The sequence below is a fragment of the Vidua chalybeata genome, chromosome 10 (genome assembly GCF_026979565.1).
Source record: "Vidua chalybeata isolate OUT-0048 chromosome 10, bVidCha1 merged haplotype, whole genome shotgun sequence".
Taxonomy (NCBI): Eukaryota; Metazoa; Chordata; class Aves; order Passeriformes; family Viduidae; genus Vidua; species Vidua chalybeata.
This window is the reverse complement of record NC_071539.1, coordinates 19,360,620-19,839,534: the sequence shown is the minus strand read 5'-3', so window position 1 is coordinate 19,839,534 and position 478,915 is coordinate 19,360,620. Positions and strand designations below refer to the sequence as shown.

The 478,915-nt window shown below is 44.6% G+C and overlaps 13 protein-coding genes and 61 non-coding genes across 115 annotated transcripts; 11 read left to right on the top strand and 63 right to left on the bottom strand.

The window, feature by feature from the left end:
- Positions 1–2,023: 2,023 nt before the first annotated feature.
- STAG1 (stromal antigen 1) lies at positions 2,024–167,040 on the bottom strand. 2 transcript variants are annotated; one of them, XM_053952242.1, is made up of 34 exons: positions 166,994–167,040; positions 127,254–127,388; positions 120,214–120,316; positions 110,921–111,085; positions 99,496–99,592; positions 74,190–74,266; positions 71,018–71,222; positions 68,181–68,332; positions 64,025–64,098; positions 56,257–56,380; positions 51,169–51,267; positions 46,435–46,514; positions 44,709–44,816; positions 42,356–42,470; positions 40,145–40,262; positions 38,914–39,017; positions 36,064–36,156; positions 35,850–35,939; positions 35,466–35,669; positions 32,735–32,805; positions 29,698–29,785; positions 28,519–28,599; positions 21,806–21,898; positions 19,145–19,319; positions 18,244–18,383; positions 16,489–16,590; positions 14,866–15,014; positions 13,700–13,828; positions 10,122–10,327; positions 7,805–7,976; positions 6,651–6,761; positions 5,735–5,849; positions 4,334–4,414; positions 2,024–4,251 (listed from the first exon to the last, which is right to left on the bottom strand). In XM_053952242.1, the coding sequence occupies exons 2-34, from the start codon at positions 127,280–127,282 to the stop codon at positions 4,228–4,230; spliced, it is 3,774 nt and encodes a 1,257-aa protein (XP_053808217.1). In that variant the 5' UTR covers positions 127,283–127,388; positions 166,994–167,040; the 3' UTR covers positions 2,024–4,227. The 2 variants fall into 2 exon arrangements, with proteins under 2 accessions (XP_053808217.1, XP_053808216.1); XM_053952241.1 differs by lacking the exons at positions 127,254–127,388; positions 166,994–167,040 and adding an exon at positions 125,823–126,085.
- Positions 167,041–167,717: 677 nt separating this feature from the next.
- On the top strand, positions 167,718–174,579 carry SLC35G2 (solute carrier family 35 member G2). 3 transcript variants are annotated; one of them, XM_053952372.1, is made up of 3 exons: positions 167,718–168,036; positions 171,890–171,960; positions 172,650–174,579. In XM_053952372.1, exon 3 carries the CDS (start codon positions 172,672–172,674, stop codon positions 173,899–173,901), a length of 1,230 nt encoding a protein of 409 aa, XP_053808347.1. In that variant the 5' UTR covers positions 167,718–168,036; positions 171,890–171,960; positions 172,650–172,671; the 3' UTR covers positions 173,902–174,579. The 3 variants fall into 3 exon arrangements, with proteins under 3 accessions (XP_053808347.1, XP_053808350.1, XP_053808349.1); XM_053952375.1 differs by having other exon boundaries at positions 167,718–168,061; XM_053952374.1 differs by lacking the exon at positions 167,718–168,036 and having other exon boundaries at positions 171,840–171,960.
- A 368-nt stretch (positions 174,580–174,947) lies between these two features.
- On the bottom strand, positions 174,948–180,895 carry SCLY (selenocysteine lyase). Of its 4 annotated transcripts, none has more exons than XM_053951704.1 (14): positions 180,816–180,895; positions 179,671–179,765; positions 179,488–179,600; positions 179,299–179,399; positions 179,004–179,160; positions 178,585–178,712; positions 178,320–178,484; positions 177,883–177,989; positions 177,510–177,546; positions 177,099–177,182; positions 176,845–176,947; positions 176,588–176,663; positions 175,739–175,929; positions 174,948–175,220 (listed from the first exon to the last, which is right to left on the bottom strand). In XM_053951704.1, the coding sequence occupies exons 2-13, from the start codon at positions 179,718–179,720 to the stop codon at positions 175,770–175,772; spliced, it is 1,281 nt and encodes a 426-aa protein (XP_053807679.1). In that variant the 5' UTR covers positions 179,721–179,765; positions 180,816–180,895; the 3' UTR covers positions 174,948–175,220; positions 175,739–175,769. The 4 variants fall into 4 exon arrangements, with proteins under 4 accessions (XP_053807679.1, XP_053807681.1, XP_053807680.1 ...); XM_053951706.1 differs by lacking the exon at positions 180,816–180,895 and adding an exon at positions 180,641–180,736; XM_053951705.1 differs by lacking the exon at positions 180,816–180,895 and adding an exon at positions 180,602–180,720.
- Positions 180,896–180,929: 34 nt separating this feature from the next.
- Positions 180,930–185,146, top strand: LOC128792852 (uncharacterized). 2 transcript variants are annotated; one of them, XM_053951709.1, is made up of 2 exons: positions 180,930–181,020; positions 181,653–185,146. In XM_053951709.1, the coding sequence occupies exon 2, from the start codon at positions 181,686–181,688 to the stop codon at positions 182,532–182,534; it is 849 nt and encodes a 282-aa protein (XP_053807684.1). In that variant the 5' UTR covers positions 180,930–181,020; positions 181,653–181,685; the 3' UTR covers positions 182,535–185,146. The 2 variants fall into 2 exon arrangements, with proteins under 2 accessions (XP_053807684.1, XP_053807685.1); XM_053951710.1 differs by lacking the exon at positions 180,930–181,020 and adding an exon at positions 181,353–181,427.
- A 1,589-nt stretch (positions 185,147–186,735) lies between these two features.
- AIRE (autoimmune regulator) lies at positions 186,736–190,857 on the top strand. Its single transcript, XM_053951933.1, has 9 exons — positions 186,736–188,204; positions 188,297–188,471; positions 188,585–188,737; positions 188,831–188,902; positions 189,007–189,120; positions 189,224–189,582; positions 189,804–189,988; positions 190,059–190,268; positions 190,359–190,857. Exons 1-9 carry the CDS (start codon positions 188,064–188,066, stop codon positions 190,558–190,560), a joined length of 1,611 nt encoding a protein of 536 aa, XP_053807908.1. The 5' UTR covers positions 186,736–188,063; the 3' UTR covers positions 190,561–190,857.
- Positions 190,858–191,400: 543 nt separating this feature from the next.
- LOC128793265 (5S ribosomal RNA) lies at positions 191,401–191,519 on the bottom strand. Its single transcript, XR_008432721.1, has one exon. It is a non-coding gene; the product is annotated as a 5S ribosomal RNA (ribosomal RNA).
- A 255-nt stretch (positions 191,520–191,774) lies between these two features.
- Positions 191,775–191,893, bottom strand: LOC128793264 (5S ribosomal RNA). The gene has a single exon (XR_008432720.1). It is a non-coding gene; the product is annotated as a 5S ribosomal RNA (ribosomal RNA).
- Positions 191,894–192,153: 260 nt separating this feature from the next.
- Positions 192,154–192,272, bottom strand: LOC128793263 (5S ribosomal RNA). The gene has a single exon (XR_008432719.1). It is a non-coding gene; the product is annotated as a 5S ribosomal RNA (ribosomal RNA).
- A 253-nt stretch (positions 192,273–192,525) lies between these two features.
- LOC128793262 (5S ribosomal RNA) lies at positions 192,526–192,644 on the bottom strand. The gene has a single exon (XR_008432718.1). It is a non-coding gene; the product is annotated as a 5S ribosomal RNA (ribosomal RNA).
- A 251-nt stretch (positions 192,645–192,895) lies between these two features.
- LOC128793260 (5S ribosomal RNA) lies at positions 192,896–193,014 on the bottom strand. Its single transcript, XR_008432716.1, has one exon. It is a non-coding gene; the product is annotated as a 5S ribosomal RNA (ribosomal RNA).
- A 260-nt stretch (positions 193,015–193,274) lies between these two features.
- LOC128793259 (5S ribosomal RNA) lies at positions 193,275–193,393 on the bottom strand. Its single transcript, XR_008432715.1, has one exon. It is a non-coding gene; the product is annotated as a 5S ribosomal RNA (ribosomal RNA).
- A 262-nt stretch (positions 193,394–193,655) lies between these two features.
- On the bottom strand, positions 193,656–193,774 carry LOC128793258 (5S ribosomal RNA). Its single transcript, XR_008432714.1, has one exon. It is a non-coding gene; the product is annotated as a 5S ribosomal RNA (ribosomal RNA).
- A 262-nt stretch (positions 193,775–194,036) lies between these two features.
- LOC128793257 (5S ribosomal RNA) lies at positions 194,037–194,155 on the bottom strand. The gene has a single exon (XR_008432713.1). It is a non-coding gene; the product is annotated as a 5S ribosomal RNA (ribosomal RNA).
- Positions 194,156–194,417: 262 nt separating this feature from the next.
- On the bottom strand, positions 194,418–194,536 carry LOC128793256 (5S ribosomal RNA). Its single transcript, XR_008432712.1, has one exon. It is a non-coding gene; the product is annotated as a 5S ribosomal RNA (ribosomal RNA).
- A 260-nt stretch (positions 194,537–194,796) lies between these two features.
- LOC128793324 (5S ribosomal RNA) lies at positions 194,797–194,915 on the bottom strand. Its single transcript, XR_008432780.1, has one exon. It is a non-coding gene; the product is annotated as a 5S ribosomal RNA (ribosomal RNA).
- Positions 194,916–195,175: 260 nt separating this feature from the next.
- LOC128793323 (5S ribosomal RNA) lies at positions 195,176–195,294 on the bottom strand. The gene has a single exon (XR_008432779.1). It is a non-coding gene; the product is annotated as a 5S ribosomal RNA (ribosomal RNA).
- Positions 195,295–195,547: 253 nt separating this feature from the next.
- Positions 195,548–195,666, bottom strand: LOC128793322 (5S ribosomal RNA). The gene has a single exon (XR_008432778.1). It is a non-coding gene; the product is annotated as a 5S ribosomal RNA (ribosomal RNA).
- A 260-nt stretch (positions 195,667–195,926) lies between these two features.
- On the bottom strand, positions 195,927–196,045 carry LOC128793321 (5S ribosomal RNA). The gene has a single exon (XR_008432777.1). It is a non-coding gene; the product is annotated as a 5S ribosomal RNA (ribosomal RNA).
- A 262-nt stretch (positions 196,046–196,307) lies between these two features.
- LOC128793320 (5S ribosomal RNA) lies at positions 196,308–196,426 on the bottom strand. Its single transcript, XR_008432776.1, has one exon. It is a non-coding gene; the product is annotated as a 5S ribosomal RNA (ribosomal RNA).
- Positions 196,427–196,688: 262 nt separating this feature from the next.
- LOC128793318 (5S ribosomal RNA) lies at positions 196,689–196,807 on the bottom strand. The gene has a single exon (XR_008432774.1). It is a non-coding gene; the product is annotated as a 5S ribosomal RNA (ribosomal RNA).
- A 262-nt stretch (positions 196,808–197,069) lies between these two features.
- LOC128793317 (5S ribosomal RNA) lies at positions 197,070–197,188 on the bottom strand. Its single transcript, XR_008432773.1, has one exon. It is a non-coding gene; the product is annotated as a 5S ribosomal RNA (ribosomal RNA).
- Positions 197,189–197,448: 260 nt separating this feature from the next.
- LOC128793316 (5S ribosomal RNA) lies at positions 197,449–197,567 on the bottom strand. The gene has a single exon (XR_008432772.1). It is a non-coding gene; the product is annotated as a 5S ribosomal RNA (ribosomal RNA).
- A 262-nt stretch (positions 197,568–197,829) lies between these two features.
- On the bottom strand, positions 197,830–197,948 carry LOC128793315 (5S ribosomal RNA). The gene has a single exon (XR_008432771.1). It is a non-coding gene; the product is annotated as a 5S ribosomal RNA (ribosomal RNA).
- Positions 197,949–198,199: 251 nt separating this feature from the next.
- Positions 198,200–198,318, bottom strand: LOC128793314 (5S ribosomal RNA). Its single transcript, XR_008432770.1, has one exon. It is a non-coding gene; the product is annotated as a 5S ribosomal RNA (ribosomal RNA).
- Positions 198,319–198,578: 260 nt separating this feature from the next.
- On the bottom strand, positions 198,579–198,697 carry LOC128793313 (5S ribosomal RNA). The gene has a single exon (XR_008432769.1). It is a non-coding gene; the product is annotated as a 5S ribosomal RNA (ribosomal RNA).
- Positions 198,698–198,957: 260 nt separating this feature from the next.
- LOC128793312 (5S ribosomal RNA) lies at positions 198,958–199,076 on the bottom strand. The gene has a single exon (XR_008432768.1). It is a non-coding gene; the product is annotated as a 5S ribosomal RNA (ribosomal RNA).
- Positions 199,077–199,327: 251 nt separating this feature from the next.
- LOC128793311 (5S ribosomal RNA) lies at positions 199,328–199,446 on the bottom strand. Its single transcript, XR_008432767.1, has one exon. It is a non-coding gene; the product is annotated as a 5S ribosomal RNA (ribosomal RNA).
- A 253-nt stretch (positions 199,447–199,699) lies between these two features.
- Positions 199,700–199,818, bottom strand: LOC128793310 (5S ribosomal RNA). Its single transcript, XR_008432766.1, has one exon. It is a non-coding gene; the product is annotated as a 5S ribosomal RNA (ribosomal RNA).
- Positions 199,819–200,080: 262 nt separating this feature from the next.
- On the bottom strand, positions 200,081–200,199 carry LOC128793309 (5S ribosomal RNA). The gene has a single exon (XR_008432765.1). It is a non-coding gene; the product is annotated as a 5S ribosomal RNA (ribosomal RNA).
- Positions 200,200–200,452: 253 nt separating this feature from the next.
- Positions 200,453–200,571, bottom strand: LOC128793307 (5S ribosomal RNA). Its single transcript, XR_008432763.1, has one exon. It is a non-coding gene; the product is annotated as a 5S ribosomal RNA (ribosomal RNA).
- A 260-nt stretch (positions 200,572–200,831) lies between these two features.
- Positions 200,832–200,950, bottom strand: LOC128793306 (5S ribosomal RNA). The gene has a single exon (XR_008432762.1). It is a non-coding gene; the product is annotated as a 5S ribosomal RNA (ribosomal RNA).
- A 253-nt stretch (positions 200,951–201,203) lies between these two features.
- On the bottom strand, positions 201,204–201,322 carry LOC128793305 (5S ribosomal RNA). Its single transcript, XR_008432761.1, has one exon. It is a non-coding gene; the product is annotated as a 5S ribosomal RNA (ribosomal RNA).
- Positions 201,323–201,584: 262 nt separating this feature from the next.
- On the bottom strand, positions 201,585–201,703 carry LOC128793304 (5S ribosomal RNA). The gene has a single exon (XR_008432760.1). It is a non-coding gene; the product is annotated as a 5S ribosomal RNA (ribosomal RNA).
- A 262-nt stretch (positions 201,704–201,965) lies between these two features.
- On the bottom strand, positions 201,966–202,084 carry LOC128793303 (5S ribosomal RNA). Its single transcript, XR_008432759.1, has one exon. It is a non-coding gene; the product is annotated as a 5S ribosomal RNA (ribosomal RNA).
- A 260-nt stretch (positions 202,085–202,344) lies between these two features.
- Positions 202,345–202,463, bottom strand: LOC128793302 (5S ribosomal RNA). Its single transcript, XR_008432758.1, has one exon. It is a non-coding gene; the product is annotated as a 5S ribosomal RNA (ribosomal RNA).
- Positions 202,464–202,714: 251 nt separating this feature from the next.
- On the bottom strand, positions 202,715–202,833 carry LOC128793301 (5S ribosomal RNA). The gene has a single exon (XR_008432757.1). It is a non-coding gene; the product is annotated as a 5S ribosomal RNA (ribosomal RNA).
- A 262-nt stretch (positions 202,834–203,095) lies between these two features.
- On the bottom strand, positions 203,096–203,214 carry LOC128793300 (5S ribosomal RNA). Its single transcript, XR_008432756.1, has one exon. It is a non-coding gene; the product is annotated as a 5S ribosomal RNA (ribosomal RNA).
- Positions 203,215–203,476: 262 nt separating this feature from the next.
- Positions 203,477–203,595, bottom strand: LOC128793299 (5S ribosomal RNA). The gene has a single exon (XR_008432755.1). It is a non-coding gene; the product is annotated as a 5S ribosomal RNA (ribosomal RNA).
- Positions 203,596–203,855: 260 nt separating this feature from the next.
- Positions 203,856–203,974, bottom strand: LOC128793298 (5S ribosomal RNA). Its single transcript, XR_008432754.1, has one exon. It is a non-coding gene; the product is annotated as a 5S ribosomal RNA (ribosomal RNA).
- Positions 203,975–204,234: 260 nt separating this feature from the next.
- Positions 204,235–204,353, bottom strand: LOC128793296 (5S ribosomal RNA). Its single transcript, XR_008432752.1, has one exon. It is a non-coding gene; the product is annotated as a 5S ribosomal RNA (ribosomal RNA).
- A 260-nt stretch (positions 204,354–204,613) lies between these two features.
- Positions 204,614–204,732, bottom strand: LOC128793295 (5S ribosomal RNA). Its single transcript, XR_008432751.1, has one exon. It is a non-coding gene; the product is annotated as a 5S ribosomal RNA (ribosomal RNA).
- A 262-nt stretch (positions 204,733–204,994) lies between these two features.
- Positions 204,995–205,113, bottom strand: LOC128793294 (5S ribosomal RNA). The gene has a single exon (XR_008432750.1). It is a non-coding gene; the product is annotated as a 5S ribosomal RNA (ribosomal RNA).
- Positions 205,114–205,375: 262 nt separating this feature from the next.
- LOC128793293 (5S ribosomal RNA) lies at positions 205,376–205,494 on the bottom strand. Its single transcript, XR_008432749.1, has one exon. It is a non-coding gene; the product is annotated as a 5S ribosomal RNA (ribosomal RNA).
- Positions 205,495–205,756: 262 nt separating this feature from the next.
- LOC128793292 (5S ribosomal RNA) lies at positions 205,757–205,875 on the bottom strand. Its single transcript, XR_008432748.1, has one exon. It is a non-coding gene; the product is annotated as a 5S ribosomal RNA (ribosomal RNA).
- A 253-nt stretch (positions 205,876–206,128) lies between these two features.
- LOC128793291 (5S ribosomal RNA) lies at positions 206,129–206,247 on the bottom strand. The gene has a single exon (XR_008432747.1). It is a non-coding gene; the product is annotated as a 5S ribosomal RNA (ribosomal RNA).
- A 260-nt stretch (positions 206,248–206,507) lies between these two features.
- LOC128793290 (5S ribosomal RNA) lies at positions 206,508–206,626 on the bottom strand. The gene has a single exon (XR_008432746.1). It is a non-coding gene; the product is annotated as a 5S ribosomal RNA (ribosomal RNA).
- A 262-nt stretch (positions 206,627–206,888) lies between these two features.
- On the bottom strand, positions 206,889–207,007 carry LOC128793289 (5S ribosomal RNA). The gene has a single exon (XR_008432745.1). It is a non-coding gene; the product is annotated as a 5S ribosomal RNA (ribosomal RNA).
- Positions 207,008–207,267: 260 nt separating this feature from the next.
- Positions 207,268–207,386, bottom strand: LOC128793288 (5S ribosomal RNA). The gene has a single exon (XR_008432744.1). It is a non-coding gene; the product is annotated as a 5S ribosomal RNA (ribosomal RNA).
- Positions 207,387–207,648: 262 nt separating this feature from the next.
- On the bottom strand, positions 207,649–207,767 carry LOC128793287 (5S ribosomal RNA). Its single transcript, XR_008432743.1, has one exon. It is a non-coding gene; the product is annotated as a 5S ribosomal RNA (ribosomal RNA).
- Positions 207,768–208,027: 260 nt separating this feature from the next.
- On the bottom strand, positions 208,028–208,146 carry LOC128793285 (5S ribosomal RNA). The gene has a single exon (XR_008432741.1). It is a non-coding gene; the product is annotated as a 5S ribosomal RNA (ribosomal RNA).
- A 260-nt stretch (positions 208,147–208,406) lies between these two features.
- LOC128793284 (5S ribosomal RNA) lies at positions 208,407–208,525 on the bottom strand. The gene has a single exon (XR_008432740.1). It is a non-coding gene; the product is annotated as a 5S ribosomal RNA (ribosomal RNA).
- Positions 208,526–208,785: 260 nt separating this feature from the next.
- LOC128793283 (5S ribosomal RNA) lies at positions 208,786–208,904 on the bottom strand. Its single transcript, XR_008432739.1, has one exon. It is a non-coding gene; the product is annotated as a 5S ribosomal RNA (ribosomal RNA).
- A 260-nt stretch (positions 208,905–209,164) lies between these two features.
- LOC128793282 (5S ribosomal RNA) lies at positions 209,165–209,283 on the bottom strand. Its single transcript, XR_008432738.1, has one exon. It is a non-coding gene; the product is annotated as a 5S ribosomal RNA (ribosomal RNA).
- A 260-nt stretch (positions 209,284–209,543) lies between these two features.
- Positions 209,544–209,662, bottom strand: LOC128793281 (5S ribosomal RNA). Its single transcript, XR_008432737.1, has one exon. It is a non-coding gene; the product is annotated as a 5S ribosomal RNA (ribosomal RNA).
- A 262-nt stretch (positions 209,663–209,924) lies between these two features.
- On the bottom strand, positions 209,925–210,043 carry LOC128793280 (5S ribosomal RNA). Its single transcript, XR_008432736.1, has one exon. It is a non-coding gene; the product is annotated as a 5S ribosomal RNA (ribosomal RNA).
- Positions 210,044–210,303: 260 nt separating this feature from the next.
- Positions 210,304–210,422, bottom strand: LOC128793279 (5S ribosomal RNA). The gene has a single exon (XR_008432735.1). It is a non-coding gene; the product is annotated as a 5S ribosomal RNA (ribosomal RNA).
- A 262-nt stretch (positions 210,423–210,684) lies between these two features.
- LOC128793278 (5S ribosomal RNA) lies at positions 210,685–210,803 on the bottom strand. The gene has a single exon (XR_008432734.1). It is a non-coding gene; the product is annotated as a 5S ribosomal RNA (ribosomal RNA).
- A 253-nt stretch (positions 210,804–211,056) lies between these two features.
- LOC128793271 (5S ribosomal RNA) lies at positions 211,057–211,175 on the bottom strand. Its single transcript, XR_008432727.1, has one exon. It is a non-coding gene; the product is annotated as a 5S ribosomal RNA (ribosomal RNA).
- Positions 211,176–211,437: 262 nt separating this feature from the next.
- LOC128793261 (5S ribosomal RNA) lies at positions 211,438–211,556 on the bottom strand. Its single transcript, XR_008432717.1, has one exon. It is a non-coding gene; the product is annotated as a 5S ribosomal RNA (ribosomal RNA).
- Positions 211,557–211,809: 253 nt separating this feature from the next.
- On the bottom strand, positions 211,810–211,928 carry LOC128793319 (5S ribosomal RNA). Its single transcript, XR_008432775.1, has one exon. It is a non-coding gene; the product is annotated as a 5S ribosomal RNA (ribosomal RNA).
- Positions 211,929–212,188: 260 nt separating this feature from the next.
- Positions 212,189–212,307, bottom strand: LOC128793308 (5S ribosomal RNA). The gene has a single exon (XR_008432764.1). It is a non-coding gene; the product is annotated as a 5S ribosomal RNA (ribosomal RNA).
- Positions 212,308–212,569: 262 nt separating this feature from the next.
- On the bottom strand, positions 212,570–212,688 carry LOC128793297 (5S ribosomal RNA). The gene has a single exon (XR_008432753.1). It is a non-coding gene; the product is annotated as a 5S ribosomal RNA (ribosomal RNA).
- Positions 212,689–212,941: 253 nt separating this feature from the next.
- LOC128793286 (5S ribosomal RNA) lies at positions 212,942–213,060 on the bottom strand. The gene has a single exon (XR_008432742.1). It is a non-coding gene; the product is annotated as a 5S ribosomal RNA (ribosomal RNA).
- Positions 213,061–213,311: 251 nt separating this feature from the next.
- Positions 213,312–213,430, bottom strand: LOC128793255 (5S ribosomal RNA). The gene has a single exon (XR_008432711.1). It is a non-coding gene; the product is annotated as a 5S ribosomal RNA (ribosomal RNA).
- A 5,260-nt stretch (positions 213,431–218,690) lies between these two features.
- EFHD1 (EF-hand domain family member D1) lies at positions 218,691–235,590 on the top strand. The gene is made up of 4 exons (XM_053951921.1): positions 218,691–219,087; positions 226,558–226,705; positions 232,516–232,650; positions 233,953–235,590. The coding sequence occupies exons 1-4, from the start codon at positions 218,792–218,794 to the stop codon at positions 234,085–234,087; spliced, it is 714 nt and encodes a 237-aa protein (XP_053807896.1). The 5' UTR covers positions 218,691–218,791; the 3' UTR covers positions 234,088–235,590.
- Positions 235,591–240,178: 4,588 nt separating this feature from the next.
- Positions 240,179–314,184, top strand: GIGYF2 (GRB10 interacting GYF protein 2). Of its 14 annotated transcripts, none has more exons than XM_053952269.1 (30): positions 240,180–240,275; positions 240,654–241,168; positions 251,774–251,853; positions 254,429–254,558; positions 256,757–256,852; positions 261,795–261,903; positions 268,630–268,741; positions 269,290–269,330; positions 288,883–289,062; positions 293,839–294,056; positions 294,145–294,304; positions 294,382–294,582; positions 295,076–295,266; positions 295,970–296,129; positions 297,946–298,112; positions 298,487–298,575; positions 299,553–299,660; positions 300,203–300,300; positions 300,795–300,895; positions 301,687–301,848; positions 303,655–303,756; positions 306,707–306,865; positions 308,000–308,236; positions 308,833–308,955; positions 309,582–309,785; positions 309,906–310,111; positions 310,412–310,566; positions 311,013–311,182; positions 311,521–311,668; positions 313,779–314,184. In XM_053952269.1, the coding sequence occupies exons 3-30, from the start codon at positions 251,813–251,815 to the stop codon at positions 313,844–313,846; spliced, it is 3,936 nt and encodes a 1,311-aa protein (XP_053808244.1). In that variant the 5' UTR covers positions 240,180–240,275; positions 240,654–241,168; positions 251,774–251,812; the 3' UTR covers positions 313,847–314,184. The 14 variants fall into 14 exon arrangements, with proteins under 14 accessions (XP_053808246.1, XP_053808244.1, XP_053808247.1 ...); XM_053952272.1 differs by lacking the exon at positions 240,180–240,275 and having other exon boundaries at positions 240,346–240,840; positions 241,142–241,168; XM_053952271.1 differs by lacking the exon at positions 240,654–241,168 and having other exon boundaries at positions 240,179–240,275.
- On the bottom strand, positions 274,044–283,122 carry KCNJ13 (potassium inwardly rectifying channel subfamily J member 13). Its single transcript, XM_053952282.1, has 3 exons — positions 283,036–283,122; positions 276,478–276,958; positions 274,044–275,626 (listed from the first exon to the last, which is right to left on the bottom strand). Exons 2-3 carry the CDS (start codon positions 276,953–276,955, stop codon positions 275,004–275,006), a joined length of 1,101 nt encoding a protein of 366 aa, XP_053808257.1. The 5' UTR covers positions 276,956–276,958; positions 283,036–283,122; the 3' UTR covers positions 274,044–275,003.
- Positions 314,185–315,618: 1,434 nt separating the features above from the next.
- On the top strand, positions 315,619–326,673 carry SNORC (secondary ossification center associated regulator of chondrocyte maturation). 3 transcript variants are annotated; one of them, XM_053952285.1, is made up of 4 exons: positions 315,619–315,701; positions 317,686–317,799; positions 325,675–325,863; positions 326,537–326,673. In XM_053952285.1, exons 2-4 carry the CDS (start codon positions 317,706–317,708, stop codon positions 326,644–326,646), a joined length of 393 nt encoding a protein of 130 aa, XP_053808260.1. In that variant the 5' UTR covers positions 315,619–315,701; positions 317,686–317,705; the 3' UTR covers positions 326,647–326,673. The 3 variants fall into 3 exon arrangements, with proteins under 3 accessions (XP_053808260.1, XP_053808258.1, XP_053808261.1); XM_053952283.1 differs by having other exon boundaries at positions 315,619–317,131; XM_053952286.1 differs by having other exon boundaries at positions 315,619–317,799; positions 325,678–325,863.
- Positions 326,674–327,105: 432 nt separating this feature from the next.
- NGEF (neuronal guanine nucleotide exchange factor) lies at positions 327,106–364,595 on the bottom strand. 5 transcript variants are annotated; one of them, XM_053952073.1, is made up of 15 exons: positions 364,317–364,595; positions 360,896–361,010; positions 351,086–351,271; positions 350,875–350,978; positions 346,061–346,335; positions 341,533–341,693; positions 341,240–341,392; positions 339,153–339,282; positions 338,339–338,413; positions 336,318–336,407; positions 334,640–334,803; positions 333,461–333,616; positions 330,921–331,000; positions 330,358–330,462; positions 327,106–329,735 (listed from the first exon to the last, which is right to left on the bottom strand). In XM_053952073.1, the coding sequence occupies exons 1-15, from the start codon at positions 364,582–364,584 to the stop codon at positions 329,563–329,565; spliced, it is 2,235 nt and encodes a 744-aa protein (XP_053808048.1). In that variant the 5' UTR covers positions 364,585–364,595; the 3' UTR covers positions 327,106–329,562. The 5 variants fall into 5 exon arrangements, with proteins under 5 accessions (XP_053808048.1, XP_053808049.1, XP_053808052.1 ...); XM_053952074.1 differs by having other exon boundaries at positions 364,482–364,595; XM_053952077.1 differs by lacking the exons at positions 360,896–361,010; positions 364,317–364,595 and adding an exon at positions 352,362–352,414.
- Positions 352,520–388,838, top strand: NEU2 (neuraminidase 2). 5 transcript variants are annotated; one of them, XM_053952089.1, is made up of 6 exons: positions 352,520–352,675; positions 355,038–355,192; positions 356,022–356,124; positions 382,220–382,315; positions 385,827–386,031; positions 387,728–388,838. In XM_053952089.1, the coding sequence occupies exons 5-6, from the start codon at positions 385,831–385,833 to the stop codon at positions 388,664–388,666; spliced, it is 1,140 nt and encodes a 379-aa protein (XP_053808064.1). In that variant the 5' UTR covers positions 352,520–352,675; positions 355,038–355,192; positions 356,022–356,124; positions 382,220–382,315; positions 385,827–385,830; the 3' UTR covers positions 388,667–388,838. The 5 variants fall into 5 exon arrangements, with proteins under 5 accessions (XP_053808064.1, XP_053808065.1, XP_053808066.1 ...); XM_053952090.1 differs by lacking the exon at positions 355,038–355,192; XM_053952091.1 differs by lacking the exons at positions 352,520–352,675; positions 355,038–355,192; positions 356,022–356,124 and adding an exon at positions 364,645–364,739.
- INPP5D (inositol polyphosphate-5-phosphatase D) lies at positions 385,950–447,851 on the top strand. Of its 7 annotated transcripts, none has more exons than XM_053952066.1 (29): positions 387,812–387,889; positions 393,046–393,277; positions 398,157–398,220; positions 420,704–420,854; positions 422,907–423,078; positions 423,468–423,608; positions 429,191–429,278; positions 430,002–430,082; positions 430,255–430,326; positions 430,600–430,723; positions 431,746–431,852; positions 432,382–432,484; positions 433,518–433,714; positions 434,453–434,570; positions 435,050–435,146; positions 436,200–436,338; positions 437,006–437,114; positions 437,270–437,358; positions 437,597–437,678; positions 438,833–438,922; positions 439,085–439,198; positions 440,321–440,403; positions 441,415–441,502; positions 442,241–442,390; positions 443,116–443,209; positions 443,442–443,549; positions 444,024–444,293; positions 445,480–446,056; positions 446,808–447,851. In XM_053952066.1, exons 2-29 carry the CDS (start codon positions 393,144–393,146, stop codon positions 446,808–446,810), a joined length of 3,645 nt encoding a protein of 1,214 aa, XP_053808041.1. In that variant the 5' UTR covers positions 387,812–387,889; positions 393,046–393,143; the 3' UTR covers positions 446,811–447,851. The 7 variants fall into 7 exon arrangements, with proteins under 7 accessions (XP_053808040.1, XP_053808041.1, XP_053808043.1 ...); XM_053952068.1 differs by lacking the exon at positions 387,812–387,889 and adding an exon at positions 397,872–397,972 and having other exon boundaries at positions 393,230–393,277; XM_053952065.1 differs by lacking the exons at positions 387,812–387,889; positions 446,808–447,851 and adding an exon at positions 385,950–386,031 and having other exon boundaries at positions 445,480–446,083.
- Positions 447,852–454,962: 7,111 nt separating this feature from the next.
- On the top strand, positions 454,963–476,362 carry ATG16L1 (autophagy related 16 like 1). Of its 6 annotated transcripts, XM_053952084.1 has the most exons (19): positions 454,963–455,190; positions 456,211–456,304; positions 458,465–458,570; positions 460,009–460,082; positions 460,269–460,520; positions 461,394–461,459; positions 464,240–464,326; positions 465,097–465,153; positions 465,352–465,399; positions 466,096–466,198; positions 468,111–468,216; positions 468,336–468,406; positions 469,873–469,944; positions 471,880–472,000; positions 472,827–472,932; positions 473,450–473,599; positions 473,985–474,032; positions 474,400–474,501; positions 474,882–476,362. In XM_053952084.1, the coding sequence occupies exons 1-19, from the start codon at positions 455,076–455,078 to the stop codon at positions 474,973–474,975; spliced, it is 1,872 nt and encodes a 623-aa protein (XP_053808059.1). In that variant the 5' UTR covers positions 454,963–455,075; the 3' UTR covers positions 474,976–476,362. The 6 variants fall into 6 exon arrangements, with proteins under 6 accessions (XP_053808059.1, XP_053808054.1, XP_053808053.1 ...); XM_053952079.1 differs by lacking the exon at positions 465,352–465,399; XM_053952078.1 differs by lacking the exon at positions 465,352–465,399 and having other exon boundaries at positions 464,237–464,326.
- Positions 466,407–466,676, top strand: LOC128793272 (small Cajal body-specific RNA 6). The gene has a single exon (XR_008432728.1). It is a non-coding gene; the product is annotated as a small Cajal body-specific RNA 6 (non-coding RNA).
- Positions 468,746–469,008, top strand: LOC128793270 (small Cajal body-specific RNA 6). Its single transcript, XR_008432726.1, has one exon. It is a non-coding gene; the product is annotated as a small Cajal body-specific RNA 6 (non-coding RNA).
- Positions 476,363–478,915: the final 2,553 nt, after the last annotated feature.

The following is a 478,915-nucleotide window of genomic DNA, read 5'->3' as shown; positions in this document are numbered from 1 at the left end:
AGAGTCCCAGGACAGGGGTGGGTGGCACAGGGGAGGCACAGCCAGCCCCCTCTTAAGGACAGCAGACAAAAAAGGGCAGTTTTGGTGTGACATGCAAACCCTCCTCCCTCAGCAGAGGCTGGAACAGAGACCTCCAGAGGCCCCTTCCAGCCTCCTTTCTCTGGGATTATTTGCCTATTTGCCAGCCTTGCCAGGAACCACTGCAGGAGGTGTTACTCTGATCAGCCCTGGGCCTGTGCTCACCTGCTCAGTAGAAGCTGCAACTTCCCTCCAGCCCCAAGACAGTGAGGAACAGCCCCTGTCACATTTAGTGCTGCTCCTGTAGTCACCTGGCTGCTCTGACTAACTGACATTTGTTGTGTGACAGAGCCTCCCTACCTGCACTGCAGCTGCTGCAGGAGGAGCAGGAGCCAGCAGGAGCCTGAAGGAGGAGAGGGGTAGGATGGCCGTGTCCCAGGCAGCTTCTCTTCCCAGGAAAGTGCAGTGAGTAGAGCTGTGGAGCTTGGAGCCTCTACCTGGTGGGAGGGAGGAAAATCAACAGCTAAACAATCTAAAAGCACAATATAAAAGGAACATTACAAGTAGGAGTTCCAGCTCCCCAGGTTTTTGGATGCATGGGAGGCAGCACCTTCAGGTTGGAGACACACTGGCTGTCCTGGCTGTGGCACATGTCGGTGCCTCAGCATGAAGAAAAGGCTCTTGGTGCTGTCCCAGGGAACAGAGCTCACTGCAGCAACAAGGGAAGGTAAATTAAAATGCTACTGTGGTGGGTGTCATGGCCATGGTGAGAGTTCCTACTTAACTGTGAGAAAGTTGTAAGGGTTTATAATGCCCAAGAAGATTTTCCAAAGGTAAAGCTGGTTTAGAGGCAGAAGCTGTGATAGGTGAAGGGATACATACACAGCTTCTTCAGCTTGCCCAGAGTCAGAAGGACACAATCCATGAGAAACCTACTTGTCATAAAGAGGAAAGTACAGCTTTGTTAGTTGTTTCCTAACCTCAGTATTGCTACAGACTCCATCCTCTCTCCCATTCCTTGCCAGCACAAGAACTGGGCTTTTAGATCCTCTCCATTTCCAAACAGGCAGCTGCTCTACCAGGACATGTTGGAAACAGGCTCAAAAGCTGCTCTGGCCAGGCTTCTGAGAATTTCCTTGAAGTCCAGTCACCTAAAAAAACAAGAGGTACAAAATGAAATCCCTTAAATAATGTGTAGCCCTTGAACTTAGCAGCAAGGCAAATTACTTACTGTGTTCCTCAGTGCAGCAGGAGTTGCCATAACTTACAAGCATTTGGAGACTGAGCTGAATTTCATCCTCTGTCTTGGGAGTAGTTGAGACTTTGAATCATCCCTGTGCCTCAGCTGCTGCATCTTGTTCCTTTTTGTAACTCCAGTGATTTTTCCTTAGGAAGTGGGCCAGGTGATAAAGCAGTCAGTTTTCTTTAGCACTACAGAGATGAAATCTTTCATGGATTGGACAAAAATAGCACCTTGCTCCCTGAGACATGGGAGTAACATGGACATTTTGTTTCAGGAATCTGTGAAACTTCATTTAGCCCAGCTGGTTGTTAGAACTTTCAAGCCTTTCCCATGGCAGTTTCTTCCCACAGATTCCAGGTCACTTCAGACATATAGGGCAGAAGAGAGAAATTCTTCTCAAACCTTGTGGCAGTTAAAGAAATTGTAACTTTTAGCAGTGCAGCTCTTGCTTCTGGTCTGGGGCCTTCCCAGATTTACAGGAATCTCACATTCACCACCCCTCTACCCCCGCCCCCCACAACCAAACTACACCATGGCGGAGGGGAGAAAGAAGCTCAGAGAGGGTTTCCATCACTCTTGGGGCTGAGTGGGTAAGGGAGTGGGGTACAGGTCTGGTTGTGAAGCCTGGACAACATGAAAGCTACCTGTCAGTTTTGCCTTTAATAATTCCTTGAATTTCCTACTACTTAATGCAATGACAAAATGTGATGGTCCAAACAAACACTTAAAAGAAAACTATAGTGAAGAGGGTGCTCATCATACTCATGATTTTGAATAGTTTATTAAATGAAAGGTGAAGCATCAGTTTTAAATTGTACAAAAGGAAAAAAAAACCTCATATTGTAAATGTACAATTTACAGAATTACTAGCAAAACCAATCAAGGAGACACTCATAATACAAAAACCTATTGACTGCAAACTGAACTGGAGACCCATTGCAGGTACCATGATAATAAATGTTTGTTATACAGTATTCTACAATGTTAAATTAGGAATCAGTTTTCCACACAGAGGACTGTGAAGCACAAGGTTTGTCTGAGACTCTGACTCAAACTGGGCAGCATCTGTTGTGCCACCATGCTCACAGAGTGATCCTGGGACAGGTCCTGCAGCCATTCCTGCCCCCAGGCTGTGGGGGTGCACAGAGGGAGGTAATGGGGTTTATAAAGTTCCAGCTACTTCTTGGGATCAATACATCCCCAACCCACACTAAGGAATGGCTGAATTACCTGGTCAAACATTTTTGGCAACCGTGTCTGAGAACTGCACGTGTTGTAAGAGCCAAGCTCAGCTGGGTGAGGTGCTGGGCTGGGTCAGTTTGGGCTCTTTCCCTGCCCATCTGGGCACTGAGGGGTTGGGCTGGTGTCCAGTAAGCTTGAAACAGAAAAAAGCTCCGTGGTTATTCTGTAGTTGCTAAAACTAAAGCACCTCTGAAACTGCTGTGCTCCAAGTGGGTCAGTCTGCTTTGTATCCCAACTGCTACTGAGTGCAGAAAGATGAAGATTTTGGGGCCAGTTGTTGGAGATCTGGAGCTGTGGAGGGCCAGCACTGCTGGTGCCAGGCCAGGCTGGGTAAGGAGCAGCTACTAGGTCGAGTCAAAAAATCGAAGCATAATGAAATTCCAAATTATTGAAGACATTGAAAAATATCTTAGTACAATGAATTAGCTGAGAATGTTTTGGGTTTTTTTGGAATTTTTTTTTGATGTTTTTAGCTTTTTTGAAAAATCATATTTTTTTCCCAAAGAATTACTCTCAATATGCACAGTTAACACTGAAAATGTAGCTGTAGTCCATTGTAAGCTTAAGAACTTCACCATCTAAGCACAAATTTCTATGCAGCACATACAGTACTTCTAACTGGCAAAATTAATTTACAAAAATAGCGAAAAGGGTATTTACGGCATGGAAAGTAGACTCTGTTTTATGGTACAGTTAAAATTACTTTTAGTATGCTAAAGTGATCCTTTCCCCCACCCTTGAACTATTTTTTTTAATAGGAAAGTTGCTGTTTATGTACCTTGTGTTGGCAGGCTTGAAGTAGGTAGTAAAAACAGCAAAGTGATTACTTGAGAACCGTTTGTGTGTTTTACTGAGAATACTTTATTTGCTGGTATAAGTTGCTAAAAATGCACAGAGCAAGTACCAATAGAAAATTTACTGGTTTTGTGTCCCCATGTGCTATATAAAATGAATGTTACACAGCATCTGTTGGAAAAGTGGCTTCATGGACATCTCTTACTTCATGTCCCATTATAAATAAAAATAAATCTTCTCAAGAGTATAAAATCTGGGTTTATCATATCAGAATCTGAAATTTTTTGGCAGAGATGCACGTCATTAGAATTCTAACCTCTTCTCTGAGAGTGTTCTTCTCCATGCCTATGAGAGGACATAAGCGTACCATAATGTTAATCAAATCCAGTGTGTTCCAAAACACTTTTCCGTAGCCAGAACGACCTGCTTACAGCAGCCTTGCTAATCAGTGGCTGATAGGCATAGGTTTAATAAAAATGGCTAGCTCTGAAAACATAAAAAGGCAAATGTTAAAACTGTTTTAAATTGTACAGCAGAAAAATAAAGTTAAAAAAGTTCTGTTTTCACTCAATGTTGTTTTCAGAAAACATATGTAGAACAGTGTTTATTTTGACAGCTGTCTTAACAATTTAAAACTTCCTCCTCATCCAGGAAAAAAAAAAAATCCATATTAGGACAGTCAAGAACAGGGATACAAATGATTTTTTAGGTCAGCCCTTCTGAGGTGACTGGATTGGCCAACATTCCCGTGTGTCATTAAGAAGCTCCTCTTCTCTCCGTCACTACACCAAGGGGTTGACCTCAATCATTTGGTTAAAAATCAAACCGTATCACATCAAAAATGTGGTTTTCATACAAGCTATCACAGTATATAGGCCTCTAGCTCTAAACAATAGAGTTCCAAGTTTGTAAAAGATCTTCGCCAGACTTCAGAACATGGGCATGCCAAATCCCTGGAAAAGGGGGAAAAGACAGCGGTTACGTGGGGTGGGACAAGAGCAGAGCTCACAGCAAGCAGAAGGAGCCAGGTCTTACTGAATCGTCCTCGATGATCGCCGCCGAGTCAAAGAAGTCCGGCCGCAGCTCCGCGCGCTCACGCCGGTTCCGCGACGGCGGCTGCAACACACGGGAGTTGGAACAGCACGGGGCACAGGGAGCCCTGCCCGCCACAGGGCCACCTGTGCCTGCCCCTCACCTTCCCCCCAGTGCCACAAAACCTCTGGGACAAAGGTGGGCCCTGACACAGGACAGCCCAGTCCCTCAACTCTCTATTATAGAAGGAATGGCGTAAAAGCTGATGGGTTCTAATTCTAACTCTGTGCTCATAGTTAAGGACTTGCCCAAGGTTCTTGCTGACTTAAGGATGTTTCTGTATTGGGACTGAAGACAGCAGGAGAAACTCCCTCTTAACTGTCTATGCTTCAAGTTCATAGAGAAACTTGAGCTCTGACATGGTCAAAAATAGATTTACCAACAAAAAGGGTATGGAAGAGAGTGAAATATTTTTGAGGCTTAAACCCTTAGTGGTGTCCTTCCCCATGAGCACAAGAATAAGTGTGAGCCTCACTGGCTTGATCAAGTCCTTCCTTTCCTTGCCTTGGATGTTACTTACTTGGTAATTACATGAGTGCTGGCAATAACCTCAGAATGCAGCAGCCTTTCCCAAGATACTTAGCCCAATCCTAATATAACCTAGGGCTTGTTGTTTGGATGTGAAAGGAGAAACAGAAAAGCAGAAAAATGGTGAGGTGTGTAAAGCAAACTGCTCCTTTATCCCATTTTACAAAGGAGCAGTCATTCCAGAGGGGTGCCCAGTTAAGGTTGTAAGTGCTGCAAGGAACTTCTACCAGCAGTCAGCACAGTACTGGAAGGGACTGAGGGTGTCCTTGATGATGGGACCTGTTTGGGAGCAATTCCTGTTTAAGGAGCTCCCACCCACACACAGTGCCTGTGCTCCCTCCTGCTGTGCCAGCAGGACTCTGGCTGTGACCTGCTGAGACCTTGAGTAAGGATCCCCTGCCCAGCCCACCTCCTCAAAATCAAACTAACCATGGAAGGGAAAGAGAGGGACCCCTTGGCTGTGACACGTTGTGGCTGCAATAAAGAGCTGTGTCAGCACAGCCTGTAACTCATAACTTGATCCTTGTGGGCTGACAAGTCTGACGTGTGTGATGGTGCTGCTGTCAGAAGCTGCCCAAGAATCATTCTTGGGAAGAAGGAGCACTAAGCAAAGCTCCTTGTGTGGCTGTGAAACAAACCCGCTGGGCTCGAGCCTGCAGCTGGAGGCTCTGGGAAGTGCTCACATCACTTCTACTCTAACATTCAGACAACCAGAGTCCAGACTCAAAAATTTGGAAATTTTTGTTTACACTTCTAAAATTCCTTTTAAATTAGCTTTCAACTGTCTTAAACTTGCCATTGATAAGATTTACTGACCAGATCAATGACCATTGTGTCCTCAAATTCTTCATTCATGTCCTCTAGCTGGCCTCGTGAGGACATCATTACATCTTCAAAGATGGGCTCAGCGTCATCTTCCATTAGACCTCGTCTGATTAAATAGAGAGAGAGTCATTTCCAAGCAGAAAAACTTCCCAGCCCTGATCTTTGTAATAAAAAAAGAATGCTCAAATCCTATCATTTAATGCCTTCACTCAAACCCTGATGCTGAGGGTAAAGCCAACAGGCTCTCTGGAATACCGAACAGGAAAATCACACATAAACTCCCCTCCCCAAACCCTGGCCCAGGCTAATGCAGCAAGTCCCACTGACAGCACTATGACCAGTAGTTGAAGCTGTTCCCAACAAGAACAGGGCAGTAACTCCTCTTGTGTTTGCCTGCCCTTTTAACAAGGAGGAGTGACACTGTTTGCCAGGATCACTGGTAAAGCCCTGTGACTCCAGCAGTGCCTTCAAGCCCAGTTCCAAAGGCTGTAAGGATTCCAGCCCCCATGCTGAACGACTCTGTGGGATTAGCACAGAGTATATGTGGTGCCCCAGTGCTCACCCATGTGTGTTCCCTCCATTACTGCACAGGGGGACACCTTGGCAAAAAAGGCTGGAGAATGCAGACACAGGAACAAGCTTGTGGGCAGAGCTCACAGGAAATTACACAGCACACAAATCATGGAACCCCTCTGAGGAACGGGGAACTGCACCCTGTCACTGGGCCTGGTGTCTGGCCACAGTCAGAGAATGGCAGTGCTGGGCTGGATCCATCCCAGCACTACAAACTGTCCCTCTGCCTTCAGCAGAAAGGCACAGAAATGACTGGCAACCAGCAGGAAAGGTAACATTCACTGTGGTGTCCTGCACATGGTTCTGCTGAGGGCAGCAGCCTGTGAGCACTTACACTGCATGCCTTACACCACTTCTGCCTTTCATGTAGTTCATTCCTGTCCTGTCCTTTCGATTGAGATCCTCCAGCTTCTGCTGGCCCAGCCACGAGATCTGCATCTGGGGACTGACACACAGGGAGTAAGTTAGGACCGACAGCAGTAACAGTTCTGAGCTGCCTATTGTGGAGCAGTTTCTGTCTCCAAGTTCTGTGTCTGGCCATGCTTCAGATTAGGATAATTCAATCCCATCCATCATTGTACACATCTTCTGGATTCCCTTCCACAGTCTGTCTCCTCTCACTGTATGTGCACAAAAAAATCAATTAACTGTTGCAATAAAAGCAGGTATGGAAACAGTGACATTGCTCCTTCATTAGGGGCAGGCACCTGGAGCAGGAGCACCTTGAAAGTTTGTTACTATTAAATAGTACTTTGTTGTGTCAGATGAGGCAAAATATGAGCAAGAATGGATCCAAATCAGTAACTGACAAAAATGTCACACAATGTGAAAAACAAATGGTTTTTACATAAATACCCTGATCAACTTAAGGGCCAGTACCTCACCCACATGTAAATACCTTCCAGGCTGCACTGCTGATGCCACCAACCAGCCTGTGCTCACCTGCTGCATCCTGGCAGTACCTGCTGGCAACACCCACTGACAGGAAATAACCAATGTTTTCCCTCTAAATGGAGGTGATAAAATGGGAGCAAAGGGACAAAAAGAATATATAATTTAGGGCAATTACCTCAGAACAGGAATTACTGGCTCAGCAGCTGGAAATTTAGAAAATATCATTCAGGGTGTCTGGAACACCTTAACTCTGATATGAGGCAGGGGGAAAGAAAAGACAGTATCTACAGGTCTTGCAAAGAAACAGTTCCACCCAGCCTGGGACACAAGCACTAGGATGATTTGACCAGAACTGCATGGCTATGCTATGAGATAGTTTTAACATAAGGAATTCCTACTATTATTCCATTACAACATATTTTTCTGGGACCTGAAGACAATCCAAGTATTGCTGAGCTGTAGTCAAGGCATTTCCAGGTGGCTTTGCAAATCAACACTGCATCTCTGGAGCCACAGGCTAACAGTATCACTATAAACCACAAGCAATTCCTTTGCCTGGCTGACTGTAGTTGATGCTGAAATTCCAAGACTTACTTGTGTAAAAAATCCTGTTCAGATCCCTGCTCCGACTCGTGCTCCTGGATCTGCTCTCCCATTTGTCTGGTGTTCTCTCTCAGGACAGTGGAGGTGAGCTGAGGTGTCTGCAGTGTCCCTGGAGTATGGATGTTCTCATTCCTGTTCAGCCAGGAGCCTTCCAGGCTCTCATCTAGACAGAGAACACTGAAATCACTGCTAATTTCTGACCACATGCAGGGCAGCATTCAAACAAGTGTGCACTAAGGGATAACCTGGATAAATGCTTGGAATTGTAAGATTTTCAGTTCTAATTTTAGATTCTGTTCTTTAAGTACTACTACCCTCTATTCCTAGCAATAACAATAATTTTAAGGGAACAAACACAAATCCCATTGCAAATAAAGTCATACCCAGCAGTTGAGGCTGTGCTGCAGTATCTTGAACATAAGCAACCAAAGTAATTCCCAATTCCTGAGTTTACAATTAGAGACTGTTAATCTCATGCACCTACAGCAACCAAGATACAGTTAAACACTAAGACAAGGTGAGCACAAACCCCAAAATCTGGTCACTCCAGATCTTTAGAATTGTCAGAACCACTGGAGTGGAGCAGGGAGGGGACACTTAGCAATAAAAATGAGATAAAGATGACTGAAGGTCTAGCTGGGATCCTGTGTTTATGTTGGGAAGGGAGCAAAGCAGAGAGGAGGAAGAGGGAGGACTTGAGAATGGGTTAGAGCAGGAAGCGTGCAGCCAGAGACATGTAGACAAAAATTCAGTTGCTGGAGTGAAAGACAGGAGATGACAACAGAGATGATAAGATCACAGATTTACTAACAGGAAATGTGTGGTGAGAAAAGTAGATTGGGATCTCTCCATGGATCTGCTCATTCTTCCATTGCCTTTTACTACCCTTTAGGCATAAATGTCTAAAAAGCTGCCTATTTATTCTCAAATTTACCTTTGAATAATTTTTCATGTTAGGGATTATTTTTTTAAAAAGCTATTGATTTCCTTAAGGCATCTTGAAGAAATGTCACAGAGCACATTTCCTCTCAGAAGCAATAGGGAATGTTCTCCAAGCCAGTCTATGCTAGATTTAAGTGAGAAAGGAACCAGAGGGGACTGGATATGGTTCATTGATGCGACAGTAATTTCTGCAGTGACCTTTCTGTTAGATCCTTTAGAGTAGAAATTAAAGAAACAAACAAAGGAGATCCTCAAATGGAAAGTGTTGGAAATCAATTCTCCCTTCTATTGATCATTGAAAGAGGGTGACACAAAAGAGTATGAGGTAAGCAAAGTCTAAAAACTTCATCTTAAGCCTGAGATTTTCCTTACTGGGAGGCAAAGATGCTCCTACACCTCCCAGGGCTAAAAAAAACCATTGGTAAAATACAGTAGAGTAGAATGAAAATGGCAACAAGAGGAAAGAATAAAACCTCAGTAGCTGAATTCTGTGAAAATCTTGGCATCCTGAAAGAAGAAAAATAGTGCCTGAAGAAAGGAGCCAGTATTTTATGTACCTATAATTGGGCTGTGAGAAGGACTTGGTGCAGGGACTGTTCACCATGAGCTGCAGTGGAGAATGGATCTGGCTGTATGGGCAAACTTTTGAGAATTTTGAGTAGTTTTGGAAATTGCTGTATATTCAGACAAACGGGCACTAGATTCCTTACTGAGGGGTTACTGTCATAGATACTGACTGTGGAAAAACCCTTGAAGTTTAAGATCCCATTCACATCTATTGTATTGTGGAACAGCAAATTAGTATTCACAGAAGTCCACACTACAGCACACAGATTGACCAGGAACTGATGCAGCCTTGTAAGAAATTTGCTATCACAGCCAGATTCCTGATGAACACATCTGAGGTCCCAGAAAGAGTAAATGCAGACAACACTAGGTATCAGTACTATTTTAAACAAAAATGATGTCTTTTTAGTGTTTCCAATGGCCTTGCAACAACAGGGATCTGTTAGCAGAATTTCTGCCTGGAATCTGCTCCAAATCCCTGAGAATTAACAACTTCCCAGAGGGAATCACAAGCAGAAACCCAGCAGTCCAGGAGTGAGAAAGAGCAGGTAACTCCACAAACACCTCTTCCAGCAGCAGTAACAGCTTTTAACAGCTCTGCTTGCCAATCTTGGTCAAGACAAACAAGAACAGGGGGCTGTGGTGGTATTTCCCCTAAAGACATGCCCAGGCCTCACAGAACCAGCAGAACAGATGTCTTGGTTCTGCCACATCCAGAACGTATCATGTATTTCTGCATGAACTGGTAAAGTCCCCTCTCCTGCGTGTCCAGAATGCAAAGCCCTGTGCCCTCACTAACCTTCCACTCTCTTTTTGTGGAGGGGGGGTCGGCCCTTCTTGTTCCTCACAGAGGAGGCCTTGCTGCTGCTGCTGCCGCTGTTCACGGACATCCTGTCGTCCTCGCCGCCCGTCACCAGCGAGTTCCGGTACGAGATCAGCGGCAGCCAAACGTCCTCTCTCCTCTCCATCATCTGCTCTGTCAGGAACTTCTCCAAGTAGGTGTGCCTGGAAAGGAAAGACAGGGGGTACAGAGGTGCAGCAATCTCCCCATAGACACCCGGATATGGCCACTGTGTCAGCAGCCAGGCTGCATCAGAGCCACGGCTGCAAGGATGCAGGACATCCTTTGGCATCCTGGAACAAGAGAAATGGGTTAGTCAAATGCAGGCATTTATTCTTCCATAAAAAATTTGAACACCTGGTCCACTGCCATGAGAAGTCCAGTGCACATGTGTTAACTGAAAGGAAGAACCAACAACTCCCTCCTGGTCTGGAGGGCATAGGAACTGTTTTCTTTTTCCATTGATTATTTAATTATGGAATTAGAAGTAATCTCTAAAATGAACATGGAAATCTACATAATGTCATTCTAATGAGTTGCAGGCTGCAGAGCCAAACATTCAGAAGTTTGGTAAGAGAACTCAGGTACTTCAGCATCACTTCCTGCACCCCTCTGTCACAATTTCCTTTAATACCACCTTGCCAGGTTGCCAGCAGTGGGAGTCAACTCCACACATTCCACATGGAAAGGCAGGGGTTTCCTCTGTTAACTCATGGCAGCTCGAATTGTTACACAGCCCAACTCCAGAACAGGCCCAGAAGCCACACTGCTCATGTGAGGGTGACAATCACATCAGGTTTTTAATTCAGTGAATGGCGTAACTTTGTTCAAAAAACAGCAGGTTCCTGTCTACTCTTTTATTCAATACTGTTAATGTTTCCTCCTTCCCTTTTTCATGCATATATTAACTCCCAAACCTGGCAGCAAGAGGAACTTCTTCGTGTATTCTCTATTTTATGGTACCCAACCATGCCACTTGAGTGCCTCATGGCTTTAGAAGAGTCCTGGAAAGTAAGAAGATTTTCTGCCTCCAGTTTGTATTTAGAAAACCAGATGCATGTTTATGGCCAAACTGTGAAAGAGGAAAATGACACCACTTGGGAGTTCTTTACTGCCTGGATGCCAAACTTCATGCCAAATCTTCTCCTCAGCATTTTGGGGGAGCTTCACACTGGCAGTTCCTATCAACTCTAAATTTCCAGAAGTGAGAACACCATGTTGAGGCTCTGTGTCACCTGACACCCACTAGTCAGTGTCCAGTCTAAGCCAACTGTGTCTTTCAGAGAAATAAGTGGAAATAAGCACCTCCAAGGACAATCTCCTCTATTCTGTCCTACATTAGTTCCTCAGGATTTCCCTGCCTGTATCTGCTTTAATGGGTTTGTAACACAGTGTTAGTACAAATTCTTTTTCTCCAGCTGTATGAGTCTGGCACCTTACATGAACAATTTTATGTGAAATCCATAGATTTTAATAAATCCATAAATGGCTATCACCAGTTCTGAAGGTTACTCATAAAATGAATAGCCAGATTAACAGGCTAGGAAAACTAAATAATATCAGTGTTGCTGCTTCACTCCTAAACTGGAAGCTTCTCCCTTTTCTAGCCCCAGAGAAAAAAGCCAGCAGCCCAGCAGAAGGAAGCAGAAGCCCTGTGGAACAGCAGTGTGTGCTGGATCCTGTCAGTAAGGGTGTTCTGGAGCAATGCCCTGACACCTGCATGCTCTTGGGTTGGATGATTTGGGGGTTGAGGCAGGGAAGCCAAGCTGGAGAACCTGGGCAGCCACATGTTCCTGAGACTGTGAGGGCTCCAGAGCACTTCTGGCTGCAGACAAGAGTCCATTGCTGAGTCTGGGGAGAGCCTCTGGGCAGGGAGGGAGGGAAGTGATCCTGAACATGGGACTTCTCCAGCAGATGGTGGTCATGGACCTTCCTGCACACAGGCAGCCCCTGTGGCAAGGGAGAGATCCCTATGGACTGGAAGAACTACAGAAAAGGGCAAATGCAGCATCCCACTCCTGTCCTGTCAGTGGAGCACTCTGGGCAGGAGTGGAGCCACCCTCACATATCAGCAAGTTGTGCTGAACCCTTCTCATGGTCACCACAGCCTGTAGGGTCTGGGGCAGGGCTGAACGCATCCCAACACAGCAGTCTGGCACAGATCGGATAAATCAGGCCCTAAAGGACCAACTTCTTTTCAGGATCATTGGATTCAGCTGAGGTCTATAGCTCAGGTATAGATATTCCACCACAGCAATCCTTATACCCCTGCAGGAGCAGCCACTGGTTGTGTGTGTGGGCAGGGGAACCTTTGAGAAAGAATTTAAGTGGCAATATGGAAGGTGAAGGAACAAAATGTCCTGAAGAACTGAATTTCACTCAAAGGCTCAGGTTAACAGAAGCTGTCAGGGACAGCATGACATAACTTTAAATGTCAGACACCGGAAACTTGTGGAAGGGATGACTCTGCTGAAAGGCTAAACTTCACTAAATTCACAGGAAACAGGCCAGTGGCACTTAGACCACCATGCAGGAGAATCTTCAGCTAAGAAGACAAGCTGTAAAATCCTGTTATACTTAAGTCCTGTCCTGAAGAAGAGGCTAGAGACTGAGAAGATTCCAGGATATAACAATGAAGAGCAGATGCACAAATGGAGTGCCAAGACAGCCTAGCTGGATCATCCCATTCCCTATCTCCTTTAACTATTTGTCCTACAGTGTTTGCTGAATTGAGAAATTATTGATACAGTGAAAAAGTGAAATTGGTTCAAGTGTGTACACATGAAAAATTATACAAAGTTAACCAAGCTGCATTTCTTACTGCACACATCAAGTTGTAATGTCCATAGTTGTTAACCCTAACAGAAAAGTCCTTTTAAAGAAATGTCTTCACAGAAAAACATCAGTCAAACCTTCATAGTAAGGTCTGACAGAAAGAGTCAGTTGAGGTCATTCCAGTTGATCTTTTGACTAACACTCAGTGAGGTCACAGAATTGACTGGAAAGACACCTATAACCCTAAATCAGCAGATGAGGCAACTGCACTTTTAAACTGGTCATAAAGTTATTCAGTGAATTTAGTTCCACACTGGGCACACAGTGCTTGGCTGATGTTTGACTGGAGTCCTCTTCCAATATTAAAAGAAACAACAAATACAGGCTTACAATTTATGTAAATATACAACAGAAACAGGTGCTACTGCAGTGGTGACAGCCCGTAAATTCCCTGCAGTGCTAATGTTTAATTTCTTTTCCTCTGGCCTAAAAAAGGACTTCTAATTTTCAATACCCTGTGAGAAATTTTAAACAACATTGTTTTGGGGAGGTCTCAAATTCACCTCATTAGTGGGTCTGATTTTTCTTTTCCCATTTATTTTTATTACTTTAAAACACAAAAGGATGAGTAAGTATGTATGTGAAATGTCTCAGGGACTTTCTGCAGCCCCGGTTAAATTGTAGAAACCTCAAAGGAGAGAGCTGAAACCCACATTGCAGGGATTAACAGAGCTCAGGGAAGAAAAGAAAGCATTACTTACACAGTCTTTTTATCCTGTCTCAGGAGCTTGGAAGAAAATTCACTAAGCACTTCCAGGAAAGCAAGGTTAGGAGGTGGATAGTCTTGTCCTTTCTGATTCTGGTATTTGAAGGCAAACTCTATGCCATCTCTACAGTACAGAAATATTAACATGTTCAGACATTTGCAACAAAAAACAAACCCAAAAAAAACCCCACAAAAAAACCCAAACCCAAAAAAGCAAAAAAAAAAAAAAAACCCAACCCAAAAACCAGACAAGTTGCCCCAAATCTGAGCTGTGATGAAACTGTTTGTATCCTCAGATACCATGACAATGTAATTCCCCTTACTAACAAACAGCAGCTTTTGGACAAAGGGGAATGCAGAGTTCCCTGTGGATTTGTGAGCCCCCCCTCAGAGAAGCACATGGCCAGTCCCTGGAAGAGGGTACTTGCCCAGTGTGGGAACTGGGCAGGTGCAGCCCAGGGCAGGAGCACCATGGAATGTGTCAGATCAAACAGGAGCCAACCTCTGCAGCCAGAGCAGAGAATTGAGTCCCCAGAGTAGGGACACACTTGTTTCTGCTTTGCCACCTGTGACTAGAGAGAACACTGTCCCTTCCCTCACCCAGCAAGGCACGAGTGTCCCCTGACTCCTGCCTGGCTGAGGACAGTGACTGGTACATCCTGACCAAGCCATGCTGATTTTGGTCTCAAGGACTGAGTCTCTGAGACACCAAATCTTAGCATTTAAAACTTTTTTATGGCATGGCAAAGTCATAATTTAAATTTAGCAGAACCTTTCCATGCTTTTCTATGCAGCACTTGCATAAAAATTTTCAGTCCACTTTAAAAGATTTCCAAAATATTTTCAGAGTATCTTTTCAAAAGAGCCCTTAGTTCCTCCAGAATCCATAGTGGTGTGGAACAAAGAACCATCCTCAGTTGTTAGACACAACCCACCTGAGATAAACAAACATAACCATGCCAATAAATTTAAAAAAAAAATTAGGTAGCAGCTAGTTTGTTTCCTTTCTACTTACATACATGTAGACCCCTCCACTTTAAGTAGAAAAAATAGATAATTATTCCATGGCCTGTTGAGATTATGTATCCTGAGAAAGGGAATGCTGAACAAGAGTTTTAATCTGAAGTAGTGTAAAAATCTAGTTTATTTACCACCACTCACTTGTGTAGTGTGGCCACAGCCTCTCTTGTCTTGATCTGATCCAGGCCGAAAGTGAGGGCAAACCGCCGGGCCAGCTCCTTAATGCCACTTACGTGGGCAGATGTCCTGTCCAGGTTGGGACCTTGCTCCTGAACAAGCTCATTGAACAGCTGCAGAGAGAGTTCAGAGGTTGACATCTGTGAGGTGGGGAACACTTTCATTGAGAAAGACTTGGGTTCTAAACCTGCTCCACCTGAGAATGGCCTTTGCAATGACTGAGACATAACGCAGTCCCTGTCACCTGCCAGAATTTCTTCTGTCCCTCTGCTGTTTGCCAGCTGTCCCCTGGCTTGTACTTGCAGAGTTATTTCAGTGGAATTCTGCACCCATCCTCCCTGAATTCCATATATCATCCTCCCAACTTATCAAGAAGGTCCTGCATTCTCATGCTGTTCTCTTAAGCACCTCCATGACCCATCAGATCAGGTGGTGCCTTGAATTTGGGGATCAAAACTGCAGCTCCTCCACTGTAGCCTCAGGGCCTGTTTGCCCAGCACTGCTGCCTCCAAGGCCCTCCCAGCACAGTATTCAAGTGCTTAATGCTTTTCCAGCCAGTTCCACCTCTCCTGGCACTGCCATTTACACCCCATCTCTTTCACTGCTTTCTGAGGGTATCCTGAGAGACAGTGCCAGTGAGGATATTAAATCAGGCTCCATTACAGCCACTGTTTCTCTCATCACCAAAAGCTCTGTTTCCATGTAATTAATGACAACAGCTTAATTGGACAGGATTCCTTCTTGACAAATCCACACTGGCTGCTACCTATCACTGAGACACTTGCAAAGAGTTCCTCTCGTTTTTCATGGAATTTTGCCAGCCTGACTGATCTGTGGCACCTGCTTCCCCCTCACCAAGTTTTACAGACATGGGCTGCTTTGACACTCCCTGATTCTTCTGCAAGTACATCTGTTTTTCTCAGGTTTGCACAGATCTCTCTCAGCTTCCAGACTGCTACAGGAAATCCCTTTACAAGGAACTTTGGGAGGTCCAGCTCATTTGAGAGCATCTAATTAGCAGAAGTAATTTCTCTGAGCAATGGCTATACCTGGTACTTCAAGGGCCTAAGTGGTATTTAGTGCACTTTGTGCTGTTGCTTGATAGATTTCATCACCAGGCAGTAATTTACGGTCGATGTAAAGTGAATTTTTCTGGGAAAAAACATGTCTAACAGTATTGGAAGACTTAATTAGCTTGAAATTTGAAAAATTCATCAGTATTTAGACAAAGTATAAGGAAGATGCATTATTCAGCAAATGCTAAGAATAAAAAGCCATCCTAATTCTTCTTGTTGACTTGGGATCAATAAACAAATGCCATGAATCAGCTTGGCCCAAACTGCCTCCAAGGCTCTTCTCTCCCTCCCTTCCATTTTTATCTGCCCAAACTTTGCCAGTGTGGCCTATGGAGACAGAGATTACTGAGACAAAGGGGCAGTGACAGCCTGAACCCGGGGAGCAGGGAAATGAAGAAAATGTCCTAAGGAAGTGCAGCACTTCTGCTTCTCTGTAAAGTGCATCAGAGGAAATCCTGGCCAGGGCTTTTTGCAATGAGGCATTTCTAACAAAAAAAATCAATGCTCTTACCTGTTGCAAACTGAGAATGAGTGTCTTTGCACACTGGATTTTATCAATTTGCCTGGTTTTGCTCAGGGTTTCCTTAATGATATCTCCATAGTCATTGTAGTACTAGGAAAAAATGTGAATAAAAACCAAAAACCTTTAAATCAAATATCTTATACAATTTCTTAAAGTTTTCCCAAGAGGAAGATTACTTGTACTTCTTTATTTGAAAAGGCAGCAGTTGCTCAAATCCAGATTTTTGGTGTGAGTGAGGAGGAATGCTTCAGTATCAAAATTTAAACCAAACCCTGTGATAAGGTAGGGAACTTCTGTATTTATTATCTTCTGTAACAAACATGTTGAAAACCAAACAAAAGAGCATTTCCTGCCTCAAACAAAGCACTTGATGAAGGTGACCCAGGGCTGCCAATTCCAAGCAACAATATGACATTGATCCAACTCCCCCTTAAGAAGCAGGTGTGAACAGACACCAGCACAGAGGTGTGTGCTCCTTGTACACTGAGGGGAAAGGAATTCACTACAGCCAAAAAGGGGAGTAAGGAATAAGTCAGCATGGAGTGCTGTTTCTCTTTATGTTAACAGAATGGTTGCTGAAAGCCACAGCCTATGGTGCTGCCCATCTGGGTAGAAAAGCTGTATTATCATTACAAGCTGAGAATAGGTTCTTTTTCCCCCAACAGTATTCTTTCAGCCTCATTGATGTTTCTGCATTTGCAGTCACTTCTTTTCATTCCTCCTAAAATATTGCCTTTGCCTTCTTTGGTAGTAATTCAAATTAAATTTCTCTCCCTCTCTCCCAGCTTTAAGAGAAGGAGGGGCATGGGAAGAGGAGAAGCCCAACCTAGAGCAGCAGGGAGGGAACTCACCTGGATGGTGACAGCTTCAGTTTCAAACTCCCACTCTGGCAAAGAATCCCTAAGCAAGACTAACCCTGACTAATGGCTACAGTATGTCCTGGGAATTTTATTGTGCTATGTGAGTCTGATGAACAGGAGAATTTCAAGTTAAACCCTTTACATTTCACACCATCATCTCAAAGAGTGTCTAGAGTAAAGGACCTGCTCTATCTTCCAGTTCTTCCCCTTGGATTGTCATCTCTGTGATGACCAAATCCCCTGCAGGGACAGGTGAGACAGGACCTGACGGGTCAGTGGCAGGACTGCTGATGTGCCTGCTCTGGCAGGTGAACTCCCATGCACAGGGGCAGCAGGAGCTGAGGTCCTTCTGACCTTCACTGGGCCTAAAAGCTCTGTGGAAGCAGCCAAAGCTGAGAAGACATTCAGTCACCACAGACCCACTTACAGCACAACCATACAGAGCTTTTTTTTCCTGCTGTCCTGTTTAAGCCAACCTCCTCTGACAAGAACCCTGCCACCTCATGGCAACCACCCAGCCTGGGAGACTGACAGTGGAACATGACATGGAACAGGTAACTTATTGGGGATTCTAGAGATGAATCTGAGGAGCAGGGTAAGAAACTCTCTGTAGAGTGGAGCCTCTCTGGAAATACTCAGCACCTCAGGACCAGCTTTTGGTGCTGCCCTAAAAGAAGCACATGTGCTACAAAGAGGTCAGAGCTCACTGCTGCTCAGTACCACGTGTCATTTAGAAAGGAAAAAGTACCACACAGGATCAAATAAAGCTGAAAAAGCTTTCAGGAATGTTTGGGCTGTAACCACAGTCCTGGCAGGGATGGCAGTAGAAGCCCTAACACTGCAGACTGGCCTCAGTCAGGACAGGAGAATGCACGGCCTGTACCTTCATATAGTGTTTGAAGATATCTGCTGCTGCATGCATGTCCACAATGTCATAAATGATCAGCTTGCTAAAGGCAGCCAGAAGGTTTCTTCTCTTATGTAAAGCTTCTATTTTGTTGGCTTCATCTTCTTCATCGCCCTCTGAAAGCATCATCAACAACAAATTGTTCGTAAGTAACTGTAAAGCTCTAAAACAACATTATCAAAGGGAACTTTTAGAAAAAAATCCATTCTTGAACATGAAGCAAGAAGGATTGTTGGAGAAGAAGCTAAAATGAAAGGTGGTAAGTCTTGAGTCCCGCCTACTTGAAAACTTCCAGGGAAGTTTAGGAACGTGACACACTACTGACCAAGGCTGCTCTCCATAATCCTGAGGAGATCCTGAATATAATCCACATGGAACTGAGTCATTTATTTCCTATACCCTGTGAAAGGCCACAGTGAACACTTGCTGAATGCTCTTGCTTAACTTCTCAAACACAGGACCTTCACAGAGGCTCCATTAATGTGACTAAGCTATAAATATTTAACAAAAGAAAAATCAGAAGCGCCAGTAAACTTCTGCATGCCTTGGATTTTCAGATGTGAAATCAATGGCTCTGAACAACAGGAAGTAAAATCTAGTTGTAAGAAGCATTAACACTGAATGGCAATGCCATAAATATTAAGTCCCTATGCAAGGCTTCCCTCTGTGAATGAAAAATAAACTACACAGATAAAATCTTAAATATAGTCATTATATAATAAAAGCATATTTCACAATGTATATAAGAAACTTCAGAGTAGTGACCTTCCAAAAATAAAGTAGGAATACTTCTGAAAACATATAAACAAACTGATCAGAAAATTCTATTTTCTCCTTTCTTCTGTGTCTGTTATGGAAAAAAAAAAGCTAAACATACCCATGCTCTGATTTTCATCATCTTGGTCAATAAACACATGATCCATGACAAAACTGAGAAGTTCTGACTGGAGGCCTGAGTCTGGATTGAACACCAAAGGCTGGAGCCCTTCTCGACCTCCCGTCATCAGCTGGTGACTAAAAATCATCAGGAGATCACAGAGCAGCATGAAAGCCTGAAAGGCAAAAGAGAATGAATGCAGTGACAAGTCAAGAAGGGAAAACAAAGTACCACTGATCTAATTTCCAGATATCCCCTGCTACTATTAAACAGCTTCTTAAACTGTTCCCAGGTGTAGTTGTTTATGTGCTGTGAAAAGTATTCCATAATGGTTTCCTCTACTTTGGAATGCTGTGCCTTTGGTTCCTAGGTCAGGAACTGTGGTTATTACCTTCTCCATGTCCCAGATGACCCATATTAAACTTCCATTTCTTTTCTAGGAAAAGAACTCTAAATCTATCTCTGATCCAAGGCCTGCAGCAAAATTTTTAGTAAAGAGAGCACACCTCTTTTGATAAACAGCCAAAAAAAATCAAACAAGTAAAAACATGAACAACACTGAGGGAAAATTCAAGCTGAGTCACTGTCAGACCCCAAAAATGCAAACAGCCATAGCAAGGAAATTCTTGCAGAAGTTTGTCTGCACAGCTTTCAAATCCAGACAAAAATCAACCTGGGCAGAATTGTCCATGATTTATGCTCATTGCTATTATACCCTCATTATCTGAGACAGGAAAGAAGGCAGCTGTCACTACCTCCCTTTCTTCCAAGGGCTCATTCCTGCATGGCAATAACTCTGTCTTGCCCCCAAATGGCTTTTGTTGGGATCTCACAGCCAGCTGTCTGCATTTGATCACATTCAGCACCTTTCTGAAGCCTTTTTCTTCATAGCTTCTTTATTTTTAACCTCAGTTCCTGAAAACTTTACAAATTTCCAAAATAAAATCTGTAAATGCTGAACTTCCTAGTGGCTCCCTTATTTCTGGGAGTATGTTATAAAATCTGAATGAGCCACACTCAGGCAAGAACAGATGCAAATCATTGTAAACTGTGTTCTGTTGAGACATTAGGAACAGATGTTGCTATTTGGGATATTTCTCCCTTTGATCCAAAAGGCTGTGATTCATTCCAGTGATGATCTCACCTGCTCTAAACTCCCCTGGTACTCAATAGAACTGAAGCTCTTCCTAATGCAGACCTCTAAAAAAGAGCACATGAGTAATGCACTGCTGGTGCTGAGTTCTGACCCATATAAAGGCAGCAGTGGGCTCAGTCACAGGATATTTATTTCCCTCAAACACTCATGGAAGAGTTGAAATGTTTCAGTCTTGTTTCTCTAAATAGTTCATACATTTTTCCTTCCTTTGATATGGACATCAACGTTGTCTGGAAAGAATGTCTGGAGCAAGGATCAAGTACGGTAGGGAGACAATACAATTTGCACATAATTCTCAAAAAAAATATCCAGTAGCAGTCCTGCTACTCACAGACATACACTTTTTAAGGAAGAAAACAAGAGCAAATCACAGAAGAGTCAGCTGGAATGGGTCCCTGGAGTCTCTAGTCCAGCCTACTCTACCCAGGACACTCTCTGGGCCTGCTTGGGCATGAGTTTGTCTGGTTGAGGCTTGAAAACTTCCCCACAACTGGGAACTGCAAAGGAGCTTCTAAAGAAAGTTTAAATTATCAATGAAAAAACCACTGTGGCCACTGGTAAGAAGAAAACAAACCTATGTTAATACACCTCAAGAAGAAACCCACTGCAGGAGTAGCAAGGAACATTTGCCATTTGCTGAGGCAGGAAGGACGTCAGGTCCAGCTTGAGCTGGAAGGGAGGTATTTGCATGGAGCTAGAAGATATTTTCACATTATATAATATGCCAAGAGTAACTACTCTGAATATTAAAAAACAATTACTGAAGTAAAATCTGCTGGAAGCCAATGACACACAAGTCTTTTAGAAAAACATAAACTACTGACATCTCTGAGCATTTAATGTTTATATTTAGCAATCTGAAGAACAGAGAGTAAATGCCAAGCAGAGCTATCTTTCAAAGAAATAGAAGTGTCTTTTAAGAAGTATTATCTTTTAAATACCACAGGCAAAAAACACAGGCCAGTTATTAGTTATATTCTTTGCAAAATCTGGGGAGGTTTGATAGAAATGCCACTTGTAAAAAAATGTCATTGACATAAATCAGTGTATATTCACATAACCTCAGCTAACAAACCAGCTGCTGTGTCCTGCAGAGACAGACTTAATTATTTCAACAAACCCTTTGATTCAATGGGAAAAAATCCAAAAAGATTCAGCCCATTTGAGGTCTCAGTCACCCTCCAAAAGTGCCTATTTCCATCTTTTAATCCAGTGTCTGCAGGAGAAGTCTTTAATCTGAGGTGACCGAGTTGGATGCCTGAAGTCACAAGGGCTGGAAATGAGCCTGAGCATCCAGGTAATTCTTCCTTACTGTTAACCAAAAGTTAATTTGTCATGAGCTGTGCTTTGGAAGTTCTGTTAATACAGCTGCTCTTCTGGGCTGTTTGTTCAGATTTATTTAGACAGGAGCACAGATTATTTTACTTTAAGCTTGATGTAGTGTTGTCTTGAGTTTTACTACTAATTTAACACTCACTTTTCGAAGAGACAGACATTTTCTTTACCTGTTCTTTGACTGGAGTGTTAACATTTGATAGACACTGCTGGCAGACAGCCAGGAAGGATTTCACAGTTTTCCTCAATACCAACAAGTCCTCCTGGAATAAACATTAAAAAAGAAAGTATATAAAAATTAGTAAGAGGTTTCTCGGCGGAAGCAAAATAAAGAAATGGTGATGATTTCATACATTCAACAAAAAGCTGTGAAAGAAATAAGCTATTCAAAGAGAACACACACAGAAACAGTCCCTTGGTTTTACAGTGATGAGGAACCAATCACCTGAAAGCAAGAACCCCCAATTAAATGAAATGAGATGCAGGCCAGCAGGATGGCTGGCCCATGCTCTGCAGACCTTCCCCCAGGACAGCCCTCTCAGCTTCCACATGGAAGAGAGAATGTCCTGCAGAACAACCTCCAAGCAAATGTGAAGAACCTACATAATGCACATGCAATGTTTTCCTTGCTGAAATGTTTTACTGATGCTGGCTGTTCAGCCCATGTGTCTCAGTTCTTGTTTTAGCTTTTCTTGTGCTTCCTGCCACGAGCTCTCGTTGTTCTGTGTTTACTGCAGAGCCTTTTTGTGGTCCATATGTTCTCCCTGTGCTGGTTCACAGCACAACACAGGAATGCCAGCATGCCCAGGCACCCAGAGCATTCCCAAAGCTCTGAACTTCTCATAATTTCCAGTGGAGTGAGTGGGATTTGCTGATATGGACACTCAAGGTCTGTGCCCTCCCTCACCTTCCTATTCCTGAGCAGTTTTTCTCTGGTGATGCAACCATGGTGCTACTGCATTACCCTGCCATTGCAGAATCTGTAAGACAGCTCTGCTCTGTTCTAATCCACAACTTGCCATTAATCACCTCTCTTTTTCCTGGATATAAGCCTTCCATTTAGCAGCATTAAGATGCCTCTTTTAAAAATTTTTAAACTGTGTTTTGTTCACCAATTGATCTATATCATTCCCATTTTCAGGGCCTTCCCAGATGACTGATAAAAATTACCCTTTCATAGGAGAGAACAGATCTCTCCCAGAATGCATCAGAAACTATTCCATTGAGCAAGGATTGCTCACCTACAATTTTTCTTTAATATATGGATCAGTTTTGAGCTACTGAATATGAATTACATTAAATCCAAACATACACCTGAAATGCAATGTGGTATTAATGTTTTAGAGATATTGGTGTTTCAATTGATTTTCTTCTCAGTCAAAAATGCAATCTTGTCAACAAGAAATTGATGTGTTTCTTCCAATGTTAGCTGTTGTCTCTTCAGCCTTGTACCAACTGTGTTTTCTATCTCCCACGCCAAGATTCTACCTAGAACTGATGCCAGGCTTATCAGTTCATTGTTACATAATCACCTGATTTACCCCTTAAGGCACTGGGATTAGTCACCTTCATGCTTTCTGTTGCATTTACTTTCCATTTAGATGCTCATGAACTCAACAGAGAAACTAAAACCTATGAAAAAAACTACATACAGGTTAAAAAGGGAATGAGTCTATCTCTCATTTTTCTTTCTGTCAAAGTGACTAACAAGCAGGTACATGGTATATTTATTACCCTCTCTCCTGACAGCATAGCATGATAGAGATTCATATTGCAAAGTTACAGACAGCAGGAGAAAGCCCAGCTGAACACCATCTGGAACTCTTCTGAGTTTGGAGAAATCCCCACACGGCTGAAGAGTGGGGATTTTTTTCAACAGAGAAAATGGGAAGAAAAAAAAAAAATAGATTTCCAAGACTTTGAGCATTTTGGAGTACACAAACCCAGGCTCTTGAGGTGTGAGCACCTGATCTGCCTTCAGTAGAAAAGCTGCTATGAAACCATTTTATCACCCTGTTGGCTGTTAGACAAAACCACGAGGTCACAACTCTGCAATTTAACTGCTCCATGGCAGGAACAAGAACGAGCTGCTGAGATCAAGGACTGGAGTCTGTGCCACCACCCAAACCAGGGTGCTGAAATACCCGTGTCTACAACTCTTCAGGTACTTTCTAGCTTTAAACTAAAGCTTGTTTTTTCCACTGAAGTAATTTTAAAATGCTGTGCTTTTGCTATATTCATCACCCAAACCCCATCCTCTTCTTCCTATGTGCTCACTGTTTTTCCACTTACTATTTGCAGTATTAGCTTCAACTTCACAGGGTTGAAGAACCCTCAGCTTCCACCCCAACTGTGGGAAATGGTCCAACCTTCTGTACCTTGTGACTTTTTTCTTCCCTTTAGCTTTTTCTGCCTTCTGTCATCATGCCCATATGAAAAGTCACCAAATGACCACATTGTTCTTTAAATCCCTTTTAAAATCCCCTCTCCTAAGTCCTCTGCACACTAATCACACTCTAATAGCCATGCATTTGGCAACTCTGGCTGCTGCTTACTCACAACTGGCTGACCTCTGTCTTGCCTCTCAAGGTTTGCTCTAGTCATGCTTTATTTTTACTGTTCTAAGTTTTAGGACTCTGTTGTTCTGCAAGTATTTCCTTCTCAGTCCATACACATACAGTGCACAGTACAATGTCCTGGGTACCTGGGACATGGCTGAAGAAATCTAGGTGGAAACAAGTGTCTGCTCTAATCCCCAAGTCTCCTGCCTCAGTACTGTACCTGCTCCTCCAGACTGACAGATGAGAGAACTCCAGGGGAGAAATTACCAGTTTCCTTTGGAACCACCCTCAAACCCCTTTCCACCTGAGGAGGAGTTTTCCTCCAGGCTACAAGAGGCTGCTCCCAAAGTTATGGAGGATGAGCTTTCTTCCCCCAGTACAGTGCTGGTTACCCCAAAGAGCACCAGTTTGCACAAACAGCCCCACAGCCTCAGCCTCCACTGAATAGGGACAGAGGGAGACTAAAGGATAAACATCAGACTGTGGATATTTCAAGGATTACACATTTCATTCTTACCTGCTGCAGCCTTCCTTTCAGTAATAAATTTTTCCTTTCTGATTTTAGACACCAAGATGACTCCACAGGACACCCTTCTCTCCACAGGCTAGCTTTAAGAAGTGTTTCAAAATAAATCTGCCGTATTTAACTGGTGAAATCTTTGTTGTTGGGCAGAGAATCTGGACTTTCTTAATAATTCAAATAATCATTAATTATCATCCTTCTGCTAAAATATCTTTGATACATTTTTATGCTGATAAAGATGTATCAAAGACACTCCCTTTGGCTCTATTTACAAATGATATTGAACAGTGAGGGGCACCTCACCCTCTGGTAACAGCCTGGAGAAACAAGGGCTCTTTGTGTGTATCTTGGGGAAGGGACTTCAGTAACCTGTGACCAGCTGAAGGGCAAGTTTGGAATTTGTAGGTGTTCATTAACATCATAGAAGTGTCCAACATTCTGGTCCTGTATTCTGTAGAGCTGATAGTTATCCTGGAGCTGTGTGGAACTAGCTGTAGGTCAATTATGTGCTGTTAATAAATCAATGTGCTGACTTGATCCTAATTAGATTTAAACCATGAGAGTTGAGCTTTTCCCTGCCACACACATGGAGGCTCCAGTCCAAAACAGCTGGATCAGGTATGGAGCCATGATCCAGAACATGCCCAACAGCTGTAATATGATATATCCCTCATCCAGCAATGAATGTACCCTGGCTTGGCCATAATGCCCAGGACAGTTCCCAAACAAGGACAGTTCTCTTAGGACAGAGCTGTATTTTGGAAGCCATTTGAACACCAGACAAAAAGTAACTTCATTTCAAAACAACTCTGTTCCCAGTGTATGCCTATGGTTGTCAAGTATGACTCCACCACAGAATCAATACAAGATATAAAAATTACCAAGCAATTCTGAACTGTAGCCAAAGAATTCACTTTGAAGGAAACCTTACCAGAATTCCCCATCACACCTGCAAACTCCCTGCAATAAAAGGTGCACCTGATGGATGCAAAGCACACATGAACAACAAATGTAAAACCTGCCAAGATACTTGTTTCCATCTTTTATTCCTGTACTTACAGCTCCAAAATGTTCATATACTTTATCCTGTGCATTGACTACTTAAATGGGACCTCACGAGGTGAAATAGAGCAGCTACTACTGCCAGCATGAGGTCACATAAATGACCCAGCTGGCAGCAGATGAACATTTCTTACAAATCAATTCCTCCATCTCTGATCTCTCAGCATAGTTGTTCAAGGGAAAGTTAAAAAATCATCTTTGAAACATGAGCCTGGGAACAAAAATTCATAAATCTATGGGATACAGAAAACCAAAGACCTAAGCTTAGTTTTATGACATATTATAAATTCCTCTTCTCTCCATTTTCATTTTTTATCTATCTTCCTTCCCCACTAATTCTCCTCCTAACTCTCTTACTACCTTTCCCTTCTCTGCTCTCACCCCTACTCTACAGGTACCAACAACCTTTTTCTTCCCTGTCAGAGTTTACCTGATTTGTATCTAAATAGAAACCAAGCAATTGCTTTCAGCTGGTCTTTTGCTTTGTAATCTTCTGCTTTTATCTCAAATCTGAAAGGCTTGGGAGCCCAAAACCCTCTCTACTTTTTGCAGCTATATCCATTGGTCTACAAAAGCTGCCACGTGAGGCTACACACCATCACCCCTCTCTGCCCTGAGATCATTATAGAAACAGCAAAGTAGCCCTAGGATCCTGCAGGGACCTACATAGTAAACTGCTGTGCCAGAAATGTTTCCATAAAAGCCTGAATACTTCCAAAATACCCATGAAATAACTGTTTTTCATTCTGAGATGCTTCTGTTAATGCCTTTGTCTACCTAAACCTTACAAGTTTAGGTAGACAAAGGTGCCCTTTAATGTCTACCAACTTCCAAGCCTAAATAATGACTTATAAACCAGCCATGGACAAAATGATTTCCCAATGGATGAAATGCAGATACAGTGCAGATCAGATCTATTTTCACAGTGAACAAACTAGAGTGGAAAGTTTGATAGCAAAATGCTCCAGCCACAGCAGGTCTGTGGTTGTCTCTTTGCCCTCAGCTGAGGCTGCTGCCACTCTGAAGAGCTGCAGGGCAATAATGCAGGGCTTCCCTGGAACTAAGCATGCACAAAACTCATTTTGTAGAGGCTGGGGTGGAACCCCAAACAAGAAATTCCTAGGAGTTCTCTAGGTGACAGTAATTATGATTTTCATGGGGCAAAGCCAAACTGACTTTTATTTGGCATGGCCATTCTGGAGTGACCCTTTGGAGGTCTTTTCCTTTCCACTCCTATGAACTATGTTATGTTGTAACTATGTTATAAATCACAACATGATTAGAACTACAGGAGAGATCAAAGCTCTTCTGCAATTACCTCATAAAACAACATCTTATTTTGAAAAATAGGCAAAGCCACATGGTGCTTGCACTAAGCTTGTCTGTAAGAAAATCACAGCCACTGAAATAAATAAAGGTCTTTTTCTCTTTCAGTTGAATTGGGCCATCATGGTCATGATGTAACAGCAGCCATTTGAATGCCTGGGCATCAAAATACAAAGTTTATACCTCGCTCCATGCAGAGAGAGGCTGTATGTTAATCCCCAGCTGGAGGTTACAGTTAAATATGTTTCTTTTGCTGTAAGTGAGACACAAGAAAACATGAAGCTTTTTTCCAGCAATGCTGACAGCTATCCCTGCACCACCTGTGCTATACTGCAGCAATTTATTGTAGTTTGTTCAAAAAAATGGAGAAATGCAGTGACGGGTGATGAGAATTTTGCAAATGTCCGGGCATTTGCCCCCAGGGCAGACAGGAGGACAGGGCTGCTGGAGTCCTCAGGAGTGGGTGAGAACCCCAGCACCACCCAGCAGCTCCGAGCAGGTGGGGAAGACTGAAAAAAGGTGTTGCAGACAGTGCCCAGGTGCTCTGAGCACTCAGTTCTGCAGGGAACCAGCAGCCCATGCTAATGAGAAAGAGGGTGAAAGGGGGAAATTGGAACAAAAGCCAGAATAAAGAATAAAAATTATTCCTTTCTTTCTAGTAGCTATTTTTAAATGTTAATATCAGTATTCAAAATAACTCAGAGATGTATTTTCATCACTTTTCTATGCATTAAATGTTATTTGAGTAGCACTTCAGTATAACATCTTTACCTTTTCGATGCTGATGGAGAAGTACAATTATTACTTCAGTTTTCATATAATTTTAATTTGATGTATTACTTTTGAAAAAGCTCTGAAAAAACAGGATGCTGGCCTCTGACTGATAAAAGAGCTAAGGAAAGGTCCTGGAAAAGTCATGTCACCTTGTCCTGATTGCATAATACTCTGTGTGCATTTGCTTTTTATTAGCAATCATTACTGCCAGTGTCCTGCCATTTCTATTGCAACATAAAGGGTGTCATTAGAGGATAAACAAGGTAACTACACATCAAGATTAAGCTATTTGTGGTCTACAGATCAACAGTATTGCTCACAACTGTTCATGTCAACATTCCTTATCAGCAACACAAACTGCAGTACTCACAATAAAGTGTGTTTATTATCCTCAGCAATAAAAATATAATAATCAGCTGCTATAAAATCCTGATAAAAACTATCTGCATTGCTTAGACACATGCATGATGTTAAACAGATCCTGAAACATGGAACAAATCTCAATGTCAACGTTTTATGTGCTATATATGACAACAAATGATGGCAAGAATAGAAGTTACAAAGAAATCGGGTGTAACACCTTCCTAGGTAAGTTGTGTTCTGTGAGTAAAATCTGTTTGATCAAATGGCCACTTACTTTGGAAGGGGAGCCCTCAGTGATTTTCACCAGCTGCCAGAGAATAGAGTAGTGGGAACACTGCAGTGCCTGGACAACGATCTGTAACACAAAAACACACAGAATCTCAGCATGCTGCTAACAGCAGGCACAGCAGGAAGTATATGGGATATCTATCATGCATTTTGTGGTGAAAGGACAGGAGCAGCTCTTAGCACTTTTTATTTTCAAGGGTATCAAGTTTTTCCTTGGTTGGTTTGGTGCAGTAAGAAATCAACCTACTAGAGGTGAAAAAATACTGTGTAAATCTGGGAAACACAAGAAAACAGCACTGGGGTACAGCAGGAGGGGATGTCACAGCATGACAGAAGTACAACCCAACACCTACATCTCTCAGGTCAAAAGCATCTGTTGAAATATCTCTAAACCTGGCTTCACTATTAAGCAGCCTAGAAATCTGTTACACTGTAAAATGAACATGTAGCCAAATTGCTAAAAAAAGGGAGAAAATACAACTTGTCCCATGGAGAAAACCAGGGTCATATTCCTGGGGCCCAGAAAAGCATCCACGGTGTCTCCTGAACAGTTCAAATTTAGGTGAGGTGCAAACTCCTCCGGGTGGCCTGCAGGAAGAAATACTGAGAGAGCTCAGATTTCAGGACCTTTCCCATAAAGTCTTATGGAGGCATTTGGAGAGCCACACACTGTCAGACCCAGAAACTGAGACTGGCTGGCAGCCTGTGCTCATCCATGAGAAACAAAAACCGAACTCTGAAGGAACAAAGTCCAAGATGTGTTCACTAAAAGAACTCCACTAGGATGTTCTAGTTTCCTGGTTTTCATAAGCTTTCATCTTACCTTCCATGCACAATAATAATTTGTGATAATTCTAATTGCAGCCAAGGCTTACAATGTTGGGTTTCAGTGTAAACATCAGGACTGATGCACTGCTTTTCAGAGTCAGGAACGCCAGCAATTCCCAACTTTACAGGTGAGAAAGGTGAGGGAAGGAGCTCACAGAAAATCACAGAATCCAAGGTTTTCCACCTCTTAGACAGCGCTTAATTCCATTATAAATTTCATTCCAAACTCAGTTCTTCCCACATCACTAAAGTGCATGGAACTTTTGAATTTCTATATAAGCAGACTCCTTAGATCTCAGACACCCTAGTGATGCAGTGCAGGTGTTGTTAAGGGTACCTGTTCTGGCATAGCTCCGTGTTCAATTCCAGTTCTCAGCAATCTGTAGCAGTTACTGAACAGATCCCATTTGGTCAGATCATGAGCACTGGAACAAGAGGAAATAAAGAGGGATTAATTGTGTTCCTCAGAACCCGCAGCCCAGAGGGCTTTGGTGGTTTCCACAGCTGACCAAGCAGTTGCACAGCAGCTCACTCCATGCTAAAAGCACAAGTCAGGCTTTCTGATAATCCAGGAAAAATGTTTTACTACCTGGGATTTTTGTAGGGAGGAGATAAACTCTCTCCATACCATACACCTATAAAGGCTACTTAAACATAGCTGCTGCTTCTCTCTCTAAGTTATCTTTCCTCTTATAGAAACGTTGATAGAACTCCAGAAAACCCTCCCCTGGCATTGCAGTAGAAACTACAACCAAAGCTCTATCAATATCTACTGAATAAAAATGGCTTTAAGCAAAATGAAGTTGTATATTTTTCTACTGTCTCATTTAGAAAAAAGAATACACATTATCACTAGATAGTAAATACCCTGAATATCTGAGGTGAGACCATATGGTAACACATGGACGTGAGATAGAGATGGTGGCTGCCATCCCTCTCACTGTTCCACATTTCAGTTGCACCAACCTGATTTCATCAGTGAGAGGAATAAAAATGACATTAGGGACAAATACTCTGTAAGGCTGTAGCCTTACAGACCTCAACAGCTCATGAAATGGCTTTTTAATAGAGTGAGAAATACAGAAGAAACTGAAAAACATCAGGTTGCCTGAAAGACAACAATACTCTCTCAGCAAGTAAATTTAAGTTTAAAACATTTTCTGCAGTGGAAATAAACTGAGATAATTTGAAACAGTTTGCAATACGTCTGTAAAAGAGCAAGCCAGCTCAGAATAATCAGAAACTTGCTGATTGAAATACCCACCTGGAAGAAGGGATACTGAGAGTGAATTGGGAGTCTCAACTGGATGCAGCAGCCTCTTGCATCTGACTCATCCCAGCACCTGGGTCACCCAGCCAAGCTCACTCCTCCCACTGCTGTGCCTGCCCTGGGTCAAACCATTAACTGCCCTGCTCAGCCAGAAGGAATAACTCTCCAGTTCCAAAAGGGACAGAGGCTGAACTCAGGACTGGCAATGCCCAGGTCCTCTTGGAAGCCCTGCCATGAAACACCTCCCACACTGGAGCATGCTAGCCCTGGAAAATGTCACTGGTAAGAGCTTCACAGAAAACAACCATCAGAGTGCATTGTGCACTCCAGGGCTGGGCCAGTAAAGCCAAGGTGCACCTTAACTTCCAGTTCAAATCCACTAATAGAAGAATAGGGAAACTTAAAAAAAATACTGGAACTAAAAATGTAAAAAGTGTAAAATTATTTTGCAGACTTAGATGGTCTTTTTGAGGTACTAAAACAAAATGTTTCACAGATAAATTAGAGGCTGCCAGAGAGCTGCCTCTGACTGGAGATATTAAGCACAGAGACACTGCTTCCATAAATCACAGGGTTGCCAGCAAGGCAGAGTGGTACTTCCTTAATTACAGCACTGTAATTAAAGCAGTAAAGTCTCCTTGGTGTGCAGAGGCAGATACCTGCAGAGATTATCCTACAGAGAATATGAAATGAAAAACTGTCTCATTCCTGTCTTTTCAGTTCAGAAATTCCCCATCAGGCAGCCAGCACAGGGGCCATGTCCCCACAGCTGGGGACACTCAGCTCCCTGCCCTCTGCATTATAGCTGAGCTCAGGAACGGCTCTTCAGCTTCTACAGTTGAAAAATTCCAACTATGTACAACTTACACAAAGCTTTTCAATTGAAACTTTCAGTTTCATTACAGTTAGGCATATACTGGTACCTCTTTATCTCTTTGGAGCTACTTAACCGTCAAAACCATAGTTATAAAGGCATCTTGGACACCACACAATTCTCCACAGAGGTTCAGATTGACAGAGAGGCTCCCAGGAAGAAAATTCACACAACACAGAATTTTCCCCAAGTCCCCTCAGGAAAGGCAGACGTGGCTCCAGCGGGTTACCAGGGAGACTGCAAACCTCATCTGCACATGTGTCAGCCTGCTGCACTATGGAAATTAGTAAGGATTTAATGATGTTTGTGGGATTCTCCTTGAATGGCAACAAAGAGTAGATATTGCAGAGCCATTTCAGACAGATGCAGGATTCAGGATAAGTGAAGTCTAAGCACAGAGAGAGAAATGAAATCACAAAGTTGTAAAAATGCCAAGATGTATGAAAGAGCTGGCAGAAGGAATGTCCTCTCCTACACTGTGATAAGGAAGAAATGATTGGTGGCTCTCTGCCACCTGCACATGAAGCTTTTTCTGATGCTGACAGGAACAAATGCTTCATACAGTTAGAGGGAAGATCAGGCCTTTGTGCTGTGCTCCAGAATTCACAGTTCCAGTGAAGTTCTCCAGGTTGCTCTGCACATGCTGAGGATGCCCACAGGTCTGAGAGCAGCAGGAACCTGAAAAGCTGATTTGTGCCTGGTGAGGGAGATTCTGTGCAATCCACACAGGGAAATTTGGCCAACAATTCAACTGCAGGAAGAAAATGCATCTTCCAGGCTCTCACCATAAACTATTAATTATTATTATTGCTACTACTAATTAATTCTATAATTTTGAGGAGAAGCAGCTCAAAGGCATTGAGAAACAGCTTCCTGTAGGCTCCATAAGCTGATGCCCAAAGCACAGGTTTGTGGCAGAGAAGTGTTCTTTGTGCCCTGACTGTGCCATGCAGGGGAGCAGGACCTGTAGTAATTTACTCATGGGTGTAAGAGCACTGGGTGCAAGGGAGGGGGTGCCACCTGCAAATCCCATCTGCAAAGGTCATGACACAAACTGAGCAAGGACCCAGATCAACCCAAACACTTCTAATGACAAACACCACCAGTCACTCCTCCATCTCCACTTCAGATTTGAGGACATGTGTTTTCTCATTTCCCCATACCTGACACTGCTGATACTCGCTGAAAGGATAAAATTAACATCACAAATTTGTGAGGGAAACCACCTACTTGTGAAAAGATGTCAACCTCTTCAGTGTGGAGAGCACATTGTATATGTCATCATCATCAGCTTCTTCTCCCTGCAAAGGAAAGGCAATTCATGAGGAGAGCCCAGTAATTCAGCCCAGTACATTGCTGCACAGGCAGGGGCAGCTTCTTAGGGGTTTATACGGATATCAAAACTGTCTCCAAAATTTCCAGTGACTTTTATGTACCTTCCACAATATTTAAGTAACCACTGCACATCATAAAAAACAAGCAAGATTATGTGACAATATTCAGCATTATCACTGTGTTAATATCCAAACCCATATCCTCTAGCAGTAGAAATCATTCCCAAGACCAAAATCTGAGTTCTGTCTTATTTTACAAAAAGGACTGAACCACCAGCTTTAATCACCAGTTGATGAACATGCTACAACACAATTTTAGAATTTTTTGCAAACTAAACAGCAAATTCTCTTAGTGAATCAAGTGAAAATAAGGTATTTCTGACCCTAATTTTTCCAGCAATTTTCTAAAATAAGAAACTGTCATAGTTTGACGTGGGTGCAATGCCAGTGCCCTCATGAAAATACACCTTCCCCACTTGCAACAATTCTTCTTCTCCATTTAATTTTGATAATTTCTTTTCCACCTAAAAGCCTAACACTTAAAACATCTTCCTGCCTTCAGATGCAATTGTCAATCAATGTTTCTCTCATTAACAGCCCAGTGAGAAGCCATAAAGCAGTGGGATACTTGCTTAGGTACCGGTATGCAATTTTTAAAATTTAAAATGTCTTTAAAATGATGAAATAGACTTATTAAAATTAATTATTCAAACAATCATCACTTTAAATAGAGTATCACAAAGGACATAATTTTAAATCCTTGCTACTGCTGTTCTCATTCTTGTCTTCTCCTACTTTTGTCCTGGTTATGTCCCATGTCTGACCTATGCACTTGTTTTTGCTTAGAGATCTAAGCCCCTTAATTCATTTCTCAGATGCCTTTCAGACACAGAGTTTCTCTGCAAGCCTCAGCCCTGCCCTCCTGGGAGAGAACACGCACCAGGACCATGAGGCCTCGCTGCCTCTGTGCTCTCTGTGGTGTAAAGGACAGGGAGTGTGGTGTCCCTGGCCCACAGCCCCTCAGGAGCCCAGCCCTTGCTCTGCCCAGCAGCCCCAGGCTGCTTTCTGCACTGCAGCACAAAGGGAAGCCACTGGCAAAGAGAGGTGAAAGGAAAAGGAGTGGGAATAAGCAGGTACTGGCTTCCTGATTCAACAGCAGTCATAGAGCAATTCTAAAGAAAAAACAAAATTAAGGAAAATTGTAGGAAAAATCTTTTTCTCTCCTAGTCCACTACTCCTGAAAAGACTCTTGGGAAGGCATTTATAAATCCCAGCACCTCAGTGCTCTCCTCTGACTCCCCTTGGGTAAGAGGGTAAGGCCAGAGGGACCTTTGGAGCAGGTCCAGGAAGGCTCTCTAAGGCCACTATTTCCAGTGCTAAGTTGCTGGGCATCCATTGGGTGTGCACAGCTCGGGTGGTTCTGCAGCTGGACTCTGCTGTGGCAGTCCAGCCTTAGCCCTTTTTGCTGCACAAGTCAGGTTTTGGTCCTGTTGGCCAGAGGTGAGAAACTTCAAAAACCCAGGCTAAGGCGTAATTGGAAGGATTCCCTTGGCATACACAGGTGGGCAGAGATGGAGCACAAATTCTGGACTGTTTTTACAGGTTCTGATCAAAAAGTAGGAGAAAAGTAGTACTTAGGAGAAAGTACACCAAAAATGGCAGACAGGCAGAGAGCTCCATGTATTTTACTAAAGAATGCACAGTGGTGCCCCATCTCCTCTGTGTTGTGCTGCCCTTTCACTCATGCACATTTCTGCAGCTATACAAACATTTTTATTTACTCTGCAATGTGACAAGGCATATTTACAGTGTGCCTGTATGTGGCATGTTACATTAAAATAGGAAAAAGGGCGTATTTCCTTTAATATGCCATTCTGTATCAGGGACTTAGCTTAACTTTCCTAAATGTACATCAGAAATTAATTGTATCCACTACAGTGCAGTGCATGACTACAAGCAAAGAAAAAGGTCTGTGCAGCTCCCATGTTAAGTTTAAAAGGCATGAAAATTACAACAAATTAAGTAGTGCTACACAAAGTTAAATTGCTGCAAAGGAGGAAAAAATGAGTACAGTTTCTATTCTTTCTATTCTATTTAATCTATTCTGCCTTATGAAATTTAGAAGAATAAATTCTTACAACTAAATCCAGGTATTTCCAGGTTCCAGACCTGTATCTTTTACTCTTTCCAGGGCTCTTTTAATATGCCATTATACATATTTTCTTAAATTCTCTCTTCCTTTCTAAACATAATCCAATCTTGATTTTGCTGCCTACATATACATCTGGGACTACTGGAATCACTAAAAACATTAATGTAAGTATAACTTCCTCTGCATTTTTCATCATCTTTCACCCACTGATCCACTTAATTCCTTATGTGCATTGTTTTAATACTCAACTAAATTTTCAGAAGCAGGATTGTGCCATAGTCTTGTCTTAACCATCAATGATTTGAAGGTTTAATGGCTGCTGTAAGGGACTTTCCACAGGGAGAAGTAGCTCCAAATAATTATGAAATAGCTGCTGCTGCACTATATCTTCAGATGGGTAATTTAATGGCTTGCTAAGAATGTTTTTCTGTAGCTACCATATTTTAGGCAGTTCAACAATTTTAAGAAAACGAACCTCCTGCAGTAGATCCTCAACAGAATGGTTAAATCGATCCACAAATTCGTCAATAAGTTGGCTGTGGGCTATGTCAACTCTGTTCTGGATGGTGTATTCTTCACTGCAGAGGATGCTGTAGGTTTTGCTGCAGGCTTCCAGAACATCTGATTCCACATGCTTTTCCACAACAAACTTAATCTGCTTCAGTAAGGCATCCAGATGCTGCAGAGCAGAAAAGAACTTCAGCTTTCCCCTCAATGGGACAATGACACTGAGCAAAGCCACTGCCACAACACCCAACCAAGGCTGCATTGCTCACGTGCCAAACAAAGGCACAGCACTGTGGGGCTGAACAGTGGTCACACCTGAGAGCAGCCACACTTCCTGCCCAAGGCACGATACCTTTTCCATTCTGCCCGTGCTGTAGATTTCCAGGTCAAAGTACTGAGGGATTTGCAGGAGGTTTGCAACCTTCTCGGCATCAGCGGAATACTGGAACATCATGGCAACAAAATAAACAACAGGGAAGTAAAAATAAACTCCTGCACTACAAAATGAGAAAGTTTAAAGACAGCTGTAAATCCCAGTGAAAGATTTATTTTGTTGAAAACTGTACCTTTGATAGCAGCATGGGAAGTGCAATAATGAAATGCTCAGTCAATTTATTTCTGTCGTCTATCTGAGTTTTTCTTTCTTTTGCTGTCAAGACCTGGAAGTGATCAAACATAACTACAGTAAATACATTTTCTGCATATAGCATTCATTAACTTTTCTAAACATTGTATTACAAACAAAAACCCATGCAAGTATATTTTTTACTAAATCAGATGAGGAGGGAATAAAAAAACTCAAAACACATTTGGGCTGAACAGTGATTGAAGAGGGAGGACTGTGTGTCCTAAGCAGCTGTGATTGACAAGGAAAATACCGTATCACCCAGCATGACATTGTCTCCACACATTAACATCTTTTTAGGATTGAAATTCAAATATAACCCCAGTCAGTGGAATTTTTGCAATTGCTTCCAACTGTACTAAACTCTGGCTTTCACACACTAAACCAAGCATTAATGTAATACCTTAGGGCAAACTGAAGTATAATTAAGAAAACCAAAATCAAACCACACTGTAACAATGATTTTCATTAGCAGATTCATGGTCTCCTCTATAAATGGAATGGAATTCTCAGTGAAAATGTACATCCAAGTTCACAGTGAGGTACTGAAGCACTGTCAGAACAAAACCCCCTTGAAACAGTAACCAGAGGGACAATAATCAAACCGGCATACTTCATCAAAGCTTAGATCTGGCTTCCTGGCTTCAGGAAAGAAAAGAATACTTTTGAGAAAAAATAATGGTAATGAAATACTCAAGTTAGCTAATGATTCACATATAGCCAATCAGCCAGATTGGACAGTAAGGGTTACAAGCTAAAGTCAGAGGAGAAACTACTTCACAAGAAGGTGAGTGCTTAATTAGAAATCTGTTCCCATTTCAACTCAGAGAAGAAGTTGGTGGGATCATGAGACAGGATGAATCTCCAGGGACAAAGCTGAGATCCCTGCAGTTACCATTCCACAACTCATGCTCTAACTGAAAAGAAGCAAAAGCTAAGTGGGACCCCTACATGGCTCTGCAAGGGAGGAGGAGCAGCTGGACACAAGGCATGTGGTTGGATGCCAGGCACTGTGCCAGCAGGAACCCAAAACAGCCATGAAAGTGGCGGGGAATGGATCAGTGACCAGGACAAGACACCACTTGCACAGTGCAAGGTGCAGGGATGGCCCCAGGGATGGCAGCCTCAGTCCCTGCACACCCACCAGGGCAGTACCAGCCAAGCTCAAAGCAGTACAAACCCAGGTCAGAATCCCAGCCCTGACAGCCCAGTCGTGTTCTGGTGACCAAATATGGCTGTTCCCTGGCACTGGGAATTGATCTGGGTCCCCAGCATGAATTCCAGGCTCTTTTGATCATCCTTCAAAAGGTGGAATTTGTTTTACTGATCTGTTTTCTTTAGCTCCAAATACAGACATTGAAAACTTAAGACTAAGCAATTTGCTGAATTTCAGTGAATTGAGCTGTAGATCTCTTGAGAAAGAGAAAATACCTGGAAAGTTAATACTGACATTATTTGGTGCTTCAAATAGAAAACACCAACATGATTTTTTTTTTTTAATTTAAAGGTCACTTTGACTGCTAGAAGGGTTTGCAGCTTGAGACAAAAAAAGTTGTGCTTACAATACAGTTTTCCTAACAAAAGATAAGACACGCTTGTGTAAATTTCAGTAAGAAGTGCTTTCATGGATTCCCTCCTTAACCCTGAAATGTTTTAATAAATTAGAAATTCCTAAGAACACACTTTATAAATTAAAGTACATAAAGCATGTTTAAACTGATGGTTTCTTGGAGCTTTTCCTGGGATGCTGTTTCTGGACATGAGACTCAACTGCTTTGGCACATAAAAAATTACGAAGTTAAGTAACTGCATTATTTTAGCAATAGAGAATGCCAAGACGCTCCAGATTTTGTCTTTATTAAATCTGTGGTTTTAAAAACTAGTTATCATTATTTAGAATGGATGTTTAAAGAAAAACCATATATGCACATGGGTTTTGTCTATCCTAAATGAGTTGGGGGCTACCAAAAATCAGGTGAATATGTTTAAGAAGCTGAGACTGCTTTGGAACATGGATGCTATATTTATGGAAAATACAGCTGAAACCCTGATATTACCCTGACCCTGTGACTTAGAAGGAAGTATTTAAAACTGCATGTCCAGCTTTAGGAATGGCCTTCCGCTGGTGCTCAAACAGTCCCTATAAAATAAACTAAAGAGGCAATTTGGCCAGAATGTAAAGTTCTGAAATTTTTAGGGCACTTAGTGGAAGAGGCCTAAGAGGATGGATGCCTAAAAGCACAGACACATTCAAACTGGTCCCAGTCCTACGCCTCCTGCTCAAAGCAGAGTCAGCCCAGGGGTCACACTGGGAGGATCAGGGCTTTGTCCAGTCAGATCTCAAAAATGACCAAGCATGGAAAGGGCACCAACTCCCAGTGCCTGCAAATTTTATGTCCATATTAGCAGCACGTTTGTTTTCATGGAAGACAGTCAGAGGTAGTCTGCTCTGCTCCTACACTTCCCACTCTAATCTAGTTTCAACATTAGGGGATGATGATGTGGGTACATTACAAATAGAAGGCAGGGGTATGATAAAAAGAACATCCAAAAATACAATAAAAAATACTTTTATGCTGAAAATTTATATTGCTTAACTTGCCAAAGCAAACCCCAAAATCAAACAAAGAGAAAACCAAGTGTCCAGAAACAGAGTTTCTAATATTTTTCTTACAAGTGTTCAGATGAAACAGCAAACACCAATTGAAAAACTCTATTGCAAGTGTCCAAAGTGGTGTTACAAATATCTTCCATGCTCTGGTGACAGGCAGGCAGCTGCAGCCCCACTCACCCTCTTGCCGGTGCCCCTGCCCACGGGGGGATGTGCCTCGGCAGCCTGTCTGATGGTGCACACCATGAGCTCGATCAGAGCGCTCTCCTGCCGGTCCGACATCGCTGCGGGGACAACAGGGCATCACTGGGGGCAAGGCAGCACAACGGGGACACGTGTGGGACAGCAGGGGAACACACAGCAACAGGGGAGCACACAGCAGCACAGAACACCACACACAAGGTACTTTGTCACATTTATCGAGGCTTTCCTGCCGCCTCTTTGATCTGCCATTCGCATCCTCTCAAAATGGACATGGCAGAAGTGAAAGCAGCCCAAAGAAATGTAGGCTGGAAAAAAGGATCAATGAAGGGGAACGTAAGGAAGACCTACAAAATAAGGGAGAGTCATAGAGGAGAAACAGTGACAGACAATTCACTGTCATTTCCTCATAAATTCTCTGCTCTTTGGCAAGTGCTTCTACTCATATTTGGAGGATCAAACCCCACTAGGCTAAGCAGAATCAAGGAAGCAAAGTGCCTAATTTCCTAAGGAAATTACCCTGTAAATACCCCCACTGTAGCAGGTGCATACCAAAAGGCCAGCCTTTGAAGCATGGACATGATGAGGAACATCATGCCGGGAACACTGATTTTTCAAACACCTAAGCCCTTTGAAGGTCCCTGGAGAACCCTGAGGAATTATAAAGGATCTTGAATGACACTCATTAACCTTACAGACACTTTGCCCCCAGTCTCCCTAGCTACTTTGTGCACCCAGGTCTATTATCAGCAAAAGGAAATCTGAAACTAATGGTGAAAGAATCCCCTTTGTTTTTTCTCTTGAGAATTCATTGTGTTCACATTGCCTGGAAAAGCCCCATATTAATTAGCATCACCTGAAGTGCTTGTTTATTCAAAATTGTATTAGCTATTTAATTTATTGAAATAGTTATTTAAACATTCAGACAAAATCAAGTTAAGACTTGAGTAAACTCCCTTTAATATTAGGGAACCACAGTACAGCACACTTGATTAAAAAATCCTCCAGAGTACAAATAAAAAGAAAAATACAGTACAAATTGCTGCTTTTGAAGGAAAGTACATTAAAAATAGATTAACCCAAAATCTTCAAATATGTTTTCCAAACAAACTACAACATAAAAAGATGTTTCACTATGGGTGGCAGAGGTATTTAAGGAATAATTAACAATACTGTGCAATATCAAGGAAGCACTGGGTTAATCCAATACCTTCTTCTCCTTGGACTGGCTCCTCCAAGAGCAATTCTGTCATACATTCCCAGTCTTTCAGCAGTTCTTGAGAGCTCTCCCACAAGCTGTCCACCAAATAGGCTGCATGTTCATGCAACTAGAAAATCCAAAGCAATCATTAGTACAGCTCTTGGTATAAGCACCAGTTCTTCAACTTTCATAATCATGTGGCCACAGAGTGTCCTGGGCACATATCTTGTGATAGTTGGAAAGAACAGTCAGTTTGAAACGAATTCAGGAAGGTTTTCTCCCAACTGAATGACACCTGTGCAATGGGGTTATGTTTTAACAGAAATTAAATAATACCAAACTGGAGCGTCTTTTGCACAAAGCTGCTTGTTTGTGAAAAATCTTTCCCAGAGTTTTGACCCAGAAGCTGTAAACTTACCTTCCCTCACTTTCTCACTGCATTACACAAAAAGGAGAGATGGTGAGGCATGAGAGTTGTAATGTATTTGTTTGGAACAAGCAATTGGTTTTCATACATGATGCTATGTGCTCAGAAAAAAAGGAGCAAAAACCCTGGTGACTTCAGAGGTTGTAGATTTAACACTAACCTCAACTTCAAAAAATGATTTCATGTGAATTAAACACAACTGTTGTAAAGTGAGAAAATAATTCATAGCTACTACCAAAAAGTAACAAGCACAAAACACGGCTTGTGCTTGCCAGGGACTGACTCCTTAGCTGGAAAACATCCCCAAGTGCAGAGAAGGAGGTGTCTGTACACTCCCCTCCTGTTTCTGACAGCTTTCGGTAAAATGTCACAGAGTTACTGCTGCAGGGCAAGGTTCACTCCCTTGAATGCACCCCAGGCTGCAGCGTTAACTCAACCCACTCACATGCAAACTCCCAATTCTCCAACTCTTTACTAAAACTAGAGTCAGAATATTCTACTTGGCTCCTAACAACTCTCTCAAAAACAACAATAGCAAAAACTGGCCCTGAGAGAGAAGTGACCCTCAGGGAGCAGCATGGGAGGCACTTTGCTGATCTTGTCTTTGGGAGTGGAGCAGTTTCTTTTCTCCTTAGGAGGACAAACAAGGTCAGTGCTCAGGAACTCAAATCACATTCACATCTAAGGTGTCTACACTGTAAAACACAATGAACTTTACAATCTAAGTTTTAATAAAGCTAGAACTAAAAATCCATTCAGGTGGCAGATGGAAGGCTCACACAGGTAGTGACATTTCATCCAGATTAATTTGTAGGTTTATGAGGTGTTTTTAAAAAACAGGAACACTGTACCAAAATTTTGTTCTTCCTTCTCAGCAACTCTGAGTGTTTCTTTTCATTCTCACAGTCAAGTCTCTTGTTCAAGGCTTCATAACAATTAAAATAACCAATTGTAGTATCTTTAGTTCTGCTTTTTACCCAACATATACTACCCTCCCTTCTCTAGAGAAAGATTTCTGTCATTCCTTTCTTTCAATCTACTTATTATCAAATCAAATTAATAATTCTGAACCTTTTCCCCTCTATCTTAAGAACATCCTGTACCTGACAGTATCTTCTCAAACTTTCCTCCCTCCACTGCCATTCCCCATCTCTATTACTGTTACTACATGTACAATACAATTTCCCATAGATGTTGTCTCTATAAATCATGAGCACAATCCCACCCTGGGTGTGTTCATCAAACACATCATGTCACCACATCTATGCTTGTTTTCCTCAACCTCCATTGTTTCCAAGATTCATCTGCATATAGCCCTGAGAGACCTCACTTCATCTCATCTCACAGCTGACTCTGCTCTGAGGTAAGGACCCTCAGGTTCTTCCCATGGAGTTCATCTATGATTCTGATCAGAATTGGAGAGATTATGCAGTTTTTGTTCTGGCCTGTTTCAAATTATTTTACTCCACAAAAAATAACTCCAGAGGTATTCTTGCATGGTTATGTAAGCAAAGAATCATTTCCATTTGTGTGCAGCAATGCAGCCTGGCAGCCACCACAGCACCAGCAATGCAGTGTCAGTACAGTGGGGACATGCATGAGTTAAATAAACCATGAAGATTTTCAGATCAATTTCCTTAATGGACAAGGAAATGGAGGGGCAGGGAAAAGGGTTTATGGTATTTTTGAAAATATAAAAAAAGAGGAAGACAATTTATTACTGTATGTTGATAAATCACTACTTAAGTTCCAGGTTTTATTAAACATTTAAAGGTTAAAAATTACTTTTTTACCTCACTTTCAAGAAAGAAAAGAACCAACATTCTAATAAGGTTTCCATTTGGGCTATTTCGCCCCCTCCTCTTTGCTAGAGCCTCTTCAGCTTGGGGATCATGTCTGCTGAACAGCCTGAAAATAAGCAGAAGGAGCCCATGGCTATCACAACAATTCTCATTTCTGCAAGAATATGATGAGCATTCATTCTTGATATAGTAAATTTGTTCATAAAACAGTGCAAGTATCTCAAGCTATTTCTTTCAAGGGAAAGAGGCCATAACTTCTGCCTGTCTGAAAAGATGAATTTGTCTTCAGTCTTTGAGTTCACAAGGCTGGAAGAATTTCACACGGGGAAAAAGTTCTCCAAAACCTACTTACATTGAAAGTTTTGCACAGTTTCAAGTATTTGCATCATTTGTACAGTTTTGCATTTATAACTTATCCAGTCTTGCAATGGAGGCAGCACCTACTGCACCAATGCACTGAGAGCTAAGGTTGTATCACTTTGGCTGGGACATGGTACACAACAAACCTGACATACATCAAACAGCCAACCTCAGGTACCAGGAGCAGCATCAAAGAAAAACAGCTCCTACTCATTATTTTGGGTTTTAAAGGTGAGTGACACACTCTGCACTGAGTTCCCTGATGCATGGTCGCATGCCAAACTCCTCTCAATGTTCAAATTTTCCAAGAGACCTCAGATGTGCCAGTATTACTGTTACAGCAATGACTATTTTACTTTGAGAAGTTTGAAGACTGTTCCTGGCTTTTACAGTGAAATCACAAAGCAGATTAACACGTGAAACACAGAATTCTGATTTCACTGCTGTAATTTACTGAAGAGAAGGACAAGTTACACACAAATTGTTGTATTTTAGTTAAAAACATCACCTCATCCTTCCTGCTTATCTTAACACATAAGCAATTAGCATCTCTGCAGGTGCTTAGATACCTTATAACCTGCACCTCAGGGTTGAGCCAGTGATCCTCTGTATTTGGTAATCCTTTATATCCTCTGTACTATTTGCTTTCCTTTGCTAAGTACAGAGAGCATGTCTGATGATTATCACCGAGAAAGTGATAGTGAAATGTATTAAAATAGGTGGGATAAATCACACCTCAAGTGCCTGAAACAGATTCTAACTAATTTAAGATTTTCTTTGCAGAAACCAAGACAAAATTAGTTAAGAATGGGATAATCTTGTCTCCATGCTGTTAGCCTTGAGACACATTTACAGAACACACCTTGTAAAAGAAGTCAGAATGAAGTTTTGTCTTTATCCTAAGAACACTGAGGTGCAGGTACGTCCTTATTTACCTTTGAGGCATTTTTCAAAAGTATTTTGCCACATGTTGATTAATAAAGGCATTTTAGGGAGTATTTTTAATGAGAACCTAACCCTTTTCAGTAACTAGCACAATGTCTTGTTGGTAACGGAGATCTGCACATATATTCCTTGAAACAGATAGTGCTTGATCACAAAGCTGGAATTCCAAAAATCCACCAGTGAAAGCTTACAATTACAATGTGGAGTAGTAAATCCTTAATAAACCATAGAAAATTAGAGCACTTGCAAAGAAAAACAGATATCTTTGTGTATTGTTTCCTACTTGTATCTTGGCATGAAAAAATTAGATAACCTGGGTTCTAATATAAATCCTATATATATATATGTAATAAAAACTCTAGTGTCACAACCCATGAGGGGAAAAAATCAAATTCCTGCTGGAAGATTTTTAACTGCAAACAATAAAAAGAAGAGGTTAACTTCCATGATATGGCAATGCCCTGGTCACAGTTACTGAGGTGGTGTGACTCACATCCATGGAAAAGCTGGCTCATGTCCTTTGGCATAGTGAGGACATGAAAGATGTAACCATAATGCAGCATATTTTCAGGGGAAGGCAGTGAGTTTAGAAACAAATTTTGTAGTTAATGCTACATAAAAACCTCCGAAGTTCACAACAGAGAAATAAACTGGCTTAAAACTTGCTAAAAATTGTGACTGTTGATTTATCAGGTAGATCACCACAGACTACAAGCCAAATATACATATCTTATCACACCAGGAATTCAGCAAGTGCTGCAGGACTTAAACCAACTTTACAAGTTTGTGCAACCTTTGTATATTTAACCCTCAAGGAGTTAGGAAATGTTACCTGAATTGCAGAGCAAGAAAAATGTATAATCAGTTTCTTCAAGTCCTCAGATCTTATTTAAACAAGAGAATAAAGTCTCTGGTTTAAATGAAATACCTGATTTGATAAATTGGAATATTTCACTCCACTGCTTCTTTTCTTTTTGATGTTACCTCTCTAGGAAGTATTCACAAACTTGGTCTTATTCCAGGGCAACTGATGACTTACTTTTTGTGGAGGAATTCCCCAGCTGCTACTGCCACAGGCCGGTGTGCTGAGTACACCAGGTGATACACATTCTCACAGTCTTCATTGGACAGAGCCTCCTCACTCCCACTGAAAGAGTCACAATAACACCAGAACTACAGCAGAGGTTTCATTTCCATCCCCTCACCTCCCACAGCTCACTTGGGACAGCTACAAGGTTGGTTCACTTCCCACAAAATCCTACATGGTTGAACAAGGACTTCAAGGATCTTTGGTTCAACTTGAAAATACAGAGGTATTTAAAAGGCCTGTAAGACTGGAAGTTTCTCTGATTTCCTTCTCCCAGTTGTATCAATAGAGAGATAAAATAAATATCATTAAAAGATCAGAATCACTGCATACAAACCCTCCTCTGCTTATTCCTTAGATCATCACACAAACTTCAATGCACATACTGCAAGATGCCAAACACTCATCAAACATCATAAACTAAAAACCTGGAATCACAGAATCCTTTAGGTTGGGAAAGACTTCCATGCACACTGAACCATTAACCTGGGCCCACTGTGTTCACCACTAATCCATGTCCCCACTTTTGAACACTTCCCTGGGCAGCCTGTCCCAGAATGGTAGCAAAAATGATATAAAAATACCAGCACTGTCACAATCAGGATATTATCTCCATCCTTGTTCAGTTGGCATCCACCAGAACCATTTATATATCAGGACTCTAAATCATTTGGCTTCATACTAGACATAAATTTTAATTGGTCATTCCCCACCAGGATTGTTCCAGACACCTTTTTGGAGTTCCTACCTGCCAGAATATTAATATAAGCAGCCCTGTGTGCTTCAAGGTGACCCAGACTCTTCTGGTGCTAAATGCATTTAGCATTGCCTGTGCTTTCAATAGGCAACCAAAAAGAAAGCAGGAACAGACAAAAAAAAAAAAAAAAAAAAAGGGTACTGGGTAATTTCTGACCTTAAAACTTATTGTGTTCCCAAAAATTGCTAATAATACAGGGAAGGTAAGTGGTCTACACAACATTCCAGATCATATGTGTTATATTTACTTTTAAAATATAACAGTAGATGCACGTTTTCATTTCTTGCTACTATTACAATGCTAATCTCTGTTTGTAAACCAGGTGTTCTTTAATACAGCTTTTAATAAATATATTATAAAAGCCTAGCAGTGCCCCTCCAGGTGCACACTCACGAGGCTGCTGGGGAAAGGCTGGTTCCATCCACATCAGCATGTGGGAGGATGTCTGAGGTGATCCTTACCTCAGGGGAGCCATTGCATGCCCACATGGAAAAGCCTGGAAGTAGGTGTCCTACTACATGACTCTTTTCAACTGTGTCAGGAAATCAATCAACTCTACACTGGATCTGTGTTACTGCTGGAGTTACTCTAGCAAGCATAACCCACAGGCACTAATTTTGGGAGGACAGTTGTTCTGCCCTTGGTAAAAGGTAGAAATACCCTTTGGCATTTTCCACGCAATGGATGCACTAATGTGTGGATGCCAAAACATCCACACATTTTTAAGCTTTGCCTCTTGTATTTCCATGAAAGAAGATATCTACCTTTAGCTTCATGTCCACATTATATGTTCAGCTCACCTTCATACTAAGTGTAAAGTAACACATTCACTTCAATACACAAGCAAAGCACTCAAGTCACTCAAATGTTAGTGGTTATGGGAATTTTCCAAGGGAGTGCAGGGGTTGGAGCAGCACTCACTGGAGGATGAGCGTGACCAATCGAATGGCTTCCACAGCGACATCGTACTCCTTGTCCAGGGTCATGGACACAATGCGGTCCTGCAAGGCAACTCGAGGTCAGTCACAGGCACAAACACAGCAAGGCCAGCAGATGGAAAATTCAACAGGTTATAAAAGAAATACTTCTGGGGAGAAAGATGTTTCAACTGCACGCTGACAATGAGAGCCCCTCAATATTACCTGAACTTTTAATGTACCCCTTAGCTGTGTGGTATAAGAACAGGAACAAGTGCTTCAACAGTCCTTATCCTTGTGTGTTTGCCAGAAAGGTAGGGAGGAGACTTGGGAGCTACAGCACTGTTCTGGGTTGAATTAATTTAAAAATTTAACAGGTCTCTCCTGAAAAGTCACATACTTGGGTTGAACAACAGCAGAAAAACTTCCCCATTTCATTTCCCTGCAACCAAGTAATTTCAGAGGAAGGAATGCTGCATAAATGGAAATATTGTGAAGAAAAATCACACCTGAATTCATGCATCTGCAGGCTGCCTGTAAAGTTGTGACCTTTTTCCTGGCTACATCTCAAGGTTTGACACAGATCTCAAGAATTACAATACAAAGCTTCCCCAGGAAAGTGAGGAATTCCGTGGGTTGATTTTGTGTTTTCCCATACTCTCTAGTGGAGACAAGCACATCATTCTCCTATCAAATCTAATGATTTTCTAACTTCTACTTCCCTGTAGTTATGAGAAGTCTTTTAAGGGTTTCTTTCTCCTTAGGTTCCATTTGCTTACTGGCAAAAATAGCTGTGATTGGTGTATGTTGTCCTTCCTATCTGGGGAGAATTTCCATCCAGCCATAAAAATGCAGTATGTCTCAGTGCTCTTTGCCTGACTGAGCAAGTTACTGAAGAGAAATCAGGCCATCTGAAAATCAAACTTGATTTTGCTGGCTTAACCTGCTTCAGGAATGAGTAGGTACTCTATGACATTTTGGGATATGGAAAAATAGTAATCAGGGACTGGAAAAGAAACAAGGGAAGTGTAAGGCAACAACAGTGAAAGCCACCAGAACAAACCAGGTCAAAATAAAGGTTTTCACCTTTCTTCTCTACTATTCCATGCATTTAAGGGCTGAAGGAGAACATCAAGCAACTGATGTTTATTCCGATACAGAAATTTCAGATCAGTACTTTAAAAATGCATCGTGCCTGTCTCAGGTGTTACTTCCCAACAAAATCAGGAATGCAGAGACACTTTTTGTCACTGTGACTGAAGGAGCCTCTATCAATCATTATGAAGTTCCTGGGGAATTTGATACATTTCATGTAGCTCTAAACAGTTTTAAAGACTGTGAGAAGTCCATGAAGACACTCAAAGAAACAACTTTCCGCACAGGACACTCTGTTACGGACAAGACAAAAAAACTGCTGTCAACTTTTCCTAAGGTCCCGGCCAAGGAACAGCAGTAACAGCACCAAGAGAAAGAACAGCCAGAGATACTGATCTTGAATGTCTCAGTAGAATTTAAGGTATTCCCTCAGAGTTTATCTTGCACTCCAGGATACCTTAGGGAGGGAATCCCCTCTCCTGTCCACAGAGCAGGAGGTACCCTCTGAATCTGGAGTCCTTTCGGACTTTGAAACCAACTGACATGAGAAGGTTTCCTTATCCTTAAAGACCGTTCTCTCAATTTCCCTCAAAAATATCAGGCTTAAAATAAACAGCATGGATGTGTCATTTTCTGCCCTGGTTGGGGAGATGTCTGAGTGGTGGCACCTGCCAGGCCAGGCCCCAAAAGCCTTCCCAGAAAGACCCACACACTCAGTGCCTCTGAAGGTGTAACTTCAGTAGCTCAGGAAGTTCCAACCCCCATCTGCTCAATTTGCCTTTACAGAGATTCCCTGTGCCATTGTACAGCAGCAGAACAGGGCACAGGCTGGATTTTTAAGCTGAAATACGAATTCTCCATGTCTCTGAAGATCAGTTTTCCATTCTATGTTAGGTTGTGAACAAGGCAGACTGAAGAGCCAATCTCTCCTTGTGCTCCCAGGCTGTGGAGACAGCACAGGGTGAGGGATGAGGACCTCTGGCCCTGACTGCAGAGGAGTTAATTCACAGCTTTTCCATATGGGGTCAGTTAATGTCTGTATCAGACAGGACTTCTTGATGGAAAACAAAAAGTCTTCTCTTTGATGGACAAATTTTTGTTTTTATGGACGAAGCTTATTTTCCAGCATATCACCTACTCTTACAAATGCTGGAAAGAACAGGCATTTTTCTTTGAAAAAGGGAAGGATCACATCCTTGTCACAGCTCTCTGGAAGGAGGTGAAATATTAACACACCAGCACAAGGCACTCTGGATCAAATTAATTTATTCTTTAAACAGCTAGAAGACCTCTAGAGAGATTTCTCTCAGTTTGAATGGATGGAACTGAATACCAGCTGAACTGTGCAGGTTGATTAAATTCTGATGAAGACGTATAAATAAGTAGCCATGGAACTGAAAATGGCAGTTAGGTCAATTATTTTTCAAAGAGGTGGTGGTAGAGTCTGTGGTGGCAAGACATTTAGCTAATGTATCAGAGATTCAAAAAGCATTAATTTGGAACTTTGCTCCATCCTGGTGCCAAAGGCCACATCCCTGACAGCACAGCTGTAAATCCAAGTACAGGCATTTAGGCCATGCCAGCTTTTTGTTCTCTTGATGTGGCAGAAACTGAAAGGGATTAATCATTATGTTAAACAAATTTGTTCTCTAGGCTCACAGAGACTTTGAGCACACATTTTCCTCTTATTTATTTCATAAGATAGAGATTTCTGTAGTAAAACCAGCTTTTATGGGACAGAAGAAAGATTAATTCCTGGCAAGGCTCCCTTCCCTCTGAACCTCTTTGACAGAAATGAAAATTCCTTGTGCCATCCCAAGCCAAGCAGCAATGCACAGGCTAGCCTAGCTTCCTTTAAGAGAACTGTCTGTGCTGTGAAAAGCAGGATGTATTTAGAGGTTTCATGTCCCTGTAGTTTTCTGGAGTACATTACAGAGTAACTATTGCCCAAAATGTCTCCAATTGTCCTGAAAGTTTTGCAGGTGCTTGGGAGAGTTCAGCCTCAAAGCAGTCTTTTCCCTTACAAATTATGGGATCATGACAAAGAAGCATCCAGCACATTTCTTAGTGAAGAGAAGTAGATAAAAGCTTGTGAGAGCTTTAGTGGTCATTTTAAAAATAAATGGAATTACAGAAGAAGCATATATAAACAAATCTAAATCTGCATAGAGGGAACAGGAAAATCAGCAGAGTTGGAGGGTCCATTTTTCTGGTTGTCCTGTGAGGATAAAGCAAACCAGACTTATGGAGGCATTAGAGAATAAGTTTGAGGTCTGAACCTGTTTGCCAGGTTCTCTCCTATGAGAGGAAATTCTGTCTTTACTGCAACAGTCCCAGAAACTGGCATTATAAAATTAGTAGAATGCAGGTCCTAAACTGGTTTCTTAAAATGATCGAGTTTTATCTCCTACTTTAGTCAACTATACTTAGTTCATTTCTGGCAGACATTTATTTAATCTGCCCTTTAAGACTGTTATCTTAAATGAAGGAGACTATTAATAAAGAGTCTGCTCTATTATATAATTACCATTTTGGAAAAAAGCCTTCCTTAATATCTAGGCTTATTGCAGGTTAAGAATCTTTTTTCTGCATCTCAAGTGAATGTGGTAAAAGGCTGATTATCATGTTTTTATAAATTGTTTACATACAGGGAAAATCTACAAGGAGAAGTTTAAGTCTTCTGCACAGTATTTATAAATATTTAAATTTCCACTTTTCTAAACAGAATTTTTTATCAGCATTATAATAATGATTTAAGTTAAAATAAACCAGTCAGCTCTGTTTCTTTTCTAAACAAATTTTTTCATCAGCATTCTAATAAAGATTTAAATGAGATAAATGAGTTTTTCCTTGGGGGTAGCCTTTCCCACAGTAGTGTGTTCTGCAGAACACAAAAGCCACAGGGAAAGGGAGCAGCTAACATGGTGCCAGTGCCTGAACACTCTCCTCACCAGGCACCCAAACAAGAGCAGGGACAGTGTTTCCACACCCATCTCTCCAGACAGTTCACTTGTACAATAAAGCAGTCAGACCACAAAGTGAATTAACAGCCACATTCTTATCCAGATTATTACACAAAAAGTTTGTTCTAATAAAAAACCCATGAAATATTCCCCCCAGCACTTGTCTCCTGAAGGACTAATCTGGCTCAAGGGGTTTGGAAGCACAGTGTGAACTCCTGTTCTGCAGTGAGGCCAGTTCACTGTGTAGGACTGTGGTGCACATCCAAGTGACTCTCACTCCAAACACAAGCACACATCGAGCTAAAAAAGCTGTGCAACAATCTTTCATTATAGGCTGCTACTTTCAGCTATATTTTAGATTGTGTTAGTATACATCTTTTAAATTCATAAATATAAAATTAAGTAAGTACAGACAGATTGAATAAGGACAATATATAAACTATAAATAATACATACAGACAAATAATCATCCTAGTTAAGTCTGACAAATCTTCCAAGATAAACCCTGGGAAATGCATTTGGCTTAATTTCAGCATTCAGTAACACAGTTTCAGTAGTGCAGTTACAAGCCTTGTTACAAACTAATGAGTTTATTCTTAATAGATGTGACTCAAAGACCGCAACAGGATAAGGACACTTTTACTTTCTGTCCTCCTTCCAAAAACTGTATTTCTTCTTACCTTGAATCTATTAGTGAACAGCTCCAGTTTGGGAAACAACTCTCTGTTGGTATACAGACTCTGAAGAGCTTTCAAACACTTCAACCTCACTTCACCTTGCTAAATAAAAAACACTGAGATTAGCTGTCAGCATACTTCAACCAAATGCACATGAATATTAAAAAACATAATACTGTAATTTGTTTAATGTACATTTAAAATTTTATGCAAATGACCAAAGCCAATTTGCAATTTAGCTAAAAACCAAAACCCACATGCAGTCACCTACAATGTTAAATTTGTTCCTATCTGCATACAGAAAGAATTAATGTCCCATCACTTATATGTCTGTTAGTGCTTCTCTTTCAAGTGACTCCACAAAAAGAATGTAGCAAGTAAATCCAAAGTAAGGATGTAGGATCTCCAGGTGGTTGGTGCAGGCAGTGTGGCTGTTTGTCTTTCAGGAAGGAGCCCACACGCCCGTGGCTGACAGCTCATGCTCACAATCAGTGCACAGGGGCTCAAAATGACTGGGCACAGGCTCAGCAACTCAGCTAGCTCCGAGGACAGGGACACAGGGCACACACATTGCATTTGTTATCCCCACATGTTTTACACTCCATCCCTCACAACAGGATAGCACAGGCTGAAGGATGCAAAAGGTGTGAGAGATCCTCCAGTGGGGAGCAGGCTGCTGCCACAGGAACAACACATCTGAGCCACAGCCCAAGGAGCCTGTGGGAAGAAGGGTGGCTTGTGTCTCTGTGCCTGAGCTGTGCTGGTGGCAGCAGCTCATTCCCAACTGCTGGGGACTGCTCTGGTCTGGTGGGCTGCAGCAGGAAATGGAGGTGTCACAGGACAGGGCCTGTGGATCAAGGCTTGTGTCTTCATCTGCTGATGAAGAGAGGGACTGGAGCCCCTGTGCTGCAGGTGGAAAATTTGTTGAAAAATATTTGTGGATAGGGAAAAGGTTATAAACACAAATCTACTCAAATATACTCTGTAGAGTTCACTGCAGTGTCAATTTACTTTTATGAAAATGAAGACACTACCAAGTCTAAGGCCTTAAGTTGCTGAAGAACTAAAATGAACTGTTGAGCTTCATAAATAAAACTCCATACCCAGAGGGCTTCACTTCTGAAACTATCTATTCCAGAATCCAGTCTGTACTTAAAAAGTGATCACACTAAAAACTGAAAGAACATTCACAGACTGACATAAAAACCAGAAGATATAAATCCAAATTTTACAGTTTCTTTCCTCCTTCACACCTATTTCAAAATTTGAAATAGAAGACAAAAGCAGCACAGAAGTTGGATTTTCAGAAGAACTTCCATGAAGTACAATTGTTCTTGAGAAATCATCTCTCTGTATCCATGAGGAGTCTCTGAGTTCTCTTCTAGGGATCTTTTTGACTACCACTGCAGAGAAAGTCAATGAGATATAAGCTACATTTCAAGAGATCTAACATAAGATCTTTCAAGGTACAGAAAAGAACTTTCTTGAAGAAAAATTACATGGATTTGATCAACTGCTAAAAAAGCCCAGAGAAATGCTGCTTGACATTTTTTTTTTTAATAGCACCTGTGTGGCAGTACCAGAAATGGCGTCCTCCTCTGCTCTGTGATGCTCATAAATGCCCAGGATGTCTGGAGTCATCACCACTCACAGGACATGGGCCTCTGATGGCCTCAGCTTGCTGAGCCCCAGAGGATCAGGACCAGGCTAGCTCTGGCCTGCATGAACACTGTAAGGCACAGTAAGGCAGCAGCTTTAGTTACAGCTGCACTGGAGCCTGTCCCACCTGTGAGCACACAGCCAAATGTAAAACTCACCCACGATGGGACCCAAGACCTGTGCAGAGCAGGCTCAGATTGTTTGGGCCCATAGAGCCCAAAGCCCTTGGAGACTTCCCCAAACTCTGTGGATCCATGGTTGCAGAGCTCGTCCAGGCCCTGTACTGGGCTCTCTGTAAAGCTCAAGCCATCAAAGGCAGCCAGGCAGGCAGGAACCACACCCTGAGCACGGGCTCCTTGTATGGCTCCTCGCATGCCCTGCCAGAAGACTGCAGCCAGGCCCTAACCAAAGTGTCCTGGACCAGATCTGAGGAAAAGGGACTGCAGGAGCAGGTGAGGAAGAGAGAGAGAGAAAAGCTATGTTACATCTGGTCCCTCTGGCTGGGAGCAGGACTAAGAGACACAGAGGCCAACCCTGGAAATGACTGCCCCTATGGCAGAAGAATGATGAAGGAGGACTTTCTCTGTCTTTTGAACTGTTGGTCAAGGATGGAATTCACCTCTTTGGAGAGGGAAGAGCTCCTGTACATCAGCTTGCTAATCCTGGTAAGAAGGTTTTAAAACAACGTCAGTGGAGGTGAGTGGCAGGAACGCCCTGGAAGCCTAAAGGGCAGTGAGCTGGACAGGAAGCAAAGAAGGGCAGGGTGAAGGTGTGTGTGGATGCTCTCCAGTCTAGAGTGGAGGAGTAGCAATGTGCCACTGACACTCAACACACCACACACGAGATGGTTCTTCATAACTGTGAGAATCATCCAGCTCACAAGAGCTTTGAACACCCCAAACACCTTCCCAGCAAGGAAGTAATTGGGTGAGAATGCTCAGGTTAGGGTGACTCTTAAGAAACTTATGCCAGCGTAAAAGCTGCAAGCAGGGATGGACAGGAAGTCTGGCAAGAGACTTAATAAACTAAGAGATGAACTTATTTAACTAATTCATTCATTCATTCATTAGGAGGTCAAGCACAAGAGGAACATCTGTTCCAGAGCACCCTGGGTTCATCCTCTCCACAGAAACAGACAATAAGCGAAGTAAGAGGAATGCAAAGAAGGAAAAAGCATTTTCTTATGTGTTAGGAACTTGTTTTAAGAACCGTGACTGTCCAAGTATCTAGAGATAATTACGGTTTCAAAACAATTCCACGCATCAATGAAGTAGGTGAAAATTAAGACTGAACAGTCTAATTTAACACTCTTATTTTCAAGAGAGTTTTTAAATGCAATTATATCACAGTTTACACACTTTAAATTTATGCTCCCAGATACACAGGAAAAAAAGATGCTTAAAAGCAGAGAAAGGCAAAACTTGAAAGCCACATTCAAATGCGAATCTATATAAAAAAAAAATCCCTATAGACATTTTGTGAAATCTGGGAGACATGATTAACATACAAAATATAAGGATTTTCCAAGTTAGAGAACTAAACTTCTGTATTCTACCTCTGAAAGACTACATTGGAGCTACTACAAAGAAATGTAAGAACTGTTCTTCCCTGTAGTTTAATTTGTATGTCTTCTGAAGTAGAATATGAAACTGCTCTGGAATCTCCTGCACTGCTGTCTCCTTTTTGCAGCAGTAAATTTCCAGAGAAGTTAATAATTTTGGGGTGACTGCTGTTCATGTGAAGTGGAAATAGCTTATGGCTATTGCCTCAGCCTTCATTTTTTAAAATACCAATTACAGCAAAAATTATCTCCTGATCAAAGCAAAGCAAAATCAAGAAACTTGGGTACCAGCTGGCAGTTTTTTCAGGCGGTGCCAATGAAAACCATGCTGTTAAGGGATTTTGGAGTTGTTTGGAGCTGTTAAGTACTTCTGGAGTCTTTGCATTTTCAGTTGGCTCTTACTCCAGCTTTTTCCAATATATTCTTCCTATTGCACCTCCACCCTCCTCTCTGTGCCTCCCAAAATGTCCTCCCTCTCTCTCCATTCCCTCCCTTTTTATCCTTTGACACCTGCCCCAGACTCTTCCCCATTCTGCCTACAGTCTGTCTCACTCTGTAGATGACACATCCACAACATCAATAAAACCCCACCACCTACCAGGTGGCCTGGGACATTAAACACATTAGTGATTTAAAGACTTAGAACCCCAAGGCACTTCTGTGGCCTGCAACAAAAAACCTTACAAAAGAGAGGAAGAGCAAGTCTGATAGAATTCTACTGTGCCTGGTTCAAATGGTCCATTTTTTTACCCTAACACCGTAATTCAAAATTTCTCTGCTATGAAAGAACACGTTAATTTTAAAATAGCTGAGGAATAAATATGTGTTAAGGCTGCAGGTAGATGACTAGACCCTGCCCTGAGTTAAACTAACTGAAGAGGGTGTGAGAAAATACTGCACATGACATGAGAAATTGCTGGATGTGACAGATGAGAGTGTGAGATTCCACAGATGGGTAAAGGGAGTGATGTGAGAAATTGATGGACTTCAAAGACACTAGGAGGGAGCTGAGAGCTGTGAAATGCAACTCCACTACATTCTGGAGGTGCTACTTTGTGGAAATGTTCTACAAGGTTTAGAATGTGCTCCCAAATATCCACTGCAATTATTCAAGGAATAATTTATTTAAATTATAAGTCCTAGTAAAACAAAGCCCTCCACACAGCTTAAATCCTGATCCTCCAACCTGAGCTGACCTCCCCACTGGTATGCTAACTTGAACAATGATGTCTTCTCCTGGAGCGTGGCAGCTTGTGAGGCACAGTGATGTCACCAACAAGGGACACAGAGCAGCAGCTCTGTCCCTCCAGGCACTGCCATGGCTGCGTTTCCATGTCCAGCATTCACTGAAACACAGTGCAGTGGCTCTGGAGTGTTTCAACAATTTTCTGAAGAAAAAGCTAAAGAGAACCTTGAAAAGATTCTTCAAGGAAGAGAAAGTGAACTGATGAGCACTCCACTGGTTCTGGAACCAATGGTGTCTATTGAGGACCCAGAGATCTCCTTTTTCCCTCTAACTTTTGGGCTATGTAAATGGAAACATGGAAATTCCTTTTCCATTCTGCTTCAGACACAGAGGCTCTCAGGGGTGCTCTGAGGAGACTTCTTTTCTCTTGTAAACAACAAAAAAGCCCCATGGAAGAATTTCTGTCAAGATACTTCATCAGAGACTGACCACATGAAAAGCACATGGACCAAGCAGACTGGGAGTACTGCCTCCTAATTTAATACCTGGAAGTGACCTGATTGAAGGATACCAGGTGAGGAAACAGAACAATCTCTTTGTAAGCCAAGGATGCTGCTGTGCTGGGCAGCACAGCAGCAGCTGCCTCCAGTGCACTCTGCTGTGTGTGGGAATACATAATACTCACCCTGTCATGTAGTGTCCAACCAACGTATTTTAAATAACTATCATTCAGGAAGGCATCACTGTACATTTTCATCCAGACACCAATTTCTTCAATACAGACAGCTCTAATCTCAGCAATAGCATCACTAATATAGAAAAAGAAAAGAACAAGGATTAGCCAGATTACAGACACATATACTTCTCATTCCCATAGCTATAATATTCTGCTTTTACTTGTCATGAACCACACTATGTGAGGCCTGTCACTGTTCTTACTGCCATCTCACTGATTTTCTGTTCCTCTACATCCTTGAACTCACTGATCTAGTAATTTCAGTGTTTATATATGCTCCTGCACTTCCTCTACGTAAAGAAATTCTCACCCAAGTTTGCTTCTTAGTCTATTACTCCATCTTTAACCTTTCTCTTTTCAAAAAGAATTGTGAACCCAAGCCACAAACCTCTGGGCAATCATTTCTGAAACAGCATCACTGACACTTGCTTTGCCGCCCTGTCTCCAGCTCGAGGTGCAGAACCATTGCAAGGTGGGAGAAGCTATTTGGTTTAGCCAAAGGCACCTCCTCCTCCAGAGGAGCACAGTGGAATTTGCTACATGAAGAGATCTCATTTTATACCCCCCATGAACACTCCTACAACAAAACCCATGAGAATTTTGTACTTCAGCATTGGTTTCTTCCCATTTTCTTGCTTTTATCCTACATTCCAACTGTGGCAAGTCAGCAAAGATATCTCAGGCAGACTTATCAGCTGCTTAGTGAGGAGGGGTGGCAGGAAACCGGAGAGGTCACCTAAGGAGACCATGATGGAAATGCTTTCCATCTGATTGGCACTTTCCTGCCTGCCTGACATGGAGCATGGCATCTTTACTAATACTGAAACAACGGGAAAAGGGATGGGGGCCATCTGTCCCTTCAGTAATTCCATCTCTGGGACATCTGTTACCATGAGAAATCACTTGTGCCACTCCAGCTGGCACTGCCTCATAGTCCCAAATTTCAGCTGTAATACAAGAAGAACATAAAGAGTCACTGCAAAGAAGAAGGGAATGTCTGATGCTTTGCAAACACTGGAACTTGCTTGTAATTGAGACCCTTGTTTTGTATTTTTATGAAAAAAAATCTTCTTGGAAAAGTAATAAACATCAATTTCATTCTAAACCAGACCAACAGAGCCCCAAAATGAAATTTAATTTATGGGAAGGAAAGAAAAATTTCAAGCTTCAAGCAAGAGAATAATTGCAAAAACGAAAAACTGCACTGTTCTGAAAGTAATCGATTTTACAAAATACAAATAAAATGCCCTCACTCTTCTGGTCAAGACACTGCAGAGGTTCATAGCCCTAACCCAAAGCAGCAGCCCCCTGGTGACTCCATACTGGAGCTATGTACTTCCCTCCTGCAGGCTGTCCCAGCTGATCCAGTGCCTCTGTCCTGCCCCTGACTTTGCAGACCCTGAGCTGGAACCCCAGGTCCTACAGGGACCACGAACCAAGCTCAGCATCACACAAGGCCAGGGGAACTTCTCCAGGCACGTCTCAGTGTTTGAATTCAGCTTGTAGGGAGGAAACTGTACTGCTGCAACAGCAGGAAAGCATAAAAAGCATGTAATGCATTTAATGCAATAACCTGAGGGGTACACCTGTGTGAATGCCACCAAACCACTGCCACTGTCTCTCTCTACCTAGGAGAAACATTAATTTTAACGACTTCCCAACAGCATCAGTAAACCTGGTCTGTCCAGCTTCCTGAAGCCTCTGTAACCTCAGAAGCAAGGTAAGGGGCAATCCACAATGGAGACAAGCTGCATTAGGAGCAGGGCAGGGCATCAAACAAGTTGCTCCTACTAGGGATTTCTCAAACAGGCTTAAGTAGTGTAAGGACCAATGTGCTAAATATCACACTCAAAGGTTAAAAACCGCATTCCTTATGGGAAAGGCAACCATAATGAAGACAAGTTTTAGTTAAAACTATTACTATAGTTACATATATATATGTTCTCTTATGTGGAGTTACTTTTAAACAATTTAAAAAGCAAAATATAGGTGGACAAATGCAAGACTTACAGGAAAAACCTAAAAGACTAGTAAATATAAATCAATAAAAAATGTGGAGCCACATCTGCAGCAACACAAAGTAGTGAGGAAGACATTCTTACTAGGGGATGACAGCCCAAGTCCTCACATCCAAGTAAGTTACTTCACCACCTTATAAATTTACTAACTGTAAAGGATTTTGGAAGGATTTAATGGCAATCCCAAAAAGAACCTAAATGTCAACAACTATTTAATCATGCAGCACAGCCAGCCAAAAAGCAGGAAAAATCATGTTTTCTCTAAGAGTGCATTCAAGCTTCCCTAGGCAGACAGTGAAAATCTGCTTCTTGATTAAAAAGCCTTCTCAGGGATCCCTCAGCACTACAGACACTCAGTCCAAGCTGCTAATTAAAAAAAGAAAGAAAGAAAGAAAGAAGAAGCTATTCAACTTATTAGGAGATTTAGTATAGTAAGAATTTAACACCTCCAGTATAATTGAAAATAAGACAGAATCAAAGATAAGGCATGTGAGACCAGCAAACAGACTCAAGCTGCTGGAGAAGCAGGGGAAGTTGTGAGACACCACTTCCCACTCCACAACACCTTCCAGGTAACTATCACTGATCAGAATCACTTGTGTTGCTGCAGGAATCACTAAGATGGACTCCAAGCCCATACAATGCTGTATCAAACACAATACAGCCAAAAAAATCTTTGTACTTTTGCTTTCAATGTGGTAATAGCTTGTTATTAAACTGTCATTCTTTTCTTCTAATTTTTTTATACAGTTAAATACATTTTAGCTTCTGGTCACTATGAATTGTTTATGTTTTTGAAAATACACATTATTTCTGGATGGCACAAGAACATATAAATACTAATTATACCTGCACTGGAAGTGTTTCTGGAATAATGAATGAATTATTAATTATCCTAATTATAAATCAGTGATGTAAGCTTGTATTACTTGCCAAATGCTTCTAGAAAGGAATAGAATCTAGTCCAGTACAGAGATGAAAACTAACATGGCATTTACAGATATTAGACATGAAATATTTTAACTCTCTTTTCAGCACAAAATGCAAAGAAAGATCTACAAGGTGAAAATATTCGCAGCACAATTCACAGCCTAAGTTCCTACTCTGGGTAAAGAGATCCTCCATGATGCAACTTCGGAAAGGATTTGACAAAAGGGGCACAGATAAGAAATTCTGCATTTCCTTTTGAAATTTTGTCTTGACAAGACATGCCCATAAACCTTAGGACAAACCACAGCAGTGTCAGGAAACAGATTTTACCAGCACCACTCCAAGTGCCACTTCAATGTACCTTTCATGCCTAAGTACACACAGGAATTGTGATTAAGGCCAAAAGTATTCAGCACGTGAGTCACAGAGTCTCAGATGGATATTTGGGAAATGTCAGGTGCAGAGCAGTGTGCTCCTCAGGGTTGCTGGAGTGGTTGTCAGCTTCAGCTCCAGCTCACGGGTTCTTTCAGTGTGTTTAATCACAAACTCACGAGGTTAATCACAACTGAACTGAAAGCTCTCTAAGCAAACCTGGCTGACGTGCAGTGCCCTGGATGCTCACATCCTACAGCACTGCCAGTGCTGACTCAGATCAAGGCATGACCTGGGGATGACCAGCAGAGCAGGAACTGCTTCAAGGCTTCTTGGAAGCTCCTACAGGAGCCTGACTACTCTCATTGCACCTGCTTGTTCAATCTAACCACTGGAGGTGCTGCTTCTCACACCCTGTTCTGAGACAGCCAGAACTGCAGATAACCATCAGAAGACAGTGGTATTACTCAACAGGCAAACCAGTATGAACAGAAAAATACAGAAATTTCAGTCAATAGGTTGGGCTGGGAGGAAAACTTTCTAACAAGGACAGAAACAAGGGTGACTCACTGCCTTAGGCTTTCTGTGGGATGGAAGCTCAAACTCCCACCACCCAAGGGACAGGAAATGGAGCAGCTGCACAGGACCACACTACTCCACTTGGACAGAAGTGGGCCCATCTCTTGGGCTGCCTATCAGTTTAGAAACATTCTGAAGATGCAATTATAATGACAACTGGACAAAAATATCTTTTGTACTTCTTTTTTTCTATGATTCTCATCTCTGGAGCTGATTAGGACCCCATAAAAGAAAAAGGGTTAGAAAAACAAGAGTTCAGAGCCAACTTCCAAAAGTTCTGGTGAATGCTCACTGCATATCCCCTTCATGGGAGGGGCTGCACACAGCACTCCCATTCCTAAATGCTCCTGTGCACAGTGGCTATTTAAATATCTATTCCAATAACCTGCTAGTAGGCTGAATACCCAGTGCTCCTGCCAGGCCAAGGAATTTATTGTTTGAAGGCATGACATGGATTCTGAGATGTAGCTTTATGGATCTGTGACTCCTGTGCTTCTCAAAGAGTTCCTGTCCCAACACCTTTGCCTGAATGAATTATGAGGCACAGCTCTGCAGGGAAGGGAGCAGCGTGTGCTTTTAAACTTCATAGAAAGGTCAAACTCACGTAAATTAAATTATGCAACTTTTTGCCTTCTCTTTTTTCTATGCCTTTAAGTGACACCAGCAATTTCTGACTGTTTTTTCAAACATACCTAATGCATTTCCTTGTCACCTAATAAGTACATTTTGCATCCTTAGGGTAAAACATTTAGGGTGCAGGGAGAAGGATTTTTCTCTGGTTTGGTTTAGGTTTTATTTCCCTGTGCTGACTGGTTTGTGCTTCCTCACCAAACTGTCATCCAATAACCCCTTCTCCCTTTTTGCCATGTCTTGTTTCGCACAGTGAAATTCCCATGTAACTTGGAATTCCCATGTCAGCATGATCCTATTTACTCTGTAGCAGGCAAAGGAACACCTAGGAAGGAGACAGAAGCATCTTCTCCATAAAAATGACAATGCCATCTAGATTTGGCAAGTTTTACCTTATTTGCCAGTACTGACAAAACATTACCTCAGGACAGGCTCATGCCCTGAATATATTCTCAAACCCACTGTATCCATCAGTGTGAAGATCATTCTGGTCTGCCATAAGCTAAAACTGTAACAGTTCTGTTTTTCTGAACAGTCATACCTGGAGGAAAACATCTTTGAGCACTCAAAACAAAAAAGATGCTATGAAGTAGAACAGGAATTTGAGATCTCTCAATCTTGCCCTCTGAAAGGGGAATGTGTCTGGAGTGCTAAGTCCTGGACAGGGAAAGAGCCAAACCAAAACTCTGACACCTTGGTTAAGATAATGGTTTAGAGGGATGAACATTTTATAAATACTCATTACATCTGAGCAGTGATGTGGCAATTATCTCAGATTCAGTTATCTCTGATATGAGATACAATTAAAATGCAGAAATAGACCTCTCCTCTTTTTTTTTATACACATGTACCTTGCAAGCAATTTTCAGCTTCTGACCTCAGTCAAAAAAATAAAAAAGTTTTAAACTCATTTTTAAGGTTAAAAAAAAAGGATAAAAAAACATTGGACAACCAAATATATCATAAAGCCACAGAAACTTAGTGAGAACAAATGGCTGAGGAAGGAGAAAAGGCAACATGCAGTGAGGTGGGTACATTTCCTGCATGCTTATTAAGAATACTCAATTTTTGACCAAATCTGCTGTTCACACTAGACTAGCATTATACCTAGAAAACTATTTAGTTATTTCTGCAATTTTTTATTCCCTTGGTAAGAGAAGTGAGGACTGAATCTTCCAGTAAATTGGAAGCCAATCTACAGCAAGAAGATGTAATCTCACTGCAACACTTGTCAGAAGACACATTCTGAATGAAACACTTTTGGGAGTTTTGTTTAGGTCAAGGACTCGTTATTTAAGATACAAAGGTCACTAAGCATGAGTCACTGTGGCTGAGTCTGAATCTTATTGAAGGATGGGACTTATTCTCTGGGAATAATTAAAGTAACATTCTTTAGAAATCATCACCACTTGTGCATGGTCTAAGGCCTGTAAAATCATGAAGTTTATAAATAATTTTAACTATTTGAGAGAAGGAAGATTCAAGAATTCAGAAGTTATGAAAGCAGGTAGTAGTTCACAATCCTTTACATTTTAGCCCCCCTGGGCTTTGTTGTCAATTAGCTGGGTTTCACACAGATGTTTTCCCCCCTCTATTTTCTCATCCAGCTGTGAGTGCAGGAGTGTCACTCTGTGCTCTCTGTTGTGTACCATTACTCATAGTTTGGTGTATGTTGTAAGAGACTCTTTGGGGCTCCCCAAAAGGTCAGGGATGGCTGGTGCTCACACTGTGGCTCTGGGAGCAGGGTGGCAACAGTTTCCTCCTGACCCCTCTGAACAGTGGCACAAGTGGTGCCACCACCTGTCTGATTTCAGTCAATTCCCTACTGGTCTAACAGGGCCACCATGGGCACCTTTTTCCCAGGACATGGATGGAGTTTATTGATTTGGTCTCTCCTTTTTTACAGTAACATCAGCAAAATCAGGTCTTTACTAGTGGTGGCAGGAGGCATGAAAAGAAACTTTTTTTTGTAAAAGGGGGATTTCAAAAGAAAAAGCAAAATCACCAGAATGCAGACCACCAAAAGGCTGAGTTTTTTTCCAATCCCACACAAGATTATGAACTACTAAGAGGATATTTTAAATTAATGTTTTGTTTGAAATAATACACTAAGTTCTTAAGGGATAAAAATGGAAACACTCCTAGAATTTAATTTCTTGAGCTTTTTTATCTATGCCATGAAAGCTGCTCTCCTTACAAAATGGTGTGAGTGCTACATGATCTAGCACACTCATGTAGCTGCTGGCTCTGCATACCCATCTTCCTGCTGCCAAGGAGCTCAAGGCTTCCTGACCATAAACCAGGAACTTTCTTTGCATGCTCAGGTACTGAGGAGACACTCTCCAACCCCACTGTACTACTCACACTCACACATTTGTCAAGTATGAGCACCTTCTTGGTTTCCTGTGTGCTTTTCTCCAAATTACAGTCTGAACTATGGGTTCCTCTTCACCTTCTAACCCTCTTCTCATACACCCTTTTTTCCTGCCATTTTCCTAAAAGATTCCGTAAGTTATAAACCTTTCAAGCAGAACTGAAATCTGAAAGGTTAATTGCATAGTTTGGTGCCCTGGAATTTTATCTTTTGATTTCAGCAAGTCAATTAACACTTAAAGAGTTGGTTGCACCAAGGTGATGCAGATGCTCTGAGGCATCTTGTGATGCACAACAACCCTAAATCTATTTTAAAAGACTACTGCTTTCTGGTAAACCATATTCCAAATTTGCTGTTTACACCCAAGACATACAAAAGGAAATACAGGCTGGAGGACAACTGCTATGCTATGATACACAGTAATTATTTGATTATTCTTAAGATATGTCATTTATGTGCTCCCAACATGGACAACTTTTCTTTTCAAAATGCAAAGATTCAAAGCCCATGTCTCCCACAACCCTTTAAAGCTGTCTACTGAATTAAAAGAAAGTTCTGTGGATGGCTCTATTGAATAATTATTAGTAGTAATATTTTGTAAAAAATATTTTGTAAAAATATTTTCTAAATTATTGTAAATTATTGAGTAATTAATTACAATTTGTATATTCTTCCATAACTTCAAGTGTTTTTGACAGTGATCCTGCAGCATCTAGAATATTACATCAGAAGAAAATCAACCCAGAAACTGCCCTTGACTTTCCTTATGAACACACTTTGTTAGCAGAGCCTACTGGAACATGCATTTTCTTACCGGTATCTATGAACAAATATACCCTTAAAAATAGAGTTCATCATATTTTCGATTTCATCTTGGTTTTCTTGTAGCTGTGAAAAACAAAACACAAAATAAATAAAAGATCATTGGTGATTATAATTTGGTATTCTACAATTCCCTATTGGGAAACCTTAGACCACCTTGGAAGAGCACTTGAGTAAATTCACAATTTCTGCTTTTCCAGCACATGCCTATATTGTGTGCATATACATACAAATATTTACATTATATATGCAATATCTTAATGGAAGAAAATGAACATTCACTACAAACATCAATTTAGTCTAATTAATTCTTTGAAGTGATCATAAACTTTTGCTACTGAAAATGAGACAAGTAGAGACAATGTGTGCAGTAATTTCAGCAGTGCTGTGTTCACAGGGAAACACAGAGCTGAATGAATGACAGCTGCAGAAACAATTTAAAAAATTAATGTCCTATTTAAGAAAAAGAGTTGAAGACTTTCTCAATCTTAAGTAAAAGACTGTCAGTTGCTTGAACTTCAGCACCCACAATAACTGGGTTTCAGAAGCAGGAAGATTTCCAGGACCGGAGCACATCTGACATCCAGGCCAGGCCTTAGCCCGTAAGAAACCAAACCCAATTCCAAATGAAAAGGTGTTATGAGCATGCTTTTATAAATAAGAGCACTTTTTTAAAAAATCTTTTCACTTCCTGGGTAATATGAGCACGTTTTACAAGTACTATGGGAAGCTTACCTTGTGTCAATTAATATGTTAACACAACTTGGAATTAATTACAGTATTCTCATACTGTCAGATCTTGTACTAAACTAAGTATAACTTAATTACACCTAAATGCAGCTTTGTTAATAAGATGACACCAATTTTATCCAACCAGTTTTTGGAGCAGCCATCGTTCTTCCATCAAGGTGTTCATTACAGTCCAAGTACAGCATCACAATGTAGGAATGTAAATTTGTCCACACTCTCACAGCAGGAAAACCACAACAGAGCCTTGCTGCTGGAGTGCACATATGCATAAAATAATTAAACCTGCATAATTATGGCTGTATATATTTAACAGATAAAAGGTTTTAAAGCCAGAAGCAAAATTGTGATCAGCTGGTTTGACCTCCTGCATGGCATCAGCTCTGAAACACTTTCACCTAAGGGCTTCTATTTTTCAGCCAAATATTTCTACTGCATCTTCCAGGTACAAGCTGAAGTAGCTTCAGAACTCAGGGAGTGAAGCCTCCCAGTTCATTAAAGCATAAGGAGGTGCTGTCTTCATTTTGCATGTGGAGAAACCAAGGCATTGAGGGCTCTTGACTGAATTGTCAAAAGGCTGCCAAAGAAACTAATTTTACAGTAAAAGGGATTATGTACAAAGGGAAGAGCTGGGTCCACACCAGCTCTGCATACACAAACCAAGCATATTTAGACATGGCCTCTGGGAAAAGCACGGTTTGCAGCATCAGCTCAACCCAAATATGCACAGACTAAATGCTTGTTTGAGAATTCATAACCCAAAGGGGACTGTGAGTTCCTAATCACTCCTCAACTCCTCACTCCACAGGCAACAGACAGGGAAACATCCACAGCAACATTGGAGGTAGAGACAGCCTAGCACAGGCTGTGCAGTAAAATGAGGATGGGAATGAACCAAGAAGCCTCAGGAGGCATTCTGAAAAGCTACCAGAGCTCACAGAGAACTCAGGGAATGATTTCTTGGTATAAAACCACACCACAGAAGACAGGTAGGAGAGGATGGACTTTCTGAGCCATGAGAAAGTTGAGATTCTGAAAAAAGTGCACTTTGACATCTCTCTGAGTGCAAAGTGAAGCAGCACAGTAGAGGCCTGAGCAGCACAGATGAAGGGACAGCACAGATGGCTTCCTCCCTCTTCTTCTGCACAGAATTTACAGTTCACTATGAACATGGTAAATTATCATCTGGTACAAGTATCCAGGTGTTGGGGCACAGCTGGTGTGGAAGCAGAATCAGAGATTCAGTAGGTCCATGTGAGATCCCTTTTACCTAACATTTAAAGGATATCATTCTCTAATATATTTTAGATTCAATAATGAATTTTCTCTGAAACTCTGCTTTCTGTAGTTTCAAGTTTTTTAAATCATGCACTTGAATCTGAGTGCTTAACTTCAAGTATCTTGAGAGAGAATCTGTGTCTTGGGATTCCTGCTTTTACCAATGCAAAAATGATTTAACACTCCCCCTCTTAAACTGAGGTAAAAAATGAGGGAAACATTCTCTTGCTGACTCTGCAAGCAGGTTTGGAAGCTGAAAAAGACATGTATGACAAACACAAAATTTGAATTACTACTGGCAGATACTAAAAAGACAAATTTCTCTGCTTTGTGGTATATTGCTACATAAATAATCCACTTGAGTTGAAAATCTCATTGATGAGACAGAGCTCCATGCATGGCTCTCCCACCAGGCCTGTAGATGATGGCCTGAGAATGAAACACTTAGGAAGTGCTCCATCTCCTCTGCTTCAGACTAACCTGCCACACTCAGTTAGTGAGCTGTCTCTCAATCAGCTCATGAAGACCATCACATGCACGTGTATGTGCTCAGGAGGGGTTGTTAGGATGGCACTTCATCAAAGAATCAACTGAGGAAGTGCCAGCACAGAATGCCACTGTCAATTCAGTGTATTTAAACACTGGAAATATACAGTATTATGTCAGGAATTCTTCCACAGAGCATTAAGTAATCTAATCCTAACAGATCTCTTCTGCCCAGGTGCCCCTGGTGTGCTTAACCCCATGGACATACTCAATCTGGCTATAGCCAGGCAATGCTTTGCTCAGCTGTCATGAGCAGTGAGATGAGAGCCCCTGAAGGCACAGAGCCAAAGGTAAGGACTAAGAAATGCTCCTTCTCCTGTCAAGGCTCCCCAGCCCTGTGCAGCCTGGGCATCCTTGCTACAGCTCCCCAGAGAGAGGATGTCCTGCTGCTCTGAAAGAGTGGCTGGGGAATGGGTCAGAGGAGTCCCCAGCCACAGAGCCACCAGCCCAAGGTAATCTGTGCAATTAGTGCCTTTGTTCTTTGCAAATTCAAAGCAACAGTCAACAAATGTGGAATACAAACTCTGTTCCAGCTATTTTGCTTTTAAAAATGCTTAAGAACTCACATTCAATTTAATATTTAATTAAAAATGTTTCTCTCACTGTTTAGGCAGGAGAGATTGTTCTTGCATTGTATCTTAATGCATGCTTTTCAAGAAGTATGAAAACCAAATAAAGTTGTGCTACAGATCATAGGGGTAAAATAGAAACACATAATTGTAATTATCCCCAGACAAAGACTACAAAGTCAAGCAATTCTGAGTCAAAGTTACACCTAAAGGAATTCAAGGTGCACACAGACAAAGCACCCAGACATCTTTAATTGCCAGAGTAAAACAGTGGTGGAGAAAATTCAAAACTAATATATTAAAAATAATAAATTTAAATCTAAGCCATACAAACTTTGATTTTTCAATTTCTCTTATGAGTTTTACTTGGCATCTTTACACATTATGTTTGTTGTATGTGTATTAATTTTCTACTTGTCATCTTTAAATTTAAGTACACCTCTAAAACTGAAATTTCCTGTGATATAATACTTTATTTAGGGATGATTACAGCAACCTTCTAATGGTTTTTCTCACCTAATGCCAGGCTGGTACTTACTAAAGGCGACTTTAATGTCTCCCTAGCTCCTTCTCCCTGAGAACAGGTGCTATAGCCTCAACTCCACAGTGTTTCCTGAAAGCAGCTAAAAAAGAAGTAGTAATGAGACACTGTGGAATAACTGCAGTGATCAAGGGGAAAACTGGGCAGTGCAGGGAGGGAATGTGTGATCCTCTTGTCAGAATCTTTCTGCATCACCAGAACAGTGACTGCTTACAGTTTGAGACTCTTCCTGCCTGGTCATTCATAGAAGCTTGAGAACAGAATTCTCCTTTGCGTGCAGAACAGCACCACAAACTCAACTGAATGTGGCAGTACAGGATTTAAGTAGTCTGCTTGAGATCACACAAACACCACTGCAGAACTAAGTTCTTTTTCACTGTGGTACTCAAGTCACAAACCACCCTGGGCTTTCTGTTGGAGGGAATGCATATGAACCAGGAAAAAAAAAATAAAATCTTTTCACTTGCCTCTTTTCTTTTCTGAAGCAGCAGCTCCAATCTTTCATTAGCTCTTTTGCCAATCATTTTGTTTCTCTCAGCTTCATACTGCCTCTGTGTATTGTCCTGATGAATGCTCAGGTTTAAGGCAACATTCACAAGAGCAGTCATAAGCTTCATAGCTGCAAAGGCACAAGACAGATTATGACTCTTTACCTGTAGTCAGAGCTCAGAAAGTATTTCCTCAGCAAATACTCATAGCAAAAAGCCTCTCAACCCTGGCACAGCCATCTGGATAGGCACTTCCACCCAGGCAATACCCAGGTGATTGGCCCATAGTCAGAAAGCAGAGTCTATATCCCACACTGAGCTGCAGGCAGTGCTCCTTGCTGTCTTCTCCAGATGAGCTCTGAGTGCACCAGGGAGCCAGCACCTGAGCCTGCAGCATCAGGGCACCATGAAGGCAGCTGCTGGGGAGCTACAGCCATTTCTGCATAGAAGAGTGCCAGCAGAGATGGCTCCACACTAAGGGTGACCTTAACCAATGGCTGCTGAGGATGGCTCAGTTCACAAGGGACCACAGCACAGCTTCTCTAAATGCAGGTCTGACATTGCTCTAAAGTCAGCTGTACAGCCAAATAAAAATGCAATTTTTATTTTCACACATGCTGGATATGATAGTGTTCGTGTCTGCTTTTCAGTACTAAAATTTATTTTTACAAAAAATATGAATAAGGGTCTTTCCCAAGTTTTGTGTGGTTACATAGTACAACACATTTTATGTTATTGAAAAACCAGCAAAATAATGCAACAAACTATCACATCCTCTCTGCATGCTCCTCTAAATGTGCAGCATTGCTTCAAGGTAGAAAAGAAACCACACAAATGGAGAGGTGAGGCTACCTTGGATTGATTTACACTGCTATAGCTCAAAACTGGTAATCTACAGGTACTTCTTCCTACAATGAATCATCTCTCACTTTCAACTGACTAGCACAGACAAAAACTGAAAACAAGGACCTACAAACACTCCTTCAAGAAAAAATGCCAGTCTATAGGCAGATTTTCAAAAACTTGATCAAGACTGAGCTCTATGGCATCATGTTGACCTCTGCTCTTTGGGGCTGCAACACAATTAAATGTGCTAAAAACAACTTGAAGGAAATTTGTAGAATCAAAGCAAAGCCTCAAGCTTGTCACATCAAGCAAATAAATAAATAAATGGCATGTATTATCACTGGTAAATTTTGAGATCTTTGGCAGCTCCCATCCATGATGTTATGTTATATAAATGTGTCATTAATGCAAGAAGTCAACAGTGGCTGAAATAACTGCAGTCCGTTGTGATGAACCTCAGCTTTAGCATCAGCTTATTCTTGCTGCAAGCTTCTAGCTACAGAATCCATTCCAAACAGTGGTAACTCTTTAGTCTGCAGAGCACAGGTCTTGGGAAATAACTGTTTTAAGTGCTTCTGTTTCCTGTCTTTTAATCAAGCCCCTCATACTTTCCAAACATTTGCCCTATGCAATGATGGACCAATCAATCCCAGGGACTGGAGTGCAAACCTCACTCTATAAACTCTTCCCTAAACCAATCAACCACAGTCTGAGCAAAGAGCAAATCAAAACCACCCAGAACTGCAGACAGCATCAGATGGAAGGGAACAGAGTTTAAATAACAGGCATGGATTTCCAGCAGATTATCTAGGCTCAAAGAGTGTTCACCTTGGCATACTGAATTTGAAGAGGAAACTCCAAACCTGGAAGCTAAGCCTGCATAATTCATGGTTTTACCATCCCATTGCTAAGTATGGTGAAGATATTAAGGGAATGTGTTTTCAAAGGAGTTCAGTCAATGTGAGTTGAAGGGTTTGGGTTTCACTTTTAAAATCAAAATCCACTCAAATCTAGAGTTGTTTTTGCAATATCACTGGAAATTTGCCTCTTCAATTCATAAGAAGAGATGAAATTTTAAATAAATTCTGATCGTATTTTTTTAACACTGGGTATTGGTACACTCGAAACTGAAAAAATGTGTATGAGGCTGACTGTGGAAAGACTAAATAGTAATAAATACTGGCCATAGAAACATTCAGATTATGACAAATGTCTGCTCTAAGAGTTTCAAATATCTGGTATGATCTATGAACCCTGCAATAAGACCGATTTCTTATTATCTGACATGACCAGCTGTAGACACCTACACCCAAGCCAGCCACTCTGGTAGTGCTTTGTAATTGGGAAGAATAGTTCCTTGTGGAGAGCAATTCATCCCTCTTAGAGAAGACATCTCATATAGGTGTGATGAAATACACAAGGAAAGCCCATTTCTACTTAATGACACACCCAGGGCTTTCCTTAGGTGAGGCAGCTGCACTTGAAGGTGGTATGGCTGCAGGCAGAAGACAGGGAGCCCTACAACCACGGCCCAGTAATCCCAAACCTTATGCTTCTCCAGAAGCACAAATTATCTCTTCTGGTGAATGGAAACTCTTTTATAATACAACTGTCCTGACACTTCTTTAGAATAAATTTATACTCTAAAATATATAATTACTCCAACATTCTGTACAACAAGTGAACAATTAATAACAAAATACAAGACATAAGCACGTCACTCCCGATTCTCAGGATTCACTGGAGGCCCTGGGGATGACAGGAATCCCTAAGTGCCTCAGCAAGCTACTTTTCAAATAAAAAAGGAGTATTTTACGTATAGTTGTACCATATGTGGTACTTGGATTTGATGAAGCTTTCCACAGTTTTAATGTTGGTCAGGGTCCACCTCAATCCAAATTACAAGTGCTCCTGGCAGTGGATAAGCAGCAGCAAGATCTGTGACAGAGCCCTCCTGGGCACTCACTCACCAGCCAGCGTGCTGGTGTGCCGGAAGGCGCGGACCTGCGAGTCGGAGAGGCCGGTGAGCAGCGAGATCACCGTGTCCATCATGTACTCGTCGTAGATGATGCTGTACTGGCACTGCCGGATCAGCACCCCGATGAACTCGCAGAAGTTGGAGCGGAACTTCTTCCACTGGGGCCCAGGCATGGTCAGGGGATAATCACCACTGTCCTGCAGAACAACAGAAGAAAAAAAATCCAGTATTAAAGGTCTTCCCATTTGATTTATTTTAATGTTGGTGTAGCCATTGTGGTCTATGGTTCTAAAATAAACATCATCTTGTTCCTTCAAGCCAAAGGAAAATAACAAATAAAACCAACACATAATTCTTCAATAAACAAGGAGGCTCATTGGCATGAAACCACTTTTGCAAAGACATCATTGTAATTGTTTTTTACTTGCAGTATTGGCTCCGTATAGTCCAAAATAAGTATCAAGACCAAATTCTCTTCCTTGTATCCTTGGTTAGGAAGTGGGAGTAAAGGATGAGACAGGAATATTTCAAAGTGTTCAAGGTCAAAACTTTAAAAAAGGCTTGTGTGATTGACAGTTTGTGTCATTCTCCATCCCCACTTCAACTTCAGGTTAATATTATAATCAGCTGGCTGCCCCTCCCCAAAAACTTTGCTTTGCTCAAGCTTACAGCTGAGTACGGTTTACTCAAGCTTACAGTTTCCTTATCAGAAAGCAAGCACCACCCTCTTTTATCTTGTAAATGCAGCCTTTTTCTAGTGGTAAAACTTGCCTTCTGATAACAGTAATGGAAGTTTTACTACAGATTCATACACTTCATCTTCAAGAAATTATTAAAAGATTGGACTAGGCATGTTCATTTAACGCCTCTCCAGGTCTGCTCTTACTACCTTCACTATATATACTGCATTATAGGGAGACTGTTCCCCCACAATCAGAAAATGCTTTTTCCCCTCACTGAAAAAGCCTGAGTATAAATCTCCCTGACCACTTGATTTGCAAGCCAATTCCAGAGTATCCAAAACATCAAGGCAGTAATGCTTTGACGTGAATCTCTCAGCCAGCATAAGAAGTCAGTAGTACCAAAGTCACATCCATTTGTACACATTTATTCTGTGGTTTTGTGAGGAACAAACACTTTCCTCCTCAGGACTTATCACCCAGCCTGAAACATGCAAAGGCAGCAATGTCAGCACAGAGGAGCTGCAATCAACCTTGAATCTGAACTTCATAAACAACATCCCCCTACAGAAAACCCTTTAGCCATCACATTTAACCAAATCACACCCATTTCAACCACACCAAAATGACCTATGGATCTTTACATGTGAACTTTGATACATAACATATGCTTCCTCGAGGTGTGTGTATAAGCAATCTTTTGGAACAGATCCTTGTAATCTGAAGTGTTGTGTGTAACTACTCATCTCTGTGTGGTGTATTTTTAACCTACAAGTACGTATCAGACAACTCTTTTGAAAAGCCTATGAAGACTGTACCATGAACACCTCATCTGGCTGAAATGGGAAGAATAAATTTACAATAAAGTCACTTCATGGATCTTTTGTTCTTGAATACCAATAAAAATGGGATATATTAGTGATGCTGACACAATACTTGATGGCCCAGTGCCTAGAAAATTCAAAGTAAACCAAGTCTTTGTTCACCTGCCAGCTCTAGCACAAAAATTACGAGGGAATTCACCTACAAAACACCTGTACTCCTAAGCCAAGCAGCCAAACAGTGCAGCCAATGGATGTCCATAGAATTCCATGTCCCAAAGTGAACTTTGTGAACAAAGTTATTTCCATTGTTTAAATCCTGCACAAGCATTTCTCCACTCATGAGGAGGAAAATCAATACTTCAATCCCTGCTATAAATGCAAAATTCAGGCCTGCAGCCAGCTAATTCCTGCAGCACTCATGGAACAATGGGAAGTTTGGGATTTCTGGGGCACTGGGGGAGCTATTACAGGTGCCAACAGTTTATTCCAGATTTCAAAATATCCATTGGGTTGCAGCCTAGGACTAACAATTTTATGCTTTTGTACTTAACCCTACAAATTCTCTCACAAATCCATTCAAACGTTAAGGCAGAAGCTAGAAATGAAACTTTTTTTTAGAACTAGACATTCTGAAAAGTTTTAGGCAATGGAGAAAGAATAACTGCAACTCTTTGAGAGATGTTGCTTTCAAGTACATTCATAGGAAGAGGTTTTTTCCTCCTGTGAGAAAAAACTTTGACAGTTTTTAAAAACAATTTTTTGAAAAACACTCCCTTCATCAACTATGGGACAACCACACAACAAAAGAAGCACCCCTATGGCTGTAGTCAGGAATTAATGGAAACATTTTGTTGTTCAAGGCTGTGGCAAAGAAGGAAATTGTGTGTAAATACATCCTGAAAAAGAGCATTTCTTGTATTTATTATTTTCCTGCTTAACTTTCTGAATCACAGGCTTGGCATTCATTTAGAACAGGTCAGAGACACTGCTGTCCTAGAGAAATTCCTGCTCCAGCTTTAGTTTTCCTGACTAAACAAAATGAACACTCAGAATATTCAGCTTTTTATACACCAAAATCAAAGAAAACACAATTCAAAAATCTCAATGCTAAAAACCATTTACCATTAGGAACACTTTTATTTTGACAGAAGATACCCGGTCTGAATTGTAATTTACTTGTTTCAAACAAAATGCTCAGATCTTTTGAAAGAGTATTACTTTCTGTATCACTGTTCCAAAATGGTAATTTTCATGTCAAGTTCCTATTTGGTTTAAATTGCCATTTAAAATGCACAAAACATTAATTTGCACAGAGAAAACAGCAGAATACTGTAATCCTGTCTCATGAATCTGATGTGTCAAGAATCTGGAGCTCTTTGTTGTACAACGGCACTCCCAAGAGCTGAAGTTCAGCACCCAGAATGCCACCACCACTCTCAGTGGATGAGACGTCTCCAGTTGCCCTTCCTCCCTCCTCTGATGAACCTCCCTCTGCCCTGTTACTCTGCATCCAACAGCTGAAGTTGCTGCTTTGCTTGTCAGTGCAGTTTCCCACACTGAGACATTAATTATCCACTGGCCCATTGCATTTTTAATTTAAACCAGAAGTATAACAGTAATATAGTTCATAATGTGTCAAACAACTATTTGTGTACTCTACCTCATCAAATTCTTCTGTCATTTTCCTTATGATTTCTGCGTTTTGCATGTTCCTGAACATTTCAATTCTTACTGTACCTGTAATGTAATGAAAGAACAAAAGAAATGAACACAACATGGTTTTCTACATCAAAATATCAATGTTCTTCTGCTGCTAAACAAACAGCTCAGTGATACATATAAGAATATGCAGACTGCAACAATAACAGGAATGCTTTGAAAAAAGCTGTCTCTTGAAGAAGTAGGCAAAGAGAACTCATCTGTCCTGTAATGTGCTTTCAAATGAGGAATTGGTACCATTTTCCATCCTTCCACTCTTTGCAGCCAAGCAAAAGTGATAAAGCAGTGATAACCATGGAGGGCTTGTGTTATGTCTGCAGCTGCCCAAGGCTTTCAATTTTGTCTGCAAAATCAAATGAGCACCATCTTTCAGTTTCACAGACACTCCATGCTGAGTGCCCTGGATGACATATATTCAGGTTCTCTATGCACCCACTGGAAGTTTTCACACTGTCCAGCGCAGGACCAGCATGGTTTATTGACTGAGGCACGTTTTCCAAACCCAGAGGCTCCAAAGGGCTCAGCCAAGACATGAGCCAGCTCACCATCAGAAGCAGCAACTGTATCGCTGTTATTCTTTCACAAAGATTTTCCACTCTTCCTTGTTACCTGAACACTGGAGTTGATAGGATTAATTTTTCATTGTAAATCAAAGTTACTAGAACTTACCAGAAAATAACACAACACAATAGCTATAAATGAAAATTCTTGTGTCTTGATCAAAATTCAATCAATATACAAATAAAGTATTCTGACATATTATTGCCTCCTCAACTAGACACTATCTAAATGTCTAACCATACAACCCAGGGCAACATAAAGATCTTTTTTTTTGCTGCTGCTGCTGCTGCATGATCTTCTCTTCATCACTTCATAATCTTTTGTTAATGGAGGAAATTCAGAAAAATTAAGGAAACTGCAGAACTACAAAATCCACCCCAACATCATTAACGTTACAAAGAGTAAGTCCCTCAAGTTTTGCAAAAAGTTCAACTGGATTAATAAGCTACTGCATGGCTTCAAAAATTGAGACCATAATAGAAGCAGCTTAACAGCTAACAGTATTAGTCACTCCACAAAGGATAAATGAAGATAATTTTAATATACTAAATATTATGCAAATGTTTTCATTCTGGTATTTTATTCCTTAAAAAAGAGCATTAGAAATATATGCATTTCAAAACATGCAAACACAGTTAGAGCACACTGAGTCTCTCTACGTTAGTATGGATACAGTTGTACAAGGCAAATTAAATACTGATTTCTTGAATTGCCTTTGCTTCTTCCTGAAATAATACTTGTTATCTATTTCGTACTGGCTAATACTGTCAACCTCAGTTCTGACAACGGCAATTTAAATTTGTGCATGGTAATTTCCGTATCATTAACAAACAATTACTAATGCAATATATCAACATAAAACCAGGAACCCAAGAGAATACCACCAGGTGACAGTTGAAAATATATTTTCTCAGCTTGGAAATCATCTGTACATGCAGATATATTTTAATCTTTCTCCCAGTCCTGAAAGTTTTTTTTTGGCTAAATGAAGCAGTTTCCCAGTATGTCTCAGAACAGTGTACAGGTACAATTGCAAACCCCCTCTGCTGCAGGAATGCCCCTTTCCCCCACAGCATGCTGGTGTCTGCTGCTCTTCCCACTGGCAGCATACCCCTCAGTCAAAGAGGAACTTACTGACCTTTGCTATTTTACTGGTTTATGGCCCTGATGCTAATGCTATTCTTATCTATTCATGGCTTCTTCTAATAACCTGCCATAGCCTCAGCTTCTCTGCAGTCATGGCAATGTTTACCTTGCATGATCAGAACTGAGAGAGCACCATCCCTCCCTGGGCACTTGGAGGGTGTTGCTGATCCTCACGCAGAGGTGCCATAGCTGAGGCTGGGGAGATCCTCCAACACCTTCCAACAAACAGTGGTGCAGTTCTTTGGGACCAGGAGGCAGGGGTGTGCACACACCAGGAGACACTATCCTGACATCTCCCAGAGCTGCCAGGGTGGGCAAGAGCTCCACACTGCCAAGCGCTTGGAGTGGAGAACAGCACTTACCCACTGTCCTGTCCCATTCTTCCCCTCACTTTTCAGGACTCAGTTTACAGAAGTCATGGAAAGCACAAGGGGTGTTTCTGCTTATCTGGCAGTAGGCAATGGCCCTGGCCTGACTGCTTTTCCTTCCACCATCTCTCCCCCACCCAACCACAGCACAGTCCCATTTGTTTTTCTGGCAAACTCATTTAACACTGTAAGTATGCTACAAAGGCTTTGCTCAGATTTCATGGTGTTACCACAATATTTCAGCACTGCAGTGGTCAACATTATTCAAACCCGTAGTTTTTATGATTAGTGAAAAGCAAAATTTTCCCATTTTCAGGTGAATTCTTAAAATGCAACAGATTGTCTATAAAGTACAAGTGAGGAGTGGCATGCATCCCTGAAGTCTTTACCTTACTCAAGGCACTTCATGTCCTTTTCTAAGCTGAGTTTTACCTCTGCCATGAAGCTCTCACTCTGTATTTAGTGAAAAGAATTGAAATTGTCTTAATCCATTAAAAATTGAGAAGCCTATTTTACTTCAGGACTAAGTTCTCAGTTAAAACCTATTCACATATATTGTGTTTTAAAAAGTCTTCTCGATGACACTTATTTCCTTAATGATCAAATTCCAGTTTAACTTTCAGATAAAACAGGTATCAACATAATTTGTCAATAATCACAGCACCCAACACAACACAGCCTTTAAGAGTGAAAAGAAAAAACCCATACAGAGCACAAAACTTAATTTCAATGAGAGAAGTGAAAGACTAAAGAGGCCTATACAAAACTGGATGAATACACCTTAAAAAACCCTAAACTGTGTACAAAACCAGATATAGTATTTCTGAGAGATATAACACACCGTGGACTCAGTGTATTTAGAGTGAGAAGAATAACCAGTTTTATTAGTAAGCCCTGTAAAAGCAAAGCAACAATGAAGATCTTCAAGAGATTTATAGGATGCAAAAGCCCTCAAGTCTGAGCAACCACCAGCCTTTGCCACCAGTAGTTAAACAGGGTTACCCTTGGGATGTGGGTGGTCCCATGACTGCCTTTCCTGCTGCAAACAGGAGGTACTGGTGCTGACCACTGCTGGCAATCAGGGAACACTATCACACCAAGTGTCACACTCCAGTGGCCTCCTGCACATGGCAGCTCTGGGATTTCTACAGGAAAAGTCAGATGAGAGAAACATCAGCTCTAGGAGCCCATTTACAGTCACATACTCCTGAAATGTAAACTGCTGATGGCAATAAATTATATACTATGGAGGATACTACCTATACTATATGGTCAGTTTTCATCATGGGGACCTTTATTCACCAAAGCTGCACAGACAATTTCATCCCTTCTCTTTTAGACCACCTGTCCACACTGAGTAAGCTTCAAGAAAAGCAGTGAGAAAATTGCAGCTCAAGACTGACATGAATGGATATGAAATAAGCCCACAATCCCCTGCCAAAGGAGGATTAATTGTGGTACCTTAAAATCATGGTAACTGATTAGACTGACCTCTCAAACACACAAACTGGAAAAACAGGAGAAAAATTTATTCTGAGAAGAAGACACAAGGAGATTTGCCCAGGAAAGTACATAAAAAACAAAATGTGCTCTTTTGCATCAGCTCAAAGTCAATAGTAGGGACCACAGCACCACAACCTAATTGAAATTGCCAAGAGAGGGCAAGTTTAATAAAATATGTGTGAGGATGGATGGTGATTATAGAACTGCGAGATAGGCGGTATTTATCTCCCTTGATATCATTTAATGTGTAACTCCTATACCTTTTGTCCCACATATAATTTAGATCATAAGAAATAATCCACTTCTATAATGTCCTTAAGTGCAGTTTTCAATCATCTGAGAAGTGGTACTGACAAATTCCATGTAATAGATGATAAAGACTGAAGTCAAACCATTAGGAGCACACGATTTCTCAATGCTCAGCCTGGGTCAGGATACTCTGCTGTAGCATTTCCACTGACTGTTTCCAGAAGAGAGATGCCTGAATCTACCCAAACGTACTCAGGCCAGTAGAAAAGTTCATTTTCTGTGGCTTGCTCATGATCACGTAAGAACACTGACGTAGCTCTTACCTCACTGGAATCAATACATGTTAATCATTAATTTAAATAGAAGCAGTAGTGGGGCAGGTGAAGCATATCCAAATAGATGCTGAGACTCCTAAATCCCACCAGGGCTCCTGACTTTCTATTGATTTCTGTCCCTAAAAACTGAAACTCTTTGCTGAGACCAGAAGTTGAGACTTGAGAAAGAAGTCAGTCCAAGTATTTGGTTGAATTTCCACACATGTAGGAATAGAAGACCCTTTCATTGATTTACTCCCCAATTCTTCCTGCTGCATGGACTCTACACTGCCCAACTTCTGCTGCCAGTGAAGCAGTATTCAAAAGACAGAAGCTTCCTATAAGGCACACAGCCAATTCATCCTTAGAGCAGCTTTTGCCAGTGAACTCTTACTGAATGAATCAGCAAGAATCCCAGTGGAAAAATAATACAGTCTTGCGCAATTAAAACCTTATCAAACAGAATCATAGATAACTGTTAAAAATTATTCTAATGGTTCACCTAAGTCTATCCTCCTACAACAAAACCAAAAATATGTTTGAATGTATTCTGTAAAACCTCTTTGCAATGTGAAGGCCTTATACACAGTACAGCCACAAATGATGAGAATTTCCTGTAGAGAAGGTTATTTTCCATGTGTTCTTCATTTTCTGTATAAAAAACTTGTCACCACCACACTGTAAGAATTCACTGAACAATCTTTAACTGGCTCTAAGTCTACTCTTTGATGGCACCTCACTAGTTTGAGTCCCTTTCCCAACTACTGTACATCATGCAGCTCTATATACCAAGTATAAACAGTAGTGAAGCTTTTTTGTCTGGCCTTCCTGTTTTGGTGGTTCATAGGAGATGTCTCCAGCAGAAACTCCTGGCTTCTCTCCCCTTCTGTCACCTAGACATTTTCAGGAAAGCTATTCTGGATTTCAGAACAAATGTAAACATTACACAGGACAAGGATTTAGTGGCAAACTCCTTTTCCTGAATTTTCAGATCTTGATTTTGCTAAAAATCCTTCCAGGCAATTTTTTGGAATTGAATGAAAACTGAATGAAGGAAAGTCATTACAGAGAACTACATTAGCATTGCCACTTTTACTGCAAGGTGCTGTTAAAGCTGGGAAAATCTGAAAGGAAATCTGTGGAAATGACTGTGGAATGAGGAAACTTTGGTTGTTAAGAGTCTTTTCACTGTCCTTATGGCCCTTTAGTGCTCTCTGCTCCCTGTCTGCCACCTACAGACCCCACTCTGTGCCCACCATGGCATGTACATCCAACAGACACTGTCACTGGGAGAGAACAGGACAGTCCAAGGGACCACAACTAAAGTATGTTCAATTTTACCTCTTTCATTACACCAGGCCCAGAAATCCATTACTATTCTGGTTTATATAACTTAGATATAACAGAGGAAATACTTTGTTCCTACTGTAATTTAGAAATTATCTTAACTGTTTCTGCTGTCCTTTCACATCGATTTAGCCTAGAAGATGACATCTTCTCCAGTATGGAAATCTCAATATAATATCAGAGTTTTCAAAAAAATTTAGCTTTAAAGACCAGGCCTAGCCAGTGTGGGTTTATGAAAGACAGGCCAGGCCCTGCTTGATCAACCTGACCTCCTTCTATGACCTGCTAAGGGGATGAGGGAAGGACTGTGGAGGCCCTACCTGGACATCAGAAAAGCCTCTGATCATTTCCCACAGCCTTCTGCAGAGAAACTGGCTGTTCATGGCTTGGATGGGCAGAGTTTTCATGGGGTTAAAAACCGGCTGGATGGTGGGCCCAGGGAGCAGGGGGAACGGAGCCCAGGTGGTGGCTGGTAACAAGGGCTGTCACCAGGGCCCAGTGCTGGGGTCACTCCTGTTTAGTGCCTTTAGCCACGATCTGGATGAGGGGATCGAGGGCACACTCAGTAAGAAGGTGCAAGGAACACCTTTGGACTCGCTGCCTCGAGGGAGGTGGTAGCGAGCTGGGGTCAGACACTTCTCTCAAGTAACAAGCACCAAGAGGAAATAACCTTAAGCTGTGCCAGAGGAGGGTTAGGTTGGTATTAGGGACAATTTCTTCACCAGAAGAGTTGTCCAGGCCTGGCACAGGCTGACGAGGGCAGTGCTGAAGCCCCCATCATTGCAGGGATTTAAAAGCCATGTGGATGTGGCACTTGGGGACATGGGAGAGTGATGGCCTTGGCAGTGCTGGGGAAGGGCTGAACTCAGTAGTGTCAGAGGGCTTTTCCAATCTAAACAATTCCATCAGTCTGTGCTTAAAACAATCAGTAATGTTAACACTGTCAATATCTATAAGGAGCATCATTAAAGGTTATCAGTAAATCTGGGAGGATTTATTAATTGTTTTTTACTACCATACAGGTCACTGTACAATACAGTGGAATTTAATATCAAATCCTTGCTATTTTTGATACTCAAATTCAATGACAACTATTCCACTTTAAGAGCAATTCTGTATTACACTTGGAAGTTCAAAGCTCTGAATGAGATGAAAGAGTTGATAACTTTATATACATAGCTAGCATTTCATATGATTTGAACAGCTAATCTCTTAAAATCCAAAATGTTATTTGATCCAGAAGATAACAGTGATGGCACTGATTTCCTCATTACAAGTATGGGAAGAAATACATTGAAGATAATCAGAGATTTTTACAAAGAGAACGATGTATGTCACTGACAATCCAATTGTTTCCCCTTGCAGAAAAGAAAAAAGTACATATTCATATAGTATAAAGAGACAGAAACTTCATCCCTACTTTAAAGAAAATAGATCCTATGAAATTCTGAAACTGCAATTATGTGCGAGAATTTGTTACTTGCTTAAACTATGTTGAATGTCAGAAGAATAAAAAGGGGAAAAAATAATGAATTCAGGAGTGATCCAAAGAACTACACACCATTAAATGTGACTGCTGTGTCAGACTGGGAGGTGTTGTACTACAGATCTGCTGTGTCTCTTCAAGGGTTGATGTTATTTCTGTCAAGTAGTGCTTCACAACCCCCCTGGAGCTCCATAAGGCATCAATAACCACCTAAAAATCATACATTTATGCAACACAGAGACATTTTCAAAATCCTACAATGACCTCCCTCATTTTCTTAAAGGAGCTGATGTGCAATAATTATATGCAAGAAAAATTTTCAGATTAAAACCAGGAAAACAGATATAGCAAAAATGGTCAGTTTTCAGAACAAAATGAACCTACCAATAGATCTTTCCATGTAAAGATGTTGATAAAATATGTTCCACAGCAGATATAAATGCTTTGAAAGAAAGGATAATAATGGAGCAGATAGTTTGCTGGTAACATAATTATTTAGAACAGCTAGACTGACAGCTGCCAGCCAAGACTGCCAAAGGATGCCATAGGCAGAAACTGGTAAAGTGCTCTTCAGCAAGAAAGCATGCTCAGTCCCCAGACTACTAGTTTAAAAAGAAGTAGGCCTACATAATTTAGTGCATCAGAAACAGTACACTTAATGTGCTTAAGTCTTAAAATTTTGATAAAGAAAACTCCCGTAAAGCTCTGGGTTTAAAGCTGATAAGGCTAGTTTGAAATGGCTCTATAGCATTTGCCAAGTGTAAGCTGCTTTGCATCCTCACAGAGATGATTTACATGAAGCCACATAATTACTAACCAAAGACACTAAACTTGCAATGTAGTATTTACACTGAATTATTTCATAAGAGATCTTTTCATGCTTTGATGACTTAAAGTAGCAATTCTCATATGGCACCAACCTCTTTATAAGGTAACTTTGAACAGCAGTCAGTGACCTGAACGTGAGTGAAAAGCTGAGGAGCCTGTGCTGCCCCAAAGGCAGCAGTTTGCTCCTGGCAATGTCTTACAGCTTTTGCTTATGGAAGCCTCAGCTCTGAAGTGGCCCCGCAGCCATGTCCTGCCCTGCACTGCCCCAGGTGACCCTGGCTGAATGAGGAGTCCGTGGCCACAGAGGACACTCACACTTGAGGAGAGAGGTAAAAGCACACATCCAAGAAATGTTCTGCTGAAACTTCCCACTTGCTCCCCCAGGGCTGGTTCCAAGGTTCATTTCTGTGAGCACTGCTCATGCTGTGCTTCCTGCATATGTGCTGTAAGCAGATGTTTGTTAAGAATCTTCCTGGTGGATGTGATGAAACAAATTAACCTCGGGATTCCTGTACTCAGCAATCAGCACCGGGTGTTAGGCAGAATGCAAACACAAGTCAGCATCACACAAATCTCAGATTTGGCAGTAGTTCAGAGTTCTCCTGAGCTCTAGAGTGTTAAGGCACACTGTGACTACTGCATTTAACAGCTGATAGTGGATCCATCATCTCTTAACTCATTTGTAATTTCCATCTCCACAGAACTCTGCATCAATGCAACCTGCAGTTCAGCCCCACACTCCTTCAGAAGATACCTCATTCTATTTCTAAAACTGCTGCTTGATCATTTTATTTGATAAAGCAGGATCTTTTTGCAATGCATGAAAAACTATTCTATTTGCCATTCTGTTCCACATTCCTGGGTTTTTCTCTCTAAATCTGTATATCCTTTAGGAAGTGGGATGGTCATAGTTACATTCAATGTTCAAGGTGCAGATGCAATGTAAGTTTGAGAGAGATGTTTCATGTCTAATATATGTACACATAAATTTGCCCTTTATTTCTAATTCTTAACTTTGCCTCTCAGAGCACTGCCAAGCACAGAGGTTGTATTTTCAGATTATTCCCAGTGACAGCAGGCTCCAAGAGCAGAATGTAACTACAACTTATCAGTGCATGTGTGGAAGCAGCCTTTGGCTGTCTGCTGTCAGAATTGACTCAAATCCAGCAATATAAACATAGGTAGTGTGGACGCTGAGCTCTAAGTTAAGTGTAAGATACAACAATGTAAATATTTGCACTAAGTGCATTTAGGTCTTTCTCCTCTTTCTGAGTGACTTTATCACAGGCTGTTTTCACATCTGCTCTCCCCCCTCACCTACCCTGTGAACAGGCCCCCACCAAAGCTTCCCTCTGAAACGAGGAGCCCAGTGTGAGCACAAGTTCTTCCCTCCTCACAGAGGAACCTGTGTGCACAAACACCTGATCTGAGGGGGCAGTGGCGCCAGACACTTCTCAGTGGGGTCAGGTGACACGACAAGAGCCTGAAAACCCAAACATGAGCACATTCCTGCTGAGTAAGCACTTCTATAGCCACCAATGGAGAGAAAACAGTAATGTCATTGCTAACAACAAGCATCCTCCCTGTGCCCCGTCCCTGGGGCACAGCTCCAGTCCTAGGCTCTTGGGGGAGTTTTCCACTGGCTATAAGTACTTGCTGAGTGAGCTGAGGCTTGGCACCAGGTGTCTCTTGTTATAACACAAGCTCAGGTGTGGGATAATGTAATAACAATGGCCTTGAAAACATTCAACCTGTCTGATAAACTCATTTCAAGGGAGAGCAATTGCTTTCTACCACTTCTGTACTTTCTACAATAAACCCCAGAGCAGTTTTTAAAACACTGAGTACTTCTCAAAGGAAAAATAATGGATTTCTGTTCCACCATACTGGAATAGGCTTCATATACTATAGATTCTTTATTATGCATTCTTCTGGATAGCTAAAAGGTTTAATCACCAATTTTAAAAGCAATAAGTATCTAATTACTATTTTAACACAGTATTATTTATCCCTATTCTATTTCCTATTATTTTTACCAAATGCTGTCCACAGAAGGACCAACAGCTTCTTACCTTCTTTAGAAGTCTAGAATTGTAGAATAATTTCAGGTAGCTGTCACTAGTCCAAACCCCTCCCAAAGCAGAGACCAGGTGAGTCTTTTTCTAGGACAGTGAACCCACAAAGGGAGCGCTTCTGCCTCTGGTGCCTGACCTCCTCACGGCAGAAATGTTTTCCATTCTGTCAAACTAGAATTCCCCACATTTCAACTTGTTACCTGGCACAGAACCATGTGAAGAGTCTGCAGTCCCCTCCTCTCTAGTCCTTCAATAATTGAAGGAAGCAGCAAGATCTTCCTTCAGCCTTTTTAAAGCGGAGCAATGCTGCTGCCAAGTTTCTCCTTGCTCAGTAGAGTGAGGACTCCTCAGAAGGCCTCCTGGAAATCCAGGCTGACTCTCTTAACCACATCACACTTATCCACATTTCATGCTTCCAAGAACTTCAAGCTCACTTTCACAGAAACCAAGGACATTTACTTCAGTGTCCACCCTTCCTTCCACTTTCTATGGATATGCTTTTCCCATCTGCAGGTTCCCAGAACTCAGCAGTAACCCACACACATGCTGTCAGCATTGCAACACACCTTCACATGTTTTTGCTTAAAGGTATTTTCTTTATTAGAGGATCAAACCTCTTCTTACTCAGCATCAACATCTCTCCAGCTCATAAAACAAAATGCCATAAAACATGGTACCTCCACTTTCCATAAAGTCAGGAGGCAAAAGACAATGACAGGAGGATAGGCATGGTCTATCCTCTTTCCCTCAGTCTTTCTGCTTTCCCTGATGGAGATTTGATCCTTTCCTCTACCATCTGTTACTCTTATTTCTACCTGTATTTCTCAGTGTTTCTCAGAAGTAGTAAAGTAGGGAAGATTAAAGTCAAGTCCTAAAAAATACAAAAAGAGAAGTAATTTAGAGATTTCCCATTGATGTGACAGGCTCTAGAGACCACAAAACATGGTATGTAATAGGAAAACTAAGAAGGGGAAAAAAGAGAGAAACAAGAGGTCAGACTTTTTGTGCCACACCTGGGAGTTGCCAAAGATCTGACAGAGCTCAGCAAGCCAAACGCAAGTCCCTTGCAGCTGCTGATGGACCATCATACTCTGCTCCTTGCTCAGCTGCCTCCTGTCCCTTGAGAGAACTGCCCTTTCTTCATTTTCCTCGAGGAAGCTGCTGTTACTTGCATGAGAGCTTCCCAGACACAGCTCTGAAGAAAAACCCTCAGTTCAGGGCCTCTGCATTTTCCTGTAACTATTTGCTGTTCCTGCACGTGAAAGGGAAGGATCACGACTACAGGGGTGTCTGCATTTGGTATCTATACAGTGCCAAACCTTATTAGCAAGGGCACACCAAAGGGACTGCTAAACTCCAGGTTTCCCAGAGCCAATCCTTACTCCATTCCTAGGCTGCATTCCTGCTTTTTCCTTATTGCAAATATCTATCTATCAGAAAAAATCAAGGACTTCAAGTTTCCATCCCATGAACTTTAAGAAGTCTGGGTACTCTGAGCTTAGTTTTTAAGCAATTTGAGGAGGAGTAGGAAACTAGTAACAGCAATGGTTTAAACAGGTCCCATATTATCTGGAAAACCTCCCCTCTAGGAGTGGCACAGATTTTCTATCTGCTGCCTCAAAAGCTTTTGATATGAATGACTCTGTTCCTGGTTCGGCCATTTCCAGAGCAGAGAAAGGATCTTTACTTAAAAGGGATTTACAAAGATAACCAGAAGAAACCCTGTTGATAAAATGCCCTGAAGGAAAACTTTACCTTCTAAATTTTTGGTTGGAACTTGGCTACTATAGAAAAATAAGAGGAAGCATCATATCAAAAGTGAAGTTAAAACAACACAATGAATAGTTGCTCAACATGTTTTGGCATGGGTAAGAGAATGAGAGAGCATATATTAGAGCCAAAATCCATAAAAGTCTCGATATGCTTCTAAAAATACAATGCAAGAGGGAACTGTCACCTCAGAATTGAGAAAAGATAAACTGCTGGAACACACACAGATCACAGCAAGTGTTGACAGGACAAATATAAACGGGAATGTGGAAATAGGAGCAGAAAACTAGGAAAGCTCAACACACAATGTGTTTCTCAACAGTCTGTGTCTAAGATTTACTAAGGAGTATTTGAGAGTAAAATATAAAAAAGGTTCACTTGTATAAACTTATTAATACTAGAAACCCAAAGCTTCGCAAAAGTAATAAAGCAGCAGGCCCTGAAAAGAGTGCTGAAAAACAAATAATAATAAACGACATATGGAATACAAGAGGGAATGAAAAGTCTGAGTATATTAATTAACATAAAGATAGTGGACTCAAGGGGGAAAATTAATCAAGTGCTGCTAAGTAAAAAGGAAAAACACAGAGGAGCACTGCAAGTAAAGCATATTTAATCAGAAAAAAATCTTAAATTCTTAGTTATAACTCCTCTTACATTGCTTTGGATCCTCTATCTTAGAAATTTAACTACCAGAAATAGTTGAAATGGTATATTTTGTGCAAATTAAAAATGGCTGTGTAAACACACCATGTAATTCCTGGTAGATACACAAATGCAAGACACAGAATAAAGAAGCCAGCTGACTCACAGAATGGTTTGGGTTGAAGGGATCTTAAAGCTCATCTTGTTCCAAGTCCCTGCCATGGACAGAAACAACTTCTGCCAGACCAGGTTAACCAACCCTGTAACTCCTCTGGCTGTGTCTTACAGCTTAGTGTAAAAAATCTTTAAAGTGGAAAAATACTGAGTGATACTGTAAAACAAAATATTTTAACAGAACCTTCATCAAGTGTTTTATTTTGTAAAGGGCATTTCGTTTTCTCAGTATTTTGTAACAAACAGTATTTCCTCCCCTCCACCTTTCAGCAAATTTTCCTTTTAGGACATTTCAGTCTCCCTCTCCCCCACTTTAAGATGTCTGGAAGCCTTCATATCAGGATGCCTTCCTGTAACATATTCACATTTTTAAGTTTAACCAGAAGGCTGAGTACTCTATAGAGTATCCTTTTTTTGGGCATAACTACATTCTCCTTCCTGTCAACATAGACTTTTAGCCATTAATTGCTTTCTTGTCCTTCCCCCATGAAATTGTCCTTGAAGCTCACAACATAAACACCAAGGGGTGCTACACCTGAATCACCTGCTTGATGAGATTATTGAAAAATGGAGTTAGACTGTAATTTCTGGCCCTGTTCAGCGGTATATCCTGGCTCCGTCATTCTGCAGTACCTTAAAGCAGTGTGTTCATCAGGTAAAAGGAGAAAATTGCTTTTTTGGCTGTTGAAGCAAAGCAAAACCACTAGGCTGTATGCCTGCCTCCCTCTCTTGTCTCCTGCTTCCTAAGCTCCTCTGTGGAGATGTGTCCTAAAAAGTACACATTCCTTTCTTGCAGTTTTCAGAATCAATAATTTCTTCCTTTCCCCTTATCCTTTGCTGCATTGAAAGGCACAAGTTTACCTTTCCATCCTTCATTCCACTGCTACAAGTGTTTCAGTTTCACTTTCTCCTTGCATCTTCCCTACAAATGAGACTTCATACAAGTAATTAATTTTATAGGTCTCTAGGGAGGTTTTATGCACCTTTCAGTGCATAAGGGAGCTCTAGGAGAGCTGGAGAGGGACTTTGGACAAAGGCCTGGAGTGACAGGACAATGAGGAATGGCTTCCCACTGTCAGAAGGCAGGGTTAGGTGGGATATTGGGAAGGAATTCCTCCCTGTGAGGGTGGTGAGGCTCTGGCAGAGGTTTCCCAGAGAAGCTGGGGCTGCCCTTGGATCCCTGGAAGTGTCCAAGGCCAGGCTGGACAGGGCTTGGAGCAACCTGGGATAGTGGAAGGTGTCCCTGCCCACAACAGGAGGTGGAACATTAGGAGCTTTAAGGTCCCTTCCAACCCAAACCATCCTGAGATTCTGTGATATTTAATACTTGGTTGCTGTTATTACAGACTGACAAAAGTAAGAAAGAAATGCAGGGAGGATTGCCCATTTTCACAATCCCTGCCACCTTGAACTGTTTGCATGAGATCAAAGTCTCCAACTCCCTAAGGGTTAAATGCATTTTTCATCACAGTATGATGCCTCTCCCTGTTTCCAGTCAGAAGGAACTGCAAGCTTCGCTCAGCACAGGCAGAAGGGAGCACTTCCCAGGCTGAGGACTGCTCCCCTTCCCCAAAAGCAGCCTGTTCTTCCCAAGGAAGTAGCCAGCTCAGAGCTCTATAAAGTGATTTTTACACACAGCACATAATTGAAGAATAATCCTGCTGTTACAGGCTACCATGGAAACCAGAGGGAAAAAAAGGGCTGAATATTAAAATTTGAGAGTGAGAATATCCATCACTGCTATTACACAAAATAGTTTGCAAATGCTTCTATTAATGGGTCTTGGCTAGAACCTTTCCTGTTTGCCACTTTCTCTTGTAAGTGCTACAAGCAGAGCTGAACGCAGGACAGAGAAAATATTCAAAAATCTTTACAGCTCAAGTGTATTCACACACCACAAAAAGGAGAAAAAATAGAAGTATCTGTTTGACAGAAGAGTAAGCAATTCCAAACACAAACATCAACAATTAAACTCTAATCCATTAGTTCAGTTAGAAGTTTACAACAAATATATTCAAGAGTGAAATATCAGAAAAAGCTGTTTCTTTAGTCTTAGTAAAAATTCTTATTCTTTTAGAATAAGCATATGACACCAGTAAGGCAAATTTCTGCATCAATAACAAACCTTCACTATTTGGTTTCAGCCCCACAAGCCTGGTGCCTTCAGGGGGAAAAGGGAAAAAAAAAGTGCAAGAGAAAAAAAAATACATTAACAAATTTTGAGAACAAAGAGTAACTCAGCCTGGCTTTCTGCACCATTATCACTAAGATTAAATCCTTTGTAAATCAGATAAAAAATTAATGGCAGTTGAATCTCCTTCCTTTGTTTATCAGGACTTAAGAGTCAATCTGGTACTGAAATATCATAAGTGGTACCAGGAGTTGACTGACATATATTTTCTTCTCTATATTAATGGAAAGGTTTACATCTTCTGGAAGCAAATTCCCTGGTGATTGATTGAAAAGACAATTCAACCTGTTGCAACCATTGGAAAATTAAGAGATCAAAGTGCTGCCAACTCTAACTCAACCTTCTCACTCTTTGGAGCAAAAAGCTACTCTGTCACTGACCACTTATCCAATTCACCAAATTATAAAACAAGAAATGAAAATGAATTGATTCCTTTCCTCTGAACCTGAAAAGAATGTGATCTGCTGATATTCTATTGATGGTGCCATGACAGGATGAAATGATAATGTCCAGACAGGCGTAACAGGCGTACAGTTGAATGTATTTCCTTTTCTCTTTAAATGTAAATACATCAGTGTGTGTGACTCTAATTGGAACAGGTGGATGAAAAACTGGCTGTGACCCAGCAGTTTGTGCTCACAGAGCCCCATCCTGGGCTCATCCCACATCATGGGCAGCAGGGCAGGGGAGGGGATTCTCCCCCTCTGCTCAGGTGAGACCACCACTGCAGAGCTGCCTCCAGCCCTGGGGCTCCCAACACAGGACAGGCACGGAGCTGCTGGAGCAAGTCCAGAGGAGGCCACGGAGACGCTCCAAGGGCTGGAGCCCCTCTGCTCTGGAGCCAGGCTGGGAGAGCTAGGGGTGTTCACCTGGAGAAGGGAAGGATCCAGGGAGACCTCAGAGCCCCTGCCAGTGCCTAAAGGGACTCCAGGAGAGCTGGAGAGGGACTTTGGAAAAGGGATGGAGGGAACGGATACAGGGAATGGCTTCCTACTGCCCGAGAGCAGGGTCAGATGGGATATTGGGAAGGAATTCTTCCCTGTGAGGGTGCTGAGGCCCTGGCAGAGGTTGCCCAGAGAAGCTGTGGCTACCCCTGGATCCCTGGAAGTGTCCAAGGCCAGGTTAGATGGGGCTTGGAGTAACCTGGGATAGTGGAAGGTGTCCCTGACCATGGCAGGGGTGGCATAAGATGAGCCTTGAAGTCCCTTCCCATCCAACCCATTTTACAATTCCATGAACTGCAAAAATCACTTAAGATTTTTGTTTTGTTAGGCCACAAGCTTTAGAATAACCCCTCATGCAGATGAGAAGTAAACTGTTTCCAAAGGCTCTAAAGACAGAATTTTAATGATACCCACTATATGTCTTAATGATAGGGAATAAGTGAAAGTCTACAGCCGGTTCTAAACAGTAAGTAAAACTAAGACATAAAATTGTTACAAGTCATAGACTTGAGAGCAGAAAGGTCACTGAGCAACTTGACTGTGGCCATTCAGCAACAGTTTCAGACTCCAAAAGTGACACAGGTCCCAAGATCAGAGGCCAATTTACAGTCGCAGTCACAACGGCATGGGATCCCATGCCTTTTTAGGTTGTCAGACAAATCTGAAAGGAGTACTTTGAGGAATCCAGTTGACATCCCTTCAAACATGTCATGTGAGCAGTATCCTTGGAACCAAAGGAGCTCCTTAAAAATACACTGTGGTACACACAGCCACTGCCTACAGCAGGACTTCCATACATAGGCTCTAGTTGGTGAGATTCTCTACTTCTTTTGGTTCCAAACTTCGGAAAGAAAACCTGTTGTTAAGCCCAGTGGAGAACTGTGGAAAGAGACTCACCAGATATCAAATCTTGTATTTTTCAGTCTTCTCCACCATAAGGAAAAAAAGTAGTAGCTTACAAGGTAGGCTGTGAGATCACAGGAATAACAGAAATACTTTATTAACCTTAAAAAATGTTGTCTTCTTGAAATACATCTGCCTCTTCATCAATGAAAAAAAAGTCACTTTGAATGGCTAATTGAAGTGACTTGAAGAACATAAGCTGAAAATCAAAGTGGGGGCAAAGAAGGTTTGAAACAACAGTACAGAAAACTGCCATTATTTGTGTCACCACAGATTGAAATTCCACTACATCTACTTCCGTGTGACTAAATATACATACAGCTTGTTTTCACTCTCATAAGCTGCTGAAAGTATTTCTAGGCCCTTTTTCCTAAGTCACAAGAACTATTAGGTTATCCAGAACATTTATTTCAATAATGATGAAATAAACAAAATAAAGAGTAGAGATTGTAGTAAATCTGACAAACTACATAAATGGTTTTCCAAAAACTGATGTAATGACTTTGTAGAAGCCAATTCCCACAAGGGATGGTGCCTGTTAAAGGCCAGGGACTGCTCCTGAGGCAAAGGGCTCTCAGCCTGAGGTGCTTTGAGCTTCATCCCCTCACACCCAGGGCCAATGCTACAGGTCGAGGGCCAACAGCAGTAGTTCAAAGTTTAAATTTAGGCTGCTTGCATTACCAGAAAGAAATGCAAAACTCTACACCAGTGCAGAGTTGGTGACAGTCACCCAAGAACTGGGCTCAGCTCTGCTGGGCTTATCAGCCCTTAAACAAGGGGACAGAGGCTGCTGGCCAGGGAACTCCTGGCTGCTCTTGCAGGGCCTGGGAGCACTTTTGTACAACACCCATTCCTACCCTTCCAGGCATTCAAAAACATCCCACCACACTTCCTGCTCCATGCAAAGAGGGAAAAGACAAGGAAAGGCTATTTACACGATTCTGCCCTCTAATGACTTTGACACCAGCAGTGCTAGAAAATGCTGTAGCTTCCAGTTAAAATGACATGAACAATTGTAAGGTTCAACTGGTCACAGTTCAGGCTAAAGACAACAGAGGCAATCTGATCAGACTGATATAAATAAGGAAAGAAGTAGGCAGTGGCAGAATGTGAGCAGAACTGGATCTGCTGCAGGGTCCAGTTCTTCCAATTTAGGATGTCTCTTCTTTGAAACCCAAGCTTTTTTTCCCTATACCCAGCTATTCCTGAATACTTGCAGATTAACAGAATACTGGGTTTGGTTTAACCACTTTCTTTGTGCCAGAGAATACCACTTTTTCATTAGGATACAGACCCTTTCTTATCATCCTCATCTTCTTCTCTGCAGAAATAATTACTGCAGTGTATCAGCCCTGCACTTAATCAAATAAGTCTGTGGCTTCACTAATGCAGAGAGAGAACTGTAATTACAGTGTTTGCTGAGAGAAGTATCTTTTTTACAATTTAATTCCTACCTTTGGTCTGCAAGAGGTCTGACTAAACCTTCAGCAGAATTTGCATGTTTGGAAAGGCCAGAGACATGAGTACTTTCCCAATTTGTAATCCAGTCAGAGAGGATCTAAGATCTAGTAGTATTTGGTTGCTTTTTATAATTAATTTTTGTCTCCTCAGGAAGCACCTGTCATCTACAGTAAATCCAGCAATGTATCTCACACACAGCTAGCAAACTCATACACTGACATAATTTGTTCACAAGTCTGAGAATCATACTGCAAAAATAAATCACACTAAGGCTTTTACTCCTCTGCTTAGTACAAAGGGTGTTCCTCCTGTAATAAATTTGTGTAATACAGAAAAAAAAAAAACATAAATAAAGAGGAAATGGCACAGATCTGGCTAGTAAGGCAGCAACTATCTGGAATTATTAACACCAAGAGATATTTACTGCCCTTCTCATGGAAAGCTGCAGCATTAAAAAGCACGGCCTAGCTGAGAGACTCCTCAAGTTTCACCTCTGTAGTCATGTGAGTAGCACTATTTTCCAGATCAATATGGATGTAATTAAATTAATATAGTAGAAAACAGGCAATAGTATTTTAACTCCTTGCATAATTTTTCTCCAATGAGCAGTGCCAAAAATAATTTTACAAGCTCTGAGTTTACTTAGTAGTGCAGAGGGGCAGAACACAGACTTTGTTCCAAGCTTACAAGGAGTGCTTTCATTTTCAGCAGAGATTTGAACTTATTATACAGAACTAGCAGTGCAGAATTCATTTCATAGCTAATTTGTCTTTCCTTACATTATAGATTCACTCTAAAATATTCTAGTACCACAAGTTCTGTCAATTAATTCAATAAATTTATTTAAAATTATTTAGAAGTTTCTATTAATTCATACCCATAGATTAGTTAATAGCTGATTTTAAGCCAGGTCCTTTTTGGTCTGCTGTTGTACATGCAATGTGAATAGTTTGATATATTCAGGTAGCAAAAAATAAAGATATGTTTGGTTTAAATTACTATCGCTCCTGCTACCAATTCATAGAGGGAAACTTTGGACTGCAGTCAGAACACAGCACAGCAGGTATTTCATTCAGATTTTCAAACCACAAACCAGTGTGCCCTTCCTTCATGTCTCCTGCACAGAAAGTAAATTATTATGGCTTTTTCTCACTTGTTTTTGAAAGTAGCAGGATACATCTTTTGGGAAAGAGATACTATTAGTTCACAAGTGGCTATAAAATGTATTGCACTACTTCCAACACTTTTTTACACTTTCAGATGGGATTTTTTTTTTTCAACTCTTTTCATCCCCCAAAGACAGTAACAAGCAGAGTTTAAAAGAATTTTAGAAGTAATTATAATTCCTTTCCTTATAGCCAAAGAATCTTTGAATAGCTAAAGAAGAGGAAAAAGAAATAGTAAGGAAGAAAGAATAAATGAGATGGCAAGTACAAATACATTCAGACGCAAACAGAAAGAAATAGTAAAAACCTTTCTGATTTAAAACTATACACACAACAAAACCAATGCTTTAATTTCCAGAATGTCAGCAGATATTAACTATTTGTATTTCTTCACAAAAAATTAATTTTGACATAACCATATTAATTGTCAAGTGTCTGATATGAACTTTTTAACCCTACCTACAGCCATTTAAAGAACTAATGAAACATTTAATGTATGTGTGGTAATTTGATTTACCTTTCACCCAAGCCATTTGCATCTTATTTTTAGTTTAAATTTTGTAAGCTTTCACTTCAAGATACACACACTGTAAAAATTACCTAAGGCTCATAACCAAGAAGTTCTTGGCTTTTGTTTATCTACACCACACATGAAATTAAGATCAAGCCATTTCCATCCTACAGTCTAATCTTCCCATTTTTACATGTGGTTAACAACATGTTTTTAACTGCTTAATAGTTGTTGGGCTGCATTTATTTCTTTATACTATGCATACAAAATATTTTAGAAATCCTTGCCATTGCTATGACTTAAATCCTACACAAGTAAGTAACAATTTTTCAAAATGTGTATTAGTTCTTACTTTGCAACATTCTCCCCTATATTCACACAGTGAAAAGGGATTTTGTTGAAGAAACTGTGAGAAAGCAGACTTTATACACTTAATAAAAATACAAGCTCCAATGCAATGAATTGCAGTATTTTCTAATTTGGTCACAATACAAAATATTTATGATATCAACTTCTTAATAATAACTGAATGACTCAAGAGGTAAAGCTTTTTAACACATGTCAAAGTCAGCAACATTTCTCACTCTCTGCAGTTCCCTGCAAAAGGCCCATATGCAGGGAATTAGATTTACCAAAGTCTTCTTTGTGGTCTGTAATATCCACCTGTACAGAACAACAATTCTATCGATCACAAAACAAAACCATGGACAAGTAATTTTTTTTAGACCTTTTCTCTAATTACCATGTTACACCCCCTTATTAAAATATTATTAATCAGAGTAAATAACACTATTTCCTGGCAAATTTGTTTCTGGAATTCTTTCCAACAGCAAAGCACGGACTTGCTTGTTGACTGCTTTTGCCAGACACAGCCACTCTATGCTACATTTTCCTGGTTTTAGCCTTCAATTTCCTTTGCCAAAGCAGAAATCTATTCGTTTGCTCTTAATTAAGCTCATAGAACATTAATAAAAACCAAAATGGGCAAGCTAACTCAGAACTCCTGCACTTATTGGCACAGTTTGTGCCATGCAATCAGAATTTGACAGAGGATGTAGAACAAGTGAGTAACAGCCAGGCAGTCAAGGATGAAGTGGGAAGACAGTGTGGAATGGAACCCCCAATGTTTGCTTCACAGGAAAAGTTCCACAAAGGACTCTGGCTTTAAGCCCTGGGGAAAGTGTCAGATAGATCTCTGCTTACTCACAACTGAGAAAAACCCAGCCTTAAGCAGCACCAGCAATCCAGGCCAACAGGTGACAGCTAGAATATTTGCTCATCTATGACCACTTCTGAAAACCTGCTTAAAAATGTACAGGTCTCTGGCTTACCCAGCAGAAAACAGATGAGAGGGAAAGCTAATGATGGAGATGGGTAGGAGAGAAGGAATGGGAATAATTTCACTGTGCACTTGAAAGCAGTCAAGTAGTTTCCTCTTCAATTATGTGAGACCCTTCTCCCCTGCAAAAGAAAGCTTCTTTTCTCCCATAGACTCAGTGGCTGGTTTTCCTTCACAGCTCAAGAGGCTGTTTCAACCACTAATTGCTTCTGGTTAGGAAAAAAAATATTTATTCCACAAGCATGGCTCTCTTCCTTGAAAATGTAGAAAGGTCAGAGTGCTCGAGGAGCTTTCTGTTTGTTTTCTATCAATAACAGAAGGCACAAGATGACAGCCATGCAGATACCCAAGTCAGCTCTAAATCCAGGGAGCTCCAGAAATGGAAACAGCCTGGTTGTCATAGCAGCAGAGCAGGATACCTGAGCTAATTACTCAGTCTGAGAGGCAGAGCTAATTAGCCCTGATGCAGCATCACACTGACACAGTTATAATCCTTCTGGGACCTCACATACATATTGCTGATTAGACATTTCAGTTTGCTTGCAACCAGCTCAGAGAGCTCAGCACTCAATGCTGTGCTTTACATAAACATTCAAAAGGAGAAGAGAAAAAAGGGGGAAAAGCTACAAAGAAGAAAACAATGGAAAAGAGCTCACAAAACCCCCCAGAAAACACTAAACATTGAACTGTAACACTTCTGCAAGGAAGGAGAGTGCCTGAATCCACAATGCTGCAGACCAAAGCACCAGCAATGGAGATGGAAAGCTGAGTAGTGTAGATACATCTCCACTCCCAGTCCAGTGGCACTTAACGGAAAAAAGGCCTTTATCATTACAAGCTAATGTCAAAAAGTTCCCTAATAATGAAAACTCTGAAATTTTGCTCCTGACTTAGAAATAAGAAGGCAAATACAACACCACCTGCTTTACAGATTGTAAATCCCACGGAAAATAAATACCTACTACCAACAGACATACCTGTTTTATTTTCAAGGATGGCAAACAGCATTTTTGCTGTTTTTCCATAAAGAAGTAGTATTTTAACACTTACCTTTTCATCTTTCTAAGGTACTATCTGATACAAGATCCTCCCTCCAGAAGCAGCAACACATTTTAAAAGGGTTAGAAACAAAAAGTGAATCACTGAATGTATCAGTCCTTGTTAACCATTTTTCTGCCACAAAAATTCAACATAACATGATGGAAAAGACTATACAGACAAGCTGTGAAAGGCAGGGACATTTTTTGTATTCTCAAATGAAAAAAGCAAGCAAGATAAAGTTGTTTACATAACCATTTCACTTCTTTGTAATCAAAATTAGCAAAGGCAACATATGTACAGATTGAGCAGGCAAACTAGAGGAAAGATGACATGACAAGTGACCAACTCCCATGCAAATCTGCTTATTGAACTGAGATGTTTTGACAGTTCAATACAGGAAACTTCTCATTTACAGCAACTAGCACTCTAAAAACACAGAAAGATTACTGGAGTCACACTAAAACCTAATCTCCTATGTTTTTAATGGACATATATTAAATAGATAATCAGAAGAGTTGACAAAGGACAGATATGCTTGAATATTTATTGAATTTTAATTTTTGCACAGGTATTTTACATTCACCAGCAGAAGCCACTAATTTAACAATTTACATAATACACCTGCTTACTCATATTTACAAGAGATCACTTCCCATTTCAGCAACAGCTACAAGCAAAGCTGGAAGATGCCAAGAGGTTCATTCAAGCATCTGTGCTGCCCAAGAGAATGGGATAAATATATAAAAATTAATGTTTCTCTAAACAGAAAGGTATTTTTTCAGGGTCAATAGTGCTGATAATGATAATAATGAAAGTTTGGTGCCTCAGTGTCTAATTAAAGCCAGTAAATGCACACACACTCTTCCACCTGCTCAAAACTTCTGAAAGACACATCAAGCTAAATGTACTTTACATATATTTAGATACTAAGTGATTCTAAGCACTATTGAAATGGCAGATTTTTAAACCTAGGATCACAATTTCCTGAGAAACTTCGTCCCAAGTTAGTTCTCCTTCTCCCTTCAGTTAATGATCACAAACTTAGATATATTATCATTCATCATTTAGATCCAGCTTTGGGAAAGGAGGCTGGAGAATCCAAGACAATGTTAGTGGAGCAAATTCAAAAGAAGAAAATTAAGGAAGATAAAGCAGTTGTTGAGATTCACAAGGGGTGATTATATTTATGAGAACTAGAAATAAGCAAGAATGTCAACGAAGTCTCTAAAGGGAAATAAAGATGTCATAACATATGATCTTTCCATAAAAATGAACCTTTGTCTTCCTCACAAAATATGTAACAACCCCTATTTCTCATTTCCATTAAGGACAGCTTGGTATGCACTTTACCCTAGGTGGACTACCAATAAAATCCACTCTCTTCTGATAAGCGCTTATTTATTCTAGAAAAAAAATATATTACTGGAAACTGCAAAGAATTGCCAGGATTTTAACCCTGTTCTACAGCTGTTACTGTACCCACTGCAGGGTACAGCACAGGAATAAATCTCCCAAACACATTATAGACTGGGGATAAGAAATTTTTGCTTCCTTTCTCCTACCATTGCTGTTTGGGAGGAGAAGGCACTGAAAGAAGCTCAGCAGAGATAGCCCTAGGATACAGAGCAGAGCACTGAAAATGAAAAGTCACCATTCAAGGAAAAGCCAAGTAAGTCAGTGACATCAGGCACTCGCAGTGCTACTGCCTCCCAGCCAGAAACAGAAAGCTTTTCTGGGAAGCACTTGCTCCAGCAGCAGATGGCTGACAGTGGGCATTCAGCCTGCATCACTCACCAACAAGGGGTTTAAAAAATAGGAGTCTGATCAGAGCACTGCTTTCTCTAATGAGGAGAAAGAAAGGGAGAATAAATTAGAGAGCAGCAGGGGAATGAAGGTATTTATGATATGCCTTCACCAAAAGCTTGCATCAACAATATAAACATATGGCCAAGGATGCCTTTGGTTTAATGCTGCCCAAATCCTTACAAATAAGCTTGTGGGGTTGCTTTTTTTTCATATACACACCTTCAGGAGAGAGTTAAAAAAAAAAGAAAAAGCACACAGAATACAGCTACATTCACATAAGCTGCCAAACACAACTGGAAAAGGTTTCAGGGGTTCTGTGTGAACAGTGCAGACATTGACACAGGCTGGTAACCTAAGCCCTATCCTTCAGCCCTTTCACAGATGCTCCCAGAGCTTCAGTCTTTCCTGTCATCCACAAAATAAGTTTATTTCCTTCAGCTATGAAAAAGGGTTGCTGAAGCTGCTGATGGTTCTTATTTCTTTTCTCTGATGCTTTTAACTACTCAAGACTTCACCTTATACATAAGAAACAAGAAAAGGGACTTCTACCCAGATCATTTGATGCTTAAAGGTGTATTCCCACATCAGATACAAAATAAAGAAAAAGAATTTCTAAATTATTTCTAAAAAATCCAAACAATTTGATCTCTTAGAATTTTCTTAATTAGTTGTTTTCAACTCTATTTGAAGTAAATTCTAGGAAGCATCAGAAAACAGTAAATAGCTTGGTTCTGGGTACTACAGAGAGAGTGGAGCTCTGTCTCTTTTCAAGGCTGAGTTAACTGAAAAAAGACAACACATGAAAAATTCATTAGAAGGCACAGTGTGGCAACAGAATGCTAGAATGGCTGACTGCTGCACGCCTGGTAATGGAGACTGCTTAAGTAGGGTATAAAAGGCAGGGCACTCGCTGCTGACGTGATAAAGGATCACAGAGGAACAAATAACACTGATGCTTCATCCACAGGAAATTCTTCTTGCTGTGAATTGAAGCCTGATTCCTTCCTCTTCAGTTAAAAAAAAAATCATTTTCCTAAAAGAAAGAAAAAATATCAAAGTTAAGGTATCGTTACCTACTAATTTTTTGCAATTAAAAAACTGGGAAGAAACGGAAAGGGAAAATAAAGCTATGCCTACCTGGAGTACCAGATCTTTTGTCTCCTGCTGCTGATGAGTAGAATGTCTCAGTGAGGATTTGTACACTTTGGCATGATGACAGGAAAGTGAGAAAGAAAAAGGGTAGCCCTTGACAAACAAGCTTTAAATCAAGTTATTCTGGAATGCAGACAGTATTTCTATACAAATCATGCACACAAGGAGCACCAATCCAAGTGTCTTCTCCATCTTTACCAGCATTTGCATTAACACACGTTTGTAGGTCAGATTTATTCTATACAACTTGTTTCCCATGTTCTGTACCTCGACATCCTGAACACTGGATAAAGAAGTTGATTAAATCCAGAAGTGCTATGTCCCTGTCTTGTTTATATGATTCAATCCAGTCGTCCACCACAGACTGTCAAGAAAAAAAGAATATTTATCAGAGACTTTTAAAAAGTGTTTTATTAAAGGCAAATTACTTATTCTTTTTAGAATATAATTTTATATTTGAGTATTTATTTTGCATAATTATACATGTGTACAAATTCAGGTATCTGCACCTTCTCTCTCTGCATAATTATACATGTTTACAAATTCAGATATATGCACCTTCTCTCAAGGTGGAGACAGAACAAATATTGTTAGAGAGTAGAACTATATGCACCATTTTCTGGTATTATATTGTATAAATACAAGTTCAAATTGAAATTACTGTAATTCCCCAACACTACTTAGAGAATTTTTTCAGTTTTAAAATTGTGTTGAAAAAAACCCCAAATATTGCTACTCTATTCAGAATGACTAACATATATTCCCAGAAAACTGATGAGTAGAAATACTTTGGGATAAATACTGATTTTATATTGCATAGTGAATATCTCATTCAGTCACTCAGGAACACTGTAAATAGTTCAGGAAAACAAAATATAATGAGGAATACGTAGTAAATAAAATAACACAGAGAAGTTGGACTTAGGGTGTTTGTAAGCTACTTGGATCACAGGATAGGACACTCAGTTTTTACCTGCCCTCAGAACTACAGTTATCCAGGAGCTATTTTCATCATCTCTGATATTCCAAGCTCCTCAGGTACATAAACACTGTAGGTAAGGAATTGTGTATATTGAATGTAATCAAATATTATGCTTTACTTATTTTATGAGGGAAAGGAAACTTTTCTGTTCTTCACATGCAACAGTGTTCATTAGGAAAAGCTCGATTATGTTATCAGAGCACACCTTGCAAATAGATTAGTTTATTCTGGACAGTTCAGGTCTACAATGAATTTCTATAAAATTAAATTTAAAAAACCACACACACAAACACCCCACCATACCCATACAACTGGCCTCTACCATGCTAAAAAGAAATCAATAGGAAAGGCAAAAAAAATCCAAATTTGATCTCTTAGAAAAATCTGCCTTTTCCTTAATTAGTAGCTGTAAGGTGGGATCTTGAAAAATCCCTCTGCAGTTTCCAGTTTATCCAAGTGCAAACTCCCAAGACTACCCTTGGCAGGTGTGTGAGGAAAAGGATGCAGCAAACCACTTGTATGTGTAGCAGAGACACACAGAACTCTGAACTGAGCCAAAGCACTCCATGTTTAACACACAGCACTACACTCACCCTTGAGCCAGGAGCAGACTAGCAGTACTATCATGTTATCCAACAAACAGCATCAATCTCTAAACACCCAATTTGCCAGGAAACTCAGTTTTCACAGGTTTTGCCTCCCAAAACACACACACATCCCCCACACACACACCCTGTAGGAGAAGCAATCTTAAAAAGGGGTCCATCTGCTACTTAGAAGAAATTAGAAAGCAAGTCTTGGCCTCTAAGCTTCACACAAGTTGAGGAAGCAGCAGCACAAAACCAGTTATCTAGAATGTTATCTCACTGTTATTTCATCATTAATTCAGACCTGTTCGTGGAAATATCAATTATTTCAATCAATCAGCAAAATTCTCTAGGGCACAGAAACCAAATGTAGCCAAATGTAAAAAGTATTTACTACACCAAATATTGACAGAGCTTAATGACCAGGCTGTTGGTGTACTACCAATTTACAAGATTTGTTTGAACAGCTCTATTACTGTAGATATCAGAACATGCAATTGCCAGAGCCATTTTTTACACTAAAGAAAATAGCAGCTGTGCAGGGCCAGGCAACAGGTTCACCTGCCCAACAGGGCTTATACATGTAGAGAAAAGCATAAGAAAAGGTCAAGAATACACTGATATTTTTGAGTTATTGTCCTTAAGACCCCAGCAAATTTCTTCTCTCATAGATATGTCTGTCTAAACCAGCTTTATATCTACATTGTCTTGCAGCATTGTGCAAAATAAAAGAATAATTGCAAAACAAAATAATAATTGTGTTTTAAACTTGACAATTGTTAGATCCACTTGACGTGACCCAATTCTTATGAAACAAGAAAAAACAAACTCCAAGCCCCTGTTTGCATTTTGCATGCTCCCATCTGGTCACCTCTTTCCAGGCAGAATATTCCTATCTGTGCCATGTGGCTTGCTCAGAAATAATTCTGTATCTTTATCCTTGCCCACTCTTGTCACACATCTCCTGACAGTTTCTGAAGTCTACTATATTCTTTTTTCAGCCTGGGAAATCTCAGCTGCTTTCCCTGAGTGTTAATAACTAGTTTCCCAGCATCTGTTCATTATCCACAGCTGAGTTTCACAGAAAACACTCCCTGTGGAAGTAAGGCTGGCCCAAGAAATTCCCTCCCATGTTCAGTCTTACTCCTGTTTGTTGCTACAACACACTGCCTCTTCAGCCATACCACTGCAGCTTCTCATGGACTGTGCTATAAATACTGCCAATGGACCCATCTGGACTTAAAAATATGGGGAGGCAAGGGAAGAAATGTGAAGGAATACCTTTAAATTTTTCTTCTGTTTCTTTTATACTATTATTTAGATGATTTTTGCAGCACTATCTCAAACTGCAGCATCAGTGCAGCTCCTCTCACTTCTATTTTTTGTCTGTCGTACAAAAAGAATTGTGTGGGACACACTGTGTCCTTGGGCACTGGGGGCCCACTCTGTCCTACCAGTGTGGCACTTGCACTTTCAACCCAAAACCATCATGCAATTTACAGAAAAATAAAGATAAGTGGCTCATCTCCAGACTTGGGTACCAGACTTGAGGCAGTGCAGTCTTCAGTGGCAGCAGTAGATAAGAAAAACAGAAAAATCAGAGCAAAGGTTCTCACACACAGTCAGTGTAACTCCCTGCTCCAAACAGGTACCTGCGGAGAGCTGGACAATATAATTGAGCGGCACAATGTTGTGTTTACCCCAAGAGAGCCCCACTGACTGAGGGGCTGCAGGAAACAAATCACATACAGGCACCTGACCTGCCAGCATCAGCACAGAGCCACATACAAACTGCATTCACTAAGCCCTAAAAATCAGTGCCCCAAAATAACACCCACAGGCCCACACACTCAGCCCCTGCGCACGCTTGGCATGCTGGCTGCCTAATTTTGTTAGAGATTACAGTTTAAGGCAACAGGAGATGATGAAGCCAGACTACATATGCTACAACAGTTGGAACTTACTCAAACTGTTGACTTTTGATGTAACAGAAAAGAGCTATAAAAACTGAAAACACTACATGAATAAATAAAAATGACACACATTAGACCCAAAAGAGAGACCAAGTATCAACTGAACCAAGACAAAACAGCAGTAATACAAATATCAGGAAAAAAAATTGAATACAAGCAAAAAAGGAACCAAACCACAGGCAGCACTGTAGCAAATGGTGCAACATGCAAGCCTTGCCAAAAATGGAATTATTTTGCATAAATATGCACAGAGAGAAGGACTCCTATTAAAACCAAGGATTTCTAACCAACAGGTCCCAGGTTACAGCAAACCCTCTTTTTATACATAATCCAAGAGCAAACTCAGGGAAATGGCCCACATTTGATGCCCTTGCCCAGAGATGTCCTGTTCTTGCCCCTCCCTGTCACCTGACCCAAGCACAGATCATTAACACCTTGAAGGCATGTGAGGTGACAAGAGGGAAGGACCAGGTGGCCCTTTTGGAAAGGAGGTAGCTACAAGCAGGTTCCATCTCCCAGAATTCATCCCCACAAGTCTCCCAGCCTACTTCCACAAAACACCTAGAAAAGAAGGCAGCAATAGATTCCATGAGCTGCTCCAGTGGTATCCATCTGCTTCCAGATGCTTTTACCTTCAGATGCAGGGGGGAGCATGGATTTAGCATATGGAAGTGTGCACTTACATGCTGTGCATGAAATACATGATAAAGTCAGCATTCTGGGGAGGCACAGGATCTAAAGGCCATGAGCTGCAGCCTGCCCAGGGGCAGCACACCCATGCTTTTGGGATTCACCAACTTCAAGGCACATGCACAAGGAAAAGGCTCCCTTGGCAATGAGCTCAATTCCACAAATAAAACCTCCAAATGACTCCAGTAACACCAACAACCTTCCTCCACTCCCTGCTGTCAGGACACATCTAAACACATATACACACACACTTACATACATGCACCACATCTCTGGGTCAGTCAACAAGCCCATACAGGTACATAAGAAAAATAAGACTCAAACTTTTTTTTTTTTTTTTAATTATGAAATGGCTTCTATTCTTATGAGAACTGAGTAAAAAAAAAAATCAAGGTTTCCCGCAAATGGCAGACGATGTATGGTACAAATACAGTCAGTACGAAGATTTTCCAAAGCCTGCAACAGTTTTCAAGAGAATCTCACAGAAATGAACTCTCTGATGATTCTGTTTTAAGAACAACTATGGAGCATAATTTGAAGAATATGGCAGGTAAGCAACCCTAAAGAAGTAAGAAGCCTAAATGAAGTCAAGCAAGTAGCAGAATAGATCCACAGCCCGAGTAAACAACTTCAAATCGATCAACTTGCAGAAATATTGACCTTCACATCTCAAAGTCTGCTAAAAGATAAACCAAAGCATTTTATGGTGCTGAAGAGGAACAGCAGCTTGGGGTTGCCAGTAAAAGCAAGTCAGATTCAATTAATTAAATAATGAAGCTAGTGATCTTATTAACTCCTCTAGGCTTTGCAGCTATGGATCCATTTCATATTCCCCCAGCGCGGGAGAATTTAGGAGCATTAAGTGCTGGCGGAAGCAGAAGGACTGACTGCAGAGGACACCTTGCCAGCTCGTGTAAATTAGCACAGTCCCACTAAATATTAATGAAAGTTGATTTAAAAAAAAACTATTTCACAATTTCAATTAAGTAAACATATGGCAACAGTGCTACAAACAAAAGGGAAAACAAATGACACCATATACAAAGTTCATGTTAAAATGGAAGATCTCAGTCAACTGTAAACCAAGGCAAATAGAGTATAAAGAACTTTATATAATTTGCCATTTCATACCACTGATCATGGACATACTTCATTTACAGTGAATATGAAAGAAAAAAATTACTCTAGAATGGGTGTGCAATGTGTTTACATCAAGGTAGAAAAAAATCCAAAAGTCAAAGCTTACACTAACAACTTCAGTGAAAAACCGAAAGTCACTCAAATGAAACTTTAAACTGATTAAAAAAGGAATGCACTGTGACATTAAATATTTCAATAACCTGTATAAAGAGCAACTCAAATAGAAAAGCAGAAATTACACTTTAACAGATAGTGAGAAGAACTTAGTACATTAAAAATAAGGACCCAGGAAAAAAAAAAAAAGGAAAGTAGTGAGAGACTTAAAACACTCTGCATAAAATTTTTTAAGGGAATCTGTTTAGGTTGGGTTGTTTAAAAAAGGAATAAAAGCCTTTTAAGGCTATATTTTGTTAAAACTGAAGAAATTACACAGATAGCTACTGGAGAGAAGGTGGTTCCTAATGTGTGAAAGTATGTGCAATTTAGATTGGGCAGTACACTCCAGGACGAGTGCCTGGCTGCATTCCAAACTGCAGGCAGGAAGTCTAATATACACCCAGTGAAAACCTAATATAAGGATAAGAAAAATGAACTGCAGCTTGAGGACATGCACTTTATTCTTTTTCTCTACGGATTGTATTTTAAATTATGAAAGAGTTCATTCTTTGCTAACACCTATCATGCACTTCCTGATAAGCCAAAATGATTTTCTTTAAAAAACCCAAAAAAATCTCACTTTAGGTAACAGTAAGCAAAGATGAGAAAATTTGTTTTCTGCAGCATCTACCTACGTAACTTTTTAATTTTTGAAGCACAGAGAGAAAAGGAATATACAATCCTAGAAGTATTTCTTCCCAATAAAACTAGGGTATTTATACTGTCGATACAGTATTATCTGTTTGGCATTCTTGTGTAAATAACTTATTTCTATGCAGTAGACGGGGTATTAAATATCATTACACGGGGAAATCAATGAAACATGTTACATTGAACCATTTGGGAGAAAAAACACTACCAAAAGAAAAAAAATATTATCTTAGGAGAATCTTAGAATGGTAAAGGTTAACTGGCATTACACTGAGTGCATAAAAGGTACTGGGAAAATTCTGCTTTCAAATAGACTAAAATCACAGGAACTCCTGAGGCTGGGCACTCTTGCCCAGCAGATCCACACTACTCAGAGCAGCAGTTCCTCACCTGAGTGCTCAGAAAATGTGGGTGCACCACACAAAGCTCTCACCAAGAAGATTTTCTAAGGTGGTACAGAAGTTTTGCAGGTGCTCATCTCTCACAGTTGACATGTTACCGTTTCCAAGGGGCTGTGTCTCTTTAAGCGGAGACAATCATGGGCATGAATGATGCCACAAAGCATCAAAACTGCTCATAAACATTGAGCACCAGAATGAAAATATACTTGGAGGAGTGCCAAAACAAAATGGAGCTACTCCAGCAAGAGATCCATCAATTTATTAAAACACCTGATTTGCATTCCTTTGCTCCCACAGTTTGTAAAGGGTTCACAGATCACCCCAGACACTTCAAAAAACATCAACATTCTAGACAGCAAAAGACTTCTCTGCCTCCAAGTATAATGAGTATTTTCAGGTACAAATGCTTTCACACACTGCACTACTGGCACTTATGTTCACATTAAGAGCAAAATCATCTCACATCTTATTAAATCACAAGGGAAAAGAAGCCTTGTGTGATGACTGCAGAAAATTTGATTTGGTATTAAGGGATACTCCTCTAATTAATTAATGCTTCATTTGGTGGCTAAATTGTTCCCAGTGTAACAACTGTAAAACCATGTACCTTTTTTTTTTTTTTTTAATTCAGTACCATGGAATCAAAAGTAAAGCAAGATTAGGCTACAGAAGAAATCTGTCGAGCAAAATGAAGATACTAGTTTAAATGTTAATAACAGATGCAGTAATTTTGCCCAGTAAACTTTAGAGACTGCATATTCAAACTCCTCAGGAGTTTCTGAGACAATCTGGGGAAACCCTGAGTTATTATCCATCCTTCAACTGGAGGATCCAGCAGTTAAAATACAATAAAGGCCAATTAAACTAAAACATGCATTTAAACACAAAGAGCATGTGTTAAATGCTTCATGTATGTCTGTATATTTTTAATCTTCAAAGACCTTTGCTTTCAGAAATAGCTGAGGGAGACACAGAGATGTGATCAGGCAAAAGACACTTCCGAGGGACAAAAGAAACTCTGAGAAGAGAGATCCATTAAGGCCCCTGAAGACAGACACCAGAGTGGCCCTGAAGTGCCAACAGTCAGAGGAAGGGAGAACACCCAAAATTCTTTTTTGCCACCTTATTCCCTTTTTTAGCTGCCATTGTCAGTGATAGGCTGTTGGATTTTTGGTACAATCCAGTTACAGCTGCTCTGATGTTCTTAATCTCAAGGATCTATGTAAAAACACACATAATTCCTCCTGCACAAGGTAAATACAGTTCTACAGTCACTCTAATCAGGAATAAGTCTGACCTACTGCCAGAGATGGACTTCCCAAGGCAGGGTAAGCAGAGCTACAAATACTGCTTTACTTGGACAGCAAGGGAACCTCAAAGGACACAAATCCCCACGTGCCAAGATGGGCAGGTAAGAACAGTGAGGAACCCCGTGCATCCCTGATTTCTGGAAAGACAAGGAAGAACTGGTGGCATCATGAAAAAATTCCATTTCAACACACTAGATACTTGGATACTTATCTTAAAATACTTGTTGGCATATAACGGAGCCATATTTATTCTGAACTATATCTAATCAACACCAAGATTACCTTTTATTAGCTGAGCATAAGCAGAGACAGCAATTTTTAAAAGTTTTTTTCCCTCAAAATCAGTCTCTACTCTATAGTGAACTGCCAACAACAATTAAGGGTGACTGGTAATGCATGGAATATTGCAGAATTATCAAGGCACAGATCTGTTCATGTTTTGGTACTGAACACCTCCTACAGTTACTGATGATGCATTCTCTCCGATGTTCTAGGGGAACAAAACCCTTTGCAGACAAGAAAGCAGAACATTTCTATGCTTGGTTTGACCACCAGTAGTACAAACTTCATTACAGATAACTGGTCATAGCTCATGAGAAATTTGCAGTCTGAGTCCTAAACAAAATCTGATCTCATCACAAGCTCTTTATTTCCCTGTCATCTTAACAGCAGGGTCAGAGATCACTGCAGAGATGTCTGAAGATTTTAGCTACCAGTCAGTCTCTGCTTGGGTGGCTCACCTGGAAGAGCAGAGGCTCACCCAAGCCTTCATTCCCACCAGTGGGCAGCTGAGCCCATGAGAAATGCTGATAGAGACTGTTCTGCCTATGGAAGTTCAGAGTAGGGAAATGTAGAGGATATAGCTGTCGCCATAAAAGGATATAACTAAAAAATAAATATATGGAAGAGATAAATGACAAAAAGCAGAAGAGTATCATGTTTAACTATGAAAACAAAAATCACTTAAGAAGTTCTATGTACAGTCTTAATGGAGTAACACTTGAAACTGTACCTGCAGAAAGCATGAGAAGGTCATGTCACACTTCATACACAGAGAGCTGCTGACAGAACAATTTCTGAAGCACTAACTGTACAAAAGGTTACAGAGCAAATGAAAACCACCGACAACCATCTGATACCAACTTAATGTGGGCATCAAATAGATTTACAGAGTTCAAGCAAGACACAAGCTGCACCTCATGACAGAGGCAAAGATTTTATGCAAAGAGCAGTCCTGGAATTATGTATACTTGAAATACAAAAAATTAAACTGATTTTATTTCCCTGGAAGAAGCAACCAGCAATAAGCCTGAAGAGAAGTAATAAATGAATCCTGCTGTGAGAACCAAAATAGAGAAGCTTAGAAGTGAAAATTGAATTCAGCAAAAGACTTTTATGAATTGGCATCACAAAGGCAGAAAAATCTAACAGCTAAAAAATAATTCTAAAAGCAAACAGCAGGAGATGATAGATCAGAAATGAAAGCACATGATTTCCATGTAATCTCAGAAAATATTAATTGAATTTTCCTGGGTTTTCATTGCTAGAAGCAAACTCAGGATCACTAGAAAAAAAAGTATGTTCATATTACAGGGAAAGAACTAAATATTGAGAAATAATATGTTCAGCCAAATACAAATATATGGTGCTTTTTTGAAAACTGCAATATTGACAAAATTGCTAAAGCTGAACAAAAAACCTACATCAAAATATGAAAAACAAAAATGCCAAACATTCCTAATTGTTACATCAAAATCTCTAATCTATTACAGAAAAATACAAGTATAAAGACACTAATAAATTTGCTTTACAGAACCTTCGTTTCACATGAGATGATTGTCCAGAAGTGCAAGTTAAAAAATATTAAATCACATTTTGCATTCTCTTCCCTACTATAGGGTTTCTTTAATTCTTTAGGATATTTTTACCAACAGTAAATTTTTCAAAGGTGCCCAAGCAATGCATACTCCTGAAATTAGGGCTCAAGTTGTTTATGCCGGTTTGCATCCAAGGCCTTCAAATACTCATGCCTATTCCTTTCCTGTTGCATATAATCTTCCCCTGCATAGCTGGTGCTGTGTACTTTTTCTCCTATCTGCAGGTTAGGCATGTGTGTATGTTTGCATCACATGCATATGTGATTTGTGGATACAGGTATGTTTATGTGAATATAAAGACATACATCCATATACATATACAAATGCATATACATGCAATACATGCAATATCTACGTGCATATACAAATTTTCCACTTCTCAATTGCTTTGTATCTGAATTCCAAAGGTTTCTTAATACAAACATGCAGACAATTTTTTTTTAATTTAATCTGCAGGAGACTTGTGTCAGCATCTCTTTTGAAATAGATAAAAAGTATCAAAGTCAATTCCACATACACACAGAGTCATCAAATATCAAAGCAGTCGCTCATTCCTTTCCATTTGGCTTCTGCAAATATCAACAACTCTAAGTCAACTATACTACATAAAGTATATTGTATGTTCTGTACCACAGTAAAACCAGAAAATAGACTCCAGATGTTTCCTCAATGCCTGCCAAAAACAAAATTTGAAAAAGTGCTGAAAACCAAAGTTGGAAGCTCTGTTGTAGGAGAAAAAGGCATAAGGAATCCATAGCTTTGTTACAAGTAAATTTGTTCTGTCTTCACCTACTAGATAAGAAGGGTCAATCCTGAATAAGTGTAAACACAGAAACTATGAAGAACAAAAATTCTCATTTCCTTCTTGTGTATTACTTCTTTAATATTGAATCTCATACTTTTCACAGGTTTGAGACAGAAAATTTTCAACAACTTTCACTCATTTGCAATATTTGATTTCTGTGAGATTTAAAAGAGGCTTAGGTTTTAGCTATACTAAAATTAATATTGAGAATGGGACTTAGGACCTAATTTTCCTAATTTGTACTTTTCTCATGTTAGTCAGCATGAGAAAAGTACAAATTAACAAACTAACTGATACTGCCTAAGTCCTGTGTTGTTGAAATGCTAAGTAAAGGAGGTTTGCTTAAACAATCCTTCAGAGCAGGAATGACTGTTGGCTTTGGACTACATGGGCTGAAGAGTGTTTTGGGCCCACTGATTCTCCTTTGCATATCAAACCAAGGGCTGCAGCACAGCAGCTTACTAAAAACCACACAACACTCTCAAAACTAATAATCTGTGCTGGATCTTGAGGTGCAACTCACCTGGCCCCACATCCTGTAAACTGAACTGATCAAAACATAAGAGGGTAAGAAACATTTCTAGGGGCAACTAGGACAATCTTATTTATTTTACAATAAATAAAAATTTCCCTTCAGGATGTGTCAACGCTTTCCCTCAGACTCAGTGGAAGTCTAGGCAAATAGTTAATCCTTCACCTGCTGTCCTGATGGGGACAGCAGGAATGCAAGTTGCAGTGCAAAGTGCTCCAAACTGCTTGTGTGAGCAGGTATTCTTGAAAAAACAAGTGAACGAAAAAGGCTTGGATCCATCATTACTTTCATACACTTTTTGCCCATATAAAGCTTTATGCTTAATATCAACATACATTTTTAACTTAGGAGTAATGAACAAAATAATGGAGAATTTTAAACACATGACCCTGCCAGGTCTCTTGTTCTTCAGCAGGATACATGACAGCCCTCAATCAGAACCCACTCAGTCCTGTACTTTATCCTACGCAGTCTGTTGGACCAATGCAGTCATGAGAAAATACTACTGTTTACAAAAAAGCACAGCTTAGACTGGACTCCAGACAGGATACACTGAATTGTGAGGAGGAACACAAGTAGATATTTTACCTGCATAGCACTCTTTCCCAGCTTAACCACCTCGAACAAGGTGACAGGGTCCCCTTCTCCATTCTGCTGCGGGTGGCCGTTGGCTCTCCCACGACTTGCTCCTCGAGCTCCAGCGTCAGAACGCCCCTTGTCCGCTGGGGACTTCCGGGGTTTCTTCGTGGCAGACTGAGCAAAGGAAACCAGCAGAGTGAAAGTTGATTATAGCTACATCTGAAATCACCCAATGTTTCTTTATACACACAGTTTATCTTTATAATCCATAAACATTACGTGGTTACACCCTCACACACATTTATACACACAAAGATCACGGGATGAGACAGGCTGGAAGGTATCTCCAGAGGTCTCCAGCCTGACCGCCTGCTCAAAGCAGGGTCAGCTAGGAAAATAAATCAGGACTTTATCCAGTCAGGTACATATCATTTTATTTATCAGTAGTTGTTGAGGGACTAGTTAAAAGTCACTGTCATGCCAAGGTAGGTAGTGGTTACCCCAAGACAGTGGTGAAGTCCCAATGCTGGAGTACCAGTTCATGTCAATCCCTGTATGAGTCTTACACAACACAGACATTAAGAATAACTGGTGATTTTAATGAATGATCTTTCTAAGACAGTAAGTTATTAAAAATACATTTGCCACATTAACATTAATTTTCTGTATTTTCATTTTCATACAACTTTTATAAGAAACAGTGTACATAGTCAGCTCTTCAACTCAAATCACCAGATTTGTACAGCCAGATTTAGTAGATCAGCATAACAGCCTCTTGTTTCAAAATTTTCAGTTAAAGCATTTTCCCTTTGAGTCTAAATTATTTAATGCAAATTTTCTCTATGTTCTTCAAGGTTTTAATCAGGTGGTATAGACACCACCTGTCAAGATTCACCTACTGAACAGTTTGCTCTGAATTTAAGTCATTTGTGAAACAGACAAAAAAAATTCAAGGGAAAATAACATCAGATTTTTTACTTCCATATTCTATTCTTTCTCCCTACTGTGAGGCAAACAAAAGCAAAATCTGCTGTTTTCCACAGAACAGTGAAGCTATTGTGAGGAATTATGTTAAAGAAAACAAAACACAAGCAACTCAAAGATTAAATTTTGGACTATATCCTCATGGCACCATTTACTCAAGTATATTGTCAGCTGAGTTTCTATTAATGCTTTTACGTAAAGAACACAAAGTCAACATTTTCAGTTGCATATTACAGTGCAGACACATTGAGAATTTTACTGCAGAGGAAAGGGATCTAATTTCTGACAGAGAGCTGGTAGAAGACAGCCCTGAAAAGTCCAGCTTTCCCCATGCTTTAAAAGGAATCACTGCTTTAAAAGGGGTGGGGCCAGAGGGCTGAAGCAAAGGGCAAGGTAGAGTGCAACTGCCTCTTGCAAATATTAAATTAAGGACTTGCATAGAAATGCAAGCTGGAAAGCTTAAAATAATGTACAATCTCTGTGACGTTTTCTGGATAACATTTGCACTTAGGATCAAAAGAGTATCTCCTCAGTGAATTTTTAAATATGTGCAAAGCTGCCTGTAACAGCAAAAATATAATCAACATATGAAATGTTTAAGTTCTACTGAGCTTAAAAGAGACATTTGATCACTATTTATTAAAATGGGAAAGAATTAGAAGTAAATGGACTCTTTTGAGAGGTATAATCCATACACTTATTCCATCTGGGAGACAGTAAGCTCTTCACCTAGCTACAAGGACTGCTAAATGAAAGCTTGAATGCAAACCGATGCCCTCCTCAGAAACTAATGCAAGCCCCCTCTATGCTCAGGTTTTCTCAATGTGTAATTGAAATAGAGACATTAAACGCTGCAAAAATGAAGGGAAAAGTAAGAGATGGATGTGAAATGCACATATCCAAAGCTACCTTGTTAATGAAAGAATGAGAAAAGCTGCCTGTTTGAGTACCTGAGCATGAGAACCATGGACACAGGCTCAAAACGTGTAATCACTAGGCACATAAATGGCCAGTTTCAATTCCCTTTGTCAGGTATCCTGGGAAAAGGGAGTGCTTTGACCAAGGCTCCCAGTCTGAGCTGGAAGGGTGAGATCACCACCGAGCCCTCAGAAGAGGTACAGAAATAACTGACAGATGTACTTCTGACAAATTACTGGGTAAATCCAGGTTCTTCAGATCCAAGTAAATACCTCAATATCCTGGCCCTGAATTAGCACCAGGTATATTACCGAGTCTATTTGAATAAAATTTCTCTCTGGAGTAGATTTTCTTTTGACAATGAGAACATCTCTCAGAGTGGAAAAAAATCTTGCATCTAACAAAAGCCATTGTGTATCCAAGCTGGGGTAGCAAAATCCAGAGGCAGGATCTGTATTGAATCCTGTCTCTAGAGACAAAACAAGTAGACAAGATGCTCCACTCAAGACTGAAGAAAACCCAAAATGTGAACTTTCTGAGCTAGGCAAGGATTAACACTGTCTTCAGGTGGAAAGGCACTAGTGGAAGGGCTCCACCCCTCAGCACTTCCACCCAGCCTGCATCTGGCAGGAAGCCCAAGTTCAATCTCACTCCAGAGTGTGAAGATGAAACAAAGTCACGAATATAGGTCCTCCAGCAACTGTCTTGTGCTCCAAAGTTTTGCAAGCATAAAGCACATGGCATTCCCTTAGTCATTAACACACAATATTACAATGCAGTTGTCAAACATTATTTGCACATGATGTCTGTGAATTTACAGAAAGAAACTTGGCAGGCCATGTTGACAGGTTTGAGCTTCATACAGGTTCCTGCCTCTGGGCCCAAAGTTCAGTAAAAAATCCTACTTCAAAGAGACCAATCAGCCACTAGAATAATCTCCCCAGGGAATTTGGGGGTTCCTCAACATTGAGCAGTTCAGATTCAGCTAGACAGGCTGCTAGGGCATCTTCTCTAGACCGTGTTTTTGCCAGACAAGGTTGAACCAAATGATCTGTGAGGTCCCTTCCAACCTGGTATTCTATGATTCCATCCCAGGATGGACACATCCCCCACCACCACTGGAGCAAATGAAGGCAAAGGCAGGACTGGTACATCTGTAGAAACACAGATAAGACTCATTCATGATACAGAGCATCCGTGGCATATCTCCAAAGGTAGGCTGCTCTTGGAAGTGGAGTTTCAAAAGCTACAAATCTAAAAATTATGTTTGGCTTTGAGGATGCCAGGCACAGGTAACCATCCCAGAAAAGAGACACATGCACTCACAGGAAAAGGTGATCCTTCTGCAAAAAACAAAAAAACTCGTTCTCTAATGCCATCAAGAGCTTCCACACAGAAACAGCCCTGCTCAAGGTTGAGTGTGGCCCCAGTAAACCTGTCAGACTATCACTGGCAACTATAAAATGAGATGTTTCATAAGATGAGAGTGAATTTATAGCAGGTCTGCTCCCATGGATCCACCAAATGCTCATGAAGACACAGAAAAAACAGAACCTCAAGCCCTAGCAGGAGCAAAAATTGTGATTATTGCACACCATTTTACAGTTTCAACCAGAAAGTTCCCCCTGAAGTGGGTGAATTAGGACTGCCAAAGAGAGGGATAAAGCAGCATGACAATGTAAGAATGCTTGAGGCTTTTTAATCATACACCACAAAAAGTGCTGCATGGAGCTGAGAGGCTGCAGCAGTTGCATTTGTGATTTCACTCTAAAACCCAGGACAGCTGGGCTGGTGTGCTATCAAAATGGACTGAGGTGCCAAATGAAAACAGAAATTACTGATGATTTTTCAAATTTGTGACAACAAAAGCTGAGGGTTTATATACACCAGCATTAGGAAATTCAGAAGTTCCAGAATATGCCACAGAAGCAACAACCAACCATGGCCATGTTGATTGTCACATACCTTACCTGCTGCTTTAAGGCTTAAATGAATGCCAACAGGAAACAAAATACTCACCTTGACTGCAATTAAACTAAAATGATGACAGTTTGGGATTTTGTAACAAATTAGCTACACAATACTTTTCCTTTCATATCTTTAAAATGACTGTGAAGAAAATAAAGTGACCCACATTTGTAAAATCAATTAATACAGTGAAAACCGATTCACACACTACCAAAAAAAAAAAGTAAAAGTGGCTTGACATTTTCCATTAACTTTCCCCAAGTTGATGTGATGCACTTCATGAAGAAATAAAGGCAGTGAAAGTCCTAGAGTCAGTAACTCCTAACATACCACCTGAAAACAATGACCTGTATGTGCATTCATACTGTGAGTCATTTAGAGGAATTGAATACCCCACTTCCCTGGGAAGGTGGAAGAAACTTTTTAACCTCCACTTGAGTAAGACTGAAGAACTTGCCTCTCCAAGGTACCAGCCCCTCAAGAAGCCCTGTGTTATAAGCTTCTGTTAAGTGGAAGAATGTTAATGCCTGAGGTCTTCATGAATTAATCCGGATTATAAAAAGACTATGACACATTTCATACCATCTTCATGGTTATCTAGGGAGAAGGTTCTTGGATTCCAACAGTCCTGTGGACTGTTTTGGTCATAGAAACAAACAAAAAAACAGAGATTGCTCCCTGTGAAAAGTCTCATCCTACAAATAAAGATGGATGTGGGTCCCCTAACACCCGCTGTACCCAGAGCTGCTTCAGCTGCAGTGCTTGCAGTTTAGGATAAAAAAAGCAGGGGCAGTGTTGGGAGTGGTGGTGCTATTTTTCACCCTTATTTAAAAATCTATCAAGAGCTTTCAAAGTCATCTTAAAAGAATCAAGAGAGTATACTGTAAATGCTTGAATAATTTCATTTCTTCTAGCTGAGGCATTTACTACCAAAAAAATACTTATTTCCACAAAAAAATGAAGAACAGATTAGACTGCCAAAAATACAACCAACCCATCAAAAGCTTAAACTGAAAACTTATAATGCTACAGGTAAGAGGATAGAAAAGTCTTCACAAAGATGCTATCGATGCACTGCATTTCTACTGAACTACAGACTCCCTTCAGTTGTAAGGGACAGACCTAAATCATCAGGCAGGCAAGCTGAAACAGGACACTGATTTAAATCACACCAACCACAAACCTCCACTGTATGAAAAGAAATTCTTCTAAGAGGATTCCTCCCTGTTATTAATCAGGACACGTAGACTTGGAACTAGAAGCAAAACTCAATCCCCTGCTGTATCTAACATCTATACTGCAAGATTAAATAAGGCCAGGAATCTGCTGCAAAGTTAAAATTTCCCATATGAATGCAAAGATAAGGCATTGTGGTCTGTCTCCTCCATACCAAAAACTACAAAAGGACCTGAAAGCAAAGTTGTACAGGCTTTGCTTGGCACAAAAGCATCAGATGTGCCTTGTTTCCTCTTGCTTTAAATGGAGAAAGATAGGCTGTGGCTCTGAGTATGGGATGAGAGAGAAACCAGCAGAGATCTCCAAATTGCCACCTCTGGAACAGACTGATGTTTCTCCCTGTCCTCTGAATTAGAGATTAAATCTGTCTACTCCTACTTCAAATCTGAAACACAGCCAGGGATCTCTCTCACTGCCGCAACCTCCAGCAGCTGAAGTTTAAGCCAAGCGATCTGAGCTCCTGGGAAGGTGAGGCCAGGTAGTTTAAAATAAAGCATGCCAACAATGCTGAACAGAGTGGTTGTCCAAAAGAGGACACATAAAAGGATGGGTAAATAAGTGATCTGAGCCTGAGCTCACTGATGTGAATGCTATACTGCACCATAAGCCCTTGGGCTTTCAAATCCCCTGTGCAGAACAGGAGAGCACATCCATACCCATGTATTTCAATAATGCAGCAGACAGAGAGGGCATTTTGGCCAGTATTACTCAGCAATTTCAAGGAGAGGACTGTTAGAAGTCACTCCTTAAATAGAATTTGTTAAATTCTATTCCCAGAATTCATTAAATACATACCCAGACAGTATCCTGACATACAGCATCACAAACATGTACACCACAATATGCCACAGGCTGGACAGGCTCAGCTCTTGGCCAGTCACTCCATGGACATCTGCTCTACAAGGCCCAGTGCTTAGAAGGGCACATGGCCAAGATCCAGCCCCAGCCACTGGAGCAGGACATGGTGCAGCCCTTGCTAAACTCACAGCAAGGGTCAGGGAGTTCAGGACAGTCAGGTTAGATTCTGAGATCCATTCTGCATGACCAATGCACTTGATCTATTTGCAAATTGACTATGTAGCTTACTCAGTCAAGTACGCATTAGAACAGTGTATAGAAGCAAGGGGCAATGAATTGCCCCTTGAAATGCAATGTTTTAGAATTGAATGACTTGGATTGAAAGGAAATCTTAAAGATCAACTGGTTCCAAGTGTTTTACAAAGTGAAGGTACCCCCAAAGCATTACAGTTCTCTATGAACTGAAGAGGTATTTGTTAAAAACGGCAGTTTTTCAAATGAGCATTATCTTCTTACAAAGGCTTCAAATCTACAGAGAATGTCTTTCTTTGGAAAACAATCTGGAAAATCCTCTTATTGTAGTGTATCTTTCTGATAAAAGGTCAAGTCCGTTCTGTGACACTCAGCAGAAACCTGTTTAAAATACATACATATATTTAATGGAATATATTCTATGCAGCTCTGTAATTGGATTATGCAGCACAAAGTAAAATCCTTTTCCAAAAGAGGTCAGTATGTTTATGGCAGATGTGCCACTGTAGCTGTGATGGCCTAAGGACATCAGCAAATATGCATTTGCAGGAAGAGATTAAATCTTATTAGATCATAATATTTAAGTTAGAAAAAAATCCCAGCCACAGAAATCAGAAGAGCCTTTGGGCTACCATTCTTCAGGTCTGTAACAGAAATTAAAATCATCTAAGCTAAATCTCAGCTAAGAAAAATATTTCTGAACTTAAATAAACCTTTTAATCTGTTTCACATCTGACAATAAAGGTAGGTGGTACCTGTGAAGGAAACAAAAACCATGGTAGTGAGGAGTTGGGGGGAAAATGTCAGAGCTGCACCTCCTGTAAGAACCAGGCAATTCTCCTGAGGGAAGTGGCTGGGCTGGCAACATGGTTTGATAAAGCAATACAATTACCAAGTTCCTGACTTTTAACATCAAGTAATGCTGTAAATTCTATTGCCTAGATTAGCCTTTCCAAGGTTTTTGCATCTATCCTCTAGTCATTAGAGTGGCTTTTTGCTTTTGGGGCTTTTTTTTTCCTTTTAAGAACCAAGGGAGAAATTTATCATGAAGTAAAATGGAATAGGCACCTAAGAGAGGCTGTGCAGTCTCCAGCCTTGGTAGTTTTCAAAATCAAACTGGAAAAGCCAGGAGCAATGTGGTCTGATCCCAAAGCTGACTCCACTCTGACCAGGAGGCTGCAATGAGATCTGCTGAGTCCCATTCCATAAATGACCATATTGCTTTTCCTCTCTGAAACTCTTCCAGTCCTAATATACACTTTCCTGAGATTTTGGGATGGAGGTCGAAAGGGAAAGAAAAAGTGCAACTGAGCAAATTCTTCCAAATTTTGACAAACTACAGTTTTATAAAGGACACTGTATTTGTTTCATTCTCTATTTTCTTCCTCTAAGTTTTAAGACTGGATTTGGGGTTTTTTGTCTCCTCTTAAGCATTAAGATGAAGCTTCAACAGAATTCCCCCTGATAACCCTATGGTCTTGCCCCTTAGCAGCAGCAGTCAGCTCACAGCCCCCATCACTTTGTGAATGAAGCAATGGCTGCTCCCTCTGCATGTTCATCACTTGACAATCACACCTAATGAGCATGGAGTTGTTCTAAGCAAAATGAGCAATTCCTCCCCTAGAAACCTGATAGCAGGACCAGCAGAGTGCTTCAGCAAATGTTCCCATAGGAGCTACTAATAAAGTGAAGCAGAGGAATGAGAAATGCTTTTTGTAACATTCACCTTTCCCTTCCAGTGAGTATGTGCTGGGTACAAAATACCCCATGTGTTGCTATAACTTGAATTTGTATATTGTAACAACATTCTGGGTTAGCAATCAGGTTGCACCAGCCTGCTTTTTTTTTATTAGAGTTACAAAACCCCATAGATTTGCTAATTAAATATTCATACGATAATTTTTCATTTTAGCCTTTGCTTACAAGCTATGTAAACAGATAAGCTGTTCTCTTTAAACACTTCTTTAAGGCTTGCTCTGAAGAGGCTTCATGTTCATGAGCACATCCATTTATCTAATGAAGAATATATGCATCATAGGAAAGTGTTTGAAAGCTTTCAAAAAGGAAGACAATGTGCCCAGAAACGACCAGGATTTAAAATATTGGCACCCTGAGTAAGTCCAGAGACTGTGATGCAAATTGAAAATCAACAGTAAAGAGGAATTTGCTCCAGCTTGGCCAGCATGCCTGAGAGACTAACACATGGATCTATCCATTCTTACATCCTCACCAAGCCCATGGTTTGAGATAAGCCTTAGAATCAAAGCCCTCAGGGTTAAAAAAAAATCACTTCCATCTACTAGTGCTATATATATCAAACTCATTAATAACAAATACACAAGTTCCCACCAAGTCTTACTCCACACTGTGTACTTCAAGTGATACAGCCAAGGGAACTAAACTGATCATCTTCAAGAACAAAGATGAAGGACAATATGATACACAGAACTTTCCCTTTATTTTCCAATAAATTGTCTATTTTATAAAATAGATTAAAATAAAAGAGAAAGCCTCCCTAATACACGTGTAATAGAGAACTGTTTCTGTATGTTCCTACTGATAGGCCAGCAAAGACAACCATATCACCTGCTGCACTACGCCAGGGGATATGCTGAAGCTGCCAGTCTGTAAGTACAATGCAGTGTATGTCAATCACATGACTTTTAAAGGTGTTAATAGATTTTCTCAGGAATCTAGTAAATATCATGCTGTAATTCTTCCACTCACATTAAGAGATTATCAGTAATAAAAGGATGGCTCAAATGTAATTTGTCACTTAAAGTCCATTACAACTTTCAAGAAGAAAGTGGTTATACTTACCAAGGTTATTCTCATATCTGGAAGAATGTTGTAATGACAATAATAACAAAACGGTATTGTTCATGAGAGCAGCTAGCAAAAGAAAAATTAATAGCTATTATGACATCATTTTAATGCCCTTTTTTAAGGACTCCAAACATTGTTTGCACATCAATTTGATGAATATTTCATACGACAAGTCTGACATAGGACTCATTAAAAGCCTATTGATGTGACCACAACATGATCAGATGAAAAAGAGTCTGCAGTCAATTATAAATAGATGCATTACAAAACAAAAATAAATTAAATAGATGCATAACAAAACCAAAATAAATAACACATACTGGAGGCCTGCCGGGTCGGCCCCTTTTTCTTTTTCCTTTGACTTCTGCTTCTTCAAGCTCACTGCCAGCATCTGAATGTGCAGTAGTTTCATTTGTAGAATCCCTAGGGGAGAAAAACATTATATAAATTCAAATGATCTGAAATCAACTAGTAGTCTGTAACTGACCAATTAAATACTCAGTCCTAAACCAGAAAACAAATAAACAACAAAAGACTTTAAAAGGCTTTCCCCATTTATTTTGCAAACCAAGGAAATGAGCATTGTTAGCCCTGGCAAAAGGCCTTCCCTTTTGACATCAGCTGCAATGTCATTTTATTGACTGGAATTCTTTAAATTAATTTTAATTTGAAAACATGTGAACCTCAAAACTGGCTATATTAACCAGCACATGCTCAATTCATCAATCCCACAATGTATTCACTACCAAGAACTTCCTTTTACTCTTTGTAGCTGCTTCTGAGCTGTTGTCAAGGCCCCAAGAGCAATGTGCAGTCCAATCCAGCTGTCTCATCATTAGCACAGTTACACAAGGTTCCACACAGCTCTCAGTCACACCCCAAGACAAGGGGCTTGGGCAGCTATTAATAAAGAGGATTAATGCTGACTGTGAGGCCCAAACCCAGAAACTCCCTTTGACCTGACGACATTTATAACTTTTGCAATTAGAAAAATATTTTCATTTGTACAATGGAAAAGCTTTGACATTGCTCAACTGCTGTTAGCAGAGAAGCCCAAACAATAATTTCTCATTTGTTGCCATCTCAGATTTAAGTTCATGATAAGAAAAAAAAAATTTCCTAATTTTCACCAGCCCTCCCAGCCAGAGGCACAGGTACTTCTCTGCCTTCCAAACAGACATGGCTGCTTGAAGAAACTCAGATTGTAATTGATCTTTTGAGGCATTAGACCTTGCCCAAGAGCAGCTCACATGCAAAACCACACTTGTTACTGATGGGCTTTACTTTTACTGCGCAAGACCACCAGTGCACCAGATCTCTATACATTTTAATTCACAACTAGCAACGTTCTAGGGAACTCAAGGATGGGTCAAGTGTAGTTATTATCATAGACTTCTTGAAATCCAAAATATTTTCCTTGAAGTGAAAGGAGTTCAGCTGCTGTTCAACTTGACAAAGGGTAGGTGAAAACCAGACCTATTCCATATTTTATAGAGCCTCAAACATGAACAGCAGCATTAGTGATCTGCTCTAGAGAAACTGAGACACTCCAGCAAGCAAAGATCTACACAGATCTTTCACTTTGTCTGAGAGTTACTTTGTATTTTGCTTTATAGATCAGGAATACTTCAGAAATTTATTGTATCATCAAGAATGCTATTTAATAATGCAGAAAAATAATATTGTATCAGAACTGGGAATGTTCTCATACTCCTCTTTACTGAAATTACTGTATTGTCTAGGTCTGCTCTCAAGTCATCCTGCAGAACTATGGTGAATTTCTAATATTAAGACATTGTTTTCCAAGCTTTTTCTATTTGCAAGCACATAAACACCAAGGGGTCCACAGAGTCTTTTACAAAAGCCAGAATGCACAAGAATATCTATGAAACTCTTTTACTGAAAGTAACTTCAGTGGATTATCTCTAAATACTCTATACACCCCAGAAAATCAGGCACCCTAGATGAAAAACCACTATTCAAGTGCATTTGAGTTCACAAATTACATGCTTGTAATGCAGTACCTCTACAAAATATTGAAAATGCAGCTTTGTTGCGATACAGCTAAAAAGTAGCTTTTGCACCTCATAAAATACAAAATTTGAAAAACTTAACATCAAGCTATGTATTTGGAAAAACACCCAAAAAATGTAAAAAGCCTAAAATCAAATAAAAGATACCCCAAATAGAGTTCAAAATTATTTGGTAGATTAGGGCCACAGCAGAGAAAAGCAATGCAGTAAGTACAGCTGAAAACATGCTTGTGCAGATGGATGTATGCAGCCTTTACTCAAATAGCTCATCACGCTGCAAGTCAATTTGACAAAAATGCACACTGGCTAACAATGGAGATTTTAATAGATTTTGAATACAGAAGTAAGGAACCCCATAAAAGTATTTACTCCCTTCTGGTTGCTGGAGAGAAATTAAAACCATTCTCTATTGCTCTCTCTAAAAATAAAACCCCAAAGCTTTTCTCTCTGGTCTGCTCAGATCCTTACTGGAAAAGTTCCAGGCATGGTGTGTCTATCTAAACAATACCCCCATTCCAGGGGAAACACTGTGCTTTGCTAGCTTATAAACTTGCACCCCTAGGATCATCAGGATAAAGATTTCTCTCTATTAAAAACAGATTCAGCAATCCTCCTAGGCAAACATCTCGAACCCTTCCCTTGAAACACCAGAGCTATATAAATAAATTAAACTTTACTACAACTTCACATGCATCTACTCCACAGAGAATTTGACTTTCTGCTGATTTACAGCCTCAGTCCAGTCTAGCAAAACCTCCAGATAAATTTGTCTATTTAGTTCTGGAAATTTCAAGGATTTCCAAACACTGCACATGGAAGGAACAGTTAAGTTATTAACCACCTTCTATTCTTTGCCTTAAAAAGACTGTTGCCTTAAACCTGATTCTCTTAATATTCTTCTGGTAAAACTTCTCTGATTTGCTGGAAGCCTCTTTGCCCATTTCCCTTTTTGGGAAAAGCTCAATAAATTACTACTAAGGGTAAGATGCACCTAGTCTAAATTAGAGACACATGCAATGCAGAAAATCTTAATGTACAAGATACCTCATGCTAAGGTGAGTGTCCAAAACTGATCAGACAGTTTAAGTCTTATAAATTTTGTTTTCTCTCCATTGATGATAAGATGATCAAGACAAGCAGCTTGAATATAAATGTTTGAAATTAAACAAAGTAACTGTCACCCTAACAACATGTGAGGAAGAAAGGAAACTTCTTTCCAGCAAAGGATATATGTAAGGAGCAAGGGGGAAACATCAAAAACTAGGTTCCCTTCAATCCTCACATTATTTGGAGTAGGGAGACAGGATCAAGGACAACCTCCAGTCTTTAGCTGGTTTCATATTAAAATCAACATCATTTCAAGCAGCAAGGAATTCTGTTTTAATCATCCAACTTCTGCACACAAAGGTCTTTCCAGCATGGCTGTGAGCCCTTTCAGTTTGGGAGGTTATGCCTCTTACTTCTGTCCCAGCCTTGCAGTTGCTCTGGGTACACACAGAGCACACCCTTTTCCTCTTATTTCTCAGCTCAGAGCAGTACAGCATCTCCTAACTGCCTGCAGTCCTGTCAGTTTGTAACACTCAGTGAGAGAAGCAGCTGGCCAGCATCCATCTCCCTCATTCCCTACACATGTCACAGAACTGCTAAGAAGTAATTTATCTGGTGGCAATTATCCACATCTTAATAGACCAGAATTATCCTATCCTCATTCCACATTTGTGTGACTAGGCACCTGAGGGGGAAACTTTGGCTTAGTCATAATTTATCCTTCCTGAAGCTGTTGTGAGGGAAGATAATCTGGGCCTAAGGAAACCTGCCTCATCTAAGGAGAGGTGAAAGTGCCTAAAGCTAAGCCTTTCCTCTCTTAAGACTCCTTTGAAATGACAGGGACCTGAGAGAATTTGACAGAGGTGGGAGGGGACCTACAAGACTGGGGTGAGCAGAGCAAAGGAGACAGGTTTTGCTCAGGTATACTCTGCTTTGCTTTCTGGTTTCTGTGGTAACTAAAGCATCCTAGGAAAGTGGCAGCAACTCCAGGATTCCTTCTAAAAACTCCAGATATTATTCCAGAGTTATAATTACTAATCCTTGAAACTATCCGTGTTAATGAAGAATTACCAGATTACTGGACAGCCCTTTACCATGTCATGCTTCTGAGAAAAATGTTTCCATTAACAGAGTAAATTTCACACCTCTGTAAAACAAACTAAAATCAACTTACCTTTCTTCTACTATTCCACAGCAAAAACCTGTGTTCATGTTTCAGGTTTTGTAAAAAAAAGGAACCAAAACACTTCCATAAGCCTTTATAGCTATTGCTGAGGGGCTCAGCATTCTGGCCGATAAATTCAGTAACTGCTATCACCAGATTCAGCCTTGTGAAAAAAAGCATTCATGAAGAGAAATGGCTAAATGCACAGGCTCATGAATCATGGATGAATCAGTTCTCACGGCTGATCTTCAAAAATCTAAGGAGCAAACATGAGTCATGCATGGAGAGAAGATTCATACCTGTCCATCACACAGATCAAGTACACCAAATGTTTTCTCCAAACATCTGAACCACCAATAAGTGAAATCCTGTCTTCACTGTGTTCCAAAGCCACTTCTATGAATCTAGAAAGGTTAAATATTCTCCTTTCATGTTCCCTCAACAAAGAAGAATTTGGGAGGGAATATATGATATGGTCCTAAGCAATGTATATTAACATATCAAACTGGCTTTAGGATTGTTTGTTTAAAGAGGGTAGCCAAAAATATTACAAAACATTACAAAAAGAAGTAGAAAATAAGCACAGGAATGGGAGATTATAATAATCCTTCAAATAATTCATTTAAGAGCTAGCAAGGAAACCTCGGCGTTCTGTGTGGAACTGGACTGTGTCTTCCCAAATTCATAAATGTGTGAAGCTAATAGTCCCTAGCCCAGAAACTGCTTCAGGTTTCCTCACCCGTAGCCAACACTCTTCCTGATGACAGCATGACTGGGACCTTCGGAATTAGAATTAATCACTTCCTTTGATACTTCATCCACACTGGCCAATGTTCTGAGCCCTCAGGAGAGTCCCAAAACCTTTATCTGCAAATCATGCTGAGTTCTTTGAAAATGAAAAATCTGCTCTTGCTCATAAGCAATCAAAACTACATGTATTGTTGAGGATGACATCTCACCAACACTTCATAGAGTAGCACTAAATGTTTCCCAACTTTACCAGAAAAAAAAAAAAAAAAAATTGTTTTCTCACGCTCTTCAATTTGCTTAATATCAGTGGCTCTAACTAAAGAATGTGCTGCTATATTTAACATCCCTCAGGTTTTTCAGCTGGGGTGTAGAGTTACCAAATCCATTAATATGCCCTTTTTAACCTTAAAATCTGTGATATTCCATTCACTTTTTAAGTCGATCTGGGTTCTTGAAGTGGGAATGCAAATATCCCTTTCCCACCACCACAGATTCTCCTAGTTTTTTGTTCTTGGCATATTTCACAAACATTCCCTCACTTCTTGAATGTGGCAAATCCAGGAAATATGAACCAAGAAAATGTTCTTCCACAACTAATCCCTAAGCTAACAAGAACCCCCTCAGGCTGACACTCCCCCTCAGTGCTGCCCATCAAGGTCATCCCCAGCTTTAGCCTGTACTCATCCACAACTACATTTTTTAAAGAAGTTTTAAAAATACAAGAAAAAACTGTAATGCAAAGCATGCTATTATTAAGGTCAGACAAATTTATTTTTAATTGTCCAACCATTCAGTTTCTTAAATAACAGGACTTGAAATCTTAGCTTGGAATACCACCCAACCCTAATAAACTGGGGTTCCTTCACACCCTGAGGTAAAAAAAAAAAAATGAGAATACATTCCAAACAAAAATAAACTAACATTAGATAGTTACCAAATGTACATGGCACAGGTGCCTGGCACTAGCAGCGGGGTGGTGACAGAGGGAGCTCTGTGAGGGAACAGTGCGGGGCCCTGTGAGGGCATGAAGGGCTCTGTGAGGGCATGAAGGGCTCTGTGAGGGTACGAAGGGCTCTGTGAGGGCATGAAGGGCTCTGTGAGGGCATGAAGGGCTCTGTGAGGGCATGAAGGGCTCTGTGAGGGCATGAAGGGCTCTGTGAGGGCACGAAGGGCTCTGTGAGGGCACGAAGGGCTCTGTGAGGGCATGAAGGGCTCTGTGAGGGTACAAAGGGCTATGTGAGGGCATGAAGGGCTCTGTGAGGGCACGAAGGGCTCTGTGAGGGCATGAAGGGCTCTGTGAGGGTACAAAGGGCTATGTGAGGGCACAGTGGGGGCTCTGTGTGGTGTGAGGGCATGAAAGGCTCTGTGAGGGCACGATGGGGGGCTCTATGTGGTATGAGGGGATGAAGGGCATGGTGGGGGGCCCTGTGCAGTGTGAGGGCACGAAGGGCTCTGTGAGGGCACGGTGGGGGCGGCTCTGTGAGGGAAAAGGAGGGGGGGAGCTCTGTGAGGGGAGCCCATGCTGGAGTGGGCTGGGCACCCACACTGGGGCATGAGGGGATAGCGTGGGATGAAAGGTTGAAAGTGAACTCAGGTAAGGGCAGGGGTAGAAGGAACACCTGGTAGGTTTTGTCTTTGTTTCTCACCATCATCCAAAACCCTTTTTAATTAGCAATAAATTAATTTTCTCCAAGCCAAGCCCATTAGGTCTGTTTTGATTTCTCTGTCATTACCTCACCCCATGAGCTTCCTCACTTTGTGTGCTCTCCCTGCTCTGTGAAGAGAAGAGCAGGTTGCAGTCTCTAAAATTCCTTCTTAATTCTACTTGATTTACTCTCCATTTCCTCCTGTTATAGACTTTCACTCTGTTCTTCCCAGTAGCTCACTTTATCCAAGCACAGCCATGTTCCCATGTGCATTAGCCACTCCTAATTCCCAGCAGGACCAAAATATGTTCATGACACTTGCGATCCTCAACTGCAGCAGGCAAAGGCTTTTTGCACAATAAATTCAGCTCATTGGAAGAAAATACACAACTGGAAAACACAATATAGTCCATTATGACCAAAACCAATACATGCTGCTGAAATCTCACAACATTCTAAAGCATACAAGTAGCAAAGACCTTGTTTTGCTTTGTAGAGCAAAGTTAAGTCTCCATATAGAGAAAGAAATATTTTTTAGATTAAGTATTTTGCAGTTTTTTTACACAGTTTTTCAGCACATGAAAACACAGGAGGCCTGGAACAGTCACACTAACATGCACTTCTTTCAAGCTTGTGCTTTATCTTCACAATCACCTCTCTGTTTACTTCAACCTTTTTTAAAGCCAAGATTTCAAATGTAGAGAGAAGCGTATACTCACTGTAGTACTGGCAAATCTGAAGTAATCATTTTTGCAGCAGTCTTGGAAGTAAGAGCTACATAGAACTTCTTCTCAAAGTTATTGTAAGACTACTACTTGGAAACCTCTTTCATGAAAGCAATGTCAAAGTCCAGTCTGTAAGAGAGAGAAAAAAAATTTTAGATGTGACTCCAAAATAGTAATACATTGAATAAAACATGCTGTCAACAAAAAAGGTCAATTTTGAAGTAGCATCACTATTAAACCACAAGAACTTTAGAATGAATGACCCCAAAACAGCTTAATCATATTCTTGAATTCTGTTTTTACATTTCTGTTTAGGTAACTTTGTGCAATTAAATAAAAATTTATTTTTAAATGTTCTGCATTACCTCCCGTACTTGTTTACCACATATACGTGTGTTTCAATGACACTACATCTATTCAATCAGACCCTCTGGCTCACAGCTTTGTGTGACTGAACTTCACAAAATAGTCAGAAGCTGTGGAAGGGTCTAACTGCAGCAGAAGGCATTTCAACTTAATGAAACTGAAGTTTAAATAATAATGTAGACTGCATCTGTGGTGTCACTACACCCACTAGTAACATTTCTCTACCCAAAAGACTAGCCAAGGAGCTGACAAATGGCAGCAGATGTGACTTTACCATTAAATAATGGCACAATGTGACAGATTCAATAATCTGCAGTGTAATAAAACACAGAACTGCCATCCTAGTCTTGCAGGAAAAGCAAGTAACTAAGAAACTAAGAGAAAAGAAAGAAACTAAGAAACTACGTAGATTTGTTTCAGTCTCCCCTTTTACACGTCCTGGAGAAATATGAAGAGCTGCATGCAGCACTGCAGTTCAGCAATGGCAAGGAATACCAAGGACTCAACTGTGTGGGGATATGTTTGAACATGGGATATGTTCAAACTCTTTTATTTAAATATTTATTTCCTCTTGATGGGCATTTTTTTCCCTGTGCACTAGTAGCTTTGCACAAGGCAGGAGGAAAATCCAGCCAGGAAGAAGAGTTAAATGAAAGTGTACTAAACAAACCAGTACATATAAAGTATAATTTCCATCCTACTACACATACACTAGTGCTTATTTACCAACTGTACAGAATGAACAGACTTTTTTGCCTCTTCATATTACAGTTCTAGTTAGACTCAGTTGCATACAAATAGTTCTTCCAGTACTTACTACTTTGTGCTACCAACAGTTTTACTTACGGTGCCTTATCATGAAATTTACATTTTTTTATACCATATAATTAGCAAGCCATTTTGTTGCCAAACACGTTAACAAACAAAGTCTGTTTGGAGCTAAAACCACCACTCCAGCATTAATGGTTTAAAGGGGCCAATACACCAGGCTGTTGTAAAAGCTCTCCAGTTTCACTATGAGACAGAAGTTAATCTGAGTTCTCCTTGATCAAAAATGTCATATGTGCTATTTGTGCTAATTCCACAAGCATTTCTTCATTAAAGACACTGCTCATTACTGTGTTTCAAAAGATGTAATTGCTCATAACAGGGCAATGACATATCCAGTCCACAACATAAAGCAACCACTTCAGACACTGGTAAGAATTTATCATAAACAAACACAGCATTAAGTTCTGAGTTGACTTCCTATATGAAAAAATAAAGGCAGTGTTCAGATCTCTGAAACGGAGAAGTTCACTACAACTTCTGAACAAGAAGTTGAACAAGAACTGAAGAAACTGAACAAGACTGAAGAAAAAAGTTGGGGTTTTTTTGTTTTTTTTTTTTTTGTACTCACACAAGCAGTCTCACACACACACATGTTATGCTAGCTGGATGTCAAAGGAAACTATCCATCTTGGACCTCCAGACTTTCTAATTCTAGCAGAATTCATGGTAATCTTACTTTCCAGAAAAGCTTTCTAAAGAAGTTCAAGGAAATTTGTGTGTGCTCCAGGTGAGGTATCTTCCACAGACATTTAAGGCATCCTGTACAACTGCTATGTGGGATTTCTTTTCTTAATTTTCCTTTTTAACCTAATCACCCTTCCCAACTGTTAGCTGTGCATGCTCAGATGCACCAACATCCAGCTGCTCTAAGGAAGTGCTCTCACACACAAGGAAAAGGACACTTGCTCAGAGATACCTTATTTGAAAAGCAAAGTCCTGACTTAGAAGTATGGAGTGAAGGGTGTAAAAAGCCAGAAGCAGAATAGAAGACCAAGGCAGCTGGACCCTCAGTGCTGGGGCAGAAAACCTACACCAGGGAACTGCAAGGGCCTATGCTGCTTTCTCCTTGTCCTTATGCTAAAAAGGAAACTGCTGCTGAAACAGGACTGGAAGAAGCCACCCCTCTGTGGTAAAGTTCAGACTGGACCATCAGAAGACAACAAAGTTACCCCCCTACACTTTTGTATTAATAGAGCCAGTGTGTGACAAAATCCAAGGACTGTTTGACAACTGTGGAAATTCATTGATCCTTATGGACTACACAAATATGAACCTTCGTGTTTTTCTGGTTTTAATAGAAGAAATACCTATTTCTGAAAGATGATGTTTTCATGACCAGGAAAAATCAAACTCTCCCTCTTTCTCTCCTTCCACCTGAGAACAAAGTCATTGATAAAAAACATCCTGAAAGCTTGAGACACATAACTATTTTCTCCAGGACAATCGCCTGTCCTGGAGAAGAGAACAGGGGGAGGAATACTTCATACTTCAACATTTGGAGTTAAATAAACATAATACAGTCCTTTAACATACAGTTAACTGCTTATTTTAGTTTAGAAAAAAAAAAGTCTGATGTTTTCATTCAATCCCAATTATAATGACCTGTGTACCTTTGCAGTTTTTTGAACCTGCGCCTCTATATTTTAAGATGACATAAATTTATGCTGGTGCAGTTAAAAATACCTCTAGAGGAATATAAAGCAGGCAGTAGAAGATACCATTTAGTTCAAACATACAATGGGAAACAAGGAAATGTTTCCCTTTTTTGCTTGTTTTCCAAGCATGCATAATAGTCAGGGCAGACACGACGACCATTATATAAAACTGCCTTCATAAGAAACATATTTTCTAGTAGATTGTCTGGCTTATTATAGTATTTCAATAACAATCTCATAATGAGCTCTGTTTTAAAAAGACTAGGATCCTACAACAATTAATCCAATACATGCATTCCATCAATATTTCCTGTAGTTTTTACTAACACACAAAGTTACCCACATTTTTTGCAGTCCTTAGGTTGTTTGCCTCTCCAGTGCTGAAGTAATCCACCCATTTTAGCCAAAAACCAAACAAATTAAAAGACTGACAACATCCTGACAGAATCCTTCCAAGCAACTCTCTGAGAGCAACAAAACCAAATCAAGTTAAATTAACTCTATTGTAGACTAGGTACCTACATCTTATAAAGTTGAACCAAAACTTAAATAACAAAGAAAATCAACTACTTAATCTAGCAGTTACTACATTATTGATTCAATTGCCTAGAAGACACCCAAAACAAAAGATAACAGGCATTAGGCTGACTTCTAATACAAAATCCTTTCCTTGTTGACCAAATCACCTTATCCTTCCCAAGTGCAAAATATATTCAAACAACAGCTCAAACAAATGAAGCCATGTCTTCCACAATTAATTGGTCATACCTTTACCCCCTTCCTTCATTTCCCATTTCCAATGACCCTGCTCTCTCCCTCAATGCTCCCTGCTGGAGTACATGATGGTGTCTTATGCTCCTGCACAGCACCAGAAAACAAGACATGGAAAACTCTAGTTTTTCATAGTTTAGAGGATTTGTCCCCTCAATATTCTTGCCCAAAACTTGCATCTGACCACTAGGAAAAGGCATCAGCACAAAAAACAATCCTGCACTGTACAGCCAAGCAGAGCTTCCATCAACCAGGTGAGAGAGAAGAGAGGATCAGATGCAGGCAGATCAATTCCAACCTTCACTGCTTTATCCAATGTCTTGGGCACAACATGGAAACCCCACCTGCCCGGCTACCCATCTGCAAAGTGAAAATAGTATCTAGAAATTGCAAACATGAATTCTAAATCCTGCAGAAATAGAAAAACAATCATCAGCAACTAACCTTGTAACAAATTTACCAAATGCCATGATGCGTTTTGCATCACTCAGGAATTTTTGTTTGCTCGGGATTAAATATTCTATAAGCATAAACTTCATTTCTGCTAAAGGTTTGGAACTTGAAACATATTAATTCATGTTGACCCTACAGCCACTTGATCGAAAGCCAAATTAGATCACCACTCCCAGCTCTGATTTTGAAAGGACATAGTATCATTTAAAGCCAAACAAAACATAATGCTCATTCAGCCCATTTTTAAAATAACTTCATTGAAGTTCTGTGCACAATATATATTGCACTCTATCACATTCTAATAATTACTTGAACCAAAATTGAAAGCCCAACTGATAGAAAAATTATCACTGAGCACTAGTGAGTTCCTCACTACTTATGGTGCATAGCAAGCTCTCTATGTGGTCTGCAGCACTCCTAATCCAGTCAAACCATGACAGAAGGAGGATATATCAGCATCAACTAGGCTAGCACAGCATGGCCATGCTTCACCTCCTACCCCCATCAAAATCATCTGGATATATTATTAGCAGTACTCCACATCCCTCTCCAGTGTGCCTCTGCTGTTCTTGTTAGCCATTCCAGTACATGCTGCAGTGGCATGTCACTGTCAAACCCAAAACCCTGGGAGAGCTGTTTGACACACCAGATGCTTGTGCTGCTATTCAGAGGGACCTGGGCAGACTGCAGCACTGGACACACAGAGATGATGTGAAGTTCAATAAATGTACAGCCAAGAACCACACAAAGACCTGTACACAAAAGTGGAGTATTTAGCAGATGCTTATTATCATTGACTTAAGTTGCTTTTTTCTTCCATTCTTTACAGGTATCACCAGACATTTTACCCATATCTGTGGGATCAAAAACTACTTTGTGGCAACCACTAGCTATCCATTTAAATTGCCTTCAATTGCAGTTGTCTCCTCAGTTGCACCAACATGCAGAACTGACTCTACAGGCAAAACAGCTGTTGCTGCTTCCTCTCACCAAATGCTTTTAGCCTCGACAGGTCCTGCCCAGTCAGCCAGAAAAATCATCTGAAGTGTCACATCACAGCGTGCGAAATTATTCTGTGCCGCTCAACATTCCAAACACAAGACCTCGCACTGAAAGGCTGCACAAATCCCTTCTTCCAGAGCTGGGAATAAAATCCTTACATGACAAAAACATCCGAGCCATGCCACCACACTTCTATACTTAGTTTTCTGTCTCTAAAAATGTGTGAGCTGCCAAAACCAATCAGTTTTTCTGTATCTTCTGCTATAATTTCCAGAAGGTAGCAGTTAATTCCTATACTGTGCAGGTCTGTGCTAAGGCACCGACACCAAGATCACACAGGAAAGCTGATACAATCCTTTAACCATGGCTATAGTAGCATAATTAATTTAAATGTCACACATCACTCAGACAAATGTTTGATCTCTAGTGTTTAGTCCAATAGCTTTTAAATATATTTTCATATACTGCTTTTTTCTAATGCCTAGGATGGCTAATACTAAAAATACTAATCAATGCTTCATGAAAACAATTGCCTATAGATTCTGGCTTGCTCAAGAACAGAAATGTTATCATTTCAATTGGTAATTATATTTTTTTTTAAATAAGCATAAATTTTATGGACTGAGCATATGAAAACAAGCTTGCTTTCCCTTTGTTATTCTTACAGACTCTTCAGATATAACTGCTCCTTCCTCTGTGGACACTCTCAAGAAATTTGACCTGATTTTCTGCAGCACTGAGCATTCATAACTGTTGCTGAGATCACCGGGGGCTACGGGCACTCCATCACTCATAGGGCAAATAATTATGGGCTGATTGCACAAGACTAAGAGTTAAGGCACTGAGTTCTAATGTTAGTCCAATATCTGAATGATTGAGGTCTAAATTAACGACTTGCTCCTTCCCATCTCTCCATTAGGATAACATCAGCTACCTACCAGCCTCATGCCTACCTGCTCGGAACACAAAATACAAAAAACAAAAAGGGCTCTACTACTAAGTTACTTCTACTGTCCTCAACCTGTGAGAAAGAACAGATGGACCCTTGAAGCCTTCTGTTTCTCTGCACTTGTATTTCCAAAGCTTAGGAATCTTGAGAAGATAAACTCAATTGTCTTTTTAAGATTATACAAGAGTATTGAGAATCATAAAAAAACCTCATGAAACAAATTTTAAGTTGAGGGAGATTTTGCTTATTGTAGAAACTGTGGAATCAAGTCATCTTCCAAACAAAAGACTGAACAATCAATAAAAACTTGCAAAAGACTGAATAATGAAAGGGACAGGAAAAGTGTGAGTTATCAAGACAATTTAAGTTATCAAGGTAATTAAATGTTCCCCCCAAAAGGACCATTCTGATCAGCTGATGCTTACTCAGCTCACTAAAATGACCAAAAGCCTCTTGAGGTTTTGCACAGTTGATTTTAGTGGGCCAAGCCAATGTTCCAGGAGGCTCTAACACAACTGTACCCAGGAAAGCAACAGGAGGGTACAACTGGACACACACCAGACTAAAGAGGATGACTTCTTTTCCCATATGTAAAAACTGCTGCAAAAGCAATGGAGAGGGACACAGAGTTTTTCCTCAGTGGGAACACACAAGCAATGGGTTTTACTGCAGCAAGGAAAACTCAGGTAAGACATATACAAACCAGGTAAGGACCAGTGAAGCTCGACAATAGTTTGCTCAATCAAATGTGAATTACCCACTACTGAATATTTTTGCTTTTCCCAAGTAGATGGGTCATGTTTGTCAGTTGCAGCAGGCAAAGTCTGTGATGAAAGCTTATTCTGAGGAGCTTGAAACAGCTGGGAAAAAACAGACAAGGCTTTTGGGACACAGCCTGCTTTGGGTCTGAAAACATGGCACAAGCAGAGCTGTGCCTGCTGGAGGGAAAGGCTGGGGACTAGGCCAAATCTCCATACCCTTTCTTACCCCCATGTCTTCTAATGTTTCTGGGACTTTTACCTTCAATCAAACATGTGTGGCAACAATTAAAACTAAATACAGGGATTAAAATCACACTCAAGCACTGCAGTGAGTGCTCATTTCTAGAAAATAATCCACATCTAGAGGAAGGCAAGAATCCCTGGTAGAGTCAGACACATAGAGGGCCACAAAGGCTGTAGATATTCGTCTCTGTGCAGCACAAAGCACAGCAGGCCAGGAGCTCACACTGTCTGCAGGCACACCAGAAGCACCGTTAATAGATTTTTATACTACCTCAGAAAAGTGTTTACTCATCTGCAATTTTTCTCAGCAGTGGACATCTGGTGTTCTATTATTCATTGTATCTGGAAAACTGCCAACAATAAAACCAATTTTCACAAAAAGGAAGCAAAGACTGACATGCAGAATGATGGAATAAAGGGAAAAAACTCTCAGAATGGTTCACGTTTTTGTTCTCTTTGTCTTTTCTTTTCTCCTCATATGGGGGACTCTGAGTAGAAAAGCCAAAAGGAACTGCAGAACATTTTTTCCAGATTATAAAAGAAAACAAGCATTTTGAATTCACATATAAATTAAAAACTCTGCAAATGACTGATTCTGGTACTCATTTAAACTTATGGGGGAAGTGCACAAAGGCTAGAAGAAAATAAGGTCACTAAAGTACTAACTTAGCTGCTAAGAGAAAGGATATTTAATGGCTAATATAGAGACTTGTTTGTATTAAGTAGAAGAAAATGTAGTACCACTCTAATGTGTAATATTGCACCAATTTGCTGATAGGCACCTATAATACTCTCCTCAAAAGAACACAAATGTATAACGGTTCTTCAAAGGAAGAAGGTGGTGTCGAGGACTTTGTTAAAGCATTCCCACCACTGAAAACCGATCCTTCAGGAAGCCAACATCTCAAACTCTGAGCTTTGGAGCAACAGCTCCATCGATTCCTTCATTGCCAGACCTGTCAAGATCGACAGCCTTGCAAAGATGTCCTGATCCAAGACCCTCAAACAGCAAAGATTTCTGGGCATGATCTCAGAGTGACTGAGGCACTGAAAGCCTCTCCTCAGTATTCTCATCTACTCCAGAAATAAGCCCTACAAAGTTTTAGGCTAAGAGTCTTTCAGTGCTATCAGTTCAGGAACTGGAAGATCCTGGTGCACTAGTTTTTCCGAGTCCAGGGAATTCAGCAATGCTCCAATGACAAAACCCCATGGACTCCTGTACTACTGCCTAACAACAGGTTGGAGGCTCAGCTTGACCTTCAACCTGATGCAGCTAATTGGCATCTGTTCCACTACAGCTCCTTATTCACTCAAATATTTTTTTGTGTACATGAGGGTATGTGGATTTTTTAAATTAAGGACTTCATGTTTCAAGCTGCTCAGAAGTGACATTGCATTTAAAAAACGGATTAGTAAATATCCAGTAAGTATTTTATAAGGACCATAATGCTATCCCCCTCTGCAGTGAGGCAGTCCAAACACCCTTGCTTTTAGCAACCATTTTTACTAGCATTAAGTGGACAGGGGTTCCACCGATGCTATTGATTTAAGCAGGAATAAATTTCAACAGGAAATATAAGAAAGCCATTTTTCTTCCATTATTAATTATTTTTAGCCCAAGTAACTCTGTAAATGATTTTTTAAAATCCCATTTGCTTTAGCATATAAGAGACTTCTCAAAAGAGGTCATGGTACCACAGATTTTTTGATTCTTGACATTCTATGGGACTATCAACAGAGTATATGGATGTACCACAGAGAGAGAATAATTTCCATATCCTTCCCATATCCACTAGCCAGAGAACCTAAATTATAAACACCTGAAAAGCTGCTCCTAAAAAAGAGTTTGTGAAAACTGGAGTCAAAAAAAAGGAGCAGAGGGGGACCATAAAAGATTAGGTTATCAAAAAAAGATTATATATATCAATAGAAAAGTTACAGAATGAACCTCTACTTCCCAACTTTAACAACTTCTTGACAAAATTCAACCTGATATCAAACCAGACACCCTCCAACTACACCTTGTACCAGAACAATCCCTCTTCTGAACCAATCCACAACTTGCAGCATTTCAGGGAAAAAAAACAAACCACCCAAGCCCTAAATCTCACCATGTCCTAGACACCAAAGAAAAAGGTGTGAGTAATCTCAAATCCTTTCAATAGCAAAATAAGCAGGCAACTCTAACTTGGTTCTTCTTCATTAAAATTTGCTTCAAATTCTCCTCACAGTAAATGAATCAACAGTAGTCTCCTCTACCAGGAATTTTCTTATGTGTTCCCCAAGACCAAGAAGCTGTGCAGGTCATTAATCCAAGGAGACCATATGGAAAAAAAACCCCATCAGAACACATTAGAGTATTCCCCTCTTCACCACTCAGTGAGCTGGTTACAAGACAAACTACGCAATTTAAATCATCCCTCCATCAAACCATCAATGATATCACAAAGTCACTAAGTCAGATCATCAGTTTCCCATTCAACCACATATGGCCTTAAGAACTTAAAAGAACTCCAGAGTCCACATGCTGCTACATAGTCCAAATCCATCCTAACCTGATGTTGTCCCAGTCTAAAGGCAGTGGACGAGACTCATAAACAGGCCAAAATCCTCATCAGCTTATTACTTCAACAAAGATTATAAAGGTACAACCAAGCCTACTCTTCTGAACCATGTAGGTGATGTGTATTTTTCCTCTGAAGACTCTTACACTTTCAAAGCCATCCAGTGTGTGACACCAAACACCTCTATCAGACCGTTCCCAAAGCCTACACTGACACTGGTTTCCTGTCCACCAGGCCAACACCTCCTGTCACGAAGCCAACAATGTGAAACTCAAACAAGTGGAGGCAGTGCCCCAAGAGCCTGGGTGTGTGCTGTGAGCGCTCAGCACTGCACTGAGCCAAGAGAATCTTCCCAAAGACTTCCTCACACAAAAACCTACCGGCATCGCTGAACAAACCTCACCAATGGTACATCCTCCATTAGTACACATGGCACAGCTTTTGACCTGTAGCAGCAGTACAGTCAAATCCTTCACTGAAACAGCATACATCAAAACATTTCTTCTCATCTGTCTTAAAACAACCTGACCACCACAACAAAATTGTGAGGAAAAGCACATTTTTTTCAATGGACACACACAACCATACTGGAGCTAGAAATAAAAAGCCTTGCAAGCATGTTTCCCAGGTGACCTCATACTGCAACCAAAATTCAAATGTAAATCCACAGGCTAACACAATTCCCCAAAGCCCAATGGCTTTCCCAACACTACACAGGTGAACAGCAAGAGGATGAGCAGCAAACAAGGAAATGATGATTTGCCAGAACACCACCTCCCAGAACAAAACCATTCCACTCCTAATGGAATCTGATCTGAAACTGATCCGAAACACTTAGAGAGGTGCACAGCTGGAAAATAAAGATTCACATTCATTTTAAATAATTTATTCAAAAGGGAAAGTGGCTTTATCCCACATTAGTTTTCTCCATCACTATAACTTATCTCTCTGCCCCACAGGCAATACCTCCCCACACCTCAGCAGAGCTCACAGCAATCAACTGCTTTCTACCTGTACTGATCTTCAGGACTGTGGCTTTATTTCAATCTAAATATTATTATTTCAGTCTAAAGCAGTGTAATCCAGGAGCTTGCCTGCTTTTTCACAGCAATGTCAATCAACCTAAAAAATACATTACCTGTACCTACAAGCCTTTCCTGATTGAGATTGAGACATGAGGGAAAAAAAAAGAATCCAAGGACTCAAGAATTAAAATATAAGCTAAAAGAGGGATGGCTACCCACCAACATTTCCTAATGACCTCCCTAACAAAGAAATAATAAGAACTAGGAACTAAGTTATTATCAAGTACTATGTACAACTGGCAACAGTTCTGCAATAGGTCAAAAAGCAAATAGTAGTCGGGAAAAGACAAATTAGTGCCTGGGGAAAAGATTTATTTTAGCTCAGTAAATAATCCTGAAAAAAAGTTTTTATCATTCAGAAATTAATATTGGTTAGTCAAAAAACCCTAGGAAGACTAGCTAGGGGGGGCAAAATTGCTTGCTCTTTGTTATTTAAAAATGTCTTGTGTAGCACAATAAACCCATTAAAAGGGAAACTTTCTCAGGGAAAAAATGTTTGGAAAAAAACTCAATATCTCTTCCATTGCTTTTTCATTTTTCCAGATACAGGAATGATGAGTGTACAGGTGGAAGATAATGATCACACTGTGTGAAACCAGTTGAGAAGCCAGTTCCAAACTGGACAATCTGACAAACCAAACAAACATTATCAGAAATACAAGGAGGAGAGGCAAGGACACAAAAACCAGTGTGCATGACCTGGACAAGAAGCTAATTCAGTTTCCTTTCTTAAGGACTACACATCCATCCAGGCTGTTTGCCCTCCATCTCCTGACAATTTCTGGCTGTGCTGTCAAACACCAACAGGCCTGACAGAAGGATTGTACCTCAAAAGGGCATTTCTGAAAGGAGGCACTGGCTGAGCCCAGTGCTCTGGCACAGGTGGAGCAGGGGAGCAGGATCTGCAGGGCTGCTTTTGTCCTGTTTATCAGAGTCACGGCTCAGAGCCCACATGCCCTGCCTGGCCCAGGGAAGGTGCAGAGGTGATGCTGCAATGGAGGTGGAGAGCACAAGGACACAGGTGAACTGTGGATTTACTGCAGTGCAGCATTACCAAATCATGCTTTGCTAACTGCACTGACCACACAACAGCTGATTTCTCACCATCTTCCACACTTCCCTTTGAGTGTTTTCCCTCCTGACTCAATACTTTACTTTGAAGGCACGGTGGCAACTCAAACGTCAAAGCTATCACTAATTTACTTTGACACTCTAAATTGCAAACACTGATGATTTCTTTTATAACTGTATCTTGCATTGCTTACAGAAATACAGGAACGCCTCTTTTTATTTCTGAAGAGTTATTTGACAAGCAGATGACAAAAAGTGGAATTAGTGTGACAGTGTCTGAGCAAGCATCATTCATTTCTGTGCTCCCAACTTCAAAGCCTAACCCAAAGTACTTTCTCCCAGTAACACTGACAGCAATCCTTCCCCCTAGACAAGGAAGAATTTTTTGATCTGGGAAGTATTTACTCAAATAATTTATTGGACTAATGCAGTAGTTTTCAGCCTAATGAAATAGCTTAGCTAAAGCTTAGCCAAAATGGACCACTTAAAAAGAGACACAAGAAAGATCTTGCCTCCCTTGGAAAAGCTGCCAGCAGATAAAGGCTGCTCCATGGTGTTGGTAGTAACACTATCAACAGTTCCAGTGCTTTATTTTTCTAAAGATACCCAAGCAGAGAGGAAACCCTGTGGTACTGGCAAAAATGGAACATGGGCTTTGCCAGCAACCTACACCCATTATCCTCCCATAGGAAATAATTAAGGTACCAAAGCTCTTCCCCACCTGATCCCCAAAGACAGCTAACCCTGACTGTGAATTGAGGAAAGAATCCAAGTATTAATCACCAGAAGAAGTGCAGAGTAGCTGCAGTGAGCTACCTCACAAGTAGCAGGCTAACAGATGAAACCAAGCCACAAACCAACATCTCTGAGGGACCCAAGAACAGGAAAAATGTGGGATCCTGAGGCTACCCTGAAACAACCAAAACTTGCTTAGAAATGTGCTGGGGGCTTAGAGGCATCTGCTGGTTTGTGTCTGTGCAAGGCCAAAGCTCCATTCAGGATAGAGTGGTGGAGTTAAGGCCAGTGTTCAGAGCACAGTCTTCAACATCTGGAATTTAAGAACTGCTACTCACAGAATTCTCTGCTAAGCTACAGTGATGGTCTCCAACAGTACCAACCTCCTGCTTACACACAGACAGCCTTACAAATCTTTTCCCTGGGAACAATAGACTAAGAAAAAAGAAAAATTAACAGGTGAGAAAAGAAAACCTCGTGCCTAGAAGAGAATCATCTACCATCAAATATAAGACGCTGGAAATAGAAAATGCACAATACTCTCAGCACTGCTGGTAAGACTGAGCAAAACTTTACAGAAGCTATGGAAAACAGAAGCTGAGGGTCTCTAGTGAGGGGGGAACTCCAGCAGCTGATCCACACAAGAGGATACTTCCCCCTGTAAGACTCCTTGGCTTTTGTTTTTGCAGAGAAGAGAACAGACCACAGAGCTTTAAATGTTGAAGAATTTGCAAATCTTTCTTCTGAGCTTCAGAAAAACAAGCAGAGGACTTTCAGTATCTTACACAGCTACATAAAATGAAAATACATCCAGCAACTGATATTTGAAACTGTCAGGCTGCGAGAGCAAGAGTAAGAATATTTTGAAGCATTTCCTTAAACAGATTCTCAATTCCCATGAGATTCTGAAGAGCAAATGCTAACTAAAAATTTTAACCCCAGGAGTTAACTAAGGGAGCATTTCCTCTAGGAACAATCCTTACAGAAAATACAAGAAGACACAAGTTTTCACTTCTCTTGTACCTGGTCATACCTCCATTTCCCTAGAAATTATTCAAATAAATGTAAACATTAATCTATAAGCATTGCCTTCACCCTTGAGGCAAAGTTAGAGCAAGCTTTTCCAGAGCACACAGTATACGCAAATATATTTAATATAGCATTCAGCAATCATTTGAATACTTAAAAAGTATCAAGGAAGTTTTTTATCCAGGGGTTATAACAACACATAGCACTTCCACAAATCAAGTTCTCAAAACACAGAGAACATGGTGACATATCAAAGAATAATAATAAACCAAACCAACATGGAACAGATACTTTCTTTTTCAATAGGGTTTTGGGATGGGGTTTCATACAATGGTTGAACCAATCTGATTGCTTGCTGTTGTTTAAAATCCAGTCCCTGCTTTTTCCTCCTGCTCCTGACCACATGTTCCTAACTCCTTTTTTGTTTTTTTTTAAACAGCTTGGATACTCCCAGCAAACCAGTGAATGGAGACACAGGGGACACTGGAATAGAAGAGAAGGGGGGAAGCAGATCCAGTCCTCCTGCCCTCCCTGCTCCCATCCAGGCAGCACAGCAATTCTACCATATTGATTCAATTGAAAATGCAGCACAGCTTCTTCATAGCGTTTGCAGAACAAAGGAGGCAACACATAACAAAGCCCACATTAAACACTCCACAATATATATAACCCAAGAAAAAAAATCTATTAGATTACAGTATCATAGTACACTTCCTACATGTTACATTATTTTCATTTATCACCATCTAGAATGTGCTCCCGTAAGTCATTAATTTTCTGTTATTTTAAGGCAGTATTAATTCAAGACTCAAAATAATGGCCTAGCTATAGGTTGATCACTTTAAAAGAGATATATGAATGCTCTCTAAATAGAGCAGTAAAAATTTAAAAGTAAAGAAAAACCCGGGAGACACTATTAGAGAACTACTTCAGAGAAAAACACAAATGCAAAGCATTTGGGATAGAGTCCTCTGCAAAGCACTTTTAGCGAAGTTTCAGAGCAAAACAAAAAGCAGACTCAGTAGGAAGTAACATCTGAATGAATGTCTGGGAATGCCAGTCACTACTGTCCACTGCCCTGAACATCAGGCACCGTGGCTCCTCCTTCCCAGGGCTGTATTGGCACTTGGCTTTCTGCCCATTTGCACAATCCAGGAAATCATCTAGCAATTTCAAAAACTCTTTTCCAGTTGTTTGTATTTGGATCAGCTCCCTGAACTCGCTCATCCCTTTTTTGCATGAGCACAGGACCAGGGCTAGGGAAGAGACGGGAACAACCAGGAGAGAACAGGACCAGGAGATCTGCATCGGCCTAAACTGCCACGGAAATGTATTGTACCTTGCTGAAAGATCTTACAAAAAAAGAGGGAAACACCCCCCAATTTCTCAAAATTCCAGAGTATACCACAGATGTACTTCAAAAATAGGTATTAATGCTCAATAAATACAACACATTGCTTTTGGATCAACTGAGTATGGAGTCCTCTCCTAAACAAACTCTTAAGATGTCGAAGAAAAAACAGTCAGATTAAGGCCACTTGGAGGCTTTTTAATAATCTTTGCATAAATAGAAAGAAAGCATCTAATTATAGCAGATGATAGCCAGTTTCTTGCCAATACATGCAATAGCCTAAGTAAGCATTTTCTCCACAAAATTCTCTTATCCTGTTTTGAGGGGAGAGGACAGGGAGGGGGGAAGGGCTACCTTCTTTCTGACTCTCCCATTTCTCATTTTTCTACCAGTATTAGTCTGCATTAACAGCCAAATCATACACACACACTCACACAACACCGCCAGTGACCTACTAGAAAGTTGCTATAGCAACGACTGCTTTCAGAAATACACGTTGTGCATTTTAAGTGCCATCATAGTGTAACTCATCTGTCAATTAATAACCATGGCTCACAGGAACACACCACATACTCAAAAAAAAAAATTAACAAATAAACACAGAGGCTTTATGTCCACAAAAGTAAGTACTGGGAAACCCAGTGTGGGCTTAGACTCACTACCAATGGAAAAAAAGGAACAAATGACACATATTTAGCACCAAGATGTAACTCTTATATTCCTGTTTAAGTGCATACGATTCATGAAGTATGAAAAAACTTCAGTTCAGTCTTAAAGGGGGAAATCACTCGTAAATATCATTAAATGTCTAATTTAAGCAACTATTTTACAACTCAGTTGTAAAGTAATCTATTGGAACAGACAGAAAACATAATTTAAGTTTCTGTTACATGTTTTGAGTGAAATCTCTAATAAGAAGCAATGGATTTGAAAACACATTGAGTAAACAAACTGAGTATCTACTTTCAGCCTCGGAAGACTTCATGAAATCCTGTGGCCAGGTTATTTCTAATTAGCCATCAGACTAAGCCTGTGACATTGTCCCTTTCCCTAGATGCAGGTGTCCACCAGTTTTTGGTGATAAGTGTTAGATACAAAGCATAAACACAGAAAAGAACTGAACATCTAAAATGTCAATTAGTTATTCACAGAGCAAAAACTTCAAGAAAATTAACTTGCACAATTAGAAACTCAAGAATACTCCAGTACTACCCAGAGAAGCTAATTTCTGTTCTTTCCTCTCACAGCCCTGCCTTACACCAGCAGGTGATGTTGAGTCAAGTGCAATGCCCTAAGTTCCAGTTCTTCACCTGGCTCAGCTATGGCACCTGTGCTGTCCATGGACTGCCACTCTGACCAGGGGAAGGTCAGTGCACTGCTAACTGCACAATATTTTCTGTACAGAACATAAAGGCTGATGCATGAGCTTTGCAGAGAGCCTGGATCACCAGGGGCTGTCTGCATCAATGACATGGTGAGAAAGCCTGCAGAGCTTCCGAGCTCCAATGTGACCTTGAAAAGTGTTTCAACTTCCTTTCTCACATTCTCCAAATCCAGTTCAAATTATTCTCTCACATGACAAAGATAAGAATCGCTTTCCTGTAATATTTTCTTGTTTGAGATGAACATCAAGCTCTCACAGCACCCAGCCTTTGACAATATACTGGTATTGATGCCAGCTGAAATCCTCCTGGGTATCAGAAAACAGAGTAAGAGGCCATGCTGGTTTCAACTGGGGTAGAGTTAATTTCCTTCCCAGGGGCTGGTACGGGGCTGTGTTTGGGTCTGTGCTGAACACAGGTTGATAATGGTGAGATCTTTCTGTTCTGAGCTCACACAGAGCCAGGGCCTTCCCTGCCCTCCCAGGGCAATGCCAGGGAGGGGACACAGGTGACCTAAACCAACCCAAGGGATATTTCAGACCTCATGACATCATGAATAGTATATGAATTGGAGGGAAGAGGGAGGAAGGGGGGACATTTGGAGTGATGGCATTTGTCTTCCCAAGTCACTGTTACCAGTGTTGGGCCCTCCCCTGGAGGTGCAGCACACCTGCCTGTGGGAGAGCTGAGTGAATTCCTTGATTTCCTTTGCTTGTATGTGCAGCTTTCGCTTTCCCTGTTAAACTGAACCTCTCTCAACCCATGAGTTGTCCAGCTTTTACCCTTCCATTTCTCTCTCTGACCCCGCTGGTGGCGGAACAAGCAAGTGTGAGTGTGAGGGCCTGGTGGCTGGAAGGGACAGAAATCCTGCCCAAACCTCTGCATGACCTCAGGGAGCAGCTCAGTCCAAGTGAGCTCCACCAAAAACCCTGGCCTGGTTACATGTGTGCAGCAATTCCTGAAGGGACTTTCCACTTATCCTGGACTTCACAGGGAGGATTTTCTAAAAACTGAATCACAACTAATCCTTTTAGCTTGGATAACAAGGACCACCTCTGAAAGCCTGATTCTTATACATACATAACATATATTGTAAGAGAGCTGTGAGATGCACGTCTCCCCGGGGCAGCGAGGGTACAGGGGCAATTCTATCTCCCTGCATCTGGCTGACACTTCACAGGACCAAAGCAGGCAGAGGCACAACCAACCAGTATTTAATTTCTAGTTATGGTTAATGTAACGCTCTGAAAAGTTTCTGAACAGCAAAAAAAAAAAAAAAAACCTGCCTTAAAATCTCCTTTCTCACATGAAGATGGAAGAACTTTTTTCTTCCTACCTGTGGACAGCTGGCAGCAGTCATGAGGCAGAGGGCTAGTTAAAAACTACTGTAAATACAACAATGAAGTGTCTCTTCATCTTTCCAGTGAGATAACAACAGACATAGCTCTCCAGGTTTTATAATAGGAATCTTAAAATGTAATTATCTTTTTTTTTTTAATCCAGATTTTGGCTGATCACAGTTTCATGAATCAAACCTTTAAATAATTTAGAACAGCAAGACAGCCTAATCTTCAAAGTTATTAAAAAGCTGTGCCATTTTCTGGCTAATTTTTTTTAACACATCTACAATAATAAAAACACCACACAGGGCAGAAGAAAGACCTGTACTTCTACTGAGGCCAAAAGCCCAGTCACAAGACAAATGCATGTGTGTAGCCATACTCCCCAGAACACTCCCAAAATCTATATATTCCCAACTGCTTGTATTTACACAAGTTAGATTTTTCATCAGTATTATCTTTTTAGGTGATACTTTTCATTCCCTAATATTATAAGTATATGGGAGTCCCTTCTTATTCAAAAATGTCGTTATATCCCACCCTGGCAAACCCCTCTGACAATAAACAATGCAGGCCAGCTTTCACTACCACCTACATTCAGTACTACAGTTGCTCTTGTGTCCTTCCAAATCTACCTCTCCTCTCTGGACCTTTCCCTTTATTCAGGACAAAATCCCTACTTGTCTTGACATCCACCCTGGTATCTTGAGGCACCCGGTGAAGTTCACAGGGCAATGGCTCCTCAGCAGTCAGAATGCCATGGCCATCCCCACTTCTCCAACCACACAGCCAGGCCATGCTGGAATCAGCTTTCCAGCTTCTCCTTTGCATTTTCAGGAGGCTGGTTCCTCTCACAGACCCAGTGTGAGAACCCTGACCATGCAGAGTGAGACTCGAGCAGTTTCCTCTCCTCCTCTTTCCATGACGGTGGCTCAAGGATTGCAGATTCAGGCAGAGCTGGGACACCTCCCTGTCAGGGACCACCATCCCTCTCTGATTCTTTTCCTTCACTGACCCAAATGAAGGTTCCATCCTGCCCTGTCCTAACCCTCCCCTGTTCTTTTGAGTCTGTGCCCGTCTTTACATTCCTGTCACCAAGGTCAGGTATGCCAGCAAGCCCCTCTAAATAAATACTTCTCTGCTTGGCACTCAGATACTTCATATCTTTTCCTGGGCCTCCTCTTCTAAGAAACATTTCCAGTTGAAAAATAAAACATTCACAATTTTAGAATACAGTCCTCTGAAACATTAAGTGCTGCAGACTACATTGGCAAGAGCACAAGGCATGGCAAACAAGGGCAGAAGGATGGAGGGAAGCTGGATGTGCCTTCCAGCAGCAGCCTACAGCGAGTTCTGAGGTCACTGTTTAACTGTATTCTCACCTACCTCCCAGAACATCCCTCCACAAATAATTTGCCGACTACCAGACCTTTAGGTCCATAATTTCAGGTGTTCTTTTGATCCTAAAGATGTACCTTTTACATTTTATCCTTACACTGCTGTTGTCTCACTGTTAGGAGGAGATACAGCCTTGGCCTTTACATAATCAGGATGTGTTACAAAATCCCACTGTCCCTTTATGCGTAATTTGCCATTGTAATTAAACATTGGAGACGTGACACTTATCACTGAAAATTCATGTGGTCCTTAGGCTTCCACTTTTTCTTCAGATGGAAGTCAAAAGGCCACATTAACATCAGCTTTGCTATCAGGATTGCAAGAACATAACAATTTCTTACTAAATGAATACATTAGCACTAACATGAAAAATTGATGGTTTAAATGACTCCTACATGGCTTTTTTCCAGTAATCTGTTCATCACTGAGATAATTCCCACATTTCAGTTCTTAAAAGACTTCTAATAAGGCTGTAGAACTCACCAGGCTTTCATTTTATTTAAAGGTGTGTCTCCTTTCTGGTATTTAACTGTCAACAGTTGTATTTATTAGCTAACTAGAAGTAATTTCCCATTTGCCATCAGCACTGCATAAAGCTCGGTTTGCACTGGAGAGCCAGATTTCAAAGTGCCAAATTTAACCTGAAACCTCAAACAAGCTGAATTTTCCCCAGTAAATGAATCATTGCTCCCAACTAGCTGTCAAATTTCAAAAGCAATTAATACAAATAAACTGCTTCTTAAATTAGAAGTAAAATACTAATCCATAAACATTTATACAATATGCATCAAATGTAATAAAACCATATTCCCTCTTATGATCAAGGTGCATTCCCATTCTGCTGCCCGAGGCTGAGTGCACCAAGCCCCCTGCCCTCACCCACCAGAGAAACAAGGAGTGTACAAGCAGCAGTGGAACCACCTCCTGACCCAGAGAGTAAGAACAGTGATTGGTACACAGACTTCTCTCTGTCAATGCAGTAGATGGATTATGTGGCTTTGGAAGAGTCAGGCACAGCCCCACTTTAAAAATAATGAATTTGCCAGAACACATCATGAGCCATCAAATGAGATCCTGAATCTGATCAGCTGCTTTGTGGGGATTTCTGAGAAGGTACAACACACATTTTTCTGTCCCTCCTCATGCCTTTCCTGGGAATGTAATTGCTCCAGTTTAAACTGTGATTAAGATTTTCTTCCAGAACCAAAACATGATTTCTGTTTTCAGGAACCGCAGAATCAGAAGCCTTTGCTGCCATGCTGATAACACTGATAAAAGCTCTCTTCGTAGGGTTTGGCCATCTGAGACTGCTGCACACTTACTCTTCCTTTCTGTTTGTCTTTTCCAGCAGTTCCACAAGCTGTGGAAACAATGAAGCTTGGCTCTTCATGGATTACTGTTCTGTAACTGTGGATTCTCAAACAATTGAAATCCTGCTCTTGCTTTTTTAGAAGAGTGTGTAAAAGATGGGTGGGAAAGAGCTGTTAAGAAAGTAACTTTGGCCAATTATCTACCTTCACAAAAACTGCAGGATTTTTTGGAGACCTCCTACCCCCTCCAAATTTAATTCAAATTAGTGGCTGTGCACCAAAGAGACATGCAGCAATTCAATCCTTCTAATGCATTTAAATACCATGTTATGTCAAACCATAAAAAATATTAATCCTATTCAAAAGACCAAAAATTAGCATTATTAAAGTACCCCAAGCTTCTTTCCCTCGTCCCCTCCTCTGTCCCACTGTCCTGGCAGTGACAGGAGTGACTCAAACACTTACAAAGCCACGCTGCCTTAGAGAACCAAACTGAAAACCACAAATCAGCAAAAGGTGACATCAAACTGCCCATATAGGTATAAATCACCAAGAACAAGAAAAGCCAAGACATTCTCCAGAAAGCAGCTGTTAAAATTCTTGGGTTTCTATCCAAGTAGTATGTATTTGCCAAGAATCTTTAAGCTTCTTTTCTACCTTAGAAGCATTTGGAATAAACACAGACAATTAAATGTGTACTGCAGAACTGTTTTAAAAAATTGATTTCTCTGTTTCCAAACTAGTACACGTTCAAAGAATTTTGTTTCAAAAATCTCCCAGAATTCAGCAGTTAAAAAAACTCTTAATCCCAGAACTTCAGCAGCACAGGATTTAATGCTCAGCATTTTGCTCTTCTGAGTTGCTGGTCTTTTACTTATTTATTTTTTAGTAGGGGAAAGAAAGGTTCAAGGATTAGGGAAAGGGGGTGATACAAGCAAAAAAACAGACTGGTATGTGGCTTCTAAGAAACCACCATTATCTCAGAGAAGAGGAAGCTGTTAATGATTTCTCTGATAATATGAAAAGCAGTAGTATGAACAGGCAACATCAATGAATACAGAGGGTTTAGTAAATTATGATAAGGGTTTAGGATGAGAGGCAGCTTCCTGGTACAGGTCAAGTTGATTTGGTCTGCTGAATGAACTAGCAGCATGATTGCTTCCAGAGAATAATTTGAACACATTAATCCTGACATCCTCTCTAAATCTGAGTTGAACCCAAGGAATTATGAAGTACTGTATTGATCAGGGTCCTGCTAAGAGAAGTGCTGAAGAGCACATAATTCAAAAGGAGTGCTCTCAGAGCCCTGCCACTATTTCATGGAGAATTCAGTCCAGTGGTCAAGGTAATATCCATCCACCTGAACAGCTAGATGTAAAAAGAACAAACACTTTCTGATTTGAGGAAAAGCCAACTAAATATTTTTCAAAAATAGTTCTCAAGGAAAATGTAGTGAGTGTAAAACTTAGAGAAAAAGAGCAAATTAAAACATTTCCAGAATTATTTGTTCAGCGACACACAAGATGGTAATTCTATTTTGGGTTTCAAAAAGAGGGACTGGACATGCTCAAACTCCATTTAGGGGAGGCATAGAGCCTAGAACAGCTAGAATTAAACACAAATCCTCCTGTATTCCTAGAGAAAGGCAATGATGTCCAATGATGCTGGTGCTAATCAAAGATTACTCATCAACAAACACAGGTATTAATGAACAAAGATTACTCATCATTAAGCACAGTTTAAAAGTGAGCTCTGCATGTCTCCCTATCCCAAAGGATTTTTAGCCTGAACTTGCAAACCTGCCATGGCCCAAACTATGAATGGCAAAAGCATGTGCTAAAGAAACACCACCAAAATTTTAGCAGAAAGGAGCACATCTTGGTAATCCTGATTATCCCCAGTGGAAAGCAGTTAAAAAACAAATTGGTGGCAAACTGAAAGGCCCCATTTTATTTACTTAATCTTCTCCAGTCTAACTGAGCAATGTACTTAATCCAACTCCATGTCACTGAAGTACCATTACCTGTCTGGAAGGGGAGAGGGTGGATGGCTCAAGAACACACGTAATGTAAATCTCTTTTGGAAAAGTGCCATTCCAGGTGACAACTCAATATTCAGATAATCCATTAAGCCTCTGTTGAGCTTCTGAAGAAATTGGTGAGACTTTGTACATTCTTGCCAAATGGCTTTCTCCCTTTTCCCCAGGAGCTTCGTGGCTACTGTTTGAGCTTATCCAAAGGCCTGCAGGTGGATAAGGAGTTTGCCTGGATTTTCTCTGACTGCTCCATGAGGAGGTTCCAGCCCCAAAAGGGTCATCCAGAGCCAGCTGAAAGCAGAGCTTTCCTTCTTTTCTTCAGGGAGCTGCCACTCTCCCAGCCATAGTAGCCCAGCAAGGTCAGATTGAGAAAAGGGTGCCAAAAATATTTCACCAGCTAAAAATGAGGAAGCTCCTTGATTAGGCATAAAAGTATAGCTCTTATTTCAACTGTGATCTCAGAAGCCCTAAAATAGAAAAATCCCAGAAAATACAAAGTAGACAAAAAATTCACAACTTAGTCTCTAATCCCCTATCAACTGAAGTATAAAATTAGATAAACATGCAAAGGACTATTTCTTCAATTTTAGTAAGGACATGGAAATATCTCAAATTATACTATATATGAGAATAGTCTAGTTTCACGTTTCTTAGTTATTCAACTAAATCGAGTAAGAGACAACAAGAATTTAAAAGCACATTTTTCTTTCTACACTTTCCCTTGCGAGCTGCATGAGGATTTTTCTTTGCTCAAGTTTAATTTTATATATTAAAATAGCATCCTTAATTACTGCTTAGAGCTTATATGAATTTTTAATGTCCAAATTTTATTGCAGCCATGTTAATACCCATAATTAGCTCGTTCAGATTTTTAATGCTAAACACTATAAATTACTGAGTACTCTAACACTTCCGTTTTCTACTACTACGACAGATTTTTAATATTATAGATATGACAGGTTCTCCCATTTAAAGTGGTTGAGCTCACCTCCCTACTGCATTACACAGCTCATGTTTGATACACTCCAAATTGCCAGTGGCTCTTTTCATCATTAATTACATTTTTCACGTCCAACACTAATCGATTTCCAGCCCATGACCAACAGAAGAGAGCAATCCCACCTCTCATTCTTTACCTCAGCCTGGCCTGCTCTGCTGTGATTACCACGTTCTCCTGTCTCTGTCACACTTAGCTTTCTAAATAATGGGTTTCAAGTAGGATACACTGCTTTAATGTGCATTTGTAAAATCTATAGAAAAACACATTCTCAGTCTGTCCCAGGCCCCCAGCCACTTGGGAAGGAGCACATCCCTGCAGGATTGCTAACTGGCCTTCCCACACCTGGCTCGAAGAGGAAACACAAGAGGAATGGGAACTCCAAAAGCCCTGCAACTCTAGTGTGATTCCCAGCACAGATTTTTACATTTCTTTATCAAAAATGCTCTGGTCTTAATACTGCCAAGGACAGAAAAGGGAACTGACTACCTTTTTAAACTAATGCTTTTAAGGCTTATTCCTCTTTTGCAGGAACATGGGGAATTACTTGTGCATTTGCTATGGAAGGCATCTGTCCTACCTGCAGGCTGAAACTTGGACTTCACTGTGCACTCACAGCAGGTGTTCAGCATCCTAAAATATATATGCTAAAAAATCACACATCCTTCCTAAGTCCAGAAAGTCCTGAATATAGAACTCCCAGAGAATTCACAGGTAACTCTCAATCAGTACGTGGAGCAAAAATTCCACCTGTGAACGTGTTTGAGGTTTTTATGCCTGTGGGTTTTTCTTCTTACAGTCTTCAATTAAAAAAAAAAAAAAAAAAGTTAAGTCAAATCCTGTCCACAAGTTCTTATTTCTGTGGGTACCATTCAAAACCAGGACTGTAAGAAGGATGTGACCTTGCAGACAGAGCACCATGAGCAGATGTGAGATAACCCAGAGCCTGAACAGAACCTGTGGGTACTGCACTCTTAAAGAACAGCCTGTTCCAGTGCCAGCCCTCTGAACCTATAGCACCAGAGAAACCCAGCCCTGAGCACTCCCAAACCTTAAACCTTCCTTTGCAGTCAGAATTCAGGGAACTCTTCAACACTTTAATGTTTTATTCATTTTATATACTGTATATATATTATAGATACTAATATGTATTATTGTATGTTTTATTCACATATTAACTGCAGTCAATACGGCCATCTTTGCAGTTCAGAGATATTGGGCATGTTAACAGAATGCAAAATAAGACAGTTATTCGTTTCAGCAAAATTCCCCACATTGAAGCTAAAAACATCTCTCCAGAATTCCTAGGGCAGTGCTGAGAAAATTTTGTCTTTAAAGCTATAAAAAGTTTCATGAGCTCCTTATCAATGGGCACATAAGTCTCTTCCACAAGTTTTCAATTATTCCTCAAATGAGGGAGCACTGATACATGAACACAGTGAGCAGAGATGGAACAGCTATTGTTTGTGTAACAGGAGTGTCCATGTGTTCTTTGCAGACAGAAGATATCTCTCTGACACGAAAATGCAATTGGGCAGCCACATTTGAAAAAAGGGGTGTCATTTAGAGTAGCTGCCGACCTTACTAAAACACCAGAAGAATGATCTGTGAGAATGGGTTATGAGATTAATTGCCAAAGGAAGAAGAAAACATAGCGAGATTTCAGTTCACTTCAAAGTGGGTACCCAGAACATATTTTATCATGATAAAAAAATTTTATATGATAAAAAAGTATCATTTTTAACAGGAGAGGTTTTTATTATTTAAAAATTAACATTTTAAAGGGTATTTATTATTGCTTGTTCTCTACTGTACAGTTTAATTTCTAATCTTCTTGCAAACTCCCAGACTGATGAAGACTTGGATAAATTAAACCCCATTGCAGGGAAATGGAAGAGAAAACAATAAGCACAGTAATTAAATACTGACTTGCAAACATAAGACAGTTTCCTTAAGTCAACAACTGACATTGCAAAATTGAAATGAATGCTTGAAGTCCATCTCCTGTTTTCTGAGCAGAACCCCCAAGTTACAAGGGAAAATGAATCTTGAACATCTAAAAGTTCCTAAGCAAAGATGATTTTAGGGACAAACCACTGCCAGTAGCTGGTGAGATTCCTGCTCCTGACACCCAACCATGCAGTTCTTGGCTGTGAGAAGCAAGAAATTCTGCCTTGAGTTGTTATACCCCATATTTAGTTGTTTAGCTTCCCCTTCCCACTGGCTGTTGTTTTGGTCTGTTTTAGTGTTTGGGTTTTGATTTGGGTTTTTTTTTTGGGTTTTTTTTAATTTCAGATAAGAAAGAGTTACAAGGTTGTGATAAAACAGCACAAACTTTTTCTTATTTTAACACTGAACTGTTGAATCTGTTAATCAAGAACTTAGATACAGCCACTGTGAAGAGGAGGGGCAGGAAAACAGTTTTGGAGCTTGATCAAGGAAAGGATTCTTAGAAATATTGCAGTCTACAGAAAACAGAACAGAAGAGAAACTGGCAGAATTGTGCACTACATGGATGAAAGCAGAGAGAAAAACATCCTAAGAGTGAATTGATTTTGATTTAAACATTGAAAGATCAAGCTCCTTATACACACACAGTACCAAACTCTCAAGAGATCCGAGATCAGTTGACTTTTTTTTCCCCTTGGATTTTCAGGGCAATTAGAAGGGAAAGTAAGAGATTGATGTCAAGGCTCTTCCTCATCTATTAAAAAGGGAGATTCACTGGTAAGATAAGTGATGTAATCATGGAGATGAGCTTCCCTGGGAGATACACTGGAAGGATAAAGTGCTGATGGCCTGCCTCCCAGCTGCAATGATAGGGAAGAAAGCCCTATTCCCAGAGAACCAGCCAGGTTCCCGGGCAGTCACTCATTTCCCGCTGTACTCTGGCCTGCCCCACCCAGTGGAATGCCCAACTACACCACAAAGCCTGCGAGCCACACGAGCACAGAACCAAAACATCAGCTGCTCCTCCACCCCGACCCCCGTGTCCCAGCTCCCATCCACCAGAGCACAGCACAGAGTAACCTGCAGAGGTGGATCCCTGCCTTCCCACACACCTCGGCAACACCCCCAGCACAGCAGCTCCGCGGGAGCCGCAGCTGCGCGGGGAGGGCTTGTGGCACCAAAGGCAGGCCCTTCAGTCACTGTCCCCTGCATTTTCCTGCTACTCAAAGTCCCGTCCATCTGCTGCCAAAACAGCGCCTAAAAGCTGTCAAATTCCCTCCGTGTGTTTCCAGACACCTGTACAATGTAGCGGCCGCTGCTGAGCTGGCAAAGGCAGCACTTGGCACTGTCGCTGCTATGTGACACACACAGCAGCCCTGCTTTGTCCCAGACCTGCGTAGGGCACTCGTCCCCTCCCCGTGTGCTGCCAGGCACACGACCCTGTGCTCCAGCAGGAGCCAAACTGCTCCTGGAGGAAGCAGCGACAATGGTGAGGGGACAGAGGCTCATCAGTCAAAAGCAGACACTTGGTGACAGATGGGCAACAAAGGTTGCCTGTCACCTAAAAAAAAAAAAAAAAAGAGGTGGGAAAGCACTAACTGAGGACAAAAAAAGCACTAAAAAATAAAGTTAGGTATGCTGAACAATATAAAGCTACTAAGTGAACAAAATTCAGTAAAGCCTAAAAAGTACAACCTAGTTCAATGTATTTACTTATAAATTAACCCATTTTTAATTTTCATCCCACATCTACCAATATAGTCCCATGACAAATTAGGTTGTAAAACACAGCAAAAGGCAGTTTCAAAATAAGCAAATAAGGAGTGAAATCCAGATTTCAAATCAAAATGCACTTTAAACAGTAGAGCATCAAAGCAGATCTGTCTGAAGCTATTCCCTGAAAATTATAAACTGATAGGAAACAAATGCTGTGACATGAGGAATCCAGGATACAAACAGACAATAAATAAATGTTGCTAATGATGTCATAACTAGAAGACTGGTTTCAAAGCTCAAAACATCTCTGCTTGGTACAAAAATGTACCTACAGTTTGTAAGAAACAAAAGCTGCAAATGCTGTCCATGCTGGAAGACAGCCATTTCCTAGGAAAATTTTAGGGCAAGTCTGTGAAACACACAGATTATATTCATATTAAATGCATCCCTTTTTAACTGTTTTTGCATATTTTAATTTTCTTTCCCAGTTTTTTCCTCTTACAGCTGCTATTATACTTTTACCACAAAAAAAAAAACCAAAAAAACAAGTCTTCTTTCCGTATTGTCAAAGTTGTCATGAAGACTTGTACCATTTTATAATAACAAAAAAGCAGCATTTGAAATCAAAGGACGTGGAGAAACCAATGTTCCATGTATGCTTCCAGCAGCTTGATGCTGAACAAACAAGGCAGCCTCTTTCTTCAGTGCTCTTCATGAATATTGAAGACTGCAGCTAATCAAATGACAGCACAGACAACTGCATCAGCCAGCAGCATCAGCCAGAGCATCCTCCCGCTCCTCACCAGGAGCAAGGGGAGAGCTCCTCTCTGGGCTCCTCTCTGATGCCCTCTCAGCCAGGGACTGACCCTGTGTTTGTGCTGTAGTGCTACACACGGGAAGCTGTCCCTGCCACGGGCCAATGCCCCTTTGTTTCACCAGTGACAATCGCTTCCCACGCTGGTGCCATCCCTCCCTTTGTGACAAAGGTGACCGTGGCTCTTGGTGACAGAAATCCACAGTGACTCCAGGTTCCAGGCAGGTTCTCTGGGATGCCCTGCAAAGCCTTCCATATTTAACAACAAGCAAAAGGATGAGGGAAGTGCAAGGGACTCTTGTGAAGAGCTCATCACAATAAAATAAATAAACAAAGAACAATCCACATTGCACCACTAAATCATCAGCATCAGAACAGAGTGCCCAGTTTGGGGGCCCAGACTTCGAGATATGAACTGACAGGAGAGAGTCTACAAAGCTGTAAGCTGGGTCAGAGGACAAGGAAACCAGAGGCAGGGAGAAACACTGAGAAACCCAAAGACACAGTTTGTGTTACAGCTCAAGGAGAAAAAGAAAAAAAAAAAAAAAAGACAGCTCATGGACATTGAGGTACACCAGAAATAGCTCACAATGATGAAATAAAACCCAAAAGTTAACTACAAAATGTGTCAGTTAAACATTGGAAACAAACCAGTCAGTAAGAACATATAGCACTGGAATAAACTGCTTAGGAAATGCAGTGAAATTTCCAGCAACTAAGATATTAGACAAGCAGCTGTCAAGAACACTAAATTGTCACACCCCAAGATAGACAACAGGATTAATTCAAGCTCTCTCTCCATTTTTTTTTGGGGGGGGGGGGGGGGGGTTTGTGTGGTTTTTTTTCGGTTGGTTGGTTGGTTTTTTATTTGTTTGTTTTTTCCTGTAATTTTCCAGGAACAAAAAAGCCCAGGAAGTGCCACAGAAGTAAAAGCAAATAAATAACCATCCTAGTATAAGTCCATTGTTCCAGTAGAACACAAGACTGCACAGAGGTCTACAGCTTTAATAATCCCTTAATGGCTGTAAAAGCAAGATGACTTTGGACTTAAAAGTTGTGACCCTAGAGATTCCAGCAGTGCACAAAACAAATCAGTGAAAAAATTTCAAATAAAATAATTAGAGAAAAACACACTCCAATACCAGTTCTTTCACTAAATAAAACCACAACAGTGAAAGTCTTTCTAACATCTATTCTCACAACACAGGACATTCCAGTTAGAGGATGGAGACATATAAGTGATAAACACTTTGAAATTTTTCAACAGTGAACTACTGTTCTTAAAGGAAAATAATTATAGGACTAAACAATAGAAAACTTCTGCTTGAAAGCCAGGCATAGAGGACTGTAGAGCAGGTATTTTAGGAAACTATTAACCACTGCAAAATGTTGGGTAGTGGTCCTCAAGAAATCATACTGCAAGGTTAAATCTCTGCTAGTAATACAGGAAAATTCTTATCAGCTGCAGGATAAGGGAAAAAATACTGCAAAGAAAAGAACATGATGGGGGCAGGGTGGCATCAATTCTTCCCATCACATATGATCAGAACATTTAAAATTAAGGGGGAAAAATAATATTAGAGCCACTGGGCTCCAGTGATGAGAGCATGGACACTCACACAACAAAGTGACCAAAGCACTCCCAAGACAGGAACCTTCCACCTGGGATCACAGCCAAACTGAGACACTCAGTTGTCACAGTTGAGACAGCCACAATACACTGAGTGTCACCACACAGTTTCAGAAAGCTTTAAGCACTCACCCAAACAGAGTAACACCACACCTCATCAGAAGGCTTCATGTGTCTGCCCATGCAGAGTAACATCACGTCACCTCAGAAGCTGCAGCATCTGCTCCCCTTGTTCTTTAGCCCAGCCTTTTATCCCCTCATGTTCATGCAGTGCCCCTGTGTGCCCTCTGTTCCCTTTGGAGGTTGGTCAGTGCCCCTGGGCACCCCATGGCTCATTGCTGTCAGTGCTGCTCACTGCTTCTCACAGCTGTGCCCACTGGGGATGAGGCTCAGCCCCACTCCCACTCACCACAAACTGTGTGCCTACACTGTGTGTAGGTGCACCCTGAGCACCAACAACTCTGACCTCGACACCATCAGTCAGCTCTTGGCCAGCTTAAAAAGCACATGACTTTGCTCCCTTATTTCATTTTCCACTATGACATTCTCAAGTGCCCAAGCACACGATGCTGTTATATCCTGCTGGGTTTACTGATCTTCCCATCAGTATCTGTTCAAGTTCCTCTGGGAGATTTCATCCAAAATACATGTTCTCTCCTAAACAAAGTTAGGAAAGACATTTGTTCCTTATCTGAGCCCTCAGTAACTTGCCTGCTTTGAAGGAAACAAGGATACAGCACAAAAGACAGCTGACTGACAAGTTCCACCTTTTGGCAACTTTATGGCAAGAGACCAAAAAATCAAAGCCTGGTTTCCAAACCTGCGGAGTTGTGCCTCACACGCTCTGGTGTTCAGGAATGGCTTCTGTTCACTAGTAGCAGACTGATGTCTGTCAAACTCCTGTCCTTCCCAGAGTTGGAAGGATGCAGTGAAGGTTACTCTCCCTGTGGCACACACAAAATGCTCCTATACAAAACCTGCACAACTACAAAATCTGCAAGAAAGAGATATCCGAGTCAAACCAAGCTACCACTTGCTATTTTTCAGACAATTATAAAATGATCAAGCAATGTGGATTTTTTTTTTAACAACTGAGAAACAATGATCTCATTAAAGCCACTGGCCTTTACCCTAAAGCATGAAAACTCAGCAGGAATTGCCCACTGAAATCCTTAGAAAAAGATCTATTTACCACACCTAAAAAAACCAAGCCAAACCAAACAAACAGAAAAAAAATAAAAAAACCACCCACCAAAAAACAAAAACACAAAACCAAACAAAAGCCAAAAAAACACCCCACCTTAATCTCATATTCAAATTTGAATAAGTTTTGTTGGAACACCACAAAAATAATCAATCTGCAGCTAAAAACTTAACACAGGAATTTCCAGTCCAGACAGTTGATTTGTCAAAGGCATGTGTTATTTTAAATAAGATGGGAGTAACTGCCTAACAAAACCTAACCTAATCTCAACCACAGGCGTGCTCATCTGAGCCATCTATAACAATGGAAAAACCAACATTCCCCTTGGGGATTAGAAAAAATCCCCAGCAACCGAGTCCCAAACTGCCTGAGCTTACAGCTAAGGAAAAATAGTACAAATGAGGCTGCCCTGTGCATTAAATTTTTGTTCTTTGTTGGCTATTAATAGGCAAGTGTGGTGAATGTAAGATGATATTCAGATAATTTCTAGCCTTCTAACAGCACGTTTTTCCCTTCCTTCCCCACAGCTTTTTGTCTTCCCAGCCCAGGCCCCATTTCAGGGAGCTCTGACTGCAACATCGGAGGCAGGAGCCACAGGAAGGGCAGGACAGTTCCTACACTGCCTCAAGACACTCCTGCTGCTCTTGGGTCTTCCCTCAAAGAGCCTGGCATGCCACCAACACCAGCAGCAGCTTGTCCAGAGATTAAAAAGGACATCTCTTTCTTATATACATACATAAAACAAGCCACTTGAGGAGCTGCAGGATCTGCAGTTACTTTGCATAACATCACTTTCTCTACCAGCTGCCCTATCACGTGCCAGAAACAGCAGTTCCTCTCACCCCTGACACCTCATTTGGTGCAGAGAGCTAACCATGAATTTATTTCTTCTGAAGAGCTGGAAGTCCCTGGTTTTGTACATTCCCATGCTCTTTAATTATATAATTGTTCCACGACAGCTCGGTTCCACAAGCTCTTCCCTGTGTCAGGCTCACTTCAGCCAGTACCAGTGAACCTGCACACAGGCTCAGGATTCCAGCAGCATAAAACTGCAGTGGCACTCTGTGACACTTCACAGTGCTGCTACTTGTCATTTACGAGGCCTGTGGGTGAAGAGATCAGAATTGGGGAACTACAAATCAGAGCTGACTGTCCCACATGCTGAATGCTTTTTGTGACCACTGCCACACAAAGTCATTATCTTTTGACATCGACATGAATGCAAGCACGAGTTACAAAGAGGAGCAACACGTGGCCCTCGGGACAGAGGCAGACACAATAGCTCAGTCCTGGATGTGGGTGTTATCAAAGCATGGCTTTAGGTCAAGGAAGTTGTTTGAGGGACAGACAACAAAGGAGCTGACTGCCAAAAATTTATGGGTGAGGAAGATGTGAAAGGTTATTCTCGGCTGTGTATTTCACAATAAAACTCTGTCAGTGACATACCCTGCCAATAGCTCAGAATTTACTGCAGAAAATGCTCGTGGGTACCTCCTGCCACTGCACAGGGGCTCCAAGTCCTGCACAAATGCTCTGGATGATGCTGATGCATGGCACACTCTTGCAAAAGGCCTGGCAATTCTCTATGGCAGAGATCACCAAGAAAATACTCTGCGAGTTTAGAAAAGGATACACATTCAAGTCTTAGCAGTTTTGTAGCAATGTATTTACCTTGGAGAAACAAAATGTCCAGGAAATAATGGCAGCTCCAAGTGGCAATTCCTCCCTCCACCCCTCAAACGTGACACTTTGCTTCCCTTGATTCTTATCCCTCAGCCTTATCTCTTAGCCCTTGTCTTTCCTTCTCAACTTTCCACCAGGACACCAACAGCTCTGAACCAACAACCACCAATGACAAATCAGAAAAGCAAGGCATACCAATAGAAAAGGTTTGTCCTCCCAGCTCTAATGGCTCTGGCATTCACAAACATTTACCTCCAAGACAAGAAATTCCCGATTCATTACCATAACCCCCACACCAGTGCTTTCTGTCCTTGATGCTGGTGCTTTATAGTTCCACCAACACGAACTTGAGTGTGTAAAGCAAAAACAAGCAGGTTCTCTGGTTCCTTTTGGGAAGAAAAATAAGTGTAACAGTTCAATATCAAAACACACCTCTCCAGGTTCTGAGCATCTCCAGTATCTTTTACAACAGCACAATAATTAGTATTCAAAACTTCCCTGGAACATTTTGCATCAGGAATTAAATTTCAGTTCCATCTTACTGCTTTGTCAGAGAAAACTGTTGCAAATGGAACTTACAGGAAAAAAAGATATTTAAAAAAAAAATCATTCCTCTGACTAGGAAGCAAAAGAGATACACAAACCCACAGAAATGATGCCATTTCTTCAATCAGCTACACTGACCCTTCTCAGAGGCATGTGAAAGGACACATTATAGGTTAATTCTATTCGATTTATGTAAATACAAGCAGAACAATCAGCTAGTGCTAAAATAGAAAAAGCATCAAAGAGCTTAAGGGAAACACTAGGATTGTAGAACTGAAAGGAGGTGAAGAATAAACAAGCCAGGATCTGAGACTCAAAGGGCAGAGTACCCAAAACTGTGGCCAAGTCTGCAGAAGAGCTTCCCTCCTTCCCACTGAAGCTCTCCTTCTGCACTCTCACTGCCATTCCCAGAGCACTTTGTACAGCAGGGCACAAAGGTTACAGATGGCTGAGCACAGTTTGGAAGCAGCCAAAGGCAGGCAGCCCCTCCAATCTCAGCTCTGTGTGCAAGGATGACCTGTGCAGTGCTGACTTGCACTCCGTGTGCTACATTATTTGTTTTACAGTATCGCTGCAACCATTTGTTTGGGTTTGTTTAAGCCCAGTAGCCAACAGGAACAGGCCTACAGGAGAGTACTCTGTGTATATTCCTTCTCTCTGTCCTTTTCTCCATCTCCACTATCAATAATTATCAGTGCATGGACCAATTTCCACTGAACTCAGGAAAACAGAGATCCCAAAATATGTAAGCACCTCTCCATTGTTAAAAATATTCATTTCTTAGAAAAGATATGTTTAATTCCTTTCCCACAAGCAATGTCCTATTCAAGTAAGGATGTGGGAAAAACAAAACTATCAGACGCCAAAGAAGCCACATGTGTGAACCAGAAAAAAATCAGCCTTCAAAATAAAATGCTACTGCTTGAAGCAGTGCTTACTCTTGAACATAATTTATAGTTATGTTTACTCTCTCACCTAACACTCTGATGTTACAGTCTAGTGAGCCTAATTTAGTAGAAAGCATTCTAGAAAACAGATCTGCAGGGAACTAAATAAACTACAGCATTCAGACAGGGAAATCAACCTTCCTTTTGTATAAGAAAGTCAAGTTCCACAAATCTCCAGGATTTCTCACAAGGCCCTCCCTTACCCCAGTGGACTGTACTTGACAAAGCCTGCTTTAATTTCCAAGAGACATTTAACAAGATTCTTCAGAAAAGGCCCTTTAAAGAAATTAGGCTGCCATGGCAACAACAGACCTTGCACAGACAGGTTACCTGGTGAAGAGACAGGAGACAAAGAGCAAACCAAGTGGTCATCTCTGCCACCACAGAAGGGCCCCAGGGCCCCAAGGAACATAGGGTTTGGAGCACAAGGTGTCCCCAAGATGATCTGTAAGGTCCCTTCCAACCCAAACAACCCCATGATACCGAGAGAATGAGCTGGAGGCCACACTGGGACACTCTTCCATCTAGAACAGAATGCCAACAATGTGCTGATGGCACCAGGCTACTCTGGTAGGGCAGGACCAGCCCCGAGGAAGGGAAGAACAGACACAGGCTGCAGACAGCAGAGCTGGCAGGGGGCAGCCAGAGAGGGTAAGAGTTACCCACAGAATCCCAAGTGCACACAGAGCAATGGGCTCCATGCTGAACATCCACACCCAGCACAGGGACGCACAGCTGAGCCAACCTGAACCTCTCATCTGAAGGATCCCCATCTCCAGGACCATTTTTCCTCAAAAGTATTTCTGCCACTGACCTTGCATCACCTCTATCAACTCCTGACTCTGAGAGCCTGACTCGATCCACTCACTGAGCAGCAAAACCTCCCTCCCAAGCAGAGCAGTTTGCCAGGTAGGGAATTCAGCTCCAGGGAAGGTCAAGGCAGCAGCAGCACAAAGGGAAGGGAGAGCTGTACAGCTGTGGAGACACAGATTCCTCTCAGCTGAGGCAGCCTGGCAAAGCAGCTCAACCATCTTGTGCAACTCCACTGGCAGCAACCAGCTCATGTGGTCTTAATGAACAGACCTAGAAATTAACAATGCAAAACTGGCACACTGAGCATGCACTTAAGGTGGAATTCATTACCCGCTGGCAAATGAAGTTTCATTTTCCACTTATAAACACAAACATGTTGGTATCTTCCAGGTCCTTGGGGATTCTAACCCTAAAAGGAGAGAAAGAAACCCTCATGTGGGGGAGAGCAAACAGATACTCAGCTTGTTATTTGATTTTGGTTTCAAAAAACACCTTCACATGGTATGCTTTAGTATGTAAAAATGTATTCAAGATTAATTGTTTCAATTTTTATTATTTTATTGTAGAAAATTAGTTGACATTTAGAAACATTTCTGACACACAGGATAATCCCTAAGTAACTCTACAAAGAAATACTTTTTTTCCTATGAGCTGAACAATCTGTCAACACTGTTTTCATTCAACTAACCTGCCAATATAATACAAGCCTGCTATTTGTAGAGCTACAGAATATAAACTCACTAGATTTATTTATAGAATAAATAACATATCTGCTGCTGAAACCTTGCACAGCAAGGAACACAGTTGGCTGGATGTTCCCTCACACTGCTTTCTTGTAAAACATTACTTTTGGGAACCACCTGAAACAACCTGCCCTTCAGCTGAAGGGGGAAAGACTTAATTCCACCTCCTGCTCCTAATTCTGAAATAAATTATTAATAACTATGTGACTGGAGCTCACAACACACTCCCACTCTCATGTCTAATAATGCTGAAAACTGAGAGCCTGTCCCACCACACCATGTGCAGCCTTTTTGTGTCTTTTAAGACCCAAATCCCCTCTGGGCAGGATGAGCAGCAGGTCAGGGACTGGGTGCTGGTAGCTTTGGCCAGCCAGTGCTCCCAGCTCTGGGCACAGAGAGCAGCACTCACCAAAGTCAGGGGCCTAAGGCATGAAAAACCTTGCATCTGCATTACTTGTACTTCGTATGGAATTACCTGCATTCATAAACAGGCATTTTCTCCCCAGATATTCCAAAATTAAGGCAGAAGTACCAAATTTACCAAGTTCATGTCATGCCTACAGTTCAGAACAGGACACAGGTGACACTTTGGGCCCTGATGGATCTCCTGTTGGAGGCAACCTGCTATCTCAAGCACACTGTTATTATTAAAAAGCATTTTCCAAACTATAAAATGCCTGCAGGGATGCAAACAAGGAAATGTGGCAAAGCCAGGAGCACGGATCCTTCAAACCACAGGGAGAGCACCCGAGTTCCTGGGTATTCTCTGACAGTGACACGTGAGCTGCCAAGTGCTGCAACCATTGCCTACAGTCAGACCTCCAACAGGACATGTCAGAAATTAAATTGGCACATAGCTACAAAATCATAACTAAGGACAAGATTCCCTCTGCAGTTCCTTCCCTTCAGCTCTTACAGCAAGCTGAAGGTGAGGTCTGCCTTAAAAAAAAAAAAAAAGCAGAGTGCACCTTCACAAAACAACACTTATTTTTGAAAGTGCATTTTCAGACTGAAAAGTTGCAAGAGGTCATAGTAACACTCTCTAAACCACATATTTTCTAAGGAAACAAAAAAACAGGTTTCTGTGTTCTGATTACATATTGAACACCCAAACCAACAAAGCAACATGGAAAAAAATCAGCATGGAAAAACAAAATACTGCATATCCCTGGATGCCGTGGGTAGAAACAACAAAACAATTATCTGCTCATGAACTCAAACTTTGTAGGATTTCCCTTTCTTCTCCAAGAACAAAAACCAACTCCAGTCCTTTCTGTTTTTAGCCAAATGAGCAGATGCAGCACAAGCAAGAGATGACAATCTGCAACTGGAGTTTCAGAGCTCCACTGATAAATGAGAGTGACTACAAGAAAACCCCCAAAACCTTCAAGAAAGCAGGAAGGATCTTGCAGAGGAGGGCTGGCATTTTAAGTCCTGAAGTCAATACAGCAGATTGAGATAAGGCACCTCCTTATTTTGGCACCAGATTCAGGATCACCTTCTGGGTTTGACTCCAAGCACCAGAAGCCAGAGCCTCATCCCACAACTCCGAGGATGGGAGATCCCAGAGAGGCCGATCAGCCATTCAGCAGTGCTGCATCTGAATTCTGACTTTAACATTCCTGTACAACTTCAGTAGAGTTTGCCTTTTTCAGTATGTCTTGTGGTAATTACAGATCTGGCACTCTGGAATTCTCAGCAGGGTGTGAGAGGCTTTTGTGCATGTTACCAGAAAACAAACCACAATATTACCATAAAGGCATGTTCTCATCCCACTAAAAGGATTCTTCTTAAAAAGTAATCACAATTCAGCAGTTCTCTCACTGCATCTTTACAGTTCTATGGGCTCACTTGCCCACTAAAATGTTATTTAAATTACCAGTATTTAGCCAGATTGTACCAGGGCATGTCTTTACAATCAAGGGAAAGAAACAAGAGATTCCACAGTCACCACCACAAACTCGAGGTACATTTTGTTCTTTCACATGAAAAATATTCACCTGTCGAGTTTCTGACTACCCCAAGGAACAAATTTTGTCAATGCATCCAAATATGAGCTATAATCTTGTTCACAAACCTTCTCAGCTCTCAAAAGGTGCACTGCAGTTGCAGAAGTCACGTACAAGTCTGCACAACATGAAGGGCAGGCTGTGGACAAGGACAGGAGGTGGCAAGCTCAGAGACCCCAGGCACACAGCTCCAGTAGCAGGGTTTCAGCTGCCCTCACAACTCTGGACCACAGCATACTGGGTGGGACATTTGGCCAGAAATGCTGTCCCCCAGTGAACCTGCCAACTCCAGCACTTTGTAAAATATTAGGAAGCACCAGAGGCTGTGGACTGCAGTCCTCTGGACACAGGGGCTCTGGATGGATGAAGTGCTCAGAACCTCCAGAAGTGGCATTAATTGTTCGCCCAGCTTCAGAAAAGCTTCGTTCCCATTACCCACTCTCACTGATGTAAATCCATGTGTCCATCAGCAGCAGCAACAAAGAATTTCAATTGCACAATCTCTATTGAGCAGCTAGTAAAAAATACATCCTCACAGATTAATCACAATCCTGAAGTCAGCCCCCCCACTCCCGCTCACACGGAAATCCTGCTGCATCACGGGTTAGCGTGTCATTTCAAAGCCCTCTGCACCCCTACATGTATTTTCCCAAGCTTTCCAACAAAAAGTCATCACAGTTGAGTCAGAAAGAAAAAAAAAACCACACAAAGAAAGAATAAACTGGCTTCTAATTCTGCAATAGGAAGAACTTCTTCAAATGGTCAGGACACCTTTTGACAGACAACCTGCACACTGCCTTGTGGCCCAGTGATTTCTTCAGGGGTGGATGGGTTACACTGTAAAACCACTCATCAAATAACCTTGCTATAGCACTAGGCAAGACCAAACTGCTTTGGATCCAACGAATTTGCATTGATCCTTCTCTCACACCTCTCCTTTTTCACTAGTGTAATAACACGGAAAAGTTAATGAACCCAGACATTAATGTCGTCTGCCCCACCAAACACAGGACACAGTTTAGTAACAGTTGCATTGGTGGTGCGATCTGGAGAAGGTTTTTCATTCCTCAGCAACCTCAACAATAGATGCTATCACTAGACTGACTCTACAAAATTGTGTGAAATGCAACTGAAATAATCAATACTCACAAAGCAGCTCAACTCACTTTAATTAAACTCACACTGTCTTCCCAGAAACTAAGTTTTTTGACATCGGTATTGGCAGTCACGTCCCTTTAAGTTTCTCCATGGATACTACAACTATTTTCTTTCTCCCAAGTCACACTTCCTCCCAACCACTGCTCACACTCCCTGTTCCATCCCAGGAGCACAGGGAAAGCAAAGTGCGGCTGTCCACCACTTCCCAGGATGGGCCAGGTACCAAGTGACCAGCACCCACCACCGAAACCTTCCACTACTCCAAGCACGACCTCTGCTATGTTTGAGCTCAACAGTGCAGAACCCCAAGCTGGAATTGTGCCTCTCCCCCACTCCCAGCACCGGCCATAGAGCACTGCCTGCACTTGGCTGCTCCCGGAGCCGTGGATCCCTGGATCCCGGCTCCGGTCCCGCCATCCCCGGGGCTCGGCGCGCTGCTTTTCCCATTTAAAGCACGGGGCAGCCCCACGACTGCGTGACACGGTTCTGTGCCCCGGGCCAGCCGAGGGGCGGCCGCTCGCCCCGGTGCCACCGCACTGGAAACTCAGGGATGAGCAACAGGAGCGGCGGGCGGGGGTCCCCGGCCCCGGGGCTGCACCCCGGCCTGGCCCCCCTGGATTCCGGCCAGGCACTCGGGCGGCCCGGGCGCTCCCGTGGGCTGGGTCCCGGCGGCGGGCCGGGCCGGGCCGGGCCAAAGGCGGGTCGGGCCGCCCACCGGCTCCCGGAACTTTCCCTCCTCCGCCGCCGCCCGGGGCCGGCCGGGGGCCGCCGCCACCGAGCCCCGCGCGGCGGAAGCGCCACCCCCGCTCCGCCCGAGCATCCCCCGTCGCCCCCACAGGCCCGCCGCGGCCGCCACCACCCCGAGCGGGGCGCAGGCCCGGCGGCGGGGGAGGCCGGCCCGGCTCGGCCCCGCGCCCCCGGCAAAGCCCCGGCGGGGACAATGAGATGGCGGCGAAGAGCGCCGCGCCCGGGGGACCCGTTGCTCCGGCAGGAGCCGCCCCGCCCCGCGCCGCCTCCTCTTCCCTCCCCTCCCCTTCTCCTCTCTCCTCGCACGGGCAGCGCCCGCTCCCGGCCCGGCCGCCGCGGAGACCGAGCGAGCGAGCGAGCGGCCCCGGCCCCGCTGCCCCCGCCCCTCGCGCCTCCATCTTGGATCGGCGCCTCCCGCGCGCTCCCTCCCCGCGCGCCGCGCTCACCTCGGGCCGCGCCGCGGCGGCGCCCCGGGAGCGCCCCGGGAGCGCTGCGGGAGCGGCGGCGGCGCGCGGGGTCCGGCGGGCGCGGGCCGGGGCCGGGGCGGCGGCGCTGGCGGGGCCCGCGCGGGGCTCAGCGGGGCCGCGATCCTAAACCGCCACCTGGCGGCATTTCCGACCCGCCACGGCGCAGCCGCCCCGCGCGCCGGGCGCGCAGCGCCCCCTGCCGCCCGCGCCGCCGCACCGCGCGCGCCCGGCCCCGCGCCGCCGCGCCGCGCGCAGAGGAAGGGGCGGGAACGAGGGGAAACGGCCCCGCCCCGGCGCGCGCGGCACGCGGGAAAACGTCTTTCGCGCGGAAACGGCCGCGCGTGCGCCGCGTGCCCACAAACACCGCCCGGGTGGGGGGGGGGAATGACGATTGTCGCGACAGAGCCGGCGGGGACACAGGCACCGGCGGATGGGGCGTCTGTCGCGACAGAGCGGGGGCAGGGCACAGACTCGGGGCCCAGTGAAGCGGCGGGGACAGGGACACGAGCGGGGGAAGGGGATCGCGACTGTCGCGACAGAACAGGGGCGAGGGCCCAGCCTGGCCGGAGCGCCTCCCCAGCCCGCGGCGGCGCCTCGGCGGGTGCGCCCCGCGGCGCCAGGGCGGTGGCAGTGATGTGCCTGGGGCCGAGCGGGGCCGGCGCTCTCCGCCATGGCGGGGGCGGTCGCGGAGGGCGCGGCACGGCGAGGACCGAGCCCGGGCAGCCACCGCCCTGCGGCCGCTCCTGCCCGGAGGGGCTTCCCTGCAGCCGCTGCCGGGGTTCCCATGGAGACGCCCCGCGTCCTCTGACGAGTGCCCTCTTATCGGTGACAGTTGCCATCGTGATTGGTGCCGCCCTCCTCGCAGCGCTCCCGAGCTCGGTCGCTTTGCGAGCGACTGTCCCCTCCTGCACACCCCGCACGCACCGCTGGCTGCCAGGGGTTGCAGATTTTTGGGAGAGGATCCAAAGCAGTGAGTGAGGTATCTCTAATCTCGACCTGTCATCTGCTGTCATGGACCGAAGGTGCTGTCTCGTGCTTCTCCCCATTGTAATGTACCTCTTAAAACCTTTCTTACATTTAACTGAGTTGTTTTCCTGGTTTCCTGTGCTGTAGGGGACTATATTTCAGTATAGTCCCCTATATTTCAGTGTTAATGTATTCTCTGTTCTTTCCCCTGTGCCTGGAATTGCTATCTGAAGGGGTTTGTTCAGATAAGGGTTTTTGGAATGGGAAGTTTGCAGGCAAAGTGGCTCTTCTCCCAAAATCACTTAATGCAAATGTTGCTGCTGCAGAGGTAGGAGCTGCAACAGGCATGAATGGAGAAATTAGAACATTTTTTTCATGGAAATGGCTGCAAATGGAGCCCGTATTCAGCAAGAGAATAGAAAAAGCAAGGAGAATTAAAGGTATATCCCATCAAATGAGGTTGCTTCAGTGAGCTAGCAAAAACAGAGGTCGTTTTTTGGGTAGCAAAATATTATCAGAAATGTACAGACAACTCGTGGGACTTCAGTGTAGGGTTTGTATTTGTATTCAGTGAAGGTTGTACTGGCTCTTCCTTCAGACAGTGCTGCTGGACGTGACTCAATTAATTTGAAGACACGGGATACTGGTTTGTTGGTTTGTGTTTAATGCTTGCTCTTGTGCTTAAGTGCTAAAAACTCCTTTCATGTAATTGCTTGTTCATTTTCTTAAATACCTTTTGCTATTCATTAAATTTTAATAAAGACTTGAGTTTATTGGAATGTATTTTTAGTCAAATTGATTTATGTCAATCTGGCTAAAAAGATAAAGGTACTTGTACACCACCTAAGTGTAGATCTCTTGGCACGTCCAGTTGCCTGAAGTATGAAACATGTAAGAATCTCCAGGTGGTTTAATGGTGCTGAAACAGGACTAGAGGAGATTTTCCTGCACCTGATACAGAATCAAAAGAAAACCCCTTATGCTGAGAAGTCGGTGCACACATGTGCTCAGTGAAGGTGGCACGAGTTCAGTCAGTTCGTGCGTTTCCAGGGGTGGGTGGGTCTTTCCTTTGTGTGATGTTCAGGAAGAATTGCCAGTCTGTAGTTATCCTGTAGAGACTGCTCCCAGCCCTCTGGTAGTTTCAGCCTGATCTGGTCAGGACGGGGGGATTTTCCACAGACGAGGCAGAGGAGCATTCCTATGGAGCCCGTTTTTCAGAGTGCAGGGGTAGCTGACTTCTTCCCAACTCTGCATCCGTGGCTGGAATTGCCACATCTGTGAGTCTTTCATAATAACACTTCAGTAGCCTGACTGATTTTAACTAATCTGGCAGAAGATGAGAGTATTTTTTTGGTGAGTTTATTCAAGATTAGTGGTTAGAATCACCAGACATCAAAGCCCTCATTCCTTCAGGAACAGGAGGAGAGTTCAGGCTCCCACCCCCAGCAGTCAAGGGGCAGCTAATCACCTATTTCTACCTGGCTAACCAGTACTTGCAGTGGTTGAGGAAAGGAAGGAGGGGAGTATTCGGATTTTTTTCTTTTAAAATAAATCATGGTTTGTATTCTATCAATGATCTATGCCATTTATTTCATCTACAGTGGTTATTTGTTCCCCCAGGTAAAACAGGTTTCACACTTTGCAGTCAAAGCTGGGAATTTAAATAGGTGTCCCAGGCTGAATTAGGAATGTTTGTTATATAACTTGAGAATTTTGCATAGTGCTTAATCATCAGCCTTGTATTAAACTTGATTCAAAATCAACTTGTGTTTTTAATAGAAAATGCAAATAACCCATGTTAACTTTCCAGATATAAAGGAAGAATAAAAAGTTCATGTCATTTCCACAAAAGGCATGGGCAGAAAGAGAACTAGCAAGTTGTCTGTATAGCCTGTGCTGATTTCTGTCTATTTTAAATTTGTGTCAGGGGCACACATAATGGATCTGGGATATGCCCTAATCTCAGTCTCCATAGAAAATCTCACTGGTTAAGAAAAGCGAGGTCACCAAAGACTACAAACAAATGTGCTGTGGGAGGGTTGGCATCACATTTGTCATACACTCAGTGTTTAGTTGGGAAAATGAAAATTTGGGCTAAGCATTCCTGGTTTTTTGTTTTGTTTTGTTTTGTTTTTTTGTTCTTTATTACTTCCCGTCTCCTGCCTTTCACACGTGTTTGCCCTTGCACTTTGCAGACTCCCAACTGTTCTGGTTCCCAGCTGAGCAGCTCTGTGCAGAACAGCCATTTTGAGCTACACACTCACCATCTATTGTTTTCCTCCAGAGAGATCCCTGAATACATTGCACAGGTCCAGTGCCGCATTTGAAACTGTGATGTTGAATTTGCAACTATTTGTTGAAAGAAAATGTAATCTAAAGCCTGGAACCAAGAAAGTTACCGTTGTATGCCCGCAGTAACAAATGACCTGTTTTGGTTCTGTTTTCAGGAACAGTTGCAGCGTTTAGTCAGCTGTTTCTTAAGGAAATGAATGAGTTTACCCAGTGGTCTACTGTCAATCTAATAATAATTCCTGTTGTCCACTTTTGTCTTCTTTTCCTCCCACTTACTTCATTCACGATCCAGTATGTTGTGCCTTAAAGCCATAAAGTCTTAATTTTTTTAAGGCTGCAAGGCAAAACTGTGGATTGTAACACAATGAAAATGCTAGGTAGGAAAAGCTGTGCAGGTGAAAACCACTGCCTTCCTGGGCTCATGCAGTGCGGTTTGCATTTGCATGTTAAGATTCGGAAATGAACAGTTTAACTGAAGGAAAAGTGAAGGTAGCAGGTGAGCCTGGGGCAGATTTCTGGCAGGTGTTGGTAAATGTTGATGTGTTGTTTGAAGTGCCCGCTAGCACAGCTGATGCCCTGCTCCGTTTACTCTCCCTGGCGTTCATTTGCTCGTTCCCAAGTTCCTTGCCCAGGAAGCTGCCCATGAACATCCCGGAATGCTCTTCACCGTGCAGGGGGTGCGGGGTGAGCTCTCGCCCTGGGTCTGCAGCAGAAAAACGTCAACAGCAGTGCTGGGCAAGGCCTCCTGAGAGACGGCGGGGCTCGAGAGGGTACTCAGCCCGTGGTACTTGTGCAGGTCCAAACTGGTGCTGCTGCCTCCTCCAGAGCTGGGACTGGTGCCCCGTGTCCCTGCTCCCGTTCATCCCTACGAGAGCAGGGAGTCGGCTACAGCTCAGTTGGGTGTAGCAGGGGGTTAATGAACACTCAGCCTGTGAGGAAAAAGGCACTGTCCCATTCTCATGTAAATTAATTTGCCAGAGCCGCAGGCTGTGCTTGGCTGTCACAGATTACAAGCACAGAACCTGGCCCCGGGGTATTTTCAGTGTTTCTGTGAGGAACTATTGCCCGCACTTTAGCATTGCCTTTAGACCTGCGCTCTCCCTGGCAATCTGCTGTCCTGCCGTTCAGCGCATTGGCCAGCAGCTGTGGTCTTGCACCACCGGGACCCCCAGGAAGGCTGCTGTCCTCCCTGGGGACAAGGAGTGTCTGTACCCCTCTGTACCCCTCCTGCGGTGCCAGCGCAGAGGCCAAGCTGCTGCTGCTGCTCTCAGAGCTCGGCTCCAGAGGCGGGGGATCTCCGGGCAGGGAGGATGGGTCCTTCCTGGGCTCCCTCTGCTCTGCAGCCCGTGGGGCAGCACAGCAGGCACAGGAGGTTGGGTTGGCTTGTTGTCGAGCTGTAGGAACCTTATGCTCACAAGCCACCACTTGTTCTTTGGATTAGTTCCCTCAGTAATTCCGGGAGACGGCTGAGGAGCGGTTTTGACAAGATGCCACTGATTGCTTTCTCTCCATCTAAAGTGGTTTGGGGTTTGAGCCTGCCTTGGGTTTTACTTTCTGTGCCAAGATGGTTGTAACCTATACTGCTGGCACCTGAGAGCAACTGTTGTTTCTGTCTAGATAGCCCATTGAAGATGTAGATGATGAAGTGTTTTCCCCCTCTGCCTTGGGATCGAATGTGTCTGTCACAGGTAAGGTCTGCACAGGTTTTATTTGCTGGGGTGAGGAGAAGGCAGGGAAGGTTTTCACTTGGCAGGCTCTGAACAGATGGTGTGAAAACAGTAATTTCAATGACGTACCCCTGCCTTTATTAAACAGCTGCCCCACCCCACAGGAATCACAGGCACTGTTTGTGTAGTGGGAAATGGCCCTACACAAGAGACAGAAGGGTTTAACACTGTCACAGTTGTGTTCAAAGATGTGTTATCCATATGCAAACTGCTGACTTGCCCGGGGGTGCTCCCTATTTCCCTGTGTTACTCTGTCATCTCCTCCAGCCAAATTTCTCCTGTAATCTTGTAACACTGGCAAGACATTAGCAATAATGCATAACCACAGGGTAAAAAGCTTAGCAAGAGAACTTTCTTATTAGAATATACTACAATTCATTATGTATACCATGCATAATGACAAAATATGTTATTCTCAAAAATTAGTGACTAAAGTGAAGTGCCATGGTTGACTTTTAAGGAGATCCAAATGGCCCAGCCATCAAAGGTATTTAGCAGTAACTCAGTGGAAAATTAAAGCAAAACCGAGAACTGGCTACTAGTACTTGGATTTGGTTGATAAAAATAGCTTGTAAACACTAAAAGCACTTTTATCCATGAATCTCTTACTATTCAATAAACAACAGTGTATCTCCATTTTTTTTCTTAAGACCAGGGCATTTCTCTAAGGAAATGGATACATCTTCCCAAAAACACCCAGTCAAAAAGCGAGTGAAAATTCATCCCAACACGGTAACAGTGAAATACACCTCTCATTATCCCCAGCCAGGAGAAGAGGGATGTGAGGATCTTAATGAAGATACTGGAGTATTTATGGAGGATAATCCTAAGAGAAGACTACTGAATGATGGGAAAAAGAGAGAAAATACTTTTTTTGGTACGATAGACACCAAGCCAGCACAACTGTCAAAACCTGATGAGGTTGGACAATCCCAGCACTTTCCTGAAGGAAATGTTCTGCAATCCAGGAAAACGTGGGCAGTCCTTTTTGGGTCTGCCGTGGCTCACGGATGTGTGGCTCTGATCACGAGATTAATTTCTGACCATTCCAAAGTGCCATCTCTGGAGCTGATTTTCATCCGCTCGGTCCTGCAGGTGCTGTCCCTCATTGCTGTGTGCTATCACCACGAGCCTCCCTTCGGCCCCAAAGGCTACAGGCTCCGGCTGTTCCTCTATGGGGTCTGCAATGTCATCTCCATCACCTGTGCCTACACCTCCTTCTCCATAGTGCCCCCCAGCAATGGGACCATCATGTGGAGGGCCACCACCACGGTGTTCAGTGCCATTCTGGCTTTTTTGCTCATAGATGAGGGAATGGCTTATATAGACATACTCACTGTCATTGGCAGTGTGTTTGGTGTTTGTCTGGTCATGATCCCCAATATTGTTAGGGAGGAAAACTCTTTGCTGAGCACCTGGAAGGAAGCTTTTGGTTATACCATGACCGTCATGGCTGGTCTGACCACTGCCCTCTCCATGATAATCTACAGGTCCATCAAAGACAACATCAGCATGTGGACAGCGCTGTTCACTTTCAGCTGGACAGGAACAGTGTGGGGAGCATCCACCATGTTCCTGCTCCAAGAGCCAATCGTCCCACTGGATGGGGAAACGTGGAGCTATCTCCTTGCCATCTGCCTGTGCTCCACTGCAGCCTTCCTGGGGGTCTACCATGCCCTGGGCAAGTTCCACCCCGCTCTGGTGAGCACTGTGCAGCACCTGGAGATCGTCATCGCCATGGTCCTGCAGCTCCTTGTGCTGCACAGCTTCCCAGGCACTTGTGATCTGGTTGGGGCAGTGCTTATTTTGGTGAGTGTTTTTTTCCTTGCGTGTTATAAGCTTTCCTTGAAGGAATTAAGAAAGCAAGATTATCAGGAGATTGTGGATTTGTCCAGTAAATGAATGTTGGTTTTCAATGTCTGATTCTGGCTGTGACCATGTGGAAGTGACTTCTTTCAACTCCTGTGTCCAAGCCTAGTGGCCAGGCCCTCTCTCTACCACTTCACTTCTCAGCTGATGTAGCAATGTTGGTATTTCCAGGCTCCCGTGCCAAGTGGATTTGTTCTGCTGCACACAACCATTTTGTCATACCCAAAAGAGCAGCACAGCCAGCACAGGCTGGCCCACTGAAATGCTTCTTAAGCTCTTCTTGACCTTCTCTGGATAAAGCAATACAGAGGGACTCAAAAGTGACTCTCATTCATGTGTGCTGTGGTAGTAGGAAGATGAGCAGCAAAGCCATTAAAACGGTCAAACCAAATTGTCATTTCCTCTGTAATGCTTCTTAAGCTTTGGCTGTCATATTCTAAATGGAGCAATGCTAAGTTTCTGTGGCTAAAACTTCCATTTCCTGTATAAAGAAGTCAGTAAAGCTTTTTGTGCTTTGTGGCTAAATTTCTGGCTGAAAACAACACAGGGAGCCCACATGTCCTGTGTGAGAAAATGAGCCCCAAAAGCTGAATCTCCAGTTGTGTCACAGCTGTGACAAGTCCCCATGAACTGTGAGGTCCATGACAGATTAAAGATCAAGCCCTGCAACAGACCAAAATCCCTTCTATGGAATAATTTTTTCTAAAGGAGGTTTTGAGTATTATCCAAGGGAGTGGAAAAAATGGAGAAATAAAAGAATGCATTTGAGATGGAGGTGTGAGCAGCATGGTAATACTGACCAGCCTGGCAGCATCAGTGACCGTCACTCAGGGTGCTTAGGTCCTAAAACTCCAGGAAGACATCAGATTTGCCAAGAGCCCCAGGGTTTTATGAGCCCAAATAGTATTCCTGGTCATTCTAATGTGTGGCTGTAAAGAGAAAGGCCAGCACCTTTGTCCATGGGCTCTGTGCCAACCAGGCCCTGCAGGCCTGGCCTCCCACTCCAGCTGCCTGTGCCTCTGTTCTGTGACATGAGCATTTTCTGAGGGAAAAGGCATCACTCAGATGGCTCCAACCAGTCCAGCTTCCCCCATAGAAAATACATTTTACTTGTGAAAAGAAGCAGCAATTACTTTTATTCCTATGAATACTTAGGGAGATCAAGTTCCCTGACATCAGCCAGCCCAGATGGCAATGCTCCTGATCCACGTGACACTTGTGTCCTCCAGTGCTGGTGATGACAGAGACCCCCTGGGCCACGCAGGAGTCCCTCAGGTGCTGGCACAGTCACAGCTGCCCCGACAACTGTTTCCTTGAGGAGCAGGTGGAGCTGGTAACAGGAGCTCTGCCCCCTGTAGGAAGGACAGAAGGAGAGCAGGTAAAGCAAAACAGTGCTGGGAAAGCTCTGCCCAGCCAGAAATCCCTTTGACAGCTTAGGGCAGAGCAGTTCCCAGCCCAGAATCCTGCTGTGCTTCTATCAACTCCTCATTTCACTCTGGGGCAGATGGTCTTTCTTCCTCTGGCTGCTCAGGCAGTGGGAAAGCTTCCTTTGTGGAAAGCAACCAGGTCATGAGGCTCCTCCTTACACGGCTTCCACGCCTGTCCCTCGCAGGGACTCGAGTTCTGAGGCTCAGCTGTGCCAACACATACCTGTGCAGGCACCCAGCTAGGTACATCTGGCAAGCCAGGGGCACTGGACAACAGGACTCTGCAAAATCCTCCACTGTGCAGCAGGGCTGAGTCCTGGGCAAGCCCTGGAGGAGCTGCCCCAGCCCCAAAGCAGCCGAGCCCTCTCCTCAGAACCTCCCCCTGCCGCCCCTGAGCCCAGGCTGGCACAGGCAGCTCGCACCCCGGGGCCCACCCCAAGAACCTGAGTGGTGTCAGTGGATCAGTTCAGGGGTCTATGGGGCCTGGTCCCGCTCCAGCTCCTCCACAGCCTGCATGAGGTCCTGCACAGCCCTGTCCACATCTGCCCGTGTGGTGCCACGCCCCACGCTCAGCCGCAGCGCGTTCTGCGCCACCTCTGGGGGAATCCCACAGCTCAGCAGCACTGGGGAGGGCCTGGAACACAGCCAGGAGGAGGAGGTTGGACTTGAAGGCCGAGGAAGCCCCACACATCAGCAGGGAGCCTCACCAAGCCACAGGAGAAATCACATCTGCAGATAACACTCCAGGGCACCTATCCCCTGCACAGCCCCATTTGCTTTCCAGGGGCACCCAATCCCACTAGGCTTGTTGCCCTCTGGGGGATCTGGCTCTTCTAAGAAGAGCCTGTTCCATGTCCCTGTGGGTTGGCAGCTCTGCTACATCCACAAGGCATTGCTCTAGACCAGGCCAAATGCACCCACAAGGCCCCGTATCCCCTAAAGGAGCCATCTGGAGACCCAAGCAGGGCTGGAGCAGGTGAGCCAGGCACACACAGAAACAGGGCAGGCTCTCTTCTGGTAGTGCCAGGAGTTCAAGAGTACTTCCAAGCTTAGCTGGATAACCAAAGCTGGGAAGGACAAACTCCTTCCAAGCAGCAATCAAGCATTCCAGCTGTGTCTCCTGCAAAAATCCCTTTCATAGCCATTCAGCCCCTCTGGAAAGCTCTATACCTTCTTTGTTCCAGGTGACGCTGCCCAAGCCACCCACCGTCCCTTTCCCTGTCCTGTTTCCGTCCCTCCCAACCTGCTGTCCTCTGGGAAGAACCCAGGGGCTGGAAAAGCTGTCTGCTCACCGATCCCCCTTCTCAGAGTGGCAGGCAGCCCCGACGCTGGCGAGGAGCACCTTGCAGTGAGCCAGCACCCTTCGTCCTGCAGCAAAGCAACACAAGCACAGCTCTCACACTGCCAAGGCTCTCTCCAGGGGCTGCTCCTGCCTCACCTCCCTGCCTGAGCCGTGCCAAGTGCCCGTCAGTCTCAGCCACGGGTGCTGTGAGGGGCAGGTGCTTGGCTCTGTGTAACGATCACGGGACAGCAGCAGGATAAGAGCTACCTTGAAGGCCTGAGCCCAGGATGGAGAAATTACAGGTGTTGCAGAGTCGTTTGGAGCCCTTAAAGTGACTGTTGAAGCAAATCCTCTGCTTCCCAAAGGAGGCCTGGAGAAATTAGAGGGCTGTGAACCTCTCTGGGGTTTCCAAGCAGCTCTGTCCTTATGAGGGGTGGGCAGGGCCAGAGGGACATATCCACCCTGCTCCAGGCCCCACACCCTGCAGCCTGAGACTGCGGGAAGGGACCACGTGTGCTCACCTCCAGCATGGCCTCCAGGTAATCCCGGACATCCCGCATATGAGCCTCATAGGCCTCCCAGTTCTTGTTCACTAACTCTGCAGCCTGAGAACACACAGACAGGCTCCACCAGTGACCCTGGAGCATTGTCCCTGGGATGTGAACCCAGCCTAGAACAGCCTCTGCAGTGCCAGGTCCCCTGTGTCCCCTCTCAGTGCCCTGTGCCATGTGAGCTGGGTGACTGTCAGGGCTGCAAACCCGCAGCAAGCATGCCAAAGACCTCCTTCGACTGGCATCAGAAAGCCCCACCACCTTTCCCAGCTCACCCTCCCTCCCACATATCCCAAGTTTGTCCCTTCTGATGATCAGGGAGCACAAGTGGCTGTCTCTGTGCTGGGTCTGCACCACTCACCCCTGACCATTCCAACTGACCTGGCCAAGGCCGGCAATCATCGGGGTGTTCTCAGTGCTGGAAGGGAACAGGGATCAGTAAGTTATTTCTCCAGACCAGAAACCCAACCTTGAGATACAGACATTTCCTCATGGGACCCCTCACGGCTGGCAGGGGCTCCTGGACACCTCTCTGAGGTGGTTGAGGAGGCAGTTCCACCCTGAAGTTACACGCTTGGCAAAGCCTGAGCTCCAGGGAGTTTCCATGCACGGATCCATTCCCTTGCCGTGCTGGGCTGCTCACCCCAGGGCTGGCAGGTGACACAGCTGCCAGCTCAGCTCAGACAAGGCAGCCCCATGTGGCTTGGCCACCAGCCAGGGGCCCAGCTCTCCAGGTAACCACCTGCACCCTTACCCTGGCCGGAAACTCCTCTCCTGTCCCCCTCCGAAGAGCATGGGGTGCAGCGGGGTGGCGGTGCCGGGGCTGCGGATGTACAGCGCTCCAATCCGTGGGCCGTGGAACTATGGGGACAGCCACAGTGACCCTGGGGACACTGACAGCCCTGACAGTGCTTCCTGCCCTCCTGCCCAAATCTGAGTGCCCTCCAGTGCTGGCCCCTGCCCATCACACAGGCACAAGCCATTACTGAGCTGCTCCCCATGCTCAGTCTCCTGGCCCCCAGCCCAGACAGGTTCCACAGGAGTGAAGTCTATCTGCAGAGCACCACCCAGCAGGAGAACTTTGGCTACTGTGAGTTACCAAGCTGCGTGGGGCACCCAGAGTCCCCCGGCACCCCAGCAGAGATGTCACACGGGGTGATCAGCAGCTGGGCCACACGAGCAGGGCCACACCTTGTGTCCCACGATGGTCAGGTAGTCCACGCCCAGCTCCTGCACGTCCACGCACCCCTTGCCAATCATCTGTGCTGCATCTGTGTGCACCAGGATCCTGGGCAGACCCTCTGCTGCTCTGCGCCGGTTGAGGGCACAGATGCGCTGGCTCAGCTCTGCGACGGGCTGGTGGCAGGGATGAGGGTCTGCATCCCTTCTGCTCCCCTCTGTCACCGCCTCTTTGCGAGGGTATCTCTGCCCCATCCCCCTCTCTGCACACACTCACCATGATGACCCCGGTCTCGTTATTGGCCAACATGAGGGAGACCAGGCAGGTGTTTGGCTGGATGGCGGCCAGGACATCGTCCACCTCTGCCTGCCCGCTCCGTGGGGACACAGGCACAAAGGTGGCTTCTGCAGGCCAGGAGACAAGCCCTGAGGCTGGCTGGGTAGGCTGTGAGCGCTCAGGGCTGCATGTGCCCCACTGAGCAGGGCAGGAGTGTGTGGGCGGTGGGAGCACAGGCACAGAGCAGGGAGGCGACACGTCCAGCCTGGAGCCACATGGGCAACCACAGGGAGAAACGGTGCCCTTCTCCAGGGGGAGAAAGTGGAACATCACAGAACATGCAGGATCTTGCCCTCCTCCAAAAACACTGGCAGAGACAAGTCCCCCATTCAAACCTCATCTGTGCCTGTGGCACTCACCTGCCAGGCCCTCCCTCCCCAGCTGCTCCAGTGGCAGGCGGATGGAGTCGTGCTCTACGCTCGATGTCACGATGTGTGGTATGCCCTGGCTGTCCCCCATCCCACGCTGGCTGTCGTGGAAGTGCCTGCGGGCACTGTGGATCACCATGTTGTTCGCCTGAAGGAGGGAGGGAGAGGGAAAATGGAGGCTCAGAAGGAGCACAGTGCCCTCCATCCCCACCCTCCTCATTGCTACTTGCTGGAGAGGGAATGGCAGGCAGGGATTCCCAGGAAGGGGGTCCCCCCCTGCTCCCACCTCCGTGCCCCCCGAGGTGAAGACGATGTCCTCGGGGCGGCCTCCTAGCATCTTCGCCAGGCTCTCCCGTGCGCTGCTGATGAGCTCCTTCGCCTTGCTGCCTGCAGGACCAGATCTAGCAGCTCCTGCGGGCTCTTGTCAGCACGGGGCCCAGCCCGAGGAGGCAACATGGACCATCCTGGTCCCTACCTGCAGGGTGGGAGCTGCTGGGGTTGCCCCAGGCCTGCCACATGGCATCCCACATGGCCTGGGCCACCTCGGGAGCCAGGGGAGTGGTGGCATTGTAATCCAGGTAGACCCTCCTGTAGGGGCAGGGGCAGATAAGCGGTGCTGGGGGGCACAGGGGGAGTACGAGGCAGGCCAGGGCCTCACCCCTCCAGTGAGTCACACTGCGCCTCCGCCGGCTCTGTCCCCGCGCCCATCACTGCTGTCACTGTCACTGCCACCGTCTGGCTGCCGTCACCAACCTGGCATCGGGGTTACAGACATGTGGCTGCCCATGGGGGACCAGGCACCTGCCCTGCCTGGGGCACCACAGCTACGGCCTCACCAATCAGCTCCCTCCTGCCTGCCTCACAGCCAGAGCACCCACCAATCAGCTCCCTCCTGCCTGCCCCACAGCCAGAGCACCCACCAATCAGCTCCCTCCTGCCTGCCCCACAGCCAGAGCACCCACCAATCAGCTCCCTCCTGCCTGCCTCACAGCCAGAGCACCCACCAATCAGCTCCCTCCTGCCTGCCTCACAGCCAGAGCACCCACCAATCAGCTCCCTCCTGCCTGCCCCACAGCCAGAGCACCCACCAATCAGCTCCCTCCTGCCTGCCCCACAGCCAGAGCACCCACCAATCAGCTCCCTCCTGCCTGCCTCACAGCCAGAGCACCCACCAATCAGCTCCCTCCTGCCTGCCCCACAGCCAAAGCACCCACCAATCAGCTCCCTCCTGCCTGCCCCACAGCCAGAGCACCCACCAATCAGCTCCCTCCTGCCTGCCCCACAGCCAAAGCACCCACCAATCAGCTCCTTCCTGCCTGCCCCACAGCCAGAGCACCACCAATCAGCTCCCTCCTGCCTGCCCCACAGCCAAAGCACCCACCAATCAGCTCCCTCCTGCCTGCCCCACAGCCAAAGCACCCACCAATCAGCTCCCTCCTGCTGCCCCACAGCCAAAGCATCCACCAATCAGCTCCCTCCTGCCTGCCCCACAGCCAAAGCACCCACCAATCAGCTCCCTCCTGCTGCCCCACAGCCAAAGCACCCACCAATCAGCTCCTTCCTTCCTGCCCCACAGCCAGAGCACCCACCAATCAGCTCACTGGCCGCTGCCCCCTCAGGGCACTGACCAATCAGCTGCCCCGCAGTAACCCCGCTCCCCGGCCGCGCCGCCCAATCCGCTGCCGCCAGTCCATTGGCCGGGGCCCTGCGAGCGCGTGGAGCTCCCGCTGCGGGCGGTGCACGAGCCCCCTGTCCCCCTTTCCCCCACCCCCCCCTCCCCACGTCGCGGCGGGCGTCACTCACGCGCTGCTCACGCGCGGCCCGAGTCGGAATGGGCGTGGCTCGCGAGCGGTGCGCTTCCGGCGCGCGGGGGTGGGCGGTACTTCCGGGACGGACGCGAGGCCGGGGAGCGGCGGCGCTTCCCCTCGTCAAGATGGCGGCGGCACCGTCGGTGCGGTTCCCGTGCCGCGCCCCGCGCGGGCTCCGCGCCGCGCTCCGCGCGATGGCGGTGAGCGCCGGGCAGGGGGTGCCGGGGCGAGCAGCGACGACCTCCGCGCGGGGCTGGGGCGGGCGGTCCCCGGGGCCCGCCGCGCCGTGACTCAGCGCCGCACGGCGGAGGCGGCCCCGCGTGCGGGGTCCTCCGGTGCGGGGCCGCGACGCGGGAGCCGCCCGAGGATGCGCCTAAGGCGGCCGTGCCTCGTGGCTCCGTGCCCCGGGGGGGGTTGCGGCGCTGCGGGCCGTGCTCCGGGCCGGGGGGGGGGAGCGGGCGGCTCGGGCGCTGTCGCGGGGTCAGGCGGGCGGAGCCGCGGGCAGGGCACGGCCGGGCCGGCGCTGCGCCCGCGCTGCGGCCCCGGCCTGCCTGCCGCGCTGTAATTGACGAGGCGAAGTGCAAAACTCAATTAAAGCCGAATTCCCGTACGCAGACGCGCCGTATTAGGCTCTGGGAGCCGCTCCGAGGAGCGATAGGCTCGCGGAATAGGGGCTGGGATGGGCTGGGCTAACGCAGCCGTCCAACAGCGGCGGAGCGCCGCAAAGCCTCGCGTCCCATTGGCCTCAGCACGGCTTACATCGGCTTGTTTCTGCTGCGTGGAAAAAACTGCCTCGTTTGACACATCCTTCTCTTTTCCTCCTGTCTTTCAGATTATGTCGTAACCACAGAACTACCGAGCAGTGATGGAATCACTGGACACTGAGGTGAGGGCACGGAAGACCCTGGGGACTGTGGAATACGTGGAGTCTTCGGGCTTCGCGCAGGGGGTGCTGCCCACCAAGAAGGATGTGGTGCAGAACATGCTGTACCTGCTGCAGCCCAAGAGGGCCGGCCAGGCCCAGCGCTCCAAGGAGGACGCGGCCCAGCTGCTCGCAGAGCACCTGCAGGAGCACTGGCTGGTCTGCAACCTGCACACCATCGCCACGCAGAACATAAAGAAACTCATCCTCAAAATGTATGAGGAGTTCACCCGATTGTACCAGACCAGGAAGCAGAGACAGAACCAGGCTTTTTCCGAGCGAGCCGACAGATTCAACGAGAGTTCAGAGAAGCTCTTCGACGTGTTTTGTACAGACACGCAGATGAGGGATAAACTGGAGGAGTACAGTGGGATAAAAATGACCAGCATCGAGTGGAAGTTTCTAGAAGATCAGAGGAGTGAGAGGAAAATGTACTACGAAGATTTCACAGAGAAGCAGGAGCTGAAGATGATGGAGAGAAGGCAGAAGATACAGTGTCTAGAGCACTTCAGGAAGCTCGCCAGGGAAGAGAAGGAGAGCAGCAAGGCAAAGGAGATGAAGTACAAGGGCGAGGAGCAGTCGGATGAGGGCACAAGCGTGGACGAGCTGTACCCTGCGGACGAGGAGAACGGCGGCGCCCCGGCCTTCTCGCTGCGGGGCCGGCGGAAGCGCCGCTGCACCGCGGCCGCTGCCGGCACTGACCTGCCCCTGGAGGGCGAGCACATACGGATGAGCATCCGCAGGGTCAGGCCGGGCTTCTACGAGACTGTGGAAAAGGTGAAAAACTGCTAGCGCCCGCCGCAGAGAGCGGGCAGAGCTGCTGGAGTACAAGGTGGCAATGCACACGTTAGGCAAGTTTGAAATCCCACCATCCATTGGAAGTGATTGTTGTAGATCCTCAAGCCAGAGCTCAGGAACATGCTGCCTCCAGGGAAGAGGGCTGGGATGATGACAATGACAGCAAGGACTAAACCATATGGATTTGGAAGGATGAGCTGTCAGCAGCCAGCGATGCCAAGGCTCAAATGCAGCGGATGATCCAAGGTTACGTAGCAAATAAGCCTCTTCTTCCAAGGTCCTGTCTGCATCCGTGGGGTTTGGAAGTCTCAACGTTTCTGAGCCAGTGGTGGCCTAACAGCGTGAATCAGAACACGGATTTACTGCAGGGTGATAACTTGGACTTGTTGCTAACAGAAAATCCCTGTGCTGAAGAGCCCTGGCTGCAGTGGGGGTGAAAGATGCTTGGCCTCTTCCTGCGGGAGCTGGCATTTCTGCCAGGAAGGAAGTGGGTTTGCAGCGTGTGTCACCAGCCCCAGAGAGGCACGCTGTGCTTTTGGAAAGGGACTGCTCTCCTGCTTGAGGAACAGGCAGAGAGCGGACGACAGTGGAGTGCTTTGGCTGTTAAAGCATTGGTGATTCTGAATGTTTTATTCTAGATTCTATTTTACCAACGTTTCCTTGATCAGGATAAACCTTTCCATAACTGGATGAGTTTTATCATGAAGTCCCTAATCTAGGATCTGGGGTGTGAATTCTAAATGAAGTGGTAATGTTTTATCTTTTGGGGGAGGGGATTAACATAGGAGAAAATGCAAATTGCATTATTTAGTTTTAAGATGAGAGTAATTTTATAAACTGTTATACTGCCTTTTTAGGACATAGGGAAGAATAAGCCTTCCCAGGTGTAGCTGTGGTGTTCACAGCAGCAGGCACCCAGATCTGGGCTTGCTCTTCCACCCCCGAGGTGGTGTTTGTAGACCAGCAGGGGGGGAGATGGTAGTTTTCCACCCGGAGGTTGTTTGAACAAAGCGTGACCCTCTTGCCCACATACATCCTGAGCAGTGACGTATCTGTGACTTTTTTAGTTAAGAGTTGTTTTACTGGTTTTTAAAGGTAAGAGACTTGAACTTCCAGTGAAACCCAGTGCTGGAGATCTCTCTGGTGAGATGCCCAAACCTTGCCAGACCACACTAAAAATGGAAAACCCCCCAAGTCTCTATTTGTCCACAAAAGATCTGTGGTAGAAAGAGCGCAAACTTGCCTGGTTTTAAAATTTACCTTCCAGTGTGAATGTTGGTTTCCCCACTCCAGTATCTCAGCTTTTCCCTGTTTATTTCCTCTCCGTCCTGCACATCATTTACTGACGTTAACTCGTGCTCTTTCATTCTTTGGCTTTTGCTCCCTTTAACAATAAATGCATGTACGAATAATTTTGACAGTTCATTTACTTTTGATGAATCAGTCCTCGGACTGCTTTGAAGTCCTGTGCCAAAGGAGGAATGAAACACAGAGCAGCTGCTGGTCCCCTGGGACACAGCGGCCCCGGCTGGGCTGCCCAGGCAGGCTCCAGCCTCGGCCACCTGGCACAGATCTGTCTGGCTGTGAGCTGCGTGTCCCTTCTCGGGGACCGTGCTCCTTACTGCCGAGGTCCTTGCTCTGTGTCTCTGACAAGCTCTTCATGGTAAGTCGCTCCAAAGTATTTAGTGCCCGCCGCGCGCTCTGCACCACTTGTAGTTTTACAGGTTTGGTAGCAGCACCCTTGAACCTCCACTGCCTGAGGCTTCGCAGCCTCCCTCTTACCTCCTTTCTCTGACATGCTTCACTGACCTCCCCATGCAAATTATGTCACATTTAAACTATTTGCCTTCCAGCCCAGAGGTGCTGGATTGAGCCTCTCACTGGGTCTCTACACCAGCAGCTCTGTTTCAGCAGGGAATATAGCCAAGCTCGGACCTCGCCAAAGTAGAAGTTTTAAAATAACTGCTGTAAGCCCCCTTTTTATTACAGATATAGCTGATGTATAAATGCTTGTGTGAAAAGCAAATCCATTTGGGTTGGCTCGGATATGGAACATGGCTATATAGTGCTTTATGATTTTCAGGGATTCAGGGAATTTAAGGTTGTCAAATTTGACTTCCTGTCTACCACAGGGAATTACATTTCATTCAGAAGCCCCACACTCAGCCTGCTGGTCTCAGTTGAACTGACGTGTGTGACAGAAAGTCAAGCCGCAGGTGTCAGCATTCTGCTGTCCTCCTTGTTACCTATTCAGTGATTAATCACCTTCACTGTTTCAAAATAAGATAAAAAATCTGACCAACTTCTAGGCTGTGATTCTTTCCACAACATCCTATACAGGCTGAGCAGAGTTTATCACATTAAAATAATATTTGGGTTTTTTAACTGGGTTTGACTGTGGATAGAGCCAAAGCCTGGCTCTGTTTCTGCTGCAACAGGGGGAAAATTTCTAATTCATGTATTCTGGTATTCTGATTACTCTTCTTTGGGACCATGGTGCCTTTTTAATCAGGACAGTAAATCTTGTCCCAGGATTCTGTACTTTTGTACGTTAACAGTTGTTGACTTTCCTTTTTGGTGTGTCCCAAATAAATTAATATAACATACCTCTGGGCTTTTGTTTCTTCTTTCTAAAGGGGGAGGAAAGAGGAAACTGAAGCTAAAGTAAATCTTCCCTGCTTTAGCTCTCCTTCCCAGGCCCTTGCAGGAGCAGCTGGGATGCATGCAGGTGGAGCTGCTCCTGTCCAGACTTTGTGGGGTGGTGGTAGGGAAGCAGCAAGAAATGGGAATCTGGCACAGGGGCCCACATGAAGCCCTTCTTTTCAAAGATGCTGGAATCTGGAGCAGCTGAAGGTAAGGGGAGAGGAATAAAATCTCTGCACATGATGGCAGTGTTTCACGAGGACTCTGTGCCTCAGGTGTGGTGGGATTGGCATCAGCGACAGAGGTGGAGCCTCCCTGCCTTCCCAGTGTGATCCCATGCATGAGTGCTCCACTGATGCCTGTTCTCTCCCAACTGTGGTTCAGGGATGCTGTTTGAGATGAGTGAGGGGCAGTTGTGTCTAAGAGACACAGCAATGGTTTGCACCATAGGACTTCAGCAAGGAAGGGGAATTGGAAAGGAAATGCTGGAAGGAGCGTGTTTGCATCAACAGCTTTTGCAGGAGGGAATTGAGGTGCATCCCAGGGGCTACAAATACTTGTGCTGGATGCTGAGTCACTGGTTTTACTGGGTATTTGGGGAGAACATTGTCAACCTTCGCCCCTTGAGTCCTTCTGGTTTCTGCAGGGGGAGCAATAGAAAGGAGAGGGTCATCCTGAAAGCCCTGCACCCCAGCGTGAGGCCCTGACAGCCAGGCAGGGCACATGCCAGCCCCAGGCAAAAGCTGTCTTTTTGCAGCCTTTACAAGTTCCTTAGAGCTGCCCAGGCTGGCCAGAGTGAAGTTATACAGAAACACCCGCTTGATTTCCCAGCATGGATGTGCCTCTCGTGGCCAGTGCTCTGCCTCCTGCCCCTCTCAGAAAGAGGAAGGAACACAAAAAAAAACAACCCAAAATGCAAATCATGGCACTAGTGAGTGGGCTGGATGTGGAAAACAACGTCTGTGACTCAGCACAGAAAGAGTCACAAAGCTGGAATTTAAAACAAGTCCAAGCCCAACTCTGTGGGCATATGGCTCATGGAGTGTTGGGCAGTGCCTCCCCACGAGGGAGCTGGGTGGGCAGGGGGAAGTGCCAGAGCCTCATCCTAGACCAGCTGTGCCAGACGGCTTAACACAGGGTGGCAGTGATAAACTGTGGCACTGTAGGCAAGATACTGGGGAAAACAGTGTTCCTGGGAAGAATAGAGCAGACTTGTGAGGCTGTGTCACAACTATGCTTGTGCTCAGCACCAGTGGCCGGGCTTGGGCAGAGCTCCAGGAGGGGAGATGAACTTCCTGTGTCACCTGACACCCACGTTTTTTGCCACAGGGGGGATGTATGGCACAGGTGGTGGTGAAGCCATCCCCACTGTGGCAGAGCTAGGCACAGAAATCCTGGTGTGGGGCACAGGAACCCGGCTTGGCAGCTGCCCTACCCCCATCCTATGGCTTTCACTGCCCCCACAGGAAAAATCCCCCTGAATGCTGAAAAGAGCTGCAGGGCGAGCTTTTCCAAAGGCAACCACATTAATTTATTAACCAGACACGTACAAGGGTATTTCCTGCTCTCACCAAGGGTGTTGTCTTGTTATTCTTCCTGAGTTTCTTGACAGCAGATGCTTCCTCCTGGCACAGCTTTGGAGCCAGTAGATACTGCTCCATTCTTTTAAGACATAGCAATGAAAGTTCCTCCCTGTATTCTCTTGTGCTGTCCAGCAGCATCCCCTCTTGCACCATGCTCCAGTCCTGCTCAGGTCAGGGTTTCCTCTGGGGCCAGCTGTGCACAGCCACAGCACCCCTGGCAGAGCCTGCTGCGCAGCCCAGACACACCTTCAGAGTGAGGGAGGCTAGAAATTGATCCTGGGGAAATCCAAATGTCTGGGAGTTGGCGTAGGAGCTGTTGAGCTTTCTCTTTCCCAGCTACCTGGTAGAGAGCAGCCAGGCCCCCAGACTTTTCTATGCTAGATGCTTTCAAGGAGCCAGCTTCTCCCTGGCTCCAAGCTTTTTGCAGCTCCATATGCTCAGTTTTGGGAAGTGGGTATTGACAGAGCTGTGGGCTGCACATGCCCAGGTATTCCCTGGGTGCACTCGTGGCACTGCCATGGCTCTGGCGAGATGTTTGCTTGTTCAGCATCCTCAATTGTACCCCAACACATCTTTTGTGGAGTTTCTTTGTGTGTCAGCACTTCCTGCTGCCCCACAGAAGCTGCCTTGCAGGAGAGCAGTTTGCTTAGCTGGCCCAGTCTCCAGCAGCATTTTATATCCTTTTGCAGGCCAATGTGCCCCTAAATCACCCACATCTTGGCTCCTCTGTCTCTGGAATGCATTCATTATGTGAGCACCCAGACAGTTCCTCCTGCAGTACCCTGTGTTTCTATCTTGAGACATACCACATCGTCCATGAGAGATGCTGGGAAGGGAAGTGGGCAGTGTGGGTGGAGGACACATTCAAAGGCAACCTGACTCTCTTTGCCGTCACACCCCCAGCAGCTGGGTGCTTACTTCCCACATGCTCCTGCAGCCGAGTTTCTGGATGAGAGAAACAGGTCCTGCGGAAAGTCCAGAAATTTTGGGAGACGCCTGGGTGACCGCAGATAGGAGAGAGCTGGGAGATCCTTGCCAGGATCTCACTGACCCCCTCTCCCTGGTCACCCTGGGTAGGTCCATGCGGGTTAGGTGTCCTTCACCAGCGGCACAGCCGACCCCACGCTGCCTGCTGCCCTCCGGCACCGCCGCCCGCGTGTGAGGAACGGGTTCAGGTTACGGCCTCGTACAGAAATGAGTGGGGCTGCGGGACTCCAATGAGGTTTCTGGTGCCGCGGCCAAGGTGTATTAAAGGGCAGTGCGCGGGCGGCTGCGGGCTCCGGCAGTGTCCCCGGGCATGGCGGGCCCGGGCAGCGACGGGGACCTGCGGCGCCTGCTGAAGCTGCACCGCACCGAGATCGCCATGGCAGTGGACGACGTCTTCCCGCTGCTGCATGGCCTGGCTGACCACGATGTCGTCCCTGACCACATCTTCAAGGTGAGGTTGCGGAGCAGGACAGGACGGCCATGCTGTGGGGGCTGGGGCCGGAGGGCTGGAGGGCAGCCCGTGGGCGGTGGTGTGCCCGGCAGGAGACGCTGAGCCGGACGGAGCGGGAGGGCTCCCACCGCGCTTTCCACGCGCTGCTCACCTGGCTGCTGGGCCGCGACACTGCCGCCGTCCGAGACTTCTGGGCCATCCTCTTCAAGGACTATAACCTGGAGCGGTACTCCCGACTCCGGCCTCTCCGCGGTGCCTTCCCCAGAGGTAGTAGGGGGTCAGGTGGGACTGGCCCACCTGGGACTGGCCCGGGGGCTGACAGGGGGCAGGGGTGACAGCCAGGGTGCTGGTGCCTGTCCCAGTCCCTATTCTTCTTGCAGAGGTGGAGCTGGGTCGGCAGCGCCGTGGAAGGCGTCTCTCCCCGAGCCCCACAGCACCGGCCCCACACAGACCCCAAGGCAAGAGGAAAGCCCCTGAGGAGCGGGACAAGGCCCGGGCGGCACAGCCCGCTCCACGGCACAATGCCAGTCCTGGTATGGAGACCCAGAGCAGGATGGAGATGGGGCAGGGTGCTGCCCCCGAGGTGTTGTGGGGTGCCCCCTGATGCCATCCTCACAATGCTGCAGGGCCCCTGGTGAAGGCAAAGACTGTGAAGAAGCCGGAGGGCACAGATACCCCCCGCACCTCTCGTGCCAGCGGTGAGTGCCTAAACCCCCAGGGCAGCTTCTGTCTGTGTGCCCTGTTTGCCCACAGCCGTGGGCAGGGGGCTACCCACCCCACTGAGCCACTCCCCTGCCCGCAGCTCTCCAGGCAGTGGCTGCCTCAGTGCAGAGAGCGGTGGCTGGGGCAGGTGGTGAGGTGCCCGTCAGCCGTGGGGCCATCGAGGGCATCCTCATTAAACACGTTCTGGATCCAAGTAAGTACAGCCCAGCCCAGCCACTTCCTGCCCAGTTTAGTCCCCAGATTCAGAAGCCACCCTCAGGAAGGGGAGCTGGAGCTGCCTCTGGCCTCTCTTGCAGGCAGCTCCAAGACAGGCAGCAGAGCTGGTGACAAGCCATATACCCCAGGTGCCTGTGAGGAGCCAGAGGCCAGGAGCAAAAGCCACAGCCTGAAGCCCCCCACCCAGCCCAAGGCATGCCAAAGTGTAGATACCCCCCCCCTCAGATGTTTTCACCCCCATCTTGTGCAGCTGTCAAGGCTGTGGCAGGGGGTTCATCTGCATGGCATCATAGCCATGGCCTGGGTGGATCCCCCAGTGCAAGCAGTGCCTCTCCAAACTCCTTCTTGTCTCACCAACAGAACAGGGAACCCCAATTGCACCCCCAGGGCCAGCTGCAAGCAGCCACTGTCTACAGCCAGGACCCTGTGCCCCACCAGGTGAGCCCTGGATGTGACACCTGGTGCACCTGCAGGAGGAACTGTTGGGGTTTCCCTGGCATGTCCATTTGCCCTGGCCTTGAAAAGGAAACACAGGGTTCAGCTACTGGGGGTGCACCACGTTACGACCCCCAAGAAACAGGCAATTTTACCACCCTGAAAGGATTGGTATATTTGGTGCAGGGCGGGTGATGCAGGGGGAGAGAGCAAGGGGGGTGAAAGACCTTGCCACAGCCATGGCTTCAGCCCATGAAGGTGGCAGTGACACCCTGCCCACTCCCCCGGGGGCAGGAGAATGAGGATGAGTGTGCAGCATGCGGTGATGGCGGTGAGCTCATCTGCTGTGACGGCTGCCCCAGGGCCTTTCACCTTGCCTGCCTGGTGCCCCCACTGCCCCACGTCCCCAGGTGAGTCCCAGGGCACACAGGGATGCCAGTGCCCCCTGCCGTCCCTCACTGCTCTGCTCCCACTGTGCAGCGGGACATGGCGATGTGGCTCCTGTGTGGAGAATGTGACTGAACCAGGCCAGCTGCTGGAGGCAGACTTGCCTGTGGAGAGACCCGCCGAGATGCTGGGGGAGGCGGCGCGGGACACCCAGCCGGGTGGGGTGGAGGGAAGCATCTGCAGCCGCTGCTGCACCCGGATCCCCACTCCCCACCACTGTCCTGCTCCCAGTGGGGACCCCAGGTGAGTTCCCCATCACGCCCCACATCCCAGCCTTAGTTCCTCCCTGGGCGGTTCTGCCCTGACTGGTCTGTGTCATTCCTGATGGTATAGGGGGCTTCAGCTGTGCATGTCCTGCACGGGCACCCTGGACACAGGCAGTCTGGGCACTACTGCAGCAGCTGGAGACCAACTGCTTCCAGCAGCCAAGGTCAGCACAAGCAGTGCCAGGAACGGGGTGAGAGAGGAAGAGTGGGGCCTAAGGGGAGCAGGAAGGTGGAGGTGGGTCAGGCAGTGTGAGGGACAGACAGGCTGACACCACATGGAGGCAAGTTAGTGAAGCTGTAATGGGGGAGCATGAGCTGGGCCCACACCAGGTGAGGGACTGAACATGAGCAAGCTGAGGGCAGCAAGGGAGCTGGCAGGACATCTCCCCACACACAGGCAGAGGATGCAGCTCTTGGCAGTGACCCTGTGCTGAGCCGGGAGGAGCTCGATGCGCTGCTAGGTGAGGTAAGACTCTGTGTGACACCAACAGGCAGATTCCATGCAAAGGGGACCATGTCTCTGGTGTGGCCCACAGGGTGACATAGGGCTGTGGGTCAGGCAGCATGTACCTGCACAGAGGGGAAGGCAGTGGGATAGGAATAAAAAATGACTGGGTCTGTCCCACAGAGCACGTGGGATGGGATCTTGCAGTGGGCTTTCCAGACCATGGCACGGCCGCTCGCAGAAACCCAGGGGCTACTTGCCTAGTGCACAGACGAAGCAGCAGACTTCACAACCCAAGCCATGAAAAAGAACCCTAGAAGACACACATAAAACAAGAGAAAACGAGGCATAAGAACAGCACAAAAAAGTCTCAGAAGAAAACACTGACCATCAACAGAACATAACAAAATGACAGAGACAGACAGGAGGCCACATCCAGTGACTCTCAACGGAGAATAACCAAACAGAAAATGTACATAAACAACATGCGAGAGTAAATCCAATAAGCATAATTTAACAAAAGAAAAGAACCAAGGGATAAAAAAAAATCTTCATATTAAAAGGAAAAAAACTAAAAAACAAATACATGTATAAACAAATCCAAAACGAAAAGGGAAGTGGACAGATAAATTTATGAAATGAAAATAAACAGGGACACAAAAGAAGCCTACAGCACCCGGTATTCCCAGGCGGTCTCCCATCCAAGTACTAACCGGGCCCGACCCTGCTTAGCTTCCGAGATCAGACGAGATCGGGCGTTCTCAGGGTGGTATGGCCGTAGGCACCCCTCGGCCCCTCAGCACCGCTCTCCAGCACCCACCACCAGCCTCCCGACACGCCCCACCACCTCACGGCCATGCCGCACCCCCAACACGGACGCCCCTCGCCACAACGGAACCATCACCCCCACCCCAGCCCACAACACACACACACACACGTCACAAAAGGCACACCAGGCACACCTGCCCCTGCCCTCCCGCCCCTCGCCAAGGCTGCCCAAGCAAAACCACACACCGCCGCCTGCCACCCAGCAAAAGAAGCCTACAGCACCCGGTATTCCCAGGCGGTCTCCCATCCAAGTACTAACCGGGCCCGACCCTGCTTAGCTTCCGAGATCAGACGAGATCGGGCGTTCTCAGGGTGGTATGGCCGTAGGCACCCCTCGGCCCCTCCGCACCGCTCTCCAGCACCCACCACCAGCCTCCCGACACGCCCCACCACCTCACGGCCATGCCGCACCCCCAACACGGACGCCCCTCGCCACAACGGAACCATCACCCCCACCCCAGCCCACAACACACACACACGTCACAAAAGGCACACCAGGCACACCAGGCACACCTGCCCCTGCCCTCCCGCCCCTCGCCAAGGCTGCCCAAGCAAAACCACACACCGCCGCCTGCCACCCAGCAAAAGAAGCCTACAGCACCCGGTATTCCCAGGCGGTCTCCCATCCAAGTACTAACCGGGCCCGACCCTGCTTAGCTTCCGAGATCAGACGAGATCGGGCGTTCTCAGGGTGGTATGGCCGTAGGCACCTCTCAGCCCCTCCGCACCGCTCTCCAGCACCCACCACCAGCCTCCCGACACGCCCCACCACCTCACGGCCATGCCGCACCCCCAACACGGACGCCCCTCGCCACAACGGAACCATCACCCCCACCCCAGCCCACAACACACACACACACGTCACAAAAGGCACACCAGGCACACCTGCCCCTGCCCTCCCGCCCCTCGCCAAGGCTGCCCAAGCAAAACCACACACCGCCGCCTGCCACCCAGCAAAAGAAGCCTACAGCACCCGGTATTCCCAGGCGGTCTCCCATCCAAGTACTAACCGGGCCCGACCCTGCTTAGCTTCCGAGATCAGACGAGATCGGGCGTTCTCAGGGTGGTATGGCCGTAGGCACCTCTCAGCCCCTCCGCACCGCTCTCCAGCACCCACCACCAGCCTCCCGACACGCCCCACCACCTCACGGCCATGCCGCACCCCCAACACGGACGCCCCTCGCCACAACGGAACCATCACCCCCACCCCAGCCCACAACACACACACACGTCACAAAAGGCACACCAGGCACACCTGCCCCTGCCCTCCCGCCCCTCGCCAAGGCTGCCCAAGCAAAACCACACACCGCCGCCTGCCACCCAGCAAAAGAAGCCTACAGCACCCGGTATTCCCAGGCGGTCTCCCATCCAAGTACTAACCGGGCCCGACCCTGCTTAGCTTCCGAGATCAGACGAGATCGGGCGTTCTCAGGGTGGTATGGCCGTAGGCACCTCTCAGCCCCTCCGCACCGCTCTCCAGCACCCACCACCAGCCTCCCGACACGCCCCACCACCTCACGGCCATGCCGCACCCCCAACACGGACGCCCCTCGCCACAACGGAACCATCACCCCCACCCCAGCCCACAACACACACACACGTCACAAAAGGCACACCAGGCACACCAGGCACACCTGCCCCTGCCCTCCCGCCCCTCGCCAAGGCTGCCCAAGCAAAACCACACACCGCCGCCTGCCACCCAGCAAAAGAAGCCTACAGCACCCGGTATTCCCAGGCGGTCTCCCATCCAAGTACTAACCGGGCCCGACCCTGCTTAGCTTCCGAGATCAGACGAGATCGGGCGTTCTCAGGGTGGTATGGCCGTAGGCACCTCTCAGCCCCTCCGCACCGCTCTCCAGCACCCACCACCAGCCTCCCGACACGCCCCACCACCTCACGGCCATGCCGCACCCCCAACACGGACGCCCCTCGCCACAACGGAACCATCACCCCCACCCCAGCCCACAACACACACACACACGTCACAAAAGGCACACCAGGCACACCAGGCACACCTGCCCCTGCCCTCCCGCCCCTCGCCAAGGCTGCCCAAGCAAAACCACACACCGCCGCCTGCCACCCAGCAAAAGAAGCCTACAGCACCCGGTATTCCCAGGCGGTCTCCCATCCAAGTACTAACCGGGCCCGACCCTGCTTAGCTTCCGAGATCAGACGAGATCGGGCGTTCTCAGGGTGGTATGGCCGTAGGCACCCCTCGACCCCTCCGCACCGCTCTCCAGCACCCACCACCAGCCTCCCGACACGCCCCACCACCTCACGGCCATGCCGCACCCCCAACACGGACGCCCCTCGCCACAACGGAACCATCACCCCCACCCCAGCCCACAACACACACACACACGTCACAAAAGGCACACCAGGCACACCAGGCACACCTGCCCCTGCCCTCCCGCCCCTCGCCAAGGCTGCCCAAGCAAAACCACACACCGCCGCCTGCCACCCAGCAAAAGAAGCCTACAGCACCCGGTATTCCCAGGCGGTCTCCCATCCAAGTACTAACCGGGCCCGACCCTGCTTAGCTTCCGAGATCAGACGAGATCGGGCGTTCTCAGGGTGGTATGGCCGTAGGCACCCCTCGACCCCTCCGCACCGCTCTCCAGCACCCACCACCAGCCTCCCGACACGCCCCACCACCTCACGGCCATGCCGCACCCCCAACACGGACGCCCCTCGCCACAACGGAACCATCACCCCCACCCCAGCCCACAACACACACACACACGTCACAAAAGGCACACCAGGCACACCAGGCACACCTGCCCCTGCCCTCCCGCCCCTCGCCAAGGCTGCCCAAGCAAAACCACACACCGCCGCCTGCCACCCAGCAAAAGAAGCCTACAGCACCCGGTATTCCCAGGCGGTCTCCCATCCAAGTACTAACCGGGCCCGACCCTGCTTAGCTTCCGAGATCAGACGAGATCGGGCGTTCTCAGGGTGGTATGGCCGTAGGCACCCCTCGACCCCTCCGCACCGCTCTCCAGCACCCACCACCAGCCTCCCGACACGCCCCACCACCTCACGGCCATGCCGCACCCCCAACACGGACGCCCCTCGCCACAACGGAACCATCACCCCCACCCCAGCCCACAACACACACACACGTCACAAAAGGCACACCAGGCACACCAGGCACACCTGCCCCTGCCCTCCCGCCCCTCGCCAAGGCTGCCCAAGCAAAACCACACACCGCCGCCTGCCACCCAGCAAAAGAAGCCTACAGCACCCGGTATTCCCAGGCGGTCTCCCATCCAAGTACTAACCGGGCCCGACCCTGCTTAGCTTCCGAGATCAGACGAGATCGGGCGTTCTCAGGGTGGTATGGCCGTAGGCACCCCTCGACCCCTCCGCACCGCTCTCCAGCACCCACCACCAGCCTCCCGACACGCCCCACCACCTCACGGCCATGCCGCACCCCCAACACGGACGCCCCTCGCCACAACGGAACCATCACCCCCACCCCAGCCCACAACACACACACACGTCACAAAAGGCACACCAGGCACACCAGGCACACCTGCCCCTGCCCTCCCGCCCCTCGCCAAGGCTGCCCAAGCAAAACCACACACCGCCGCCTGCCACCCAGCAAAAGAAGCCTACAGCACCCGGTATTCCCAGGCGGTCTCCCATCCAAGTACTAACCGGGCCCGACCCTGCTTAGCTTCCGAGATCAGACGAGATCGGGCGTTCTCAGGGTGGTATGGCCGTAGGCACCCCTCGACCCCTCCGCACCGCTCTCCAGCACCCACCACCAGCCTCCCGACACGCCCCACCACCTCACGGCCATGCCGCACCCCCAACACGGACGCCCCTCGCCACAACGGAACCATCACCCCCACCCCAGCCCACAACACACACACACACGTCACAAAAGGCACACCAGGCACACCTGCCCCTGCCCTCCCGCCCCTCGCCAAGGCTGCCCAAGCAAAACCACACACCGCCGCCTGCCACCCAGCAAAAGAAGCCTACAGCACCCGGTATTCCCAGGCGGTCTCCCATCCAAGTACTAACCGGGCCCGACCCTGCTTAGCTTCCGAGATCAGACGAGATCGGGCGTTCTCAGGGTGGTATGGCCGTAGGCACCCCTCGACCCCTCCGCACCGCTCTCCAGCACCCACCACCAGCCTCCCGACACGCCCCACCACCTCACGGCCATGCCGCACCCCCAACACGGACGCCCCTCGCCACAACGGAACCATCACCCCCACCCCAGCCCACAACACACACACACGTCACAAAAGGCACACCAGGCACACCAGGCACACCTGCCCCTGCCCTCCCGCCCCTCGCCAAGGCTGCCCAAGCAAAACCACACACCGCCGCCTGCCACCCAGCAAAAGAAGCCTACAGCACCCGGTATTCCCAGGCGGTCTCCCATCCAAGTACTAACCGGGCCCGACCCTGCTTAGCTTCCGAGATCAGACGAGATCGGGCGTTCTCAGGGTGGTATGGCCGTAGGCACCCCTCGACCCCTCCGCACCGCTCTCCAGCACCCACCACCAGCCTCCCGACACGCCCCACCACCTCACGGCCATGCCGCACCCCCAACACGGACGCCCCTCGCCACAACGGAACCATCACCCCCACCCCAGCCCACAACACACACACACACGTCACAAAAGGCACACCAGGCACACCAGGCACACCTGCCCCTGCCCTCCCGCCCCTCGCCAAGGCTGCCCAAGCAAAACCACACACCGCCGCCTGCCACCCAGCAAAAGAAGCCTACAGCACCCGGTATTCCCAGGCGGTCTCCCATCCAAGTACTAACCGGGCCCGACCCTGCTTAGCTTCCGAGATCAGACGAGATCGGGCGTTCTCAGGGTGGTATGGCCGTAGGCACCCCTCGACCCCTCCGCACCGCTCTCCAGCACCCACCACCAGCCTCCCGACACGCCCCACCACCTCACGGCCATGCCGCACCCCCAACACGGACGCCCCTCGCCACAACGGAACCATCACCCCCACCCCAGCCCACAACACACACACACACGTCACAAAAGGCACACCAGGCACACCAGGCACACCTGCCCCTGCCCTCCCGCCCCTCGCCAAGGCTGCCCAAGCAAAACCACACACCGCCGCCTGCCACCCAGCAAAAGAAGCCTACAGCACCCGGTATTCCCAGGCGGTCTCCCATCCAAGTACTAACCGGGCCCGACCCTGCTTAGCTTCCGAGATCAGACGAGATCGGGCGTTCTCAGGGTGGTATGGCCGTAGGCACCCCTCGACCCCTCCGCACCGCTCTCCAGCACCCACCACCAGCCTCCCGACACGCCCCACCACCTCACGGCCATGCCGCACCCCCAACACGGACGCCCCTCGCCACAACGGAACCATCACCCCCACCCCAGCCCACAACACACACACACACGTCACAAAAGGCACACCAGGCACACCAGGCACACCTGCCCCTGCCCTCCCGCCCCTCGCCAAGGCTGCCCAAGCAAAACCACACACCGCCGCCTGCCACCCAGCAAAAGAAGCCTACAGCACCCGGTATTCCCAGGCGGTCTCCCATCCAAGTACTAACCGGGCCCGACCCTGCTTAGCTTCCGAGATCAGACGAGATCGGGCGTTCTCAGGGTGGTATGGCCGTAGGCACCCCTCGACCCCTCCGCACCGCTCTCCAGCACCCACCACCAGCCTCCCGACACGCCCCACCACCTCACGGCCATGCCGCACCCCCAACACGGACGCCCCTCGCCACAACGGAACCATCACCCCCACCCCAGCCCACAACACACACACACGTCACAAAAGGCACACCAGGCACACCAGGCACACCTGCCCCTGCCCTCCCGCCCCTCGCCAAGGCTGCCCAAGCAAAACCACACACCGCCGCCTGCCACCCAGCAAAAGAAGCCTACAGCACCCGGTATTCCCAGGCGGTCTCCCATCCAAGTACTAACCGGGCCCGACCCTGCTTAGCTTCCGAGATCAGACGAGATCGGGCGTTCTCAGGGTGGTATGGCCGTAGGCACCCCTCGACCCCTCCGCACCGCTCTCCAGCACCCACCACCAGCCTCCCGACACGCCCCACCACCTCACGGCCATGCCGCACCCCCAACACGGACGCCCCTCGCCACAACGGAACCATCACCCCCACCCCAGCCCACAACACACACACACACGTCACAAAAGGCACACCAGGCACACCAGGCACACCTGCCCCTGCCCTCCCGCCCCTCGCCAAGGCTGCCCAAGCAAAACCACACACCGCCGCCTGCCACCCAGCAAAAGAAGCCTACAGCACCCGGTATTCCCAGGCGGTCTCCCATCCAAGTACTAACCGGGCCCGACCCTGCTTAGCTTCCGAGATCAGACGAGATCGGGCGTTCTCAGGGTGGTATGGCCGTAGGCACCCCTCGACCCCTCCGCACCGCTCTCCAGCACCCACCACCAGCCTCCCGACACGCCCCACCACCTCACGGCCATGCCGCACCCCCAACACGGACGCCCCTCGCCACAACGGAACCATCACCCCCACCCCAGCCCACAACACACACACACGTCACAAAAGGCACACCAGGCACACCTGCCCCTGCCCTCCCGCCCCTCGCCAAGGCTGCCCAAGCAAAACCACACACCGCCGCCTGCCACCCAGCAAAAGAAGCCTACAGCACCCGGTATTCCCAGGCGGTCTCCCATCCAAGTACTAACCGGGCCCGACCCTGCTTAGCTTCCGAGATCAGACGAGATCGGGCGTTCTCAGGGTGGTATGGCCGTAGGCACCCCTCGACCCCTCCGCACCGCTCTCCAGCACCCACCACCAGCCTCCCGACACGCCCCACCACCTCACGGCCATGCCGCACCCCCAACACGGACGCCCCTCGCCACAACGGAACCATCACCCCCACCCCAGCCCACAACACACACACACGTCACAAAAGGCACACCAGGCACACCAGGCACACCTGCCCCTGCCCTCCCGCCCCTCGCCAAGGCTGCCCAAGCAAAACCACACACCGCCGCCTGCCACCCAGCAAAAGAAGCCTACAGCACCCGGTATTCCCAGGCGGTCTCCCATCCAAGTACTAACCGGGCCCGACCCTGCTTAGCTTCCGAGATCAGACGAGATCGGGCGTTCTCAGGGTGGTATGGCCGTAGGCACCCCTCGACCCCTCCGCACCGCTCTCCAGCACCCACCACCAGCCTCCCGACACGCCCCACCACCTCACGGCCATGCCGCACCCCCAACACGGACGCCCCTCGCCACAACGGAACCATCACCCCCACCCCAGCCCACAACACACACACACGTCACAAAAGGCACACCAGGCACACCAGGCACACCTGCCCCTGCCCTCCCGCCCCTCGCCAAGGCTGCCCAAGCAAAACCACACACCGCCGCCTGCCACCCAGCAAAAGAAGCCTACAGCACCCGGTATTCCCAGGCGGTCTCCCATCCAAGTACTAACCGGGCCCGACCCTGCTTAGCTTCCGAGATCAGACGAGATCGGGCGTTCTCAGGGTGGTATGGCCGTAGGCACCCCTCGACCCCTCCGCACCGCTCTCCAGCACCCACCACCAGCCTCCCGACACGCCCCACCACCTCACGGCCATGCCGCACCCCCAACACGGACGCCCCTCGCCACAACGGAACCATCACCCCCACCCCAGCCCACAACACACACACACGTCACAAAAGGCACACCAGGCACACCTGCCCCTGCCCTCCCGCCCCTCGCCAAGGCTGCCCAAGCAAAACCACACACCGCCGCCTGCCACCCAGCAAAAGAAGCCTACAGCACCCGGTATTCCCAGGCGGTCTCCCATCCAAGTACTAACCGGGCCCGACCCTGCTTAGCTTCCGAGATCAGACGAGATCGGGCGTTCTCAGGGTGGTATGGCCGTAGGCACCCCTCGACCCCTCCGCACCGCTCTCCAGCACCCACCACCAGCCTCCCGACACGCCCCACCACCTCACGGCCATGCCGCACCCCCAACACGGACGCCCCTCGCCACAACGGAACCATCACCCCCACCCCAGCCCACAACACACACACACACGTCACAAAAGGCACACCAGGCACACCTGCCCCTGCCCTCCCGCCCCTCGCCAAGGCTGCCCAAGCAAAACCACACACCGCCGCCTGCCACCCAGCAAAAGAAGCCTACAGCACCCGGTATTCCCAGGCGGTCTCCCATCCAAGTACTAACCGGGCCCGACCCTGCTTAGCTTCCGAGATCAGACGAGATCGGGCGTTCTCAGGGTGGTATGGCCGTAGGCACCCCTCGACCCCTCCGCACCGCTCTCCAGCACCCACCACCAGCCTCCCGACACGCCCCACCACCTCACGGCCATGCCGCACCCCCAACACGGACGCCCCTCGCCACAACGGAACCATCACCCCCACCCCAGCCCACAACACACACACACACGTCACAAAAGGCACACCAGGCACACCAGGCACACCTGCCCCTGCCCTCCCGCCCCTCGCCAAGGCTGCCCAAGCAAAACCACACACCGCCGCCTGCCACCCAGCAAAAGAAGCCTACAGCACCCGGTATTCCCAGGCGGTCTCCCATCCAAGTACTAACCGGGCCCGACCCTGCTTAGCTTCCGAGATCAGACGAGATCGGGCGTTCTCAGGGTGGTATGGCCGTAGGCACCCCTCGACCCCTCCGCACCGCTCTCCAGCACCCACCACCAGCCTCCCGACACGCCCCACCACCTCACGGCCATGCCGCACCCCCAACACGGACGCCCCTCGCCACAACGGAACCATCACCCCCACCCCAGCCCACAACACACACACACACGTCACAAAAGGCACACCAGGCACACCTGCCCCTGCCCTCCCGCCCCTCGCCAAGGCTGCCCAAGCAAAACCACACACCGCCGCCTGCCACCCAGCAAAAGAAGCCTACAGCACCCGGTATTCCCAGGCGGTCTCCCATCCAAGTACTAACCGGGCCCGACCCTGCTTAGCTTCCGAGATCAGACGAGATCGGGCGTTCTCAGGGTGGTATGGCCGTAGGCACCCCTCGACCCCTCCGCACCGCTCTCCAGCACCCACCACCAGCCTCCCGACACGCCCCACCACCTCACGGCCATGCCGCACCCCCAACACGGACGCCCCTCGCCACAACGGAACCATCACCCCCACCCCAGCCCACAACACACACACACGTCACAAAAGGCACACCAGGCACACCAGGCACACCTGCCCCTGCCCTCCCGCCCCTCGCCAAGGCTGCCCAAGCAAAACCACACACCGCCGCCTGCCACCCAGCAAAAGAAGCCTACAGCACCCGGTATTCCCAGGCGGTCTCCCATCCAAGTACTAACCGGGCCCGACCCTGCTTAGCTTCCGAGATCAGACGAGATCGGGCGTTCTCAGGGTGGTATGGCCGTAGGCACCCCTCGACCCCTCCGCACCGCTCTCCAGCACCCACCACCAGCCTCCCGACACGCCCCACCACCTCACGGCCATGCCGCACCCCCAACACGGACGCCCCTCGCCACAACGGAACCATCACCCCCACCCCAGCCCACAACACACACACACACGTCACAAAAGGCACACCAGGCACACCTGCCCCTGCCCTCCCGCCCCTCGCCAAGGCTGCCCAAGCAAAACCACACACCGCCGCCTGCCACCCAGCAAAAGAAGCCTACAGCACCCGGTATTCCCAGGCGGTCTCCCATCCAAGTACTAACCGGGCCCGACCCTGCTTAGCTTCCGAGATCAGACGAGATCGGGCGTTCTCAGGGTGGTATGGCCGTAGGCACCCCTCGACCCCTCCGCACCGCTCTCCAGCACCCACCACCAGCCTCCCGACACGCCCCACCACCTCACGGCCATGCCGCACCCCCAACACGGACGCCCCTCGCCACAACGGAACCATCACCCCCACCCCAGCCCACAACACACACACACACGTCACAAAAGGCACACCAGGCACACCAGGCACACCTGCCCCTGCCCTCCCGCCCCTCGCCAAGGCTGCCCAAGCAAAACCACACACCGCCGCCTGCCACCCAGCAAAAGAAGCCTACAGCACCCGGTATTCCCAGGCGGTCTCCCATCCAAGTACTAACCGGGCCCGACCCTGCTTAGCTTCCGAGATCAGACGAGATCGGGCGTTCTCAGGGTGGTATGGCCGTAGGCACCCCTCGACCCCTCCGCACCGCTCTCCAGCACCCACCACCAGCCTCCCGACACGCCCCACCACCTCACGGCCATGCCGCACCCCCAACACGGACGCCCCTCGCCACAACGGAACCATCACCCCCACCCCAGCCCACAACACACACACACACGTCACAAAAGGCACACCAGGCACACCAGGCACACCTGCCCCTGCCCTCCCGCCCCTCGCCAAGGCTGCCCAAGCAAAACCACACACCGCCGCCTGCCACCCAGCAAAAGAAGCCTACAGCACCCGGTATTCCCAGGCGGTCTCCCATCCAAGTACTAACCGGGCCCGACCCTGCTTAGCTTCCGAGATCAGACGAGATCGGGCGTTCTCAGGGTGGTATGGCCGTAGGCACCCCTCGACCCCTCCGCACCGCTCTCCAGCACCCACCACCAGCCTCCCGACACGCCCCACCACCTCACGGCCATGCCGCACCCCCAACACGGACGCCCCTCGCCACAACGGAACCATCACCCCCACCCCAGCCCACAACACACACACACGTCACAAAAGGCACACCAGGCACACCAGGCACACCTGCCCCTGCCCTCCCGCCCCTCGCCAAGGCTGCCCAAGCAAAACCACACACCGCCGCCTGCCACCCAGCAAAAGAAGCCTACAGCACCCGGTATTCCCAGGCGGTCTCCCATCCAAGTACTAACCGGGCCCGACCCTGCTTAGCTTCCGAGATCAGACGAGATCGGGCGTTCTCAGGGTGGTATGGCCGTAGGCACCCCTCGACCCCTCCGCACCGCTCTCCAGCACCCACCACCAGCCTCCCGACACGCCCCACCACCTCACGGCCATGCCGCACCCCCAACACGGACGCCCCTCGCCACAACGGAACCATCACCCCCACCCCAGCCCACAACACACACACACGTCACAAAAGGCACACCAGGCACACCTGCCCCTGCCCTCCCGCCCCTCGCCAAGGCTGCCCAAGCAAAACCACACACCGCCGCCTGCCACCCAGCAAAAGAAGCCTACAGCACCCGGTATTCCCAGGCGGTCTCCCATCCAAGTACTAACCGGGCCCGACCCTGCTTAGCTTCCGAGATCAGACGAGATCGGGCGTTCTCAGGGTGGTATGGCCGTAGGCACCCCTCGACCCCTCCGCACCGCTCTCCAGCACCCACCACCAGCCTCCCGACACGCCCCACCACCTCACGGCCATGCCGCACCCCCAACACGGACGCCCCTCGCCACAACGGAACCATCACCCCCACCCCAGCCCACAACACACACACACACGTCACAAAAGGCACACCAGGCACACCAGGCACACCTGCCCCTGCCCTCCCGCCCCTCGCCAAGGCTGCCCAAGCAAAACCACACACCGCCGCCTGCCACCCAGCAAAAGAAGCCTACAGCACCCGGTATTCCCAGGCGGTCTCCCATCCAAGTACTAACCGGGCCCGACCCTGCTTAGCTTCCGAGATCAGACGAGATCGGGCGTTCTCAGGGTGGTATGGCCGTAGGCACCCCTCGACCCCTCCGCACCGCTCTCCAGCACCCACCACCAGCCTCCCGACACGCCCCACCACCTCACGGCCATGCCGCACCCCCAACACGGACGCCCCTCGCCACAACGGAACCATCACCCCCACCCCAGCCCACAACACACACACACACGTCACAAAAGGCACACCAGGCACACCAGGCACACCTGCCCCTGCCCTCCCGCCCCTCGCCAAGGCTGCCCAAGCAAAACCACACACCGCCGCCTGCCACCCAGCAAAAGAAGCCTACAGCACCCGGTATTCCCAGGCGGTCTCCCATCCAAGTACTAACCGGGCCCGACCCTGCTTAGCTTCCGAGATCAGACGAGATCGGGCGTTCTCAGGGTGGTATGGCCGTAGGCACCCCTCGACCCCTCCGCACCGCTCTCCAGCACCCACCACCAGCCTCCCGACACGCCCCACCACCTCACGGCCATGCCGCACCCCCAACACGGACGCCCCTCGCCACAACGGAACCATCACCCCCACCCCAGCCCACAACACACACACACGTCACAAAAGGCACACCAGGCACACCAGGCACACCTGCCCCTGCCCTCCCGCCCCTCGCCAAGGCTGCCCAAGCAAAACCACACACCGCCGCCTGCCACCCAGCAAAAGAAGCCTACAGCACCCGGTATTCCCAGGCGGTCTCCCATCCAAGTACTAACCGGGCCCGACCCTGCTTAGCTTCCGAGATCAGACGAGATCGGGCGTTCTCAGGGTGGTATGGCCGTAGGCACCCCTCGACCCCTCCGCACCGCTCTCCAGCACCCACCACCAGCCTCCCGACACGCCCCACCACCTCACGGCCATGCCGCACCCCCAACACGGACGCCCCTCGCCACAACGGAACCATCACCCCCACCCCAGCCCACAACACACACACACGTCACAAAAGGCACACCAGGCACACCAGGCACACCTGCCCCTGCCCTCCCGCCCCTCGCCAAGGCTGCCCAAGCAAAACCACACACCGCCGCCTGCCACCCAGCAAAAGAAGCCTACAGCACCCGGTATTCCCAGGCGGTCTCCCATCCAAGTACTAACCGGGCCCGACCCTGCTTAGCTTCCGAGATCAGACGAGATCGGGCGTTCTCAGGGTGGTATGGCCGTAGGCACCCCTCGACCCCTCCGCACCGCTCTCCAGCACCCACCACCAGCCTCCCGACACGCCCCACCACCTCACGGCCATGCCGCACCCCCAACACGGACGCCCCTCGCCACAACGGAACCATCACCCCCACCCCAGCCCACAACACACACACACGTCACAAAAGGCACACCAGGCACACCAGGCACACCTGCCCCTGCCCTCCCGCCCCTCGCCAAGGCTGCCCAAGCAAAACCACACACCGCCGCCTGCCACCCAGCAAAAGAAGCCTACAGCACCCGGTATTCCCAGGCGGTCTCCCATCCAAGTACTAACCGGGCCCGACCCTGCTTAGCTTCCGAGATCAGACGAGATCGGGCGTTCTCAGGGTGGTATGGCCGTAGGCACCCCTCGACCCCTCCGCACCGCTCTCCAGCACCCACCACCAGCCTCCCGACACGCCCCACCACCTCACGGCCATGCCGCACCCCCAACACGGACGCCCCTCGCCACAACGGAACCATCACCCCCACCCCAGCCCACAACACACACACACACGTCACAAAAGGCACACCAGGCACACCAGGCACACCTGCCCCTGCCCTCCCGCCCCTCGCCAAGGCTGCCCAAGCAAAACCACACACCGCCGCCTGCCACCCAGCAAAAGAAGCCTACAGCACCCGGTATTCCCAGGCGGTCTCCCATCCAAGTACTAACCGGGCCCGACCCTGCTTAGCTTCCGAGATCAGACGAGATCGGGCGTTCTCAGGGTGGTATGGCCGTAGGCACCCCTCGACCCCTCCGCACCGCTCTCCAGCACCCACCACCAGCCTCCCGACACGCCCCACCACCTCACGGCCATGCCGCACCCCCAACACGGACGCCCCTCGCCACAACGGAACCATCACCCCCACCCCAGCCCACAACACACACACACACGTCACAAAAGGCACACCAGGCACACCAGGCACACCTGCCCCTGCCCTCCCGCCCCTCGCCAAGGCTGCCCAAGCAAAACCACACACCGCCGCCTGCCACCCAGCAAAAGAAGCCTACAGCACCCGGTATTCCCAGGCGGTCTCCCATCCAAGTACTAACCGGGCCCGACCCTGCTTAGCTTCCGAGATCAGACGAGATCGGGCGTTCTCAGGGTGGTATGGCCGTAGGCACCCCTCGACCCCTCCGCACCGCTCTCCAGCACCCACCACCAGCCTCCCGACACGCCCCACCACCTCACGGCCATGCCGCACCCCCAACACGGACGCCCCTCGCCACAACGGAACCATCACCCCCACCCCAGCCCACAACACACACACACACGTCACAAAAGGCACACCAGGCACACCAGGCACACCTGCCCCTGCCCTCCCGCCCCTCGCCAAGGCTGCCCAAGCAAAACCACACACCGCCGCCTGCCACCCAGCAAAAGAAGCCTACAGCACCCGGTATTCCCAGGCGGTCTCCCATCCAAGTACTAACCGGGCCCGACCCTGCTTAGCTTCCGAGATCAGACGAGATCGGGCGTTCTCAGGGTGGTATGGCCGTAGGCACCCCTCGACCCCTCCGCACCGCTCTCCAGCACCCACCACCAGCCTCCCGACACGCCCCACCACCTCACGGCCATGCCGCACCCCCAACACGGACGCCCCTCGCCACAACGGAACCATCACCCCCACCCCAGCCCACAACACACACACACACGTCACAAAAGGCACACCAGGCACACCTGCCCCTGCCCTCCCGCCCCTCGCCAAGGCTGCCCAAGCAAAACCACACACCGCCGCCTGCCACCCAGCAAAAGAAGCCTACAGCACCCGGTATTCCCAGGCGGTCTCCCATCCAAGTACTAACCGGGCCCGACCCTGCTTAGCTTCCGAGATCAGACGAGATCGGGCGTTCTCAGGGTGGTATGGCCGTAGGCACCCCTCGACCCCTCCGCACCGCTCTCCAGCACCCACCACCAGCCTCCCGACACGCCCCACCACCTCACGGCCATGCCGCACCCCCAACACGGACGCCCCTCGCCACAACGGAACCATCACCCCCACCCCAGCCCACAACACACACACACGTCACAAAAGGCACACCAGGCACACCAGGCACACCTGCCCCTGCCCTCCCGCCCCTCGCCAAGGCTGCCCAAGCAAAACCACACACCGCCGCCTGCCACCCAGCAAAAGAAGCCTACAGCACCCGGTATTCCCAGGCGGTCTCCCATCCAAGTACTAACCGGGCCCGACCCTGCTTAGCTTCCGAGATCAGACGAGATCGGGCGTTCTCAGGGTGGTATGGCCGTAGGCACCCCTCGACCCCTCCGCACCGCTCTCCAGCACCCACCACCAGCCTCCCGACACGCCCCACCACCTCACGGCCATGCCGCACCCCCAACACGGACGCCCCTCGCCACAACGGAACCATCACCCCCACCCCAGCCCACAACACACACACACACGTCACAAAAGGCACACCAGGCACACCAGGCACACCTGCCCCTGCCCTCCCGCCCCTCGCCAAGGCTGCCCAAGCAAAACCACACACCGCCGCCTGCCACCCAGCAAAAGAAGCCTACAGCACCCGGTATTCCCAGGCGGTCTCCCATCCAAGTACTAACCGGGCCCGACCCTGCTTAGCTTCCGAGATCAGACGAGATCGGGCGTTCTCAGGGTGGTATGGCCGTAGGCACCCCTCGACCCCTCCGCACCGCTCTCCAGCACCCACCACCAGCCTCCCGACACGCCCCACCACCTCACGGCCATGCCGCACCCCCAACACGGACGCCCCTCGCCACAACGGAACCATCACCCCCACCCCAGCCCACAACACACACACACGTCACAAAAGGCACACCAGGCACACCAGGCACACCTGCCCCTGCCCTCCCGCCCCTCGCCAAGGCTGCCCAAGCAAAACCACACACCGCCGCCTGCCACCCAGCAAAAGAAGCCTACAGCACCCGGTATTCCCAGGCGGTCTCCCATCCAAGTACTAACCGGGCCCGACCCTGCTTAGCTTCCGAGATCAGACGAGATCGGGCGTTCTCAGGGTGGTATGGCCGTAGGCACCCCTCGACCCCTCCGCACCGCTCTCCAGCACCCACCACCAGCCTCCCGACACGCCCCACCACCTCACGGCCATGCCGCACCCCCAACACGGACGCCCCTCGCCACAACGGAACCATCACCCCCACCCCAGCCCACAACACACACACACACGTCACAAAAGGCACACCAGGCACACCAGGCACACCTGCCCCTGCCCTCCCGCCCCTCGCCAAGGCTGCCCAAGCAAAACCACACACCGCCGCCTGCCACCCAGCAAAAGAAGCCTACAGCACCCGGTATTCCCAGGCGGTCTCCCATCCAAGTACTAACCGGGCCCGACCCTGCTTAGCTTCCGAGATCAGACGAGATCGGGCGTTCTCAGGGTGGTATGGCCGTAGGCACCCCTCGACCCCTCCGCACCGCTCTCCAGCACCCACCACCAGCCTCCCGACACGCCCCACCACCTCACGGCCATGCCGCACCCCCAACACGGACGCCCCTCGCCACAACGGAACCATCACCCCCACCCCAGCCCACAACACACACACACGTCACAAAAGGCACACCAGGCACACCAGGCACACCTGCCCCTGCCCTCCCGCCCCTCGCCAAGGCTGCCCAAGCAAAACCACACACCGCCGCCTGCCACCCAGCAAAAGAAGCCTACAGCACCCGGTATTCCCAGGCGGTCTCCCATCCAAGTACTAACCGGGCCCGACCCTGCTTAGCTTCCGAGATCAGACGAGATCGGGCGTTCTCAGGGTGGTATGGCCGTAGGCACCCCTCGACCCCTCCGCACCGCTCTCCAGCACCCACCACCAGCCTCCCGACACGCCCCACCACCTCACGGCCATGCCGCACCCCCAACACGGACGCCCCTCGCCACAACGGAACCATCACCCCCACCCCAGCCCACAACACACACACACGTCACAAAAGGCACACCAGGCACACCAGGCACACCTGCCCCTGCCCTCCCGCCCCTCGCCAAGGCTGCCCAAGCAAAACCACACACCGCCGCCTGCCACCCAGCAAAAGAAGCCTACAGCACCCGGTATTCCCAGGCGGTCTCCCATCCAAGTACTAACCGGGCCCGACCCTGCTTAGCTTCCGAGATCAGACGAGATCGGGCGTTCTCAGGGTGGTATGGCCGTAGGCACCCCTCGACCCCTCCGCACCGCTCTCCAGCACCCACCACCAGCCTCCCGACACGCCCCACCACCTCACGGCCATGCCGCACCCCCAACACGGACGCCCCTCGCCACAACGGAACCATCACCCCCACCCCAGCCCACAACACACACACACGTCACAAAAGGCACACCAGGCACACCAGGCACACCTGCCCCTGCCCTCCCGCCCCTCGCCAAGGCTGCCCAAGCAAAACCACACACCGCCGCCTGCCACCCAGCAAAAGAAGCCTACAGCACCCGGTATTCCCAGGCGGTCTCCCATCCAAGTACTAACCGGGCCCGACCCTGCTTAGCTTCCGAGATCAGACGAGATCGGGCGTTCTCAGGGTGGTATGGCCGTAGGCACCCCTCGACCCCTCCGCACCGCTCTCCAGCACCCACCACCAGCCTCCCGACACGCCCCACCACCTCACGGCCATGCCGCACCCCCAACACGGACGCCCCTCGCCACAACGGAACCATCACCCCCACCCCAGCCCACAACACACACACACGTCACAAAAGGCACACCAGGCACACCAGGCACACCTGCCCCTGCCCTCCCGCCCCTCGCCAAGGCTGCCCAAGCAAAACCACACACCGCCGCCTGCCACCCAGCAAAAGAAGCCTACAGCACCCGGTATTCCCAGGCGGTCTCCCATCCAAGTACTAACCGGGCCCGACCCTGCTTAGCTTCCGAGATCAGACGAGATCGGGCGTTCTCAGGGTGGTATGGCCGTAGGCACCCCTCGACCCCTCCGCACCGCTCTCCAGCACCCACCACCAGCCTCCCGACACGCCCCACCACCTCACGGCCATGCCGCACCCCCAACACGGACGCCCCTCGCCACAACGGAACCATCACCCCCACCCCAGCCCACAACACACACACACGTCACAAAAGGCACACCAGGCACACCAGGCACACCTGCCCCTGCCCTCCCGCCCCTCGCCAAGGCTGCCCAAGCAAAACCACACACCGCCGCCTGCCACCCAGCAAAAGAAGCCTACAGCACCCGGTATTCCCAGGCGGTCTCCCATCCAAGTACTAACCGGGCCCGACCCTGCTTAGCTTCCGAGATCAGACGAGATCGGGCGTTCTCAGGGTGGTATGGCCGTAGGCACCCCTCGACCCCTCCGCACCGCTCTCCAGCACCCACCACCAGCCTCCCGACACGCCCCACCACCTCACGGCCATGCCGCACCCCCAACACGGACGCCCCTCGCCACAACGGAACCATCACCCCCACCCCAGCCCACAACACACACACACACGTCACAAAAGGCACACCAGGCACACCAGGCACACCTGCCCCTGCCCTCCCGCCCCTCGCCAAGGCTGCCCAAGCAAAACCACACACCGCCGCCTGCCACCCAGCAAAAGAAGCCTACAGCACCCGGTATTCCCAGGCGGTCTCCCATCCAAGTACTAACCGGGCCCGACCCTGCTTAGCTTCCGAGATCAGACGAGATCGGGCGTTCTCAGGGTGGTATGGCCGTAGGCACCCCTCAGCCCCTCCGCACCGCTCTCCAGCACCCACCACCAGCCTCCCGACACGCCCCACCACCTCACGGCCATGCCGCACCCCCAACACGGACGCCCCTCGCCACAACGGAACCATCACCCCCACCCCAGCCCACAACACACACACACGTCACAAAAGGCACACCAGGCACACCAGGCACACCTGCCCCTGCCCTCCCGCCCCTCGCCAAGGCTGCCCAAGCAAAACCACACACCGCCGCCTGCCACCCAGCAAAAGAAGCCTACAGCACCCGGTATTCCCAGGCGGTCTCCCATCCAAGTACTAACCGGGCCCGACCCTGCTTAGCTTCCGAGATCAGACGAGATCGGGCGTTCTCAGGGTGGTATGGCCGTAGGCACCCCTCGACCCCTCCGCACCGCTCTCCAGCACCCACCACCAGCCTCCCGACACGCCCCACCACCTCACGGCCATGCCGCACCCCCAACACGGACGCCCCTCGCCACAACGGAACCATCACCCCCACCCCAGCCCACAACACACACACACACGTCACAAAAGGCACACCAGGCACACCAGGCACACCTGCCCCTGCCCTCCCGCCCCTCGCCAAGGCTGCCCAAGCAAAACCACACACCGCCGCCTGCCACCCAGCAAAAGAAGCCTACAGCACCCGGTATTCCCAGGCGGTCTCCCATCCAAGTACTAACCGGGCCCGACCCTGCTTAGCTTCCGAGATCAGACGAGATCGGGCGTTCTCAGGGTGGTATGGCCGTAGGCACCCCTCAGCCCCTCCGCACCGCTCTCCAGCACCCACCACCAGCCTCCCGACACGCCCCACCACCTCACGGCCATGCCGCACCCCCAACACGGACGCCCCTCGCCACAACGGAACCATCACCCCCACCCCAGCCCACAACACACACACACACGTCACAAAAGGCACACCAGGCACACCTGCCCCTGCCCTCCCGCCCCTCGCCAAGGCTGCCCAAGCAAAACCACACACCGCCGCCTGCCACCCAGCAAAAGAAGCCTACAGCACCCGGTATTCCCAGGCGGTCTCCCATCCAAGTACTAACCGGGCCCGACCCTGCTTAGCTTCCGAGATCAGACGAGATCGGGCGTTCTCAGGGTGGTATGGCCGTAGGCACCCCTCGACCCCTCCGCACCGCTCTCCAGCACCCACCACCAGCCTCCCGACACGCCCCACCACCTCACGGCCATGCCGCACCCCCAACACGGACGCCCCTCGCCACAACGGAACCATCACCCCCACCCCAGCCCACAACACACACACACACGTCACAAAAGGCACACCAGGCACACCAGGCACACCTGCCCCTGCCCTCCCGCCCCTCGCCAAGGCTGCCCAAGCAAAACCACACACCGCCGCCTGCCACCCAGCAAAAGAAGCCTACAGCACCCGGTATTCCCAGGCGGTCTCCCATCCAAGTACTAACCGGGCCCGACCCTGCTTAGCTTCCGAGATCAGACGAGATCGGGCGTTCTCAGGGTGGTATGGCCGTAGGCACCTCTCAGCCCCTCCGCACCGCTCTCCAGCACCCACCACCAGCCTCCCGACACGCCCCACCACCTCACGGCCATGCCGCACCCCCAACACGGACGCCCCTCGCCACAACGGAACCATCACCCCCACCCCAGCCCACAACACACACACACACGTCACAAAAGGCACACCAGGCACACCTGCCCCTGCCCTCCCGCCCCTCGCCAAGGCTGCCCAAGCAAAACCACACACCGCCGCCTGCCACCCAGCAAAAGAAGCCTACAGCACCCGGTATTCCCAGGCGGTCTCCCATCCAAGTACTAACCGGGCCCGACCCTGCTTAGCTTCCGAGATCAGACGAGATCGGGCGTTCTCAGGGTGGTATGGCCGTAGGCACCCCTCGACCCCTCCGCACCGCTCTCCAGCACCCACCACCAGCCTCCCGACACGCCCCACCACCTCACGGCCATGCCGCACCCCCAACACGGACGCCCCTCGCCACAACGGAACCATCACCCCCACCCCAGCCCACAACACACACACACGTCACAAAAGGCACACCAGGCACACCAGGCACACCTGCCCCTGCCCTCCCGCCCCTCGCCAAGGCTGCCCAAGCAAAACCACACACCGCCGCCTGCCACCCAGCAAAAGAAGCCTACAGCACCCGGTATTCCCAGGCGGTCTCCCATCCAAGTACTAACCGGGCCCGACCCTGCTTAGCTTCCGAGATCAGACGAGATCGGGCGTTCTCAGGGTGGTATGGCCGTAGGCACCCCTCGACCCCTCCGCACCGCTCTCCAGCACCCACCACCAGCCTCCCGACACGCCCCACCACCTCACGGCCATGCCGCACCCCCAACACGGACGCCCCTCGCCACAACGGAACCATCACCCCCACCCCAGCCCACAACACACACACACACGTCACAAAAGGCACACCAGGCACACCAGGCACACCTGCCCCTGCCCTCCCGCCCCTCGCCAAGGCTGCCCAAGCAAAACCACACACCGCCGCCTGCCACCCAGCAAAAGAAGCCTACAGCACCCGGTATTCCCAGGCGGTCTCCCATCCAAGTACTAACCGGGCCCGACCCTGCTTAGCTTCCGAGATCAGACGAGATCGGGCGTTCTCAGGGTGGTATGGCCGTAGGCACCTCTCAGCCCCTCCGCACCGCTCTCCAGCACCCACCACCAGCCTCCCGACACGCCCCACCACCTCACGGCCATGCCGCACCCCCAACACGGACGCCCCTCGCCACAACGGAACCATCACCCCCACCCCAGCCCACAACACACACACACACGTCACAAAAGGCACACCAGGCACACCTGCCCCTGCCCTCCCGCCCCTCGCCAAGGCTGCCCAAGCAAAACCACACACCGCCGCCTGCCACCCAGCAAAAGAAGCCTACAGCACCCGGTATTCCCAGGCGGTCTCCCATCCAAGTACTAACCGGGCCCGACCCTGCTTAGCTTCCGAGATCAGACGAGATCGGGCGTTCTCAGGGTGGTATGGCCGTAGGCACCCCTCGACCCCTCCGCACCGCTCTCCAGCACCCACCACCAGCCTCCCGACACGCCCCACCACCTCACGGCCATGCCGCACCCCCAACACGGACGCCCCTCGCCACAACGGAACCATCACCCCCACCCCAGCCCACAACACACACACACGTCACAAAAGGCACACCAGGCACACCTGCCCCTGCCCTCCCGCCCCTCGCCAAGGCTGCCCAAGCAAAACCACACACCGCCGCCTGCCACCCAGCAAAAGAAGCCTACAGCACCCGGTATTCCCAGGCGGTCTCCCATCCAAGTACTAACCGGGCCCGACCCTGCTTAGCTTCCGAGATCAGACGAGATCGGGCGTTCTCAGGGTGGTATGGCCGTAGGCACCCCTCGACCCCTCCGCACCGCTCTCCAGCACCCACCACCAGCCTCCCGACACGCCCCACCACCTCACGGCCATGCCGCACCCCCAACACGGACGCCCCTCGCCACAACGGAACCATCACCCCCACCCCAGCCCACAACACACACACACGTCACAAAAGGCACACCAGGCACACCAGGCACACCTGCCCCTGCCCTCCCGCCCCTCGCCAAGGCTGCCCAAGCAAAACCACACACCGCCGCCTGCCACCCAGCAAAAGAAGCCTACAGCACCCGGTATTCCCAGGCGGTCTCCCATCCAAGTACTAACCGGGCCCGATGCTTTTTATATTCTGATAATTAATCGCCATTCATTAGCAGCTTCTGTCTTCGTATGTTTGCTATGGTGGAAATCACGTTTATATTTGCTTCCTCGCCGGCCCGAAGGTTCTGTGGAACGTAATCCCGCTTTTTCCTGTCCGTGGATCACAGTCCGAGGAGCCGCGTGAGCGGAATGCGGTCGAGGCCTGTCCGCGGGCCGGGCAGTGGCGGGCGGTAGGTTTGGCGGGCCCAAGGCTGTTTGGGACGGGTGAATGCCATGGGTGAACGTGCGTTCCGGCGGTCGCGATTGGCCGATCCGTTCCCTGCCGCTTGTGACGATTGGTGGCGCTTGATGTCCCCAGCTGAGATTTCCCTCCCCTGCCCCAGAGTCCCTACCCCAGCACTACAAACACTACCGCGGTCCTACAGTCCCTATCCCGCCTCCATAGGCCCTACCCCGGCCCTACAGATCCTATCCCGACTCACTGTCCCTGTTCCACCCACAAGACCTTTCCCGGCCCACTGTCCCTAGTTTGGCCCACAGTCCCTATTCTGGGCCGCAATCCCTCCCTCAGCCCACAGACCGTACCCTGGCCCACAGCCCATAATCTGGCTGCACAGTCCCAATTCCAACCCTACAATCACTATCCCAGGCCTACAGTTACTACCCCAACCCTACAGTGATTTCAGCTGCAGTCCTATAGTCACTATCCCAACATCGCAGTGATTCTGGCTCCAGTCCCACAATGTTTATTTAACCAGCTCCATCTTTGCATGTTCCCTCTGCTTCCAGGTGAAGCTTCTCCTTCTTGTTGTGGAAGGATCTTCACTTTCGTTGCAGATCTGTGAGGTTTCAACTTCAACTCTAGAATCCATATTCCAAACCCAGCCTGAAAAACTCTTTTTCCAATTCTAGCTCCACAGTTGCTATCCCAGTCATATAGTGATTTCAGCTCAATCCCTAAAGTTGCATTCCAGCCCAAGAATCCCTGTACCAGCCCTACAGTCCTTATCCCATCCTGCAGTCATTTCAGCTCCATCCTTTTATTTCTCTGCCAGCTCCACTGCTTCAGCTTCAGTTCCACATCTTCCCACCACTTCCAGGTGAAGCTGCTCCTGAAACAGGGCTGGATCTTCTTTTCACATCCAGATCTCTCATGCTTCAGTTCCAGCTCTAGAATTCACATTCTGGCTCCAGCCTGTCACGAGTGGGAGTGGTAACTTCAGACAAAGTTTATTTAAAAAGCCCTCCCATTATGTCACAAGGTGCAAAAAAGTATTCCCTTGCTTTCTAAACTCCTTCTCAGAGAGAGGAGCCTGGGGCAGCTGGATCCAGTCCCAGCCCCGGACTTTGCCAACAATTTAAGTTTTACAGCTTTGTCCCACAGGTTTTAATGACAGTGAATCAGATATATATTTTTAAGAATGAATTATTTATTATGATAAATGATTAGACAAAAATAACTCAATCAGAATTATTTACTACACACTATAAAAGATAAAACTATTATACTACAATATAGGATAGTGCATCAGATCAAAGCAATATTAAAGCAATTATATTAAAGCTAGCAAAAAGAAACCATTATTAGAGACAGATGTAACTCACCCATACCAATGACTGTGGACAAATCTCTTTCTTCTAACCTTTAGGAGTATCCTTGGTGACTATCCCTAAAACCCAATGGAAGAATCTCCACACACTCCAAGGAGGAATATATTAGAAGAACCTACTAAATGGAAAGTGGACTGCACTTTTATAGTGTGAAGGAGGTGACCACCAGTGTTATGGCTACAGGTCAATTTAGCAGTTTATCTGCCAAATCTTTGTCTTGTTATCAGCAGGTTGAGTTGAAGCTGATCTGCCAGATTGAGATACTGTGCCAAATTTTTAGCATGATTCAACACCAAAAACCAGCACATGATGCCCCTCTCAGCCCACTGTTGGTAGCTTGCAAAATAGGGCATTGTTCGAATTGTTTGACCACATTTCAGGGCTGAGCATCCTGTTACACAGCTCTACAGTCCCTATCCCAGCCCCAGCCCCACAGTGATTCTACCCCCAGACACATGGGATTTATCCAGCTCCAGAGTTTCCATTGCTCCACATCGGTTTGGGTCTGGATTTAGCCCCAGGGGCTTCAATATACCCTCTGGCCTCACAGCAACAGCCCTATAATTTTTATTTTAAAAACATCATATATCTAGTAATATAATAAAAAATAGAATAAAATAAAAATATGACAATGCAACAGTATAAATAAATATGAATACAACTAGAATAATGTAAAACTAAGAGAATAAATAATAAAATAGAATCAGTAGAAAATGAATGTGGATCTACACCCAAACTGATGTGAAGCAATGGAAATGGTGAGGCTGGAGGTGGATAAATCCCATGGGGAAGGGGATGGAGCTGAAAGCTTGGGGGCTGCAGGAGCTGCCAGGGGGGTTTCAGCCCTCCCAGCAATGGTACCACCCACAAGCTGGGAGTGGGGGTCTCAGGGCTGATCCTGGGGCTCAGAGCCAGCCCAGGGGCACCTTTTGGGGTGTGGAACCAGAGACCGAGCTGCTGTTTCCAGCACCCAATGCTGGCTGAGGGGCCTGTGGGGAGGTGGGGTGCAGGGCAAGGTGTGTGCTCAGGCCAGGGCTCATTTACCCCCAAAGTTGGGGCCCCATTGGGATGAGCTTGGTAGCTCATAGAGATATTTAAGTGATGACAGTTTCTGATTCACCGCCTTGTCAACAGCACAGGAGCAAAGTGACAACCAGGAGCAGCTTTTAGCCAGAGGCAGTGGAAAGGTGAGGACCTGGAACTGAAGCAGCAGAGCTGGCAGTTACATAGAGAATGTGAGGCTTAGGGTGAAACCACTGTGGGGCTAGATAGGGGCTGTGGGACCGGGATAGGCACTGTAGGGCTGGAGCTGAAGCGTCAGAGAGCTGAAGCTGAAATGAAGATCCTGCCTTGATCCAGAAGCAGCTTCACATGGCAGCATCAGGAGGATGTAGAGCTGGAGCAGAAACATCAGAGCTGGTGGAGCTTGTGGGGCTGGAGCTGGAATCACTGTAGGGCTGGGATAGGACTGTGTGTCTGTGATAGGAATTATGGGGTCAGGATAACAACGTTAGGGATGGAGCTGGAATCACTATAGGGAAGGGAAGGGAAGGGAAGGGAAGGGAAGGGAAGGGAAGGGAAGGGAAGGGAAGGGAAGGGAAGGGAAGGAAGGGAAGGGAAGGGAAGGGAAGGGAAGGGAAGGGAAGGGAAGGGAAGGGAAGGGAAGGGAAGGGAAGGGAAGGGAAGGGAAGGGAAGGGAAGGGAAGGGAAGGGAAGGGAAGGGAAGGGAAGGGAAGGGAATGCAAATCCCTGCCTTACCTTGCTTACCTTTCATAGCCTCTCCTACCCGTCCCTTGCGGCCGTCTCCTACCCATAGCTGTAGCCTAGAGCTCTATTGCCACCAGATGGCAGCCTGGCTTTGCAGTTGCTGGTTTCACCCTCAACTACTCTTTTCCCTGGACACCCTGCAGGCACAGAAGCGCCATGTGTTGTTGGGCTCGTTGTTCTTCAGGGTGGCCAGTGACCCAGGCAGAGCTCCCCGCTCTCCTCCCCATTCCTCTCTGGTGGAAGGAACGTCTCTCCATCACAGACGTGGTACCGCGTGAGGGCAGTGCGGTGTGGGCATAGTATATGCCACCCCTTCCACACAGCAGCCCGTTTTCAGGCAGTCCTGGTGTGATATACCTGCAGTGGCCTTCCTGTGTCACATGCTGTGGTGAACCTGCAGCCGTCTTGACCCTCCCGACCCTCACTGGGGTAGCCTAGAGCTGCCCAGGCAGTATGTAGGGGCAGGGTGGCTGCAGATGGCCTCATCAGTCATTTTCTGAGTAGGTTTGGTGGGAATGAGCTTATCCAAGAGGGTCAGCTGCAGGTCACCACATCAGAGAACTGTTTACTACCTGCCCGGAGGTGTCAAACAGCCACATAACAGACGCTGGGACCGGTTCCCCATGACGCACAGGCTCGGGCACGCGGGAGCCATAAGCAGGCGATGTGTCCGAGCCGGTTCTTTTCTCTCCCCCTCCTCCCCCGTGGGTAAATCCCATCAGCCGCCACCGTAAACCGCCCCACGCCAGCCCTAATACCATCTCAGGTACGCCATCAGGCTCACATCAGCCAGGCGAGGGACTGACAGTCCTGGGAGGGACACCCCTGCAAGAGCCGGGGGTACAGCAGAGGTGGCATTGGGCATTGTCCTGGGAAGGGGGGCTGAGTGGTGGGAAGAGGCCGCCTGCTGCCCATGTTCTCTGGGGAAGGAGAGGGAATCCAGGCCTGAGCCGAGCTTTGTCCTGGGCTAATTTTAGACCAAGGAGGTAAGAGAAGGGAGGCGCTTAAGGGGTCCCTCTGCCCTGGTGAGGGGCAAGCCTGGTCTCCGTCGTCCCTGCAGCGCCTGGAGAGCCGACGGGGTCCTGCTGCTCTCCCCGAGCGCGGGGAGCTCCCGGTCAGGTTCGGGGCACGTCTCGCCCCACGGAACGGAGCAGAGCAGGCAGCGTTGTGGGATGTAACGTGGCCTGTGCATCCCAGCGCCAAGTGCAGCGCCCTGCTGTGGGGTGCAGGGGGTACCTGGGGAGGACCCTATCGGTTGAGGGAAGCGTCGGAGAGTGACCATGGAGTGGGGGGTTCCCTGCATGAGGATGTGGGGAGAAAGCCTGTGTGGGTCATCTATATGGGGGGTGGCTGCTGTGTGGGAGAGTATACATGTCAGAGGTCAGCCTGGGGGATACTGGCGCACCACATGCGCGGGGTACCTCCGCATGCAGTGGCGACAATATTCACGGCCCCCCTCTTTCCCCCCACCCCCTTTCCTCCCCCTCTTTCCCCCCCGTCCCGCCGCGCCTCCTTAAGTGCCCGCCCCATCCCGGCCTCCCTCCGCCCCGTCCCGCCCCGTCCCGCCCCGCTCCCTCTAAGTGAGGGAATAAAGTTGCGCACTGGGGCGGGCGGTCCTGGCTAGAGCGGAGCGGGGCCGAGGCGGGCGGCAGCGCGGCTCGCCGGCGGGAGCGCCGGGCCATGGCCTCGCAGGAGCTGGCGCAGAAGCTGCAGCGGCGGCTACAGCTGGAGGAGAGCGGGGCAGCGGCGGAGGGCGAGGCAGAGGCGTTCAAGGGCGCGGCGGCGGCCGGGGAAGTAGAAGAGCGGAGCTGCTTGACGGCCAGTGCGGGCGCAGAGCTGAGTGCTAAGCTGTGCCGACGGCAGGACATAAACGAGGGCGCGGCGCAGCCCCGGCGGGCCGCTGTCTTCAACCCCTATACCGAGTTCAAGGAGTTCAGCCGCCGGCAGATCAAGGACATGGAGCGCATGTTCCGCCTGTGAGTGGGGCGGGAGCGGGGCGGGGGGCTCGCTGCCCGGCCCGTGGGCTCCGGGGCTGGGACTCTGCTTTCCCCCGCAGCCCCTCCCGTTGCTGGTCCCCGGGGGCACATCTGGAGAAGGGCTGCCCGCTCTCCGCGGCACGCTCGCATTTCTCCGCGGTTTTGCGGTCGGGCTGGAGGAAGCCGCGGCGCGTTCGCAGCGCCATCTGATCCCCAGATTGTCTCTGTGCTTTGCCGCGGGGGCTCGTAGAGTTTGCCTGAGGCTCGGCCCTGCATTTAACTCATGCCCTTTGCTCTGCCTGGGATTGGATCGGCGGCTGTTCCTGGTGGCACCCAGGAGCTATGGCTTTGCAGGACGCTCTGGGTGGGACGGGGAGAGAACACAGGCAGTCTTCTGCCCCACACCCTGGGGTACCAGGTGGGTCTGTGTCCCGGGGCCCGGCAGAGGCACTGGACATTTGCCCGAAACAACTGCGACCCTGAGCACCCCTAGCACTCCTTGCTGGCTCTGCCTGGCAGTGTCCTAGCTCCACGCAAAGTCCTGTTTGCCGGGCTTGGTGGCTTGGTGCTCCTTCCCGTGCACCCAAGCAAAGGTTGAGCACAGCTTCCTCTTGCTACCCCCTTCGTGGGGGCTGGGATGGGATTCCCCTCCCAGCAGGAAGGTTTGTGTTAAAGTCAAGCTGCTGGGAGAGCTGCTTCTGTAAGCAGAAAGGCTTGGCCCTGCCCGGGACCACGATCCTGCCCTTTTCTCTCCTCCAGACCGTGTCCTGGCTCCTGCAGTTAGGCTGTGTCTGGGTACCTTTGTCTGCACTCAGTTTTCCCTCCAGCACCACAGACGCGTGGGCTCCTGGGGACCAGTGTCCTCCCAGCCCCACAACAGGCTGCCAGACTGGGAGGGAGCTGCTGCCTGGCAGGAGATGGGAGGACTATAGAGCAAGGTGTGAAGATGTGGAGGTGACTGAAGTGAGATTTGTAAATTGTTAGATCATTGTTCTCCTAGCTGAAAGCTGCCTTGGGCACCCTGGATTGTTGTGAGGCGATCAAGAGCTGGTTGAATGCTGTCAGCTCCCAGCGCTGCGGGGTGTTGCCTGTCCCAGCCAGGCTGTTGCCACAGGAGACCATGCGATGGGCTTTTGTGAGCTTACTGGAGTTTGGAGTTCTTTGTTGCACAGGCAGTGTTGTGTTGGCAGTTGGTGCAGGAAGCGAGGTGGTCCAGGCAGGACTGCTGCTCCACTCTCTCCTGTGTCCCTTTTCACTGTGCTTAAAGGGAATCCCACTCTATGGAATGCTGAGACACGGTGCTTGTGAGGACTGGAGGACAAACAATGCAGGCAAGACCCGAAAGCTGTGCATGAGAGCCTGGACTGGGCAGTGGCACTGCCTCAATAGGGAAGAGGAAAGTAATGGCGGTGGTTTTGGGAAATAAAAAGTGGAAGAGCTGAATTGCAGCCTAATTTTTCAACAATGAGCTCATTAAACACTAGCCTTGTAAGCAGGAAAAGCTAGACTTTGCAGTTGAATGCTAATCAGCTGGTCAATGTAACTGGAAAGCATTGCATACCCTGTGAGAACTGCTGATGCCAAAGGGGGGAGAAGGTGGGCTGCATGCTCCCCTGTTGTGTTTCCTGGACAGGCAGCCAGAAAACCGTGTCCTGGTGTTTACTGTTACAGGCACCTGAGGTTTGCAGTGGCAGAGGATGTGGTCTTTGGTCCATCTGCTGCCAGTGACCTGTCTCAACTATTGGCTGACATCACGTGCTCCATGAGGAGAGGAAATGTTCCCCTTAATTCCTGCCAGTCAGAGCTTGAGTTAATGTGATTAAGGCTTTAATTCTCTGTATGGCTTATTGGCCCTGGCCACTACAACTCAGGGTGGCCTTTCTTACATCCCTCTCTCAAAGGCTTATTTTTTTCCTTTAGTATCTTTTCATTGTCACAGGATGCTGAGTTTCCACTATCAAACTTCCCATCCAAAAAAAATGTTTCTTACCAGTTTAGTGAGACTTTTAAATCTCCAGTTCAGACTAAATTTGAGCCTGTGGTTCTGTGCATGATGTAGGCTGGGTCATGGTGCTTCAGCTGAAAAGATGTCCTGGTGATAGCGGCTACCCTGAATGCCTGTCAGGGCATCCCATGGTATGGATGGTGGCTGTGACTGCCAGGGTGGAAGCAAAGAACTCGTCTGAAAGTGGGACTTTCCAAAATATACTGCTCCATCCAGTGTTGTGTGCTGCTAGCTATGCCAGGAGCATCCTTCCAGAGGAGAAATAATGCTCTTTGCTCTGGCTGCCACAGCTGGGCTCACTTTTCCCCCTCTCTTGTCCAAGCCTCACCTTGTCAGCATCTGTCCTTTTTGGCCCCAGTCCACTGGAGATGGGGTTGCAGGTATCTGGTGGAGTGGTGGGTGCAGGTAGCTCTCATGGTGGGTATTTTTTTGGCAGAAACCAGGAAGTCTGCGGCTCAGGCTAATTATAATGTGACCTAATTAGCTGCCTATTCTGACAGTGTGTGAGGACTGTGATAACCATGATAACCGTTCTTTCCTGAGTTGTTTAAGTGAACTCTCATGGCCTCTGGAGTCTCAGAGCTCCCCTTGGTGCCATCTTTGTCTAGGAAAATGGCAGAGGGTAGTGTGAAAGCCAGGCAGTGAGGCTCTGCCTAGCAGGAATGACCTTTATAAGAAATGTAAGGGGGAGGAAAACAGACAGCAGCTTCATCTGTGGGGCATGAGGGAGTTGGAAAATTCCAGACTTGCTATTGCTTTTTATATCTAGGGAATTTCATGTGTTGCCCACACATTGCCTAAGTGACTTGCTGGTGGGAGAGGCTGTGATGTCCCCTTGCCCTCCTGGAGCCACTTAGGAGCCCCTTTGCCAGGTGCCCCAGCCTCGTCTGACATGCTGCAGCAGACGTGTTCTCTCCAGAGCTGCCATGTGCCATATGTGACCGGCTGTCTCTGGTCTGTGACTGGCTGTCTGTGGACTTCCAGTGGGCAGGGAGGTTACTCCCATAGGCACTCAGCCTGGACCTGCAGGTCTTGCCCAACATCTTGGAGAAGATCTTAGAGAAGGAGACTCTCATTTTGCCCTCATGTCTCTCCAAGAGCAGGAGACCTCCTTCTGCCTGGGCTGGGGAGGGTGAAGCTGCATGTGGCTGAGGAGCCTGTTCCTGTCCCCACCTTGGTATGGAGGAATTATTTCCAAAGCTCTTGGCAATAGAATAGACTATTCAATTTAGAATAGACCACCAATGATCACGTCTAGTTCAACTGCCTGATTGCTTCAGGGTTGACCAAAAGTTAAGCCCTGTTATTAAGGGCATTGTCTAAAGGTCTCTCAAACCCTGACAGGCTTGGGGCACTGACCACCTTTCTAGGAAACCTGTTCCAGGGTCTGACAGCCCTCTCAGGCTGAAAAAAAGGCTTCCTCAGGTCCAGTCTGATCCTCCTCTGAGGCAGTTTTGAACCATTCCCATTTACCCTATCACTGGATATCAGGGAGCAGAGATTAGCACTACCTTCTCCATGTAAGGTGAAACACAATGGTCAGAGGGAATAAAGTGCTACTTAGGATTTGAAATATTTAAGAGGAGATTATTACTTTAGCACCATTATTCCAACTGCTTTACTTCAAAGCCTCAATTAGGCCATTGCAGCATACAGGAACTGCAGATCAAAGTACAGGTGCTCATAGTATGTGAAGCAAGGTAAGGTGCAGTAAAACATGTACAGGGAGGGCAGGTTCTCATTCCAGTTTTTCTCAAGAAATGTGAATGTTTCGAAACTGCTGTTTCATCCTTCAGCATGTGTAATTTCTCAATTGTCCCTTTTTTGTTAAGTGGGGCTTTAGAGGCAGCTGGAAGGTGACTGCAGAGTCACTACAGGCAATTCAATCCTTGGCATCTCCTTTTTCCTCCCTTCCTTGTCCCTCTTTCTTCTGCGATGTAAACCCCCAGCACCTGTGGAACACCAGTGCAACATTTATACTTGGGCAGTAATTGTGCGTAACAGACTTTGTGCTCTTAAGCAGGGCTGTTCAGCAAGTATTCCCTCCTTCCTCCAATTTTGTCTCCTGCTTTCCTCTCCTGGTGCTTCAGCAGCCAGGCACGCTCTGCAGTCCCGGTGGAAGCGAGCCAGCATTGGAATCTGGGTGCATCCTTGTTGCAGCAGATTTTGGCAGTCACTGCTGTGTCTCATTTGCTGCCAGGAACGCTGCTGTGGCAGCAGTGTGGCAAAGCTTTATCACGCCGGCCACAGTGCCTGTACCTGCCTGCAGCATCCCAGCTGTTACAGGTGGGATCTGCTGTAGCCATGGCACCAACCTGCTGCTGGAGTGGCTTTCCTGTGACATGAGATGTCTGTGCCTGTTGGCACAATTCCACTCTGTCTGTAATGCCTGCACATCACTCAGGTGAGGCTTGGCTCATGCCCCAGGGAGCTTTGAGTCTGAAGGAAGCACAGCGCTGGTGTCACAGCAGGACAGTGAGTGATGGCAGGGCTCACCAGGCACCTGAGTGCTGTGTGCTCTTGCCGAGCCACTCCTGGAGTTCAGGTTGGGATGGCTCCCCCAGATGCTGAAATGTGTTTAACTTGCCCTGGTGCCAGCTCTTCTGTGAAGGTGATGGCTGTCCATCACCAGGATGTGGGCAGCTGTGTGTGAGAAGCATCTGAGTCTATCTGAGCCCAGGGCCCTGAAAGGGGGCTCCCAAAAGGCAGACAGGGGAGTTTTATGATCTCTTGAAAGGCAGACTGTGGGGTCTTTGGTAGGGCTGAGGTGTGCTGGGAGCATCAACTGACCAGCAAGGTGCAGTCTGCATTGTGCCCCACAGTGTTGAATGCCTGTGGTCTGTTGGGGGTGGGTGGTGAGGAATGAATAGTGCTGTTTCTTGCGCCATGTAAATATGCGTCTCCCTAAATAGTCTGGCTGTGCAGCAGCTGGGTGGCTGTACCCAGGTCCTAAAATAGTTTGGCTGTTTTAGGAGGTGAGGGGGCAGGGAGGGAATGTAGCAGTTTGCAGGGTTTCCATTGGGTTTCAGTGTCCCTCTGTCTGGCTGTCCCTGAGTGCAGGGGACTGGTAACCTGATTTCTGGGTGCTTCTCAGCACCAGCTGTATTCATGCTCAACACCCATTGTGTGGCTGGTACAGAGTGCTGCTCAGCCAGGCCCACTGTTGGCAAGACCCCATCTCTCACAATCCTGGCTTTGTCCTGCCTCTCTGCAGGGATGAGCCCTGAAGCTGTGCCCCACGCTTAACCCTTTCAGGGCAGCGTACTGGCCCCTGGGCCAGTGTTTACCTGCAGGTAGTGTCCATAACAGGAGGGTGAGATGAGCACGGTAGGCACGGGCTGGGCTTGTGCCCTACTTCTGCCTTCATCTCTGTTACACAGAGCTTCCATGTGGGGCTGGGCAGTGTCCCAACCCCAGATGAACAGTCCTTGGAGGGGACCTCGTTATTACTTTGTTTCTGCATCCAGTCAAAGGGCAGCATGAACCTGCTGGGCCCCCGAAAAAATGCAACCCCAGGTGCCTTTCTGCCATTGCACATTTTGCTGCTGTGTCTAATCAAAGGCACTGCATCTCCAACAGTGACAGCTCTGCACCGTTTCTCCCAAACTTGAAAGCAAAGCAAATTGACAATTAAATATTGCACTTGCTATGCTTCTGTGATGTCTTGGAAGTGCATCTCAGTGCTGGGCTGGATAATGCTGTGAATGTGCTTTAATTAACTGACACCTTCCTTGCTGTGAAGAACCTGCTGCACTTCTTCCCTGTGACATCCCAGGTCTGTGACCTGGTTTCTGCTCTGATGGAGGTTTCTTTCCTAGTTTTAGAGAAAGCCATCCAGCCTGGTGGGCTCATGGGTTTGCTGGTTTCAGAGAATGTAGGCAGATTGGTAACAGGGGCCCCCTAGTCTGGCAATTATATCTCTGTCTTTGGGATTCTCTTAGTCCTGGGACCCTTGGAAACTAAGAGCCATAAAGAGTATCAGAAATAGTTGTGGGGGTGGTGGGACTCTGGAAAGTCATGGAGGCCACCCTAGTTTGGGGGAAAAGCATGCTGTGCCTGTGTTCATTAAGGCAGGGGCAGAGATCTTGGCTCCAGCTCTGCCTTGTGCTGCTCACGCCTGTATGCAGTTTGGGGCTGGTGGCTTTGTTCGTGCCTTCATTTGCCACAGCTTCCTCTGTGGCTATGAGGTTATTCAGCTGGGGAAAGGGCTTTCTTCCAGGGTAACCACAATTGTGCAGATCTCTCTCTGGGATGGCTACAGCCCTTATCTCTTTGGAAGAGAGCTAACAGTCAATGAAAGGTGATGGGTGGGAGGATTTGACTGGCTCCTGTCCACTGGAAAGCTTCAGCACTGTGCCTAGGGTTTTCCTTCAGGGTTGAGATGGTGGCAGGCTGTATGCCAAGGCTGAGCCCAGCTTGGGAGACCCTGCCCTGTCCTCTCCTGTGAAGCCTTAGCTCTGTGCTGAACCTTGATGGCAAGACCAGGATGAAAGAGGGCTGTTGACTGGCTGATAACAGAGCACCCATGCCTGCAGCTTTTGGACTTTGAAAGCCGGTGATAGCCCTAGTGGGTGTGAAGTGTTGGTTGCTGGATGGGCCGGATGCTTTACCCACACCCACAGCAGATGTTGGGAGGAGTTGGTGCACAGTCCCAGGCTGTGCACAGCAGATCACTCGCTGCCTCCCCAACCCTAAAACACTCCTCCCCTTGCTTGGGTGCTCTCCTTTGAAGGGTCCTTGCAGTCCTTTGTGCTCCATAGGGAGCGTGGTCCCACTCTAGTCTTGCTGCTGGAGGTGGGCACTGGTTTCCTCTGCCAACCTGGCCCTGTGGTGCAGCCCTGGTACCACAGCCCTGGCTAGGATTGCTGTGCTCCCCTGGGATTGTCTTTCTGCTCTGCCCGGGGACAGAGAATAAACAGCTGCTCTGAAGTGCAGGTGTTGTAGTGGTGCTGCTTGTAGTTCAAAAGCATTTTGGAGAGAAAAGATCTTAATAGCTAGAGGGGGAGAGTTCTGCTTACAGAGAAAGATTGCTTTCTGCCAAGAGGTTCTGCTTGGTCTCTGTTCCCTTGAAACTTGCAGGAAACCTGGCAGCAGCTGACTCTGCAATGCCTTTGCCTCACCATGTTGGTGCATGGTATAAGCTGCATGCAAGTTGCCTTTGTGCTGGACAGGCAAGTGGTGAAATGAAAATCCCACTGAGATAAGCTGAGTTCCTCTGTGCTCCTTCTGTGTGGGTTGTTTGGTCTGAGCTCCCCTGAGTACTTCTCTCTTTGGTGAGACAGCTCTGAAAGTTGACAGCTACTTCCCTGAGCTTAATATAACTCAGCACTGGCCATGTCGTGCAGCTTCCCCTCTCCACTAAGCTTTGAACCACACAGTGACTTTATCCATGTGCATGGTTCCTCTTCTGGGGAGATGAGCATGGGGATGATGATGGTTAACCCTTTCCCCTTTGCACCCCGCAGGTATGACTCGGGACGGGATGGATATATCGACTTGATGGAGCTGAAGCTCATGATGGAAAAGCTGGGAGCCCCGCAGACCCACCTGGGGCTGAAGAACATGATCAAGGAGGTGGATGAAGACTTCGATGGGAAGCTCAGCTTCCGTGAGGTGAGGGTGGCTGCAGTAACAGACAGGGATGTGGCTGTGGGGTTGAAGGAGGAGGCAGCTGGACTGTAGGTAGCCCTCTCCCCTCTGTGTTTTTCCAGTGGTGGGGTGCAGTGGAGAAGGAGGTGAGCTTCCCCATGCCAAGGGTGCGGAGCACTGTTAACCTCCAGCTCCATGTGGCAGTCATGGTACCTGATGCCAAAGCTCTCCAACCTCCCTGCTTGTTTTGGGAGCACATTTGAGCCCTGTTGCAGCTGCTGGGAGTGCTCACTGAGCTCACTGTTGTAGCTGGAGGGAGTTAGGTCCCTTGAGTTTCCAGGTCTCATTGCTTGGCTCCTGTGGTACAGCAGCTGAGGCCTCATTTCAGGTGCAGTGCAGGAGCTCTGCTTGGAGCAGCTCATCTCATGGGGCACAAAAGGCTCTCTCCACTAGTTTGTATTGGGACCCTCTCTGCATCATGCAGTGAACAGTCATGGCAAGCTTTATGAGGGGTGGTCACCTCCCTGCAGCAAGGAATAAATGTGTGGATACAGCAGTTTGGTACTGCATGCTGGCTCAGCAGGGACACAGCTCAAACAGGTCTGCCTGTTATCACTGTATTGTGACAGCTGGGAGGACAAGCCAGGATCCTCTGCCAGGCAGAGGAAGAGTAAATTTGAGCAGTGACCTGCATGCACTCAGGGGTACCCAAATAATCTCAGCAGGAAGGGGGAACCCAGGGACCAAAAGCTCCTGTTGCATCATTTCCTCCTCTCAGACTTTGATAGCTGGCTCGGTCACAAGCAAATGTCACACTGTGGCTTTCTGAATTAACCCATAGCCCCTTACGTAGCAAGAGGAGGGGCAGCACTGCCTATGTCCTGCAGCGGTTTTGAGGGCTGTGCTGCTTCCTTCTGTCCTGTGGGATGCCTGCGGTGGGCCCTGAGCAGCTGGGCTCCCTAGTTTCTGTAGGCATGATGTTCTCACCAAGCCTCATCCAGGCTAGGGCTCAGAACATCAAGCTCTCCATTGTGGAAATTTGAGGGCTTTGGCACTGCAGAGCACTGCAGGGAGGTGACCACCCCTCATAAAGCTTGCCATGACTGTTCACTGCATGATGCAGAGAGGGTCCCAATACAAGCAGAGCACTGCACTGGTTGGGGCATGATGGGTGGCTGTCACTTACAGAGCTGCTGCACCATCTCTGTGCTGGCACATCATACCATCTTCCTCTGCTTTCGTGCCCCAAGGACTTTGTTGGATTTATTTCATTGTAAGAGGGCAGCGTAAAAAGACAGAGGCCAAAGACTTGGGTTTTGAGAGAGGGGGAAGGATATGCAAATCTGGGAACTGAGAACCTGTCCCTGAGTTCCCTGCTTGCCCGGTCAGAGGTGAACTGGAGGTAACAAAGAATCCAGTGGAACAGGAAGAACGTCATGCCCATGGCCCCAGGTCTCTGATTGCCAAAATCACTGTGTAGGCTGAAGAGCCCTCTGTGTGCATTCTGGGCCACCCTTCATTCCAGGTGGGGACAGCCTCCAGGCTTGCTGCAGGGGCTCTCTCCCATGGAAGAGAAATGCGTTTATCCTCAAGGCCCTGAAAGATGCTATGATGTCCTAGCATCAGTGGTATGGCACAAGTAGCAGAGCAGCTCCTCTTCTGCTGCCACCTGTTTGGAGCACAGCCTCCTGCAGGGGCGCCTGTGCTGCCAGCCCCTGGCATGTGGCACACAGCAGCTGGTGCTGTTTAAGTGTTGTGCCAGAAGGGGAAACAATGGTCATGCAATTGCAAGCTTGAGGCCCATGGGTTGGAATGAGGGAGCATCACTGGCAGAGCTCTGGGGACAAATTACACAGCAGCTTTGGCAGACACACAAAGCTTCCTGTGGTAGAGAGGAGCAGGTGTGCCCTGTCCAGCTGCTGTGTTCAGGCAGAGGGCTGACAGGGAAGCAGGTTCCCTGGAGGGTCAGGAGACCTCAACCATAACCTGTCCCATTCTGCTTCTCATTGGTGGTGACAAGCAAGCATGTGGAGGGTGACTTAGATGACTTGGGTCATTCAGATAATACCGGGAGAAACCTGGTTTAAATGAGTGTCTGAACTCAATTGGGTGCATCTATAGTACTGGAGGGCTCCTATCTGCCTATCCAGATAATACCAAGTCCTGGCATACCTACGTGTGAACGTACTCTTCTTCTGGCCTGACCAGAGAATTGGTAGGGACCTCTTTCACTTGCAATAGATTACCTTTTTCTACTGCTTTGAGTAGTGTCCTGCCATCCCAGATAAGCTGTTGCCTGGCAAGCAGACTGCTGATGAACCACAGGGCCTGTTAGGAAAGCTGCCTTCTACCACTGACCTTTGAACATCCACCAATACATTAACAATTAACTGTACAAGACTCCTGCTGTGAGTCAAGCAATGACATTTAGGCTTAAAAAGATTAGGTATAGTGGGGCGGGGGGGGGGGAAACCCCACACCTCTGACTGTCTAGTTCCATCATTACCACAGGAAACTGGAGTTAATTGCTGTGATAGTAATGTGTAATTGGAGCTGCTACCTAGAACCCGCAGAAATCCACCCACTGCCCTCTATACCCTTACCAGCTGAAATGTTGACTCACATGATGTGTTTGCTACCAGGGTTGGTGCAAACCACATCCTTACATAGTGCTGCTTTTCTGGCAAGCTGTTGTTGCAAGACTGCTGCTGCCTGTCAGTCCCACACCTTTTGTTGCATGATGTCCAGCCTGGCTCTGTGGCATAGGTCTTGGATCATGAAGGATGTGAGAGCAGATACAATTTGCCAGGTTAGTGGGTTGGAAAGTGTGGGTCATGTTGTCCTTTTTAAGAGCAGAACTTTGAAAGGTACTTACCTTCGTTACTCGCTTTTACTTGTATGTTGACATTTCCTTGAGACTTAGCTGTACATGGTGTGTCCTGGGCTCAGCAAGGGTGTTACACAGGCTGGCAATGGGAGCTGAATGCAGACTGCTGGTGTTCCTAGTTAGTAAGAACTAATACCTCAAGGTGAGGTGGGCTGCAGGCTGTGTGCTGGAGTGATTGCTGCTGAGCTCCTGTGGGAACCAGCACGATGTCCCGTAGTGCACCTTGCTTGATCCTTGGAACTGACGTTATGCTCTGTCCACCCTAAGCAGTGTCTTAGTCCCAAGTTACCTCAGCCTGCCCTTTGTGGCCACAGCGACCTATATTCTTCTAGACAATTGCTGTACCATCCTTTAGTTTCAGGATGATTCATGCTCACTTGTACTCATGACCCAGTCCCTCCCCAGGTGACAGCTGTATCAGACCTCAGGATTGTGCTGCCTCTTTTCCAATGCCAGGAAGTGGGACTTTAAGGGTGGAGCAGAAGGAAGCATGACTAATTCCAGCCTAGCTGCCAGCCCTCTGTGTCACAGTGCCTGATGGTGGCAAAGGGGAACTAGCCAGAGCCCAGTGGATCTGAGCAGAGTGAGAGGATGTCTTGGGGAGGATTTGGTTTCTTTCCAAAAGAAACCATTTATTTCTTACATGAAAAGTGAACTATTTATTTGGTTTGTTTCTTATGAGTGTGTATTGGGTTTGCATGGCCAGGTTTTCATAGCAGGGGGTCTGCAAGGAGTGGCTTCTGTGAGAAGCTCTTAAATCTTCCCCTGTGTCTGGTAAGCCATAACCAGTCTGCTCCAGGACATTCCTGCCATTGACTAAGGCGAGCCAATCTGGAATGATAGTAGTGTCTCTGTGATAACATATATAAGAAGGTTAAAAAGTTCTTGTGCAGAGGTAATTATGGCCAGAGAAGAGAGGAGTGAGAATATGTGAGACGAACAGCTTTGCAGACATCTGGGTCAGTGGAGAGGGAGGGACAGGAGGTGATCCAGGTGCTGGAGCTGAGGTTCCCCTGCAGCCCGTGGTGAAACAGGCTGTCCTCCTGGCAGCCCATGGAGGTCCATGGGGATGCAGAAATCCACCTGCAGCCCATGGAGGATACCCATGCCAGAGGCAGGTGGTTGCCTGAAAGGAAGATGTGAACCCATGGGAAGCCCATGCTGAGGCAGGCTCCTGGCAGAGACCTGTAGACCTGTGGATAGAGGAGCCCATGCTGGAGCAGGGGAAGGACTCTTCTCTCTGCACAGTGGCAGGAACAACCTGTGAAGAACTGATCATAACCCCCATTCCCTATCTCCCTGTGCCGCTGGAGACAGGAGGTAGAGCTGGCAAGGAGGGAGGGGTGAGGGGAAGGTGTCTTTAAGATTTATTTTACTTCTCATTATCCTGCTCTGATTTTGGTAGTAATAAATTCAATTAATATCCCCAAGTTGAGCCTTTTTTGCCTATGACAGTATTTTGGTGAATAATCTCTCCAGGGCCTTAGAACTCATGAACTTTTGTTATATTTTCTCTCCCCTATCCAGATGAGAAGGGGAGTGATAGAGTGGGTTTGGTAGTCTGGCATCCAGCCAGGGTCAGCCAACTACAATGTGTTTGGAGAAGGAAAAATTCCCTTGCCTAGGCTAGCCTCCTTTCTGATTGCCCTGTGCTGAGCACTCACAGGTTAAGAGGCTGTTGCATGGAGCAGCGACTGGTGACTGAGAGAGCGGCCAGCGCTGCTGTCATCTCCACACCCTTCCTCATGGGAGGCCTACCCAAACTCTTGCATTCCCACCAGCTTCTGCGAGCAACTTGAGGTAGGGCTGTCTCAGTGTGGATGCTGGGACTCTGCTGCCCTCCTCTGGGGCAGCTCGAGCTCTCCGTAGGAAACATCAGACTCCCCAGCCTGGCAGTCTGAGGAACACAGCACTAGAGATATTTGATGTTCCTGTGCAAAGGGATTTCAGGGCAGCCCTACCTGGTATCTGCAGCCCTTTGGCTGAAGTGCTGCACTGGCACAGCTTTGTTGCTTTGTGCTCCTTTTGTACCTGAGTGGCTTGTCCTTGTGTCTGTTCTCTCTGCACTGTTCCAAGCACTGAGACACCTCCTGGGGTTGCCAAGAATAGCAGGGAGTTACAGGACCTCTGCAAGTACACCTAGAGCTTCCACATCTTAACCTGGAGTTTGGTTGGCAGGTGGATGGTGGTGCAGAGGTCTTTATTTTTAAGCAGGCAGGTTTTGTTCCTTCTGTTAAAACAAAAAGAAAAATTATGTTTTTGTGGAATGAGATACAACTTTTTTGTTTGTTTCCCTTTGCAATTCACTTCCCAATACACACTCTGCTGTAGTGACTCTGGATTTGTTAAATAGCCATGGTCCAGTGCAGGACAGAAGTTTCACACCAACTTGCTCTGTGGACACTTGTTCAAGCCACTCTGTCACAAGGGCATGCACCTGGGCTGCTGTTCTCTCTAAAAGGAATGCACTAATGCTTTGGTTCTGGGAGCCTGAGGTGAACCAGAGCTGTGTTTGCCCTGCTTTCATTGTCATGGGATGTGACCTGAGTCCCTAAACACTGGGGAAGCTGGTGGAGGGCTTGTGAATATGCCATTAGGGTGTGGGGACATAGCTATATCTGAGCCTGCCCAGTGGTTGTATTTGGCAGGTGCAGAAGTGGCCTCCTTCCTCTGGCCACATAGCAGCCCAGGCTTGGTAGGAACTGTGCTTTATCAGGGCTCTGATTCCTGGGAAACCTTCTTTTCCTGTGAGATTCCTACTGCTTTTAGTCTGTAACAGGACTGTGTACTGGAGCACAAGCTCCTTGCTGCCACTTGGTTTATATAGACATGGTTTCCTTTGCTCTGAAATGCGAATTCCATCCCTCTCCAGGTGATTGTGCTGTTTGTATTTTAAGTTGTTTGTACCTCAGTGAAAAACCTGAATGTTTCCTCTCTGTCTTGCTAGTTCCTGCTGATTTTCCATAAAGCTGCAGCTGGGGAACTCGAGGAGGACAGCGGCCTATTGACTCTTGCGAAGCTCTCGGAGATAGATGTATCCATTGAGGGAGTCAAAGGAGCCAAGAACTTCTTTGAAGCTAAGGTATGGTGTGGCACAGAGGAATATGAAAAAACTCAGCTGTAGCTGAGTTTCCTTTCAAGTTTTGTTGGACTCTAGCTAGAGTCTTTCTGTGGCTCAGTCAACCCACCAGAGCAGTGTAATTCACAGTCTGTGTTCTGGGTCTTATCCTGGTAGAACTGACTGGCTGAGCTATATCCCTGTGGCTGGAACTAGGTTGTCGCCCTGTTCTTTTAAAAGTTTTAAAGTTCTTCTAAAAGTTTTCTATACCTTCTGATGTTTACGTATTTCTACTAGAGTTTCTCACATGCTGTCATGTAAATAATAATTATTTTTCATTCTTCTTTGTAAGAAGAGAGAATTGATAGACTGTTAGTTTGACCAGTGTAATTGGAGAGGTAGCAATTCCGTCCTCCAATCCACTGTTACTTTTAGAATTCTATATATTAAGAAGTCAGAAATAAACTCTCTTTTCCCTCTTTTACATCTAGCCTAAATATGTGAATTATTTTGTGTTGTAGTACAACACTAGGTGGCTGACCTCTTTTAATGACAAAAGTGTCCTGAAAAACAAATGCAATAGAGACAGAGTTTTCCCATTTTGCAAAACCTTCTCTGAGAACACTCTGAGTTCAGTGGTGAACGGAGTGCTTTGGAGTGTAGGATTTCAGATATCTCTTTCTCTGTAACCTTTGGAATCAAAATAATTCTGCAGGTCCTGGGGTTGGCAGAAAGAGCTCTACACCATCCGAAGCTGACAAAGCACCCTTTCTGAAAGCTCTCTTGGAGAGAAAATAATCCTGCTTGTTTATATAAGAAGTTTTTTCCCAAGAGCCTAACACAGCTATTGCACAGCAGATGTACTGAGATGAAAGCTGGAAAAATAGCCAGCAAGTAAACAATGTCTCTTTGATCTGCAGATTATCCATGGTGTAGTATGATGTTCTCAGATTTGGCTGTGATTCAGAGTGTTTTCTGCAGTAGTTTCTCCCACTGCATACTCACAACCTATTCCTGCTGCCTGGTTACAGAAATAATGTATGTGACCCAGTACTGATGGCCTTGTTTTGGTCACTTGTTAGTGACTTACTAGTAAGTGACCTTTCTTCTGTTGATGTTGAAGTAAAGGAAAGTAACAGGTATTGTGTGTAAACACCCAAGCATTGCAGTGTAATTAATACTTGAGCTGTCCAGGCAGAGGATCCCAGCAAGTACTGGGAGGTGCAGCAAGGAGTTCTGTGTTGCTCATCTGGGAGTAGTTCAGGCTTTGGCTCTCCCTCTGATGCAAGGCCTGACACTTGTTTATTTTCTCTCTGTCTCGTAAAGGCTCAAGCCCTCTCCTCAGCCAGTAAGTTTGAAGCAGAGATAAAAGCTGAGCAGGATGAGCGAAAGCGGGAAGAGGAGGAAAGGAAGCACCGCCGAGCGGCTTTCAGGGAGTTAAAGTCTGCATTTACCCAGTAACCAACCAGCCAATATGCACTCTGAAATTGCACACGACTTGGTACGTTTCCCAGATCAGGGCTCTGCCTGGACAGAACTGCTTGGATCCTGCCTAAAACTCATCACAGCTTTGCTAGCCTTCCTTTCCGGAAGATCCTCCTGAGCTCCTAAGGGCACAACTCTTGCAGTTACTATGCAGTTATAATGATGTGAATAGCAGGGACTGTTTGCTCTGAACTGTTACGAGCACATGACCCTAAAGCAGAAACAGCAGGTAACAAATCATGGGTGAGCACTGACAAGCGTCATGTTTGCCTACTTCATTGTTTCCTATACATCCTTTTTCTCTTAATCCTATATTAATTCCTTTCTTACAGGCAAGTAATGAGGTCTTGTGTAAATCAGGGTGTACAAAGTACAGTTTGACTTCTGTATGTTTGTACTGCTGTTGGGTGTTGTCACCCTTTCCTTATTCCTCAAAGCCCCGTGCCACAGGCACCATGAAAACACTGTGAAGAGAGAAAGATAATTACTAGAGACATGGATCAAATTCACTATCATTTCCTGTAGCATTTTCTGCCACCCAGCATGTTGAAGAGTCTTCCAGTTTCTCTTCTCTGAAGTGCCATAGTAACAAACCCTTCAATCAGAGGTGAGATTCCCCAAGACTTCAAAGGGAAGAAGCTGGCTCTCTTAAACGAGTAATAGAAAACTGAGTTGCCTGACCATTTATCTTCTTTCACATTCCATCACATTTAGTGTACTATACAGCTTCACTGTTGTTTTCCAGGCTTAGGCAGCTGTATCTGTTTTTAGGGAGTATTGTCAGCTGGACAGTGCAATTGGATGGCACACTGGGGTTTTCTATTTGGAAATTTGCTCATAGCCTGAATCATGAAGGTGACATTGTTGTTTGATTTCATTAGAGGCACAACAGAGGACACCAGCACAGCATACTGAGCAACCCCTGCTCAGAGAGCAGGGAGGTGAGCACATTTAACTGAACTGAATTTTGAGGGCTTGCATTATACTATTAGCCATTTTTTTCTTGGAAACATGGGAAACTTGCCCACAAATGTTGAGATGTCCACTGCTTGTCTGGATATAAACACTGTCGGTCATGGCAGGGGAACTTCCCTCAGAGACCTCTCTCAAGACATGGATCTGGTGAAATTTTGCCTCTGCTCTTGCCCAAATTCATGGCAAAATGTTATATTTTTTTTTCCCCAGAAAGAAACTCACCAGTCATCTTTTCACTTGTCTGTTTTGCTTCTTAAACTGTGAGCACTAAACTGTGAGCATGGAATAATAAATAGAAAAACCTCTACTCTTTAATGTCAGGTGAAAGAATTGCTAAACGATTAAACTGTGTATATATCTTCACAGATTATATTTTATAAATCACGCTTTTGTAGCTAAATATTTATAATTAAATGTTTTTATACTTTACAACAAAGCAGATAATTTCATCTTCAATTATTTCTCCTGTTGCTGAAATGTAAAAATAAAGCATTGTTATCTCCAGTCTTGTCTGTGGCTTATTTCAGGTCTTTGAATATAGCAGTTTTCACAAATTACAATAGTAATCCCCAAAGCTTGGCATCCTGACTTGGATGAGTGGGGGAAGTGTTCAACCCCTTCTTGATAACACTTCCTCTTTTGCACAGCAGTTCTGGTGTAAAAAGCCCTAATGTTTGCATTCCCTCAGAAAGGGATATGGCTGTGTAAATACTTGAAATATTGCCTACTGCTAAATGTTGACATCTGAAGGTTGTCAGCCTTTCCTTATCTTAAAATAGCCTCTGTCTCAGCCCCCGTAGTGCCCCAGCTGGGAGCTGGGCAGGTTGTTTCAGCTGGAATTCCCTTTGCATTTCCTGCTTCTGCCTTTATTAAGGGAGAAAAAAGAAAAATACATGGATACCTGAAAATATGTCTCCAAGCATTTTGTTTCTACAATTGCTGATCTGCTAAGCTTTGCTGGCATGGCCACACTGAGAAGGGGGTTCAGGTAGAGGTTTAACCATGCCTTGTTTCAGGTCCAGTGATGAAACAGAAGTATTTATATTCTTCTATATTTTATATAGATGAATATAAATATTTATATTCATTGATATAAATATTTTATCCCATGCAGCTCTGCTCTGTGCCAATACGTTCACTGTGTCTATGAGTCCTCAGGTCTCAGAGGTCAGGTGATATCTGGGTGAAGATTCCTTAGTCTCTATTTCCCCAGGAAAATTGTGACACTGCAGCTCTTGATTTATATTTTGTTGTTTTTTGTTTGGTTTTTTTGGTTTGGTTTTTGTTTGTTTGTTTTTTCTTTACAGCATAGCAAGCACTGCTGGGTTGTACTGCTTTGCACATGCAGCTGGGTAAGGAGTCCAGAGCTGCAGGAGAAGAGGGTGAAAAAAGGTTTTCAGTGGTTTTATTTTAATAGAATTGAGTCAACTCCAGCTGACAAGTTTCAGTAAGGAAATGAGCATTGTCTATGGTTTTGTTCAATTCAAACAGGTGCTGTTAGTTGGGCCCTGCATTCAGTGCAGTGAACAATAAGTGCTTTTGGATGTGCATTTATTTGGAAGTTGCAGCAATGTGTGTTTTGAAATCAGCTTTGCAAAAATGGACATTGGGAAATTAATTGCTTTCTAAATTGTTCTGTTTTACTGGCAATTATTGGATTAGCTAAGTGTCATTAGGTTATGCAGAAGTACTAAAGAGAAGTTGCCCAGCTGTATCTCCCACCTAAAACCATGTGAAAACACTTAGTTGTATTTACCTGTAATTTATCTACTACAATCCTTGATGTTCTGTCCTTTTATGCCTGAGTCACCACAGGTGGCTCTCAAAGGTCCTGGCAATCCCAGCTCTCTTTAGTGGTGCCTGCTGGTATATATTAACGCCTCTCTGGTATTTCTGACATGCCACAAGTGACTCTTAAGTTGGTGATGGCAAGTAGAGGAGCTTGATGAAAAACCTGTTGCACTTAGTGGTCTTTCTCAGAAGGGATAAATACTTGCCTCAAGTCATTCATCTAGAATGGGAACTTCAGGTAGTCCTTGATCCCTGAAGGGATTTTGTTTCACAAAACATTAGTTTGCCCAGAGTAGGTAAAATGCAATACAGGAGTCACTAGCACTTGAGCCAGCACCGAGGGTGGGTTCAGCCTGTCTGGATGCTCAGATTGCAGTGGATTTCTCAAGGATGCTCCTGTCACAGTCATTGCCTTTGGCCGCAGGGGACAGCCTATGGCAGCAGGAAGTCTCACCTAAAGAACTCAGTGTGGTCACAGTGGAGAGAAAGAGAAATGGTGTGATCAAGTTCTTCCTGGCTCAGGGTTTGGGGCTTATGTGTGAGGCTTAAGGTGACAAAATAACATTTTTAACCTTATAGGAGTGTCCAAATAAACCCAAGACATCCAGAAGTAATTGAGGGTTGCAGAAGTAGCAGCTTGTTTGTGGTATTCTGTCTTTCAGCACAAGCCACCTGAGGTGACAGATGCATTGAAGTGACTGACTTTAAAAACTGCAGTTGGATGTTTGCCTGCTTTGCTGCTGTTTTCATTATTTTTAGGGATGTGACAAATGAGGACATGGAAAACAGAGGCTGCTGAGAACATATTGACTCTTCCCAGACAAAATCCCTGGTTATTTCAACAAACAGGGGAACCACTTTTCCAAGTAACAAAATGCAGGAGTGCCAAGGGGAAACATGACTCTGACACATCCTTCTGGGCTGCTTTGTGATCATTATTTATCATTTCAAAGCTGTGCTCTGTGTTCATAGCTCGACCAGTGTACTGAGGGAGGCGGGCTCTTGCCTCCAAGCCAGAATGGGTGAAAACAAGGGATTAGTAAGGAAAGTTTATAGTTTGTTGGGGATGCAGCTTCCCTGCACTTGGGTTTTTAATAGTGTGAATGAATTGGCACAGTAATCCAGGGCTCTGAAGTACATCATGCCCTTGGTGCCCAGACTGGCTGCTGGGGTGATTTCACACCTACACAATATCAGCTGACATTCTGTCATTGAGCCATGCAGGAATTTTACTGCACGGGTACAGTCTTGAATTTTCATGAGATTCTCTCTGTTCTGCTTGAATGAGTTGTGGAAGATTTAAGATGCATCTACTATTACCAAAAGATTGTCATCTGAGTTTCCTTGAGGTATTTTACAGAAATGCCAAGTTCTGCAGATGAGGAATGTTTCAGATGCTTCTTGAATTTGATTTTTTTTTTTTGTCTCAGTAATATAATGTTTGTGTTAACTGGGATAAAAAAATTTCCACAAATGCTGAACATCTTCCATCTCAGATAAAGGTTGTCTTAGAGCATGTGAAAATATTTTTGAGTGCTCAAACTCACATTTGATAAGTAGAATAACAAGGCACAGCTGCTTCTGCAATGAAATTGGAAGTTCTCACTGACAGCTTGAAATGCATCAGTCTCCCTCCCACCCTCTCTTTATCATTATTAGTATTGGCTCAAGCTGTGTGACAACAACCAGGGGAACTGAATGCAGCTTATCAGAGGCCAGCCCTTTTCTAGGGAGCTTTGCTTTTCCATACCAGCCTCCTAATGGAGAAATTCCATTCTAGGTTTTTTGGGTGAGGTAGTCCTATGTAGCTCTCAGCTAAAAATAAGCCCCAAGAATTACAGGCTTTCAACCCGTTAGCTCATAAGAATCACTAGTATTCACTGTTGCATCATTTTTGGCTGTCATTCAGTACACAATGACAAGTATTTGTTCACCTAGAAAAGGATGGAGAAAGCTACATGGGTTGTGGCTGACATCATGATTAGAGTGAAACTGTTTCAGCTGAAAACGGTTATACCTTCAGCAATGCGTAACAGCCAAGAATAGTTTTTTACGCTGAAGGAACCACATGGGTCTATTCTGCCTCATGTACTAATATGGGTTTGGGGACTAAAAATAAACTGGTATTTTTAGCTGAAGAAAGTTTGCCTTGAGCTGCTGATTCTTCCATCAGAAGAGTCAAAATATGTATCATCTAATGCCCTTTCTCTGTCAGCAGCAACAGCAGCTGCTGCCGCTGCCTCCCAGGGTGACTCCCACGGCAAAGTGTCCTCAGGGCTCCTCCAGTGCCCGGGCAAGAGCAGGTCCAGCCCTCGGTGCCTGAGCACTGTGAGTGCTCACACATGGTGGCTCCTCACAGAGATTCTCGTGGCCACCGATAAAGCTGGATTGCCTCATGGAACCACATAGAAGGAAGAGATAAGGCTGGGAGCCACACTGCACTGCTGAGGCTGCCTCTGTGTGTGTGTGTGTGTGTGTGTGTGTGTAAGACCGTGGCAAGAGGGGGGCAGAATCACGGAATCATTCAGGTTGAAAAAGACCTCTGAGATCATCCAGTTGAACCTGTGACTGATTCCCACCTTATCAACCAGACCCGGGCACTGAGTGCCAAGTCCAGGCATTCTCATTGAACACCTCCTGAAACAGTGACTCCACCACCTCCCTTCACAACCCCTTCCAATGTCTAATTATCCCTTCTGTGAAGAATTTCGAGTGTCCAACCTAAACCTCACCTGCTGCAGCATAAGGCCATGTTCTCCTGTCCTGTCCCTTGTTCCCTAGGAGCAGAGCCCAGCCCCCGGCTGTACCCTCCTGTCATCGGGAGCTGTGGCGAGCAGGGGGGGCCCCCCTGAGCCTCCTTTTCTTCAGGCTGAGCCCCGCCCCCAGCTCCTTCAGCTGCTCCTCGTCAGACTGTAACCCTTCCTCAGCTTCGTTCCCTTCTCTGGACATGCTCCAGCCCCTTTATATCCTTCCCGAATTGAGAGGCCCAAAACTGGACACAGGACTCAAGGTGTGGCCTTACCAGTGCCGAGTGCAAGGGGAACTGACGCAGTGGTTTGGTTAGCGGGGGTTGGGGAGGGCGGGAGGCGCGGGGACCCCCGGCGCAGGCATTTCCCTCCAGCGCCCTCTCCCCTCAGGGCTGTCAGGGGAAGGGGTGGGGGTGCTGCTGCGGCGGGCTCGCGCGTCCGGCAGGGGGCGCTGCAGACCCGCCCCTCTCCGAGATGACGTCACACGGAGGGTGGGCGGGAAGCGCCGCTGCTTCATCCGGGTCCCGCGGCGGGGCCGGGGGGGCGTGGCCTCACCCTCACGTGACGCTGCGTGGCGGCGCACCCGCCATCTTGTGTTGTTGGGTTGAGGAGCCGCCGCGGCTGTGAGGGACTCTCCGCCCGGGAGCGCAGGTAACGCCGTCCCGCCGCCGCCCAGCCCCGCCGCTGCCCCGGCCGTCCCCACCACGCCCCCGCCGCCGCGCGCCCCGTCTGACCACCGGCCCTGCCGGCGGCTCCTGTCCGCCTCGGCTGCCGCAGCACCGAGGCGCCCCGCGGCCTAACGGGGAGGCGAGGCCGCCCAGGGGGGTGGGGGGGTGCGCCTGGAGGACCCCCCTGCGCTCCCCATGGGCTTCTGCAGGGGTCGTTGGAGCCGGGGCGAGCAGGCCTTGAGCTCTCCATGCGGGTCCTTGCTACTTGTCAGGCGGCGGCGGGGCGCCCGCCGCTCCTCACCGCCCTCCGGGGCCGTCTCCCCTCGCACTGACCCTTGTGAACTCGCTCGTCCCCTCCCAGCCCAGCGGGAGCGCCGCGGTGAGCCCCGCTTCGAGCACGCCCGGCCCTGTCGGGTTGCACTGGCCGAGGAAGGAGGGAGCTCCGAGCCTTCCCCCGCGCAGGCAGCAGGGTGTTGGGAGCAGCGGTGACCGGCAGTGTTTGACTGGAGAAGCCTTGGCAGGCTGAAGAGAGCATCGATCAGAATTGTGTACGTTTGGTATTGATCCAAGACAAGTAGTTTCAGTGTCAACAGAGCACTTATGGCTCTTTCAGTTCTCTGTGATTGCACTTTGAATTGACACAAGGTGTAGGCCAACACTACTTGCCCAGTAGTGTTTCTGCAATAAAAATCCACGTTTCCCCCAGTAACATTCAGTTCAACGTTTGTGGTGTGCTGCTTTTACTGTAATTCCTGAATATCTGTTTGCTTGGGTGGGCGGGGAAAGGACTTTTGGATTCTGATTATATTCCTCTAACTTCTTGCTGCACGTTTTATTTTCTTGCTTCAGGAGCTGACTTGGGCAAGTTCCTGGAAAGTACGTGTGAATTTTTTTTTTTTTTTCTTATGACTCTGCTAGTTGCTTTTGTTCTTAAGAAACTCTTTAATAAACAAAAATTAATTTGCTGTTCTGTGAATGGAGCATTTGGTTGATACACAGTGTGATAATTGGAAACCTTTGTAAACAAAATTGGTTGCAGTTGTCACCAACAAAAGCTTTGTTTTGGTATTTTTAAGTTTTGTTATTGGGTGGTGACTGCAGTGGATAATAAGAGCTTTATTGCTACGAGGTGTTGGTTTTCTTGCCATGCATTTGTATAGGTATCCTTTGAGCAGTTAGCTGATGCTGGTGTGAAAATGTGTGACCTAATTAATCCTGGGGGTGCCAGCAGAAATGTTGAGTGTCCATGGCCCCTTCTGCACCTGCTTTGCTCCCCAGGTTCATGTAGTTCTACAAGTCAGTTGATGCCAGTGGTTGTGTGTTGGTGTTAATTTCTGAATGAATGTGTGATTATAAAAAACAAAGTTTCTGTCTAATAGTCTGCTGGATTAAAGAGGAGGCAGAATTTTAGCCCTGGAAGTTGGATGTCACCTTTTATGTTGAGACTTTGATAAACTGCTCAGTATCTGACAATATTGTGGGTAAATACTGGGGTTGAATGGTTTTAAGAGCTCCTCAGGTTCTCCCAGCCCCTGGATACAGGAATATGCCTGAGGACACCTGGTCACTGTATTTCTTTTGGGGCCTTTTTCTGAATGGTTTCTTGAGCCTGTGTTTGAAAGCAGGAGCATAGAACTAAAACGTGATGTGTTTTTGGAGCAGCAATTAATTGTTTCAAAGGGTGCCTAAAAAAAATTTGATACCACAATGAAAACTTGGACTCTTACTTTTGTTACAGGTGTTGACCTTGAGGATTGTAAAATATCCTCAGGTGCTCCTGTTAGCATTTTTGCTTGTGTTTCTAAAACATACAGTAAACTAAAAGTATGATCCCTGTGATAATGTAAGTGAAAATTTGATTTTGCCTACTTTTGTCTGGTCTTGCAAGTTCAAGTTACTGTCATATATATGTTTCTTATTCTTTCATTGAAGTCTTTAACATTCTTCCCTATGACTCTTCAAAGTATGGTATTAAGTTCTCTCATAGTCTGATTTAGGAAAAAAACAAATCCATTTCCTAGCAGTTTTTTATTAATTTTTGGTTTTTTCTCACTTTTTTCCCCTTCAGTGCTTCTGCTCAAAGATTAGTGGAGATAAACTATACATAATTCATGATTATAGATAGAACCATGGGGCAGAGCAAGGGAGCCTTCTCCCTACAGAGCTTGCTAGAGAGCCATTGGATGCCTTGGTGAGGAGAAACCTTTTTCTTTGTTTACTGAGGAAGCATTTGCCTTGAAAGAGACTCTTGCTTTGTGTGGTTTTCTCATCAATTTATTTTAATTCATAGAGTGACATTTGAAATGCAAGGTGTGTGAAATGCTGCAGGGGGATGGAGTTTGCTCTTTAGGGAATGAAGTCAGTTTCCAGCCCAGCTTAGTCTCTCCTTGTATCTCTTGCTCTGAACTCCGGAGCTTTTTTTTTTTTTTTATTTTGTTTTGTTTTGTTTGCATGAAGGATCTGGCTTGAAAATCACCAGAAGTGAGAAAACTTAGCGAGTTTGCTCAAGGTGTGCCTAAGTTATGGATGGAGCTAAGAATTAAGTGCTTTAAGTGACAAGGTCTGTATGGCATTGGCCCCCTTGTGGTTGGTGGTAATATGTGTGTGGATATATATAACCAGTTCATCATGGGGATGTTTAATACCATTATTTTTTTATGTTTAGCTCAGATGGCAGCTGGAGACTGTAGCAGGCTGAGGTCTTTGCATTGCTTTGTTAGGAGCTGAGATTGCCACTGTGTTTTGATTACAAAATGTGTCCACTTCTCTTTTTTTGCAGAGGGAGGGCTTTCATTCCATTTCCTCTAAAGGTGATTAAGCATTCCTTGAATTTAGACAATGTAGAGATGGCTTGATGCCTGCATGGGAAACTAGGCTGCCATTGAATTTTTTCTTTGCCTCTCTTCTTTTTTTAATGGGAAGGATGCATAGAATTGTTTTGATGCATCTGAGGTTTTTCCCAAGCATGAAATGAAAGTGTGTTTTTTCAGGAGTGAGCCTATCCTGTAATCCTTAAAGCTTTTAATATATAGAAGCTGGATATATAGACCTCAGGATTATAGAGAAAAGCAGAAGGAATCCCATGAGCTATGTAGAGGTTGTAGAGTGTGTAGGTCAATGAAAAATTTTGATGGATATTTAGAGAATTGCTTTAAAATTCTGTGTTGTTGACTGCTTTTTGGACCACTTACTAATTTTTGATCATCTCAGTTATTAAAGCAGTGAATTATCATAATTCTCTCTTTGGCCATATGTTTAAATAATCTAGGGAAATAAAGAACAAGAACTTGATGGCTTTAGTAGGTCTGCTTCTATGTGTAGTTTGTCATTATAAACAGATAAACAAGCTTACACATACAGTTACAAAAACTGGTTAGAAAGTTATTTTTGTACTGTTAAATAGTTATAATTCCAGTGAAAATAATCATGATGCACTGCAGTTTGTGAAATGTTTTGTTACTTGAAATTTTTTATTCAGTAGAGAAATACTTGTTTCAGGTTCTGGTTACAATGAAACAGGTTTTTTATGTGCCTTCCCTTCTTGACAATAAATGTAAATTGCATTCTGTTAGTAGTATTTTATCATAAAGATACCGGCTTGTCCATGGGTAGATCAGTTTGGGTGAAAGCAGATGGAATCCATATGTGGTGTGTCTGTTGAGACTGGAAGAAACAAGGAAGAGATACACTCTGGACACTGCTGAGATGACTTTGGGTGAAGTTTTGTGATGATAGGTAGCTGAACAGCTGAATTTATGTGCCTTCAGCCTTAGAGTCAGAATGTCATGTGGCAAGGAGTTGGTTTGGTTAGCAAATAATGGATTTATAAACTGATTTTTTGAGCCCCTTGTGTTAGAATCTGAGGATGATTTAGTTGGAAGAGCCTTTGGTGGTTGTCTGCTCCAGCCTCTTGCACAAAGCAGGGCTGACGTCAGTGTTAGACTGTGTGTGACAGAAAGTGAGTGAGGCTGATCATGGAATAGCATATGGCAAGGTTTTTATGTAAAAACATTTCATAACTTAATAAATCAGAGGCCCCATTCAACCACCATTAAAACCAGTGGAAGGTTTTATGGTAGGCTTAGTTAATGCTGAATCATCTGCATATGTGATTTTCTATGTTATACTAAGTTTTGAGTGTACTAAGGCCAGGATCAGGCTAACATCACAAGTCAATTTACAAAGACACTGTTCTTAGATCAAAATAAATGAATTTTTTTAGCAAATTTTGCAAAAATTGATAAGCTATTAAAAAGTATTGTAGTTCATATGTAGTATGCAGTCTGATAGACATGCTGATTCTCTCTGTTAGAATATTTATTAAACACTCACTATTGAATGTTTGTTTCCTGAAGTATAGGATGTCTGCATGAGCAGGAAACCTTAAGGAACAGGGTGGGAGGGGAGGGAGAGAATTTCCAAAGCCCAAAGAAGCTGGTTATTTAAATGACATGTTAGAAACAAACCCCTGAACCCTCTCAGCAACCCAGATCTCTTAATTCAGTGATTGTTGTCAGTGAATGTAGTCCAAAGCTGTGTTCTTCCACTTTGAAAATATGTATGGACTATATAATGTGTGTGATGAGTGGGAGAGAGGTGGTGCAGTGGGGTTTTGGTTGCTTTCACAGTCTGGCTTCTGGCCCTGCTGGGGAGCAGGTAGACAGACTTGGCATCTTGGTCTGTAGTGCCTTGTGGAAGGGCACAGATGAAATGGTTATCTACCAGCAAGTTTCCATGTACAAGTTAGGCAGATCTGGAAGTGATTTTTTTTTTTTTTTTTTTTAAGCTGAAAAGTGAGCTCTGGCAGGATTTTGGGATAGGATTTGGAATGAGAAGCATTTGTGTTCCAGCCAGTGGCAAGGCCAAGGGTGTGGTTCCCTGACTCTGCTTGGAGCTTAATCGCTGGTGTCTGCCTTTGGCTGGGAGTCTGGTAAGGTGGAGGTCACGCTGTGTTCTGGTGGAGGAAGTGGGAAAATCATTCACATTTGGCTGTGTGCAGGTGAAGCAAGAAGTGGAAAGCTCTCCAGCCTACATCTAACCACCAAGTTTGCAATAGTAGGTAGGAAAGGAGGAGAACATTTGGAGTTGTGTTACTTAATGTTTTAAATTTTTCTTGGATTTGGTTATTAGGTGTATAGGTCTTATAGTCTCCTGTGTCAGTTCTGTCCTTGAAGGCCTACTTGTATTTGTCCTTCCTGACTAGGGTGCAACATGTTGCAAGCTGAGGTGCTCCATAAAGCTTTAGGTGCACCTGTGCAGTGAACAGGGGAGTGCCAGTTTGAACGTGCCATTTGAGGTAGTCATGGACAATTTTTGATCAGAAACTACCAAGAGATTTAAATACTTTGTCAAGGATTTGGGACAGGGAGGTTATAAGACTTCAAGAGATCTAGAAATGTAAGTGTAATAATAGAGGCATAGTTTCTGGAGAAGTGGATGTTTTGGACATTGCTCCCTTAGGAAAAATCTTTCTGGTGTGTGGGTAGATAGGCCTTGGAAAATTCATGCCTTTATCAGGAATCAGGTTTGGTAAGCCAGAAGGGACTCCTGTGACTTGTCTGGCATCTTGTATAATGTGACTAATAGTGGTTTTTTTTTTTTTTTTTTTTTTTGTTTGTTTGGTTTTTTTTTGTGGTTTTTTTTTTGTTTTAACTAGAACATACTTATTAGAAAATATTTTTACGTTGATCTAAAACCAGCTAACTTTGTTGATTATCTCCGAATGTCTTGCTTTAGTCCCTTCACTGAATAAACTTGGGTCTTCTGATGTTTTTACCTGAGTGATCATTTACAGGCTAAGGTACTTAATTTTTTCTCAAAGCTCAATAAATAGAGCTTTAGTATGTTGTTGGTGTTTTTTCTTCTCACTGTAGGGCATGTCTGTCAGATTCTATCAATTTTTGAACACCTGATCTTTTGCCTCTTAAAGGAGAAAGGACACTGTATCCCATCAGTGGTAAAATTTGGCATATATTTACTCTGCATTTTTGTTTTCCTGGGTTAAATGTTTTTTTGTTAGCTCTTCTAGTCAATGTTGTATCATATATTCCTTTTCAGTTGATTAATGTAATACATTTCAGCATGGTTTCAGGACTGTGTTTTTCCAGAATAGTCTTGCATTGCTTATATATCACCTGTGTCTTCTGCCTGTGAGTCTCTTGACTTTGCCTTATTCAGTGCAACCTGCTATACTGGACTGAGTCATTGAATAATTCATGGTGGTACTATTGATGATGTGTCATTTCCATTATTTACCATATCCATGTTTGTCATCCTTACATTTTAGAAGTTGGGTGGCCAGTGTTACAGACTCTGTAGAAGATAGCTTCTTACCTCTTACTTGGTTTTGAGAATTTTGTTCTGTCTGAGATGGATTGTTGTAGATTCTTTAGAAGAGAAGACAACTTAGGTTGTGATGATTTGAGACTTTTTGTGTGGTTCTGAATGATTTTGTCCTTTCTACTGAACTGAAATGTTTTGTAGAAGTTAGAATTTATCTACTTGCTCAAGCAATGACATTTCTGTTCTTAGAAAAGTATATTTTGATTGCATGTCTTCCATAAATCTATGTTACCTGGCCTTAATTATGTCAGTGTCCTTTAATCAGTGTTGTCTGATTTGGCCAGTGAATAATATCAAACAGGTTGTGTAGCCACCTCAGTCATCCTGTTTACCATTATACTTCAAAGGTGGCTTGCATACAGTTGTGGATCATTCTTAATATTTCAAGAATTAGAGAAAATCAGCATTAATTATTCAGTCAACCTGTTAATTTTTTTTAAAACACAGTTACTGGCACTGACATTAGCTAGCTCTAGTAGCTGTCTGTGGAATGTTTTATTGCCTGTGGAAGGTGAAGTTCTCTCATCTTGATGTAATGTTGCTGTTGAATGGTGGAACACTGCTGTTAAATTCCTTCTCCACATTTATTTAAGGACAACTCATTTCCTTGCACTTAAGTCTGCTCATGTTGGGTTTCTGTTGTGGTTTTTGGTTCTCACATTTTCATCCAGTGTCTAGGTTTAAAAGACTCTTTCAGACCTACAGCAGCAACAGAACTACCTTGAAAGGAAAAGATACTTTTCTTCCTAAACATCTCTGATCAAAGAGTAGACCATTTAAAAATAAAATAGCTGTGTATAGGAAGGATCAGTGGTATATTTTTTTTCAAGGTTTAGGTTTCCAAAGTTAATTAAAAACCTAAGCACACAGTGGCCCCAAAGCTATAAATTGCAATGACAATCCAAATTTTTTTTTTTTTTTCAGAAAAGATTAGATGGTCAGACCTGAATGCAGCCATTGCCTAGGCTTAACTTGGAATGCTAAGAACTTCTGTCTTGCTAGTCTCTACCCAGAACAGCAGAACATTTTGGTGAGACAGATAGTCATATGCTACTAGCTGAGAGAATTCTGTAATGGAGATGTAGGAATTCAACATCGCCTGAAAATCTTAATGCAGGTGTCCATCAGTAACAAATGAACCTTAATGGCAATTATGTGAGGTTGAGCAAAGTCTGGAAAACGTGGTAATTTTGATATTTCAAATCTCAAAACAGTTTTTGTCTGATATTTATTAGCTAGCTGTATGTTTTAAATAAGATACCTGAGCTTAGGGGCAAAATGTCCCATAGTCATTGTAGACCTTCAACTGAAACATCTTATGCATTTTAACACATAAATCTAGCTAGTAGAATCAAGTTCTGGCTTGTGTCTGTAGCAGATGTTTGAGAGCTTTAATACACTTGTAAGGTACTAAGTATTGAGCTTGAAAAATAATTTAAGAAACTGTAAGCTTGGTAAAATAACGATTGTTCCTAAAGTGAACCAGTGAAATGAGTGTTGCTGATGGCAGCTTCTGCACATATAATATTACCTGTTAGTTGTGAGTGAAAGCCACTTAAAGGCTTCATGTTATTAGATTACAGTTTGTGTCTGTTCAGAGAGTGGGCTTCTGACTTTCAAGGTATTAAACAGCTGACAAAATTGGGGCTTTTTTCCCCTTTGCCAGCCTGCAGGTTGTTGGTGGGGTTGATGTGATTTCTTCTCTTTTCACTCCTGCATGTTGATAGCAGGTTGGTGGCTGGTTGTGGCTGTCACCTCAGGAGAATGGGGTCCCAGTTCCAGTTTACAAGCCAATTCCATTTTTCGCTAAAAATATGCAGGAAAACCCCAACTGTTTGTAGGGTTGCACTGACACCTTGATCAGGTATTGACCTTATTTGAAGAAAACTTTGGAAAAATGTTCCAGTTTGGAGGAGTGGTGGGAAGTACCAGCTAGCTGCCTTGGCTGAGCAGCAGTGTTAACTTGGCATTATCAAAATATTGCCTCAGTTTCTTGCTCGGCTTGAGGCTGTCTGTGTGCTCTCTGCCCATATAAAATCTGTACTGTGGAGATTCCTTGATCAATAGCCTCTGATTTGTAGAAGACCTCAACTCACAAAACTAGCTGTTCAGAAAGGGGCTTTTCCCTCATCAAATTATATCAAGGAGGTAGATATTATTTATATGTTATATGGTATATGTTATTTTTGTAACTTGCCATTCTTGATTAGTAAGGAAGCAGCATTTTAATAAAGACAAAAATCAACATTTCTGTTATTAATATTGAATTTTAAGACCCAAGAAAGTGATCTAGATAATAAAGATGTGATAAGTTAACCATTTTGGCTGAGCAAAAGGCGTGAAGTTTGTGACCTGATCATTCATTCCCGTCTCTGAATTCCTCATCCTTTTTCTTGCTCCACCCTGACTTTCATCTCCTGTGATGCGAGTACTGCCTTGTCCACTCCAACTTGCCTTTCCAGTTAGTGCAGCTTCTCCTGCACACGAGCCAGGTGTGGTGTGCAGTCACTGTCAGAGGTTCCTCTCAGGCTGGCTTCCATGCTCTCCCCTTTTGGCTGCCACTTTGAAAGCCAGCGGAAGCAGCACAGGGTTTCCACTCCCTTTGTTTCATCTGCTCTGATGTGGCTTTAGTGTTTTCCTGTGGTGCACTTGCTGTCTTAGCTTTCCTGAGCCTTTTCCCTGTTATCTGCCCTCCTCCTCCCAAATCATTGCCCATTTCCAGAGTGTTTCTTGCCCAACATTTTTCTCTCAGCCTTGCCTGTGATTTCTTTTTCATGTGTGTTTTATTTCTAGCTTGTCTGTTCAGTTCACCTGTCACACCTATTCAGATCTCTTGCATGTCTGTTTTATTCTGTTTTGGAGGAGATGTATTCAGTACAATTTCATTCACTTACAGTTGTCTTGTTTTCAGTTCAAAATTGATACAGTCAGAACTTCTAGGGTGGAGTAACTTACCTGAGTGCACTACAGAAGAGGGAGAGTTCACAAAACAAAGTGCAGGGGCCAAAATGAGGGATAGGGAAAGCCATTCAGCAGCTCACTGGGATAAGACTAGCATTCTTGTAGGTGCTAAACTGCTTAGAAGTCTAATAGAGAAACATGACACAGCATCCTCAGTTTTTTGGGAAGATAATGCAGAGGCTGAAGAGTGGGTCCTGAACCAGTAAACGGCTTGATTCTAACTGGGTTTTAGTGCTTTGTCCTTGTATCTGATGTTTTTCAGCTGTGTTTTTGTTATTTAACCCTGAGTGCCAGCCTTTTTGGTATTACTGCTACTAGACTAGCTTTGATGTTAGGAGTTAAAGATCCCAGGTTACCTGGTGATGCTCCTGGATTGATCTGAAACCTCTCCACCCTGCACCACCCCCAGCAGAAGGATTACAGGCATTGCAGGAAGTGGAGGGACAGCCATCCAATTAAGGCTACTAGGAATTGTGTTAGAGGCTTCTTTCTCCCCAAGTGTGCATCATGGTTTACTTGAATTGCCCCACAATATTTTCTCTTGTGGCTGCTGCATGTTGTCTTTGGGTACCTCACTTTATATTTTGATTTGCAGGATGGTGAATGGATATAGCTTGAATGTTCTAATGAGCTGTCAGCTGCTTCAAAAAGGCAGCTCAGATCAGACCAAAATAATCTCAGACTAGGCCTGTGAGAATATCTGGGTATGTTTGTATTAGCTTTTGGTGCAGGTAGTAGGGGTAATTCCATTTAATTGTCTATAATTATTGTGAAAATAAAAACATTAAGATTTGTATATAAATTACTTTGTGTATGGGACAAAGAAGATACAGCATGTTGTTAAAATACCTAAGCCAAATGTTAATTGGTGGGTTTAGACTGCAGGGAGTTTTATAAGCATTTGTAATCTTATGCCCAAAGTATTTGGGTAAAATCTGCTCCAGCAATTTTAGCATATTTAGTTTTAGCATGTTTTGTCATTTTCTCGCTTTGAGCATCTTGATTTATTTTCTTTAATATTATTACTTGAGTGGAATAGATATAAGAAAAAAACTTCCTTTGTTTAGTTTTGTTTTGTTTTTTTGCAGTAACTAATGCCCTTTCCACCTCTGTCTCCCTGGATTTTGTTTTTCTTTTTCATCACCTTTTCATACAAAGTATAGACAAACTCATGAAGTTCCTTATTTAGTCCCTGAATCTGCTAAGGGATATGGTTCTGATACAGCAAAGTTCCCTCTCTGATGTTATGGCTTCTTGAAGTCTAATCAACCAGTGTCTGAAGATGATGCTTCAAATTCTTTTTCTTGGGCTTTACCTACAGTGTGTTTGGTTTTTAAAAAACCAAACTATCTACCTCTGCAGATTTGGATTTGGCTTCTGCTGGAAGGAAAGAGGAGCTTTATTTATTGTGTGAAAAAACACTTCTCCAGAACTGCCTGGGCTGGACTCGGTTCTGTTAGGGAAAAGTTCATAGTCTTACCATACCCTTGTTCTTTCCCTCCTGTATGGCTTCATCTGCTCTTATCCATACCCTCTGGATATGTAGGAACTTGACTTGAGCTTTGCTAGTGTCTGCAGGACCTACCTTGGCTAGTAGCAATGAAATCAGCTGAAGTCTGAAGTTACGCATTTCTTTTACTTAATAAAACCAAGAATGAAAAAATATTGTCATTTGCCTGCAGAATTTTGGAGTATTTGGTAGCATTGGATGTACTCAATCTTTAGAAGGCTTATTTTTCAAGAATGAGCAGTGGAAAATTCTTGAATACTCTGCCACTCAGCTGGCAAATCTGTCTTGCTGTAATTCTAGTGGGGTTTTTATCCTCTTGTAATTGTCAGGAAGCGGCAATTCTGTTAATTAAGCATTACTGTTCTTAGAGGATTATGCATCAAGTTCTCCGTGTTTGTACAAATTGTTTCCTCAGACACCCTAATCCAGTGTCCTGTTTGAGCTTTTAAAAGAGGGATTTAAGGAAGAAATCTTCATGCAGTTGCTCCTATATTACTAAATCAATCTGTGTTGGAAAGCTGAAATGGATTCCTTCAAAAAAAAAAAAAATCAGTGTAGTCAATTTTTTCACTTCTTTGCATGACCAAGTGTGCTTTTGTATTTTGAACTAATCTATGAAGGGTTGTATCAATCCAGCTGTTTTCATAATAAATATCTTTATTTTTCAGGTTCACACTTTTTAAAAAAGAGGAATAGAACAGGAAAAAATGGCAGCAGAAACTCAGACACTTAACTTTGGGCCTGAATGGTAAGTTTTGTCTGTTTTGTCACACTCCAGATCTTGTTTAAAAGGATTTTTTGCCCTTTGGAGCAGAATTGATTATGGGACTGAATGGGATATAATATCTATGTTATTTTGTCCTGTTTCACCTCAGTTCCTGGCCTGTGATCTAAAGCAATATTATAAAATTAGTCTTCATTTTGTGAATTAGCATTGTGTATGAATTGAGTTGGATTTTTGTTATGTTAATGCATAATATTTACCTTACTGCCAAGCATTTGAAGGAAGAATAATGTTTATGATCTCATAGGTATGCACAGAATAATTGAAGATGTGCTTGTTCAGTCTTTCTATGTGATGCATGTTAATGAGGAAGTTCTTAAACTCTCCTCACTATACTTAAATCTATAGCTAAGCGAGCTTTTTTTTTCCCCAGTTTTAAAAAACCTAATTGCTGTATGGAATATGGTAAAAGTGTGAGTTTTGTGTCAGTGTCCTGTGCATTTGTATTGAAAAGTGTCAGGAAAAGAGAGCTATTGTGTTCAAGGGAATCCATGCTGTCATATAATTTTGTCAGCTGTTAGTTTTACAGCTTGTCTGACATGCATTGTCCTCCTGGCTTTTGCTAAAGAGCAATTGCACAGGTGTGATAATTCAGTATTTGTTCCAATTTCTTGTTAAAATATTGGTGACTTCAGTTACAAACAAGAATTGTGAATGTTGTGGTCTCTGAAGGGTGATTGATGTCCAAGTGTGTGAATGGGAATGTAGAGTGGTTACAGGAAATACAGTTGCTGCATAGCATGTGATAGAACTGTTACTTGAATACATTCACTTTTGCTGACACATTTCTATACACAATATACAGAAATTGGAGAGGATTCAGTGAAGAAGTAAGACATGATTTGCAGCCTGTGAAACAATGAGAGCTCAGTCTATTTTGTTAGAATGAAAGAAAGTTAAAGAATGAATTCATCAGTATCTATAAATATACCCACCAGGCTGGAGTGCTCTTCAGTGTAAGAGACAGATATGATTAGATTCTTGATGGATGGAAGCCAAAGTTATATTAAAAAAAGAAAAGGGGGAAGACAATTCTAAAAAAAGCACATATTTCAACAGTAACTTAATTGCTGTGTCACAGTGAGAGGACTGTCATAGTGACTCTCCAGTTAGTTTAAAAACCAGATTAGATTATGTATGGAAGCATATATTATGCTTCAGTGAATTAGTGTATTTTTGGAGGAATAATGGAACATAAAATTTATAATTTTTCTTTTGGGTTGTGGTATAGTCATGTTGTCATGTATGCTGCTGTATCACTTAACAGTGAAACTCTGGGTCATGTTTGATCTGATTGGTGCTGAACATTGCAGTGAGCCATCAAATCCTTTAAATAATTCTTCTGCAGGCACAATTTGTTTGGAAGTGGTATGTAGAGGAACTGCCACGGGGTGGCACCAAACTAAAAAAATAAGATCAGCTTTTGACTTGCAAATGCTTTTCTTCTTTTCTGTTTAAAGAACAATAAAACAAATCAAAGCATGCTTCAATAATTAGGTGAAAGGTAGTCTCTGAATCACTGTTTTAATTTAGAGCTACTTCCCTTCCAAGGATTTTTTGATTGCTGAGAAGAGCTTTTACTGTTCTACTTGTCTAAGTTGCCCATCAAAGGGAATGTAGGAAAATTGGCAGGGTTTTGTTTCTTGACACACGTAGCCTTTTGTAAAACATTCTTCAAACTTAAAAAACAAAGTATTTGGGTAGCTGAGGAAGCTATGTAGAATGAGACTAATTCACCTGCAGAATGGGAATAATGTACAACAGTAAGATGCTACCTGCAAGAAGTCAAGTAACTTACTTGTGTGGGATGAGAACAATGTAATAGCATATTTATCTGTTACCATAAATTAGATTTATTAGATTGCTGCTTCCATTGTCTCTGAAGTAGAGTGTCACTATATTTTGTACATATATTTTTTTAAATTTTATTTTTCTTTTATTGATACCCTAAGTTAGATGTTACATGCACTCTAAAAAAAATAAAAGCCATTAATTTTAACTTGTGTAAAAGGAATTTATGATAAGGAAGGATTCCAGAGACACAAGAAGAAACTTTGTTATAAAATTTACTGTGCTGTTCTGTTAAACTTCATGAAACATCTGAATAAACTATTTCCTTAGCTTAATATTTGCTGCACTCTCTAGCATGGTAAGAATTTTTCTTGGCAAAAGGAAGCAGTTGTCATTAAGATGTCCCACTGATTTGTGTGCAGCCTGTGTGAATAGCTTAGGCAAGGCTTATGGGGGGTGTAGCTGGCTTGCTGTATAGTCAACATAAGCATTTTCCTGGGGCAAGTTGAATTCCTTGATGTGCTTGTGGGATTTTTTTTCTTTCTTACTTTCCTGGTTGTGGGTGAAACAAGGGGGGTTCTTCCACTTTTCGTATTGAAGCACTGAAAGTTAAACTGAACTGTTAATGTCTTTACTTTCAGTATTGTATTCATTTTGTTTGTGTCAAATCTGTAAATGTGCAGAGGAATGGTAGCACAGGTGAAGATATGCTCAACTCAGTTTTCATTGCTTTTCTGCTTTCTTTTAGGCTGCGAGCTTTGTCTAGTGGCGGGAGTGTGACATCCCCTCCTCTGTCTCCGGCTTTGCCGAAGTACAAACTAGCAGACTATCGCTATGGGAGAGAAGAAATGTTGGCACTTTTTCTAAAGGATAATAAGGTGAGCAGGAAGAGGAAGGTGGCCTTGTGTGTGTATTCCTAATGACAGTCTTGTGATTAGGAATTGTATTTTGTGGTTATGGACAAGGACATCACATATTCCTTGCAATCCTGGACTGAAGAGGGCTGATTGTGGGGGTTTTCATGTATGCACGGTTTTTGGGGGGGGTTTTGTTTGTTTGTATTTTTGTGTATGGCCTTTTTTTTTTTTTTTTTTCTTTTTTTTTCTTTTTTTTTTTTTTTCTTTTCCATTTTCCATTTTGGGGGTAACTTCCTGTACCCCAGAGAACAAAAAAACCTGATTGCCATATTCAGTCTCACTGCCACAGATGACTGAGGGTTAAAGTTGCCTTGCAGCTGTGCAGATTTGCTTGCCTCAGTAGGATTTTATTTAATGTAGTGCATAATAGTTATTTGATTCAGCTACAAAGTCAGGCAATAAATCATATGAGCAGATAATCTGAAAAAAAACTGGTGGTCTCTATCCCATCTCAAGTCAGTTCACTTTAACAGGTAACTAGCCCAATGAGAGCAGTCCTCAGGTAGCTCCCTTCTCTGGCAATCGGGACACAGAAACAATGACATGTAATGCATAAGAGCAGTATAGAAAATCAAGAACTTCCTTCTGGTTTCACTTCAGACAAAGGTTCTCAGTGATGTAAAAGATGATACAAAATTTCAGAGATCTTTCAGGCAAATGATTAATACATTTTGCAGTTGTAAACATTGGGTTTTTCTTTAGATGGTGGCAGTGGTTGGTTTATTGTTGCAGCAGACTTGGAGATCTGACTGCCCCTGAGAGCTTATCCCTTGGGGGAAGGAGGGACTGCAAGAAATTATGTTGAGATTATGCTTTGAGCTTGGAATGGAGATGTGCCCACACAACTTCATGTATCCTGTCTTGGCTGTGCTGACATTCTTGTACAATACTGGAAGCCCTGCATTGCTTAAATAATGGATCTAAGGGCATTGAATGTCAAAGATTTTTCTCAGTCTGTTAAGTGTGGTATAGCTTAAAGCCATGCTTTAACATGCAGAATTGTCCTGTTCTACTTCAGGAAACTGCTGTTTAAATCTTGATGTTATGCTTGAATAGGTCAGCCAGTCAGAAGTCATTGTTTTTTGCAGTTTGTGTTTGTTACGTCAGATGATGCTGAGACCTCTGCTCTTGGGGCTGATTCAGAACAACCCTCAAATATCCTGTGTTACAGGAAGTTTTCTGATATGAATGGTCCAAAAGAATATTTTCTTATGTGTTTGCCAGAAGGGCATTATGATTAGAGTATGTCTTTCTTTTGCTATCCACATGTTTCCAGGGTATTGAGTGATTCTAGTTATGCAGACTGAAAGGACTCCTGACAGTGGTTCAAGTCAGCTAGTGGATGTCAGCAATGTTTTTAAGCTGTTGCATCTCTAATTAAAAGAGAGACTGACTGAAAGCAGGAAGACATCTGCTAGCATGTATCTAAATGAAAAAATGTCTTTAGTGTTATGAACTAAGTATTTTTGAAGCAGTTGTCATAATTAGAGCTCACTTGGCTGTATGTGATTGGAGGTTCTTGTCCACATTCTCAAGGTCACAACTATTGATGGAGCTTCTGATTCAAAATTAATGTTAACATTTATTTTGGTTTATATCATTAGTGTTCTCTAGGTAATCTGTACATATAATTTCTTTCTTTGTACTTGTTTTTTTTGTTTGTTTGGGTTGGGTTTGGTGTGGTGGTTTGGGTTTTGATTTTTTTTTTTTTTTTTTACTCTCCTGGTTGGTTATAAATTGGAGTTGCTTACTTCAAATCAAATACAACCATACAACCTCTCTGCTGTAGGTGGCAGTTTTGATAATTAAAAATTTGGCAATAAAAATGTGTTGAAATTAAAAGCAATAGTTTTTAATTTAACAGATGAAGTGTCACTTGATTCAGATTTCAGCTGCAGTGGTGTGTAAGCTTGAGTTCTGATGTCTGTGGCCTTGTTGGTGCGTGATGCTTTGGATGCCTTGTTTATAAGAACTTCTTTTCTGAGGGTTGTAAATTTGCAGCACAGTTATACCTACCCCCAATAAGAGTACTGGAAGTATTGGGTAGATGGAGACAGAGTTGGAAGAATAAAAATTTTTTGTGAATCGGTGTGTGTGTGGCATCATCCCTGAAGTGGAAATACTTGCATGTAGTAGAATGCTCTTTTTCTTTCATACAGATACCTTCAGACCTTTTGGATAAGGAATTTTTGCCTATTTTACAAGAGGAGCCCCTGCCACCACTGGCACTTGTACCTTTTACAGAAGAAGAACAGGTTTGTATCTTTTGTTTTTAAATCTTTAGATTGTTATTAATATAATGACATAATAAAGAGTATGCTTCCATTAAGAAAAACAAAGAAATTTGAAATTAGTAGGTCTCAGAGTGTACTATTTGAAAGCAAACCAGCAGGAGATTCCAAGCCAGAACTACAGTTTAATAGGAAAATTAAAATAAAGGCAGTAGGACAGAAACTCTGACTTAAAACTGCCGGAGTCAGGATATGACCTGACACCCTGTTGGTCAGGGTGGTGGTAGCAGTCTCATTACATGGTGGCTGCAGTCCTCTTGGAATGGTGGATGTGGTTTTGTCAAAGTGGTGATCCTGTAGAAAGATCTGGTCCTTCTCTGAATGTCCAGTGGTGATTATTGAGCTCTTGTCCTCTGGGAATCCAGTAGTAGTGCTCTCCTGGTGTTCCAAGCCTCAGATTATATAAAGCTAAGAATGTTTGGTTCCTCTCCCTGGGTGGGGCATCTCACAATGGGGTGCTGTAATTTTGTGAGTCATGGGGAGTCAAGGTTATGGGAGACCTTGATGGCCCTTTAGTAGAGATAGTCCCCCAGAGGGAGTTACCAGGGATGAGTCACAGAGGAGATAAAGAACACTGCCTCACCTATTTTAACAGCTTATGAAGATGGTAATAGAATACATACTTTTGGTTACACCTTTTCATTGTAACCTAGGACACAGAGAAAGGAATTATAAAAACATACTGTGTCAGCATAAAGTTTAAATTCTAATCATGCTCAATTATTGTCTTAAATTTGAAAAAATGTTTTTTGTCCTGTTGAAGGTAGACAGGTTGTTAAATCCAGGATCACCATCTGGGAAGTGTTACCTGTTTTTAAGTATGCACCATTTTCAGATCAGTGACATTTTCTACAGTTTTCTGTCACCTTCTCTTTGGTAACTATAGAGTCACAAAAGTAGCCAAGTTCTGTAGCCTCAGTTTTGTGTTCGTAAGAGAAATGCTGAAGTTTTTTGACTGTTAATGTTTATTAAGAAGATGCAATACTGTTAACTGCTCTGTATATAAGCAGTTACTTGTTTATCTCCTCCTTTGGTGTCTATAGGTATATAACCACATAGAGATGGATAAAATGAGAGTGAGAACAGGTCCATAAGGATTCCATTTCAAGGATGTCTCATCTGGGTAGTTTGAAATCTCTGGCTTTAAATTTGATTCCTAATGGAGAAAACTGCCCATCTTCTCTGGATAAGAGCCTCTGACTTTTGACTCTGAACTGATTTCTGCTTTTTGGCTGTCAGAACCTTTGATTTCACAGTTGCTCTCCAATTTGTCGTGTTTCTTAGCACTTCTCTTACTTCATAATACTGTGGTTTGGATTTTTTGTTTCATTTGTAATAGGAAACTGAGTATTTTTACTGGCTTGAGTAATTTGATTTTTGCAGGGGTGGGTAGTGTTACTATTAGTTTCTTAAGAAATCAGAGCATCCTTCTTCCTTTGTCTGCCCCAGGCTGTTGTGTTCTTGAATTTTTAATTTCATTTTGTGCCTGGGTATTTTGGCATATCCTCTTCATCTCTTCTAGACTTCCTTCCTCTTCAGAGTGGGTCCATAGTTGTGTCTCTGTAGGATGCTGTCATTTCACACAAGATACTAATGGTTTAGTTTTTAATCAGCTATTATATTTGAGTTCATGTGGATACACTGTAAGCACTTCATGTCATAGTTAGTCTTAAAAGGCAACTGAGATTGAGACTATGCTTTTATGGGAAGTCTTATCTTACTTAGCTCCTGTTTTTGAGTAGGAAGAGAAGGGATTCAGGAGCAAACCCCAGAAATGGTCAGCCAGACATACAGTAGCACACCTAAATGTTGAACCTTTGTGTAAATGTATTTGGACATATTCTTTTGCTGATGCATGGTGGAGTCCTTCAGGGAGGACTTAGAGGCCTCTTACAGTTTAAGGGGATGCTGACTTCTGGTGTATGTCAGGATACTCTCTGCAAGGAATAACATGAGTTGAAGGCTATGGTATTGAAAGTCTGCAGAGTACAGATGAGATGGTAAGTGCTGCTGAGCTTCAGGGATAGATGTGGTCCTCTGCTGCAGTTCCCTGTATTTCACTAGTCTGGAAAACTCCTGAGGAGTTGGTGTATACTGTGTCACAGCTTTTCCCTGCTCCTCTTCACCTCTTCACTTCTGTATGTAATCATACAGGAGCTTTTCAGCAGTTTAACAATTCTCTAAAATCTCCACAGAAATCATAATCTGCAAGAAGAGGTCCATACTCCCTTTTTAAGAAAGCTTTTATTTTAATGCTTTCTGGGGACCCAGAGGATGTGAACAATCTGGTTTTTCATTTCCTTTTTTTCGTCTGTTCATGACTGATAGGAGGTACCAAGGGAATGGCATTTTTTAAGTGTTTGTTCCCCATGACATAACATGTTTGTCGTTAAGAATAATTTTCAGATGTGATCTTGAGATAAATATTAATGGATTTGCTGCTAGCTTTGGTGCAGGAAAGTTCTTACAATTAAGATTGACAAAAGAGTTTAAAAGACCTTTTTAGCCCCTCCATGAATACTTAGGATAGAATTGTTGTCTCAGAACTTGAGGGGCAGGGCTTTGGGAGTCCTTAGAGGAGAGGCTGATCAGACCACCGGTACCTTTGACATAGTGTTCAGTTAGAGCTGAGCCTGTCAGGATTACTTTGGCCTTAGATTCAGAACAATTCCTGCTGTGTTGTGCACCTGATGACACTCCAATTGTATGTGTACTATGGGAAGAACATGTCTCAAACTGAATTAAAGATGTATTATATAGGGATGGATGACAGATCATGTCAGCTACGTTAATTTGAACTTAAATGTGTTTAGTCTTGTAGTATTTAATTGGATACTTAAGGCTACAGTGTTCCCTGTAACAGGACATGGACGTGCTTTAGATGGAATTGCTGGTTCTTTTTATGTAAAATGTTACTTTTCTGAAGATAAAATTGAGCTAACCTGGAGTTCAAGTGATTCACTTAAAGAAATACAATATATTTATAATCATAGATTTGTCTAAGATGTGTTTTCCAAGGTAGTGTCTGTTGAAGCAAAGAAGGTTTCTGTAGATGGCTTTAAAAGGGCTTTCCACCAAGGAGCACTGGCAATGCCTTTCCTACTGTTCCTGTTTTTCCTATTTGCATTAGGGGAGAATTTGATTGTCTTAATCTTACCTGCTTGCACAGTAAGGGAGGCTCAAACTCTTGCTGAATATAACGGACATGCTTTTGTGTCCTCCTTGGTTATTTTCCTGACATCTGTTTCTTAAAACATCTTCATTTGCCGCTGAAGCTGTTTTGCAGCAGCTTTGTTCTCCAGCAGCTTTGTTCTTTGTTCTTCTTGCATTATCAGCATTGGTCATTGAAGGAATATGCTGATCAATAGCAGGGCAATTTTTGCTTTTTTGACTTTTGCTTTTTTTACTTCTTACTGTGTCTTACCAGGTGGGTTGTTACCACTATGCCTACACTGCAGCAAGCTCTACAGAGGAGAGGGAGATGTTGCTCAGAGTTCAGGCAGACAAGTCAAAAATTAATTGGAAAAGAAAATAAGATTATTATTCCTACAGGAAAAATAAAGCATAAAAAAAGAGGAATTTCCTATGCAAGACAATGATTTTGATAAATAGCTTAAATGTTTTTGTAGTGAAATTTCAGCGCTTCACAAAAAAGTAGAAGTATCCACACCCGGAAAGGTGGTGGTTTGCTCAGAGGCAGATGGACATGGTCCCTTTGGAGTTGCAGTTGAAATAGTTGCTTTAAACTTTAAGAGCTAGCTCAGAAAACAGATTTGCTGGAGGCTGACCTTGCTTTTTTGCCATGCATGACTGCATTTTTTCTTTCCCCTCAAGTCTAATTAGTTACCAATTCTCTCTTGAAGGAAGATCTAGTTTTGTAGGGAGCACATATCAAGCAGTTTTTGAAATGTTTCTGTAATGTATTAAATCTCCTGTTGGCTTTGATGTTAGTGATTTAGATTTTAAATAGTATGTAATCACTTGTCTCATTGTTCTCTGAAGACCTTCAAAGTCAGATGAGTTGATGTAAGCACCTTGCCAGGTCTAAGTACCTTTCAAGAAGCCTGATATAACAGCTGTTTGGAGTCCTTTGCATTCAGAAAGTGTGTGTCAGTTCAGATTTACTTGTTAATGTTTCTGTACATGCTTCTGAATTCTTTGGCCCAGTTTTCCAAGTATTTGTGCTCAGAGAATAGGGTCAGAGTTGGTTGTATTTATCCATTCTTTATTGAAATAGCTTTTTCTTTTAGCAATTTTTGTATTAAGCTAAAGTTGAATTTTACTGGTGTTTATTTTCTTATGAAAATGAGTATTACTTAAATTTCAGAAGCCCTAATACACTTAGTTTTTCCTAAAATAAGTTACTCTTGTGATATTTAGAGAATAAAAAGGCTTATTTCTTCAAAGGACATTGGTAAATAGAATTTTATTCAAGTTCTCTTGGTCTTTACATGTTCCTGCTTTGCTTAAGAAATAAGTCTAGAGTTGGTGTTAATTATTGGTGTCAGGTATAGGCAGATGCCAGTCTCTTTTTGCAGCAGAATGTGTGTTTAACACTGCTGGTGTTCTAATGGCTTCTGTGCTGGCATCACCTGAAAAGGGCGTGAGTAGCTGTTCAAATACTTCAGAGCATAGAAATCTCAGCTAAGTAACTTGGAAATGGTAATACTGACCAAGACCTTTTTATAGACTGCTTCAGCTGCTCATGTGTGCGTGGAATCCTTTTCCTTTCTTGTATTAATTGTAGAGAATTTGTAATGAAAACAGAGCCAAATTTAAAATAATGGTAAATGTTTGTTTTTTCCTGTTTTGTTTGATTTTTATTGTTTATTTGTGTATTTGTTAGTGGTTTCTTTGTGAAGGTTTTTTTCAGTGAAATCTGACTGTGACTCTTTCTTCTTGGCAGAGAAATTTCTCGATGTCTGTAAACAGTGCTGCTGTCCTGCGGTTGACGGGACGTGGAGGAGGAACGGTGGTAGGGGCTCCTCGAGGTCGAAGTTCCTCTAGAGGTCGAGGTGAGCTGCCCATGAGGTGTGCTGCAATGGATCCAGGTGATCCAGGTCAAAGCTGCTCAGAGATACTAAGTGGACCTTGGCTAGAGCCATGTGTTCTCATGCCCAGTTTCTTTTTGCTTAAAGCTTTGAAACCTTTCCAACAAGGTGGTTCTGGAGAATGAATATTGTGTTTAGTGATGATTCTGCACATCTTAGTGCACAACTGGTATCTCTGTTATATGCCTTTGCCAGGTTGCTGGGTGGGAAACCAAAAGGGGAGGGTAGTTTTGGGACGGAATAGGAAATTCTTTGGTTCAGAATTGTTAGAAATAATTTTATTAAAAGCATAAAACCAATTTACAGGGAGAGGGTAGGAAAAATCTATGAATATACTTAAAACATCATGGTTGTAATAAGTTGTGTTGTGTTCTGAAAAGCCATCTTCATTTGTTAACATCCTGAGCGTAAACAGTTAATGGAAAGATGTAATTGAATTTGGGAGACATTTGAGTCTTTCCAGTTCTGGTGCATCACTGTAGTTGTCTCATCCAGGATCACCTGAAACATTTGCAAATGAATAGAGAAAATGTCCTGAAGCCATATTGCTAAAGTCAAACCAAATTGTTAAACCCAGAATTTATCTTAGCAATTCCTTTTCAATGTGTGCACTTCTGTGAACTCTTTTTGGGAGGCTTCATATATAAATAGGATGAGTTGCATTTAGAATACTAGGAAGCTAGTAACTTGGAAATACTGAGTAAATAATCTTGTAACCTCTGTCTTTGCAGGTGCTTAGGTGAGATTTCTCTTAAAGCCCTTTTAAATTTAATTTTACGTGCCCTTAATGGGTGGTATTTTCAATAAGATCTTCAGAAAGTACTTCATATATAATTAGAGGCTTGACCAGAATTTTGCTTTGACTTAATATGTTCTCTCATTTCTGTTCTCATTCCTTAATCCTGCTTTCTTTTTAGTTTATATCTCTCAGATACTTGTAGCTTGTTGTTGGTCTTCTTGTGGTTGCTTCCCAGCTAAGATATGAATTTAAAGCTTTATGAGACTATCACTAGATTTTCCTGCTGCTTCCCCTTTGTTTGCCATTGTAGTTGCACAAATGCTCAGGGTTTAATTAAAAAAAAAGTGTGCATATATATAGATATATGTAGTGTCTACTCATTTGGGAGTTGTTTTTTTGTTTTACTTTAATGTGTGTGTTTCTACCACCTATGTTTCACTTTTGTTAGGAATACATGTATCGGCTGGTTTTTTTAGATGCATCAAGACATAATTCTGCAAATTAAATTATTGCTGCTTAAAATTTGATGATTTGAGATCATACACCCACTAGTGTGCTCTCTAGTTTCAGTATCTTATACTTTGACCATTTCTAATTTGGCAAACCTTTTATTTAGCTTTCTTTTGTCAAGTTTCTCTTTGTTTTCTTGCTGCACTATTAACAATGTCATCCTTATGCAGTGAGCAGTGGGTTGTTTTTTAATTGTCCCCACTAGTTTCAATGAGGTTGTAAGGCTAAATGTAGCAGAATATGGCTTCTAATCCAGTAATTCTATTATTGAATCTACTCATATGCATGACTCTTTTTTGGCAGTAAAGTTTGATTCCTTACATTTTAGTGGACAGAACTTAAAATGTATGCAGTATTAAGACTGTTTGAAAGCTGTTGCGTGTATTCCTGGTTCCTCATAGTTAATTTTTAAGATTTGTTAAGAAATACTAGCAAGAACTTTGTTGCAAAATTAATAGTTTTCACTTTCTTTTTTGTTTATCCTAATTTGATCTTTTAATGTGTTGGAATTGTTACATGGTATGCTTGTTAGGCTGCTCTGACTAAGCTATTAAGGACACATTTCTGCAGTAAATATCTTCAGCTTTCTGAGCTTTCCTTATTTCACTGATCCTGGTTGCTGCTTGTTTCTTCCATTCTTCTCTTCTTCCCACGAACAATTAGTGTTGGGTTCTAGGCATGATGAGTCTTCCCAAAGTTTCTCTATTGCAGCAAAGAAGTTAAGGCTTCTGCCAGGACAAAATGGTACCATTTTTGTAATTACACACATGATGCTGTTTTAGCCAAGGACTTTTTCCCCATAGTTATTTATGAAAATTCCATAGTTATTTATGAAAATTCCATATAGGACTGTTAATGTTTACAAAAACTTTACTTGCAAGTAGCAGGGTTTAAATGCAATTTTGTTTTTTCAGGTTACAGTGAAAAGGACTTGAAATTTCTTGGGAGTTTGTTCACTAAATGAGCTGCCTCACTTAACAGTTGGAAAACATTCTTATTGCACTGCAAAATTGCCCGAGTTCAAAAGGTTTTCTGGTGTTTTCCATGAACTTTACACAGCTGTGTGCAGCAAAGCTGCTGCCGAGTCAGTGTGGGCTTCAGCTTTACCAAAATGAGATTTCTGTCTTGAAGGGACTTGCACCACAGCAGCTTTATAGAGGAATTTGCATGTGTGATTAGATTTGTTAATGAAGTTCCCTGACTAAGGCACAAATCACAGAATTGTGTTCCAGCATTTGAGAGCACAAGAAGCAATCTGTGGTGGATTGGCAAGGGAAAGAAATGCTGCTAAAGGGGTGTTATGGGTAGAACTCTAAATGGGATTCTCTTACCAGTATTTAAAACTGCAAGATAACACTCAGTAAATATTCTCTGGGTGGTCACCCCAGCTTTTACTGAAAATGCTTATGTTGTGATGATGAGAACGTGGTTACTATGTGGAGGCTGCTTTGATTTTTGGTTTGTTGGTTTATTATTTTTTAAAAGAAGTTTAAAAGAAGTTGTCATCTCTGAAGAAACCAAGTACTTGCACGTGACTCTTTTCTAATTGACTTGTTTTCCTGGGAGCTCCCTGTGGTGTGCAGTTAAGCCCTGTGCTTTGTGCTGGCAGGACTGGAATGTCAACATTCATGAATAAGAGCCTCGGATGAGGAGAGATTTAAATAGTCCCTGGAATGGGCTGTAAGCTTACAGACACTTTGTTTTGTAGCTGTTCTCCCTTTTGGTTAAGACTGTTATGAAGGGTCCTTTGCTTCCTATTAGAGCTCTTTCCCCACCCACCCTGTCTCCTTTGTAATCTGTTTTTGCTGCTGTTGGAAAGTGTGTCAGTGGTGTGAAAGTGTAATGTTTGCATATCTAAACAGCAGTAATTGAACTACAGTTATTCTGTTTTTCCCAAACAGTATTATGACTGTGATTATAGATCGTAAACTCCAGTTACCTGTAATTTCAAAAATTTGCTTCTTGTATTCTGTAGGGCTTTAGGTTTTTTTGTAATTATAAGTAGAATGATAGTTCGTGCTGCTTCTTACCCTCCTGCTTCTGTCTTATATTTTTATTTAAATTCAAACTTGTCTATTTTTCAGGTTAGAGACTTAGCTGTTATGATTGCAATGTCCAGTGGATTGATGTCCTCATCCTGAGGTTTTTGAGACATTACTGAAATACAAATGACACATTTGCTCCACTCTGTTATTAAATTGAGGGGTTTATTGACATTTATTGACTTTGCATTCAGTACTTTGTGCAACATATGTACTTAGTCTGCTGCCTGTGTGCCAGGTGTTTTTTTTTCCAGAAGTGGCATTTTGTTTAAAATAAGCCAAGGAGTGCAGAAGCAGAATGTCAGGTGGTGTGCTTACATGTGCAGTTTTATCCTCTCTGCAGGCATTTCTTGTGCATTCTGTGACCAGCATTAGCTGTGCCCTAGTGTGCCTTTCAGGTCAGACCCACCCACATAGTACTTGCTGAATGACTGACTTTGTGCACCACAGTTTGCCTGACTGACTTTGCACGCTACAGTTTCCCTTGGCTGGCTGCTTCTCTTCTGTAGCTTGGTAGGATCTGTTTGATGCTTCCCACACTGTGGTCTGCTTGGTGTCTGCTGGGGCTGCACATGTGCTTCTACTTGGCACTGTTGGATGAGCCCATGTTGTTTCCATACATGGATGGGGTGGCAACACAGCCAGGGCAAATGTGGCTTCAGTAGCCCTGCCAGTATTATGTGGTATCACTGCAGCTGGCAGCTGAGTACTGTGTCCCCACAGGCAGCCTTAACCTGAATGCCCGAGATCAATTGTTTGGATATTTTGCAAGGTTATCTTTTAATTCAGACCATTTTGGTGGCTGAGCACAACTGAAATATTGATGGACCACCATACCGGGGTGGTGAGTGGCGGGGGGGAGGTTTCTCAGGCTGTGATTTCACATACTTTTGAACAGCCATCAGCCATGCTGCTGGTAAAACAACTGATTCTTGCTCTTGTACAGGACACTTGCTTTGTTTGCTGGTGAAATGTCCTGTATCACCCATGCTCTGGCTCTGGTGGTGCGTGGCTGCTCCCAGCGTGCAGCATGCGCTCACCCTGAGAGGGGAGCGCTGCAGTGCTGCTGCTGCTCACTGTACAAGCCTGCTTTGTTTTTGTTGGGAAAGTGTATGCAACTTCCCACTTCTGCTACCTCAGAGACAGGAGATGAGTCAGTGCCTTTGTTTTGTTTTGACTCTATGAACTGCTTTTGCTTTATTATCTCTTCTGAGAGGAAGGAAAAGAGCTTTCCTGTAATGAAGAAATTAGGCAAAGATCGCTATTGGGTGAGCTGCTGAAACTTTCCTGGCTTTTATTTGTGAAGAATAAAAACTTTGAGTCCTTTTCTGGGATTTTAGGGGACCCACAATGCTTTAACTGGATAAACATCATGCTATTTTTGATGTTGTATCACTTCTTCCTGCTTCTTGCCTTTGCATCTTGTTTTACGTGTGTGACTATGGTCAACCTTGTATCAGGTTTCCCATAGTGAAGGTATTTCTAATAACTCTCCTAGGTCTGATGCTAATTTCTCCTTTTACCTTGAGTGCTCAGTCAGCTCCTCTGCCTCTCCCTGAGTTTGTCTAAAAACAGCTATGCTGAATATGGCATGGGCTTGCTCAACTCCATAATGACCATAGTCTAGTATCAGCCAAAAGAAGGCATCTTGGCAAGAGAATAAGGACTGAGAAAAACACAAAGGTGAAGAGGCTTAGCTGCCTGATATTTGCATATTTCCTGAACCAGATGTGGCCTCCGTTAATGAATTTTGTTTATCTTTTTTGAATTTATCCAGTCTTCATCTGAACTTAGGCATCCTCGAAACGCTGTGGTAAGGAAGGCTGCATCTCTGTGTTTCTGGGAGATCTGCCACTGATCAACGTTGCTGGTGATAGAACAGGCTAGTTTTGTCTAAAGGGAATGTTAAAATTGTTGGTTTTACACCCTGCAGCCGGTTCTGCCTGATACAAAAGCATTTGTGTATTTAAAGACCCCGACTGGATTATCTATGGATCACTTTTCTTTTTCTCTGCCTGAAAAGCAACTTTCTGCCCATTTCACCTACCACCCCTTCTAAGAGATTTGGTATGGAATAGTAGAGAAACTGTTGGAACTGTCTTGATGATTTCAAATTTCTCTGGTCATAAGATAGTGAAACATGGTATGGTTCCTTGATACATCCAGGTGTCTTTAGATTTTAAATGTAGAGGCTTTTTATTACTATTTTCTTCAGAAGACTGCAAGAACTGCAGTCCATTCTGAAGGTGTTTGTTTCCTGTTTCATTTGGTCATTCTTATTCCTGCAGATCCCTGGCCAGATTTGCACCTCATGCTTTGAGATTTTTTTTTTCCTTGAAGCCAGGAAGAGAGAATAATGAAAAGATAGATGTTTGAGATACTTACCCAGCCAAGTTACCAGGTCCTTTTTAGGTTCTAAACTTGACTGTAGAGACTACATGTGTATGTAGGCAAGGCATTATCCTGACAACTAGCTGATAGATGTTCCACTTGTTCATCTTATTTCCATGAGATCTTGAAATTGTAAATTAGCTGGTTAGAAACCTGCTATTTCTTCTGCTGGAGCACTGTGTGAAGCAGTGTTTCTCTTTTGTAGATCTGGAAACTTCACACCATCCATTAATCTGATCAGTGCTGGAAGTTGTTTTGAAGGGCTGGGGATGTATGTGGGTGTTGTTTTCCTGTTGTGTAGGGCTTGTTTTCTTTTATCCAAACACCCCATGCCTTTTCAAGCCCTGAAGATGTGCTTTGAGATGCTTTGCTTGAGGATATATCTAACTTTTTGGCTTGAGGCTTGGTACTTGGTAGCTGCCTATAGAGAACCATTTACTGAAAAGGTCAGTAGGATAATTTTTAAGCTATAGCTAATGTCCTCCTTCATTCTGACCTGCCTATAGCCATCCTGTGATCCTCCTTTCTTCCCACTGATCCTGGGGGAGATTTTTGCTGGCAGTCACTGGAGCTTAATAGCTTCCTTCTCCTTTATGACCCTTGACAGCAAAAATTAGAGTACATCCACAGTGCAGTGCCACTCTACTAGAGTTTGCTGTTAAAAGTAATACGATTTTTGTCTGTGAAGCACACATGTGCAATGTGGATGTTATGTAAACAATGCATACTTACTTGGTAATTTCTCTTGGGTAAGTATCTGTGTTTTTCTGCATCATATTTATTTCAGAATTGTTTGCCTGTTCTGTCTGGTCTTGCACTTCTTGATAAGAATTTTTGCATAAGACACTTTCTTCAGTCGTTGTTCCTTTTTCCATTTGTCCCAGATAATTTCACTGGGGCTTAAGACTGCAAGATTAGTTCTCAGGGACACCTGGAAAGGGAAACCTACCTGATTCTTTCAACTTCTATTATTATTTATACAAACACTTGTGTTTTTTGTCTTTTCAGGCAGAGGCCGAGGAGAAAGCGGTTTCTACCAAAGAAGTTTTGATGAAGTGGAGGGTGGATTTGGGCGAGGAGGGGGCAGGGAAATGCACAGATCACAGAGTTGGGAGGAAAGGTAACAGAACTCTAGCCCTTAAAGTTTTTTACACACATCTGTTCAGCTTCCATTTGTGCCTTTTGACTTCATAAAAACACTGTAGGAAAGGTAATTAGTTATACCTGTGAGTGAAGTGTCTGCATTTCTAAGATGGAGTCAAACACAGTAATGTTTCTTGAGGTTCTGGAGAAAGTAAAAGAACATTTCTTGCAAAGATTTTTTTCTGCTGAGTTCCTGGGAAGAAGGAGCTAACTACTTTAAGAGAACATAAATTATGACAGTTGCAATTGAAGGCTGGTGCTAAGAATTTGCTTCAGTTTTAGTCTTGACATTGTTCACAGTACTTAGGGGCACATTTGAAAACATTCCCAGTTCCCAAGGGCCATGTGTGTATTGGTGTTCCTGAAAATTTCAGTTGTTACTTGGACCTCTAAAGGTAATGTCCATCAAGCTCCGATTTTAGAAAAGTTCCCACCAAGTAAAGAAAACCAACAAAACCTATACCTAAAATGAGTTTCTGGAGTAGTTCCAAAACCTTATTTGAAACTTCTATTCTGCCTTTCTAGGGGAGACAGACGCTTTGAAAAACCAGGGCGAAAAGATCCAGGTATGGTTTTGTTACTGTGTGGGCAGAAAATGGGAGGGAGGAGCAGGGTGTGTTTGGGGGAAGGGATCTGTACATGTATCAGCCTTTCTTATTGCTCCAAGTATATTGTTGATGCAAAATTCATGATACTGTGCCAGGTTGCTAAGTGTGTTCTCACAGGGTTGTTTCTTTTACTTTGTGTTTTTCTCACTATTGGACATTTAAGTGTGGTAGATAAGAAGCATGAGGAGTAATTAGGTTCTGTTTATTTAATGAAGTTGTGATGTTTACAACTGGAACTAAGTTCCTGTACCTCTGTGAAAGAAGCCTTTCCTGATGAATAGGTGTGCTGTAGTAATATGCCTTTTTTCAGTGCAGCTTTAAGCATTCCTGGTATGGGCTGTTTTCATACCTAGGACTTCTTGACCATTTGAACTTTAATTTTTTTGAATGCTTGCTAGTGTGAGAAAGATCCAGCAGTGTCCTGAAATTCCCATGCTGATGGATTTACTGTTGATCAAATTAGTTAAGTCATCATCTTGAACCTCCTGTTCAGTCTGGTTATCTGCTCTTCAGTCTCTTGTTCCTCCCCTGTTCTGTTTCTGAAATGCTTCACACTGGCTGTGTTCTGTCAGAATGCTGGATCCTTAATTGTGATCCAGTACATCTGAACTGGAGTTGGAATGGGTTTGTCATCATGGAGATAAAACACAGACATTCTAAGGGTGGTGGGAATGTCAAGGCAGCTTTGGCTATCTAGTAACTGCAGTGACTTCTGCTGTGCGGGCTCATGTGTTCTTGCTTGTTCTCTGGTGTGCCCGTTCTCTTTCTCCGCGGCGTGTTTCCCTGTGCATGGAGCACAGCTGTGCCTACTGAGAGGTTTTGTACTAGTAAGAGCTTACTGACAATGTGTCTTCCCTATTTAGGACCCAAGGAATCTTTGGCTTTGCTAAAGGAGTCTTGGCTACATACCCTTGGTAATATGCTCAGAAATCATAGATTAGAGGAGATAATTGCAGGTTGAATTTAAAGACAAACCCAAAGAGATCCAATTGTAATTAGAAATTGACAGCAATGTATTTTAATCCCTGCGTAGCTGTTGGTATTTTTGTAGTAAGAGTAGCATAAATTGCCATATTTATGAGTTTCTGGATTACCATGGTGACACGTGCCATAGGAGTTTGCTTTTAAAGCCCTTCCAGTCCTCTCTCCATATAGGAATTGTTCACAGCTTCTAAAGAATGCTTTTATTTTTCTGCTTGTTAAGTTGAATGTCAACACAAAATTAAGATGTGTATGTTTTCCTCATTGTCTCCTTTAAAAAGAGGATACTTCTAGAAAATAATATGATATTGGTCAGAGATTGGCCAGTTTTAAATATCAGTAGTGAAACTCTGGACTTTGCATGTATCTATGTATTCAGAAATTTTTTAGGAAAAAAATGAAAATGAGGGAAAGTAAGTACTACTGAGATTTCAGGACTGCATTTTTTACAAAAGAAAAAAGGATATAGAAGTAGTATCTACTACGTTTGATTTAGTTTTATTTATTTAGCTGCTTCTTCTTGTTGTGATTAGAAATATAACAATTCCAGTTCCAGGGTATAGAATGTACCATGTTTCTGATAAAGAAGGATAAAAATATTGCATATTGGTATAGAATCAGATGTATTTCTCAGTTGAAATTGAGGAGAATTTACAGTGTGCAAAATATCCTTTCAGAAGTTGCTGTCTGCCAGGGGATAATCTGCAGCTAGTGTAGAGCATTTTGTGTTTGTAGCAACTGCTAGTGATGAGGACTCTGTTGAATGTGTCTTCCAAGAACTGTTCCCTAGGGAAGATGGTGTCTCTGGTGCAATTTGTTGGAAGCTCATTGTGAGAGATGATGTGCTTATTCTCAAATTATGAAACTTTGAGTACCTAATTGCTCTTCTTTATTCTCTTATATTTCTCTGCTAGTCAGTATGAGAGGCAAAAGACCTTCAATCTTTCTGAAGTTCTATTATAAAAATACTGTTTAAACAATAGTATTGCTATGTTAGAGGTTAATGTTGCAGTAAGTGGGAAGACCATTTCTCTCCCCTTTGCTTCCAAAGAGAGATCAGGTGGAGAGCACAGAAATATTGACAGAAAGTGTTGGTCTGTTCTGACTCAAGCCTTGGTTAATTACAAGTAGTTATTGTTATGTAATGGCTTTCCAATGAGAAAATATTTTGAGTGTGAGAGAGGGATACAGATGTGCCAAAAGAAGTCCCAGGTTAATAGCAAGCACTAGTATCCACACAAAGCTGTGGAGGCAGAAAGGAAAGGAATTGACAAACAGATTATAATTCAGGCTCACATGCCTTAGCAGATGCCTGTACTGGTTTCTGTTACCATGATTAAACTCCATAGTTGAGGATTTTATTCTATAATTTTATCATGCTTCAATTTTTCCTTGCTGTTTCATAGAGCATTGGATTCAGATTACATAATTTTCTGAGTTGCCAACTTTTTCATGTTCTTTGTTCTGGATGATCCCATTAGAGAATTATTAAGAGATCAAATGTTTAATAACTTCTGATTATTTGTAATGGAGGACAATGTAAGAACCTTCAATTAAAAACCAAGAGATTAAAAAAGTAAAAGAAATTTAACAAATACTTACTTCTCAAATATGATCAGTATGCTGTTCTTAAAAATTAATGATTGCTTTTTCAGTCCTCACAACAATTTGTGAGGTCACATTTGAATGATTCTCAGCCTAAACAGTGTTTCCCCATGCAGATTGAAGGTGCACAAAGTATTTGCAAGTTTGTTGCAGATTGTCACAGTTCTGACAGACTTCGCTTAGAACTCAAATTGTATTTGGAAGGCTGAGGCCATTAGCAAGGAAAATGAGCAAGTTGCTTTCTTGAGCATGTCTGTTTCTTCACAAAAGCTGCTTAATTTTCTGTGCAGCCTCCTGACTAATACCAGCTTAGTAGCTGAAGGGATTTGGTTAGTTACCAGCAGCTATAAACTGGTAGTGAACAATTGTTATGTGGTTTAAACAAACCTGTTAGTAAGTCAGTTGTGGAACCTGGTTGAGTTCTGTTTTATGTGTGGGTTTTGGTTAAGTTCAGAAGACTTGAACATAAAAGATGTGTTCAAGTGGCTATAAAAAGGATGTTCACTTTCTTTGAAGTATACATTCCCTCACTCTGCCTGGCTTGTTCTCCTGCCCTGTCTTGTCTTGCTGGCAGGAGTTGCATTCACAGTAGGTTCATCACCAGTTTGCTCTTGCTATACTAAAGCGTGGAGTGCTATGTTGGTGCATCAGAGCCTATCAGCAATTTTCCTAGGTTTCTACTCCAATTTGGGCTGTGGCATATTTCCAGTACTTTCAGACAGCCATGATTCACCAGTTCTCTGGAACTGAAAGCAATATTAATGTATTTTTTGCCCTTGTTATGAAGTAACTACACAGTTCTTTGTCTAATAGCTTTTGCAGTATCACTCAGTTTTGCATTCCAAAATGTAATATTTGAAGATTGTATTTATCATATACTGACAACATATTTTTTCTTTATACTTGCTGTTGTACTCCCTTTTAAACCAAATCTGTAAAAATAAAATTCTTTTAAAACCAGGACAGCTTCAAAGTATCAAGTCATGTAGAAATCAAACAAAACAGCCCACCTTTGATTAGATGTGAATTGAAATTAGAAATAGCATTGTATATCTTTGGCTCTAAATAATGAGATTATAGTCCCATGTGATATATGGGAGAAATAATGCCTCACCCAGAATGCTGTCAAACAATACTCAATACCTCACAGAAAGTGCTGCCCTATTTCAGCCTTTGCATGAGAGTCTTTTACTGCTCTTGCACTGGCTTTTAATTTGTAGGACTCTTATCAATGTCTTACATTGATAGAGAATGTGGAAAAAATGTAAGAAATAATTAAAAATTATTGGTGTTGACACAAGGTGGAAAAGCGTTCTTTAAACTGTGTATGAGTCAATAACTAAAAAAAACTGTGATGAAGAGGGATGAAGGCAATGCAACTTGATAGTGTGCTGCTCTCCAAGCTCCAAAATAGTCACGAAAGCTTGTCCATAGAATTAAGTTTGAAAAATATTTTGGGAGTGTCTGTGATAAATCTAATCTGTCTGAGGTCTGCAGTGGTGGAAGGCAACACTTGAACTATTTTGGAATGAGAGCTCAGTTGGAACAAAAATGAGGCCCTTCTGCCTCCTTCCCCTACTGTGTGTGGAATGCTTCTGTGGGGTTACTCCCCAGACCCTAAACCAAAGCAGCTTTTTGCTGACCCCGTTTGGGTTATGAACACACTTCAGTGAACGGTTTTGTGACTTGAGAAGAATTCAGTTTAAGCTATCTCATCAGATAGCTTGAGGCCATTTTTCCTGCTGCTGACCACTTGAGTGAATTTAAGAGGAAGTATATTTGGTAATGTCTTATGCTATTGTCAATGACAGTTGCTATTTACGCTGTCTGGGTTTCTGGGAAAAGTCTTTTACCTTTGAAAGGTAACTTTATTTTAATTCTACTTGAGTGTTCAGGTATGAACACCTAATAGGCACTGCTTTTGTTGAGAGCTTGGAAGTAGTTATCCATAATTGTGTTTTTCCTTTAGCATCTTAAATTATTTAGGAGCTTCAGAGGGGCGTCTTAATTGCAGTAGGTTTATGAGGCACTTAAATACAGAAGTCTCATGTATAGTTTGTTTTAATTTTTTATTTCAAAATTGATTCAAGTGTCTCTAAATATTTTTTGTGCTGTGTGTACAGGCGAAGATTGATGTTAAAAAGCATAAAATATCAATGGATGCAGTTCTACTTCTCATATATATATAGTGCATCCTTCTGGGTCAGATATACTTGAGATAAGCAGCACAAAGGTGAAAACATGTGGAATGTATGGGCCTTTAAAAAAACCTTACATTCATTCATTAAAAATAGTCTTTTTTTTTTTTTTTTCACTGCTACATAATTTATTCAGTGTTTTCAAATAAGAAAAAATTTCCATTGCAGTATTTGTCATATACACCCAGATTTTTTGATAGTGTCTTCCTAAACCTGTCTGGGAGTGAGATGTTCTCTTATTTGGCAGAATGAAGAACTGCAGTTAGGGTTTACAATTCCGCTTAATAAGCACAGCTGGAGTGCTGTACACTGCCATGAGAGATTGGCAGGACTTCCATCCATCTGAAAAATGATGTAAGTCTGCATTCCCAAAGAGATAGAAGAGAGAACAGAAAAGCTAGGCTTTTGGATGAACAGGGTTACTTATTCCAGAACTCATGTATTCACTGAATGACCCCATATTGTTTTCTGCTTTTGTTTTGTTGTCCATTTTGTCACAAGCTGGTCAATTATGACTTTGATCAGCTTTGGGAGTTTTGAAGATCTCTCAGGGTCATTGTGGCTTTAATCATAGTCTGGTGAATTCAGATAGTTCTTCTAATTTCCCAAGAATTAGTACTGTGATTCAGGCACCTGCCCTCATCCTGGGTGGTTAATGCAGCCTTTCCTCAGTGGGCACACGCGTTCTCTTCACTCTGTATTTCACATTGTAATCAAAAGCATGGGACTACAAGAGAGAGATCACTAGAAGATGGCAGGGCAGGCAAGGAAGTAAGTTTTTTAAATGGAACCCGCAAGTTTAATGTAATAATAATTAAAAAAGCACAAAGTTCAAGGTCTGTTATCTCTACTCTGTGAGGCCAGTCTCCGAGAGCTGGAAGCTGTCAGTATGCTGTCCATTGATGCGGATCTCCTTGTCAGTCCTTTTTGGACTCTTTGAGTCAGCTGCAGCTGGGAGCTCAGGGATAGTCTTGTCAAAATTCTCCATCTTGGTCTGGTATTCACCTTTGGCATTGCGGGCTAGCAGGGAGGCAAAGCGGTGGTACACCAGGATCTCTGACGGGAGGTAGGATGTTCTCCTCTGACATGTTTCTCCTGTGCCCTCCTGCACAGCTGACAGGAAGACAACCAGCTCAAAGTGGTGAGGAGCTTCTCTTTGAAGGAGAGCAGCCAGTGGGCTGGATGCAGTGATGGAGTGGTAGTAGGTCAGTGGGAAAATGAAAAAAGGACACTCGTCCGCAGTGACACTGTCCAGGTGAAAGTCAATGCTAGTTTGGTGCAGCTGCCCGCTCTCTTGTTCTTGGTAAAGTATAGCAGAGATCTGCACGCTGGTCAGGGGGCTGGAGCGAGTGTTGGCCACCTGGAACATGAGGTGAGGCTTGCCCTCGGTGTGTGTGACCACAGCAGAGCGCGAGAAGCGGATGGAGAGTGCCCGGTTCTTCGGGCGTGCAATCTTGGCCACAAAAGCACCTGGAGCATGGGAAAGAGCAAACTCAGTGTGAGCATGGGGCCCGGGCTGGTTCCCTGCAGGTTCCAAGGGAGCAGAAGCAGACTGAGGCTGGAAAGACCATGTTTGGAAACTGTTAGGTTGGCATCATACTAACCTGCTTTTGTTCAAAAAAGTATAGCTTTCCTAAAATACTTATTTTTCTAAATTATGTTCACTTATTAATATTTGTAAGTTAACTGTAGCTGTAAGGAGGCTGTTAGCTTGCCCCAACTTAACTGTAATTGGTAATAGAAACTGCTCTTGGTATGTTATACTGTAGAACAGTATACAGTACACAGTAAACTAACCTGTGTGTTTCCAAAGTATTTTGAATAACTTTAAACATGAAGAATATTTTAAAAAACTTAAAATACCTCAAAATAGCTGTGACACTGTAAAAACTTTCATTGCATTGGGTACTGAGGAATGCATAAACATTGAGTTAAAGATTAATGAAGATAGCTCAGCTAGATGAAAGAATGCCTTAAAAGTTAAAACAAATTGACTTTAAATACTGTACTTATATGGTGATAGCTGAGAGAGAGAATGGTATAAGAAATAAATGATTGAGAGTGATATGCAGTGATCCATCACAAGTATTTTCCAATTAATATTGAAATTCTTAAGTCCAGGTATTGATAACACCTAATTTGTCTTTTGTTAATTAAAGGTGTTTAACTTTTAGTACTGCATAGTTGAAATCTTGTCATCCTTGTAGTGGCAACCTTAATTGTTCTTTCATATATCAAAATGAACAATATTTATTTCTAGCTCTATTCTTAAATCCAGTTGTTATGCCTGTTGTGTATAAAGATGGAGTAGGAAGTTTTACCTGTGAGGAAGGCTTCTAGCATGAGCCCCAGGACCATCTGGATTGCCAGCAGTGCGATGGCACTGGGACAATCCCCACTTGGGAACATGGTGCCGTAGCCAATCGTGAGTTGCGTCTCCAGCGAGAAGGAGAAGGCAGCTGTAAAACTGGTGATGTACTTGACACATATAGTGTGGTTGTCAGGTGGAGCATCGTGATCCAGCTCCAGGTCCCCATTCATCTCAGCCAGCAGATACCAGAGCACTGCAAAGACCAGCCAGTGAATGACAAAGGAGGCTGAGAAGACGAGCATCATCCATCTCCAGCGCATGTCCATGAGTATCCCCCACACGTCTCGGAGGTATGCCACACCTCTGCCTTGGGCACCGGCCATCTGGAACGTGCTGTGTCCATCCTTGGTCACCAGCCTCAGGTATCTTTGAGTCAGGAGGGGAGCACTGGATTTGGTGTTATTGCTCTCTATCGTGTCTGTTGTCATCTTCTAGAATGGAGAAGAAAGGAAAAAAAAATTATACAATGCCACATATTTGTATTTTGCCTAATGTTCACAGCTTCTGACACATCAGCAGGGGTAGAAATACTGCAGCCAACAAAGGAGGGCTTATACATTGCAATCCAGAGAAGATTAAGTCAGGAGCCTGGAGAGGAATTTACCACTGTTTGTGGTAATACTTTGCTAAAAAAGATTAGGTTTAAAAATCTGACTACTTCTCAAATTCTCCCTGCTTAGCTGTTTAAATAAAAATTTCATACTTTACCTTCCTAAATTTACATTGGAGTCACATGCTTTAATTCTTTGGGGGTGAGTGGGATGGGATTAGGCATATTGTGTGTGAAAAGAACCTGAATTTTGCTGATTATATCAGATTTTCTAACTTTTTTTGAGCAGAGTATAATAATTTACCAGTACTATTATGAATACTATTAACAATAGTATAGTACTAAGGAAAGAACGTTCGTTATATTATTTCTGTAACATATTTATGCATTTTAGGAGACTGCTGTACTATAGCTACTAGCCCTTTCTGACTCTTCTAGTTCAAGAATTGTCTGCTGTCTGCACCCACCATGTCCAGTTAAACAGAATTACAGTATTCAGGGCAGAGCTGCTTTTGGGAGTCTGAGGCTGTTTATGTAAGGATCAGGTAAAAAGAGGGCAGGAGAGCAATTCAGAAAATACACTGTGACATAATTTCCAGTCTAGTCTGCCTGAGCAGTGCAAATTATTATTAGTGACCAAATAAAATAGGACAGAAGGCATATGGGAATTAAGGTGGAATTGCAGACATGGGAAGCAAAATGGATATCTGTAGGTATTTGGCATATTAGGCTCCTTTGTTTGCTTTTAAACCTCAAAGCTTGTGGAGTGTGCCAGAGCTGGTGAATGTCTTCTGAAAAGACAGTGGTCACTCAAATCCATATGTTTTATAAATACTGTATGTTTAAAGTTAACATGGGGCAGATTAAAATTAAGTACGGGTTTGTGTAAAATAGAGACCTCATGATGTGTACAACCCGTTTAAATAAAGTTGTGAGGAAGCTTGTTTGTAGAACAACAGAGAATTTAAAAATACCTGTAAATTCTGCAAATTATAATTATATGTGGTGTATTTAGTCAGTTTTGGTTTCTTATCAATTTTGACTTTTCTTTGAATGATGACTGTTTCAGTCTGTTACATTTTTTCGTAGAGGAATTGGATTTTCCCCTTTCAACAGTGCCATCCTAGTTTTCTCTTGAATTGCATTAGAAGTAAGGATCCTGAAATTCAGAATGAATTTATGGTAGGTGAAAATTTGTCCTGTGATCTTTGATCCCATAAACCAGCAGTTTACAGTGACTGTTTGCTTAACCTTCAACCAAATTTTAGTAACTACAGAAGATTCTCTTTTGGTTTTACTTATGTTTAATGCCTACTGAGATATGAGGATTGACATCACAGTGACTATTTAGCTAATTTTTTTTTTTTATTTTCTCAAAACATCCAGCTATAACTTCTATCCATGCTGTAGTCAGAGGGAGATAAAGTAGATGATGGCCTGAGTGGAATTTGGCAATTTTCCCCTTATTTTCAATTTTCTAGTTCACATCTCCCAGGAGGAATATTCTAAAATCATTCCCTGTGTCAGAGACTGCGGTGGACTTCGTGAGGTTCTCCTGGCATATGGTACCAGGCTACTTTTCTTGGGGGATTTCAGTTGTAGTCCATCCAGTTAATAGCATGACCCCCCACCTTCACTGGCTTGGCTCTTCAATCTGCTGCATGGCTCCCTGAATGGCAGTTCTCACTTTTGCTGTACAGTAACCGGAATGTAATTGTATATATTTCAGTAATCCAGTGATTAGTGACTTGTCTGTAGAGCACAGTCCTTGTGTTAAGATTTAGATGAGCCCTTCTGGAACACCTTGAAGGAGCTGTAAAATGAGCATCTCTGGATAGAAAGGATGATGGGGACTGTGCTCAAAATGAGCTCTGAACAGTGCCTTGGTTTTATCAGAGTAAGCAGTATTCAGAAGAAACACTCCCTTGTTTGAATAGAGAACACTTAAGAACAAAATGCCTCTGAATGCATCATGCATTCAAAACAAACCAGAAAACCAACAAAAAACCCAAAACAACGAAACACAACCAAAAGTCAAAGTTTGTGTTTTCCTGTAAATTCTTGTGGTACTTTGAGGGCAAGACCTGCTTTGTAGACTCTAAGCAATATGGGTTTACAGAGCAAATAGATGTTCTGAAAATTATTCTGATGCTGACTGATTGGTGACAGAAGCCTTTTCTGTGGTGTTATGTACATTAAGAAAAAAAGGAAAACATTCTTAAGATGGTACACTTTTTCTGGCTGTGCTTCAGATCTTCACACGAGTGCTAAGGCAGTGTGTTTGAACACTAGAGAGTGAGAGCAAATGCTGTCAGCATTGTAGGATCTCAGATTTGTTGATTAAGGCGCTTCTTAAGGTGGTGATTAATCACTTAATGTTGTCTTAAACTCTGAAAAAAATCAGTCAGGTTCTTTGGAATTTTTTCAATGGGGGAGGATTGATTGCTGACAGATTTTGAAGGCACTACATTAGCCCCCAACAGCACATTTCAGAACAGTCCTGTGTCTCTGCTCCTTGAGACTACCAAGCAGGTGAATTTGCCTTCTGAGGTTAACCAGGTTATGCACTGGTACAGTGGTCTGATTTTTCTAGTCTAGGACTGTTGGAAGTGTTACTTTTCTATTTCAGTGGCAGGGATAGCATTGGAAATGTGTAAGCTCGAGTTCCAAAACCCCTTTTTTCAAGCGCTATTGATGGATTAAGAGCCACAAGTCTTAGCTTCTTGGAGTGAGAAAAACAGATAAGAAACTGCGAATAGACACTGAGAGCAGTGCAGTTGGGTGTAAGAGGCAAAAGAGCAACTGCCCCATGGGAAATAGCTTACCTGGGTTGGAGGAGTGGTCCTCTGTATTCTCAAAAGCAGAGGCAGCTTAAGAGCAGATGTGACTTTGAATTTAAAAAGTGTTAATGTCTTCTATCTACACCTTTGCTTGCCCATAGTAAAAAAATAAAAGTACCTTCTTTCCATGTTAGTGATAAATTAGCAAAGTTACAAAGTACAATTTGGACCACCTGATTGAATCCCCTGCCTGGCATGGTCCTTGATGACCCCACATTAATCCCTGTTTCAGTGTATGTTTTGGGAAAGACATTTAACTTTGACTTGAGAAGAAAAATTCAATGTTTGTTGGAGAATGCTGGTCTCTGCTATAATATACATGCAATGTTTCTTATCCAGGTTTGTCCAGTGATCTCTCTCAACCGCCTTTGTTAAATTACTCGGTGGGTTTGGTTTTCCTGGTTCCTGACTTGCGCAATTGTTGATGAAGCTTTGGGTTGTTTCTTGTCTCTCTGTTTCTCAGCTGATAGCCCCTGACTAGAAATACAGGAACTGTCAGAAATCACTTTTCTAAACCTCTTTTGGCATGCTGACCAGTCCCCTATCTCGCATTTGCTGTGTGTAATCCTTCCTGTTTACCTTCCCTTGAAAGCTAAATTATCACCAACACCAGTGTGTCAGTCAGTTCTTAGCTTTTTTATCATCTTGTCCCTCATCCTGGCTTCTTTCTTTTATACACTCCTCTAAGACAAATCAAGGTAGGGTGAGTACTAATTTTTTTAAAAAAATCACAGATTCTTTCTAGCAGTGGGACAGGTTTTAAACTGACCTGCCCAGCTAGTGATTTATGTGTGATAAAACCTTGCCTTACAGCTTTGGGATGTTGCTTGCATTTCTGAAGTTCATGATCCAGCATGTGGCTCTCCCATGCTTTGCCTTTTTGGTTGAGGTCATCTTCCTTGTGTTGTAACAGCCTTTATTGCATTCCTGTTCCATGCCACCACATTGATTTCCTCTCCTTTCCTCTTGCTTAGTTTTTTCTTAGGACTTTGGTAGGGTTGCAGGGAAACTCATTGGCAGCGCTGTGTTCATTTCCATTTGCCTTCTCAGTTGAAGGCATTCAAAGTGACACTTCCAGCCTGTTCTCAGCTTGATACACAAATGGATCTGCAACCTTTTGAGGAGCCTGAGTAAGGAGTTGTGTTCAGGGGAGACTTCTGCAGTGCTGTCCTACTTGCCCAGCTTCTAGTCTGAACAAAGTCTGTTCTAATTGACCTTGGAAGGGATTTGAAACAGTTTATGCACTGTGCTGCTTCGTTCTAGCAGGAAAGTGGTCTCGAGGACTTGCTATTTTCTGGGAGTGACTGCAAAAACTGCTTATAACTGCAGCATCATTCAGAGATTTACTAGAATCCGTGTGGTGGCATGCCCCTGTGGAGATGTGTACATTCCTTCTTTACTTGGCCTGGGTTTGCATGATCATGTACGAGCTTCAGATGTAAACCTTGTCTGCTCTGAGCTAGGATTATGCAGGTCTGTTGCTGCCTCTGCACTTTGCAACAAGAACAAACTAAGAATATAATTTTTAAAGGCATTTTTTCATGCTATTAAAATGGCTATTTTGTGTGGTTTTATTTTTAGATGATTGTGTATTGTTTTTTAAGAGTGAATGGCCACCCTTGGAGATGCTCTGACATTATTATTAGGAAATGAAGTTTTTTTCAGTATGGATGAAATTACTGGATCATATAACTTACATTAGGGGACAGTCTTAGAAATGTAGGAAGTAATTCAGCTTGAGAAGCTGCATTGGTTGTAAGCTTATGCTTCTGTTGTGAGTAGAACAGATAACATTTCAAACAGATTTGTCCTTTTGGTTTTGTATCTAATGCCTCATTGAGATGAATAGAAGTAGTTTGTGACAAAACTGTTCTTCTGAGCGGCGTGCAGAATTAAGATAAGCTTTCAGGACTTGTTACATTTATAAGTAGGTCTTGTTAAAATGGAAACTTGAATTTGTCAACTGCAAGTTACTTTTCAAAGCAAGTGCCATAAAGGATAGGATGTGAGAGCTGGTACTTTTGACTTTCTGTGACAGTTTTTTACCGAATGCACTTTAAAAAAGGAGGTGGTAAAATAGGAGGGTATGTCTCCTTTTATAGTACAGAAAACAAAGCTGCTTATGTACTTGATTTTTGGGATGCTCCATTTTATATATAATGTATTTTCACATAAGTACTCTGAGGATTCATATGAGCACTAATTCTTGATTTTGAAGTAGCAACTGAGTGGACCAACTAGTCTGGCCACTTTTAGAGAAGGAGAAAAGCAACATTTAAGCAAAGTCTTGGTAAAGGCTTTAAAATATTCCAGTATATATGAAATTCTTATAAGGAAACTTAAATGCAGAATTAAATATTAGTAACAGAGGAGTAATTTGATAGTTACTAGGGAGGGTTTTATTTGATGCAAAGCTGCAGTAATAGAAGTTTGCTGCCACCCTTTTTTTGTGGAACTTGCTGTTTTTGAAGAGTAGTCCTGCCCTGTGTGATACAGGCTTTCCCATGGCTTGCCTAGAATGGCTGAGTTTTGCAGGACAGTGGAGTTCACTCCATGTCTGTATGTGGTGTCCTGGGCAGCGGTGCCAGCCAGCTCGCTCTGTGTCCATAAGCACAAGGATGAATGCATTGATTGAAAACTGTTGATGTCTGAGATATAATTGGAGATGGTAAAAGCAAATTTGAAGATGTGAAGCTTGTTTCTTGTAATTTGTGATGGAACTGAATGCTGAGTTATGAGTGCAGCAAGGTGAGAATGACTTTTTCATAATTCTTGGCCAATTTCACCCGTCTGCTGTAGTCAGAGCTTGCAAATGCTCCCTGTCTGCCGAGCCTTTCCAGCACTTATCTCAAAAACTTTTGAAAAAATACTGCATAAAGACTTTGGATTTGCTCTGTGTGCTCTTAGGACTGTGGTCACCTGAGAGAGCATTTTCTTCTTTTTGAGGAGGAAAAATCAGCAACCATTTTGTTTAAGGTGATACTTAGTTTAGCAAGCTTTGGAAGTAAAACTCTGCCCTGAAAAGAACTTTGATTTCTTTGATTAAAGAGTGACAGAACAATTCAAATTGTACAATAAGAAAAAAGGAAGAAAAAATATGGTGGTTCTGTGTACTTACCAGTCTTCAGAGAGTCTTTGTGCAGGAGGAGGGGATAACCTGGGCTCCAGGAGAGGAACTGCTCTGGTCTGGTATACTGGTCCCAGCACTAGCAAGAAACTTCCCACAAGGTGGTTGGTAGCGATTAAAAAAAACCCCAAAACCTTTAAAAATGGGTTTGTATGTCTCATTCCTGTGTTTATATGCTGGGGGGGGATTGGTTTCCATCTGAAGCTGATTTGATTGGTCATTTTGCCTGTAGGGGGGCTGGTTGGCTCTGATCATGTGGAAAAGAATGCTGGTTTGTTAGGAGCATTTCTTTACCCAACACAAACTCTTAGCAGCCAAGGAGAAATCCTCAAACACTTACTTGGAGAAGGGGTGCCTTTCTCCTCACCTCCTTAATCAAGATAAATTTTTAGGTTTGTATAACCTAAAGTTTTGCATGAAAGTTGAAAAGGCCAAAATTCCCTTGGAAAAGCTGAGTAGAAAAGTTCCCATATTGCTGCTGAAAACCCACACTGTTCACTGATACCTTTTCTCTAACCAGGGTGAACTACTGTTCATTTGGGTGAAAGGAGACACTCTTGTGTCCCTCTCCTGCTCCACTTCTTCCTTTCCTGTTAGGTCCCAAAATCTGGAATGTGAATGGAAAGGTGGATGCAGCCTGTGGTCTCAGGAGGGTGTTGCTGAATTGCAGCCTAATGCTGCTCAGAAGACGTAGACCTGGCCATTTCCATCTCCACATTGCTCCTTTGTGAAAACATGGAATTAATCATGGGATTTTGCTAAAGCCTAGGAATGAAACAAGGCAGATTAGGTGGCTTGCTGATTCCACGCGGCAGATGAAACCATTTTCGCTTAAGCTGTTTGCTCTTTCACTCATGAAATGAGAGGAGTTGCTGAGGGTATGTCTGAGTGAGCAGCTGTGCAGAGTGGTCAGTGTGTTTCCCTGCTGGACCAACTAAGGACAGTTCTGAACACAGTACTGGTTCACTTTTTTTTTTTTTTTTTATCCCTTGGTGAGCTGCTGATGTGAGAGCTTTGACTGAACGTCAGATGTAAGAGGATCTGAGAAACAAAGGCTGTGGTTGTTTGCAGAAAAACTACTGAAGGCCTGCTGGGAAAATCATTAATGTAGACTTTCCTGCTTAGGAAACAAAATCCTCCCTATTTTTTTCTTCTTTAACCTTCCCCCAACCCTAAATTGCAAAACATTAATTTTTTGCTTCATTAGTATGGAACATTTTAATACATGTTCAGGCACAGCACTGAAAGTTGATAGGCATAGTGTAACTTTGAAAACCAGGGCAAATAATGTAGTGCCAGGGGACTCCCACCAGTGTGACAAGGCTTGTAGGACAGTGTGACTTGCCCTTCACCCTTCCCTCCACTGCAGACAGCCTCACTTAGTTACAAGTAGGATTTTGGTTTCAAACGGTATTTTCTTAGAAACCATCTTTTGAGTTGTAGAAAGTATTTACTGTGTGGTCACTGGTTTTCTAATCTAATTCAACTGAATGAATTGGAAATATTTACACAGTTGTATAGCAGGTGAAACTAGGTACAGTGTGTGTATTTCAGGTGTATTATGGAATTGAACTCTTGTTAATTCCTCTGAATCTATTGGCTCACACTGGTGATAGAAGACAGTGGTCTAATTATTTAGTGAATTTCACTAATAATTTAGTGAAAAAATACGGGGTTATATTTCATTGTATGTTTTTGAGCCCTGCTGTTGAGATTGAGATTTTATGCAGAGAGATTGAAAATTTCAAGCTAGAAATGGGATTTAGAACTTCTGATCTGTCATTGGGAGTCACTTCATGGTATTTGTATTCCTGTGGTGTTCCTAGCTTGTCCATAGTGTTCAATTGAGAAGGTAGTCTTTCTTTAGAAGCATCATCTTAAGGACATTTATTCATTTATTTTATTCTTCTGTAAAATAAACTAAGCAATTACACATTTAGGCAAAGTTATTTCAGTTCCTTTAAAAACACTGACTGCAAAGGTTTTTATTTTTATCTTCCTCTTGAGGAATTATATAGCAGGCAGCAGAGAGAAGAGAGCAAGTCAAAGTACTTAATAGACTCTCCTGGTTCTTGCCCCTCTGTAGAGGAAACAACAGTGCTGTCAGTCATCACTTTCCTGTTTATTCTTTCCAGACAGTGAGGATGGCATAGGAAACGTGGGCTGACAGCCTGGAGAACAGAAGTTATTTGCCATTCTGTTAGTAAGTCCTCTTCATAAATGTGTTGCCATGGGGCCACATCCCTGAATCCAGTCTTGTTCTCCACAGTCAGTATCCCTTCAAATCAGTGTTGCACAGCTGTAGGCTTTTCTGGCTGGATACCACTCGGCTCTGTCTGAAGTTTTCTGTAAACACCATAGCTGGCTTTGTGACAGGCCTGAACAGAGGTGCCCTTTTACTGCTCCTTCTCTTCAGGAAGTCCAGTCAATTAGTCCAAGGCAAAACCATAGATTGCATTTTAGTTTCTTTCATCCTTAAAACATTGCCAAGTCCTGAGTCTGTGATCTAAGTCATTTCAGCTGAAATGATTGTTCTCAAATCTAGAAACAGTTTGCAAAGAATATACTGGCACTTTATAAGTTATGAATTTAGATGTAATCTGTAGGAATATTCCTGTATTCAGTTTGTCAGAGTCTTTCTGTCACTTGGGTAACTTGATTTTTCTGGTCCTTAACCTGTGACTGGTTTGTGTTTGTAAAGAACCAGTTTCTTGTCTGGTCTGTGTAATCTTCAGGATCATCTAATGCCAGACCTGTTTGGACACATACTTTGTTCTTTGATGCTTGCTGTGATGTCCTAGAAAACTGAAGTAAACAAGAAAACTGAAGTATGTCATGAGACACTACATTTTTTCCTCTTAATTCCACTGAATGTGGCATCAGAACAGTCTTTGATGTGACACTGGAGTGCTGCTGTGTTTGGAAAGGTTTTGGAACCACAGGTGATCCCATGCTCAGATATAATACTGACCCCTTATATTTGATTTTTTTTCATTTCTACATCTGTAATGCTACAGAATTTAAAATCAGAAGAGGGGCAGGATCTCACTTGAGTCTGGTCTTGGCAAACAGCATTTGATGTTCTGTAACCTCTACAGAGATATGTTTCAAACCCCATTTTCTGCAAGTTCAGCATACAAAACCTGACTTTGATAGTTCAGTTCTTGGGAACAAAATCTGCTGTCCTAAGGACTAACAGAACCTGAGTTGCCTTGATTTGCCTATAGCATGAGTAGATGTGCAGTGGGGCTAAAACCTGGATATACAGTGGCAAAGCAGACTGCACAATATTCTTTAAGTGACCTTTCCTCCTAAATGTTTTTGGAAGAGTGGAACAGGACCTGTGAGCTGAGAGCTTATCTGTGTTAAAGAGCAGTCTTCAGAATCAGCTGAACTTACAGTGGAAGTGAATAACATCCCCTTTTTTTGCTTTATTGGTAGAGTCTAAAATAGCTCAAATTAATGTTACTGAATAAGTGTCAAGTAATAGCTGTGAGTCTTCATGAAAATAATAGATAAATGGTAAAAATATTACTTCTCATGTCTCAAAATAGTGATTCGAATAACTTTTTTCTTTTGGTAACTGTTTTAGTAAGAAAAAACCTAATGTGATGCAAAATGAAAAAAAATTGATTTCTCTTCCTCTCTGTAGCATGTTAAAAATAAATTCATAAAGAATGAGGCACTTTTCTTGTTGTCTGGGACTTAGGCTCCCTGGTCTGTTGGGTTGCAGCTCTCTCCTGTGCACCTCTGTGTGTTTTACTTCCAGCTGACTCAGCTCTGTAGCTTTGCCTTTTGCCTTTCTACTATGGGAAGCCCATCCAAGGAGCAATGGTGAGAGGTTTCCCTGCACCTTTTGTTACTGTAGTCTGCATTATATTTTTTAGATACCAAAACTATTAAAAAAAATTCCCAGACTTAGGTTTTTCTGTCTAGCTTGTTCCTTTCCTGTCTTTTCCATGAAGCACAGGAAATATAGAATGCGGCTGACCTTCATCTGCAAAGATTTATCCAATCCAGATAAAAAGTTGCCAGCATCACAGGTACCAAATGAAGGGAGTTGAGTTGCCTCCAGCAATTTTGTTTTATTTGGAGTATTACCAGAGACTCCCCAGAATACATTGTCTGAAGATTTTTATGTTTCTCAAAACCCAGCAAATACAGAAGTGATCTTCAGCCAGATGTCCCCTTTAGCGAAGTAAAGGTGTAACTGGGTTATACTTGGCTTCATAGCTGACATTGCCTGTTGGTACTGGTGCTTGACTTTAAATTAGGTACTGGTGCTGGACTTCAAATTAGCCAGTGTGCTTTAGCTCTTCATATGGGAACAGCATAAGGGAAAAGTATTAAAAAAATTTAGATCTGGAGAAAGATAAAGGTTTTTTCCCTCCAGTGTTTTGAGATGGTGGAGAAGGGATGTCAGTTTTTTTCCAAGGTGCACACAAAATAGAAGAGCCAGTGTGTGCTTCCTGTCTCCAGAGTGCAGTATCTGTAGCAGGAAGAATTTTCATGTTTTGAACAGAGATCTGATATGCCACAGAATTTCAGATCTTCTTTGTTTCCTCATCTTTTTCATGGACTGAAAAAATTGCCTGATGCTGAGAAAGCATTCTCCTATGCATCCTAAACTAAATACTTAAAAATGTCTCTTTCTACCTCAGGAGTCTTAGTACATGATCATACTTCATTTTGTTTTTCCTGTCTAAGAAAGCAGGCATGCCAAACAGACTTCACCAAATAACATCTTAAATTTTTGGTTTTTAGGACTTTCTAAGATGGAAGATTCAGTATACCTTTCTTTAGTACTTGAAAACTTTTCTTTTTATAGACAGCACCATAATTTCAGGTTAACACTGGGTTATGGTACCAGTAAAGAAATGACATCACTGTGGTTCCTGTGACAATTCTGGTGCTACACAGCTGAATAAACTTATTTCAGTGATGGGCTGTCTTGTCAGGGCAAGTCAGCAGTGAAAGCAGCATCTGTGTTAAACCTTGCCATATTGGTGTACGACTTGGAAATCTTGGTGTATAATGTGGAGTCTTTTCATAAAAATATTTGTATCATCCTTTTCTGGCAAGGTTGCTCTTCATAAGTACTTCAGGATTTTATGTTTTGTTTTAAATATAACATAATGTACATTGGGAACTAAAAGGCTATCCTGTCTCCTAAACTTCTAGTAGACTTATCCTTCAGCTCAGGCATAGTTGCTTCTAGCCCTTCATACACTGACCTTGGCTCTGCAGAAGATGGATTCACAGCATAATGTTAACATTGCTAAGTTTTTTTCTTATTTATTCCTCAATGCTACTTTAAATTTTCAGTGTTTCCTAATAGTTAGACTGCTGTATGCTGGATTAAATAAATAGATTTCACCTTCTTTTTATTACAGAATTAGGAAGTATGTTTGGTTTATATAATGTTTACACTGTGCTCCCATTTAGCATGAGACACTTAATGATAAAGCAGTTTATTCTTTTTCTCTGCACACTTTTGACTTCTTTCTGTTACATTTCCCTACATCTCTTAAACTACCTTTTCCTCCTTTGCCTCTCCTATCCATGTTCTAATTGCTTATATGCTTTGCTTCCTTCTAGATTTTTTTTTTGTCTTTTGCCAAAGTACATAGGGACATATGTACTTTTGCCAAAGTACATAGGGACCTGGATTTGTTAAATCTCTCATGTGTTTCCTTCTTGAGTTTCTGTTCTCTCCTAGGTTCCTATAATCACTTCTGGTGCATTTTTTGCCTTCAAGAGAGCAAGATTTCAACCCTTTTGTATTTCTGTGTTTCTAAAGACAGGGCACATGTTCACTGGCCTGTGTTTTCTTTGCAGTGAGACCAAACTTTGAGGAAGGTGGGACAGTGACCGCGGGGAGGAAACACGAATTTATACGCTCTGAGAGCGAGAACTGGCGCATCTTCAGGGAGGAGCAGAATGGGGAAGATGAGGATGGAGGCTGGCGACTGGCTGGGTCACGGAGGGATGGGGAGAGGTGGCGTCCTCACAGTCCAGGTGAGAGCAGAGCTGGGCAGACATGCAGCTGTGGTTACAGAGAGAGGGAAAAGGCCATGAGGAGAGGGAGGTGCCACGTTCAGGGAAAAATCAATTCATATAATTTTGGCGATTAAATACTGTTCTGGTCACATGTGGCTCCTGGTCACAAGATGATTAGCATAAAATTGTGCCTTTTGTTTTCCTTTTAGCATCTTCAGTACCCTAATATATTTAAGGGAACAATACTTTCCAGGTGTGCACTTGTCTGTGTTGTGCTCCAGGTGTGTATGTACCTGGTAAAATAAGGGGTGTTTTTAATAGTACTGTTTCTTTGTGGCTGTGACAATGAGGGGGCTGAAATCACCCATATTAGACAGCATACCTAATGCTACAGAGTGACACTGACACTAAACCACTCTGGTCATTGACCTCTTTCTAGTTTTGCAGATGTATTTGCTATGCTAAGAAGCATCCTTGGAAAATCTCAAAATATGTTGCTCTACACATTTTGTAGTTAGTTACAGGATATCTTGTCTCAATAAATTTCAGGCACCTGTTTGGTTTCGCTCTCCCATTCCCAGGCCTGACAAGGCAAGTCTGTTCACTTGCTTTCCAGCATTGCTAAAATTGCAGGAGAAATACAAAGCAGATCTTGGTATTTCAGTAGTAGAACTAAAACATATTATAGTTTTTTCCCTTCTTTTTGGAGAAAGATTCAGTCATACCTGGTGTGGGATCCTGGGTTTGGCTATCTTTTGGCTGCAGAAGGCTTCTGGAATACCAGGAGAGGATTAGGCCCTTCTACTATTACATCTTCATAGAATAATAAAATTGTTAAGTTTGGAAAAGACCTTCAAGGTGTTTGAGCCCAACAGTTGGCCCAGCACTGCCAAGTCCACCACTAAACCATGTCCTTAAGTGCCACATCTACATGGCTTTTAAATCTCTCCAGGGATGGGGCCTCCACCACCTCCCTGGGCATCTGTGCTAATGCTTGACAGCCCTTTCAGTGAAGAAATTGCTCCTAATGCCCATCTAAACCTTCTTTCTGGTAGTTCTAGAGGGTGATAAGGTCTCCCCGCTTGAGTGTCCTTTGCTCCATGCTAAACTTAATAGGAAAGCAAAGGAAGCACAGGACATTTTTGGAGCTGAGATGGACAACTTCTCTTCAATAAAAAAAAAGTGCCAGTCACTCTTACAATGGCTCTGTTGCCCTTTTCAACATCCCAAGACTTTCTGTACAGTTATTGTTGGGAGCAACCATGACCTCTATTCCGAGCCTTCTTCACAGCTGTTTATAACTCTGCTCTCAAACAGCTGTTCTCTTGTACTAAAATTTAGCAATGAGCCCAGGGGTTGATTTGTCATCAGATGTTTTCTATTTAGAGCAAGGCTAAGAGGCAAATTTTGAAGAATATAATTTTCTTTTCCCCAGTGTTTGGTCACAGTTGTTGATCAGACACTGCTGCTTTGTTATCTAGTTGAGGCAACATCAGGCCAGCTTCCTTATGATGCAGCGTGATACTCAGGAGTGGAGTGTTCTGTGAGTACCAGCCTGCATGCTTTAGCTTAAAAGGAAGTGTAGACCTCAAACTCCAGAAGTTCATTCAGGTCTTGAACTTTTTGGATGTCCTGAGAAAGGTTTTGAAAATTCATCTCACTTCTGTCATGGAAAATAATACTACTTATTTGAATTTTCAGTGTAGTAGAAACGAACTGAACTTCCCTTGTAAGTTAGTTTTAGCAGCTATCATTGATAGCCTGTTCAAAGACTTACGTGAATTTGCAAAAATGTTGCTAATTTTGAGATAGCCTGAGCTGACAGCTGTATTGTCCTAGCTCCAGCTTTCATCAGAGCTGTATTTGAATTCTCCTCTTAGTAGTGGCCACAGAACTATCAAAATGGTTTAAATCACATTTTTGCTTTAAACAGTGAGTTTAACTCAAATTGGCGTGGTTTAAAGTACTACTTTGTACTTTGTGTTAGGTAATAGCATAGTCATATGTCCTGCTAAAAATAGAGAAGTATCTTCAGAGGACTGTTGTAATTTGTTTAGTTGGTCCTTCCTGTGGCTTGTCTCTGTGTATTCCCTGCTAGGATCTTTACACTGGCTTTAATAACTGCTGGAAGAGTGTGATCACAGATCTAGAATCACTGGCTGCTTCGAAGAATTTTTTTTCCCCCTTTTAATTTTTAACCATGTTTTAAAATTTTAAATGTCTAAAAACCCCCTCTTTCTGTTACTCCAATTCTTGCATTCATACAGTGATTGTCCTTTAAATTTACAAGGCCAGGTCTGTTTTGTCAGAAACATATACAGACCTGTTTTGGTCTCAAAAATAGTGATTGATCTATAGATGCTTATGGTTTTGGTTACCAAGTCAGCCTTAAAGAATAGGAATAAGTTTTTCTTGACTAGAATTTCTGATATTATTTTGTGTCTTTGCTTAAATAGCTTTTCAAATTGATCTTTTTCCTGAGAAGCATTTAAGAGAGGCCTTAGGCTGTACTCTCATATAAAGATTTTTTAGTTACTGCTTTGTTTGAAAGGTTTTTCAAATTCATCTTGATTCACTACACTTTCAGGTGCTGTGATTCAACTAGAGTTGAATTTTTGGGCATTGTTCCTTTGCATTTCTTAAATATCATGAAGCAACTAAAGTACATTGGGGAATCTTGCTCTGAAATTGAGCAAAAGAAGAACTAGGTCTCTATATAATGCCAGAAAAGTGTACTATTCCTTTGTGAAGTGTTCAGTTTAGCATTTAGTGTTGTTCTAGTATATATGGAAAATTTTACTGCCGAGTTAGAGAATAAAAGTTTAAAGAGAGAAATAGATATTAATAAGGCTGATGTGTTCTTGGATTTCCTGAAGCAGCCAGTAGTCCTATCTTTTACCTACAATGTCACCATAAATTGCAAGGGATAAATTAAGCTTAAAATTGTCTCTACACTTGAAATTTTGAACATATAACTACTGCCTAGAGATAGTATGGAGCTGAACTTAAAGCTGTGCTTGTGTCTTAACTGCTGGTTAAAAAACTTAAGGTAAGAATTCAGGTTTATCTCTCCTCTTGGCTTGCTTTAAAAGGTTGACAGCCTGATATTTCAGACCTGAATAATGGCCTATATTCTAACTGGGCTTTTACAAACACATTTTGTTACTAAGAAACAAGGGCATGAGTCTGCTACCTATGTCTTTTTGCCTCTCCACCTAGCTCTGAAAATGTGGGGGCTGTAAAAGATGGTTTGACTAAATCTCTGCAAGCAGACTAAATGGTTCTTCATATGAACTTTGAAGATACCCGGGCTTAACAAAGTACTTAGAATTCACCTTTAGAAACCACATTTCCGTGTCTCACTATGAAGAGCTGCACTCCTGATATTGACATGTGAACTGTAGAAAAATAGAGGCTCCCTTCAATGCAGGCTACTCTCCCCTGCTGGAAACCCTGACATGGACATGGCTGCTTGTAATGAGGAGCTGTCTGTCCAGGGACTCAAATCAGAAATGCTGTCTGGTTGTCAACAACCTCTCACACTTAAATCTCTTTCCTTAATAGCATTAAAAAGATTTCCTCAGAACACTAATTTGATGGTTTAATGTTACTTTCTTTGCGAAGCATAACTAGAAGTATAGGTTAAGTTATCCAGTGGAATTATTCGCAAATAAGCACATAGGGAATAGTGAAGGCATTTGTTTCCTCGGTAAATTTAAAGATTGAAGTTCAGAATGTTTCTGGAAGGAGTTTGTTTTACATTTCCTGTATATGTGAGACAAAAGTGGATTTTTTGCATGGCTAATATTAATTGTTAGGGTATTAAGGTCAGTGTGGAAACATTCATCAGTCATTAAACAGGACCATGTTTCTCCCCTTTACTGTGATTTTTTTTTTTTTTTTTTGGTAGACATTTGATACTGTGAGGCTGCACTAATTCTGGTGCACAGATTGGTGGAGCAAAAAAAATTAACTTTTTTTTTTATCCAGTTAAGAACAGCCATCATGAAAATCTCTAAGGTGCCTTCATTTTTCTTTCCCCTTTGTGATAAAGATGGCTTGTATTTCATGGAAAGCTGTGAACAGTCCTTTCACTCCCAATTTGTTTTCCTTAGCAGCCAGCTCTTTACAGCTTAAATAACATTATTGCACTCAGAGGATTTGAAGCTTGGCTGAATGAAGGTGTCTTCTGAATATGAAGTTTATACATGAATTGGGAATGTTCTTCCATTTCTTATCTTTCCAAGTTTTGGTATTCCATGGCTTAAAAAACCCATTCAAGAGACTTGACCAGTCCTTTCAAAGGTATTTGAACAGTTGTCACTCCATTTTTCATGTATGTGTGCAAAAGCATACCTGAGGGCAAGAGGCAAAAGCATGGGTGTTTTGTTCAGGATGCAACTGCTGCAGAGCCCCTGAAGGAAAACACAAAATCTTACACATGTAAAGGTGCCACAAAAGACTGAAATCAATGATGGCTGGTAAATTCAATTGGCAACTAGTGTTGCTTGTCTTATTTTGGTGCCTGTTTTAGATTTTGTAGACAAGCTTTTTTAGCCTTACATGGTTTTTAATGCTTATTCCACAGTTAATAATGTGAGGATATACAGTGGACAATATTTGAAAGTCTCCTGCTTATTGACAAGATGCTCCTTTTCTTTGCCTTGAAGTTGCCTGTTCATAGGTGGGCTGTACCGTGTAGCAGCTTTCTGAATTGCTGTCAGTGTCCTTCCCCCCCCCGTTGTGTGAGCACTGCCCCAGGACTGTGTGGTAAAGCTCCTTTCCCTGCCTTAGACGGCCCTCATTCCGCAGGCTGGCGGGAGCACATGGAGCGACGGCGGAGATTCGAGTTTGATTTCCGGGACCGAGACGACGAGCGGGGCTATCGCCGCGTGCGCTGCGGCAGCGGCAGCATGGACGACGACAGGGACAGTCTCCCTGAGTGGTGCTTGGAGGATGCAGAGGAAGAAATGGGCACGTTTGACTCCTCTGGAGCGTTTCACTCTTTAAAGGTGAAAAGCTGCTTTGGGCCCTTGGGTCACTTGGTGCAAATGTCCTGTGATGTCAAGTGGGTTATGGATGATGGCATTGACTTTGCAGAAAGTGCAGAAGGAGCCAATACCAGAGGAACAGGAGATGGACTTCCGGCCTGTGGAGGAAGGGGAGGAAAGGTCTGATTCTGAAGGGAGCCACAATGAAGAAGCCAAAGATCATGAAAAGACCAAGAAGGAGGGAGAGAAAACAGAAAGAATAGTGGCAGGTAAGGGGGATGACTTCTGTAACTGTTAGTGTAGAATTTCTGTTAACTCAGTTACTTAGAACTGTGCCTTGTTACAGAAGCAGTGGAAGAAGCAGCTCAGGCATCATCTCCCGCTGCCAGGTCAGACACCCCACCAAAATCCCAGCCTTCAGACCCGCTGCAGACAAACCTTTTTGAGAGGAAGGAAGATTCTGTGCCAGAAAGAACAGAAAAAACAGAAGATAAAGAGAATCAAGTGGAGAATACACTGTCAGCCAAAATGTCCAACAGAGGGGAAGGTAATAAACCTGACAGATAAATTTAGTAAGTTTCCATTACTCACTGTGAATAATCCTAGCCCCTTAAAAGAGGCAAGGACTTGTGATGGAAAGCCAGAATTCACCAACTCATCTATAAATACAGGATTTGTTGGCTATGCCATTTCAAATGCTTGCAGTGCACTGGTACTTCACACTGAACTGTGGTCCAGAGAAACATGAGCTAGTTGTGGATGTGCCTTACTGTGGTACAGCAGAATAGCCTCGACAAATGTGTGTAGCCAGGAAATGGGATATGCTCAAATGTTCCAAGTTCTGCACTCATAGAATTAAACTGTTTGTTCCTTGAAGTTAGGCTGGGTACCTGTGCTGTAAGCAGTACATTCATGAAGATCTGAAAATACTTTTGCTTTGGTGCTAAATTTGAGCTGTTGAATATTCTGTGCATTAAGTTCTTAAAAGTAATTGTCATTTATGTTAAAGATAATGAACTAACTTAAACATTTTTCTTTAGATTTGGCTTCTCTTGCTCAACCTTTGCCACAGATTTCTGCAGACACAGCTGCTTCTGCTCATCTTTCTCCTCCTGTTTCCAATTCAAATCCTGCTCTGCGGCCAGTTCAAACACCTGTCACAGCTGCTCCAGGCATGGGCAACATTCCCACTGATCCAGATGATGAAGAGGGCCTCAAACACCTAGAGCAGGTAAAATTTCTCTAATTCCTTTGTTGTTGACAATAGTGAGACTGGAGGAATGTGGAATGCAGGAAATATTTGAAGCTCATAAAATCAGAAATGCAGCTAAAACTTTACACTCCACAATTTATACTGAAAGCTGCTTCCCTCTTTTTTTTTTTTTTTTCAAATAATTCAAGCTGTTGTATTTTTCTGTGCTATACCCCGAGTTGAAGAGCTAGAGACCATAGTGCTTATGACCACTGTCAAGTAGCATTATGATTTGCCTTGATAAATTATGTATGTCTGTTAAAACCCCCAAACAAACAAACCATCAAGCAAACGAAAACCCAACCAAAAATCCTGTAAGTGAATCACAACACTGTCTTGATGAAACTGTAGTGACTGCTGAGACGTAGAGCCTTCTTTGTGCTCATGCTTCCATGCCTGTTTTATTTTTCACTGTGGTACTGCATGGGACCTCCTTGGCAAGTTGCTCTAAAGCTTTTTCTAAGCAGGTGAACTGTGCTTGTTCAGGATTCTGCCTGACAAGTGTGGTAGACAGAGCTCCAGGTTTGTGTAGCAGTCACTCCTGTCCTGGGGCTGCCTGTCATTGCTGGTACACTCTGGAGCACTGGGTAGCACAAGGTGGTTGTGTTTGGTACAGTCATTTCCAAATCTATAAGCCCCCATCTAACTCTTTATTTCTTGCTGGTTTTGATGTCTCTTCCAGCAAGCAGAAAAAATGGTGGCATATCTGCAGGACAGTGCCCTTGATGATGAAAGACTAGCAGCAAAAATCCAAGAGCACAGAGCAAAGGGTTCCTCTATGCCCCTGTTTCATGAAGCCATGCAGAAGTGGTACTACAAAGATCCACAAGGAGAAATTCAGGGTAGGTCTGTGCCATTTACACTTCTCTTTTGTTTCACAGAATTGTTAAAGAGCTCTTCACAGAATTACCACCAAAAAATGCTGGTGCTTCTTTTTACAAAAGCAGCACAGGGAATTTACCATTCTAGAACTAGGTTTTGAAAATGTCTTCAACCCATCACTGCCCCCATGAGCTCAGCAGGCCAAACGTCCAGAACTGTGCTTTATCGTGGCTGAGGTTTGCCATCAGTTCATGTTCCTGTAAATTAGGTTAGACTAAAACCTGTTTCACATACCATTAGTTACTCAGATTTCCAGATAACAGCAGAAACAAACAAGGAATGTGACCACTCAAGTAGTTGTTGTAAAGAATCCACAAGAAACCTTGAAAATGGTTTTCTAGACTCAGCCTGAGGACGTGGAATAGTCAGGGAGGGTGGTTTGTTTAGAATCGAGGGCAAAGAAGAATCAAGTTTCCACCAGCCAGTGCTTGTGCAGAATCTCAATTTAAATTACACTTGCTGCCACTGCTTTGTTAGTTCATATAATAGATAGGAACTACTCCCTGCTTTCAATTTTTGCTTAAGAATTTTTTTTGTAAATAAAATAAAGATGCTTGCATCTTTGCTTTCAGAAGGTACATTTCCTTTGGAGGTCCCAGGGCTCGGTTTAGCAGCTGCTTGTCTGCTTCCCAAAAGTGCAGTTAAACAGTGAATTAGTGAATTCTTTCCTTGCTGTACTTCACACTCTGTAGTGTGAATGACTTCGCAGCTGTGAACTACAGATAGGATTGGTGGGGGTGGTGTTTGTGGGATCTGTGTCAATCTCTTATCTGCAGGTATTGCATGTCTTTAGGGTTTTTTTTTTCATCTGTTTAAGTTTAAAGAATGTTGACCATGAAGTTCTTTTGTTTGCTCATTGTATGTCAGTCACTGCTCAGTGTTTATTGGTGGGTGACAATCTAAATATTTCTGTTGCTGGATTAAGTACTTCAATGTGACATCAAGAAAGAGATACTCCTTACAGAGAAGGCAAGCATTACTGAATGTTCCTACTTTTCAGAAGATGTTTTGCAAAACTTATTTATGTGGTTCTTACTTGGTTAAATAATATTTTTATACTGATTTTCTGTGTATTTGAATATGTAAAATTAGTATAGGAACCCTCCTTTGAAAGGAATGACTGAAACCTTTCTTGGAAAAAAGAGGAAGAGAAGGAAAAGTGTAGATTTTTACAAAGGAAAGAAACTGGATCCTCATTATCTTAAAAAATTTAGTTGTTCATTAGAGGTGAATCTGTTTATCCGCTAAGTTCCAGAAGCAAAACTTGTGTAAAACATGAGGGTTCCTCTGGTTTGAAGGCAAGAGTTGAAGCAGGCTAAGATTGTTTAATTATCTGTGCAGTGCAGTTGAGAAAGCAGCAGTTGTGGTTTGAGCAGTGTCAGCCAGCAGGTACTGCTGAGCTCCAGGGTAGAAGCTGCGGCCGCTGTGAGACTGAAGCAGCAAGTGCTGCTGGAGGACAGCAGGGGGATTGACTGGCCCAAGCCCCACACCATGGTGGCTGCTTGGCTTGCACCCAGAGCTGACCTGTCTCCCTTCAAGGCAAGATGAAAGCCATCATGGATTTTTCCTGAGGCTGTAGGGCAGTGCTGTAGCCCCTGTGCAGATGTGCATGGACACTCCAACCTTGGATGAGCAGTGTCCCCACGAGTGGGTGAGGCAGACAGGAATGCCTGGTGCTGGGCACTGTGTGACCATAGGCAGCTCCTTGTTTCCAACATGCTGAACCTGGCCTTGCTTCCCCTTCCCCACAACGTGTGCTGGTTGATGTGATTTCAGGTCCGTTCAGTAATCAGGAGATGGCAGAGTGGTTCCAGGCTGGATACTTCACAATGTCACTGTTGGTGAAGAGAGCCTGTGATGAGACTTTCCAGCCACTTGGAGACATCATGAAAATGTGGGGCAGGGTTCCCTTCACTCCAGGCCCAGCACCGCTTCCACATCTGGTAATTATGTGACAGTTACAGTATTGAAATAGTCCTCTAACAAGTGGGAATTTAATTAATTTAGGTGTCATCTACTCTGTCTTGGAATTGCAGGTGTTCCAAGCGTCAAAGTTGAACTTGGTGTTAGATTACTTTTGCAAGAGTAGAAAAGACATGTAATTTAAAAATGCTTGGTATGGCTGGGAGGCTGGGTACTCTGATATGTAAAGATGTTGTGTATTTCACAGGCTTTGTAAATCTTGATCTCGGTCTAGGTATTTTTCTATTTTCGTTTTTTTTCTGGTCAAAATACAACTTCTACATTGCTTTCATTTGCAATCTACTACTCTTAGTATATATATTATTGAAAAAGAATGTTTTTTCCCTTAACATAGGGCGAGCTGGACCAAGAGCGACTGACTAGACAACAGGAGTTGGCTCTAATCCAAATGCAGCACCTGCAGTATCAGCATCTTTTAATACAGTAAGACTTCTTGTCCCAGAGATCTTCCAGTGGCTGTGTTCTGGTCTGCATTTTTAATCGTCTAAGTTCAGCTGCTTGTTGTTGTTTCCTTGGGCAATGGGGCTGGGAGTGCTTCACAACAGCAATAGCTGCTTCCACAAACACTGGAGATGTTGATAGTGTACAGGATTAGGGCAGTGTATCTGCCCCAGGCTCGCTTTTCAGAGTCCTTTCCAGTGTCACACATAGCTAGTTTAGTGAGACTTGCTTTATAGGTAGCTGTTATGGTTGGTCTGAATCCCAGGTGTCGTAGTAATGACCTTCAGATGTTTTGATGTCAGGAGAAGGCTACACATCTTTGGATCTGGAGATGGAGAAGGTGGAACTTACCTTTGGTCTGCTTGCTCAGCTGTTTGAAGATCAGTGGAAGGTCCTGCTGGGCAAAGCAATTTGAAATTCAGGTGTGCAGTTATGGCCAGCTCCTGACAGCTGTTTTTGCAGCAGTTTGAAGGAAAGAAAGCAGTCAGGCTTCTTTTTTAAGCGGATCCTGAAAGCACGTGTCATGACTATAGTTTTTCAATACTGATTGTCGGCTCATGATTGAATGAGGCAAGAGCCTGCTCCTGTGCTAGGCAATGCCTTGACATACTGGGGAAGAGACTGAATGCAAATGGGCAGTGATCAAAGCCAGATTAATTTGAGCTAAAATGATGGAATTTAGACAAAAAAGGAAGTAGTGTTGCACAGCTTATGAGACAAACATGGGGCAATAATAGCCAGGTGGCATAGCTGAGGGTGAAGAGAAGTCTGGTTCTGCTCATGTGAGCCAACTGGCTATATTCTTGTATTTTGATTCTTGTCAAGCTCCTGTGCTGTGGTTTCCTCTAGTATTTAGCATGTACATTATATATGTCAGTGGGTATTAGTCCCAGAGCATGAATCTGCCTGCAACTTGGGTGTAAGTGAACAAATACCATTTATCTGCTTCTCTTTTGAAGACAACAGTATGCACAGATGCTGGCTCAGCAGCAGAAGGCAGCCCTCTCATCCCAGCAGCAGCAGCAGCTTGCTATTCTCCTTCAACAGTTCCAGGCCCTGAAGATGAGGTGAGCTAGCCCAGGCTTGAACTGAATTCTGTTCTCCCTGTGCTCTAGTTTGTATGTAACAATAATTACATTTTGTCAGCTGTCTGTTCTAGTTAAGTTTTCTCATATTTTAGGATTATGTGTGTTAAAGATAGTAATGAGGATGTGTTTCAGAATAATAGGAAACAGTTTCAGGATATGGAGTACTTCTTTATATAAACCTTTGTTTCAGAGAGTGTTTATGGAAATGAGTTTGAATTGTACCTGTCTGACAGATATGTTGTGCTGATCACCAAGGACCTTTGCCAGTTCTGCAGTACTGGATGCTTGTTCCTCAAACTGGCCTCTAAACAACAAATGCAAAACTGTAGCTTAGCCCTTGACTTAGCAGCAGGGGTGAGCTCAGCAAGAGCTCTGCAAGCAGCTACTGTTGCCCACATCATATTTTTGTTTTAAATAGAGGTGTGGAAGGAAAGCAGTATGTTACAAGTTACTGAATCTCAGTGTTCAGAGCGCTCCTCTCCATGGAAGTGGCGTGTTGACTCTTCCTGTTGGTATTACAGAATATCTGAACAGAACATGATGCCGCCTGTTACAAGGTCTGTGTCAGTGCCGGACACTGGCTCAATATGGGAACTTCAGTCAGCTTCACAGCCTACAGGTAAGCTGCTTAGCCTGGGTCAGGTCTCTTGGGAAAAATCCATGCGTTAAAAATCAGCATCTTTGAGATGATTCCTCTCTTTTTGACACAAGGGAAATTATTTCTGCATCATGATGTTTAACTGGATCAGCCTACTTTGCCTTACAGTAGAAGTTTAATTTGGGAGCAGTGAAGAATATAATAACTTTTCCAGTGGTTATGGAAGTCTAGATCTGAAGGGATTGTTCTATTTAAGGATGTTCTGTTCTGATGGGAGGAGCTGGAATAGCTGGTTCTTCTGTGGAATTTCATAGGAATCCCAGCCTTCCTTCAGTCATGTACAGGCCTTGATCTCCAGGAAGATAAGGTGGCCCTCTACTGACTAAAGCAAAAGTGTTAACATGGTTTTAGTTCCTAAAACATAGTAACAGCATAAACAAGATTCTCCCCTTTCAGTTATGTTTTGTTCATGTGCTTATTTTTGCTTGTCAATGTTTGTTTTCTTCACTGTCTAGTCTGGGAAGGAAGCAGTGTCTGGGATCTGCCCATTGATACTGCAGCTCAGGGACCAGCTCTAGAACAACTTCAGCAGCTCGAGAAGGCCAAGGCTGCAAAGGTCAGAAACTGTTTTGTACTGTAAGAAGTTGGGATTGCTCTTCTGCAACGTAATTGTGGTTCTTGAGCCAGTGGAAGACTGAGCTCTTCAATGGATGATTTTTGACTAGATTTTCATCGAAAACACCATAAAGAGAATAGGGGTTATAAAGACAAATTATGAAATCCTTGTGGACAGCTGTTTGGAAACCATTGCTGTGGAGGTACTACTGACCTCTGAAATAGTGGTTGTGTTCTACATTTGTGATAAAAACCTCTTCACTGGCCACCTCTGTTTTAAACTGAGATCATCATGAGCTGTCAGGCCAAACCCTGAGTTGAGACCAGGTAGTTGTACTCTTAATCCTTGTGATTTTCACCCAGACTGGTTTGGGGAATCATAAGACTCCTATTTAGTAGGGTTATTCTACAAGTACTCTAGTATTAAATTATTTTTGTCAGTTTGAACCTATATGACTCTGTACGTTTCCTGAAAATTACTATTTTATGATGACTGCAAAGCAACTCACTACTCACTTCTGAAGTCAGAGGGTATTTTGAGGAGCTGATGTAGAAAGACTGACTGGAAAACTGGTGTTTGTTACAAACAGAAATTGTCCAAAATTGTTCTGGACTGTTTCAGGAATCTGACCTCAGTAGACAGCCAGCTGATAGGTAAAATTGCAATTAAGGGAGAGCATCTGCCAGAGGCTTCATCTGTTAAGCTGTTACTGTAATATCAGCAGAGTTGCCCTAAGAAATGGTGTAGGAATACGTTACCTGCATCTGAGTATAGTTTTATGTGAATTGTAGCTAGAGCAAGAGAGGAGAGAAGTGGAAATGAGGGCCAAACGAGAGGAAGAGGAGAGGAAAAGGCAGGAGGAACTTCGGAGGCAACAAGAAGAGCTACTTAGGAGGCAGCAGGAAGATGAGAGGAAACGACGGGAAGAAGAAGAACTGGCCCGCAGGAAGCAAGTGAGTTTACCCAATGTAGTTAATCTCTAATAAATTATAATAATTTATAAAACTCACTTTAAGAATCCTGTGGGATCTAAGTAATCTTTGGTAGGTGTGTATGAAGACAGTTTTAATATTTTTCATGTGAGTATATTAAATTATGATTCTTCCGTTCTTGATTTTTTTTAAGAGCCCAAACTTCAATCTGAGAAATGGGCTTTGATGGTTCACATTAAGATAGGTTTCTGTTTGTGAGAGCAGGGCCTTTATTCCATGTGGAATATTCCCTCTCAACTTCTTAATGTCAGTGTTAGACTTTAGTTAGTTGCCCAGTTACTGCATGTTTCGATCTTTATTTCCCAGTTATGCAGTCAAGTGTTTTATGAAGATATGTTCTGGAGTAGATGGAGCTTGAGCAACTGTTTCAAATGAATAAGTGGTAGAGGGCTATAGTGGACAAAAAGTGATGTGACATTCAGCTTATTTTTCCCCTGTTGTTTTTTTTTTAACTTAGTAAATTATTTTTTTGAATAAATTATTATCTGGGTAATAGAGTCTGTCAGCTTTTTTACTTGAGTTGATACTTGGGAAAGGAAGGGATGTAGTTTGATCAAGTATATTTCTTAAAAAGAATTACGTGGTCAATGTTGCAGTAGGCAAATGAATGTAGGAAGTGTAATACATTCTTAATCATCCAAGAATACACAGTGGAGACATTACTAGTTTGGCATTTCTAGCATTTATTTCTGAATTCTGTATGGAAGAAAATGTAATTATTCCTTAAGTGTTGCAGGAGGGAAAGACAGTGACAGTTTTCACTCTGCATGTGAAGGATAAGGGCAAGCACAAGACTGAGCTTATTCTCTAAGGAGTAAGTCAGTAAATGTCCTGAAAAGTACCACATGAATAATAGGCAAAAGTACTAAATAATTCTGTCCTTTATAGTATTTCTTATGAGCTTAGGCAGCTGTAAAGCGTGTTCCTGCTTTAAGGATCAGACACATCTGAGGAAGCCTCTAGAATCTGTAGTTTTGTTGAAAGTTCATTGTAGATCTCTGTTCACTCAGGGTTTGGGTTTTGTCACAGAAGGTCTATTTTAATTGGTACAGTATAATATGTAGATGATTTCATGGTATCTTTTGGAATCAAGTGTGCAAATAAATGGCTCCTTGCTTTAATGTATCTACTTTGTGTGCAGGAAGTCATTATGCTGTACAGAAAAGCATCCTCCACTTGAGGTCAAACTAACATTGAAGCAATAAGATACTCAAAAGTTTAACTATTGAGATCAATTGCTTTAGATCTGGTTCAATAACAAGAATGCATTTTTCAGCTGGTAACTCAATTTGTGTCATCTGTGCTGGCTTCAAGTAGACTTGGGTTGTTTCTTTTCACTAACAGTTTTGCCTCTGTGTATAACAATGTCTGTTAAATTCCAAAGTTTTCTTGTCCACTTTGGATTTGTACAGTAAACAATCTGCCTCTCCCGTTCTGAGACGCCATGGGAAATATAACTATTTACACGAAGGAAGCAGAACGGGGTTGAAAAGCAGTAACAGCAAGTATCTTAGTTCATTACCAATGCAATAATTGCCTCAATGCTTAATTCTGAGCAGTAATGTCTTGAAAAGGTAACAAAGAGTTTAAGCTCTTCTCTGGAAAGAGAAAATAACATTGTATTCTGTATTAAAAAAAGAAACTGGTCATTATTTGAATCTGACTTCTGTACTGAAAGGCATTATAGAATCAGGGATGAACTGATTTATTAGCATGGATTTATGCAGAGGAGATGATGCTTAACAAATTTGATTAACTTCTTTTGAGGAGATGACAGTGAGAGCTGAGAGGGGTGAAGCAGTAGACTTAATCTGCCTGGACTTCAGGAAGGCTTTTGATGTAATACTGCATAAAAGACTAGTATATAAGGTTAGTAAATATGCTGTTGATGGTGAATTCTAAATTAAAAAAAAATAACTAATAGAAATTCAATTCTGTAGGATGAAATGTCATACCAAATGTTGAATTCAGTTCTGTTCACAGTTTTCATCAATTACTTTGCACTGTAGAATTGAAAACAGTAATGCCCAGCTTGTGTAGCTCCTGTATTTCATTTTTGTCTCTGGTCTGGTATATTCTATTTTGTAATAATTGATTGCTTTCAGGAACAAAATTTGAGGTTTAATAACCAGTTAATTATTGTTTTCTCTGAATTATTTCTTTAGTTCTCCCTTTAAAATACCTGTTTCAAAGAGGAGAATAAAAAGATTTGTGAGCCCTAGTAAAATAGACAAGCAGAATTGCAGTTGTCACCAACTGCAAAAAAATCTGAAAATTCTGTTTTACTTAAAAATCCAGAGTCTATTGAACTGGGGATTGCTGCTTAAGGATTTTTTTTGTAATACTACAGATATTTTAAAAGATGTGAAATAAGCTGTCTGTACAGCCAGATGTGTATGTTTGAAAACAATTACTAAGAAAGATGCTAAAGAACACTGGGAATGTCTTGGAGCAGGAATCTACGAACATGGGAACACTAAGAACCAAAGGATTGATTGTTTTCCATACCAGTCAGTGGCTGGAGAAAGCTGGAGAGCTTTGAATGGTTTTGGTCAAACAAAAACATCACATAATAAGATACAGAAGTAAATATTAAGACAACATTTTTATAGCTGTGAAGAGTCAGGAAAAAGGCTGTGTTTCCCAGCTTTTCATATCTTACAGGGTTGGGGTTTTTTTTTCTTTTTTATTTATTTTCTTTTTTTTTTTCTTTTTTTTTTTTTTTTTTCTTTTTTCTTTTTTTTTTTTTTTTTTTTTTTTTTTTTCTTTTTTCTTTTTTTTTTTTTTTCTTTTTTTTTTTCTTTTTTTTTCTTTTTTTTTTCTTTTTTTTTTCTTTTTTATTTTGGTGTCAGTAAGACACTGTTCATCTTTAGTTCTGTAGGGGAGAGAAGTCTTTTACTCATGTCATTCAACAGTGTCTCTCCTGGCATACCTGAGTAATAAGGAGATCTGTACAGCTTTTTTAATGGCAATTCTAGCCTTGTTACCCAAGGGGGAAGTAGGGCAGCGATGTCACTGAAGTGTTGTCCCACTCAAGGGACAAGCCCTCCAAGGAGGACTTGGTGACTTTGTTCATCTCTCCCAGGTACTATGTGCTTTGTCAGTGAGAGCACCCAGACTGGCTGGCACTGAGGACTCCTGAGCTTGAGATCTTGCTCTGTGGTCTCCAGGCAAACAAAAAAGACTGACACCTTCAGCCTGTTCAGCAGTCCTTTCAATAAAAGATACAGCAAGCAGAAATTTTTCAGCACTTGTACTGGGGACACTTGATTACTGTGACTTGACTGCATGTGTCAAATTAATACAGTTAAAGGCCCAAATTTCAAAAATGGTTCAGGTGGTATGTGTTGCACTTGAAGCTGATTTGATTAATGAGAAAATGAATCACAGGCTATTGTTCTATGTCCAGCTAATGGAAAAACCCACTTACTGCACTTATATCTAGCACCAAGCCACTTAAGTGATATTCAGGAATATGAGTGAATTGTGTGGCTTGCAGCCAGCAGCTGTTCAGTGCCATGGGATTACTTACAAAAGATCTTCTGTCTCCTGACAGTTTTGTTGCAGGCTTCTGAAATTCTTTGTCAGAGAAAATCCCAGGGCAGTTGTTCAGGGAACTGTAGTGTAGTTTATCTGTGCTGTTTGTACATGAATCTTTGGTGTCAGATTGGATAAAAGGGTCTGAGTTTTCACAATTGACTTCCTTGATTTACCAGTGTTTACATCTGTGTTGCACAGTTAATCCCCAATCATCCTATGAATAATGTATTGCTTATAAAAAACTTGCAGGAGTGTTATTGCGGTAGTGGTCATTTTTAAAGGAAAATGCAAAATTGTAAAAGCTTAAAAAGGTTCTGATCCAAAAATTAAGATCTTCAGGTTGAGCTGGTAGGGTAAGTCAGACAACAGAAGGGGTGAAAAGTAGGGTGGCCTTAAGTAGGTCAGAAAAGACTGCAAAAACTAAGGCTTTTTTATGCAAGGGAAAGTCAGAACTGGTGGAGGAGGTCCCCAGGTGGGATCCCATTTAACAATATACAGGAAGCTGCTTGACCCCATTCCTCAAAAAAAACCCAAGTAGCAGAATGAAATAATGTCTGTTTATGTTGCTAGGAAAGGGTGCTAACATTTAGTTTTGAAGTTAAGGAAATAATTTTAGTACTTGGAAAACAGAATAAAAATTATTGGAAGCTATTTGAATAATTTAGGGATAGCCCAAAATCAGAGCTCCTGAGAGACCTTGTTACCCAAAATATTTAAATAGTATAGGGAGAGCCCAGTCAAAGCCCTTGAGACTTCAAAAGTAACTGTCCTTAAGTGCACTGGGCTCTGTCAGCTTCTTTCTGGTGTCTGGAGGTGTTGTTTGAGTTTTGTAGTGCTCTTGAACAGTCACTATTCAGAAACTCCTGTAAGCAGGAAAAGCTTCCAATTTATAGCTGACAGCCTTCACCAGAAAGAATTAATGATACCTACACTTCGAAATATTTATAGACCTAATGTTCATCTGCTAGTGCTGTATAGTGAAAAGAGGAGTCTCACCTTTTGTTGTCTTTCTCAATGCCAGTCTTCTTAAAAGCAAAGATGGGCAATTATGTCTTCTGTTTTTCGTTAAAATAATTTATGTAGGAGATGCACATTGCATCAGAAATATTTAACATGTGGGTTTGTTGTGCTTAATGCACTGTTTTGGTAGAGTTTAGTTTGGAACTAGGGAGCTTTTCTTGAGGCTATTTATTTGGCCAGACAATGCTGTAATCTGTGTTCTGATGTTGTTTGTTGATGAAATGGCATTTATAGACTGACATTTTGTTCCCAACTCCAGGAGGAGGCCCTCAGGCGACAACGAGAGCAGGAAATTGCACTAAGGCGGCAGCGGGAGGAAGAGGAGAGGCAACAACAGGAGGAAGCACTTAGGAGATTGGAGGAGAGAAGAAGAGAGGAGGAGGAAAGACGTCAGCGAGAGGAGTTAATTCGTAAACAGGTGAAAAATGACAAAAGGGACCTCTTCTGATTAATTATGGAGGCTGCCACAACAAACAGGCTTTGAAACTTGCACCAGTGCTTGAGAGACCATCCGTTTGGGTCAAAGAAAGCAGAGCTTGCAAACCATATCAAGTTGAGTGAGAAAAGGTTGTTTACTTGTATCCTGACTTCAGACAAAACAATCAGAATCCAGTGTACTCTTAGGTAAAGAGATTTGGGTGGGAGTGAGTGTTCTGCCTTCACATTTAGCCTTAAGAATGGCTTTGCAGCACAGTATTTATGCTCCTTTCTGAGGCAGAGTACAGTATTAGAATAGCAGTTTATTTTGAATTAACACTCTCAGACCTTTACTTTGTTATCTTGTCATTTGAGATGATCAGTTTTGCTGTTTTTTCTGTGTAGTGCCAAGACTATATTACCAGAGTTTCAACTTTTTTTCTTCCCTTTCTTATTAACAGGATTTTTTTTCTCCTTGGGGTCAGTATTAGAAGTCCCTATTGGGGAATTGAGCTTCCAGTCCCCTAATTGAAATTCTCACAGTCCCTTGGTCAAACTAATCTTGAAACATGATTGGCTTCACATTAACTTCCAAGTCTATTTCAGAATTGATGGTTATGATTTAAAAATGCCTTTTCAGGGTCCTCCTTTGTAAGATGTCCATCACCATTTCTGTCATTTGTTAGCAGAAGTGTCTTCTGTGGAACTCTATTGTTGAGTAACAACAGTAAATATCTCCATCTTTGTCACCTGTCTCTTCTTTCCTTATTTTTGCCAAGTTTTATTCCACTGAAAGTGTGGTGGTACTGTAAAAGTACAAGCAGGCAGAAGCTCAGACTGAAAAGTGTGTAGCTACTAGAAGGAAAGTAGTAAGAAATGAGCTGGTGTGAATGAGGGAGATGCCATTCTCTTCCAAGTTCTTTGGTGGAGCAATGGGAAACATATATTTTTAGGGAATATAGACTGTTATTACTTTGTTACTGAGAAATGGAAAGGTAAATAAACAACCCAAACAGCACAGATTAGAGATAACATGGTCCCTCTCTGTTCTGTCAGAATATCGGTGCCACAGATTTGAGTATTTTAAATTCTGCAAAGTCTCCTCAGACCTTATTCATTTTTGTGTCCTGGGAAGGAAGAGGAGGCTGCCAAATGGGCACGTGAAGAGGAGGAAGCTCAGCGGCGGCTGGAGGAGAGCCGGCTGCGCATGGAGGAGGAGGCGGCCCGGCAGCGGCTGGAGGAGGAGGAGCGGAAGCGCAAGGAGCTGGAACTCCAGCGCCAGAAGGAGATCATGAGGCAGAGGCAGCAGCAGCAGGAGGCTTTACGGCGGCTGCAGCAGCAGCAGCAACAGCAGCAACTTGCACAAATGAAGGTAACCTGTTCCTGCAGTTTTACTTCCTTTCAGCTCAGCATGGGAAGTAAAGCCACAGCTGCATTCAGGATGGTCTCTGGTAGCTTGGGCAGAGCAGGGATGGATGAACTGTCTGGAGAGGGAAGAGGATAAAGAGTTGATGCGAGAAGAAAGAGGAAGAGAAGTTACAAATTAAAACCCAAAAATGTTCTGTCAATAGAAGCACACTGGGAAGGCATCACACGTGGGCACGGATGTTTTTTTTGCCACAATGAGCAAGGGCCAGTGCAAAGTTTCTAAAGCTTGAAATTCCTAAAGTCTTTGAAATCTAAATGGATTGCTTTTTTTCAGGTAATGATGTGTTACATTATTCTTGATACAGTGTGTCAAACACTGATACATCAGAGGGCAATTCAAAGAATGTATAATTTATATTGTCTACCTTTTCATACCTTATACCATTTATACCATTATACCATTTTGTACTTTCTAGGGTTTTGTTAATCTTTAAACGTGGCCATTCTTTTCCCCTGGGTTTATACCGTTTCTTTCCTGATTATACTCCAGCAGTGTTCTCAAATGTTTTGTAATTCCTGATGGTGTCTATTTTGGCCCAGCTCCCTTCATCTTCAACGTGGGGTCAGCAATCAAATTCAGGAGCTTGTCAATCCCAGACCACACTGTCATTGGCCGAAATCCAAAAGTTAGAAGAAGAACGAGAACGGCAGCTCCGAGAAGAGGTAAACACTGACAGCAGCGGAGTGCAACTTGTTAGAGGGGACTCAGCTGTGGGACTGCTTAGCTGTCACTTCAGTTATTAGAAGGAATGGTGAGGATGAGGAATGTTTTTTTGAAATAGCATAACCCAAAATCCTGTCCTTCAGGCATAGGTTCAGTAAGCACTTGTGTGAAAATTTTTATTGCTTCTTGGTACAAGAATCTGAAAGAAGGGAAAACTGCACCCTTTTAACCTTGGGAGTGTAATATGTTCACAAAACAGTATACAATTATTTCACATCTATATTCTAATGTGTTTGAAGATATTCACAAGACCAGGGCAGTTAAAGGAAGGATGGGTTGTGGGGGGAACAAGTGATGGTAGGAGAGAAGGTTGTCTTCCAAGAAGCTGACTGTAGGAATGATTTGATAAATTTAATCTGTCCAAGGCTAATAAACAATTTATATTTACTGGTTACCTAATGTCTCCCTTTTTGGAGGAACAGTAATGGCTCAGAACAATAATAGGTCAGCCAGGCTTCTCCAGAAGAAAGTGAATTCTGTTTAAAACCAGTTTCCAAGTTAGACTTTTGTATAGTAATGATCATATGAAAGTATTTACCAAGCACTTTTGTCTTGCATGCAACAGCAAAGGCGTCAGCAGCGTGAACTAATGAAGGCCCTCCAGCAACAACAGCAGCAACAGCAGCAAAAATTGTCAGGCTGGGGTAATGTCACCAAACCAACAGGCACCACTAAGTCCCTGCTGGAGATACAGCAGGAAGAGGCAAGGCAGATGCAGAAACAGCAGCAACAGCAGCACCAGCAGCCGAACAGAGTCAGAAATACCACGGTACGTTTATTTATCTAATCAGTACATGGAGGAAAGCAGCCGTGACAGTTCCCTCTGTCTGTTCATGTCTTTTCTTCTGGGTCTGTGCTAATAACCAGCATCTTTGTTATGTCTCAACAGCACTCTAACCTGCACACCAGCATTGGGAATTCAGTGTGGGGCTCTCTAAACACGAATCCCAGCAACCAGTGGGCATCTGACCTAGTCAGTAGCATCTGGAGTAACGCTGATACCAAAAACTCAAACATGGGTTTCTGGGATGATGCAGTGAAGGAAGTGGGACCTCGTAACTCGACCAATAAAAACAAAAGCAATGCCAGCCTCAGGTAGGAACTGGGGAAGGAGCTTTTGCAAAGAAAGATTGCTACTCCTGGCGTGATCACTTAGCAGTTAGAACATCAGGTGTTTTCCTTTTTTTTTTCTCTGTCATTCAGCATCTGTTTTGACAACAAAAATAGCTAATAGGTGACCATTCACCGTTCATTTTATCACTTGCTTAGACAATTATTTTGTTCTTAAAAAGTGTTTGCATCTTGTAAAATAGTCTTACAACACTGTACTGTATATGGTACTGTGGGTAAGCCTGGTAACTGATAATCTAATTATATGCTTTTTCTTTACCTCAGTAAATCTGTAGGTATTACAAGTAGACAAAACAAGAAGGTAGAAGAAGAGGAGAAGCTGTTGAAATTGTTCCAGGGGGTTAATAAAGCCCAGGATGGATTCACTCAGTGGTGTGAACAGATGCTTCATGCACTCAACACAGCCAACAACTTAGATGGTAAGAGATGGAAAGAAATGGGGGGAGCAATACCTGTTCTGTTTCCTGACAGAGTAGGTCTGAGGGACTATAATGGTATCAAACCAATGTTTCCAATGCACTCAGCAAAAGGACATCGTTAAATAGTGGCTAGAAGAACTGGCTGCATCCTCTTTTAGGTTTTCATTGTCCTAACTATACCAAATCAGTGGGGTTTGAAAAAGTTCTGAAGTCTGTCAGCCAGAGCCCTCCTGAGGATTTCTGGTAGTCATGGAAGCATTATCCAGCAGATAGATGAGGATCCAGTTTCATCCTGCATTGCATGATAGGGCTTTATTGTGGGAAACTGGGAAGGGCAAGCTACTAGACCAGCAAATATTTGACACAGGAATCTGGCACTGTTGTTTATTGCATGTGTGTGTTTGCTATCAACATGAATTCGCTCATGGTCTGTCTTCTTCTTGCAGTTCCCACATTTGTTTCTTTCCTGAAGGAAGTGGAGTCTCCCTATGAGGTCCATGACTACATCCGAGCCTACCTTGGAGATACTCCTGAGGCCAAGGAGTTTGCCAAGCAGTTCCTCGAGCGCCGTGCCAAACAGAAAGCCAGTCAGCAGCGGCAACAGCAGCAACAGCAGGTAAAGGTGGCTCTGCTCTCCCTGGGGACTGTGTGGGGCTGGAGAGTCAGCACCCTGCTGGATTCATCAACGTCCTGCCAAATGCAGACAAGAAAACAGCTTTCCAGTTTTTACCACAGGATCAAGTTTGCTTTGTAACTTAACAGTTGAGGCCAACAGTAGATCAGAGTGTTTTTGCATGGTGATCTGGGAAGCGCTGTGGGAAGATGAGGTGGATACATCAGTAGCTAGTGCTGCCACATGGATATAGGAAGTGCTGTGGGCTCTCTGAATAATTAGTGTATAAATAAACCAGACTTCACTGTGCTCTGTGAACTTCTTCTTAATTTGTTCTCTAGGATTCAGTATGGGGGATGAACCACAGTTCGCTACATTCAGTCTTTCAGACCAATCAGAGCAACAACCAGCAGTCCAACTTTGAGGCTGTGCAGAGCGGGAAGAAAAAGAAGAAACAGAAAATGGTTCGAGCAGATCCCAGCTTGTTAGGTCCGTTTCAGTTTTTAAAAATCAGTGTTTAATTTGGTAGTGGTGGTTTGCTTTGGGGAATGTAGAGGATTCTTATTGACCTTAAATGGTAATACTGAATTTGAGTACAAAAGTTGGAATATCTTTAGAATCCTTTCAGTAGTATTATTTATTTAATGATTTGAAAAATTCTGTATGAGTGTCATGAAAAACTTTTGTTGAACTTTACCTCATGTAATGGCCTCTTTCATACCTGGGTTATTACCTGGAAACCTCTTAAGTAGTTCAGGCATGTCAGTTAAATTCCCTTTCCTCTTTTGAGTTGACCTATGGCTATTTTATTGCTTTAATGCTGATTTGTTCTTTGAAGAAAAGTGTGTTTTCCTTTCTTTATGAGGAGCAGCTTTCTGAGGCTGTCTTTGCCTTGCCACCTTTTTTGGGGAGCTGACCACTGTCCTAGTCAGAAAAGAGAGCAAAGGTTGAAGTGGTCACAGATTTTCAGTTGGAGACTGTGGAGATGATGACCTCATTAGGAGTCCTTTATTTATTTATTATGTTCTGTGTCTTAATTTTTATGTGAGGCTGGTTTTAACAGTCCCCTGTAGCACTTTATGCAAAAGTTTCTTTGCAGTAGCTTTTAAGGCCATAGTGAGTGCGTGGACACTGTGGGATGACAGATCACTGTTGTGTTCCTGTGGAATAAATGTCTGTGTTTGTGCCCTGTATGACAGAGAGGAAGCCAGGGCACTGCACCAGGCCAGGCTTTGTTGTGCTGCTTCTGCTGAGCCCAATTGCTTTAGAGCAGACAGGTATTGTCCACCTGAAGTCACTGCTTTTTTAAGGCTCTAGCAGAGCCCTGCCTTTGGTTTTTGCCTTTCTTCTATTTTTGGTCTCACCAAAGTCAGTAGTCCAACTAAATCAGTGATTTCTGCACTGGTGTGTATGGAACTTCTCAGTGGGATCCTGACTTATGCCCATCCACTGAGTCTGATCTGGGTACTCAGTTGAATATATTAAAAAAAAAAAAAAAACAAAAAAACAACTCATGTAATGTGAAGAAGAAATCACTAAATGCAATTTAGAAGTTCCAGCTGGAAGGGAAGTAGCCTGTGCAGCTTTTTAAAAATGCGTACTCTTTTACAGAACAGTTTCAGATGCTTTTAGGCCACACAGCCACGTGAGGGAGCTAGAACAATTTTCCTAAACCTACTGAACAGAGCATTTCTTATCTCTCGAAGTGGAAGACAGTTGGTTGTCTATCACTGAGCAAACCAGTGTAGCACACTCAAGACACTGGAGTTCAACTTTGTGTTTAGTAGCCTTACAAGGGGAAACTTTCCCTGTTCTTATCCTCCACATGGTGTTTGTACAGCCTTAAAAAGGGGATTTCAATAGGAAAGCTGCATTTGATTTATTGGATTTGTTTCCTTGCTGAAAGTGTTTTCACTCTTTCTCACACTTTTCTCATGTGCATCATGTCCTCAACACATATGGCTAAAAGGTTGGATAGAAGTTTGGGTGCATCTTGAGCCACCTGCATGGCCCTGGGTAACTTTGTACATTTTCATGTTGTACTCCTGAGATGGAAGCTTGTAGAAAAGCATGGAAATAGATGTAATTGCTACTAGATTTCATAGGTACATGCATTGAGACTTTAAAGGGTGAAATTGCTCACAACTCCTGAAGTGTGAGAGCATCATTCCACGTGTACATTCCAAGTTCTCAGCATGCCCACTTCTTCCTCTCAGACCATGTAAGTATGGTGTTGACAGCCACTTCCAAGAACCAGTTGACTTAAGCACGCTCCCTTTCGAGATGTTGCAGAGCCATGTTGCCACCAGGTGTAGATGTGCCTCCTACTGGCTCTGCAGGTGACATCTTTTAAATGGAACTTGAAAACAGTCTTCTGATCTGGTTTTAAAGACAAGTGATGCTTGTCTAAATATACAGTTGATTATCTTTAGTTTATCTAGGAAAAAATCAGACAGTTTGGGTAACTGCATCTGTAGCCTTACTGAATTACCCCTAGATTCACTTTCTCTTACACGTGGTACTGCATTTAACAGATGTTTTGCATCAAGTACACTATGCCACAGCCAGATTTTTAACACCAGTTCTTCTTGGTTCACAGGGTTTTCAGTGAATGCTTCATCAGAGCGGCTCAATATGGGAGAAATAGAGACTTTGGAAGACTACTGAGCATGTGCAAATCAACTGGCTTTTCCTGCATCTGTTAACCATGGATTCTCTGTTTGGACACCGTACTCTCCACCTTGTGTTGTTCTTTGCCTCGCAGTGAATCACAGGATCAATCATCTCAGGCTGCTTCCTCTGGCCCCAGCAAACCCTTTCTGCCCAGGACTGCGCAGGCATTGTTCCTACTGTCAGCCCACTCAAGTGGACTTTGTTCAGAGTCCCGGGAGGGGGGGAGTTAGGCTTTGTTCACAACAAGGCTGAATTGGGCAGCAAGCTTTCACTGTGCTGTGATTCATTCTGCTGACATACCTGGAAAAAAAAATCAATTGGGATTCTGCAAAGCATTGCTTCCTTCTCCTGGTTACTCTTACCACATCCAACACGTGCAGTCATATGGAGAGAGAGAGAGAGAGATTGAGAGTTTGTGGTTAACAGATGTTGGTCAAAACCAAAATGCCACACAGATACTGACTTGGCTGCTCCATCAGGGCAAGAGGTGCTCTCCTGGCCAGGAGTTGCATTCATAAGCTACCCTTAGAAACTGGCAACAGGAGAGGGGCGGTAGCGGGCACAGTTTAGCTTGGGTTGGTTTGAAGTTGCACACCCCCTGCCAGCCCTTCTCAGCACATAATTTTTGGAGGGAAAGCTTGAGACTGTCTTCATTAGGTGGTGATGCTGAAGCTGGTGGAGTTCCTGTCGGCATTCTCCAGCCTTCCTGGACAAGTGGGGACTTCTGCTCTGGAAAAAGGGGGGTGGCATCTCTTCTTTCAGGCTGAATTTACCCCATAAGTGCTACCTTCAGAGGGTTAGGACCAGTTTATTTTGAGCTCTTTTCCTGCAAATTTGTCTCGTTTAAGAGACAGTGGGATCTTTACAGTGTGGATCTGTAGTCTCTGGAGAGGGTGGACCCTGGCTTTCAGAGATGTGCCAGCAGCCTCAGCTGGTTGTCACTTGAAGCAGTGCTTAGGTATCGAGCAGAATGCCCTTTCGTCATGGAGAGAGACACTGGAGGACGAAGCTTTGTGCAATGATGGCCCTGCTTATCTTCTACACCTTAAAAGTACTTCATGCACCTTCACTGGGATCCATAACCTCTAAGTGTTTATGGAGTCATAACCTTCCTCTCTCACCGAAAGATTAACACCACCTTCCCTGCTCCACGTAACCACCCACCACCCCCACACACACACCACAAATGACAGAGAAGGAAAACTGCCAAATGCACTTAGTTTGAACCCCCTGGTCCCATCTCCCGTCCCCAGAGGGGTGTAACCTGCGAAGGGAGATATGCTGCAGTTTTGGTGGAGTTGTATAAAGGTGTCTGTTATTCTGTCATCACTGCCTAAAGAAAACAGTTTGAGTTGCTCAAGAGCAGTTTGGCTTTGGAGTTTATTTTGTTTGGTTTATTCATTTTTTGGGGTCACCTTCCCCTCCTCCTCCTCTCTCTTCCCCTGTCCCCAAACATGTACAGTAACTATACAGAGACTGCTGCAGACTTGTATATAGTTTTTGGATCCGATAGCATGGAGAGACTTGGAACTGTTGCAAATCTGGTCTCCCTGTCTCCTTTGCTTTGTAAATTCATAAAAGGGGGAAGAGGGGTAGTTAAAATGTTTACAAAACTTTAAACTCCCTCTGAACTTTTGCCAGTGTGGGGGGGAAAAAAGAGAGAACTTAAATAAAACCTGGTTGTATTATATCTGAGAGAAAACTTTCTGCTTGCTTTTGTCAAAGCTGAGTATTGAGATAATTCCTGGTGCTAAAACCACCCAAACTCAACTTGCATCAGTTTTCATCAAGAAACAACAAGCAAATACACAGGATGTGGAACAACAGCTGCTGCTTTATTTCTTCTCTGGTGAGGAATACTGGTTGGTTTTTCTACTTGATAATTTTAGAGTTCAAATAAACACCAGTAAGTTGATATTGGAAATTTCTAACAAGAAAGCTTTAATTTTCCTCTGCTGTCTGTAGAGAAACGTGTGCATTCATGCTGGTGCTGTTTATGCAGGGGAGATCAAGCCATGGCTGGTTTGCTCTTAACGCAAACACTTGGCCACGGAGCCTCCTTTGCCAGTTGGTGCCCACCCCGTGCACTCCAATGCACTGCCCTAAATAAGGTGTTTTATTTCTCCCCTCAACCTAAAGTCCACATGGAAACCTTGTAAGTTTCTCTTTTTAGACTTACTTTCCTTTTTTTCTACTTGTTTTTGTGTGGAAAATCCCAGTAAAGGTAATGGTAAATGTCTTGCCATTCACATGACCATGGAAAATAAGTCTGCTAAGGCCTAACTTACACGGTAGCTGTGCATGATGTTTAGCTGGTGTCTGAGAGAACAGTTTATGTTTAGGCTGATAACCTTTGTTTTAATATCTTCTCTTTTTAGCATATAAGGTGTATGGTTCATAAGTGCTTTCTGATTTTTTAGTGGTATGATCTATTTTCTGCAAGCTAATTTTGTACTGCTCTACACTGTGTTACAAGTACACAAAAGCGTTATTAGTTTTGAGCTTGGCTGGGAAGCAGGAAAGGAACAGCTTATTGATTGCTAAATGAAAATGCAGAAATGCAAGCAGGGAAAATGTGCAATAATTTGTCAAACCTTGAGGACCTCACTTGGCTCCTGAGAAGCTGTAGATAATGGATCAGTGGGGAAGATAACACTGTTCATAATACTGAAATACTCTGGTTTCTGTGTTTCTATGAAGGTAAGGTGGTGGCATGTGCAGATTGTGTGCTCAGATGACTGCCTAGTCACCTTCTGTGACAAACAGGTCCCTTTCTATAGCAAGAGTCATTTGGATCTGTAGGGGTGGGCAAAATAGGGGCTCCAAAAAGCAAAGCAATTCCTGCAGAAAAATCTGAAATTTAAGACTTAACTACTTGTGTTATTTTCAGAGCATAAAGAACTGATATTGGAGGTGTTTATGTATTCATTACATGATGGGAAACCATGACATATTCATCATCATATCAGCACCAAAATACTAATGAAATTTCTGTGACAATCAGCTGGAATGTTCCCCTTTTTATACACCTCATCCTTTTGCCATTCTTTGTTGCTGCAAATGTGATTTGAAGCAAACCTGAGTTTCCTGTGCTATGAACTGTCATGAGCCCCAGAGGCAGGCAGGGGCAGAGTGGCCGAGGCTGGTGGGAGGAGGTGGTGCCTGAGCAGTTGGGATCCGAGGAGGATGCTGGCATTGCCTGCCAAAGGTGACTTTCCTGGAACACTTGGAGACTTTGACAGCAGTTCTGAGACCACCCATGCCTCCCAGGCCAGCTCTGTAAGTATTCCACCCAGCAACAAGGATGCCATGGAGCTGCTCTGGCTCTGTGTCAGAGCATTTTAGCCTCAGAAGATTGAGGCCCTTGTTCTTTGCTCTCCCCACCCTGCAATGCCCTGCCACCCTGCACAGTGAGGGGAGAGCAGAGCCCTCAAATGGGCTGCTTGGTCTTGGGCTGAGCTGCCCCAATGGCTCCTGTGTTATTTCCTGTGCCTCGGGATGGCCAGCCCGAGGGAAGGCATTCCAGGAGCATCCTCGTGGCCTCTGGGAAGGGCTCACCAATAACTGCTTGTGTGTGTGGTGACCTGGCAGGGTCCTCATGGCTCTGCTTAGCTGCCTATGGGGTTTTAGGCACAAGTTTGGGAGGGTGGAGCTGCCTTTGGGAGGAGGTGTGCTCCTGGAGCCAGAGAGAGGGAGGCTCTGCTGGGCTTTGCACTCTCTGCACAGCTGCTCTTGTGAGGGACTTTTTTTTTTTTTCTTCTTTTTTTTTCTTACCTGACTGAAAAAAAAATTATTATACCAGTGACATTTCTGAGTTGTTTTGTGCTTTGAAGAGTCCTAAGGATTCCTGCTGATGCTTTTCCTGAGGGAAGCCATGCCCTACCACAGAGTCCTTCGCCTGGTCCTGCTAACGCTGTGCAGCATCCTGGTCCCTGCTGTGCTGGCAGGTAAGGAGCTTTGTTTGCATTTAAAGCCCAAAAGCATGGGAGATCCTTTACTACATTACCCCTCTCTCTTCTCCCTTCCCTGAAAACATCCCTAAATATGTAAGGGAAAGTAGCTTTGGTGGCTGCTGGTGAGCAAGAATATCTTTTCAGTGGAGAAAATCCTTTAACTTTTCCTAAGCAGAATGGCAGTAGCACCTCCTGTGAGCATTGGTGGGTGGGGGGGTCAGTGGGCACATCAGTCAGCAGGAGATTGAAAACCTCTCAGCGGCTGATGGGACAGGCTGCCCCTCAGCTTTCAATAGCAGGAAGAAGTTACAGTTATGGAAAGAAACATTTTTCTTTGGCTAAAGCACGTGTGCCAATTCCTGGTTCCTTCTGTGCTCTGTACTGCAGCAGAGCACAACAGCTGCTTTAGGCAGAAGTAGGGAAGTGTCCATGAAAACCTCAGTCCAGAGCCAAGTGTGCATCCTTACGGGGTTGCTCTGGAGCTGGGGCACCAGGGCAGTGCTGGAAAGTTGCCTGGCTCTGACTTGCTTTCAGTGAGGTGATGGGAAGGAGAATGGGAGAGATGCCTTGTGTAAGGCACTTTTTTCTGGGGATTGTTACTAATTTCAGTTTTTTCTGCTCCTGCCTTCAGCAGAGCTGTTCTGGCTGCAGGGAGCCAGGGGCACAGGCAGCTTCAAAGGCTGCAGGTCTGAGGCGGGTTTTACAACTGGGAAAAAACTGACTTCCAAACCCACTGCACTGATGGGCTCTGAGCATACAGGTGGAAGCTCTAATGGGGAATTGCTTCCCCCAAAGCCTTTCTTGCAGTGGAGGCGAGGCTGAAGAGATGGCTGGGGCCAAGATAACAGGCACAGCATCTGTTTTCCCGAATTTCTGTCCTGCCTTCCAAGACCTGGAGCAATGTTGTTTTGCAGTTCTCTCCCACTTTCTTCTAAGCATCTTGCCTCGCAGGGAGATCTGGCCAGCTGTCTAGCAGATCAAATTATGGAGTTCTTTTTAAAGGAGCTTTCATATGGGTAGGGAAATTCACCACTGTGCTTGGCTGGAACATCTGTGGGTGGAGGAGCAGAATTAGTGCAGCTGATATAGTCTCCTTCTAGGACACCTTCTTTGAAGGGAAACCTTCAAAGTAACTAAGAAATGAGCACTAAAAAGTGGATACTTCCCTTCTCAAACCATGAACTTTTTTTGTGCAGTGGAACATTAATCATTTTAACACAGTTTCAGTTTGTGCCTTGCTCTTACTCTCAGAAGCACTGGCCATGCTCTTCCCCCAGACCAGGTAAGGTCTTTTCTTAATCATTAGCAGTATTTCACTCTATGGGAAGTGGTTGATTTCCAGGGAGAATTCAATCTGCTTCCTCTCCAAGCTGGGATCTCTTCTATGCCGTTTTAAATTTCCAGTATTTGGTGCATTTGCTCTGGCCCCTCTCCTTGCCAGCTTTTCCATGTGCTTGCTATGGTATTGCAGCTGTGGTTTGTGCCTGGCGCTGCCTCCCTGTGTCACTTTGCTCCTGTGATGCACTCCCAAGTTTACTTGATCCTGTTACTGGGTGAGTTGTGCTTGTGCAGTGAGGCTTGAAGGGCTTTGGACTCGGGAGTGCAACATTCAGATCTTGGGGTGTAGGAGAGATTTTGTGCTTTCTCTGCTTTCTCTGCAGTGCTTCAGAGACGTAAGGCCTCTAACAGGTTGTTCCCTGCTCCCTCAGAGAGGACAGGAAGGAACCAGCCTGGACAGTAAGCCATCCCAGGAGCAGAATGATTCTCCGCTGCATTAGACGTGGAGAGTTCCTGCCCCCAGTACAGGTGCTTTGAGGAACAGTGGAACTTTTTCTGCCTTTTACTCCATTAGAAAAGGAAATTTCCGGCCTGGCTCAGACAAAGAGGGAAAGGGCACACAGACAGCTCTCTGGTCTCAGCACATACGCACACAGCCCTGCCTTTCTGTAAACAAGTTTACTTAGTATCCATCAGAACCGCAGCTCTGTGTTGCTGCACACAGGAGCTCCTGGCCTTGCCCTCCACAGGCTGCCCTTTGTGTTGCTGCTGAAGGCCTCCTTTCAGCCCAGCCCTGGCCCTGTGCCTGCCACGGCCACCTGGGGCCGGACACCCCTTGCTGGCCTCGGAGTTCACCAGCCCCTGCCCTTTCGTGTCAGCACCTCTGACTCTCCCCAGCAGAGCCCTCCAGAGTGAGCGGGAGCGGCTCTGCCTCGGAGAGCGCTGACCATGGGGTTGTGCAGACCCCATGTCCAGGATGAGTCTCCTCACCCTCCTGGCTGCTTGGTCAGCTGGTCTGATTTCCTGAACAGCATGGTCAGGGCTCTGTGACTGGTGAAAGTGTGAACTTCTCCAAGTTATGGAGCTCTTTCCAACATCACATTTGTCAAAGGTGGGGAGGCAACCAAGCACATCTTTTATCCCCTTTGTCCACATCATCTGGGTGCAACAGGAAACAGCCAGCTCAAGGATCTGTGACAAACCTAAGCTTTCTCTGCTTCCTCTTTCTCAAAACCCAAGTGGCACATAGGCCTAGAGCACAGGAGGATTATGAAGAGCTGATTTTTTTTTTTCCTATCAGCAAACCCAGTTTCAATTCCTGTAATGTATTCAGAGCCCCAAGTGAGGTGCAAGTTAGTATAAAGGCTTTGCAAGGCATTGGCTTCTGAATCATGTGTATGTTTGGTATTTAAACTCGCATGAGGGCTCATGAGCCTGTTTTGAGCTAATGTGGAAAAATGTTTTACTGCAGTAGCACGTCAGAATGAGTCTGGGGGTGAAAAAGCAACAGAGCACACACACTAAAGACACAGGAAAACACCCTGACCAAGGACGTCTTTTTGTAGCATCTTGTGTGTCTTTGTTTTCAACTATAGGAGAATAAAAGATTATTAGGAAATTTTTAAAAGCTTAAATATTTCTAGTACTTAGCAGTAAATAGGTTTTGTTTGGCAAATTTCAGGAAAAGATGTAGTTGTTCCAGCAGATCTGTCCATACTTGAACCAGGACTTTGTAAGCCCTTACTCAACCTTGCTTTTTTCCAACACTCCTTACAAATTTCTGACACTGGTATTGTCTCCTGAATAAGGAGCTAGGTTGGAGGTGGAGAATGAGGATAAGGTGCTGAAGTCAGTTTGTGTGAAGGTGACTATTGGCCACTGGCAAGTAACCTTCAGGGACAGTGATGTGGTGTGGCCACATCTGCCTGCTTAAAGGTCTTACAGTTGGCCTGTGGGGAGGGTCTGGTTCCTTCAGATTTGGTTGGCATCCCCCGGGGCTGTCACTTGTAGAGACTGTTTGGTCTAACCTTTCAGTCACTGAGTACCTGGGGTACTGCTACCACATCACTGTACTGGCAGCTCACCCCACCTTCTTCTTTCTGAGCATGGAAATAGCAGTGCTGTCAAGTTGCCTTTGCCATTATCCCCTCTAGATCTCTCTATGGCCCATGTGTCTGGAGTTCCACTGGCCCCTGCATGACTTGGAAAACTCCTCATGTATTTTTTATGGTAACTGATATTTGGTTCCCATTTTCTCATCTCAGTTATAACTAACCTGTGCTGGAGAGAGGAAGAAGACAGTGCAGCAAAGAGATTTCCCTAAAGACAATCTGTAGCATTAATATGTGGGAAGGAAGAACTACCATCATCCACCTGGCCTTCTGCAAAACACTCTAATAATTTTAGTCCATTTTGTCCAGTTCCATCTCCAGTAAAGTGCCAATAAGATTATTGCATGTTGTTCTCCTAAGTGTTCTCCAACTGTATTTCTCATGAAAAGGCTTTTACTGTTAGTCTGAAAGCAACAGTTGCCCTCAGCTTCTGTTTCAGTGCTCAGCCAGAGCTAATGCTGGGGAAGAGCTCATTTGTGCCAGGGTCTGGAGGCTTCCCTCCCTGCGGAGCAGCCGGCACTGAGGCACAGAGCCTTGGCAGTGGTGGGTCACTCGTGTTCCTCAGCAGCCTGGCAGCCCCTCCAAGTGCCCCCGGCTGCCCCTGCAGAGTCCCTCCAGGGCAAGCAAACCACGTGAGTGTGCCACGGGAGTTTTCTAGAGGTGGGACTGATCCTGAGACTGATGGCAGCACAGCTAATGCGTGGCTTTCTCCATGTATTAAGCATCTGCTCTGTGATGGATGATGTATTTTGAGTGTGTTTCTTGCTAGTTCTTTATTTCTGCAAAGTTCTTGGATGAACAGGAAAGCCATGCACTACCTTACCTTCGATATTTAGTTTCCAGCTCTTGGTTGCACTCCTTCCCTGGAGATGGCAGCGTGTTTGGGTGTTTTTACACGCAAAGTTAGGATTGCTGTTTTCTTGCCCCACAGCCATGGAGCTTCCCTTCAACTTGTCCTTTCCTTGGGAAGGGCTGCTGCTGGCTCCAGAAATGTCACTGAGGCAGTTGCTGAGGTTCACAGGCCACATCCCCCTCATCACAGTCAGAATGCCAGCGACAGTGTGGGCAGGAAGGCCTGGCCACTCTGGTGCTGCTTTCTCTGTAGATCATGTTTAGATCCTCGTCTCCTGCTCGTGCACAGAGAAACTGAGCCTGGGAAGAGCAGGACTTGGGGTGGTCATCCAAAACATCAGCAGCAGAGCAGAGAACTGAACTTCCTGGACTGGGTCCCCTGCCTGTAGATAGAATCTCTCCAGATTCTATCCAAGAGATGACTGGAAAAGGCCCTTGTGTCTCACTTGGAGACATAAGATCTTACTAATAGTGTGCATGCGTTGGGGTTTGGTACCTGACACAAACTCTGTCCTTCCCATCACTTTTCTTGCTTTTACCAGGGGACTGAAATGGGATTGTGGCATTTGATGTGGGTCCATTAGAGATCTTCCACTCCCAGCCACCAGCTGTGTGGCTGACGCTCCTTGGGACTGTCAGGGAAGCTGGTGTGAAACCTCTGCTTGTTAAAGAAACCTGCTTGGATGCATGAGGATGGGTGGATGGGTGCTTGGGCTTCTCAGCTGGAGGAGTGGAGGCATGTGAAGACATGAGCTTTTAGGTTAGGAGGGAAAATCAAAGGAGAGACCTGGAGAGAACAGTGCTGTTATGAGCAGAGGTCTCCCAGGCTGCAGCAATGGGCTCTGGAGGAACCTGCCTCTTGTTTTACGCTCCCCCACCTTGTGTGCTCACAGCAGGGCCCTTGGCACCTGTTCCAGCAGCATTGAGGGGCAGGAGCTGCAAAGGGGACCAGCACTGAGCCCTGGCTCCTGGGGAGGCTCAGCTGCAGGTATTTCAATGTGTGTGCAGGAATCTGCTGCTGCCTCTGAGCTCACAACTGTTCCTGAGGCACCAGACCTGACTGAAAGGGGTTGTGTTTCCCTGGGCTGAAATGCTGGTAGGATAAAACCACAAGAACTTGGGACAGCAAATGCATGCTAAGCATATTCTGTCTTTTCTGTGCGGGCAAACTGAAAGTGTGTGTCAGTTGGATGAGGGGAATTAACAAAATACATATCCAGCAGCCATCTAAGTTTTTAAAAATAGCAGAGATCATAAATGAATTAGACTGTTTCCTCTGTATTTGGCTATCAAAAATGAGCTCTGTGCCCTGCTTAAAGAGAGCTGCCAGAAATTTTTCAGGAGTTAGATGTACTTGAGAACAGGAGAGACTTTCTGGCACCTCTGGGTCTCGTGGCACCTGTGGGACCTTTGCACTATGGCTAGAAGAGATAGTGCTCCCTCCTCATCCCTTTGAGAGCAGGGATTGGGAAGACCCAGCCCAGGTCATACAGTCTCCCTGGATGGTGCCTGCATCTGTTACAGATCATCTGAGCTAACACCAGTCCCTGGTCACACGCAAGGCATACATGCAGCTCTGGAGAAAAAAAACATTCGTGGGAAAGGAAGCAACACTGTCCTCCCAGCACTGCGTTCCTCTGCCAGGTGGGGACAGTGGCAGTGTTGGTTCTGGTCCAGGGTGGTGTTGACAGAATCACGAAGGTCACGGCTGGAGTGTGGCTGTGTGGAGTTCCTCCCTTATAAAAGCAGCCTGGAACCAGGGCTTCCAAAGCATTCCATATGTTTGGTCTGTTGCTGAACCAACAGCTTCTCCACGCCACTGTTGCCAGCTAAATAGCCCAGCTCTGCTTGGTTCTCTCCTGCTTAACTACTTTTGCTCACTGAATTCTGTATTTTCTCTTGTTCCATTCTCTGGCTGTGAAACCACAGGATTTAAAGTAGAGAGGTCCCCTGGAAATGGCACTTTGTGGAGGAGCCATGGGATGGGATATGATTCTTTAGCTCTGCTGGTTGGTTTTGCAGCACAGGTTGGGAAGGGCCCTGCAAAGGCTCAGGTGTTTGTGGGGAGCTCTTGTGGAACACAAACCTCTGTGTGCTTGTACAGGGGAGCTGAGATGCCACCTCTGGTGCAGAGACCACAGATGTACCAAGTGTGTGAGGACACTGCATTCTCTGCTATAGCCAGCTTTGGTGGGTTCCTGCCTGGGTCTAACTGGCACAGGCTGCACACTGGGAACTTGTCTCTGTCGATGCTCATTGGGCCAGGGTTAAACCTGGCAGTTGTCTCGCTGGACACTCTGTAGCTTTTCTGCCTGTTGAAAGAGCTTTCAAAATGAGTCTAGAACTTTGCTGTGTTCCGAAGATTGTGGAATAGCTCTGGCCGTGGTGGGAGCTCCTCTTTGATGCAAACCCTGCAGTAAGTTCTCAGTGGGTTTGTACCGGCAGGGAAAGGTGAGTGTTTTGGCCCTCCTGTTCCAGGGAGGGATCTTAAGGGAGAACAAAGTGTGGTGCAGCCCATTAATGAGGATTCTTTGCTCTCCCCCCACAGCACCTTCTGTCCACAGGAGGCAAGGAGGGCTCCAGGCATTTAAAGATGGGGCTGGTACTGCCAAGATGTGCTGCTGCCATCTCTCTTCCTGGGCCACAGAGAGCCTGGGACAAGTCTTCAAGTGCCCCTGGTACACCAAGGTTCACATGCCAGAGCTGGGGTGCTTAGGGATACCTCTGTGCTTTGCCCCAGGGAGCCCGGGCTGCTTACTGCAGCTCTTGACGCCATGTTCCCCAGTCCTGATAACCTGAGATAATTGTGTCAGTTCAGGAGGGCCCTGGCAGTGAATGTTGTTCGTTTTTTCTCACCCCTGTTTTTTCCTCATCCCAGTGCAACATTCCCAGCGGTTTCGGCAGGGAGCTGTGGAATGTCTCCTGCTCCTGCCAGAGCCCACCTTAACAAGGCTGGGCATTGACAGGGAGCACTCGCTGAGCCACACACAGGGAGGGCTCTCTGGCTTGGTCTCTGACCCACGGCAGGAAGGAATAACAGGAGACGAGTGGTAACATTAAACAGAGCCCAGCCTGGCTTTCATCTCCCCGGTATGGCGGGGGTGCAGCAGGGGGAAGTTGAGGCTCTGGGGTCCTGTCTGGGGGAGCCATGTCCTGTGCTGTGCCAGCACCTCCAGCATCCTGCACTGCACGGGCTGGTGGTGCAGGACAAAAGGGCCCTGAGATGATATGAATATGGCCAGCGCAGGTGGTCCAGTGGCCTCTGCCTGTTAGCAGTGTGACAGCCCTTCCCAGCCCAGTCTCAAGGGCATCCATGAGCAAGCCAGCTGAAGATGTTCATGTGGGGCCTGTTTGTGCATGAACAGAGGTTGCAGGGTGTCAGGGCACTCTGTGTTGTCCCATGAAGGTTGCCACAGAAGCACATTGCCTTTGGCTGCTCTGGGTGTGGGTTCAGCAGAGGTGGTGTCCCCTCGGAGGAGAGCTCTGCCACACGGGAGTTCTCAGCCCTCAGGTCACCCACCATTCATCCAGCCCGGGGGCACCTGGCAGGCAGCTGAGGCCCTGCTGAGCTGTGGTTGTCACTAGTAGCCTGACTGGGCCCCCATGCCCGTGGGTGCTTTTCTTCCAGCAGAGTACCCGCAGGACCCGGTCCCCACCTTCTGGAACGAGCCGCCCGAGCTGCCCTCTGGAGCCGGTCCCTTCGACGCTGCTGCCACCACCACCGCCCGGCTGTCGGATGCCACTGCCTTCCCCCCGTACACCTCCGAGCTGGAGCCCGAGGACACCACCCACCTGCACCGGCTGGACACCGGGGACGGTGAGTGACTGCGAGAGGGACTGCCCGGGCTCACTCCCGCAGCAGCCTGGGACGTCCTCACAGATTTGCTCCCTGCGGGCCTGTCACCTCCCGGGAGGGTTTAAAGCCACACTGCTGGGGAGGGGGAAGGTTGCCTTTATTGCCTGCTCATGGAAACTTCCCTGCTGAAAAACCTCTGCTGCAGAGCTCTTGCCAGCCCCAAGATGGCTCCAAGACGCTTCTTCCTGCCCCATGACCTGTCATGGCAGGCACCTGCCCTGAAAAGAAAACTGCTCTGAGTGTAGGTAGGGCTCTCCAGGACAGAATGTGCCGGGAGCTCCCTGAACAGGGAGCATGAGTGCCTTTCCTGACTGACAGCAAGCACCAGCTGAGATGTGATCCTGCTGCAAGCAAAGCAACTCTCCCAGTGTGTTAGCAGGAAAGCAGGGCACCACTGACCCACTTTGTGCAACTGTGCTTGTCACTGGGAGCTGGCTGAGGTGGTGGTGGCTGGCTACAGCCCTCTGCCCAAAGGTGCACAGGATGATACCTGGGATGTGGCCAGTGCAGGGAGCCCCAGGATGGAGTGTGGCCTGATGCTGGGGACACACTGGGTGTGGGGAGATCCTTGCAGCCCTCCCATCTGAGCCCCACTGCCTCTGCTGACCTCATGGCTTTTTCTCTCTGCCTGCAGGCTCACTGGGGCCTGGAGCTATTGGTGCCATTGTCATCGCCTCCCTCCTGGGTACATCTGTGCTTGTGGCCTTGGTTGTCATCACACTGAGAAAGTTCTCGGCCTCCTGAACTCAATAAAACATTTTTGTTACACAACTGGCCTGTCTCCAGCCCTCGAGTGCTCCTGAACTGTCTGCCTGGGGCCCTGGGAGAAATGGTGCCACAGATACAGGAAAAGCACTGCAGGCCCTGTGCTGGACAGCCAGGCTGCATCAACTGCTCATTGCCCTTGGTGTGTGTGTATCTCCTGGGTGGCACAGACCTAGCAGGGCCTGTCAACCCCACTCAGGAGGAACCTGTGGCAGTGTGTCACTTTGAGAAGGGAGCTCAAAAGAGCCCTTCTGGGTGATGGTAACAATGTTGGGCATCACTCTGCACAGCTTTCCTAGGGAAGGGTTGTTCATGGGTGTAAACCACCCCAAGTTCATGTGCAACCCCATTTTGACCCACTGCATTTGGGCCAGTTGCACCAGAGGGGACTGGAGAGGAGGCAAGTGATCAGTTTGGGGGAGGAAGGAGACACACAAGTGTTTTGGTGCTGGCTTGCTCAGCTACATTTTATCACACGGAAGAAATAGACAACAAGAAGTTCCCCTCAGTTCACTGAGGCAGCCTGGCAAGGGCTGGGGAGCTCCAGCCCGTGCTTGTGGGCCCCAGGCCTGGCCCTGTACAACACTGGAGATCACGGAGATGGAGGCGTGCAGGGCTGGGTCTGAGGAAGTAACACTGGATCCCATTCAGTGAAAATGGCACAGCCTGTGCGTGGGGTCTGGAGTCCTATGGAATCACAACGGAGCAGGAGGGGCTGGAGCAATCCCAGGGCTTGGTGGCGAGTGGTGGAACAGGGCACAGCAGCACTGAGCCCCTCTCCCTGGAGAAGTGCGGTGAGGAGCTGGCATCCTGGCTATGGCAAACTGGTGAAGCATCTGATGGGCAAGGGAGCATTTCTGTGCTGTGAGAAACATGCCAGGCAGGCACGTGGGGCTGCAGGCCTGTGCTGGACTGGGCTGGCTGCTGGGCTGCAAAGCTGGATGCTGCGAGATGAGGTGATTTCTCAGGCAATTTTAAGGAATTCCTAGAGCTGGAGCTCTTCTGGGGTTTGCACTAGTGAATTTGTGGCTGTTGCAAGGTTTGGATCCTGAGCTGGAGGTTTGGTTATCTCAGAAAGGTGACTGTGGGGTGCTGCTGGAGGGACCTGGCTTGGAGTGTCCCCATTAAATCTGCTTACTGTACCAGGAAGGCTTCAAGTCCTTCCTGGCCCAGCTCTGGGGCTGGGCAGTGACTGGTGACTGGGAACTACTGGCTAGTATGAACTTCCCACAGCTGGCCAAGGCAGCACAGCCCTGCTGGCTGTTCTCACATGCTAATGGAGTGGCACTGAATGAAGAATGCCTTCTTCCCCCTTCACTGCTGTGGCTCCCACCACTTTGGTCCTGGGTGCTGGCTCTGGGCTGGCTGGCCCAAGGCTGTGTGGTGTCAGTAGGGACAGCCTTGGAACCCACCTCAGCTGTGTTCAGCCTCAAACTGCACACCCCATGTAGTCCAAAGAGCAGTTCTGTAGCCTCCCTTCACAGCTTCCAAGCTCCTGCTTTCTCCCCACATTCCTGCTGGCATCGCTGTGCTCCTCCTGTCCATGCCCATGGCCTCTGTGTGGCTCTGTTGGCAGCTGCTCTCTGTCCCCCCTCTGAGCACAACCATGGCACAGCCAGAGCATAAATCAGTACAGGCTACAATGCCCGGAAGACAATCCTTTGCCATGTTACAGAAAGGTGCCAAATAATTGATTTTCCTAATGGATGCTGGCCACAGCTTAGGCCCAGCTTGTGGCTGAGAGGCCCTCAGCCACGTGTGGGACAGTTGAACAAGGGGTGGCTGCTGTGGGTCTGTCCCCCACGCTGCTCTCAGTGCTGTGCCTGGGGCTTCATGAGTTGCTCAGTGCCACAGCAAGAAGGAGTGATGAGCTGGCTCTGCTGGCCGCAAGACTCGCATATTTACATGGAGGTGAGCCTGTACAGGGAGGCTGGTGGGGGTGGGTCATGAGCATGCAGGCAGCGGTTGCTGGGCCTCCCAGAGCACATAGGACAGCAGCTCCCAGCTAAGGTCACTCACCTGCTGTGTGGCAGCTGGGGCTGCTGGTGCTCCAATGGTTTGTGTGGTGTACGAGATGGCGCTGGCACAGCCACCCCTGCTCTGGCCTTAGCAGCAGGGCGTAGCAAAGACCACAAGTGCACAATCAACCAGGAAAGGTTCTGCAATGGCCCTGCAGAAGGAGGAAGGCTGTGGTAGAAGGGGCTGAGCCATGGGACAGTGTCCAGATGTGCTTCAAGGTTGGCAGGCAGAGACGTGGGCCAGAGCTGGCAAGGCTGGGCTGCTGCTGGAGAAGAGCTGGGTGTGGAGCACTGCAGAGCATTTGAATGGAAGCAGATCGAGGATCTGCCTGTGGGAATGAGCCCAGCAGCTTCACAGCAGGACTAGGGTGGTGGAGCTCCTGGACCTCATCCCAGCCTGTTGTCAGTGAGCTCTGAGAGAGTTGAGACTGCTGCTTGACCTCAGTTCTGCCCCTGTGAGATACTGGGTTCAGAGCACTCCAGACTTGGAAGGTAGCAATGAGCTGTTCATGCTTAAACCGGGTGATATCAATTGCTTGTTTGTGGCCACTGCCTTTCTCAAGCAGCCCAAGCCAGCACTTGTGGCTCATCTGGCCAGCACCTGGTGGCCTTTGGGCAGTGTCTGTTGAGCTCATGCTCTTTGGGGCTTTACAGAGCACTTGGAAAAGGGTTATTTACAGTTTAAAGCGCTGATCTCCAGGAAAGGACCAGTGCTTCTGGGGGGCCTAGGAATGACAGTCTGTTTGTTCACGGGTCTGCATGCCTTGTCCGGTGCACCAGGTCCCCCACAGTGTCCCACAGCTGCCAACTCCTCCCAGCTGGCAGCCTCTGTCTTCTGCCTCCCTGAGGCACTCCAGATGCTTGGGGATGCTGGTTGTCATTGGCGGTTTCTGCTGCCCAGTTTTCTTCTCTGACTGTCATCTGACTTGTGCACCCGGAAACACTCCTTCAGGTTCTGAGCTCGGATTTTGGGGTTCAGGATCTCCTCCCCCATAGAACTGGGGAACCAGCCCCTCTCCTGGTCATGAAGACGTTCCCCAAATATCCAGCCTGAGTATAGACAGAGATAGGCATAAGTGGGGAAGGACTGGCCCTTGCTCCTGCACAGTTGTGCAGTTGTGGGACAGTTGTGCTGGAAAGAACCATTGGAGCTGGCAGAGCTTTCTGGAAGCTACTCAGACACCTGTACTGGAGCAGACCCAGGCTGTCCATCCAGCAAGGCCTTCTCACCTGAGCAGCATTGTGTGAGGACAACTGGCTCAAGGGATGCCAGCAGGCATTGCTGCCACCAAGTGCCCTCTGCTGTCCCTGGAGCCACAGGAGTGGTGGTCCTCAGCAGACATCCAATGTGACTGAGACCACCAGCTACAAGAGTACCCCAGAGAGTAGGACCACGTGGCTGTGAAGCATCATGAAGGTCAGAATAGCACTGGATTATATTGGAGTGGCTGTGCTAGCTCTACCATGGCTCACAGCTGGTGCTGGGAGACTGTGCCAGTGTTGCCACAACTTAGGCAACCTGGATTGGCTATTAGGAGAAAGTAACTTTCTTCTCTGGCTGTGATGCTGATGCCAGAGCCTCTCCCTGGCAGGAGGGAGAGACAGCTGCTTGCCTGCAGCAAACCCATCCTTCCACAGGGACTCCCAACCCATCCCTATACCATCCCCATACCATCATCTGTCTTGTCCAGGATGTTGAGGACATCAGCCAGTTCTAAGGAGAGCTCATCAGGTTGCTGGGCCACGTACGGGTGGACACACTGGATCTGTGGGCAGTCTGCCAAGGAACAGGGCAAAAGTGAGGGATGGACTGGGATGAAGCCCCTTGAAGAACAGCACAGCTTGGGTGGCTGTAGCCCCATGAGCTCTGCACATGGTCCCTCTGATCTGGTAAGGGCCTCTGGGGAAACCAGGGCGTGCCCCAGCCACAGGTACTGGGGAAGCAACTCTTGGGAAGGGAGCCGGGTTCATGTCACCACCACAGTGCTAGCCATGAGCAGCCAGCCATGAGCAGCCTGGATGGGAGGGAGAGTGCTGGTGCAGCCCAGCCCAGGTTGGAGGGGTTGAGGTCAGGGCCAGGCCCAGAGACAAGCAGGTATTGATGGTGGAAAAGGAGGGGAGCCCAGGGGAGGGTTCAGCATAGGTCCCAGATATGTGGCTGCACTGAGATCAGGCAGAATAAGGTGCCCTGGGGTAGGGGTGAAGAGCTCCCAGCTCCCATGCTGTGTCTCTTACCAACAAGTCTGGATGTAAATGAAACAAATTTGGTTCTCCGGTTTGGGGCTAGTGAAATCATCCAGCGCTTCATTTCACTCCTGGACAGGGGAGACAAACCAAAGCTGTGAACATGCAACAACTACAACTCTAGTTCTTCTGCCCAGCCAGTTCTGGACTTCATGTTCCTCCACCCAGCCTTTTTCTGTCTGCCCCTCCAGGGTCCTGGGTGCAGTCGTGATGCTGAGCCCCACTGTTGCACACCCCGGTTGGGATGTCACATGTGACACAGTGCTCTGGGCCCTGCTGCACAGCCCTGGCTGTCCCCCACAGGCAGCACGGTCCCTTTCTGGGGAGGGTCCCTCTGTTAGCATTGTTGTCAAGAGCCAGCAGCAAGGTGGGGGGCCTGGCATTCTCTGAGAAATAGCAAGCAAAGGCAGCTCCTGGCTGGGCTGGTCAACAGGAGCAGTTTTTCTGGGAGACAAGCAGTTACAGGAACGATTTATTCCCACAACTGCTGTGTAGGAACATTTAAAGGGCAGAGCTGATTAATTCCCTTGCAGAAGAGCACCGCAGCACACCAAGGGTAGCACTTGCTTGGCAACAAGACCCATGTGAACAGAACGCTGCAAAACCTGGACCTGCAGTTGGGAGGGTGAAGATCTCACAAATGCTGGAGAAGTCCCAGGCTTGGCTCCCCTCAGGCCTTCCCCCAGCCCCATGAGGAAATGGGGCAGTTCACCTTCACAGGCTCCAGCTCCTGCCTGGAGGACCAGCTGTGCTTCCATCTGCCAGAGAGCCAGTTTTCTACCTTCTCAGGTGGTTTTAAAGCCTGAGCTTGACACACATGAAAAGCCATGGGAGTGTCTTCAGGGAGGAGAGGGGCCTAAAAGGGGTATGTAAAGGACAACTGCTGGCAGGTTGATCTGCAGGGTTGGGAATACTTTATACTTCAGGTATGAAGAACAATGCCAAGGACCAGTGGAAATACTTGCAGGTCACATCACATGAAGATGTGTGGGATGAGGGCCTTGAGCACCGAGGAGCTATAACATATAGAGGTCAAACCCAGAGTCTTGCCATGCTTGTGGCCCTCTCTGCATGCTGGCCCTGCACACAGATCCTTACGGGTCTCCATGGATCCGCCCACAGTGCCCAGCTCCTCGCAGCCTGCAAGGAGCCCACCCACACTACAGTTGTATTGGTGCAACCGCTTGTGTCCAATTAAAGTGTCAGCTCCTGGCAGAGCCCACCCAGGGCATGAGCTGCAAGCTGTCACTGAGCAGCATTGTTGCCTGATGCAAGAGCTGTAGAAGAGATGCAGAAGTCTCTGTTTGGCTCCCACTTATCTCTTCTAACTGTTTTTAGTCTGTGTCCAGTACTCCCTCCATCATTCTTGCATCTCTGAAACAGCAGCCTTCAGCAGCTGATATGTCACATTTCAGTGCTCAAGACCTGTTGGCAACCCATGTTCTAGATCACATACCTGCTGTGGCCACCTAGAAGATGGGACAGGATGCAGAGCACGGACCTGCGACTGCCTCCCCTGAGCTGAGCAAATCCTGGCCTGGTTTACCGTTTGCTGCACAGCCAAGCCTCACAGACGTCACACGTGCGCTTGCCCTGCATAGTGTGACTGACATCTCTATTTTCAGTGCAACAGAACTGCAGCCATATGTCTGGGGAGAAGGTGCAGCTGCTCACTGTACTGGGGGCTCATCGTCCTGATGCTGATGCTGTGGTGGTGGTGGGGGAGGAGCGGCTCAGGGTGCAACCCCGGGGCTGGAGTTCATTTAGGAATATGGATGATGAACACCAGCCTGCTGACAGCAGACAACATCAACCTGGGGATGTGCATAGTCTCTAGGAGCTGTTTAGCTGGTGGCTAGAAAATGTGGGCCTGGTAATGCTCGGGTCAGTGAGAAAGCCATGCCCTGTGCTCCAAAACAATCGGGTCAGCTGAATCATTTGCCCAGCCTGAGCTTGTTGGAGCCTGAAGTGAAAAATCAGTGAGCCAGAAAATCTGTATCCAGGGAGACAAGGAGGCCCTGACCTGCAGAAGGGCTGCACAAGATTGGCACTGGCTGTGGAGACACGGAGGAAGTAGCCTTTTCTCCCAACCTTCACCCACAAGCAGGAGACACTTTGCTCCACAGGGCTGGTCAGGCATGGCCACGATTCTTGTGAGTTAGTGGAGCCACTGGAGTGTGAGAGTGTATATCCTGCTTGGTTTTACTTTCTGAATATGCTGCAGTCTGTAAATTAGCTGGGGCCTGGTGCCTGGGTTGATTTCTGACCTCTCTGTCCCAGAAAGGGACTGCCACCCCAGAGGGCTCAAACACACCGCACAGGAGAGAAATCTGCCTAGGTGACCAGTAGCCATGGGGCTTTCAGTAGCCTCAGGGGAATTATGCTGGGCAGAGAGGTTGGTAGGGCCAGCTCAGCTGCAGCAGTGGGATCCCTCATAGCCCATCCATAGAAAGCCTGGACAGCTGGTCTCCATGAAGGCAGGATATAGGGAGAGAGCACTGCTGAGTGATAGCGGGGTGACTGGTACTCACTGGGACGATGCCTTCAGCATGTAGCTGGCCTCCCGGTCATCTGCATTCTCTAGCAGCCTCAAGATGAAGACATTGGCCAAACTCTGCCCCTGATCTTCTAACTCCTCTACCCGAAGAAGCCCTCGGGGAGCAGAGTCAAACACTTGGTATTTGTCCCTGGGAGAGGTTAGAGAGAGATTAGGAAAAGCTGTGGTTATGGCAGGAGACTTTGACTTCAGCCACCCAGAACTGTACTGAGCACACAGACCAGGAGCTGCTGCATGGAAGGAGGAAAAAAGATGTCCTGCTGTGGGACGGGATGTGTGTGTGGCTATGAAAACCCACTGCAAAGCAAGGAACCCTCTCCATACTCTGCCCTGGGCATCCCTCATGGCCTGGATCAAGTTGCTTGCTCTGTCTGAGCTCCTTGCGTCCTAACCACAGGCGCCCCCTCAAAGGGGATTGTGAGGCTTAATTAATTCCTATTTATGAAGTGCCTCTGTGTTTTCTGGATACAAGTTGCCACAGAAGCAAAACATTTCCCAGCGTACAGACACTGTGGCGACACGTTCATTAGGAACAGTGGATGGGCAAGATACTCCCTACCAGTGGGTCTAATTCATGCCACAAAGAGCATGCTGTTCTCTGCTGCTGTGTCTGCTTGCACAAGACACAGTCCTCAGCATGACAACATCCTCCTCCTCCTCAGGCAGGTTACACCATGTCATATATAACTGCTGGCCTCGGGCCGAAATTTATACCCCTCTCTGCTACTCTAACTTTCCAGTCAGCTTTCTTAGAGTTTTAAATGACTAAATCTGAGCTGTTCTTCAGGAAGTGATGAGTCAAAAATCACTTCCTGACAGGAAGACAGGTTTCCAGGGTCAGCTCACCAGTCAATGTAACTCACTGCTACCCTGCAGAAACTGCTGGATGCATAGTCACTCTGCTGGCAGATCTGCCCTGGGATCTGTTTAACTCCTGTTGGCCATGAATTTTCAGCTGGAGAGAGCTGTGCCACCCATAAAGAGTCAGCTGTGCTCAAAGGTAAGGTGACTACTGGAAGGAGGTGTACATGTTAGGCCAAGGGATGTGCCTGTGCCTGAGGGACAGGATGGGGTCACAGCATCACAAGTTGAATAAACCTGGGGCAATAGAACTAATGAAGTATCCTGTGTACTACCTGAATTTTGCACTCACCCCGGAATTTGCCGGCAAATCACCAGCAGATCATTGAAAAGGAACAGATAGATTTCTCTGAAGAGTTTCTTGGTGCGAAGTGTTCGTGACGTCTTTGGACCATTCATTTGCTGCAGCTCCCCCTGCTTCAGCAGCCAGCGGGAGTGAGAGATGATGGGTACAGACTAGAAGGGAGGAAAAGACAGCAAAGTTTAGGAGAGCAGCAAAACCCTATGGATTCAAGTGGTTATGATGCTGAAAGTGCCAAGAGATGCAAAGGGAAGGGTGGTGAGCTCCTGTCACCACAACTTGCACTGCAGAGGCTGGAGCAGAGCTGCAGGGAGAGGACATTGTGCTCTACCATCCACACAGCCCAGCACAACGTGACAGAAGTTTGACAGGGGTACAGCAGTAGCCCAAGGATGGACAGATATTTAAGGATGACAATGCTAGAGTGCCAAGTGGTGGAATGAAACAACAGCCCATGCCCTGATCTCTCTCTGAGAGATCCTGTCACCTGGGCTGAACTTTCCTAAACAGTAAGACTGACTTTTAAAACCACAGATTTGGCCTTTGGCTACAAAAAATCCAAGATTAAACAGGTTTCCTCTGGTTGGGTCTGTCCCAGTCAGGAGGAGATACTGTCCACGCACCCACCACAGCATTTCTGCTGGAGTTTCAACACATATTGTGCTAAAATCAAGAAGCCCAGAACAAAGCACATCTTGTACTAGACGAATACTACACTTCCATATGACCGAAATATTGAAAAATACCTGTATAACTGTCACTCTTTCTACCTTCACTCCCAGTCCTCAACACATGCATGGTGACACAATCTTTCTTTTCAACTCTTCTCCCCAGAAGAGCCCAACCCATGCCAGTTCCCAAGGCAGATCTGCTCCAGAGATGGACCAGCTCCTGCTTGTCATTATGGCCTCAGCTTTACAAGAGGTGGAAGCAACTGTGTTGCTTCCCTAATCTACTACTGTCCTGTGGACTGTGGTCTAGCCCTGACACATTGGTAAAGTGCTCTATAAAAAAAAAATTTTTTTTTTGGTTGTTCACATCCATAAAAAGATTGCTTGGAAGCTAAATATGATCCCTACAGTTTTGTGAAGCAGAGAGACCTGAGAAGCAACTCTGTAGCATTCAAGAAAAGAACTGACAACTTCATACTCAGCACTGGAATTTCATGGTATATATCAACTGAGATCTGATCAGACACCCCTAAATATTGATGTAGTAATTCCCTCAGTGGAGCTGAAAAAGATCAGCAGCAGGTATTTAGAGACTGTATACAATGCATAAGAACAGGAAAGAATTAAAATGGTGGGACAGTCTTTGGTATTTTTCAGTTTTAAAGTGTTTTGCTTTGTAGCTTTCATCTACCTTTAATATATTTTGTATGTAAAATAACAGCTGAAAACTGACCAGTGTTTTGAAGAGAGGTAAGAGGGAAGAGCCAGGCCTGAGTGCTGGAACAGGAGCACAGTGCACAGGAGAAGTGATGCCAATGTGTCCCACCTGTGTACGTGCACACCACACTGGCCTTGGTCCTGACCCAGCCTCTGCAGCAGGTGTGCACTGAGCACACACAGAGGTGCTGTGCCTGCAGCAGCCCCTTTGGAGGGGGCCCTTTGGAGGCTGTCTGCAAAGTGCAGACAGTGAACCAAAACTATCCAGCCTGTGCTTATACCTTTATCTTGAATTCTAGTTTCTTCTGGATGCTGATCATCTGCTCTGTTCGGCTCATCTTCCGGACACCTTCATTACACGCTTTCACCACCTGGGAAAAGAGAGCACAAAGGTTCTGCTGGCCTTAAGCAGGTAAGTGATGATGGACAGCATGAAAAGGCCTGACCACAATCAGGTAACAGTGCCCTGCCGTAACAGGAATTGACAAAGCCAAGTTCTTTTATCAGCACTGTGGGTGCATGAAGAAGAGAAGGGGAAAAAAAACCCCAAAACCTGAACAACCAAAAAGCTCCCAAACACCCAGAAGGTGTTACAGGTGGAAGCTGACTGTCAGAGGACATACTAGGTGGCTACATTCAGTTACTGAACCAGACAGTATAAAACAATGCTTCTGGTTGCACAGCAAAATGAACAGCTTGTTTTCCAGAACCTGACACATCATATATCTCATTTTCCCTGTTCCCAACACTTGAAATGAGGTACATTTGCAGTATCATCTTCAAGGTGAGAACGAAGCCAAATATCTTTTTTTTAAAAAATGCAGATGCTGTAGTTCTGCCAAGCAGCACTAGATGCCAGGGCTATGAAATGTCCTAGGGAAAGAGACGTTCATCATACAGAGCACAGCTGTATTCTGAGTACAAACTTTTAACTGAAAAACCACAACCAATGTGCAAGCACTATGCTGTTACAGGGACCTTAACCTAGATGCCACTGCCTGTTTCATAAGGAGCAACTCTCTTGAGAACTGGCTAGGTAGAAAAATTACATTGGAGAACAAGCTCCACTTTGTGCTCTGTTTCTGCTACTCAAAATCAAACAGAATATCAGTAACTGAAACTGTGATAATGTCTTGCTTCTCAAATAGAAAGAGAGAAAATAAACTTACAGAAAAAATAAGCATCAAATGGTCTCTGTTGTGATGCCTGTACCTAGCTGGATATTAGGTATCTCAGCTTCAACACTTACAGGTAAGTGTTTAACTGTGCAAAAGAATTAGTAAACTGATCACGTGAGTCACTGATAACTGAATACAAACCCAGCATTTCTCCATCAGCGGCTATAGTCATCTGCATTCTACAGGAACAGCTTTCTTCAGGCTACTGACCAATGGAAAAATAATTGGCTACCAGATGTGTCAAGAGGGATTCTGGAAATACTAACTCAATGTAGAACATCCTTCATCGATAAAGTCCCTGTCTTTATCCCTAGCGATCTCTACGCAGACACTTCCTAGACTGGTTCAGGGCAAATCCAAGAGCCTGTTGTGTTCTACTGTTTCAGTCAGAGACTGCAGGCCCATCCTTAGGCTGATGATCTAGCACAGTTTTCAACTTCAAATACTTGTGTTGAACTGCTAGAGTTAGGAGATGTTCCAAGCTTCTGATGGAGAAGCGTTGAAACATTATCCCAGCCCATGCAGCTGACAGCTATGTGTAGACCATTCAGATATGGCATTCATTATCCTGTCAAGCCATATCAGGAACAGCCCAGATGGGAAACATCCCACTGCCTTCCTGGGGTTTTGTACACATCAGTAACTAGCATAACTGAACACCACACCTACCTACCAGCTTCAGGGAAGAGGGCTAAAAGCTGGCTTGTGTACTTCATTAGGAAGCTGTTATTCTAGGTCAGAGGAAAAAGTGTGCTGTGTCGGAGGAACCTGACACAGTTGTACTCTGCACCTAATCACACCTCTCAGTCAGATCCATCTCCTTCAGGTGTCTGCAAAAACCATTTTGTGTTCTTGGAGAAAACATTCTCTGCCCTTTCCTATGGCAGAAACAAACACCTATTGTTAGCAAAGGATCCACTGTCACTGACATCTAAATGCAAGTAGACTAGTCCATCTTTCAGACTTAGAAAAAAAAGACCTCTTGAAACACAGCAACAGAATTCAAAGAAACCACTCTTGGACAGAATGTAGTCTGCAGGTGATTTTTTCAGGGGGATGTGTGTGTGTGAAATGAGCATGGTGGTTTAACATTGATGGGCTTCCATTTACTTATTCTAACTTACTGTTTCCAGTTCTTTATGTGCATCCAGGGCAGTGGATTCCCTGTCAGATTTCTCTTCTACTTTCTTCAAAATATTCTGCAGGGGAGAAAAGGCTTGGTTAATGCTGATCCCAATGTGAAAATAGAAAGGTCTTTGCTAGCCTACAAACTACTTCTGGCCATCAGCCTAATTACAGCAAAGGTGACACAGTACAGTGACTTTCACCTCTTAGTTCCTCTTTCTCATTAAAACTTCTTCCCATCTGACCTTATATCTAAGAGAAATATAACAGGTAGATTCTTATTTTATGAAAAAAAATTAATAAATAACTAGACCTGGCACTAACAGATAGTGTTATAGGTAATCCCAGGGGGATAAGACCATTCGGGACTGAGCTGTTTCCTCATCCCTAGAAGCATGTTCTCCAGCAGTGTTTAGATAAGGTGGCAAAGCACTGGCTGACTGGTCCAAGCCATCATGGTGTAGCATCCCCATGCCATCCAGCTGCTCTGCATGTGTGTGTCACTATCCTAACTGTCAGGCAGCTGGATTAATGGACTGTTGCTACCTCCTCTGGCAGCTCAACAAAGCTCCTCCTCAACTCTTTCACTCAGTAAAAACTATATGGCAAATTCAATACTAATTTGGGGATGGACTCTGAGTGACTGAAATCCTTTTTCCATAGCTGTGGTGAATGTCTGACTCTGTGGAAAGGCTTCATCTAGTTCTAGGGTCGACTGTGGCTGTATCTAAGCCCCATTCACAGCTGCTGGAAAGGAAAATTCCAGGAGTAATCCAGAAGTCCTTTGTGAGAGAGAGAAAAGTAAAACTCTACCTGCACCAGCAGCTTGAGTCGAGTGATCCTTTGAAATGGCAGAATCAGGAAGGAAGAAAAAGACAGGCCTTTGCACTTTGGATCCAGCTCCAGCTGTGAGATCACTTCCCGAAAGGCTGGTTTGTCCTGGCTGAGAGGGGAGAGAGAGAAGCTGAGAACTTTGAGTGCTACCCTGCCTGGGACTCTGGTATATGGCTGGTGACCCAAAAGCAGCTTGGTCCCAGGGACAGCATCTGCCTGATCTCTCCCAATAGGAGAGAAGTGGGAAGGAGGGGACTGAAAGCCTCTGGGTGTATTTTAGTTTAAATCTAAAACTATTTATAGTGTTGGGGGAGGGAAAAAATAGACTTCTAATGTACAAGCCACGGCAGTACTCACATGTGTTCATATCTAACTCAGCAGCATACACTGCGTGTGTAGGTGTATGTGAATGGGGTGTGTGTCCAAGTAAATGAGTCAGAGGCATAATTATATATTTTTACACAGTTGGAACTTTGTGATAAGGTGAAATTCACAGTCATAAGAACAAGACAAGCCACAAAGTATCACAAGCTTGAATATTCCTTGCTGCTTAGCTAGAGGATGGAAATCATTATCTGAGCTGAGAAGGGCAGGGGCCATGCCTGGGCCTTCCCCGATAATGTTTGCAGGAGATGAGGGCACAGCTGGGCTACAGACACAGCTGTGCAGAGCAGAGCCACAGGCAGACAAAGCTTCCTGGCAGCCACGGACTGAGCAAACCTGAGCAATGCTTGTGCTGCTGGAGTCCTGGCTAGTTGTGAAAACAGCATGAATGCAAAGAGGTTGCTAACTGTGCAAAACCTGTCTGTACTATGTGTTTCTTACAACATTTGAAAGAAGCCATTGGCAGCATTCCTCCTTGCTGCAGCAGGTACCTCTGTGACAGTGTGACTCACAGCAGAATGGAACTGCATGTGTCTGAGGAACAGTCAAATGGGGGAAACTGTGACACACCTCAGGCTTTTAGTTCAGCCAAGTGTTGCAAAATTCCTTTGCTAGCTGGTAGCCTGGGGAAGGGAGTCAGTTCTTTTCAACTTGCTTTATGTATTCCTGCAGACAAAAATGCTGCCCTCTGAATTCACATTTAGGAACACCTCATCTCCAACATGTCCCTTACAAGCTCAAGTAACCCAGCCTATTTTTTTTCTTTGCTTGTAAGTGTTTAGATAATGGCTGTAGGCAAATTCTTTCTGCAGCTGTATTGCGTACCTCTGACTGAAGGAAACCCTGTGGTACCCTCTTTTTGGAGAGAACAGCAGGCCAAGCTCAATAAAAGCCCCTTAAATTTTTTTTCCTCAAAAGTTAGAGAGAAATGAAAGGACTAAACATTGTTACACTTGCCTGAACCAGCTGATGCTATAGGAGAAAACACACTGCAGCATGTGCAATGGGCTGTCCTGAAAGAATCCAGGACACTGTAACTAGAGAAAAATTGATTCTCCTCCTCTCAAAGACAAGCTTGTAGGGCACTCGTTGTTTTGAGCTTGTATCAGCGAATTCCTACTGGACCAAAAGACTTGCTACACTTGAAAAATACTACAAAAATATGCTGGATTATCTCCTCGGACCTAGATCTGTGTGTGCAACAGTAGAATGTGAAGAAAATAGCTTTTTAAACATTTTTTTCTCCTTTTAAGAAAATCCTGTTGTTCTGAAAAAGAATAGTTATGAATTCGAGAGAAGTCAAATGCCTTGCTGAGAAGGCTGGGAAAAGCAGTGGCTGTTCTTCTCATCAGAGATCTGTATTATATTCTTGGCCTTCCATCTCTTGCCTCTACTTGCAGGTTAAAAATACATGCATTACACAAGCATGTACATGGCCCTGCATGCACCATAAATATTTCCTGCAGCTGAGAAAGGCTTTGAATTTACTTGCCATGTTACCTGCATCAACCAATCCTTACTATAAAGCCTTTAATTGTGTTTTCTTTTTACGTGAGAAATCATGAAGTGGGAAACCCCATTTCCGTGCTATCTAGCCCTTTCTCATAAATACCAAAATTACAGCTAAATCTGTGGCCTGTAAAATTTTGCAAAATAGTTCAGCAATAAGTGCTAGAACTCACAGAAGCTGCTTGTAGGCTCTCTCCTGGTAGGTCTGGTTGGAGACGTAGGTGATGTACACAGAGAAGTGATTAACTGTGTGCTGGTAGACAATATCACACACGTCCGAGATCACAATGTTCTCTTCCACTCGCTGCTCGAGGTCCAACAGGAAGCTAAATGAGAAAGTCAGCACCCATATTAATTGTGACCTATCTGTCCCAGGCAATTCCCAGGAGAAGTCAGCTCCTCCATCCCTCTACAACTGCAGTTACCTAAAGCTGCTGCTTTCAGTGCCATTCAGCAGCCAACTTACCGCTCACTGACAGCCATGACATCCAGCACGTTGGAGAAGAGGATGTGTGCCTCAGACTGGTGTAAGATCTTTTTCAGACGTTCATTCTCCATGAAGTGAGACACCAGCAGATTCAGACTCTTGTAATACGATGCTTCGGAAGTAACCAGCTCAAACATGGCCTGGGGGGAAATCCCAAAGAAGGAAGTCAGCAGGTACGTTCTACAGAGAGGCACACCGGGCATTAATGAGGACATCTGTGCTGTACAGCCACGGACCTTGCACCCACCCTGCAGGCCCAGGCTGCAGGGAGAGGTAAGCCCACAATGCATTTGCCACATGTTACAGGAGATAGTGAGTTAATCAGGGGAGTCTTCCTCCCACAACCATCAGCCCTGACCTAAAGGAAATACAGCTGTTACTGTCCAAGTAAGCCTCCCTGGTCAGCCCTGGCCATACACTTTTCTGCCCCAATTCACAACAGAACAGGACAAGATACAGTAGTCCCTAAGTATTACTAGAAATCATAAATAATCTCCAAATTTCAGCCTTTGCTGATCCTGTTAGAAGGGAAAAGCCTGGAGCAAAGCCTGGTTTCCTCAGGCCAAGGATGTGGTCTGTGGAAGTGGAAAGGCAAATTGATGGTTTCATTCAGAGATAAAAATCAGTTTAATGAGATGTTGATATAAAGTCTTCTACCTTCTACAAGTGCTGCAGAGACATTCCACTATTACCACTCAGAGATCCCTTACTCTCTGGGTGAGTATATATTGTCTCTGTTCAGAGGTAGATACAAAAGGTGTTTATTTACACAACTACTGAATCCATTAGTTGAAGTAAGATTAACTGAAGATTCTCACAAGAGGTTCCAGAAAATGAAAAGCTGTTAGATCTTTCAGGCATCTCCTGATGAAGGGGTACCTTGGGTTCCTTGTCCTGGGGCCCATGGCCCATGCTGCCTTTACTAAGGGAGGTAGTTGGTAGCTCAGTGAAAGTTTTGCTCCCTTGAATCTAAAGCTGCTTCAAAGCTCCCTTTGTTCCCACAGCTCCTCTGTTGCACCCTGCTGAGGGGGGAACTGGCCAGGCAGTGTGGGTGTCAGTCCCTGAGCTCTGCTGGTTCTCACTGGCCGCTGGGGCCCAGCTAATGTTGAGGAGGTCATATGGAGCCACAGGTACATGCAGTGGCTTTTGTGATGTGTACATAGAGAAATATACTCTAAATTAGCTGGGGGTCTGTCTTGTGGCTTGGTTGTTGTCTGCTTTTCCCCTTTAAAGAAATTATTTGGAATTTTCCACTGATCAGTTTTTGGCCTTTTCCTGGAAATATCACTGTGCATCACATAAGAACTCAAGGTAGAGACCTGGGTTGTGTCCCTGACACTGTGCTGCAGTCCAAGATCTGGGTGAATGGGTTCAGCAAGAAGGGACTGTTACTCAATCCAGAGCTGCTAAAATAGCAATTGAAGTGACATTTCAGCTCTTCACAGAGTTGGCAGCCTAGGAAATGTTCCCAATGGGCACTTAAGTCCAACAAGTGGTTTCCTGCACCGGAGGAGGAGGTTGTGTCTGTACAGCCCCCAGATGGAAGACAGAGCAAAGGGTGTCTATGCAGATGAACTTAGTCAGTGACCATGGAACAGACAGTGTTTAAGAAATAAGAGAATGCTGGGTTTTTTTTCAAGGCCAGATTCCTGATGAGAAAAGTGGATGAGCATCAGCTCAGCTTCTTCCAGAAGCTTTACCCAGGCACTAGATGAACCTGTGAGAGAACCTCTCTCTTTCTGCATAACTGGCTCAGTCCTAAATGTAACTTTTACAGCTTTAACTGTACCTTTTTATTTGATAAATGAGAGAGGTGGAAATAGGCAAAGATATACAGGGTGTGTTGGGATAGCCTGTCCCTTCCAGGTATCCTGAAGATTGACACCTCCAATCATTTTGCGCTGCAGCTTTCCAGAGACTCCAAGTCAGGATTTTTTTTCTGCTTAAGTCTGACTGTAGAATTTGTGTTTGCTGTTTGCTATAGTGTAGGGTGCCAGACCTGCAAGGGCAGGTCCAGAATGCAGGCTATACTAAAGAAATAATGAAATCTATAGTGAAAATATCTGTCTTGTTTGTTCCAATGGGAACAATAAAAAAAAATTACTTTCCATGACACTTTTCAAGCATCCACTCTTCTTCCAGTCAAGTTTCTTGTTTTGATGCTTGAAAACCCTTTTTTTTTAATTCTTGCATTGATAAGCTGCTCAGTAATTTTCCACCATTGCCACTAATGAACATCAGATTTCTCTTCTTGTTCCAGTCTCTTTCACTTTGAAGATCATTTCAGATAACCAACTTTTTCTTTGACTGTTTAAGCCCTGCTCTGTCACAGCTACGGTGGTGTTCCCTTCCTCAGCTACAAAGCAGGGTGTTCAACTTTCTTTCCATTTGTGTACCAGTATTTCTCCCTATGATCAAAATAATACTCTTGCTCCATCTTTCCTGGCTGAAGACAAGCAAGCTTTTCTAGCCCCTGTGTTTACTACAGTTTTGAAGATAAAATGGGTCAGAAAATACAGTTTTGTCCTTAAGATATTTATTCCAGAATTTCTGCTGTCCTGTACTTCAGGAAAACTTCTCCAATTCTCCTTTATGATGCTGAACAGTTTACATTCACTAAATTAAGCCCTCATGTACAGCCCACTCTCACAGTTCACATCCAACATGAACAAAGTTCCAGAACTGCAAGAGCAAGTAGTGCTTGCTTAGAGCAAGGCTGAATTCAACATCATCTCTCAATAGCTTCAGTGACTTCTTTAGCCCTCCTTGTTTTCTGACCTTGATTCTCCTCACAAAGCAAATTCTCCACTCTATCTGTTCAATGTTCAGCCAATTTCACAACTTTCTGGCTTTGAGCAATTTTACAATCTCTTACTGTGCTAATCCCAGGACAAGCAGGAAGAAAATTTCAGGTCTGATAAACAGTGGAGAAGGCACAGCACTTCTTTATGACAGCACTGTCCCATTCTCCAACTGTTTTATTCTGTTTATTTTAACAGAAAGAAGAAAATTGTGCACACTTAATATTGGGGTTTAGCAGCATCAAGATTTTTTTCCCAAAAACACATACAGGTAACAAATGTAACTTAACAGAAAAGACAAGTTTTGAAATCTATAATGCACACTTTTAAGTAAAATATTTCTTTGTAAAAATTCTTAATTTTGAAGTAAAAATAAAAATAAAAGCTTGTAATTTTTCAGATGCCAGATTGTGTTTGTAATGCTGGCACTTGGAAGTACCGTGTTTTGCCAGGTAAACAGAACAAATCCAAATAACCAGTGCAGAAGGAGAACATGGAAAAACAACAAATAATTTCATTCACCTTCAGCCCTAACCCTGATACACTAACAGCCTGTGCGTGCTAGCCCAAACTACTGTATATAAACACCAGTCTGCTCCACTAAGGGTGTGAATAACACAGCCCTTGGGGTGCACAAGATGAACCTTTCCAGTGTGACAATCAAGTTACAGCCCTAGCCAGGACTGGCACTGTGTGCACAAGGTATTCATCAGTGTGGGTTTTGGAAGTCTCAGGGTACTTAGGAGGGACTGCTTACACCCCGAGATGTTCTTCAGCACTTTGGGTACAATCCTGTGAGCCAGGGCTAGGCAGATACACTGCCACACCCATCTCACCATCTCATCAGAAGCAGTCCTGGTGCAGGAGTACAGCTGGACTTATGGGATTACGCCTTGGCAAGCCCACTCCTCATACCACAATGCAAACGGCACACTGAACAGGGTTTGCCCTCTCCACTGCTGGCTATGAATGCAGTGCTATGCAGTGACAAAGAACTCACACTCCCCATGATACCCAAAATAGCGACCAGTTGTAAATTGTGGTGCAGCTGATGTTGTCATCACTTGTGACAGCTACCCCCTCCTACTCCTTTCAGTGTTTGATGTAGTCCTGTAAATCACAGCACATGGCCCTAAAATAATGATGTCACTGCACTGCATAGCTAAATGCAAATACACCTGTCATTACTTTTTACTGTTTGCAATAGACTCCAAGTAACAACAATTAAATATAAGGACATCTATCAATCTCTATCTCTTCTATTTCTACCAATGTCATCATATTCAAAACCTTACAGTTAATGGTTGAATTCTTCTAAGATTTCTGGTGGAAAGTTATGTGTCCTGATAGTTACTTCAGAAAAGGATTAATGTGCCCTGAAACCAGTAACTCTTTTGTAAAAACCTCCTAAATATCCCTCTTCCTTTGTGAATTGCTCCTAACACTGAATCAGAAAAAGGAAAAGAAGTTCCTTTTGGTACAGAAACGTCCAGCGGCAGTAGCATATAGAACAATGTCTGCAGTTTCACAATAAAGAGTGAATGGTGTGCTAACCAGTGCAACTCAGAAAGTACTCAACAGGGCAAGGCTTGTCTGTGACTGCTGTGAAGCTTTTAGTTTTTAAATCTTGATAATTTGGCCTAACTCAATCTCCATTTTTTAAGCAGCAACACAGTTAAGAAATATTTGTAATATCCCTCCATTACCTCCTGCAGCTTGATCTCATCTGGTTGGAGGATGCTGAGGACACCACTGCTCTGGACCTCAGGAAGATCCTGCCATAAGTTGAACCTGGAGTTGGAATTTCTCAGCAAATTAATTTGTGGTGGAGCTTTGTTTTCAATTGTACTTGTGGGTTCTGCTTCAGATGGGTTTTCCTCACTGGGTGAAGTCTCCTCAGGGTCTGTCTGTGAATCTTGCAATCGCCTGGTTTCAATCTCCTCGCGCGTAGATTTATCTCGATATTCCTGGTACAAGAGCCCTAGGAAGGAACATAGCAGGTCTGAGAGGTTCCAACTGAACGAGATAGTAGAAAAGTATTATGGGAAAGTACAACTGCTTTGCATTAGTTCACCTCAGCAGAGGTGAGAGATGTCTCTTCCAAGCAGGGTGAAAAGCCTGTTACAGTATTCCTACTTCAGCCAGAAGTGGAAACTATAAATGGAAGGCCATTTCTAAATCTAAAGTCTTGTTAACAATCTGCTCTCACAAAACATTTAGTAACACAGTCAGATGAATCCATGATCACTCAGAAGACATAAAAGAACTGATTTGTCAGGCTTTTAAACGTCTTTTAAACCTTGATTTTCTCTGTTATATTACGATGTTACAAATTATATAGGCTGATGTCTATGTTTAAGTGTGTGTCTGGAAAAGTAATACTGTACACATTGAAATGACTTTAAAAGGAGCAATTTGATGGCCACAAAAATCGTTAATGAGGAAACACTGAGCTGCTTTACTGGCATTGGACAGGTGAAGTTTTGGGACAACTAACTACAGTGACTAGGTTTGTTTTGGATCTCATGGTTAGTCTTGGACATGTTGCTTAATATCCTGCTGTTTTCCATCTTAGCTTCTATGATGCTTGAAGATACAAAGTTAACGTCCAAAAGGTACCTATTTGCTACAGCACTAAGGAACAGGCTCTGAGTTCACGCCATGGGGCAGCACATCAATGACACCAGGTGTCTTCCAAGTTTCAATTACTAACTTCAGGAGTAGATGAAATTGCACTGGATTTGCCTCCACTCCAATATCAATTGACAGCACGGAAAAGGTAGGAATCCTGAAGTTCACTGCCAATCTTTAGAACATCCTTTGTCTCTCTGAGGGCTTTCAAACTGTCCCATTTTTCTTTCTGAACCATTGGTAGGACCCAGAATTTTAATTGCTTGAATATAAAATGTAATTTAGAAGACATGTAAAGGCAGGAGAGCATGAGCACACTGAGTCACTTTCCTCCCTTAATGAAATTGAAGCACAGTTTACATTATCTTCCTTGGTTTATACTTGAATTGCAGTGTAACATGAATGAATAAAGAGAAAAGCCTTTGATGTTAACAAAACTATCCTAAATAATTTTTGTATAAATCATTAGAGGTTAAAATTTATCTGGTCACATGTATTCATGATATTTGATCTGAGATTCTGTGTGTAATGAGAAACAATGGGATTAAAAGTTTGTCTAAAGCAGGCAGAAATGTAGATGTTGTTGCCTATTAAATCTCTGGACCAGTTTCAATGAGGCTCTGTACCAGTCAGTGTTAAAACTATATAGGAAATATGCTGGAGAAAGGCACAGGAATAAGCACAGCATTACTGCAGTCTGTGTCCTCTTATCTGTTCTTCCTGGAAAGATGTTCAACACCAGATTAAAATAGCAGTAAGGGTAGCTGTGCCTAGGAAACCATACAGTCTTCTGTTAGCTTCCTACACAATACTGAGCAGAGGAGACTTCCCCTGAAGTTTTGCATGCTGCTGCCACTTATGTAATTTCTCTCTGCGTCAACTAGGTTTATATGGCTTTCCTAAGCATTTCAGGCTGTTTTTCACCATCAGGGAGGATGTAGCAGGGTGGAAACACTCCTTCAGGTATGTAGCAGAGAGCCTGCTAAATTGGAGCTGCTTTTGGTGGTACTGATCCATATGGCCAGCCTGTGCTCGAGGGTTCTGGGTTCTTTTTGCCCCATAGAGAGCAGGGCAAGCTGGGAAGCAACATCCTGCAGCAGCGTGGGCAGTGCTTGACTCAAGGGAAAACACACTGGGAAACTGAAGCATAGTCTATTTTACTCAAATTGGAGATAATGATACTTGCAGTGTTTGACTGCAGGTATACAGCCATGTTGCGCTGCTGGCTCTGCCTTGCAAGTCAGAGGATGCTTTGTGTAAGGGGAATTTAAGGTCCTTCATGCAAACCTGAAGGGCAGCCCTTTTTAAAAGATCCCCAAGGCTATTTATCTCTTGCTTTTAACAAAATAAGACCCAGATAAGGAAAGCTGGTTTTGTTTCCAGGTTCTCTGACTGACTGGATAAGAGCTATGGAGCAGTCAGTGGCAGGCAAAGCAAATACAGACATGGAAAGATCTGACTGATGGAAAGCATCCACCATCAGAATTCAATTGGAAATGACAGCAAGAGAGACTGGTTGAAGCTCTACCAGCTCTAAGAGAGCCATCTGGGGAGAAAGCAGAAAGATGGTACAGAAAAAAGACAAAAGACAGGTAGATGTGTAGGCAGAAGGGTAGGAAGAAATAAGGAGGGTGTGCTAGCAAGGATAAAAGATATCCCTGCTGTCTTTGCCCTAAGGGTCTACCCATATTTGGTAAAGAGGTTACAATGGGTAGAAAAAGTATGTAGATAAGAGAGATGGAGAGAAGCTATGCCAAGGCCTTGTCCAGATGGAAAAGGAGATGATCACAGCACAGGAGGGGTAACAGATGAAAGGTCAAGGAACAAGGTTTTGACATGTTGAAAGGAGACAATAATACATCTAGGAACTGACTGAATGTGTAGAAAAAATGCTGGGATCAATAACTGAATGTGACTCAGATTATATAATTATTTAGTCAATGTTTACTTTCAGTAAGTGAACAAGTACAAAATGTCAGAGACCTTCATAAGCTCCCTTCATTGCTTAATGTCCCAACTGTCCCTACTGTGACCTGGCTAACGGTTAACCCTGTGGTCAGAGCATGAGTTTGGTGTTATCTGTTGACTTAAGTGTTTAAGACTGATCTTCATAAGGCATGTTTATATAATTTTTATAGTACATAACAGACATTTCCCTTTTTGTTTATTCCATTTAATTTTGCTGTCACAGTCTCCCTTCCCAGCTCTCTTAAAACCTGGGAGGGGAATTGAAAAACTAGTTACTAATTGTGGAAATCCTTGCCTTAGAGAGTTAGCAGCGCTCTTCAAGTAAATGTTATTGCATTGAAAGCTATGTAAAATCCCAGGAGGCCCAGAGAGGTTTTCTCTGAAATTCTCTGCTCCAGTTTCAAGCAAAGAGTCCACTAATGTCTCAAAAGCAGGAGAGAAGGAAGGAGTGAGTGAGCTCCAGGCATTTGATGTAACATCTCTGGTGGGGATAAACAAAACACCTCAGATTGTCAAAACCCAGTCTCCTCCATAAAGGTGCAACAGACCTACTTGCAGTTACACTGATGCGTGCAGAGCTTTTGCACAGCTTCCCTCTGATATACAACACATAAAAATATATATGAATACAGCAACTGGGTTGCTCTGAACTCCTGCTGGTTTTAGTATTTTTATCTCACCTCTAAGGTGCACAGTCCCAGTAAACTGAGAGTGTTTTGACACAGCTCCCTTGGTAGGTTAGTATCTACACAGCCAAAAGGAGGTAACAGATCTGGCAACACTCATGCAAATTGTTCACCACTTTCCTCCAGGAGGCCCCAAACTCAGCTGATTTGTCTGACAGATGCTGGCAGGCTGCTGGTTTCACACCAGCCTCCTTTTCCAGCACTGTCCCAGAGGCATCAGGTGTACCAAGAATCAGCCTTGCATGCCACAGCCTGCAGCAAACAGCAGAGACACCCTAAGAAGCCTTCTCATTTCTGCCAGGGAGGTTTGCATTGCTGCTTGTGAGAGTTATATGTTCGATTTTCCCATGCTAAGTGCTACATTCCTGCCCTCTAGATTCAAGTATGTTGATTCCATTTCCTGAAACTGAGCAGGAGTGTTTAAAAACAAAGCTTCTATATTCCCACCACAAAACCTACCTCGGGATGAGATTTAGCTTTGCTGTTGATGAAATCCCTCTGAGGAATGTCAAAATTCTGATACGGGAAACCAAGAAACAAGCTGTGGAGGTCCTCTCCCCATCCCACAAAAGATAAAGATAAAATACCATAAGAGCAAAAGCTTAACAGTCTCCTCCATAGTCACCCAGATAACCTCAACTTTGTCTTTTTAGAGACCACAAAGGATAAAATAACTTACTCTTGTGTTGAAAGTGCTATGCCAGTGGCTGTTACACTGAATAGATGCAGAACCTGGTGCATACAACTAATGTCCAAGAGGATGGATGAAAAAATACTTTAGTCTTATGCCTTCTGGAGTATGCAAAATCATATTTTAGTAGGAAGTTTGGGGTAGCCTTAATGATTGTTTAGTAATCACAAGAATAATCGTTATTTATGAACAAGGTTAGGCTGTTCCACAATAGCATTAATCCACTGCCAGGCAACGTGCAAACCTGATGCCCCTAAAGACCTCAAAAAGCCACGGTAATGATGATGAGGAGGTTCCCAGCAAGGATAGGGAGCTGGGGACCTGCAGCACAAGCCTTTACCCCACCCTTAACACCCCCCATCTGTGCACCATTTGTCTTTAGCTCTGGGTTTGGGGGTTCAGGGGCCCGGCAGGTGCAGTCCGGCCGGGCTGAGGGGCACCTCTAGGGGCTGCTGTGCCGCCGTCGGTGCGGGGAGCGAGAGAAGCGGCGAAGTTTGAGGCCGCAGCGGCGGCCGGACATCCCGCGATGGGCACGGCTCCTTACCGATGTGCTCGATGAGGTTCCTCCAGGAGTCTGCCGTCATGGGGTGTGCGGGCGGTGCCGCGGCCGTGCCGGGGGCAGGGGTCTCCTCAGAGGCGGCGGGGACCCTGCGGAGAGGCGGAGGCGCCCTCAGAGCAGTGGCAGGACAGCGGCGGGAGAGCGGCCCCTACGCCCGCCCGCGCCCCGCGCTCCCGCTCTCAGCACCCCCTCTCACCTGCTGAGGTGTCCCGCCGAGCCCTCCTGGTCGAAGGCGCAAGCGGCGCTGAGGGCCGCGGCCAGTAGCTCCATGTCTGGTGGCGGCAGGCGGCTGCCCAGCAGCTCCGGCGGCAGCGGCGGCGGCGGTACGGGGCTGGGGGAGCCCGGGTGGTTGCCACGGTAACGGGGGTAGGAAGGCAGCAGCCTGCACAGGAGGGAAAGGGGACTTGCAACCGCCCGCGGGGCACCCCCGCAGCCCGCCCCCACTCCGGCCCTCTGAGCCCCCAAGCCTCCTCAGAGCCTCGCTGGTCTCTTCAGAGTCTTTCCTTAGACACCCGCTTCTCCCAAAGCGTCCCCATGGCTCTCCCCTAAAATCTCTAGACAGCCTCCTCAAATCCCCTCAGAGCCTCCCTTCAGACCTTCCGTCAGGCACCCCCGGGGGCTCTCCATCCAAATCCTCTCAGAGCCCCCTCAGAGCCTCCCCTCAGACCCTCCTCAAAGCCTTCCCAGATTATCCCCATAGAGACCCCCTCAGAGCCTTCCCGCGGGCTTCCACCAGCCCCTCAGAGCGCCCCTAGCCCCTTGCAGCCTTTCTCCTCGTTCCCAGATTTTCTCCGAGGCTCTACGGAGTTCTGCCAAATGCCGGCGGAGCTCCCTCAACCTTCCCTAAATCCCTCCCGAGACCCTCGAAGTCCGGCAGTTCCCAACCCCTGTTCCTCGGAGCCCTCAGAGCTCCCGCCTGACCCCCGAGTTTCCCCAGAGCTTCTTAGAGCCCCCCCTGCAGACCCTCTCAACGCCACCAAAATCTTTTCCGAGCCCCCGCAGACCCCTCAGGTGTCGTGTCGTTCCCCTCCTCCACAAGCTCCCTTCTCAGAGCCCCCCACCCAGGTCCCGGTACTCCAGCCCGCAGAGACCTCCTCAGCCCCCCGGTTCCCCTCCAGCGAAGGTCCCTCCTCCGCCGGGAGGCTGACTCCCTCCTCCCCAGGGCCCCGCCAAAAGGCAGCAATCCCTGCCCCAGAGGCCCCCCACCTTCACAGGCCCCCCTACCTCCATGCCCCCGGAGCTCCTGCAGAGGGGCTTCTTCCCTCGATGCAGGGAAGCCCTTTCCTCCGTTCGCTCCCTCCCTCCCCAGCAAAGCACCCTCCCCCAGCGAGCACCCACACACCCCGTCCCACCTCATGCCACAGCCCCTCTCTTCCATGCACGGCCACCCCACACCGGGAGGGGGTCCTGCCCCGGCACTGACCTCCCGTCCCTCAGCCCCGGGGCGCAGCGCTGCCCCCCATCCCCTGCACCTCTCTGCTTATGTGTGGATGGCGCCGGCTTTGAGGGAAGAAAGGGGGTGGCAGAGGGGGGTTCTCCTGAACTGCTTCCAGATCTGGTGCATATGGTGCATTTCTTCTCCAGGAGTGAAACCCTGAGATGGAGGAATGTAACTGGGAAACTCAGCCTAATCCCTCCTGCCGGGAAGCGCACTCCTGATTACCCCACAGGATTGGCTGCTATTCGCCTCTCCTTCTCCGGCAGGGCTTCGCACCCGCTCGGTCATTTCCCTCTCCCCTTCCTTAGCGTCGCTACTGCCATAAGGATATATTCCCTCGTTTAGGAAGTAAGTATCTCAGTACTCAGTAATCTATATCTGTCTTCGTTCAGCTAATTGTTTTTCTGCCTCAGGGATAAATTCTCTTGAGCTTCAGAGTACGGTTACATCCTTGCATCAGTTCAAGTGGTTCTGGACAGGTTGGGTGCAGCTCTTCACCACATGTTAGTAGCCCTCAGCAAAAAAAAAAAAAGTCATCTGCACGACGTTGTAACTGAGGAGTTAACAGAGGAAAAATACTCTGCTATTCCTTGTGCTTGCTCTCTCCCTGTTGCATAAATTACCATGATTTTTTTCTGTTATGTGATAAAGTAATTTATGCAACAACATAAAATCCATGTGTTGGTCAGTGTGTGTAAAATGGCTTCCTTTTCATAATTTTTATATTGGTTTTGCTAAATGATAGGATAGCTTTTAATCAGCACATGATGATACATCCAGAGAAACTCCTTCAGCTTATGTGAACTAGATCTAGATTTGGCACACGGGAGAGCTCAGTTGTTAAGTCATTAAGAAGCAGAATGTGAAAGAAAAACAGCTGGAAATGTTATTGAGAGCTCAGAGAGGGCTGCGAGTGTGGTCTTTGTGCAGTCCCAGACCAGGAGGTCAGAAGAACCAGGCAACTGAAAGGAAATACCAGCGTGAGGGTGAGAGCTGGAGCCTGTGTTGTACTTACAGAGGAGGATGAGAGCCTGAGAGCTGTGGCTGAGATAGTCACTGGATAGATGGTCAGTATGCATTATCAGACATTAAACACTGGGCATTAGGGGGTTGGGGCAGCCAGGTGAGTGTGGGGGTGGCCAAAACCTTGTGGAAGGGATAAAGCAGCAGCAACTATCTGAAGCTCATTTTTTGGTGGCTTATTTTCAGGGCAAGAATGTTGTCAAGGGTTTTAGAGAGTGGGTAGGCTTTTAAAAAGCTTCTTTCTTAGAAAAAGGGAGCCTCTTCATTACCCTGAAATCTGGAAAATCAGATATGCTCTTTACTGTTTTCTCAAGGGGAGGACCAAGAGCAGTGAGGAGTTCTCTCTGGTATGCAAAGTGAAATCAGTGTATAAGCTCTTAACTGACACTACTAGAATGAACGTATATCTAACTATAACTTTTGGATGTATTAACTAAAAAAAACAAAACAAATCTTTCAGAAGTATGTTTTAAGAGTTTAACAGACTCCTAAACCCTCACATTGCTTCACTCTCAAGGGTTAAATCTGTTGAAAATTGAAATTTCTTAGAAAAATGTCTGGGTCATGCTATGAAAAACATTCATAAATAGAAAGCATCTTCTTATGATCCCGTAACTGGTAATTTGATCCTGCCTGTCTTCCCTTTTCTTTCACTTTTTCCAACATAATTTTACTTATGGTCTGAGATGAAAACTTGAAAATATCACAGAAAGCAATAATGATAATAAACCCAGTGGAAGCTCTGAAGAGGTGAAACAGCAGCTAGAAGTGAAATGCTCCCCGTGGCCATGGCAGGCCCAGCTTGTGTTTCTGTCTCAGAGAGCTGTTACACTGCATAGCAATGATCAGTACTCTACTTTTCCTTCTTTTACGATGGTTTCTTTCTTAATTGTAATTTGATCTTTCAAAGATGTTGTTCTTCCTTCCTTCCCAGTTTTATTCTTGTAACACGGAATATCCATAAACAAAACAAGAAATACTGAGAAATACTTTTTCTCCCAGCTGAGGTGACAGAGGGTTCCCAGTACTCATGGGACTGGAACACAAAAATTATATTTAGCAAGAAGGATATATTTTTGTCCTACAAAATTTGCTGGGATTTTCTAAGTCTTGCTTTTCTGTTTGGGGACAAAATAGAAAGCTTTTAAAGTTTCACACAAAAACTAAAGGCAGGCAAACAAGTGATTCTGTCAGAGTGGTCTGGCGACTGGGATCTTCATGCTGGGGGTGGGGGATCCAGGTTAGAGTCAGAGGTGTATTATTCCATTGCATCCCACATGTTACTGCCTGTTCCAGGGCAGGTCAGTCTCTTCATGGAGCTGCTCTGCTTTCTCTGGTCACTTGGAAAGGTTCTTGAACATGCTAAATGCCCTATTCACCAGATACTACTTTAAGTCAGTCAATACTGAACTATTTCTATGAAGTAGAATAGCTATAAGATGCCTCCCTATTTCCACAGTTGTTAGGATTTTGTATGCAGTTTAAGCTGATATAGCTGCTCAATTCTTTTTTTTTTTTTTTTTTTTTTCATTCTGCTCCCTGAGGCAGATATCTACCTCTGCTTTTATGCCAGCACTCACTCAAGCTTATCCCATTCACAGTAAGCAAGTCTGGGCAGCTAAACTCTTGGAAAATGATTCTCTTTTTTTGGTAGAACTAGATCTGTGTGTGTATTGTCTCACTACAGAGTGAGCTCAAAGGGAGTGCCAACGGAGCAGAAGTGGCAGACGTGCAGATGGATGTCAAGACCATGGCAGTGCCACCTTGGATAATTTTTCACTGCTGTGAAATGGCAGGCTCAGGCCTGGAGACGTTCCTACTCCACCTAATCTTAAACATGAGGTAGGAGTTTAGAGGAGGTGTATTTTTTTCTCTCACTGTAACAACAAGCAATTTGATCCAGAGCCTGAAGAGTTTTTCCCCAGTTACCAAAATCAGTACAAACTCATAATGACAAACCAGTTTTCTTACCACAATCCCTTTAATTAATCCTAAAATTCCTTGTCTAGTTGTAGTGGGAAAGAAAGAATCTGACTACTAGAACAATATACATTAAAGCCCCATAATAATTCTCCTGCAGCACTGTAGAAGCAGTGCTGTGTGACCTCTGCTCTTGTAGGTGACAGAAGCCATGCAGTGCCCCAACAGACCAAATCCCAGTTTTGTCTCTGGAACTCTTAGGGTCTGCAAGCATAAAGGCACTGGAAATGATCCTTGGTGGCCATGCTCTATTGACATGGAGCATGATCATGGTTCAGCTCCCTGTGGGCAAAGGGAGCTTGCATATAATTCTGCAAAGAAGGGTTTGTGTTGTTGCAGACTGTTTCCAGCTTCACTGTACTGCTGCTGGAAGAGATTTGAAATGCTGGCTGACCTGGTCCATGTTGTGTTAAAAATGTGATGATTGATGAGAGTTTATAATTAGTTTATCACAATTATCTCATTTAAGTTACACTTGAGGCATGAATTCCCAATTTTGGTTTGTATTTTGAGGCACTAGTAATTTTGAAAAATGAGTAATAATTTTAATTAAGATTTATTATGTGTATTTCAATTCAAAAGCAATCCTCAGAATAAAGCCATGCAACGAGCTTGTTTTCAAATGAAATTTAAATGCATTTTCTAAATGTTGTCTTATAGCAATTTTTAGAAATTATATCTCCTCTTCTAGCAACTAAAAGAGAAGAGGGAGCCCAGCAGATCTTATTCAGGAAAAATTCCCCAAACTCTTCTAGTCAGTGGGAGTTTCACACCATGAAAGGCCACAAGATGAGGTAAGAAGCACTTTTTAAATCTGAGCTAACCAAATTATTGAGAAGTGTGAAGTTACTAATAGATTTGAATGTTATACCTAGTGAAGGACTTTTTCATACCTCAGTTTCATTCAGGTTCCCTCTGTTCATATGTATATTTTAACAGTGATTTTAGTAATTGGTATGACTGGGCAGTTTCTATTCCTGATTTTTGACTTTTTAATGGTAGACAGCAGAAATTCTCATCCCTAGTATTTTTAGATCCTAAAGTCTAGGAACATATCTGTTCTTCTGAAGCTCCTTAAGCTTTCATCAAAATACCTTAGTTATATCTGTTGGGACTGGCAGCCTTACCAAGAATTAAAAATGTTCAGAAATTCTGTTTATGAGATCTTTATGTGTTTCTAACATTTAGAGGCTCATAATCATCAGGGTTATCCTTTTACTTACTGACCATCTGCCAGAGACAAGGGGTTTTTTTTATATATAAAAAAATAAACTGTTTATTAGACTTAATATTATTGGATCCCTGTTTCCCAATAATTTTCTATTATTGGAAAATATTATTGGATTCCTGTTGTTCTCTCCTTCAAGCAACTTTGCTTTCTGTTGATATGCAAAATGACATTTAGGGATTGCAAGGGTTTTATCTTCTCCGCACTCATGAAAATCCATAGACTTATAGGTCCTTTTCCACTGTCCACAATGCACACGAATTTTAGACTTAGATTTTAGCACCTAAAATTCCTGAGCTCCTGCCCATGGAGAGAATGTGTGTTGTGCTGAGGGCTGAGAAAATTTCTGATGTTGTAGCTGACTGGTCCAGATCTAGGCACTTTCTGTGAATAAAGGCAATTTCTGTGATCAGCATGATAAGAAATCCACTTGACTGAAAAACAGAAGGAGCAAGACTCAAGCATGGTGAGGAAGAGGTCTACTTCTGGACCAGGGACCGCTATGAAGAGAGGAACTCACCCACAGCTGGATGCTTCAGGAAACGGTGAATTGGAAAAGACTGTAAAATTTGGCACTGGAGCTAGGAGGAGGGATGGGTTACTAAGATTGTATAAGGAGCCAAATGGTGAAGAGCTTGAGGACCAAAAGGACACTGAGATATAAGCCACAGGTGGGGAAGTGAGAAGAATGTGTCTGGGAAATAGTAAGCTGAGGGAATTGTGTAGAATTACAAGTTGAAGCTGATAGAAAAGGAGTGAAACAAAGAGATTGATGGAGAATTTGGGCGTCAGGGCATGTCCAGATGAAGCAGATCAGATTGGGAGACCTAGAGGACAAAGCCTAGACCTTGCACAGTAATGGAAGTGTGAAGGGGCTGAAAAACCTGGAAAGCAGCGAGTGGGTGGAATAGGTGGGCAGGCTGGGATTGGGATCTACATTTACTATATGCTGGAAGGATGCTTTATTAGAATTGTGTATGTTATTGTTTGCTATTCTGCATGATCTTGTGAAATATGAGGTTTTGTCAGTAATGACATTTTAATACCAACGGTGGCTATTTTTACTGAAAATCTATTGGTTTTAAAAATACTTCTCCCTGCAAATATGGTTGCTCTTAGACTTTGTAGGATGCAGATTGCACAAAAAGAGGGATAGAAAAAAAAAATCTATTTATCTGTCTCTGAAAGAACAAAAATTTGTTGTAGAGCAACCAAATTTAAAGATTTGGTCAACAGGTGTTTGCACCAGCTATTCATGACTTCACCACTTGAAAATTGAAGCACCATTGGCAGCATAAAGAGGAGGCAACTTTAAGAAATGTATTTCATAAGTAGAATGAAGCTTGCTCAAATATGGTATAAGTCCTTTTGCAATCCAGGTCCCGGACTCTCTAGAGGCTTTTCCTGCTCTTCTGGTTAAATCAGGCTATAAAAGCAGTGCCCTCTGCTGCCCAGGACCGAGAGTGCTGGGCTAAGGGATGCTAACTCAAACTCACATGAGCACACTTCAGAGTGCTGTGCTACTTCACATATATACTGCTCTCTCTAATACATGTGTTTGCAGGAATTCAAACGAGCTAGGTTCCCTCTGGCTGCCAGAGATGACTATTTGTATTCATTGTTGTAGTACTTCCATTCTTTGAGCTTAGACCACATGTGATCAAAGGGTTTTTATATGGTCCTTGTTTATCTGAATTGGAGGTTTCATAAGCAGCATAAAGAAATAGTTTGCTCTGCACTGGTAGACCAATGGCCTCCATGAGCTTTGCAAAGTGAAATTTCACACTGCGTTTCTCTTCCAATGTATCTTCTGTGACAGCTTTCGATGATCTCTGCACAACTGCTGCCACACCGGAGCGGGAAGGACTGATCCCAGCACGAAAGACCAGCTTTTTATGAGTTCAGCTCCTTACAGGGCTTTGGCTCTGGTTACTCTGGGAAGCAGAAGTTGTGCTAGAACTTCAGCACTGATATGGTCAGGGCAAATCCCCTGAGTTGGTGGGAAGTGGCTTGTCATTTGGACCTGGTTTGGACCTTTGTACAATGGGCAAGACTGAGAGGAAGCTGTGGAATGTTGTGGAGAGCTCTAGAGTGCTTAGGGGGAGCTGGAGATCACATAAGAGAAAGGTCATGGGGAAAAATATAATTTGAGCATAGTTAGGCATAAAAACTCTCAGGAAGTATCTTACTGGATACTTCTGGAGGAAGTATGTCCAAATCCAGAGTTTGGAACACCAGCAATAATGTTTGAGGGCATCTTGTGTTCAGACATCAGTGTTCTGAGATCAGTGAATTTCTGTACTACTCTCAGGGCTTTGAAAGACATGTAAATTCAAATCAAAATCCCATCTGAGTACAATGCAGATGACAATTCCTTTTCCTGAGCTCTTTACTATGTTGCCCAGCTGTGTTTACTTCCTGCCCTGAATTATGTGGCATGGCTATATGTGAAATTACATCCTTGCCTGTGAAGAACCCATTTGTGTCAGACTTGCTGATTATCTTCATGCAAGGAGAAGGGATTGTGACTGCCCAGCCCTAGTATTGATATGGTTGCTGTAGGATGATTCTGAATGTGAAGAGATGCAGCACTGCTGGCCCTCAGGACTGTGGTGATCTGCTCCTGAGAATGTCATGGATCTTCCCAGTCCTGGTCAGAGGTGCGTGTACTGTCTCTTCTGCAGAACCACTAGCTTCTGCTTTCAGAAGAATGGTTAGTTGGCAGGCACCAGATTTATTCTTTTGAGGAGAAATTAAATTTATTTCTTGAGACCAGCAATATTTTAAATGTATTATCTACATAATGGCCATTTTTTCCAAATAGAAGTGAGATACTATTGATTACTACAAATAATGGTATTTTTTTAGGCTCTTGCATGCTTTCGCAATGCAGATTTCTAGTGGTTCTCTTATAAATTACAACTGATCTTTTGGAAAAGGAAAGAGGACATGGGTTGAATTTGAGCTGGAACTTTGGTCTCATTCTCTGTTAAATCTCTGTGCTCAATTTCAAGAGATGCCACTCAGCAGGACTGCCTGCTTTTTAGCAGACACATGACTTAGAACCTGTACTGACCTGCCAGGCTCTGTGCACAGCAGCGTCTTTAATACAACCAACTCCTAGCATAGGCTCATTGTTTCTAGCTCCAGGGAGAATCAGAAATTGCACATTTCAGAGCTGCCTAAGTGCCAGTGTCAGGATGTCAGACTGACAGTGATGATTATGCCCCAAGGAAAGGAAGACAGATAGGTTTGACATTGCAGCAGACTGTGGCTGTCTAGTTTCATATGTTCAGTTTATGGCCAAGGGGCAATCAATTTTGGCCAAGGCAATTAATTTATTTAAATCAAACTTGACATTTGGCTAAAATTGTTTTGTTGGAGTCCTCACCACAAGGAAAGGTGCCTGGGAAAGCACTCTGTACTACCCCAACACAGCTGGTCTCAGTAATTAGGACCAGATGGTGCAGCAGGATGCATGCACCCTTAGAGGACAGGTGCTTACTGCTTCCAGCTTGATCTACAATAGAAGGAGGGACTATCTCATAGTTGTACACACAGAAGGTGAGTAGTTGGAGAATGAGTTTGGGAGAAAACCTCAGTTATATTTGAAAATGTAGGGATAGGTAGCTACTCCTTTCTCTGCCTGGCTGCAGTGGCAAGAGAGCAGGAGTGAGGGCAGATTTATGGGATGTATGTAAATTTCTGACATACAGGACCAGGGTCTTCTGCTAGACCTTTGTTGTTGAGGGATTTAAGCCAAAAAGGACTACCTCACTGAAAGCCTCTGTTGCTTATCAGTTCTTTAAAGTAAAAAGCAAAAGTCTGGATATTTTAGAAAAAGTCTTTGTAGCTACTTCTTTGGCTATAAAATCCTGTTTTCCATGCAGGATTGTGTAACAGGCTTCAGAAGAGCTCTCTATGAAGGCCAAGAATGGAATTACCCTGATGCTGGGATGTTCCATAACAAAATGCCCACAGGTTCTCCTTATTCTCAAGAAACTGCTTAAGGCAGTCTGCCCAGTTTGCTAACACTGCTGGGTGATCTTGCATCACATTCCCCTTTTTTCCATCTTCCCCACTGTCTTCTTGTTCCCCCTTTTTCCTTCACTGTCTTCCCCAAACCCACATTGATAAGACCCTTTTACCACCATGCTAATACTCTGCTGTATAAATCATTAAGACTGAAAGCAGCACCACAAGTCAAGGTGAGAAGGCATGGATCAGAGCTACAGCTTAGTCCAGCTGTCCTTCCCAAAAGAAGCATTCTCACTCTGACACCACAGACTAGTTTTCAGGGAAGGCATGGGGAATACCCTGCATGGGAACCTCCTTACCTTTGGATCAATAATTCATCTAAAGTTGTTGGATCAGAGTTTGCTGGAGATGGTGAACCCTTATGTGATAAAACACTCAGAGGCTCTTTGATGGGCTCATAGTTTTTGAGTGAACCTGCGATATAAGAGAAAGCCAAGAGGGTGTTAAAACAGTAATTTTCCTAATTTGCCTTTACTGTATGTAGTGGTTTGTTGACACCAAAGGCAACAGGAAAACCACAAGACACAAAGGTGGTTACATTTTAGGTTTGATTTTCAAACAAGATTGAAGTGTCATCCGCTTGTGTAATGCAAATGCAGCTGAGAAAAGGTGAATTTGGATTTAGGGTATCAGTTCTTATGTATGAGAGTAGCATTCTCACCACTGCAGGCTGGGTCCCAACATGAGTGATTTTCAGTGCAATTATTTAGGCAGAAAATGTTCAGCTGTGTGTGCCTGTGCGTGCCAATATTTGGTTTGCCAAATCAAGGCTTCATTATTGCTCTGCTTTACTGCATCTGCATTCTGAAGATGTTCAGTTTACTAGATAAACTGAAGGTTAGTTTTGGTGAGAGAGGAGCTTTACTTTTAATTGCTTCTCCAATTTCCCTCAGATGAACCACTGATCCTTTCACAGGGAGTCAAAGTTGCATTAAGTCCAAGGCTCACTACTGCAATAGTTGGCAGGAGAGGATGTGTCTCACTTTTCAAATGAAATTTCCCATTGTTTGAGGCTTGTTGATAAATGGCCTTGCTGTTTTTTATTAGAAATATTTTATTCTAAGTCATAATTCTGTTTGTCTTTCACACTGGTGACAGCACAGTCAGGTCAGTGCTCTGACTGAAGAAGGGTTCTGATACACCTTTTAAATCAATTTTCAGATGTGAGAGATGACATCCAGAGTTTTAAGACTTCCTAAAAGAGAGCCAAGGCCTTATAAAACAGTAGTGTGAGTTATTAACTTTGAATAGTTTAAACACTTTATTCTTCTGCCAAAGAAGATTGCTTAAAAAAACCAAAACAACCCAACAATTCTTTTTCCAGTTAAAGAAAAGCATCTATTATGTTTTACAGCTTCTTGGCTATAAGCCAAAGCTGGGCTGGTGCAAAGGGTGCCTATATGGAAGCCTTCCCTCAGCTGGATTTAGATAATTTTAAATTGTTTTTCTGTGATCTCATTCTTGAGTCTTTATTTTTCTCATTTCGTATCCTACTCTGTCTTTTCAGTCTCTTCTTGTCTTCTTGCCCTCCCCTCTCCTCCCCTCCAGTTGTTCCCTAAGCAAAATGAGAACAGGTTAACACTTGAGCTTGAGTCACATTCTTGGATAGCTGCTGTTCAAATGGGTTGGAAGGCAATATAAAATAGCTCACCCATCCCTTGCTTCCATACATGTCAGCAAATGCTGTCAGAAGTTCAAATGAGGCTGGTTTAGAAGCACCCACTGTCCAGTTTCAGGGAGAGGGAATGGATTCAGGGAAGTAAATAGAGAGAGCAGAAGTGCTGCTTACACAATCCTGGCTGAATTTAAAGGCTGTAGGTCTGAGGAGGACTTGCTACCGTTACCTCAGATAAAGAACTATTGCTCCTAGGGCAGGTCTTGCTGTATGGACTGGAGAAGAGACACGTTCCCCACTATGGACTGCTGAACAATTGCAGGCATGGAAGGAAAAGCCCTGTTTGGAACCAATCCTGTTTCAGAAGTGGTAATACAGGGAGGGGAGTGGCAGAGAAGCACAGGTCAGCATTGTGGATGCTCTAATGAGTTGCTAAGAGAGAAGCCCTTCTCTTAACTTGTCCTTCCTCAATGACACTTGCCAAGACATAAGGGATGTCCTCCTCTGCCAACATCCTGATGCCATCATGCTCCAGGTCTATGAAGAAGGTGAATCCTTCTGTGCTGGTGCTGCTGCACTGCCAGCTGCAGATTGCAGAGGTGAGGACCTCCTCAGCAGCTGTGGGGACACTCTGACACCCAAGAACAGGAGGGAAGGCGGGTCTGTGCTGTGCTAGCTCTGCAGCAGTGCTCCGGGAAGCGAGGAGAGGGTGGCTCTGCTCTGGTCCTGTCTGCACCCACAGGGTAGAGAGCAGCTCTGCTCTGGCATAGGCAACACTCAGTTTATCCACAAACTTCATTGCAACAGTAGCCAAATATTAAACAGGAGCTCTTTGCTGCTGTCTACTTGGAAACTTGGAGAAAGGAGGGAATTTTCCTTCTGTCCATGCCACAGGGTTGAATGGACCTTTATACTGAAATAGCATGGCTCCCTTGGTGAGGCAGGCAGGACACACCTATTTTCTTGGGGACATTTCCCACACCCCTTTTATTTGGGTGGTGGAGGATGTCTGTTCTTTTTTTTCTTAAGGAACTTGATCTACTTTCAGGAGCTGAAGAGGGGGCTTTACTGATACATAACAAAGCAATAGCTTTCAGTGGTTTGCACAGCAGTGGAACATAAGCAGTGGTTATCTTCTTGATTCATACAGCTATCCAAAGTTCATAGTCCAGAGCATTGGTTATGTTAGATTATAACCTGAAAATAGGATAAGGTAGCTTTGCTGTGAAGGAGTTTTAAAATTCAGTTTCTCAAAGCATCTGGGAGATGGAAGCAAAGGGCATTTTCTATGTTCCCCGTTCCAGGTCTCTCTCATTTCAGACTTAGATTAAAACCACTTCAATTTCCTTCATGCAGCCCTGTTTCCAGTGCTTCTCAGTGTGTTGCAGTAGCTCATTTCCTGGCACTCTCTTAATTTCTCCTATCTTTCCCTTGCTTCTTTCACAGACAGCTGCTCAGACAAGGTTCCAGCTCTGGCACCTGAAAGATGCCTGGTTCCAGCCCAGCCTTGCAGTAATGTTCTGTACTATTCATACTCAGGGAAAGCCAACTCATTCCTTTTCTACTGAAGCCACGGCTGAATGCATGTATGTTATGGATGGTGCTCCTGTTATTTCAGGCTCCTTTTTTAAAGGGAGCCTAGGTGTTTCTCACAGCTCTCTTCAGTGCAAAGTAGCAGTAACTGCACTTTCATGAAGTCTTGTTCGTCCCTCAGAAGGAACCATTGCAATTTCCTCTGGTTTTGCTGGCTGTTTTCTGTACTTTTGAATATGTCATTTCTGTATGTTAAAGAAGTCCCTGCTTCATTGGCAGCTTCATGTCTTTCTCTAAGTTATTTTTCTCTTAAAGAGCAGAGGAGTGGCAGTGCAGAGTCCCACGTATGTTTAGATTCTCTGTCATGATTTCTTTAAACATCCAACCATTTTATATTTCCAAGCTGAAAAAAGAAGGATGGCACTCCTCTGCCCACTGTGCTGTAGGGCAGGGGTGTTCTGTCATGTGCTGACTGCTGAGCTGCTTTCTATCTTCCTGTCCTTCTGTTCTATTGACTCCTCTAGTTTCTAATCTCACTGGAAAAAGAAGCATAATGCTGTTTGGGTACTCACCTGTAGCATGCTGCATGTGCATTGTCTCTCTCGAAGTCTTTCTTTTCCCTCTTTTTGGAAGCCTCATGGATCGGTAGTACCTGGAATTTCTTTGAATAGCAATGTATTGTGTGTGCAAGTCCCCCTCGTGCGTCACTGGGTTAGCACCTGCTGACTCTTCCTCACCTTCAGAGACCGAACCTGACTCTCTCAGTACGTGCTGAGAATGGCCCTGCCAGAGCCCACCACTGGAGAGCCTGTGGGTGGCTTCTCTCCCATGCTCATCCATGGCTTCCAGAACTTGTCTCTATGGCAACTGAGATGGTGGATCAGCAGCAGAGCAGCAGAAGACAGGTAGCTTCCAAAACTCCATCAGCTTTATCTGGATTAGAGCTGGAGACAGACAAAACAGAACGGAACAGGAGAAGAGAGGACAAAGTTCTGGTTAGTTCAGAGGCCATAGTCCATCATCTGATTAGGATAACAGGGACTATACAGGACTTTTTATCGGAGATCATTCTGACATCATCACCTTACAAGCCTTATTCTAATGTCCTGAACACTGCTTTGATATGCTCATGGTTGTCATTCCATGACATATGACAGATGTTACTGGAAGAATCTTATATTTTGGTTTGGTATTACTGGTTGATTTAGAGTGTATAACAGATAGTGCCCATGTCCTTTTTTATGAGAGTGAAAATATTACTGAATAGAAGGTAAAAGCTGAAGAGAAAGCTCCATAAATCTGTCTATTATCTGTATAGTTCTCCATGTAATAGAGAAGAATTAATGCCTTTTACATTTTACAGAAGGCTGGGTGCCTTCTAATACTTATCAACAGCACTCACTCCTGCCGTGCAGATAAGTGAAGAAAAATCCATAACTGTAGAGCATGAAGGTAGAAGAGACAAGGTTATAGAGTGCAGATGCTTGATTTGCTTTCTCAGAATTCCCATCCAGTGCCAGTGTACCTCCTCATTCACACAGTGACTTCAGCACAAAAATCTTCTGCTCTGTGTGTCAGTATGTGGACTATGCCAGGGCTCCCAAGAATTTTTAGGAGGCACATCACAACAGCAAAACATCAGTTGATCCTTCAGCCTTTGGGGGACTGGGTAAAATGTGAACGGATTACTTAAGCATTCTCTGGTCCTTTGCTGAATTCTTTCAGCTGTCAAAATCTTCCTGAATATGATTTTATGACTGATGGGGCTGTCATGAGTAATCGAAAGAGATGCTGTGTAGAAAATGTGAATATAAAATTGACAGCAGGCTGAGAGAAAGGCATAAAACTGTGCTGTGGATTAGTTAGATGCTGTTTTAAGAAGTCACATGTATTATTGGTTTATTATGTTACAGTAAATCCAAAGCACAAGATAGCTTAGAAAGTAGGTGTTTCCATTTTTTATGGGTCTTCTGCAATCTCTGAGAACTCATGTGTTCCATAAACATTCCTCATGCTTGCCCCTGGTGTCACTCTAGCACACCCTGGGACGTCAGGGACAGTTGGGCCATCATCTGTGAATCCTCTGCTTTCCAGTATTTTTTGAAGGCACTATGATTTATCCTTATAAAGAGAAGGTCACTCCCTGAAATCATGCACTGGGCATGAGCTTCTTGGCTCTACAGAGGAGAAAGTCTGCTTTCTTCTTTCATAACCTAACCACAGCATGCAGCTCTAAATTTGGATCCTGACTTCAGTTCTGCCTTTTGGACTGTTTGGAACTATGGTGGTTGCTCTGGGACTGTTTCCAGAGTTAATGGAAGTGTATGAAGGACGTATTTGTTGTTGGTGGTTTTAAGTTTGGTTTGTAAACTACTCTGAGGTATGGAGATTCACTAAGCCTACTTCTTTTTCTGTGAGTGTGTGGAACAACGGAATAAAAACAGCTGCTGTTGGAGATAGTTTGAAAAGAAAGAAGAGGCTACTTCTTTTCCTCTGCCTTTCTCTGTCCCAAGACTAGAGCCCCAAAGGCTTGATCCTTGCAACTGTGATGGAAGTATGTCTTCTAAGTGGACTACAATTAATATTACAGCTGTAATCCTACTTAACCCCAACTCTAACAATTGTTAAATTTTTTATTTATTTCTCTTCTATAGGTTATTTTATGCCTTGGCACTCGAGGAGATGAACCTATAACAATCTCCTCTACATCAAAGTTCCTTTGTGCTTCAAGTGGCCACCCCTTGTCCATGTGACTCATACTGAGGCCTGTCTCTCTCATGACTTTTGCAAAGCTGACGTAACTTGCAATGCTTTGCAAATTGCTGCTGGTGTTTTATTGAAAAAGTGGATAAAGTTTTCACAGGAGCTGCTCACCAGTCAGGAGTAGTTTCAAAACCATTAAATGTCCAAAGGGATCATTAGGCAAAGAGATGCACATATGTGCATGGAGAAGACTGTTTTCCCCTTTCACCTACCCAGTGAATATGAGAGTACATGGATGTCATTGTTGAGCTTTTACAAAGTTCCTTGGCAGAGAAGGAGCCCCCTGCATGGCCAGGTGACACTCAACTGGGTTACCCAAAGACTCATCTATGTGTTCAGTACCCCTGGCAAACCTGTGTGCTTCTCTTTGCCAGATACTCCTTCTTTTGTTCATCAGAGGAGTGAAGGGTGCCTGTCCTGAAAAATTAACTTGTTTCCAGGTTATCAATCAGTCCCTAACAAACAAGATCCTTGACCAGAAACAAAGATAGCAATGGATGAGAGAGAGGCTTTCATGTTTTCTAGGAGAGGTAGAGGGGCACTCATTTAGTGTGGTGGTTATAAACAATATATACTGTTTTTTACTTTCTCCAATGACGAATTCAAGAACAAACTGCATTTCTGAAGTCAATACTTCTGATTTCAAAATTGATACTCTAAGAAAGTATTGAGAAACCATTTACTGATATGTCAATCAAATAGTCCTGACTTTTCCAGTAATTAAGGTGTATTAAAAAACTAGGGATATATTTGAAGGATACATTCAAATTTAGTATTACTTTTTTCTGGTAGCAGTCAAACTATTCTGTGACAGAGAATGGCTCAAGCATGTGTGGACCTTAACTACCCCTGTCTGAGTGTTTGTAGAGAATTTTTGAAGAAGGTATTAATCTCTGATAGTCAGAGGTAGATGAGAGCCAGGTCTTTTGTCAGGAGTAACCCCTCCCAAGTACAGTCACATGCCACCTTGAAATCACATGGCTTGAGTCACCACCCACCTGAATGTGCTTTGCAGGCAAACACTTCCCTGGAGCTCATGGAGACCAAAGTAGCAGTCTGTAGGGAAAAGGGAAAGATGACAACAGTGAAGCCAACAAGTGATGCACATACAGCAACACTAGAAATATGCATTTTGACTCACACATAATCCAGCCTCCAGGAATTTGACTGTGTAGAAATTTTACTTGCTTATGTAAAAAACTGGCATTTACCAGCAAATGCCATGAATTTGTACAAGAACAGCTGAACTCAGGGATGTTGGGTAAGATGCTAATACAAGCTGTAAAAGGGACTGAGGTTCCTAGAACAGTGTGGACCTGGACATATGGATGTGTGTAAGAAACAGGGAGCACTGCTACCTCTGGGAGGGTGGGAACTGGAGGTGTTTTCAAGGCATGGGCTGGCTGTGGATGTGACTACTGTATAAAGAGAGTAGACTTAGAGGAATATGAAGGGTATCAGATGTATGAAAGGTGTATTAGGTGTAACTTCTGTTAACCAGTTAGGGCTAATCAAAGATAAGGATGCTTTTAGTAGCAGAAGCTGCAGACTGAAAGCTGAGATTGCAGCCATGTAGACCTGCAGGTATTTCAAATGGGTTTATTATGGGCAGTTTGATGTGGGAGTCTGGAGCAGGAGGTACATTCTGGCACCAGTTGAGCATCTCTCCCTCATCCCACGATGCGCCAGGCAGGCACAGCTAAACGAGTCATGGTAGAGGCAGACTGTGTGGTCTGTCACTGGTGGCAGCGCCGGTGGGCACTGGTAGCAGAGGGAGTTGCTGGGGGCTGGCAGCCCTGGAAAGCCACCTGGCTGCCTCAGCTGTTGCTGAGACAGGAGGGGTGCAAGTGGTGTCTGAGCTGCTGGAAAGAGCCATCTCCTTCCCTGCCAAACCTGCTGCTCCACACACCCTGGCCCCTCTCTCAGTGGCAGTTTTCCAGAGCTCCAGCACAGCAGAGCAGCAGCTGGATCATGGATTCTTTGCCTCCCTAGTACTTTGTTGTCCTGGATAATGGACTCTTTTGGTGTGCCTGGTGCTGGCCCTGATCTGACAGCCTGTGTCTCTGGGAGGATTTTTTCTGCACCCTCTCTTCCACTGCCACAAGGTAATCATTTATGTGGGACTTACTTGGCTTCCTGTTCCCAGCCTTCCCTGTGATAGAAGGGGTGCAGCAGGACAAGACTGGTGGCTCTTCTTGCTGGTGAATCCAGTCCTTCAATAAATTCCTAATTCCTCTTTAAAGTGGGAAGGTGTATTGGCTGACTGAAAAGTGTTAAGCACTGTAATAAGGAAGTTAACACAAGGATTTTGAAATTAAAACTGCTCAAATTGCTGATATTATACAACACTGTTGCCCAGCCTGGAAGAGTAATGAAGATTGCTCAATTAATACTAGAGACAGACTGAAATCTCCAGCTGTGTGATTCAGGGATGTTTCAAAGCAGAAAATAACAGGTATGAATACAACTTGACTGAATGGTTTGCCTATATAGGGACATGCAATCACAGAAGAATTGCATGTGTCTGACTGTGTCCCTGCCACCACCAGGAATGAAGATAACAGTGTCTGAGTGTCCACTCAAAATATGCAGGTGGCTGCTCTCATCACACAGGGCAGTGAATGCCTACTCTGTGTTACCTAGTGCTGTGTTAGTTTTGCCATCAGCTCAAATCCATCCATGGCTGGATGCCCCTTTAAATGATGTCTAGCTCCACATCATTTTGTTTTGGGGCTCAATGCAGAAATTGCTGTCTTAGCTGTAGTGTGTTTGTGCTGTAGAAAGGCAGAAAATCTTATAATCTTTTCTTCCTTTTTTGTGTTGAAGTCATCTCAAGTGTAAAAGTTCTATTAATGACTCATCTGGAAGGTTTTGTGTGCTGAATATAGGGATGCACCTTTCATGTATATTTGATGAACCAGATAGCGCTCTTTCAGGACAGAATTTTGACTTCAAGCCCTTATAAATAACATGGCTCCTTTAATATTTCTTCTTTAAATGTACATGCAAATACTAATTTAGCTGCATCTTAATGGTTTAATTTTAAAATGCTTTTCTTAAAGTCTTGTGCAAACCAAAACCAAACTTCTGTCTCCCATCAGCAACAGTCCCCATTACATCCCTGCTCGTGTGTTAGACAGTGACTTTTGTCCATGTTACTTGGTTTTAATTGGAGTGGAATGTCATCTCTAAATTCTTTCACTCTGCATGATAATGAGGCAAACCCAGCTCTGCTGGTATGCAGCACAGTCCAAAATCCAGCAACACGCCTTACTCATCGACAGCCGCTCTTGCTCATGCGGGTGCCAAACCCTTAAGGAGTGCCACATGCGAGAGGACCCTGGCAGAGGTTCTGGGACTCTGCCCAAGCTCAGGCCTGCATTTGCATTGGGAGATATTTCTGTCTGAGTCAGGGGAATACTAACACCCACAGACTCAGCCCTAGGCTCTGGCAGATTTAGCTCTCAGCAGATGCAGCTATGAATTTTTTTAAGCCTCATCAGTGGTTGAGGTGAAGACTTGGAGCCAGTGTGAGTGTGGTGCTCTCACGTGTCCTGCTGAGCCACCCCTGCTCCAGGGGGACTGACTTTCAGCAGAAGGATGTACGGGCGTGGTAACATCTTACCCTAAAGCTCTCACAGCCCTCAACTGCCTGACTACACAAATATCTATATTTTCATTGTTCCTGGTTGGGATCACCATCCTTGGAAGTGTTTATAATCCTGATGCTTTCTATTAAGTGGCAGCAAAAGACACTTACGCGCATGTCCCTGTCCAGAGCAATGTACATGACAAAGGAATTTCAACTATTTAGGTGCAAGGCCAAGGTATTATTTGATTAAGGCACAGAGGTAGAGACAAACAGGTGGAGCATGAGAACAGACTGACCAGATACTAACACATGGACCAAAGAGGTTCACAGCAGAAGCCAGAGAAAATTAGACCATAAGTTTGGGAATGCTGGCTGAAAGAATATAAAGTAGTTTGACCCCACATGTTTCCATAAATTAAACATTTTGAGCTCATTTTGTAAATAAGATTGAATTCTATAACCAGCCTTAACAGAATCAAACGACAACCACTCTGATTGTGAGATAGTCTTTCAGCTGAGGAAGCTAACATAATGGTTCTATTGCCATGATTCAGTGCTGGTACCTTATTTATAGTAAGCAAAACCAAGACAGAATTATATAGTTCATTACACTTTTGTGACAAGAAAACCCTTTTTGTCTTGCACATGTTACAGAGAACCTGTTTTAGAAACACTTCAGCTACTAAAAATAAATACATTGGACCCATATAATAAATCCTCCAAACCATGTGCTTTTGAAACCCTCAGACCATATGAACGGGGATAGAGAGAGAAACCAGTACATTTAAAGTGGCTAAAAATTACTCAGATGTTCTCACTAGCTCTAAAACTGTTTCTGGAATTAAGTCTGGCATTGTGGGTAGCTCTATGCATAAAGGTAAGCCATGTGTCCATACGACCACCAAATAAGTGTGTTCTACAAATGTTACAACACATGACAGAAGAGGATACATGCCTTCATACAATTCCCTCTGCATGAAACATGACCTATTTCACTACTTTGTTTAAATTAACTAATATATATATATATATGTACTTAGTAAATAACAGTAAAAAGCTGCATATTTTTCTGCTGCAGCATGGTTTATCTTTTTTACTGTTTACTGATTCTTTATGATTCAAAAACAATTATCTAAAAGGATGTGCTTTCTTATGTGCTGCTACTAATTGTCATCCTTGCTCAATCCATGCAAGTCAGTGAGTGGTCCAGCCCTATCCCATTGAATTCAATGCTTCATCCCCTGGGCCTCATGTAGTAGATGTAGCCATAGACAAGAGCTAAGGTGTTAAAGAATTTCACCTCTGGAGCTGTACTACGTATGTGTATATGTACATATAAAAACACACACGTTCTCTACAGCTGTGTAGAAGGAGTCAACCTCATTTTTAAATCATACAGAAGAGCACAAGTGGAAATCTAAAAACTCTTCTGCTTTTTATTATAAAACTAATAAAACAAAAATCTGACCTTATTTCTATTCCTTTCCTTAAATTATTATACATGCAATAGTGAAAATGCATCTTTGCTTGAAGATTTTGAGAGAGTCCTGAAAAATAAAATGTATAGAACTCATCCTTGTTCTTCTGACATCACTGATATCTCTCTACTAACAAGAACTCCTGCTTCTAGAGGAACCCGCCTTTCCTTCTTCCTGCTGTTTATGAAATGTTCTTGCTGTTGATGCCATCCCATTCCTTATTTCTGCTGAGAAGATACTCGTGAAATTGTTGCTAAATAGCTGTGGTTGAAAACTCTTGAGGTTTTCCAGGTTTATCTCTGGAAGGTAAGTGAATAATTAAACACCAAATCACTGCATCTCCTAGGCTGGGGGGAGTACACAATTATCAGCTCAGGGCTTAGGGGCAAATCACAGGATGTAGCCTCAAAGCAGGAGATACCCATGTACTCTGCAAGTACATACACAGGAAGGCTCTCAGCAGTCTGCCTGGTGCTCTCTTCTGTTTTGCAGGATTGCACGTGGGAGTTGTGAGTCCTTGTTCCTTGTTTGTTCTGTTTGGGCTGTGTGAAGCCTTCTAGCCACAGAATGTGTATGCAATGTAGAACTTACTTTAAAAACTTAAAGCACTAAGCTATGGAAGCTTTAGTCTCTGATGAAATGATTTAGTCAAAAACATAGTACGAGAAATAATATCCAGGGCATAATGCCTTGCTGAAAGCAGAGAGGTTTAGTAATTCTAGGACACTTGGAAAAGGAGGATTAATAGATGTCTTGGTTGAAGCTTTTCAAGACAGACTCATTAGTAAGCAGACAGGCCAAGTGTCCCTTGGGCAGACAAGACCTGTGCTGCTCTTGGGGAAAAACAGAATGATGCCCACTTCTATTTCTAGATTTGCTGGTTGTGTATTAGACACTTGTTATGGAAGAAATGAGCATGGGTGGTTGTTTGAACTGCAGAAGGTAAGAATTCATAGGATTTTTCATTTGAAAGGTTCCATATAGAAGCAGGGAAAGAGAAGGCTAATTTTGTTCATCAAGAAATAGTAGAGTTCTCACTTTTTCCTCCCTCAGTGTTTATTAGGTGGAGGGTCCAAGGAGTGCCTGTTTAGTGAATCTGCTTGCAAATGTGTAGCTACAGGAGAGCCAGAAGTCACTAAGACATCAGAATCCTGTTAGGCTGATTACTGCTAGTTTGAAAAGCCAGGCAGGTTTGGAGTGCTGCTATGCCATGCTATCCTTGTCAACTGCATCAAGCTAATTTCAGCTAATTTCAAACATGACATAAGCTGATTCTATTCTTACAGCCTGTTACTCTGACTGCATGGGTCTTTAGTAACTCAGGAAAAGCATTTGATACACAACTCTGGAAACTCATTAGCAAACAGCATTGACCAATGCAAACTTCCCCTTCAAGATAGCCGTATTTAGACCCTGGTGGGAAGAGAAGCTTGCTGGAATGCAACTCCCAATGCAGAGTAGCCTCTTCTCTCCCCATACTAGGGGACTAGCCCAGGTCTTAGGCAATCAATCCCAAGCCTTCCCCACTTGCTTCTAATTTGCCAGCTGCAGACCCAGCCAGCATGGTACTGTAGAAAACAAGGGACATATGCAGTGTTCTGGCTGCATGTATACGCCCAGGGAGTCTCCATCTTCTTGTCAAATTAGTGTCATGCTTCTGCAACTGCAATTCTGTAGCTCACTTTACCCAAGCGCTGGAAAAGGTTGGCAAAACTTTCCCTTCTGGATCTTTCCTTCTAACAGCAGCTTTTACCCTCCTCTTCATTCCCAGTTTTCAAGCACAGAAAGAGGAAGGCTGGGACGAGGGTAGTTAATCTCATGGCTGTGGCACAGGATAGGGTTCTGGGAGCGTAGATGGATTTTCTTAGCTCTACTGCAGTTCCCTGGGAAATCTGGAGCACGTCAGTCATAGTTCCCCATCTCTAGACTAGGAGTAGTATATTATAGTTTGTGAATACTCCAGCATTTTTCTATAGTCTTTTTTTCTTCTGAGTTACTTAAGCAGGAACTCAATATAAGTGCAACAGCATGACATGAGATAACCTGACATGCTCAAAAGAACTCTGGAACATACTGTAATTAAAGGAAAAATGAACTAGATTGAATATTCTCTTGGTTTTGGTTATTTTTCGTTTGATGTTTTCTATATTTCAGTCCCCAAGTGAAAAGCAAGCATCTTGTCTAGATTTCTAGTTCCTCAGTGGCCCTGTTGTTCTTTTTAAGTTTTATTTGAGCTGACTGCAACTGCTCCTAAAAAGGGTTATTGTTTTAGGAATTGCTTCCTTTTGGAAAAGCAAAGTCCAAGTTTTGCAGATTGAGTAGCCTGCTTGACCTGTTTTATCATAGACATCTCCTTCCAAGATGATTTCATATAGGAAAGAGAAGGCAAGAGGGAGATGAGACTTCCAGATTGTTCCAGGCTTTTACTGAGTCTTGTCAATTTTCCTTATTTTAGATATGATGGGGCAGTTTCCATGGGGTCGTGCTTGGAAACATGCATTATTTCCTCCCATAACTATTTGAGGGGAAAATTATAATTGCCTATTGAAATCATAGAACAAGCTACTTTCAAAAGGAAAATCTGAGTGAAATCCCCAGGCACTGGCCACATATTCAGGGACAGATGAGGGTAATTGTATTGTTAAAGCATTTTACATTGTCTTGCAAATGTCCAAAATATAGCAATATGGGACAATGGGTTCTTTGGGTTCTTCTTGTCTGGAAGTTACTGTGGTGTTTCACACATCAGTATTTAGAGTTTTTCTTAAAGTAGGTTCAAATTAACAGTCCCAATTTGTATCTGTAGAAAATCAGCCCTGAATAAAATACCTGTCTGTCTGTTAAAATGGATGCCAGCCAATTAGTACTTCTTACAGGTTCAGCCAAATATTCTAAATAGTTTTCATTATTTTAGTGCAATTTCCTACTTTCAGCTAGGTCTGGAAGTGACAGTTCCACTATAACGGTTGAATCTGTTGATAGTTTAAGATCAGAAGAGCTACCTTGTTCTTATGAAATTTGAGTCCTTGTTTACTTTGTGCATTTAAAAATACACATAATTGCTGGGAGAGAGTTCACAGCTACACTGGATTCACAGCAATTGGCCTCCTGAGAGTGAAAGGAAAAATTGGCTCAGAGGAAGGATCAGCCTGGAGGTAAGAGGAAAACAGGCTGTTTTTCATATTTCCTGTCTTTATTTATATATATTTTTTAAAGCAAGATCACACATAAACTGTTTGACAGGAAAAATCACAACTTGTGCTGCTCCTGGAAAAATACACACAGCTTGGTTGGTTTGGGAATGTTTGCTGTTCACTTGGTCATATGAATGCCATTCTTTGCAGTCTAGGTCTCCCCTCTGACTAGGCTTCTCCCTGTGGGTGGTGGGTTTTATGCCTACCAGGTTGTCCCAGTGGTGTCTCTCCTCTCTGTCAGCCAGTATTTCAACAGTGTCACAACTGTGCTCTCTCTGGCTTGCACAGGACTCCTTCAGTGTGACTTTGCTTGTAGAGCAAAGTCAGTTCTTTCTTGGGCACTGGATTTGTGCCTTTGTTTGTGGCCTGAGGTTTCCTCCTTGGGCAGTTCCTCTTCCAGCATCCCCCCAGAATAGGATTTTACTCACCTGACACTCAAGGGCTGAGCCAGTCTCTCATTTGCCGTTGGGATGAGGTATTTCCATAAAGTCTGAATTAAACTCCCCCAAATTGTTAGGGATTTGCAATTCAGTTGTGAATCCAGAGGCAGGTATGTCCTACAGAAGTTCACTGTCCTTCAGTCCTTGTACCTTCCTGTCAGTTAGGCTTGAGAGTAAAGTGTGCCTCAGATTTTGTTTGCTCAGTTTCCAGAGTCACAGCAAACACAGTTTAAAGGAACAGCTTTCTCTTTACCAGATAAGTTAGTACAAATATGCCCTGAACGTCCTTTGCACTGCTTGTGCCAAGGCTTAATGACAGGGGATTGTTAAACCTACCGTATAAATCTTTAACAACCGGGCGAAACTTCAGTCCAAATCTGCAAACTCAAGTGGAAACAGTAAATAGTATTTGCTTCCATTTTTAAGGCCCACTGGATGAGAAACTGCTCTTGCTTTACATTATTTCCAGCCATTTGAGATGAAAAGACCTACATGTTTATGACTATTTTTAGATTGCCATTTCTTAATTTCATGTGTGTTCACATACCTGGGCCCTGGGGTAGATACAGCAGAGCCAGCTTGGTTTTATTTTAAGGCTTTTTGGATCAATCCAAATGCCTATGATAATTTTCCCTTTTGAAATAATTTCTTATTACCAGGCTACTTGCTTGCTGTGATTTGAACGTCTCTCTTCTGGGGGCATCTTAGGCCCTGTGCTTCAAAGGAAGACAAATATTAGCGATTGCTTGGATCAGTGCTATTCCTAGGAGAGAATTTTCCCTTCATACTTGGATAACTCACTTTGTATTTTTAAGACTGCATTTGGATTGACTCTTAGAAAAAGCATCACATAGCCTGCTGAATTTGATGCAAATCTTTCCTTTGTTTTTTATTTTCTTTTTGAAGTTCACTGAACTTGCCAGGTATCTTGTTCATTTCAAAATATTTTAATTGGTCACAACATTACTCTTTTTAAAATGCAGCTGTATGCCCAGCCTACTCCATGGAAGATGTTCGCTGAGTTAAGCTTGGGTTAATTTGAGCTCAAGCATAATAGATTCATGGTCACCAGTGTCAATGTCCCTTTATACCAGCTGAAGGTCTGGTCTGGCATAGAGGGCTGCCAGCAATTAATCCTGTAATGATTAATCAAGGTCGCCATCAGGCCTGTGCACTCCTGGTCTGAGAGCTGGCAGGACTCAGGAATGAAGGATGCAGTGGAATTTGGGCTTCTCTCTGTTGCAAGACTTGCCTAGGGTGAATTTAAGCTAGACTTGTGCTTCAGATTTGCTCATCTGAGTGTCCGAGCACTGCAGAGTACATGAAGCAAGAAATGACAGTTTTATTGCATTTTCCAATCGTTAAATTGCTGCAGTGACTCCTCAGTGGGTTTTTTTTGAAGGCTAAATAAATCCTGCTTCTACAATCCTCTTTTTGTATTCAAACCTCACCACCTCTCTTCCTTTGCTTCTCATAGATCATGCCATTCATTTTGCTAACAAAAATAAAGTGTATTTTCTTTTTTCTTCCAAATGGGCAAAGTAAATGGAGAAATAGTGTAATGTGTATAATAGGCAGGCTGTTTTTAGGGTGTTGTCTCTCACAGGGTGAGGAACCTTCCCTGTGACAAACCCATGACTCACCATAGAGTGCCAGAAGGCTTACAGGTCTACTATGGGGTAATGCTGTTGCCCTTTGAGTTAAGAGAATATTTTTTTTTTTTGTCCAATTTTTTCCACAAGGTGAGGAAATAAATAGTATTTACTGTGAGACAGGCATCAGCAGCAGGATTCTGTGCTTACTCCTCCTGATGGAAATCAAAAGTAATATAAGTGGAGTCAGTGGAGTGTGAAAGAGTACAAACCCAAAAAGTACCTGCTCCTCATGCCTGTTGTACCTACAGTTGATAAGGATAGTAAGGTGCTGGTCTCAAATGTGCTCAGAGGCTCTTTTCCTTAACTAGAATTGGCATTAAAAGAAAACAGTGGATGTTTTCTCATCTAGTGAACTCTGTTTCCCAAAGATCTCTGCCATTAGCATTTGCTTCTTACATTCATAATTATTATTACTTTGGCTTTTTCTTGTTTGTCTTTTTTTTCCTCCCGAGATAGAGCAGACTTTTAGTCAAAGCCCAGGTCTGTAGGATTTATCCTCTGCACCAAGGATACCATGTTCCCCAATGCCTGGAAAGCAGTACATCATGTTTTAACTTAAAATTTGCAGTACTATGTAATTGCTGCTTCACATGATCTGACCCCACAGACCTCTTGATTTGAACTACAGCTGCTTGACGACAGCAGCTACATTGTACAGCACAGCAAAACCACTGAATTACCTGAGCCAGCCTTGCCTTTCTAATGATGTTGGGAATCAACGGAATCAAGTTTGAGCATTTTGCAAGGGAAATATACATTGGCAATTTTTAATGGACTGCCTGTCACTCACTAGATCTACCATTTCTTGTTTTCCTGCTAATTTTTCACATACACTCATGAACATTAGCTTCTCAATTCTTTTCCTCAGCCTCCATTTGCAGCTATTGCCATATCTTTCCTAAGAGGTGGCACCCAAAACTGAACACGGTCCTCCAAATTCAAATGCTCCATTGTTCAGGATTCTGTCATTATATTATCTTCTGCATTATTTTTATATCCTCTTATTAATGCACCCACACAACCCATTTGCATTTTTTAACCTTTTTAAAAACGTTTTCATTACAACAATCAGATATAAGGGCAATGAAGTAAGTGTGGAACAATAGAAGTGAAGATTTTGATCCTCCTCAGACCTAAACCTGTTTTAAACTTCAGTGGTGACATTAACTTTGATTTACACTGAAAGGAAAGAGGAAGGATCAGGCTGTGCATGTCTACAGTGGGACATCAATTTTTGGTAGTTAATAAGGAACAGTTTTGTAAAATAGTTTCAGAACACAACATGTTGTTTGGGAAAAGCACATTTTCTTTTATCAGAAGGCAGGGGTTTTGCAAATAGAGGTCTGTGCTATGGGCTGGAGGCTGAAGAGCAGTGCCGGAGCCTGGATGCTGGCTGTGGTGTTGGTGGCTGCAGGGAAGCAGTGTGGGGTGCCTGCATGTTGATTGTGGGACTATCCTGCACTGGGATTCCCTCATTTTAACCTCATAGCAGGACTAAGCAGCACATCCTTCATTTTAGGAGTAGATTTAGCCTTTCTAAACTGTTAACTTCTGCACAGCCATGTCTGATACTGACTGGTCCTGGAGAGTGGGTCAAAGGCAGGGCACCCCAGCTGGCTGCAGGGGAATGTGTGGATTCTTACTCAGAGAGGAAGAGCCGATAAGGGAAGGTGGGAGGTGGCCAGAAGCAGAGCTACTCTGCCATATGCACGCTGCCACTGTAGCCCATGGAACCATTGCCACCACACCAAGCCACACTTGGGACTTCCACTCAGAAGAGATGGACAACCAGTTTTAAGCTGCAGCAGGGAAAGGTGATTTCTATTAAACAAATGAGTATTTATGGGTTGTCTGGCTGCAGAAGCCAAGTGTGTGATTCAGAAAACCACCTGAATAACACTGCTGCTAGCCAGGGAGAAGAAAAAAGTGGAAGAAATCCATAAAGCAATCATTCATGTCTCGCTCTCAGGCAGACTGCACCTTAGCAGCCTCTTCAATGTCTTTTGTCCTCTATTAATTGCTTCTGCTTTACTTGACTCTGGATTTTCTCCAGGAGCCACCGTTAAAAGTTAGTATCTGGTGGATGTCAATGATATTGTCTCTGGAAGGACTTTTCCTTACACACTTGTTTGATTCCAGGTAATGCAGTGAGATACAAATGCCTTGAGTTTTCTCTTGTGTGCCCCAATTAAGGCCATACTTTACCTGCCCAGTTAGGCAAGGTTCGTAAACACGGGGTGTGGTTTTACAGTGCAGCTAATTAGATCCAATGACTAAGAGCTAGTCTGGGTCGTGAGTTTGCTCCTCCTGTCAGCAGCTTCATGCTCCTGCTCCAGCTGCAGATTCTGCTGCTTGATGGACTCTTGCTGACGCAATCCAGGACAATGACCCAGCAGAAACGGTTCTTTTTTTTTTTTTTCCTGGATTAATTTTTTGCCAGTCTCATATCCTCTGATGGCTTGCCAAGGTAAGATGAGGATTCTTGCTGGCACAGGAAAGGATACAGGGTTGCCCAAGAGAAACAGAGTAATATAGAAGCATTACCTTAATTTGGTTGCTCAGCTGATTGGTTGTAAATCCACATCTTTGCAGCTTCCTATTTGGATTGCACAGATCAACCACAACTGCCATCAAATGAGGAGACTTTTCTTACTCTTTTTCCACGACTAGCAAGATCTGTTCACAGGATTGTTATTCTCATTCTTTCAGATCATTTCAAAGACAAGAAGTGTTAATGGCAGCAATGGAAACTCAGCAGAGAAGAGGGGAACTCAAGGGATGCAGCAAGAAATGGGAGAGGAAATGGGAGAGGAAATGGGATACTGCTGTCATCTCTGACAGCAGTAGCACAATGTAGTTGTGAAATTATTTGCTTGGGTACTTGCAGCAGCTGCAGGTGCTGCCTCTCAGCCAGCCAGGGCACAGCTGGGAGAAGGGGTACTGCCATCCCTTTCTTCCTCAGGTGTGACCTTAGGCTTGTACTCTCCTCGCTCTGCTTGGTTCCCCCCAGTAGCTCCTTGCCTGCAGCTGCTGGGATAGTTTGGCCTTGGAATACTTCCACAGAGGCTCTGGGAGCTGCACCTGAATGCATCAGCATGCCATTCCTGCATTCCTGCCTGGCCACTCCTGAGTTAACCCATTTCTTATCCAGAAAGAACATGTTGATGGATTGGAGGTGTGTGGAGACAGAATGTTAGATTATCACACCACCATTACCTGTTGGTTATATCAGTTTTGTGGGTTCTTTAAGCAAACTTTCCCAGAGCTCTGAGGGAAAGTACTGGGAGTCCACATGCTGCAACCAGCAGAACTTTGCCTTCCTCAGCACCAGGGGAGTAAAGGACCAAGAAACAAGACAGCATGCTGAACTGTATAGAAACAACAGCTGTGCCATAGTGTGGCAACGCAGGCAGGTAGAAACATGCTGCTTAATTACTATGATAATGTAAAAGTCTTTCCCTATTGTTTGTCTGGTTCCCATAGAACCACCCCTTATATGCAAAACAGGTTTGCTATTTAAATGTAAGCTTGTGTTTATATGCCAGCTGATAGCTTTTCCTGGGGATCCACAACAGCTGACATTGCTGCCAACATAAATAATTTTGCAGGTCGGGGATTAGCTGGTAAGAGTGTGGTGAGCCTTCCCTTTTGTCTAATCCATTAGGAGTGCTTTTTTTTTTGTTCTGGTTTTATTTATTTATTTATTTATTTATTTATTTATTTATTTATTTATTTATTTCCTTTTGATGTGACTTCCAGAAGACACAGAGTAAAAAAGGTATTTTTTCTTTTCCTTTTTATTTTTTTCCTTTTCATAACTGTGGATATTGCTAGGAACTAAAAAGGTAAATACAGCATTTTGTAGGTTCAAATAGGAATGCAGTTTGTGTATTCCCCCACCAAATATATTTTAAGAAAAATACTGCTGTTTCATGTGATTCCTCTCTCTTGCTAAGAAAACCTCCACTTTAAGCCACAGGAGCTACTGCCAAGATGAGCCACAACAGTTTGAAAGCAGACCCTGACTGATTGTTTAGGAAAGCACGTACTGGGGTGATGGAAAATCCCCTTGTAAATGTGGTATGACGTTTTTACCATAAGAGAAACTTTCTGTTTCCAGTGTGCTTAAAAAGTTTAGTTCAATTGGCCGCTGGATTAAAGTAATTCCAATCTTGTGTCTTTGTCAGTTTTAAAAACATTTAAAAACATTTCTGAATGTTTTAATTTGTTTAAGGTTTATTGTTTGACAGTTTTTGCTGATAACATCTTTCTGACTTTACAATGAGGGTGATTTAGTAGACTAAATAAATGTGTGTTGCTTGACTTGTTAAGAAATTCCATAGCCTAGATTTAGTGTAGGGTCTGGTCTAAGGGCATAAGCAGGCTGGAGATGGAGTGCTTTGATGCTGGGCTTTGGCAGCAATAGGCACAGTCATGCTGCTTAGGAGGGAGGGAAACTTCCATGCAGGAGTGCACTGTACAGCAATTATTCTAGAAGCAAACTGGATTTTCTATTTCTTAGCCCTATACAACTGGAACGTGATGACTTCTGGGACCCCTCTATGCAATATCCCAAGAGAAATGTCTTATTTCCCTTTAAGTGAGACAAGGAGTGTGTTTTGGCATAATGCTTGGTTGACTTTATGCATTTGGAAAACACTGTAAGTCCAGGTCTGATGCTGAGTAGAAAATGATCAGTCCTGGGTTCTTGTGCTTGCCTTGAAAAGTGGAATTTTAGTCGAGTTTTGCACTTGACTCAGGTTTTTTTTATTTGTTTTTTTTTCCCCCAGACTCTCCCTTAATGAGTTGGATAGTTCTTTTGGGACCTATCTGAAATCATTCAAGAACAAGCTACCTGCTCTACAGAATATAGAGCTCTCTGACAGGGACCAAGGGATCAAGTTCAGCATATTGCCTCATTTCTGCTGGTTTGTTTTAAAGAAATGCTGTCATTTCAGCTTGGTTCTGATCATGTTCAGAACAGGTTTTTACAGAAGCTGAGGCCAGTGGAAATGTTATGCTTTTTACTCACTTTTCTTGGAGAGGATTAAAGCAAATAAACATGCAATGGCTCATCCTGCTCCAAGTCCATGTGAGCTGCCTTGAAGGACAGAAGTGGAAGGAACAAGTACTCTCTTCTGGTGTCGACCAGCACTTTTTCTTTTCTGCCACTTGGACTCCTTCCAGGGATGAAATCCACCATAGATTCACTTGTTGACAACTGTTATTTCTTTTGACTCTTCTGGTGTGCTAGAAATGGTTTCTGCTTTGGAAATCATTACAGCTGTGTAACTTGCAAATGATGAGTAATGGCTTCCTCCAGTTTAACTCCCTCTTCTCTTACTGTTTGCAGTGTGCTCATCTTTCCCTGTCTGCCCAGTCCTGCCCAGAGGTGAGGTACTGGATCTCAGTGCAGCAGCTTCCCTCGTGCCTTGGAGAGGAATTGCAGGTAAACATCAGCCTCCCTGAATATGCCACTTTGCTAGGATAAACCTGGAAAATAAATTAAAGACTCCAGTAAATACCAAAACACAGTAGCGGATATTGGCTTAATGGCTACATGATAAATTTCCCTTCTCCTCACTAGTACCTCTGTCATCCAGAAAGAGTTGACCAGCCATATTTTTTTCTCTTAAGAAAAAAAAATTACTACATCCAGTTCCCCTTTCTTACTCCTATAGTTCATGAAAGTACAGCTAACTCTCTGTCCAAGGTTGTTGAGTTGATACTGGTCTGAGCAATTTTTGTCTTCATGTGTACAGCTCTCCAGTCTCTTGCTTCTGTTTCAGGCCTTTGTATTCCTAAAAGTTTATATTTTTTTTCCAATTTAGCTCTTAGTGTTTCAAAAGATATTGCTGGATCTCTGTCTTGCCCATGTCCTTAGGGTGTGCTGGCTGCAACACTTTTTTCTTCCTTGCAGGCCAGCCAGTGCTATTTCAGTGAGCTTTAGGAACCCAGTAGCATCATGGACAGACACATCCCCTGGCAATGTAGCCTTGGAAGGACTAGCATGTGTGATTTGACTTCCTGCACTCCTGGAGTATGAACATTGGAACACTCTTTGTATGGCTGTCCAGTCAATGATTTGCCAATTTTGCTTCTTTTTTATTCAGAAGGGTCTAGTTGGTGGGCATGCCTTTGAATACAGGTTGGGGTCAAAAGAAAAATCAATTCCTTTCAGTTGGCTGGACAAGTAAATCAGAACTATTTTGCTTTCTTTTAATATATATATTATGAACTTAAAGCTTATTTAAAGATCCTGCATTTTTGATTCTGTGTGAAACTCACACTGTTATGACTCAGGTTCTGCATGAGAATCCACAAGGAAGAACACAAAAAAAGCTAAATACTGACTTTGTGTGTTTAAAAAAGGATGGAAAAGTTTCTTTGCAGGTGGATACACAGCATGTATATATATACATACAGCCATAATACCCACACTGTGTGTGGGAAATGTATGTACAAGTGTATACACACACACACACACACACACACACACACACACGTATCTCTGTCTGGTCTCTGGATAGATGGAAATGTCACTTGATTCCAGTATTTTCCTTGATTATAGTTGCTGTGTCCAGGAACCTCAGGCTTGTTTCTATGGCAGCTACTCCCAGTTCAGCTATTTCCTCAATCCCCATTTGGCAGTAAGTGGAAGATGTTGTGGCACTCACAGTGAGCATGTCACAGAGGGGCTGAGAATGTGGGCAGAGCTGCGTGCAGGTGACAGGCTCAGACAGGAGGGACTCATGTGCAGCAGGCTGCAGCATGGCCTCCTGTGGCACTGGTCTCTTGGCTTTCTATCAAGGGCTTCACGGACCAGCCCAGATTTCTCTCTCTCTCTCTCTCCCTTTTTTCTTCTTTATTTTTTTTTTCCTTTCTTTTCCTTCCCTGTTGCCCTGCTCTGAAGCAGGACTGCAAGATCAGGATGGCATAATGAGCAGGAACACTAGGGAACCTGTCTTGCACTAGACAGGCTGACTAATCTCCCTTTAAATAATCTCCCTTTAAATAGTCTGGAAGCACACTGGTGAGTTTCTCTTTCAGGAGCCATAAATAGCCAGATCCATGCTGGTAAGTAGCAAACAGCACAGTTATTTGTTCTAGGAAGGTCTTCCTATTTCCTTCATGTTATTGCATGGATAGCTGTGATCCAGTTCTGGTAACACTCTGTATGGTAGCAGTGCTGCTGCCCTTCCTCACGCTGCTGTATCTTCTGTGACAATGAGGAGGGAGCAGCTGCTCCTGGGAAATTGACTTCCCTTTCCAGTGCCTTTGGATCGGAGTGGCAGTGGAGCTGGGGCTTGCTGTGGACTGTACAGCTGGCTTTAGGGAGAGCAGTGCAGTTCAGACCGTTCTGAGCAGTGATGTGAGTTCAAAAATCTCACTGATATTTATGTACCTGGAACGCAAAAACAAGGAATATTTGAACACTTGCTGCCTAGCTATGGATCTGGATACAGTGGAATATATGGTCCTGTGAGCTTGGTAGCCTTGTGCTTCAGACTTGTCTGAAGGATAAACTCAGTTTATCTGTGTTTTCCTGACTCAGAAATAAATGCTGTTTAAAAAAAACCCAAAATTTACCAAGTCTATGTTAGTTAGGCTAGCTAATATAATCTTCTTAAAGATGGAAGAGTACAAAGCATTCTCCAGGTAGGTACAAGCACTCTTCAGCTATCTCCATATCTGGTCCTGAATTATCAAAGCAGCCTTCAAGAACATCAGGAGCTAATCCATGTCCAGTAGCTGCTATAGCACTTTCCAAGATTTAGGTAAATAGGAGAATCCTCAACGAAGAGGGCAGCAAGTCTTGCCTCAGCGAGGTAGGAGGCATTTGAATTTCTTACTCATAGTGTATTGTCATCTTCTTCCTGCTATCCTACCCACTCAATGCGTCAGAGATCTAAGGCTTGATTTTTTAATATTGATTTTTCTTTTTTTTTTCTTCCTCACCTTCTCTGCTGAGCAGGGAATATCCAAGCCTTCAGTTTCTGGTGCATCATGTGAGATTTTTTTTTTTTCATTTTATATTTTTCTTTTTTTTCTTTCTTATTTTTCCCCCATCTGCTGAGACACAATTCCCTTCATCTATTGGTTTTTTTACTGAGATGAGTTGGCTCACTGGTACAAGAGGGCAGAGGGTCAAACAGGTCTGAGGAGGGGAAGAGAGGATATGTGGGGGCATAGCACAGACCAGTTACACAGAGGCAGCTTCCCTAAATTGGCCCTCATGTTTGCTTTCCTTCATAACATTGCTATTAAATCACTGTAGAGAGGACAAGGTTTCTGCCTGGTCACATCCCAAGTGATGTGACTCCATTCAGACTGTTTTTTAATCTTATGGAAGGAGGGGTGTTATTTTCCTTTCCTTATTCATGCTCGGTGCTTGCCATCCTCAAACTGGGGCACACCTAGGGCCAGGGATTGCCTCAGTGTGTCATTTATATGGGATTTTAAGCTTATATTTGGCAAAGTGGAAGTTCTGTGCCAAGTTTTGGATACAACCTCAAAAGAGAAATTAATGGTCTTTTGAGAGAAATGACTACAATGTCTTATTATCAACAGTCTTCTGAATTACAGAGTAAACAAGAAAAAAAAACAAAAACAAAAAAACCCAACCAACCAACCAAACAAAACAAAAACCCAGCCTGTGCATTTAATTAGAAAGACAAAACAAAGCACAGCTTTTTAATTAACTGTATTTGGTGTACTTACCTTGCAACCCTCCAGCAGTCAGACCAGCCAGGCTGTTCCTGGGGTAAGTTTGGCCTGAGTTCCAGCTACTGCGTTATGCCTAGGGTCTCTTTGGAAAAGCAGAAGGAAAATACAAAGCTGAAAGTATGTTTCAATGCCCAACAAGTCCCACTGAGCAGAGAGAGCAAAAAGCAGTGGAATCTGCCCCATGACACTTTGCTGGGTGAAAATGCAGTGTGCTTTGTCCTCTTACCCCCCAGCACAATGGCTGCGTTCCCTGTCCTGGAGCAAGAAGCATTATTCCGGAACGGTACCTGGAGCTATCGAATTCCAGCCCTGCTCTACCTGCCACGGTTCAGCATGATCCTGGCCTTTGCTGAGGAACGAGAGGACCTAGTGGATGAACATGCCAAGCTGATAGCCATGCGCAGAGGCGTGTATGACCCAGCCACGCAGCACGTTCAGGTACCAGTGCAGGGAAGAAGCAGGGGACACTGCCCCCTGTTCTGCCCACCTGGCCCCACTGAGTGAAATGTATTTGCCCTCTTGCTGTAGGGACGGGGCAGCTTCTCCTCCCCAGGTATGGGAGACAAATCTGCCTATAAATAATGCACATCTCGTTATAAGTGCTGGGATTCAACCCTATGGGCAGCTGTTGGGGGGACTAAAATGGAGTCGATATTCTAGGGGTAGCTTTGACCCATCATTGCAGAGCTGGGGATGCAGATACAGAGATGGGACAAAAGTCCTGTTTTAGCAGGAAAAATGCGGTGGAGAGGCAGAAATACCTCAAGGAAGAGGAAGAAATGCCACAACAATGGGGAGGCGTAAATTAGTAATCAGTGACTATTCTTTTTTTTTTTTTTTTTTAAATTCATCATTTTAGGACTAATTTCTGGTTTAAAAAACTATTGAGAATAGCTAGTCTCTCCATGCAAAAGAAGTGTTTGGTTTGCTGGTGCCAGTGAATTGGCTACCTTATTAACCTATCAGTTATTATTAACACTTATGCTGCTGTGTGTCTGGGGGTAGTGGAAACTCTATTTATAATAATTTTTTGCATATGCAAAGGCATGAATGTCTTGGGGAAAATAATTTTTTTTCTATTCAAACCTTCATTGGTTGTCTTAGATTATAGGCTCTGAAAGAGCTGTAGTCTGCCTAGCAGAAGCAGCCTCTGAGCCCACCTGCAGTGTCATACCATTCAGGTAACCTCTTGTGTAATTCCCTGTTAGTGGGGTTCAGTTGGTCATAAACTTAGTAATTTGTGTTCATATGCTAGAGTTTCTTAAAATGGAAATACTAAATTTTCAATAAAAGTTAATATTAGTTGGATAGAAAAGGATAAGATATGAACAAAAAGGCTAATCAGCAAATCAGGGCAGAAAAGCTAATTAATATAATCTTACTGAAAACTACTGCTTTGCTTACCAAGCCAATAACACTATGTAGTCATAGTTTTCTAATTGCAATGCTAGTGTTAGAAGCATGATTGCGTTATGTGCTATTCATTTGAAGAAAACAGGGCTTGCTGGGTAGTTATACCAGCTCTGTGACCTATTTTCTGAGTCAGACAGCTCAGGGTCCAAATCTCCACACAAGAGTCACATAATCAGCCCTAGGAAGGTGCCCCAGTGTAGGCTGGGTTGCCCATTCACATCAAAGTGGAGGAACAGGAGCCCGAATGAACAGGGATTTGTCATCATCCAGGATGCTTGAAAAGGGCTTGGGTTTCTCTGTGACTTCCTAAAAAATATTGACACAGTGTCTGTACTAGCACACTTTGACCACTGGGCATGTCTGTGTGCCATATATATATATTTGTGAGGATTTCTGAAAGTTCAGCCGCTATAGCTTTTTAAAGGGTGTCATCAGCCACCAGCTGCATTGAGATATGGAGCTATCAGTTCCTCAGGGAGTAGTAATTGAAAAGGGTATAACCCACATGCTTGGTGTACATGATTTGCGTCATTGAAGTAATTTTCAGTTGCCTTTGGTGATGCCAGATTATTGTCTTCCCATTTCTTGCTCTATCCATTACCCTGCTTCTGTTCTTCCCATGCTCTTCTGTAGCTTTTATCCAGACATCCTTGCACCATAACGTGGGTCTCTTTGTAACAGTGTGTTCCATTCTTGTCTCTCTTCCCACGGACTGTGGCAGTGGAAAAGGATGGAGACCCTTGTCAGTGCACAGCTTGAAGGCCACCGATCTATGAACCCCTGCCCGGTATATGATGAAGTCTCGGGGAAACTCATCTTGTTCTTCATAGCCGTCCCAGGAAAGATCTCTGAGCAGCATCAGCTGAGGACAAAAATCAACCTGGTACGTCTCTGCTACGTCACTAGCATGGACCAAGGACGCACCTGGAGCACTGCCCAGGATGTCACCGACAGGACCATTAGGAATGAGTACAAGAACTGGGCCACATTTGCGGTGGGTCCAGGTCATGGATTGCAATTGCTCAATGAGGCCCGGAGCCTTGTGATTCCTGCCTATGCCTATCGTATCTTGGACCCCAAGCAACACCCCACCCCTCATGCCTTCTGCTTCATCAGCTCTGACCATGGGATAACATGGGAGAAGGGGAACTTTGTGGGGGAGGAGAGTGCAGTGGAGTGCCAGGTAGCAGAGGTGCATACCTGTGGCAGAAAGGTCCTTTACTGCAATGCAAGGAGCAACAGGGGAGCCAGGATCCAGGCTGTCAGCTACAACCATGGGCTGGACTTCGAGGGAGGCCAGCGGGTTGAAATGCTAATAGAACCTCCCTCGGGATGCCATGGAAGTGTTACTGCCTTTCCACCTCCCCCGGATGCCAGATGTCAAGATAGTTGGTTACTCTACGCTCATCCTACAGACCCAAGGGGTCGAAAAGATTTAGGAATTTACCTCAACAAAAGCCCTTTAAATCCAGCACACTGGACAAAACCCAGCATACTCTTCAAGGGCCTGTGTGCTTATTCGGATCTGCAGTACATGGGCGTTGGGCCTGATGGCTCACCTTTGTTCTCCTGCCTCTTTGAATATGGGACCCACAGACAATGTGAAGAGATTATTTTTGTCATGTTCACCTTGAAGCAAGCCTTTCCCTCAGAACACTGAGTCTCAAGCCTTTCCATCAGCATCCTTCCAAAAACCATCTTTGCTGATGCTTTTTACTGTCATTTCTCATCCCTTAGCAAAAGGGTATTTTTTTACTCCTGCTGCACACATAGTTTGGTGTTGGCTTGTTGTGTCTGTAGATTGTGAAGTCCATTAAACATACCACAACACATTTGGTTTTGTTTTCTATTGCCTGTTCTCTCTTTTTGTGTTTCTCTTTGGCTTTTTTTTCACACATCATATGCCCAAAACAAGTGTGACCTTTGTATAGGGCTTCTCATCTTGAGGTCTCTGATAGACTTCATCAGGGACACATGTGCTGACAGCGCAGGGGCTGCAAGGGAACAAATGGCAGCAGGTTATGCTGAGTGATATTTAGTAAGTTGTGGAGAAACTTCTAGAGAGGGCACTGGGCTTGCTACCCTATGTCTGCTGCCATCTTCTTCAGGAAGCTGCTTTCACTCTGGTAAGGAGCACTGCTTCTTGCAACCAGTGTAGGAATACGGGCACCTGTAATTTCCAGGGCTTTCTGTCTCCTTATTTCAGCAAGGCCATGTGATCCCTTGCTCTTGGGATATTCCATGCCAACTTCTTCAGTAGTTTTGGGGCTGCCTTGTTGACTTCCCAGGCACCCCAGAGGCTTCTGCCTAACTTAACCTTCTCCTTACTTCCCATGCTGTATTTTCTTGCTTATTCGCCCCTTTGCTGACACTGCATTGAGAAGGTGCAGTTTCCCATGTGTAAGAAAACCACAGCTTTGCGTGCTCTGGCTGCTCCCTCTCCCTGGGCAGTGATAGCTGGAGTCAATGAGGACACCAGGACCCTTCCATGTTGGGGGACAGAGCAAGTGGCAAAAATGGCATTTTGCCTATATGGAAACTGCAGGATCAGGACAGGTCTGCAGAGGGAGCTCCCAATTTAGAGTCAGGAGGGGAAGTGCTTGCTGGTCTTTCTAACACAACTGCCAAGCTGTGATCTACATAGCAACTACTCTTATTGTTGACAACTCCATGTCTTGTTATTACAGAATATTACTGGCATGAGGTACTATGTCAAACAAATAACATTGCCCCACTTTCAGCAAAAAACCACCAGTGTCAGAGGAAGGAGAACTGACCAAGGCCAGATTAACATAAAACACTCAAGCTGGAAGGCTTTCCAATGTAGACAGATTTTCAGCAGATTTCTGAATGAAACAGCTCTAGTTTTGGTGAGAGAGACACTATTCTACTACTACACAGTGTGTTTTGAAAGGAGGCATTATACAATGACTAGACAAGGGACTGACCAGAAACAAATGGCTACCATGCAAGACACATCAGAGCAGATGAAGCTAGGAAAGTGTTACCCATGCCTCTGGACAAAATTCTGCATATGAACCAGTCTGTGCTTGTTTCGTGTGTTGTATCCTGCGTGTGTGCACGTGTTCAATGACTGCAAGGAAAATATGTTTGTTCACCCTCTTCGTGAAGAAAAACACCTGCTTTTCAGAGGTCTCTCAGAACACATCCCCTTTGGTGAACACTACTAAGTCCCATAGGATCCTTTGCAGTGTCACTGCTCAGGTCAGTGAATATCTGTTTGCATAGTGCTCCTACCCCTGCCTTTTACTACCGACAGCTTTCATGGATGTTGGGAAAAGAGGCCCTGACTTTCCTCACTATGGAGATTTGTTTCAGGGCACCTGGATGCTGCAGATACCATGGGAGTGAAGGGATCTTTTGACCTTCACAGATACACTGGTAACTTGTCAAGCTTTTCCCAAGCAGCAGGTCAGTAACATGCTGGGCTGGAGTAGCAGAGTGGCTCAGGTAGCCAGTACTTTTTGGGTATTACTCATATGCACTTTAGATGTCGGCCAGAGTCTAAATAACCTTTGTGGCCAACAGCCTGTCACTGATGCCTAATTCAGGAATGGTATATTTAGCCTTCTGCAAAGCTAACTGCTGCCCTATAGACTTAACCTCCTCATCAGGTACTATGGAATACTTTCGTTTCATGACATGGAAATGCATACTTAAGTTTCTATCTGGCCAAGCCTGGCAGTTCCCATGCTGATGCAGTGCACAGGCTGAATATAAGTGGAGAGGAGGAACTGGGTGACCACTGTACATCTTGAATGATGCCACAGACAGTATTTATTTACTGGTTCTGGAGACGCTAGTGTGTGGACACCCATCTGGTACAGCACTACCTGGACATCTATAGCAAAGCCAGGTCAGATAAAGTGTCTATTATAGTGTCTTGGAGATAAGCTATTATTCCAAGCTAACAAGCCATTAGGGATCACAGAGCCGTTTATATTAGGAGATTGGGATTCACCTTTTGAGCCGCTGGAGCTGTACCTTGTTTTCTTTTAGGACCAAGAAATCCTCACACAAACCAGCCTGCATATTCGATTGTCACAATCATCAGTTGTACTTGGATCCCCTCCCCTTGTTTTTATCTCCAAGTCAAGGACTAGTGTGTGCCTGGACACAGGATTTGAAGGAAATAGCAGCAGATTGCTAAAAATCTATGTTGGTGGTGAGGTGGATAGAAGCTAAGTGTGCAGCTGATTAGTCTCAGATGTCTAACGAGGGCTTTTACCTGTTACCTGGTGTTAGTTTGCAGAAGATCAGGAGAAGCTCTCCAAATAGTTTCATTCTATCAAAATTGATGTTGTGAGCAGCTCTCTCTGCTCTGCATCCAGATATATGTCTGTTGCATGGGAGAGCACTGTGAGGTCAAGCAGTGGTTGACATTCAGAGCTGTTCTGCTTCCTGCTGCAGCTGTGCTCCAGAGGAGATACTGGAGGTAGCAGAAATCCCAAGGTGCAGCAGTGCCCTGTGGCCAGGCAGGGCTGTCAGGGCAGCTGCATGGTGCCTTTGCCATGTGCAGACTCTCATTTTGGTTTGGAGAATAGAGTTTGTAACCACTCTGTAGCTTACAGCTACTGGCAGAGCCACTTCATGGCATTCTGTGTCTGACTGCATTTTTAGGCATCCGAATCCATAGGAGTGTGTCTGCTAAGGACCCGTGTGGATGTTGGTGGAGCTGAAGGCCAGGTTCAGCTGAGCTAATTTTTGTGTGCAGACAGTGCTTGCTCAGCATGGACAGGAAGCCCTGCAAGGTTGAGTTCTGCTCATCTAGCAGGGCCCTGTTCTGGCTGCACAGCTTTGGGCTGCCGCTGCCCACAGTTTCATCTTACTGCAGAGGTTAAGCTGGACACTGGAGACCAAGCCTCTGCATAGATGAGAGCAACAAGAAGGCTTACAGGGATGGATGCTGGGTTGTGCTGGTTCACTCTCCCTCTCCACACCCTCTCCACTCCACACACACATTCTAGTCTTTCTAGCCTCCCCCTGTGCAGTGACAGTCTGTTCTCTCCTGCCTTGCTGTCCATGCAGTGTACAGCATAGCACTTTGTGCATGGTCCAGGTACTGCAGTTCCAGCACTTCTCCTGGGTCTGGGAACCAAGGGTTGCATAGGGCTAACAGGGTTTGCACCTTTCCTCTGCCTCTGGACTTTGAGTTTCAGCTCAGCTGCTGCTTTCAGGTATAGCTCAAATGTGGATGTGCACAGGGCAGTGTGGTTGGAGGTACAAGATAGACAACCAAAATTGTCATGCAGGCAGTGCCCCTGTAGAAATGTTCTGGCATTGCTGCAAACATGTCTTGGAGATGCAGCACTAAGCATATCACACAGCATAGCTGAGGGACAGATGTACAGACAAAGAAAAGGGAAGTGAAAGCTCCAGTTCTCCCCTCTCTGACGCAGGTTGCAGACACAGCTTTGCTCTATCCCACCTTTGGGGATTTAGAGTAGGAAAGATCTTTGAATCCATCTCACAGTAGCTGACAGGGAGCTTTGGTCAAAAATCCCCAGCACAAATCAGCCTTTCAATCTGCTTCTATGCGTGGAGACATGCAGTAATTATTTTAGTTTTTTCAATACTTTGAAGTTCCCTCCTCACACTTAGTTAGATAGGACTAGTCAAGGCAAGAATGGGGCAGTCAGTGCTATGTATCCTAATGCACAGTGTGTTTCTGATCAGAGATTTATTTATTCCCCATGGAGATCTGTAGAGGGTAGGACAGAGAGACAGGAAAAAGAAGAAATCTCAAAGGATCTGGCAGGAGATCGTAAATTGGACAGCAGGCCACCAAAACCTGGGGGACTGAATCTGTGAGGGAGTAGAAGAGATCACCAGCTGGGACTTTTGGACACAAAGCATGAGGGAAAGGCAGGGAACGTGGGCTTGCTAGTCACTTCAGCAGCAGAATGAAGAGGGAGAGTGGGGGCTGCAGGGATATGTCACACTCACTCTCTGAGCTGTTTGAGTTGAGGAAGTTGTCCGTGGCTGAGTTTCCTTTCCCTCTCTGTGCTATTGAAACAGGAAGCTGGTGAGCCGAAGCTGGCTGATCGTTACACACAGACACACAGGCAGCTCTGGCAGCTCCTGTGTTGGCATTCAGGTTTCCTCCAGCTCCAGCGATGGATCAGGGCTGGTACCACGGCAACATCACTCGCTCCAGAGCTGAAGACCTGCTCTCCAAAGTAGGCAAGGATGGCAGCTTCCTTGTGCGGGCCAGTGAGTCAATTGCTTCAGCATATGCACTCTGCGTGCTGTAAGTACAGCGTTCACCGCGCCCTCAGCCCACACTGCTATCCCTGCTGGGCAGGGGTCACTCCTGCCTCCTCCCCAGCACAGAGGCAAACAGGTGCTGTACTCACTGGGAATGTGCAGCCCTCCTCAGGGCTCCGCTGGTTTCACCAGACTGGGCCAATGGGGTGGGGAAAGGTTAGGAGCTGAATAAATCCATAGTTTATGTACTCCTGTACTGCTCACACTGCTCCTGCCCCTGATTCAAAAGGAGAGAATGGTCAAAGGCACTGCTGCCATGCTCTGAGAGAAAATAACCTCTTGAACTTCTGTAGTGTCTTAACAACTTCGGTCAAATATTTATCTTTAGTAACCCCAGTCCCAAGCCTGGGACCTCCCAGGCACTTTTCTTGCTCTGGTTCAGTGTATGTTTGAGCTCCCTGCTTGTACTGTGTTGCATTCAGCAAAGGCTTGAAATAGTTCCTGGAGCTGTGAATAGTATACCCAGCAAAACAGTGATTCCACCTGCATCATTAATGTGGGTCATGGGGTTAACGTTTCATGTGGGGAATAGGGAGAGAAGTGCTGGCAGCCCTGATCCCCTCATTCTGGGTTAGGTCAGGAACCAGAGAGCAAGACCTCCTGCCCTGGGTTTGTGAGAGGCAGGTTTTTTTTTTCCTGGAGGCAGGAGAGCAGGGCTGAGAGGAGACTGAAGTCAATAGGTAAAATCTGAGACATTTAACATGGTCTTACAGAGAGATCAGACAGTTGCTCCTTGCTTAGGAGTGATCAAGAGAGCCCATGTGGGATTCTGTCAGATCCTCTTTGCTGCCATTTTGCAGCAGATCAATGAAACTCATTTAATCTTTATCCCACATTACATTACAAGCAGGTTTCTCATTTTCTGTCTGAAAGTATATTTCTTGTAGTGATGAAGATGGTGCTGCTGTTTATAACTCTGGGCTAACTGCTTGTCTCTGAGGTCAGATTCTGGTGACAGCACTGTCGGCTGCCGAGTGCCATGGGGCTGGGTAACCGCCCCGTGGGCGTAGGTGTTGGACTGCCAGGGAGTGGTGGCTTGGGAGTGGGTGTCTTCACAAGGCGCAGAGAGCCTCAATGTCTGCCTGTTAAGGTGCTTGAAATAACACAGGGAAGAGTTTTGTCTTTCTGGAAGGAGCAGAGAAAGAAGGGCAGCTGCAGATGAATAGCCAGTGCTAGTAGGAAGGAGGAGAGAAAATCCTGTAACAGGGGCTGAGGGCCCAAGTGGTCAGTCAGGGAACAATTTACTAGAACAGACTGTTGCTTCCATTGAGTGATTTTAGTATTACCCCGTTGATTTGACTTGTAACCAGTATGTACACAAAATATTTTCACCAAGTGATGGTGGGGATTATAGAAAGGGAAGGTGCTGCAAAAAGGCCTACTAACACGCATTTGCATAAGTTTTTCCATTGTAAATGTTTATGCAGCCGGCTTTGAAAGCCTTTTGTGACTTGAGAGACATGGGATCAGGAAACAGAAACAATATAATGACCACGATTTTCTGAACCGGAAGCCAAAGGTTATATTCTTAAATCCATTCTGAGGTAGCTAATATGAACGGCTTGCTTAAAGAATTAGGGAGCACCCAGCCTTGCCAGCCAAGAGCAGCTGGATCAGAGGTGCAAAGGGCTGGGAAGTCTGGGAAACATCACGCAGACTGCTGTCAAACGATCTGACAAGCTTTCAGCTTATGCTGGCTTGCAGTTAGCTTGTGGAGAGGTGGTGAATAAATCTTTCCCTCTGAATGTCATCTCCACAAAATGGGCACCTTTGCTGAAGCTGAAAACTTCCTCAGAGATGTATCAGTTTCAGTTGTGCTATTGATTGGGAGGTGTTTGAAGTTTGAGCTCTTCAGTTACTTCTGTTTAAAAAATAGAGAGGCTGGAGACAAAGAATGGGTGAGTGGAGAATTGAAAGGCTGACTGCAAATTGTTTCCACGAAAGAGAATTATGTTGAAAAGGAGCAGGTGTCACTGTGTATACATATGGAAAACAAAAAAACATGAAATTTGCTCTGAAAAAGAAATGTCATATTCTACAAAGCTCTAATATTTATTGGGCAGATCAATCAAGATCCAGCAAAAGCATTTATTATTATAATATCATAGAATGAAATAATGATTTCATTGAAGAGCTGCTTTAGAAAAACAGGGTTTGTATAAATATAGACAAGTTAGGGGAGGTGTATTTGGAGAGCCTTTTAAGAGTGCCTTGCCTCCTTTTCTGAAACTTAGAGCAGCAGCATTTAGAGAGTGAAAGACTGGGGAATGCTCCTCCCCCTGCACAGCTGTCCCCTGCTCTGGTCACACTGCCCCATAAAAGGCAAAAGGCAAAGCTCTTTTCCTCCTCCTTTCTCTGTGCCTAAATAGTTTGATCTGTCAGTTTATTGACAAGAAATGGGCTTTTTTACTCCCCTGGAGGGGAATGCCTGAATCCTGAAATCCAAAGGAGACTGCTTAGTCTTCCCTGCACCTGAACTGGTACCGTTCCTTCAGGGTATCTTCTGTTGTCAGTTCATCCAAGAACGTCTGCAGGACTAACAACATTTTCTGGAGGTGACACTCAAGGACCAGCTGCAGCTTTGGGACCCCTCTAAGAGGACCCTACCTGTGAGATGTCCTTTTCAATGCCATGTCTCTCTCATGATGCACTTGGCACATGGCACCAGGCCTAGCACAGCGGCCCTGTTCAGTGCTTCAGACACTCCCAATACGCACATCATCACCTGTGCATAAAAACATACAGCAGGAGAGGAAGTAGAAAATGCCTGCCTTGTCACACTGCTACCTCCTCTGGTTGGTTGAGAGGACAGAGAGATGACAAGTACTTGGAGACTTGTTTAAGCCGAGGCTGATGTTTTATTTACCCTCCACATGGACAGCCTGAACAATGACTGAACAATTCTGAACTCAACCCAGCTTTTAGGGAGGACCTAGAATGTGATGGTAACTGGGACCATATAACTTGACAGTCAGGATGCTGAGGAGAGGAAGCCTAAGGGTAAAAATGGAGTAAGAATCCCGGTCTTCTCCATCCACATGCACTAAATTAGGGGACTGGCAAGGAGGATTCCTCCTTTGATCCTAGGAGTGTTCCTCCCTTCTCCCGTCTCACCCAACCACCCTTCTTTCACTGTTCTTATACTGATCTTACTGGTCCTCAGCCTAAACCTCTTTTCAAGCATTATGACAGCAGCCTTGAATGGTCTGTGTGATGGGTCACTTTCTGCGAAGGCCACATCAGGGTCCTCTTGTGAGCAAGAGAGCCATTGGACTGCTTCATTTATCAATTTCATAATCCCCCCCACACACAAATTGTCTGTGCTGCATAAATAATTCTGCTTAGCTCTATTTGAATATCAGCAGGAGTAAATGGTGTAAGAGGGCTGCATTGACATATAAAAACAAACCCCATCCTCTTCCTTGGTTCATATCCTCACCTGGCACTGATTGCCCTGGTATAGGTGGAATTAGCAGTGCTGTAGCTGTCCTACAGTTGGCGATCATGTCTGTGACTTCCAGCTCTGTACCAGATGTGAATAAATAGATGCCTGAGAAATGAGCTCTAGAAACAGCTTGAATTCTTCTGCGTCCTTTGCGTTAATGCTATCAAAAGACACACGTTCATGTGGATACATGACTCAGTCCTCCAGACATCCTGGAAAAACTCAGCTATGATCTATGAGGAATTTATTTTCATTTCCAATGTCTCTTTGTGACTCCTCATATAATGCTGCCTGAAATCCTGGCAGTCTCCTCTCTCCTGTGTGGAATGATTCTGAAAGGCGTATGATGAATAGACTCACATCACAACTCTGAGAGATTAGGATGTTTATTGATTTGCCTGATCTCCCCAGCTGGGGGGCTGACCTCAGCCCACATTTTGTGACAATTCCACAGATAGTGCAATGTTTCTGTTACAAAGCAAGGAAGATCTGAGTGTGTATTCTGTTCTTTCTTTTGAGAAAGAAGGGCTTGAACTTGCAACTTTTGGTGGCTCAAAGCAATATTGTATCTTTTAAGTGCTTTGCAGATGACTTAAAAGATTTGATCAATCTTTTGTTGTTAGGAAGGCGAAAATATATTTTCTAGTCAATACTTCTTGGGTGAACTGCACAAAGCTCAGCAGCTGCTGAGGGAGGTCAAGCTTACAGTGCTGTTCAGGCTTCCCTTGGGCTCCTGTGCATTGATGTGACCCTCCACTGAACACAAGACTCCTCCATTTTCCCTTAAATAAGAATCTAATTGAATTTAGCTGGGACAAAGTATTTGTTGTGGGTGCCCTACAGATGCGCATGTACAGTGTGCATCCACACCAGGTGAGATGGGTTTTCATTTAAACTCTTGTTTAGGATTTGTGGATAAAAATGTGCATGGCAATCAGCTGTTGTACTGTGATTTAGCTGAAATACATTATTTGCTTTTTCCAATGCAAGTCAATGCACTAGCCCTTCAGTTTACTCATTTATTGCTGATTTTGGCCCTTTGCCTTTGGGATTTCTGCTTTTTCATTTCTTCCTGCGATACCTGCTCTACTGACAGCTAGAGCCACTTGGTGTTTTCTCTCTTTCCGGCCAGAAGAAGAGTGGAATAACTCCCTCAGAGCTAATGCTGATATCACTTTCTGCAGTGACATCTCCAAGCAGACGTTCCTGTTTCAGTGACCAGGAACACTTCAGGTTTGTGTTAGTCTGCAGGCTTCAGGAAAAGAAAGTAAGAAAGAGAAATGGTTTAAAACCCTTGTGCATGAAGCAATCTATATGTCTCAGGATTTTCCAATGTCTTTTCTCATAGGGAGGGATGCCATAGTGAGATTCCCTTCTGGACATGGTCTAACCTTATATCACCTGTGGTCTGTTCCAGGTACCGGAATTGCGTTTATACCTACCGAATTCTGCCCGATAAAGAAAATAAACTAATTGTTCAGGTAAGCCATCTCTGTACTATTTGGTTCCACAAAAATGTATTTGAGAACTGCTGGTTTTCAAAGTAATTCTAATACCAACAGAAAAAAAAGATATAAGGAATTAAATAATGTCAGGCCAGCACAGTGCTGGTCTCCACTCTGCTACCGTGGAGATTTCAGTTTTCGGTTCAGTCCATTCCATAGCTGTGGCCATTGGCACACTCTTTAACACACACGCCTTCAATTCCTAGTGGCACAGCCATGTTTTATGTAACTGAGAAGCTCAGCATGACTTTTCCTCTGAAGCCTACTTCTTATCAATGCATCATGGATCTTTTCAATCCAAAATTGTAGCACAGTTGCCTACACCTAGAGGATGTAAATTGAGTTCTGGTCTCAGGATCCAGAAAGCACCAAGACTGAGGGCAGGAATTTCCGATGTTCTGTTTATTCCTATTTTGATTTAGGAGCCTAAATGAGCCACTTCCCCTTCCGGTGCCACTTCCCCTTCTGGTGCCACCTCTCAGCCCCTATTTTTTAATATAAATCATGAAACTTGAGGTGGGGAGGGAGGCGTGGACTCCTACAGCCCCAAGAATTGGGCATGGGTTTACTGGGCAACAGTGGGAGCTGCAGCTGACCCATGCTCTTGGCACAGTCAGTGCTGCAAGGCCATTCCCTGCTAAACGGAATGGAAATGCCCAGGCTACCCAGTCTGCTTTGCTATTCAGAGTGGTTCTGCAATAATTCCTTCCCATTTCAGTTGACAGCTAGCTTCCCACACTATAAATCAGATTTCTACCAACTTCATGAGCAGCTTATACGTCTCTCATGCACCATGTTAGTTGTGTATTTCCTCATGTGCTTTGGGATTATCAGTGTTTCTTTGAGATCTCCACTAAGAGGCAGCATATCTGAAACTGAAGTCATGACTTAGTGAGAACAGTGGCATGCTGGCAGCTTGCTTTCAGCTGTGGGCTTTTGGTAAGAATGGTGGATTGTGTGTCCTGGGTGCACAGATCCAACTTGGCTCCTTCAAGAACTACTTTTGAGTATCTTGGGCTGTTCTCAGGAGCCCCACTCAGATGCAGCTCTGCACAGACACAGCTGTATTGCCTCGAAGGCTAACTCCAGGCTCTTGGTGCTGCACTCCAGAGGACTGTGTGCCCAGGGCCAGCCACTATGGCCCTGTTGCCTTGACAGCTGGATTCCCCAGAGCCATTGAGATTCCTCTGCCTCACTTGCACTTCTGTTTCTGAGGAGGAACTGGCAGCAGGAGTCTATGCTGGACATGACCTGGGTCTGTAGTGTTACTATAGCATGTCACCAGAGTTCATCCCTCTTCATGAAGCACTGGCTGACACTGTGCTGAGGAACTTGTGCGGGCTCAGCCAGGTGCAAGCCTGGGACCAGACCCCAGCTGGAACCAATAACTTGCCATTCCCACCTGGCTCCACACTGTGCTGTAGGCTCTTTGTAGTGATACTTGATACTCCCCCATCTTGTGATATATCCCAGCCATTCTGTCCTAAAGCATGTGTTTTGGTGCATTGTGCTGGTGTGATGTGGTGGTGGTAAGAGCCCAGAAGGTAATATGGTGTTTATCTTTGACAGTACCCAGAGCAGCTGCAGAGATTGGGGTCTCACTGTGCCAGAAAGCTCACGGATGGAGCCCCACAGGCAGGGAGAGTGTTGGGGGACACCTGAGGCCCAGGCAATGGGCACAACTATCTATGTCCCACACCAGTTCTGTGTTATGGCTAGCATGGGACCCTGGCACTGCTAATGGTGTCCTTGCTTTTTGCACTGGCAGCAGTATGATGAAAGGAACTTGTGGAACCCTAATGCTGAATAACTTTGTGGTATGAGTTTGACAGCTGCTTTGTCTTTTAGAAAACAAGCACAGAAATGATCCTATGTTGGGTTTTCCCCTGTGGGAGAGGAAGAAAAGCAGGCCAGAGGGTATCTGCAAAGGCAGCCACACAGCCCCACACTTTGTCCCTCTGTGCACTGGGCAAGCTGTGCCCCCTCCTTGTCTCTCAGCTGCCCTGATGGCAGATCATGTGAGAAACACTGGACATGCAGCCTGGCCTGCAGCCTGTTCTAGCAGGACACCGATGCCATGAGTGACAGGAGAGTTTGAAATCTGAGCAGAGAGCAATGTACCTGTGTGCAGCTACTCTCTGGAGAGTGCTGGGGTGCACAGGCTCTTCACAGCACCTTCCAGGGAAGGTCTGTGCAGGGAGTTCTGTGTACTACAACCCAGGAAGATGTGAGTTGGGCTTCCCAATTTGTACTGGGTCCGTGATTGTTTCTGCTCTGACAAAGGGCCTGTTTTCATGTACAATTCTTGTCTGCGGAGTTGTACAGTGCACAGAGCACTGCAGCCGTAAGAAATCTTTGTTTCTCTGTGCTGTAGCAATGGGCAGCTCTCCTGCTGGATCAAGGTTTATGAACAAGAAATTTGTGAGATTCTCTTGGGTCCCATGTTGTGGTTGCAAGGGATTTCTCTTGTTCCTATGTCATGGAGTGCAGAGGGACTGTGGTGGAGTACCTTTGTAAGCTGGGTTGCCAGGAGCTGTAGGTTGAATATCAGGAGTAGGCTAAATACAGTGTGTTGTTAACTCATGTTTTGAAGACATGACACCTCCTGCTTTGTGCTGCCTTATTCCAGTTCTGAGGTAAAGGCAAATGAAGGGGGCTGGCTTCTTCCGGCAAGAGAAAGATGCAGTGAGAGTTATAATTAAGGCTCAGAGGGAAAACAGTCCTGTGTTCTTGGCTGCTGTTCTTGGTACAGTGTTCCAGCTGGCCCAGGCTTTTTTTTGGTCTATCGATTTTTGGATAAATCAAAAACTACTTCATGTGTCTTAAAAGATCAGATTCTTGAAAAATTACTTTTTTGCAAGGATCTAAAAGCTGTTGAATAGGATGGAACGTGGATATTTTAAAAAATCCCATTAATAAAGGAAAGGGTCTACTAATCCTGTGGAACTAGATCAGGTGTTAAATTAATACAGCAATCAATAGATGCTTCTCATTTCTGGATTGATAAAAATTATTTAGGAAGAATTCAATACTCAATCTTGAGATTAGCCTGTATTGATTAGAAATATGAGCCCTGATTATCAATGTGACCTTTTTTTTTTTAACCTGCACAGCACTTCTTCCTAAAAAAAGGGCTGTCTTCCTGCCCAGATCTGGACTGTTGTCTGTCAGGAATTTTTCTTGATGACAGCAGGTTTAGAAGATCTGTCATATCACAGCTACATACACAGCACATGTGATATGACAGCTCTCCCTCTGCCACTCTGTGAAGTTTTTTCACCCTTAAAGTGCAAGTTGCATCACTTTTTTTGTTGAGTTTTGGAGACTACATTTGATTTTTCTCAAGCCTGGTCCCACCCTAATGGAATGATAGTGTCATTTTTTTTGCATGGTTAAATTAACTGTTCAAGGACAGGTGGCAGAAAGGAAAGTACACATTTTTGCATGCAAAGGTGCACTTTTGCATTCAGGTTGAATAAAAAAATATTGGCATATGTCCTTCCAGCATTTTGTAGCATGGTTTGTGATCTGCCATTAGGATTTACATCTGTAGCACCTCTACAGCAGTTAGCATGGTCAGGAATCTCTCTTGCCTGCTATATCTGGAATTCATCTGGTGTCCCCCCAAAGCATAGTGAGCTGTAGAGGTCACTGTAACAGGCAGCTTTCTTTAAACACAAATAGAATTTTTGCCTTTCTTTTCTGATGAATTTTCTCCTTTCATTACTTGAGACTTTAGAATATATGAAAGCATGGCTTGGATGAATCAAACTTGCATCCTGCTGATGAAAACATTTAAGGAAGGAGGGTAGGGTAATGAAAACTCCTTGAAACACAGGATCTGTAGCAACAAGTAGAGATCTTTAGTCTGAGTCATCAAGATAGTCAAGATATCCCTGCTAGTTTACAAACTCTTGCTGCAATAAGAGAGAACAGGAAGAGAGCAAAAAACACACAGAGATCCAGGAGCAGGGGCAGGAGGCTGGAAATAACTGCCCCTGAGTGAGTTCAGCTGCTGCCTGCCTGTGGGCACATCATAGCTGAGGTACTTTACTTTCTTCTCTGTGAAAACAAATATGATTTTCCCTTGCTTCAGTGGGGAGACATAATTAATGTGTAGCTATTGAATATTTGGAGACTAGCTAAGTGTAATCATGTTTGTGCAAAGAGGGGTAAAGCAGCAAAGGAGTCCTTGGGCATCACGGGACCAAACTAAACACCAAAGACAAACTAAAGACACTAAAATTGCCTTTCTCAACTAGGCATCTATGGTCAGTTCTTACCATCCAGATTCACAGAAGATATAACTTTCCTGTGCTGTCACTGAAAGCATCTAATTTATTCAACTGGCTGAGGTGTCAATATGACCCTCATCACTGCCCACTCTGCATTCCTTATGACCTTAGCATCCCCTCAACAAATGGGGAACTTGGCCCAGTCAAGGACTGGGTTACTGAAAATAATTTTAAACATCGATCCCTGGCTGCACTTACCAGGATCAGAGGATGTGTGTGATACATCAGTATTCATCCCCCCTCATTTGGATGTACAGTCAAAGCTGTCATGTAGTCAAAGCCGAGTTGTATCTGTAGTGAGCAGGAAAGAAACCAGTTTCTCATCTGGGTGGGCTGAAGTGTCCTTGGCAGGTCCTGTCTCTGTTGCCTAAAAAATAACCCCCTTAAACTGCCAACCTTGGCAGGCTGCAGTCAGGTGAGGATGTTCCCATTACAACTGACTCTTGTTCCGTGTGAGAAGGTGCTGAGGTCAAGAGCTGCTGTTGAAAACCTGTGGTACTACCCTTGCCTAATGCTTTACCCTCTATTGCCTGTATATACTTCACCTTCAAAGGGTCACTGCCAAGAATATAACCTGCCTCATGAGTGAGGATGCTTGAAAGAGGTGCTGAGAAGGAACAAGACACTGGTCTTGGCTGGTCAGTAAATATGGATTGGAATAGGGTAAAGTGGACTTTGATGTCCTTCAGTTTCTGGTGCATCTTGGACAGGAGTTCACAGCTCATGTTATCTGCTGGTGCAGTGAAATCAATAATTTCTCAGGGGCAACTAGATTGCATCTTATGTTCTGCTAGATAACACTTCATAGGTCATTTGCAGGATCAAGTACTGGCATCGTGCCACTGTGTGTGAAGGCTGGGGGAGATATCCTGGTGGACAGATGGCAACACTGCACAAACAGGGCTGGCACCAAAGAAGTCCTTTGTAAAAGCTGCTGAGAGAGTGAACCTAGTAGTTACAGGAGCAGCTTTGGCTTGTGGATAAAGGTGGAGTCTCCTTAAGAAACTGGGGTCACCTGCAAAGCAGCCTTTTGGTAGCATGTGCAAACTCACCTTGAGTCCTGTGGGTAGTTTCAGGTACCACAATATAAAAAAGACATCAAACTATTGAAGAGTGCCCAGAGGAGGCCATGAAGATGGTGAAGGGTCTGGAGAGGCCATATGAAGTGTTGCTGAGGGCACTTGGTCTGTTCAGCTTGAGCAGAGGAAACTGTGGGGAGACTCATACAACTTCCTTGTGAGGGCAAGAGTGGAGGCAGGTACTGATCTCTTCACTCTGGTGAACAGTGGCAGAACCCAAGGGAATGGCTAGAGCTGTGTCAGGGGACAATTAAGTTGGATATCAGTGAATGGTTCTTCCCCCAGAGGGTGGTGGGGCACTGAACAGGCTCACCAGGAAATGGTGATGCCCCCAAGGATGCCAGAGCTCCAGAAACATTTGGACAACGCTCCCAGGCACAGGGCGGGATGTCTGTGCCAGGCTAGGAGTTGGACTTGATGATCCTGTGGGTCCCTTCCAGCTCAGCATATTATGTGGTTCTCTGGTTCTATTATATATATATAATTATTATAATATATAATGTGCTGTCTTGTGTGCTGGGTGGCAGAATCTGGCCTCAGCCTGAGGAAGGTGCAGCCTTATTGTGCTTTCCTGTGGGTATGACCTGGTGCTTGACCAGGTTTGGTTTTTTTCTTGTGTTACCCTCAAGTCTGCTCTTCCATTCATGCCTCTAGGTGAGCTCTTGCTTCAAGCCAGATCCTATCTTGAAATGTTGTGGGTTGCTAAAGATGGAGGTTCATGCCATCCACAGTGCCTTAAATGCTGCTTATATCTTTTGTCTGCCCCAGAGGAGAGGGCAGAAATAGAGCTTGCCTGGAGCAGAAATAGGAAGCACTTTATATTTTTGAGCAAAATGGAATTTTTTTTTTTAAAGGTGCTTTCACATGAAATGTTTCATTTTGATTTTGAACTTTTCATAAGTGATCATGGTGTTGCCAGGATGTTAAAGGAAAATGTTGTTTCAGATGGAAAAATTGGATCACCCTTTTGAAAGAGTCCAGATAAGCAATTTGAACATGACACCTGCCTTCATTAGAAAGGCAGGAGTCTGCCAAGGAAGGCAGGAATCTCCCTCAGAATGGAAAATATGATCCTCTTCCCTCTGAATTATTATAGCTTCAAAATTATGGGGCTTTCAGGCAAAGATACGAGAAAAGCAATAACAGTTCTTGACTAGAAAATGTGTATTTATGTATTCTCGGCCTTCTCTCGGCCGCAGGCACTTTCCCTTCGGTGCAGTTCCGGTCACAGCCAGCAGGGGCGCTGGTGGCTCCCGGCCGGGCAGGGCAGGGGCGATGATTGCCCCGCGCCTGCAGGGGGCGCTGTGGCCGCCGCTCTGCCCGTGGGTGATGGCGGGAGAGAGGGAAAAGGGGCTTCCCTTGCAGCCCCGCAGGGGCAGCCGGGCCGGTGCCCTCCGGACGGCGAAATGGCTGCAGCAGGAACCTCGGGGCGGCGGCTGGAACGGCAGAGGCCAGCAGGCCTCCAGGGGCAGCGAGTCCAAGGGTAGCAAGAGCCCCAAGAGGTGGCAGAAGGAGTGGGGGGGTCCCAGTGAGCGCTGGTTTCAGGCTAAAGTATAACAAAAACCCAAAGCAGTGGCAGAAAATGGCCGGGGCTGTGCAGCGGCAGCCGGGCTCCTGAAGGCAGCTGGGAGATGCTCCCTTGGAGTGAGGAGGAGTTTTCCCCTGAGGCACCTGAATAGATGGTGAGTGTCCTTCCCAGGGAGATGGGTGTTAACAAGGTCCCAGTCCCACGGCTGCTCTGCTGAGCTGAGGCTCACCCACAGTAAGGAGAACCAGTGAGGGACAGAATGCCGCGGTGGCAGCGAATTCTCCCTGCAGCAGCAGCAGTGTCTCCCCTCCAATCCCAACAGCGAGCAAGATGCTGAGAATAGTCCCTCATGCCCCAGCCAAAAATCTCGTGGCATTTCTGCACTTCCAAAGAGAAAGCCCCTGAGCTAACAGACTGCAGCCAGCTGCACCCTTCCCCTTCCTCTATGGCTACATCTTTTGTCTCTCTTAAGTATCGTCTTTATTATCTCTTAGGCAACAAATGGGAGAAAATTCCCTGAAAGAGGAAAAAATCCCAGAAAAATCCTAACCTGACCCATCATTTTTTTTTACATTAACAGGGGGAAGTGGTGTTGAACCAAAACTATGCCTTACATAGCACATGCTCCAAGGCCCTTAATTTTTTTAATAACTTTTTCTTTGCTTTGAGCAAAACTGTTTTGCCAACTCCAGAGTTTTGTGGATTACCTTGTTGTGAGAAGGGATCAGGAAAAGCAGCCTTCTTCTCATGCTTTACAAGAAACTGTATTACAGTAAAGAAACCATTAATGTTTTTAAAGTTACAGCCTGTCTTTCTTTCCTCTTCCTCTCCCTGGGCTGTCCTAGCTGCCCAGCTCTTTGACAGAAGGCAGCAGTGTATATGCATCTTCCTGCTCCCTGCTCCACGGGGAAACATAGGAAATATTCATTTTGCAGTCATAGTGCCAGATTATCATTCCTGTGTGCATGAGCACTTCTTGCATTTGTGCTGAAATTCACTATTTTAAAAAATTACTTACATTTGTACTTATTACCTGTTGTAAAGGGACGGCCTGATCCTTTTTACTTGTGTGTTTTGCTAACTTCAGTGAAAATTATAGATGTCCTGGCAGCACTGTTTTACAGTGAGTGATCATATGCTATTTTTTTTTTTTTCTTTTTCTGGTAATTTTCTTCTAGTCTGACACGGGGCTTTGTGCAACAGGAAGCAAATAGTGCTATGTGAGCAGTTAGAAAGCAGGCCAGCAGCTGTGACTCACGGTGCCAACTGACACTAAGAGCAGATCACCAGTGTGCTCTGCGGCTCCCGGGAGGTAGGAGAAGCCCTAAACACTGTATAGGGTTTTCTGCTGAAACCCTCCCTCCCCTAGAAGTGCACTTCTAGAAACGTATTTTGGGAACAATCTTGATTTATACACTGTATGTGGGTTGACTAAATATGCCAGAACAAATGAAATTCTCTCTCCTGGGATGGGCAAGACGCACAATGAGAGGGGTGCCTGTCACATCGTTGTCAGCAGGGCTGTGCCTGCTCCTGAGCAGGATTAGTTGTGCCTTCTGTTTATGAGTCCTGCAGGGCGGAGCTGGGGCAGAGGCCCCATCCGGTGAGCAAACCCGCTCTGGAGCGCAGGCTGCTGGCCTGCTAGCAGCATCTGATAAGAGCTATGAGTTCAGTTCAGTTCCTGCATTCCTGGTGTCACTGCTGCTGTCGCCAACGTCAGAGACACTGTCTGCCCGTCCCATTTGCAGTCCAAGTCCATTGTCAGCCCTTTGCAGAGAGATGGAAACTTTTCGTTGTTCTCTTTGTTGCTGCACTGTAATCTCAGTGTGCTGCGCTGCTGTGGCTCATGTGGCTACCAAAAGGTTTTCTGTAACAGGACTTCGTGATTTGCTGTGGACTTTGCTAATCTATCTGTATCTGATCAAAACCTTTCTACTGGGAAATTGCTCTGGAGCTGGTGCCATTGGGTGATAAAGCAAAGTAAAAGGCTTGAGGTGAGGCTCAGCCTTCCACCACTTACAGCTTCTGTCACAGCTCTGGGAGGCATTTGTAACTGTACAACCTCATGGGCTGCAGTGAAGACAGAGCAGGCACAATCCTGCTGACAGGATTGTGCCATTTGCAGATTGCACAGAGGCTGTCTTAAGAAAACATAATGATGAGAATGGAACAGATTTCACCTGAGTTATCTGTTACTGCAGAAAACTCACTGTGCTCGTGGGACTCTATTGGCACTGCAGGGCTGAGAGATTAATCAGGGTGATCACTTTTCTTGGATAGAAAGAAGGGATAAGTGAACAACCAGACAATACTTATACGCAATGTATTGAAGCATGGTTAGGACAGCACATTTCTAGTATGTCCAAAACCATAATTTAATTATATTAAGCTTCATTTTATTACCAAAAAATGTAGATGTTAAAATTTTAATATTTTTCAGCATAATTTAATGTTGATTTTCATCACTTTGCAAAGCACTTTACATGTAGGACTGAAAATATTTTACAATCAGCGCTTTGCAAAATCCATGTATTTCATATTTTTGCAAACTATCCAAATCTGTTTATGCAAGCAAAATATTTTTTCCATTTTTGGATCTGAGGTAGGAATGAACTTAATGCACTACACAGGGTTTTGGAAAGCTGAAAGAAGCAGCATTTAATAAGAGAGCTAGGTATTTCCTGAAACTTGCACATTTCTGCTACTGAATCTCTCAGTATACAGAATTCTTCATACAAACAAACCACATCCAGCTTTTGTCTAGTTTGAACCCTTCCAGAATGTTTCCAGTTTCCTGAAATATTAAAAAAAAGTAATTCAGAGAATATGGTTTAAGTCAAGTTAAAGTGATACTATTTTGTTTTTCAACATTCAGAAAATGTAACCAGGTATTTGGAAGCTAATGCATACCATGAAGTGAAATCCCTTTTCCTTTTATCTGGATCTGTGCTGTCAGACAAAATCTCCCTCTAACAAGTGAAATGTGAATGAATGTCATCAATTTCTTTTGCTGTTTGCCCTCTAATAATTGTGTTATGTTGTAAAGCCTTCATCACACTCAAACAAATGAAAATTGCAAATAGCCAATCCTTGCTGAAGGTACAAAGCAGCTTCTGGGAGCTGCAAAATCCTTCCAGAGTCAGGAGATAAGGATTAGGGCTGTTATACAATAAGCAGTTTAACAATTACTGTTTTAGAAGAGTAATTGTTTCAGCTGTTATCCTTTGGAAAGGCTTTGACCACCCAAAATCACATACCCAGCAGCTCTTTCCTGTCCTGCTGGATCGTCCCCCCACTCTGCTACAAGAGCTCAGGTGTGCAGCCAATCAAGTTACAAACATGTATAACCCTTAGATGAGCCCCTGGCATACCCACCTCAATATCTCCTAGACTAGCAACAGGAAAATTTTCCTGAAATTTGGAACTCTTATGGCAGATGAGAAAAAAACCCTGAAAACTTACGCAACCAACATTATCAACAAGAAAATGCTCTCATTTTGAAATGATTTGATGGATATTAGCTTGAATGTTATCACATATCACAGTCACATGTTGTTCAATCCATTTGATTGTCTTATCCTTTATGTATTTGTTGTTTGACACTGGCCAAACACCAGGCACCCACGAAAGCCATTTGCTCACCCTCTCCTGCTACAGTTGAGCAGAGGAGAGGGAAAAAAAATTAACAGAGGGCTCATGAGTTGAGATAAGGACTGAGAAAAAACACTCTAAAGGCAAAACAGGTTGAAATTTAAAGGTGTAAGATAAATTTATTATTAACAGAGTCAGGGGAGGATAATGAGAGAAAAATAAGCCTGTAAACCACCTTTTTTTCCCCCTGCCCCTCGCTTTTCCTACTGAGAGCGCAGGGAGACAGGGCATGGGGGTTTTGGTCAGTTTGTCACCCAAGATCTTTTTCTGTTTGCTCAGGGAGAGGAGTTTTTTCTCTGTTAGGTCCTTGGGTCCCTCCCACGGGAGGCAGTTCTCCATGAACTTCTCCAATGTGGCTCCAATCTCATGAGCAGCAGTCCTGCCAAAACTGTTGCATCGTGAATCCCTCCCATGGACAAACAGTCTTTCCAGAATTGTTGTGGCGTGGGTCACTCGTCCATGGGGTACAGTCCTCAAAGGATAGGCTGCTCTAGTTGGGAAGCAACTAGAAATATTTTATATTTCCAAAGACTTCAGATGAAGCTTTGTAATTCAATTTCAGGTATTCAGGAAGACAACAGATTGTTTCCCTCTCAGCTGTGTGATAATGAAACACTGTGTTCTATTGCTTCTGTGCTTTGAGGGATGATGGACCATAGAGGAAAGTGCTCATTTACAGGCAAGTCTTGAGCTGTTTCCTCAAAGAAAGAGAAATTATTATTATTATATTGTTGTATGAGGTGCTGTATGAGGCTTTTTGTCCTGAGCATTTAAGATAGGAATGAGTCTTGGAAAACACTGATATTAGATTTGTGTACAATAAGTCTTATGACAAGTATCGCTGTCACTACAAAATTGTTTCCACACTCCATACTGACAAGGATATGTCCTTTCTTCTTCAGAGATCTACCTTGATTTGCTGATGGGATGGATCATTGCAGGCTGCATCCCTCTCCATGCAGACATGGAACTCATCCAGCACATCACAAGTGACACGTAGGCTCCAGTTAGATCTCATTCAGTCAGTCTGCACTGCACCCATGGGGAATGGGACCAATACAACCTACATGGGCTGCAGTGTATTGCTGACATAAATGTAAAATAAAAAGATACAATCCCCTTTGAATATCAACTTAAAGTATTGTCCTAGTTGCACTTGTTTTAGGTAAACAGGATCTGCTTCACCAATACTCTTCAAATTTACCTTTTGGTGGTTGAAGTTATTACAGCTTTTAAATGAAATTTAGTATCCTTGAATTTTCAGATGGCTGCATAAATGCATGCAAGGCTTGATTTCAAATGACAAAATAGTTTAGGGAAACGAAACAAACTTTAGCAAAGATAGCTCAGACTCAGTTGTTTCAGTCCCTCTGAAAGAATGAAGAAACAATGCAGCTTTTGGTTGTTCCCAGACCTTTGCCCAGTTGTCTGACTTCTTATGTCTTCAATTTGTACTTCTGTCAGAGTTTTCAGTCTTGGTTCTCCTCTGAAAATCTAAACTGGTTGAGGTCTGTTCCATCCCAGGGTTCTGAAGCTGTCCCTCTGCAGTATTTTAAAAGTCAACAAGCAGCACAGCTGGATTCAGCAAACCTCATGGGCAAAGGATGGTGAAGCTCCCTGTGGGCTGGGGTTGCTCTCGGTTAGCAGACTGGTAAGCCTGAGTTAAAATTTCCAAGCAACTCTGCGTTAAGCCTTATTCTTTTACTAAACTTGATGGGGCTGTAGTGACCTGTACTGTTTAACAGCCCTAGTATCAAGTGTTCCTTGTGATCAGACATAGCAGGAACCACAGGCAGGCACTGGATGCTCACAGAGGCACTGGATAGCCTGCTGTCATTGTACATTCCTGTGCATGCAAACCCAGAGATCCTGAGTCCAATTTTAGGGGCCAAAGTGTAGCAAAAAATGTGTAACATCCACTATTTTTATTCCAGTAGTGTCGTTCAGGGGAGAACATAAAAGGATAGGGTTTGAAGGGTGTTTTCTTTCTGGTTTTAGTTTTGTGGTTAGTTTTGCTAAATGATGGTGCTCCTTCAGGCTGGGTTCTGTATCTGTTCAGTCAGCAGCTGTGGCTCAGGGTTTCTAACAGATTAAAAGTTTGCAGAAACTGAATGAAATAAGGGACAGCCCCTTGAAAGAAAGGACAAGTGGTCATCTGTAGTGTCTCAAACATAGTAATCAGTTGCTGTAGCTAAAGCCTGAGAAATTCTGCAGACTGAAGACAGAAATTGTAACTAGGGCATCTACCCTTACTGTGCATTGCTTAGGGGTTTGAATTATGCAATCCCAGAAAATTATGCAGTTCAATGTGGTGCATGCAGCTGCTTCCTATGCACCTTCTGCCTGCATTGCTTTGCTTCAGCAGCATATCTTCAATAAGTATTACCTTTTAAATCTTATATGTTTTCCTTTCCCATTGGATAGTTTATGTAATTTATGCATATTTAGTGCTTGGTGACAGTTGAAACTGGGATTAATTCAGCCAAGAAGACAATAGGGAAAGCAGAGAGCTGATTATGGATCCTCCACTGTCTGCTGCACAGGTTGGAGAAGATCCCCAGGAACTCAGTATAAGACTGATGTGGGCTGAGGGATCCTGCCCAGCTGTGTATACACAGCCATTGTGGGCATGTCTTCACCTGTTTCAGGGAAAAGTTCTTTCTCCTAGGACTTTGAACACCACACATGCTTGCCTGGGTATGTATTTATTGCCTTCTACAGAGGGAAAAGCTGAAGGGAGCTTGGGAACTTCCATAAGAAGCAAGTAACCTGCAATAGTTCTCCCAGTCCAGCTAATGTGAGCGGAGAGCACTGACAGAATCACAATGATGACCTCCACTAGGTGCCTTCAGAAACAATGACTGTGCTACATTTGCTGCCTTTGGTGCCTTGATAGCTCTTTGGGACACTTGTTTTCAAGGTTATCTTGGTAAGCACTAGAGCTAGATACTTTATGAAGAAATTAAAATGGAAATTTTCATTTGACTTCAAGTGTTGAAGCTCTTCAGTGGAAAACCAAAAAGCACAAGGCTTGTGATAAATTCACAAAAGTTCTTAGAAGTAGCATACTCCAAAACTTAAATTCCACCTACACACTACAGAAGTGCTAAATCCTCATGGATCTGCAGTCCTTGCTCATTCATCATCAACTCATCTGACTTGCACCCTGTAGCTAAATTTAATACCAGTCCTTCATGTTCCATCATGGAACTGTTGTTTGCTTTTTGTTGATGTAAATCTTATTTACTATAACACAGAGAAATGCTGAAAGGGTTGTTTGCTCAGCAGGGTTCTCTTGGTGCTATAAGCTGAATCATTATGTGCTGTATTGGCAATATCTTTTTTGAAGGCTAGAGTTTGAATGGTTTATTTAGTGTGAAGAATGTGAAGAACTATCCCAAGTACATGGTCTTGGTGCTTTATAGAATTGTTTGGTGTTCTTATTGGCTTCTATCTAACTATATTAGTTGGATATTTGGCAATTAACATATTTTCAGGTGAACCATGAAGTGCTGGAGCAGAGTGGAGCGGGGTCTTTAAGTAGGATCTGAGTACATTGGTTTTATGATCTATGTATTTATCATGTGTGGATAATGCCAGTTCAAAAGACTTCCACATATTGCTTACCTTCCAGAGCTTCTAATATGTTTTTCTTTAGGATGTAGAATTTTAGCAAGGAACTTGAGATAAAAATCTGGCAGCCAATTATACTCTACTGAGAACTCCTTTCAATATTCCTTTCCTCCATCAGACTCTCCTAATTTGCAAATGTCCCAGTTCTGCCATGGGACCATTGCCTACCTGTGAACATGACATGTCTTTGTGCTGCCAGAACGAAGCCTGGATGGGATCACAGAGAAGAGAACTCTTGCACAGCCAGAAGAGATCAACAGTAGCAGATATGAGAGTCAGGATCTTTTTTAGGATTAACTGCAACTGGGCTCACATTCCACACACGCAGAATATGTGAAGCATTTGAAACTAAGAATGTATTGTGCTTCTCAAGTCCTTTCCATGACACTGCACATAGGAAAAAAGTGATATGGCCTTTCCCAAAATTGGAAACCTTCTGCATTCCCATTTTTTCTAATTTTTAATAAGAATAGAATTGTGATGCAGTGTGAGTAATTAATATACAGTATCTTAAGTCAGTATCATGCTTAAAAAAATGGGAGCTTTAGTACACACTTTAACGGGTGTTAGTATGTACTGGCATCCTTCAGTTGCACTGGAGGAACAGAGGGAATTCTATAGGATTGACAATACAGTAATTTTCTTTTTTTTTTTCCTTTTTTTAACTCAAATTTTTTTGGATGTCTGATTTTCAGCCAAGATCACAAGCTAGAAGTAATACATGCTTAGTTGTTGTTAAATTGTAATTCCTTGTTTCCTTCCATGAATCATCTCTTTCAGAAATTCTGAATACCTCTTCCCCAGAACTCTATGAATTCCATGATTTTCACCCAAAGTCTTAAAAGGTCACTGTAGCAGAAGTGACATGTGTTAACAAACCTGAATATCAGGACCAAACCAGAAGTGGATTGAGACAAAAAGCCTCCATCATCTCTCACCTTGGAGGAGAGAGCAACTGTTTGCCTTCCATTCCCTCCAACCTTATTCAAGGTGTATGACTTATAACTGCACTTACAATGTGCTGCTATTCTTCACAAAATTTGTATGATCTTTTTCCAAGTGAGGAAGTGCTGCTCTGGCCACCCACCAGCATCCTCTGCCCATGTTCCCTAGATTCCTCCCTTTACTTCTCTCATGCTTAGTTCCCTGGCAGAGGCCCTCTTGCTGAGCTTTATCCAGCAGCAGAACTCTCTTGCCAGCCCACAAGTTCTCACCTCTTATAAAAGATCATTTCTTTATTGACCCTCCAGGTCACAGGAGCCCTCTTTTCCTCAGGCACACACTTGCTTCTCTTCCTCTGTGTTCCTAAGTAGCTCCATTTCTTCCAAGCCCGAGGTGTTGCATTCAAATTAGAGTACATTTCTGGGTAGCTTATATTTTGGAAAGTAGCTGTTTCTCCCAGCTGTGATTCCTGTCTACGATCCTGTTTTTGTGAAATGTTCCTGAAACTTCTTAGCATAAGATTCAATCTAAAAATAAGGCAGGTTTGCTAACAAAATGAAAGTGAAACACAGCCAAGTTGCTAAAAATGCTTTTAAAAATAATTTACCAGGCATTTCTTAGCTCTTAGGTTCACTTCTTTAGTTAAGATACAAAAAGCTTGTCTACATGAGAGCCAAACATCAATTTAAAAATGCCACCTAGACTTCCTAGCTAACAGAGAGTATTGAAGACAAGTTTTTTTCCAAACCTCAAAACATAATATTTTTTTTCAAATCTAAAAGAAGATAAGAGTTCCTGCCAGCCTTTCTTACCACAGAAATCTTTCTGATTTACTGCTTCCATTTAAGCTGGTGGGTATTTGCAAGAATTTTGTAACTTAGAAAACCTATTGCCAGTTGCTGAAATGCCGATGTATGTGTTTAAGTACCTGTTTTAAGGTACTCTAGTTAGAAAAATTTGGCCTCAAGCAGTATAACCAGATGATCAGTTTCCTAGTTCCTCCTTGTGCCTTGGCACAGGAAAGGAAAACACTTCCTCTTCCTTCTGAGGGCCCCAGACTTCCTGTGCCATCTATTTATACAATTGTTGTAATGAACCCCAAGTTAACCAGTTCCTCTCCTATTTTAGCATAGGCTTTACATCTTTTTACTTCATGTCTTTATAATCCACTTGCAACTTCTCTTAAAGTCATGTTCACAGCTGCTCTTCACTAAACCCGTGTTTGGAGTGTCTTTGGCAAGGAGTTCTCTTGGCCAGATGGCATTACTTGAATACACCAGATACAAAGGAAGACCAGGTTATCTGGTCAACAGCCATACAAAAACCTGTTGAAAAGTTCAGGTGGTTGAATTTGGAAAGGGGGTCACAAGATTTAACCAAAGGCTAGTGATTAAAGGCATTAGTTGTACCTGTCCTCATGAAATGAATAGCCTAGAAGCCAGTTCAGCAAGAAAACAAGAGCAAGTTGTAGCTAGTTGTGCTCAGCCATTGTACTCTGAGCATACAGAGGACTGGAGGAAATTGAAAACTGGAAGGACATGCAGAATCAGGGGCAGGCTCTGGGGGACAGGAGACACCAAGACATCCTGTGGGAAAGAAGGTTCACAGCCAAAAGGGCTGGAGTCAGAAGTGGAAGGTCTGAAAGTTGAAATGGAAGGGCTGCTGGTGAAAAGCATGGTCATGTCCAGCTTTACCCATGCTCTTCAAGGGTTCTGGCTCTGGATAAAGGAAGCTGGGAGATTTGCAGAGGGTTTCCCTTAGCCACAGAGTTTGGAGTGGCAGGAGGCCCTGCAGGTGTCTGAGCCCAGCGTTGGCCTGGTTTTGGGCTGAGGCAGGATCAGACACTTGCTAGCTGGCTGTGAGGAGTGCCTGGGTGCATGGCACTGCTGTCCCTTGGGGCCTTGCAGCACCTCTGGTTGCCATCTTCTTTAGAAGAGAATTTAAAACTTGTAAGACTCCTGCTGTGACATCTCCAGGCTGTCCCTTTGCCAGACCATACAAGGCCCTTCTAAGCTTTCTGTGTGAAACCCAGTTTCCAACTCTTCAGTCTTCCTTGGGACTTTCTATGGTACTTTATAAGTACCATAGTTTATGGCACTTATAAGTTCCATAAGAATTGGTGCCCCAAGCTGGCCACAGCAGTCCAGTTAAAGCCTTATGGAACTAAGTACAGCAGAAGAATTTCTTCTTGCATCTTGTACGACACTCTCATTAATAGATCTTGGAGAGACTTCTGCTTTAGATGTAGCTTCCTGCTTTAAAAATTACTGCTCAGGCTCTGATTCACTGTTCTCCAGATTCCTGTGTACAACTCTGCTGTTTTGTGGGCTGTTCCCTAAATTGCATACATTCACTAGGTGTTTCCTTCCCATATGTTATGGCTGCCATTAGCACAAAGCTGAGGTACCAGCAGGGATGATGGAAGAACCCCACGGAGGGGGAGTCTGCCCTCCACACCTCTCTGGTGTCCCATGAGCCCTGTGAGCACATTTCTGGGGATGTGGTGTGTTGCCATGGAGATGACACTTGCCATCCCCGTTTATAATGACTTGAAACAATTCACTGTGCAATTAAAACAAGATCTATCCTGTGATAACCCTGAGGAAACAGTTACTTACTAAATGCAGGCAGGGGGGCGGGAAGTGGATTTCATTGTTGGCTCTGCTGGGGTGGCTCCAGTTTGCTCTGTGCTGCCCCATCCTGCTTTGGTTTGTTCACAGTGCCCTATTCTGCCTCTGCTTCCTGTCTCAAAATCCAGAACAAGCTTGTGTAAAGTTTAGGCTGCATTTTGCCTTGCTCCTGTCATCCAATGCAGTTGTCTGGAGGATATTTATTAATAGTTTACCATCAATCCAGTTTTTGGTAATTTGCTCCGCAACCTGACTCAATACCCGTACTTCATTATCCACCACCACTTTTCCTTCCCCACCTATAAACCTTTGCCACAAGTTCAAGTGGGAAGAAAGCAGATGTCCTAGCAGATGTCCCAGATTTGGGCTGCTTTCCTTGCTTGCTGGCAGGGACCAACCCTCAGGGGGGTCATCTGGCAACCTGTGCACTCACAGCAACATTACTGAGCCAGACTTTCCGTGTCCAACTGATGCTGCTCAGGCATCGTCCCTGCAGTCCCAGGCAGCGTTGGCTGGAAACACACCACAGCCTCAGCCATGGTTCTATTGCTCTGTGGCTGGGAGCAAAATGATGAGCTGCTGGATTTGGAGAGGCTCACGCAGCACAGGCAGTATCTGAGTACCTTGCACTTGTGTGCCAAACAACGTGACTGTTGTCTGTCATGCAGGCTTTGTTCTCATCCCCTCTCCAACAGGAGAAGCAAGTGCAACAAAATCTTGCTTTTACGTCCTCTCTCCCATTTCAAACAATGTAGAATGTTTGCTGTGCCTCTGTGCAGAGGGAGGCAGCGCAAAACAGGGTGCCCTGCTCTCTTGTGGGGAGTGGGGATGTTTGGGGGGTGTTTGAACTGGAAGGAGCTTGTTTCATAGTGCAGGCAAAAGGCAGAGAGGGCAGCTGGGCATGGCTGTGTGTTGGAGGGGTGCAGCCCTTCCCGCACATTTCCTCTGTTGAGGTCTTTGTAAATAATAACAATTATAATACAAAAGTAAATGAATGAGAATAATCCAATGATTTTACTTTCAGACTTTGATGATAGCTGAGCTGATGTGTAGCAAGGTGGTGCCACTGCCTTTTGTGGTGTGGGAAAGGACCTTCGAGCACCCCCACCATGAGTGTGTGCTGAACAGGTTTGAGGCTGCCCATCCTTCCCTCTGTGCTTGGCCATGGTTGGTTGGAGCTCCTGACCCTGCCGGTTCCCCATTTTCTTATTTCAGCTCTCATCTATCTCTGTGCAGCTGCTCAGGCCACGTGTTCAGTTCTTCGCTGAATTCTGTCTTAAAATATGAAATGCTGTCCTTTATTTTACCGTGTGCCATGGGGAGTTGGTCCTGTTTCTCCTGACTGGACTTGGGGAAAGTGGGCTGTCAGAGGACCTGGCACTGCTGGAATGGAGACTGCTTCTCTTTGGGAATGAGCATCTGGATTCAGATGCATGCAAAGCTCAGCTCCTCGACATGGCCACAAGTTCCAGTTATCCTTGATGGAGGAGAAGGGAGGGCTTCATCAAGAAAGGTGGCTGGGCGCAGTGGGCCAAGTTAACAGATTAGGAGGGGTGTGTAACAGCAGAGCCTCTCTGCTCATGTGTCCACCCAGCCAGGCTGCATGAGAGCTAGGGCTGATGGCCATGCCGGGGAATTTGAGCTGGAACACAGGCTTTGGACTGTGCAGTGAGTTAGAGGAAGGAGGCCTGTTGCAAAATGCTCCTTCTTCTGCTTACTAGAGACCAGGACGGTTTCAGAGACTGAACTATCCTTGGCAGCAAAAAGTGCTAATTCAGCCTTTCCTACCACTTCTATCAAGACTTTGTTTGGCCTTAAAAGTGCTGTTCATGGCAGTCTGTCTTCCTGCAGGCACCCTGGGAGAGCAGGAGCTGAGGGGCAGAACAAGGCTGAGAAGACAGTGTTTGGGCACAGAGGGTGTCAGGGATGCTGTGCAGGAACAGGACAGGGGCCTTCAGGCACAGTCAGGGAAGATCTGGGGAAGCAGGCAGGTGGTGAAGTAGCAAAGGAAAGTGAAGGAGGAGTTTGGAAAGAGGAGGAGCCGAGTAGGCTGCAGTGATTCCAGAGGTGAGAGTGCACTGACAGCAAAGCTTTTCTTCTACAGGGATGCACATAGGAAATCCTGACTCTGTTTGTCCTTGTTGTGTTTTAGGGTGTCGTTGTGTGCTCTGTTGGGGCTGATGCTTTTTCCCAGGTGCCCTTTGGGTAGCTTATGGCAAAGCAAGCCACCCCAAGTCTTGTGCCTCATGAGCTCCAGCCCGTCTATGGTGGCTGCAGGTGGGCAGAAGGCAGCCCAGGCAGGGTTATCCAGAGGGTAAAGTGTGGGTAACACTCCCATGGGCAGGTCACGGAGACTGAGTGTGCTGCCACCCCACCACCAGAGCTTCTAACAGTGCCCTCTGGACTGCTGGGGGGGTGCTGGACAATGAATAATCACAAAAATGGGGATTTCAGAGATGAAGGTACTGCATGGAAGATGAACAGAGAAGCATGGAAGACTGGCTGAACTATTCCAGGTCTGTTCCAGTGCAGCACTGTGACTTCAGAATCCTTTCATGCCATGGATTAGAGCTGTTTTTTCCTTGATGGTTTTCCCTGATTCTCAACCTTCGCACTTGGCACCAAGTAGCAGAAGAGTCTGGGAGGACCCAGACACTATTTGCATTAATTGGTGTAAATGAGAAGTCATTCTGAATGTGCAGAGTCTCACATTCTGAATTCAGCACATTCTGAATGTGCTGCTCTAGAAAAGCAATATTTGGCCTATACTGGGTAAGATCATGAGACGTTTTAAGCGATGATTGTTTCAACATCTCACAAAAATATAGTCCAGTGTTTGCCCAAACATTGCCTTCATGCTGAACATGACATTTTCCAGTGTATGAGAATAATAAATCTTGTTAAATGCAGGAGCAGTTACATGGAAGACAGAAAAGGAGGCTTTACAGGCAGAGCTCTCAGAAACATCACCCATGTCTGTTGTGAAAATGTGCCTTGCTGAGTCTTTAAAGATCTTCAGGTGTAGCTAAAAATGAAAGGTATTTTTAATGGCAGGCCTGAGGGTACTGATGACTTCAAGTGCAGTTCACTATTGAAAGCACTGTCCTAATTTCTGGCCTGAGATTTTATTCTTTAGGAGAAGTTAAAAAGAAATCTTGTTGCTGCTAGGACTCACTGAAGACATTTTCCTGTGTTCTGCTGTGGTTTTTGCCTGTTTAATTTCTTGGATTTTCTACAATTGACTTTCAAACAAAAAAAGTTCACAGAGAATAAGAAACTGAGCAAAGATGAATGGCAAGTAAATAAGCTTTTTCAAACACGTATTTAAACTTTGTATGTGCTACTTTTTACTGGCAATCATTGCAATCCCAAAATAAATTTAAATACCCTGCCTGTTAGTCAGAGGCAGAATGTCTGTGTAACAAGTTATGTCAAATTGGAGTCACAGCTTTAATTCCTTACTAATTAACCATGTTTCCTATGCAAAATCTAGTTTTATACATGCAAAACAGTGCCAGTCAAGCCTGCCATTGGGGTGGTCAGGTCTTCCTTCAGATTGCCCAGTTGTGAGCAGTTCCAAGTGTTGATCTTTTAAATCAAGAACAACAGCCTTGTGGGGATGGAAAACAATTGCTCTCTACCATTCTGCCCCCACTTCTTGATCTTTTATGGCAAATAAAGACAGGGCCTTCTTGGTTTGGTTTCTGTGGGAAAATCTTTTGTCCAGAAGGAGCACCCTGCCAGGAAGAGGGTGCCCCAAGGAGAGGGATCAGAGCTTTGGCTGTGTGTTGCTGTAGCCTTGGGATTGGATGGCACTTCAGTGCAGTTTGGAAGGTGATGCAGGGTCCTTTCCCTCAGGTCTGTACTGAGCCATGAGAGACCATGTCTGTCTTTGGTAGGGTCTGTGGTTGAAGCAAGGGGGCAGAGCAGCTGCCCCTAGAGGGATAGCAGCTGTTCCTGCTGGCAGAGTCACTGTGCCAAATGTGTGGATATAATTACTCTGAAGCTTTGGCTCTGAACACCTCTAAAACTTTATCCCTGTGTTTGGTCTCTGTGGGTAACCATTTGCTGAGATTAATGGCCAGGGTGTGCTTGAGACAGGTTTGGTCACAAAATTCAGCTGGCACACACAGTGTCGTGCCATGCACATTTGCAGTCCTTGCCACTCTCTAAACCTCCATCCCAGCATTTCTGTGTGGGTGGCACCTTGTTTCATTTGAACCCAGTTCTGAGCCTTTGAATCCTGGAAGGGATGCTAAGATGCTGGATTTAGCCATGTTTACCTTTCAATTTCACAGAAAAATTCTTCCTGGATACCACAAAATATAACAGTCTAGGGGCTTTATGCTCAGTAAAAGAGAGAATACAAAGATTAATTCTGGAGAATTATTTGATTTTAAAATCTTCCTTTGCTGTGAAGCCAATCACCCTGAACACAGTGAGAGAGCTCTTCCATTTGGCTTCAGTGACTCTTTGAGGTTGGTGTCTGTGCTGACTCTGGCTGGAATGTGTGAGCTTATCTGTTTCTGTTTGTTCTGCATAGAGCCTGTGGTCAGAGGGGCAGCAAGAGCAGGGCAGGTTCTCTTCTGGGCAGCAGCAGTGGCTTTTTCCCCTCTCTATGGCTTTGATTTCCTTCTGCAAGGGGCAATGTTTGTGTGGTAGGAAATCCCATGCCATGACTGCCTCTGTGTTTTGTTTCAGGCATCAGAGGGTGTCCCTGTGAAATACTTTCAGAACCTGGAGGAACTGATAGACTATTACAAGAAGGAGAACATGGGTCTGGTATGGCACCTCAAATATCCAGTGCCGCGGGAAGAGGAGGAGGCTGCTGATGAGCTGGAGGAGGACACTGGTAAGAAACCCATGATGTGACTTGGTGAGGCAGACCCTTGACTCATACCTCTTGACTGGAGATATGCACTGCAGGCAGGAGATTAGAACATGTTGTGCCATAAAATAGAGCAGAGCATAGAGAGGCCTGAGCTGGCAAGGCCCTGCAGCAGTGAACCCTCATGTCTCCTGTGGTATGGCACCTGGAGGGAATACACTGAGACCCTCTGTGTTAATCTGGTGTCCTTATCTGGACTCCAACTCTTTATGCCCAGCCTTCTTCCAAACCTCTGCACCCTCTCCTTGTCCTGCATCTGTAGGGCCTCTCTCAAAACACAGATGCTCCCTTGGGGCTTGAAGCACATTTTTCTGCTGTGCCATGCACCTGCAGCTACTGAGGGGCATCTGAAAGCCCTCAGCTGCTCTGCTCTGCTTTAGGTGACATTTTTGACAGTCAAAAGCAGAGGGCACAGCTCCGGCAGTGGCAGACAGTCTAACTCCATGTACAGAGGCAGGTGTATAATGAAGAGGTGTGATTGGCATCATCCCAACTATTTTATATCAAATGCCACTGTGGGTTCCTGACACTCACTGGTCTCAGATAATCCCTTGGATTTTTCCTGGATCACCCCTTGGATATGTCATAGTTCTCCCAGAGGAAGGTCATGTACACAGAGCCATCCTTCCTGTCCTGTGTGATGTCTGTCTGGAAATGATAAGCACTGCAATCAAACTTGTCTGAAGGACACAATCTCTGGGACACACGGACAGGCCCTGTGAACTAGGGCAGATTGATGTGCCTGTGCAACCCAGTGTCTGTGTAACTCTTTGATGGAATCCACTGTTATATCTAACAGGAGCTGGAAGATTTTGGTATGCAATTTTCTGGAAGAAATAGAACAAAATTTTGCAAAGCTGCTCAGGAAAGATGTTCCTGGCTTTTGGCCAGTTGTACTGAGTCTCCAGCTCTCAGGGCTGGGGAGGGAACTACAGCAAAAATAATACAGAGAGAGGCAAGCAGCAGGGAATGAAATTCTATCCAAGACTATGAGCCTTCAGATGAAGAGAGATTAGCACTGGGTCTGGGCTGCTTATGTACAGAATTTAGTTTTGTTAAGGCACTTTGTGCCATCATGGTGGAGCCATGTAGGGCCTACAGATGTCTGGTCATCTTAGATGTGAAACTGCAGAGGTGGAAGATGAGTACCCTGCAGATTAACCACCCATGTCTCAGTGCTGTGGTGGCTCTGAATCACAGCAGTGGCCCAGAAGCAGTGGGTCAGTCCTAGGGGTCTTTTTGTAATGCAGATTCCACCATTAGGAAATAACCAAACAAAACTTCACAACTCAACCAGCTACAATACAACATGTGTAACAAAGTATTGGAGCAATTGGTATGAAAAGAAAGGTAACCATGGTTGGGATCAGTGGAGATGAGCCCACTCTTCTTCCAGGAGAGGGAGATATGATGAGCAGCAGGAAAATCCTTTTTCCTTCCAACTCAATGCCCGCAAGACAAGGCAGGATATTTAGCCCCTATGCACTGGGTCATGGGGTCTATTTTCTTCATCTCCGTTTGTTTACTTTTGCCATTCACTTCTATCCGTTAGCAGTTTCTGGTGCTCCTTCCATCATGTCCCTCCATCCATTCTGCCTCAGTAGTAGATCCCCATGATAATGGGAATGACATGGGTGAGGTTCAGCTATGTTCTCTAAGCATTATATTCAACTTAACAAATTAACCTTCACAGCTGCTCTGCAGATGTGAGAGTCAAAACTGGCTGGGGTGAGGTTCACTGCCGGCAGAGGCAGAGGCATGTGCTGTCTGCATGTGAGGTTCAAGCCTGACACTTCATCCCACTGCTCTCACACCACTGCCACCCCTGGAAATAACAGCTGACCCAGTGCTGAGCCTTGAGCTTCCCAGCTCTGATATTCCTCCACAGACCTGTCAGAAGAGATGGTTTCTACAAAGACTGCCCCTACAGGGTGGGCTCTGCCCTGCCTGGGGTGAGGGACAAGATGTCTGGTTTCCGTGCTGGAATGACTGTGCCTTTCCTTTCCTTCTTGCTAGACCTGGTACCCACACCTCCTGTCCTGCCCCCACGCAACATCCTCATGGCACTGCCGAGCAGTGAGACAAAGGAGGTCTGTTCTCTCCCCGAAAACTCACGGGTGGCAGAAGTGAATAAACTGTCCCTTTCTGAGACACTACTCCAGCGACTGCAGTACCAGGACACAAGCAGGTAAGGAAGAGCAGCTGAACCAGCCTTCAGGCCAGTTCCGTGCTTGCTGGGCCTCTGTGTTTGGAACAGCTGAGAATCTGTTTGATTCAACGAGATTACTCCTCATTTATACTACCAAATAAAAAACAGAATCAGATCAACAGTGCATTGACTGCTGTTTACAGTCCAGCTGTTGTCTAGAAAAAATACATTTCTGAATTATTAAAATCACCCATACACTTTCTCCACTGAGGTATAGTTTTTTAATATAAAGGATGGGTAATATCTGAGAGAACTTGGTTTATTAGCCATGTGCGTAAACAGTGGGAATTTGAGAAAAATAAGAAAGCTGTTTGATATTTGGGAGTAGAGAGAAGAGCTGGCTTTTGACCTGTCTGTTTCCTTCACAGTGTCTCTGATGAGCATCTTAAACTCATCCAGGATTACCTGCGAGTTCACATCATCAGTGACTTTGAGATGGTGCAGACTGGCTCAAGCAATCTTCCTCAACTGAAGAAATTACTTACAGCTCTTTGCAAAGGACTCTTCAGGTAACTAGAAGCTGGTTTTCAGAGTGTAATGCCATAACACTGTAGTCTAACAAAGGTTCCATGTGAATGCATTCAGAACCCTCATTTCTGGCACAGGAAATTGCCTTTCCCGCAAAACTAGTATATTTAGATGTCATGACCTGTGATTCTGGTCCAAAGATATGAAATCTATATAGAAGAGACAGCTCTGACAATCAAGTTTTCTTCTAGGTGGTTTCAGACAGCAGAGTATTATATTTTATGCTTTGTTTAGAAAGAAACAAAACAAAAAAAGCACTAACTGATTAACTGCATAATTTGGTAATGCATAAATGACACCCACAGGATAGTCAAGCACAAGCCATTTATGGAAACAAGCACAAATTAGTGTATAACTAGATTTTAAACACTGATTTTCCTTCCCACTAATGCATTATGAACTTGGAGTGATTCCACTGATGTTGGTGAAGGCCAGCTGAAATGAAAAAAGGAACAAGCCTAGACTTGTTCTTGAGTCTACAAATTTTACCATTCCTGTTTGTAGACCTTCCATGTCACAAATAGAAAAACTCTGACAGGGTGCTAGAACATTGCAGAGCTCCCTCCTTCTCTGGTGGAAGGATGTTATTTCCCCCTTGCTGACTGTAATCAAAGGGACCACCCAAACTTGTGCAGAGCTCTTGGAGCACTCTGTAGCAGAGGGCATGTATTTCCACACTTCTCTCCATGGCTTGCAATACCCTTCTCTCTGGTGTATGCACAGGTGAGGCTAGTTGTGCTGCTGGCTTGATCCTGTTCTCCTAGAAGCCAGGTGCCCACAGACAAGCCCCTGTGAGGACTGAGGACAGATTGTTCCAAGAGGTGCCCTTCTGCACCCTGCCTGAGTGTTTTGCTTCTCTACACACACGGGAGGGGAGACCCAAGTGGCCAGCTAAGAATAGTGGAAGCTCAAATCGAATGAAATCACAAGTGAGAGTCTTGTGTTACTAAAATACCTCCAGTGCTGCTGTTGTAATGATATTTGGTTTCTCCCATTTCCAACTTCTTATTCTACTTAAGTTTATGTGGGATTCACAACCCTATTCCTCATAAATGCATGTGGAGAAATGAAAGAAAGGAAATGCAGCAAGGCTATAATTCACTCAACTGCCAGGACATCTTTAAGATTTCTGGATTTTCTGTAGTATTTCTGGTGACTAGACATTGCAAACTGACATCCTCAAGCAGAGCTGGATGAGTTCCGCTGCTGGTGGAAGCCTGCTGAATGTAGGGACATGTCATGGTTTGAAAGACAGGTGTCTGCCAAGGAAGGTGAGAACCTCCCTTAGAATGGAAAATATGATCCCCTTCCATTCAAATTCATTCAAATCATACGAGAAAAGGAATAACAGTTCTTTACTAGAATATATATATTTTTTTCTTACATATTCTTTTTATATATATAACAAGACAAGCTAAGGACAACAACAGCAGCAACAACAAACAAAAATAGAAACCCAGTACCAGCCTTCTCTCGGCCACAGGCACTTTCCCTTCGGTGCAGTTCCGGTCACAGCCAGCAGGGGCGCTGGTGGCTCCCGGCCGGGCAGGGCAGGGGCGATGATTGCCCCGCGCCTGCAGGGGGCGCTGTGGCCGCCGCTCTGCCCGTGGGTGATGGCGGGAGAGAGGGAAAAGGGGCTTCCCTTGCAGCCCCGCAGGGGCAGCCGGGCCGGTGCCCTCCGGACGGCGAAATGGCTGCAGCAGGAACCTCGGGGCGGCGGCTGGAACGGCAGAGGCAGCACACCTGGGGTGGCAAACAAGTGTAGCAAAAACACTTTAGGGAGAGGGCTGCAACCACCCCGGACACAGTACAAAAAAAAAAAAACAAAATCAAAAATAAACAAAAGAGGATATGGGATAAAAACCATCCCCAAGACAGGACACTTCACCATCACAAACCCAGCAAAGGACAAGGGCTTGCCCTCTGTCCTTCTGGTGACTTAACATAGCTATGGAAATGCATGTCCTCATGCAGTTCTACCCCAGCATTTTCTTCCCATACCTGCATTATTTTTGTTTGTTGGAGCTGCCTTCTGAATTTTGCCATGACATTCCAGTATTGCAGGCTGTGTCTCCTTCAGTGCCTGTCAGACACTGAGGAGCCTCTCCCCCTCTATTCACAATGTCTTGTGGATCTCTACCATCCAACCAAACTACTTGTTTACCTTCACCTGGCTAATAATCAGATGCTTGGGTATCCTACTGTTTTACACTAAATCTCTGAGGCTGTCTAGGGTTTAAGATTACTTCAGTCAAGAAAATGAATCCACAAACACCAGAGGTTTATGTCCAAAAAGGAAACAGAGGAGTCCTGTTACTTTATTTGAATAAAGGGAGAGGCCATGGGGCATTCCCCTGAGGTCTCTCAAATTGTTAGAGGACACAGTCTCCTTTTTATCCTAATTTCCCGACCGCATTTCCCTCTCTCTTTCCCCATTGGCTGAGGTACTTGAGAGGTACAGACTTCCCAAATCAATTAATACAGACCCCCTTCTAATATATACCCCCCCTTTTCTTTTCCTTGTGTCAATCAGTGGAATTCTTATGTAATTCATGGTTCCTCCTATTGCTTCCTTCATCTCTCAGTATCTACCTTTATTTATCAGGAGACGCACAGTTTGTTTGTAAAGACAAATCCCTTTCATTCCTTTCATCAATCAGTGGAATTCTTCCCATTGTTTCTTTTATCTCTCAGTATCTAGTTTAATTTATCAGCAGACCCACAGTTTGTTTGTAAAGACAAATCTGTCTCATTCCTTTCACTCCCTTATGTGACTTCCAAACTCAGATTTTACCAGTGGCATTCCCTAAATTTAGTCTTTATTTCCCTGAGCTTCCTTCAGCTGTGCAGGGAATTCCAGCTGAAAGTACAGGTTATTCCTAGGCTACTTCTTGGTGTCTTCTTTTAATGTCCAATTCCATTATTTTCACACTATTTGAGAATAGGTTAAAAAACAAAACAAAACCCCCAGAGTTTTTAATCAGCACAGTGGAGCTCTTGCAGTGGAGCAAGAATTTCCAGGCAGTGCTGAGGATTATGAGTGTGCAGCACAGACTTGTTGTGGCTGGGCTGGCCCAGCTGCTGGGGAGCCACAAAGACTTGCTGGGAATGTGAGGGTTTTATGATCTGTGCTCTGGCTTCCCCCACCTCGCAGTGCTCAGTGGTGCCATCTCTCAGGGTCAGGCTCAGCCATGCTGCACTGTGAGAAAGGAGCATCCAGTGCTGTTTGCTCCTCAGCCCCATGCTGTGACCCCAGGCTGTGGTGGCGGCTGAGGTCAGCAAAGCAGAGGGGACAGTACTGGAGCTGCTCAGTGGTCAGAAGGAAAGAGCTTATAGTGAGTAGTGGGGCTGGGAGAGGAACTGGACCAACTGTGAACTGTGCCTTTGGCAGTTCAGGTACTGCCCATGGGCAGGGGCAGGATGCACATCTGGCCAAGAAGCTCAAGTGCAGCAGACCAGAGTGCAAAGTTTGTGAGCTCTTCCCTCACCCTTTGTCCTTGATTAATTTAGCAAGTCCTGGACCCCAGTGTTCATCAGAGACTGGGAAAGCTGGTTTTAACTCTGCTGCTTCTGCTACTACTACCTTTTAGGGCTAGCAGTGGCCAAGGGTGTCAGGGCACATCTCCTTATTAGAGCCTGGGGGACCAGGAACAGCCACCCTGTGGAGAGGCCACTCCCTCTGGCAGATCTCATACTGGAAATATACAAACAAAACCAAGACCTGTAAGGCTGATGGATACTTTTGTGAGGCATTCCATGCTAAAGAAGTTGCCATACAAGAGTTTCCTTAGCCAGGGGAATCCTTCAGCTGCTGAAAAGGTGACTCAGAGAGAGCTGGGACTACCCGTGCAAGGGGGTTTGTTCAACTTCCAGTGAAAAACACCAATAGTGGTCTATTCAATCTGCTATTGTCAGAAGCCATCAATATGGTCATCAGTTGCTGCTCTGCATATTCTTCTTTACTCTCCCTCAATAGATAATATGCACATAGAGTTTTTAAGGCAGTTTTTCAAGCACTTGTATTACCAGCACTTGTGAAACTGCATGTGGACACACAGGCTTCTGACACTTCAATGCAATACTAAAGGTACTTATACTGTCAAGAGAAGAAAACAAGTTACAAATGTAATTAAAACCACCCTGTGGTTTTAGTGGGCTTGAACGCCCACAGGAGCTGTTCCTCCTCCTCCTCACACACAGCCTACATGTTGCACTGTGAACAGAGGGCAGTTTTCCCATGTGAAATCACTCCTGAGTTGCTTCAAACAGCTGCTGCTGTGTTTTCAAGAGATGCCCTGCACATCACAGTAAATATCCTTCCACTCTTCTCAAACTAAACTTCTCCCAATGTTCCTGCAACTGCTTGCAGCCTCCTGGGGTCTGACTCCATGGCTGCAGAAATCAATGGGACTCTTGGGTTTGGGGCCAAAACTGTTTGCAGTGACACTGGCCCTAGGTGATCCAGAGATGAACAATGGCATTGGAGAAATAAAATTAGCTGAACCAGATTCCTACATGTGCCTTGTACTCCTGTGTGTGCCACGGCAAGTCTTTCAGACTGAAATGTCAAACATGAATGTTTAATTTAGGCAATTAGTCATCCTTGGTTCAGCATCTAGAGAAATATCTTCAGGCAGGCATGCTTTTGCTTTGAAGCACTTTCCCTTAAAAAGATGGAATAAAATCCAGTCCATTCAGACTTAGGAAAGTGAGGGAAATCATTAATATCCACAGTTGACTAGACACAGTGCAAGCATCCTAGTGCTGCTCACCACCATCACCTTCCTTTTGACCTGTGCTCCCTGGCTGCTCTTTCCTGGATAAGTCTTGTCATTATCAGCATGCAGCTTCTGTGCCAAATTCACATAGCAGTGTTTCAACAAATGAGCATCCTGTGGAATCTCATTGGGAAGCGCTGGAGGAATGTCATTGTTACCTGTAAATGGTTCTGCTCAGGAGATCAAGGGCTGCCTCTTCCACCCCCTTGCTGCGCCTGCCCCCTCGTTGTCATGTGAGATGAAATATCTGTGAATTGGTTTCCTCTTCATACTGAGTCCCCAGCATTGCCCTCAGCAACCATAGCAGCTGCACAGGTCCTGTACAGAACTGAGCTGCTCCCACAGCTGCAGCATTCAGAGGCACCAGACTGAGCTGGGCTCTGAGGCATTTGAGTGCACTTGGATCTATGAGTTGGCATAGTTGGGTTGATGCTGCTTGTACACCATATCTTCAGGTTTTGCCCAGACTGGGATACCTTTCTGGGGCGATTTAGGAAGTTAGAATCTCCAAAGCAAAACCCAAGGAGCAGCCATGTTCCAGCTTTGCAAGGCAAAGTCAGCTGCATGACTCACACTGCCCTGCTGACCATATCAACAAGCAGCTGGGATTTGCTCCCATCACGCATCCCACAGCTCAGAGGGCACATGATGAGGGCAGGCCCAGTGTGGATATGTGCCCGTTGTGAACATGTGCCTGTCATCTTGTCTGTGAGGCTTTGTCCAAGTGTGAACAGAGCCAGGGAGCCGGCCACAGCCTTAGACTTGTGCCGTGTCTGTGTTCCCAGTGAGGCCTCGAGGACTCTCCCATCTCTGGAGTCCATCCAGAAGGTGTTTGAGCAGCAGCTGCATCCCGGTACCCACCAGCGCTCCCAGGTAAGGGGGCTGGGCGGTGGGAAGAGCAGGACAGATGTGTGGGTGGCTGTCAGTGGGGGCAGGGATGGCTCTGGTGTGCAGCCATGGCCAGTGGGGTGCAGGTGGGCACACACAACATCTATTCTCTTTAGCCTCATTCTGCTGCAGTGCAGAGGGCACAAAGTGAGTTCTGTCCCGCAGTTTCACTTATTCCATAGTCCTCTCCACCTGCTCCCCCTTCCTGTCCTAGAGGAAAATGCCACCAACTGCCTGAGGACTCCTACCTCCCCATCCTCCCTCAGAATGTGGGCTGGCACTGCACACTTCTTTTTCCATAAACCTCACTCCAGGATGTTTCACTGCCACATCCTTCCTTTTCCCAAGCCCACTTAAGTCCCCATGACTTTCCTCTCCCTGCCAGAAAACCAAAAGTCCAGGACTTCTGGATTCTGCTGAGCCCCAGGCCTGGTCATGTGAGCTTGCCCCCAGCAGCAAGCAGACTCCCATGCACGGCCTGCTGCCTTGACCCTATGGAACAGGTTTGCAGATTTGTCCTTCCAGCCTCCCACACTTCTGCATGTTCTGTGTTCTTGTGGTGCCTGCTGTAGATCAGAGTGGCAAAGGTACAAGTGCTGCTCCTTGGCCTGTGAGAGATATTCCTGGGACTGCACTCCAGGCTGTGCTTTGTGGGCTTGGTAATCACCCATCTCCCTCTCTCTTTTTGTTCCTGTGCTGCGGTTTCAGATGCTTGGTGAAGCGAATCCAGTCAATATTGTATTGAAACTCAACCAGCTGATTTCTTTGCTGTCTTCTATTGAAGAAAAGGTACAGTTTTCAAGCTATTTTATATCATCTTCTTGTCCTCCTTTGCCTCTAATTTGTTTCTTGTTCATCATCAGTGCAGTGCTCTGCCACAGTAAGATTTCTTTGTTCTGATTTCATTACTCTCAGTGTAGTGCAGAATCACCAAGCAATAAATGACATAATTATTTTACAGGTGAAAACACTGTTGATTGAAGGTCCTGATTCAACACACCGGCGCTCCCTTATCCCCCCTGTCACTTTTGAGGTAAATTTACTCCTTTAATGATGCTGATCATAATGTGGAAGGACAGTAATGCAGATTTATGTCAGTATCTCAGCTCCTGGGAAGTTTGCTCTGCTGCCACAGAGATAACAGCTATTCCTGGGTGCTGTTTGGCACCATGAAAATGCCTAAGAGATGTCTGGTGAGACTGGCATAATGATATGCATCCAGGAATTAAGGGAAGTGCTGCATTTGTAATACATGTGACTGAAGTGTAGAAGGTCCCTCATGGAAAACCTCTCTGTATTCCACTAGGTGAAAACTGACTCCCTAGGAATTTTCTCAAAAATCCAACTCAAAGTGGATGTGGAAATGGGAAAACTGATTATCAAGAGATCTAAGGATGGTCCAGAAGACAAATTTTATACCCACAAGAAAAGTAAGATGTCAGCTTAATGTCACAAATGCTGAACTAGGCTCTGGGAATTCTGCTAGGTCCTGGGTGCTGCATGAGCACCAGTCAGCAAGACACAGACATCTCTGTAGTAGGATAACCAGCTTTCACAGATTGTTTTAGACCCAATCTCCAGGTCTAAATGAAGACACTGGAATCAGCACTGCAAGGGACCAGGTTTTGGTAGAAGATTCCCGATAGAGCTGATTGCAATAGAACCATTTTTCTTCTGAAAAGCAATGCCACTTGAAAAAAAGAACATGCTGACTTCTGTGATGATTTTTGATGGTAAAAAGCTATTTTGAGTGTCTGGTAAAGAGCCATCCCAGACACTCAGTTTCAGTAACATTTTTCAGTGAATTTCCCTTGATTTTTTTGTATGTAGATCAGTATCTCTCATCATGAGCAACGCCTGTTTGGACTGTGATTGCCTGATTCCAACAACTTCCCTTTTTTCTGTTTTCCTTCTGAACAGGCAGCTCACTGAAGTTGAGACAAAGAGATCTGTGAGAGAGTAGATTATACCCTTGGGCTCTCTCCCGCTAGAAAATCAACCTGTTGCTGGCAGTAATTGAAAAGATGAGCTTTCATGCATGGCTTTCTCCACCTGGTGTTCATAATAATTAGCTGCTATTTTAGATGGAAGGAATCACCTTTACCACCAAATGAGGTCTTACATCCTCTTTCACAGATGGGGAAGGAACACATGTAGGCTGGCTCGGGATACAGGGGGGTTGCCTGCACAAAGTTAAGGCTTCATTTCACAGTGCCAGGCTTGGGATGGAAAAGAGCTCCAAGCAGAAGAGTTCTGGGGGGTCCTCTTCACTTGGAATCCAAATCTGTTCCTATTGGGAAGAGGATTAAACAACTTTAAAATGCAGGTCTGCAAGGCAAACTGACAGGCAGAAAAGACCATGTAAATCCCAAGCCTTTGAGCAGAGTTCTGTTTGTTTCGGTGGGACCCTTACTTCAGTGAGTGCAGCTTGTGACACCCAGCCTGTGTTCAGTCTTGCAGCTTATCAAGTCCCAGAAGCTTCCAAACAAGCTGGTTATTGTTCTGGAAACAGAAAAAGAAAAAACACAGCGGAAGGAATATATTTTTTCTGATTCCAAGGTATGTACATGGTGTTTCTTTCCTGCCAGCCTGGAGCAGGTGCCCAGGTGGAAGTGGAACATGGGGCATTCCTTGGTAGAAATTCCTTGGTAGAAAAGTAGAACTGTTGAAGGACAGTAGTTGTCTTTGTAAAAAATAATTTTCTCCTTTGTTCTGGAAACATCCAGAAAATGAGCAAGTATACTGTCTAAAGGGAGAGATACTGGACTGCTGCCACTGAGGCAGGAGGACAGAACAAGCACCGAGGAGAAGCAAGGAGTCAAGATGGCCACTGTGAAAAGGTTCTTACAGACAAAGAGGGAATAAAAGATTTTTTTTCTGACCAGCTCAGCATTTGTTAAAGCAATGCACAAGCTAAATGCCTAAAAAAGCACCACAGGAAAGGCAGCCTCTTGGAAGGTTTCAGAATAGTGCAGAGCTAATCTGCCCTTCAAGTGTGCTGGGAATTTCCTGGTTCAGCAGGTTTTTCAAGAGGTCATGTCAGAGGAGTTAAGTATCTCATTAATTTTCTTTGCTCTTCCCTATCTAGAAGAGAGAAGGGTTCTGCCAGCTTTTACAGCAGATGAAGAATAAACACTCAGAGCAACCAGAGCCTGATATGATCACCATCTTCATTGGCACCTGGAATATGGGTATGGGCTCCCTTCTGCCATGGGCACTCCTTCAAACACTGCCTAAAGGTGTGCTCAGCTGGCATGACAAGCTCCAGACTCTCTGTTGGGTTCTGAAGGATTGCTCAAGTGACAGGGAACTGTGGCTGACACAAAGCTGGTGCACCAGTGCACATCATCATCCACCTTGCAGAAAGGACAGGAGCAATTCCACAAACTGTGTAGGTACACAGTTTGTGGTGATTGGGAGTGGGGCTATGCCAAGCCTCATCCCCAATGGGCACAGCTGTGAGAAGCAGGTGAGCAGCACTGACAGCAATGAGCCAAGGAGTGCCCAGGTGCACTGACCAACCACCAAAGGGAACAGAGGGCACACAGGTGCCATGCATGAACATGAGGTGATAAAAGGCTGGGCTAAAGAACAAGAAGGGCAGATGCAGCCTTCTGAAGTGCTGTGATGTTACTCCGTATAGGTTGAAGATTTCCAAAAATGTATGGTGATAGTCTGTATATCATGGCCATCTCAACTGCCACATATGCTGTGAGGTGTGCTGCGACAAAACTGCACATCAGCTGCTCTCATTTAACTAGGGACAGTTCATGTCCAGCCTCAGAAGACAGCTGAGTGCCTGTGGTACTTATAGAAGGGGACAAGGTGTGGCTGAGGACAGTTAAATATAGGTTATTTTTCTCCCTTTTGGGACAGAAGCCTGGTTCAGCTGCTGTGAGCTGAGCTGTCTGTGTTTGGCCATCCTTCAGGAATAAGGTCAAGGCAATGGTAGGCCAGGAGGAGTACAGCTCTCTGCCTTTACTTCTGGCTAGCCTTGGCCTTGGAAAACTGATCAACAGGAGGAAGGTGGTCAAAGCAGAATCACTTCTTTCTCAGTGACCCAGGTGGGGGTAACAGCATTGTCATCTTAGAATAGTGTGCCCTGGGTGATACAAAAGTGATATGAGATACGAAGCCCATAATTTCTGTCCCCGTGTGTTATCTTCATCCTGGTTTTGACAAACATGCTCTAACTTCCTTTGGTGTTTGATGTATTAATAAAAGGTGCAGCCCCAGCCCCAAAGAAAATCACCTCCTGGTTCCTCTCCAAGGGGCAGGGGAGGACTCGTGATGACACTGCTGACTACATCCCTCATGACATCTATGTGATTGGCACCCAGGAGGATCCCCAGGGGGAGAAGGAATGGCTGGAGACCCTAAGGCAATCTCTGCAGGAAATCACCAGTATCAGCTTCAAAGTGGTGAGGGGTTATTCTAGCTATTGCATGGAACTCAGGAGATGAGGGTGTACATGATGTACAAATAAAAGAGATGGGAATAAGTGAGATTTTGCCTGTACCTCCTCCCTTTATTTTCATTGCATTTGGGTGAAGGAGAATGAACTGACTATGTCTGTGGGCTCCACAAGATGCCCCCCTGGAGCTGGCTAGATGGGCCTGTTGCTATGGACAGTGACCCCTCTGGCCAAAGCAGGGACCCTGCCAGCCTAGGAGCAAGGGGAGATGTTGAGCACTCAGGTCGAGTGCTGGTGTTATTTTGACTTTCAAAAAGGAGAAGCCTGTTAAATTTCCTGAGCCAGTTGGAGCCTAGATCTCATCCTAGGCTATTGCACTTTCAAAGTAGGATGTAACAGTACACAAGCAGAGTCATAAGAGAAACTTGAACCTTATTAACACCAGGTTTGGACATTCCTGGGTTTCAGTGATGTCAAGAAACAAATCTAAGCATATCTGGAAAGCTAACTCTCATGGTGATTGGGAAACTATTTTGTTCAAGCAAGATAATCCAAAGATTAACTAGAAAAGAGGACTAGAAAATAGCAAGGTTGCAGCATTGATTAAAATTATTAGAAATATATCCTGAGCACAGGAAGAAAATTTCTGTAGCAGTGCTATCGAAGGAGTCAAGAATGCTGCAGCCACAGTGCAGCTCGGCAAGTATTTGCAGAAATATAACCTCTACCCTTCCCATTCCTGCAGATAGCCATCCATACCCTCTGGAACATCAGGATCGTTGTCCTGGCCAAGCCAGAACATGAGAACCGCATCAGTCACATCTGCACAGCCAATGTGAAGACAGGCATTGCAAACACGCTGGGTGAGGCACGGGCAGGGCCTGCCCAGGCAGCTGCGATCTGCTCAGCCCACAAGGAACAGCTCTTCTTCTACAACACTCCTTGGGCAACATTTATGTGACACTCCTAAAGTTATATCCCACTAGTACTGGTTGTGTTTTACCCTGTAAGAGAGGAAATCTATTTGGGTGTATACTTAGCACACACACACATATATACATTTATATTCCCAGCAAACACTTTTGACTGGCTATTGGATTGCTTTTTCTTGGGTTTCACAAGGAAGTTGCACTGATGTCCCTTCAACTAATTTTTCAGCACCCTTAAAAATTTCTTCTGACAATCTGTGCTGTATGCACTAATTTTTTTCTGTGTTGATTAAGTCAGTTTCTCTTCTCCATCCTCCACTTTACTTCACGTGTGCTAGGTGCTTTATTATCTTTGCTAGACTCAGCCTGGAGGTGGATTAATTTTTTGTCATTTTTTGCTTCCCTTTTACCAGGTAATAAAGGAGCAGTGGGGGTGTCATTCATGTTTAATGGAACCTCCTTTGGGTTTGTTAACAGCCATTTGACTTCAGGAAGTGAAAAGAAACACAGGTAAGATACATCCACCCCTCTCAAAAATGGCTGTTGAGCCAGGGTGAAATTCTCTGGGCCATATTTGGAAGGACAGCCCACCAGATAGAAACAAACATGTTTTCCTGACCATAAAAAAATTTGTTTACTGTCCCCTGGGAAGGCATTTAAACAAGGGACTTCTGCTATGTGGCCATATCACTTGGGTGCAGGGCAAATGGATAGCGAAATTATTTCAGTGCCAAGCATAAAAGTCTCGCACAACACTTGCATGACCTGTCATGAAAACCCACTGCATGAGGAAAACAGTTCCATGATCTACAATGTTTTGGAGAAATGTAGGAAGGCTTTTCCCATCCCAAAATAATGTGCTGAAGGGGACTGTCTTCCTTCTCAATGTAGGCAGTGCTGTGAGCCCTAGGACACAGCTGAGAAAGATCCCTCAGGAATACAAGGAGGGAGGTGTAGAACAGGAATATCCCCGCGGTGACTAATTCTCTATACCCAGCTGTGAAATAAGTGTTTGTGGATTAGGCAGGTTCTGGTCAGCATAGGACTGGAAGGCAAAGATCCTGACACCACTGGGAAATCAGTGCCCACACTGGGAGGAGCTGGAGCAGTTGGAAGGAGTGGTTTTGAAAGTGAACTGGACTTGAAATGAAGAGTTTGGCCTTGTCATCTTTCCCAGTCCAGGAAACAGACGGTGTGGGATTTCTGCACAGGGTCTTTGCTACTGATAAAGTTAACTTCTACTGAAGGATTCCTCAGGGCCTGGAAAAGCTGCCAAAATCTAGTTATGTGTTTGCTGCTGAAATGTGAAGGAAACAATCTAATGCTGGGTTTCTAGGACATGTAGCTCAGAAAAGCACAGCCCCAGAAGGCAGAAGTGGCTTCAGGAGCACATTCCCTGGGCCTGTCTGCTGGGGTGGCAAGTTCTCAGTTTCTGATCTGCTCCTCTGTAGCTCTGAGTTGGATTAGCTCCATCCTGGTAAAGCTGCAGCCTCTGCCATCCCAGGCATTTGGAAATTACACGGCAATTTAGGATGTCAGGCAGATGTTTTCTTGTCTTGACAGACGCAACCAGAACTACACGAACATCCTGCGCTTCCTGACTCTGGGAGATAAGAAACTGAGTCCATTTAACATCACTCATCGCTTTACTCATCTTTTCTGGTTGGGAGACTTGAACTACCGTGTGGAACAGCCCCCGACGGTGCGGGACGCTGCAGGAAGCCCTGCAGGGACAGCACGCTCTATTGCTATAGGAGTGCTCTCTTCTTCCAATCTAGGGCAACATGGCAAAAAGAGGGGAGACAGAAGGGATCCCCAGGGCATGAGTATGGCCCCAGTTGAAGGAGAGTAAGGAAATCCCCTTTGCCCTCTCCAAGGATTAATGGACCCAGGAATGCCATCTGGCACACTTTGCTGCTTCAGGCAACCTCGGTTCCCCAAACCTCCCAACTTTTCTTTCCCACTGTGAACAAGCATCTGTCCCTGAATGGTTCAATCAGAGATTGCCTTTCTGCTCTGGTTGGTGAGCTTGGAATGGCTCAAAGAGGCCTTCAGGAACAGGAAAGCCCTCATAAATACTGGATAGGTTTCAGTATGTGGGAGAAAACACCAAGCTCGGTGTCAATGTGCATGTGGTTGTGTGTGTGTTCTTGTGTAGGGGATGTGTGGGCATTTCAATACCTGTTTTAAAAGACAAATATTCAGCCACACAAAAAAAACTGGGGCTTTTCAGTGAAGGGAAGGACAGGGAAGTGGCAGGGCCTACAGCTCTGTCAAACAGTTCAGGAGCACTCACCAGTTAACCTGTGAAGGGAGTATTTATAAGAAGTTTTGCATCATCTGCAGCTCTGCTGTTTCCCTGTTGGCAGGAAGCAGAGAATATTATCCAGAAGATCAGGCAGCAGCAGTATCCGGAGCTGCTGGCTTTCGACCAGCTTCTCCTCGAGAGAAGAGACCAAAAGGTGTTCCTGCAGTTCGGTGAGATCCTGTACTGGCTGGCAGGTTCCTCTGCTACATCCACCAGTGTTATCTGCCAGCCCCAGCATGGGGCAGGGTGTAGAGGGCAGTGGCTCTGTTGCCCAGGTGAGGGTTCCCAATGGCCAAGCTGTAACCGAGCTCTTTCCCTGTTTTAGAGGAAGAGGAGATTACTTTTGCTCCAACCTACCGCTTTGAGAGAGGCACGCGGGAGAAGTATGTTTACACCAAGCAAAAAGCTACAGGGGTAGGTTAAAACTGATTTCCCTTCAGAGGTATATAGCAGAGCTGTGACAGCAACTCCTGCAGAACAAAGTGACCTAAACCAATCTCTCTGTTTTCTGCCCTTGTAGTGTTTTGAAAGGAGTCAATACAAACAAAAAGACTTGACACAAATATATGGTGCTTGGGTGAATGAATTTCCTGTTCTTTTGTGAACTGGCCCTTTCCATTCTTCTTGACATTACTTCTCCTTTGGTTTGCAGATGAAGTACAATTTGCCATCCTGGTGTGATCGAGTGCTCTGGAAATCCTACCCCATGGTGCACGTTGTGTGTCAGTCCTATGGTGGGTGGAGAACAGATTGTCAATAGCAAGGCAACCAGTCTGAAACGGAAATGATTCAGAACAGAGTCTGTAGGATCTCCCTGCACTGCCAGGCACTCAGCATAGAGGGACCTGATGTTAAACGAGGCAGAAGGGAGCCAAACTCTCTCTGCCTGTAACCTTACAGGGCTGGGAATTCATTCTGTTATTCTTTTATATGCAGAACACCACCTGGACAGTTGCAGCTGTCCAACTTTAGACCATGCTGTAGGATCACTTTACACCAGTTATTTCTTGGCAGCAACCACCACTTTTCCTGTGCAGTCACTACCAGGAACTCCTGACAGTGAGCACCAGCAGGACAGACCCTGCGTGCACAGTCCAGTTGGCAGAGACTGAAGCTGCAAACACATCTCTTGTATCAAATCATATTCCAGAAGAACTGTGTAGTACCAAGAGCCTGTTCCCATTCCTGCTGAGAAGCATCACTAAAGTGCAGTGCAGGGAAGAGAAAAAGCCCACAAAACCTGTTTAATAAAATACTCAAATACCAGTTCCTGAAATGTCATCAACTATATGTAGGACTGAGCATCTGAGTATGCTGTTAATGGTTTCCTATGGGTGGACTGGGAGCAGGGCTGTGAAAGTTTCTCAGGGATAAAGCAGGCTGATCTGATCACAAAGCCCATGATGCTGAGGTGTGGGGTTGAATAGGACTCTCTGGAATGACTGGGTTTGCTGGAACTCAGTGTGTGTTTAGATCCAATCAGGCCTTGCTCACCCACTGTTAACTTTGAGCCAGGAGTTGCTTTGTAGCACTGAAGCAGCACCAGTGTATTCTTGTGTGATCTCCTGACATTAGTGCTATAATTAGCTGTGTGTGTTGCAGAGGTAACCAGGAAGCCTGTAAGGGCTTTTTCTACTGCAGGAATCTAACATTGACAGTCATCTACAAAACAATACAGTAAAATGGTGTCCCTTAATCAAATCTTTCTGTATTCTGACAGAAGAGTTACATTCATGTGTACTGACATGAGTTTATGTAGAGGAACACTTTTGACTAGAGACAGTTACCAGAGAGACTGTTATGTTTTCTGGAAAATTACAGAATAATATTTCTTTGACAGTGATCTCCCTGGAGCAGGGCAGTAACCATCCTCCCTTTCTCCTGGCAGGCTGCACCACTGACATCATGACAAGTGACCACAGTCCTGTGTTTGCCACCTTTGAAGTGGGAGTCACCTCACAGTTTGTTTCCAAGAACGGTCAGTCAGGTTGGGTGCATGTGTGCCATCTTCACCTTGGATACAGAATCCATTGCTTTGTATATGCTGAGAGAAAAAGCCAGTTCTTTAAGAGTCCACTCAAAAATGCCCTCTCTTTATCTCCTACTGAAAGTGACATTACTTTCCCTTCCTCTTTCCTAGACTCCAAATACACAGATTCCCAAGGGGAGATAGAGTTCCTGCACTGCTACGCTACTCTGAAGACCAAGTCCCAGACCAAGTTCTACATTGAGTTTCATTCTAGCTGCTTAGAAAGTATGGGTTTGCCCATCTTTTTTTCTATGAAAGTTTTCTGCATGTTTGGATTAGTTCTTCTTCTTCTTGCTTTGCTATAAAAAAATAGCTATGTGGCTCATTTGTTCCAGTGCAAAAAAAGGGATGTCCTAAAGATTGGCTGTAGTTTTCAAGACATTCTATACTATCAGCAATACAATGCAAACCCCACACCCAAGGTAGCTGTAATCCATGCTTAGACATGTAGCCTTCCAAACAGTTTTGCCACCTTGTTTGTCAATCTGATAATTCCTCTCTTGATGGGAAACATATATTATTCTTGCTTATCACACAGAAAATGCCTACGTAGTAAAGACATGATTAAATTTCTAATTGTGCCTGCTACAAATGATCACGTGATTTCAAAATAAAACATCTGCATTATCCTAGCAAAAATAATTTAAAATAATTAAATTAACCTGGTTTAACAAAAAATAAGTCTGAGGCTCAACTAAAAGGGAAATGAATGCTAGTAATGTGACTTTGTAAGTGGGACTGTGTACCCCACAGTACTGCAGATTTTACTGCCTGTGCCCATGCTGTGGGGCTGAGTCTCAGCTGTTTATGTAACACAAGCCTACGTGCCCTTGCTGTGGGTTTTTTAAAGCAATCTCCCATCACAGAACTGCTCTTGTAAGTGGGACAGCAAGCCTTTGGTGGATGCTTCATCACATTATCGCATGTCAGAGCGCTGTGTCAAAGACAGTTCCATAAAAGATTATTTTTTGGCTGTATCAAAATTTGCATAAATTTCTATGGAAACAGTGTATTACGAATCTTAAATTAGAATTTCAAAAGTATGCTATCTTGAGTGGCGTAGGAAGAGCTGTCATGTTCTTATCCTCCAGTCCATGTATGCACTGATCTCCTCAGTGCCAAGTTTAACTGCAAAATGAAACCATTTAACAATGCTCTAGCAAAACCACTTGCAAATTTACTGTGTAAAAATTCATCCAAAGCTCAGACTTTAAGCTTCTTAATATTTTTAAAATTTGCATCCAAGTAGGAGAATAGTTGTAGGCTTTTGGAGACATAGTGAAGAGGATCTGTAGCCCAGTTCTTGATGTCTCTCTCCTGGTAAACTTCTTTCTTGTCCCTTTGCAGGCTTTGTAAAGAGCCAGGAAGGAGAAAATGAGGATGGAAATGAAGGGGAGCTTGTGGTAAAGTTCGTTGAGGCACTTCCAAAGGTAAACTGGGACTTATCTCCATATTCATATGGAAGAGAAGCTTCTGCTTTCATCCCATAAGCAACATTAGGTCTTTTACTTTAATAAATACTACTTTCAGGAACACTGTTGTGGTCTTGTTTACACTTAAAGGGACTGTAAGAAGGCAGCATAGGCTTAGGCTAAACAGAGTATGTTGTAAGCAGGAAAGGACTTCCATGTCAGTGTACTTACATGTCTATCAAGAATTTTGCTGGTGTGATTATGCCATTCAGGACCATGACTTTTTTCTCACCTTTTTAGAGAACATAATGCTGGTTTGAGCAGGCCCATTTTTTTTTTTCGTTTTAAATGGAAAATAAAACTTCTAAAACATCTTAGAGAGTAACTCTGCCCTGGAGTTTCTTTGCCTGGTTAGATAAAACTTGGTATATTTTAGAAAAGTTGATTAAGTATTTTTTACCTGTGTTAAAAAGAACATCAGTGTCCAGAAGTCGTATTCTGAGTGTCAGTGTCAGACACAAGCCCTGTCCTTGAGATCAGAGCTGTTCTTCATTTCTTGGCATGGTGGGAGTTGAAAGAACTACAGGAGCTCCTGGATTTGGAGCAAATGTGCATGTCAATACCTTTATAAATAGCCCAGAAGTGCTGACTTTGGAAGAGTGCCTTACACTGAGAAACTGGGGAAAGACTCTACAATAAGTGATTGCAACAACAGCCAGACAGATTTTTGGGAACAGACTGTAATCAGAGTCCAGATGACTTCCTCCTCAGGTGATTTTCAGTCCTGGACTACAGGAGAAAACTGCAGCTCATCCCATGAGTGTCAGATTTGCAGCATTCTATTTGCTGTGCTGGGACTCAGAGTGCTGCCTTCTACCCCAGATATTATCAGAGGCTGATCCTGGAGGTGACATCATATCCTCATGGGTTTATCCAGCAGGGTTTTCCTCATTTGGGACTGAGTCCCAGGGAGAAGTGTGCTCCTGTCAACCATGTGTTGTATTGACCCACCTTAACTTGTCTTTGCAGCTGACTCCAATTATTTCAGACCCAGAATACCTACTGGATCAACATATCCTGATCAGCATTAAGTCGTCAGACAGTGATGAATCTTATGGTAAGTGCTTAGCTCTAAAGTTCTGGATGAGTCAAAATCTACTTAGATTTTTCCAAACTACTGAAAGAGTGGGAGAGAACAAAAGTAACTCCTATAGACTGAACATCTATGATTTAGAACTCAACATACACAGAAATATACATTCACTGTGGTCAATATTTTGTGAAGTAATTATGATTAGAGGAATATGAACGCAAAGCAACAACCTGTTTGAGCTTTACCAGCTCTGAAAGAGCAGTGGTTTAAAAAGAAAGTCCTTTACAGGAACTAAATCAGGAGTCAGCATGTTTAAATGCATTTATTCAGAACATACAAATCCTGTTTCACTTGCACTTACTTGAGGCATTTCTCCTGGCTACAGAAAAGTATTTGGCTGTGCTTGTGGCTCCCAGATTGTCAGTAGCCAGAGAATGCAGTCCTTGTCCACAGAAGGCTCTTTGCCTAAATCCCATTAACAGCAATAGCAGCCATAGGCTCATGTTTTCCTTACCAGGAGTGGAAGCTCAGAACCCTGAAATTACCCACAGGTAACTTTGATGCCCAAATCCTTGACACATACATGAAGTGAAATAAATGCCCCTAATTTCGTAAGGAGCGACATGATGCTCCTTACTGTGATCCAAAGCAGATTCTCTCCAGTAATCACATACCTGTCAGTGCATTGGTAGTAGATGGCACAAAATATTTCAGTGCTTAGTTTCTCAGTCCCAGCCTCATTGTCTCCCTGTTGTCTTTTAGGGGAAGGCTGCATTGCCTTGCGAATAGAAGCAACAGAATCCTTAGCTCCTATCCATACTGTGCTGACACACCATGGAGAGAAAACGGGGATCTTCCAAGGTGAAATCAAGTTACAAACATCACAAGGAAAACAGAGAGAGAAACTGTACGGTAAGGAACATCATCATCTCTGCAATGCTCATGCTAAAGAATGCTCACCTCAAAAGATTTCTGATAACTGTCAAGCAATTGAAAATTATCTCTACAGTGCCTATAGTCACAGAGAGTGCTTTTGATGCTGAGTGCAAGGAGGTGTGACTATGGTTAGCTCTCAGGAGCATACCTGTACTCCTTCAGGAAGACACAACGATTGGATTCCGTGGGGTTTATCATCATTCAAGTAAATTCAGCAGACTGAGAGAGCCCCCTATCTGTCACCCGCACTGGTTTTACTGAATGGGGATATCTTCCACTTGTGACATGACACACTCCCATGCCAAGCTCTCCCTACTCCAGTCATCCTGGGGAGCAAAGAGTATGTCAGGCTCTCAATGAGCAGTTCTGTAGCTAGAAGATCACAAACTTTGCTTTTTTTCACCTTGCTATCTTTTGTTCTCATTCAGAGTACAGAAGCAGCCATTTACAATTATTCTCAATGGTAAAATGACTGTATGTGGCTGTATGGTAGGTCATAACCTTTGTACTTCAAGACTCACATTTCTTCTTCTGTCAACAAGACATGACATGTATTAGTGTGTAGTTGAAAACATAACAGCAACAACAGTTTAAAACTGACCATCACTCTGATGGACAAAGAGAGATGCTTTAATGAACATGGGAACACAGAAAACTTGAGCAGACAGACTCGAGATATGTGTGCCCCTTCTTTCCTTCAGATTTTGTCAAGATTGAACGTGATGAAATCACTGGTCAGAAACCAAAGAACATCAGCAATTTAGAGCCTAACAAAGACTGGGATCAGACTAACAGGTAAAGGGCAAGTGGGTAAGTCAGTTCCAGGAAAATGGTTGGCACCATAAATGCAAAATTGGGCTTGCTGGGGAGCAGCATCAACAGGTGTGCTGAGCACTGGGAAGCTGCTTAGTGGCTCTCTGGTCAGGACTAGTCAATGCTCCTGTGCCCAAAGCTTCAAAAGCTGATAATGCATTAGCAAGAGTGGGTCCCTGAACCCTCTTTAAAAAGGCCCTTTTATTTCCAACAGAAAGTCAAAATCTACTCATCTGATGGCCAGAGAGGCAGCAGCCATCGCTCGCTACTGGGGGAGTGCTGTCTCTTCTCCAGACAGCCTGGGAAAGGAGGATGTCTTACGGTAACCTTGCCACCTAAACTGCTTGGCTTTTCCTTTCCAAGAGTCGTAGCATGAGTCTGAGTAAGGCTGTCCTTTCACCTGTTTTCACTGGGGCTTTTCCTTGCAGGCAGCTTCTGGCCGGGCCCAGAAACCCATAACAGCCCCTATATGTGGCTGCAGAAGTTGAGTGCTCTCTGCAGCCTGGAAAGGGAAGCATCTGCTACAGCCACAGGAACTATTTTAGGGATGGGGGAGGTTGTCTTGACCCAGCTGCTTCCTCTCCAGTGACCAAGGGGAGTGAGGCACTAATAGGATTCCCACTTATTCCCTGATTCTGAGGCAACTGTGAAAAAAGAAAAAAAAAAAAAAAAAAGTAGGTAGTATTTCATCTAAGCAGTCAGTGGGCACTAACTTCTTTGTAGCTGGCAGGGAGACAATAAACCTCAAACGTATTTGTGCATGTACCTCCCTAACAATATTTCTTCTCTTGAGCAGCTCCACCCCCACAGACATCAGCAACCCCAACTACCTGGGCATGGCTGCCTTCTCTCAGCAGCCCTCTGCAACCTGCCAGCTTAAGCAGACAGCTTCATCAGAGCAGGCACCTTCCCTCTGGAACTATGAGCAGCAGTCCAAAGAGAACACCTCCCTAATGGGGCAGAGTCAGTCATCCTCCACATCACCTTCCTTGTCACCTCTATCTCCAAAACCATCCCTTCAGCCTACAGCAAACAGAAGCATTTGTAATTGGAGTCAAGAATACCAGTGAGTGTTTGAGTTCTGCACTGAGGCTGGGCTCCTCTCTCCTGTCATTCTGCACAGTCACTGTTTCATTATCTGTTTAGAGAGTTCAAGGTACAGCATATTCTTTACATATTTTATCTGTAGAATTAGAAAGATAAGTGAAGGTCACAAGTGCTGACATCACATTCTCAAAGAAAACTAGTGTAGCAGTTCCTCAGACTTTTGTGAAAGGAAAGCCAAAGATAATGAGATAAACTTACAATTAAATAATGGAATCTTAGAATCATAGAATGGTTTAGATTGGAATGGACCCTAAAGCTTATCTCATTCCACCCCCTGTCATGGGGAGAGACATCTTCCACTATCCCAGAGTGCTTTAAGCCCCTTGCCTTGGACACTTCCAGGGATGGGAGAGCCACAGCTTCCCTGTGCCAGGGCCTCAGCACCCTTCTTCCTAACATCTAACCTAAATCTCTCCTCTTCTATCTTAAAACTTCCCCCTTGTCCTGTCATTATCTGCACTCTCCCTCCTTTGATTAAGTCCCCTTTATGCACTGGAAGGCTCCTTGGAGTCTTCTCCAGACTGAACAACCTGTTGTCTCAGCCTGATATATGAAGGTTTAATTCTGTAGCAAAAGAAGAGAAGGAGAAATTTACCAAGTTGACTGTAATAACAAAGAAGAAAAGGATTCCTTAGGAATACCATGCTGTATTGGTAGCAAGAGGGGATTGACCTAATTGTAAAATGCCACAGTATGATGGGAGTCCTTATTTTAAGCCTCTAGACAACCATTTCCATCCTCTCCACCAGATCTGAAGATTAATATTCAAATTCAGATTGTGTGTGTCACAGAGTCATCAAAGGACCTGGCACAGTTTGGCTCAGTAGTTTATCTGTGTTTAAAAAGAAGCCAAACATCACTTTGACAGGACTGTAACCTAGCAGGGAGTTTACACAATGCTATGCATATCTGTTCTCTGCTGTCATGTTACTAATGATTAAAAAAAGTAAAACACACTTCTGTTCCCTCTGTTAAACACACTTCTGTTCTCTCTCCCCAAGTTTAATTGTTTTCTTGTTGCCCCTTTAGGCAGTCAGTTTAATTTGCTCACACTCATTTACTATTCATGTTCTCTCTAAATCAGTCAGTGACTGTCTTGCTTGCTCTTCACAAGTCTCCTTTTCATCCTACTTCCATGATTGTAGGCTGCCTGATGTGGGGAAATCCACAGCAGAGCCTGTGCTGCAGGAGGAGGGGCAGCAAAGGCCGGAGATGTTCGAGAACCCACTGTATGGCTCCATGGGCTCCAAGGGCAAGGTGGCTCCCAAGAAAGAGCAGGAGTATCCCAAGGCTTTGCGGAAAGAGCAGCCACCACTGCCTGAGCAGAGTTGTCATCTCACAAAGCCACAGGAGCCTGAGTGCAGCAAGACCTCTGGCAAACAGCCATCACCACCTTTCCTGGTGCCCACACAGCGATTCCGGTCCTACACTTCTTCCTGCCAATTGGAAGAAAAGAATACAGGGGAAAAGAGTCAAGGCAAACCAAAGATGACAACCCCATTGGAAAACTCGGCACCGCTCAAAAAACTCGTGAAGCCATCAAGGACTGAAGTCAGCCTGAGCATCCAGGGACAGCAGAACAAGCCACCCCTTCCCTCCAAGAGCCGGGCAGTGCTGGACATGCAGAACTCCAAGGGCCGCGATTATCGGGACAGTTCAGAGCTGCCGCACTCCGGGAAGCACCGAATGGAGGAGGGCCCGGTCAGCAGGACAACTACACCGGTGCGTTACTCGTTACTCGGGGAATGAAGTGGGGTGGGAGTTGTCTTGGGCTGTGATGTCACTGTGATTAGAGTAGTATTGGCTCAGTCACTAAGTTCTCACTCCATGGTTCCTATCCAAGCTTACTGCTGTCCCACAAACCTACAGGGCTTGCAGAGCAAGGGGTGCCAGGGAATATCCTGAAGCAGTATTGCTGCAGAGGATGGCATGTTGTGAAACTATGGCCTTAGCTTTGCAGGAATTTTTATGTTCTTCTGGACTGTTTAAGCCTGGTGGTCCACAAGAGGAATGCAAATAGTCAGTATGTTGCTATGTCTTGTTTTTGGGCACACTGTGCTGTTCCTCAAAGTGGCTGATCCTGGCCTGATAGCACAAATCTGTAGTACTGGAAAATGGATTGACTTTGCTGTAAGTAATAAAAAGATGATTAAAAGCAGTTAGTAGTTAGTGGAAAACACTTAGCAACTTAGTGTGTCCAAAACCATTACTGAACCCTCTACAGAAATAATCAGATATATGCTTTCCTGGGCTGGTGGGCTTATTTGTTGTGGTTTGGTTTAGTTTTGTGTTGGCTTTGGAGTTTTTTTCAAGAGAACATATGAGCTGTATGAGAAGAAATAGGGGAGGCCTTAGTAAGTGCATTTGGGAGAAAAAGCCCACGAGCAGGCTGTAGGATTTTTTTCTTTTCCATCTCCATCAAAACTTGTAGAATTGACAATATACAAGCTGATGTCTTCTCTTGTCTCTACAGTGAACACGACACAACAGCTGGTGGTACCCTAGGAGGAATCCTGATGGGAAGAATGACAGAGACTACTGCTTTGTTCACACTGATATCCTCTAGTCTGATTCTAAAAAAGACTGAGGAATTTTATTTTTAAGGGTGCAGCCCTCCTTGTGATTATGAAAATGTTCTAGCTGAGAAGTTTATCCTATGTTGCTCAGACCAAGAGGGGTCAGGACCACAATACCAAATGCAAGTTATTCTTTTGAGTGTCACTTTGGTACTTCCATTGAAGGTGGGTGGCCAAGTACGTGCATTAGTAAATGTTTTGGAAAAGAGGATGGTACGGTACAAGGACTAGGAGATGGAAAGGGTGCATTGTCAAAAAAACCCTTCCTACAAAAGAAAGATTTCTATTTTGTGTTACAGGGATTCCTATTAAAAGAGTGATATGTAAAAGAAAGCATCTTAAAAGCGGTACAGCTCCAAAAGCATGTCCTATCCATGGAGCAAGGAGGTCAGGGAGGGTGGGAAGGAGTCTGAATAGCAGATACTGATGCAGGTCACACTCTCAGTGGAGCCAGCCTTGCCTGGAGCTCGGGGCTGCATCCCTGCACCACCCAGGGGACACAGCAAGTGAGGACCGGCCCGTGGCACTGCGGCTCCTTTGCCTTCAAGCAGGCCCTCTTTGATACCCCAACAGACAGAGGGAAACACCAGAACCACAGGCAGAAATAGGGGAAGAGGAAAGAGCCATGGGAGCCCAGGAGTAAAACTGCCTGTAGGGGCAGATAGCAGCACCCCAGCCTGCCTGGCAGCAAGCACTCTGCTTTGGAGGACACTGGCCAGCTGGTTTTGGAGCATTCTTAATAGACTAATGCTCACCTTACTGTACACTTTTGTTCATTGACTGAGAATGAATAATGTTAACATACTTGTAATTTCTGTTATATTCATGTTAAGTATTAATGCTGTAGTTACTATTAGACTAAGCCTGTTGTGACTTAATCACTGCTACTTGTTTCTATGTTGATTACTTAAAAAATAATAAAATAGTCATCTTTCTGGTCATTCTTTATTGAAAATTCAGAACTGCCTGTCACATGATACAGCTTTAGGTGGGTGTTACACCAGCTTGCTCACTGACAGAAAACACCAAAGGCACCAAGGAGAACAGGGAAGACATGACTGAGAATGCAGAACTGAATACAAGCTGCTACTTATTCTGACATCTCAGAGCCTGAGTTCCTCCTGCCAAACTAGGCACATTTCTCTTCCATCTCTGCTGTTGTCCAGTTAAGTTGGTACAGGCAATATGAACAAAAGACATAAACTGAAGGATATGAATTGTTCAAAAATGTACTGATTTCCCCCAGATGTAATATCTATCCATAACCTTCCAGCATCCTTTATTTTAAGTTCTTAAAATAGCTGGAGTCTTTTTGTACTTATTTCCATGGAGACCCAGCTGTCAAAAATGCTTGAAGTTCCCAGCTACAGGATGTTATGCTGCAGAACACAGTAAGTTTTAAACCCCCCATTTCCTGCCTGCACCTGTTGCACCTAACACCAGCTTCCTTGTCCTCTCAGTGTACAACCACCACAGGGCATCTTTAAGCCTTTTCCTAAGATGTTGTGGGCGACACATTTTCTTCCTAATAAAGGTATGATCTTACGGAAAATTGCTCAAGGGAAGAGGAAAAACAGAAGGAAAACCAAATTAAAGTGAGTTACTCACTCCAAAATAGCAAGGGGATAATTCTGATGTTAGAAATAATGTTGCTTAAGCCTGTAATCTACTGGGACCAAGCACCCTTTTTCTGTACAGCTTAAAACTAACCATTTAGTCACTGTCCTCCCACTTGTTTTTAAAATGAAAGGTTTGCTAAAATTTTACAATGTTTTTCTGTTGTCCTTGTGATAATACAATAATAGTCCATGTGATTGAAGGGACGTATTCCCCAGAAATTAATTGATTCACCCCCAGACCAAGCTCCTTATTTTTATAACATTGCAAAGGCTCAGATATTTATGTGTGAATAAACTGTGGGTGTCAGTATAACTGACCAAGGTGACGCAGGACAGTTCCCAGAGACTTCCTAACCAGTATCAGCAGATGGACTGGTAATAGACAATACCCAGATATTTCATTTTTATTTCCATAATCTCTTCCTGAGAGAAATTGACACTTTCCCCTGTGGGACATTTGCCAATAAGACTCTGTCCCTGCTGTCATTTGTGATGTTCCTTGCTGATAACACAGATCAAAGGTGCAGCCAGTGGGCTGGGCTTGGGGAAGTGAGCGGTGCTGCAAAGCCTCTCGATCATCAGCTACATCAGCTTCATCTGTGTGGTGCTCATGTTGTTGAGGCTGAAGTATCTAGTGACGAGGTCAATGGCTTTGCCTGTTCTCTCTGCCCAGCTGGCACTGTCTCACATGCTGGTCACACCTGCCACCAAAGGGCTGCTGCAGTCCCCAGGGCATTTCTGAAAGGCCTACGGAAGTATTCGTTATGCAAGTGCTACAAAATAATCCAAATACTCCTTTCAATGTAGGAAAGGTGTTAGCTGCAGAGGTACGAGATGTTCTTTCTAAATATATATGTAAGCAAACATCAAGTTATTACTCACATGAATATGAAAAAGATCCTCCTAACTCTACAGTGTGTGCATGGTGTTGCTTCAAATAAGGCTCCTAATAAGAAGTATTTTAAGATTGCACTTATGTTAAACTACTGAAGTTTCTCAGAAATTCTTTCAGAGTTGAATCCCAGGTTGACAGAAGAGCAAGATTTCTTTTTGCCTAATGTAATTTGCTATATTTTTTCTGCATTATCTTATTATGCATCATCACAAAGCATTATCTCGTTATGCATCACCAAATTTCCCTGAACTTCTGTTCTGAGTTCATTACCATTATTCAGTTTCATTAATTTTATTTGCAGATAATCTTTGCTCTAGCTCCCAAGTTAGCTAAACTAAGGGATACTTCAGTGTGCCCTTGTAGATCAAAACTAACTGACATTTTTCTATAGATCTCAGACAGCTGCGATCAGAACTGTTTTACAAACCCCAGTATTGCAGAAGCCATCACAAAAACCAAACACGGGTCTGCTGAATGTGATGCTTGGACTGGAGAATCTCCAGAGACCCATCCAGACTCAGCTATTCCATATTTGTGTGGTTCTATTTTACTGAGACCATTCTGTACCAGGGATGGTAATCTGCTACACATTACAGTTATTATTAACACTTTACTGCAATTTTTCCCAAGGTCTGGTCTAGGTTACATAGAAAACAAATTAGTCTCTCTTATCATGAAGTATTAGATTATATCATAACTAATAAAGATGGCACAGAACAGGGTAGTAAATGTTGGGCTCGAGAGAGAATGCATGGATGGAAATGAATGAAGGTGTCCAGCAACATGCAGAAAGGTTACAGAAAAGCAACTAACAAAGACTTTGTGGAAGGAGAGGGAACCCAGCGGAAGGGAGGCGGGTAAAAGCTCTCTCTCATAGAAACAGGTCAGACAAGGGAAGAAAGTAAAGGCAGCAAAGAGACTGGAAAATAAAAAGAGACCTTTGCAACAGAAAGGATGGAGAGTTAGCACAGAATTTATGTCTGCTCCATACTTCACAGTAATTTGCATCTTGACATTATGATTTGAAGTACAAAGAAAATGACCAGGTGTGGGACATGTTCTCTCTTTTCAAAGGTAAACAGAAGATCCTAAACAAAGCTGAATTTGAAAGTGGTGTTTTGAGAGTAACTTTGGGAAGAACACTGGTGATCAGTATCTTCCTGGAAAATTAGCATTTCTGATTCCCAGACAGGAAGCAGTGAAGGAAGTAAGTGAATCTGAGTGCCAGGCTTCAGGGAAACATCCCATCAGAACCTGCTCCACTCACCTTGGAGCAGGGATTCATTCTGTCACCCGAGTGTCATTTACAACACAGCCAGCTCAGAATCAGAACTGGGCTGGAGGGGGCCCTGCAATCCATTCACATACCAGCAAAGAGTAAACTACAAAATGCTTCACCATGTTTTCAAGTGGCCTTATAATCCTCCAGCAGCAAAGATTCTCATCTGCCTCAAGCAGCCTGATTTGAGCTTCACCAGCTTCTACCAGCCCTTCCTCATCTCTAGCAGCCATTTTTTGGGGTTAACTTTAGGCCCTTTCAGTGTAATCCTGTCCCACATAAACAAGCAGATCAGGACATTGTCTTATTTTTCTGACATGCATATTTACATAGTGCTGTCATGTTTCCCATGTGTCTTCTCCTTGTTAGGGTAAACAATTCCAACTGTCCAAGTCTTCCTTCTGGATCAAATCTCCTATATACATTTGTCATTCCTGCTGGGATAGTTTGACATTCTCAATTCTTCCTGAAATGTGCTAGCTAAAGCTGGACACGTCTCCACCAGAAGTTCTGCTTTTCCCTCTATGGATGTGGAGTGCAATATTCATTGGAGGCACAGTTTTTGCTTCTTCACTGCAGAAGGAGCTTCCTGACAAGCAGAATAATTTGTTGGTAGTCTGAAATTTTTACTTCTGAATTGGAGTGTTGAACAAATTGCCAGATTTTGATGCTGCTGGTGGCAGAAAGGTGCTTCAAGTGAAGAAGCCACTTTCAGCCAGAACAAGCTGTTTTGTCATGTGCTCTTACAGTTCTTGTGGATATAAAAGGAGAGCAGGATGACAGATGATGACACAGAGCAGGCATGTGCTATTGGACAGACTTCCAGAAATCTCAGATATATTTAAGAATATTGTATTGGAGTGGGAAAGTCATTGTTAGCAGGTACTAAAGAAAAAGTAAAGAATATCAGGATGTCCTGCCCACTACAGAAATCAAAGATTACAGAAAGGTAGACATCTGTAACGTAGTGTGATTTTTATAAATTCAAACATATACAGATGACAATTAATTTAAGTCCCTTGGAACATTCTAGCAGCTGCTGTAAACAGTAAAATGTGCAATGTTTGATGTAATTCATTTATCTAATGCTTGAAGACACACTTCTTTTTCCCCCATGTCTTTTCTACTCACACTGATTCTTTTTCCTGCCTTGCTGAAAGAAATAGGAGACAATTATTTTCCCTCCCAGTTTTAGTGAGAAAAGCCTGCTCTCAAAAATGAGCTGAAGGAATTTTTTTGGAGGGGCTAAAAAAAACCAGAGGGTTGGCAGTTCAAACTCAGTGAGGAACTTTGGGGCTGATTATATATTAAAGCCTCAGGAGAGGAGTTATTGAATCTAATCCTTGTATTTTTTTATTTTTGCCTTTCCCTTTTCCTCATGCTTTGGTTGCTTTCCTCTTTCTCTTCAAAGGATAAAGATGTAGAGAAGAAGATCTGACAGGATGAATTTCTCTCAGCACTGCCCTTTAGAAGTTCAGTAACTTTAACTGTAGAATTAGGACTTAACCTTACAGTTGTTATAACCGACTCAGACCCTGAGTAGTAAAGAGTTACAAAAGTTTTATTGAGAACAATAAAAAAATTTGCAAAACAAAAGGGACAGTGCTGGGAGTGCGGCGAAATGCCGAGGCTCATGCGCAGAATGGTGGCTCTGCCTTTTATACCCCTTGTTTTACATCAGCTTTATGCATATTTATTTTGATTTTACACAGTCCTGCCCCATGTCACTCTTTTTGGCACTGACGTAGTTTCGTCACTGTGGTCATCAGGGTTATCACTGGATGAAGTTCTACTCCTTTTAAGGTCGTGTCTCAAAGGTTTGGCTAGCAACAGTCTGTCCAATGTAAACTCATAAACCCACATTACAACATACAAAACCATCTTCACAACTAGGCCATTGTAACAACATCAACGACTTTATATCACATATTAATATTAACAACATTATAATATCTAATATCAATTCATATGATACCCTGTGAAAGCCAATTCCCATTAACTTGCTTCTCACACAGTTACAGGTAATTTTAAGTTTTTAAACAACTAATTTGATTTCATGATGTATAAGTAGAATGATATAGTCTGTGTGCTTACACTTGGCCAAATCAGCTTTACAGTGAATGCACATAACCTCATGCATTGTGTACTTTGTAAAACAAGAGCATGAGCTATTATTAACTCAACCAGCGGCACACTCTCCTCCAGTCTAATAATCTAGTGAATCATCTATTTCACGCTGTTACAATTTCATAATTGCATCTTCATTCACTTATACTCAAAAGAAAAACAAAGCAATTTAGACAGTCCAAGACAAAAAGCATTATGAGTTCTGCCCAGTTTCTAATTAAATTATAATAATATGGTTACCTACCACATTACTTAGGAAGTTAATGTCAGGCAAATCCACAAATGCCAGAGGTTTACGTCCAAAAGAGTCAGAGGAGTCCTTGACCTTTATTTGAATAAAGGGAGAGGGTCTATTGGGCCACACACCCGTGGGCTTTTCTCTCTCAAGGTTTCAGAGGCGCAGCCTCCCTCTTATCCTAAACCCCCGGCCCTGTGTTGCCCTCTTCCTTTCCCATCGGCTGAGCTGCTAGCAAGGTACAGCCTTCCCAAACCACTTACCTCATATTCCCCCCTTGAACCTGGCATTTCACCCCAAACTTCAGCCTTGTGCAGACCCTTGCCTGTTCCAGGAGCCCAAACTGTAAGGAACCCGCCCCCCAAAGTCACTAGAGACATGAATACCCATTCCTTCACCCATCCAATTGTTTGTAAAGACATTAGCACACATCTTTTCTCTCATTAAGCAGTTGAAAGAAGAGCAATGGAGTGAGTTATGGATTTTTACAATTGCCAGAGAATGTGTGGCTTTTTCATGAGGCTGGCCAGAAGGTGGGAGTGCCAGGAGAGTTGCATAGTAGCTTCTGGCGTGTTCCAAATTAAGCAGTTTTACCTAGAAAGCCCTACATGCTCCATTTCATTTCACCACCACCCTCCCTGAAGGCTGAGCAGGGGCTCTTCAGCCTCGAGAGCGGCCTTTGTCCCTGTCTGTCCCCATCTACAGGGAGGGCTCTGTGCAGAGCCCAGGCTCTGCTCTGGGGGGTCAGCAATGGCATCAGAGGAACGGGCAGGGACTGATCCCAAGAAGTTCCCCCTGCATAGGAGCCAGAACTTCTTCCCAGGGCAGTGCCCCAGCCCTGAACAGATTGCTCAGAAAGGTGTGGAGTGTCCTTACAGGGGATATTCCAGAGTCCTCTGGATACAATCCTATGCCCTGTGCTCTGGAGCAGGGAGGTGGGACCAGATGAGCCACTGTGGGCCCTCCCAGCCTGACCCTATCCCATTATTCCGTGACTCCCGGCAGGTGATGAGGGAAGCGGTGGTGTCTTGTAAAAGGAGAGAAAGAGTACAAAGACCACTCAACAAATGGCACTGCAGGTGTGTCGCACTTGCGTAGCGTAGTACAACATTCCCTCTGCTCTCTGTGGAGCCCTTAATAAATGTTTAATGTTCACTCACGGTAACACCCATGCTTTAACAGTGGCAGGTAGAGGTGCGGCAGTAGCTGCCGAGGCCGGACAGTCCCGTTGTCACGCGGCACCAGCCCTTCACCTCACCAAAGCCCCGCTGGTGTCACTAGCACGAGACAGTGCTGCCGGCCCTGCAGGGACACTGAGCTGCGAGCGGTGTGACCGCGCAAAGCTCGGGCTCTGTGACTCGCCGCGCCCACTCCACCCCGGCCCGGCGCGGCCATCACACCCCACAGCGGCCGCCCTATGCGCATGCGCTGCTACGGGCGGCCGGGGCCTCAACATGGCGGGCTGGCCACTCTCAAGATGGCGGCACCGGAGCACCCAAGAGGGCGGTGAAGACGCTCTCAAGATGGCGGCTCAGACACGCCCAAGATGGCGGTGAAGCCGCTCTCAAGATGGTGATAGGGCCATACTCAACGTGGCAGCGGGGCCACTCTCAAGATGGCGCCTGCACGGAGGGCACAAAATGGCGCGGCGCGGGACCTCCTCGCCTCAGAAAGCGCCGGTTCTCCCGCCTGAGGCCGGCCCCGCCTCCGCGTTTGCAGCGCGATCTCGCGCGGCGCTTTCCGGCCTGGGGACACCGGTGCTGGAGTCGGCGGCGCCGGAGGCGGGCGGACGGCATCAGGCAGCGGCGGGGCAGCCTCTGTCGCGGTCGCGGCGCGCCGCACAGACGCGAGGGCCCCTGACGTAGCGCGGTGCCATGGCGGGTGCGGGGGCGCGGCCGCGGGCCCGGGCCTGGCTGTGAGGGGCTCCCGCCGCCTCCCCGCGCTCCCGCCGCCTCTCTGACCCTCCCGCGCCGCCCGCCCCGGCCCGCTCCGCCCCGGCCTGCCGCGGAGATGGCGTCGGGGCTGCGCGCCGCCGGGTTTCCCCGCTGGAAGAGGCACATCGCGGAGGAGTTGCGGCGGCGGGACCGGCTGCAGCGCCAGGCTTTCGAGGAGATCATCGCCCAGTGTAAGCGGGGCCCGGCGGGGGCGCGGCCGAAGTAGCGCTTCTCTTCTCCCTCACCGATGCCCATCAGTATGTGCAGGGAGACTCTGCTCAGTGGGGAGGGTGTGGAGTCTTCCTCTCTGGAGGTTTTTGCAGAACTGGATTCTGTCTGGTGCCGTGTGCTATGGGATGACCTTGCTTGAGCAGGGAGGTGGGACCTGAGGACCCGCTGTGCTCCCTTCCAGCCCGAATCATTCTGGGATTTCTGCTCTTATTCAGAACTGGGAAAGCCGTGGTGGCACAGGGTCCCCGGGGCCTCGCCAGAGCCGCTTTCACGGGACTGTTTGGGACGTGTCTGTAATAACAGAAAAGCGGGACATTCTGCTTTATAGAGGAAAATTTGTAGTTGTTTCAGTTCTCTGCGAGGCTGAAGCGCTTTGTGCTCTGGACAGTGATTGAATGTCTGAATTGTCTGCACAATTCCTGCCCAGTTGCTTGTGGAACCGAGAACAATGGTGGTATTGACCCTGCTCGGGGTCTTTTGTAAAATTTGGAGCTATCCAGGGGCCAGCACTCTCTGTTCAGGGCTTTCCTGCCCGCCCCTCTCCAGCCTCAGCTGTGTCAGGATGGAAGGGGGGGTCCCACACACTGTGGAGAAAACAAACGGCAGAGCTGGGTTTGGCCTCTCTGCCAGGCCTGTTCTCCTGGTTGCTGTCCTTTGAGGAGCTGTAAAGAGTCTGAACTTTGAACTCTCTCTGTTTTAGCAGATAGCAATGCATCTGAGAAGTTGCTCTCTCTTTCTCTATTAAACTTCCATAAGACCAGTCCCACACAGCATCTGGATTAATGAGGAGTTCCTGGGGTTGTAGGTGGATGGTGCCTGTTAAGATCAAAGAGGAGGGAGAGCACAGTGGAGTGTCATGTAGCATTTGGCTGTGTCACAGTAATTAAAGGGACTAGATCGTAGCTAGTCATCTAGGCAGGAGAAGGTGGGGGTCTGGATTTGCTTTCTGGTTGTCTTAAGTGCACTTTTTGCTCCTGCAGATAACAAGCTGCTGGAGAAATCAGACCTTCATGCAGTGCTGGCTGATAAACTTCAAGCAGAAAAATATGACATGCAGAGCAGACATGAGATCAGGTATGTAACACTCCTTTTTTGTCAGCAGCTGTTTGTCATACACCTTGTAATCTAAACCACTGTTTGATGCCTCACACAAACAGCTCCTGGATCCCTACAGTGACTTCACACACAACAAACTGAAATTCTGTTGGACTAAATATAACTTACAGCTGTGTCTAAGGCTGTTACAAAGTTACAGTATGTTCAGAGTATGCAGCACAGAAAGATCTGGCCAGATTTGGGAAGGAAGCTGACTTACCACAAACTCATGGAACAGAGGTGGACCACAATGAGCTGCTGCTCGTGGTCTGTTTGCCTTGTAACACTTACAGTGTTTTTCTGCTCTTCCTGTTGAGTATAGGATGGTTTAATGGCTTAGTTTCTTTCAATCTGTGTCATCACATGAAAGGGGAGAACAGACATAAACCATGATTGCAAAGTGTCAGTCCTAAGTAAGGACCAGATACCAAAAGGAAGGTGCTTTGTGCCTGCTTTTTAATAGGATTTCTTGGGAAGCTTCCGCCCTATCCTGAGAGTAGCATTTTGCTGAAGGTTCTGCTAGCTTTTGACTGCACAGCAAACCCTTGTGCCAGAACTGTCCCTTGGACAGCCTGTCTGTTCCAGGTGAGGGCTGGCCAGCTCTGCCCTCAGTGTACCTGAAGAGAAGGCAGGGCCAAGGAGCTCAGAATTCCTACTTCTGTAAGAATTGCTTCCTCTGTTGAGGTTCTTTTTGCTCTTGTCCTGAAACCAGAACCCCTCTACAGCAGGGAACTGTATGAGCATGTCTAATTGGGATACAAAACAAACCAATATAGCAGAGAAGGAAGAACTGCTAGGTTTACAGGAATTGCAGGCAAAACTCCAGCAGACTGGAGTTAACAGCCATGTGAAAGTTCCCAAAGCTTTCTGATATCTGCAGCTGTCTCGAACCATTTCAATTTATGGGAATTGTGTTCTGGCTGAATGCCAGGTCTGAGAGATGAGGCTGGACTAAATGTGGATGAGAAGAAGCACACAGAAGCAGCATCTGAAAGTAAATACACAGCTGAACTCTGATACTGTGCTCAGTATATGACAGGTTTTTGAAACAAAATTACTTTTCTAATCCCAGATAGCTGGAGAAAACTGTTTTTACTTCCCTCAAGGCCAAGGAGTAGTTCTAGTTCTGGCTGTAGAGGTATGTGTGGCTGGAGCTATAGGATGTGTTGGATATTACCACAGGACTTGGTTTCTTGTCTGCACACATCTTTTTGGAAATGCAGTTAGTGCAGCATTAGTTCAGTGAGGGGCTGGTTGGTTGTTTTTTGAGAAGAACATTAGGTTACTGGTATCACTGTGAGACATTTGGATGGATTATCTCCCTGGACTGTTACAACACAAAATGACTGCAGAAAAGGATGCAATTACCTTGTTCTGTTTGTCTGATATAATGGTGTTGTTGTTAAAATTATTATTTTTTAAAAAAGCTCTAAAAGCTATATTCAAAATATAGCTGATAATATGCTCAGAGTCTGTGTGTGTATATGCTTTTTAAAAAGCTTGGTTTTCTCTGTTTCTGTCTCTGTGCTTTCAGAGACAGGAATGTTACATTCTGTAGTTGTTTGGGGAGGAGGGTGATATAAATGTTCTGCTATGTAAAAATTCAAGCTTGTCTCACAGTAATAGTGTTAAAAAACACAATTAGTAACCACTTAAAACTTATGCACAAAAAAGAGTATAGTCAAGCCAATGGAGGAGTGACTTGTCACACCTGAGACTGTAAACCCAAGAGCCTGGGAATATTCCCTTGGTTTCCTGACTTTTGGTTCTGTACCCTCTCCAGACATCTTGCATCTTCAAGGTCTACCAGCTCCCTCCAGAGCAAATCAGGGTGGTAAAATATTTGTAATTGTTCCAGAATTTAGAGAGTGTACTTTCAAGACTCAGATGTCTTCATGCAAATTTAAGCAAACGCTAGTTATCTTCCCTTGGAGTGTGAATTCTGGTTTAGAAATGTACAAAAAGTGAATCTAGTGCTCAGGAGATGTAACTTCTCAGTACTGTGATTTGGTTTGTTATGAATCATCTGTGTCCCTGGTGTACAGAGCTTCCGAAGGAGGCAATGTCTGGACCCTGGCAAAGGCACAGAAACAACTGGATTCTAGTTTGGGACATCTCTTCTTCTCTGTCCAATTGCAGCCCAGGACATGATAGCACATGGAACGACGCTCAGCTGCAGGAACTGGCCCAGCTGAAGATAAAGCACCAAGAGGAGCTGACTGAGCTGCACAAGAAACGTGGCGAGGTTGGAAAATCTTATGTTCTCTGTGGTCCATGTGTGGCCTTTTGGGAGCCTGACCATGATTTTACCAGGCTCATTAATCATCATTTTTTCCTCCTTTCATCTAGAGCCTTTTTTAAGCTTCCCCAATTTTTGATTATTAAAATCAACCAGACACAGGCTGGTCTGTAGTACTGTCACCAGGACATGAGAGCTCACATTTGTCAGCATAGCATGATTATTAAGTGCTGAATTTTCTGCTTAATTAATAGGTTTTTAATTGTATTAGAGGAGGAAGGAACTGATCTGGAACTGAACTGAACTTGGAAAGACATAGAATGAGTGGGGCATAGGGGGCTGTGTGTGGTTTCACTGGTCTCTCTTTGCAGCACCAGCCAAGTAAACAAGCCAAGGCTGAAAAAGCCACAGTGCTAGGCTGGAAAGGGGGTGCTTGTTCAGAGCTCAGGAGTTCTGTAACGATGACACTTGGGCCTGGAGGAGAGGAAAAGCCACGTGTCTTGGATATTTGTGTTTTGCGGATTTTTTTGACCAGGAGATAGGGAATTTCAGCAGCAGAATTGCATTTTTTAAAAGCACAGCAGTGGACTGAATGAGTCTGAAAGCTGAATGGGACTCACACTTTGATAGGGAAACGGTGTGAATGGCCTGAAGTATGCTATCATGCTCCTCTGATCACACCCCACTGGAGGTGTGGAGAAGCTCCAATGTCAGCAATTCTGAGTTTTCAATAAAGGAGACTGTTTTCTCTAGGAGGTGTGCACCAAGTGGTTAGGCCACTCAAAGTACTTTCTTTGCTCCCTGCCTGGTGTCCTAAAACCACTTACACAGACAGGCACTCTTCCCAGAAATCAGTCTTCCTTCTTCCTGGGCAGCTGAGGCTGTGCTGCAGGGAAAGCTATGAGCTGGCAGCTGCAGCTTGGCAGCACTGGCCTCTGCCTCACTGTTCCCTGTGCTCTGCAGGCACTCCACCAGCAACTTCCTCTGTGAGAAAACTCTTAGTGGTACCTGTGTTCACAGTGAGAGCTGTGTGTCTCCTGAAATGGCTGTCCTGGCTCTAACAGGATGATTTGTTTCTTGGTTGTCAGTACTCATTTGTTTAATTTACTTACTTGATAATTTTAAATTTCTGTATTGATTTTTCCACTACTAAAATTTCTTCCTAATATACATTTTGTTTGATATGACTATTAATGAAACTTTTTGAGGGAAGAGAGAGAGACATCAAAGGACAGCAGCTTCTTGACAATTCATTTTTGAAAGTGGATTCTCTGATTTAATGACCTGTATAGCAGATCTGCATAGAAAGCTGGGGTAAAAAAGACCTGAAATGTGTGATCCATGCTTTTAATTCTAGATTAGTCTGTGCTTGCACTGAAAGCTGCTCAGTATGTTATCTACTGACATCCCTGCAGTTTGTAATGCAATTTTCTCCTCTTTCCAGCTGGCCCAGTCTGTAATTGATTTGAACAATCAAATGCAGCAGAAGGACAAAGAGATGCAGATGAATGAAGCCAAGTGAGTAAGAACTGTTTTGTCTGTGACCAGACTTCTGATGGAGTTCTTTATTGGAGTTATAATCTCTAGGAGTCTTAGCCCAGGGCTAAAAATGCCTTTGTGAGGCATTGTGCAAACAGCACAAGGAAGATGGCGCAGGTCCCAAAGGAGCTCCTCATGGTTTTGTATGTTTTGTTGCCATTCCAGGATTGCAGAATATTTGCAAAAGATTTCTGAACTGGAAACAGAGTGCCAGGAATTGCGTAGCAAACTGCAAGATCTTGAGCGAGCTAATCAGACACTGAAAGATGAATATGATGCTCTCCAGATCACCTTCAATGCCTTGGAGGAGAAACTAAGGAAAACTACTGAAGACAACCAGGAGCTGGTCTCACGTTGGATGGCAGAGAAAGCACAAGAAGCCAATCGTTTGAATGCAGAAAATGAAAAGGATTCAAGGTGAGATCCATGACCTTTGTTTGATAAAACTGATATGTTTTTCAGTTATGAGTGAATAGGATAAAACCAGATTTAGTTTTGACCTCTGAGATCTCTATTCTTGCACAGCACAGTGAGAGTCCAGAGCTTTATTTTTCCAGCCAATACAGACAGACACTTTGTGAAAACTTTCCTGTCTTTTAAATTAATAAAGCATGTTCTTTTGTTTCTTCAGCAACATTTAACTGTGTGCTGAAGATCATAAAACAGATAGAAACTGTGGGGTTTTGCTGGTATTAGATTTGGACTTCTCTTGTTCATATTGCATCTTATACTGCTCCTAGTTTTATCATTTTTGATTTGACTAACTTCAGTGTTTTTTGCATTCCTCTAGAATGAGCATCTGCCATGAGACTGAGCTATGTAAAACTTACTGCAAAAGTAATTTGTATGGCTTTTTTTCCTTGCAAAATAAGTCTTCTGAATTGTTTCAGTTTACTTGCCAGCTAATGATACCTAGAGACTGACCTGTATTACAAGTCTCACAGTAGCTGGCAGTTTTGTATTAGCTTCACTAACATAATCATTATTCTGGCAAGTTCTTGCTCTCCAAGCTAATGCATATTCATATGGTTCATAAAGGGCCATAAATTCACTTTGTCTCATTGCCTCACTTGAGTGATGTTGTCCTTTGCTAGTCTTGGTAAGAAAACTGCCTCTCCTGCTCAGTGTCTTGAAAAGCAGGATAAAATAAGAGCAGGGTACTGATTTTTTTTTTTTTTTTAATTTTAAATCTTATGAGGCACATCAAAGCTGTGCAGGGTAGCCTTTGGAATGGGATTAAGGAAATGTTGTTGTTTTTCTTTTTTAATAACCTTGGGTATTCTTTCTTAGGAGACGCCAGGCCAGGCTGCAGAAGGAGCTGGCAGAAGCTGCCAAAGAACCCTTGCCTGTTGAACCGTAAGCAGTTTTGATTTATAGTCTCTTTCATCAGTTTATGCCTCAGGTTTATGCAGAAGCATGTTAAATGGTATCTTTGTTACTCCTAAATTGGGTGATGTAGAGGAGTGTTTGCACTTCTCATGTAAAGTCAAAATATGCAGTAACTCTCCCTACCTGAACTTACAGGAGAAGGAGCTCTTTTAGGACTGAAAATAGATGCTTGGAGTGAAAGTCCCAGAAATGGCTCATATGGTCAATAGATGTTGTTACAAAAATGTTTTTATACTGAGATATGTGCCTTTGGTCTTCAAGATAGTTTTTCATGAAACAGTGAAATAATGAAACAATTACTCTGGAGGTGTCTGGATTTTAAAATGTTAGACTACAAACATGCTCAAGGATTTCCTGTAGGAGCAGGTACTGAGTGAATTAACCTGGGTGCAAATACATGGCTTCCATACTGCCAGGAAAACCAGTAGAGTACTTCACTTGGTAAGCTGAAGAGAGATCCCTCTAGTCCCTTGTTCTTGCCCTGCTGTGTTTGGCCCTGGGTGGTGTGGGATCAGGTGGCTGAAGTGGGCAGTGGGAGCTGCGGGTGCTCTGGGCTGGGCTGACCAGGGTGTGTGTGTTTGCCAGTCTAGAACAGCTGCATCTGATGCTCTGTTCCTGGGCCCTGCTGAGTGGTGCCAGAGCAGCCTGCAGGCTTTTTCTGGAGATCTTTTCTCTTTATGTTCACATCACAGAGTCACATTAAGTGCTGTGCTGCAAGCCACCCTGTAGTATAATTGCTTCTGTTTACTACTCAAACTCTGCTTCAGAGATGGCTTTGATTTCTTCTTCATGATTTTATAATTTGAGAGGATTTATGTTGTGTAAATGTGCTGCTTACTGAAGGGAAAAACTACACCATTTCAGGGGTGTGCCCTGGTGTTTATATTTATTTAAAAATACATTGTTAACTTGGAAAGTTCTTTTGCTACACATAGTAGCAGAAGCTTTATATTTTTAAAAATGAATATTGGCAGAACTTGGTAGTATTTTCTTGAAACACCAGCCTGATACATTCAATCAGCAAATATATTTTCTGTAGTCTTTTAATGTATACTCTCCTCCAAAATCTCAGAATTGAAAGTGCAGCTATATTTTGAAATGAGATTAGTTGATTGTGTCCTTCTAAATGCTTTTGCAGCTGAGTGTTATCTGATGGCACAAATTGGTTATTTAAATGTTGAACTTAAACTTCTCTTCAGTCAAATAGCATTACTAAAGTGTATTTAAAAATAGTTTTGATGAGGCTCACCCCCAAATTGGGGCGGCCCTGGGAGGTGGTAAAGTCTTTCCTCCAGCCCAGGCCTTCAAAGAAAGACTCGGTAGTCTTCAGTTGTCCGGTCTCAAGGTAGTTTATTGCATGTTATCTCAAGGCACACACACTCCCTGACACTCTCTTGGACTCCTTCTCCCTCCGCGTCTGACCCTCTCTGCCCGCCCCAGGGGCTGGTGCCATCTTTTATATCACACATTACGTGTTAAATGTTTATAGTTTTTCCCCAATGCCTATCACCTATATTGAACAGTGGCTTTCTACTCTAAACCAATCTGTGAGTGCCAACACCACCAAGAACATGGAGGTTAGGAAGGAGAAAGAAGGAGGACAGGGCACGCCCAAATCCCTCCATCTTAGAACTTCTGACCCCCATGTACAAAACTCAGACCCCTCTGTACAAGGCCTGTACAGCCCCCCCGTACAGCACTCAAAAATCCTTCCTTTCACTTTGTGACTTCTTCTATTATAATATCTAAACTTTTGTGATTTCTTGTTCTTCCTGCAAGGTTGGTGAATTGTTCCATGGATCAAATTCAAAACCGCAGGGGTTTCCGGCTGCATGCCAGGGTCTCAGATGCTTCTGACCTGGACCCGGAACATCCAAGAGTGTCTGAGGGACACCTTGGGTTCTGACATAGTTTGGTCTGCAAAATCAGTAGTGGAGGAAAAATCATCATTGAAGGAAAGAATACTAGGCTGTCAGAGCCCATGGTGACTAATGGAGGAAATGTTCAGCACTGGCTGAGTAATTTAGCTGAATTAATTCATTTTACATGGGTTGGAACCTCACACTTGTGTTCAGCTGACCACCAACACTTTAATGGAGTGAGCAAAAACAGCTCTTACACTTAATGGTGCTGCACCTGAAATACAACAGTGTAGAAAGTATCAGGGTGTCTTTGGTGTAGGTGAAGCAGGAAAATTCAATTAACCTCTTGTGCTTTCTTTAACACTTGCTTGTTTAGAAACAGCAAAAAAGGTGCTGATATCACTTATACTTGGTGTTGCAGTAACTCATGTTTTTGTTGTTCTGTAACTGCTCCAGCAAATGTCATTCACTCTGTAGTGCAGCCTTGCTCAGGTGTGGTGGGTTGTTAAAATGCTGTATGTAGTTAGTGCTATGGGCTGAAATAGGATGCCTGTAGTAAAGAGAATCTGAAAAGGAGGTCTGAAAACAGAAACAAGAGGTTGTGGAAATCCAGCACTGCTGTCAGTGAAGTGGAATTGGCAGCTGGAAGGAAAAAGCCTGAAATTTAGTTGCTGTCTATATCTATTTTCTGACACTGCGTGTTGAATTACATCTCTGGCAGTTGCATCAGTGTGTGTTACCTGGATCTACCTGCGTGTTGCTACAGCTTCATAAACCTGGGATGCGCTGGGCATGGACACTGACAGGCCCTGAAACGGTGCCATCCTGTCATTTGATGCTGTCAGTGGCTGATTGAAAAGGAGGTGTTTTCTCTCACTTCAGCAGGGATGATGATATCGAAGTGCTTGCAGATGAAACCTCTGACACAGCTGAGGAAACCTCTCCGGTGCGAGCTGTCAGCCGGACGTCCAGGTTTGTGACCAAGAGATCTTTGTAGCATGTCACTGAGGAAGAACAAGGAGCATAGTAGAGCTGGAACAATGGTGGGAATGTAACTTAGGTTTCTAGTTGCCTTTAGGTAGAACACAGTTTATGCTTCTACCCGACCAGTAGGAAACTCATGTGCTGTACCCTCTGTTGCCATGCTTTAGATGTGCTGGTTTTCCTTTGCTGTTTTAACTAAATTATGCTAGTGCCTGAAAAATCTTTGTTTAATCTTTAAAACAAATATTTAAAAACTATATAGTTAATAATGTGGCTGTTACAATGCCTGTTGATTTATGCCTCCATTACTCTACAAGATGTCAATGTGATTATTGATATCACAATAGCAATAGCTATTTGCAAATAGCTGGGTTTATCTGAAATGCTGAAAATAATCTTCACCTAGATTAAATACATCTTGTTCTTTCTCTAAAATAGCAGTGAGTGGAAAGTAAGAGGTAGTTAGGTAAGATCATGGATTAATTTGATTGAAATTTCAGACATGGCAGACTGTTCTATCTAAACCCAGCAATTCACAGGGAGAGGTTGAGGGACACTGAAGAAACTTCACCCACAAAACGTGTTCTGAGTTGTAGTTACTGATGACTTTTGCACTGATGCCTGCCTTGCTGTTCTGTCTCTGGGCTGGGTCTGAGGGGAGGGAGTCTTTCCGGAGACATGTTGCTATGAAATGTTTGTATTGATCTTTATGTGAAGAAGCTATTCACAAGGTTTAAACCTGTCCTCCCCTCCTTCAGTAAGCGACTCTCCCAGCCAGCTGGAGGCCTTCTGGACTCTATCAGTAATATCTTTGGGTAGGTTAGAACACTTTCACCTCCTTGTTTTTTTTATTGGTTTCAATGTACACCAAAATCTTGGTGATGCAGGGAATGCAAACGAGTATTTTCAGCCTTCCTTCTAGCTTCTGCCTTTCTTTTTTTTTCTTTTTTGTTCTCCTCAACTTCCTGTTTCTTCCATCTTGCCGTGTGCTGACCTCTGACCTTTCCCTCCAGTCTGTCTGAGTCTCCCCTTTTGGGACATCAGCCTTCTGATACTGCCAGGTGAAAACATTATCCGCTCTTAGTCCAGCATGTGATTGTATTCCATTGAAGTAACGTGGAGCCCAGCTGCATTGTGCTGATTAGATTCTGCAGTTGATAACTCTGGTTAGAAACTATCTACAGTGAGAGAGGCAATGAGCCCCTCTTTGTGGAGAGAATACATGGGGTTTGCTCTTACTTTCCACTGCACTTTGCTCCTTTAGTAGGGTTAATTAAAATACGTCGTTGGGTTCTGTGCTTTGTATCCAGAATGGAGCCAATCCTTCTAAACTAAGCTCTGCAGTAGGTGGATGTCTTTGCTTAAATGGAGCAGCCCAAGCTTTGGAACAGAGCATTTTGCTACCTGGGACGTAGTGCTGAAATGGTGTTGAGTCTTAACATAACAGTGGAGCTGCAGCCAGTCCCACGTTTCTCTTCCTATTGAAAACATTAAAACGCTGCTCCAAAATGAGGTCAGTAATCAGTTCAGATAACTTATGTGGTGAACTGTGAAGTATCTAAAGCCACAAGTGAATAGTGTTACGTGACAAATGTAATTTTTGAAAGATAGGATGAAAAAAAAGATGTTAAAAGCACCTTCCCCCATTTTTTACTTTCTGTACAGAGTAGTTAATTGACAGGTAGACATCAGGATGAACTCAAGAGAAACAGTGTTCATTTCTCATTTTAAAATGTTTCTGCTTTGTTTCATCTCAGGAGGCGTTCTATGTCCTCATTCCCTGCACCCCAGGATAATGCAGAGCCACATCCAGGTGTCAGTAAAGAAGTGAGAGTGCCCACTACTGCCATATGTGTCTTTGTGAGTACAGAAGGAATTCTCTGCTCTGCCATTCTTTGTTCTGGTTTAGAGGGAGAGAATCCTCAATGTGAGAACTGATATCCCGAGACTCTTTCTATTAGTGCTGCCAAACAGGAAGGAATTCTTGGTTTGGTAGAAGCATTCATTCCATTTAATTCTTACCCCACATGTTTCTCAGAGCTGGTATGCTCGATGTCTGTCTTACTGAGGTCGATGATGACAAAGAAGTTTTCTGAGGGCACAGGGAAATTCCACCCCATTACCCCTTGGCTCCCAGCAGTCCCTATTCTATCATGCCATAGTAGAGCTGTGATTGAAGAAGAGATTGCTGACAATTTGGGATTAATTCAGTTCCAGTTCTCCACAGTAAAGGGAGTTGTGGCACCAAATGTAATCCAACAAACCTGATGAAGAGGAGCTTATGGGGATGGGGTGTCTTCGTTGGCTGTGCATGATCAAAGGTTTTCAAGCTGAGACCTCCTTTATGTGTTCTTTGGACCCATAAAGCCAAACTTCAGTTTTTGTGCATTGTCTGAAAGTAAGTTGTCTTGTAATGCAGCTGCTTTTTTGAACATGCCTCTGGAGCTTTCTTAGGCACTCCAGAGCTGGATGTGGATTTTTCATGGATATTAAATGACTGATTTTCTTCATCCAGAGTATCAGTGTGGCTCACTGCAGCAGGGAAGCATGTGTATTCTTGCCTGCCATGTTATCATATTATGTAGTAGAAGTTGTGGATGGAGGGAGTAGCAAGTCACCTCAGGTGAGAGTAGGGTCATGACTGAAATGGCAGCTGGAGCTGGCTTGAATAGGGGGCATTAGGAGAGGAGGTGTTGGGCTTTAGCTGCAGTATTTTGAGCCCAGGTGGAGGGTCAAGACTTCTCTAGGTCTGGCAGAGCATTCCAGGAATTAATGCAAGGGATCTATGGCAGAGGTTTGGCAAATGTGGGGACCAAACTGGGCTCACCTTTGGAGAGGCAAGTAGGAGGTGGAAAAGGTAGTCACTTCAGGAATCATTCCCAGACATAGCTTCTAGACAAGGCCTTTCACTAGATCAGATTAGCCGTAAATATGAGCTGGAAGATCACATTCAAGGAACAAGTTCCATAAAAATACATGTTTCCAGAAAAGCTGGTTTTGAAAGAGCAGTTACTGAAAAATACTTTAACAATAATTACGATTGTGGTGATAATACTGTGTGGATAAGTAGTATAAAGCTGTGAAATGAATAGAGGAATAAAAAAGGAATTAATTTTAAAATTCTCATAGGTATTTAAAGTTCAAGATTTCAGGACATTAAACCGTGAGAAGCAGGGGTGCTGGGGGGTCAGTGCATCTGCAGAGAGGAGGCACAGCTTAAGCCCAAGTCCTTTGCAAGCAGGTGCTGTCACACTTGTACTGCAGAATCACCAACACACCCAGAGAATACAGTGCATCTGCTGTGCTGTTTCCTAGCAGACCTGCTTAACTCAAGCCTGACTTGATTGTTCCATGGTTGCATGAACTGATTGGGTCATGTTCCATGGCTGTCTCTAGATGGAGGAATGAAAAGTTACTTTACTTCTACAGCACATTACCTGTTACTGTTTTTTGTCCTGTCCTTTCCTTATTTTTTTTTTTCTGGTGTGACTTAAGAGCCTAAGATTAGGAAGCATTATATGGCTTTTGGTAGTTTGTTATTGCTACTGTTTTTTTTGATATGCCGTTGGTTTTTCTTCTGATAAAGATCGGCCTTTTTGTTGTCTGTGTACCACCAGCCACAGCAGAGTTTCAGTCTGTGGCTTTATTTCCTCTGAAAGATGCACAGCTGTGATTCTGTGTAACCTTTAAGTTCTGTAGCTTTCTGATCTGTGGGTTATGGGTGTATGCTAATTCCCTTTTGGGTGGCTGTTCTGTTCCTTCCCCTCCTCAGGATGCACATGATGGGGAGGTGAATGCGGTGCAGTTCAGCCCTGGCTCCCGATTGCTAGCAACCGGAGGCATGGACCGGAGGGTTAAACTTTGGGAAGTCTTGGGAGGTAAACCTTTTTGCTTTGGGGTTTGGTGGGATGCTAAAAAAACTCGTATTACGGGTCACTTTGTGTCAACTTCTGCTGTAATCCATTGCTCAAGTTTTTGTTCATCTTTCTCTGTGCAGATAGGTGTGAGCCCAAAGGTTCCCTCTCTGGCAGTAATGCTGGGATTACCAGCATAGAATTTGATAGTGCTGTGAGTATCTGTGCAATATCCACTGTTTGTGGTTGGGAATAAATTAATGGAATTATGTTGTTCTCTACTATTGTTTCCATTCTAATTGAAGTTACCTAAGAAATTAGTTAAAACATGAAAGTAGCTGAAATTGTACAAAAGTTCTTTATTTGATAAGATGCAGTAATTCTGATCCTTGCTTTACAATTCAGATGATGATATGCAGCTCAGACCTTGGCTGTTAAGGATTTTTGTTTAAAGAAATTAGCATTCCACTGAAGCTGGTATAACAGCACAGAAGAAGCAAATACACTGAGGCTTTATTTCTGTGAAGTTTTTTTTCCATGAGTGCTTTATTGAGGTCTGTGATGAATAGTAAAAGGTCTGATTATCCCAAGACTTGCAGTTCCATGCCCTCTTCTCCCAGCAGTTTCTCCCCAGCCATGGCACAGCAATGGTGTGGCTGGCAGAGTGTTTGCTGACAGTGTGAGATGTGCTCAGGTCATGTTCACCTGGAGCAGCGGAGACATGACTGAGATCAGCATCCAACAGTCCTGCTTGAAGGAGTTTGGGGTCTTGGATTGGTCTAACTGGACATGTGATCTGACTTTTCTGCTGAGACCTCTTCCATAGCACAAAGCTGATATGATTTCTGCCATTTGGTGATTCTATGTGCTAAATTATACCCAAGAGGATCCTTCTTTTGGACACTGACCAGCTCATTAGAGATGTGGTGTTAATCTGCAGGTAAAACTAGTCCTGAGGTTTGGCAAGTTGCTTGAACACATTTGCTGTGAGAATTGCCTGGGTGAGATGCCAAAGGATTACAAGGATTCAGGAAAGTTTTTTGTAATGGACAGGACTGCAAGCCTAAATTTTGTGGTGGCCATTCTCCATCATGGGTGACTTGTGGAAGCCCTAAGCCTAAAGCCATGAACAAGTCGATTTCTCTCTCCTCAGGCAGATTTCATTTTTGAAATCTTAGCTTTAAATGCTAGAATGTTAATGAAAATGGCAAGAATCAGACTAATTCCACTCTGAGACCTTTCTAAGCAGTGGGGGTAGATGATGCAGGGCTTTTTTCCTCTGGAAAAAAAAAAAACAAACAACCAAACAAAAAATAGGAAAACAACTCCACAACAGATGAGGGTAAACTAGAACTCATTTTCTCACTGCAGCAGAAAGGAAAGATGAATCTCCTTTTTCTGGTCTGGTTATTCTTATAATTGGTATACATTATTCTTGTTATAACCTATAGCCATGATTCTACAAACCCTTCCATTTTGGTGAGAAGCAGGTGCCATAGCCCTTTGGGAAGGGTTACATTAGCTTTCCATACTGGCATTTGCTACTGTGGTTTTGGTTTTATTCCTTTTTTCCTTTGACAAAATAGCACTAATATGGTTTCAGTGGTTTATTGGAAATATTTGAATTTGGTTTGCATATTGACTAGCAGAAGGAATTTGAAAGGAATCTTGTGTTTACAGGGTTCTTACCTCTTAGCAGCTTCAAATGACTTTGCCAGCAGAATCTGGACGGTTGATGACAATCGATTACGGGTGAGTCTTGCAAGGCAAAGCAGTGCAAGGTTGTTTCTGTCTTGTATTCCCAGTTTTATCTAATGGGGACATGGCAATTTTGGAAGTTGGGCATTTACAGACACTTTTAATAGTTCTTTTTGTTGAGAGGTTCTTTATCTCTTGAAGATCTTCACAGCAAGACCTAAAACACAGTGTTGATCTCCACACAGCCTTGCAGGAAGCTCCAGTTACTGTGTAATTTCCCAATACAACCCCCCCTAGAAAAACCTTGCCACATAAAGTGTGTGTACACTTCTGTGTGCCCCTCTGGGGAACTTTAAATGTTTACGATTTATGGAGAGCCACCTCAATGTTTCAGCCTCTCTCAAAGGACAGGATGTTGAAAAGGGCTTTGTGGAAGACAAAGAGGGACTTTTGTTTTAAGTCAGGAGCAGCATTCTGGAAAAGGAGCCTCTGCCTGGTTGTCCAAGGCAGCATGCCTCAACATGTTGGACATCATCCTCAATGTCTTTTGAAAGGTTCTTTCCTCCCAAATACTTTGTACTCATATTTTTCTCTAACAGTTGCCTCTGATTTGAAAATAATCCTTTGATAGACCAAAAGAAAAGTTTCACAGCTTTCCAAGAGCCTTTTTTGATTGTCATTTCCTATGTACACTTTTCCTCAACTTTTTATTTTAGTAAGATGCTACTTTGACATTCAAATCTTCTGACATTTCAGTGTTGGTTATAACCAACAGATGCACTGTAATTCATTGGGTAGTTCTCAGTCTGGAGATGTCAAGGAAAGATATCATTCTACTTAGGAAAGTGAAGAGTATCAGTTCTTTGGCTGCAAAACCTACTATTGTATGTGAATTATAGTGAATACAAGTTTAGCAGACATAAATTACTCACTGCAAAAGGTTAGTACACTTGTAAACATTCACATAATCTTCCTGTAATTCTTTGGAGTGCACTCATTGTTTCTGAGATGAAATAATCCTCTCTGTTTCAAGTGTGAGCACTGTGAACTCTTCATGGCTTGCACATAAGCAGGAGGTAGTAAAGATGAAATCACTGCAAACTTTGCCAAAACTCCCTGCCTAAATGCAATACCTGTATGTAATATCTGTGCAGCAAGGGCGGAAGAGAGATGCAGAGTGGAAGATAGATCCTCCTTGCTGGAGTTTGTATTCCTTTGTTAAGGCAAGGTGGTCTTTTTGGGATGATATTTTATATGTCAGTTTTGGGTTTTCTTCCAAACTTAGCTCCCATTTCTTTCCATTCTTAAGGACTTTTATTTTGTGTTTCGCCAAGCCCAGATTGCTTTATATAATTTAAAATTCTGTTGAGTATTTCTTTTTAAATCTTAACTATCTACAAAGATTTTTGTCTTGTTTTTCATAACTCTTACTTTAGTAATTCATTGTCTGTTTTGTGATTTAGTATGTAAATGTTGAGCAATTCTAAGTCAATGTGGTTCATGTTCTCAACACCAGAGAGCCTCCCTCTGCACTTAAAGCTGCTGCTGTAGGGAATTTTTCTGAAACCCCTGGTTGTCTCAGCTTTCAGGCTTTAAGATGTAATAACAGTTGAGACTGGATACTGTTGTGTCCTTGAGGGAAGCTCCATATGAAAACAGAAAGGCACAATTTCCATTTTCAGCATGCTTTAACCCCTTGGTTTGTCCTGCAAGGCTGTGTTGCAGTTGCCATCTGTCCATGAAATGTATATGTACAGAGTGTTGAGGAAGGAGCTGGCAGGTTCCTGAGTAACTGGAGAAACTGCAGCAAAAGGTGACCTGTGTTTCCCAGCTCCAGGCTGGACTCTGATAATCAACACTAATACTCAATGGTGATAGCTTTTTAACTGTAATAGATGTTTTTTCTGCCAAGCAATGCAGGAGACATGCAAATTTCAATTTAAGAAAGTGGAAATACTCAGATTGACCATGTCAATCTCCTGTCCCCAGCACACCCTTACAGGTCACAGTGGTAAAGTTCTGTCAGCCAAGTTCTTGCTGGACAATGCACGTATTGTTTCAGGAAGTCATGACCGGACCCTCAAGCTCTGGGACCTCCGCAGCAAAGTTTGTAAGGAAGCCTAACTTCTGCCTTTCATCCATGTTTTGTGCTTCTGCTGAATGATCCTGGCAGTCTGGTGTCAGATCAATTTTTGAATCTTTTTGCCATTATAAAAATAGCAAGAGCTAGCAGTCATCCCATTTTCTGTTATTTCTTAAGTAACTGAATTCTTTCTGCCTGTTACCTGGAATAACAAATTCTGTGTGTGCAGGAAGCACTGTTAATGCTATTACACTGAGAGCAGCTGTTTTTGGGAGTGTTCTTTGTTTACGAGTCTGGGGATGGGTATTTTAGTATTCCACTAAAAACTTGGAGCCAGGCCAGGTTTTTAACCCTGAGGTGGTTGGAAGTGTCTCTTGGAAACATACCAAAAATTTCAGCATCCAAAATGAAGGAATTGCTAGGATCCAGGCTTTTCTATGGGAGAAACACCATATTTCCTTGGTTTTCTCCTACTGGGGGCTCTTAAACCTGCTTGCACTGAGAGAGCATTTGAGATTCAAAGTTACCTTGATGCCTGTATTGCAAACATAGGTCAAGGAGACAGATTCATGTTGTTTAATAGTACCAAATTATAGCTGGCTAAATATGAAGTGGAAGTAAAGCAGCTGTCATGGGAACATTTCAAGTCCCAGCAAAGGAGATTGAGAAGGGCAGAGAGATTGGAGACTTAATCAGGATTATTTTAAGACTGTTTGCCCTATGCCACTCCTTGGGCACTGCTGTGTGGCCACTCTATGGGTGGGAGAGGGTTTAGGGATTATTTTCGGTCTCAGTTTTCATCAGTTTGGACAATGTGAATTTAAGTGTGTCACCATTGGTTTCTCCTTTTTAGGTATAAAAACAGTGTTTGCAGGATCTAGCTGCAATGACATCGTGTGTACTGAGCAGTGTGTAATGAGTGGACATTTTGATAAGAAAATTCGTTTCTGGGACATCAGGTAAAACTATTGTAGGAGAGCTTATGGTGTATTAGTGGTTATGGGTTTGCTGTCAGGTTAATATGAAGTAGGGAATTCTTCTTCCTGAGCTTGGTAGCTGGGGAGACTATTATAAAAGCAGCAAAAAGCTATTAAAGATACTTTTGTTACTCCTTTTAAGCTGTTTGGTATTACAGGTTTGGGTTTTTTTGGGGGTTGGTTTGTTTGTTTTTTGGGATGCCATTTATTTTCTGGAAAGACAGCCTGCTTGCTGATAAGTATTTTTCATTGGTCAGTACTTGGTATTCTAGGGTGGGGTGGTGAGGAAAGTAGTGTCTTAACTGTTTGCTGGAAATGCTATCCACAAGGTGGGATCTAGCTTGGGAAAGAAACAAAATGCAAGAATAAACCAGTAATCCTTTTTATTCTCTTCCATATTGTGACAAGTCAAAGTTTTGATGCACTGGTTTGGCTTCTGGACCCTCGTTCACTGCTTTCTTACATTTTTTTTTCTTTCCTTTCCTCTTTCTGTCTTTAGGACTGAAAGCATAGTAAAAGAACTGGAGTTGCTGGGAAGAATCACAGCTCTGGACCTGAACCCAGAGCGAACAGAGCTTCTGACCTGTTCCCGTGATGATCTACTCAAGATCATTGATCTACGGGTTGGTGCTGTCAAGCAGACATTCAGGTGAGTATATTCTTCACAGGAACACTGAATTTCAGTACCTTGTATTGTGAGTTACCCTTGGTGCAGGAGCTCTGTGAAGACAGCAGTCTCCTGACTTTTTTTTTTCTACATGGCAAAGTTCTGTAGAATGCCTAGAAACATTAAAAATCTGCTCTAATGGATCTTCTCATGTTTCTCTTTAAAGAAGGCAACTTGGCTTTTAAGTCTGTGTTCTAAAGGAAAGAATTTCTTCAGGTGCCATTGACAGAAGGGTGTATGAGAAACATGAATTAGGATAAAGGGATGCTGGAGTTTATTCTGAACTATGCAGAAATCCTTAACATTGTCTTTAGTAAGTATCTCTTCTCATAAAGGAGTTACCAGTTATCTGATTCTAATTTTCCAGTGCCCAGGGATTCAAATGTGGCTCTGACTGGACAAGAGTTGTGTTCAGGTAAGGTCAGACATAAACAAGCTACCTGATAAACTTGTCCTCAGCTAAACTGAGAGATTCCTGATGCTTGACTGCACTGGCCCCCAGTTACAGCTAGAAAAACGGGTCAGCGTTTGTAATTTGTCCAAGGTTACCTCTTGGTCAAGCCAGAGTATATTTGTAAATATTGATCCAATGTCTTGGAAATGCTCTGATTTCAAAGTGCTTTCACCTCTTAGTATTAGCAGGTGATAACACATAACTCCTAAAAGACTATTTCATGCCAAGTTGCTTGCTTAGGAAGTTGTGGGTGGAATGATGATGTGTGCTGAAAATTGCTGACTTGCAAATTGTTCTTTGCCTTTCCTTGCCTGGTCTGATCTCACAGCCCTGATGGTAACTATGTGGCTGCTGGCTCAGCTGATGGGGCCCTCTACATTTGGAATGTGCTTACTGGGAAATTGGAGAGGACACTTGCAAAGCATCACAGGTGAGGGAAGTGGAACATGCAGTCTAGGGTGGGGATCTGGGTTGTGGATCTTGCTGAGCTATCAAAAAGTTGGAGTTGTACAGCTTTACAACTTTTATTGGCATGTGAGAATTATTGATATGCAAAGTCTTTGTGGATTCATGGCAGTGTTCTCTAGATTGAATTAGATTTCTTGTTGTTAAACTGAGATACGATTCTAATAAAGTTCATTTAGTACATTTTGAAGAAATTGTACCTCTCTGAGACTTATTAAAAGCCCAAGTCTCTTGAGATGTGAGAAAGTGGGGGAGGGTTTAATTGGTAATAGTATTTCATTTCAGTGCTAAGTGTTGTTGTGGAGTTCAGCTTTCTTTTAAACTTACTCTTGCCTTCCCTTTCAGTTCTTCTATCAATGCAGTCACGTGGTCGCCAGCGGGTGCCCACGTGGTCAGTGTGGACAAAGGAAACAAGGCTGTGCTGTGGTCTGAGTTTTGACTGACGGAGGGTGAAAGGCTGTGTGTGGTGGTGCTGGTCCCTGGCTGCGCAGCATGGAGACCCGAGCCCAGATCCATCCAGAGTCAGGATACTGACAAGCACATGGGCTTTGCTTTCCAGAGGGAAGTTCTAAAGCGATGGAGAAAGGAGCCTGAGTCAGAGACTTCTCATGGCCATAACTGCACTGTGGCACTCGGACTCAGAATGGGATTAGCTGTTGTAGATGGAAAATGCTACTTAGTCATGCCTTTACTTGCAGTATCTATGCACCACGTGGAGCTGAAGATACTAGCGGGATTCCTCACCAGACAGCTGTGCCAAATATCCTGTCACACAAATGTATCTACAGCACTTCTGAGGTGGAAACTTTGGAAAGAAGTCATTGTGTATGCTAACTTAAAGCATGTTCTGTCTCCTGTGTTCTGTTCTGGTGGCCTAGTTCAGGCATGGGGTGAGAAGACCTGAAACACGTCCTAGGCAGTTTGAAGTGTTAGAACAGCTTTTAACGAGTCTCCAGTGGCTCTGACAGCTCTGCCTTTGAGTCATCAAGTCAGTTTAGATCTGTTCTGATCCTGGCACAGGCTCTCCAGCACTGTCATGTGAACTCTGTGTATCGGTTCTTGAGGTAACGGTCTGTTCTTCAGGACTTCTGCACCCTTGTGTTGAAATGCCCTTCAGCAGCTTGGGCATCACAAAATAGGAGGTTTTTTCATCTTTTTATACCACAGGCAATTTTGATTACTGGGTGTGAGGAGAGAGCTAAGCTTGTTGAGGTTGTTGTAGAAGTTGTGCTGCAGTGATGAGGAATGTAGTAATCCTGTGACTTCAGTCCTGGAATACAGATGTTTGGTTCCTTTTTCTGTTCATCCGTCCTGTCCTGGCGGCTGTCAGCACACAGGGGAGCAGTGGCGTCACATCCCAAATCCGTTGTTTTGGTGCTGGCAATTCCAGGCCACTTGCCCCGTTCTTGAGCACACGTGCAATATTCCCATTTGCGCTGGAGCCCTCTGTGGTACGGAACGGTGTCTTAGCTCTGTCCCTCTTTTGGCACCCTAAACCATGATGTGTCTGAGCGTGAGCTACCTGGCATATCTTTATCCAGCCAAACCTTTCCACATCATCTGGGCCTCAAGACAAGCCACCAGCGTTTTATTGCCTTTTTATTTGCACTTTATTTTCTTCTTTCCCAATAGTGTTTTACTATGGAAGTGTGTTCTTTGGAGGGGCTAGGTTGGGGGAGCTGGTCTGACAGGCTCCCTCTAACCCAGCCTTTCGTTCAGACACTTTCTGCAGAGGGGAATTAGAGTATATGGGGCAAAGTTTTTATTTATTCAGCTGCCCATAAGAACTTGATTGTAAATAAACTGGTGTTCTGCTTTTAAAACCCCACACTGCTCTGATTTATTTATTTGTGCATCTGTGTGCGAGATCTTGTTTGGAATGAGTGCAGAGGGGGACCTGAAATACCATTTTCCTGGTGAATTGGGGAATTTGGTGTAGAGGGGGAAAAAGGATAATGCTTTTAGCTTGAGGCTGGATGTCCTGCAGGTGCAGCCTGGGCTTGCACTGTCTCAGTAGTCCTGCCTAAAGACTGAAGAAAGTCTTGCCTCATTGAACAAGTGCTTCCACCTCTGTCCTTGAAAGGTTGATGTATTGTTGGATGTTTTAGATAAACTACTGAACTGAGGAAATCAGGATCTGTATTTCAAACACTGCTAAAAATAGGTGTCTTTTTCTGCTGTGAGACTTTGACTGCTAGCTTGTCAAGTTTTTAAGACAGGAATAGGAGTTGCACATTTCTTTAAAACACAAAAACCCTGTTGAAGATGTTGCTCTGGTTCCAGCTTCAGAGTGATGAAGCAAAGTCTTCAGCTCTTCAGTGTACATATTTCATAACCAATAGCCATCACTGGGCACCCTCTGTTTTTCATAAGAAAAGAAGCTTTTATTCAGCTCATGGATGTGAGAACTGTAGCAAAAACAGAAAGTTGGTGTTCTGAACAGTTTCTAAAGGCAAGATATTTTTTCTGCTGCCTGTTGCACTGGCATATGGTCCTTGAAAAGGCACCTGCCATGTATCCAAGTGACCTTGGTTACTGCAGGAAAGCAGATCGTGAAGTGGCAAGTCAGCTTGATGAAAGATTATTGGGAGATTAGCATAATAAAAACTGCAGGCTCTGCTGAGAAGGATCAGAATGGGTTTAGGATGTTTATAATTTAGACTGCTACACTTGTGTTTTTCTACAGCATGGACACAGATCTTACCCAAAGGGCTTTGTTAGGCCCGTTGATGCAGTTATGAAGCAGGTTAATAATGCTGAAGGATAACAGCCAGTTAACTTAAGTCCTTAAGCATTTTAGATTAAAATTCCTTAGCACCAAGTATGTAAGAAATTCTAGTGAGCAATTTTAGCTTTTCATTTTTTCCTATATTTTGATTACTTTTATTGCCTCCTTTTATCCTTCAGCCTGCAGAGGGAAGAAGAACAAATGAAGGTACCTGCAGTGCAGAGGTGGTGGTAGCAGTTTTGCTGCCAGAGGTGGAGCTGCCCTTCAAGTGGATTTGGGGGTGGGTTGGACATCTTTCTCTGGATTACTGGTGCTCTAGGAGCGTGTGTTACAGAGAAGCTGTTTCCAAGATCCCCTGAAGATGTTTGCAATGGTACATGTGCCAACAGGAATGCTCATCCTCTCTTAGAGAACTAATAATGCTGCAGTGGCTGCAGCACAGACTTGTACAAATCCAGCCTCCTCCCTTTTGCTTTTGCAAAGTGTGACTGAGTTTCATCTCTGGGGCTTCTTTCTTACTTCCTACAATAAGGACCTGACTTTCCTTCTGCAGCACAGGCACACGTGAATTTCTGTGGTTCCAGCCTGGCTGGTTTGTGTTTGCCAGAGTTGATTAGACAGAGTAGTGATTAAGCTCTCCAAATAATCCACCTACAGTTTATAAAATGTTGCTGGAACCCTGAAAGAGCTGAGGAACGTTGGTTCTGTCTTTTTTTTTTTTTTTTTTTTGAGTAATTTGTGTAGCCCTGACCACTATATTCAGACAAATGTCAGTGATTGTTTGTGAAAAGCAAGCTTGATCTGTGACTACAAGGTTGCTTGAGCTGGAGGGAGCAGTTAGGCTGGCAAGTGGGCAGGATATCATGTGATCCTTGTAATCAAATGAACAGATGCAGCCAGAGGAAAGCTACAGCTGTTCCTGCAGGTCACAAGCCAAAAGTTAATGTATACTGTTGTGCAAAATATCAGGGCCAAATTCACTGGTTGGGGGAAAGCTACTCTTGGAAGATTAAGGAACAGCAAAGCTGAAGTTAATTGAAATATCTATGTTTCTTAAATCCCGAATATTGTGCTTTTGTAAGAAAATTGAGGAGGGGATTGTACAAACCAGCAGTGTATTGTTTTGCATCAGCATGTCAGTTGGCTGCTGGTGAAGCAGTAATAGATAAATTGCTTAGTGCATTGTTCTCAGTGCTTGACAGGCCATGAAAATGGCATTTTAGTGTTTTATAAACTCCCTTTTTCATAAATGGCTCTTGTCTGTTCAGTTTCTTACCAGGCTGCATGTCTTGCAGCCCTAGGAAGGAGATAGAGCTTTAGAATAAACTGCTTTCAGTAGCTGTCCTGTGCTACAGCAGTCTAGTCTTTTCGAAACATGTGAACAGAACATTGTAGACCTCTTCACTCACTGACTACATGAGTGTCCTTAGGTAATGCCTTGTTGTTGCTGACTTAACCACTTCCCAGCTGAATCTTAGCCCAGGTACAATATTTGCTCTTGCAGAGGGATTAATTATTGAAATCCTGGATGGATGCAGCTAGAGACAAGCTTTCAAATCCCCTACAAATTGTCTTCCTTGTTTGTGGAGAGGGCAGTAATTCCCTCTGGTAGATGCAAAGAAGCATAGGACACAGCTGCCTTGGAAAATTC

Excerpts from the sequence above, each read along its gene's own strand:
- STAG1 (XM_053952241.1), bottom strand. The coding sequence starts at position 126,034 with ATGCCCTCACAGAGCCCTTCATGCCCTCACAGAGCCCTTCATGCCCTC. Across the intron at positions 44,817-46,434 it reads TTGGTCACGCTCATCCTCCA|TGGGAGTGAGGAGGCTCTGT; the intron begins GTGAGTGCTGCT and ends TGACTCTTTCAG. Across the intron at positions 6,762-7,804 it reads GAACAGGATTTTTTACACAA|TCCCCAGATGCAGATCTCGT; the intron begins GTAAGTCTTGGA and ends CCTGTGTGTCAG.
- SLC35G2 (XM_053952372.1), top strand. The coding sequence starts at position 172,672 with ATGGATACATCTTCCCAAAAACACCCAGTCAAAAAGCGAGTGAAAATT.
- SCLY (XM_053951704.1), bottom strand. The coding sequence starts at position 179,720 with ATGGGCGCGGGGACAGAGCCGGCGGAGGCGCAGTGTGACTCACTGGAG. Across the intron at positions 178,485-178,584 it reads ACGAGACCGGGGTCATCATG|CCCGTCGCAGAGCTGAGCCA; the intron begins GTGAGTGTGTGC and ends CCCTGCCACCAG. Across the intron at positions 177,990-178,319 it reads TGACCATCGTGGGACACAAG|TTCCACGGCCCACGGATTGG; the intron begins GTGTGGCCCTGC and ends CTGTCCCCATAG.
- LOC128792852 (XM_053951709.1), top strand. The coding sequence starts at position 181,686 with ATGGAATCACTGGACACTGAGGTGAGGGCACGGAAGACCCTGGGGACT.
- AIRE (XM_053951933.1), top strand. The coding sequence starts at position 188,064 with ATGGCGGGCCCGGGCAGCGACGGGGACCTGCGGCGCCTGCTGAAGCTG. Across the intron at positions 188,903-189,006 it reads CCGCACCTCTCGTGCCAGCG|CTCTCCAGGCAGTGGCTGCC; the intron begins GTGAGTGCCTAA and ends CCCTGCCCGCAG. Across the intron at positions 189,989-190,058 it reads CCACTGCCCCACGTCCCCAG|CGGGACATGGCGATGTGGCT; the intron begins GTGAGTCCCAGG and ends CCCACTGTGCAG.
- EFHD1 (XM_053951921.1), top strand. The coding sequence starts at position 218,792 with ATGGCCTCGCAGGAGCTGGCGCAGAAGCTGCAGCGGCGGCTACAGCTG. Across the intron at positions 219,088-226,557 it reads ATGGAGCGCATGTTCCGCCT|GTATGACTCGGGACGGGATG; the intron begins GTGAGTGGGGCG and ends TGCACCCCGCAG. Across the intron at positions 232,651-233,952 it reads AGAACTTCTTTGAAGCTAAG|GCTCAAGCCCTCTCCTCAGC; the intron begins GTATGGTGTGGC and ends TGTCTCGTAAAG.
- GIGYF2 (XM_053952271.1), top strand. The coding sequence starts at position 251,813 with ATGGCAGCAGAAACTCAGACACTTAACTTTGGGCCTGAATG. Across the intron at positions 254,559-256,756 it reads TTTTTCTAAAGGATAATAAG|ATACCTTCAGACCTTTTGGA; the intron begins GTGAGCAGGAAG and ends TCTTTCATACAG. Across the intron at positions 296,130-297,945 it reads TCCACAAGGAGAAATTCAGG|GTCCGTTCAGTAATCAGGAG; the intron begins GTAGGTCTGTGC and ends ATGTGATTTCAG.
- KCNJ13 (XM_053952282.1), bottom strand. The coding sequence starts at position 276,955 with ATGACAACAGACACGATAGAGAGCAATAACACCAAATCCAGTGCTCCC. Across the intron at positions 275,627-276,477 it reads GCTAGAAGCCTTCCTCACAG|GTGCTTTTGTGGCCAAGATT; the intron begins GTAAAACTTCCT and ends CCCATGCTCCAG.
- SNORC (XM_053952285.1), top strand. The coding sequence starts at position 317,706 with ATGCTTTTCCTGAGGGAAGCCATGCCCTACCACAGAGTCCTTCGCCTG. Across the intron at positions 317,800-325,674 it reads GGTCCCTGCTGTGCTGGCAG|CAGAGTACCCGCAGGACCCG; the intron begins GTAAGGAGCTTT and ends CTTTTCTTCCAG. Across the intron at positions 325,864-326,536 it reads CCGGCTGGACACCGGGGACG|GCTCACTGGGGCCTGGAGCT; the intron begins GTGAGTGACTGC and ends CTCTGCCTGCAG.
- NGEF (XM_053952073.1), bottom strand. The coding sequence starts at position 364,584 with ATGGATGAGCATGGGAGAGAAGCCACCCACAGGCTCTCCAGTGGTGGG. Across the intron at positions 351,272-360,895 it reads GATGAATTATTGATCCAAAG|GCTGCTGCCTTCCTACCCCC; the intron begins GTAAGGAGGTTC and ends CCTCCTGTGCAG. Across the intron at positions 331,001-333,460 it reads ATGCTGAAGGCATCGTCCCA|GAGTGAAATGAAGCGCTGGA; the intron begins GTGAGTACCAGT and ends TCCCCTGTCCAG.
- NEU2 (XM_053952090.1), top strand. The coding sequence starts at position 385,831 with ATGGCTGCGTTCCCTGTCCTGGAGCAAGAAGCATTATTCCGGAACGGT. Across the intron at positions 386,032-387,727 it reads CAGCCACGCAGCACGTTCAG|TGGAAAAGGATGGAGACCCT; the intron begins GTACCAGTGCAG and ends GGACTGTGGCAG.
- INPP5D (XM_053952065.1), top strand. The coding sequence starts at position 393,144 with ATGGATCAGGGCTGGTACCACGGCAACATCACTCGCTCCAGAGCTGAA. Across the intron at positions 429,279-430,001 it reads GTACCCACCAGCGCTCCCAG|ATGCTTGGTGAAGCGAATCC; the intron begins GTAAGGGGGCTG and ends CTGCGGTTTCAG. Across the intron at positions 436,339-437,005 it reads GTGTGGAACAGCCCCCGACG|GAAGCAGAGAATATTATCCA; the intron begins GTGCGGGACGCT and ends CCCTGTTGGCAG.
- ATG16L1 (XM_053952084.1), top strand. The coding sequence starts at position 455,076 with ATGGCGTCGGGGCTGCGCGCCGCCGGGTTTCCCCGCTGGAAGAGGCAC. Across the intron at positions 456,305-458,464 it reads CAGAGCAGACATGAGATCAG|CCCAGGACATGATAGCACAT; the intron begins GTATGTAACACT and ends GTCCAATTGCAG. Across the intron at positions 468,217-468,335 it reads ACTTTGGGAAGTCTTGGGAG|ATAGGTGTGAGCCCAAAGGT; the intron begins GTAAACCTTTTT and ends TTCTCTGTGCAG.